This window comes from Aotus nancymaae, unplaced genomic scaffold (genome assembly GCF_030222135.1).
Source record: "Aotus nancymaae isolate 86718 unplaced genomic scaffold, 86718_ANA_hifiasm-v0.15.2.pri h1tg000059l, whole genome shotgun sequence".
Taxonomy (NCBI): domain Eukaryota; kingdom Metazoa; phylum Chordata; class Mammalia; order Primates; family Aotidae; genus Aotus; species Aotus nancymaae.
In genome coordinates, this window is record NW_026988473.1 from 24,386,123 (window position 1) to 24,852,212 (window position 466,090).

A 466,090-nucleotide genomic window follows, 5' to 3' on the forward strand; every position below is an offset into this window, starting at 1 on the left:
GTTATCAACACCTGAAACATGACATTTCATTCAAAACTATCGGGGCCCATGAGTGTAGAGGAGCAGGAAAGAACCAGCCAAAGACTCAGGAAGCCCCAGAGACTCAGGAAACTCACAATTATGCCAGCCTCTCCAGCTCCACAGCTGAAATGCCCGTAATGACAGTGTATTTTTAAACATCTCTGCCCGGGCGGCAGAGACAGACAGAGGAAAGGACAATCAGCTCAAGCAATTCATTCAGCTGCCACTGTGGCCCATGGCACGTGTTTCTCTGCGGACCAGCAACTGTGAATTGAGGGAGACATGGGTTTACTGCTCAGACTCCTGATTTAAAAATAGAAGAAAAGGCCTTGGCCCCTGCTGGCCTCTCACTCTGACCCGGCAGGATGGTGATTAGCAGTGCTTTCACCATTTGAGCCATTCCTTTTTAATATCCTTATTGGCCATTTTCTATATTCGTGTTTGGAACCTAGCTATGAGATCATGTTTGTGTGGAGTCCATGCCCTGATGCAAGGTCTGCAGGCTTCATGAGCTCGAGGCTGTATGGAGTGCATGGTGTGATTTTAACTGTGAAAGGCATCTAGTGACATGAGAGATAGTAGACAGAAGCTGTTATCAGTTTGGGTTTGGCAGTATTCCACTCCATCTTTGGGAACTCAGATACATAAGCTGTATGTGTACTTGGGACATTTTCTGATGCCATAAAGGAAAAAAAAAAAAACATGCAATTGATCTGTGCCAATGTTGGGCTGAAGAAACAGATGCTTAGGTCTGTGAAGTCTTTCCTTTCCCGAGAGTGATGATCCAAAAATCAACTGAAACTAGAAAAAGGTCACCACTCAATTTCAGGATAAGTTTGTTTGTAAAAAAAATAGATAAATATGGTGAAAGAAGCTATGTTACTGATGTAGTTTGACTGTGTCTGCACCAAAATCTCACCTTGAATTGTAGTTCCCACAATACTCAAGTGTTGTGGGAGGAACCTGAGAGGAGGTAATTTAATCATGGGGTCGGTTACCCTCATGTTGTTCTCCTGATAGTGAGTGAGTTCTGAGATCTGATGGTTTTATAAGGGACTTTTCCCACTTTTGCTCTGCACTTCTCCTTGCCGCCACATGAAGAAGGACCTGTTTGCTTCCACTTCTGCCATGATTGTAAGTTTCCTGAGCCCCACTGCCCCCTGCAGCCATGCTGAACTGTGAGTCAATGAAACTTCTTTTCTTTATAAATTACAGTCTCAAGTATGACTTTATTAGCAGTGTGAGAATGGACTAATACAGTTATCTTTGACAATTTACTCAATATCTGTGTAACTGAGTTCTACCTCATAATATTGTTATTAAAATCAGTGAGTTATTATTTATTTAAGGCTTTCATATAGAAAGTGTCATTTAAGGGTTCAATATAATGGATGAATGAGTGATTGGGTGAATAAACAGAGAATTCATTGTGCTTCTTTTTTACTCTCGCTAGGGAAAATAGATATTTCTATCTTCACTATAACCACTCAATTATTCTCACTCTTTAGCTTATTAGCTCATACGCTAATTAGGACACTTTGATTTATCTGGAAAATCATCTTTGGATAGCATTTCTGTGTCATGACTTGTGTGTGTAGTGATAGCATGGATAGCTTTTCTATTATAGTCATGACTTGAGTATGCAGTGATCTGCCAGATGCTCTATTCCCCCACACATCTGTCTTTTTCTTTAGGTTGGGTCCACATGACTCCATCCTACATAATCAAACTTAGAGTTTCTGAAAACAGATATTTTCTTAATATGTAGGCATAGAGATAGCCCTAATTTCAAAGTAAACTGCAAACTGACATCAGATTGGTAATCTATAAATCTTGAAAGAGTGAGTGAACATGTGCTCTGCTCTTAAAACCCAATTATCGTGACTAGGATTTTGCTTTACCTGGAATCAAAATGGCCCCTTATAGAATTTCATGATAACTTACCATCCCCTCACCACCTCCCATCGTCATCTCCCAGCCCCACACCCATCCTAGGTTTTGTTGGTTCCTGCCCTTCAGAATTCATTCACAAGCATTCCTTTCCAAAGTGAGGCCAGTAGGACAAGACTTCCTACTCTATCTTACCAACTTTTCTCATGTTACCAAAAAAGCTATTGTTAATGCTTTTACATCAGGGTGGAGTGGTGGTAACTGAGGAAAGATGTCATTTTTTTTTCTTCAAAGAGCCATTCTGGACACTTCTATAGCTTATTAAATGATGCCTTCCTCTGTGAAGCAAAATAAATCACTTCTTCCATAGTCTCCATAGTACTTTGCTTACACATTTATCACTATTTAAATTTCCTGCAGGAACTGGAATTGTGTCTTACTCAATGTTCTAACACATTGCCTCACACTCAAATCCTTGTTTGATGAATAGTTGTATAGCTAAAGAAAGTCACCTAACACGTTTTCAAAAAAAAAATGGTTGTTGTTTCTTCTCTTTAGGTTTGCCTTTGCCAGAAACAATAAATCTCTGTGTCTTAAGATCACTGTGTTCATTTTGTTAAACTGTGACAACATATTAATTTAAGAATTCTATTCCCTGGCCAAGCTCACAAAAAGCCATTTTGTCGACAGGCCATAGAGCAGGGATTTGGAGTGAGAAATACCTGGGTTCCCACCCAGCTCCACTATTTACCAGCTCTGCAAATTTGGAGGAATTATTTCATCCTTTGGCTCTTTGCTTTCTTTGTCTTTAATATGGAAGTAAAAATGACATCAGTTGTCTAGGTATGTGGAGATGATACAAATAGACATCAGACAGGGGGCATAGTAAACAATAAAAAGTAGCTGCTGGTATTTTATTTCTTAACAGTACTGTCATTACTGAAGTCTCAAAACTATTAAATAATTTCAAAAATAAGTTTCAAAGACTAGAAGCACTTGAGAACTATTGGAGACATACACACACACAAACACACACACAGTTATTTCTGCCTTGCTAAAGTGAAACTGGTACCATAGAGCTGGATCCTAATATTACATATCAAGAACCAAAACTTAATCGACATGCAAAATTCCCTGACAGAATTAATGATTATGATCAAGAAACCATGAACAACCAATTTTAATGATCAGATAAGAAATTTATTTCTAGCCACCTGCTATGAGAAGCTAATCTTACCCCATATCCTAATCTACTGACACACAGACTCTGGGCTAAAAGAAGCTCTTAATAATGAATAATCTAGCTACGGTTAGAATTCTTCTGAGCAGAAAATGGAAGATTATAGAACATTTTGGAAAGAATTTTTTTTTTCTTTTCCCCACTTCCCTTCCCATTCAGATAATTTTCTTTAAATACCATTTCAATTGTTGCTGCCATCTTAAGGATGTAAAAGGTTGTGCACATGAGTGTAGAAAAAATATTCAATATTGCCCCAAAGAAAATGTACAGGGAAAGGTGTTAGAATATAACAGCAGCACACAAGACTGGCTGATATTTATACTAAAAACTCTGAAAGAAAACCATCTGCTAATGCCGAATTCATTCATTCTAATGTCTTAGGATAAGGTAATAAAAATACAACATGTATTTATAACTTTCACAAATGAACTTGCTCTCTCTCTCTCTCACACACACACACACACACACACACACTGCACCCTTTATACCATGGTCAGTCATGAGCATTCTAATAATTCTAAGTATTTCACATGAGAATGCAAAGAATAAAAGCGAAGCTTTCTTGGATTACTAAGGGTTGTCTCAGGTACATTAGGCAGCTCAATCAGTAACTTTGAGACAAAATCTCAGAAATTATGGTCATGAGCTCATGGTGATGCTCATGAACTAATTAACCTGCTATTCTTCTGATGTGGGACTTCACGGGTTGTATCAGACAGTAGCTGAAAATAACTCAAAGAAAGCAAGATGCGGCCCTGGAACTTGAAAAATACAGTCATAATATGAGCCAAAGGTTGATGGAAGAGAAGGGAGAGGAAGCTGGAAAGGTGTGAGGGTCAAAGATATGAAGAATTATGTGCTCCATTCTACAGAGTTTAACAGGTCCTACAGAGGTTAGCAGGCAAGGAGATATTGTAAAAAGAGGAAAAAAGAAAAAACAATGAAAAGAGAAGGAAGAAAAAGGAAAGGAAAGGAATGACATAAAGTAATTTATTTATGTGTTCACTTATCAAATATTATTAAGCACCTACTATGTGCCAGGCACCATGCTAGATAAAAGGAGACAGTCTCTAATTTAAAGAAGCTCAAAATCTCATAAGAAAGATAGCCAAGCAAGGAGGGAATTTTTCCCAGCCAGAGTCTAAGGAAGTTCCCCGTGTCTCACCCTGGTTCTTTAGCCTCCTGATTAAAGTCTCCTATGGGAAAGAACTGTGGTTTGGGTTCTGGAAAGGCCTGGGTTTAAAACCTTCTCTCCATCCTTACCTCTTCATCTTGGCCAAGTCTCTCAACTTGTCTGAGCTGTAGTTTTAGCTTCTGTAAAACGGGAATTTGAAAAGCTACTTAGTAGCATTGTTCTGAGGATTGGTCATAATAGAGAAGCAGCTGGCAGTCTTCTGGAATAAGTTCACTGGTCTTCACTGCCCTCATGTGCCCGTGTCCTGAGCAGCCTATGGGAAGGCCCCATCCCTACAGCCAACATCCTCACAAGCAGAACTCTGGAACCCACCATCCCACCGGAGAATGCTAGATCAGAGTCAGAAGAGTGTCAGGACCAACCCATCAGGTCTTGCACCCGTTTACCTCAATCCCTCCCAAAAGCATAAACCACTAGGATCACTTATTATATATTACCAGGTTTCTTCCCCTTTCCTCTTCTGTACATTCCCTAACTTGGCTCAACCTTCCACCCCCTCCTTCCTTTCACACACACTGTGCCCCCTGGAATAGCCCATCTACAATCAGCAAATGTCCTTACACCTACAAACTCTGCCACCGCCTTGCTCCCTTCATCTCCTTGCTTGACTTTGCCTATAAAATTTGCTTGCCCTTCATCCCTTTGGTTTTTTTTTTTTTTTCTTATCCTTCTCTCTTTTCTGGGGTTAGAGAGGGGTGTGTCTTCTTTTTCCCACGGCTTCTAACAGATCATTTCTCCTGGCTTCTTCTTTATCTTACAAGTTTCTTTGCTGCTTTCAAGCATCTCATTCAGCTATTTGACTCTCTTCTACTCCAGTCTTCCTGAAGTTATCTGCTGACTCTCTCTGTTGTTGAGATATTTTCCTGCTTACACTCTCTCTCTCCATAAACAACCCCAATGACTTTAACAGGTGCGTGGAGGGTCCACCCAACATTCATCCCTCAATCCCTCCCTTTCTTGTCAGCAGGGGGTCTTTCTTACATTCTCGCAGGACCCCATCCCACTGCCATGACTGGCCTTTCATCATCAGAAACTGTACAACTTCATATAATTTCAGACATACCTCTTAACGGCCTCAACTTCTTATTTTTTTCAGTTCACTTACTCAAATGCCCACAGTACACAGTTCTGCAATCTGATTGATCCTGGTGCATTCTCAAAATCAATCAGCAACTTTCTGTTTCCATTTCCTTTGTTATTCAACTTTAAATATAGGCTTTATCATTAAAATCATTCATTGCAAGGACTCTTCTCCCCTTTCAAAAGTCAGCTCTCAGAAGCAGTCAGAGAGGTTGTGAGCCTTTCTGCTCACAACCCACCGCTCTGCTGTTTCTGAGAGCACACATCTGGTCTGATAGGTTACACCACATAAAAAGTGGATTCTGTTTCTCAAGTAAGCTCCCTTTCCCATTCTGTGACATGACCGCTTTTTCTCATTATCATCTCTCTGCCTTCCAGCTGAAATCCGAGCTTCTTTTCTTGCTATTTTCCAGTCTTTTCCCACACTTCACTAGAGAGATCTTTTAAAAATGTAAACCAAATAAAATCGTCCTCTTGTTTAAAATACTTCATTGACAACGTTCCGTTATACTTGGGATAAAATCCAAACTCATTACTTCTACCTCCCCTCCACCTCTTTATCCTCATACTTCACAACTCTCTTACTCAGCTCCCATTACTCTACCCCCTTTCAGTTCTTCAAACACACCAAGTTCTTTGCACTGGGTCTCCGCACATGCTGTTCAACCTGCCTGGAGGGCTCCTCCCTGGGGATTTGCAGGGCGACTTACTCTCCCCCTGCAAGATTAACTCACAGGTCACCATCTCAGGGATATTTCTAGGCCATTCTCTCTGATGTTGCTGCCCCGTCCACTACTATTCTCACTCCTAGCAATACGATTTCTTTATAGAACTTAACCCCCTCAGCCAAGCACCATATATTTCTTTGTTAACATTTATTTTTTCAGTGTCCCTCTCCTCTCTGTAAGCTCCATGATGGCAGGGCCACACAGTCTTATTATAACTGGCAGATAGCAGTTACTTAATACATATTTATTGAGTGAATGAATAAGTGAATGAACGCTGGATGAGTCAGAAGAGTAATTCAAAGAGAAACTAAATCAGTTTCACAAATTTGCTGATTTGATTGTTGAAAACAAAGTTTGTTTCCATCTTTTAGAAAGAGACAGTACATCAATATGCACTTAGTGCTTCTTAAATGTTTCCAATGAAGAACCCAGAGTGGGTGTAAATATATACACCTGAGAGGTCATGCCTATAGACAGCTAGATTTTATGTTTTTCCTAACAATTCTACAAATGATATTTTCAATTATCCATGTGTAAAACTGCTGATCCAGAAAAAGAGAGCACGGCCATATTGTGGCTTAGAGATCTCTCTTGCACACTGCAGTAAACTCCAGCTTGAGTGGCACAGATAAGCATGAATTGTACATGCTCACACCTCTTTTTCAAGTAATTTAACTCATTTTTGTCTGAATCAGTTTCCAATAGATAATAACTGCCCTGCCCATATTCTTTTTGAAAATTCCCTCAAAAAAATTACATGGCACATAGGATAGTGCAAAATTATTCTATTTATTTTGTATTATTTTTTCTTAAAGATAATTTTCAAAACTGCTTAAGTTTCAGATCCTGTGAAACCTGAATCCACTATATCTACCTGTCACCTTAAGAAACTGAGATATGGAGCAGTAGCCAACGGTAACAGAATTGAAAGCAGAGCCAAGATTTAAACTAAGGAAGTTTGGATCCATTATGTTACATCATTTTTTGACGTGCTACAAAACTTGACTCCACTAAAATGACTGATACATACTTTAATGACTTTGAAGTGTTTACATACTTGTTTACCTGATCAGAATCTGAGCTCTTTGGGGCACAATGTCTCCTTATTTGCATACCCAACAATTACTTCAATAAAACACAGTAAAATGCTCATTAAAAGTTTGAACAAGGATCCAAGATGGCCAAATAGGAATAGCTCCGGAGTGCAGTTCCCTGAAAGAACAACACAGAGGGTGAGTGCCCACCGCATTTCCAAACAAGTTTTCACTTTCCGCAGACCAGGAGATTCCCGGGCCAAAAAGTGCGACAAGTTTTCAGCACGGCGGTTTCAGCCAGTGCCGGGTTGGCTCACAGAAACTCACACAAATCTGGGTGGCTGTTTCAACTGGCACCTAGAATATCTGGGAGACCGAGCCACCCATGCAACTGAAAGGGAGGGAGCTGAGACAGGGAGCCAGGCAATCTGGCTCGGCGGGTACCACCCCCACAAAACAAGCAATCTGAAAGGCTCTGGATTGAGAGTTTCACCGCAAGCACAGCCAGACCCAGGACGGTCCAGCGCAGTGAGGGGAAGGGCTACCACCATCGAGGCAGTTCACACAGCAGCTGGGCAGAGCCTGCAGCAGCTCAGCAATACCTCTACTGGCAGACTGTGACTAGACTACTCCTTGCAAGTCAGGGCATCTATGAATAAAGGCAGCAGCACCTCAGGAACTTACAAATAAAGCCTACCTTCCTAGGACAGAGCACCTGGGAAGAGAGGCGGTTTCGAGTTCTGTTGCAGCAGACTTAAAGGTACCTGCCAGCAGCTCTGCACAGAACAACAGAGCTCCCAGCACAGCACTTGAGCTCCTATAAGACACAGACAGTCTCCTCAAGCAGCTCCCCAACCCCCGTATACCCAAAGAGATACCTCATAAAGGAGAGCTCAGGCCGACATCTGGCAGGTACCCTTCTGGAACAAAGATAACAGAATAAGAAACCAGCAGCAACCCTTACTGTTCTGCAGCCCCTGTGGGTGAGCCCCAGGCAGCAGGGTCTGGAGTGGAACTCCAGCAGCCCTGCAACAGAGGGGCCTGACTGTGAGAAGGAAAACTAAGAAACAGAAAGAAATAGCTTCAACATCAACAAAAACTACAAAGACCACAGGTAGATAAAGCCACTAAGATGGGAAGAAACCAGCACAAAAAGGATGAAAACACCAAAAACCAGAATGCCTCTCCTCCTCCAAGTGACCACAGCTCCTCACCAGCTAGGAATCAAAGATGGATGGAGAATTAATCTGATGAATTGACAGAAACAGGCTTCAGAAGGTGGGTAATAACAAACTTCCTAGAGCTAAAAGAACATGTACTAACCCAATGCAAAGAAACTAAGAACCTAGAAAAAAGATTAGATGAGATGCTAACTAGAATAAACAGCATAGAGAAGAATATAAATGACTTGATGGACCTGAAAAACACAGCATGAGAATTTCACAAAGCATACACAAGTTTCAATGGCCTAATTGACCAAGCAGAAGAAAGGATATCAGAGACTCAATAAAAAAATAAAAATAAATAAATAAATGAAGATCAACTCAATGAAATAAAATGAGATGGCAAGAACAGAGAAAAAAGTGAAAAGAAATGAATAAAGCCTCCAAGAAATATGGGATTATGTGAAAAGACCTAATCTATGTCTGATAGGTGTACCTGAATGTGAAGGAGAGAATGAATCCAAGCTGGAAAACACTTTCAGGATATTATCCAGGGAACTTCCCCAATCTAGCAAGGCAAGCCACCATTCAGTCCAGGAAATACAGAGAACACCACAAAGATATTCCTCAAGAAGAGCACAAGGCACATAATCGTCAGATTCATCGGGGTTGAAATGAAGGAAAAAATGCTAAGGGAAACCAGAGAGAAAGGTCGGGTTACCCACAAAGGGAAGCCCATCAGACTCTCAGCAGATCTCTCTGCAGAAACCCTACAAGCCAGAATAGAGTGGGGGCCAATATTCAACATCCTTAAAGAAAAGAACTTTGAACCTAGAATTTCATATCTAGCCAACTTAGCTTCATAAGCGAAGGAGAAAGAAAATCCTTTATGGACAAGCAGTTGCTGAGAGATTTTGTCAGCACCAGGCCTGCCTTACAAGAGCCCTGAAAGAAGCACTAAACAAGGAAAGGAACAACCAGTACCAGCCACTCCAAAAACATACCAAATGGTAAAGACCATCAACACAATGAAGAAAATGCATCAACTAACAGGCGAAACATCCAGCTAGCATCAAAATGGCAGGATCAAACTCACATACAACAATATTAACCTTAAATGTAAATGGGCTAAATGCCCCAATCAAAAGACACAGACTGGCAAATTGGATAAAAGTTCAAGACCCATCAATGGGCTGTATTCAGGAAACCCATCTCATGTTCAAGGACACACATAGGCTTAAAATAAAGGGATGGAGGAAGATTTATCAAGCAAATGGAGAGCAAAAAAAAAGCAGAAGTTGCAATCCTAGTCTCCGATAAAAAGGACTTTAAACCAACAAAGATCAAAAGAGACAAAGGGCATTACACAATGATAAAAGGATCAATGCATTAAGAAGAGCTAATGATCCTAAATCTATACGCATCCAATACAGGAGCACCCAGATACATAAAGCAAGTTCTTAACAACCTACAAAGAGACTTAGACTCCCACATAATAATAGTGGGAGACTTTAACACTCCACTCTCAATATTAGACAGATCAACGAGACAGAAAATTAACAAGGATATCCAGGACTTGAACTCAGATCTGGACCAAGTGGGCCTAATAGACAGCTACAGAAATCTCCACCCCAAATCCACAGAATATATATTCTTCTCAGCACTGCATTGCACCTACTCTAAAATTGACCACATAATTGGAAGTAAATCACTACTCAGCAAATACAAAAGAACGGAAATCATAACAAACAGTCTCTCACACCACAGGGCAATCAAATTAGAACTCAGAATTAAGAAACTAATTCAGAACTGCACAACTTCATGGAAACTGAACAACTGGCTCCTGAATGTCAACTGGATAAACAATGAAATGAAGGCAGAAATAAAGATGTTCTTTGAAGCCAAGGAGAATGAAAACACAATGTACCATAATCTCTGGGACACATTTAAAGCAATGTCTAGAGGGAAATTTATAGCAATAAATGCCCACATGAAAAGTGAGGAAACATCTAAAATCAACACCGTATCGTCAAAATTGAAAGAGCTAGAGGAACAAGATCAAAAAAAACTCAAAAGCTAGCAGAAGACAAGAAATAACTAAGATCAGAGCAAAACTGAAGGAGATAGAGACACAAAAAACCCTTCAAAAAATCAATAAATCCAGGAGCTGGTTTTTTGAAAAGATCAACAAAATAGACCACTAGCCAGATTAACAAAAAAGAAAAGAGAGAAGAATCAAATAGATGCAATAAAAAATGACAAAGGGGATATCACCACTGATTCCACAGAAATACAAACTACAATTAGAGATTACTACAAACAGCTCTTTGCACATAAACCAGTAAACCTGGAAGAAATGGATAAATTCCTGGACACTTGCACCCTCCCAAGCCTAAACCAGGAAGAAGTTCATACCTTGAACAGACCAATAACAAGGGTGAAGTTGAGGCAGCAACTAATAGCCTACCAAAAAAAAATCCAGGTCCAGATGGGTTCATAGCTGAATTCTACAAGATGTACAAAGAGGAGCTGGTACCATTCCTTCTGAAACAATTCCAAACAATCCAAAAAGAGGGAATCCTTCCCAAATCATTTTATGGCACCAACATCATCCTCATACCAAAATCCGGCAGAGACTCAACAAAAAAAGAAAACTTCAGGCCAATATCCATGATGAACATAGATGCAAAAATCTTCAATAAAATACTGGCAAATTGATTGCAGCAGCACATCAAAAAGCTTATCCATCACAATCAAGTAGACTTCATGCAGAGATGCAAGGCTGATTCAACATATGCAAGTCTATAAACATAATCCACCATATAAACAGAACCAAAGACAAAAACCACAATTATCTCAATAGATGCAGAGAAGGCCTTCCACAAAATTCAACAACCCTTTCTGCTAAAAACTCTCAATAAACTAGGTATCAAAGGAACATGTCTCAAAACAATAAAAGCTATTTATGACAAACCTACAGCCGATATCATACTGAAAGGGCAAAAACTGGAAGCATTCCCTTTGAAATCTGGCACTAGACAAGGATGCCCTCTCTCACCACTCCTATTCAATATAGTATTGGAAGTTCTAGTCAGAGCAATTAGGCAAGAAAAAGAAATAAAGCATATTCAATTAGGGAAAGAGGAAGTCAAATTGTCTCTATTTGTAGATGACATGATTGTATATTTAGAAGACCCTATCATCTCAGCCCCAAATCTCCTTAAACTGATAAGCAACTTCAGCAAAGTCTCAGGATACAAAATCAATGTGCAGACATCACAAGCATTCCTATACACCAACAACAGACAAACAGAGAGCCAAATCATGAGCTAACTCCCATTCACAATTGCTACAAAGAGAATAAAATGCCTAGGAATACAACTAACAAAGGATGTAAAGGACCTCTCCAAGGAGAACTACAAACCACTGCTCAAGGAAATAAGAGAGGACACAAACAGATGGAGAAACATTTCATGCTCATGGTTAAGAAGAATCAATAATGTGAAAATGGTCATACTGCCCAAAGTAATTTATAGATTCAATGCTATCCCCATCAAGCTACCAATGACCTTCACAGAAATGGAAAAATACACCTTAAACTTCATATGGAACCAAAAGAGAGCCTGCTTAATTAACCAAGACAATGCCAAGCAAAAAGAACAAAGCCAGAGGCATCACACTACCTGATTTCAAACTATACTACAAGGCTACAGTAATCAAAACAGCATAGTTCTGGTACCAAAACAGAGATATAGACCAATGGAACAGAACAGAGGCCTTGGAGGCAATGCCACATATCTATAACCATCTGATCTTTGACAAACCTGACAAAAACAAGCAATGGGGAAAGGATTCCCTGTTTAATAAATGGTGTTGGGAAAACTGGTTAGCAATGTGCAGAAGCAGAAACTGGACCCCTTCCTGACACCTTGCACTAAAATTAACTCCAGATGGATTAAAGACTTAAACATAAGAACTAACACCATAAAAACCCTAGAAGAAAATGTAGGCGAAACCATTCAGGACATAGGCATAGGCAAGGACTTCATGACTAAAACACCAAAAGCATTGACAACAAAAGCCAAAATAGACAAATGGGACCTAATTAAATCCCAGAGCTTCTGCACGGCAAAAGAAACAGTCATTAGAATGAACCAGCAACCAACAGAATGGGAAAAATTTTTCATAATCTACCCATCTGACAAAGGGCTAATATCCAGAATCTACAAAGAACTAAAACAGATTTACAAGAAAAAACCATCCAAAAGTAGGCAAAGGACATGAACAGACACTTTTTAAAAGAAGACATACATGAGGCCAACAAACATATGAAAAAATTACTGATTATTAGAGTAATACAAATCAAAACCACATGAGATACCACCTCACGCCAGTTAGAATGGCAAACATTAAAAAATGTGGAGACAACAGATGCTGGAGAGGATGTGGAGAAATAGGAACACTTTTACACTGTTAGTGGGAGTGTAAATTAGTTCAACCATTGTGGAAGACAGTGTGGCAATTCCTCAAGGACCTAGAAATAGAAATTCCATTTGACCCAGCAATGCCATTACTGGGTATATGCCCAAATGATTATAAATTGTTTTATTATAAAGACACATGCACATGTATGTTTATTGCAGCACTGTTTATGATAGCAAAGACCTGGAACCAACCCAAATGCTCATTGACGATAGACTGGACAAGGAAAATGTGGCATATATACACCATGGAATACTATTCAGCCATAAAAAATGATGAGTTTGTATCCTTTGTAGGGATATAGATGAATCTTGAAACCATCATTCTCAGCAAACTGACACAAGAACAGAAAATCAAACACCGTATATTCTCACTCACAGGCAAGTGTTGAACAATGAGAACACATGGACACAGGGAGGAGAGCATCACACACGGGGGTCTGTTAGGGGGGCCAAGGGAGGGACAGCGGGGGGCGGTGGGGAGGTCGGGGGGGATAACATGGGGAGAAATGCCAGATGTAGGTTATGGGGGGAAGGCAGCAAACCACATTGCCAAGTGTGTATCTATGCAACAATCCTGCATGATCTGCACATGTACCCCAGAACCTAAAGTACAATTAAAAAAAAAAGATTAATGCCTAAATGAATGAAAGAGTGAAACCTTTTCATTCCCACTGTTCAGGTGACACACTCTGATTCAGCAGAAGAACAAACAGGAGCTGACAGCCTGGAGAAAGCCACACTAAGGTCTTTGGATCCATGATTCCCAGTCCTCAGGTTGAGAAGTCAAGACACCAATGCTGGAACCATAACGTGTAACAGCATCTATAAATAAATGAGTGCATAAGGCCCTTCGGTGAAGGTAGCCAAATTTATTAAAAATCAAAGGGGTTCCTTATATATGGAACAAGTTGATAACCACTGCTTTCCACTAAAATTCAATGTTTTTCCCCTATCACTCTGAACTAGGGAGTCAGAGTGAGATAAAGTAGTTTCAGCCCCGGGAAAGGGATCAGCATAAAGGGCTGAGATAAACCACTGTGTCAAGCAAGGTAGACAGCCTGGGACCAGGGAGAACAAGCTGAGTCCTTGGAGAAGAGAAATTCAGAATCAAGTTAACAAAAGGAAGCATGAACACAGCAGAGGCCAGTACACAAAAAGTGACAGAATATGTGATAATATCTAGAAACACCTTTTAAAACAGTTAAAGTGCTATCAAACGTTGTATACCGCTCTCCACCTTTGCTGTTTCTACAAGTACCTGTGATGTGGAGGAGGAACGCAACAGCACAATTCCCTGGACAAACAGCCGCAACTCGCAGGCCCTTCCTTTTGGACTCACGGGAAAGCACATGAAACCTGAAGCTTGAATCAGTCAAACAGAGCAGGGGAGCCAAGTTTAACAGCCCAGCAGGGAAGACCCAGACAAGAGGATACCAGGCTTCTGGTACCCAGGGCTCCAGACTGTCTGACAATCTTTCCTGCATCAACTAGCATTAAAGTCAATCAGTGTGGAAAACTGTCAGCCCTGCATGACATTTTAGTTTTAGTCCCTAATGCCTTTTTTTGTGCTTATGTGAGGAAAATAGAAATATGGTTAACTTGTGGTTCTTTTTTATTTGGAGTTTGAAGGATTTTCCAAGTAATGAAAAAGCCTGGCCTCCTGGGGCAAAGATACTCATTCAGTGAGCAGAAAAAATATTGCTCAGAGAAAAATGAATTGAGAACTCCATGAGAAAGGACCTACTACTGAAGACAATTTTGTTCCTAGAATGACATTAAACCCAGAGGATAAAGCCCCAGAGGAGCTGTGGGCCACGGGCCCTGTGAAGGAGTCATGGAGATAGTCATTTAAGTTATGTGAGCAGATTCCCAAGCCTGTGAGGGCTCTTCCTGCAACCATGCTTAGGCCAGGTGATAGGGGTTGAATTGTAACTCCACCCCCAACAAAAGGGCATGTTAAGTTTCCAAAGCTCCATGCTCCAGAATGTGACCTTATTTGGAAATAAGGATCATTGCAGATGTTACTAGTTACTATGAGATTATGCTAGAGTAAAGTGGGTCCCTAATTCACTATGACTGGTACCCTTATAAGGAGATGGCCTTGGGAAGACACAGAGACACACAGGAAAAATGCCATTGATGACAAAGGTAGAGATAAGAGTCATGTGTCTGTACATCAAGGAACTCTGCAGATTGCCAGTGAACCACCAGAAGGTAGGAGAAGGCAAGGCAGTATTCCCCTGTAAGTTTCAGATGGAGCATAGCCCTGAGAACATGCTAATTTCAACTTCCTTTCTAGTCTCCAGGGTAATGAGACAATAAATGTCTATTGTTTTAAGCCACCCAGTTAGTGTCACTTCATTATGGCAGCCCGGGCAAACTAATAGGGTAAGATAAGGCGAGTCTAAATGGCCTGGACCAAGGAGAGGGGTTAGGAGGGGAATGCCTGGCTGGAGGAATGGTGTATGCTCACTCTAGATTAGGAGGATGGAATAATTATCATAGTTATGCATGTATGTAACATAAATTCTATTTCTTTAGGAAAGGAGGCTAAAGTAAATCATAGCAAGCCCCAGGCCTTTTTCTATCAATCAAATTGCTTATATAACTTCATCAGAACAATCAGTTTCAAAGAATTCAGTGTTTAATAAAAGAACAATGAAATTTTCCCAAGTGCAATTTTCATTTTTTTTCTTAAGTGTTTGCAAGGCAGGTTAGTATTTTAGGATCACGACTCTGAATAAGAATTATCAAATAGTACGTTGTCAGTGACCTAACGTAGCACGCTAATAGTTATGGGCTTTAGATTTAAAGACCCAGTTTCAAATCCTGACTAAACATACCAATGACTGGTATGTCACTTTAGGCAAGTTATAAACTCCCTATGTCTGTTATCTAAAGTTAGAGTAATTATATGTGATCAACCGTCATTTATTCTTGTTCATGCATCTGAGGATCACCCAGGGGTTGACTGGTCTAGGCCAGGATGGGCAAGACTCAGCTTCAAGCTGCATGTAGGTGAGGTTCATGTTATCTTCATGTGTCTCATATCCTCTTTGGATCAGCAGACTAGTCAGAATGTCAGAAATACAGATGCACCACACCTTCTTTAGGCCTTGGCTGGTAATTGACATGTTGTCACTTCTGCTCACATTCTGTGGGTTATAGCAAGTCAATTGGCCAAGTCCAACATTAATGGGTCAGGGAAATATATACTAACTCTAGTGAAGGGAGAAAGAATTTATAAGCTGAATATCTGCTGAATAATTCAAATTATCACATTCCCTGAATATGTTTCCTTACCTGTAAAATGGAGACAATAATAAGACCTAATAGAGCTATAGAATTGTCTGCATTTAAAAACTAAAAGATTTCACATAAAGACTCAGATTCTTCTCTTTAAAATTAAAAAAAAAAAAAAATCCCGGATACTAGGTTTACCATTTCACTTGGTGATAACTGACTGGATATTAAGTGGATTTTGCCCAATTTTAGAAAAATTTGCCAGATTCTCTATGAAGTGCAACAATTCACACATTTAAGTTGCCTCTTCAGCACCTGTAAGCATCTGAGCTGTAGCCTTTGCAGTAAACCAAGCCAGGTATGTGTGGAGTGTTGCTGTGCTAAAGCTCCCTCTAGCATATTTTCCCCAGAGAACCTCGTAGATGAACACTGTGAGGCCAGAGCAAAAGATAAGAATGAAGTTCAAAGTGACTTCACTATGAGGACATCTTCCTCCCACTGGCTGGGCTCCCAACTTACATGATTGGGAAGGATATTTTATAACATAGATACAAGGGAGCTTTTGGATCCAATAAATCTTTAGTGTTCAATTCTTAAAATTCTTTTGGAAATTTCAAAATATGGGGTTCTTCCAGAATCTGCAGTGGACTGCTATGTACTTTGATTTCTCTTCCCAAACAGGATTTTTAGTGTTGTGACCTGAAAGACCAGGGTACATCACAAAAAATAAACAAACAAGAAGATTTTTAGGACCCCACCCATACTGAATTTCTTAGGATAGTATACTGAAAATCTGACTTTTTCTTCCTGATGATTTTCATGAGCAGGTAAATTTAATAACTGCAGGTAAATATCATCCCAAAAAATGTTGTGATGCAGGAAAAAACTCAGAGGATAAAAAGCAAAGGTTTCTCTTCTGTACTACGAATGTCACAGACAGGCATCATTTGGTCTGCGTTTTAGTTGAAGTCAATTATCAAATTTTTGAGCTTGTAAAGAGTAGGTGAACAGAATGTTTCCCAATTTGCACAGGAATGTAAGTCAACTGTAGTCCTTTATGATAGCCTGAGTGTGACTCCTCAAAGATTGATTACTTTTCAAACTGTTATTGGCTGCTATGAGCATTATCCAACAAAAGCTGTATCATAAGATCTTCTATTACCTCAATAGCAGCAAATTACACATGAGAAGATCACAAGCCACAGCATTGATGTACATTGGGTCAGGCTGTGAGCCTGGATACTCATCATTTGATAGTCATGAATCCATAAAACTACAATTACCTGAGTATTTGAATGTCCTGGGATTTGCATTTCTTACTGAAGCCAACATTTAAATTTTATTTTTATAATCTAACACCTATAGACAAGTTACATAGCAATGAACTCAACTCTGAAAAGTCAATGTTACCTTACAAAAGTAATATCAAAAGCTATTTAATAATACAAAGCTCCATCCCTCCTGCAAGTCCAAAACTTTTTCAAGAAGTTTCAAAAATCAAAATTTTCTTCCTAATTCATTTGGCAGCAAAACCTGACCTCAACTGAAATTCTTTTGTGGCAAAACCTGACCTGTACTGATCTGAGGCTATTCATGGTCATTGTATAAACCACTCAGTGCAAATATTTACATATTTCACTAAAGAACTGTTAATGTGTTTAATTATGAGATGTTTCTTTAGACCCACTGATGGTATCACATCCAGCCTATGTATTATATTACTTTTATAACAGCTGAAAGTTTTTACATTGCTAAATACACCTGGCTCCAAGAGTTTCAGAGAAGAGAATGGGGGCCTATATAAAGTAAACATCATTTCAGAACTGGAAGTCAAGCATATCCATTTGATCACACAGTCATGAACATTATCTGGCACTTACTCTTCAGTGATGAACAGGCAAACAGATTCATTGTCAGAATCAATAAATCTTAATTGGGTACCTACTATGTGTAAGAACCTTTGCTCTGTGTTCTTATATTCATTACCTTATCTGATCTATAGTCCTTGTCTAAATAAGTTAACCTTCAACTACATTATTAAGAATAAGAAATTGAGGCTCAGCGAGGTGTTGTGATTAATCCAGGATCATGCAGCTGATAACAAACATAGCTTGACTTAAAAGCTAGGTCACCTAATGATAATTTTCAAGATCATTAAGGAGGTGGGCCCCAAATTAGGTAATATTCACAATACCCAGAAATGCCAGGGGTGGGGGCGTGTGGATTTCTGTGTTCTGCCTTCACTAAAACTCTGTCTAGTCATGAGCCCTCATATTCTCCTATATTATATGTGGCCATCTTGCATTTAAACACAACCACTTAATCTCCAACCTCCACTTTCCACACTTCTGGTCAAATATCTTAGAGCAAGGGAATAATAGTGCCTTGACACTAATGGCAGTCCAAGAATTTCATGAAACTCGTGTACCCTACCATTAGCCACTCTCACTGCCTTCTCATTTTAATTTAAGGAATTTTGAAATTCAAATGTGAAACCTGAAAATGTACTTAGACACGGCAATCAAATAAAATCATGGACTATTGAGCTTGAAAACCCTCTCCCTAAAGCCACTGCTCCTGTTACGGTCTGAATGTTTGTGTCCCCCCAAAACTCATATATTGAAATCCTAACCCCCAAGATGATGGTATTAGGACATGGAGCCTTTTAGAAGATGATTAGGGCATGAGGGTGAAGCCCTCATGAATAGAATTAGTGTTAAAAGGCTACAGAGAGCTGCCTTGCCCTTCAACCATGTGAGAGCACAGCAAGAAGGTGTCATCTGTGAGAAAGCAGTCTCTCACCAGACACTAAATCTGCAGGTGCCTTGATCTTGGACTTCTCAGCCCCTATAACTGTGAAAAGTAAGTTACTGTTGCTTATAAGCAACCCAGTGTATGGTATTTTGCTATAACCAGCCCAAGTGCTAGCATGTTCGTGCTCGTGTACACACACACTCTCTCTCTCCTTTTCTCTCTGCCATGACAACAAAAGTGAGAAGTCGGCCATCTGCAAGTCAAGAAGAAGAGCCTTCACCAGAACCCAGCCATGCTCACACCCTGATCTCAGCCATCCAGCCTTCAGAACTGTAAGAAAATACATTTCTGTTCTTCAAGCCACATCATAGTCTATGGTATTTTGTTATGGCAGCCAGAGCAGACTCGACATTTGGGATGCCGAAAGACGGCTGAAATATGTCACTAAAATGTACTGCTCCAGTATAACTGAAACTTTGTAACTCTTTCATCAGAATCTCCCTTTTTCCTATCCCTCCTCCACATCAGCTTCTGGTAACCACATTTCTACTCTCTATTTATATGAAATAGATCTTTTAATATTTTTACATAAAATGTATTTTTTTATACTTTTATACTTTTTTATACTGAAATCATACAGTATTTGTCTTCCTGTGCCTGGCTTACTTCACTTATAAATGTTAGTGATCTATTGTACTGCATGGTCACAGTTAATGATGTATCATATATTTCAAAATTGCTAAATAGTAGGTTTTTAATGTTTTCACCACATAAAAGTTGATGAGGTGATAGATTTGTTAATTGGCTTGATGTAATATTTCTATAATGTACAATTGGGCATACTATCACATTGTACCCTATCAACATATATAATTATTAATTACCAATCTAAATAAATTGTTGAAAAGACTGAAATGTGTTGGTTTTATTAGAACTCCTTAGGTACCTTACAAACACTAGGAAATATTCCATGAATATATGGCTTTCTGAAATAAAAACAATTATTAAAACAGTAATCATCACTGAGTGCCTGCAATATAGCATGTAAGTCATATTATCTCTGATTTTCACCACATCCATGCATTTCATTCTTGGGATTCTTTGAGTCCAGATGCTTTAGAGAGCTGTCCAGTAGTGACAAGCAAGTCAGCAGTAGGGTAGGGATTCAAGCCCAGGTTGGTCTGAATTCAAAGCCTTTGTTCTCTACTCCTATCAATTTTGCCTTTCTATAAAAAGAAGGAGCATGGGTTTTAACAGAAGTCATAGGCAGCCTTTACTGTAGGCATAGAGAAAGCTGCTCACCTGACATGATAAAACAATCAACTCAGCTCAAAATATCTTCCATTACTCATATCTAAAATTTCCATCACAAATTCACTCATTACATTGAGGTTTGGCCATTCCTAATATCTCTTTTAACTTTCTTCATCTAGAAATAATAAATGAAGCTCCAGATAGGAGGGGTCCAATGTGTTTGTCTTTTCTGTTCAACTAATAAATACTAAATACCTACTATGTACAAGGGACAGCATTAAACTTGTCAGGAATGCAACGAATTTCATGGTCCCTTATAATACAGAGCTGTCAGCTATTGTGAGAAGGAAGCTTGCACTTACAATGTCTAAATGTACAAAGTACTTTCAAGTAAATTACACCAAAAAAAAAAAAAGCTAGTATTGCTTAAGAAAATGTCCCCCATCTATCAGGACTCCCTACAAATGTGATATATACCTGTTAGTTTTTATTATTTGAACTCGTTGCCACAGGCATGTTCTATTTTTAAAAAATTAAAAGAGTAAAAAAACTGTGTTAATTAGAACTAAATCTGAATTGAATCTGAATGTCGCCACGTGATATGCTGATTTCAATATAAAATGTTTCTAATTTTCTTTTACCTTGACCAATATGTACCAAGAAGACAGAACTTTGTATTTGCTCCTCATCATGCATTTATTTATTTAATTTCATATTCTCCAAATCTTTATGAGATCTTTATGGTACGTGTAAGGCCGTATACTAGGCACATAGTAGCATTCAAGGATAATTCAAATAAATAACAGATTTGCCAACAATGTGCTATAAGTTTACCCAAAAGAAGGAAGGTTCATACCTAGTTAGAATGCAATCAGGCTTCTCTTCCTGCCTACCTGTCTGTGATGAAGCTGAGAGGCACACTGGCAACTGAGTGACCCCACCTAGAGCATGCCAGCACACGACTACAGCATATGGAGCCAAAATACTAGTAATAAATCACATATCACCCAACATCCCTGGCTCTCCTTATACTGTTATCTAGAAAAAAAAAAAGGCTTAGGTATGCAGTAATCTAAATAAGTCAAGATGACAATGGAAGAGATGCTCTGGGTGCACTGTTAAGACAATGTTCCCTCTGGGAGCTGAAGGAGGTGCAGATGGTTGTAGGCTGATGCAGGCAGGCAAAGACTTTTTCCATTACGAACCAGACACCCAGGTTTACACAGACATTTTCTTCTCTAACGGGAGGAACAAGACTGCTAAGGTTTAGTTTTCATCTTTCCCTAGTGCTATTCTCCTGACACTTATTACAAGTCAAGCAGCAATATAGCACTATCCTCAAGGGAGAATATTCTCTCATTTTGACTGTCATGTGAGAGAGAAGGCAGAGGAAGGAGGTTATTTGTTCTTGGTGTAAATTTCTTTTCACTTCCCTTATGACCAAGTCAGAAAAGAGTAAGGCCATAGAACTTGCAAGTGGGCACAGCCGGTGACAGGACTCTGTGTTTTCTGTACACGCACTCTGCTACCTAGCAATTAATTTATAAATCCATCATTTAATTATTAGCCCTAAAGGACACTGAAAATGAACACCACTGCAGCATTTACATATTTAATCGGATTAGACCGCTGACTTTCAGATCCTGACAATTAACTGGTCTCCATGTCCCTTTTACAATACTTAAATGACTTTTCTCTTATATTGGGGTGCCTGTGTTCACTCTGTGATATTTTATGTTGAAAAAGTAATTGTTCTATTTTGCATCATTATACGGGTAGGCTATTGCAAACAAACTTATCTCTTGCTGTCCTAAATGACTTCATGAAGAAACTGCAGTTTCCAGCTAATGAGATATATGTTTATAACTACAAACATCCTATTTTCCCTTTAAAAGAGAAATCAATTAAGTGAAATCAGATAAACCAGTTTCTTTCCATTTATGTAAGGTCAATAAGGAAGGCATCCTTCCAACATAATATCGCTTTTGCTTCTCTATTGGCTAATTAAACCAGCATGTCATACAGTCCTCAAATGTAGTTCTATGTTTCCAGGCATTATCTAAAAAGATCTATCAGTTTTAACTTGAACAGGCTAAATTCAGGACTCAAAGCAACACTGATAACAAAGCAAAGCAGGTTTAATGTTTTCCTATTGTAAAATAGCCCTGCTGTTGGCAAAGTCTCTAAATCTTTCTGGAATGATCTCAAATGGGAACACTTGGGAACAAGAAGAGATCAGGAATGTGCATAAAGTAGGTTGTTCCCTTAATGATGAATTAAAATGTGTAACAGGCAGACAGACAGTATAGAATGGTTTAAGAAGACAGGTTCTACAGTGGACGAGAGCTGGCTACGTGTCCAAGAGGTTTCATATTAAGTCCACATGTGTGACCTCAAGCAGGGTACTAATGTTCCCTAAATGATAGGTGCATCATCTCTAAAATGGGAATACTAATGGCAACCACTCTGGAGGATGGCCAGGAGGATTAAGTGAGGAAATGCGAGTAATAAACTTAGCCCAGTGACTGGTATATAGCAAGAGGCAATGTAAGGTGGTTATTTTAATACTTCATTGATAGGCTATACATCCCACTGGCCTAGGCCCTTATTAAATTTTAAAACTCTCAAAATTTATAAAATCTCAGAAGGCAAGGATGGTAGCAATGGTTTTAGTACCAGCTCAACACTCAGAAACTCTGTGATCTGGAACTCAGTCTAATTCTATCAGAAAATACACAAGCTGATTCCCACGTTTAAAAAAAAAATATTACTAACCAGGCCATTTTCATTCATTCTTATCTAATCTTATCTAACTCAAATGGAAAAATTCATTTGAGTTACCCCAAGATCTTGAACTTGGGGTAACTGTCACGGTTTTCCACAAAACCACTGATCAAGTCTTTTAACCTGGAGCCAACAGCAACTACTTAAGTAAAGAACAAGCCATGTGTAAGTTTCCAACATTATTCATTTCGCTTAACAAGCATGTGTTGAAGGGCTACTTTATGCCAGGAGCTAGTGGCTTTTTTGTTTTTTTCTTCTGAAGCTCCAAAAAGTTCAACCCCATGCTAATCAAGCAGAAGAAATTATCTGGATACTTCTCAAAAATCTCAAGGGCCAAGTTTCTGTTGCCCTCAGCAGCTGCAGCAAATTAGAGCAGAAAGATAGACTTTCAAGGAAGGTTTTGTAAGCTCAAAAAAAGATCTATTTTTAAAGAAAATTCCTTTTCTGAATTTTAAAGAAATCCATGCTTATATTTAAATTTTTCACAAAAAACAGAAAGGTGTAAGAAATAAACCCCTCATTGTCTCCCCCACCCAAAGATTATTACTGATAGTCTACAGATTTTTAGAAGCAAATGTATATAGATACATATATATAACTAAAAACTGCTTTGCAACATGATTTTTTCACTACATATATGATTGTGTCTTTCCATATCAACTTAGGGATTTAAATGTATATCATTTCCTTTAATGGCTTGTTTTCATCTGTATGGAAGTGCTATGTTATATTTTACCAAACTTTCTCTCTGGACATTTTTTTATTATTATTGATTCATTTAATTATTCAACAGCTAAGTATAGAGTACCTGCAATGTGTCTGGCATTATTTCAGGTTGAGAAAATACAGCCATGAGAAAGAGAGGCAAAATTTCTGTCCTCATCAACCTTACCATCTGGAGGGGAAGACGGTAATAAAGCAAGATAAGGAGGCAAAGAAGAGAGATGACTATGTTTGATAGTCAGGAGATAAACATATTTTACAAATGCTTCTTTGTGCATTTGTCCAGTTACTTAAATTGGAAGGTCTTTTTAAATTATTAAGTTATGACTTAATAATTTTTCTACTTGTAGTTGATAATCTAGACAAAATAATCCTGACAATTATACAATGCCTTCCAGGTGAGCTGTCATCGTCCATGCCATAAAATCCTCTCTGGATCAGGTTGCAACAAGAGGAAATGAGTTTTCCTCAACCTCTGGCTCCTTGCTGCCTACTGTCTTTCAATCGTCAGCCAGATGTGTCTCCAGTCATTCTAAATGGAAACCCAGAGTGTTTGCACAGGTATTTCTCTCTTTCCAGAATAAAAGATTACATAAGCAGCTAACATACTGTCTCTTACCCAAACACCTACTACTATTAATGAGTTGAGGTGGTGGTTGTGGTTAATATTTGACAGCCACACACTTAACTGTCTTTGTAAAATATTCGGTTTTCTTTTAGTACTAGTGGTGCATACTGGAGTGCTGATTCTTCTTCATCAGCCCAAACAGGTATCTAAAAAACCAAGCCATTCTGGATTTTGTGTGTTGTCAAAATCTACTGTGAATTCAAACATGAATAGAGTAATGCTGGAGATCAGCAAGGACATAAAGAAAAATCTTCTCTGTTAGCCTGGATCTGACAGTGCTATAATAAACTGTCACTGCCTGCTGCTTCAAAGGTGCTATCAACTAGCAGAAAGGGCAGAGAGACCTTTAAACATCACAAAAAAACCCAAGTATAAGTAACAAAACAGCTATTATTTACTGAGTGTCACCTATGTACTAGGCATAGTTCCAAATACCTAATTTATAACATATCTTTGGGGTAGGCACCATTATTACCCTACTTTTTAGAGATAAGGAAAAAAAGGCACAAAGATGTTATTTGCTCATGTGGTGAAGACAGTCATTAGTTCCAGCATTTGTCTCTAGTGCTGGTACTCTTAAATAGTGCAGTACGAGCTCTCATTCTCTCTCTCTCTCTCACACACACACACACACACACACACACACACCAAACATCACTCATACATATACAAGGAACAGACCACACCACAGACATGTATTAAATATATATGTTTGTGTTTATACATATATGTGTGTGTGTGATATGTGTATATATAGAACATATATATACACCACACATCATGCACACCTGCCACATACCACCACATATCACATAAATATCACACAAATACATGCCACATATCCAAACACTCATCCATACATTCTCTATCTATCCTCAAATTGAGTCAATTGATAACCAAATAGTAAACACAAAAGGTGAACTGCTTACGAAAAAATAGCAAGATATGCTAAATCCATTCCTTCTGTAAGGTAGAGGTGGGAAAATAGATCCTTCACAGGTGTATTAGTCCATTTTCATACTGTTATGAAAAAATACCCATAACTGGTTAGTTTATAAAGAAAAAGAGTTTTAATGGACTCACACTTCCATATGACTGGGGAGGCCTCACAGTCATGGCAAAAGGCAAAGAAGAAACAAAGACACTTCTTATATGGTTGCAGGCAAGAGAGCACGTGCAGGGGAGCTGCCCTTTATAAAACCATCAGGTCTCATAAGACTTATTCACTATCACGAGAACAGAATGGGAAAACTCGCCCCCATATTCAATCACATCCTGCCAGGTTTCTCCCACGACATATGGGAGTTGTGGGAGCTACAATTCAAGATGAAATTTGGCGGGGACACAGCCAAACCATATCAACAGGGTTGGCTTGAGAATTATATGTGATATATGGGCAAAGGTTTGGTGACACAAAGGTGTTCTACAAACATGCTATTCTGCTGCTTAGAGGTCTCAGATGAGCTTTGGGCTCAGGAGGGTAAGTTACAACCATGTCCCTCACTCAGGTGTCTAACAGCTCACAGCAAGTCGCAGAGCACATCTCTGCAACTGAAAAGGTGGCCCTAACTTTTCAGGCTGCCATTCAAAGCATTCAGTTACTACACATCTCTGGGACTTTCCCATATGAATGTTCCTCTCTGGCATACTGAAGGAATCTTTTTCTTTTGTGCACTCTTGCCTGTGCTAGATACGACACCTTCTTCTTTTTTTCCCACCTAAACCCAAACCATCCACCCTGGCCTAGCTCAGTTTTTCCAGTACCATGAAGTTTCCTCTGATCCTATCATCCCCTGCAATCCTCTCCATCCTCTAAATGTCAACAGCATGTGTTATCTGTACCACCAATTTGGCATTTTGATTGTTAACTATATATCCTGAGATTGAAATGCTGTATTGTATTCTAGTTTCCCAGAGACCCTTTTCCCGTTTATTATTCAATGACTTCCATTGCTTTAGAGGGATGGCAAAACAGCACTTATTGACTTCAAGGTTCAAAATTGAATTTTGAAGCTTAGAAATAAATGGACTCTTAAAAGACAGGTGCTTTTGATTTGTGAGAACCTAGCTTTTTAAAAAAGAGGTCGGGTGTGGTGGCTTACGCCTGTAATCCCAGTACTTTGGGAGGCCGAGGTGGGAGGATCACAAGGTCAAGAGATCGAGACCATCCTGGCCAACATGGTGAAACTCCGTCTCTATAAAAAATACAAAAATTAGCTGTACGTGGTGGTGCGCACCTGTAGTCCCAACTACTCGGGAGGCTGAGGCAGGAGAATTGCTTGAACCCAGGAGGCGGAGACTGCAATGAGCCGAGATTGCGCCATTGCACTCCAGACTGGTACCTGGCGACAGAGCAAGACTCCATCTTAAAAACAAAAAAATAAAAAAATAAAAATAAATAAAAAATAAAGGGTTTGTTGCATTCTAAAAGCTTTCCTTTAGCTGTTAAGAACTAAGACCTAGAATATATATAAAGTTGATTTTATAAACATAGTTTCAGGATAATTTCATAATGACATAAAAGCAAGTTTTCCCATTCAAAATAAGGTAAATGGAATGACTGAGAAAGGAGAAAAACCAGAGAGGAGAAGTGATAGCTCGAATAGCAGGGTAATGTTGTAAACTCCCTGCAGTCTTCAGCCTGAGCCTTGGAAATAACTCCAGAGAGGCTTCAGGGACTAGAGAGTAGTTGTGTCTCACTTTCCAGGAGCAGAAGCCTTATAGATGTCTCTACATACAGAAAGTACTAGAGCATTGACATCAGAATGGTAGTGCAGCAGGTCTACCATGAGAAGGATTAGGATCTTACTTATAAATCGACTAACAGATGGCCATCCTATGTAGCCTAACTTACTTGATATCTCATGCACACCTCTCAATAAATTAGCTTTGCAAGAAATACATCATTTACATTCAAACGAGAAATGTTCATTTAGATGATTTCATCTCTTCTCCTCAAGATGACATGTGTATAGACAGCCTAAAATGTATTTGGTTATACATTATAATACATACATGACTAAACATACTGAACTGGGTTATGTAAAGTGAATTCTTTGTGGTTTATAGTTGAAGGATGGATTTTGCCAACTTACGAATGATTTGGCATAATTTGCCCATGACTGAATGGAATTGGCCATTTGTCTAAATTTGCACACTTTGCAGATTTACTGGTTTGAGGCATTTCTTTATCTCACTTCTATTACTCTTCTATTTCTTACACTCTTTTTCAAAGAATCACTTCATACATCTCTACTAATCTCCGATAGTGCAAATAAAGCCTCTTCCACAGACTAGGAATTGTGGCAGTCTTAGCTCTCCAGGCAGGGGCCAGGAAGAAAATCATTTTTAAAAAGTCTTTAAGTATTTATGCATTGGCATTCTTGCAAAGGGCTAATAGCCCTTTCTAGAGTCTTGTTCTTACATATTACAATAAGTTTAGATACTTGGTTTTTTAGATCACATAAATCCAGAACTCAGAAGTTAGAAGTTTAAGGAAGACTAGAAGGACACACAATGATGCAGTAGGGACAGCTGATAAAATGAAAATTCTGGCAGAGGTTTCTAAAACTTGGCAATAATGTCATAGTTGCTAAGTGGTCCTATAGTCTAAGTCTGGTACAAGGCTGCTAAGATGACTGGCTAGATGATTGTAAAAACAAGTTCAGCTGGCAGACACCCTGCATTCTCTTGGAGAGCATGTAAGAGTTGATGGGGAATGGCTTTGAGAAACAGGATTTCTTGGGAGAGGGTTGTCACTGCCTTGTGCATTTCCAGACCCAGTGGTGAAGAAGGGGAAAGATCTCTTTTTCACCCTCAGTCAAATTAGAGAGGCTACAGAGCTTGCCATTTGTCGCTTGGAATTGAGACTTTGATATCTGTGATGATGGATGTAATTCTTCTGTATTATGATGGCCACTAGCCAGCCACATGTGACTACTGAGCACTTGCAACATGGCTAGTGCAGCTAAGAAACTGAGTTTATAATTACATTTTGTTTTTATTAATCTGCATTTAACTTTAAATGGCTTCACATGACTATGGGATACTTTATTCAACAACACAATTGTAGTGTATTATTTATGAATATTTATAAGAATAATAGTTAATCCATATCAATAATGTACAATGTACCAAATATTAACAGGAAACCCTTTCCTGCTGTCATTTTTATTCTTCCTATAGCCACTTGATATAAGCACTGTCATTATCTTGATTTTATCTATTAGGACATCAAGGCACACAGAGGGTAAGGGACAGATTTAGATAGAATCTAGAAGATTGGATTCCAGAACCTTTGCTTTTAAACATTGCTCTCTCTTTTGTAGACACGTCTCTTTGATTCCCTCCTGCTTGCTCATTCCTCTTGTTAATGAGAAACAGTACCAGGGACCGTCTCCAAAGACTTCATTTGTAACTTCTGTAATGTATTTTCTTTCAGTTATACAAACTTCTGATCTTTCTCAACTACTTTGGTATATATACATGTACTTTTATATGGCACCTGTGAGGCAGAATAATTCCATTTGTCTTATTTTGTAATCATCTTTGTTGAATAGTAAGTTGATTCTTTGAAGATGAAAAGATATTTATCCTTGAAATAAATGTTTGGGAGGTCCCTGAGTACCCTCATACGTTTGATATTCGGAAACCTGAGAATATATTATCACCTCTACCTTGGAAAAATCTCATTTGGTCCATAATGAGAGTGAGGCTTGGGGGTTTTTGACATGGTTTTCTATGCAGAAGGCACTTTCCTCTTTGATACATTAGCAAGCCACAGAGTTTCATTTGTATGTTTTATTTTCCAGATGGGATAATTATGTAAGAAGAAAGATTTATGCTTTAATATTTTTATTTTTATTTTATGGAAAGCCACTGTTGACTCTATATAAGCAGGGATATCCAGCTGCTGATGTGGAGTTGCATATTATACTGCCTCACTATATATATGTTAGGGGCACAACACCACATGATTCCATCATATCAATAATATAGTTCATGATAACCCATAAATCAACAACTTAGCTGAGTTTAAGATGAAGGCCTAGAGTAGGATGAAGGATCAGCTGGACTCAAATCCTGGTGTCACTGTTCATTATCAATATGACTTTGAGGTAAATGCCAAAATTAGGCAAGTGCCTAAATTTTCTAATTCACAAAATGGAGTTACTAATAGTTCTTGCCACAAAGAAGCTGTTATAGATATAATCTTTATTGAGATCATTTACATACCATAAAACTCATTCCTTTGAAAATATAAAATTCAGTGGATTTTGGTACATTTTTAGTCATACACCTATCAACATTATCTAATATTAGAGCATTTTCATCACTGCAAGCAAAACTCCACACCCTTGCTTTCCCCCTTTACTATGCCACTGGTAACCAATAAACTAGATTTTATCTGTAGGACTTTGCCTATTGTAGATATTTTATGTAAATGTCTAGAATGTCTTTTGTGACTCATTTCTTCAATTTGGCATAATTTTTTCCAAGGCTCATCTGTGCTGTGGCATTATTCAGCATGTTATTCCTTTTCATTGCCAAATAGTTAATATTGCATTGTATGATTACATTCTCTTCATTCATTTATTAGTTCATGGGCATCTGGGTTGTTTCTACCTTTTTGTTATTATGAATAATGCTATGACAAACATTTTAGTATAATTGTTGGGTAGACATAGATTTTCATTTTTCTTAAATATTCATGCATGAGTAGAATTTCTGAGGCGTAGAGTTTTCATTTGTATTTCCCTAATGACTAATAGTATTGAATATCTTTTCATGTGCTTATTAGCTACTCATATATGTTTTTGAAGAAATGTTGATTCAAATCCATTGCCTATTTTTAACTGGGTGATTCACCTTTTAATTGGGTTGTAAGATTACATATATAAACTTTTTTTTCTGGATACAAATTCCATGTCAGATATATAACATGCAAATATATTCTCCTATGTGTTGTTGTAGAAATCTAGATGAATGTTCTAGCTCTGAGCAATTATCCTGTAAATCCTACCAGGTGATGGGAATAAACAGGATGCCCATCACTTGGAAGTTTCATTTTGGTAAAGTAAGACCAAGGGAGCTAACCAAAGTCAAGCATCATACACCCAAATCCTAGCAAGCATAACTATAGCTACCAGTTATCTGGGTGGGTCACAAGACATCCTTTCCTCTCCCTTGTTGGAGGATGACTCAGTTCCACAGCTTCACCTTAGCATTCGGCTTATGATAAAAAGTCCATGCAACCCCCTAGAGACACATTTTTGTCTCAGACTCAATTCCAAGCTTTGGGTCAAAGCCCTAGGAAAGAAATTGGATCTGAGGGATCCAGAGGCAAATGACAACAGTGGTTAAAAGGTACAGTGCATGTGAGCGTGGCTGATTCCTGCAAATTAAGCCAAGCCTAAGCTTCCTATTCCATGGATAAAGGCCACATTAGTATCCATGGCATAAATGAGGTCTAGGGAAGTCAAGGCTACTGACAGCATGGGAGATAGAGTGTATGTGGGTAAGAGCAGATGATTCCCACCCCCGAGGCCCCCCTGCTTCATGGGTGCAAGCTGCTTTGGCACTAATGGCGGTGCCTGCCAAGATCACTGGAACTCAGGTTGCAAGGATGGAAGAGGGAAAGAGAATACTCTTCACTCTCTCCCTCACTTGTCCCAGGTATCTGCTAGGAAGAGAAGGGAACCAGGGATGCCTGCTCTCCTCTTTCTGGATAGGTAGCCGTTCATCTTCAGTCTGTATCCCTTTCTAATGCATCCTAAACCCCTGGGACTCCTTTAAAAGGTGCCTTTTTTTTTCCTTTCTTCTCCTCTGACTTCTCTTCACTTATAGGTAATTTTGTCTCCATACTAGGAGACACTCCCCTCAGATGCATCCTCCAAACTGGAAAGAGTTAATTTCCCAAACCTTAAACTGGTTGGCTTAGAATTGGGCTCAGGGGAAGGAAACCCAGAAGCCCAACATGCAGGCAAAAAGGTAACTTTTTTTTTTACCAGTCAAGTTTTTGGCCTCCCTATGCAATCTGGTAAAAGTCTTCAGAATTTTTGAAATGTTCTTATCCCTCCCCTTGTTTCATTGTGATAGATGCTAATAACCTGGTTTGTCTGTTCTTACCTTCAGGCCATCAAACTCCAAACAGTCATGCAACCAGAGCCTCTGACAATGGCCCCTTCTACTAGGAGCCCTGACCTCTGAAGGAGCGCTGACTGCCATTTCCCCAGAAGAGGGCCCCCCATCAGCAGGAAGCAGTTAAGATGTGTGTTTGTCCTTATCCTTAATCTAACAGTAATTAGATGTACTTGTTAAGAGGGGGGAATGAGACAGCCCCTGTGGAGGGGGTCCCTGGAGACACTCCAACCAGCCTGCCCACTGAGGTGGAGCCTCAGAAAGTTCATGCCTTTTGCAGCAGGGAGGAGCTTGGCCTCTCCTCTTCCTGTTTGGAACCTGGGATTCAAATTGCTAGGTGAGAAGCACTCTAGCAGGGATTCTGGCCTTGCAAGAGTTTCTTCTAAGATTTTATAGCTGTAGCTCTTCTATTTAGAGCTATTATTTACTTTGAGTTAATTTTGGATAAGATGTGAGGTAAGGAGGCCAAATGTATGCTTTTTTTGTGTGAATATCCAGTTTTCTCAGCACAAATTGTTAGAAAGATAATTATTTCCCAATTCATTGAATTGTCTTGGTATTCTTGTTGAAAATCAATTGAATAAATGTAAGAGTTGATTCCTGGATTTATAATTTCTATTCTGTTGATATTAATGTTTATCGTTATGCCATTACCACAGTGTCTTAATTACTGTAGGTGTATACTAAGACTTAAGACCTGGAAGTGTGAGTCCTCCTACTTTGTTCTTTTACAAGATTGGTTTGGTTATTCTAGGTATCATAGATGATTTTAAATTCAGCTTGTCATTGTCTACAAAACAGACAGCTGGGATTTTTGTAAAGATTGTGTTGAACCTATTTGTTAAATAATTCGTAAAAAGCTGAATGATATGAGGAAAAGACTGCTAGGCTAGAACTTTTACAATGTGGGTTCTCACCCTTTGAAAAATCACTTTCTATTCTTAAGACCTCATTTTCTTTATTTGTAAATTATGGAAATCAGGCTATATTGATTGAAAGATCCCTTTAAATTCAAGATTCTATGGCTGTCTCGGGCCTGAAAAGAAGCTCAACTATTTGGTAGAAATAGGCCGAGCGTGGTGTCTCATGCCTGTAATCCTAGCACTTTGGGAGGCTGAGGCAGGTGGACCACCTGAAGTCAAGAGTTTGAGACCAGCCTAGCCAACATGGTGAAACCACCTCTCTACTAAAAATACACACAAAAAAAATTAGCTGGGCATGGTAGTGCGTGACTGTAGTCCCAGCTACTCAGGGAGACTGAGGCAGGAGAATCACTTGAACTCAAGAGGCGGAGGTTGCAGTAAGCCAAGATCACATCACTGCACTCCAGCCTGGGAAACACAGGGAGACCTCATCTCAAAAAAAAAATAGAAAGAAAAAGAAAAGAAAAGAAATAATTCGAGATTTTTTTTTTTAATCAACTATTTTGTTTGACCTATCAACATTCCTGGATACCTGGCAAACATAGTAACTATGGAGATGGAGGAAATTCTTCGTTTTAAGAAATTCTTTCGTCTACTAGACTAAGTATAAGCTCTTTTCAACCAAACAATCTGTTAAGAACCTGTAGTTACTAACGGGCTGTTATACTGTTGTTTCCATGAATGTCCTTGTTTTGTAAATTATATTTGCTGTAGAGCCATTTAAAATAAAATCTAGCTATATGTCAAATACCTATAATTTCACCAAGCAGAACATCAAAGCCAAAAAGAACATATGCCAATTACTGTTTTAATAAGTATAGATTATCTCAATAAGTAAATATATAAATATTTACATATATAATTATATAACCCATTTCTCCTAAGTTCTAGGGTGACAGTCATAATAACAAACACAAGTAGTGACAAATACCCTTTTTTTTTCTTTTTTTACTCTCCAAATAAACTCTAGTATTAACTAACTAAATATATTGGATGGTCATGTTCAAATTTTTAAAGGTTTAAATATCTATTAAGCATGTAGCATGTACATAAAAGATACCAAGATTAAATAATTATAGTTTTTACTCTCAAAAAGCTCACCATCTAATACACTTGGGAGACCTAGATATAAGAAAAGATAATTATAATACAATGTGAGAAATGCTGTAACAGAGGCATAAAAACTGTTTGGGGGGTACAGAGGCTAATAGATACTGCAGGAATAGAAGGTAGTGGTGGGAAACAGTGATAAATCAGGCAGACTTCAGAGCTGAGTGCACATCTGTACTGATGTGGGACATGGGAAAGCAGGAGGAGTTGGGGATCATTCCAAGATGTCAAGCTTGGGTAACTTGCTGGATAGTGATGGAACTTTAGACAAGTCATCCTCATCGACGAGCAAGCTCTTACTACTTCACTGGAGTTGAACTCCAGATGAAGAAAAACTCAAACTCATATTGTTCCCTCCCTCACCCCCAAAACTGGAAGTAGAATTCCAAAGTACAACTTTGAAGCGGTTTTTAAAAATATTTAATCCGTACAACTAACACCTCACACAGCTATCCAAATCCCCTACCCTTACTGACCAAAATTCAAGTAATAATCAACCTGTAATAAAAGTTACTTTTTCCAAATGATACAATATTTATTTATCTAATGTAAACTTTCTCTCTCCTCCCATCATGAATTTCTGATAGAGAGATAAAAATGATATTGCCTTTTATGCAATATCAAACCAACAATTGTCAATCTTCCTCAATAGTATGAGCAGAAGTGACTGTAGTAAATCAGACTGAACAGATTTTAAAACAAAAAACGTATTAATGAGAAAAATTATATAATGATAAAAGTGTAATTCCATCAGGAAAACATAACCTTATATATGCGCCTAACAATAGAGACCCAAAAATGCATCAAGCAAAAACGGATAGAATTAAAGAGACAAATAGAAAATCCAACAAAAAGAGTTTAATATTCCACTTTCAAACATGGATAAGATGATGAGTCAGAAGACGAGCAGGGAAAAGGAAGAGCCTAACAATATATTCATGTGATCATGTTTTTGTAAAATCTGGAAAAATATTTTAAGTGAAAATACTATAGTTAACATTGTTGTCTCTTCCCACTTTGACTTTCCCTCTGTCACACCTGCTCCCATGTTGGGTGGCAATGGACTATGGGCATCTTGGAAATCTAAGGCATGGTTAAGTCTAAGATATATGTAGTTTGAATAGAATATATTTATGTGGTTTATAGTTATCTCTAGCTTTTCCAGGTTGGAATGGCTTTCAGGACTACTCCTCCTGCCCACTATGCCAACTCACCCACTATCAGAAACACAAAGGCACAGAAGCAGAGGTTGTGCTGAAAAGTGAATCTGTCCTACAGCACCAGGAAGCAAAACTGTCTATAGTCAGGAAGAAACCAGGTTCGAAATTGGAGAGCCAGAAACTAGTGTATAGAAAATACTTCAAATTTTCAAAAATGTAATATTGTAGAGGAGACAGAGAAATTACCTTCTTTTAGGAAAATAATAATGCAGCATTTGCAATTATAAAAGAACTGTATCTTTTGATAGGAAATAGACTTTATCAGAATTTCTTTGGTTTTAAGGCACAACTCTATAAATGATGACTATATCTTTGAGATAATTGATATATTGTCACATCACAATTATTAATAATAAAATACACACTTCAACCAATTATATAAAGACTGAAAATATTTAGAAAAACATGTTTTCTATAGAGAAGTGCTCAAGCTATTCAATCAAAAATATGTACAAAAAAATGATATATATATATAATATATGTGAAATATATAAAGATATCTTAGCCTTATTGAACTACCATAACAAAATATCATAGATTGAGTGGCTTCAACAACAGAAATTTATTTCTTGCAGTTCTGGAGACTGGAAAGTTCAAAATCAAGGTGATAAGAAGACAGTTTTCATTATTAGGCTTCTTTTGGCTTGCAGACTACCACCATCTTTTACTCTCTGAATGGCACCTGAGAGATGCCTGAACAGCACCTCAATTGTTCACAGGATCTCTTCTTTACATGTGTGCAAGAGAGAGATTATTCTCTCATGTCTCTTATAAAGACACTAATCTCATCATAAAGCCCCATCTTCTGGAACTTATCAAATCCTAATTACCTCCCAAAGGCCCCATCTCCAAAAACTATTGCATTGAGGGATTAGGGGTTAGGCACATAAATTTAGAGAGGACACAAGCATTCAGTCCACAGTAAAACTGTGCAATAATAATTAATAAATGTATTATGCATTCAGTGACTTTTGTGATATTTATCTGCTCTTTTTTTATATACTTTAAGTTCTAGGGTATAGTGCAGAATGTGCAGGTTTGTTACATAGCTATACAGGTGCCATGGTGGTTTGCTGCATCCATCACATTGTGATTTATTATTTTTGCTAAATAAACATTCAATTTCACACCTAATTTTTTATAATTTTGCATTCTGTCTCTCAAAGGGGGTCTCGATTATTGTATAAGCTTCCAGCCCCACAAAATCTGGACCATTTCCTGCTCTTAACGTCACCTTCCCTTATCCCTAAATCATTCAGTCCAGTTCTCATCTAAAGTTCCCCATCTTCAACACAACCCTCAACTCAACACATCACTCCCTGTGTCATACTAGTCAACCATACATTTCTATCTACTCTCAAGATCATAAATCACAAATCTCAAGAACAACTTTGGTGAAAGCTGAAATCTTTTTAGTATATAGAGGAGAAAAGAAGTTGAATAAGCAAAGACTTATCAAAGATTGATAGATATCAATCTTGGGAAATGATCAGGGGCATGACATTAGTAACACATGTATGTTAATATTTATCTTCTTATAAAGTATACATTTCTATTCAACATATACAACCTTCATCCAAAGTTTCCACATGATTGAGTTACAGCCACCATATTTTACCTAGCACCACTATATTTCTTCAACCCTCAGGCCCTGTGGCTGAGTTTAGCTCGTCTTCACTCAGGGTTGATAGTTTCCCACTGGTTCCACAGTCCACCACAGCAATCTGGCTTCCGGCAGGTGCCATTCAGTCAGCCAGTCATGCCACTGGAGGTCTGTATTCCAGGTGTTGACCCTTTTAGAATTACTTTCCAATAAGGCTTCTTAGCTCCAAAATGAATCAGTCTAATATTAGTGAATTCTAGAAGAAGAGACAGCGAAATGGGAAGAAACCAGCCTCACACTCTCAAGTTCCAAGCACAGCACACATTATGTAGAACACAGCTCACTTGGACTTCACAAGGGCTAGCTGTGATCTGTGGAGACAACTGCCGTATAAACACAAAGTGTGAAGCTTGATTTTCTCCCTGGAACTCAGAGGCAGAGTGATTTCTTAACAAATGCTCCCACTGTGGTGTACAAATGATATTGATCTCTGCAGTTGGCACTAGAACCTGTAGATAGTACATTGCATTTTTAAAAACCTTCATCTCTAAATCCAAGCTAGCAGTCTGGTGTCAAATATAGCAGAAGACTTTTCTATCAATATCTTACCTAACAGATGGAGAAAAATTCTGGTTTATAGGAACCCAGGTAACCATGGCTTTCAGTGCATTGGAATATTTTGCTCACTTTAATTTTATAGAAAGACTCATCACAAAAATATCCCCAATACAATGAGACAGAAACCAGAAATCTTATGTGAGAGGTTAGGAATTCCGACTCCCACCAAAAAAATTTTTAAATGCTTTAGGGTCGTTGATTGTCCATCTCAATATTCTACTCTTTTTATAATTCCATAATGTTCCATAACTTCTCATCATCAGAGTATATTATTTTTAACAACATTCTATTGCTTAAAGCAGGAAAATGAATGTGAACAATTTTAAAGGAACTTCAGCAAGGGCTGAAGTGAAAAGGATTTTATTTAACCCTCAGTGGACCACATCATCCTTTTATCACCTCATTGATTTAACATTTAGGCTAATTGAGCTGTGATTGTTAAAGGATCAATAGTTTAAAATAAAAGCTGTTTTTTGACTTAGATAATTATTTGGAAGATTTAGTCATTCAAACACATTAAATGAGAATTATCTTCATTATCATCAAAAAGTCCATTCTAAGACCATCTATTTCTCCTCTGTGCCCCAGTGACATTATTATTAATGCTACTGACAACAGCAGTGAGGCTACAGAATGCATGCCTCACTAGATCACAAGTGGCTATTTTACAGTGTGTCCCGTATTGATAGTTAAATAATAGACTATTTGCCTTATCTATACCTGTATTTTCAAAAAACGTTCAAGCAACTTGAGAAAAAAAGGTGATGAATCTCATTTATTTTATATTCCATCCATAAATCACACAGTGCCTAAGATATAATAGCATCTCAATAAAATATTAGTTTCCTTCATGCACAGAGGGACATGTGTGCTCTTTGTGTTAGATGAGTGAGAGCTTAGCCAGGATAGGTCAAATCACATTTTTACATGTTGTCATGAACAAAGCAATAGAATAGGAATCTCAGACGCTATCTCGTTAAACATCACGATAGCCCTGGAGACACCATTTTCAATTCTCATTTTACAGAGAAGTTTGAGAATCATAGATGAAATAAATTGTCCAATATTGCATATCTAGTATATTCTGGAGAAGTAATGTAAAACTGCATCTGAAGCCCACTTCCCTGTCCTCCACTAATTTATTTGGGGTCTCTATGCTCTAATGAAGAAGTGAAGGAAGCATTTCTCATAGAAATTTCTATAGATGTCCACTAGACTGGTACAGCCACTTATGTTTATTTTGTTTCCTGAACTGCTTGTAGATTCCAGACCCATATGCTCTTTGAGCCCTACGCAATGTGAAAGCTCTGGATTTTATCTAGTAAGGAAGTCAGTTTCTCCCACAAGGGCTCCTGCTTGTAGGCACTGTACTAGCCAAACTTGTGGAGGAAGACAGTCAATAATTCAGTATAAACTACTATTCCCAGAGGTTTGGAAGGGTCCCATGGCCTGAATATGATATATATCAATATAAAGGGAGAATCTGCTTTTGGGGGAACACATTTGGTGGTCCTGATTTGACATAAGGATTCAAAATAAGTAAGTTACATATTTATGTACCTGTCTTCTTTGAGACTTATTTATCACTAGTAATCAGGAAACTAAGATGGGACAATGTCTCTTATGCAATGTGGCAAGTGCTATAACAGGGTCTAGAGTCATAGCTAGAAATGCTACAGGAACTCAGAGTAAAGGGTAATAAAAAGTCCAGTTAGGTCAGGAAGTCTTTACTAAGCAGAGATTTGAAGCATGAGTGGGAGGAGGAAGGACATTCTAAGAAGCAAGTACAGCATAAACAAAGGTACAGGGGGATATATATATATATATTTTGCCTAAGAATTAGAAGTGAGTAGCAGCCACTTATGTTAAACCAACAAAAACCTGATGGGTGCAATATAAATTTTAGTGCAAGATAGGAAGGTGTACAAATTATCACATTCCTTATTTCTTCATATCATATTTAATCTATTTGTTGTCTCTTCTTCACCTAATTGGTAAGCACTAGGCTGAAATATTGCAATGTCTCTCTTTCTCACTCCGTGAGATCATCCATGAGTCCTATGTGCACACAGTGGCGTACAAGAGGGGGCGCCCACTCTTAGCCCAAGGATATAACCTCTCCACCGTCCAGGTTTTGCAGCCTGTAGCTGCTGCTGGGTGCCAGCCCTATGACTGATTGGTCACTCACTTTTGTTGGGGATTGGGGGTAATCACAGTGATTCAAACTCAGAATCCTTCGGAGGTCCACCAGGATCACTTCAGTGCTTTCCAAAGCCTTGTATCTGATGCATAATATGTATAGAGCCTAAGGTATCCCACAGCATCTGAGGTGCTGCCTGCTAGTGGGGTTAGGTTAATTCCTCAAACCCTACTCCTCTCTTAGTCTCTCTCGTAAGACCTCCACTTTCTGCTTCTTCACGCCAAATGTGTGTGTCTATCCCATTCCCTCAGGAGCCACTCGGCTAACATATGCTCAGTGCGCACAAACCAAAGAACCTGAGAAACACATACAAACCTGTCTTTTCTCGGGGATGGTGGAGCATGGGAAGAGTTTTCATCACAAGTTTGGCTTTATTTTCATGCTTTTAATTTTGTAATTAGGAGTTTACATTTTTTTTTTCTGGATATACCAGTATGGTAGGGTTGTGGATAACTTTTGGTAGAGTTGAGTTTTAACTTTTTTGTGAGAAAAATAATGGCCTCAAAGATGTTCATGTCATAATTGTCAGAAATTGTGAATATGTTAATTTACATGGTAAAAAATATTTTGTAGGCCTTTATTCTGCTTTCACATTTAATTGATGCTTTGGATGATTCTTGGCTAAATATCATTTTTATTTTAAAATGTTTGAAGCCTAATATACATTCAGAAGTGTTCCCAAATTATAAATGTATAGTTCAGTGAATTATCACAAAATTAACATGCCTGTGTAACTATCACCTAGACTAAGAGATAAAATATTACCAAGATCTCAGAAGCTCCCCCCATGACTCCTCGTCATCACTAACCCTTCCCTCTTCCCCCAAAGTAATCACTTTCTGACTTCTATCACTTTAGACAAGTAGTTTTCTCATTCAGACATTTGGGTCTCTAGTTTGATACTATTAATAATATGAATATGAATATTCTTATACATGCCTTTTGTATGCATATGTATACATTTCTGTTAGGTATATCTCTAAAAGTAGAAAATCTTGATTATAGAGTATTTGAATGTTAACATTTATTAGATACTGGCAAACAGTTTTAAAAGTGTTTGTAGCAGCTTACATTCTTGCCAGTAATATATGAGAGTAAAAGGTGTTTTACTTCATTGCCTATGCTTAGTATAGCATATTTTTAAACTCAGCTTTTTAAATGAGATTTCTTTAAGTGAAGCCCAATACGTAAGGTTTTTGCTTGTTTGTATATCACAACACATTCATTTTAGTAAAACCATAAACATGTGAGGGTTATAGGGTTATATCCTGAAAGTAGAATTTTAATGCTTTTTTTTTTTTATGAGATAGAGTTTAGCTCTTGTTACCCAGGGTGGAGTGCAATGGCACGATTTCGGTTCACTACAACCTCTGCCTTCTGGGTTCAAGCGATTATCCTGCTTCAGCCTCCCAAGTAGCTGGGGTTATAGGCATGTGCCACCACGCCCAGTAAATTTTGTATTTTTAGTAGAGATGAGATTTCTCTATGTTGGCCAGGCTCGTCTTGGAACTGCTGACCACATGATCCACTTGCCTGAGCTTCCCAAAGTGCTAGGATTACAGACATGAGCCATGCCCAGCCAGAATTTTAATGCATTTTTAAATCCTCTCCAACTTTCCATTCCTCATTCATCCCCAACTACCTCAATTTAAAGAACTGTAAGAATACAGAGCAAAACTAGAAAATGGTTAAACTCAAAGGAACCTAAAACATTGTTGTGGCCATGTGATGCCCAGTGGAACCCCATAGAGATAAAAATATGGTCCCTCAAGATTGACTATCACCAAGTCAACCCATATCCTATCATAAACAGCTTTAGAGGAGTATTCTGATATTAACTTTTCTGGAACTTATGTTTGTTTAGACTTGCCACTGTTTAAAGACAAAGTTTTAAAAGTTTCTTACTATTTTTTATTTCTCAAAGTTCATATAACTTATACATAAAACTGTATTTTTGAAGATCTTATGTTACTTAAATTTTACATATCAGAAAATAAAAACTTAATTCCTATCAAAGGGTAATAAAACACTCTTGACCAAATAATTCAAGGGGTGGTGAAAGAATTATCATTAAATTTGCTGGGAAAAGTATTTTTAAAGTACTATTAAATAAGCATGGATCCAATTAGGACTTTTTGCATTAAGTACCAGCTCTCTGGTTGAGATAATAATGAAAAGAACTGAAAGTTTTATAAAAGCTTCTGTGCTTCTGAATTGTTCACTGTGAATCTATTTGAATTTTAGGACTTCCTGTGATTAACAACGGAAATGTGTATGAATATGTACAATGCATGAAAACACTATGTGTCTTTAAAAAATCATTTTACTAATGAACAAAATGAAAGACTATACTTGTGAGAAAGACAAGATGGAACTTTTCTGGTAATACTTATGGTTACTTATTCTAGGCAATATGACTCTAGAGATATTTCGCTTGGGATCTAAAACAACAAGTAAGCAAAATCAATAATATGGCAATTCACCTCCATGGTCTCATTTGTAGAGTACTATACAAATGTACAAAACAGTTTCACATAATTTATCTCATTTGACTCGAAAGATGATCTATAGGAAATACATTCACATTATTGTTCCGGTTTTATAAAATTACAAGGTTCAGAAAGGTTAAGTGAAAACTCAAGGCAGTGTATATTATGATTGCAAAAGGTGAAACTAAAGCCAAATTTCTGGTCCCCAGCTCAAGTGTTCTTTCAATTGAGCAAGGTTGGTTTTCTATTATATTAACAGACTAAAGTCAGTGGATGATTTGGAGAAGGCATTAACCTGTGGGTATGGACATCAATTGCTGAGTTTAGAAAAGGTTTTGACATGATGTACAAAGCATTTTAACCAGTTCTTTTTTTTTTTTTTCCTATCTTTGCTTTCTATATTCAAGACTGAAATATAAATAAAATGGCAAAGAAGGGAGAGGGTAACTTCATGTCAACTGTGTTTTTTTTCCAACTACTAAAACTAGAATGAACTTAATAGTAAGCAAATGGGGGTAATAAGTAAAGGCCTTGGGTATGACTCTGACTTGCAAAATCACATGGGAAAGAAGTAAACAACAGAGCCAACCAACAATTGGTGTTCAAAGGTGATGAGGAGACAGTGGCAGCTTTCCTTCAACTGCATCAAAGTTCTGGGAAGATCAGTTTTAGATGTTATATAAGCAAAATCTGAATTAAATATTGGGCAATGCTTGTGTATCCTGTCATGCCAGCCACTGTGAAATTTAATCTCCACAGAGAGCAGTAGATTCTTTAACATGACAGGGCAATGTACATGAAATACTTTCCTTTGGAACTCTGTTACATTCCCACCACTAGTTTGTAGTTTGGTGCAACAGTTTGTGTAACCTCAACAGGGACTAATATCCCTTCCAACTCACCTCGCACAGTAAATAGTTCCCCTGTGCTAAAACCTTTCATGAAGATAAAGAAATTGTTGCAAATAATGTAATGCCCTTCAGCTGTCACAAATACACACACACACACACACACACACACACACACACAAAGCAAATAAGGTTTTTGATTAATGAACCCTTACCAAGTGGAGAGAGGGTATCAAAGGAGAGAAGATATAGGCTGAAATATAATTATTGATCTTTAGTCAAACAAAAGAAAACTGGATGCAGTCTAGCTGAGCACACAATTTTAAAAGACTGACTTCTCTCCAAATGTTTATCCACATAAATTGTCAAGCTCATTGGACGTAATCAACTTTCCAACGTCAATAAAAATAATAAGCACAGCTGATTCTGTCTTCACAATTTATCAATAAAAAATGTTCTTATAAAAACTTCCACAGTTGGCAAAATAGATACAAGACTTCAGAATCCTGAAATATTTAGTCCCTTTTTAATCCCTCTGTTATTTTGCTCACCACTGTAATGGCAGAGGTATCAATCCCGTTCAAACTTGTAGTCCCTGTGCCTAGCACATAGTAGATATTCACAAGGAAAGAATAAGGAAAAAAGAAGAAAAACATACAGACCAGGAATGACCGTGTTCATTTTGAGCACTATCATGAGTTGGCTGGCTAATGATATCAAGGCAGGAATTTCATTCTAGTGCTTTGGTTTACTTATTGCTACATTCACCAATAGCAGTGCTGCAGCAGACAATGCACCTATGCCCATAAAGCGTGTGTGTGTGTGTATGTGTGTGTGTGTGTGAGTCTGCGTATCTTGTGTGTATGTTTAATATGTTTCAAGGGTTTTCCATATTCCTCTCTACTATTTATAATCAATCAACTGTAGAACGCAATCAGTAACATAGCACAAAGCATCTTTATGAAAGCAACATCTCATACAGTTTATGAAAAAGCTCAATAAAACATGTTGATATGTGTCAAATGATTGCTAACCTTTCTTCCTAGTGTCTGAAGGTAATCTTAGCCATTAAATACCAACTTCTTCAATCTGCTTCTTTCCATGTTAACATGCCTCTGCATGTTTATTATCCTTTTCTCCTTTCTTCAGCATCAGAGAAAATAATGTTGCAAACTTTATCTAAGGCAAGCCCCCTCTCTTCATTTTGTAGCATTCCCTCTGATACTTAATTTTATCAATAGATCTTTATTGTGCCAAAATTTAAGTCTTTTACTCTTCAATCTGGATTTTTTCCTTTGCATCCTGTTTTACTACCATTGGTTAAAATTCAGAGTTACACTTACTGTTGGATTCAGAAATGCAAACGGTCTCAACAGCCTCTCCCTCTCTCTCTCTCACACACACACATACTTTTCTCTCTTCTCCTCTCCCTCTCACTTGCAATAAAGTAAGTCACATGAAAATTTGGGTTTGCCATTGCATATAAAAGTTATGTTTACCCTATAGTGGTAGGTGATTAAGTGTGCAATAGTATGTCTAAAAAAACCAATGTACACACTTTAATTAGAAAATACTATATAACTAAAAATGCTGATCATCATCTGAGCCTTCAGTTAGTCACAATCCTTTTTGCTGATGGAGGGTCTTGCCTCGATGTTGATGGCTGCAAACTGATCAGGATGGTAGTTGCTCAGGGTTGGGATTGCTGTGACAATTTCTTGAAATAAGATGACAATGAAGTTTGCCCATCAATTGACTCTTCCTTTCAAGAAAGATTTCTGTGTATTATGTGATGCTGTTAGATAGCATTTTGCCCCCAGTAAAACTTCTTTCAAATTTTGAGTCAATCCTCTCAAAACTTGCTGTTGCTTGATCAACTAAATTTCTGCAATATTCTAAATCCTTTTTGTCATTTCAACAATGTACAGCATCTTCACCAGGATGAAGAGTCCATCTCGGCAAATCACTTTCTTTGCTCATCCATAAAAAGCAACTCCTCATCTCTTCAAGTTTTATCATGAGATTGCAGCAATTCAGTCACATCTTAGGATTTCACTTCTAATTCTAGTTTTCTTCCTATTTACATCACAACTGCAGTGACTTTCTCCACTGAAGTCTTGAAGCCTTCAAACTGATCCATGAAGGTTGGAATCAACTTATTCCAAACTCCTGTAAAGTTGATATTTTGATTTCCTCCAATGAATCATGAATGTTCCTAATGGCTTCTAAAACAGTGAATCCTTTCCAGAGGGTTTTCTATTTACTTTGCTCAGACCCACCAGATAAATCACTATCAATGGCAGCTGTAGCCTTTCAAAATACAATTCTGAAATAAAAAGACATAAAAGTCAAAATGACTCCGTGATCCATGGGCTGCAGAATAGATGTTGTGTTAGCAAGCATGAAAACAATATTAATCTTGTATATCTCCAGCTCTTCAACAACTAGATGTGTTGCCAGTGAGCAGTAATATTTTGAAAGAATTTTTTCTTTCTGAGTAGTAGGCTTCAACAGAGGGATTAAAATATTCAGTAGGTAAACTATGCTCTAAACAAATTTGCCATCACCCAGGCTCTGCTGTTTTGTTTATAGAGCAGAGGTAGAATAGATTTAGCATAATATTCAGGGGACCTAGAACTTTCAAAATGATAAATGAGTATAGGTTTCAACTGAAAGTCACCAGCTGCACTGGGGCCTAACAAGAGAGTCATCTTGTCGTTTGAAGCTTCAAAGCCAGGCGTTGACTTCTCCTTTCTAGCTATGAAGGTCCTAGAAGGCATCATCTTCCAACAGAAGACTGTTTTGTCTGCAATGAAAATCTGTCGCTTAGTGTAATCATCTTTATCAATTATTTAAGCTAGATTTTCTGAATCCATCAAGCTAGATAACTTGCTGCAGCTTCTACATCAGCACTTGCTGCTTTACCTTGCACTTTTATGTTACAGAGACAGCTTTTTTCCTTAAACCTCCATGAACCCACCTTTTCTAGCTTCCAGGGTTTCTTTTGCAGCTTCCTCACCTCTCTTGGCCTTCACAGAATTGAAGAATGTTAGGCCCTTGCTCTGGATTAGGCATTGGGTTAAGGGAATGTTGTGACTGAATTGATCTTCTATCCATACCACTAAAATATTCTCTTTATCGACAATAAGACTATTACATTTGCTTCTCATTTGTGTGTTCACTGGAGTAGCACTTTTAATTTCCTTCAAAAATCTTTCCTTTGTATTCACAACTTGGCTAACTGGTGCAAGAGAACTAGCTTTTGACCTATCTTGGCTTTTGACATGCCTTCTTCACTGGGCTTATCATTTCTAGTTTTTGATTTAAAGTGAGAGTTGTACAAGTCTTCCTTCCACTTGAACACTTTGAAGTCATTGCAGGGTTATTAATTGGTCTAATTTCTTTCCTTTCTTTTTTTTCTTTAGACAGATTTTCACTCTGTTGCCCAAACTGGAGTGCAGTGGCACGATCTTGGCTCACTGCAACCTCTGCCTCCCAGGGTCAAGAGATTCTCGTGCCCCAGCCTCCCAAGTAGCTAGGATTACAGGCATGCACCACCAATCCCAGTTAATTTTTGTGTTTTTAATAGATACAGCATTTCACCATGTTGGCCGGGCTGGCCTCAAACTCCTGACCTCAAGTGATCCACCAACATCAGCCTCCCAAAGTGCTGGGATTACAGGTGCAAGCCACAGCACCCAGCCAAATTGACCTAATTTCAATATTGTTGTGTTTCAAGTAATACATAGGCCTGAGGAGAAGGACAGAGATGGAGAAATGGCCAGTCAGTTGAGCAGTCAGAACACACACAATATTGATTGATCAAGTTCACTGTCTTACGTATACACAGTTTGTGGTGCCCCAAAACAATTACAGCAGTAACACAAAGATCACTGATCACAGATCACCATAATAGATAGATAATAATGAAAACATTTTTGAAATATCGTGAGAAGTGCCAAAATGTGACACAGAGACACAAAGTGAGCACATGCTGTTGGAAAAATTACCATGGACTTTCTTGATACAGAGTTGACACAAACTTCAGAGCCATAAAAAAAATGCAATATCTGCAAAGTACAATAAAGTGAAGTGCAATGAAATGAGCATGTCTGTAACAGTAACAACAGTACTAGCTGACATGGCATTTACTAAGCATTGCTTATGTTCTAGGCCCTATTCTAAGCATCTTGCCATATCAATCCATTTAATTGTCACAACACAATAATAGGTACTACCCTTAAGTCAGTGTACCTCAGCTTTTAAAAATATGATTAAGTAACTGACCCAAGTTACTAGCCCCACAGCTAGTAAGTGGTACAGAAGAAAATGAGTATTTGTATTTTTTCCCTGTACACAAAGTATATGCTGAGTTTCTTAAAACCCAGCAGTTTTCTACTGGGCCACTCCTGAACAGTAAAGATGGTTTCTTTTCAGGAGCATGTGCTCAATAAGTTTCTCAGTTTTACAAAGGACAACTCTCATTTCTTAAAACTTGTGTAAAAGTATGCAACTGGTATCTTTCTTGCTGTTCTTTTCCTCTATTGTACAAAATATTATCTCTGAATTTGAAACCTCATTGGCTGTGTGAGATGGTTGATCTTGTTTCACCTTGAATGGGCCACAGAGTTCCCAGACAGTTGGTCAAACATGTTGGGTGTGTCTGTGAGGATGTTTCTGAATGAAATTCACATTTCAATTGGTAGACTGAGTAAAGTAGATCACTTTCCATAATGTAGGTAGGCCCTATCCAATGAGTTGAAGACCTAAACAGAACAGAAAGGCTGACCTTCCTGTGAGGGACTTTTCTGCTGCCTAACTATCTTGAGCTGGAATACACATATTTTTTCTGCCTTAGAAATTGAATTGAAACACCAGCACTTTCTGGGTCTCACAGGATTGCCAGCATTCAGATGGAACTGCATCATTGGCTCTTCTTAGGTCTTCAGACTCAGACTAGAAATATACCATTGGTTTTCCCGAAGCCCCAGTTCACTGGGGACTGCTGGCCCTCATAATTGTGTGAACCAATTCCTTATAATAAATCTCTTTTTATAGGTATATACATTTTATTGATTTAGTTTCTCTGGAGAACCATGACTACTACAGATAGGTTTAGAAAAGGCTGGGTGAGACACAGTCAATGAGAGTATTAATGAACCAAAACTAAAGCACAAGAGGAAAAAAATCTTAAAAAAAAAACAAAATATCATAGAGACATGAAATACTTTTCAAAAATCTAACATACATGTAGTTAGATTGCAAAGCAGTAAGGAGACAGAGACTAAAATAAAAGCAAAAATTAGGGGCCAAGAAAAATTAGTGGCCAAGAATTTTTGAAGTCTGATAAAAGGCATACCCCCAGTTTCAAAAAGTTCAGTGTAACTAGAGCAGGATAAATACAAAGAAAACCACACCTAGGCACCTAAGAGTCTAACTGCTAAAAACAGTTAGCAGAGGGGCCAAAGAAACATTTTCTTTAAGGAGAAAACAACTAAAATGATTTCTCAATAGAAACTATGTGTGCCATTTAAAAATATAATTATTTATGTGATTATATTATTGCTTTTAGGTTTTGGGTTTTTTTTAAATTGACAGATAAAATTATATGTATTATGTATAACATGATGTTTCAAAATATATATACATTGCATTTTTAACATGTTTAAAAAAAAAACTGCTAACAGTAGAATTCTATACCCAGTGACAATAGATGATATCCTTCAATAATGAAAGCGAAAGAAAAATAATCTCAGACATAAAACAATAAAATTTATTGAAAACAGACTTTTACTGTAGAAAATACTAAAATAATCTCCGCTGAGTAAAGGAAAATAATTCCAGATGACAGCAAGACAGTCCAAGAAAGAATGAACAGCACCAAAAGAGGTAAATATAGGGAAATATAGAAGATGTTGACTGTTTAAGACAATAATGACAACATTTTCGTGAGTTTTATAACATATAGGAGTAAAATATATGACAAAATAGCAAATAAAAAAGTGAGTTATTTGAAATAACTTGAAATCATAATTATAATTCAGACCAAGTAAGCACATTTCTTTCTCTTTAAATCTTAAAAATACCCCTCTTTATAAATTCTGTACCAATGCTTTTCTGATAGACCTTCAATTTGGTGGTCATTTATCTTTGACTTGTTTTCTTTATAGCTTTTCTAAAATGCAATAAATGTAGATAAATTTATCCTGGGAATAAGCATGACCATCAGAAATCTGTTTTATATTACAGGTTGTTATGCTCTCTTTCCCATATTAAGGCGTATTTTTACTAGATTCCACGTTGACATGCTCTGAAAAAAATAGCTCAGTAAAGTCTGTTACTGAGAATGTAGCTCACAACAAATCTCTTTGTCTGAAGACCAGTCTTTTGAAGAGTTATTTTGTTTTTATTTGACTAACAATTTCAATTATGTATTTTATCATGTAAACCTCTTCGTTTTATTTGATAGAAAGCTCAGTGTCAAATTTGTGGTTCTTTTCTAGGCAATCCATGGGTATATATTCCCTGCAATGTATGCGCTACCTTCACTCTTGATTATACCTACGTTTTTCGCATGCTTGCTTTCCCTTCACTAATATTTTCTCCTCTACCTTTATATATAACCCAGTAATCCTTGGATGTTTTTGTATGTCACTTCAAATCCCTTTTAGAAGAAGAAATAAATACATACATATGTGTGTATATATATATGTGTGTGTGTATACACACACATATACATTTATTCATTTTGGATTTTTTCAAACATTTTCTCAATAAATCATCAGAAGTCAAAAAGAAAATGTTTATTATATCCATTTTGTATATGAGAAAACAGAATTGGTGACTAGCCCCAAATCATGCAATAAATAATGAAGCCAGAATTCTCCCCCTTTGCTCTCAACCCTGTAATCTTTCTTTTCTACCAAGCTGTGCCACTCATTTGTTTATTGTACTATTCATTTATTAATTCACTGAATGTGTATTTCTTGACCATATACTATGTGCCAGGCTGGAGATAAAGTTATGAATAAATCATTCAAAGCACCACCCCTCATGGAGCTTACAGACTCCATCCTATCACATTAGGTTTCTTTCACAGGGAAGTCCCCTTAGGAAAGACACTATTGTATACAGTTCTCTATCATCTCACTCCCCCATTCCACAACATTACGGATCCTCCAAGAACTGGAACTTCTGTTGTTATTTACACACAACTAACCAACTTTACAATAAATGAATTTGCAAAAAGAAATAATTTATGCCACAATTAGTGAAAGATTTTTTAAGTAATCCAAAAAATTATCAGGATAATAGCAGGATGTTATGAAGCAACATTGGGTTTCATTTTACACAGTGAGAGGAGACCAAAAAACATACCCAATACAAAACCTAACTGACTTATCACAAATTATACTGAACAAAAGGTAATTTTATAACCAGCTTGTCAAGTATGTCAATCTGCTATGCTTTTTGTGAACCCAGATTCCTTTCATAATTCAACATCTTGCAATTACTCCCTGTAGTTGCATGAAGGAGTGTGAATATGCCCTGAACAATGGCTAGGTATGGGTTTGAGTGTTTAATGGGATGCTCTCGGCAAAGAGAAATTATCTCATTTCAGTTCGTTACTCAAACTCTGCACACCAATCCCTTGTTTCTGACTGTAATATGTGGCTAAGGGACACAATAACTTAATAAGCAAAAAGCAATCTGAGGTTATATAAGAATGAAAACTGGCTGGGCACAGTGGCTCATGCCTGTAATCCCAGCACTTTGCAAGGCAGAGGCGGGTGGATCACTTGAGGTCAGGAGTTCAAGACCAGCTTGGCCAACATGGTAAAACCCTGTCACTACTAAAGATACAAAAATTAGCTGGGCATGATGGCACACACTTGTAATCTTGGGAGGCCGAGGCAGAAGAATCGTTTGAACCTGGGAGGTGGAGGTTCCAGTGAGCTGAGATCACACCACTGTACTCCAGCCCAGCCTGAGTGACAGAGCAAGACTCCGTCTAAAAAAAGAAAAAAAAAAATCATTACCTCATTTCTAGGTGGGCAGCAGTAGATATTCAAAAAATATTAGTTTTCAGTGCTTCTGCAAGACCGGTCTTCCTGAAGTACACATTTTGGGGAATAAAACTCTAATATAATCAAAAAACAACAACAAAAAAATCACATATATGATCCTACCTTACATGACAAGTCTACAGATAAAATGATTAATGATAAAGCATAGAACAAACTGTAAAGTTCTATATAAATGGAAATAGTGGTGATATTTCAGCTACTTGCATAATCTGCCAAAGATAGTAACATGCTTTGAGGGATTTTCTGATCATTCTTTTTTGAAAGATTATTATCTACCAGAAACTGTGTTGATGCTCTACCTACATTAGCTCACTACCTTTCTCTACAATCATCCCCAGAAGGGAATACTTTCCATCCACTTAATAGCATAAGAAAGTGAGTCCTGATGGGAGTAAATGATGTGCTGATGTTCCCACAATTGATAAATGGCAGAACCTGACTTGTAACCCAAGCTTCTCTGAGGTTCTAGTGCCTCTGCAAGCCCACACACAGCCTTCCAGATACAGAGAGGACAGGGAATTAGATAGAGCCAGTGACAGTTTCGCAAAATTTCAAAAAGAGTCTTGACCCCACAGCCTCCAGAAAAAAACTGTTACTGTACTAACAAACCTAGTCATTCTGACCAGGCTCAATAGCTCAGGAAATAGCTATGAACCTTGTGATGAAGATATTATGTGTGCAATGCATAGGGAAAGTGAGGGATTATATTTGAATGTTCCAATTATCAGTAGAATTCTTACTGTGAAACTAACTGACTGCCTCTTGGTCATTGCTGATTCAGAAAGTCATCCCTTCAAAGGCTTCAGAGGAACAAGGAGACTCAGAATCCTACCTTCTCCCCAGATTTTACCTCTCTGAGGTCCACCTGCAGAAGATCCCCAGGCTTCTCTAATTTCTGCAGAGTATCTCAGAGCAGTGAAAAAAATCTTGGCCAAGAGCCTATCCGAGGAACATTTGAGGAAGTAGAGAACTCGTACATCTGGGGAAAACCCTGGAGGCCCACTGGTCACAAAACACAAAATGAGCAGAAATGAATCACAATTTAATTGCTTTTCTGCTGCATTGACTATTGAAAGAATTTAGCTCTTCATGAAGCCTCCCAGGAATGCAAAACCATAAGGCTTCTTACTATAGTTTTTATTTTGCTAGTCTAAGTTAACCATGGCAACCCAGTCTAACTTTTCAATTTCCCTTCTTGCAGCCCCGTTTTCTTTCTACAGAGAACAAGTCAATGTCGCTCAGGACACAGCTGCAATATGACTATGGCTTTGCTCCTGAGTGGTACTGACAGGATGACATAGTGAACAAGAGATGGAGAGGAAAAAAAAGCTCTATTGTTCTGCACAAGACAAACCAGTGCTTAATCTAATGCAAACATAATTACTTTTAGTTAAACAAAAGGGGAAAACAAACAAGAAGAAAAAACTTGATGTTTACAGCATAGGCTGTCTGCTCAGAAGTGAACAATTACGTGGGCATCAGATAGGCATCACATTCTTCCTCTCAGCTGCCCTCTGAAAACAAATCTGAAAAGCATTTAAAGAGATGGTTAGACACAGGAGCTCTGAGTCCTAGCTATTCTCTTTTTATCTTCAGCATTTTTCATTTTAGGCTTCCGTCGTCACTCCCCTAGTTAGTTTGAATATTAATGGAAGGTTGGCATTTTGAGAAGTGGTATTAAAGTTGCATGTCAGGAACAGGAACATTTAAAAATCGTTTCCATAGACTCTTGCATGGGATTGATCCTTTTGATAGTCTCAAACAGAGAATGAACCAAAAGGAATATTCAATTATCCATTCGACAAATAGCTATCATTAACGTACTCTGTCAGGTATTGTTCCGGAGTGAGCAATACAGAAGTGAGGACTGTCTTCCTAGAGTATAGTGTCAAGTGGAAAGAAAAAACATGAATAAAATAATTATTCAAGTACAGAAAAGTACATTTGCTATGCAGACCTATAACAGAGAAGTCTACATTATTGGCCAGGTAATGAAGAAGATAGGAATAACATTTCTAAGAAAATTTCAACTAAACTGAGATCTTAAGAATAAAAACAAATTAGTCAGGCAAATGAATGGAAAGTAGAGAGAAGAGAACTATCAAGTGAGACCCACAAATTTCAAAGCATTGAGAGGACCCAAAAAAAAGGAAGGACCATGACATTTTTAAGAACCTGAAAATTCAGTATATTAGGTTCCCAGTAATGACGTAACTCATCACCACAATCTTCACGGCTTACAACAACTAAATTTACTCTCTTACATTCTGAAAGCTAGAAGTCCTAAATCAAAGTAGCAGCAGAGCCACACTCCCTTGGGAGACTAGAGGGAGGCATATTTCTTTACCTGTTCCTGCTTCTACGGGTTCCAAGTATTTCTCTGCTTCGGTCCGTGTAACTCTAATCTTTACTACCATCTTCACATGGGGCCCTCTTTTCTCTGTGCCTTCACCTTTTCTCTCTGTATCTTCTTCTGCCTCTTATAAAGACATTTTTCATTAGATTTAGGGCCTATCTCATTATTCCAAAATAATCTCATCTTGAGATCCTTCATTACATTTATAAAGACCATTTTCCCAAATAAGATCATATTTCCAAGTACCAGTGGCTAGTACAGGGTCATATCTCTTTAGAGACCACAGTTCAACACAAAACAGTCAATGTTGCTGGAAAGTAATGAGTTTGGCAGTGAGAAAGGTGGTTATGAATAGAGGTGAAGAGATAAGCAAGAGCCAGATGGCACACGCTCTTGGGGCCTTGTTGAGTTCATTAGCCTTCTATTGCTGTGTTAACAAATTATCAAAACTTAATGTTTTAAACAATACCTCTTTATGATCTCGGAGTTCTTAATACCAGAAGTCTGAATGCAGCCTGGTTCAGCTGGGTCCTCTGTTCAAGACCTCCGCAGCTTCATATCAAGGTGTCTGCTAGACTGGGCTCTCATCTGAAAGCTCTTAGGAAGATTCTGCTTCCATGTTCATTCTGATTTTTAATAGAATTCAGTCACTTGCATTTGTAAGATAGGCCACTACCTTTCCTTGCCACATGACTCTCTTCAGCTCCCAGAACAATACTAGGTCAAATTTTTATCATATTTCAACTCTCTGACTTCCCCTTTTGCTACAATCCTGAGAAAGATCTCTGCTTTTAAGAGCTTGTGATTACATTTGGCTCACCTGGATAGCTCAGACTACACTCCTATTTTAAGGTCAATTGATTAGTCATCTTAACTACATCTGTGAGTTCCTTGGGCCATGTAGCAAAACATTCACAGAGGTAATACCAGAGGGCAGAAAAATTCTGCCTGCCATATAGAGTATTTATAATACTATGTAATGAAGACTCTGATACACCCTTAAACTACAAGATTTCTGCGGCCGTTTCCCAAGGAAAGGGTATAGGGAGAGCAAAGTTTTGCCCATTTAAGTTGCAATCTCATAATTGCAATTTCTTTCCTCCTTCCCACTCTCTCCCTTGAACCGTCAAATTGGCCCAGTCTATTTTTAGCTGTGTGACTTTGGGCAGGTTACCTAAATTATCTGAACCTAAGTATTTCTACTATGTAAAATGAGGATAATTATAGCACAAACACAAAGGGTTGTTTTTAAGGTTAAATGTAAGAATTTAGGATAACATCAAGTAGATATAAATATTTCAACAAGGAGACACAGAATTAATTAAAAGTAGTAGAGTCAAGAGCCCTGGTTCAGAGCTTACAAATCTAACCTTGATTGCCACTGGTTGGCAGAATCACCTACATGTCCCTGTTCCATTCTCTGACTAGAATTTGGCTGGACCCCTGCCTAGTCTTGCTTTCTGTTGTTAAATTATTGTTTTGCTTTCCATTCCATAGACTATGTTCCTCCTAGGTTCCATGTTCTTATGATCCTGTTCCCAGTGACTTGTGACTCAACATACTCTGACTCCATCTCCCCACCAGCTGCTTTACAGGCTCCAGACTCTGAACTGAAAACATTCTGATCTTAGTTGACCTACATATGGCATGTTCATCTCCTAACAGATGCCAACCCTTTCCTCAATTGGTAGAAAATAGTTAAAAATGTTAACAAAAAGAAGTGGAATCTTCTTCTCCAAAGATCCTTCGAACCAGTCCAAATTACCAGGAGCAATCTTAGCAGGCAGGTCAGAAGCAAGGAATATTCAGAAAACTTTAGGATAATTTATCTAAGCAGCTAGGCTTAGATAAAATAGCCAATGCAAACCAGGAATAATTATTGGTCACCCAGAAACAACCACCTGTAAAATATTTTTTGTTGTTAGAGCAATCAAAAGAATGAGAAGTTAGCCTGCATCTGGTGTGCCTGCACTAACATGACCCAGTGGAGAACTTTTTGGCTGAGACCAATGCATGATTGCTCTCCCAGTGGCCTGGGAACCCAAATATCAATTGCAGACACTGATTCTTTCTGTGTTAAAATGCACACCACTCTGCAGAAGATCAGCCTTAAAATAGCACAGATATGAATTGTCACTGTATAAATTCATCCAGGGATTAACCTAGTTGGGTGAAAGTGGATTTGAATATTTCTCTCCCGACAAATTAGAAGCAAGCTCTCCATTCAACCCCAAGCATGTCACTAGGATTAATGCATAGTTCTACACCACTATTTTTGTACAGTCAATAGCTAGAGTCAGGTAAGAAAATAGCCTCTCAAGAAAGGTTCAGTATTTTGCAAGATAGCTCTATGCTCAGCCACTTCCATATTTTGGCCCTGCCAGAGCCAAAATCCAAGGCAAGAAATTCTATTTCAAAGGATTTTGTAACCCATCTTACTCTGGCCAATCTCAGTTGGATGAGAGCATCAATCAGTCTTCAGGTTTTCATGGCATTCTCACTTCTCCCAAGAGTTTACTGATAACAAAAATGTAAAATTCACCTTCTTCTTAAGATTCTTCACGAACTATCAAAGTAGTTGGTGAGTTTCTGTGGTGAATTAGATCTATAACTAAGTAGCAATGAATTCTTATAGGACTGGGAGACCCCTGATCTCAGGACTGTTTTATCAATTCATGTTGGATACTTAAGTTCGGAGCAGCAATTCTGTGGAAGTTGGCACGAGATCTCGGTCATGTAACCAACTCCTTTCAACAACTTCCTCTGCTGGATCCCTCTCCAATGTTGCAGGTTTGGTGCTGGGAATGGATTCTGGATTCAAAATGCATCTCTACATCATTGTTAGCTAAATTTCAGGCAAAGCAATCAGATTACATAAGGGAAAAAGAACCAGAAATCCTGTACATGGCCATCACTTTGAAGGTAACTGAACATTGTTTTTACTGCAGGCTTTAATTTGCACAATGAATAAGGAGATTATGGAGCTTCCACAAAGGTGATAACTGAAAAGGGTAGGATTCTTTGTTGTACAAAAGATGAAGGCCAGAGAGAAAGGTTTTTGGAATGTTCAAAAATCTTGAAAATCTTGGATAAGGGTGAGAACCGGCAAAGCCAGAAAAATAAAATATAGGGATACATGGTTTTTATATTGTCTTTTGTTAATGTTGCAAAACTCACCTATTCATAAGAGTTAAATCCAAGAATAATAGCAACACTATGCATAACTAAAAAGAACATGTATCTTATAATGATTTTTCTTCCTTCTCTTCTAAAATAGATACAGTTCCTGATGAAAATTAATGTCTCATTTTACATTTAAATGATGTTCCATTGAACATTTTATTAGTAGTAATTCACTATTTAAAATGTATATTTCAGCAATAAGAAATAATTCACTAGACTTGAAAGAAAACCAAATTATTGAAAGCGGAAGAAATCTTTCTTTTAATTATTGTAGAAGTTTCTCTATCCAAATATTTTAAACACTTTCCAAAGAGTCCTTGGAATTTGCTTTTTGATTTGAAAAATGTTTTAGATTCACAGAATTATTGCAAATATAGTGAGAGGGTTGCCATATACCCCAAACTCAGTTCTCCATATTACTAACATCTTATATTAGTATGGTACACTTTCATAAACAGTGAACCAATATTGATATATTATTATTAAATGAAGTCCATATGTTTTCCAGATTTCTTCAGCTTTTCCCCCTTTTGCTCTTCTAGGATCCCACATAAGAAATCATATTACATTAACTTGTCATGTCTCCCAAGGCTCCTCCTCACTGTGACAATTTCTCAGACTTTTTTTTATGACCTTGAGAGTTTCAAGTATTAGTTAAGTACTTTGTAGACTGTTCCTCAGCTTAGATTTGTCTAATTTTTTTTCTCAAAATCAGAGTGAGTTAATGTGTTTTTGAAGGAAGACCACAGGGATGAAGTATTCTTATCACAACATATTAAGACCACATATTACCAATATGATGTTATCCTGGATTACCTGCCTTGAGGTAGTGTTTATCAGGTTCCTCCACTGAAAATTTACTCCTTTTCCTCGCTTTACACACTGTACTCTTCAGAAGAAAGTTATTACTGGCAGCCTATGCTTAAGAATGGGGGAGTTATGGTCCACCCCCTTAAAGGCAAAATACCTTCTACACGAGAAATTTTTCTATTCTCTACCTAATTTATCTTTTATTTATATCAGTGTAGACTAATGGATATTTATTTTATACTTTGATTTATAATGCAATATTCAGTTGGCTCCCATGTCTCTTTGGCATGCCGCCATCATTGTGGGTGGTTGCTGATTTTCTGTTCATTGTTTCTTTGACTTTTTTTGTTTGTTTTTTGTTTTTGTTTTATTTTCTGGCCCCACAAGATACTCTAGGTTGATCTTGTATGTTTCTTGCCTAGTCCTAGAATCAACACTTGGACTACTTCTCCATGGAGTTCTGATTCCTGTTATTGGAAAGGGATTTTTCTTTTTACATATTAGGAAATACCCCTAAAGATGACTAAATCAAAGAACAAGACAAGTTCATGATAATGAGGATGCAACAAAAAATATTTTATATTTGCAAAATGCATAAGAATTCATTTGATCCTCAGAGCTACCCAAATTAGCAAGCAGAGTTAACAGTATTACTGCACTTAACCAATGAAGAAACTGAGGCCTTACGACTTCTGTGATTGCCCAAGATCACCAAGTAAGAGACTAGCAAGTCCCAAGCAAATGTCTAGATTTTCTAGTTTATAAATCAGTGCTATAGTGTCATTCCAAAATATACCAGTGAAGATGTATAGATGCCTAAAGGATGTGGCCAAACTTCTATTTGGTATTGCTATCAACAAGTTTTTCAGAAAATTGGAAATATTCAAAGAAAATTATTGACCTTTTATTTCATAGAAAACATAGTACTTTCCTCAATAAACTCTCTGGTCAGTAACAAAAGACTGAACTGTATGGAACAGTGATTTATTTATTGGGGTGATTTATTATGTCATTCAATGAATAATTTCAGTAGAAGACTTCACTTCTCATAAATCAGTGGAACCCTTTATACCATACTTTTAATTAAGCACCCCAAGTTTTCACCACCGAACGGCCAAGAAATCCAGCTTCTAAATCCAAACTCAAATACCAATCAATTTTAGCCTTTACTTTGTGTGTGTGTGTGCGCGCGCGCATGCGTGTGTGAAAAATATCTACATAAAAAACCAACAGGAGAATTAATGTGGATGTGAATTTGAAATCTTGAATATAATGATCTTATTAGCCATAAATTTGTAAAATAAACTGCCCTGAGTCCTGGGAAATAACATAGATTGTTTCTACCCAATGTCAGAGTGAAAGCAAGACCTAGAGAAAGAGAACCATAAAAAAAAGTAAGCTATTCTATTTCTTTGTCAATTCTATAAATAAAATTACTACCAGAAGTAAAATATAAAAACTACCCAAATAAGTTGTGAACCAGAAAGGGCTATGCCAATACTTTATGTTCATACAAATTCTGTTTCCATTTAAAACTCAGACCAAGTTATATAGTTATTCTCTCTTTGGTAATCCCAGACTTGTTTGTCTATACCTACATTAAAGCAGATTTTAAAGTAACTGTACTTGATTATTTACATGTCAGTCCTTAGCATCAGACTATGTTTTCCTAGAAAAATACTCTGGCAGGCAGTTTAAAAATGATTTTACAGTAAGTGGATTCTTGACCCCTACTTCATCATAGTGTCAAGCTTTCCTAATTAGCTCAGCCCAAATTAATGACCTTCTCTTCTCAACACCTATGGTAGCTATGGCAGAAATACTCATTTCATATTCATTATGTAGCACTTTATGTTTTTATTTTATGTATCTTATTTCTCCATTGGATTATAAATTCCTTTAGGGTTACAATTGGAAGCTACAGAATTCTTATGTATAAAATAAAGATGATCATATCTCTTCCTTTTCTATAAAATAAAGATGATTATCTCTTGCAAGGCTATCACAAGACAATGCATGTGAAGTCAGAAAGTACAGTAACTCGCATAAAGAAAATGGTCATTAGCTTTCATTTCCTTTCCATTTTTATTATTTCGTATTCCTCATAGTTCCTATTACAATGCCTTACACATAGTAGGTGCTAATAAACGCCTGATGATGCATTGTGAGTACCGAAAGTTTGAGAAGAAAGTTAATGTAGACAAAAGACTAAAAGCCAGGTCTAGGAATTGGTGGTTAACTTGAAGAAACAAGAGCTCTATTCTCCACACTGGCTCCAGCAAATGCGTATTGTGTCATTACCATCGTGCAAAAAGTTGCAAAGCAAATTGTTAACACAAATAGTATTATGGTGCCTTACAGATCACTGGAAACATAGCTAGCATTTTCAATAGCAGATGTTAAGAGTGAAAAGCTGGATTTCTGCTCAAATAGAAATGGAAATTCTGCTTTTACTCAAGGTTAGAATGGTTGGGGTCATTAAGTAAAGTTTGGATTTTATTTGACAAGCAAAGATGACCAGAGATACTTTCAGAACCATCCACTGATCAATAAGCTGCAAAATGTCAACATTACACACTACAGCATATAATACCACTGGCTCTCTTCACTCCCTCTCCGCATTATCTTCCCCATGGTAAAGGCTTCTTGCTCAGTAGATTTTGATGGGTGATTCTACCACTGGAGAAGGTAGTGGATCCGGATGGGAAATTAGGTTTTCAAACAGTAACTAAGGAATCACAATCAAATTTACTCCATCAATATATTACAGCTTTATATTCCCCTAAACCTACTGTAAATAAATATGATTTTAAAACTCTCATAAACATACAGATGACAATCTCTGGAAAACCAGGCTATTTCTTCCTAAAAGAATCTGAAAGGAACCGATAAGGCTTAAGATTGAAAAAAAAAAACTTTGAGTACCAGTAGGAGAATTAATATGGAGGTGAATTACTTGGATGGATACCAAGAGAAGAGAAATAATGAAAAGAAAAGGTGGTATCAGGGGAGAAAAGTTAAAATGAAAGCAAACACACAGAGTCTGTGAGATGTATTTAAATTTCAGAACCAAACCAGCTATCTAGGGGGAGCTGCTTTTCATCTTCTGAGTTGACACAGCCTTTTGAAACCTCTGCGGCTTTGACCTTTCATTATTGCTCAACACAGTCACCTGCCTTCACCCCTCACCCCAGCCTCTCAGCTGAGGTGCCAGAGAAGACGCCCTCGGTGACTCTGCAATAGCATGAGGCTTTTGCTGTTTTTACTTCAAAACTGCCCAGATTGGGAGATGTTGAGTCTTGCAAGAAAAGATTTTTCTCTCAGTGCCAGTGTTTTGGGTGAGAGATGTAATACATCAAAGTGGAGAAGAGATGCAATCACGCAGGGAATGATTTCAAAAACTTTAATGAACCGTTTAAAATAAACTCATTTGAAGGTAATTTAACAACACCACTTTTACAATTAAAAATACTATTTTAGCATGCAAATGCAGAACATTAGTCCCATGTCAGGATGGAAAATGAAGTGAAACTGAGGGGCTTTTGAAACATGAATGCCATCTCTGTAATTTCTCATCACTCCATGGTGCTCTTAGGCAGCCTAATGAAAGAATGAATTGATTTAAACAACATTTTGTTGGAGCAACGGGGTTTGAGGAATTAAATTAACTTGATGGTTGGTTGTAAGCGCCAGGCCCAGAATTGGCCTTATATTGTTACTAAAATTAATTCTATCTTCTCCTAGGTTTAATTTGGGTATTTTTTTCTATTTATTTCTAAAATACCAACCAAGGGTTTCAAGGATTAGCAGAATATTTCATCAGTACTCTTTGATGTATTAACATTTGCTTAAAGATGTGTATTAAGGCAAAATTATACTCTCTGGGAAAACAAATTGGAGTCCAACCGCTGCCCCTAGGAATTACAGCAGCAGCAGAGTCTTCCTTGGAAGGGTAATTAGAATAACAAGCTGGAATGCAGACTAAGCCAAGACAGAAATTCTCAATCTTTTTTTTCCACCTCAAAACGGTTGACAAATCACTTTCACAAAGCACATCCACGGCGGTGGCAGGTTACAGATTTTAGCATTCCTAAGACAGGCTGAAGGTTTGTGGGCAATTCCCAATGCACTGGCTAAAATGGACAAGTTTTTCTCCCACTCAAGAAAGTGTATCAAAATGCTAGTAAGTGAAAGTGACATTATGATAGAGATAATCTTATGTAAGCTTGAATTTTTTAAGTAGGTCATAAATTTTGTACCTTTATTACAAAAAAAGAAAACAGGTTAAAAAATAATAGGGATAACATGTACAAGCCAGTATCTATATATGCCAATAAGGTGATACCTTACTGATATGCACAATTTTTTGCTACCAAGTATTGGTCTCTTTACAAGTTTAACCCTAGTTTATTAATACTAACCTCAAAAGATAATATTAAGATTACATGCTCTTCTAAATCTAACAATATAATTAGTAATAATTTTTACTATGTTTCGGCTGTATTGGGTGATATGTTACAGACACATAATCTACATTCCTTGTATTAATTCCCATGTAAACTCTCCAAGATAATATTGTATTCTCCCCATTTTAGGGAGAACCAAGCTAGGGTTCAGACTTGCCTAAGATTTTACAGGTGCTAAATGGTAGAACTAGAAGTTGATCAAAGGTCTGTGCTTCACTGTGACCTGATAGTCACTCATTGCTAATGTCCATGGTTCTGTGAAAAAAAAAATAGACATGAATATGGTGCTTTCATTTTTTTTTTCCTCTTATACAAGACCTCATGCGTCTCCAGGAGAACTGTTCTCTTGCAAAGAGCTCTCCTGGGAGTCTGTATAAATATTCCCATCAGGAAGTGCTTACTCAATACTTGCTTCTATAAAGAAAACCTTCAAATCCAATTTACAAGTCACCTGAGAAAATGTGTCTCATTTCCTTCCAGTCTTTCCACGATCATACAAATGTAATTTTAAATGTTATCTCCATCTTGCTCCTCCACGTAATCTCTGTAGACATTTTTTAAAGAGGACTTACGACATGTTTTTAGCGAAGACAGTATCTCTAAAACAAGCACATAACATTCTGAAGAGACTATTTTGAAGGGCACAACAGATGTTCAAAATTTTAAATTCTAATATATCCATTTTTTAGAGTTTTTACTTTTAGAGTAGTTTTAGGTTTACAGAAATATTCAGCAGAAGGTACAGAAAATTTTCATATACAGCCTTTCCCCAACACAGTTTCCCCTATTAACACCTACTTTAGGGTAGTGCATACATTATATAAACCAATACTGACACATTATTACTAACCAAAGGCCACAATTTGCATTAGGGTTCACTCTTTGGGCTACACAGTTCTATGGGTTTGGCAATTGATAATGCCATGTATCCACCATTAAAGAATCACACAGGATACTTTCACGGTCCTGAAAATTCTCTATGCTCCAACTGCTTGCTCCTCCTTTCCTACCCCTGAGCCCCAGGCAATCACTGATTCTTTTATTGTCTCCAGCATTTTTGCTTTTCCCAGAATGCCATATAGTTGGAATCATACAATATATAGCCTTTTCAGACTGGCTTCTTTCACTTAGCAATATGCATTTAAGTTTCCTTCATATATTTTTGTAGATTTAGTAGATCTATTTTTGTTTTAGCAACATGTTAAAAGAAGAAATACAAAAACGTGTTTCCTCCGTCTTACATCAACATGTTTTAAAAGTGCATGGGGGAAAATATGGGAAGGTAATTGGCTACAATACATTAAAATGGTGGGATTATGGTACATAGCTTCTATCCCCTAATTTCCAGCTTTCAGACTTTGAATTTTTATTGAGCTATTTCTGAAATTATGATTCAAAAAATCAGAAAAGAAATCAATCATGTCTCTTTGTTAGTCTTTTCCGTTTACTTGTCATTCCAGCTATATGCTTTCCTCCCCACTCCAGTTTTCCCCATTTCTGGTCTTTTTCAGCCGAGTTAAAATTTTGTGTATCTTTTAACAGAGAGAGGTGGAAAGATAAAAAAAGGGGAGAAAACAAAAAGCACATTTAGGAGGAGTCAACGACGATATATTTTAGATAAGCCCATGAATACTCATGGCCCCCTTGTGGATTAATAAACGGTTATGGCCAAAGAATACCAGCTTCGTGGCAATGAATCAAACAGAACCTAACCTGCTGTGCAGCCTCTCCTATTCCAGGAAAATCATACCTCTCAGCCCAAATCAGGTAAAGTCTAGTTCTCATTATAGCTGTGTTGTGTTGAGCCCTCTCTTCATTCCAAATTCTCTGCTAATTATTCTGCATGCATTACCTTATCCAATTCCCACAGCAATCCTATGTGACAATTTAATAGATAAGAAAATTTAGGATTAGACAGGTTGAAAAAGTTAAAAAGATGGCTTCAAATCCAGATCTGAGTCAAAAATCTGCTCATATCAACTAAACACTGCCACCAGTAACAATATATAAAAAAAATCAATACTTCCCTCATATAATCATTCCCATCCCAATTTTATTTTTTCCTCTGTAACCAAGAGTTTTCACAGAGGAAAAAGGGAAGGGTGTCTAGGCCAAAGACCATCATTTAGAACCTGTCCAGCATCTTCCCATATTAAATAGAATAATTAAGTAATGTATGTCGTTTTAAAGCTATTGAATGAATATCCTTTAGATCCAAGGTCCATTGACTGGTGCAGCCTGAAGGATTTTGAAAACAATTAAACCTAAATTGAACTTCCAACTCCAACCTTCCATTTCCTATGTGACTGCTTTTCTCTTCAATTGCTTCATTTGTAAACTGGGGATTAAGTAAAGGGATTGCTGAATAAAAACCTACTCAACTAGTCGTTCAACTTAGAAATGTGATGAAATAGAAATAGAGATGTGAGGCTCTAAACATTTGGCCCTGAGTGGCATCCCTGCTTCCTAATTCCACCACCTAGAGTCAGGTTACATGTGGTGGAGTTAAACCTGGTGTAGTAACCTTGGGCAAATTTATTATCCTCTGTGTCTATTGCCTTATCTATAATATGGGGCCTGACCCATTATAGTGCCTGACCCTGGAGGCTGTTAAGAGGATTCAAATGGTAACAATATGTAAAACAATAAGGCAATGCCTGTCTTACAGTCAGAAGAAGAAGTTAGTATTCCTCAGGTTCATCTCAATGAGGCTATTTCACCAAAAATTGGGAATGTGGGCAGAGAGTCAATAATCAATATGTGAATAACTCAGAGGCTGTTTCTATAATATGAGTGACAGTCAGTCTATTAAAATGCTGCATAGAAGCAAGAACAAGAGAGTTGCAGACAGTAACCAGGCATGTTAGAGTACACAAGGTCAAGGTCATACTGAAGAAGAGCTATGTGACCCACGGTGCAGTCACAGTGCATATGCCTGTCCTGCCAAATGCCTATTAACGCCAATAGGGATGGCACCAGGTTCAAGAGACCAAAAAAAAAAAAAAAAGAAGACCTGGAGCTAGCAAATGAGATGGAGTTTTATTAGCAGGAAACACACACAGGGATAGTCCAGTGGCAGCAGGCTGGGCAGAAGAACTGTAACTGCTTGCAAAAAGCATGCAGTTTATACAGCATTTTCACTTAGCATGTTTCCCCTGACAACTTCTACCTGGCAACCTTCATTTAACTCCAAATACAGGGCTTCAATCCCCTGTACAGCCCATATTGCACAGAACTGGACAGGGGTGCTCAGAGGTTCCACATAGACAAGGAACAAATTTCCAGGTTGGCTACTCCTGGATTCCTTAGCTTGGAATTCCAAACACACATTGGAGTGTGTCTGCCATACAGGGTCATTCTCAAGTGTGCTTAGTTGAGCTATTGCTTTCAGGTGAGCCTGCTATAGCTCTACCCCAGCATTCCCTTGAATGGCCCCCACATTCTTATCATACCATTCTTTCATGATTTCCCTGGGGCCAGGTATAGGAAGGAGCACTGTGGCCATAATAATCGCAACTCAAAAAAATAAATAAATAAGGAGAATTTGTAAGACTGAAGTGGCTCCAGGTACTCAAGTTAGCTACTTGGATGCACCACAGAAGGGTGGTGATAGCAGAGGAAGACCAGGGAAGTTCTTAACAGTCTCAACAGTTTGGTTTTTTTTCAGAGAAGCCACCATCTGCTCCCAGTAGGCAAAGAGGTTTGCTGCACACCGTCTACAGGCAGAAGGTGAGATACTTAATAGCTACAAGAAAGGACAAGTCATGGGGATTTCACAAAACACAGGAAGTTGTGTCATTCTGAGAGAGCACCACTCTGGCAGTGGCCTGGTGCCAGTTTACAATACCAAATATATTGGCCACCCTCAGCGGTGTATTGTGGGAATCCAGAGTAAGACAGTGGGGGTATTATAATTTTCCATAATGAGGGGATGATAGTACCTTTGCACAGGGAAGACCAAGATTCATTATTTTAGAATTATAAGGGGGAGCAATGTGTAAAATAAGTGTGACTTGTATATTCTGTTCTAGGTCCTTCCCCCATGGAGGGGAACACCTGAACCATGGAGGCTGGTTTGCCATTTCCACGGCCACATAATGATGTGCTCCCTTGTGGACAGGTCCTGTGGCAAGAACAATAGCAGTTTGCCTTGAGTTCCCAGTTGAGGCAAAGGTGTACTGTCCACAGCACTGTCCACCTGAATCCTGATGGTATCAGGTCCTTGCATCAGGAAAGTGTATGCACAAGGGCGACGAGAACACACGTTTCTTCAGGGTGCAGGTGGCTGATGGTAAGCAGCATCTCCTGCCAGAGTTGTTGTTTCAACAGCTCATTCATCTGTTCAATCAGCCCTGGGTCTATAGGGTTGTTTGGCAGGTGGAAATGCCAGTGGATATCCAGGGCCTCCTCCCATTCCTGCACTTATGTCCAGTGATATGTGAGCCCTGGTCACTGTTGATATCAGCGGGGATGCCATAGGCCACACACAGCCATTCTAGTTATTTTATGGTGGTTTTCTGGGTGGCACTTTTGCTGGGATATGCCTGAAGTAGCCCTGTGCAGGTGTCTGCACAAGTCAAGGCAAAGCAGCAGCCATCAGATAGAGGAAAAATTCTATGTAGTCACCTGCCATCATGGGCTCCAACCGCGGGTGATGGGTGGCAAGAGCCTGAAACCTTCCGGTGCTTCTCATTGTAGCAGCCACAGGATGAGTCCCTTGAAGATGGCCCAGTGACCAGTGCATAGGACTCTTGAGTCCAGCTCATGGAGGAAGACCATCCAGGTGGCTCATAGCTCAGCCCATTGGCTACTATGTCCTTTGCCCATATCAAGCCAGGAATTATCAGTAGACGGCTGGATGGCCATGACTGTCCAAGTGCAAGAATTGCCTCACCACAAGCCATGTATGTACAAGGCCTAGTCAGGAATTGGACCTTGTCCTTACTGTATGAAGGAGGGAATCTGTGGAGTTTCAGTGGCCTCCATCAAAGACTGTCTTTCAGTTGTCACATAGGTGACAAGACCAAGCACCAATTGGAGTTCTGCACTCAAGATACAATTAGTTAATGTGCTCTTCTGTTGCAAGTACATATGTCATTTGGCCACAGTTTGCATCTGGCATTCCCAGACTTTGACTTTTGGAAGGTATTCTTTAGCCAATCTGCCATGAGGTAGTGGGTGCACGCTACCACCCCCTTTGTAATGCCTTGCACTTGTCGTAAGGCATGGTATGGAGTGCAGAGTTGCCGCTCCATGGCACATCTAAATTCAGCCCCATTACATAGTTAAGACTTGAATCTCAAAGGCATACATTTATGTCCTTGCCTTTGCCACAGGCCCCAACTAAACTCCTCAGGGTAACTGGCTATATCCAGTTCACATGGCTGTCCCTGCATTAGAACTTCCAAGGCTTATGTTTATTTCACCACAACTTTTCAGAGACCTCATCTTCCTCTGTGGACCAGTCCCCGTGGTATACATGCCTAAGCAGTTGGGCCAAATGGTGAATAAAAGATGTCTATAGCCTAGAAAGCCTAAGAAGGTTTGCAACTACTTTGGTGTGGTAGGACATGGGTGGGCCTGCACCTGATCCATAGCAGCAGGCTGAATGACTATGTTCTTGCCTGACCAGATGACACCCAAGTATTTGACTGACGAGCCAGGACACTGGACTTTGTCTATGTTGATTGTCCATCCGCTTTTTGCCAAGTGGGACAGCAAGGTGGGGACTGCAATTTGTAAGCTGGAAAAAGACTCAGAAGTTAGTGGGAAACCTCTCCAGCCTGATATCCATGGGGCAAGATGGTAAAGGTCCATTGTTCTTCCCAGGTGAATGCAAATTGGTCTTGACTGTCTGGGGCAATGGGGATGCTGAAAAAGGGCTGGCTAAATCTATAACAAAATGATCTTTGCCCAGCACCTTTCCTACCCTTGTCAGAAGACAGGCAACACTGGGAACAGTGGCATACACTGAGGGGACCAACTTAATTCCTAGCAATCTACCATCATTCTCCACGTCCCATCAGGCTTCCACCTAGGCCATACAGGGCTGGTGTAGGAGCTATGCACTGGTCTTATAATGCTTACCTGAGCTAACTCCTTAACATTCCCATTATTTCATCACATACATCCCGACTCACACCCCAGCAGGCAGTATTTCAACAGTACCAGTGTCCACGTCGCATTTCACCCGATCACACACTTAACCATCCTAACTCTCAATCCAAGTGCCCCGACAGTTGTTTGGAGGGTCAAACATGATAAGATATCAACTCTCTGCTGGGTACGGTGGTTCACACCTGTAATCCCAACACTTTGGGAGGCCAAGGTGGGCGGATCACTTGAGGTCAGGAATTCAAGACCAGCCTGGCCAACATCACCATGTTGGCCTATTAAAACCCTGTCTCTATTAAAAATACAAAAATTAGTTGGGCATGGTGGCAGTGCCTGGAATCCAAGTTACTCGGGAGGCTGAGGCAGGAGAATCACTTAAACCCACGAGGGGGAAGTTGCAGTAAGCCAGGATCAAACCACTGTACTCCAGCCTGGCTGACAGAGCGAGATTCCATTTCAAAAAAGAAAAAAAAGATACCAATTCCCAATATGTACCCCAGGAGGGGAGCTATGTATACTAAATAGGGTTTTGGTGTTAGTCTCCTAACTTATAATACTAGCTCAACCTGTCTAACTTCCACGGCCCCCTCCAAAACCATCTATGTTGTTACAGGCCTTTGGAACTAGTGAATTTTACCATATACAAGTGCATTCGGCTCCAGTATCCACTAGAGCAAGTACAGTCTGCTTATTCTTTGGTGACCAATATAAGGTTAGTTCTACATGTGGCCTCCAGTCCCTGGACACCCCAGTCATCACTTCTATCAGGACTCCAGAGTCACATTCATCCTAGTCTGAAAGGACTGGTGCCTGCCTCCCTCTGCAGGAGGGGCAGTGGGCTGGGCCTGACGCTCCTTAGGGAAGTGCAATTCTGCTTTAAGCTTCTGCCATAGTCCAGCCAGAACAGCATCAGGTGGTCCAGCGACTCTCACAGTAGGCATTCCTGCCACTACCAGGCCACCCCACATCTGTGGGCAGACCACCCTGATGAGACCCTTGTCTCCTTTCCTTTGGCTCCTCTGCCTTTCATTCCAGCAGCACACACCCCTCGCCTACACAGTTTGCCTGTCTCCCCTAAGTCAGAGGTGGCTAGGGCCACCCAAAACACTAGCTGTCCTACCAAGAGGTCCAGGATAGACAATAACAGGCAGTACCATTGGTTGGGTTGCATGCCGAATGGGAGACAGCTTCTTTTATGCCAGCAGTGAAAAGCTAATGACTGGGACCTTTGTAATGCTCACTATAGATTGCATGCTTCATTCCTGATTCCCAGAGGATATCCTGCAAGTCCTCCATAGTCTGCCATCACAAAGGAGATGTGGGGACTTCCCCCTCATTTGGCCAGGTTTGTCTTAAAGCTGACAACCACCCAGCAGAGAGTGAGAGCCTGATCCCCATTACTGACACCACAAAGGTGCTGCCTCAAGGCTGGGTGGTTTGTGATGGATGTCATTTTATTCACTGTGAGTCCAGAAAGTCTCATACCCTCTGCCCCTATGTCCCATAGATGGAGGAGCCACCCCTTGATCGACTCTCTCCCCTTCTGTCTGAACATATTTTCCAGCTCCTTAAAGTTAATACGAGTCTAGCATGTCAATTGTCGAGCCAGTCAGGAGGATGGAGAAAATCCTGTGAGCATCGAGACAATGGGGTCAAGAATGGGAAATCTGGCCTGGCGCGGTGGCTCATGCCTATAATTCCAGCACTTTGGGAGGCCGAGGTGGGTGGATCATGAGGTCAAGAGATCGAGACCATCCTGGTCAACATGGTGAAATCCCGTCTCTACTAAAAATACAAAAAATTAGCTGGGCACGGTGGCGCGTGCCTGTAATCCCAGCTACTCAAGAGGCTGAGGCAGGAGAATTGCCTGAATCCAGGAGGCAGAGGTTGCGGTGAGCCGAGATCACGCCATTGCACTCCAGTCTGGGTAACAAGAGTGAAACTCTGTCTCAAAAAAAAAAAAGAATGGGAAATCTGCAGGGGAAATCCTGAGCTGGCTATCCATGTCTATGTGGGACCCTGTAACTACTCTCTTTGATGAATGGGGCCCACTGAATTTCCAGTTCTTCAGTGGCGTAGTCCCGCATTGCAGTTTGCTGCCGTCTTTCAGATGAGGACAAGTCTTGTGGGGCTACACCCTGTGGGAGCAGTCGATCTACTTTTATTTTCTTGATGACCATTGGATGCACAGAGAAAATGAAGATGGGAATCTCTATGAGTTTGTCCCAATCTTCATCCTCGTCCCCGCTACAACCTTCCATTAGGTCCCAGGATAGTTCAGTCCTGATGCTGGCAACTCTTCAAATGAGCTACCCGACAAGCCAGAGTCTCCACTTTGTCATTCTATTCCCACAGATCCCAGGATGGTAAGGTCTTAGATGTTTCATCCTTAACTAATCTTGCATCTCTTTCTAATTTCAGTTTGTCCTATAACTGATAAACTCTCACCTGTGCTGCAAAATCAGCCTCCACAGCTGCTCAGTGCTCGGTCAGAGGCAGTAGCCAACTGCAGCTGCCACAGCTCGGGCATCTGACCCTCCCTCAGTCAGATTTGTCCCCTGCAACAACTCTTCCACACCCTTCAGCATTTTGGAGGATTCCACATACTCACTCAATGGACCCCATTCATCAAAGAGAGTAGTTATAGGGTCCCACATAGACGTGGAGAGCCAGCTCAGGATTTCCCCTGCAGATTTCCCATTCCCAACCCCATTGTCTCGATGCTTACAGGATTTTCTCCATCCTCCTGACTGGCTCAGCAATTGACATGCTAGCCCCTTATTAACTTTAATAGAGATGCCACCAGGTTCAAGAGGCCAAAGAAGAGACCTGGGGCTAAGCAGCCAAGCAAAGGAGACACAGAATTTCATTAACAGGAAACTTACAGGGACAGTCCAGTGGCAGCAGGCTGATCAGGAGGAGAACTGTACAGCTCAGTGACCATGGGCTGGGCAGGAGAATCGTATGATGCAGTGGCAGGGAGCTGGGTAGGAGAACCACAACCACTTGCAAAAAGCATGCAGTCTATATAGCATTTTCATTTAGCAGCCTCTCCCTCACTGCCTCCCCCTGGGACCCTTCATTTAACTCAAAAAAGGACTCTGATCCTCAATCCCCTGTACAGCTCGCATTTCATCAGACAAGACTGGGAATTCAGAAGTTCTTCATAGCTAAGGAACAATCTCCAGGATAGCCACGCCAAGATTCCTTAGCTCAGAACTCCAAACACACATTCAGGTCCATCTGCCACACAGGGTCATCCTCAAGGTACGCTTAAGTTAAGTTATTGCTATCAGATGTATCTTCCATGCAATGCTAGGCAGCTTGGCTTAAGAGCGATGGTTTGCTGAAAACTACCTGATAATCCTGGGACCAGATCCTGGTCTCACCACTTAATACCGGTGAATTCTTGATAAATTTATTGAAACTTTCTGAACCTAACCCTTAGCTATAAACTAGGAATAAGATGCTCCTGGTAGAGCTGGGAGGATTAAATTAAGAGACCTAACATGTAAATTACCTAGAAATGCCTGGCTGGTATAAAATTGGGATTTATTAGTATTTTGCCTCTTTGGGAGCTAATTGTGCCAAAAGGAGAGGGTAACAAGATCCTTTATCTACACATCATCCCCATCAGGAAAAAATATGTCACCACATTATATTTTCTCTGGTCAAGTCCTCCTCAACACGTAAGAAAATAATGGGTAACCCCACATCACACATTTCTGAAAGACACAGCAAGGAGTTGGTTATTCAATGATCTGGGGTGATCTTTTTTTCTGTCATCACATCAATGTCTTCTCTCAGCCTGTCTTTTCCTACTGGAATATGCTTTTTCTGAACAAATTTCCATTGCTCTACTTCTCCTACACATCTGTAGGTCAGTGACACCTAGAGAAAAGGGAAGCACTGAATTTTGCCTTTCATAAACAGAACCAGCTCAAGCGAGCTACCCTTCCACATCCGGGGAAAAGCTCTTCCTGGCTTGAGAAAGTCAAAGATCCTACCAAACTAACCTATTTTAATTGAACCTAGTTTTTCAATACCTAATTTGAAACTGGGTTGGACACAGTAGCTCATGCCTGTAATCCTAGCGCTTTAGGAGGCCAAGTTGGGCGGGTCACCTGAGGTCAGGAGTTCTAGACCAGCCTGGCCAATATGGAGTAACCCCATCTCTACTAAAAATGCAAAAATTAGCTGGGCATGGTGGCTCACACCTGTAGTCCAAGCTACTCAGAAGGCTGAGTGAGAGGATCACTTGAACCCAGGAGGCAGAGTTTGCAGTGAGCCAAGATAACGTCACTGCACTCCAGCCTGGGGGTGACCCGAGCAAGACTCCACCTCAAAAAAAGAAAAAGAAATTGCAACTGAATATAGAAGAAAAATTGTAAGAATAATTTACGTATGCCCTCTGTGAGGTTGAGGATGTTAAAAAATGAAAACAGGGTCAGAAACCTAAAAAAAAAAAAGAAAAAAAAAGAAAAGTGAGTTAGTGCTCACAAAAAGAATTAAGGAGAATGAAGAAGGGCTTTGCAGACATACTGAGAGAGAGAGGCTCAAGAGAAAATGAGCCTCCTAATGAAGAAGGAGGCATGCTAAATTAATTATGTCTTTGAAATATTGACCTCATTCCTTAAAGCTGTCACAACCCTGAAAAGAAAGAAAAGACATTTGTACAAGTTAGAAGTAATGGAGCCTGTAAAGAATTAGCCGTCTATCAAGACCAATAAACGGGATATTTAGAGAACTGGAACAAATGTACATCAACAGGTCTCAGTGCCTTACTTACAGGCAATTTATTGAAATAGCACTTAGGATTTCTCTTCTAAAAAGAAATACAAACATTATCTGAAAGCTCAGGGGAATAGCAATACGGATTGCACAACCCAAAGTAGAAAAGCCCTTGAAATTGCACTTCCAAGTGTGATGTCTCTAATAATAGAAACGAAATATATACATAGGAAGGCCTTTATTAAAATAAGCCTACACTGAGCCTCAGGGTTTTTATAGGGTATTTTTTTTCTTCAATAGCATTGATAAAATAAGAGTGGTCATCACTGGAACTTTTATTAAATTCCTTATGAGCTGAGTAATTTGGGCAAGTCACTTTCTGAGTTTAGCTTTCTAAGTTCATTTTCTCCTCTTCATATTCTACTTAAAGTTTTTTTTGAAGACTGACTATGCATAGATAAATGATAGGAAGTGCTGAACAGAGTGCCTGGTGTACCAGAAGCCATAGTTATTATTGATCATTATTATGCTAACTCCATTTACAGTTGATCAATTGTTTCCATATCTTCCTTGAGTCCCCACTTCCTGTTGTTGCATTTGCTCTCTGAATTTGTTTCTCTGTAAAGCCATGGTACTTGCCTCACATGGTGGCCGAATGTGGATATAAGCTGAGTGGCATCTGAAGGCATAGGTTCAAATCCTAGTTCCTCCACGTAAATGTGTAACTTGGGACAAGTCCTTTGACTTGTCTTCTTTCTCATGCCCAAAATGGGAAAATTGAGACCTATCTTTCAGGGCTACAGTGAGGACTAAGTGAAATCATGTATTTAAGGGCTTAGCATAGTAGCTGATCTACCGCAAGCACTCCTGAATGAGCAATTGTTGCTGTTATTATAACAATATTATCTTTTCTTTCTTTTTTTGTTTTTGAGACAGAGTTACTATCTTGTTGCCCAGGCTGGAGTGCAATGGCATGATCTCAGCTCACTGCAGCCTCGGCCTCCCATGTTCAGGCACGTTTCCTGCCTCAGCCTCCTGAGTAGTTGGGGTTACAGGCATGCACTACCACACTCGGCAAATTTTACATTTTTAGTAGAGACGGGGTTTCTCCATGTTGGTCAGGCCGGTCTCGAACTCCCAACCTCAGGTGATCTACCTGCCTTGGCCTCCCAAAGTGCTGGGATTACAGGCGTGAGCCACTACACCCAGCTTACAATATTATCTCTTGATCTTAGGAAAGGGAAGTTCTTTAGTGATATCAGGCTGTCTCATGTGTACTCAAAATAAGGGTACACAGAGGAAGTAATCTGAAAGCACAGAGCTGCATGTCCTCCAGCCTAATACCTTTGTTGAAATCTCACCTAGGAATGTATGCCTTCTTTTTTTTTTTTTTTTTAATTGTACTTTAGGTTCTGGGGTACTTATGCAGATTATGCAGGATTGTTGCTTAGGTACACACTTGGCAATGTGGTTTGCTGCCTCCATCCTCCCGTCATCTACATCTGGCATTTCTCCCCATGTTATCCCTCCCCGACCTCCCCACCCCCCCGCTGTCCCTCCCTTGGCTCCCCGCAGCAGACCCCAGTGTGTGATGCTCCCCTCCCTGTGTCCATGTGTTCTCATTGTTCAACACCCACCTATGAGTGAGAACATGCGGTGTTTGATTTTCCGTTCTTGTGTCAGTTTGCTGAGAATGATGGTTTCCAGATTCATCCATGTCCCTACAAAGGACACAAACTCATCATTATGCCTTCTTTTCAAAACTAGAAGTAGAAATTTCTTTTTTAAAAATAGAAAGTGTGGGGGTATGAGTTATTCACAACTTAGAATGCAGTGGTTAGGAATGTTTGGTTCCTAACAGCTATTAAAATTAGTACAGAGAAAAGGGGGATTTAGATGAGGAAAGAAAGAGTTATGATGATTTGGTGGTGAGGTAAAGATAGACACCAAAAGAAAACAGCAGGAGTTCATGCTTATTCATCATCCCTCTATCCAATCATTCAGCCATGCATTATGTAGCATCTACTATGCACAATGTCTAAACGCCTAGCAATAAACATAAAGAGATGCCACTCCTATATTCAAGGAGTCTGCAGGAGAGTGGGAGTAAATAAGCTTGGAATCAGTACAGTGCATACATAAGTGCTATAACTTCTGAGTTTATTTGTTTTGGAATCACAGAATATGATGAGGGAAAGGTAGAAGGATAAGGATAAAGTCACTGAATGGGTCTTGGAAACAAAGCATCCTGTGAGCTACCTCTGTCATTTCTCATAGAGGATAAACTGGAAGGGGCATATTTCAGGCTGAGGGACTGAAGGCATGAAAAAACACGACCTGTTGGAGACCTACAGACAATTCTGTATGATTCAGGCATTGACAATTAAGAAGCAAGAAGGGGGAAGGTAGTAGGCCAAAGAGAGAGAGGCAAAATTGGACTCAATGAATGGTTTGTAAGCAAAAAGGTGACACAGTCATATATTCGTTCTAGAAATAATACTGTAAATATTTTGGATATTATTGATTAGAAAAGGTAAGGATTAAAGAAAAGGAGTCTAGTTGAAGTATATATCAAGAGAAGCTGACCATCTGAACTAAGGCAGTGGTAGGGGTAATGGAAGATAGGCTTATTTCAGGACCTAGATTTGATCTGATTTGTTGACCACTTGTTTTCGGGAGGCATATACAATGACACTGGGTTACTGGTTTGGGTGATTGAGTGAATGATAGTGGCATTAAACTCAGAAAGATAAAAGGGACAATGTACTAGAGGGCAAGTCTCACAAATGTGCAAAAGGCCAGCTTCCTAGAGAAAAGGAATTGGACATAACTCATTTTAAAGAATGCTGGGAATGAAATGACTATAACAATTGCAAATAATTATTTGTATTACTCTCATTTGACACACTAATAACCTGAAAGCCAACATCCTTCAACATTCCAGCTGCTTCCTTTAACTGAAGATTGACAGTCCAGCCCGAAACAGCATCAGTACACAAACAAGAGTGCCATAAACTTTAATGAGCTTTAAAAAATAGCTAAATAAGTGTTCATTTCTCTCAACAGCTGGAACATTTCTTCCTGGGGTTGCTAAGTATTAATAATATATTTCTGTGAGTAAATCCAGAAAAGTTGAACTGGTAAGAGACCTTGTTCAGATTATCTTGATGAATACTTCCTCCCCCACCCCCATCCCCTGCCCAACTGACCAGGATCTAAAGAAAAAAGTCAGAATATATTGCTGTCATATCCTACACATCCAAGGTACTCATAGCCAATGTAGTTAGAATGTCAATGAAAATACCCCTAAAAATCTTGGGGAGAATCTACAGGAAGTGATCAAATCACCTACACGCCATAAGGTGAATTAAGCTGGGATTCCAAGGTTCTGATATGACAAACCATCCAGGCTATATCCTCCAAACATTTTCCACTCATTTATCTGACCTCTATGTGGTTATTTAAGCAAAAGAATGAGGTAAGAAGCTGCCATTTACTGAAGACTTACTGTATACACAGATTTATGTTAAATTCCTTGCATCTAATATTTCAATCACCATAATCACCACCTCATGAAAGGAATATTATTATTTCTATCCCCCTTCTACAGATGAAGAAATCAAAGCTCAAAAAATAGAAGTGATTTCTTCAGAGTTTGATAGTAAGTGGCACAGCCAAGATTCAAGCAGAAATGTCTCTGTGGCCAAAACCAGTTCTACCACCACACAGTAATGTCTTAATACCTTTATCATTTCAATCCCAATTTTTAAAAATGTCAGAAACACCCTAAAATATGTGCTAACTTTGCTTAGAAACTATAATAAATGTGATTCAGCTATCCTTTTGGATTGAAATACCTGATCATTTATTAAGCCCACCCAGAGATGACCTATCAATGAACACATAATCCCACGTACAGATTTAGGCTTTGTTATTTGAACAAGAAAGACAGATAAATATTATTACTTGAGCCATACAACTCTCTAATATTAAATATTTCTATAATATTTCCTCTGGGCTTCTCTTGGCAGTGATGTATTTTTTTAGCATTCCTCCACTTTTTGCCACTTTATTCTGAATAGAACAATATTCTCAGTCAAAAGTACCATTTCCTTTTATAGCCAAGGTTTTGCACAATGATATTAAATAATATAAATGATGTTTTATTTGATGACTGCTTTATGCTTTCTGCAGCCTCTAGTGGGACGAGACACTTGGGTTTCCCCTGTAAATTTTGCCAGCTCCCCAATCTGGTGCAGCTATCAAGTTCTCCCCTGGAAAATTTAAATCTCTGTTTAAAACATTAACTTCTTCTTCATTTAATTTTTTATTGCTAAAGGTTTACAGCTGACTTTATGGCCCTGGGATGATTAATTTTTAATGCCTTTCTTTCTTTATTCTTTGATCAACTTCCTCCATTTTCAATTTGAATGCGATTGTACTTTTTCTAAAAAGCATTTGTCACTTGCTGGTTTGCATATTTCAGGCAACCAGAGGTGGTTGATGTAGAGTGGAAGGCAGACATTCCTGCAGAGAGTAACTGAAATATAGACAGTAACTCTGTGCCTTTCATGTGACTCCTGTTGATAGAAACCCTCTAGCATCAGTAAATCTTCCAGCTCCAGGTCTTGGCAGGCAATGAATTCCCTGAGAGGGTTATCGTACTAAATCCTGTCATTGTCATGCATAAGGTATGGATTGAGTCGCATCTTTCAAACTACTGAACCATCATTAGGGAAAATAAATAGGTGAAACGTAGCTTAAAAACAATTTCTGTCTGCTTCCACTCACCTACCAAAAAAACAAAGCCAAATGAAAATAAGGATGTGTTTTGCAAGTCAAGTCCCCAGCTTTTTATACTCATACAGCACACAGCCATTTAAAATGATGTAGAACATTTAATGACATGGAAAAAATATTCATATAGAGTCAGTGAAAAAAAACAGGTTACAAAACAGTGAGTATAGCATAATTAATTTTTAAAAGGTATATGTATGCATAAAAAGACTGACATAATGTGTAGTGGTTTTCTCTGAGGATGATAGAAATAAATGTTTATTCTTACTCTTCTTTGCTTCTCTCTGCTAAGTTTTCTACATGACGATACATTGCTTTTGTAATTATAAAAATAACTCATTTAAAATAGAAATTTCTTACATTTAGGAAATAAGTGAAACTACGTAAATAACCAGAGACCATATTGTTGAGAGTGTAGAGGAGATATGAGAGACGGTGAAAATTAATAGTAATGTTATAAATGCTTGAAGGGATGGATACGCCATTCTCCATGATGTGCTTATTTCATATTGCATGCTTGCATCTTAACATGTTATTTACCCCACAAATATATATACCTACTATGTACCCACCAAAAAAATTTTAAGAAAAAAAATTTATCAATATATTAATGGCACTCATAGGAGCAATATATTCCCAGCTTTCAAAGTATACAGTGTTAGCCACATGTTATAAGAATGAAAGCAAAGGCTCCAAAACATTACATAAGTTGTCTAAGTTTGTATAGTTCATTGAGATCAAGGAAGACAAATCCTGGACCCCTGTGACTTCAAAATGTTTGCCATTGTCACTGTGCTATACTTCCTTAATTGAAGTGTATTTCTATACACAATTGAGATAATACATTCATTCAAATTTTTTACTAGAGAAATAATGACTCCCAGACCCAATGCTATTAATAAATCAAAAGCATATTTCTAAATTATTTTTATCCTTCCTTTTATATGTTATATATTTATTTATTCTGAAACAGAATCTCGCTCTGTCTCCCAGGTTGGGATGCCATGGCATGATCTCAGCTCACTGCAACCTCTGCCTCATGAGTTCAAGCGATTCTCCTGCCTCAGCCTCTTAAGTAGCTGAGATTACAGGCACCTGGCAGCACACCCAGCTAATTTTTGTATTTTTAGTAGAGATGGGGTTTCACCATGTTGGCCAGGCTGGTCTCGAACTCCTGATCTCTGGTGATCCACCCACCTTGGCCTCTCAAAGTGCTGGATTACAGGCATGAGCCACCACACTTGGCTATCCTTTCTTTTTTAAAAAAGTTATGTGCATGTGTAAATTAATATATCAATTCTTTTCATTATAATTAATGAGCATGTTACAGTTTACAATGCATTTTTTCATATCCACTAGTCTCCCTGTTTCATTTTTCACCATGTAACTCTAATATCATCAAAAATTATGTTTATAATATTCAACAACTTGTGTAGAAAAATAAATTAATATGTAAAGAAAAAATTAAGACTTCTGTTCCTATTTTGTCTCTAGTATGTAAATATATATACTGTTTGTATATGGATACAAACAGTATATATGTATATATATGCATATATTTTAAACTAGTTACCAGGTAATATAAGTTGTAACAAAAAAAATTGTCCATTTAATAAAATAATTTCCACTAATATTATAAACTATAGGTTTTATCTTCTGTTTGTTAAACTGCCAGTAACTGACATTTAGCCCTTGTCTGAGCCATAATTTGACAATCACAGTGAAATTCTTGTAAATTGATGATCATTTGTAATCTTAAAATGTGAGCTTCTCTTGCCATCTGCAATGTTGTTTTATGGTGCTGAATGCTCTCCTCAGCTCCTGTTGATGTAACAGCAATTACATAATAATGCCTAAATATTTTTACATTCAATGGCTCTATAATCAAATAAGTCACAGAAATCATTTGTTGACATGTCAAAGATAATTAGATCAAATATAAACCTTCCAACACTGGAGACTCAGGGATATCTGCTTTGGAATCCTACGTTATTCTTGTTTTAAATAACTTCAGTTTCCTCATCTGTAAAATGGAGATTATGATGGTTATAACAGTATTTAAATAAGTCACTATACATGGTGCCTAGCAGAGAAGCCGCGTGTAAACATTAGCTCTCACTTTTATAAAAATGAATATTGTTGATGCCCATGATGAACGGGGGTTATGTGGATTCTCAAAGATTTGTCTCATTAAACAGACAAATCTGCCCATTCTTCATAGCTCCATCCATTCCCACAGCCTCCTTCTACTTTCATAAGTAATCAATGTGCAAAGAAGCCTGAAGCATCTAGCGGTTGTTGCAACATCCCCCATTTCTGCTACGCACCTCATCTTCATTCTCCCTGTCTCTGTAAGCCTCACTACAGATACTGCAGTTCCTATGAGCAAAAACACAAGAGTGACTCCAGAACTGAGCTGCATGGATCACGACTTTTCCCGGGATCTGGCACAGATGGCATTTGCTTGTCAGAGTGTCAGAACCTTTGCTAGGGGTTCCCTAAGATCTGAGGTTGTTCTGATGTAGATGAAATTCAGGAAGAGAAGCCAGTGTACAGGAGCCAGGCAGCCTGGCTGGCAGGCACAAAGGCAGTTCCCCTGTGGTACCCTCCTACCTAGCTGAGCCTAAGGCTCAGTAGTGGATGAAAACAAGGTATAGAATTCTGTAGTCCCAGAAGGCATTTATGGAAATGTCATTGGATGGTTAATTTTAGATGTCAACTTGACTGGATTAAAAATACCTAGAAATTTGGTGAAGTATTATATTCGGGTGCATGTGTGAGGGTGTTTCCCAAGGAGATTGGCATGTAAGTCTGAGTAGACTAAGTTGGGGGAACATCCACCTTCAGTGGGGCAGGGACCAACTCATCAGCAGAAGGTCTTGACAGAACAAAGAGAAAAGATTAATTTCTCTCTCCCCATCCCCATCTGTCTCTCTCCTAGAGCTGAGATACATCTTTCTTCTCCTATGCTTGGACATAAGCTCTCCAGCCTTTGGACTTCAAGACTTATACCAGCAGGCCCCAGGTTCTCAGCCCTTCAGATTTGCACTGAGTCATGCTACCTACTGGCATCCCAGAGTCTCCAGCTTGCAGAAAGCCTTCCGTGGACTTCTCAATCTCCATAATCACATGAGCCTATTCTCCTAATAAATCTCCACTCATTTATCTATACAGTCATCTCTGGGTATCCATAAAGGATTTGTTCCAAGACAATCTCCCCACACACATAGATAGAAAGTTCAAGTCCCTTATAGAAAATGGGGTAGTATTTGCATATAACCCATGCAGATTCTTTCCTGTACTTTGTATTATCTTTAGATTACTTGTAATACCTAATACAATGTAAATGCTATGAAAATAGTTATTATAATGTATTCTTTTCTGTCTGCAGCATTTTTTATTGTTTTTTCCCAAATGTTTTTTATCTGTGGTTGTTTGAATCCACAAATGCAAAGTCCATGAATATATGAATATGGAGAACCAACACTGTATCTATCCTGTGGTTCTGTCTCTCTGAGGATCCCTGATTAATACAGTCCCTAAGCTAAGACTTCGAGAACATGCAGAGAGGCTCAGGTACCAACCAATCAAATAGATCACTGGAGCAGAGTTTGTTTAGGGGTGTCCTTTAGACAAACCTGCTAATCATTAACCATTTAGATAACAGAATGCAGGCATATCCAGGAAATTCCAGGAATGCATGGGAAAGGCAGCCTAAATGGCAGAAACACTCAAGAGAGGCAGCAGTTTATTTGCCAGCTAAGATGAAAGTGCTTCGTGTTCTATCTACCCTACCGTATGACTACTTTTGTGTGTACCAGCTGAAGCTAAGCATAATTCTCGAAACCTATGCCCTCCATCCACACAACTTTCCAATTGCATCCCTCCAACCACAGCTTCAGAACAGAGTCCTACCACACAGATGTCCATGCAAGTGAACACCAGAAACCTGTTGGTAGCACAAAAATAAGATGCAAAGCTTCCAAAATAAAAAGAGAAAGAAACAGAATCCAATCAGAGTATGTCAACCAAATTGCAAATGACTTTTAATGAGTCCCATGTAGTCAAGCAGACTTTCCTCAGTACCTTTTTGTGGTGGTGGTGGGTGGGGGGTAGGGTAAGGGGACACAAAGGAGAGAACTAAGAAAGATAATTTCTGCACTTCACTAAACCCTTCTCCAATGAGAGTTCTTACCCATTGAAGGCACATTTGCCAGTATCTCCAAATCCTCCTATTACCCAGTCTGGCTCTGCAGACCACTAAGGCAGTGCTTAGCTACACTCTGCCATTCTTCCAATCATCAAATATAAACCTGAGTACCTCCTATGCACCTGGCACTGTGGTAAGCAAAGCTGTAAGCGATCATAATCAGAGCAAAATCAAATAAATTTAAAATAGAAATGTATGCCATATGCCTTGGCAAAGAAGGAGACAGCTGCATGGAGAAGGTCTCCTTGCTGAGACTTCATTCAATAGAAAGACCCATTAGAATAGTGCTTTTGAGGGCTCTTGCATTGAATGCAAACAAACCTGGTGTATTGGCTGGGGTTCCCCAGTGAAACAGAACGAATGAGACACATAGATATGTAATTTATTATAAGGAATTTGCTCTTATGATTATGGAGGCTGAGAAGTTCCATTATCTGAAGACCCAGGGAGCCAGCAGCATAGTTTTGAGAACCAGAGAGTTTACGATGTAAGTTCCAGTTAAAGAAGGCTGATGTTTCAGCTCAAGTATTCAGGCAGAGAGAGTAAATTCCCCCTTCCTCCACCTTTTTGCTTTACTCAGGCCCTCAGTGAATTGAATGATGTCCACCTACACTGAAGAGGGTCATTGGCTTTCCTCAGCCCACTGGTTAAATTCTAATCTCACCTGAAAACACTTTCACAAACATACTGAGAAATAATGTTTAATCTGTGCACCCCATGTCCCAGTCAAGTTGACACATAAAATTAACCGTCATACCTGGCATTAAAGTATTTACAACCAAGACACAATATCAGTGTAATAGATAACTTATTTGAAGGAAGCAACTGAGTTGCCTTTGAACAACAGAGAATGCATACATTTTAAGTAGTTCTTTTTTTTTTATTTTTTTGAGACAGAGTTTCACTCTTGTCACCTAGGCTGGAGTGCAATGGTGCAATCTTGGCTCACTGCAAACTCTGCCTCCCACTGCAAGTGATTCTCCTGCCTCAGCCTCCCGAGTAGCTGGGATTACAGGTGCCCTCTACCATGCCTAGCTTATTCTTGTATCTTTAGTAGAGATGGGGTTTCACCATGTTGGCCAGGCTGGTCTCAAACTCCTGACCTCAAGTGATCCACCCACCTCGGCCTCCCAGAGTGCTGGGATTATAGGCATGATCCACAACTCCCAGACTAAGCAGGTCTTTTAATGTTCCCCGGCTTTAGTCTTGCTCCTTTGCAATCTAGCAGAAGTTGCAATCTTTCCAAAGGATGGATCCAATGTGACTTTGCTGAAATGCGTCTTCCATGTGCCAGAGCTCATCAAAAGCCCATGTGCAGCTTACAAAGCTCTCTGCTAGTACTAGCCATGTGTGCTGATAAACCTGCAGCTCACCTCCAGCTTCATCACCCTCCACACTTACATTCCAGCCACCCTGAGTTTCCCCAGAACAATAAGATCATTCCTTCCATTGAACAAAGCATTCTCACTGCCTAGATGCTCTTCTCGCATGCCTTCACATTTTTCCACATCTTGAAAGCTGAGTCTAACTTCAAGACCCAGGTTAAATGTGGCCTCCTTGGGGAACCTTTCCCAGGCCCAAGGCAGAGGTAACCCTCCATGTTCTATCATACAAGTGCTCTGGGTTCTTCACTCCATTATAACTCTTAGGACGCTGGCTCCCCCGTGAGGACAGTAATATGTTTTCATTTCTGAATGCCCAGTCCCTAACACAGGGGTCCAAACTTTTTTCTGCAAAAGGCCAAATAGTAAATATTTTAGGCTTTGCAGGTCACACATGGGCTTCACAACAACTACTTATCTCTTGCCACTGTGGTGTAAAAGGAGCTATATACAATAATAAAGGAATAGGCATGGCTATGTTCCAATAAAACATTATTTAGTTTGCCAACCCCTGGGCCCTAACAAAACTTCAGGCACACAGTAGATGTAGGTGAGTGACTAGCGAAGCAGGACTCCTTCGCCCTTTATTTTAAAGGGAGGATAGAATGCAGCTCTGTTGATGGATAGCATTTCACCTTTCCCCTGTACTAACTGAAATGTAAAGCCTGAAGTTTGCAAGAAGGGATTGAAATGTACATAAGAGCAGAAAGGTTCTCTGGGAAATAGTATCAAGATTGATCTCTTCCCTCTAAGATACAAAGGTATTCAAACATCAAAACATGTGGGGGAAGACCTAGAGTGTCCTTGATTGAGCCCTATTAGCAGGAAATAGCTAACAAGTCTCTTGAGATAAAAATTAAGATAAATCTGTGCCAAGACATTGTTTTTGGATTTGCCAAAAAGCTAACCTCGGACCAACTCCAAACCACATATCTGAGCAACATATGTACTTATAACTCTCAGACAATGTGTTGAGTTCATTGAAAAGTCTGGCTAGAGAAATTGTTCTCCTGAGTCAATGCTGGCATTAGGCACCTGTACCTAAGTATTACTCAGGACAGACTTTTCTTCTAATCCTTTTCACACGATGCCACAAGTCAGTCTTCCCTCAATCCCTGTGGACTGGCCCTCGCAGGAGTCAGCCTTTCTATGGAACACTAGGCAGCAGTTGCATGCACAATGGATGACAGTCCTGTGGTCAGAAAGAATAAAATCAGATTGTCCATCTGAACTAAGTTAGCGTCCTAAGATCCTTCTACTTATGAGAAGAGAATTCTCAGAGGAAACACTGCGTTTCCTGCTACTATAACCAGATAGGATACTGAATATCGCATATTGAGGCATCCCTGTCAAATGACATCTATTTGCCCTAACAAACTAGCAATGCAGGCTGGGCACAGTGGCTCACGCCTGTAATCCCAGCACTTTGGGAGGCCAAGGCAGGTGGATCACCTGAGGTCAGCCTGACCAGCATAGTGAAACCCTATCTCTACTAAAAATACAAAAATTAGCCAGGCGAAATGGTGTGTGCCTGTAATCCCAGCTACTTGGGTAGCTGAGGCAGGAGAATCACTTGAACCTGGGAGGCGGAGGTTGCAGTGAGCCAAGATTGTGCCATTGCACTCTAGCCTGGGCAACAGAGCAAGACTCCATCTCAAAAACAAAACAACAACAACAAAACCAGCAATACAGCCCCTCCCATTACACAGTCATCTACAAGATACATGTCTGGAACTGAATTCCAGATCTCTGGCTTCAAAATGATCTAAATCAAACATCCCTGAGTACTTCCTCTGGCCTGACTTCCTACATATGCCGTGTATGATTTTGTGCACCATGATGTGAAATACACAGCAAGCTGGTGACATGAGACTTGACATAACTAATGCCCTTTTAAAATTGTTTTTGCCTTTGATGAGTACAAGTTCCCAGCCCAGAGACCCCTGCAATCCAAATATAACCACAGTCATACTTTTGGCATAGCAGTCAATAGCTTTCCCAAAAACTGTTAGGATCAAGGAAGTGACCGTGTTACATTTCATCACAGTGCATCTTTCAAGTATAACCCTATTGTTTTTTTCAGTGGCCACTAAATCTGTCAGGCAGTTTTCACAGACTTCTCTGAGTCACCCTACGCCATCACTGCCCCAGCCTCCAACACCAGGAAATAACTTCACCAAGCTCTTTCAAAGAAAATTATATAAATATTAAAAAGGCTGACAGGCTGATCAGAATAGACATTTGATATTACGAGATTTGTAAATCAATTTATGAACTGTGTGATATATAGGTAGAGGAATCAAGAGGCAATAACCATTTTATGGGGGAAGATCATAAACCTGTCAACTGTTTTATCCCTGTGTGCATAAGAGACTGCTCTGGTGCCAAAAATGGATGCTGTCACAGACCTCGTACAACAAAGCTAATGCAGTTCTAATTTTACTATTAGTTCTGTCTTTTTAATAGCCCCTCTCCAAAAAAGGATTTTATTTCTTTTGACATTTCCAATATGGTTGTTTACACAGCTGAGTAGAAGTAACTTCCTCTTGGCAAGCCAGCAAAGATTTGTGCCGCCATTTTGCCACTCATTTTGCATCCCAGAATTCCTAAAATCAACATTCCCAGAGGCCTCAGCATGTGTTTTTAATCAGTGGTCTCAGAGTCCCTCTCAGATGCTGTTTGGTGTTTAAACACTCTTCTATTTTTCCAGAAAGTCCTATGAAATGCCATTCTATGACACAGCAGAAGAGCTCCTGACACCCCATTGAAACATACAGGACAAATGTTTCACCACACAAAGGGCGCTGGCTTGACAAGAGTTTCTGCTGCCTTCCAAATCATGCTTTAGGGACAGAATGCTACCAGCTTTCAGCAATATTTCCTATTTATTTTGGTGTTTCCCTATCTATCAGGCTAAGTGTATATATATGAGCCTCAGACACTCAGATTTGCTGTTTGACCTTGGGCAAGTCACTGCTCTACTTAGATGGAGGATCTATCTAAGCAACAGGGATATTGATACCTACTGTTCCACCTCACAGAATGTAGTATCAAATGAGAAAATAGATCGAAATGCACTTTACTCACAAGTAAAGCAGACTAATATAGTAGATGGAATGGAGGCTCTGAAGCCAAACAACTCAGGTAAGAATCCTGAATCCCTTTTGTACAACCAGAAATATTCACTTTCTCTCTCCGAGCCCATTTCTTCACTCGTACAAGATGAAAATTATAATTTACCCATAGGATTCCCGTAAGTAAATGAGCTGCTTGGGTATGGTAGGTATATAATATGTGAGTTCATCATCAGAATACATTTATTATTCTTCTCCTGCCTATAGGCATTTGCCCTAGCCCTTCGCATCACACATCCACCAAAATGAAACTCAAGTCCAAACCAGTGATCAAACAAGGGTTTCATGCAGTGTCTTTCATGCACAACACACATATCTCAAAGCATTCTCCCAGAGCAATGGATCCACCACCCTATATAGAGGGTGCTCCATAAAGGGAAGTAGCACTGAACTAAACATTCTTTCTTTTGAAGAAGACCAGAGCATCAGTCATATCAAACCAAATGAACAGACAGAAACAGGGTTTACCATTTCCTTTGGAGGTGTCAAGCAGAACCTAAGGGCTGCAAACGGCACCACTTAAGGGCTCTTCAAAGTTTTCAAAGTACTAGCCACGTTACACCACCATCTGAAATAGAAAACGTCTCATTCAGGAAACCTACTGTTAACTAGATAACAAAATAGAATGTCTAATTCATCTTTAGACTCAATTATACTCATGGCTATTTTGATATAGCTGTTTTAAGTCAATTTCCTTAACACATTCATAATGAATTATGACAGGGAATTCACAGCAACATGGCAAAGTCAGTGTACCATTTAATGGCATGAGATGCTATTTACTCAGTAGCTGGCATCTGTATATGCTGGAAGTCTACTTCAATGTCACTCTGAGGAAGGGCTATTGTGATCCCATTTGCAGATGGATAATTTGATAGCAAGTAATTAGTTATAGTTACTTAATAAATTTAAGTATAAATTAAAAGATTGTATTAGATAATCTATAATGTACCTTCTAAAAGCATTATTTTTAATTTTCTGATTTCTCCCAAGTCATAACTGCAAAAAATGCTGGATACAAATCTGAGTGGGTAAAAACCACAGAAACACAAATTAGACTGGTACAGTCCCATAGAAACTTCCTATGATGATGAGATTTTATATAATTCACTGTCCAAGACAGTGGCCATTAGCCACCTGTGATTAGTGAGAATTTGGAATGTGGCAAAACTATAAAACTGAATTTTAAATTTCATTTTATGTTAATTAATGCAAATTTTTATTTAAATAGACATACACTCCTATTGGCTACAGTATTGAACAGCACAGGCATAAGCAAAAATGTGACTTTCCATTGTAAATCTTTCAGAGGAATATCAGATAAGGGGGAAGCAGAAAGTGGAATTTCTAGAATGCAAGGAACTTCTCTATCTTTTTTTTTTTTTTTTTTTTTTTTTTGAGACAGAGTCTCACACTGTCACTTAGGCTGGAGTGCAGTGGCGCAATCTCGGCTCACTGCAACCTCCGCCTCCTGGGTTCAAACAATTCTCCTGCTTCAGCCTCCCAAGTAGCTAGGATTACAGGTGCCTGTACTAGGTGATGTCAGTGAGATAGCCTGGCACCAGATCATGTAGGATCTTTTGGGAAGCCAGTGGTTTTAGAGCAGGGTGGTCAGATGATCCAGTTTATGATATGCAAGTTTACTTTAACTGCCCTGAGTAATCTGTGGGAGCACATAAGTAGAAGTAGAAAAACCACCTAAAAGGTTATTACAGTATAGCGGATAAGAGATAATGGAGACATAGACTAGGGTTGGCAGGCAGAAGAGATGGAGAAAAGTAGGCGGATAATAGACATATTTTCAGAAGTAGAAATGGTAATAGCCACTGATGGTTTGGATGTGGGTAATAAGGCAAATAGAGAATTACAGATACATGAGATCCAGGTTTCCAGTTTGAACAGTGAATATTTTCCATACCACATTTCAATGAGTTCCGGTTTTCATGTGTTCATGTGCTCTGAGGGCATGTCTGCAAACATGCCTGGGCTAAAGCTGCCTCTCTCAACCTCATCTTTCAGAAAAGGAAAAGACTTAAACTTCACCCTGAGTATGAAAGCTCCATACTGTCAAAATAATAAAGACACTTGCCAGGTGGAAATGGCAGTTTCAGTCTCCTTGCAGTTTTAGCTGAGAGGCCTCTCATCTCTCTTAATAGAAGAATTATGGCAACAAGGTACAACGAACCTCACCCATGGGATGTTCTCCCTCCTTAACCACCTTAGAGAAATAGAATTTTGATTTTTAAAGTGCCAGTTGCTAGATGAGTACCAGAAAGTTACTAGTATGAGGCTGGTTCTGAACATAATCCACAGAACAGGGATACTGGGCTGGTCTAGATGGGATCCAGGAGGTATCACTGAGATCATGTGGAAGGTACCCAAAGCCACGTTCAAGACTGGAAATCAAGACTCTGTAGCTAAAGAAATGTCCAGGCCAGGAGCAGTGGCTCAAGCCTGTAATCCCAGCACTTTGCGAGGCCGAGGCGGGTGGATCACGAGGTCAAGAGATCGAGACCATCCTGGTCAACATGGTGAAATCCCGTCTCTACTAATACAAAAAAAATTAGCTGGGCATGGTGGTGCATGCCTGTAATCCCAGCTACTCAGGAGGCTGAGGCATGAGAATTGCCTGAACCCAGGAGGCGGAGGTTGCGGTGAGCCGAGATCACGCCATTGCACTCCAGCCTGGGTAACAAGAGCGAAACTCCGTCTCAAAAAAAAAAAAAAAAAAGAGAGAGAGAAATGTCCAAAATTAAAGGATTCTAAAACATGAGGTGTAATCTCCAAGATGACCCCATGGACTTTATTAGATGGATAAAATACTTGCTGGAACCTCCCAGCTTTTAGCTCATGCCTCAGAGTCACTCAAATCACCTGACTGACCATCACTTCAGCAATGAAAAGAACGAGAAGAGGATCAAAGTGTTTTGTATCAACACCAAATTAATTATAGAAAACTGCCTCTGTTTTTATATTGCTTATTTCATCACATGATAGTGTTTAAAGCTATATCTCTCCCAACAGAAATGAAGAAAATCAGATGCTGCCAATATGTCACCTTTGTGTATGAAAGGGACTCAGCTGATATTTGAAGGATGTTTCTACTTATTCCCTATTGTCATAGCATGAGATTAAAGGGGAAAGAAAGTATGGCTTGTGATTGTTACAGCCATGACAAGAAAGGCCTCCAGTCACATCTTATTAATTTACTGTGGAACAGAATGTCACATTGACATTTCAAATTATCCTGTTGCTTTGTTCACAGGATTATATTGAGCTTAAACTCATTGAGTTTCTAGCTTGGCTATTTATGTGAACTACAACTCTAATCTTCTGATGTCTTGACCTGCACACAAGACCAAATTTTACTATTTATAAAAATGATTAACTTTGGGGACAAATAGATGTAGGCTCAAATATTCCTTGCTCCACTTCCTAACTGAATCTTCCTGGGCAAGTGATTTATCTTCTCTCTACCTTAGTTTCCTCATTTGTGATAAGAAAAGTAATGTCTACCTTATGTATTTCTAATGAGGATCAAATGAGATAATATATGAAAAGCATTTTAAACTATCAAAGAGACAACTAGTAGTAAAATAGTAACAACAATGACACCAGCTAACATTTCAGCACTTCCTAGTTGCCAGGCTTTTACTCAAATAATTTAAAATATTTACTAACTTATCACAGCAACTCCTAAATTAGATACTATAATTATTTTCTCCATTTTACAGATGAGAAAATGGAGAGCACAAAGATTAAATTATTTGCCAGGAGTGCAGCCCAGGCAATCTGGCTTCAGAGCCTGTGCTTACCTACTCTATTTGGCATCTATCTGGATTTCTTGACATAGGCACCCTTCCCAAATTTAGATCTCCAGCCCAGGCGTCACCCTGAAATCCAAGCTCATTTATCCTAATGCTTCCTCATCATTTACCCCTCAATATCTAACAGACTCTCAAATTTTATTGGTCCAAACTCAATACAGTGTTAAATGAGTCCTTCATCCTGGCCCTGAAACCCACACTGGCCACTGTCTTCCCATCTCTGCTTATGTCAGTTCCTCCTTCCAGAAGCTATTGGTCAGTCATTCTTCATGCCTCACTTTCCCTCAAACTATATACCTGCTCGATTAGAAGCGCTGGTCCTACATTTGAAGGATGTACTACCTTCAAAATACATCCAGAAATCAACTACTTCTGACTATGTCCTCTCTATCACCCTGGCCCAAGTCACCATCTATTGCAGGATCCCTGTGGTTACCTCCTGATAGGACCCTCCAAATCCTACCTCAACCCCGTCATTCAATATTCAACTTCTCAATATCCTCCAATGTCTGTTACTTCCAGCCAGGGTACAAGTCAAAACTTATACAATGTTCTATTGGGCCTTAATGATTTGACCCCTGCTATCATCTATGACCTAGCCTCCTATTCCATTCCCCTTCACTTACTCTGGTCCAGCCACAACAGCACCTGCTCTTTATGAAACACACCTGGAACACTGCTACCTCAGGGCCTTTACACTTACTGTTTCCGCTTTCTTGAATGCTGTCCTGCCAGATATTGACATGGTACCCTCCTTTGCTTCCTTGTCTCTACTCAGTGAGGCCTGTGCAGCCAGCCTCCTCTGATTCTATCCCCCTCCCTTGCTTTATTTTTCTCCATCACTTTTATCACTACATCACATACCATGTGTTTTGCTTGTTCTGTTTACTGTCTGTCTTCTCCACTAAAATGTAAGCTTCACAGGGGCAGGGACTTTTGTCTACTTTGCTCATTGCTTTGTCCCCCCTGCCTCTATGTCTATCTATAGGCAAAGTTCACTATATATTTGATGAATAAATGAATGAGCAGTTCCCCCACCCACCGGGAAATGAAGGACATTAGGTAACATCCCACATATGATACAATGAGCACCATAATGTCCTCCTTTTCCAGTCTCCCTTAAAAGTTCATATCTTTCATCACGTCCAATTCTAACGACCTATTTCTCCGGATTAAGCCTTATTAATCTATAAATACTCTTGAGAAAAAGGATAATAATAAGCTATCATCAGTCAATAGTACTTTAGAATAAATTGGTTTTGGAATCTTCTTCACCTTGTAAATTACCTGAGAGCAAGTTCACATAGAAGTGAAAAACAAGATGACTAGGGAAGACAGAAGTTCTAAGGGACTGACCTGATGTCAATGACCTGATGGGAGTGTGGGGAGTGGTGGAGGAGGGAAGTGTATGCACCAGCAGAGGAAAGGAGGACACTGGAAAGAGAAAGGAATCTCTTGTCTCCAATTTGCCTTGGGCTGGTCCAGAATCATCAGAAAGAAATCTTTTTTAAATTTTCTTTTTTGAGACAGAGTCTTCCTCTGTTGCCAGGCACCAGGCTGGAGTGCAATGGTGCAATCTCAGCTCACTGCAATCTCCGCCTCCTGGGTTCAAGCAATTCTCTTGCCTCAGCCTCCCGAGTAGCTGGGATTACAGGCACATGCCACCACGTCCAGCTACTTTTTGTATTTTTTAGTAGAGACAGAGTTTCACCATGTTGACCAGGATGGCCTCAATCTCTTGACCTAGTGATCCTCCCACCTTGGCCTCCCAAAGTGCTAGGATTACAGGCATGAGCCACTGCGCCTGGCCCAGAAAGAAATCTTAAGCTGTTAGTGCCTCCTCTCATGCCTACGTGGTCGCCCTGGCTTTTTCTTTTTCTTTACTCTTTTACTTAGCTGCAGGTCACAAGACTTGATGTTGTCTCCTTTTCCTTGCCAGGCTACCTCACCTCTCAGTGTTTCTCCACCACCAACAATTGGCAATGATGCAGAAGAACATGACCTGACTCCCATGACACCAGCCTCCATGAGTTCAGTCCCTTTGCCAGCCTAGCATAGGACACATGTTCTTAAGCTCACTACATATTAGAATCACTTAAAGACTATACACACACACACACACACACACACACACACACACACACAAACACATATATGGAGAGAGAGAGAGACAGAGATGGAGAAATTCTTTCTTTACTTATTCAGGGGAAAGATCAAGGAATTGGTAAATTTCCCAAGTGATATGAAGATGTTGCCAGGGTTGAGAACAACCAGGGTGGAGTAAGCCAAATCCACACGGAGAAAAACTGGGCTCAATCAAGGCCTGGTTCCAGCTCTCACCAGATATGACAATAGCAAAGTCACTTGGTTTTTCTGAATAGGAATAACTGCTTACTTTGGGTTATTGTAGGAATTAAATGAAGTTTTGTGAAAGTGTTTTATAAAGAGCAATAATATTACCGTTGGGTGAAGAGGAAAATGTTGGAGAACACTTGAATAAACAAAACATAGAGCAACTCAGGAAATTCCAATTAAATAGCTATTTTCCTAACTAACAGCTATGACTACACAGGGAAAGGGTCTCCACACAGGGACATAGGATGCAGAACCATGCAAGTGGGCTGTCAACACTTGTGGTATCAACAATATTGACTTTTTAAAATGACCAAAGTATATACATTTACTACACAAAACGTAAATAATACTGTAAAGAAAAATAGAAAGAAATTAAAATTACCCACAATATAACCATCTAGGAATCACCATTATTGATATTTTCCCAAACGTTAATGCATAACACAAATATGTAAGATAAAAGTCATACCAGACATATTGTTCTATGATCTCCTTTGTTCACTTGATATAATAGAAACATCTTTGCATATCAATGAATACAGTTCTCTACATCATTGTCCTAATGGGTACATAGTAGCCAATTCCTGAGGATTTATCACTTAGGCTATTTCCAATTTTCCCTGTCTTACCAAGAATTCTGCAGTACATTCTTGCACACATATGAATGTTCATTTGTTCTATTGTTTTTCTAGAATAAATTCCAAGTAGCAAAGTCGCTTAAACAGAAGATAAGAAAAACAAATAAAATTATTTATTTTTATTACAAAAGTACAGGATTTTTAAAAATTCAAACAATATCTGCCACCTGCCGATTAAAATCTACATTCTTGTGGCCGGGCGCAATGTACATTCTTGTGGCTGGGCGCAATGGATTACGCTTGTAATCCCAGTACTTTGTGAGGCCGAGGTGGGTGCATCACTTGAGCCTAAGAGTTCAAGACTAGCCTGGGAAACATGGCAAAACCCAGTCTCTAGTAAAAATACAAAAAAAATTAGCCAGGCGTTGCGGCATACGCCTGTATTTCCAGCTGCTCTGGAGGCTGAGGCATGAGAACTGCTTGAAGCTAGGATGCAGAGGTTGCAGTGAGCTGAGATTATGCCAATGCACTCCAGCCTCAGCAACAGACCAAGATCCTGTCTCTCTCTCTCTTTCTCTCTCTCTCTCTCTACTTGGGCATAGGGCCTAAACAAATTCTCCAGCCTCTTTTAGGGTTGGTTGAGGCCATAGAAGTAAGTTTTAGCCAATGGGATGTGAGCAAATGTGGTGGAAGCCATGTGTCAGCCTGTTCTACTAAAACCTCTCATGCAATTCTTTTTTGTGTCACTGACCTCCTTTGTTGCTGGATGACAATGCCAAGGATCATTCTGGAGGTTCTATGTTGAAGACTGCAGAGATTCCATCAGCCTGGATTCCTGAATGACCATGACAAGCATAGCCCATCCTGTGCTAAACTGGAGCAAGCCAAGATTATTTACCTAAGCAAGAAAAAAGATTCTATTGTGTTTGTATATAACACAATAAATAAGAGTTTTTTATTTATAAACATTTATGGAGCACAAATGCAATTTTGTTACATGCATAGATTGGATAGTGGTCAGGTCAAGGATTTTAGGGCATTTATCACCCAAATAATGTACATTGTACTCATTAGGTAATTTCTCATCATCCATCCCCCTCTCACCCTTCTGAGTCTCCACTGTGTATCACCCCACTCTCTTCATCCATGTGTATACATTTTTTAGTACCCAATTATGAGAAAATGCAATATTTGATTCTCTGTGTCTGACTTGTTTCACTTAAGATAAGGACCTTCAGTTCCATCCATGTTGCTTCAAAAGACATGACTTCATTCTGATATGACTGTGATGACTGCAGGAACAGCAGGGTTCTTGGTCTCATGCCAATAGCATTAACACGGACACATGTGAAGTGGTTTTTAGGAGCAAAAAGTTTAATAGGTAAGAAAGAAGGAAGGAAGAAGAAAACAGCTCCCCCATACAGAGACAGAGAGAGTGGGGATTCAAACAAAGAGAAAACCCATTTGCACTGGAAAAGCGGCTGCTTACATCAGGATTCTGGAGTAGCTGGTGTCTGGTTTCCATAAGACCCAGAGGATTGGTTTGACCAGGTGTGTCATTCAGGTAGTTCCTGAGAAAATGGCCCCTCCCACCCTGGCGTTTTGCAAATGCAGGGTGCCATGATGTTCTATACACGTGGGAATATGTGGCAGTGCCCATGTTGCCAGGCATATGTGGGGGCAAGGGCAAGGACAAGACAGCAGGAATGCTAATTGCTTGCATTTGCGTATCAAAGTTTGCCTTCCCAGCTCTAAGAGCCGGGCTTTCCTGCTAGACAGGAAACATTTCTGGAGCTGCTTTAAAAGAAACAAAACCTTCCCAAGGACCCCTTTTCCTCTCTATCTACCTAAAATAATTTGTTACTAACTGCTATAACAATTCCTTTTTATGGCTGAATAGTATTTCATTATATACATATATATCCCCCAATTTTCTTTATCCAATATTTGTTGATGAACTTAGGGGTTTTTTGGTCATAGAAATTCACTCTCTTTAATTATACAGAAATACATATCTTCAAGTGGCATACTACCATAGAAAAACTCTAACATATGGGGCAATGGCTTGGTGGTCAAGTAACATGGGGTAGGGAAACTCTTAATGGAGGCTCAACAGTTGGGGATCCATGATACATGGTGACAAATAATTTGGTAAAAGTTGTCTTGGAAGGCAGGCCAGGTGCCTTCCAGGCTTGTAGCAATGGAGGAAGTGATCAGAAAAGAGATATTAGGAGAGTATGTTGACCATTACTTGTTGCATTTAGGAAGGATTTACAAGAAATAAACGAGCTTGAGAAATAATTGGTTAATTTGCAAGCAGAAAGGAAAGAAAATGGAGAGTGTCCAGAAAATCAGGCTTTGCAGAACTGAAAAATTTAACCACTACTGAACAACAAATCATAGGAAATGAGACTGAAAATATGCCTTGAAGCCTCTGTCAATTTCTGTTACTTAAACAGAGGTATTTAACAGTATGGCAAGTATCATATTAAATATATCTCCTTTCCACCTAAGCTTGTAATTTCAAATGGCTGACAGAGAGCCACCATTAAGTTGAGGGAGAGAGGCACTGGGTTGAGAAATGAGGAAAGAGATAAGGTTTAAGCATTATGTCTTAGGAAAGAACTTAGGTCTAGTTACACTCACATGGAACTCACTGAATGTAAATAGATTACAAGGCAACTAAATATTTGAGGAACTGATATTGCCAAAGAATCCTGTGCCTAAACTAAAAAAGCTTTAACTACTCAAATCTTTAAAGAATTCTTAGGCAGGCCCTGTCACTGGCATAGCAGAAGGCAACATGAGAGTACTGTACAGCCCCTGAAGAGGGTACATTCCTGGTTCTCAATTCACACAGGGTCATGGAGGATAACAGAGAAGGAAGATGCACCTAGAGCAGGGAACCAGGGTCATTCAGTAGATGAGGGAGCTCCTCTAAGATGGCAGAATCAGGATTTCAGGAACTTTTCCTACCGCCAGGGCAACTTCACAAAGCTTGCCCAGCAGGGTTCCATTATTGCCATGAACCAGTGACTCTTCTCATTCCTGAATGGGAGTTTTTACTGTAGTTCACCATCATTGTGTGTGAGTGCATGTGTGTGTGCGTGCATGTGTGTGTGTGTTTGTGTGTTGACAGTGGAGGGACAAAAGGGGAGAGAGATTGCATCTTTTGAATATGCAGGTCACCAAACTACTAGGAACCACATCTGGAGAAGACTGCATCACTCAGGCACCCTTGCCTTTGAATTTTCTATGGAGTTTAGAGGAAACTTCGTATTATCTTCCTTAAGAAAGAAGGCAAGTGTGTTCTCCATGTACACAGAAGGGAGCACTGGATATTTGGTGACAACAAAACCTGACTCCGGTAGAAACTTCCTGACTCTGTTAGAAACAACAAAATAATTATACATTTGGAGCTAACAAAAGCTGTTAACAAAATCTTTGTTCTCCTTTTTGGAAATACAGCTACATTCTGTGTCCCAGTCTCTCTTGCAATTAGAGGTGGTCATGTGACTGAATTCTAGCAAATTGAATATGAACAGCAGTGCCATTTTCAGGCCTGCCCTTTAGACACACATATGTGTGCACACACACTCACACACAGACACACCATCACCATGTACCACAAACACCATACCACATACCTCCAATGAATAATCCTCTATGCTCATTTTTCTTCTGCCACCTTGGTGTCAATGCCCAGGGACTGAATGTGATATCAGTACCCAGGGCAACCTTGTAAGTTGCATGTTGAAGATTGATCTCTGAATGGCTGTGTGTGAGGTAGAGCTTCTTTGTACCCTTCCTCAGTGTCTAGGAACTGCTTCGGGTTGATTACACAAAGAAAAACTAAATCTCTATGTTCTTTGCACCACCAGCTCTATTTGAGTCTACTTGTTACAGCAGATAGCCTACCCTACTAATATAATTCAAATGCATATAAATTATGAAAATGAAAGCCCATGTATTTACCTAATTACAGTTCTTGGAGTGATTTACTTCTAATACCATTGTGTAGTCCTCTAAGTTTTTTTCTGCATGTGTAAAGTATACATACATATATTACAAAATTGAGATCACACTACAGACACTATTTTAAGATACTTTTAAAGAGTTTGAGTATCAGTCTTATGTGATATACATTAATGTGGCTAGCTAGCACTCTATGCCTTGACTAAATAATAATTATACACCTGGGGCTAACAAAAGCCATGCGATAAACCTAAAAAGCTCTTCAGTCTTTTAAAAAAGCACTTTGCTTGTAACTTAGCAAATGAAATATACAGAAAAAAGAGTATTAAACACTACCCAGAAATATGTACAAATAACAACTTCTACCCCAGTGACTGAAAGGAAAAGCAACAGCGAAACTCTACATGTGATTATAAAAAACAGAACACCCTCCATCTGGCCGTCTATCATTTGTCTTGTGAGTATATTTTTTTCCAATAAGCCTAGGATCTCACTATAGACAAAAGCAACCAAGCCCCGCATTTAATGCTCTCTTAGAAGTACAGGTGCTGGTGAGCAATTGATAGTTGCCCGGTGTTTTTCTCCTTGGTTCTGTATCCTTCATATTTATAGATATTTTCAGACATTCTTCACAAAAACACTGAACACAGAGCTAGCACATGGTAAACTATTTCAATCAATTATTGTCTCGGAAGGTAGTACTTGCCTTGGAATGCATAGAATAACACCCCTTTCCTGATGACATTTCTAACGAAGCTTAAGAACACTTGGACCATCTTCCAGTTTTTTAAAGGTCAACTCTGGTTTTGCTCAATCACTATTCACATTTTCTATGAGATCACACAGTTCCATCTGCTCTGAGACATCCTTCACATGTGTCTTCACTGGCTGGTCCCTTCTACCCTCCCTGCTCATAAGTCTGAATAAAATGACCCTCTTCTATGTTCCCATAGCATTCTGCCCATGCCTCTATCCAAAAAATCAGACTCGTTTTTGTCATTATCATCACATGTATGAAGAACCTACATGCCAGACACTATGTTAAGCATTTTATATGCATTTTCTCATTCAAACCTAATAACCTATGCCATAATGTTCAGTAAATGCCTAGTGTCAGAACCAAGATTCAAAGTCAGGCAATCTAATCTATGAGATCATATTCTTAAAAATCAGGGGTAATAGTTGATTTTCTTGCCTCTGTTTCTTTCATCCACAAACATCTGTTGATCAACTATTATGGATCAAGCTCACTTTCACAATACATTATAAGCACGTTGAAATAAAAGACTTTTTCTAAATCTTAGCATTTCTAGTGTTCAGTACCATACCTGAAAAATAATTGCTGCTCAATACATTTGTGATACATCACTAAACATAAAGGCACATAGCCTGTTCTCTCTCCCGCCTCTATAGTCAAACAGAAAGAGAAGATAAACTCTGCTGAAATAAAAGGGAATGGGCTGGCATCTGCCTGCCACTAGAAACACACTAAAAAGAGGCTGGACCTCTGCAGGTTAACGTTCTTCATCTTTTAAAAATTGAAGTAGACCATACAATTATAAAGACTATAACTCAATTTGTTCTAAAATCTTCAATATTATAATATGTTGGTCCTCTAAAACTCTATCCTCCATGTTTTTCAAATCTTTTAATGGTCTAGAGAATACAGAGATCATTAAGGGTTCAAGTTGAGATAGGAAAATCCATGAAACAGGAGGGGCTTAAGATAGATTTTGAAGAATGGGTAGGATTTGGATCAAAGCCAAAGATTTGGCACTTTCCAAGCTAGGGGAATAATTGAGTCTATGTTATGGTTAGTTTGGAACTAGACTAACTAGAATAAAGATTAGAAATCTATAATAATGGGAACCTAAGGAGAAAGTGAGGTGGAGGAAGATAGATGATGACGAAGATAGACAGATACATAGATACATGGATAAAATGGGTTCTGACCTTAAAAGAGACTCACAACGCATAAATTGGAATTAATGAGCTATTTTTAGTTTATAAACAAAAAGTGACATAATAAAAGGAGTATTTTAAAAACATATTAGCTTGGCAGCCATTTGCAAGATGGATTTCCAAGAAAGATTCCCTTTTTATCCTGTGTCTTTTTTCTCACTTGGACTAAAGATATATCAGCAATCTCAAAATGACTGCAATTCAGGGGAAACAGCCATTGGAGAAACTGGCCACAGAAGTTAGGTCGCAACTACAAAAATATTCCTCACACAACTGAGCCTGCATATCCTGTTCCTTGGCAAAGAAACAACGTCATCTAGGGAGGATTCCCTTTGCCTTAGGCGGTCCCTCCATAGTGGGTAAACCACTTTACTTGCTCTCTTTTGTCGGACGCTAGTATCCTCAATCCCAGGCCTGAAGAATTTCATAGGAATTTTTTCCAGAATTATTCTCTACAATGAAGCATTCCATCCCTTATACCTAGTGAAGATCTGGAATGGCACTGCCCACACACTTATAATCAGATGTGTTCCAAAACCATAGTCGCTATCTGGATAGCTATTGGCTTTCTCCAGTGATTCACACCTGCCTACAGAAGGAAGCCAAATCCCTCCATATGGCATTCAAGACCTTGGTAAAGTTGTCACCCACTCTCTAGCTCTCTAGCTCATTATTAACTCACAGTCAGAACTCTGCCTCATAGACTGTCTACAGCAGCCAAGCTAATTAGTTCATGGAGCAGTAGCCCCATGTCTGCTGCCTACCTTTTGTGATCTGGCCCTGCTCTGAAGTTAATCTCCTGACCCCTGATCCCTTATTCATTCTTAGCAATCAGTGTTCTTTAACTTCCAAGGCCCACAGGAGTTTCCACTTCCTTTAAACTCCTAATGAAATCACCGTGTCTACCAATTTCTTAGGCACTTTAAACTTTTATATAATTCTTCAATTCTTCTTGTGAGCATCCTTTCCAATCAATTACATTTCTTTTGGCAAAGACCCTGTTGAAAGCTTTTGCATCCTTCGCAGACCCAAGTACCAAATCGGTGCTCAATAAATACTCTGAAGTAAATTTATGATGACTAATTATTCATCTATGAATTTGATGAAATGGCAATGGGATAGCAGATTTGAAATGGGTAATTCATCATTTCTTCCATTGTGTTACATTACAGAATTCTAATTATAGTGACTCTTGGTATTACATATGGTTGTTCAGAAAATCAGGATGCAGTTTTAGCTCAAGGATTTAGTTTGCCTGAGACTGAATGTAAATGACTATATTTTTCTAAAGTAACCATACATTGTACCTCAAAATAACTTTATTTTTTTACCCTGCTCATTAATGCTCAGCACAGCTATCTGGGAAGACACATCAAATCAGTACAAATCTGACAGTCCATTTTTCACTACCATTCTCTTCATCTATTGCAAAACAAACAAGGATTTGCTAAGCTGAGTTTGCTTCTCAGTGAAAAAAGCCTAGTAATAGTAAAATTTCTCTAAAAACACCTATGCTTCTTCAAGCCCTGAAGAATATATCACATCCACATTCATTGCACCCAGGAAAGAGAAAAAAGGAAACAGGTGCCATTTAGAAAAAAAAAAAAAAAACTGAAATGCAGTAAACTATCTAAACCACAAAAAATTTAAAAGTTGGGGATTGTCTATTAAAATTACAGAAGGGCCACTTGCTTTACAAAAGAATGTGCTGTGAGATTTTATAAATACATCAAACCCTTGGCATTTTGGATATAATAATCATTGTTGTAATCACTGCATTAACTATCAAATACAAATGTGCAGTTATTTGTCACTCTGTTGAGATACACATCTGAGTCATACATGCTGAAATGATTCTTATTTATCACCTGATTTCATTCAATGTCAAAAACAACTCTGTCAGGTAGGTATTATAACACTCCCACTTCACAGACTTTCGAGAAAAACATGCAAAATTTATGCTTTATTGGCCTTCATAAATTTCAGCATTCCTGAGGCTGTCTGCTCTGTTTCAGTACCAGCCTAATTCCCAGGAGTAGAGCATCTCAGACACAAGTTTTATTTAATAATCTTTTTTTTGTTGTTGGCTTTTGGATCTGTAATAATGTATCAGGCTTTTTTCTCCTCTACCCACACTGAGATTGATCGCATCACATCTGATTCTCTAAGATTCACAAACCAAGTTGGCATGTGGTGGTGGCAAGAAGTGGCAAAGAGGGACATAGAAGAATGCCAAGGGAACAAGTCCCAAATTTCCCGATCAGGCCCCTGACAAAGGTCAGTGTTTGTCATCTCCTACTTACTTTAGCTTCAGTAAAGTAACTTCAGTCACTTTGGCCAATTACCGAAAGTTATTGGCCAAAGTAAGTTTCAGTAACTGGCTGAAGAAATGCAACAAGGGTGATACAGTCTTTCAATTGGCCAAAGTTGGGGCAAATAGTCTAAACTGGGTTTTAACCAAAACTGGAGAAAAAAAAGAAGAAGGGAAGAAAGTATTAAAATGAAAGAATTAATCTTTCTGACTCCCTAAAAGTCTTTCCAAGAATATAAAATTCCAGTTTTTTTATTTTGTTATGTTCTTAAAGACACTAGTATGTTAGGAGTATCTGAGGGGCACCTAGATATGTTAGGAAGACCTAAACCCTTCACCAATCAAGGATCTAGAATTTTAGAAATACAATACAAAAGTAAAGATGAAGGTCAAAATGTCATTCATTAATGGTGTATGTGGATCAAAGGTGGCAGCTTGTGTGAGAGCTAAATGCACCAGGTCATTCCCTATCCAAACCCATGGCCACGTGAGGGCAGCACACCTAAGAGGAGTGTCAGTTCTTAAGGCTGACCAGCCATTGCTTCTCACTGAGAACAGGAACCACACTCAAGACCTTGGATAGATTCTCCCCAAACAATCAAGAAACCTGTTGTCTTCTAACCAGGTACACAATCCCTCTCTGTCAGGAGGAGACTGAGGAGTAAGGCAAGAGGCCACAGGAGTATGATCTGGGAAAATCACTCTTCCTAAAAAATGAGGAAAGAAGGGCCTCCTCCTCTACCAGGTGAGACCTGTCACACCTCAGCACATTTACAACCCAGAGAGCAACTCTATTAGTCCTCTGACAGATGTCATCCTATGAAAGGGACAGATATAGCTGGATCCCATGACTTCACAGCTATCACATCCCCCTGGGACCATATAAGCCACACTCACTATATACCCAGTAGCCTCTGGGAAAAGAGGAAAATGGAGGAGATATGAAAATTAGGAATATAAGAACCTCAGAATCTACTTTTGCCTTAAGAAAGTATTCTATTTTCTGAATTGGGCTAAATAAATTTGCTTTGGCCCACCTAAAATGTAGGACTCTTATGGGATATTATTAGTCAATAAAGACAGAAAATAAATACATTTTCTCTGTGCATCTGAGTGTGGAGAGAGGAAATTTGCACCTACCAGATATAGCTTACAAAACCAAACACATTATAAAACAGGGCAATAAAAGTTAAAATAGACCAATGAAATTAAAATGAATAAAAGGTACACAGAACCAGACTCCTGAGATAGTTAATTACCAAAACTGATCACAAAACTTTGCTTCGAGCTTGCTAGAAACTGAATCAAAATGAATTCTTGGCATCTGAAAAAAAGATTTGCAGTTCAGTCAGTCAATTCATGGATGATTCCTCCTCCATCTATTAATTTGCAGTTTCATTTTGAAAGCTGTGATTTCTTAATCTAGAGGTTTAAAGGAAATAAAATTTGTAGACAGAGATTTAATAGTGTAGAACAAACTCTTTGACTTTAAACTAGAAATTTCTGAAAGCTGAATTAACATTTAGGCCACTAGGGTGCAATTTAGAAAATTACTGCTTCATGGGCTCAAATACAGTAGTACCCCAATGGAATTAAAGATTATACCTAAGTCTATGCTTTATTAAATGCACCTTGGAGTCCTGTAGTACTGGAGTCCTGTACTATTGGGTACTACCCTTCAGGTACTGGAATTTACCTGTTTGTCGTTGCTCTCCATAGAACTAAAGGTAATTATCTATTAGCATGAGCTTAGAAACCAAACAATTTTTAACCAATCCTGAAGGAGAAAAAAAAGAGACATTAGTTCTATTAGAATGAACAAATATTTCTTCCCTAGTTTGGTCCATACTGTGCAATATTTAATGACGCCAAGCATAATAGATTAATTAATAAAAGTGAGTTAACATTTAATGTAAATAAAAATATTAATTGGTAAACTGAACTGGATTTTGTTTTGTATTTCAAGCGCCTTAGGATAATGAGATCAATTTACTTCCTGATCTAGGATTCCTTAAAATAACCCTTGAACCCACGCGTGAACTCTGAGAACTTTCCTAAGTACAAAATACCTTCACTGTCCAATATGACAAGAATAAGCCAATATGCTTGTTCAAATGTAAATCTAAATGAAGTAAAATTTTAAAAGATTACAAATCCAGTTCCTCAGTTACTCTAGTCACATTTCAAATAGTCAATAGCCACATGTGACTAATGGCACGGGCACAATGACCTGAATTGTAAGTTCCCTTCTAAGGCCCCAACTAGAAGCACAATAATATAAGAAAATATTTTTCAGATTCATCTTTGCACATATATCCTTCCCTCCCATTTCATCAAAAGGGCAAAATTACTCCTCAAGTAACCATCATAACTGTTCCCATTACCTTACCTTCAGATACAGACTTCAATAGAAAAAACTCACATAGACCTCTAAGGAGGGTATCAGAGGTAACTAAGGAACTAACAGAGGGGAAATTCCAGGAAAAAATAATTACAATCCAATGAAACAGGAGTTATAATGAAGGTACAGAAATAAGAACTCTTAGTGGATGGGAGTTCATGAGAAGGAGTGACATTATAAAACTAGGTCTCAAGAGGAATTAGTGCTTCCCAAAACCAGAAGGGAAAGGATGAAGGGTGTTCCAGATGAAAGAGACACTTCATGTGAATGCACAGAGATGCTAAAGAGTAAGATGTATTTGGGGACTAAACGAAACTAAATCATAACATGAAATTACTGGGGGGAGGATAGATGGAAGAAGCTGAAATTAGAATCATGAGTGGAAGCCAAACTGAAAGCATGCCATCCTGTGGAGGTAGGGCTTACTCTGCAGGGGCCAAAAAATTGATGAAGGCTTTGGCACATTGCACATTTATGCTTTGAAAAAAAGGAAATGTTTGTTGACAAAATAAAAATGATCATCAAATACATATAGGACAATTTTTTTTAAAAGTTGGACATTTATACCTCATGGCAACTTACTACCAGATGCCAAATAGAAGTAATGTTCCTATACACATATTCACACTTCTATAAATATACATATAAACATATGTATAGATTATCAAAACATAGATATGACTATAAAATGCTAGTGAAGCTGTATGAGTGTATGTGTATGAACCCAGACTTCCATACACACACATGAACACACATACACACACACACACACACACACACAAACTGATTAAGTGTTTACTCTATGTCGAGGCCTGTGTTAACTACTATTGCTATTTTATCTCATTTTAACACTTAGCAAGTACCTCAGGGTATAGGAACTACTTTCCCCATTTTAAAATTAGAAAATTCATGTAGACCTCTAAAGAGGGTATCAGAGGTAACTAAGGAACAAGCTTTGTAGCCAGTTCAGGAAGGGGAGCATGGGAGGAAGGTGTTCAGCTGCCCCATGAAAATTATTACCATTAAATGGGCATGAGAGTTGGAAGGGGAGGCAGTGGTAAAAAGGGAAACTTAGTAGGAGTACAAGATGGCAATCAACATTGTGTTTTCTTTCTTCTGTGAAACAACTACACTGATAAACATCTCCAGAACTTCACTTACTTATTGGCAACATGTTGATATTTATCTGAAGTCGCAGCTTGCTTTCTTCATTAGTTCAATACTGAGGAAGAAGCTGTTCCTTTTGAGATTTCCCACTGGTTAATTACACTTATCAGAGCCTGAATTCCTGGAAGACATCAAGGTCATCCCTGAAGTGGGTGGATTTCGTAACCTCCAACCAGTCATGAAACCTTGCCTGCCTCTGTGTCTAGGTAACAACGGTGACATCGGATAGACTCAGAGCACAGCCATTTCAACTTACTGCATTTCAACTCCGTGGTGCTACACAGAGTGAACAAGGAGGAACAGGGGTCCATTCACAAGTACAGCTCAAGGAAAACAAAAATTGCACAGACTTTCTTATAGATTTGTCTGTCTTAGTCACATAAGCATGGCCCTTCCTTCCTCAGGCTGTCATAATTTCAGATCTTCATGAAGCTCAAGGCAATTCATCAACATTAATCAATTTCAACACAAACTTTGGGCTGAAGGACAGCCTATATAATAGAATTGCCGTAGCTGCACAAACATAATCCAGAAAAGACAGCAATCTTTTCCAGAGAAACTCAGTAAGGAGCAGCAAGATAATAAGCTCTGAAAATTAGAAAATTAGACTAAATAATCCTCATTATTACTATTAACCATCATAAGGTAATCCTACACACACACACACACACACACACACACACACTAGAAGAAATAACAAATTCTATTTCAAAAATGACTTGGAGTTGGAATTGAACCTCTTAAGACCCAAAATGGACCTCAAAAGATAATCTGTAAAAGCAGGAAAAAAAGAAGCCAGTAACAGTTTTCTGGCTTCCTCCCGTGGCACACTCTCCACTGTATCATACTATCCTGGATCAGTTAGACAGCAATTACTTGCAAGAAACAGAAAATCGTGTAACTGTGGCTACTACCAAAAGTTTAACTAAGTCATCTCATTTAACGAAAATTCTAGAAGTAGGTGTTCACTTGCCAGCTCAACAATGTCAAAAGTGATGTAAGATTTCCTTGCCCTTTTCTTCATGATTGTTGCCTTGTGGTCACAATATGGTCATTGCCTCTCCAGTAAAGGAAAAGCAAAGGGCACAGCTGCCTGTACCTCATCAGTCAGAACTACACTACGTGGCCACTCAACCTGCAAATGAAGCTAGGAAATTGAGTGTTTTAAACCACTCACATTGCTGCCTCAAACAAAATGAGGAATCTGTCAGTAAGAAATAAGAAGTGAATTAATACTGGGTGGCCATTTTACAATCTTTCACACATACTGATTGTCCAAAACAGTTTGGACAATCATCCTTTCCAGAGCAGACACAAAATTTAATCTAAAAAGCCAGTTGTTTGTGTGTGGTTACCTGGGAAGGTAGGGACGTGAGGAAGTAAACCTCACTCTTCTAGTTAGGCTACACTGCCTCCCACTTACCCACTCAACCCACCCTTTTCTGTTACTCTGAGGCTACAGGATCAAGATTACAGTCTGAGATTCCTTGATGCCCACACATCACCCATATCCCAAAGGGAGAATATACAAATGAGTGACAGTTTAAGAAGTTGTCCTCCAAAACAAATGGTGTGTAGCTTTTGTTTCAAGTGAAAAGTATCAATAGAAGAGCTTATAAATGATAAAATTTGAAAGAAAAGAAAATCCTACCATATAGTATTTGTTCTTGCGGCCCCTTCTCTCTCTCTCTCTCTTTCTCTCTCTCTCTCTCTCTCTCTCTGTGACACACACACAACACACACACACATTTAAAATAGTCCTTTCACCAATGAAAGCAAAAAAAAATATTGGTACAAGATTAGGAAATTTAAACACCAAATAACTGTACATCTTTTGAAGGGGAGTGAATTTGTCAAATAGAGCTTTAAAAGCAAAGTTCATCAAGCCTGTAATCCCAGCACTTTGGGAGGCCGAGGCGGGTGGATCACGAGGTCGGGAGATCGAGACCATCCTGGTCAACATGGTGAAACCCCGTCTCTACTAAAAATACAAAAAATTAGCTGGGCACGGTGGCGCGTGCCTGTAATCCCGGCTACTCAGGAGGCTGAGGCAGGAGAATTGCCTGAACCCAGGAGGCGGAGGTGGCGGTGAGCCGAGATCACGCCATTGCACTGCAGCCTGGGTAACAAGAGCGAAACTCCGTCTCAAAAAAAAAAAAAAAAAGCAAAGTTCAACTGTTAAGATAAGAATTCATAAATTCATCCACCTTTATTTTAAAGTTAAGCTAAAATAGAAATTTGTACTAGTACATGCTGTTTTATATGACTATAATTAGGTATTTAGCTTCTTGAGGTAAGGATTTATTTGTTTAGAGAATGAGAGAATTGCAGCCAGTCAGCCTCTAAAATCCATTAGACATTGAACCACTTCACGCAGAGAGATGGCCATTTAACCTCTGTGTACTATCCTTAGTAGCGGGGTGTCATTACCCAGTAAGAGAGCCAGCTTGTGCCTAGGGTGACCAGTTGTCCAAGTTTTCCCAGAACATAGGAGTTTTCTGGGATACAAGATAGTTAAGAGCTAAAACTAGGGAAGTCCCAGGCAAACTGTGATGAGTTGATCACCCCACCTTTGCACATAGATCATGTTGCCCCTAACCTGACCCATTTCTACCTCTCTTGTTCTGCTTAGAAGGAGAGGAATTAGGGAAGAGCCCTGTAGTTATCATCAAACTTAATGACTAAAATAAATTTCTAATTATTCAAAATGTCCTTGTACATGTGCAAAGTTTTTATTATGGTTTATTATGTGACATCTGTTTCTGAAGGGAAAATTTAGGAACATAGCTCATCAGATGTACTTTGTTTTAAATTTTCTTTAGATTTTACCACCTGCTTTAGAGCAGCATGCCACATTTAGACAGGCTTAATCCCCCTTGTCACGGTTATATTTAATGGCTGCAAGACAGATGTGTCCAATACATTTGATTTCTTTTGGCATTTTGGGCACAAACTTAATTATGATAAACCAATCCAGTCCTTTTTTATTTACCCTCCTCCTCAGAGTGGATCACACTGATAAAGTGTGATTTAAGTATATTTTTCAGTAATTCTAATAATTGACCCAGGGAAATTAAAATAATATTTTGCTGTTCTACTTGTCATAACCTGTTGAGATATCTTTCAAAATGTGCTACTGTGGGGAAAAAGAAATTCTATACACACATTATTGCTGAAATTTCCCGGCTCTTTGCCTCCCAGAAGAGCAATACATGAAATATTTATTCAAAAATGGAAATATTAAGAATTAAATGAGTTCAAGCCAGCCTAATTACTTTATGGGCATTTCTTCACTGCTTAAGGTAACTCCAAATTATCTTCAGTTCTGCATAGACTGTGTCAACCAGAACATCTTGAAAAAAATGAAAAAGTCCTCTTGAAAAGCCAACTTGACTGATTTAATTCTACTTAAACAATTGTAGGATGAAGTGACTGGTTTAGCGTTGAAGGAATAAGGTTAGAGGAGTTAACGAACTTTAAGCTACATGAGACCTAAGATCGTTCATTCTTTCCTTAACAAATATTTACTGAGCATCTACCAAGTGCTAACCACTTTTCTAAGTGCTGTGAATAAAAGAGACAGTTTGTATCCTCGTGAAGCTTACCTTCTGGCAGGAGAGACAGACACCACCCCCTCAATAGTGATGATAAATAATATGAAGAAACGTAGCAGAGAAAATTAATGTGACACGCTTTCTTCTGTTTTAAAGGAGGAGTGCTCTCTGAGAAAGTGACCTCTAAATTGTATCTAAATTAATTCAAGGAAAGAGCTATCTCCCCTCCCACCATTATCTTTACATGTATTGAACAGTGGTTCTCAAAGTGTTGTCTCCAGATCAGCAGCATCCACATCACCCTGAATTTGTTTAAAGTGTACATTCTTAGGTCCTACTTTAGACCTATTAAATCTGAAATTCTGGGACAAAGCCCAGCAATCCGTGTTTTAAGAAGTTTCATAGGTGATGTTATACATGCCCAAATTTGAAATGGATTGCTCTAGACAATCATATCCTTTAAGATCTCTTAAATGCTCTCTTCTTCATGAAACCTTCCTGGATCTTCATAGTTGAAAGAGATCTCTTTTCTCCTCTAAGATCCTTCACCACATCACAAATAACCATCCAGAGGCACTTGGACTTGCCTCTTGTTATTATCGCTAGGCTACTCACGTACCTGAAGACTCTCTGTTTGTTACCCGTCAGCTCCTTGAAGGAACAGACTGTGACTATTCCATCTTCGCATTCTCAACAGCGTGGCAAACTCCCTGGCACAAAGCAGGCTTCCAGAAATACATGAGGAGGTGATGTAGCAGTCTAAATAATGGTCCCCAAAAATATTAGGTTCTCACCCTTGGAAATTGTAAATGTTACCTTATATGGAAAATGTCTTTTCAGGCATGATTAAATTAAGGTCTGAAGATCCAAGATTATTTGGATAGGTCCTAAATGTAATCACAAGTATCCTTATAAGAAAGAGACAGAGGGAGATTTGACATACCTAGAGAAGGAAAAAGCAATGTGACCAGAGAGTCAGAAGTTGGAACAATGTAGCCACAAGCCAAGGAATGCTGCTGTCACCAAAATCTGGAAGAGGCAAGAAACTAATTCTTCCCTAGAGCTTCTAGAGGGGATGTCACTCTCCTGACACACTGATTTCAACACAGTGATCCTAGTTTCAGACTTCTGGCATCCAGAACTGTGAAATAATATATTTCTGTTAAGCTACCAAGGTTGTAGTAATTTGTCACAGCAAACACAGAAACTATTATAAATGCTCACAGCTAAAAGTTGGAGATGGTTTTTTGGGGCATCATCTTGGCTAGTTATAGGGTCTGGTTATTCAGCAAAACACACTAATCTAGGTACTGGGGTAAAGAGATTTGGCAGATGTAATTAAAGCCCCTAATTAGTTGACTTTAAGTAAGAGAGATGAACCTGGATGATTCTCACTTTATGCACTGGAAGACTTTAAAAGCAGGAATGAGGCTTCCCCAAACATCATGAACATAACCATGCAGTTCCAGCCTGCTTGTGATCTACCCTTCCTGAAAACTCATGGATAACAGCTTGAGCTCATGCCTGTGAGTTCATGCTTTCTCATGATTCCTGCCTGCCCCTCTTAAATCCAGGTGAAAACACAGATATTGAACATTTACTCTGTAGCAGGTAATTGTATTATTTAATCCTGACATCAATCTTATGAGTTAGGTATAATTATTATCTCATTTTATATATAAAACCATTTACATTTAGAGGGATGAACTGAATTACTCAAAGTCACATAGCTAAAAGAGGCCAGAGTTGGCATTCAAACTCAGCCGTTCTGATTCCAGAGTCTCAGTCACTATACCCACTTGCTGCCCAACAAACAAGTGCCATGAGTGTGTTCAAGTCAAAGTGGGAGAATCACTGCAAGGAGATTTCCAATCCACTTAAATGCTTCGGGCTTATTAAGGGGAAACAACAGACAGAGGAACTTGCTTTAGGATGAGCATGAGTCCCATAAATTTGGAACATTCATGGCAAAGCTTGAAGGTATAGAAAAGAGTTGTTTCCTAAGTAAGTTTGAGGACTTCAGCCCAGCTGAGCTCAAAGCCTCCTCTGCCCTCTTCCTTTGGTGGGGTCACTTGGCCGACCTTCCTTGTTGCCCTTTCTCTCTGAGGCAGCAACTTGAACTGCACAGATGTGCAAGACAGCAGGGGATGGACAGCCCTGGTGATAAAATAGAGAAATTTAGGAGCCCTCCACTGGGTTTCCACATACTCTCCCATAATCATGAGAAATAGAATTTTATCAGCACTTGCCCCAGGGTGCTAATTAAGAGTAAGATTTTCATATCTGGCATCTTGTAGCTAAAAAGAAATTTGCTCACTGCAAAAGAGGGTACTCTGCCTAGTTGGGAAGCTATTACACAAAGAAAACTCATTCTAACATTCTTCATTATAGAGAATTCAGCATAGGTTGGTTCTAAGGCAGTCAGAGGTAAGGACAGATATTGCCCAAAGAACGAGAAAGACCTTAAAACGAGAGAATTTCTTCTCTAAGTCAGTCCTGCTCCTGTGGTGGTAAGGAATTCATCAATGCAGGTTCCAGACTCAACTCATTAAACACATGACGTTGGTAAATTACTTACTTTCCCACAAGGAAAATAGGTTAATATTTTTTAAATATTATTGCATAATACGTGTTTGTTTAATAAATTTAAACAATGTATAGAACATGGAAAAATAGTAAAGTTCACTTGGACACTCACTGGCCAAAGAGAATTGACATTAACATTTTGTTAGGCAAGTTAGTTAACGTGTTTTTGCCTGGCTATATTCATCCACAAAATGGGAACAAATAATAGTCTTCCTCAGAAGTGGCAGAGGAAATGCATGAGATAAATCAGGTAAAGCACTCAGCACAGGGCATACCTAATAATGCTCTCCTATGCTAGCGTGACTACCATCCCAATTTGCTGGGGCTCTCTTGGTTTTAGTAGTGAGAGTCCTACGTCCTGGAAGCTGGGGTGGTTGCCATAACCCTACAGGAAGGGTAACAGTGAAGTATCATGTTCACCGGAGCATAGACAGTGCTGGGTACTACATGAATACTCTTTTAACAACAGGGAGTCATCGCATGACTTGCCTTAGATTCATTGTCCTTGTCTGACACAGGTCTGCTTGGTCCAACTTGGACTGAATGGGGAAGTCTCAAAGCCAGTGCTCCAGCCTCAGAAAGGCATTATCCTGTATAGAACCATCATTCATCCAGAACAGTGTTGTGTTTCTAGCAAACTGCACTTTAGTTCTGCCTGCCAATGTCTCCAAGTTGAAGGAAGGAGCAGGAGCATTAGACTCCTGTGAACTACTCATATCTTTGAAAAGCAGAAAAGAAATCAAGCACTTAGCACAGAGCCCCCTGTGAACTGCAGGCCCCCAACTGCTTGCCCAGCCAAATAATATCGATCTGGCTCCATTTCATTTTAGTCCTTTAACTGCTCACATCTCTGGATGGCATTGGCACAGCACGACACAAGTGCCATCAACATGGTGTCAATTCTGCCTTCAAAAGCTCAGCTTTGTTCCAACTCTGTCAGGATTAGAAGCAGCAGAGGCTGTAAAGGTATTTTCTTAGCCACCCACTCAGCCTGCTGATCTTTGTTCAGCTGGGGCAAAGCTCATTCTTAACGAGTCAAATGACTCCCTTTCTGCGCCCTTCATTCAATAGATCCGTCATTTTGGGGACATCCTGACAAATGTTCAAATGAAATTTCCTTTGGCTACAACTTGTCCCAACCTTTCTTGTTATCAGCTCAGCCCTTCTATCATCTAAACAAGGACCTGCCAACTTCTCGTGAGTTAATGCCCTTCATCTCCCTTTCTCCCCATATTATTTTTCACTTGGCTTCTCTCAATTACTCTTCTCTGTGCTCTCCTGGAGATCCCTAATTATCTTGACTCTAGTGCATTTAAACCTTTGGACTAACAAGAGCTCTGAGCTGTTTTCTTCCTCCTGGGAAACCAACTGGAAAGTCATACAGACATGCTGCCCCAGCCATATTTCAGATTAGCACCAGAGAAGCTGTGAAAGAGCCTAAAATCTCTAAGGAACCCTAGAGATTCAATTGAGTGTCCCTGAATTTGAGGAACACACACACACATACACATACACATACACAAACACACACACACACCACACTTCCACAGCCTAAAGGTCCAGGTGACATTACATTAACAACAAGCGTAAAAATGTCTCTGTCCTTGGCACCATCTGATCGTGTAAAACTTCAGCCTCTGACAAAGACCCCCAACCCTCATAAGCATTTATAGGAGTCTATTTATATGTACACATGCAAATCTAGTCAGGAACCATGTGCCTTTTCTGAGCACACTACTACCCCACTGCCTCTGCTGTCTTCTCTCAGGCTACTATATTTTCCTACCTGATGCCATTACCCACTCTCTGGAGTGGCCAAAACTACAAAGCTGTCTGTGGCACCAAGGGGTGGGATAACAAGCACAGCACTGCCAGACCCCTCCAATTGAGTGTAATATAAAGTGGAGAGAGTAGCAATGAAATAGATTGCAGGATGTCCTCTCTTCCCCTGCAGCTCAGCTACAATTCCATGGAATTGAGCTGGCCATAGATCAGAGGGACTGGTATCACATTACATGCAGAATCATACCTACTCTTGCCCCACCTCCCTCACCAAAACCATGTAAACACTCCAAGCCCTTCATGCACATACATTTCTCCCTTTAAGATGTGTTCCTACCCAACGTGGCTCCTCACACAAACAGACCTCCACAAACTGCCTTCATATTCCATTCACTCACCCCTACCTCAACTACCCAAGATCCCAGATCCCTAGGCATACCCAAATCCAAAAATGTGCAGAGCATATGTTCCACTGCATTTTCATACTTATATATTATTTTTAAGTGATTCATTTCAAAGCCGGAACACAGTTCTAGATGCTGGGGATTCAAAAATAAAAGACGTGCAGCATTACTGCGTTTTCTTGGATTGAATACTTCATCATCTGAGATTTGTGTCTCCAATGTGCAACATGGGTCCTATGATGGTACAATGAGCCCAGGAGCTGGGGTGTTATGCTACCCTGATCAATGTGGCTGCTTTCACGAGTTTTCCCTGGAACAACAGCTCATGTCCTGTCATAAGATTCATGGTCCCATAAGAAGAAATTGATCCTAATAATATGCAGAATGAATACAATAAGGAAAATGGCTGAAGCAAATGGATCTTGACACCACATTAATAGCTTTTTTGTAGGAGAAAATGAATTCATGAGCAAATAATAGAAATTAATGAAGGCACCCTAGGCAAAGTCCTCTACCTCCTCCTAAATGATGGTTTTAGTGGGTCTGTCCTACCCTCAAAGATGACCAAGGGTACTGCTAAGAACTCTGGAAGATAATATACAATTTGAATAGGGGAAGCAAACTCAGAAGGCTCCACAGGCTATGAGCAGAGTCACTTCTCAAGGGAAGTGGTAAATTTCCACAGCCGCTACAGATCATTTGGCTGATATTTCAATACCAACAGTCTATGTCTTCAAAGAGTATTTATAGCTTTAATGGCATTAAGGTGACTGAACTCCCTGGGACTCCTGAACTTTTATTTGTTAGTAAAAAATATTAATCATCTTGATTCCAGATTAGCCTAAGGGGATTTATCCTTCAGCTGCAGAGCCTTGGCCCCAGCAAGGCTAGATCAGCCTAAGTGAAACTAAACACCTTTCAAGGGAGCATCAAAGCTCCATGGGGATGGAAGGAATGTGCCATAAGCAGGATTTTTGTCCTTTCCTGGCCTTGAATGTGCCCAAGGCATAATCTGGGTCACCCCCTTGAGATTTTTTATCTAAGATTTCCAGATATCTAATACTATAAAATGAGAGAGGGGTCAAGATGGCAGACTAGAAGTAGCTGGTGTGTGCTGCTCTCATGGGGAGGAAACAAAGTGGTGAGTAGACACTGACACTACAAGCCAGTTATCTAAAAAACCTCCTAGGGATCTGTCAAAGAAGTGAGGCGACACTGAGAACAGAGAACAGTGAAGCTTGGCAGCAGCACATCTGGGATCAACATGGAGCCAGAAAGAGCTTCCCAGCATGGAGAAAAGGTAAATGAGTGAGAGCCCCTGGGGGATTCACACTTCCTACAGGGACCTGTACAATTCTGGAAATGAGAGAATCACTGTGCCCCCCTGGGCCTCTAGATTGATCCAAAGAGCCACCTGAAGTCTTTGTAAAGGCAACACTCAAGTCCATGGGGACCTCCCACAGGTTTTGGACCATGGACCAGCCCAGTTCCAGCTGCCAAAGCCATGATAGAGGTCATAGTCATGGTGCCCAGAAGCAGTAAGATTGCACCATTTCCCTTGCCAGACAAGGCTCAGAGCCAGCTTCCAGCATAGCAGCTCAGCTTCTGCCTGAACTCTGCCAGGGTACACAGCTCCATGTTCCCCCAGGAAGCACCTGGACAGTGGAACAAGCAACCTCACCCACCCTTGCTGCTCCTAGCTTGGTGGGACACACCAGCTGGGGTTTCCAGCACAATGCCCTGCCTCTGCCCAAATTCTGTGGGTGTACACAACCCTATGTTCCCCTGGGAAGCACTCAGAGGGTGGATCAGATGACTCCACCCACTCCTGCTGATCCTATCTGAGTGGGACATGCTGGCATGGTTGGTGTCCAAGCAGGTGGGGAGCCTTCACTCTTAGAATACTGTGAGGGCTGAGATGCCTCAATTCTCTCAGGCCAGCAGGGAAATAGGGCATGCCTCCCACCATAGAGTAGGTCTGGAAAGGGGATGCCCTGTCTGCCAATAGTATTTCCTGCCTGAGGGAGCCTTGTGGCCCAGAACAAAGGAAATGCTGGCATGAAAACAGCAATTGGAGGGGGCTCCTCCAAGGCCCAGGAGCAGAACAGGTGAGGGAGTCATCTCTGTCCTCCATACCCATAAAGCACTGCTTCAAAAATGCACCAGAATGTAGAACAGTCATGAGCTAATAGTCTATCTGCTGGCCACAACTCTTAACTTCCACTTATTGAATAACAGCCCAAATTACACCACCAAAATAGTTTGCCACTATACAGCACCTGTGAAAACTAAAGGAAAACAATGAGCCACAAATATATATATATACACACACACACACACACACACACACACACACACACACACACACACATATATATACAGAGTCTTGGCCCTCTGAAAGCATCCAGAAACAAAGCCAACTGACTATACTCAACTTATGTCACAGTTAAAGGAACACTAGCACTCGCACATGAGAAAGAATCAGTTCAAGAACTCTGGCAACTCAAAAACCCACTGTGTGCCCTTACCTCCAAATGAACACACTAGTCCACCAGAAATAGTTCTTAACCAGACTGAAATAACTGAAGTGAAAGACACAGAATTCAGAATATGGATGACAAGGAAGTTCATCAAGATCAAGAAGAAAGTTGAAACCTAATCCAAGGAATACAGTTAAACAACCTGGGAGCCGAAAGATGAAATAATTATCTGAAGAAAAAAACAGAATAAACTTCTAGGACTGAAGAATTTACTTCAAAAATTTTATAATATAATCAGAAGCATAAACAGCAGAATCGACCAACCTGAGAAAAGACTCTCAGAGCTTGAAGACTGGTTCTTTGAAGCAACTCAATCAGACAAAAAAAAAATTTTTTAATGAACAAAACTTCTGAGAAATATGAGATTATACAAAGAGACCAAATTTATGACTTATGAATATTTCTGAAAGAGAAAGAGAGTAATTTGAAAAACACGTATGAGAATATAGTCCATGAAAATTTCCCTAATCTAGCTAGAGAGAAGGGCATTCAAATTCAAGAAATACTGAAAACCACAGTAAAATACTGTACAAGCCAGGGAATACGGTTATCAGATTCACCACGGTGAATACAAAAGAAAATATCTTGAAGGCAGCTAGGGGAAAAGGTCAGGTCACCTACAAAGGAAACCTCATCAGACAAGCAGCAGACCTCTCAACAGAAACCTTACAAACCAAGAGAGATTGGGGGCCTATTTAAGTATTCTTAGAGGAAATAAATTCCAACAAAGAATCTTATATCCCACTAAATTAAGCTTCTTGAGAAAAGGAGACATAAAATCCTTCTCAGACAAGCAAGCACCAAGGGAATTTGTTACCACCAGACCAGTCATACGAAAGGCCCTAAAAGGAATGGTATACATGGACACAAAAGATTGAAATCTGCTACCACAAAACTCAAACACATCACCCACAGGCAATATAAAGCAATTTTACAAGCAAGTCTGCCAAACAAACAGCCAGTAATATGACAACAGAATCATAATCTTATATATTAATGCTAACCCTGAATGTAAATGATCTAAACACCCTTCTTAAAAAGCATAGAGTGGCAAGCTGTATAAAAAGACAAGACCCAACTGTCTGCTGTCTTCAAGAAACATATCTCACATGTTCACATGTTCTCATGTAATGACACCCACAGGCTAGAAGTAAAAGAATGGACAGAGATCTAACATGCAAACGAAAAACAAAACATGCAAGAGTTACTATTCTAATATCAGATAAAAAAGACTTTAAACCAACAACAATCAGGAAAAACAAAGAAGGGCATTACATAATGATAAAGAGTTTATTTCAACAAAAAGACTTTACTGTCCTAATATATATGTACCTGACACTGGAATACCCAGATTCATAAAACAAGTTTTTGATCTACAAAAAGATTCAGACAGCCACACAATAATCATAGGGGACTTCAGCACCCAACTGACAGTGCCAGACAGAACACTAAGTCAAAAACTAACAAAGATATTCTGAACTTAAACTTGACACTTGTCCAATCGGACCTAATAGACAACTACAGAATATTCCACCCAACAGCCACAGGATATACATTCTTTCATCCACACATGGAACATATTCTAAGATCAACCACGCCAACATCATCCTGATACCAAAACCTGGCAGAGACACAATTAAAAAAGAAAACTACAGGCCAATATCCATGATGAACTTTGATGTAAAAATCTTCAATAAAATACTGGGAAACCAAATCCAACAGTACATCAAAAAGCTTAACCACCACGATCAAGTAGGCTTCATCCTGAGGACGGAAGGCTGATTGAATATATGCAAATCTGTAAACATATCCACCACATAAACAGAACCAAAGACAAAAACCACACAATTATCTCAATAGATGCAGAGAAGGCCTTCCACAAAATTCAACAGCCCTTTATGCTAAAAACTCTCAATAAACTAGGTATCGATGGAACGTATTTCAAAATAATAAAAGCTATCTATGACAAACCCACAGCCAATATCATACTGAATGGGTAAAAACTAAAAACATTCCCTTTAAAAACTGGCATTAGACAAGAATGCCCTCTCTCACCACTCCTATTCAGTATAGTATTGGAAGTTCTAGCCAGAGCAATTAGGCAAGAAAAAGAAATAAAGGGTATTCAATTAGGAAAAGAAGAAGTCAAATTGTCCCTATTTGTAGATGACATGATCATATATTTAGAAGACCTCATAGTCTGAGCCCCAAACCTCCTTAAACTTATGAGCAACTTTGACAAAGTTTCAGGATTCAAAATCAATGTGCAAAAATCACAAGCATTCCTATACACTGGTAACAGACAAACAGAGAGCCAAATCATGAGCAAACTCCCATTTACAATAGCTACAAAGAGAATAAAATACCTGTGAATATAACTAACAAAGGATGTAAAAGATCTCTTCAAGGAGAACTACAAACCACTGCTCAATGAAAGAAGGGAGGATACAAACAGATGGAAAAACATTCCATGTCCATGGTTAGGAAGAATCAATATTGTGAAAATAGCCATACTGCCCAAAATAATTTATAGATTCAACACTAACCCCATCAAGCTACCACTGACCTTCTTCACAGAACTGGAAAAAACCACTTTCAACTTCATATGGAACCAAAAGAGAGCCCACATAACCAAGACAATCCTAAGCAAAAAGAACAAAGCTGGAGGCATCACGCTACCTGACTTCAAACTCTACTACAAGGCTACAGTAATCAAAACAGCATGGTACTGGTACCAAAACAGAGATATAAACCAATAGAACAGAACAGGGGCCTTGGAAACAATGCCACATATCTACAACCATCTGATTTTTGACAAACCTGACAAAAACAAGCAATGGGGGAAGGATTCCCTGTTTAATAAATGGGGTTGGGAAAACTGGCTAGACATAAGCAGGAAGTTGAAACTGGACCCCTTCCTTATAGCTTATACAAAAATTAACTCCAGATGGATTAAATATTTAAAGATAAGCACTAACACCATAAAAACCCTGGAAAAAAACTAGGCAACACCATTCAGGACATAGGCAGAGGCAAGAACTTCATGACTAAAACACCAAAAGCAACAGCAACAAAAGCCAAAATAGACAAATGGGGTCTAATTAAACTCCAGAGCTTCTGTACAGCAAAAGAAACAATCATTAGAGTGAACCAGCAACCAACAGAATGGGAAAAAATTTTTGCAATCTACCCATCTGACAAATGGCTAATATCCAGAATCTACAAAGAGCTAAAGCAGATTTACAAGAAAAACAAACCCATTCAAAAGTGGACAAAGGATATGAACAGACACTTTTCAAAAGAAGACAAATATGAGGCCAATAAACATATGAAAAAATGCTCATCATCACTGGTCATTAGAGAAATGCAAATCAAAACTACATTGAGATACCATCTCACACCAATTAGAATGACAATCATTTAAAAATCTGGAGACAACAGACACTGGAGAGGATATGGAGAAAAAGGAACACTTTCACACTGTTGTTGGGAGTGTATATTAGTTCAACCATTGTGGAAGACAGTGTGGCAATTCCTCAAGGATCTAGAAATTGAAATACCATTTGACTCAGCAATCCCATTACTGGGTATATACCCAAAGGATTATAAATTGTTCTATTATAAAGACGCATGCACTCGTATGCTCGTTGTGGCACTGTTTACAATAGCAATGACCTGGAACCAACCCAAATGCCCATCAATGATAGACTGGACAAAGAAAATGTGGCACATATACATCATGGAATACTATGCAGCCATAAAAAACAACGTGTTCATGTCTATTGTAGAGTCATGGATGAATCTAGAAACCATCATTCTCAGCAAACTGACAGAAGAACAGAAAACCAAACACTGCATGTTTTCACTCATAAGTGGGTGATAAACAATGAGAACACTTGGGCATAGGAAAGAGAACAACAATCACTTGGCTAGGTTGGGGGGTGGAGGGGAGGGGAGGGACAGCAGGTGGACAGGGAGGATGGGGAGGGATAACACCAGGAGAAATGCTTGACATGGTGATGGGAGCAGGAGGGGGCAGGATGGAGACAGAAAACCACCGTGGCATGTATATATCTATGCAACAATTCTTCAGGATGCAGGATGTGCACATGTACCCCAGAGCCCAAAGTACAATTTAAAAAAAAAAAGAAAAGAAAGTCTCAATAAAATCCAAAAAATTTAAATAATACTAAGCAGACTCTTGGACCCCAGTACAAAAAAAAAAAAAAATCAATACCAAGAATATCTCTCAAAACCATATAAGAACATGGAAAACAATTTGCCTTTGACTAACTATTGGGTGAACAATATTACTATGGCAAAAATTGTCTTTGAAATTAATGAAAATAGAGACACAACTTACCAAAATCTTTGGAATGCAGCTAAAACAGTGTTAAGAGGAAAGTTTATAGTGCTAAATGCCTTCATGAAGAGGTTAGAAAGATCACAAATTAACAATGTAGCATTGCACCTAGAAGATCTAGGGAAAAAAAAAAGAGTGATTCAACCCCAAAGATAGAAGAAAAGAAATAACTAAAATCAGAGAAGAACTGAATGAAATTGAGACCAAAAGGTCCATACAAAAGATTAATGAAACCAAGAGTTATTTCTTCAAAGGAATAAACAAGATTGATAGACCACTAGCTAGACTAACAAAGAAAAGAAAAGAGATGTGAATAAGCTCAGTCAAAAATAACAAAAATGATATTACAAATGACCCCACAGAAATACAAAAGATCCTCAGAGACTACCATGAACACTTCTATACACAAAATTTAGAAAATTTTGAAGAGATGGATAAATTTCTGAAACACACAACCTCCCAAGATTTAACCAGGAAGAAAGTAAAAACTTAAACAGACTAATAACATGTTCCAAATTAGAATCAGTAATTTAAAATACCTACCAACCAAAAAGAGCCTGGGAACAGATGGATTCCGATGTGGTCTGGCTCTGTGTCCCCACCCAAATCTCATTTTGAATTGCAATCCAAATTATGATCCCCACCTGTTGGAGGAGGGACCTCATGGGAGGTGTTTAGATCATGAGGGTGGTCCCCCCATGCTATTCTTGTGATAGTGAGTGAATTTTCACAAGATCTGCTGGTTTTATAAGGGGCTTTCTCCTCCTTCACTCATTCTTCTCTTTCTTGCTGCCATGTAAAGAAGGATGTGTTGCTTCCCCTTATGCCATAATTGTAACTTTCCTGAGTCCTTCCCAGCCATGCAGAACTGTGAGTCAATTAAACCTCTTTTCTTTATAAATTACCCAGTCTCTGGTATTTCTTTATAGCAGCATGAAAACAGACAAATACAGTAAATTCGTACCAAGAAAGGCGCTGCTACAAGGATACCCAAAAATGTGGAAGCAACTTTGGAACTTGGTAACAGGCAGACGTTGAAACAGTTTAGAAGACTCAGAAGACAGGAAAGTGTGAGAAAGTTTGGAAATTCCTACAGACTTGGAAGGCTCAGAAAACCAGAAGATGTGGGAAAGTTTGGAACTTCCTAGAGACTTGTTGAATCATCTGATCAAAATGCTAATAGTGATATGGACAATGAAGTCCAGGCTGAGGTGCACTCAGATGGAGATGTGAAACTTGCTGGGAACTAGAGTAAAGATCACTCTTGCTATGCAAAGAGACTGGTGGTATTTTGTCCCTGTCCTAGAAATCTGTGGAACTTTGAACTTCAGAGAGATGATTTGGGGTATCTGGTGGAAGAAATCTCTAAGCAGCTAAGCATCTAAGAGAAAGCAGAGCATAAAGTCTAGAAAATTGGCAGTCTGATGAGGCAATAAAAAATAAAACCCCATTTTCTGGGTAGAAATTTAATCTGACTGCAGAAATTTGCATAAGTAATGAGAAGCCAAATGTTAATCACCAAAACAATAGGGAACGTGTATCTAGGGCATGTTAGAGACCTTCATGGAACCTCCTCCCGGAGGCCTAAGAGGGAATAATGGCTTCATGGGCTTGGCCCAGAGCCCTGCTGTGTGCAGCCTCAAGACATGGTGCCCTGCATCCCAGCTACTCCAGCCATGGCTAAAAGGGGCCAAGGTACAACTCAGACCATGGCTTCAGAGGTGCAAGCCCCAAACCTTGGCAGCTTCCATGTGGTGTTGAGCCTGCAGGTGCACAGAAGACAAGAATTAATGTTTGGAAACTTCGACCTAGATTTCAGAGGATGTGTGGAAATGCCTGGGTGTCTGGGAAGAAGTTTGCTGCAGAGGTGAGGCCCTGATGGAGATCCTCTGCTAAGGCAGTGCAGAAGGGAAATGTTGGGTCAGGGCCCCCTCACAGAATTCTGACGGGGGAACTGCCTAGTGGATCTGAGAGAAGAGGGTCAACGTCCTCCAGACCCCAGTATGGTAGATCCACTCACACCTTGCACTATGCTCCTGGAAAAGCTGCAGATACTCAATTTCAGCCTGTGAAAGTAGCGAACAGGAGGGCTGTATCTGGCAATACCACAGGCATAGAGCAGCCCAAGTCTGTGGGAGCCCACCTCTTGCATCAGCATGACCGGGATGTAAGACATGAAATCAAAAGAGATCATTTTAGAAGTTTAACATTTACTGACCGTCCTGTAGTATTTCAGACTTGCATGGGGCCTGTAGCCTCTGTGCTTTGGCCATTTTCTTCCATTTTGAACAGGTGCATTTACCCAGTGCCTGTACCTTATTACATCTAGGAAGTAACAAATTTGCTTTTGATTTTATAAGCTCATAGGCAGAAGAGACTTGCCTTGTCTCAGATAAGACTATGAACTTGGACTTTTGGGTTAATGTTGAAATAAGATAAGAATTTGGGGAACTGTTGAGAAGGCATAATTTTGTTTTAAAATGTGAGAAAGATGAGATTTGGGAGGGGCCAGGGGTGGAATGATATGGCCTGGTTCTGTATCCCTACTCATATTTCATCTTGAATTGTAATTTGAATAATAATTCCCATATGCTGGGGGAGGGACCTCATGGGAGCTGATTAGATCACCAGGTTGGTACCTCCATGCTGTTTTTGTCCTTATCCAAATCCCATCTTGAATTGTAATCCAAATTGTAATCCCCACGTGTTGGAAGAGGGACCTCATGGGAGGTGATTAGATTATGGTGACAGTCCCCCTATGCTGTTCTCATGATAGAGGGTGAGTTCTCACAAGACCTGATGGTTTTATAAGGGGCTTTACCCCCTTCATCCATTCTTCTCTCTCCTGTCGCCATGTGAAGAAGGATGCATTGCTACCCATTCTGTCATGATTGTAACTTTACTGAGGCCCCCCTAGCCATACGGAACTGTGAGTTGATTAAACCCTTTTTCTTTATAAATTACCCAATCTCAGGTATTTCTTTATAGCAGCATGAGAACAGACCAATACAGATTCACAGCCAAATTCCAGCAGTCATACAGAGAATTGATACAAATCCTACTGAAACTACATCAAAACATTTGAGAAAGGTGGCTTCTCCCTAACTCATTCTATGAAGCCAGCATCATCCTAATATCCAAATCTGTAAAAGATACAACAAAAAAAAGAAAAGTTTAGGCCAATATCCATAATGAAGGTAGACACAAAAATCCTCAACAAAATACTAGCAAACAAAATCCAGTAGCACATCAAAAAGTTAATTCACCATGATCAAATAGGCTTTATTCCTGGGATGCAATGTTAATTCAACATACATAAATCAATAAATGTGATTCACCACACAAGCAGAATCAAAAACCAGAACCATATGATTATCTCAATAGATGCAGGAAAATCTTTCAATAAAATCCAACATTTCATCATGATAAAAATCTTCAACAGACTAGGCAGCAAAGGAACATACTTCAAAATAATAAGAACCATCTATGACAAACCCACAACCAACATTATACTGAACAGGCAAAAACTGATACCATTTCCCTGGAGAACTGGAACAAGACAAGGATGCCCGCTCTCACCACTCCTATTAAACGTAGTATAGGAGATCCTACCCAGAGCATTCAGGCAGAGAAAGAAATAACATTCATCCAAATAGGAAAATAAAATGTCAAACTATCTCTCTTTGCTGATGATATAATTCTATACATAGAAAACCCTAAAGATTCTGCCAAAAGGCTCCTGGAACTGATAAACAAATGCAGTTAAGTTTCAGGATACAAAAGTAATGTACAAAAATTAGTAGCATTTCTATACATCAACGACATTTTAGCTGAGAACCAAGTTAAGAACAGCATCCCATTTACAATAGCCACAAAGAAAATGACATATTTAGGAGTTTATGTAACCAGGGATGTGAAAGATCTCTACAAGGAGAACTATAAAACACTGTTGAAAGAAATCAGAGATGACACAAATATATGGAAAAATACCCTATGCTCACTGATTGGAAAAATCAATATTGTTAAAATGGTCACACTGTCCAAAGCAATTTACAGATTCAATGTTATTCCTATCAAAATACCTATGTCATTTTCACAGAATTAGAAAAATCTACTCTGAAATTCATATGGAACCAAAAAAAGAGTCCAAATACTCAAAGAATCCTAAACAAAAAGAACAAGCCAAAAGCATCATGTTACTGCATTTTCAACTATACTATAGGTCTAAGAAACCAAGCCAGCATGGTACAGACACATAGAAAACTGGAACAGAATAGAAAGCACAGAAATAAAGTCACACATCATCAGATCTTTAATAAAATTGACCAAAATAAGCAATGGAAAAAAGGCTCCCTATTCAATAAATGATACTAGGGTGACTGGCTAGCCATATGCAGAAGAATAAAACTGGAACTCCTACCTCTTAAAATGTACAAAAATTAACTCAAGATGGATTAAAGACTTCCTTAAACTATAAAAATCCTAGAAGATAACCTAGGAATTTCCCTTCTCAACATAGGCTTTGGCAAAGAATTTAAGGCTATGTCTCTACGAACAAAAACAAAAAAAAGACCTAATTAAACTAAAGAGCTTCTGCACAGCAAAAGAAATTACCAACAAAGTAAACAGTCTGCAAAATAGGTAAAAATATTCACAAACTATACATCTGACAAAATTCTAATATCCAAAATCTACAAAGAACTTAAATCAATGATCACTAAACAAACTAATTAAAAGTAGGCAAAGGACATGAACAGACACTTCTCAAAAGAAGATGTACAAGTGGCCAAAAAACATGAAAAAATTATCAACATCATTAATTATCAGAAAAATGCAAACCAAATCACTATGAGATACCATCTCACACTATTCAGAATAGCAATGATTAAAAAGTCAAAAACAAACAAACAAACAGACAGATGCTGGCGAGGTTGCAGAGAGAAAGGAACACTTACACATTGCTGGTAGGAATGCAAACTAGGTCAGCCACTGTGGAAAGCAGTTTGGAGATTTCTCAAAGAACAGAAAACAGAACTACTATTCAACCTAGCAATCCTACTACTGGGTATATACCCAAAGGAAAATAATTTATTATATCAAAAAGAAACGTGCTCCTGTATTTTCATTGCAGTGCTAGTCATAATAGCAAAGACATAGAATCAACATACATAGGTACCCTTCAACAGTGGGTTGCAGAAAGAAAATGTGTTACATATACATCGTGGAATACTGTGTAATTATTTTTTAAAATACTGAAATTATATACTTTGCAGCAACATGGATGGAGCTGGAGGTCATTATCCTAAGCGAATTAATGCAAAAACAGTAAGACAAATGCCACATATTCTCACATATAAGTGGGAGCTAAACATTGAATACACATAGACATAAAGATGGGGAACACAGGGGACTACTAGACAGGGGAGGGAGGGAGGCAGGCATGGGCTAAAATACCATGTATTGGGTACTGTGCTCCCTACCTGTGTAATGAGATCAGTTGTACCATAAATCTCAACATCATGTAATATGTAACACACAACAAACTTGTACATGCACCCCTTAATCTATAGTAAAAGTTGAAATTACAAAGAATTATAATTAAATTAAGACACCAAATTCTCCCAGAATTTCTATTCCCTACCACATTTTATTTACTTCCACACCAATACTATTATTTAATTTACATGAATATGTAGTGTCCATGTCCCTCCAATAGAATGTAAGCTCAATGGGGCAGGGGTTTGTATTTGTTTTGTTCACCAATGTATTCCTAGTTCCTAAGTGCCTGGAACATACTGGAACATGGTAGGTGTCAGTAAACATTTGTTGAATGTGTGAATGATTCGAACGAATGAAAGATGAAAATAATAGAATCTCAAGATTGAAAGGAAACTGCAAGTTACCTAATGACCCAACCTCTTTTCTTTCACTTACTGGCTCTGCTAATGGTAATAGACAAGGTGAGTGACAGAGGAAATAATTCAGGAATCTAACTGGGAAATTGCCTGATAAAATTTGGATCTTCATACCCAGGGGGAAGGGGAGAGGGCAACTGATGGGGCCTGGGAATGTAAACACTCAGCCTCAGTGTCTTTGTTTTCCCTACGAGTCCAACCAGAGAAGAATGAGGAAGATTCACAATGCAGTATGTTCTCTGCAGTTGATCAGTCAGTCTTAGGTACTTACTGGCCACTTATCATGTTCCCATAGATATTAGCAACCAGTTTCTATATGACAAGCACCTATCAAGAACATAGCATGGTAAACAAGACAGACCCAGACCCTGTACTCTTGGAGCTTAAAGTCTATTAGGGAAAACAGGCATCCAGCAGTTCTTTACAATTGTGGAAGTGCCATTACATGGATGTGTAGAGTGCCCTAGGGGCATGTAAAAGAGCACCTAAGCTTCCTGTAGAATCAGAGAAAGCCACTCAAGAAATCACTGAAGCTCTTCTGTAATGCTTTCAACGCTTAAAATGCAGAAGTAAGTCTGAAGGTAAGACCCAAAGGAACAGGGTCCCAGTCCTGGACATGGATTTTGGACCCGCAGTTTACTCTGTGATCTCTAGGTAAATCACTCTGCATCTTAGAGTTTCAATTTTTTAAATCTTGTTTGTGTTTTCAGATTCTGGTATTTTATCATTTCTGGAAGACACAAGAATCCAGTTAGTCAAAGTCCAGAATAGAAATTAGATGAGGTGATTTATTCTTGCCGTAGGAAATATATGTGTTATGGATGAATTAACTTCGGTAGTTGATGAGAGAAGAAAACTAGAACAATATGAGGAGGGACTTGGGAGTAGGGAGGAGGAGTAAGGTATGGGATGGGACTGAGGCTTTTGACTGGGAAAACTTTTGAATTGAAAGACAACTAGAATAAACCATTTTAACTATAAATAATATTTGTTGGTATTTAGAACCTTGAAACCTATGCTATCTCATTTTATCCACACCAAAAGTATGTGAATTATGATTGCATCTGTCTTACAATTAAAAAACTAAGTTTGAAAGCATCAAAGCAGAATATGGCAATGCAGAATGTAAATTCAGGCTCCCAGCTCTAGAATCACACTAGGAAATTCACCAAAGAAGATGCTGATAAGCTGCTGTCTAGAGATGGCTCCCGCAGGTTCTGATTCTGATCTCAGATGCAGTGGAGGGCATCAGAGGAGGAAAAATCACTGCTGGATCCTTAAACAAATCACACTAACAGAAAGCTGCCAAATATGGGCAGCTGGGAGCTATGGACAAGAGTAGAAACTTTAGAGAGGACCACTGCCTACTCAGCAAGAGACATCCTTTTAAGGAAAGAAAGGTCCATCCTGCTTCACTCAGCATGATGGAGCTGGGACTGGGGGAAGCCATTATTGCATTTCTTCACTTATTCAGCAAACAGTCCTCGAAAGTCTGCTATGTTCCAGCCCTAGCCTATCATTTAAAAAGAGGGAAAATTTGTACACTATTGTTGGGAACGAAAGTTGGTATAGCCATTATGGACAACAGTATGGAAGTTCCTCAAAAAATAAAACTTAATACCACTGCTAGATATATATGTAAAGAATATGATATCAGTATCTAAAAAAGATATCTCTTTTTCCATGTTCATTGCAGCATTATTCACAATAGCAGAGATATGGAAACAATGTCTGTCAATGGGTGAATGGGAAAAAAAGCTCATCATCACCAGTCATTAGAGAAATGCAAATTAAAACCACAGTGAGATACCATTTCATGCCAGTTAGAATGGCAATCATTAGAAAGTCAAAAAAACAACAGATGCTGGAGATGATGTGGGGAAATAGGAATTCTTTTAGACTGTTGGTGGGAGTGCAAATTAGTTCAACCATTGTGGAAGACAGTGTGGCGATTCCTCAAGGATTTAGAACCAGCAATACCATTTGACCCAGCAATCCCATTACTGGGTATATACTCAAAGGATCATAAATCATTCTACTATAAAGACACATGCACACATATGTTTATTGAGGCACTGTTCACAATACCAAAGACTTGGAACCAATCCAAATGTCATCAATGTTAGACTGGATAAAGAAAATGTGGCACATATACACCCTGGAATACTATGCAGCCATAAAAAAGAATGAGTTCCTGTTCTTTTCAGCGACATGAATGAAGCTGGAAACCATCATTCTCAGAAAACTAATACTAGAACAGAAAGCTAGACACCACATGTTCTCACTCATAAGTGGGAGTTGAACAATGAGAACATATGGTCACAGGGAGGCAAACATCACATGCCAGGGCCTGTTAGGGGGTGGGAGTCTAGGGGAGGGATAGCATTAGGAGAAATACCTAATGTAGATGACAGGTTGATGGGCGCAGCAAAGCACTATGGCACATGTATGACTATGTAACAAACCTGCGCGTTCTACATATAAATCCCAGAACTTAAAGTATCATTAAAAAAAGAAAATGTGGCACACATATAGATACTGACATATAGACATATATGTGTAGACATAGGTATATCTATAGATTGATATATCTACAGAGAGAGATATATAGATATATTAGATATTTATGTATAGATATATATCAATATATGATACATAGGTATATTGATATATAAATATATAGATAGATTTATCAATATATAGATATAGTAATATTATATCAATATATGAATTGATAAATATGTATAGATTGATAAATGTATATGTAGGCATAGGTACATCTATATATATTGATATTATATATATATCGATATATATCATATATATAATATAATATATTATAATTTATTATATATTATATATCGATATATATATAATATCAATATATAGATGTACCTATGTCCACATATATTTATATATGTATATATTTATAATCAATATATAGATATATCTATGTCTACACATATGTCTATAGCTATATCAGTATCTATATGTATATCAATATACATGTATATTTGTACATATATATAATACATATGTATATATGTAAGATATATTTCAATATATAGTTATAACATATTTAATGTAGTTATAGATCTATAATTATATATAACATATTTCTGTATTTCTATAAATATCCTGATATATACTAACATATAAATATATTGATATATTTCTACATAGTGATATACTGATATAGTCTATACAGTGACATATAGATACAGATTGGTACAGACATAAATAGGTATGCAGATTGATATACATGCATACATATGTAAAATGATACATTATTCTTACTCAAAAAGAATTTTGCCATTTACAAAAACATAATTAATGTGGAGGACACTATGCTAATTTAAATAAGCTAGGCACAGAAAGACAAATACTGTGTGATCTCACTTCTATGTGGAATCCAAAGTGGTCAAATTCACAGAAGCAAAGAGTAGAATATGGCTATCAGAGACTGAAGGGAGGGGAAATGGGAATATGTTGGTTAAGGGTACAAACTTCTGGTTTTACAAAATGAACATGTTCTGAAGATTTCATGTACGTCATTGTAACTACAGTTAACAATACTATATTGTATATTTGAAATTTGCTAAGCAGGTAAACCTTAAGTGCTCCCACCAGAAAAAAGAAAAACAGAAAGATAAAATAACTAAGTGAGGTACTGGATATAAATTAGCTTGATTGTGGTGATTCTTTCACAGGTATGCATATATCAAAGTATCAAGTAGTATACCTTAAATATATATAATTTTTATTTATCAGTTATACTTCAATAAAGCTTGAAAGAAAGTAAGGTCTCTAGAAATGGTTGAAATTAAAGTAAATATAGAAAGGACTTTTTAAAACACCTTTAAAAAGGATTGTAAAATCTCCTTTCTTTAAAGAAACATACAGGGTGGTTTCATATAATGAATAAGGGTACAATTTACCTCCATGAGTCCAGGCTCCACTGTGTACCAATTTTGTGACTTTAAGCAAGTTTTTTAAAGTCTCTGTACCCTATTTTCTCATCAGCAAAATGGGAATGATGAAAATATGTACCTCATAAGTGGCTAGGGATGAATAAAGATAACACATTTTTTAAAAGCACATTGCACATCAGAATGGCCCAATAAATATGAACTGTCATTGTGATGTAAGATGTGTCTTGAAGGAATGATAGAAGTTTGTCAAGAAAACAAGGAAGGCAAGAGCAAGGCCAAGAAAAAAAGAAAAAGTATTATTTATATATAAACTCTCAGAGCATAGGAATGCCTGGGACATTTGAAGGACCCCAAACTGGACCTCAGGGTGGAAGTTGTCAGCCATGAGAGATGGAGGTGAAAAGACGAGGAAGGCTCATTTCCTAAAGGACCATTAAATCCTGCTAAGGAATTTCGACTTTCACCTATAGACACTTTAAGCAAGAAAATAACATGATCCAATTTGCATTTCATAAATATATTATTATCTTCTGTCACAGGTTTCCCAGGAAGCAACTCTAAATCGGAGATTGGCTTTGCAGGATGTTTATTGAGGAGTGCCGTGGGACCAACCTCTGGGAAAGAGGGAGGAAAGAAGCAGAAATGGGCAGAGGGAGAAGTCAGGCAGCAATGCCATCCCTACAAAGCATTGCTGACCTAGGAGTCATCAGGAGCCCTTCAGAGTTATCTTAAGCTGGGGAAGAAGGGCAGAACACTGTCCCCTGCATCAATCATTCATTGGATGTGGACCACCCTGGGTAAGGGATTGACACTGAGGGAAGTGGTCCTGAAGCTTAGGCAATCCCAACAGCTAGGACAATAAGTCCTTCATCAAAGAAGGAATCTGGGCAGAACATCTCCAAGTCCACTACATTTTCCTGTTAATGACAAAGAATGACAATAACCTACCCGGAAACCAGGAAACTGAGCTGGAGTCTACAGGTGCCATGCCAGAAGTGTACAGCCAGGTAATGCAACTGTACTTGAGTCCATACACCACACACACACACACACACACACACACACATACACACACACACACACACCCCAGTGTCTAAAAATAAAGAATTCCTAGGAGTAAGCCTCATCTGTTTATTCTGATTAGGCATAGCCAGCAGTTTCCCCTTTCTCCCTACATCTTCAGAGCCTTTCCAGCAGAGACAATTTTATTTATGATACCAAATGATACCTAAAAAGAAAAACAGCCCAGCCAGTAAAAAATGAGAAGCTCAGCTAGGAGTCTCCAAGGCTCCTCAATATATTTTGTACTCTTTTTTCCGGGCAGAAATTTCCATTTACAAAATTCTTACAGCTCAATTTGTCTTCTGTTAGTTTTTCATTATTCCCATTTTTTAAGCACACACATACTCATGACAAATCATCTTTTTCTCTGATTCATGTATTCAATTAGTGTAGATATTAACTTGAGCTGCCTGACCCATGGCAGTGAGTAAATGAGCACCTCCATCTGAAGTTACCTAAACTTTCCTGTATTAAATTTAGCCTTTCGCAAGCGTCAAATGGTTGGCATGGGGGATGACTTCTTAACATTTCTATTTGTGTGATATAGAAGCCTGAGACCTGCTGGTTCCTTTAAGCTCATAAACTTGCTGGAATGAGCTAAATCACAAGTGACAGTTCAAGAGAGTAGGATGCAGCATCAACATCGGAACTGAAATGCTAAAGACAAGAGTGGAGCAAGACCAAGGGCCTAAGGAACCTGGAATGGATATTTAAGAGCTAGAAAACCTTTGGGATAATATATCCTATGCCCTCATTTCTCAAAAGGGAAAATAATAAAGCTGAGAAAGTTCAGGTGAACTGCCCAGATGGCTCAGTCCATTTGTAGCAGAGCTGAGACACAAATTTTTTGGCATCGAGCACAGGTCCCTCCTCCGCTCTACCTACAGAAAATCATCATGGAGTATCAGGACTTCTGCTAGAATTGGAAACATTTCAAGGCACATCTGGGCAGGAAGTTATCACAAATATATTATAAATATAGTTTTTCACTTACATTTTATGACTCACCAGTGAAATGCTAGATTATTTTAAAGCCATCATGGGAAGCCCCATGAAGGTTAATGTTGGGGTGGAAGAAATTAATCATCCTCCCCCATCAAGGAGGCCAATGGGAGGCCTGCTCCCCTCTGGGTCTTTAGAAAACACATCCTTACATCTTACGAAGCTGAAATTAATTCTATTATACTCCATCACTTCACTCAAGTTTATTTCTTTTCACTTTCACAGCTGGTTGTCATTTTTGTTTATTTGTTTTCTTCTTTATTGTCTATTTCCCCTCATCCTCAGATTAAGAGGTCAAAAAGGACAGAAAACTTGTTTGTTTTATTCATCCTCCTATTCTTAGCAGACTAAACACAGAAAAGAATTGTTGAATGCATGAATGAATGACAAATGAATGAACATATTGGATATATGATAACAGTTAGCTACTTTTGTTCTGTCAACGGATTTTTTTAAATCATTATTGACAAAAATTGTATATATTTACGAAGAAATATATACATGATGTTTTGATAGATGCATACACTGTGGAATGGCAAAATCAAGCTAATTAAAATGTGCATTATTTCTCTTCATTATTTTGTGGTAAAACCTTTAAAATCTACTCTTAGCATATATACAATACATTGACATTAATATAGTTACCTGCTGTGCAATAGATCTAAATTTATTGCTTCTGCCTAACTACTTGATACTGTTTCCTTTTCTAATCATCAAGTACCTTTTCTTCCCACCCCTGTTCCCCATTCTCCCCACCATTATCATCCTGTTTCATCATTAATTTTTAAATAGAGAAACATGTTCCTATCCAGTATTGCACAGCAAATTAAAGAGAATTAGAAGAAAACGGCGGAATTTATGGACTTCTATCTCTTTCCACTGGGCCACAGTGCCTTACACATTCTTTGAGTTCTCTTTCCCCTTATACGTAATACGTGTCTAGATGATATGTCCTTATATAAATAGGTATATATATTCATTTCCACAATGTAGAAATAAAAACATTTCCAAAAATGTGTTTGTTCTGTGAGCCATTGAGTCGCATAAGCTTCTCTAGGAAAAAAATTGAAAAAGGCCATCAATAAGTTTGAGAAATGCTACCTACTTTATGTCCCTTTTGGACATTCACAATTGTAGTTTAGAACCCTGAACACTGTGTCGTGAAGCTAATTTCATTTTGTTAGATACAACCTTTCCAAATTTGTTTGACCAAATGAACCTTATTTTGAACCTAACATGCATTCATATATCTTGTAAGTAGTGTTCCAAAGCATAATTTGGAAAAACTAAGATAGGTAACAATGTGGACTCACTGGTGGAGGTGTGATTCACATAAATACTGAGGTTGCACTAATCAGGAGTTTCAACCTCATGAATAAACCTACCTGTCCCTTTTAGGCACTAAGCCTTTCACTATCAATCTAATTTCAAAAACAAGTCTTGAAAAATCTACAACTGAGTAGATTGCCATCTTGAAATTCAGACAACTTATAGGATCTTGCATCTTATAACTAGTGCATTTTTTTAAATAAAATTTCTCCATCTCCAAACCTCTGGTTCCTTTCCTGAAACTGAAACCCAAGTGATTCTCCTTATGATTCACAATATACACTTATAGTTTTGAAGCATCTCAATCTCTACTCCTCAACCTACTAGCTCTATATATGACCTGGGGCAAGTTAATCACTCTGTGCCTTCTCCTCATCTATAGCATCAGCTGTGCAAGGACTATGTTAGTTTTATATGCAAAAAGTTTATGAGAATATTTGACATATATTTATCACTCAATAAAATAGCCGTCATTTTGCAGTTATTATAATCATCTTCACTATGCTGAATCTCCATGGATGATTAGTTGCTCATTTATTATTTCAATATTCTATTAGCTATCTGAACAAAAGTTTAGTTATTATCATTCCCATTTTTAAGAATGGATTTCAGAAACAAGTGTAAAATGAAAGAAACGTTGAACTTACATATACATTATTTTTTAACAAGCAATCAGAACACTAATGAGAAAACAGCCAAATGAACAGTTGTTTAAAATGATTATAGAAGTCTAATAAATAAATTAATGAATTAATTTACTTATTGCTTTATTCAACTGCCAGCTTCAGCTTGTAAGTAAACATACTTTCACCCTCTTTATCACCGTAGACATTTAAAAAGAGAATCATTAAGGCAACAAAATGGTCCTGATCACAAATTTTGTTCAAATTAATCAAGCCTCATATGTCTACAACTCTTCAGAAATAGCAGAGAACAGTAAAATGTAAGAATCTACTACATACCATCCAATAACAATTATACTAATCCAGCACACTCCTGAGAGTGCTGCTTCTGAGAACACTCTCCTGCATGTATTTTCCACTTATATTTATCACCCACTACAGACCAGGACCAAGCTAAGCATGTAGGCAGACCACGCGGCATTGCCCTCATGAACCTCAGAGTCTAGTCAGGGATAAAGTCAATTAGGACAAGATAGTTCAACAAGGGCAATGAGTACCATGGGGGCATGCAGTCATATTGAAACACATCTGGTTTTTCTGACAATTCAGTTAATAAGAATAATTGCTCTATCTCTAATGGCCATCGAAAGCAAACACAGAATGTTTTTGAGAGAAGAATAACTAGATTTGCATGTCTTTAGAATGGCATAGCACTCTTCACTTAGCTTCATCCTCCAATCCAATCCTCACTGGTGTGGACAGGGAGCTCACTCAGCTCCATAGGACTGATGCTCACATTTTATCTTCTCCTCCAATGAATATTCCATAGGATGTGCTAATCCCCAGTAATAGGTGTTCCAAGGAAGCATGAAAAGAATAAATTCTGATACATGTCTCATTTCATATAAGGCAGTGCTTCAATGATGAAGTTTGCATAAGTTATACCAGCTCAAGGAGAAGCAAGTAACAATTCACAAATTTCAAGACCTGAAAGAATAGTGGAATAAGGCTATGATGACCTTATTTTCCAAACCAAAAATCAGGACACAAAATCTAACAAAGAACTTTTTTCTACTTCTGGGAATTAGGTTGTCTGAAAGATATAGTTTATACACCAAAATATTGGCAGTTCTGGGACATTGATAATATATGGAGACACAACAGGACAGAATAGCTGAAATCAAGAAACCCTGGAAAACCAAGAAATATCAATCAAAAAGAACATGCACAAAAGACAAAGCCTTAAGACCTGTGAGGCTAAAGACAGAGGGCAGGTGGGTATAGAGAGCTGTTTCAAAACATTCAAGGAGAGAGCCAATGCATATTTGAATCTTGAATATCTTCAAGTACAAAATGAAAGAGAGGAAAAAGAAACAGAATCTTGTTTTACTTTATAAAACCATTAACCCAACTCAATTGATTCATTTTATCCCCCTGGGGTGTTTATGGAAATGAGTCCATATTCATGTTTCCTTTTAGGCTCTTTTAGTCACAAGCATCACAGATCCTCTCAAGTTAATTTAAACATGGAGAGTGTTTATTTATTGGAAGATAAATATATATGGATTATTAGAACTCTCCTACCACTTCAGCTTCAATGATGGCAGAAACTGACTTAAACTGACAGACTTTCCAATTTTCAAATTTAAATTCTCAGTAGAGTTATCTGATCTCCCCTCTTCTTTTTTCATACCAGCTCATACCATAGGTGGCTGGCCCAACTATGTGTTCTCACCCACCCCTTTCTTGGAAATCATGTCTTGAACTGGACTCTGGGCTGACTGGTTTTACTAAGAGGGGACTGTAAAAGTATCCAGCTTCACTCCTAAGAGAAAGTTACAGATACCTAAACTTCAGGGAGAATTTTGCAGCTCTTGTTTCATTCCAAGTACATACAGCTATTCCAGATATGCCTACAGGTGTCTACGTGGAGAACCATTTATTCAGAGTGTCACTGAAAAGATAGTAGCTGATTATATTTCCTTCCATCTTCAGGGTGGGTGCTGAACTATTTGCTGTGTGCCTGCAATAGATGAGCTGTTGTTGTACCTCCTCTCTTATTCCCTTTTAGATCAGCAAGAGATGCTACTAGTATCAGAAATGTCAGGTACCCTCCCCATAGCATCTCAGCCCCTTTCAGATGCTACCTGTGCACAATTCCCATACTTTCCAATGGCACCCTGTGTCATCTCCTGGTTGTAGAGCCATACTCAGCCCCCACATGGTAATATAGGTCAAAAGTTTCAGGGAGGTAATGGTTACAGAATTGATCCCACCAATGAGAGATGGAAATTGGTGGATAGATATTTTAATTTCTTCATCTCATTGGAAGGACAATTTTTTAGTATACTTTACAATAATCTTTCAGGGATCCACAGTGGGATAAAGTTTCAATTGCCCATGGTGGTAATATGCTCATGAATTCATTCTTTATTAGCTTTTTCCCTTCTCTATTGCGTTTCCTTACTTCTGTCACAGGTTCTCAATCATCTCCCAAAGAAAGCATTTACACCAAAATTCTTGTCTCCAGGTTAGCTTTGATGAAAACAAACCAAAGATAATACTCAAGGGAACATTTCATGCAGTATCCCCAATCTGCTTCACCAACGCACTTCTACTCCAGCAGCATCTACTCTTGCTCCTACATCTTGCTTTGACCCAATCCCCCAAACTCACACCAAACCTTTATCTTCATCACTCTCCCAGAACCATTCCCTCTCCCCAAACCATGCATTCCCTAACTTGGGTTATCCGAGTGACATTCATTCTCACTTAGTCTCAAAATGTCCAAGCCTTCCTCTGAATAGATGCAGCTGGACTCCATAATCTACTCCCAGAAGCTTGCTAGATTCCACTGCCTGGTGCTTCTTTCCATGAGCTCTTCCTCAATGTGTAATGATGTCTGTGGCACCAACTTATGTCAACCCTATACTAAGGACACATGGAAGACACTCTCATTTAGCCCCTAACACCTATTGCCAGCACCCTTGACGTTGGCCCTTCTCCTACTATAGAAATTTTAAAAGGCAGGCACTTATTTCCATTTTCAGCCTTTCTCACAGTTAAAGGTTCCATGGAGCTCAGTTCTTGCCAAGAGACATAAGGGAATTTCTGAGATAGCTTCCTCCTTCCCTGATAGAGAGAAAAATGACCCTCAATTAGACCTCTCTCTCTCTCCTTTTCTTTTTCTCTCTCTTTTCTATATTTTCCTGCCTTGTCCTCTGGACACAATTGCATAAAGAGGGTTTGGGGGCTGCAGAAGAAATCTGGCAAGCATGAGAAATGTGGTAAGCCAGGAGAATTACAGAGATGCCAACCCAACAAAACACCTTAACATCACAGAGCTAAGAAATGAACACTAGCACTGCCTCCCTCCAGGCTTCTTCTTGGTTAAACACGTGTCCTTTGGGTTAAGTCACATGGGTTGGAGTTTTCTGTTACTTGCAGCCAAAATTATTCCCAACAGACACAGGGAAAAACGTTTCATAATATGTGTAAGATTCTCCCTCAAGGAACAACTGTTTACTAATGACTTACTCATTGAAAATTATGGTAAGAATACAGAATATGTATAAAGCCAAATTCCTTCACAGGATTGGAGGAAAATGAGAAGTTGTGATAAGGAACCTGCTACACGGGGGCACCAGCTGAATGTGCTGACCAGGGCTGCTGCAGAAGCTCCCAGAAGGGACATGCTGCTGTGCACAGTGGTGGGAGGTACAGGCTGCCTGAGACAGCCTCATGACTACATAAGATTTTAGTACAGTAGATGAAGAAGACAGGGATGAGAATTCCAAGCCAAAGAATGCATGTGAGATATGGTGCTTGGTATGATTTTATAAAATATGCTGGGAAAAGCAAGTCAACCAACGAGGCTGCAAAAAGGGGTTGGTGTCCTGGGTATCATTGAGTCTTGGACACTATTCCTTTGAATGCAGAACCCATAGTTGTTAATATATGCCAAGAAGGAAAGAGAGGGCCATTGTCTCAGAAGGCAGACATCACAGGCATGACAAATCTATGGAAACAATAATAGTAATAACTATTTGTTGAATACTGGAAGTAGTTAACGATTATAAAGATGCTGTGCAAATCATGCCACGTAATTCTCAATACAATCTTACAGATAACGATTACATATCTACTGTTACTGTGGATAAGAAAACTAAAGTTCAAAATATTTTTTAAAAGATCACAGCATTAGTAAGAGACAGAATCAGATTTCAAACTCAGGTCTCTCTGATTCTGATGCCTAGTGAAGAATGGACAAGGTGCCCTGCCTGCAAGTCTCTCTGGCCCTCTGTGTTTCCCTCTATCACAGCACTCATTGCACTGACTGCCAGCCTATCACCTCCACTAGAATTCAGACAAACTAAAGTCCGCAAATATGATTCATTCACCCTGTGCCTCCCATCTCAACCCTAGTGCCTAGCAGCTTTCATGACCTATCACCTCATTGATAAATGTTTATTGAATGAATGAAAGTCTTTACTCTCAAATGTTGGTTTTGCTAATAAATCACGATAATCTCTTTATGTTTAAGGCATAGCATCCAAGCAGGGGGCACGTGAAACTAAAGGCTGGATGGCTGGCTTGGACCAACTCACCCACAAAAGCACCTTTATCACCACACAGACTCTACTCTTGCCACCTAATCAATCCAAGACTGGAAATGAGTCAGGAAATAGAGATTTTACACAAGTGGCAGACAGTAGGATGCATCAGCACTAGCAGGACTCATCCCAGAGCACTGTGTACCACTGCAAAATCCATAAGGGAGCAACCAAGAAGATGAGAAGGGAAAGAGGGACCCCAAGCGAATCAGTGGGGAGATGGTCATTATTGAATAGCTGCTCTTCATTGCTAGAGTCCAGCCTCAAAGACAGTCTGATTAAATTGTAGCTGAGCAGGTTGAAGTCAGAGGAAAGATATTTTTGTCACAATACTCACCCCACAGAAACTCATACCATCCAGACTGGTATTGAACACTTCTATTTACCAGACAACAGGGACGCAAAGGCAGAGAAGACATGCCCTCTGCACTCCTGTGGCCTAGTCTCATCAGGCAGACCACCAAACAAATAACTATGATTCAGGGGGGTGGTTGATTTACTAAAGGCATGCTACTGGGGTGCCAAGAATGAGCATCTCATCTATGCTTTTCTGCCAAGCTTTACTGAGCACTTCCTCTGTACCAGGTACTGGGCTAGACACAGGGGTACATATGAGTTACAGTCCCGCTATCTAAAACCTCCTGGCCAAGTAGGTGGCTCATGCCTGTAGTCCCAGCACTTTGGGAGGCAGAAGTGAGTGGATCACCTGAGGTCAGGAGTTCGAGACCAGCCAGCCTGGTTAATATGGCAAAACCCCATCTCTACTAAAAATACAAAACTTAGCTGGGTGAGGTGGTAGGTGCCTGTAATCCCAGCTAAGCTGATCAGGAGGCTGAGGCAGAGAGAAATGCTTGAACTGGGGAGGCGGAGGTTGCAGTGAGCTAAAATTGCACCATTGCACTCACAGCCTGGGCAACAGAGTGAGACTCCATCCCACAAAAAATCTTCCTAATGGAGGAGGCTGATACATAAAGTACTATTTCTATACAATGTGGTATGTGTGCTGGAGTTGTAGTAACAGAGAAGAAGCTCACTAAGCTCAGTCCAATCCAATAGATATCTACAACATATGGAATTGTGGATATTCTAGTAGCCATGTTAAGAAAGAGAAAAGAAGCAAATGAAATTAACTTCAACAATATAATTTTCTAAACTAACATCTAACATAGTATCATTTCTTCATGAACTCAAGATTTTTAAAAATTTATAGTGCCTCAGTGTTTAAATTTAGGCTAAAGGTGAATGCAATTTTAAAATCAGCTCCTTCATGCACAAGCCATGTTTCAAGTACTCAACAGCCACTAGCCACCTTGACTAGTGGCTACCATCTAGACAGGGTAGAACTAGAGGAAATGACACTTGAGTTGGGTTTCTAAGAAGGACCAAGAGTCATCAATGCAGTGAAGGGTGGGAATCGCATTCCAAGCAGAAAGTGTAGGGGGAGACAAAGATTAAGAGTTAATAGAAAAATGAATGAGGTAAAAGAAGAGGCTGGAGATGCAGGCACGGAAAACATGAACTAAACAGTGCTTTGTATGCTGAGTTAAGGAGTTAGAATTTATTCTGTGGTGGTTATGGGGAGACATATTAGTTTTCTAGGTCGCCATAACAAATCACCACAAACTTGATGGCTTAAAACAAGAGAAATTTATTCTCTCACAGTTCTGGAGGCCAGAAGTCTAAAATCAAATAGTTGGCAAGGCCATGCTCCCTCTGAAGGCTTCAGTGGAGACTCCTTCCTTGCTTTTTCCAGCTTCTGGTGGCTCCTGGTGTTCCTTGACTTCTGCCGGTGTCATTCCAACGGATTTAGGGACCACCCTAAATCCAGGATGATTTCATCTCAAGATCCTTAATTATTCTGCAAAGACCCTATTTTCAAATAATGTCATATTCACAGGTATCAGGGATTTGAAGTTGGATAAGTTTTTTTGGTGGTGAAGACAATTCAACCCACCACAGGAAGGCTATTAGCAAGGGAGAGAGGCAATCAGATTTGTCTTGTAGAAATATGAGAATAACGAATTAAATTTGTGAGGAACTTAAGTCAGGGTTTATGGTAAAACTTTAGCTTTAGTCCTTAAATATATATATATGTATATATATATATAAAATGAAGGAGGTAACGAAGTGAGTCATGCAGTTATCTACTGAGATGGCATTATATGCAGAAGGTACAGCCAGTGCAAAAGAAGCTATAGCATATATATGCATTCAGCATTCAGATGCATAAACTGAGCTGAAGATCAGGCTGGTAAATATGTGAGATAGTACTGGGACTAGGCCCTCCTGAGTCTAAATCTCACACTCTGGGCCGTCGGCTCTATGTCACTTCTGTGTGAATTCTCCCTGTTACCTACCTAGCTTGTAGGGGGAGCTGCCTCTTCCACTTCCATATCATTCATACATATCATGGATTGACTGTTATTTTGCGAAGAGCTGGCAGAGGTATAAAGTGAGAAAGAAATTAAATGTCAGATGAGAAGTAGTCCTGCCATTCAAGGTACTCGCTTTGATCTAGTGTGGGAAACAAACTGTAAACAAATATACCCCACATAATGTCATCATACTACAAAGCTCAGACACACTTAAAATGGGAGAGTCTTTACAGAAGAAATCATCTGTGCCCAGAAACACACATCCACTTCGGTATTTTCTCAAATTATACCTGATAACTTTGTCAACACGGATAAAAACATAATCAAGAATAATCAACATAGAAGTGATCTCTCTTTTAGCTAGTGATTGGGGCTGTCTTCTCCAGGTCTACCCTCATGAGAGTGGGGTCATCTTCTCCGGTTTTGCCTTCTTGAGCCATGTCTAGAGTGTTATTGGTTTACACTGTGTAGATGCTCCAACAATAGAAAAAAAAATTAGGCAGTTCCTTTCTGACATTTAAAATTCTAAGTAACTATGGGAAGAGGAGACCAAGAGTTCCATATGGACCAGACAAACTCCTTAACAGCAAAATCACTTTTAAAGATTGAGTGACGAGATCACAAAACATATTGTGAAGGCATAGATCATTGAGAGGTAATTTGACATACAGAAAAGAGCCCAGTCTTTAGTCAGCTCTACTGAGGTTGCATTCTTTGACCTTAGAAAAATAACTTAATTTCCATCACTCATTCAACAAAAAATGACTAATGGTTCACTATATATGAGGTACTCTTTTAGGAAAACTTGGGATGCTTGTGAATGAAACCAGCAAGGAAAAAAAAATTCCTATTCTCATATAGCTTACATTTGGAAGGAGGGAAGGGAAATAAGGAATAAATAATAAATTATACATCATTTTATATTAGAATTAAAACCACAATGAGATACCACCTTATGCAAGAATAGCCATAATTTAATAATAATGATAATAACAATAGATGTTGGTGTGGATGTGATGAAAAGGGAACACTTACACTGCTGGTGGGAATGTAAATTAGTACAATCACTATGGAAAAAAGTATGGAGATTCCTTACAGAACTAAAAGTAGAACTACCATTTGATCCAGCAATCCCACTCCTGGGTATCTACCAAAAGAAAAAGAAGTCTTTATATGAAAAAAGATACCTGCACACGTTTATAGCAGTGCAATCCGCAATTGCAAAAATATGGAACCAGCCTAAATACCCATTGACCAACAAGGGGATAAAGAAACTGTGGTATACGCACACTATGGGAAACTACTCAGCCATAAAAAGGAATAAAATAATTGCATTTATAACAACTGGATGGAGTTGGAGACCATTATTCTAAATGAAGTAACTCAGGAATGGAAACCACATATCGTGTATTCTCACTTACAAGTGGGAGCTAAGGTATGAGGATGCAAAGGCAAAAGAATGACATAATGGACTCTGGGGACTCAGGGGAGGGCAGGAGGGGGCAAGGGATAAAAGACTACACATGGGGCACATTGCACACTGCTCAGGTGATGGGTGCACCAAAATCTCAGAAATCACTAAAGAACATATGCCTATAACCAAAAACCACCTGTTCCCCGAAAACCATTGAAATAGAAAATAGAAAAAAAAAAATAACAACATAGAAATAAAAAATATAGTCGTTAGAGTGGGCCTTATTAAGGAAGTGACATTTAAGCTAAGACCTGGAGATAACGAAGTGAGTCTCCAGGCATTATGGCATTATATGCAGAAGGTACAACCAGTGCAAAACCCTAAGTTGCATTTCTAGGAGGCTGATGAAGCTAAAGTAGAGTGAAAGGAAAAAGAAGAAAAGAATTTAAATAGGGAATAGAGGCCATATCATGCAGGGCGTTGTAGGCCATTGTGAAGACAATAAAAAACCCTTGTAAGGTCTTGTGTGGAGAAATGGTATGATATGACTTATATCAAACAGGTTAATCCAGCTATTGAGAATGAACCATAGGGGGAAAAAAATGGAAACAGGGAAACCAGTTAAACTCGATTGTAGTGGTAAGTGACACAGGATGGTGGCTAAGACCACAGGGAAGCCAGTAGAAAGCAAGTTGAAAAACAATCCATCCTGAGTATATTTCAAAGATATTATAACCAGATTTTCTGACAGATTAAATAATGGGTGAGAGAGAAAGAGGGGAGTTCAAAATCACTCCAACATTTTTTGACTGAACAGCAGGAAAAACAAACTTGCCTTCCACTAAGATGGGAAAGACTGAGAAAAGCAAGCTTTAAAGGGAAGATAGGAGTGTAATTTTGCACAGAGTTCGGTACATCTGCTAGATGCCAGCAGCTGGAGCTTAAGAGAAGTCTGCATTGGAGATAAAAATGTATTAGACATTGTCATATACATGGTATTATGGACCATGAGCCTGGATAAGACTACCAAGGGAGTGAGAGTAAAAAAAGAAAGAAAACAGAAAAGGACTAATCCTTAAGACATTCCAATCTTTACAGGTATGAGAAGAGGCAAGACCAGCAAAGGAGACTGAGGTAGAGCAATCTGTGAAGCAGGAAATAATACAGGTGGTCTCTGAAAGATAGGTGAAGAAAGTGTGTCAAGGAGGGGGAAATCAACTGAATCTCATGCTGCTGATAGGTCAGTGAGATGAGGACTACAAATTGATCTTTGGGTTTAACACAAAGTCACTGATAACTTTGACAAGACATTGAATTGAGTTTAAGAGAGAATGAGAGAAAGAGGTGTTGAAGACAAAGAAAAATTTTGATTTGGCATTCAAGGAAACTGAGAAACTAGGTAACAGCGGGAAAGGGCAGTAGGATTAAGATGGAAGAAATAAATATGTTTTTATACCAATAGGAATAACCCAGTGAAGAAGAGACACTTAATAACGTAAGAGAGAAATGGGAATTGCTATAGTGGTGTCCTTGAATGGGCTAAAGAGAATAAGACATTAGTATACACATAAAAGAATTTGTTTTAGAAAGAAACATATATATGCAATAAAATATATTCATAGATATTCATAAAAGAATTTGTTTTAGAAAGAAACATAGATATTCAATCAATAGTAATAGAATGAAGGTAGAATATATGGGAAAATGCTGATAAGGGCTAAATGAGGTTGGAATTATCTGAGTTTCTGTTTACTCATTTGTAAAATGGCAGCATTAGTAGGGCTGTTGAAAGGCTTAAATGAAATAATTTTTGTAAAATGATTAGAATATGTTATATAGTAGGTGCTCAATAAATGAGTGTGAGTATGTGGAAATAATCAGGATTGTGTCAGGGAAACTGAGGCTCTTATTCAATGAGAATTTTTATATATAGGGTTTAGAGGCTTACCCAGTCACTGAAAGAGCTTGGAGTGTGAGGGTCAAGAAGTACCACTGGTAAGCTCAGCTTGGGCACCAGGGTGGTGAAAGCTGCTTCAAACCTCACATGAGACCATCTGTCGTAGCTGCAACTGACTCAGAAGAATATTAGCCTTCCTTCTTCTGCTTTCTAGATCTGACATGGGGTGCCACTCACTAATTAGTACACTGGTTCTATTGACAGAGCCATATGGGAAAAGGTGCCTAGAAATGTCACTCTTGGATTCTCCAAAATGCAGCAGATTGTAGAAGGAGGTAACAGAGACACTGAGTTGGCATCAAGCAACCCAGAACAGTATTTATATCCACATGGACAAGGAGCACACCATTCAAGGCTCCAGTCTATGTAGAGCAGACAAAAGATACCTTATAGCTTCTCAAACATTAAGCATGCCTCTAACTTCTAACTTGGAGCTGACACCCATTTAAAAATATTTAAACCACTTTACTATATATAAGTTTACTATATATATGTTTGGTAGATATATATGTTTACTATAAACATCTCTCAGTTTAACCCTCCTAAGTAATGAATAAGCCCAAGTGTTATTCTCAGACTATGACACTTCAGCAGTAGGTCAGATCAAGCAAATATTTTTATCCCCATACAGTGCTGAAATGAGTACAAAGCAAAGCTAGCAACAGATATTAATTATTATGAGCCTTGAAAACTCACTTTGGATTCATCTTACCTTCATAAAAATTCAAGGATGAAAAGAATTACACTTTTTGTGTCTATAAGCTTTTCACTATTGTTTTAAATAAATACATTGGCTTCTCCTACGTTACCCTAAATTGGTATCTCATCTGCAGGGGAATTTTCTGGCTTGGATGGCCCCTGAGTGTTGCAGGGTTTTGACTAACAGTTATTGAGCAGGTACTATGTAGCATGCACTGCCTTAGGTACTCTAAATGCGTTTTCTAATTTAAACTTCTCAGCTACCTTAAGGATCAGGTATTGCTGTTTGCATTTTTCTAATGTAGACACTGAGATTCAAGGAGTTGAAATCATTAACCCAGGGATCCACACTTAGAAGTGAGGGAGTTAGAACTCAAAGCCACTTCTACTGAGTCCTAAGCTCAAAATTTTAACTACCACATCACACAATCTTGATTTCAGTGCCAGGAAATGTTTGCCTGCATGCTTCCATCACAGAGAAAGATAACCTTCTCCTTTTTTGACTTGGCAGCCAGGAAGCTCATGCACAAATATGTTGCACAATGTCATTAACTCTGGCTTTTTTGACATGATTTCTAACTTCTTTTTTTTTATTTCTATAATCTCTTCCATGTATAAGTGTATATATTTGTGCTGCAAGTATTACCTATCATTAAATAATGCTATAGGCATATATACATGTCTTCATTTATCTCATCACTGATCTATTAGAAATCATCACCATTTAGAACAATAAGAGAGCACCCAAGTGATGAGAAAGAAGTGAGCTTCTTTTAATTTCAAAGCTAATTTAATATTTTATTTATAAATTATTAATTTTCTGATTATTATGCATATTATCCATATGCGTACCTAGAGTGTTGCCTTCTTAAAAGTGTTTTAAGAAAAAAATAAGCACGCAGGCAATTCTGTGATAAAAAATGCACATTGATCATAAGTACCCGTTCTGAAAACCCATTAGATATACTGATTTGCTTTTAAAAGAGAATCTGCTGCTGATGGAGCAAAGTGATTCACTACTGGCAAGAATAATGAAAACAGATGCAAACTAAATTAGTCTCCAGGCATCCCAAGGACCAATGGAAAAGATTAAAGAGTGAGTGGTACTGTGAGATTATATCTGCTTATATTACTGAGTTAGTGACTTGATAACCACTAGATGAACCATTCCACTGGAACTAGCTGATTGTTAGGACATCCCGCCTGCTATTAACAGCAAGTATACATACAGAAATTTAGTTCAAAGAGTGCCTGAGTATGGAAGAAGTGGAGTCCCATTGATCTTGGAATTGACTGTATCTCCACCATTCAACCATGGTTTCCTTACTGAATTCAGCATTGTATTCAGCCTTGTATCATAGAGTAGTGTCCTTATGTTTAAATCTTGCATAGTTCCCCAAGACATCTACTAAAATTGGAGCTCTGTGTTGCTCTTGCTTGTCCTCTCTGACATACTGGAGTCTGTCTGTGAGGCCTATCCCTGTGACAGGGGCCCTGAATAGCTTTCTATGATACAACTGCCTTTCTAGTAACAGACCTTAAATTCACCATCTCTGTGGCCCATACTCAACTTGATTTCTCATTAATTTTCCTTAGACCCCCTGTAACCTCTTCATGCCAGTGTTTCCTAGTTGCCTAGACTGTAAACTTTAGTTATTGTGCTCCCTTTGGACACGTCACTTTGTCCCCAGCTGGAACCTCTGCAGTTAGAAGCTGCAACCAGGCCAGGTCCTGAAGCCCTGATTCTGCCTGAGAATGAGTTCCAGTGACAGTCCACACCCTTCCCTGTGTCCTTTGGTCAACCATGACCACAGATTCCTTAAATATGACTCATAGAGGTTTTATAAGTGAATATTTTCATTTCATTTTAGGTATATCTATGATATATTTCTTCATCTTTTTATGCAAAGTGTATCATGTTTAGTTTCTAGATGAACATTTAATTTTTTAAACAATATACAGTTCTCCTGTGAGTCTTTTCACTCTACATGGGAATGTATCTTTCCTACAATCAAAATATCCATCTGTGCTCCTGCCTAATAGGACATATCAGTCACAGTGTGTAGATTTGAATGGAATTCTCAAACTCTCCATGGATATCAAGCACCACTTCCTCTGAGAGATGTGGGGACGATTCAAGTTTGCTCAGTTCTGCTACACTTGGAAGTTGACTGTATTCTTTTCTCTTCACAAACTTCTCTTGTAAATACTTCTCTCAAACCTGCTCCCAGTTAGGTCCAAAGTTAACCATTTCAAAATAACTATTTTCTATATCCTCTCTAAAATGCAACAACTTGTGTGTCTCTGTGCATCTGTTTCACCAAAAACTTAAAGGAGGCAACATTTCAATTTAGAGCAAAATTGGAAAGGAAAGAAAGCCCTAAGCATTTTGGAGATACTACGCTGATCCCTCCTTTTTGTTAAGGATAACTTAATCTAGAATCGTAGTTATATATTTGCTTCCTCCATCACTTCAGCCTACCACACAGAGCTCATCACTTACCAGAGGAAGCTATTTGCATCTGACTTTTAACACTATTCTTAATGTTTTATAGATTAGTCAGTGCTTTCAATATCTTCATTAATTTCATTCCTAGGTCAATACAATGAGACTTCAATCTGGTAAGGGTCCATAGAATAATTATCTTTTGAGGTCTGGACTCCCAAGCAAATCCCACTGTATATAAAACTTTGTCACAGTAAACCCTACACTGCCTCCTAACTTAGTTACAGCTGCGGAACTTAAACTAAAAATATGGATGATATGATTTGATTATAATGCAGAGCTTGAATTCAGGCACAGGTGTCATGATGGGAATATCAGAGTGCAACTAACTTTTAGCAATATGAGAAAACATTATTGAGTAACTTGTGCATGGACAGAACCTGCCCTGAAAGCCTGGCAAATCTTCATAAAAGCCAGGAGCGCAATCAAGTTAGCACCATTGAAAGCAGAGCCCATGGCTTACATGCCAAAGCATGCACTGTGGGCAATGCCATTACTGGTACACCTGCTGCAACCAGCTGGCAAAACTGAAGCATGTCCTTTGACTCAGCAAAGTCAACCCAATGCCTCAGACATCTGCAAGCTACCAAAACATTGATATTTCTTAAGGAATATTTTGCTAATGGAGTTACATTTTCTCACAATTATAATAGTATATTTCAGATACAACTCTCCCATAGCAGTGTTAAAATAGAATAAGAGTCTTAACAAGTCACATCAGGCCATGAGGCAACAACACTACTGTCTTGGGCATCATTCTGGTGGACATTTCTGCCTAAGGAGCTGTAAGCATACATTAACACTATAAAATCTGGCACAGACTCAAAGATTCACTGTGAAGGGTACAAAATGGAGCTTTACTGCCTATCGGCTGGTTAATTGGAATATATAATTCCATAATAAAAATGCCATGTCAAATTGGTCTTCAGAATGGCAATTCTTTTGTAGAAACCCAACCACTATGAAACTAAAGTACAGCTCTCCTCCTGAAGAAGGCGTCCTCTCTGGTGGAAAATGTGGCATTTGTAGAACATACGTGGAACAGTGAGGGAGGAAAAAAAGACTGTCTGTAACCAATCTAGTTATTCAAATCAATCCTAAAGATTAAAATAGTGACCTTTGCAAGAATCGCATCACCCTAAATCCAGAGTCCCACTGAGTCAGCTTTTCAAGTGCAATTGTTCATCTCAATAAACACTTATTGCGCATTCCAGATGACACAACAGCCTATAGAATGGTTTATAAAAAATAACTCCTGATCTGAGACATTGCAGGTGAGATTTCTGTGGAAACAGACTACAAGACAGGGATTTGCGTGCAGGCAGTTTGTTAAAGTATATAAACTGGGATCAATACACAAGAGGGAGGGAAGAAAGCAAGACTTTGCGGAAGGAAAGTTAAACTTCAATGTAGTCACAACAAAGGCTTCAGATGGTTCCACAGAGTGCGAGAGATGATATGATCCCTTTAAAGTTGTCTCAAGTTCAGGCAAGGCAGCCAGGTCTTTATAAATCATATTTGACCAGCCATTGGGTATGGACAAGGTGACAACAAAAGGAAATTTTGAAGGAGAGAGTCATTAGAATCTGTCAATTACAGTATTTCCAATAACTGGGAAATAGGTGCGTCCATCTTGGAAGCAGGCAGGATGATCTGGGTGCCTCACCACAGCATGAACTACATCAAACAAGAGGGCAGGTCAGCTTTTGTTTCTGAATTAAGTGAAGTGTCTGGGGATTTTTCTGTCACCCAGTCTAACCCTAGAGGAGCTATGAAAACCTAATATATGTCACCTAATTTCCAACAGAACAATAAAGGTTTTGTTGTAATTGTGACTAATTTTTTTTCTGGAGAACAATTTTGCAAAATCATCCTCTAAAGAAGAAAGAAGCAGACTCATAATCCAAGCAAAATAAACTAACTGTGAAATCAGCGGTACTATAGGATAGAGTTTACCAAATTCTCTGCTTCAAATTCAGAATTTCCCTGGGCATCATCCTGCACAGGAAGAGCAAATGATTGCACAATATCCTGAAATCAAAACCCCTGCTACCTGTCTTGCTAAAGACCAGAGAAAACCAACAACTAACATTTTCTGAGCACTTACTGTGTGCCTGGTACTGCTGTGAGTGTGCTACATGTATTATTACCCATAATCCCCAAAGCAACTAAATGAGGTAGGTGCTGTTTGTTATATTACTGTAATTTAGGAGAGGAAACTAATTTACAGAAAAATTAAAAACTGTTCAAGTTCTAATGCATGGCAGAGCCCAAACTCTAAGTTAGCAGACCCAAAGAACATCTAAAAACATTGTTGTTTTGAATATTCTCTTTTTGTCCCTAAAGGCACCCTCTGCAGCCTTCTCCTGCCTCCCAGAAGGCTGATTTCTATGAATTCCATCCACTGAGCTCCCTTGTATCCTACTTTCCAGTTCAGTTGACCAAAAAGAGTTACCAGCAAGAGATCAAAGCGTATGAAGAGACTGAGATCAAGATATTTCCTGATTGATTTTTTCCCTGCTGGGCCACAGATTGGCTGTGACTCTTTTCCTCTACCAAAGATTATTTCTACAGCTAGAGATGTCTCTGGGTTCCAATAACACCACCTCCTCTTTCCCCTTCAGACTACGCTTACTGGTTTTGAGACACTTCTTCATCTCTTTTTTTTTTTTTTTTTGAGATGGAGTTTCGTTCTTGTTGCCCAGGCTGGAGTGCAATGGCATGATTTTGGCTCACCACAACCTCCGCCTCCTGGGTTCAAGCAATTCTCCTGCCTCAGCCTCCCCAGTAGCTGGGACTACAGGCACGTGCCACCATGCCCAGCTAATTTTTATATTTTCAGTAGAGACAGGGTTTCACCTTGTTGACCAGGATGATCTCGATCTCTTGACCTCGTGATCCACCCACCTCGGCCTCCCAAAGTGCTAGGATTACAGGTGTGAGCCACCGCACTCGGCCACTTCTTCGTCTCTTGGTCATGTCCCTTAACGCTGTCTACAGTTTTTTTCAAATAGACCTTTATTAAGCATGTCTCAATTTCCTTATTTAAGAGTGTCATATGTTTCCTTTTGGAGCTCTGGTGTATTCAGAAATGTAGCTGGATCTCCTATGCAGTCACATGTACTTCATGAGAGAGGACATGGGTCTCATGAACATACAAGACACTGATAAATTTATCCACTAAGGCAAGGTGATCTTAACACAGAGACAGCTCCTTTGTCACTGAGGATATCCACAGACATGGGAGAAGAAGAAACATACCAAAGGCAGGTGAATGGCCAACCTAGCAAAAGGTGAGATGTTCCATCATAGAGAGAATACGGCTGGAGAAATGATGGATGTGGACAAGAGTGTTGACAAAGAAACTAGTGCTAGATACTGAGGTCATACTGCTACAGAATAAAAACGTAGTGAGGTTGAATGTAAATGGGGGGAAGTTAACTTTATATCTCTCATTTTCCCTTGAGCATTCATTATTGCCAACCTTAAAAAGTACTTGCTAATTACAAGCTTCTGGTCTCTTCTAGTTTAACACATAATTACTTTCAGGTAATTGGTGTTTCTGAGTTCCTTCCACCTTCAGTTCTCATTCTTTTCTCCAGACATTAGACAGAAGGTGAGGCTCGTGTTATATCATGGGGTAGGGTGAGATGGAGTAGGGGTTGTGGTGCTCTACTTCTTGTAATGGGCTTCAGGGCTCATCACAGCTGCTGCAGAATGTGTGGGCTGGTGTCACTCCTATCAAGGTCCATGGTTCTGCCTGCAGGGGTGGTGGGTGTCTGGATCTGAACACTCAGCAAGCGTGGTCTGCCCTGAGGCTCTCAACTTTAGAGTCTTCTCACTCCTTGACTCAACAATCCCAAGGAACTCTTCATCCAGTACCTACCGCAGCCCTCTGTGGTACACAGTAATTTCCTGACCTCCTCCATGCTAGCGTGGGCTATGGAGAGCCAAGGGCACTATCTCAGGCTTCCTGGCCTGAGCATCTTCCTCTACCACTTCTACTAACAAGTTGGGTTTGGGTCCAGAGTGGCTAAGACATCAGCTGAATTTGGATTCTCTCTGAGGAGTATGAAGTCTTCTGAACTAGGCCAAAGGCCAAGAGGTCAAAAAATGTGAATCCTGCTCTAGGATTTTACCACACTTCAAACTAGTGTGGGTAGTTTGCTATCTGCTACACTTCTGTTCCTTCCAAGGTATGGCCCAATGCTGGTGGAAGGTTAACAGGGTAAGGTCAACTCTCACCTCTCACCCTTCTCAGACCCTTTCCCTAGATTTCTACTCTTAGTACTAAAGTTGTTTCCCATTATCCTTCTCTATAATTGAGAAGTACCTTATCATATCTCCTTTTTCCTTCCAAGTATTCTCTGGTCTCTTCTCTTTGCCAAAAAGAATCAACTCAGACAGGATTTTTCATGCTTAGCACTACTGACATTTTGGACCAGAAAATCCCATGTTGTGGGCACAGGCAGGGGCATCCTATGCATGCAGTATATTTGGCAGCATCCCTGGTGTCTATCCACTAGATGCCAGCTGCAAACTTTCCAGTTGTAACAACTGAATATGTCTCCAGATATTTCTAAATATGCCCTGGATGACAAAAATTACTTCCAGTTAGGCTGGGCGCGGTGGCTCACGCCTATAATCCCAGCACTTTGGGAGGCCAAGGCGGGTGGATCACGAGGTCAAGAGATCGAGACCATCCTGGCCAACACGGTGAAACCCCATCTCTACTAAAAATACAAAAAAATTAGCCGGGCATGGTGACACGTGCCTGTGGTCCCCAGCTACTCGGGAGGCTGAGGCGGAAGAATCACTTGAACCCAGGAGGCGGAAGTTGCAGTGAGCCGAGATTGCACCACTGCACTCCAGCCTGGTGACAGAGCAAGAATCCGTCTCAAAAAAAAAAAAAAAAAAAAAAAATCACTTCCAGTTTAAAATTATAAGGTAGAATTAATAGAGGAAGAGTTCAAGGGGTAAATACAAGAGTCACAAAAGAAGGTAAGGAAAGAAGGAAGAGAGATAGGGAGAGAAGAAAGAAAGAAAAATAAATCAAGATGTATTTCAAAAAATATCTGCCACTAGTGATTAACATTTTCCACTGAGGTCACTGCATCTCACCTATTTGTCACTCCCTTCCAGGAGTGACAAAATCAAATACATCTTGATTCTAAACCTTTCCCCTAGCTCTGCTAATCTACAATTCTGATGCGACACTTTCTCTGTTGAAAAATAATAACCCAAATGGTCATTCTCTTCTTGTGTCTGTGGGAGCTTTAAGAAGCAAACACATAAGATTAAGATGACTTTCTTATATACACAACCATTATCATTTTATTTTCACAGTCAACCTTTTTTTTTTTTTTTTTTGCCTTTTCTCAAAGCTTCCAGGATAAGTGTCTAGAAAAACATATATCTTTGTCATCCTAAAAAAAATGGAGACCTAACTTCAGTTGATGGGTACAGCTATACCAAGAAATTTGAATGGTGTATGCCAGATGATGATTATATGGACCATGTTCAAGGGACCGCAGTAGAAATCCTTCATTAGCACCATGACATTTTCATTATTGCTGGTGTCAGGAAAGAAAGTGTTGCAAGTATTTGGGGGATAGGGTTTCAACATTTGTCAAATGCAATTACCCAGACTTTTTAGCTCCACAGATGATTGGAATGCTATCTTCCACTTCCCATAACACCCAATAAGTAGAAAAGGAAGCAGAAGGGTAGTTCATAAAACAGATGCAGGAATAACAATATCGTGTTTAAATCAGAATGACATGAATGAGTTTGTAATACTTTGAAACCACATAATCCTGAGAGAGCTAAAAGGTCTATTAGAGATAATGACGCCTATAGATGTGGCGTTCCGGTGAAAAGGAATGCGGCAATGTATACATGAATCACAAAACAGAATGCAATCCAAATACAGTTTTCAAACTACAGATGAAATGTTGGCTTAAAGCACTACCTCTCTCTGAATGAAACACAGAGAGTTAGGTGCTGAATCTCACTGCTTTAAGGACTAACGCTAACCGGCTCTTGAGGGGAAGGATGAAATAGATGAGTCTCCCCTGAATGTCATCCCAGACACCTGCCACTCTGGAAACGGGCCAACAGTCCTCCTAATGATCACTCTTTCCAATGCAATTTTCAGACATGTCACTGGCCACAGAACTTTCATTTCTGCTATATCCCAGGATTGAAAATGTTAGCTAGGCTTCCAGTTTTGTGGCTGCTTTAAAAGCTGTTACAAATCAGTAATTGTTTGGGACATTAAAAGACACTTAGAACACAGAGTTTTCTTGGGAGTCTATTCTCTGTGATAAAGGAGCAAGGACCTCCTGAAAAAGAGTGTTGCTGCTATTGGCCAGCAGCATCCAGGGTTATTCCTTTCTCCTTACTTGGGATCATGATTGTCCTCTCCATAAGGTAAATCAGCACAAGAGAATCTCTTAGGAACTCCAGGGCATCCACAGATTCACAACCATGCTGCTAAGATGGCAAAATATTTAGATGGAAAATGCAAACTTCATTTTAAAACAAGGCAAGCAAGGAATTCCCTAAATTCAAAATTTTTTTAAAAACTACAATAAAAAAAAAAAATTGGTGTCAAAGGTCACAAACTGGAAGCCCCATAAGCTAAATTTAGAGCATATATGTTACCAAGTTAGTTTTGATGAAAAGAATGTTTTAGAAAAGTTGAATTGGAATGCCCTTAGGTGGGGCATGCACTTCCCTCCTCCCCTCTGTCTCACTGTTCCCTGGTGCTTATACTGACCCACATCAGTCATTTTTGCTATTTGACTAGCCCCCGAAGGTACGTGCATTTGTAAGCCTGTGTTTTGCAAGTTTCTTAGTTGCACACAATAAAATCCAAGCAGATAAAAAACTTTTGTTACAGGACACTAGGTCACTCATAGAATCACTGACAGGGCAAGAGATACAAACTAAGGAGTTACACAAGCAAGAACAATACTCACCAAAGAATCAGAACTGGACACAGCAGCCTCCATCATGTTTTCCTCCAAAGATGACCACTCCCACTGCTGCTCTGTGCAGAAGGTGGACCCGCACCGGCTGCAGCCTCACTTGGCTCACTTCCAGGTCCAATTCTCCCTGGCAAAGCCAGGATCTCATGCCTTCAGCTGTGAGATTTTACTCAATAACATGGATTTAAAAAATAAGATAGACCTACTTATTAAGTTATAAAATTCTAAAAGGAATGTTTTTAATCCTCTGTGAAAAGGTTTTTACTATGAAAGAAAGAAAGAAAGAGAGAAAGACAGAAAGAGAAAGAAAGAAAGAGAGAAAGAATTGATTGATTCCTTGTTTAACTTAGTAAGACCTTTCTCAAATGTTAAAGGGGCAGCATTTCACCATCTAACTTACCAAAATATGATAGTTTGAAATATAAAGGACTCAAAACAATATAAAACCACAAACAAATAAAAAGAAAATTAATTAAACAAGTACTAAAATATAGAGCCAAAAAGAGATGTAGTAACAAACTTAAGCTAAGGGTAGCTACTATAATTGCTCATAAAATAACTGTATTTCCCAGCAGCCAAAGCAAAATGGAAAAGTTAGTATGTTACATGCTTCTTATTGTTTATTAAAGGAACATATACCAGTTTACCAGAGAAATATGACTATTTCATAGTTTTGAACTGAGAAAAATTTAACATAATGCACATACAGTAAACAACAAACTGATGGTGTCATTGAAAATGATTTAACAAAAGCTCATCACTATAACTCTATTTATGGCCATTCTTTATTTCAAAGTTTAGGGAATAAATTTAAATTGCCGTTTTGTCAAGGCACTTATACCAAGAATCAGAGTAATCAATTCCAGTAGGTGGCTAGTTCATGGTATGCTTTGATATCATGATAAAGCCTTAAAAATCTGATAAAAATAAAGGGTTCAACTTCTCTAAACTGGCATACCAATTTTCTCAGCAGGATTTTTTTTTTTTTTTTTTTTGAGGCGGAGTTTCACTGTTGTTACCCAGACGGGAGTGCAATGGCGTGATCTCGGCTCACCGCAACCTCCGCCTCCTGGGTTCAAGCAATTCTCCTGCCTCAGCCTCCCAAGTAGCTGGGATTACAGGTGCTCACCACCATGCCCAGCTAATTTTTGTATTTTTAGTAGAGACAGGGTTTCACCTTGTTGACCAGGATGGTCTCGATCTCTTGACCTCGGGATCCACCCGCCTCGGCCTCCCAAAGTGCTGGGATTATAGGCGTGAGCCATTGCGCCCAGCCCTCAGCAGGACTTTTAATGAGCAATATATAACTGTCAAATTCAGATTGAAGTCCTTCCATGCACGTGCCCTGTGCTGCTGATTGCAAGGAGATGCTTAAGTTCTTAAATGAAGACAGCATCACTAGTATTTTACTAAGGAAATTAAAAATTGTAAGTTGTTTCCTGACTCGTATACAGGCAATACACTGCAAAAGGAGAAAGTCTGGCTGTTGTTCTTGTGGTGGTTGTTTTCCCAAGCAGTAGTTTTGAATTTGTTTAAATACTTGCACAAAGATTTGATGGAACTACTGGAGGTCTGCATGTAAATAACAGGATACAGAACAGACCCGAATCTAGTATTTAAAAGAGCAAGTTAAAGTTTTAGTTCTCAGAAGTCTGTGTGATGTTTGTGACTTGTTCACTCCCTTGAGGCCAAAGAAAAAGGGGCGAGGCTGAGGTTGAAATTGATCTTTTGGATGGGACACTGAATTAGTTATCTGTTGCTATGTAACAAATTTCTCCAAAACTTAAGATCTTAAAACATTTATTATCACATAGTCTCTTTCGGTCAAGACTGTGGGAACAGCATAGGTGTATCCTCTGGTTCTGGGCTTCTTACAAGGCTGAAGTCATCTCAAGGCTTACCTGGGGACAGGTTCGCTTCTAAGCTCACTCATCTTGTTGGCAGGATTCAGTTCTTCATGGGCTGTTGGACTGAGGGTCTCAATTCCTCATGAGTTTTTGGTCTGAGGCTTCTCTTGGTTCCTTTCCATGAGGTTTTCTTTGTAGGACAGCTCACAATATAGGAACTGGCTTCATCAGAGCAAGAGAGAGTAAAAGAGAATGCTAGCAAGACTCAAGTGACTCAAGCCTTTTGTACCTTAATCTCGGAAGTAACACCCTATCACCTTTGCTATAGTGTTCTATCTGTTAAAAGCAAACAACCAGGTCCATCCCACACTCACAGAGAGGGAATACACAAGATTGTAAATACCAGAGGCAGGGATCATTGGAAGTTATTTCAGAGCTGCCAACCACAGACATAGATAGTCAGCCTGGGAGCTAAAACAAAAGGAAAGTCTGTTACTGAGGTGTAAGCTAGAGTCATGGTTTTTAAGTAAATTTAATGGTTAGAGTCTTTTCAAACTAAATATTTAAAATAGGTAAAAGCAGAGTTATCCTCCCTAAGCACTGAGTAAGGCCCAGGGCATGGCGGACACTCATCATAATGCAGTTGTGGCACAGGTCCAGGGCCAGGCTCCTTGCCTCCTGACACCCAGGGGCTTGGGCACAGGCTGGCAGCATTGGAGATGAATGCCCACAATGACCTGATAGGAATCCCTGCCAGAGGAAGAAGGGAGAGCTGCTCTAATGGAAGATGGGAGCAAGCCATCTTCACACACAGTCTTTCTCATTCCCTGTGTCAGCCAAAATAATTATAGGCAGACAACATATCTTTTAAAACTTAAAGGAAAATCTAAGATCTATTAAACCCCTGAAACCTAGAATGTCACCAAAAATAGTGTGAAAATCACTGGAGTCAGAAATCATATAACAAATGGAAGAGTCAAGTCACATGCAGCCAAGAAGTAGAGATCTAAGAAAGTCAAATATGTCTTTCCAATGGGAAAGGCAAGGCAAATGGGAAGCTGTGTGAGTGGGGTTTGGTGTAATGGAGCATCAGGACCAGAACAGTATGAGAAAACCAGATGAGAAGCTCATCTGACACTCTCAGCCCAACTGTTGGGCACATGGCTTGTCTAGGAGAACATTCTTGAAGCAACGAAACTACAACTGGAGAGAGGTGAGCTTTTTTGGGTAACCATATGTCCTGATTTTACAAGGGCAGTCCTGGTTTGGCTTGTGCTTTTATCAGCAGTCCTCTTTTCCACTCTCAAAAATGTCTCAGTTTAGAAAAATAAATTATCTCCAACTTTTCTGAATACCAAGCTTAAGCAACATACACCTGTAAGGACTGGATTTTTTTAAACTTGCCTTGCTCATCATTTTCCCCCTTTAATTTCCTTTTGAGCAGTCCCTTTTTAATGATTAATTCTATACTCAATAATGTCTTTCATTTTCTTCTACTAAAACATTTTACAACTTTCCATTTAGGATTGGGAAGTAGTTGGATAGTCAGAGGTAGAATCTTTGAACTTGAAGTAACCTCAAGGATACCTAGTGGTTAATATCAGCAGAATTTTTATCCAGATTAAAACATTTAAGTGCTAATTGGCTATATATCACAAGGATTCAAGCCCCCATAGCAAGAGAAGATGAGCACTGGATGAGACTTTAAAGAGAAACATCAAGACATATCCTCAATTATGACCTGTGATGGCTGTTCTGGGGTATAGACAGAAGGATGCTTACTTGATAAATTAGGCAAAGGCTTATTCACTAGGCCTTAGCCTATGTTCATTTTTGGAATCTGAGCTGAGGTGGAAACATTCCAGTACCCATTCGCATTATATTAATTTTTATCTCTTATTCAATAGCTATATTCTAAGAATTTGTGAGCCAGATGCTCTTGAATTTGGATATCCCAGAGAGGAAAGCTAAGGACAAGACACAGTGGAGCAAACTGTAGCTTCTATGGTTAGTAATAAACATTGGCAAAGTCATGAAATTATCTGGAACTCAGTTTCTTCATGCACAAAATAAAAGTTTTAAGCCAGGCAGTCTAGACATTTTTTTCATAGCCAGTTGCAAACTCCCATGTTTACAACAGTGCATTTGACCAAACATTTTTGAACTACTTCCCCATGCTGCAAAATGTACAGGTTCTGGAACAAACATAGATTCAGTCTTTTTCTTCTAAGATATTACAGGTTAGTGGAAGAGACGAGTTGTGGAATATTAAAATGTTGGTAGTAAACTTAGATTTCTAAGAAAGACGTTAGAAGAAGTGCCTGGGTTGGACTGGTGTAATCAGGTAAAGCTCCCTAAAGAAAGAAGCAACAAAACTAAGTCTTTAAAAACATATAGAAGTTAACCAGCAAAAAGGCAAGAAATAGATTAACATTCTAGACAGAGGAAGCAGTATGCATGAAGTCTCAGAAGTATAAACAGCACCTTGGAATAAGGAAAATCAAATCAGTTCAGTAATAGAAGTTTATAGAGTCAGGCAGAAATACTCTGCAGAGCCCAGATTATGCAAAAACTTATATGCATACTAAGGAACGTGCATGATGGCCTGTATTGAAGGATGAGCTCTTGAAAGACCTTCACCAAGGGAGTAACATGCTCTAATACGGATCTAAACCAAACTCAACTCAACCTGGATCTCTCTTCCAGACAAGTGTCTCTTGAATGATTAACAAGAGACCAGGATGAACTCAAATAAATATCCTAGGGCCAATACAATGTTCAAAAAGTATAGCTGACAGAAATACAGGAGACTGAAAAACCATCTAACAGGTAACATAATAGGAAATGTCTTTACTTTGGTCAAGTTGGTATCCAGAAACACAAAATGTTAAATTAGAAAGAACTTTCAGGTTGATTAGGTTCAACCCTTTCATTTCAGAGAAAATGAAACTGAGAACTTGGGAAGAGAAATCACTTGGTCCTGAACAACTTACCTCTCTTTACGTCATGTCCCACATTCAGGTTCATGAGGTTTGTGATCAGCGTAAAAGCCCTCTTTGCCTGGGTCAGTTGATACCTTCTGACAGCCAATTAGTTGAAAAAGATAGGTATTCCTTTGAATAGATAGATACACAGGTAGAGTACTCTGTCTTCTTTCTACAGCAAAACATAACCATAACACATCATGTAAGATTTATAATTTTGGCTTATTTAAAGTAAAGCAAGAGGTTGAAGATACAGAGGAAGTAAAGCAAGCATCCTTCCAAATTTTTCTTTTTAATCCTCTAAAGTGTTCTTACCTCTAATTCAAAAGCAATTTTATTTTTATCAACTCATCTATACCCACAATTTTTAAATCATTTGACTTCTTTTTTAAAGAAATGAAATTTCCATGCACATGTATGTTCATTGTGGCACTATTTATAATAGCAAAGACTTGAAACCAACCCAAATGGTTGGCTCATCAATGATAGAATGAACAAAGAAAATATGGCACATATACACCATGGAATACTATGCAGCCATAAAAAAGGAAGACTTAATGTCCTTTGTAGGGACATGGATGAATCTGGAAACCATCATTCTCAGCAAACTGACACAAGAACAGAAAACCAAACACCACATGTTTTCACTCATAGGCAGGTGATGAACAATGAAAACACATGGACACAGGGAGGGGAACATCACACATGGGGTAGGCAGGGCAACGGGGTGGGAGGCAGGGGAGGGGAGGGACAGTGGGGTCGGGGAGGTTGGGGAGGGATAACACTGGGAGAAATGCCTTATGTAGGCGACAGGGGCGGGGGCATGGAGACAGCAAACCACCATGGCTTGTGTGTACCTATACAACAGTCCTGCAGGATGTGCACATGTACCCCAGAGCTTAAAGTACAATAAAAATAAATAAATAAAAATGTTAAAAAAGAAGTGATATTTCCTTTCCAAAAAAATCATTATCTTGAATTACAGAATATAGTATAGTAAATGCAATGACATAGAAAGATTGGAACTAAGCACAACTGTGCCTTGGTAAGCACATCACTCATTTCTGAGAAGAGATGTGTGAGAGAGGACCAGACAATGGCCCAGAACCTAGTAGTGAGCAGCACATTTTCATCTATGTTTTAGAGAGAAAGAATTGAGTTGATGTGCTAAGTAGGATAAGCACAGATCAGTTAAGAGAGCTTCTGATGAAATTATTTTGATAGATCCATTCATTATTCTGAATTGTGATTCTGGTAAGATCAGGGGTGGGTGTTTTCTTGTTTACTTGATGCCACTGTTCACATCTTAAAAACTTGATTCTCCAATATAATTATTCTGATGTTTGATGCAACTCACCTTGTGTCACTCAACTGAAAAGAGAAGCTATCTTTCCACATAGGCTATGAATATGAAGAAAAAGAATTCTACACATAATATTAACCCAACATTGACTGATAAACAGAAGGAGGTTTTAAAAAAAATGGGATTTGTATTACAAAGTATTCACTGTTGATTCATTTAAGTTTCCTGTTCTTTTTGTCTTTTTTTAGATGAACATCTTAGATAGCAAAGTCAAACTTTATTTTGACAAGATTAGGTATCTATCAGTATCTCTGTTTCATTCAAGCACAAAACTGGTAACTTGAAAAATGTAGTCTCTCTATCTGGGTGAACAGCATAGGCCTGTGAAATGGTAAGTTCATTCCTTGTGAAAGGCTCCCCAGTCACTTCCCTTATAATTAGCAAACAGAAAACATGCTGGGTTTCCCCTTCAGCAGCAGCAAACTCAGAAGAAGGCAGTGTGTGGCACATATTCTCCTAGCTCCTAAAACCCATGTGTACTTTTGAATTTCTTAGCTTAAAAGCAATATTGAAAAATGATATGTTTCCATCAACAAGGGAAACAAGATAACAGAGCATGCTAGAACTAAGAGATAGGTGCTCTAGAGAGAGACTAATGGTGGGTAATTTGGTCTAAAGAAAAAAGACCAGCTTTTAAGAGGAGTGTCATCAAATTCTATAAATTAGAATTTGCCAATTTAAAATCTAAGCAGAAAGCAGAGGCTGTCTCAACAAAACACATTTTCCTTTTAACAATAGTTTATGCTGAAAGAACCCATATATTTGAAAATTCTGTCAAATAACTCTAGGGTAGGAAGTGGGTTTGGTTAGACAAAGTATACCAAATGTTAGAGGGAAACAATAGGTACAATTCTCAATTCCTGTTTAAGTTTAAGGAAATTGATGAGAGGGATAAACCTACTAACGTTTGTCAAAGATACAGAGGATAACATGGCCCCTGGATTCTTTTAATTACCATTTTTAAATGTTTACTATATGTTGGCTTCTCTGCTTAAATATTAGAAGTACAAAGGTGAAAAGTAATAATAGTTAACTATTTTTTAATACTGAGTATATACTCAACATTGAGTATAATAATAGATTAGTGAATTATTATTGTTTAATTCTTCCAACAATCCTAGGAAGTATGTATTATTATTATGCACCTTTAGCAGATGAAAAAACAAGACTTTTCCAGAGTCACAGAATTAGCAAGCAACAGCCTGGATTTGAGCTTGAAAAATATTAAGCCAAAGACTAGCTATATAATACTCTTCAATATCACCTTCAAGACAAGGTTTTGCACTCAAAAGCGTGCTACTTTCTAAGTGAAGCATGAGCAGGATTTGGCTGGGTGGAGAGAACCAAGGAAGAGAATATCAGGCAAAAACAATAGTAAGTCTTTCAAAATGACATTTCCAATCTTATTATGTCAACATTTTCCACTAGGACGTAAATGGAGCCCATACTAGAATTGTCTGAACAACAAGAAAGTAAAGAAGTTCATTGGAGAATACAGTGATTACATGTTTAAAAAAAAAAACTGATTCAATTCCTGAGCACCTAACTAAATAGACTCAATACCATCCAATATTTTTCTTCCAGAGTTTCTTACTAGGGAAATTGCCATTAGGAAAGTTACAGGTTAGCATGGAAATAGCAAATAGCTAGGAGCCAGGACTAAATCACTTCACAGTGACGTATATCACAGCATCATGTTGTACAACTTAAATATATGTAATTTATATTTGCCAGTTATACCTCAATAAAGCTGGGGAAAGTTAATTGATAAATTAATTTTTAAGACATATATTTTAGATGCAACTGTGCCATTTACATAATGTATAATGTTGGGAAAAGTAATTTGGCTTCTCTGAACCCTGAAATTTCTTCACCTGTAAAATGAGAAGTATGCACTCTTTCTACAAATATGCAATATTGACTTACCAAAAAAACCCCAACACAACAAAAATTAAAATGCCAACCACTAGAAAGAGGTGATAACAGGGTCCACCCAGAGGTCTGTTATAAAGCTCAAATGAGGTTAAGGAAAGGTTGTCTAGGCATTTGCATATGCTTGATATTCACTGAGCCAGGTGCTAGATATATTAATACAATAATGAACAACAAAGCTTAAATTGTAGTCTGCAACAGAATAATATTATCAGGTTATTACTACTAAGAGAATAAAACTAAAACTGGGTAACACTTTAAGAGTGACAAAGGTTAGGGGATTGCTTCAAATAGGTTTCTCAAGAAAGGAAGTGACATTTGAGCTTAAGCCTGAATAATGGGAAGGGATTGGCCATGGAAAGATCCAGAAGTAGCCAGTCTAGGCAAAGCAAGCAGCAAGATTAAAGTCCCTAGAACAGAAACCAGACTCTCAGAAACAGAAATGAAGCCATTGGGCAAAGCACAATAAACAGGGGGACAGGGTTGGGGAGGAGAGATTAGAGAGAGAGGCTTGGAACTGATTTCCCATTGCTTTGTGCACAGAGAAAGTATTATACCCAACTCTAATGGACACCAGTGGAGGGCTTTGAGCAAGCATGCAACACAACTTGATTTACACTCTTAAAAATTAGCTCTGGCTGCTGGGGGAATGGGAGGGGTTGAGCAGCCAAAAGTGAAAGCCAAGCTCAGGAAAGAAATAAGGGTGCCCTAGACCCAGGTAATAGCAGTGGAGATAGAGGGACATAGGCAGTGTTTTTCCATGTATTATAGAAAAAGCTAAGTATATTGTTGATGGTTTGAATATGGGGTAGGATGACGGAGAAAAGAAAAAAGTCAAAAACAATATCTGGTTTGAAGTTTTGGTGACTGGGTAGTTTGTGGTGCCACTTATTGAAATGGGGAGAAGAGTTTTACTTTGACTATGTTAAGTTCAAGATACTTCTTAAGTATCTTAAAGATATTTTAGTGGAATATGCTATTCTGGGGCTCAGGAGAATGGTAATCACTGATTATACAAAGTTAGGAATTCTATACAAATAAAAAGTGGTAAAACCACCTTCCTAAGTGATTTTAAAGACAGAACAAATGAGAAGAAATGTGGGAGGGAAAGGCAGACCCTCAATTTTAGTGCAGCTCTTAGATCATTAGTTCAATCAAACATCTTAGTTACATATTATTATTGTAAATGTCCAGTCATTTAATGTTTGTATGTGTTTTTATTTATCCATATATCTCCTAGTTCCAAAAAAGACAAATTTAGGCTGCTTTGACAAAAACATACCACATGTTGAATTTTTCTACATATAGTAATATCATTTAGTCTGTTTTCTCCCACATCCATACAACAAAGTAATAATTAGCCATTTAATACTGGTTATTCATCTGTGGTTTGAGCTTGTTTACCCAGATAATTACTGAGAAAATCAATTTAATTGAATTAATCAATTTAATTTCAAATTTTTAACTTGTATGTGATTGAAACAACCTAGCATGTGAGGAAAGACAATACTGTTTCCAATAATGTCTAACTCTGTACTTTTTGAACTAAGGTATGAATATTTCTAGCAATATATAGTGAAGTACCCTAGGGATACCAGAAGTCATAGCATAAATATGTTCCAGAAGATTTGTTTTTCTTTGACAATTTAGCAAGCAAAATACATATTTTTTTCTATTAAAACAAGCTCAGGCATATTGCTAAATGGAAAGTAGGCTTTGCATTAGTTAATATGAAACATAATGCTTCCAAAAACTACAGGACTAGCAGCAGGCCACTTTGGGCTGTTCACTGTTCTTACTTCTAAGGGGCACTGGTTTAATTTTCCCTGTGCCCTTGGGAGGGTAGTAAATCTCAACATTGCAGTGAGATAGGGGAAATACATTCTGATTTCTCCACATCTGACCTGAGGAAGAAAGTTTCCCAAGTTGGAAAATTGCAAGTCAAAGTATCATCAGAAAAGGCTCAAAACTCTTAAGCTCTTCCCACAATTGCATCTTTATTGGCATCACAAGAGATAAAGGGAAAATCAAGAAAACAGCCTGTGAATCCTAGCCCTCTCCTGTAAACCCTCTTTGCACTTTCCGATTTGCAAGCTTGCTCTTTGTTATTATTCAGCAGCAGCCGTGCTACTCGAAAGTCAACAAAGGTTGGGCCTTTAGGGAGAAGATAAACCCAGACACATGCTTCAAACGTGTCGTGCTGCTCTCAGGTGGCTCACTGGCTCACTGGCTGAGCCATGCATCTTCTCTTGGCCTGTTCTTGCTTTGGGACTCGCCCCCTCTTTACACACCAGAGTAAGGAAACAAACAGCAGAGATGAAAAAGAAGCCAATAGTAGAAAAAAGGATTCATTTGGCTTTTTTCCATGTATTTGAACGATGAGTCCTCAGAATCTGTTGCCTTTTTTCTGCTCTGGGCTTCAGCAAGACTGGAGGGAGTGGAAATGTGCCGAAATTTTATTTCTTTTAAACAAAGTCCTATAAAGGCTGTCTCATAACCTTACCCCATGGACTCAAACACAAATAGCAATGTCTTGGCCAGCAATCACAGAGTGAAAAGACTACAGAGGACAGATGTTATCACATAAGATTTTTAAAAAATTTAAGGACTTGTAAACAAGTTTTGTATTCCCAAGTCACACTCTGTGGTTTTTATTTTGTACACACTACACGCTGAAGTTTTATTTCTTGTAAAACAATAGCATATGAGAGTATTCTTTTTGAATTACTTTTTCTTCCTATGGATCTCGGGTGCATAGACTTGGATTAGTCATAATACAATGTTGTCATTGGGCAATGCATGGTTTTATTTTATTTCTATTGATTCATTTATTTATTACTCAAAATTAATATGTAAATACATATGTATGTGAGAGTTTTATCACAAACATATGTATTCTTAAATAACATATTGTTTTGCAGTTTTGCTTTTAAACATTGTAAGAACCATGCCACATCATAGACTATCTTCTGGAATGTGTGGTTTTAGTCATCATTATGTTATCAACACTTGTTTAAGTTATTTTATATTGCTTAGATTATTCATTTTTACTGCTATGTAATATTTTATTGAATAAACAAATCGCAATTTGGTTTTCCATTTTCTTCTCAATGGTCATTAAGTTGCCTCTACTTTGTTGTAATTACAGAGCTACTATAAAGAGTCTTCAAGTAAGTATCTTTTGAAAACCAGGAGTGAAGACTCTTCAGAACAAAGTGAGACTAGTATAAACCATCAGGCCTGTAAGGCCGGTTGCCTCACTGGGAGCTCGGACGCACACCCTCCCCCTGCTTCTTTTTCAAAAGGCTCGGACAAGCCCAGACGAGCTTGGGCAAGCTCAGATATGCTCAGGCTTGTTCCCTTCTCTCGTGCTCGCACAGCCTGACCTTCCCTTAAAGAGCCCAGTATGTAAACAAGGTGCTGTAACCATAGCCTCTTGTTAACCAATAGTGGTCAAGTCTTAACAACCAATAGCAGCTGAGTAATTCCAACCAACAACAAGCCAAGTCCTAGGTCAAGGCTTGTAACTTACCCAATAGCAGTCCTGCTCTCCCACAACCAATCGAGCTATTTCACTCCCTATAAAACCCCACGTCTGAGAGGAGTCCATGCGATTTCTCCAGCCCCTCCTGTCGGACCACAGAACCTCACCTAGGAGCCTGAATAAACCCTTCGCATGGGATCTTCTTGTGCTGGCCTCAGTTTCTTCTCTTTAAACTTGGCGAGAACAAACCTTACAAGGCCTTCTCTTTATTTTGGTAGAGGATTTACTCCACCAGTCTTATACTCCTCCCAAGAAAAAGCATTCCAAGAATAACTAGAATACATAAATTCATGTTTCCTACCTCCTACACATGCGTTACATTTCAAGCACCAAGACAAAATAAAAATTCAGTCTGCTTTATAATTCAACTTATTGAAAAAATTGAGGAAGAACCAAACCTAGACATGCCCCAGTACTATATATCATGATATACATCCTACAAGGACACATGTAAATTCAAAATGGAGTGTTAATACTTTCAAATCAGCAACTTGAGAGTGAGGAAATGTTGAGTCAGTCCCTATTTAGTTCAGGGAAAAACAGGCTCATCTTATTTAATAGTTTTACACAAAGAATACACACATACAATAGATTTAAACACCTACATAGTACACATACATATACAAACACATTCATATGTATTGTTCAGATGAAAATGCAAAACAGGGTATATTTAATATGTAAATACATATACAAATTATGTACTAAAACAGGGTATATTTAATATGCAAATACAAATACATATACATTAATTTCCGAGTAAAAAATAAATGAATCAATAAAAATAAAATAAAACCATTGAGAGGAAAATGGAAAACCAAATTGCAATTTATTTATACAATAAGATATTACATAGCAGGAAAAATGAATAAAAAAATGGTTCACAGATCACATTGAATTGGAAGGAATCAGTAAAGAACTAGTAGTAGTAGTAGAGAGTAGTAGTTACAGGATAGTAGTGATAGCACCAGCGCTAACATGAGCATTTACTTCTTCATAGATATTGTTCTAAGTGGTTCACCTATATTTACCAACTTGATAAACAAACAACCCCATGAAGTAGTGCCCTTATTATCTCCATTTGTTAATGAATACTCTGAGGCACAGAAAGTAAAACACATTTTCCATGGTTGTACAGCTAGTAAATTACAGAACTAGGACTCCAACCTGGGAAATCTGGCTTCATAGCAGATACTTGTAATTACGATATCTTGATAGTACATAAGCAATATGACTTCTTATAATCCTCAGGCTGTAGTCATCATATTGAACTAGGCCATCTTTGTGTCCATAAATAAGTCTCTTACCTCTGTAGGCCTTAATTTTCTCATATTAAAAAAAAATTATAGAGATGTCCTGGATAATCTTTAATGTGTCTTCAACTGGGTTATTCTACGCACATAAGTCCCTATGCAATTCATCTCTGACCATTAATTCTTTCATCTGGGCCTAACAAAATTAACCCTTGAATATTAGGAGTCACATCCAAACAAAGTCCTGATTTAACTGTCCGTGGACATACTGCAATAACCTGACCACTCCTAATACCTAACAGACCTCCCAAGAGACACCAATCACAATGGACAATACACAGTTGTGAGCCAGAAGAAAGGACATTGGGATGAAAACTTAACTTGGTTAGCCCTTTATTTAGTGTTGGGATGAAGGGCAGGAAAGGAAGAGAGTTTAAGCACTATAGCTTCCCAAAAAATCAAGAAAAAGAGCTCCATGGTTGAGGTATGTGTCTGGAGAACACCTTGTTAGCCCATCTATAAACCCCGGAAGCCAAATGAATCCTGTATGCAGCATAGTCGATATTTAGAACTCAATTCCATAGACATATTTACACAGAGTGGCTATTGAAAGCTCCCAGCTGTGGAATCCTGAAGCCACAAGCTGTATTTATGTGCAGGGCTGCTAATCCCTGGTCTCAGCCCTTCTCAAGTCTGTAGAAACAATTTGTCTCTATAGACAAGTCCTTGTAAATCTCTCCTTGTCAGAGGATTTAGTTCACTGATTGTCAGCCATGAGCTACTTCATAAAACAACTCACAGAGGAATAGAGCCTTCTGCTCTGCCTTTGGCAGGGAGCTTGTTACTCCAGATAACCTTTTAATGACTGTATTCCATTTTAACTCAGCTCCAGAGAGAGAAACTAAAAAGAAAGAAAAGATCCTTCCTTAATGCTATGCTTTTTTCATATTGCATTTACTGAGGCAAATTATGAAAGATGGATAGAGGTTCCTTTTGATTATGGAATCCCAAGTCCTTACAACATAAAAACAAGCTGGTTGCTCATTGAGGAGGTGACGTTTCAGGGCTAAAGGAATCACTGAAATATGAAAAGACAAAGTTTCTAAATTGAAAATGATACCAAATCTACACCGACTCTATTTTTAACACCTGCATCTGGCTAAGAGGTTACTTTTTAATTCTCTGTTATACATTGCAATGATTACCCTCATTTGAATAAACTGAAATTACTATTCAGAAGATAGAATATTCATTTAATGAGCCACAGAAGCATATGACTGGGCATTAAAAAAAAAAACTAAAGCAGACTTTATGAATAACTCTCTCCTGAATTAAGAGATTGCAGGAGAAAATTATCTTGGAGGAAAGCATGGAAAATGACTGCAATTATTGACTGAATTCTAAACAGAGTGGGATAAGGGATTTCACTTTGATATTTGGATGGAAGATAAGGTTTCTACAAAAGTAAAATCAGAGTTTTAAGAGCTCTGGCAAGAACGTCTCCTGTATTAGAGGTTTAAAGTTCTGTAACATAAAATAGTTCCCCACATTAATAACGCTAAAAATTCAAAATTCTAGATGCAAGTTACCTGGCATGATGGATAAATGACATCTAGAAAAGTATGGTTCTAATCATACTATCCAAGTGTGTGTTTAATTTGTACTAAATTTTCTTATCTGCTGCAGAAGCTCTCACTTGACCAATCTGCAGCATTAACCAGACCTTCCCATTCCTCCATAAAACATAGGGACAGATGACCTCACTATGTCTACAGCTAGTGGGCTCCTCTCTGGAACAGTATGTACTTCTTCCTCACTCTTGAAGATGCCTGTTTACCAGGATTCAGCTGTGTTTATCTCAAAACTAATTTATGGTAATATGTACCTGTTGGCATCATTGTATAATTTAATTGAGGATAGTGTAAACTGATAAAATGTGAAATCAGCTAAGAAGGAGAGCTGTTTCCCTTCTTAGTTTAGTAACATTTCAATGTTTTGGAAATATTGAATAGAGTGACCAAAAATTATTGATATAAGATATAATGCATTAGAAAGTAGCCTACTGGCCTCCCCTTTAACTCCCTTTTCAATACACATATACTACCAAGAAAGTTAATGGGGTAGGAATCTACAAGATGTATGCCCTCAATTTACTATTCAAGTATCTTGAGCAGTGGTCAGCAAACAGTTTCTCCAAAGGGTCAGATAGTAAATAATTTAGGTTTTGAGGGGCAATAATGAGTCGTTGTGGGCCGTATAGTGACAACTAAACTCTCCTGCTGTAACATAAAAGCAGCCATACATCATATGTAAATTACTGGGTATGACTATGATCCAGTGAAGTCTATTTATGAGCATTGAAATTTGAATTTCATACAATTTTTACATGTCACAAAATATTATTCTTCTTTTAATTTTTTTCAACCGTTTAAAAATGAAAAACCACCCATTCTTAGCTCTGGGCCATACAGAAACACATGGTGAGCCATAGTTTGTCAAACCCTGATCTTGAGTCCTCACACCGCTTAAGAGAAGCAGAAACTGACAATCATAGATACGCATTTGGGGTATGATTTACGTAAGTAGGAAAATTGAGAACTTCATGCAACCAAAACCTATTCAAAAAAACTGTCCTAATGCTACATCAAAATATTGGTGGACAATTGTACATTTTAGGTTCAAATAGTAAAGTACATTTCTACCACTTTTAAGATTTTTGGTTTTATTCTTGTATGAGTTTGTTCTCACACTGCTATAAAGAAATACCTGATACTGGGTAATTTGTAAAGAAAAGAGGTTTAATTGGCTCACGGTTCCGCAGGCTGTACAGGAAGCATGCCGGCTTCTGGGGACACCTCAGGAAACGTTCAATCACTGCAGAAGGCGAAGGGGAAGCAGGCATATCTTACGTGGCCGGAGCAGGAGGAAGGCGGGGGGAGGTGCTACACACTTTTAAACAACCAGATTTCCTATTATCATCTGATAATGCAGCCTTCCCCATTCCCTTAGATGTCCAGGCCCTAAAGCCTGGAACCCATGCATATGTCTCTTCACATGGCAAAAGGGACTTTGCAGATGTCATTATGGTTAAGAAACTTGAAATGGGGACAGTAGCCTGGATTATCCAGGAGAGTCCAACATAATCACATGAGCCTTTTAAACAGAATTAATCTCAGCTGAAGTCAGAGAGCTGCTAGGAAGAAAAGGCAGGAGCAATTCAAAGCATGAGAGAGAGTCAGCCTACCAGTGCTGACTTTGGAGATGGAGCGGGCCATGAGCCAAGTCATGAGGACAGCCCTGAAAACCTGGGAATGGACCTCAGGTGACAACCAGCAAGAAGACAGGAAGCTCAGCCCTGTAGCAGGAAGGAAGTGAATTCTGCCAACAACTTGAATGAGCAAGAAAATAGATTCTTTCCTAGCACCTCCAGAAAGGAATGAAGCCTGCTGACACCTTGTGTTTGGCCTTTTGGGTATCCAAACAGATCAACGTCTACCAGACTTCTGTCCTATAGAAAATGTAAGATAATAAATTTGTGTTGTTTTAAGCCACGAAGTTTGTGGTGATTTGTTACAGCAGTGATTTCAGACTAATACAGGCTTTCTCTGAGAATGCCTTTGAACACCACTGCCCCTTCTGTGGAGAAAAGCACCTATGCCAAGAAAATCAAGTCCTCAGTGCCAGGTAATTCGTTTAGCAATCTCTCTAATGACAGTATTTTTTTAAAGACACTTGTAATGCTAATTACCATCTAATTATTGCAAACAGAGTATAATCATGGACAGTATTTCTGGAACATGCAATATAATTAAAGTTACAGTCATTTGGATTTATGTGAGCAAAGCAATTGGATGATAAGTATCTTACTGAATCAAGATTCTCACTTAGACTAATAATGGATTAATCTGTATGTAAATCACATCATCCAATTACAACTTCTGTTTGACATTCTGTCTGCTTTTAAGGAAAAAAGCATACTTTCCTGACAGTAAAAATTGTCATTATTATGCAATTGAAGAACCACTCACTATAATTCCCTATGCTTCTGATTAGGTCTTATAGTGTTCATGACTCTCCATTTATTGTTCAGCCTGCTTGTTTGACTTAATATTATTTCAATAAGATGTCCAAAAAGAAGAACAATTTTGTTCAATGCAGGAAATAAAGGATTTTTGTTTACTTCTTTCTTGAAGATATTTTTTAAGGAGGGCTTCAAGTCTCTCATCTCTATTGGACTTTGTGATTGTTCTGTTGTTTATTTGTTTGTTACCATCACAGAGTAGACTCGGGGAGAACTAACACAAAATCATTACTCAAAGTGTAAAGAATTTGTAGGAACTGGAGAAGCAGAGATGAAAAACAAGCCTGGTCTTGGTAAGCGGAAGATAAAATATGCAGAATGCTGTGTGACAGAATCAAAAATGGAAAGGAGAAACAAAGAGTGGCACTTTGCAATATGAAGCCATTGCTAAAACTCTGAAGGGGACAGAGAAACCGTATGTACGAAAAGACTAGTTTATTCTCTTTGTTTGTGGGGCTTTGTAGGGGAAGGGGTAATACTTCCATGGATGCTTCAATTATATCATGGAAATGTTCAAAGCCTGGTCCCAAAGGGAAAGGTTGAACCCAGTAGGTGCTGCACTACTCTGCAAAACAGTGGAAGTGGCAGGGTCTTTGCACAGCCTGTTCTTTTTGCCTAGACTACTTAGCCAGTGGTATGCTGAAGCCAGCTCAGAGGGTATCACAGGAAGCAACTGCTACCATCTATTCCAGCTCCATGCTCAGTGTTATCACACTGGTAGTTTGAAATCGGTTGTAGTGAGACTAACTATGGCATGAAAATCTGTAACCCCTACAAATCAGTGCTCAAACATTAGGCAAAACACCATTGTTATGCCAGAAATCTTCCTTTAGTCCCATCCCTGCTTTATCTAGGTGTCACCTCAGGAAACCTTCCCTAGCTACCCTATCTAAAGTGGTACATATGCCAGTCTTCTCATCCCAGTGGTTTCTGATGTCCCAGTGCACATTGAAATCACCTGGGGAGCTTTAAAGTCTAGCGATGCCTTACTCTAGGGCAATCAGATCAGAAACACTGTGGGTGTTAGTAGACATAGGGATGTTTAAAGCCCTTAGGTAATTCTAGCATGAAGCCAAGATTGAGAGTCACTGTTCTATCCTCTTCCCCAGCTTGGTCTTCATAATAAGCACCACTATCTGAAATGGTATATTTACGTATTACTCTCTTACTATTAGAATGTAGGTTGCATGGGGTCAGGGACATTGCCTGATTGTTCAACAGTGAATCCCTTGAACATAGAAGCATGCCTGACACATAAGAATCAATATATAAGTATTTGAGGAAGAAAGGAACAGAGGGAAGAAGAGGGGAAAGGAAGAAAGAAGAGAGAAGAAATAAAGGAAGGTGGGGGAAGAAGGGGAAAAGGAAGAAAATGAGAGAGAAGAAGTAAGAGAAAGGGGGGAAGGAAGGCAGGGAAGGAGGGGAGAGGGATGGGAAAATAGAGGAGGATAGAAGGGAGGAAGAGAGAGAGAAAAGAATGGAGGGAAGGAGCAAGGGAGGAAGGAAGGTAGAGAAGAAGGGAAGGAAAAGGTAGAGACAGGGAGGAGGGAGTGAGGGAGGAGGAATGAAGGAAGCGGAGAAGGAAGGGAGGGAGGAATGAGCTGTCTTCATTTTGTATAGCTAGCATCCTTGAGAGGACAGTAAATTGTTAATTGATTTATTGCTTCTTCTGGACATTGGAGGAAAAGGGGATTCTGATCAGATAAAGAAACTGGCTTTAACAATATAGGATTAGACAGGTGGCTTGAGAAGAAACACGGCTGGTTGGAGACCTACCACCAAAAGACAGAAACTAAGAACCAGCCAGTGAAATGACATCTGACAACTAACTTTAAGTTTTCTTGTTCTGTTTTTGCACAAACCAGCTTTGTGTTGGGGCTGTTTGAGTACCAAAGAGACAGATCCATTACCTTTGTGATAAAGACAGGGAGCAGAGAGTGTGCCATGTTTGTCAACTTAGGAGGAGGCGCTTCACATTTCTTTTGACGTAAAAAGCATCCCTTGTAGCTGTGCAGTGTACAAACTGCATGACCATACCAGCAGCCTAGGAAGAAGAGAGCAACCCCAAAGAATTGTGAAATAAACAGTGTGATCAGAGAGGAACTCAAGGAAAGGGTCCAGAAATGGAGGTTGTAAATAGCAAGGAGAGGTAAGTACCTCCCAGGAATCCTCAGAAACAGCTGTGAAAGGGCCTAGACTTTCTGCAGTCACATGTAAGAGGGTGCTTTTACTTAGATAGTAGGGGAGAAGGTATTTCCATAAAGATGAAAACTTAGGGTTACATACACATGTTGTAAGCAAAGCCAGACAAGCACATACACAAGATGTGTAAGGCTACCTGTAGGTGGGCACTGGGAATATCTGCAGCATAACTCATGTAAAGAGACAATATGTCCAGGCAGTCAGAAGAGTTTGGTTGATAATAGTAAGATTTTAAAGGTGCAGAAGGAAACTGGCCAGAAGTAACAAGAATGTAATAGAAGATATGAAATTTAAAAGTAAGTCATCTCCTAGCCAGAAAGGAAGTGGTTCCTGTTCCTTCCTATGCCAGGAAGAAAATGCCAAATACTGTGTGTATGACTTTGATAATCCCTAGATTCTCCATAAATCTGTTTACAGGTGACACAGAGACTCTGAGAGCCAGAGATACAGGCCAGTGTCTGCAGGGACCTGGTCAGTATCAGATGGCAGCTTGGTATAAAGAGCTCAGAACTATGTGTGGAGACTTGTTCTCAGATAGAAAACATGTCACTGACCTTTTTTAGTCACTTTTCCCATGTCTACCATTTCACAGGGCAGTTGTGGGCAGTCGAATGAATCTTACTTAGAAATGAGATGCCTACTGGGATTAACCTGGATTGGCCACGAAGTAGGCACAGAGAAGCAGGAAGCTTTGGGGATGCTGTTCCAGGTGCTTCTGTACCAGTGGTAACTAAGGAGGTAACAAGCCTCACCCCAACCTGGGAGAGCAGGAAAACCTTCAGTGAGTAACAACAACAAAAGCAGAGTTGCAGCAGCTTGGATTTCCCGAGCCTTCATTTTGGTGGTTTGTTGGTTTTGTTTTTTGTTTTTTGTTTGTTATTTGTTTTGCCTCTCCCTCCCTTTCAACAGAACCCTGTATTGGTCTTTTGTCCCAGATAACACTCGAAGGAAGAGCAATGGTATCACCTACTTGAATCGACCAATGAATAAATAGCTAGTGGCTTGAAATGTGCCCACTGTAGCTGACATTAGCGTATGGGGGCCACACGAGAGGGTGCCAGCTTACAGGGCGCATGGGTCTTGTTCCCTGGAGCTGTCTAACAGGGCAGAGAGACCCACGAGAAAGCTGGAAGTAAATATTAGACATCTAGAGACTATAGAAGGACCCACAATTTGGGATAGGAAAGGCATTTTCCTCACTCAAAAGAACTATGGAGCAAGGTCTCCAGAATGAGAATCTCTGAAATAAACTTCAATATTGCCCTGGACAGAAAGAATCACCTGTAAATAGCTGTTGTGCCAAAGAGTTAGAAACCAGTTTCATCTAGTGCCAGTTCAAGGTAGACTTCTCTTATCACCTTCCCCCTCTTCTGTCTCACCACTCTGAACTTGGAAGAGTCAGCAACTAGCCAGCAAGCTGGAGAGACGGGAATGAAGGTGGAAGACAGAAACACAAAAAGCAGCCAACCATGCCCCTGTCCTCCTACCAGCTGCCAGCCTTGAACTGCAAACCACAATTTAAAAAAGAGAATTTGATGTTAAATATTTATTGTTTGATATCTTGGACTTGACGTATTTTTAATTTCTGTGTTCAAGCCTTGTTTGCAACTTAAGTCAACTGAGAACTTTGTTATACTACCTAAGAGGAATCAGAAAAACCATAAGCATAAGAAGGTGGGGACAGGAGATTTCCCCCACTGAATACATTTTATTATTTTTTTAAGACACAGGACCTCATTGTCACCCAGGCTGGAGTACAGTGATGTGATCACAGCTCACTGCAGCCTGAAACTCCTGGGTTCAAGCAATCTACCCATCTCAGCCTCCTGAATAGCTAGGAATATAGGAGCACAGCACCACACTCAGCTAATTCTTGTATATTTTTAGAGATAGGGTCTTGCTATTTTGCCCAGGCTGGTCTTGGACTCCTGGCCTCAAGTGATCCTCCCACTTGAGCCTCCCAAAGTGCTGGGATTACAGGTGTGAGCCACCATGCCTGGCCCTGAATAAATTTTAAAAGGACTATGGGATACAAAAATGAAATAAAATAAAATTGTAATTGTGTTACATTGTCATTTGTATTGCTCAAAAAAGCAGTTACACAGAAAATAAGAAAGCCTATAACCTCCTTCAAAATTTTTTCTGCAAAATGGGAAAGGGAAAGAAATATATTTAAGGGAATAGTACTTTCCCCATTGATAGCAAGAATAGTGGTGGTAGGAAGAGATTTTAACCACATGAAACGACAAGGCAAGGAGGATTCAAAAGTGATCTTGGAAAGCCAAATGTGTAGAATGCATTGATAGAATCACAGAGTCAGTGACACATTCCTAACAATCCTGAGTGCACTTGCCAAAGGAAGAATGTGGCCCTTTAGAACCATTAAGATCTATGTACAAGAAAATAGTAGTAAAATATAAAGTAAAAAAGAACTCCCTGTCTGGTCACACTAAGGAAATAACAAGAATTAATTGCTTAAGAGCTGGAGGATTTGGCATAAATATATACACAATGAGAAAAAGCTCCAGTTAGATTAGGAAAAAGTTTTGAAACATGATTAAAATCTATGATCAAAACTAGAACAGGAAAGCCTCCTCCTCTTTCAAGGGGTAGGGATCAGTGGGACATTTTTCAAAATAATATAGAGAAAGCTCTCAAGGGAAGAGTAAAGCCAGAGGCTTAAAAGAAAAAAATCTATATCCCCTGCTGCAATATACTTAGTGAAGTGAAGAACTAGAAGGACAAAAATGGCAAAATTGAAGCTGGAATAGGGAAAATCAAAGAGAAAGTGAGAGGTTTGTATAGATACAGTGATATCAGAAGAAGGAAGGCTCAAAAACCTAAAGACACTGCCTACAGTGTCTTAAAATCAGCAAGATTGAAGGGAGAAAGGGTAGCTGGGGGCCTGGAACAAAGACACAGGTGGAAACTGCATCCAAGGGGAACCATAGTGAAGTTTTGAAAATGAGAAAAGGTACAGTTACTAGGAGCTGAGGATGGCACAAAGATGAATTGGGCATGTTGTTGCCATCAAGATACTTTTAATTGGGGGATGGAGGTATACATTCAATTACCTTTAATAAAATGCAGGACCTGATAAGTAATACAGAAACACAAAATAAGAAAAGATAAATTGAAAAATTATTAGCTGAATTAATAACTGAAATTATTAATTGAAAAATTAGCCCTTGAATTGGACCTTAAAATATCACTTATTTGGGGTAGAGCAGAATTTAGATAGGAATACTTGGGTCAAAGGCATTCTGGATGTAAAGGGTAATATGGACAAGGCGGAAAATTGCAAGATGGGTGAAAAGGATTGTGAGAAGTCTAATGTAGCCTGAACTCGTTACACACACAAATAATTTTTCAACAAATTAACAACTAGGTGATAAATTAAATAGATTGATCTCACTGTTGAATAGAAGCTGAGTTCTTGAGCTAAACAGACCAACTACTAAAATCTAACAGTTCATTGAAATCATCTACCAAGATTGTTAAACATACGAATTCCTGAAGCCCATCCAGGAAGATTCTAATTCTGTAATTTTGGGGTAAACCCTAAGTTTATAGGAACCATAGAAGACTTAAAGGATGATATTTGACCACACTTCTAAATAAATAAAAGGTGAAATAACAGATGCAACAAGACAAGAAGCATATTACTTGTCATTGATTAGACTTTGTTTTCAATCGTTCATATCCCCTTGTAAGATCTTGCAGTACACAAGAATGGGAACAATGTATTTCCCTGGTCCACTTAAGTTGGGTTTGGCCAATAGAATGTGAATGAAATGACAGTGTCCAGTTCTGAGCCAATGCCTTAAGAGGTTATGTGTTTTTGCTTTCTTGAGCACCTCCTGTTGATCATGAAAAGAATATGGCAGCTGCTTCATCCAGGAAGAATACAGAGACATCTGAAGCACACCTAAACCCAACCTGTGGTTAAGCCTAGCCAACCAGCAGCCTGAAGTAGAAATTCCCTAGCTGATCTGCAGGCTAAATAACTGAGGAAAAGAAATGCTTGCTGTTTGCTGTCAGAGTTCACTAAGTTTTGAAGTAGTCTGTTAGCATTATTGCAGCAGTAGCTGATTAATAATTAAATCGAAGACCACCTTGTATCCTCAACTAAATTTTTCCATGACTCTAATTCCCATCCCAAATTATGTATACTTACATTAGTCAATACAGCTCCTCAAATGTCTTATAGAAATGAAAAGGTAACAAAAAGACCCTCCAAAATCAACACACACAGGTCAAATATGACCTCTGCTCATTATCCAATCTACAGAAATAAATTGAAATTCAAACCTCAAATTCTTCATTTCCTGTTAATTAAAGCCCATAGCAACTCCAAATGCCATGTTTTACAGTCCAAAATCCTGACTCTCCAAGTAATCTGCTTAGTGTCATCCTGAAGTATCTCAATATATTTGAAACTCCTTCATCAAATGTAGCCTAAGCCATCTTCCACTGGAATATACACCTCTATAAGAAGTTCTGAAGTTGGATTCATTTAATCTCAAATTCTCATAAACCCAACTTATACTCTCACATTATATGGAAAACAAATCAATTCCAGCTCCTAGTGCAGTTGCAAAATAATATTCCCAAAGCCAGTACTTGGAGAAATCTAGCCTCACGTTAACTGCTGACAAAGACCAGAATAGTCTCAGAGGAATCTAAGGAGAAAGGAAAAACAGAAAGGATTCTCCTGGATTCAACCTCATCAGGATACCAGATCATCTCTCCCAGTAGTTTAGATTTCATTACATTTGACCATACACTCAAGTGTGAGAAACTTCTCATTAAGATGTTAATCATAAAATATAGATCATAATCCTATGGTCATCACATAGGAAGGGTGGGGTTCTCAGAAAATAGCATTTCAGAGATGTTCATGTCTTCTTGAAAAGTTTAAGAATTTGCAACGATGTCAGCTCCAATCACCAGATTATTTTATTAGAGGTGCTTTTCTATTCTATTCAATAGATTTATGTCCTCTTAGTTTCTGTGTCCTATTTGAGCCCCGTGTCCTGGCACCTCAGTGCTGAAATGGTAGTGAGCTCCATCACCTGAGTTGACCTGAAGAGCAAAGAAAGGTTTTTAGTCCTGTGTCAAAGGCTATGGATTCGTTTACACCTGTGAAACCTGCCTTCTCATACCCACTTTATTTTTCTGCTGCAGAATTACATTCAACAGACTCCTGAACTAAAGTGGCTATAGATAGTTCTAGAAACCTGTGCCGCTAGGAGCCCAGTGAGAACCAAATCTCTCCCATTACACCTTTCAAACTCCTAGTCTTTGCTTGGCATTTTAATGCCCAAGCCCTGAATGACCATTTCAGTGGCCACAGAAATATTTTCATATTTTCAGATCCATCAATATTTTCACATATTCAGATCCATCACTGTCCTCTTGGGTACTACCAGATTTGGATTTGAATCATCCTCACTAATCTGCTCAAACTACAGCATGAGCCCTGGCAAATCCTTAGCACAGACATCTTTTCTTGCAGCCATAAGATATGTCCCTGGTATTCTACTTGCCTCTTTTATTTCCCTATTGCTTTAAGAGAATTCAGCTGCATTTTTAACAGCTTATCTTGTCTCTTAGGTGACTCCCTTTCCTTCTTTACTGAGTGTAGGACAATCACTCACTCAAGGTACTATAGCCCTACCTAGTTCTTTCCAGCTGGTTGAGGCAGGGGACTTTTTGGCGTTTATTTTTGCCTTGTTTTACATGCATTTAAATGTTAGGATACTTAAATCACTTGGGGTACTAGGCAATGTATAATTCATAAGGAAACAGCCAGCAAAAAGGTCGAGTACGTTGCAGATGAGAGGAAAATGGAAAAGGCGAAAAGCAAGTGATGAAAACTTTAAAATTTTGAGAAATTGATATGCTATGGGTGTGAAAGCGTTTTGGCTTTGGGAGTGAGAATAGAAAACAACTCTATATATTTTAAAAAACATTTGAAAATCAAGTGTGATGATATATGTGACAATGCTTTGGAAAGTATGAAGTATTATATATAAATAAGGGACTCATTAGTAGTCATCATCATTCTATAAGATGCCACTAATGATTGTATTTAAGGAAAAATGTGGGTAGAAATGCCAGCATCATGGCAACTTCTTGGATAAGAGAGGCTGTCCTTCACTTTGAGGCCTGTGAAAGTAAATTAGCACTAATTTTAATGTCTAAGGCTTTGGCCAAGTGCTTTGTCAAAGATAAGACAAGGTTTTTCCACCCTGAAAGGGAAATGTCACCTGGTCCCTGCCTCTGGCCTGAATTTAGTCAACCAGGAGCTGCCTCCTGGGTCCAGAGTAGAAAAGAATAATGATAGAGACCAGAGCTGTCAGAGCTCAGGGCCAAATTATATTTACCAGCTGCATCTACCAAGGACCCTCTTGGTTGCTGCCAAGAATGAATCAGACACTGACTCTGAGGCTTCCAGGACTCGCAAGGTGGGGCCGGGGGTGGGAATGATCTCATGATTTAGGAAGGATCCATCACTGTCCTCTTGGGTACTATCAGATTTGGTTTTGAATCATCCTCACTAATCTGCTCAAACTACAGTGTGAGTCCTGGCAAATCCTTAGCACAGACATCGTTGGGGTGAATCCTCAGGGTGCACTGCTGTCTCTGCTGTTTTTGATGGATGAAGTGACCACTTTCCAGGGGATGAGACATCCAGGATGAACACCAGCCATCGTGGAGTGCTTGGAGATGATCCAGGGGGAATAAGCATCCATCTCGAAAACCGCAGAGTGAGGGTCTGGTAGAAATGCATGCTTAGCCTCCAACCACCTCCATGGGAGGAAAGCACAGTGTGTCTCAAAATGACAATGAGGCTGCCTGGGTCAGCAAACCCATCAGTCAGATGTTGTCCAGAGATCAGCTATTCTGGTATTTGGTACCCTTGTTTCTCCTTATGATTAAAGAAAGGTGACTAGGCTGTGTTTAGATGCCTGCCCCCCATTGCCATGCTTAAGCTGTCTGGCTAGATGGCCAATGCCCACCCACCAAACACGGGACATTACAGAACAATGGAGCATCTGCCCGGGGAAAATCTGCATCAGGACTCCTTTGTGATGTAGCTGTTTTTCTCTAGTTCATTTTCCCGGTGCTGTATGCCTCTCATCCAGGGCTCAGCCACCTGGCAAATACCAGTTAAGCTTCATAGAATTCTCTCCTAGAGGAGTACACAGAGGCTCTCAAATGCATTTGAGACACTGAAGAAGAGGAATTTTTCCAACATTCAGAAGAAATCATGGCAGGTGTTTTCTCCAAGCTCTTACCTTGTATTCCAGGACATTATCAATGAGGACAAATGGATTTTCCTAGAACCCCAAAGCAACATAACACAGTATGCTAGGAAAACCAGGATTCCAGTCCTGGCTCCAATGTTGACTAGTTGAGCACCCTTAGCTAAATGTTTTAACTCTCTAAGCCCTTACAAAATGAGGATAGTAACATTTACCTTGCCTGCTTCCTACCCCAACAGCCTGCTGTAAAGATGAAATGAAAAATTCTGTGGGCAAGAGGTTTTTTTTCCTTAACTTTGAAACACAAAGTAAATATTAGTGAATAGTAGTAGACTGTATGTCTTCTTATGCTACACCAAATTAGTGTACCTCAAATAAGTATAAAATGTAAGAACCAAGTCAGATAAAACCATCCCCCAAAGCTCATGGCTCTGAAAGTAGTTGCTATCAATACCCAATGGAATAAATACTCACAGGATCATTGACATTTATTGTTGAAAGGGAGCTAGGGAAGTCTTTAGTTAAAAGAGTGTAACATAAACCTAGGTTTCAATCTGGCTCTGCTACTAACCACCTTAAGCAAATTACCTAATCTTACTTAAATCTCCACTGTTTGCCTTTAAAATTGCAATGATAATTGCACCTATTTCATAGGGTTATTTTGGAGATGAACCAAGGTAATGAGTATGAAGTACTGAAATGCTGTGGTTAGTACTTAAAAATGCTCAATAAATGATAGATATCATTGTTTTAGGGGATAATTGCTTTATGATGTACAGAGAAAAGCAGTGGTTTATACCAAAAGGAAAAAGAAAAACCTGAGCTCAGATATAATTCTTTCTTTAGGAGTCCCTGTAGAATGTCATGGTTTCCGTACGATTCAGAAAACATAGAAGAATAACATTGGCTGGGTTTCTAGATATCCTCACCTATCATTGGGAGTGTTCATAACTTCTCCCATGTCCCAGTTCAAGTCCAGGGCTGAAAAAAATTAAAATTCAATAAAGTTTTTAAAAAGAAAAAATGACTAAGGCAGATTGATGACAGAGAGGCAGCTCACAACAGCATTATGGACCTTCCTTGGCATCAAAGAGGCCATTTTCTGATGCCAATTTTATACCAGTTTTAAAAAGAATTGAAATACCAAGAGATACCTTTTCTTGAATTTGAGCTGTTGCAAAGGTGTCTCCATAGATTAATTACTGGGTTTTCTTATGCATGTCTTGGCATCGTCCCTGTTAGTTCAGCTACAGTGGCTACAGAAACATTCCTATGAGGCCATGTCTTATCTCCAAAGACATCAGGTCCCTTCTTACCCCTGGCATCACGAATCTTATTCCACTCAGGAATAAGTGTGTCTGCTCTGCTTCATCCCAGATATAATCTAATAGAAATTCTTCCCTTTGGCCAGAATTGTTTGAGAAGTAAGCAGGGAAAAGGGTCAGAGTTCTGATGAAGGAGAAATAGTCCTGTTCTGACTGCTGCAGCCAACACGGTTTTCCCTCTCTTCTCTATCTGCCAAAAAATACTTCTCTTCACTGATCAGAAGAAACATTCTCTCTTCTCATTATTCAACAGCCCTGTAAGTCCAGAGCCAGCATCCTCTCACTGGATTTTAAGGCATCAATACACTGCAAATTCAGTGGTTCTGACTTTAATGCTGGCCAAGAATTGTGCTTTATTACCACAATATCGTGTCACCTACGATGTGCCTTTTGGCATGAGTTCCTAAAGAAGGGCACGCTCACGTTGAAATCTGTACTCCCCCTCCCAACAGGGCCATTTCTCTCTGACGAGCCTTAGCACTTAGTTTCTGCATCATGTGTTGGGCAACATTATTTTCTAATCCATCCATTCAATTGCTCTGTCACTCCGTTATTTCACTCTTCTGTAATTTGTCTTATGCTTATCTCACTTCATCAACTAGATTTCAGATTCCTTGAAAGCAAATCATGTAATGTCATTGTCTGATTATCTGTATTAAAGGTTTTGGTGGTGATGTTTAGCCAGAGCACCTGGCATTTCTTTCTCTCCTGTATCAGTCACCCACACGCATGAAAGAAAAATAAAACAAGGCCGGATGTGGTGGCTCATGCCTGTAATCTCAGTGCTTTGGCAGACAGAGGCAGGAGAACTGCTTGAAGCCAGGAGTTCAGAACCAGTATAGGCAACATAGTGAGATTCCCCATGTCTACAAAAATAAAAATAAAACACAGCCAAGCAAGGTGGGGCATGCCTGTAGTCCTAGCTTCTCAAGGGAGTGAGGCAGGAAGATTGCTTGATCCCAGGAATTTTGAGTTTTCAGTGAGCTATGATCATGCCACCACATGTCAGCTTAGGGAACAGAACAAGACTCTGTCTCTAAAACAAAACAAAACAAAACCCATCTATCTGGAATTCTTACTGTCAATGAGTTTCCTATACCACAGAAGAGATTGGCATGAATAAAAACTAAAACAGAGGTATAAATAGGTTTCTGTTTCTAGTACCAACACCCAGTGTCTGTAACACCTTAAAATTCATGAAGGATAACAGTGAATGATTAGCTCAAGAAAGTTGGGAAATTATGTTAATCACATAATACTCACTCCACAGGAAGAAAGAAGTAATGCTTCTTCCTTCCCAGTTGAGGAAAAGAACAAGAAGGAAGAGACCCGGTTGAGAAAAAGAAACTTTTATAAAACTTTTTTCTCTTCTCCAGTTTTCTTCCAACTCTAACCTTTCCTATCACCAAGACAACCTTTATAACAAAAGGGATAAGAAGAGAGGCTTCCTACGTTTGCACCACCCAAGAGCTTTGTCTCAGCATGAGGTATTCCATTGTTTACAACATCCCAAAATAGTCCTTAACCAGACTTCTCAGCAACCAATCTGCTTTGAAAGAGTCACATTGCCTAAGTGCTAAATATAAAAATATATATTTAGCAGATTCATGGATACACCTAAGGAAAGAAAGAGGCAGAAAATGGCAAAGCAATTGTAAAACAATTAATTGGTGTATCAGAAAAAAGGAAAAGAAAGATACTATGCAAAAATACAGTCTCTCACACCCATTCTTTCTTGAAAGCAATGATGTTGGATCCCTCTCTAAGAGTTATGCTTAACAGGAAATCTTCACACAGCTGATATAAGACCTCTGGGGCATCCAGGCTATTCATATACTTCAACGATTCAAACCATGCCTCTCCTCTGATCCTTTGAATGTAGCTGCCTGAAGTGCTGTACTGGGGATTCTCATAAAAAGATCAGGTTCACTATGACAGCACTATGATAGATTAGCAATGTCTGCTGTGGACAAAGTAGAGGACAGTATCAGCATGGATGCCAGGGATTTGTTAGCCCTAAAATACAAGTTCCAAACTGGAAATATCAATAAAGTACCATGGAAAACCTGAGGAGGGGCATTAATAAATATTTTCAGAGGTAAATATATTTTAGCTAGGCCTGAAAGAGGGACAAAATTTTAGTGTGTGGATTAGAGGGGCAACCTGGCAGCTGAAATTGAATAGCATAAGTCAAAGTAGAGAGGCAGAGAAGTTGGGTCTTTTGCAACTTTAAGAAATAAAGCATGGACTATTGTGGGTGGTGGGTTCAAGAGATGATGCTGACCCAGGGTCCAGGCCATTGACTTCCAGTAAAAATATAATGTGAGCCACATGAATAATTTTTTTTAAGACAGGGTCTTGCTTTGTCACCTAGCTGGATTGTGATGGCACGATCTCTGCTCACTGAAACCTCTGCCTCTCAGGCTCAAGTGATCCTCCTGCCCCAGTATTTTTTGTAGAGACAGGGTTTAGCCATTTACTCTAGGCTAGTCTTGAACTCCTAGGCTCAAGCAATCTGTCCACCTCAGCCTCCCAAAGTGCTGGCATTACAGATGTGAGCCACCGAGCCAGCCCACATGTATAATTTTAAATTTTTTCTAGTTGACACATTAGAAAAAATAAAACTTGTAAATTAATTTCTTTCTTTCAGAAACATTCCACTGTGGACAAATCATTAGAGAACTCATAGCAAAATTCAAAAAGCTTTAGATTAATGAACGTGATGCACTGGCTGAATTATGGCAGCTTGCATGGCACATACAGGAGGAATCATAAACCATGTGATAACAACAGTACCATAAAATAAAAAGAAGTAAAAGAATATCCCCAGTGCTCTAGTTCTGATCAGACTAGCCGATAACAGGAGAGAAGATGAAAAGGGGAGAGGAAGGCTATCAATGCTGTAAGCTTGCTAATAAGAAATATCAACTGCCTGCTTGGCCCCTTCTTCTATGAAGAAAAAATATGGAATTCATTTTTTTTTCCAGGGAAATCTCAGTTATTCCTTGCAAGTTAATAACCTTGGGGAGGTTTTATAGTTGGATACCTGGATTAAATCTTCATTATCTTTTTAGGGTCCACTTTTTTTGAATAAGCAGATCCTTTTACATTGTGATGGGGATCTTTACAATGGAGATTATTATTCTTTTCTAATTTCTTCTCCCAAGGCTTCTCCCCAGTACCATTTCTTATACAAAAATGCACCAGATTTGAATTCCCAGGAGGAAGCCTGCTAAGATTATCAGAGAGTTAGAATGCTACAAATAAGTGGCTTGACACTTTGCAAAGAGTGCAAGCTTCAGAGTTAGGCCAAGCTGAAGCCAAATCCTGGTCCTGGTTCTGTCAGTTATTAGCTGTGAAAACGTGGCCAGTTTTCTAAACCTCGCTTAGTCCCAGTTTCGTGATCTCTAAAGTGGGTAGAGTAATAGCTGTCTTTTAGAAGTTTTTTGAGGATAAAATGAAATAACTTATGTAAAACACACAGGATGACACCAAAGATGCTCAAAAACGAGTAGTTCATTCTTGCAATCAATAAATACTGATCAGATGCCTACTATATTCCAGACAATATTCTAGGGGTTGCTAAAATGGCAATAAAAAAAAGAAAAGTTTACTGATGTTGTTTTATAATATCCACAATAGTGCTTGCCATTAGTATAAATTCCCAATATTATCTAAAAGATAACATGGTAGTTATCACATGCCTGACCTAAAAATGCGATACAATTTCTGAAGCTAGATGTTTTTCTTAGAGGTTCTCCACCCCTGCTTCTTTATTTTGATTACAGGAGAATTTAGCTCCAGGAAATAAAATTGCACTGAAGTCTGGAGATACAAAAATGAGTAAGACCTAGTGCTGTCTCCAACTAGCTGATGATTTTAGCAGAGGCTACAGACACATAACAGGACACCAGCAGGTGTTTATCAGTGTGATATCAGACTTCCACCGAAGGCAGCCATTGGTTATGACGAAATGTGAAAATGCACATAAAGTGCTCGGCTCGGAGATTTCCCTTCGAGCTCTATGAATCTGTGGTGCAGAACTACTTTTCTAAGTAATTTTGAGTCTCATGCAATCTGAAATCCCCTGATTCTATATTAAGGGCTTCTACCCTGCCATCCATCTTGTGAAAACTAAGAAAGCTACATTAGACAGACACGAGAAAGGGCATGCAAAGATTCATATTCAGTGGCAAAATCTCCCAGGATTGAGTGGTAACCACAGAAGTCCAATCATATCCATGTAGAGAAAAAAACAATAAACTCTAATTAGCAGACATGCTCAAGGATGGCATGAGGAATTCAATATATTTGAACCTTCTGGTCAACTGACGGCCAAAGAGAATTACTTTTTATTTCAATGTTTAATAATTTTTTCTCCAATGTTTTTCTTTTTCAACTTAGCAGAAATATAATTAAGATTTTTCGCTATATTGAATTTTTTAATATTACCATCACAATAAATAATAACTCTTACTTTGTTATATTGTGGATTCATTCCTTCATTCATTCATTCATTCATTCATTCATTGAGGATTCACTATAAGCCACTATAGAGCTGTGGAACTGACCTACACAGATTTCTGTACAGTCCTTGCATTCACAAAGTTTATAGTAGAAAGGGAATATGGACAAGTAAACAAGCAATCATGGTATAGCAGGACAAGAGAAGTCGAGGGTTCATGGAAACACGTAGGAATGTCACCCAACCCAGGGTTTAGGGAGCAGGGAAACTTTCCAAGAAGTGATATCCGAACATGGGCCAAGAGTGCTCAATGCAGAAGTAGCAGCATATGCAGAGACATGAAACTGACAGAGAACAAGGAATTTCTGAAGAAGTAAAACATTCAATTTGTTTGAAGTGTCAGATACAAGAGACAAATGTCAAGAGATGAGCCCTGAAAGGTAAGCAGAGAGAGATCATGAAGCATTAGCACATTTGGATTTGGTCCCAACAAGACTTGGATGATGTAGAAGGAAATGATGATGATGATGATGATGATGGAAAAAATAATAGGCTGTGGGGTGGCCATTTGTTATTATGGGAAAAAGAGCTGGTGATAGAGGAGGCTGGAGCAATAGTGAGCATTTGCTATTGAGCATCTATAATAAGCCAGACTCTATGATAACCAATTTCTTACTTAACATTCACAAGCTAACATGAATAAGTGTATAAACACTCTGCTGCCATGCCAAGAATGGTTTAGAGGAAGACAAAATTAGAAGGAATACTGATTAGGAGGCTACCGTAGAATCAAAGTGCAACATCATGGTGGTTTAGACTACACTACAGTAAGTTTAAAAAATATTCATGTCAGGCCGGCGCGGTGGCTCACGCCTGTAATCCCAGCACTTTGGGAGGCCGAGGCGGGTGGATCACGAGGTCAAGAGATCGAGACCGTCCTAGTCAACATGGTGAAACCCCGTCTCTACTAAAAATACAAAAAATTAGCTGGGCATGGTGGCGCGTGCCTGTAATCCCAGCTACTCAGGAGGCTGAGGCAGGAGAATTGCCTGAACCCAGGAGGCGGAGGTTGCGGTGAGCCGAGATCGCGCCATTGCACTCCAGCCTGGGTAACAAGAGCGAAACTCGGTCTCAAAAAAAAAAAAAAAAAAAAAAAAAATTCATGTCCAAGAATCAGGATACTGTGTACCCTATGGATATTATTGTAAACATCAATTCCCACTGTTTTTAATGCAATCTAGAAATTTTGGGTTATTGGATTGTATCTGTATTAAACCCAGATCACACTCTTTATATGTCCTGGTTAATCAGACCTTCATAAGGAATATCATAAATTGTTGGGGTTTTTTTTTTACAACAGTCAAGTTGAGAAACAAAAAGCATTCTGTCTTTTCAGAGCTCTAGTTTTCATGGTTATAAATATTGCCCATTTTGTCATTAATACAGAGTGAATAGGAAAAATTACAAGGTCCCATAGAGCCCCACAGACTGGGATGAGATTGACCTAAATCCTTTCTTAAGAATTCCAGAGAATGTGTAGCCCCCAGAGCATTGCTATAAAGAGGGACATTCATTCATTTACTAATGAACTCATCATGCAGAATGGGCTGTATGTGATAGGGTGAAATTATAATGCATCTTTAGTATTTCTCATATCCCCAATTAAGCTTAGTCTGTGAAACCCTTTGTCCTCAGCCTGGACAACTGTCATGCAGGCCCACGGCTTCCTGGTCCCTTCAGGTCAAGAACAGTCTCACTTCAGTAATCAAAATATCCAGTGTAATAATCAAAACTCAAAACCTCATGCAATATGAGATTTCTCCTTTCCCTGCTCCCCAGGCCTTCCCCAGTCTTGGAGCCTTCAGTAGGGGCAGGGATGTGTCCATCAGCTGTGTCCCACACCATCTACTCCTCCCCACACAGGATGATTCTAGAAATGGCTTCAAAGCTGTTCAGCCTTGGGCTCAGAGCAATAGAGGATGAAAGGAAAAGGGCAGAGTTGGCACAGTCTCTGTGCCAGTGACCATTGTAATTTGGTGTTGGGTCCTTCAGAGTGTGGAGCTGGTTCTTTCCTTTCATGGGCAGTTTAGCAGGCTCTTCAAAAATCCCTTTGCTGGAAACCTCTGCACTGCTTTGAGGAGAAAGATGCCTCTTCTCTATATAGAATCCCACCAACAAGGTCTTTCTGCCTCTCCAAGGAGTCCTTTAGAAAGAAAGCCTTCATTACATACACACACAAACACACACACACACACACACACACACAAACACACACAGAGAGAGAGAGAGAGAGAGAGACAGAGACAGAGAGACAGACAGACAGAGACAGAGACAGAGAGGAGATAGTTTGGATATTTGTCCCCACAAAAACCTCATGCTGAATTGTAATCATCAGTGCTGGAGGTAGGTCCTGGTGGGAGGTCTTTGGATCATGGGGGTGGATCCCTCATGGCTTGGTACTGTCTTCATGACAGTGAGTTCTCGTGACATCTGGTGATTTAAAAGCATGTGGCACCCTCCCCCTACTCTCTCTCCTCTTGCTCCTGCTTTTGCCAGGTGACATCCCTTCTACCCCTTCACCTTCTGCTATGATTGTAAGCTTCCTGAGGCCTCCCTATAAACAGAGAAGATGCCAACACCATGCTTCCTATAAAGCCTGCAGAACTTTGAGTCAATTAAACCTCTTGTCTTTATAAATTACCCAGTCTCAGGTATTTCTTTCTAGCAATGCAAGAACAGCCTAACACAGAGAGACAGAGAAAAAGAGAGATTAAAAAATAGAGATACAGAGATACAGGCTGTCCCCCAGAAAACAGGCACTTTTGCCCCATGCAGCTCACCCCCAATACAGCCAAGCCAGCAGCTGTAGCCAGAGAATTTTTCCTCTGATCTTCACCCAGGGGAGTATCCAATAGGAGTCTCACATTTTCTACATTTCAGGAACCAAGTGTCAAGCTTTTGAAGGTTCCCCTGATGCCCCTCTCCCAGGGAGTAAGGTGATGGGAAGCAACACTACTACCCTCTACAAGTGCTATGGTTTGGCTGTGTCCCCACCCAAATCTCATCTTGAATTGTATCTCCCATAATCCCCCAGTGTTGTTGGAGGGACCCAGTGGGAGGTAAGTGAATCATCAGGGTAGCTTTTTCCCATGCTGTTCTTGTGATAATGAGTAAGTCTCATGAGATCTGACGGTTTTATAAAGGGCAGTTCCCTGCACACACTCTTTTGCCTGCCACCATGTAAGATGTGTGTTTGCTCCTTCTTCACCTTCTGCCATGATTGTGAGACCTCTCCAGCCATGTGGAACTGAGTCCATTAAACCTCTTTTTCTTTATAAATTACCCACTCTCGCATATTTCTTCATAGCAATATGAAAACAGACTAATAAACCAAGTTAGGGGAAGCAAAATGCACAGTTATTGATAATTCTCTCTCGGCCTCTCATGTGAGCTAGAGGCAGACAGCTGCAAAACCCATTCACAGTCTCACTGGCACACCTTGCTTCAATAGCCTTACACTTCATTTTAGGGTGGCACTTCACTTGGAAACTAAGGGTGTTTTTCTCACCTTCTAGGGCCTCTCCCAAAACTCTGAGACAACAGGAAGAGATGCACATAAAGATCTGTTATATTAAGAAAGACTGGGGCCAAGTCTTGGGAATTCTGAATATAATTCTCATCTTTCTGATACTGTATCCTGAGTGGCAACCTGAATAATCCATATTCTATGTGAATGATCCAAAAGGTAATTCAGATACCTGGATGCACGGCCAGATTTTCAGCAACGATCCAGGACCTTCCTTACTAACTCCCTAAATATTTCTGTGCAACTTTCTATGTCCTGACTCTTGATTCTGCCTCTCCTTTGCACTTGTTAACTGATCTGGAATTCTCTGAGTTATCCTTTCAACATACAACAAACAATTTAGTTTAGACTCACATTTGCCTGGAAATAATAGAATAATTGCTCCAAGCTCTGGGCCAACTTTACCCAAATATACAGTAAGAAGTTTTTTATGTAGTATGATATCTGAGACCCTGTGAAATTATTTCTTTCACCCAGTGTCTAAAAGGCTTATATGAAAAAAAAATTGTTTCATAAATTTGTCTTAAAAAGCATCACTTTTTTTTTGGAGATGGAGTCTCACTCTGTCACCCAGGCTGGAGTGCAGTGGTGCAATCTTGGCTCACTGCAACCTCCTCCTCCCAGGTTCAAGTGAGTCTCCTGCCTCAGCCTCCCTAGTAGCTGAGATTACAGGCACACACCACCATGCCCAGTTAAATTTTGTATTTTTAGTAGAGACAGGATTTCACCATGTTGGTCAGGCAAGTCTCAAACTCCTGACCTCAAGCATCACCTTGTTTTAAAATGAGTAACCATGTTGTGTATTTAGTAGAAATACATTCAAGTGCAAGGTCAAGAAGAACAAGTTGTACCATTTTTAATCTACAATTTTGTTTTCACAATTGGTATACATAAATTTGAAAGTAGTTCAGTTATTGATTTAGCTGCAGAATTCTGAATTTTAGATAAACAATAAATAACTTTTAGTATAAGTATATCTCAAATATTGCATGGGACATACTTATACATACACACATATATATAGTTAATCTAAAATTCAAATTTAGCTGGGCATTCTGTATTTTGATTGCTTAATCTGGCAACTTTATTTGCTGGAGCTTCCAGCCTGACTGCCCATAAGCAGCTCTCAGATAAAACGAGCTCCTTCTAAAATGCATTACATATTTAAATGGAAATAATATATTTGCATAGTAATATGCTGATGATTGACTCCTGCTCAATTCTGAGTTCAAATAATCAATAATGCTTTCTTTCTAGTCTTCCTAAGAAAGAAAAGGAAGATGGAACCCAGATTAGCAAAGATAAGAAAACAGCACAGCAATACATGGTTTTTACTGTAATTTCATCTCAAGGTTTTCTAGAAAGCCTCCAAAAATATATAGGGTCATTGAGAATAACTTTGGCTGCAAGTAACAGAAAACGTAGATTCAAACTGGCTTAAATAATAAGGAAATGCAGAATCTCCTATAACTGGAAGCCCAGGAACATAATGATGCCATGAGAGCCTAGGTTGTCTCTACTACTCCCTTCTGCCCTCCTCAGTGGCAGCTCCCTCTGAGAGCTGCTTCCCTTCGTCACAGCAAACATGGCTCCAAGTGACAACCAGAGTAGCATACTTCCCTGACTATGTTCAGTAACTCTCGTCATGAGAATGGCATGTGCTTATCAGCTTAGAAATCAGGGTTCCTTCTCGAGCTGGGGATAGGAAGGAAATCTAAACAAAAATGAGATTTAAAAGAAGTTAAGGAGTTTTAAGCAGGCAACAGTACCTACTAAAATCTATTAGTGGTTACTTAACTTCTTATTCAAGTGGGCCATCAGTTTGATGAGAAATCTGCCCTTAATGTGTCTATAAGATTGTAAAGCCACTGTTGTTTGTTTGTATAACTTGATGACTTAATTCTTCTTTGGAAACATATACCTAGATTAGAAATATAGGTAAACATTTTAATAGTTTTATATAAATGGATTTTACTTTTTTTCTGAGACTTAGAAACATCGACATGTTTAAAGTCATTCCTGAATCTTTCGTTTATGAAAAATAATGATGATGATGACACATTAAATTTGAATAGAGTCTTACTTAAAACATTTTTACATTAATCTCATTTGTGTTTCATAATAACCTAAAGATAAGGCAGGTATTACTAGCCCCATATTTCTGAGAAGGAAACAGATCTACCTTGATAAAGACACCTGTCTAAGATCACATTCAATTACATTGGAAAACAGAACAGGAATCTATTTCCTTTTGTCACAGATTCTTGCTGCATGGAGTGGTAATTTCAATGCATATTTTTCTCTAAGCGCAAGGGCCTATATGTAACTTCTGGCCTATATGTAACTTCTGGCCTCAACATGGCAATGGGTAATGGGGTTGGCTATGCATTTTAAAAATGCAGCTATTTTTGAATTAAAAATCATTGTGTTACATTTTTAACATCTTATCCCCAGATAATGTGGTCAAGAATTAATTTAGCTTCTTTCTCATGCAAAGGAATCCTACACAAAGTTTTACAACTGAGCCTCTTTTTTTTCCACTGCCATTAAACAGGTTAAAATCATTTTTATTATAAATACAGACATACATATACATATATAAACAGATACACAGAGCACAAAATAAACCCTGAACTGATTTAAGCCAACAAAAAAGGAAATGCACTTGTTCACAATGTTTAAAAGTCTAGTGGTATCTCAACTTCTGGGGCTCAAAGAAGGATATCAGTTATTGGTATCTCTTTATCCCACAGTTCTGCCCTCCTATACATGAGCTTCTTTCCAAGGCTCCAATTGGTGACATAGCAGCTGCCTTTATTTCCAGAATAAAATCTCGAGTCTTAAGTTTAACGCAAAGGAGAGTGCGCTTCTCTACCAATACTCCCATAAATGCCCCATTGTGTCCCATAGTCTCTGACAGGGCAACATGCCCAATACTACAGTTTGAATGTGTCTTCTAAAAAGTTATGTGTTCTAAACTGAATCCCCAGTGCAACAGTGTTGGGAAGTGGGACCTAGTTAGAGGTGACTGGGCTATGAGGGCTTTGTCCTCATCAATGAATTAATGTCATTATTGCAGGAGTGGGTTTGTTATTACAGAAGTGAGATTTTTATTGAATGAATGGGTTCCTTACGAAAGGATAAGTTCAGTCTTGGCTGCATTCTGTCACCCTCTCTCACTCTCTCACCTTCCTCCATGGCATGATGCAGTAAGAAGTTCCTTGAAAGATGTCAGCACCTTGTTATTGGACTTTCCAGCCTCCAGAACTATGCGCCAAATATATTTCTGTTCACCGTAAATTACTTAGTCTCAGGTATGTGTTATAGTGGCACAAAATGGACTGACACCCATCCCTCAAGGAATCGCTGTGAAGAGAATATAGATCTCTGGTCAGACAAGCCAATTAAATACCTACCCATGGAGCCAGGGTTGCAGTGAACTCCATCCAAAGCAAATAGATTAAGAGTGAATGATGTAGTTTTCTAGAAGAGAAACAGAGAAGGATGTTTAAGGAAAAGGGCGATTAGATGCTGGGAGGCAAAAATTAATATCTACCACACTCATGAGCAAAAGGAAGAACTTATTCAACATCATGAGAAACTATCTATTGTTTCACTGCCTAAATATTAATAGCATCTTCTTTTCTCAGGTCCTTCAAGAAACCATATTATCCATCTTGATTATTCCCTGTGGTGCAACATTTGCACAGGGAATCTGCCCAAGGAACAATCAAGCACAAATTCTGAAGTTTGAGGTTATGTTTGTCTTCAAAGAATCAGACTGGTATATATTGCAATCTATACCTGGCAGATTAAGAATAATTAACTGGGTGAAGAAGACAATGAGAAGAAAGTACAAAACCTTCCTGCTTCTTAAAGGTTTTCAGTGTGAAGTGGAGAAGGGCCCTGGATTCTGCTGAGGAGAAAAAGTATTTGCCTCTGAAGCTGAAATGATTTTACCAACAGGGAGAAATCCTGATCATGGGGTGTTTTGTGGGAAAACTCAAGTAGAAGGAGAAACCAAAAGCAGTAAAACTCAAAGAACAACCAAAAGAGCCATTCAAAGTTGGTTATCACTTAAATGGTTGCTCTGAGAAGTTGCTTTGTCTCTCTTACCGCAACTAACTCACTCCATATTAAATGAAACAGTAACAATATTACAGACACCCATTGAGTGGAACTTTGCAGCCTGGTCACCATGGAGATGTTTCAAGTGCCCTCACGTGAGCCTGCATTATTGCAGTCCATTTTCCAAATGACTCTAGATTTTATCCTACTGAGTAAATTGCTTTCTGTCTCTCCTCTCTCTCTCCCCCTGCCCCTCACCTTTTCTTCCTGCCACTATCAAAAAGAAAAAAAAAAAAGAATGAATAATTCCTTACCCTCTGAGGTTTTAGAATCTATACTAGAGATTAAGCCAATAAGTTTAAAATTCTCAAATAGATGCTTTATAATAGTATACAGGGAATCAAATGCCAAACCAATATGTAACAAAATATATGTAAGACATACTTTTACATAGAAAACTACCAAATATTGAAAAAAATAATAAAACCTAAATAAACTGAAGAATATACCAGTCTCATGGATTGCATGACTCAAAAATGTAAATATAGCAATTTCTCCACAAATCGATCTGTAGATTCAATGTGATGTATATCAAAATCTAAATCCCAGGAGCTTTTTTAATACAATTTAATTTGTTTAATTTACATGAAAAACAAAGGGCCAAGAATAGCCATTAAAATGATGAAAAAGAACAAAACTGGAAGATTTTATACTACAAGATTTTGAGACATCATACCAAGACATTCTAAGATTACAATCATTAACAGTGTAATACAAGTGCAAAGATAGAAAAACAGAACACTGAAACAGAATATAGAAATAGATTCCATAGCTACATTTACTCAATTAGTGGCAAAGATGACATCACAGTGCCATAGGGAAAGAGTGGTATTTTCAATAAATGATGCTGGGTCAACTGGGCATCCATAAAGAAAACATCATGAAGCTTAAATTATAGCTCACATCATGCACAAAAATTAATTGCAGATAGGTTGTAGGTGACAATATGAAAGGTAAAATTATATGTATTTCAAAATAAAACAAAGGACAATGTCTTCACGATCTTGAGGTAAGAAAATATGTCTTAAGCAGGACAAAAACACACTAAACATAAAAAATAATTAATAAACTAGATGCTATTAAGAAGATTTTCTCATAAAAAGACAGTAGGGAAAAAATTAAGATGTATATACTTCTTACAAAAGATACATATCCAGGCCAGGCGTGGTGGCTCACAGCTGTAATCCCAGCACTTTGGGAGGCCAAGGCAGCCAGATCACCTGAGGTAAAGAGTTTGAGACCAGCCTAACTGACATGGAGAAACCCCATCTCTACTAAAAATACAAAAAAATTAGCCAGGCGTGGTGGCACATGCCTGTAGTTCCAGCTACTCTGGAGGCTGAGGCAGGAGAATTGCTTGAACCCAGGAGACAGAGGTTGCTGTGAGCCAAGATCATGCCACTGCACATCAGCCTGGGACTCACTCTCAAAAAAAAAAAAAAAAAAAGACTCACATCCAGAATATATAGAGACGGATAGCCCAATAGAAAAATGGGCAAAACAATTGAACAGGCACTTCCCAAAAGATGATATCAAAATGGCCAATATACATATGAAGCAATGCTCAACTTTATAAGTCATTAAAAATGCATATTAAAACCAAAATGAAAAATACAGAAAATGCCAAATGTTGGTGAGGTTGTTGAGTATTCAGAACTCTCATACATGGCTAGTGAAAGGACACATTGATACAACCACCTTGAGAAAACTGACTTTATCTACCAAATCTGAACACATACGTATCCTCTGATGTGGAAATTCCACCCCTAGGTAGATAGCCAACAAAAATGAATATATTCATTCAAAGACATTGACAAGAATAATTATAGGAGCATTATTCATAACTGCCAAAAACTAGAAATGCTCCAAGTATCCATAAATAGCAGAATTTATACAAAGGAAAACTATTATGGTGTCAGTTGTTAGGATGGCATTTACGTTTGTGGGAACGGTGATGAATGAGAGGGTGTATAAGGGAAGGTTTTGAAATGTTAGTAAAAAAAAATGTGTTTTTGTTATGAATGCTGTGGACACATATATTCACTTGGTGAAAATTCACCAGAAGTACATTTATGATCTGTACACTTTTCCATGTATATGTTATACTTCATTAAAGAAGTTTTTGATGCTGTAGTTAAAAGAGAGAAGGAACAATGTATTAGTCCAGTGGTCCCCACCCTTTTCGGCACTAGGGACTGTTTCATGGAAGACAATTTTTCCACAAACAGGTTCAGGGGGATGGTTTCAGGGTGATTCAAGCTCATTACATTTATTATTAGATTCTCAAAAAAAAGCATGCAACTTAGATCCCTTGCATGCATGGTTCACAAGAGCATTCAGGCTCCTGTGAGAAGCTAATGCCACTGCTGATCTGATGAAGGCAGAGCTCAGCTTTACTCACTCACCTGCTGCTCGCCTCTTGCTGTGTGACCCGGTTCCTAATAGGCCATAGGCCTGTACCTATCCATGCTCTAAGGTGGGGAACCCTGTATTAGTGTATTCTCACACTACTGTAAAGAAATACCTGAAACTGGGTAATTTATACAGAAAAGAAATTTAAGTGGATCATGGTTCTGCAGGCTATACAGGAAGCATGATGCTGACATCAGCTCAGCTTCTGAGTAGTCCTCAGGAAACTTACAATCATGGTGGAAGGTGAATGATGAACAGGCATGTCACATGGCCAGAGCAGGAACAAGAAAGAGAGAAGGGGCTACACATTTTTAAATGACCAGATCTCATGAGAACTCACAAATGAGGATGGTGCTAAATCATTCATGAGAAATGTGCCTCCATGATCCAATCATCTCCCATGATACCCCACCTCCAACATTGGGGATTAAAATTGAACATGAAATTTGGGTTGGGGACACAGGTCCAAACCATATCAAACAAAAAGAGAGAAGTGTTTGCAATTGGTCAGAAAACAAATGAATTGAAACAAGTTCAATGTTGGCCACTTGTTTCTGTCAATTGAACATCACTTCACGTGACATGCTAAGCAGGGAGCAGCCCCATCCTGAGGCAATTTCACCATCAGTACCAGGTGTGATGGTGCCCAGGATACAAAATTTCATCATTCTCTCTCAGGGTTTGAGGAAAAACAAGAAAATGTTTTCGTAGTCTGATAAAGATGCCAATTCTACCAACATACTAGTTTTGGTTTAGCAGGTCCTGTCCACATGCCGGCCCTTGGTGACATCATCCAGTGTCCTGGTTTCAAGGGACATCTAAATGCCAATGACTCTAAAATGTATAAACCCAGCTCAGAACTCTCTCCTACACTTCAGACTTATATAGGTTGAACTACCCAAAATTGCCATTTCCATAGGTCAAAAATGAGTGACTTCATATAGTTCAACTTGTAAGTCAATTGCCTAATTGATATTTCTAATGAGCATCTCTAATATAACTTATCCAAAATCAAATCTCTTCTATTGTGGTTTTCCATCTCAATACCTGCCAATCCCATCCTTCCTTCACTCTAGACGAAAAACCTTAGAGTAATCATTGACTCCTTTCTCTCTTAGATTATACATCTAATCCATTAACAAATCAACCCTGTATGGCCTACCTGCTAAATATATCCAGAATAAGACAACTTCTCGCCACCTTCACATTATTACCTCAGTCTAAGCCACCAGCATTGATTATAAGACTTTTTGCAATAATTCTGTCCATGTGCTTCCTCTTCTCCCAGCCCCAATTTAGTTCCTCCCAGTAGCCAGAGAGATTCTTTAAAATGCTGTCAGATTGTGTCTCTCTTCTGCTTAAAATTTTCCACTGGTTGCCCATCTCACAAAGAGTAAAAGCCAAAGTCCTACAATTGCCTGCAAAGGCCTATGCCATTTGTCATATGCAATAAATATTTGGTAAATTACATAAAAGACCCAGGCTCTCCAGCTCCCTACTCCACCATCCTTCAGGTAAGACCCTTGTCCTCAGAGTCCAAGATGGCTACTCAAACCTAGACATTACACCCACATTCTAAGCAGCAGTATTGAAAAAGTAGGAAGAAGGAATGCCCTCTTTTTTCTAAAGAGATTCCCAAAAGTTCCACACATTATTTCTGTTTACATCCAGACTTAAGCCAGGGTTTCTCAACGTTAGCATTATGGACATAATAATTCTATGCTGTGGTGAGCTGGCTTTTGAACCATAGGATGTTTAGCAGAATCCCCGCTAGCATTCCACCCAACACCAGTAGAACAAAACACCCCACTGCTAGTTGAGACACTTTAAACTGTGTACGGACATTGCCAGATGTACCAAGGGGTAAGAGAGGGACATCTGCTAGTTGGGAACCATTAACTTAAGCTAGTAGAGACGTGGTAAATATCAGGATGGTGATATCACACAGCAAAGTGAGAACTCTATATCTTGATATACAAAAGAATGGATATTTGGTAAGCAAGTAGCAGCCTCAATTAAGAAAAAAAAATACTCCTCCCTAGAGGCAAGCACTGTAGCCAGTTTTTGGAGATAATTTCAGAGATATTTAATACGTACAAAAATAAATATTTTTTATTTATTTACTTAGTCATATATTACATGAAGTATAGCCTCTCTATTATTTATACTTATGAATGCCTTGCTTTCTTTTTACTTAACAAGGCAATTTTTCCTGGGATAATATGACCTTTCTATCTATAGACGCAAATTTTCTTTTATTTCTGAAAAGCTTTCTTAAATTATATCTTTAAATATTGATTCCGTTTTCTTATTTAGGTTACCTTCGTCATTAACACCAATTATGGGTATTTTGGACTTCCTGTGACTGTCTTTGGTATGTTATTTTTGTCCTAGTCTTTTTAAAAATGCTCATGTGAATTTACATTTTGCTTGCCCTTATCTTATTTTCAACCGCGTCTATCATTTTCAGGGCTGCATTCATTCCTTTGTTGAACTGGTTTTTCTTCCCCAAGAGCCCTGAGCTCTGCTTGCTCATGCAGCTTCTCCTTCTGATATTTCACATTTTGATTCTTGTTTTCTAGTGGCAAGTGCTTTATTATGTTATCTTTTACTAATGGTAATATGTTTAATCATGATTTTTATTTCTCCATGGCAACATTTTTCTGATGAGTATACTTTAGCTGCTGTTAGATTTTTTTTTTAATTCCTTTTCTTCCTTTTTTCTTCTAGCGTCTTTGTACAAATCCTGTGGTCTTTCCATTTCATTGTCATTCATGAGTGAGATGAGCCTTTAGACTAAGTATTTGTAGGAAATACTTAGGGTGCACACCAAGGACCATGTGTCCAACTAGAAAGAGTTCTCTCTTTTGCATAAAACTGTAAGTGGAATTAATTTTTTTAGACTTTTCTTCCTGACAGTCAACAGTAACCAGTAGCCATCTGGTCTTTTCACAATATAGATTCTCTCTTCCACCCTGCCTCATCCGCAGTTTGCTTCCTGACAATATGTGTGATTTCTCATTCAAGCCTGCCTGCCATCATCTTTAACAGTAAAGCCTAACAAAGTTTCTGTAACTAGTCCTCACACATTCCCACTGTTCCAAACAAGAATAAGACCAGGTCACTAGTTGCCACTAACATTCGTTATCTTTTCTTTTTCTATCAGAACTGCTATATTATTGGCTGTAGCAATATAAATGGCTTTAAAAATTACTTTTCCTTTTCCTCTATTATTTTACAGTTCTATGTGACCATGTAGCCAGGTTCTTAGTGAATAACATTGTGGGGAAATTCTGGAACGTCTCTATTAATAGAGTACAGAAAGCCAGAGAAAGATCCTGTTTCCCTTACCACTGCCTGGAATATGTATTTGATGGTTGACGCTCCAGCAAACTCTTAGATCAGGAGGTTACTATAAAGATGAAAGCCACACACCAGAATGGTAGGCCAAAAAGCAGAAAATCTGATCTTTTGGTGAGCCAAAAAGCAGAAATAATGAGGCCAGAAAGCAAAAAACTTGATCTCTTGATAACATTGGAGCCACTAACCAGCTATGGACTATAGACCTCTAGTCTTCTATGAGAGAGAGACAAACTTGTTATTTTAGATGTTCTGTTAGATGCACTTGAATTTAATTCCAACTGAAACAACAAAACTTCACCCCTAAGGGTATGTTACGAATTTTGAAGAACTATTTTATAAGTCTTGTCTGAGATCAGCAGCCGTTGACGTGTTCTCTTGATAGCAGAATTGTGATTTGATTTCTGTTGTTTTTGACATCCCTTCCTCAAATGATGGTTCAGAGTTACATATGTCTCCTAATGTTCTTTTAATATGGAACTTGCATTTTCTATTTTTTCTTCTTTTTACTTAAATCTAAAAGTAAATAGTAGAAATGCTTCCTTATTCCACTATTTTAAGACTGGAAAGAGGAGGGTTTGGAGTTTTTTAAGAATAGAAAAGAAATAGTTTAGAAACTGCAAATGGAAATATGAAAGACACATCCTTTCTCTACTTCCAGGCTGATTTATGGGAGATGTAAGCATCACATAAGAAGTCTGCAGAGGGGGGAGATCCAAGATGGCCGCTTAGGAGGAACTCGGGAATGCAGCTCCGAGAGAAAGCACAGAGGGTGAGTGGACGCCGTATTTCCAGACTGATTTTTACTGCCCACAGAACAGGAGATTCACACGCAGAGAAGCCACACGGGTCGCCAGCGCCGCTGGCGCCGCTGGCTTGAACGGCGCAGCCGCTGGGCCGGCACCCTGAGGCAACAGCTCACTGTATAAAGTGAGAGAGTCTGAGTCCCCTATAAGCCAGCAAGGGGAGCTGAAACGGGGAGCCAGGCCAGCGCCACGAATCTCAGAGCCGCGGCTTTAGCCAACGCAGCGGCTCCGGAGGCAGATCGGATGAGACGGTGTCCCCTCTTACCCAGCAAGAAGACCTGAAACACAACTGAAACCGGGACGGTCCAGCTCTGTGGAGGAGGGGCGTTCTCCATAGGCACCCTGCTGTTCTGTACCAAGGCAATCCGCCACTACAGAGACTCCGTCACTACAGGGGCGGGCCAACATAGCGGAAGCAGTTCTAACTACACCCAGAAGTTCACACGGAAGCTGGGTGGAGCCCACAGCAGCTTAGCGAAGCCTCTGCAACCTGAGTGTGACTAGGCTGCCACCTTGTGGGCAGGGAAAACAGCAACCGCACAGGGGAACATCAGAAAACAGTAACTCCCTGGGACAGAACACCTCGGGGGAAGAGCAGGGGGTTTATGAGTTCTGCCACAGCAGACTTAAAATTACCAAAATCAGAAAGACAACAACTACAAAGTCAGCAGGTGGAAAAATCCACAAAGATGGGAAGAAACCAGCGCAAAAAGGATGAAAACACCCAAAACCAGAACACTTCTCCTCCTACAAGGGATCACAACTCCCCACCAGCAAGGGAACAAGACTGGACGGAGAATGAGTGTGATGAAATGACAGAATCAGCTTTCAGAAAGTGGATAATAAGAAACTTCCGTGAGCTAAAAGAACATGTTCTAACCCAATGCAAAGAAACTAAGAACCTTGAAAAAAGACTTGACGAAATGCTAACAAGAATGGACAACTTAGAGAGGAATATGAGCGAATTGATGGAGCTGAAAAACACAACACGAGAACTTCGTGAAGCATGCACAAGTTTCAACAGCCGAATTGACCAAGCAGAAGAAAGGATATCAGAGGTCGAAGATCAACTCAATGAAATAAAACGAGAAGGCAAGATTAGAGAAAACAGGGTAAAAAGGAATGAACAAAGTCAACAAGAAATATGGGACTATGTGAAAAGACCTAATCTACGTTTGATAGGTGTACCTGAATGTGACGAAGAGAATGCATCCAAGCTGGAAAATACTCTTCAGGATATTATCCAGGAAAACTTCCCCAACCTAACAAGGCAGGCCGAGATTCAAGTCCAGGAAATACAGAGAACACCACAAAGATACTCCTCTAGAAGAGCAACCCCAAGACACATAATCATCAGATTCACCAGGGTTGAAATGAAGGAGAAAATACTAAGGGCAGCCAGAGAGAAAGGTCGGGTTACCCACAAAGGGAAGCCCATCAGACTCACTGCAGATCTCTCAGCAGAAACCCTACAGGCCAGAAGAGAGTGGGGGCCGATATTCAACATCCTTAAGGAAAAGAACTTTCAACCCAGAATTTCGTATCCAGCCAAACTAAGCTTCATAAGTGAAGGAAAAATAAAATCCTTTGTGAACAAGCAAGAACTCAGAGAGTTCATCACCACCAGACCAGCTCTACAAGAGCTCCTGAAGGAGGCACTACACATAGAAAAGAACAACCAGTACCAGCCACTCCAAAAACACACGAAAAGGTAAAGAGCATCAACACAATGAAAAATCTGCATCAACCAAAGGGCAAAACAGCCACCTAGCACCAAAATGACAGGATTGAATTCACACATAACAATATTAACCCTAAATGTAAACGGACTAAATGCCCCAATCAAAAGACACAGACTGGCGAATTGGATAAAAAGCCAAAACCCATCAGTGTGCTGTATCCAGGAAACCCATCTCGCATGCAAGGATACACAAAGGCTCAAAATAAAGGGATGGAGGAAGATTTACCAAGCAAATGGAGAGCAAAAAAAAGCAGGAGTTGCAATTCTCATCTCTGATAAAATAGACTTTAAAGCAACAAAGATCAAAAGAGACAAAGAAGGACATTACATAATGGTAAAAGGATCAATGCAGCAAGAAGAGCTAACGATCCTAAATATATATGCACCTAATACAGGAGCACCCAGATACATAAGGCAAGTTCTTAAAGACTTACAAAGAGACTTAGACTCCCACACAATAATAGTGGGAGACTTCAACACACCACTGTCAATATTAGACAGATCAACGAGACAGAAAATTAACAAGGATATCCAGGACTTGAACTCAGACCTGGAACAAGCAAACCTAATAGACATTTACAGAACTCTCCACCCCAAATCCACAGAATATACATTCTTCTCAGCACCACATCACACCTACTCTAAAATTGACCACATAATTGGAAGTAAATCACTCCTCAGCAAATGCAAAAGAACGGAAACCATAACAAACAGTCTCTCAGACCACAGTGCAATCAAGTTAGAACTCAGAATTCAGAAACCAACCCAGAACCGCACAGCCTCATGGAAAATGAACAACTTTCTCCTGAATGTTGACTGGATAAACAATGAAATGAAGGCAGAAATAAAGACGTTCTTCGAAACCAACGAGAATGAAGACACCACATACCAGAATCTCTGGGACACATTTAAAGCAGTCTCTAGAGGAAAATATATAGCAATAAGTGCCCACATGAGAAGAAAGGAGAGATCTAAAATTGACACCCTATCGTCAAAATTGAAAGAGCTAGAGGAGCAAGATCAAAAAAACTCAAAACCTAGCAGAAGACAAGAAATAACTAAGATCAAAGCAGAATTGAAGGAGATAGAGACACGAAAAACCCTTCAAAAAATCAATAAATCCAGGAGCTGGTTTTTTGAGAAGATCAACAAAATAGACAGACCACTAGCCAGACTAATAAAAAAGAAAAGAGAGAATAACCAAATAGATGCAATAAAAAATGACAAAGGCGATATCACCACAGATTCCACAGAAATTCAAACCATCATCAGAGATTATTACAAACAACTCTATGCACATAAATTAGAAAACCTGGAGGAAATGGATAAATTCCTGGACAGCTGCCTCCTGCCAAGCCTAAACCAGGAAGAAGTCGAAACCCTGAATAGACCAATAACAAGGTCTGAAGTCGAGGCAGCAATTAAGAGCCTACCACCCAAAAAAAGCCCAGGCCCAGATGGGTTCACAGCCGAATTCTACCAGACATACAAAGAGGAACTGATACCATTCCTACTGAAACTATTCCAAATAATCCAAAAAGAGGGAATCCTTCCCAAATCATTTTATGAGACCAACATCATCCTAATACCAAAACCTGGCAGAGACTCAACAAGAAAAGAAAACTACAGGCCAATATCCATGATGAACATAGATGCAAAAATCTTCAATAAAATAATGGCAAGCCGATTACAACAGCACATCAAAAAGCTTATCCACCATGATCAAGTAGGATTCATCCCGGGGATGCAAGGCTGGTTCAATATACGCAAGTCTATAAATGTAATTCACCACATAAACAGAACCAAAGACAAAAACCACATGATTATCTCAATTGATGCAGAGAAGGCCTTCGACAAAATTCAACAGCCCTTTATGCTAAAAACCCTCAATAAACTAGGTATCGATGGAACGTATCTCAAAATAATAAAAGCTATTTACGACAAACCGACAGCCAATATCATACTGAACGGGCAAAAACTGGAAGCATTCCCTTTGAAATCTGGCACTAGACAAGGATGCCCTCTCTCACCACTCCTATTCAATATAGTACTGGAAGTTCTAGCCAGAGCAATCAGGCAAGAAAAAGAAATAAAGGGTATTCAATTAGGAAAGGAGGAAGTCAAATTGTCTCTATTTGCAGACGACATGATTGTATATCTAGAAGACCCTATCACCTCAGCCCAAAAGCTCCTGAAACTGATAAGCAACTTCAGCAAAGTCTCAGGATACAAAATCAATGTGCAAAAATCACAAGCGTTCCTATACACCAATAACAGACTTAAAGAGAGCCAAATCAAGAACGAACTGCCATTCACAATCGCTACAAAGAGAATAAAATACCTAGGAATACAACTAACAAGGAATGTAAAGGACCTCTTCAAGGAGAACTACAAATCACTGCTCAACGAAATAAGAGAGGACACAAACAGATGGAGAAACATTCCATGTTCATGGTTAGGAAGAATTAATATCGTGAAAATGGCCATACTGCCCAAAGTAATATACAGATTCAATGCTATCCCCATCAAGCTACCAATGACCTTCTTCACAGAACTGGAAAAAACCACCTTAAACTTCATATGGAACCAAAAGAGAGCCCGCATAGCCAAGTCAATTCTAAGCAAAAAGAACAAAGCAGGAGGCATCACACTACCAGACATCAAACTCTACTACAAGGCTACAGTAATCAAAACAGCATGGTACTGGTACCAAAACAGAGATATAGACCAATGGAACAGAACAGAGGCATCGGAGGCAACACAACATATCTACAACCACCTGATCTTTGACAAACCTGATAAAAACAAGCAATGGGGAAAGGATTCCCTGTTCAATAAGTGGTGTTGGGAAAACTGGCTAGCCATATGCAGAAAGCAGAAAATGGACCCCTTCCTGACACCTTACACTAAAATTGACTCCAGATGGATTAAAGACTTAAACATAAGACCTAACACCATAAAAACACTAGAAGGAAACCTAGGCAAAACCATTCAGGACATAGGCGTAGGCAAGGACTTCATGACCAAAACACCAAAAGCATTGGCAACAAAAGCCAAAATAGACAAATGGGACCTAATCAAACTCCACAGCTTCTGCACAGCAAAAGAAACAGTCAATAGAGTGAATCGGCAACCAACAGAATGGGAAAAAATTTTTGCAGCCTACCCATCTGACAAAGGGCTGATATCCAGAATTTACAACGAGCTAAAAAAGATTTACAAGAAAAAAACAAACAAGCCCATTCAAAAGTGGGCAAAGGACATGAACAGATACTTTACAAAAGAAGACATACATGAGGCCAACAAGCATATGAAAAAATGCTCATCATCACTGGCCATTAGAGAAATGCAAATCAAAACTACATTGAGATACCATCTCACACCAGTTAGAATGGCAATCATTAAAAAATCTGGAGACAACAGATGCTGGAGAGGATGTGGAGAAATAGGAACACTTTTACACTGTTGGTGGGAGTGTAAATTAGTTCAACCATTGTGGAAAACAGTGTGGCGATTCCTCAAGGACCTAGAAATAGAAATTCCATTTGACCCAGCAATCCCATTACTGGGCATATATCCAAAGGATTATAAATCGTTCTACTATAAGGACACATGCACACGAATGTTCATTGCAGCACAGTTTACAATAGCAAAGACCTGGAACCAACCCAAATGCCCATCAATGATAGACTGGACAGGAAAAATGTGGCACATATACACCATGGAATATTATGCAGCCATTAAAAACGAGGAGTTCGCGTCCTTTGTAGGGACATGGATGAACCTGGAAAACATCATTCTCAGCAAACTGACACAAGAACACAAAATCAAACACCACATGTTCTCACTCATAGGCGGGTGTTGAACAAGGAGAACACATGGACACAGGGAGGGGAGCACTATACATGGGGGTCTGTTGTGGGGGAGTGGGGGGGGACAGCGGGGGGGTGGGGAATTGGGGAGGGATAGCATGGGGAGAAATGCCAGATATGGGTGAAGGGGAGGAAGGCAGCAAATCACACTGCCACGTATGCACCTAAGCAACAACCTTGCATGTTTTTCACATGTACCCCAAAACCTAAAATGCAATAAAAAAAAAAAAAAAAAAAAAAAAAAAAAAAAAGAAGTCTGCAGAGCAAGTGATATTATCAGGGGACAGCTTGTTTCTTTTAGAGTAAAAAGACAGCACTCGCCGGGCGCGGTGGCTCACGCCTGTAATCCCAGCACTTTGGGAGGCTGAGGCGGGTGGATCACGAGGTCAAGAGATCGAGACCATCCCGGTCAACATGGTGAAACCCCGTCTCTACTAAATAATACAAAAAATTAGCTGGGCACGGTGGCGCGTGCCTGTAATCCCAGCTACTCAGGAGGCTGAGGCAGGAGAATTGCCTGAACCCAGGAGGCGGAGGTTGCGGTGAGCCGAGATCGCGCCATTGCACTCCAGCCTGGGCAACAAGAGCGAAACTCCGTCTCAAAAAAAAAAAAAAAAAAAAAAAAAAAAAAAAAAAAAAAAAAAAAAAAAAAGACAGCACTCAAAAATGTTGAGGATATAGAAGCATTAGCTCATGGTAACCTGAGAGTTTCAAAAGCATAATAGAAGGAAAGGTTTGAAAAGGCATGGAAGTATGCAGTCTGGCTCAGAACTACATAGTCATTAAGGGCCATGAAAATAATGGGTGACCTGGGATACAGGGCTTTTGTAGTGAATGAGTAAAACAGACAGATGTCCCAATAGCCTCCAGAGGAAGGCAGGTTCATTCTTTCATACTACATTTGAGATAACAATAGATTAGATATATGACTAGATAGAAGGAAGATGATTGATTGATAGATAGATAGATAGATAGACAGACAATAGAAATGTGATTTGTATCCAAGTTCTCATGTGCACAAACACTACTGTCTTCTAATGTCCTGCCATCTTTTTGTTTTTGTTTTTGTTTTTGTTTTTGAGATGGCGTCTCGCTCTGTTGCCCAGGCTGGAGTACAGTGGCATGATCTCAGCTCACTGCAAACTCTGCCTCCCAGGTTCAAGTGATTCTCCTGCCTCAGCCTCCTGAGTAGCTAGGACTATAGGCACCCACCACCACACTCAGCTAATTTTTGTATTTTTAGTAGAGTCAGGTTTTCACCATGTTGGCCAGGATTGTCTCAATCTCCTGACCTCGTGATCCACCCACTATGGCCTCCCAAAATGCTGGGATTACAGGCGTGAGCCACCACGCCCGGCCAGGTCCTGCAACCTCTGTAGGTTCTTGCTGTTATAACACCTTCAGTCTTTCAACCCCTAAAATTTACAAAAACCTTCCCTCCACATCCTACCATTGAGCTCAAGGCATTTAACATAATTGCACTGATTAGATAACACTTGTAAAAACCATAAGCCAGGAAGAAAAGTGTTTTGTAGGTAACCTCTGCTTTCCACCTTGATGCAAACTCTCCTGAAGGAAGGAAACTTTGAGTCTGGACTCCTGCTTCAATGGGGAAATGAAAGAAGAAAATACAGGGGAAAGCACAAATTACGATGTCAAATATTATTGTACTCTCAAAACAGTCTCTTCCCTCTTAGTCTCCATACAGGTATAATCCCTCCGTTCCCTTCTATAACAACAGCTAAACCCTGCTTTTCATGTTGGCAGAGTAGCAGGTGTCTTCTTGGTGAAAAGTGGACTTCAGGAATTCTCTATACCTGGACATATCCCTTGCTCTGGTTCCTCATAGATTCCTTTTGATTTTCATTCTTTGAGAGAACAGCTTTGCCAATGCTTTTCAATGAAAATCTCATCCAACTTTAAAATATAAAATATATAAAACGGGCCGCCTCTGTGGCTGAAGTGGAGGCATGCACTGCATTCTCAGTCACCACTGGGTACTGCCATCCTCACCTTATGCTCCCTGCCACACACACACAGTCATCCCTCCTAAAATTCCTAGATTAACCACCTCATGCTGGTTTGCCCAGGACTTACCAGGTTTTGGCACTGTGTGTCCACACGCTGGAAATCCCCAGTTCCACATACACTGAGATGGTCAGTCACCCACACACCACACAACCCTAAACACACGTCCATAATGGTTTGAAAATCACTGATTTAGAAACAATGCATTGCCCTATCAATACAGGGCACATGTTAAGTTACTATTGGTAACTGCAGATTAGTGTAAATTAGTTTATCAGCTAACTTTCCAAGTGGAGGCAGGTGGAAAAGAGGATTTGAAGAAGAGAAAGAAGAGTGTGGCCACTTTCATAGCATGTCCTGTTGGCGCGCTCATCAGTTTCATTCACAAGGTTCTAGCCCCCAAGACTCTGCAGGGATGCACTAACTGAACACCTCTGTAATTTAAGTGGTACCTGGACTCTCTCAACAGGAAGAAATGGGAGAAGGCTGGGACAAGAGTGCTCCCTATTGCTATATCCACTCCATGCCTAAGCAGTGTCTTCTCTCCCCATATTAGAAAACACATAATCAGGGCTGCAGAGCAGACTGAAACTAAGGCCCAAGCAGAGAGCAAGCCTCGGACCTTGACTTCATTAGAATAGTGCTCTAACCGAACTAAGCAGCCTTAGAGAAGCCTGCATAATTGACTTGGAAACATTTTCGAGCACAGGAGTCTCTCACAGCAGCTGGAATCAAGGCCCAAAGCAGAGAATGAGCGCCCAGAAGAGAAAGGGACTGTTCAAAGATACCCAGATGATCCCCTGTGTTGGCAAAGTTGTCCAGATGCTCATGCAGCTTTAATTAAGCCCAATTCTAATTAATCTGTGACCTTATTCAAACCAACTGTTTCCCTGTGCCCAAATGCCCTTCCAGATTCAGATGCTCTTTCCCTCCAAGTAGAATGCAAAGGTCTGTTTTCTTATTAAGTTTAATTGAAAGATGGCTGAACCGTGGGTCTCTCATAAACAGGGAATTCCCTGTTACCAATAGGACTTGCAGAACAGAGAGGTGTCAAAGATGTGGCAGAGACATAATTCAGCTTCTATAGCCGACACTGATGAAAGGCTGGGTTCAGCCTGTCCGCTCCATCAACAGCCCATCAGACACTTGCCAAATCAAAAGCAGCACGTTGTGTTTAGAATGGACACTATCAGGGAGGCAGCAAGGACACTGGAAAGATGGATTGAGACCATGAAGGCAAGTAAGAGAGGAGCAAGCCAAAGAAGGAAGAAGCAGTGAAAGGGTTAAATCTACCTGCTGCCCTCCACACCAGAGCATCAGGGAACTTGTGTGCTACAAAGGGCTTCCAGGTGTCCCAGATGTGGGGTCTCTCACTCGGGCTGTGAGCAATCTTCTTCATTTCCCCAATATGCTATAGGAATGTAATCATCATTATGTGTGCTATGTTAAATGATGTTAAAAATGTCGGGAAGCACTGTTATAAACCATTACCTCTCTGTCTCTGATTCCTGTCTCCTAAAAACTGCATCTGTTATTTATATATAAATATATATAAAACTTTAAGTTCTGGGGTCCATGTGCAGAACATGCAGGTTAGTTACATAGGTATACACGTGCCATGGTGGTTTGCTGCATCCATCACCCCATCATCTACACTATGTATTTCTCCTAATGTTATCCTCCCCATTCCCCCGCACCCCCTGCTATCCCTCCCCTAGCTCCCCACCCCCCAACAGGCCCCAGTGTGTGATGTTCCCCTCCCTGTGTCCATGTGTTTTCATTGTTCAACACCCACTTATGAGTGAGAACATGCGGTGTTTGGTTTTCTGTTTCTAGCAGAACAAATACCCCCATCAACCAATGGAGTATAGAAAATGCGGGCAGCCCTGAGGCCTCACCACACCTGTAAGATATTCTGAGTGGATATGAGTGTGCGTCACTCTCCCCAAAACCTTCTAATCAAAACACTTATATGGCTTCCTGTTTTCCTTAGGGTAAAGATCAAAGTCCTTACCAGGGCTTACTGGGCCTTCCAGAGTCTGACTTCTTGCGGCAGTAAGGAGTCTTAGTTGCTCACAAAGGAGCCCACTCCACCTGGACTGAGCACCGTGTCTCATCCTTCACTTCATCTGATCCTCTCATACCCCATCAGAAAGGTTATTTCCTTCCTGTTGCACCAAGTTGAGAGTCAGTCCAGCCTGTGTGGGCACCTGGCTCTGGGATCCATCCAGCAGGAAAGAGGGGGACGTATCGGAGGCTATGGTTGGCATTTTCCAGATGCTATTCTGAGAAGGATGGAACTATGCAACCTCTTTGTGAAGAAGCATTGTTCTTGCCTGTCAAAAGGAGTATTTGCCACATAGTCCCTCAGGGTATGTATCACAAGGTCCTTAGCCCTTTCAGGAACTTTTCTCTAATTTTTGGCAGGAGAAAAGGTTACCTCTCTGCAAAATTGGGAAATGCAAATTTGTCTCTTTTGTTGTCTTTTTCCTCTACTTCCTCTCCTGATGCCAGTTTGTGCCCATTTCCAGGCCCAGACACCTGATCTAAATCCAATTCCCAGAAGCTGTTTGCTTAGGGAGTTCTCAAAAGCATCATGGCTGAGCCTCTTTAGGTGCCGGCCTTCTTGGGATTATGTAAATAATGTAAGGTTCTCCAAATATTAAAGTTGTTCAAAGTTAAAAGAAATAAATGGCTAAGAATAAAAATTGGGGCATAGTGCCTGAGGAAAAGAAAAAAACTGTTCCGGCATAAAGTCTTGATCAGTGCCTCAGATTAATTTCAAAGGTGGGTCATCACTTTCATGTACATTGCTACACTGTCCACTTCCCTAGAGGGCCCAACACTGAGTGTAGCTACTAGCAAAGAGGAGAGAGACTGTGCTAGGCGCATGCCAGAAGTTTAATTATTACATGGTTATTTAGCAGAGATGGAGACATTTGCAAGCAATGCATGACAGCAAAAGGAAAGGGCAGGTGAGACATTTCAGAACTGCCCAGAACTACATAGGGCACTAGTGGATTTTGTGAGCAGCTGAGGATTTGAGCTTTGCTGGCTCAGCCTGGCTTAGAGTGCTGAGGCAGAAAAGAAACTGGCTCCAGAGGCCATCCTCCAAGGATCTTGAACATTTCTTTTTTTTTAGGGTTTTTATTTCTAGACATTGAAGATACAGTGTGAAAATGAGACTCTGTCATTTTAACAAGGTCCTTTTAAATCCAGAAAGAACAGCCCCATCGATCAAGAAATTATTCTCATTAGTCACTTTTTAGCCTATTGCCTCGGGATTATGGTGGGCTGCCAGCAGAGATATAGGACCACAATTAATAAAACATTATCACAGATATAGGCTGCAACCACGAAAGACATCATTAATATTCCCATACAAGCATGCACGCGTGCCCTTCCCCTCAGCATCTTCAGAACCCTCCATTACTCAAAACTAATTCAAAGGAGAAGCAAGGCCTACGACTGGCTAGTGTATGTGTGAAATCATTTTCGTAGCACTTTCATGGGAAAGTGACCCAGAAGACAAGGGCTGAATATGATGAACAGGAAGTAGCATAATGTATAAAGAACTCTAGAATCGACAGAACTGGGTCTGAATTGGGCTTCTCCATTTAGTAGCTGTGTGACCTTGGGTGAGTTGCTTAGCTTCTCTGGGTCCTGGTTTTCTAATCACTGGAACGGGCATAAAGATATTTATTTTGCATGGTTGTTGTAAAGGTTTGAGAAAATGCATTTAAAACACATATCCCAGTGTGTGACACTTAACGAGTAGTAGCAATTGTTACTGATAATAAATCAGCATATCTGTGCTCTCTCCATCACCTTCTCCCCGTCTCTCTCTCTCTCAACTTGTACCTACCATAACCACACTGCTATTTTTTTGCTTTGGATGCCTATATGACCAGTCAGTCTCTCAAAAAGAATTTATCAACTAAGACCAGGTGCTGAGCAATAAACTAGGTCACGTTCCAGACACCATTATTACTGTTGTCAGCAATAACTGATTTCAGCCTTCTGACATAAATTTGGCTATTTTGTGTCCTGCTAACATCAGGGAGCAATCTTATATTGGGGACCCTTCCCTCCCTAATGGAAACATTTGGAGGAAGTGGGAGGAAATTGCTATAAAGTGGGCATAGAAGAGAACAGCTGGAAGTGGCCTCCCTAATTGGCAGTTTCTCGTGTTATGACAGGTTGGAGGCAGACTATGACAGCAAAAGGGGTACACAGAGGGACAGTGTAGCAGACAACACTTCCTGGAATGGAAGCTTCTACAGGCTTCCAGATGTAGCTGCTGCCCTTAACCTGCGTGTTTATAGTGGCTCCAAAGTCCCCTTCCTGGGGACTCCCAGGGACATATATCATTGTCAGTTTAGCTGCCAAGTCCAGCTCCAGAGAGGCACCTGGAAAAGGCAGGACAGCTAATGAGAGCAAGGCAATCAAGAAGAAAAGACAGCTGGGCTGGGGGCCAACGGGCCTAGGGTCTGGCTCCCATCCTGCCACCACGTGAACTTTGGCAAGTCTTCCTTCCACTAAGGGTCTCAGTTTCCTATCAGCAAAAAGGCTGTCACGAGCCCTTCTTCCCACAAGAGGAATGTTGTCAATAAAAGCAATAAAAGGTGCTTGTTCTATTTATCTGTATTTTCTACTTTTTCTACATATACACTTATCATTTGTGGGAATGTCTATTGTCTACTTCCTTTTTTATTTATTATTATACTTTAAGTTCTGGGGTACACGTGCAGAACATGCAGGTTTGTTACAGAGGTATACACGTGCCATGGTGGTTTGCTGCATCCGTCACCCTGTCATCTACATTAGGTATTTCTCCTATTTTCTACCTCTTAAGTGTGTGTATGTATGTGTGTGTGTGTGTGTGTACAAACACACTTAAGAGGTACAAAAATAACATTAGCTTATTTACTTATTTAATAATTTATTTTATTTATTTCTACACACACTTAGGAGGCAGAAAAAATATTAGCTTATTTATTGTCATTTTTCTACCTCTTATGTACACACACATAGAGTGTGTTTGTAGTCATTTGTTATGGCAGTCATAGAAAACCAAAACACAGCTCTAGTAGTACACACATGCTTAAGAGGTAGAAAAATAATAAGAAAATAAGCTAATACTTACTGGACATTTCTTACATGCCAAGGACTGTGATAAATACTTTATCTCATGAGAACGAGCCAATGGGACACACCTGCTGTTTACTACCCAGCATCCCTTCCCTCTCTCTTGATAATGCTCTAAATTTCCCATGAAAAGCCACCCCTCACTGCCATTTGCTCTCACGTGCTTTTGTGGCGTTGACCTCAACCCCAGCTCCAGGGGTGGATCTTAATTGGCTTAACCAAGGAGTACGCACCCTCTGTTCCTCACCACAGTGATTGGTTGGTTTTCTAATTGGTCCAACAAGACCTCAGCAGTACAGTCAGAAGAAACCTCAGTAATTCACCTTGAATGTTGAGATCATCTCTTTCATTCCTGTAGAGCTTGAACGTGGAGCACATGGCCCCATTACGTGCCAGCAGATCCTCTGGGCACATCAGAGGATATTCTTCTAAGTTGAGAGCCATTAATGAGGACAGAGAGCATAGAAGTAAAGAATGAGATGTTAGACCAAGTACTGCCTTAAGCTACGATTGCTCCTTGACTTTATTGCTCAAATAATTTGAATTGGGTATTTTAGTTTTATGCAACCAAAAGCATCCTTATCGATGTAAGCAAGTGTTATTATCCATACCATTTTATAGATTAGAAAACCAAAGTTCAGTGGAGGTAATCCAGTTGCCCTAAGTCACACAGTAAGTTTGAAGCAGAAATATCATTTAAACCCAGGTCCAACTGTGTTAAAACCCAAGCTTCTTAAGCATTATATTTTGCTACTGTAGGTAGTGAAAACTGGAAATACCTTGAAAATGAGAACATTCCACAAAATGCAACCTTTTATTATTTCAAGAGCAAATTTAGAATCATCTCAAACCCCAATTGAAATGGTCTCGCTGTGTTGCCTAGGCTGGAGTGCAGTGGTGTGATCGTGGCTCACTGCAGCCTCAAACTCTATTGGTCAAGCTATCCTCCCACCTCAGCCTCCCAAGTAACTGGGAATTTACCCCTGTGCCTGGCTAATTTTTTTTCTTTTCTTGTAGAGATAGTCTCACTTTGATACCCAAACTAGCCTCAAACTCCTGGGCTCAAGCCATCCTCCCAACTTAGCCTCCCAACATGTTAGTATTACAGGCATGAGCCACTGTGCCTGGCGTAAATTTTGAGCCACTGAGTTTGTAATCATTTGTTATGGCAGTCAGAGAAAACAAATACACAACTTTAAAAGAAAAGATTAAGCAAAAAAAAAAAAAAAATCTTATTTTACAAATCCAATAAAGGAAAGCAAACTGAGATCTTTATCTGCATATAGGATGAAAAGGAGGTGAAGATCAGCAGCATTCTTTTTTTGTAGCAAAGTGACATGAGGAAGAATTGGGCCAAAAAGTTCAGAGTAATCTAAATTAGATACAAGGAGGAATTTGCTACCAAAGTTGGTAAGAACTGAAATGCACTTCCAAAGGCAATTGTGCAAAAATCTCTTGATGAGTTTTCTGAAGGAGAACACTGGAAGACAACAATTAGACAAGAATTTAATTCGATTTGCTGAAAAACACAATAATAATGACTTAGGATATCCTCGAATACACTGTATGGTTAAAAGAGGCTATAAGTACTGAATTTCTGTTTAGAAGGGCTGAGGAGCCAGGGATACCTGTTGTTTGAGCAGATGCATTTCTAGCACAGGCATGGAGTCTAACAGCTTAGAGTTTGTGAGCTGTCCAGGGTGGCTTCTTCATGCAGACACAAGGAGAAGTGTCCGCTCTGAGTAGATGTAGTACCTACCAGTACAAGGGGAGCTGTAGCATGGTTTGGGGGGTCATTCATAACTTTCTCAGAGATCAGAGTCTAGCCATGGATCAAGACCAGGCTGTTCAGTGTGAGCTCATAAACAGTATCATATAATGGTCAAGCAAATGGGCTCTGAAGTCAGAAAATCCTGAATTCTGCCATTTACTCATGGTGTGGCCTTAAGCAACTTAGCATCTAAGTGCTTCAGCTTCTTCATCAGCAAATAGTAAGTCATTATCCCATTAGGAACTTGTGAAGATTAAATGACATATTATATATAAAGCATAAGGGGCAGGGTGCAGTGGCTTATGCCTGTAATCCCAGACTTTGGGAGGCTGAGGCGGGCAGATCACCTGAGGTCGGGAGTTCGAGGCCAGCCTGACCAAAATGGAGAAACCCCTTCTCTACTAAAAATACAAAATTAGCCAGGCGTGGTGACACGCACCTGTGGTCCTAGCTACTCGGGAGGCTGAGGCTGGAGAATTGCTTGAACCCAGGAGGTGGAGGTTGCAGTGAGCCAAGATCACGCCATTGCACTCCAGCCTGGGCAGCAAGAGCAAGTTTCCGTCTCAAAAAAAAAAAAAAAAAAAAAAAAAGTATAACTCCTGGATCATAGTAAACATTTGGCTATTAGGCCAGGCACAGTGGCTCAAGCCTATAATCCCAGCACTTTGGGAGGCCGAGGCAGGCGGATCACGAGGTGAAGAGATTGAGACCATCCTGGCCAACATGGTAAAACCCCGTCTCTACTAAAAATACAAAAATTAGCTAGGCGTGGTGGCATGCACCTGTAGTCCCAGCTACTTGGGAGGCTGAGGCAGGAGAATTTCTTGAACCCGGGAGGCGGAGGTTTCAGTGAGCCGAGATTCTGCCACTGCACTCCAGCCTGGCACCTGGGGACAAAGTGAGACTCTGTCTCAAAAAAAAAAAAAAGAAATGGCTATTATTATTTCTAGTAGTGTGGTCAGGCCTCACTGAGGGCTAGAACAGGGTAATCAGGTAAGAGTAAAGGTAGTGTCATATTAAAAAGCCAGGGAGATGAAGGAATCCAAAATGCAAAGAAAGAACAAGGAACTAGAAAGCTTGCAAGCAAGGAGTAGCAAAACAATTGCAGCATCAATATTCAAAGCACCAGATTTTCGTGAGGAGTAACAATTAAGGCACTTGCAATACTACCCCCAGCTGCTGCTCCTCCCTTGACTTGGAAGGACAAGGTGGAGATCTAGGAGCAACTTGCTAGAAATAAGAAGTAGACCCAACACCTAAAAAGACTATTCTGCAGGGCTTCCTAAGATTTCTCTTCTTCCCTGTCTCACTAAGGTATGGCAAATGCAAACTTTCATGACATCATTTTCTCTCTTCCAATACTCATTCCTTTCACAAATACTCATGTGCCATGTACAGAGCCCTATTCTAGGTACTAGAGCAGACCAGGAAATACAACAGGGTTAAGCCAGTCCCTGCACTAATATACTCCATAATCTAGTCCTTCTGGCAAACATCACTAATCAGTTAACAGTATATTTCCCTACTAAGCCTCCAAAACCCTTCAAGTCCTTCTCAGTACAGTCCAGTTCTCCAAAAAGCCACTGCCAATCAACTCAAGTTGACAGTTGGGAAGAAAGATCACTTTTTATTCCTGCTTTGAGCTCCTGTGATTCCTGAATAGATGTGTTGATCCCTCCTTCACAGATGTAAGCCATTGTTTGTTTCACAGTCCAGTGCTAACAGGGAAATGAGACCCAAAAGCAGTAACTACCACTGTAGACGTTTGGAAGCTGTTGGCATTATTGTTTTGACCATTCACACTGACATGGTCTTGAATACATATCTCACGAAAGCATTCAGGAATTCTACTAATCTAGGTCAATCAACTGATGATCAATTGATGAGATATTTATATACTATAGTCCCAATTTCATTTATTATATTATTTTCTCTCAATTTATAACTGCAGATTCAGACTTCGTTCATCCACTGTTTCCCATTATCTGCCCCACACACACAACTTGAGGCACCTCAACAATGAGATGGTTAGCTAGGCATGCATATGATGCATTTCACAGCAAGCAGCCACATACGGCAGGACCTAAACCACGATATGAAGTCAGAGAGGCCAGTTTCCAGGCTCAGTTCTTCCACTGACTATGTGGCTTTTAGGACCATTTGCTCATCTGTAAAAGAAGAATCACAAAATTCATGTCACAGTAACCATTGCCTAGCTCACATAGTTATTCTGAGACTACAGGATAGTATGTTAATAATCAAGACTTGTAATGGCCCCAGGCATTATGGACACTCGGACACTAGATGGCAGTATGTCGCCTTCCACCTCTTCACCCAAGTCAAGAGGAACCAGGTGCACCTCAACAGTCGCCCTCTAGAAGGCAGCCCAGAGCATTCCCCAGCACCCAGCAGAGAGCCCATAGAGCTGTTTGCATTACAGGATCAAAGGGAAAGGACTAGATCAAGCAAAAGCCATTTAACACTATCTCTCAATATCTGAACTGGGAAGTAGAATACTAAACCATAGAAAAGTAAAAGAGCAACAAGTACAAATCATTGGACATGGAGCCATGGCAGGGAAATTTGTGACCTCATGGTGTCACGTGGCAGTGAAACCATATCTCAAGCTCAGCCCTTCTAACACTAAATGCATACTCCAGCCTCTACGATAGGATGTCAGTTCTGTTTCCAAGATGAAGAGTACGATGAGTTACCAAATCTCAGTAAGGAGTCTGACCCTGAGAACAAAGTTTCCTGACTTGCATTCTAGGTCCAGGCAAGCAGACCAGCCATCCGACTTTTTTCTTCCGTCTTATCTCCTCTCTCTGGAGCTTAATATGAAACTGTTTTCCAGTGTTAAGCTGAGGGCAAAATAGAGTAACAGAAAAATGCAGTGGCCGCTAACCACAAGAAGCTACTCAAACCTAATTTAAATCAAATAAAATTAAACATTTACTCTCTCAGATGCACTAGCTCAGTAGTGACCTGTGGTTAACCATTGAACAGCACAGACATAGGACACTTACATATTCTACTGTAGAACTGGTTTAGACCAACAGAAAGTGGAGAACGTGCCACTATATCATTCAATTGCTTTATAATGAGTTATACCATGTTGCAATTAGAAAAATCAGTGGAAAATAAGAATGGCATTCTTGATTGCGAAGCAAAGAAGTATATATAAAGGTAAGTGAAGTTTTAAAAGAAAATATTTACAAAATAGGTTAGGGGAAAATTGTTAATATGCTTTATAAGTTAATCTAAGAGTGGTGGACAAAGCATGACAGATAATTCAAGGAAAAGAAATTAAAATGACAACTAAATGCATGAAGTGATTCTCAACACATCAATCATTTTAAAAAAGAAAATAAAAGCCATGAGATAAATTAAATGAAGCCAGAAAGTTACAGAACCTGTTTAATCAGGTAATGACATTTTTGTAAAATAATACATATTTATACATGATCACACATATAAAATGTGAGATAAATTTAGAAATTGAAATCTTTTTCTGAAAACAAAGGCCTAAAATATTATATAGATTTTCTTACATTGTGATTGTTAATTGACATGATACTTTCAAATAGTGGTAACATTTCACATTACTCTGTTTATGATGAATATTATGCCTATATTAAACCTCTTCTCTGCAGCCAACAAAACCTAAATGAACAGTCTGCTCAAATGACAAAATAAGACGTGTCTTAGAATCATCTGTGGGATAGTTGGCATGTATGAATATGCCATTGAGTTGTTGGGTTTTTTTTTTAATTCCCTGAATGTCCGCATCCACCAAGTTACATTTAAATATCCACTTGTCTACTAAGAAGACATTAGTCAGTACTTTAACTTGAACTTGCTTAAGAGAAAATGGAAACTTCACTGACTCATAGAATTTAACAATCCAGAAATGACCCTCACTTCAGGCTCAGTGAACCCAGGGCTCAACCTATGTCATGGGAGCTTTTTCTCTCACAGTCTTCAGTGTCTGTTTCCTGCTAGATATGATGGTGTAATTCTCTCCCACAACCATCTTCCTGCATACAGTCAAAAAGGTGACAACTAAACTCATTTCTCTGCATCCCTGTTTAGCAACCCTAGTGGAAATACATTTCTGTCTCCCAACCTTCCTAAGTTAATTCTAGAAATAGAGTCTAGTTGTTCCTGCTACATTTCCTGCCATGTACTCCCCCACCCCTCAATTTCCAAGGCAGGGCTGTCCTGCCATGCCACTCAAGGGGCGCCATTTACAACGACATGCATGTCAGTGAAAGCATTTGGAGTTACTAGACTAGTGCCACGTGGTGCCCCTGTTCCCAAAGATAGGATGTAATGAATGGACAATCCAGAATTATACAGTACCTCTGTGCCCAGGAAAGCAGGATTTGCTTCCAGAAGAAACAAAATGAAAGGAAAACATTCTAGGGAGCCAAAATAAGCTCATAATCCATCTCAATGTATCACTGCACAGTAAGAAGAAAATTCCACACCAGCCCTAACTGTGACTTCCTGTGAATGGACGTGAGAGTAGAGGGGAGGTAAACACAGCACCTTTTGAACCCTCAGAAGAAATCAATACATATTTGCAAGATATTGAGGTAGGGAAGTGTGAGTGGGGGATCTCCTTTCTTTTAAGGAAACAAGAATGATCTCTCTCTCTCTCTCTCTCTCTCTCTCTCACACACAAGAAAACTCTCTGCTGCTTTACTGTACAAATGACAAATTCCAGCCTACCTCCTGAACTATAGCTAGCCTCTGCTTCAGAATCTACTTGTAGTCCCCAGAACATTTTTTAAAGAGCTAAAGCTTGAAAACAAGGCACAGGGATAACTTGTGTTTGCAGAATCTCATCTTTTCCCATTCTCAACTCCGGTGGGTTCATGGGTTTCAGGGTGTTCCCCTGAGCACCTACAAATAAATTCACAGCATCAGCTCAGGGAGGCCATCAGCATTGACAGGCCGTCAGAGAGGCAGCCAGATGAGGCCGGCCTACCTGGTGCATGCAGTCCCCTCTGGCCTCAACAACCAGCCTCATGCCCCGCCAGTTCACCCACAGAGCTTCCAGAAAAAGGCCAGCAGCCAGGTGGGGGCAGGCACCCTCATTTGCTTTTCATCATTTATGGCTCATCTCTTTGAAATTAAGTGATGTCTTTTCTTTGTTCCTCTTTGCATGTTGTGCAAAGAAACTGCTCAGGCACTTTTTAAGAATACAGATTCCTAGATCTCCTCTCAGACCTTATGATATAAATATCTGGGGACAGAAGCCTGAATATCTGTATTTTTCTCGTCCCCCATGGTGATTTTGATGTCAGGGTTGAGAATCACTATAATCACACCCTTGCTTGGCCCCTATTTAGACGCAGGCATTTTAAACAGAAAATAAGACCTCAGGGCAACTCCAAACCACTTCTCCATCCATAAACTCTTCACTGATTTATCTTACTATTTTTCACTCAGGACCATTTACACTCTTCAAAATTATAGAGGATCCCAAGAGCTGTTGTTTATGTGGGTTCTATCTATCAATGTTTACTACATTAGTGGTTAAAATGAAGAAATGTTTAACATATTTAATAAACCTTTTACATGTTAACATAGTTTTATGAAAATTATATTTTCAAGAATTGAAAAAATAGAAGAATGGCACTGTTTTTGATTTTTATAAATCTCTTCAATGTATGGTTTAATAGAAGACAGCTGGGTTCTCATAGCTGCTTTTACATCTAAGCTTTTGCTGTATCACTCATCATGTTGTTTCTGGATAATTCCACTACTCATGAGTGACAGAATGACAGCAAGAAAGGCAAATAATGGTTTGGTATAATTAGAAAACAATTTTGACCTTATGAAGATCTCATTGAAAGGATCTCGGGCTCCCCCAGACCACACTTTGAGGACCACTGTTCCAGACTAGTCTTAATACCACAGTATCTTTCCCTGTACATACATACTCATTCCTCTAATTTCGGTGTTTGTAAATTTTGATGCTTTTTTATTGTTCTAAATAGTTGACTTGTTTCCCTAATCATGTTTGTATGTGTGAAAATCATTAACTTCGAGAAACAGAAATCCACTCAAGCTAGGTTAAACAAAGGGAGGGTTTATGGGAAAGACATGAGAGAATCTCACAAAACCCCAAGTGGGAGGTGTGCCCAAGTCTCCACTGTGCTTCTCCCCAAGCTTCAGGACTCAGCATGTGGGCCCACTCTCCACGCTGCACACTAGCATCCTCTAAGGCTCTCACTCCCCATGCAAGGCTTTGGGTTCCTAGGAAGCTATCTCTAATTCATCGCCTTGGACTCCCATGTCCAACAGCTTCTTACCAGCAAGCCTTGTGTCTTGATTCCAAAACCTTAGGTGAGAAAATTTGGTTGGCTCCACTGGAAGAAGTTCCTGAGAGGGATGGCAGAGCTGTTCCGGTGTTTTGTTTAAATCCATAGAGACAAAGCCTGCATCAGGGACCAAGTCAGTAAGCAAGTATCATAACTGGTTCTCAATCCTGGTTGCCCAATGCTGGTCTAATTAGATGGGATCGCCAAGCCAGAGTTCTAAGTGCATTGTGCTGTGTGGTTTCACCTAGAACAGGGTAAGTGTAATGTGAAGGTAACAGGCATACCTAGCACAGACTCCCAGCACTTTCAGTAGAAATGTAATAAGTACGTATGTAATTTCAAAATTTTAATAATTACTTTTAAAATGTAAAGATAAACAAGTAAAATTAATTTTGTTAAAATGTTTTCACCCACCGTATCTGAAATGTTATTTCAACATGTAATCAGCATAAAAAGCATTAGTGAGATATTTTACATCCTTTTGTGCTAAAGTCTTCAAAATCAGTGTGCATTTTATACTTACAGTACATCTTAATTGGTACACTGAATTTTCATCAGAAACATCAGAAATAGTTGATCTATATTTAAAGTTTACAAAATTTATAACTAAAAAAGATCCACAGACCTAAGTTGTTCTAAACATACTGAAAAGTTTTCTAATAATGGAATCAAATATCAGTTTTAAATTAGAATTATAATTAAATTAAGTTAAAAATTTAGTTCCTCAGCAGCCTTAGCCACATTTCAGGGGCCTAATACCCATATATGACTAGGGGCTACATTTTGGACATTGCAGGTCTAGATTGAGAGCTGGAATCTGGTCCCTTCCAGTCTTTAGAGCCTCCCCTAAATATCAGCCGAGCACTGTCTGGTACAGACACCCAAAGAATATAGCTGATGGAAACTGTCCAAATTAGAACTGCTCAAATCTAATTGCTAACTTCTGGGCCCTTAGAAGTTCCATGTAAATGTTTTTCTTTAACAAATTACATCATTTTAAACGCATTGAAGAGGCTTGTTAAAGGAATCCTATGATATCTTAACTCGTTCATCAAATAAATCACCTTTCAATCATTTCCTTCTTTTCAAAAAGAAAAAGATTTGCTTATATCAGATTTACTTTAAGCAAAGCAGGGGCTTACAGAAAACCAGTTGAAAGCCATTCAACAAATGAATAATCTGAAAATAATCTGAGAAGCCATAAGTCACACTCTACCCATGAGATTCTAAAGGGAGTTTTTCAAAATCCTTAACAACATAAAACAAAGTGATGGTTCTGGTTCTGTTTGGCTGATCCTGATTGAATTGTTTAAGTGTGCTGGCACACCAGGGCTGCTGTGAGTGATGGAAATCATGACCAAAGTTTGGTTTATTTCACTTAACATAATATCCTCTTGTTCCATTCACATGGCTGCAAATCAAAGGATTTCATTCTTTTATATGGCTGAATAATATTCTATTGATCACCACACATTGTATGCACATATCAAAATATCACATGTACCCCAGAAATATGTACAATCATTATGTATTAACAAAAAAAATTAAGAACAACAAAAAGGTTAGTCAATAAGCTGACAGCCTGGAGCTCTTTTCAGCAGATGGCACTGTAATCCAAAGGACTTCACGACTCCACCAATCTATTTTCCACAACAATTTCTGAAATTTGATGCCTTTGTATATGCAAGTTATATTTTAAAGTTGGCCTATAAATACATAGGCCATTTTGACTGAATGAAATTATTTGAACCCTCCCTTGTTCAATCAGATAAGTATTTGAATGTTTAGTATCAGCCAGATGAGCTGTTCCCTTGTTCATTCACTCATATATTTCTCAATTCCTCATTGAGTCCTATCAACACTATCAGGTGCCATGGGAACTAGAAACACAAAGAAAATCAAGAAATAGAAATAGATTCCGCCCTTAAGAATTCATTAACCTCACAATTATGAAAGTCAGACATATACATAACCACAAAATAGTAAGATTACATACTACTAAAAATACATAAAATTCTGCATTAGGAGCATAGAGAGGAAGAGAACTGAGTAAGATTTTCGAATGGAGATACCCCTGAGATGGGTGTAGAAAGCTGGTAGCAGTCACCAGGCAAAGGCGATGAAGGGTGTGGGGAATGAACATTTCTGAAAGGGGAACAAGAGCTGCACAGGAGCCTCCTACCTGGTCTCCCTACTTCCACTCTGGCCCCACTACAATCTGTTCAACAGTCACACAGCTATCAGCATGATCCTTGTGAAATGCCAATCAGATTCCATCATTCCCTGATCTCAAACTTGCAATAATTTCCTATCCCATCTGCAATAAAATCCAAAGTCTTGGCCATGGCCTCAAGGCCTTACATGATGGACCCCTTGGTATATTAGAGACCTCCCTTGGTTCCACGTTCTCCCAGGCACACTGGCCTCTTTGATGTTCTTCAAACATTACAGGCAAGTTCTCATCTCAGGACCTTTGCAAAGTACCTTTTCTGGCCATCTTAAATAACATAGAACCCTGCTGTCACTTTCTGCCCCCTTTCTCTGTTTTATCTCCCTTGGCACAACACTCACGACTCTGACACTACATTGTCTATGTATCTATTTCCCTGGGCATTGTCTGGCTTCCCCACTAGAATGCAAGTGCCATGAGGGCAGGCCTTGATCTGTTTTGTTCACAGCTATAGCCCTAGTGCCTAAGACAGTGCCTAGCATATGGTGCGCTCCCCCAAAATATTTTTAGGATGAAGAATTAAATGAGGCTGGAAAATATGCATATTTCAAGTGGTTGCAAGTATCCAACATGGCTACAACATGGGAGTGAGGGGATGGGGGGCCAAGGTATGAACCACTGAAAATGAGGTTGGATGGGTGCTCAGTGACCAAGCCATAAAGGGCGCTGTACTCTTAGCTAACAGTTTGGGTTACATTCTAAGGACAATGGGGAGCCAGTGAAGCTTGTAAGGAAGAGAATGGCACATGCAGGTCTGCTTATTTAAAAGGGAAGTCAGCTTGCCATGCAGTAGATAAATCTGAGATGAACTTCAGGCAAAGAGACCTGTTAGGATACTTTTGGAATCACCTCAGTTTCTTCAGCTATAAAATGCAGATAATAACATAATCTTAGTCACAGACTGCAGTGATGACTAAGGGGGGTTGATGTATATAAAGTACTTAGCACAGGACTTGGCATATAAGATGCTATCAATAAATGTCACCTTATTATCACCAGCATTAGGGAAGTTTGAAGGATGATATCTGTGCTTCTGCTCAGATGACTGTGTGGAAGGTGCTTCTCCTTTGATCTCAATAGGAACTACAGAAATAAGAACTCATTTGTGAGAACACAGAATGAATTCTATTTTGGGCAAGTGTAGTTTGAAATAGCTGTGGGATATCCAGGTGAGATCTGTGGTATGTAGTCTGATATAAGGGTCTAAAGCTCAAAAGGGAAGTTTAAACCAAAGATCAAGATTCAGAGGAATCCCTTCCTTTACCATCAATTGTCCTGCTCCCTGTGAGCAAAGTCTGAATCCAAAGTACTCAAAAGCAAACTCACTAGAGTAAAAAGCCCCAAGAAGAAACTATCATATAAGGCTGAAAAGCAAAATACCATTACAGGAATTAACTATAATTCTGAGCCTCTCAGTAACCCCTGGCAATGTTCATATTATCCTCCTTTGCATCCTCTTTTAGCACAGAGAAAAGAGCTTAATATACATATGGCATTTACCACATTCTTCTCCAAGTTGTCCAGTTTCCTATTTCCCAATGTTCCCCTACAAGAAAAGGCTAAATAAACTCCAGAAGTCTGTACATTACAACTGACAGACCTCTTAGCTGTGAATGAATTTTTTTATAAGCTCAATGAATTTCAAAACGATGTTCCACTTCTACCCCTGCTTCAAGTATCTGAAAATACACATGTGAAGTATGATGTCAAGTGCTGGTGGATATGGCTCCCCAGAGTTCTCTGGGGCTAGACTTATAAGAAGAATAGGAAGTACAGAAATGGAGCTGGCTGTGCAGCTGGTACAGCAAAAAAAGGCTTGTAGTTTACATACAACAATCAATATTGGTGCCATTGAAAGGGCAGTGGAACTAGGTTTGATAAACGTGCATTATTTCACTTATTCAACAAATAGCTATTGAGGATCTAATATACCTGCCAGGTACTGTGCCAATGCAGAGGAAGTAACAGTGAACAAGACAGACTTGATTCCTCATGAAGCTTCATGGCTTTGAAGGTTTCCTGTTTGTCAGAACCCTTAAGGATATCTTAAACATAAAGCAAACCCTCTTAATTTTCATTCATTCATTTACTCGTTGAACAAATATTTATCAATAGTACTGTGCTGGCCTCTGGAGGTCACAATGTTGACTAAGACTAGGCAGTTACAATTCAGTTTAAATGTCATGGGAAGGCAAGTACCATGTGCCAGTGGAGGCTGTAGGAAAGGCCCTGTGATAGCCTAACTTGTTTACAAACTCTTCAACACTCCTCTCCATTGAGGGGAAACATCTATGTCCCCTCCCCTTGAATCTAGGCTGGTTCTGACACTGCTTACCAGTAAAATATGACAGAAATGATGCATCACCCAGTCTTTTATGAAGTAGCAATATCCTCTTTTGAAACACTTGATCTAGGGGAAGCTAGCTCCCATGTGAATAGATATGTCCCAGGAGTGCCATGTTGTGAGGAAGCCCAAGCTAGCTTAGAAAAGGATATGGGGAAAGAGAGGCCAAGCAAGCTTTCACTAATCCAGCCATTCTAGCCAGGTGCCAACATCTGAGTAAAACCGCTATCTTGGATATTTCATGCTGGATTGAAAGGCCTCCGTGAAAAGATAGCATTTAGTCTGAGACCTAAAGGATGAGAAGGATTTTGATATAAGAGAACCAAGTGGAAAATTATTCCAGGTAGTGGAGTGGGATTATCATTCAAAGATCCAGAGTTGGGGAAGTTCTTGGAGTATACAAGGAGCTGAGAGTAGGTTTTAAAATGGTGATGTAGAGGTGAGCTGACTTCATTATCATCCTCCCTGACAGAAAACCAAAAACAAATATACAGTGCCAAAGTTTTTACCAGCAACAACCCAGAACTCAAATATGAGGATGAGATAGATCTTGAGGTCACAGAGAAGTAAAAAACCTCTGAGCAGAGGGTAGGAGAATTTACCTACCGTCTAGACTATAAGGATGCCTTTCTTCCCAATGCACATTCTTCCAGGCAACAAGAGTGCAGGTAATTTTACCCAATTCAGTTTCTACATTGGAAAAAGTGAGATTGAAGTGGTCATCCAGCTTTCCCACTGTCTTAGGTTGCCTGGCAGGAGACCTATCCTTGCCTTAACCCATGAGAAGGATTGTGATTGCCTGAAGGAAGAAATATATCTAAGGACAGGCAGAGACAAAGGGAGGAGGTGGGACCAGCATCCTGAGCCCTGAAACGCCTACTCTGTAACTTGGCCAAAGGAGATGCCAAATCACATGGCTGTTCAGCGGCAGCACCCTGTAGGAGGTACATTTCACAGGTCCACTGAGCATGAACCCCTAGCCAGCCTTCCCACACTGCTGGGATAATGCCTTTGAAATATAACGCCATCCAGGACAGGCAGTACTCCAATAATTAACTAGAGCTAAAGCAAACCTGGGCTTAAGGCACAGGCTTAGAGCCTCTATTTCTTCAACTGCAAAGGCTCTAATTTGCATTGGTGTTATCAGAATATCATGAAAAAAACAAGTGAAAGCACTTTGTCAAACTATGTGTTGCTAACCCGTGTGAGCCAGCATTACTATGACTGCATTATTTTTTATTTTTATTTCAGTAGGTTTTGGGGATAACAGGTGGTGTTTGGTTGTATGAATAAATTCTTTAATGGTGATTTCTGAGATGTTGGTGCAACCATCACCTGAGCAGTGTACACTGTACCCAATGTGTAGTCTTTTATCTCTTATCCCCCACCACCACCCTTTCCTTCCAGTCCCCAAAGTCCATCATATTATTCTTTGCATTCTCATAGCTAAGCTCCCACTTATGAGTGAGAATATATGATGTTTGGTTTTCCATTCCTGAATTACTTCACTTGGAATAATGGTCTCCAATTCCATCCAGGTTGCTGTGAATGTGATTATTTCATTCCTTTTTATGGCTCAGTATTATAGTATTTGTGTGTGTGTGTGTGTGTGTGTGTGTGTGTGTGTGTCACATTTTCTTTATCCACTTGTGGATTGATGGGCATTTGAATTGGGAATCGTGCTGTTACAAACATCTATGTGCAGGTATCTTTTTCATATAATGACTTCTTTTCCTCTGTGTAGATACCCAGGAATGGTATTGCTGGATCAAATGGTAGATCTACTTTTAGTTCTTTAAGGAATCTCCATACTGTTTTCCATAGTAATTGTACCAGTTTACATTCCCCACCAGCAGTGTAAAAGTGTTCCTTTTTACTACATCCATACCAACATCTATTTTTTTTTTTTTATTATAGCCATTGTTGCAGGAATGAGGTGGTAATTGCATTGTGGTTTTGATTTGCATTTCCCTAATCATTAGAGATGTTGAGCATTTTTTTCATAGGTTTGTTGGCCATTTGTATATCCTTTTGAGAACTGTCTATTCATGTCCTTAGCCAACTTTTTTATAGGATTGTTTTTTTCCTGCTGATTTGTTTGAGTTCCTTATAGATTTTGGATATTATTCCTTGTCAGGTGTATAGATTATGAATATTTTTCTCCCACTCTGTGGGTTGTCTGTTTATTGTGCTGGTTATTTCTTTTGCTGTGCAGAAGCTTTTTAGTTTAATTAAGCCTCATCTATTTATCTTTGTTTTTGTTGCATTTGCTTTTGGGTTCTTGGTCACGAAGTCTTTGCCTGAGCCAATATCTAGAAGGGTTTATCCAATGTTATCTTCTAGAATTTTTATGGTTTCAGATCTTAGATTTAAGTATTTGATCCATCTTGAGTTGACTTTTGTATAGGGTGAGAGATGAAGATCTAGTTTTATTCTTTGACCTGTGGCTTGCCAATTATCCCAGCACCATTTGTTCAACAGAGCATCCTTTCCCCATTTTATGTCTTTGTTTGCCTCATCAAAGATTGGTTGACTTTATTTGGCTTTATTCCTGGGTTCTCTATTTTGTTCCATTGATCTATGTGCCTATTTTTATACCAGTAACATGCCATTTTGGTGATTGTGTCCTTATAGTATAGTTTGAAGTCAGGTAATGTGATGCCTCCAGATTTGTTCTTTTTTCTTAGTCTTGCTTTGACTATGCAAGCTGTTTTTTAGTTCTATATGAATTTTAGGATTGTATTTTCTAGTTCTATGAAAAATGATGGTGGTATTTCAATGGGAACTACATTGAATTTGTAGATTGCTTTTGACAGTATGGTCATTTTCACAATATTGATTCTACCCATCCATAAGCATGGATTGTGTTTCCATTTGTTTGTATCATCTATGATTTCTTTCAGCAGTGTTTTGTAGTTTTCCTTGTAGAGGTTTTTCACCTCCTAGGTTAGCTATATTCCTAAGTACTTTTTTTTGGTGGCTATTGTAAAAGGGGTTGAGTTCTTGATCTGATTCTCATCTTGGTCACTGTTGGTGTATAGCAGAGCTACTGATTTGTGTACATTAATTTCGTATCCCAAAACTTTGCTGAATTCATTTACCAGTTCTAGGAGCTTTATGGAAGAGTCTTTAGGGTTTTCTAGTTACACAATCATGTCATCAGCAAACAGCAACAGCTTGACTGACTTCCTCCTTACTGGTTTGGATGCCCTTTATTTCTTTCTCTTGTCTGATTGCTCTGGCTAGGACTTCCAGTATTATGTTGAATAGATCTGGTGAAAGCAGGCATCCTTGTCTTGTTTCAGTTCACAGGGGGATTGCTTTCAACTTTTCCCCACTCAGTGTAATGTTGTTTGTGGGTTTCTCATAGATGGCTCTTATTACCTTAAGATGTGTCCCTTCTATGTCGATTTTGCTGAGGATTTTAATCATGAAGAAATACTGGATTTTGTCAAATGCTTTTTCTGCATCTGTTGAAATTATTGTATGTGTTTTTTTTTTTAATTCTGCTTATGTGGTGTGTCACATTTGTTAACTTATGGATGTTAAACCATCCCTGCATCCCTTGTATGAAAGCCACTGGATCATGGTGTATTATCTTTTTGATATGCTGTTGGATTCTGTTGGCTAGCATTTTGTTGAGGATTTTTGCTTCTGTGTTTATCAGGGATATTGGTCTGTAGTTTTCTTTTTTTATTATGTCCTTTCCTGATTTTAGTATTAGGGTCATACTGGTTTCACAGAATGATTTAGGGAGGATTCCTTCTTTCTCTAAGAACAGTGTCAATATGATTTGTACCAATTCTTCTTTGAACATCTGATAGAATTTATCTGTGAATCCATCTGGTCCTAGACATTTTTTGGTTGGTAACTTTTTAATTACTATTTCAATCTCACTGCTTGTTATTTGTCTGTTCGGAGTTTCTATTTCTTTCTGGTTTAATTTGGTAGGGTTGTATATTTCCAGAAATGTTTCCATCTCCTCTAGGTTTTCTAGTTTGTGTGCACAAAGGTGTTCATAGTAGACTTGAATGAGCTTTTGTGTTTCTGTGATATTGTTTGTAATATCTCCTGTTTTGTTTCTAATTGAGCTTCTTTGGATCTTTTCTCTTTTCTTGGTTAATATATCAATTTTATTTATCTTTATAAAGAACCAGCTTTTGTTTCATTTATCTTTTGTGTTTTTGTGTGTTTCAATTTCATTTGTTAATATTTCTGCTCTGATCTGATCTTTGTTAATTATTTTCTTCTGCTGGGTATGGGTTTGAATTGTTTTTGTTCCTCCAGTTCTGTGAGTTATGTCCTTAAATTGTCTATTTGTGCTCTTTCAGACTTTTTGATGTAGGCGTTTAATGCTATAAACTTTCTCCTTAGCACCACCTTTGCTGTATCCCAGAGGTTTGGATAGATTGTGTCACTGTCATTGTTCAGTACAAAGAATTTTTAATTTCCATCCTGATTTCATTTTTACCCAACCATCATTCAGGAGCAGATTATTTAATGTCCATGTATTTGCATGGTTCCTTTTTTTTTTTTTTTTTTTTTTTTTTTGAGATAGAGTCACGTGTGCTCGTGTGCTGGAGTGCAATGGTGCGATCTTGGCTCACTGCAACCTCTACCTTCCAGGGTTCAAGTGATTCTCCCTCCTCAGCCTCCTGAGTAGCTGGAATTACAGGCACCTGCCATCACGCCTGGCTAATTTTTAAATTTTTCTGTAGAGACAGGGTTTCACCATGTTGGCCAGGCCAGGCTGGTCTTTTTTTTCTTTCTTTTGAGACAGAGTCTTATTCTGTCACCCAGGCTGGAGTGCAATGGTGTGATCTCAGCTCACTGCAACCTCCACCTCCCAGGTTCAAGTGATTCTCCTGCCTTAACCTCCTGAGTAGCTAGAATTATAGACACCTGCCACCATTCCTGGATAATTTTTGTATTTTTACTAGAGACACAGTTTCACCACATTGTCCAGGCTGGTACTGAACTCCTCAGGCAATCCGCCAACCTCGGCCTCCCAAAGTGCTGGGAGTACAAGTGCTCCCAAAGTGCTGGCACCACTGCGCCCAGTCAGCCAGGCTAATCTTGAACTCTTCACCTCAGTTGATTCACCTGCCTCAGCTTCCCAAAGTGCTGGGATTACAGGCATGAGCCATCACATCAGGACTTGAAAGTTCCTTTTGATTTCCAATTTTATTCCACTGTGGTCTGAGAGAGTACTTTATATAATTTCAATTTCTTTAAATTTACTGAGGCTTGTTTTGTGCCCTGTCACATGGTCTATCTTGGAGAATGTTCCATGTGCTGATGAAAAGAATGCATATTCTTCAGTTCCTGGGTAGAATGTTCTGTAAATATCTGTTAATTCCATCTGTTCTAGGGTATAGTTTAAGCTCATTGTTTCTTTCTTTTTTTTTTCTTTTTTTTTTTTTTGAGATAGAGTCTCATTCTGTTACCCAGGCTGGAGTACAGTGGCATGATCTTGGCTCACTGCAACCTCTGCCTTCCAGGGTCAAGAGATTCTCCTACCTCAGCCTGCCTCCCTAGTAGCTGGAATTACAGGCACCTGCCACCATACCTAGCTAATTTTCATATTTTTAGTAGAGTTGGGATTTCATCTTGTTGACCAGGTTGGTCTCAAACTCCTGACTTCAAGTGATCCATCTGCCTCAGCCTCCCAAAGTGCTTGGATTACAGGCATGAGCCACCGCACCTGGCCTAAGTTCATTGTCTCTTTATTGACTTCCTGTCTTGATGACCTGTCCAGTGCTGTCAGTGGAGTACTGAAGTCCCCCACTATTATTGTGTTGCTAGCTATCTCATTTCTTAGATCTAGTAGTAATTGTTTTGTAAATTTGGGAGCTCCAGTGTTAGGTACATATATATTAAGTATTATGTTAGGTGCATATATATTTAGTATTTTGTAAATTTGGAAGCTCCAGTGTTAGGTGCATATATATTTTCCTGTTGGACTAGTCCTTTTATCATTATATAGTGTCCCTCTTTGTCTCCTGTAACTGACATTGCTTTAAAGTTTGTTTTGTCTGATATAAGAACAGCTACTCCTGCTCACTTTTGGTGTCCATTTGAATGGAATATCTTTTTCCACGCCTTTACCTTAAGTTTATATGGGTCCTTGTGTGTCAGGTGAGTCTCTCAAAGGCAACAGATATTCAGTTGGTGAATTCTTATTCATTCTGCCATTCTGTATCTTTTAAGTGAAACACTTATGCCATTTACATTGAATGTTAGTATTGAGATGTGAGGTACTATCCTATACATCATGCTATTTGTTGCCTGACTACCTTGTGCTTTTTTATTGTGTTATTGTTTTATAGGTCTTGTGAGATTTATGCTTCAAGAAGATTCTATTTTGGTGTATTTCAAGGATTTGTTTCAAGATTTAGAGCTCCTTTTAGCAGTTCTTATAGTGCTGGCTTGGTAGTGGCAAATTCTCTTGGCATTTGTCTGAAAAAGACTTTATCTTTCCTTCATTTATGAAGCTTAGTTTCACTGGATACAAGATTCTTGGCTGATAATTGTGTTGTTTAAGGAGGCTAAAAATAGGAGCCCAATCCTTTCTAGCTTGTAGGATTTCTACTGAAAGATATGCTCTGTTAATCTGATAGGCTTTCCTTTATAGGTTATCTGAAACTTTTGCCTCACATCTCTTAAGATTCTTTTCTTCATCTTGATTTTAGATAACCTGATGACTATGTGTCTGCACAATGATTTTTTTGTGATGAATTTCCCAGGTATTCTTTGAGCTTCTTGTATCTGAATGTCTAGATCTCTATCAAGGCTGGGGAGGTTTTCCTTGATTATTCCCTCAAATGTTTTACAAACTTTTAGATTTCTCTTCTTCCTCAGGAAAAGAAATTATTCTTAGGTTTGGTCATTTAACATAATCCCAAACTTCTTGAGGCTTTGTTCATTTTTTTAATTCTTTTTTTGTCTTCGTCAGTTTGGGTTAATTTGAAAGTCTTATCTTAGAACTCTGAAGTGCTTTCTTCTACTTGTTCGATTATATTGCTGCAACTTTCCAGTGCATTTTGCATTTCTCTAAGTCTGCCCTTGATTTCCAGAAGTAGTGATTGTTTTTTATTCATGCTATCTATTTCACTGAAGATTTTTCCCCTCATATTCTGTAACCATTTTTTTAAAATTTCTTTAAGTTGGACGATACCTTTTCTGATGCCTCATTAGTTGGATTAATAATGATCAACCTTCTGAATTCTTCTTCTGGCAGTTCAGAGATTTTGTCTTGGTTGGATCCATTGCTGGTGAGCCAGTGTGATCTTTTGCAGGTGATAAAGAATCTTGTTTTATCATATTAACAGAATTGTTTTTCTATTCCTTCTCATTTGGGTAGACTAAGTCAGAGAGAAAATCTAGGACTCAAGGGCTGCTATGCAGATTCTTTTGTCCCACAGGGGTGCTCCCTTGATATGGTGCTCTCCCCTTTCCCCTAGGGATGGGGCTTCCTGAGAGCCAAACTGCAGTGATTGTTACTTCTCTTCTGGATCTAACCACCCAGTGGAGCTACTAGGCTCCAGGCTGGTACTGGAGAGTGTCTGCAAAGAGTACTATAATGTGATCTGTCTTTAGGTCTCTCAGCCACAGATACAAGCACCTATTCCAGTGGAGGTAGTAGGGGAGTGAAGTAGACTCTGCGAGGGTCCTTGGTTGTATTTTTGTTAAATGCACTGGTTTTGTGTTTGTTGGCCTCCAGCCAGGAGGTGGCACTTTCAAGAGCCCATCAGCTGTGGTTGTGTAGGGAGAATCAGGTGGTGGGTAGGACCATAGGGCTCCCAAAAGATTATGTCCTTTGTCTTTGGCTGCCAGGGTGGGTAGAGAAAGACCATCAGGTGGAGGCAGGGTTAGGCATGCCTGAACTCAGTCTCTCCTTGGGCGGGCCTTGCAGCAAATCTGTGAGGGATAACAGGGTGGCTCCCAGGCCAAAAAAAAGTTATGTTCCCAGGTGGATTATGACTGTCTCTGCTGCATCACAAAGGTCACCAGGGAAGTGGGGGGATGTTGGCAATCACAGGCCTTACCAAACTACACGACCTGCAGCCTGGTCTCACTCCCTCCATAACCCCACAATAGTACTGAGTTAATTTCCAGGCAGCTGATGAGCAGGGCTGAGAACTTGCCCCAGGCTACAAGCCTCCCAGATGAGAAAGCAAGCAGACTCAGAGTTCTTCAGCTGTCCCATGAAGCCTGCAGTGGCATTCCACCTGTTTCAAATGGATTTTCTCAGCTTTCCTGGTATATTTCTGTGGTCGCTCTTAAAGCAAAAGTTCATGATGTGGGTCTCCACATGCTGCTCTGTCTATCCAAGCGAGAGCTGCAAGTTCTATTATTGCATTTACCTGTTGCTTGATGGATTGGTCAGGAACACAGCCACTGTTTTTTATAGCACCTCCTGCTTTTTCTAGGGTAGTAAGTATGTAAGTCCTGTCCCTCTGGTCTCTGATACCAGCACCATAATTTCATGAACTGTTCTACCTTCTGAAGTTTCTATCAAAGTCGTAAGAAGACAGATATCTTCCACCTCAGGAGCTCCTTTCCCTTTAGAACAGTTCTCAAACCTGAGCCCACAACAGAATCACCTGGACAACTTGCTAAAATGCAGACTGTTGAATGGCAGCCCCAAAGCTTCTGATGCAGTAGACCTGGGAAGAGGACCAAGAATTTGCATTCCTAACAAATGCCCAGGTAAAGCTGATGCTGCTAGTCTGGGGTCTACTTTGAGAACTGCCTTAGATAAGCATGCACCCAATTTCTGTTTTTGACTGGAAGTTCTCTTATATTTTAGAAAAAGTTCCCACAAAAATTCAAGAACCAACAAAAGAAAATTTCTTCCAAGTTCTTTTTTTTTTTTCCTTTTTCCTTTAACTGCATTTATTTTAATGCTGAATTTACTCCTGTGCCATAAGTTTTTGTTTCTTCAGTTTCTTCTGAGATATCTTCTTCTTCTGGGCAACCTCCTCTTCTGGTTTAGGAACAATCTTCTCCTCTTCAGTAAGGATCATCTCGATGTGGCAGGGAGAGCTCACATATGGGTTAATCCAACCATGAGCTCTGTAGATCCAGCGACACATCTTGGGTGCTTTGTTCACTTGGAAATGCTCAATGACAGAGAATCTACATCTAAACCCTTAAGTTCAGTATTACTCTGCATTTTTAAGCATGTGCAGCAAAAATTCAGAACTCTTTTTGGGCCGCCGACTTTGTGTCCAGCCCCACTGCTTGGCCTGGGCACACCTGCCAACTCCACCGTTGTTACGTAGGAATAGTACGCACTGTTTGTGTAGTGACATATTTCAGGTATTTTGTGGCTTCTTAACATGAAATCTAGCTGTTCTTGTTTTAAATAGTGGTAGGCATGGAGCCAACATGCCTGGTTTCAAATGTTGGTCTGCCTGGTTTAAAAACGCTGTGCCAGCTGCAAGGCCTGGGCCAAGTACCTACCTCCCATGATCACTGTAAGGATGAAGAGTTAATGCAAGCAAAGCACTAAGAGCCTCAGCTGGCACTAGGTAAACATGTGATAAATGCTAGCTGTTAGCATTATTATTCCGAAGTGGGACTCGTGTAATTGGTTTTTTTATGATTTTCACATAAAAACTAGTAGAAAGTTCAAATTTGTGACCAGTCTCTGGAAAATGTACAGGACTGCATAGCAAGCATCTTGGGAACAAACTTCATTTTCAGTTTCATCTAACTTTTTAACTTACCTTTTCCTTAGGACTCAACTATATTACTTCATTTTAATGTATTTTCTCATCATAAATTATTATGAGTAGCTATATACCAATTTAAATTCTGTCTTAAATAGGTGGATCCTATATATACATAAATAGTTCTTTATTTATGCAGCCCCTCCATGAATAATCAAGGGGTTTCAGGTTCTGGATTCCTATATCTCAAGTTCTTCAGGAACCTGATCATTACAGCTTTACATTATCAAGCACCTTAATCACACATTAATAACAAAAAATCTTGTGTAAGAACCATATTTTTGAATGTAGTTGTTTTACTTAACCCCTTAATTAAATTTGTTTTGGTTCTTGGAATGATATAGAGCATATTCTACAAAATCAAGTTGCTATCCAACTTTTGCTACCTTCCCCTTATGAAGATATTATTGACCTTCCACTGACAGATACAGACTTTAAGTGGTTTTTGTAGCCTTCACTCATTCCAAAAGTAGTTATTCCATGACTAATGTATGTTGCACATTTTGCAGAGCATTAGGGAGGTGACAGTGCTTGAGACACTATCTATCTTCAAGGAATTTAGACCCATAAATAAGCAGATAATTAGCATACTACAAGATGCATGTTATGAATTATAAAAATTGACATTTGTTAGATACTAGCAATATTCTGTGCATTTTACATGAATGATCTCTGTTTTATCCTCACATAGACCCTACACTGCAGGCACTACCATTTTTCTTACTTTGTCATTGTGGAAACTGAAGCTGAGAGGCCCCAAAGTCATGCTGAGTGTAAGAGGCAAAATTCGGGCTTCAAACTCAGGTAGTCTACCTCTAGGGTCCACACCCTGAATCTCTCTCTGATGCTGCTTTTCTGCAGTGTATCATGAGAGCTGGAGGGATAATGTTTCCAGGGATGCTTGGACCCAGTGATGCAAAGAAAGCAACTTTGGACAGAGAAAAACAATTAGCAAGAAGAGAGAAGGGTGGGACCCTTGGCAAAGCACATTAAGTAGCAGAATTAGGTAGATTCTGTGGCAGGTACCATGGGTTGAGGAAAGGCTGAATAAGCAGCCTGCAGTAATGACCCGTAGAGCCATTGGAGAGGGGCCACTGCAGCAAATTGCAGTACCAGCCCCCAGGAGAATGAAGGACTCCACAGGTAGTAGTTTATATGATGTTCAAAATCAGCACTTTCCATGGAGTTCATCAACAGAGCAGGAACTGTAAGACCTAACATCTGAAGAGGCACTTGCCTTTGGCCTTCACACGTGAAAGCAGGGAGTGGATTTTGCAGATAGGCATTGTCCAAAAATTCTGTGTCTACATGCACTCAGTGCTTTAATGTTGGATACATTATATATAGGATTTCTTAATTATCTTCCATGTCTCAATTAGGGTCTTGCTTCAATTACCTTTTGCTAGGTAACAACTCCAAAACTTAGTAGTATTTTAAAAATGTCATTTTGTAGAGTTCATAATTTGGCAAGTTAGGACATCCCTCCAGAGCTGAGATGGTTATGAGATGGCTTGAATGGTTAGAGATGGCTCTCAGGATAGTCAGACGTGTGACATGGCATTGGCCTCCTCTAAAATAAGCATTCTAAGCAAGGATGCTGCTGCTTCCTTAAAGCCTTGCAAAAGCACCAATTGTGCCATATTATACTGGTTAACACAGTCAAAATCAGCCCAGTTTCAAAGAAAGGGAATATATATACCTCCTCTCACTAGAGAGGAATGTCAAAGAATGTGTGGACAAGCTTATTCCATCACGGGCCCCTTCCTACAGCCTCCATTGTCACACTGTACTTACCTCCCCATGACGTTTAAACTGAATTGCAAACTGTCCAGTCTTAATCGACATTGTGACCTCCAGAGGCCAGCACAGCACCCTTGATGAATATTTGTTCAATGAGTTGATGAGTGAAAATTAAGAAGGTTTGTCTTACATTTTAGAAGTCCCCAAGGCTTCTGGGAAACAGAAAGCAAGTCACCCAGATTTATTACTTAAATGAAATCACTAAAATTATTTACCAAGAGACGTACCATAGAAATATGTATATATGTATACATTTATAATAGATATATTATGTATATAGACACGTGGTAGTTTTGTAGCTGCAGGAGAGAATAGAAATAATAATGCTACAATTGAATAACTCATTATTTATGTAGTGCTCACCATGTAAGCCCTTCATGAGAATTGCCTCAGTACAATAAATTGAGATCTGTTATGGGATGAATTGTGCTCTTCATCCCCTTCAAAAAAAAATCATATGCTATAGTCTAAGCTCCATTAGATCAGAATGTGATTATATTTGGAGATAGGATATTAAGTTAAAGTAAAGCCATTAGCATGGGCCCTAATCCAATATGATTAGTGTCCTTACAAGAGAATGTTAGGACACAGAAAGACACAGAGGGAAGACCATGTGAAGACACAAGGAGAAGACGGCTACCTACAAGCCAAAGAAAGAGGCCTCAAGAAGAAACCAACCCTGCAGACACCTTGATCTCAAATTTCTAGCCTGTCGAGTTGTGAGAAAATTAATTTCTATTGTTTAAGCCACCCAGTTTGTGGGACTTTGTGATGGCAGCCCTAGATGACTAATACAAGGTCTCAGGAAATGGACAGTAATACCCTCAAACAGCCCAGAACCTCACCTAATTCTCCATCACATGCCTTGGGGATGAAGAGGGGTTGTGATTCTTACCTAGAAGACACTGGGCTCAATTTGGAACAAAAAGGTATTTTCAATATAGGTAGAGCTCTGCCAGTAACACTTGCTTCTACAAAGGAAGGACATTCAAAGTTCCCCCCAGGACTGGAAAGTGCCAGAAAGCCAGCTGCCCCCTGCTACAGCTCAGGGAGTCTCCTTCTCCCCCAGCCACTGCCAGCCCTTCTGTTGCAGCAAGCAGAGAGTTCCACTCCAAAGGGGTGGTGGTGAAGCAGATGATCAAAGAAAAAGTGTATTACATTAGTTTTCTGTGGCTACTGTAACAAATTACCAAATACTTGGTGTCTTAAAACAACAGAAATTTACTCTCACACAGTTCTGAAGACTGGAGGTCCAAAATCAGTAACACTGGGCTGAAACCAGGGTGTGAGCAAGGCAATGCCCCCGCTAGAGGCTGGCCCCCACCAAATCATTCCAATCTCTGCCTCCGTGACTACCTGTTCCTCCCCTCTGTCTCTGTGCCTAATATTTCTGTCTCTTTATAAAGACGCTTATGTTGGCATTTAGCCCACCCAGTAATCCAGGATAATCTCCCCATATCAGTATCCTTAACTTTATCCTATCTGCAAAAACTTACCATTTGTAACATATTTTACAGTTATTAAAAATTATAAAATTGTATAATACATTTTATTTGCAACCGTAAGACAATATTTATAGGTTCCAGGGATTAGGAACTGATACTTAGGGTGCTGATATGGTTTGGCTGTGTCCCCACCCAAATCTCATCTTGAATTTGGGTAGCTCCCATAATTCCCATGTGTCGTGGGAGGGACCTGGTGGGAGGTAATTGAATAATGAAGGTGGGTCTTTCCCATGCTGTTCTCATGATAGTGAATAAGTCTCATAAGATCTGATGATTTTATAAAGGGCAGTTTCCCTGCACATTCTCTCCTGTCTGCTGCCATGTAAGACGTGCCTTTGCTCCTCCTTTGCCTTCCACCATGATTGTGAGGCCTCCCCAGAAATGTGAAAATGTGATTACTTATAAATTACAGTCTCTGGTATTTCTTCATAGCAGTATGAAAATGGACTAATAAAAGGGCCATTATTCAACCTACTACAGTCATCTTCCACCTTTTCTTGGCAGACAGGATTCCACCATCTCTGTTCATTCACAAAGGCTATCTTTGAAGCTGCTTGTGATGCCCATCTTAAGGATACACCTATATCTCTCTGTAATTGGCTGAATTCTAAAATGCCAATTTCTCTAATAAGATGACTCTATCCCTATTTCACTCATGTCACATCTATATCTATTGTCTTTTATTTATTGACGATGAACTGGCTCAAGGATGCAGCTCAGTGTGTGTGTTTTCCCAACATGCCAAATAAACTTGTGTTTGCAAAAAGTTACAAACTTCTTACTCATAAAACCATTGGAATTCTCTCAAAAGCGCTATTGAAATACACAGAAACTCAAGAGGAATGAACACCCAGCACTCAGAAACCAAAAGCAGCAGGATGGAGAGGGTGTCAAATGTGTAATTTTTAGTGCATTAAGATGTGTCAGAGTGTGCTACGTCCACTAGATGAAAGCTGGAAATTGCATGGTCCAGAAGCTTCTTCCCTATGTGGATCTGAGTTGGAGGCTCTCCAAAAGAGGAACTTGCAGAAGAAATGAAGAAGTCATTATTCTCAGAAGGTCACAGTGGGTAGACATGGTGACAGACACATACGAATGCAGATACTGGGCTCGTTTCCATCTCCTCTTTCTAACTCTGGCCCCACCAAACAAAAGCAGCTCCAAGGCAAACTTCAGAGGTGCAGCTTCTCCAGACTTCTCTGTCAACCTTCTTTGCAGCCCCACACCAGCAGTCAGACATACACAGGATACGGGGTTTTCTTGCACACTGTGACCTACCCACCTGTACCAGATCTCCTAATAATCATGTTTAGTGACTGTTTGGTTCTCCAGCTGCCCTTTCCAGACTTTCCCTTCCTCAGTGCCTCCCAACCATGCTAAGTAGGTTTAAATTTCTAAGGTCAATCCCTTATTCCCACAATATTTACAGTGGCTCTTTTGTCCTCCCTGAACCCCAACTGATATATAGAAATTACTTTTCCCATGCACGATTCAACCTGTAAACCAGTGAACCTAAAAGTATTTCTCAATGTTTAGTCTAAGACCTTCCTACATCAGAAATATCTGAGGAGACTGTCTTAAATTCATATTGCTGGGCTCCACTTTAGACCTACTGAATCAAAATCTCTAAGGATGGGGCCCAGGATTCTGCATTTTAATGAGCATGGAAGGTGACTTGTGCACATGCAAGTTAAAACAATTATATTATTGCTAAGATTTAACAACTTTTGATACCATTGAAAACAGTAGTTCAGTCCATTTCCTTATTCATTGAGCAATCACCAACCAGTTGTTATGTGCTACGGACCGGACTATGTGACCATCTGGAGGTGAATAAGGTCATCTCTTGACCTCCTGTGGCATGGATACCCTAGTATGGGAAATATGAATGTGATAATAACAGCTCTTGTTTATTAGATGCTTACTACATAGCAGTTTACATGCATTGTTTCACTAACAACCCTACAGGAAGCAGCATCTTATTATACTCGTTTTCCAGGTAAAAAGTTGAGGCTGAAATAATATGAGCCCAAATGTTACCTTGAACTCATCTTTGTGCCATTCCGCTGTCTACAGAATAATGCAAGTTGTTCATGGTGTATGGGCACCTTGGATGAGAGGGCTGAGGAGTACATCAGAGCAGTAGAAACCGCAGAGTAGGAACCATTTAAATCATAAAGTGATTTTGAAACCATTCTGAAATCTTATCCACATCCTTCCCATGGCGTGGGATTTGGCAGTTATGAAGCAGAATTATTTCACTGCACTATAAATCTGCAAATAAATGTTCTATTCTTTCTGTTAATACAGATAACCATTAAGACATCCTGATAATCCCCCCTGTTCCCGTCTAGTTTGTAAGAGGTAGGCAATTTGGATATTCAGAAACCTTATGAAGGTCTTGACTATAAAAGGCCTGGGGCAGTAGGAGTCTGGAGGCACTATTTGCCTTGGTTGTCATAAGTTTTAACATCAAAAGTCTCCCCTCCTAATAGGGAGAGGGTTCTTCCTGGGGAGAAGAGACTTCTGTGATCTCTATAAACCTGGGTCCAAAGCTTAAAACTTTATACTCCTCTCTCCCCTGGAGTCCCTTTATATCCTGATAATAATACAAAGTTGCCAGTTACAATGAAATGGCTCTTTCCTTGTATTTTGTAGGTTACTCTGGAAACTCCAGGAGGGCATAACTGTGAGGAAAAAGGCTGGTGGTACTAGAGGAATAATCACAGGGGCTAAGAACATTTCCAATTCTGTCATCCAGTGATCCAGTCCTAGTGAGGCTCCTGTGAAGCCGTGGGAGGCTCTGTACTGCTGAATTCTTGGGGTGTATCCATCACCCAGACATGCAGCACTCTCTGGGCCCTTCCTGACTGAGCTGCTTCTCAGATTTCCCATTACCATTCCAGTACCCCTGAAACAAAGGATTTAGTACGAGAACCTCAGATTATTCCATTACTCTGCCAAACATCCTTAGCACAAGGTTTGTTACACAGTCCTGAGCCCCACCTGGCTCCAGCTTCTGCGAGTGGGAGCTTGCCCCTCCTTACAGATCGCCAGTGCTGATTGACCCTTGGTCTTGTTCATTTGTTTTTTAATTGAAGGCATCCTACAACACCATTTTCCTAGACTCATCTTTCCAACATCAGACCCTATCTGAAACATATCAAAGAGGAACACACTCTTCACACATGGAGCATTATCCTCTCTCAGTGTGACCTTGGAAGAAAGTTCCTGTAAGACTCTAGCATTTCAATAGCAGGTGTTCCAGACACAGTCTCCTCATTCCCACTGGGTTCCTCAATAGCTCAGCTTCGTCCTTTGTTCTTTTTTTTTTTTTTTTCTTTTTTTTCGAGACGGAGTTTCACTCTTGTTACCCAGGCTGGAGTGCAATGGCACGATCTCGGCTCACCGCAACCTCCGCCTCCTGGGTTCAGGCAATTCTCCTGCCTCAGCCTCCTGAGTAGCTGGGATTACAGTTACGCGCCACCATGCCCAGCTAATTTTTTGTATTAGTAGAGACAGGATTTCACCATGTTGACCAGGATGGTCTCGATCTCTTGACCTTGTGATCCACCCGCCTCGGCCTCCCAAAGTGCTGGGATTACAGGCTTGAGCCACCGCGCCCAGCCTGTTCTTTCCCATTGCATTCTTATATGTCTTCTTTTGGAAATAGTTATGTGAGTCTTAGTTTGATGGATGTTTAATGTTTTAACTAATAAAATTCAAAGTAGGATTTCTGCTATGGACTGAATTCTGTCCCTGAATTTCACATATTGAAGCCCTAACCTGCAATGTGACTGTATTGAGAAATAGGGCTTTTGGGAAGAAAATAAGGTTAAGGTCATAAGGGTAGAGTTCTTAGATCTGATAGGATTGGTGGCCTTTTAAGAAGACTAAGAACTTGCTCTCCTTTCTCCACACATACATACCAAGGAATGGCCATATGAGGACACAAGCCAGGAAGATAACCCTAACCAGAACCTGACCATGCTGGCTCCTTGATTTCAGACATCCAGCCTCCAGAACTGTTGAGAAAATAAATTTCTTTTGTTTAAGCCACTCAATCTTGGGTACTTTATTATGGCAGCCTGAGCAGACTAAGACAGACTTGCTTTAAATTACAATAAACTAGGTCATCAAAATACACCATGGTGTGTGCTATGATGGAGGTAAACATCTAGTACTATTGACATCTAGTACTATTGTCATGAGGGCAAAATGTCTTCCCAGAAGAGATGATGTCTAAAGTTGAACTGTAAAGGATAAAAGGGGTGGAAAGTATCTTCAAAGGAGGAGAGGCCATGCACAAACCCAGACAGTAAAAGAGATCACAGATCCGCTGGATACTGCAAACATTTCAATATGGCGGGAGAGCAGAGTGGAAAGAGATGAGTGACAAGAGGTGTGGCTGGAGGACTTAACAGGGACAGATCGAGAAGGTCATATTAAGGAATTTATTTTGACAGCAAAGAAAAACCACCTGAAGAGTTTTAAATATGGGACTGACAAAACAGGAGGTACATTGTAAAGAAAGGTCACAGAATGTAAGTGGCATGTCCATGTCCAGAATCAGCAACAACAACGTTATAATAATTCAACAAACATGTAATAAGTGCCTATTATGGGCCAGGAGCTCTCCTAGGTATCAGGAATATAGAAGTAAACAAAACAGATGAAAATAAAAAAAACCTATTCTCATAAAACCTATCTTCTATCATTGGGATGCAGAACATAATCAAGAAAAAAATATTGTATATAATATGTTAAGATGGCAATTAGAGAGTCCAGAATGAGTGTGAGTGGGCAGGGGATGGGAGATGACACAGACTAATAAGAGAAGGCCTTGCTAATAAAGTGGCATTTGAACAGAGACCCAAAGGAAGTGAGCAATGAGCTAGTGGAATCTGAGAACAGAGCATTTTAGGCTGAGAGAGTAGCAAGTGCTTAGGTCCTGGGGTAGGAGTAAGCCTGTCCAGGAATAGCTAGGAGACCAATACAGTTAGAGCAGTGGGAGAAGGGGGGTAAAGGGAAGAGCTGAGGCCAGGAAGGCTAGCTCAGGTGTCTTCCTGGGATGCATTCAAAGCCCTGAGTTCTTGGGCTGCCAGAATTACCAAGGCCCAAGAAGAAATGTAGAGTTGCTAGGATCAGGGCAGAAAATATACAAGGGAAACCTGGATAATGTTAGAATGTAAGAAAAAAAAAAGTACTGAAAAAAAAGACCCACAGTGTTGGAGGCTCATGTCAGAGGGGCATGAAGTCAACTACAATGGCCATTTCTGGAATACCTTGAGCCACAAAATTAATTTTTAAAAAGAAGTTCAGAGGCCGGACATGTGGCTCATGCCTGTAATCCCAACCACTTTGGGAGACTGAGGTGAGAGGATCACTTGAGCCCAGTTTGAGATAAGCCTGGGAAACATAGTGAGACAAATAAAAAATTAGCCAGGTGTGGTGAGACATGCCTGTAGTTCCAGCTACTCAGGAGGCTGAGGCAGGATTTTTTGCTCCCAGGAATTGGAGGGTGCAGTGAGCTGTGATTGAACTACTGCACTCTAGCCTGGGAAACACGGCAAGACCCAATCTTACTCTAAAATAAAGAGGAAAAAAAATGCATAGATAATATAAACTCTTTCCCATCTATATGCCACACTTTGTCACCTCGGCCCCAAAACAGCTCTTGAATCCAAACTTTCTCCCATCTACTTCTTCTTCCAATCTCCCCTGGCTCATGCCCCCAACCACATTTATTTCTTCTGTTTATACACTCACATACACACAGGATTCTATGAACATCTGAGAATACACACACATAGTTGGAAAAGAGAGTGGAGTTATCTACACCAATAGTTTCCGCACACCTCCCCACGAACATTGGCAGGAGGCGAATTTTCACCAAGTCCTTAATGAAACAACAAAAAAGAACAAGGAAACTATAGTGAGTTTTCTAAAACTAAATGTATCCCATTGAAATATCTGTTTTGATTAGCTGCTGTAACGAGTACCAAATATTTTAGTGGTTTAATACAATGAAAGTATATTTCTTAATGTGCTGGTAATTAAGTTATTCCCTCTTTACTGGAATGCCATTTTTCTATATTCTGGAATTCTGCAAACCATAGTTGGCTTTGCCAACTTCTTCCTGAAAGTTCTGCCAGTAGCAGGTTCTGGAAGGAGACTGCAAGAATGGAGGACAGATAAGGGACATGCTCCTTCCTGGGCTGGGTTTTACTTTTGGTTTGTTGTTTGGTAATGGTTTCGGGGGAGGTTGTTTTGCTTTGCTATACCTGTAAATGTCACCTGAGCACTACCTCTTTACCTGGTAACAGTCGCTGGTTCTAAAAGCAGTTGGTTCTGGTTTCCAGTTGTTTCCCTATTCCCAGAATGAGCCTCATGGAGCTCCCAGAGATATCAGCACTGCTGGTCAATGTCCCCTCCTCAGAGGAGTGAGTTTCACCTCTGCATTACTCAATTGTAATCTGGTAAGAATATTCTGGGTCAACAGGTGGCTTTCCACAGGGTCATTTGGGTACTCGGGCTCCCTGTGATTCGGTCACCACTAGGCCCCTGGGTCCTATGCAGGATCCTTAGTGTCTGTCCTACAGATGGGAAGTTGAAGAGAGGAAAATTGTGTAGGAGGTTTTTAAAGGCTGGGACAGCAAGTGATGAACCTCATGTGTGCCACATCCCGATGGCTCATCTCACTAGGAGGGAGGCTGGGAACTGTAGTCTGGCTGTGGCTTCTGATGAAAGTGCAGCAATCTCTGCCACACAATGTCCTTCCTCTACTAGAGTGTTCAATTGTCCATTCATAAAGCAGAGTAACAGTAGTGGTGAGGTTTTCTGTTGGCAAAGTAAAAGGTTAATATCCCCCCAAGACCTCAGCACTCAGTAGGTTCATGAAAACCAAAAGGCTGAGAACATTGCACCCTAATACAGCTGGCCTCAGATGCCTTCTTTGTGCTCATATAAGTGACGGCCCAGATCTGTTTATGCTCATTTCCAAGTTATAATCTCTTTTCTTCTGAACACAGTGAGGCATAAAGCTTCCATCCCATTATTATATGGAAAACCTATAATCATATGTCATCCATGATTCCTAACATCAGGGTTGTAATTATTCTCTAGTGAACTCACATATTTGAGGCTCCAAATGAGTGCTGAAACCGGGGCAGTATTATCCAAGTTCCTTGACCTCCCTAGAAGAAACTTCCTATTTACAAAATAATAATAGTACAGAGTTTAGAATAATTTCTTAGCTGATTCTGATACTATATTCATTTTTGGCTTTCATTAAACTTGCTTTCTAGATAGTTGTTTAAGTTCATATATTTGTACATGGCTCTTTTATTAATCTTTGCAAACTATGAAATATTTTGCAAAAATCTTCACTTATCCATAAATTACTGTCTAATCCATATAAAGTACAGGTCACTGAAAAGGTACAGATTACTTGAACTTTAGAAAGCAATGCTGATTATGAGACCCACTAAATATCTTAGGATATCTAAGATATTTGCCTGCAAAACAAAAACAAGTTTAGCATTCAATGCTAAGTCTACAAAAATAATAATAATAATTGAACCAGAAGTTTTCAGGGTGACTAGGCAGAACCCTCATCATTAGGGTAGGAAGAATTTTTAGAACCCAAATCAGGACTGTGGGAGGTAAAGAGGCATTTAATAGTCTTTCTCTCTCTTTATATTCATAACAAAACCATTTAAAAGGAAAAACATCATACCAGCAGAGTTTTTTAAAAAAGACAATTACTATTTTCCTTTTTCTGTAACTCTTGCAAATCCAGAAGGAGCTAGATTGCGTCTATGGCAAGAATATATTAAGTTCCAACTGCCCTGTGAACACCAAAACCAATGCTTTAGAAACCTACTCCTGTTCCTTCTTTTTCCTCTCTTAATCAAAGACACCAACAACCAACCAGGCCCTGGAACTAGAAAACGTAGAATCATTCTTGGCAGCCTCCTGTGTGTTGATTCTTTATACATTATCTATCTTTGCATGTATGGTATTGCATTGTATATATTTATTATACTTTTATTTCTTTCCAGCTACTTAAACACAGAAGCCATTCCTTTATTATTATTATTATTATTATTTGTATCTCTAGTGCTTAGCACAGCACGGGCACAACGTAAGCACTAAATAACAGCATTTGAACTTCTTTCTTTATCCTAGCTCTTTACGTTGAATCACCAAGCCCTGCCAATATTTTATCTAAAATGTCTCTTGAATCCATCCTCTCCCTCAACATTCAGAACCCACTTGGACTATCCAAAATATTCGATCAACTGTTCTGCCTCTAGGCTCAACCCTCCTCCATATTAATCCTCCATACAGGTGCCATGTTATCTTTCTAAACAGTTACCCTTTTGTCTAAAACCTTTCATAGCTCCCTAATGTCTGGAATAGGGTCCAAATTTCTTAGCATGATTCTCAGCACAGCCTACCTGCCCAAGTTTATCTCCAGAAAGTTGCACCTGTGTGTTCTAAGCTCTAACTCTACCAAACAACATTTTTTAATCAAGAAATAAGTTAACTGTGGTCCCCGTAATTTGTTGTTTCTCCTTCCATTTAGAGCATTTCTACTCTTCTCAGACCATCCATCAAGATCTAGATTAAATGTCACTTTTTCTATGAACACAAATTCCCCAGACAACTTAAAACACATTGCTTATATATTCTCCTCCTCCACTAAATTCTGCGCCCCTTAAGGTAGGAACCATGTCTAAATTATTTTTACACATCTGTTACCCAATTCAGTTTCTGACACAACAACATCCGTAAATCTTTGTTGAGAATAATTGCCAACCAGTACCTAGGATGTTTAGTATTCTGAAATATTAATTGGTACCTTCACATCTATGAAGGTTAGCTTTCTGTTCTTCAGGACTAATCCCTAAATATATTATTTTAGTCTAATCTGGAAACTCTCCAGCACCTCTGATCAAAGTTATAGGCATGAAAACCTCCCTTTTTAAGGAGGAAGAGAAAGCAAATTTACTTCTTTGGGAAAAAAAACTGCTGGTGTTATAAATCAAAGAAAAATTAAATTAAATTAAATTAGTCCTTCTTGTTGATGATAATGATAATCCTACCTTGACATAATTTCTAAACCACTCCCATATACATTATCTTACTTGTTAACACATCAATGTAGCTGGATATAGTCATGCCTTAGAGGGAGTTGGTTGGAGTTAAGGATCTGACTTTGGCATCAGGATGGTGAGGGTTCCTCCATATGCAAAATATATGGCCTTGGGAACATTACTCAACCTCCTTAAGCCTCCTTAAACCTATGTTTTCACACTAGTAAAAACAGGAATACTAATAGTAGAAATAATTATTGAAAGTTTCTTACATGCAAATACTTTTCTAAATAGTTTCCATGTAATTCATTTAATCCTAACAAAAAGTTAAGAAAGTACCATGAACTGCCTTTAATGAGGAGACAGAGGCACAGCTAGCAAATGGTAGGGCCAGGATAGCCCTAACTGTACTCCTAACCACTGTGTAAACCACCTCAGAGATTTTTATAAGTATTAAATAAGATCAAGAACATGCAGCCTTCAGCATAAAGGCTGAAACGGAGTGAGTCTTTAATAAACACTGGCTGTTATCAGTCCCATTATTATTATATAGGAGAACAATGGCAATCACTCAGCTGAACTATAATAAAATCAAATCACCTACCTACACCAGATACCTAAATAGAATTGTCCACTTTTCTACAGCCTCAGAAAGCAAACAAAAAGAAACTCAAGTGGCAGCAAACTGAGTGTAGTTGTGAAGGCATTTTATGAGTAGCAGATGCTTCAGATAATGGGCAGCAGTGTTGTGGCAGAAGGCAGAAATTTTTTGGAAGGTGCACATCACTTGCATGTAGTTGTCCTACTCCCACTATGAGGATGGCTCATTTTTCACCTTAATAATTGACCCGATCCTATGGAAAAGCGAAAAGGGTCCTAGATTTGGTTTTTCTGTGGACATAAATCACATGGTAATCCTGTCTGTGTCCACATGGGAGCCAGCATGGTACGAGACAAAACCACCCGAACCCTGCCCCCTCCGCTCTATACCCCAAGGACCCTTAGAGGAGACTCCCTCTTCAAATTACACTACCTTCCATGTTTTATCATCTGACCTATTTCCTTCCCTCCAGACCACATGGATTTACGATTTTGCTAAAAACAAACAACAGCAACTGTCACTGGAGATTGACTACTAATTGAATAGATATGTGTTACTATAGGTACATTATATGTCAAGCAAAGATGTCTGCTGAGGGAAGCCATCCAATAGAACTTCCTGTGATGGTGTTCTACATCTTTACTGTCCAATATGGTAACCACTAGCCATGTGCATATAAAGCTTTTGAAATATACTTACTCAAACTGAGAAAATACATTTTTAATTTTATTTAACTTTAGCCACAGATAGCTACTGACTACCTTATTGAACAGCACATCACTATAGACCATCATCTACTTCTTTTATTAATAATTAGTGCAAAATGGTTACTCAGTGTTTAAGACTTGACCTCCCAAGACAACCAAGAAAGTAAACTCAAAGGATGCTTGTCCTCTGAAGGTAAGATGACCCATAGAACTACAGTCCCTAACCAGATGTCTCTGAAATCTGCTTCTGGAAGGACTGGAAGGCTAACCTTCAAATTGGTCCTAGGCCACTTAATCACTATTCAGTTGAAGTACATGAAACAATTACTTCTATGAGTTCTAAGTAAAGATGGGCTGCTGACATTTAAACAGCAGGAAAAAAAAAATTAGAATTGACTGCTACAATCACAGCAAGTACTGAAAGAATAAATTAAAAATCAAGTATCGCCCAAATAAAAGCAGAATAATTTATCTCTATTTTTCTCTTACAGAAACATCTCATTTAGTCATGCTTTGGGCTGGGAACTGGAGAGATTTGCTTTTCTATAAAAATGGATTTGTTAAGGTACAAGGGAAGGTGGCAAGCTTTGCAAGTCCTGTAAAGGGCAAATGCCAAGCCTTTGTGAGGATGCAAGCGTGGGCAAAGAATGTGGGGCTTGGATCTTGAGAGCAATAGAAAGCTATTGAACTATTTTGAGGCAGGGAGAAGACATGACCAGTTTGGGATTTCCTAAAGATGCCTGTGACTGCCATGTGAAAAATCTTTTGGAGTGAGGCCCGAGGACTGATAGCAGGAAAGCCAGAGAGGAGTGGGAAGATTCAAGAGATACTTAGGACAAAATTGACTGGGATTCATGATTGGATAAAGGGTGAGGGAATGGCAGATAACGAGCAAGCGCTTCCTGGTTTTTATAGCTGAATGGAGGAAGTTCTAATCCTTGAGATAAACACACCAGAAAGAACCAGATCTCATGCGGAAGGGAGGAAAGAACGAGTTTCATTTTGGACACTTATGTTTGAAGTCTATGACAAAAACAGCAAGGATAGGAAGTAGACAGTTGGACATGTGAATCTAGAGTTCAAAGAAGTGGTTTTGTCTATACTACTGATTCCATTTTTTTAATGGTAGAATGGTAGATTGATGGAATGTGTCACTTTTCCACCCATTAAAGGTGATGCCCAGATGCGTAAGTAGAGCAAAGAGGACTTCTCCAGAATCTATATTTTATAGGTCACAGCTTTCTCCTCTGCCCATCCCCTCCAGAAAGAACTGCAGTCACCACATATTTTGGGAACACTATGGTCTGTGGTCTTGTTCTCACTACTAAAAGACATCTACTTTGGCCATACTTGCCAAGCCTTTTTTCTGCTTTTTAGGCCGTGATGGTCTTAAAATTTCAGCACTTCCTGACTTTTGAGGCCCTCCACTAGCCACATCCTCAATCCACAGCCACATGATCCCTGAGCCCAGAAGGTGTAATTAGCCTGAGGCCTGGGATCACACAACCCAATGTCCACAGGGGCCAAGCTTAAACTGAGCCACTACCCAGCTCCACCCTGCTGTTGTCATTCAGAAATACCCAGTATTCCTGGAGTTTATAAAAGAAACTGAAAACGTGGAAGGGTAGGATGGGGGCCAAAAAAAAATATGAAACCTCTCTACTCTTAAATGTTTGATTCAAATCTTTTTTAAAAACCAGCTGGGCCAAACAAAACTATATATTGGGTACAACGTACACTGCTCAGGTGACAGATGCACCAAAATTTCAAACTACCCCTAAATAACTGAGTCATGTAACCAAAAACTACCTGTTCCCCAAAAACTATTGAAATGAATTAAAAAAAAAAAAAAAAAAAAAACTCTCACAGACTCCGCTTGGACCCAGGGCCGTCAGTGTTTGACTTTTGGTCTCACCAATGCACATGCACAATATTCATATTTACATTCATTCATTAATTCTCCTTAATTGACACTCCTTCCTACCAAATCCAAATGCATCCTCAGAATCCATCTCAACACAATCCTCCAGGGAAATAATAATTCAAATATTCAGAGCTACATATGAGTTGAAACTTATTTGCCATGTCTATTCTCCTTTGCAGGAACATGTGAACACCACAAAATGTTCCAAATAAAATCCTCTTTTCTTTCTTTAAAAAAAAAAACTGCCTTGAAGCACACACACGAATGACAGAATCCTTTTGGTGTCTGCTTCTATTGGCACGTATTATGTTACGAGTCTATAAGCTATTCCTATTTCCTTTGCACCTTGTCTCTGCTCAGCGACCCCTTAAATGCCACTGTAGTTCAGTTAAATCAACATCTTTTTCTATTCACTCTTGGCCTTCACTTCTCCTCTCAACTTTTTTTTGAAATGTCAACACCATTTTCCTATATCTTGTCCTGATTAAAAGTAAGAAAAACCTGGATGCTTTTCTTTGCCTAATTCTCTAATGTGACGATAACTGATTAAAATGACTTTTCATACACTGACCTCAGAACTCAAGGGCAGTAGGGAGGAATCTGCAAGTTCCTGGACTTCTTTCTGCAAAGTGACTTGCTTTGTATTCACCTGAGTTTAAATGAATTGAAGAAAGAGTTCCCATTCATTCCAATTAGTGAAAAAGCAATCATTTTCCCATGTAAAATTAAAGCTATAGCAGGCACCTTTCCTTGAGAAGGCATGAAGCTGAACACTTTTAATTTAAGTCAAACCAGAGCATTAAGAAGATGTATTCCTTTAGAGCTCTACTCCGTCAGGGGCCTTGAATGCCAGTTATTGACTTTTAAGCCAAAGAAAAAGATCTTTTTGCTATTGTCTTTATGGATCACTATTTAAAAAAGAACCAGCAGTTAGTCGATAATCAAGTTTTCTTTGGTTGGGGCAGAGGGAGGAAGAATTACAGTCTCATGCCGTGCATAGCAGGTGCATTCATTTGCTTGGGCTGACCTAACAAAGTCCCACAGACTGGATGGCTTAAATAACAGAAGCTCATTTGCTCACAATGCTGGAGGCTAGATGTCTGAGATTAAGGTGTGGGCTGGGTTGATTTCTTCTGAGGCTTCTGTCCTTGGCTTGTAGATGAGCATCTTCACAAGGTCTTTCTCTATGCACACCTGTGTCCTAATCTGTTCTTATAAAGTCAACAGTCATTGTAGATTAAGGCCCACCCTAATGACCTCACTTAATTTAGTTACCTCTTTATAGATCCTGTCCTTAGATACGGTAACATTTGGAGGCACTGGGAGTTAGGACTTCAACATATAATTTTAGGAGGAGACAATTCAACCCATCACAGGGGCCTTGAGCATAACTTATGTTGGAGTGTGAGTTTTAGTGAGAAGTAACAGAAACTAATTCATGCCAGTAAGAACAAAAAATGAGTAATAATAGTAATGAATACAAGAAAGAAAGAAAATGCTCTAAGGCAGAAAATGATCCTGCTTCAGAAAGGGACAGGAACTAAAAAAACTCTTAAGCTACATTTCCTCTCCCCACTGCTTCCTCTGCAAATAGGCTTGCTCTCCCTCTACAAGTATGCTTTCCCTTTTCCTCATTCCATAAGATAGAAAATGGTCCCCACTCTTCCAAGTTTACATAGAACAAGTCCTGCCATTTATCCAGACAGACGGGAAAAACTTCAGTCCTGATTTCCAGGGGACAGAATCAGATTGTCCCAGCCTGGGTTAGGTGTTCACCCTGATTCAATCAGTTACAACTATGGCAATATGGCCAATGCGGCTATTTTAAACATGGCCGTTTGGGGCTCATCTTTGTGAATTGGGATGATTCATATGGAAAAGACAGATATCCATGATCACTGGCCTGTAAGTAGGCTAAATGCTCTAAAACTTGTCACTATGTGGATAAAAATATTTTTTTCTGCATGACCCATTCTTGTCAGATCTCAGCACCTATTTCTTCTGCTAACTAGCTTAGCTAGATATTTCTCTTCTTGAAGCATAGACAATAGGTAACTATAGCAACTGGTTGTACAGGTAATTGCTATAAAACATTGCCCAGGGGTTAGAAAGCCATGGAGACACTGATCCCTACATTCGACTGAGGCATTAGTTCACAGCTAAGGTGAGTTTCTTGTCTCCAGAACAATCAATGTTTTACCTTTAAAAATAAAGAAAAGTGTGTGCACCACAATTCTGCCTGAAAGCTCTGGCATTGAAGTGGGCCCAGGAGATGCAATTTCAAACAAGACTCACCTTTTTATCTTCCAGGTCCATGACTTGGTTAGGTCTCAGTAGCCTCTAATCTTCTCCTTTGTCTTCGTGGCTTCAGCTGTCCAGCATTTCCAGGGGCAGGCTAATGAGGAAAGACACAGGTTCAATAACATCACCTTTAGATCTAATAAGATAGTATTCCCTCAAATGCAATCAGTTCATCCCCAGAGCTCCAGCCAGCATCCTAGGCATCCTGGAATTCTTCAGTTCTTGTTGATTTCCTCCTTGTCCATTTACTGTCACCGGGAATCCACAGACACAAAGCAATATCCTTTCTTCTCCTTCTCTGTTTTAAACCAAACATAACATTGGAGTGACTTACTTTAGAATGGCTAAGAAACAGACATCATCCAGGGATTTATGGGCTCATGTCTTCCCTTGCCAAGCAAGTTTGGGAGACAGCTCAATGATTGAGCACATGGATCCAGGAGCTAGGCTGCCTAGGCTGAAAGTCCAGCTCAGTCACTTTCCAGCTCTACCTTCAGCATGTTATTAACCTCTCTGAGCTTTAGTTTGCTCATAGAGTTGCTCTGATGATTAAATGAGATAATATACACAAAATCCTTAGAACTATGTAATTTATTGTTATTTTGGGATTTTAATTTCATTTTATTTTTGAGACAGAGTCTCGCCTCTTGCCAAAGCTGGAGCGCAGTGGCATGATCTCAGCTCACTGCAACCTCCGCCTCCCAAGTTCAAGCAATTTTCTTGCCTCAGCCTCCCAAGTAGCTGGCATTACAGGTGTGTGCCACCACACTCAGCCAATTTTTGTATTTGTAGTAGTGACAGGGTTTCACCATGTTGGCCAGGACAATCTCAAACCCCTGACCTCAAGTGATCTGCTCACCTCAGCCTCTCAAAGTGCTGGGATTGCAGGTGTGAGCCACTGCACCCAATTTATTATTATTTTGGTTGCTATAGCCATAATATAAAATCTTACCTGAAGAACCACCAAGGGTTGGACTATGGCAAAATGTAGGGATATTCCTCTCCACTTACTATTCAAGGCCATCCTGCCTCCTTTAATTGCATTCTCCTACTATTCAAGCATTTGGGATCCTCATGCAAATTTCCCCTACCAGCAGGCACCCAGGTCTCACTCCTATGGTAACAGCACTCTCTAGGTCTTGTCTTATAACCTTCCCTTACCCTCATTCCCCATTCTGTCTTCTCATCACAAGGTCAATGTCCAGTCCTTATAGCCAATGCATGCTGACATCACCAGTAGGAGTAAAAAAGAAGACACAACTCCCCAGAATCCCTAAATGACCAAAGGCAAAGCCAAAGTTAAATAATTAGATTGATCCCTGAGGCAATGCTAGGACTTAGTGTGAGCTCCAAAACTCAGCAGGCACAGTGCCTTCCCACAGTGCAATAGGGCCAGCCTTGCAGCTCAAAGTGGTTGCTTTTTCAACTGAGCATCTGCCTCCTCATTGGTCTTCCAGCCTTTCATTGGCCTCACTTCAATCCACCTTTGAGACTGCCATAATCTTTCTGAAACTCAAAATCTAATCATGTCACTCCTCAACACCAGACACTTAATGCAATGTCCTAAATGCATCCTGCCATGCCTGTCCTTCACACATACCTGGGTGACAACACACCATACCCGTTTGTACTTATTTGTTTACTTATTGCCCCCTCCATAGATTATGAACTTCTGGAGATCAAGGATTCTGTCTATTCATCTTTGTATTCCCACCATCCAGGAGAATAGAAATTATAGTTCAATGCTAAGTGGCATGGTTCCAAATCAAATTATCAAAATATTATAGGAGTTTAGAGATGAGAAAACAATCTAGAACACTTAATACAAGCCCTTTATTTGCACAACTTCCTCTCTGAGAAAAATATCCCCAATATCTTCTGCTCACTGTTTTATAAGTCTTTTCTACTTTTTATTCCATAACACTCCCACCCACCCCCATCTACCGCCATCTACGCAATTGGTCACGTCAATTATACTAAGTGTCTCCTAAAGCTGTCCTTTACATTCTAGACTCACTACAACTGCCTGAGTTCAGGTCCCCTTACTCTCATCCGGACATTGAGATCAGCCTCCATTTTTGGTCACATCACAAATTCTTTCTCCAATCTACTGTCCATGGTGCTAACCTAATTCTTTCTAAAAATTTAATAGCTCACAAACCACATTCTCTCTCAGATAAAATATTTGAAGGATCCCTATTGCCCAAAAGATATGTTTTTAAAATTCCCACATGTCCCAGGAGCCCCCTTTGGCCCCTATCTCTTTTTCAGTCTCATTTCCTACCACTCCACTTACCCATCAGCCTACACTTTAGCCACAGAAAACCACAGGCCATTGGTATACTGCTCCAGGGTTTCTGTGTAGTGAGTTGTTTCTTCTAAGTGAAACAACTCATCATCCACCCCTTAACCAGTTAACCTGGTTAACTTCTACCCATTTTTCAAGACCCAACTTAGCAGACAACTCCTTCAGAAACCTTCTGTGATTCCCTTCTGAAATAATCAATTGCACCTTCACCTCTATTCACTTAACACAATATATATGACAAAGACTCTAAATATTTGCCAGTCTATCCCTCACTTTACTGTAATCTCTTTGAGGTCAGGAGACATTTCTTATGAATCTTAGCATTTCCTTAGCATGAAACCCAGTATCCAGAATAGAGTATGAACTGTAATAAGTATTTGATGAGTGAGTTAGTGAGTGAATGAGACAGAAGGTGCTATTCTTTATATACAAAGGTGATACCACTACTATCCCATCCATAGATTATATCTTTAAGATATGTTTTCCAACAATGGGATGGATTACATGGATACATCTGCATTCCACCATCCTTTTTATCCTAGGATCAATGATTCCAGCATGGCTGAAGCCACGAAAGTTTGTGCTCTGGGAAAAAAAACCAACTAGCTGTACCCAAAGGGAAATCCTGACCTTGACCTCCTCATCAGTATCACTCACTCCCCAGCTGATCCTTGGCCTTCCCATAAGGTCAGCATGCTGCATAGCTTGGCATAGCTTGGGATTGAGAAATGTAAGAGCAATCTTCTTCAACCTTCAGTGAGACTGAGACAGCGCATGTGCAACATGTCAATGGAGGAAGTTCCCCTTCCTGTCTTCCTCTGATATAGCAAACACAGTGCTGGAATAAAGTTGAAACTAAGAACTCGAGTGGTTGATTAAACTCCTCAGTTTTACTCCTCTGCTAATCAGCTACAAAAGCCTTCAATATACACACCAACATCAGACAGATTTGGTCACTTAATTACCTTAAAACAACCCCACAGGTTAATGCATGCTTAATCTCAAAGTAGTGGCAGTAACCATGTTGTTATTTATATCAATTGCACAGTTAGAATCAAATGTAGAGACTTCAGGCCCAGAAATGTGAGACAACATCTGATTTAATAGGACAGAAGAAGCATATCTTCCCATCTACCCCTAATACCTCTCCCTCAAAATCTGACCTAACCATTTTACCATGGTCTGAAATTCTAGAACCAGAAATGTATTCCTTTGATCTTTTTTTCTGTTAACATTCAAGTAACATACAGTATGGATCATTTATTAGACCATGGTCAATTGTGTATGCCTTGGATTTGGTAAATTTAGCCATTTTTACATGGAACTAAGAGATCAAGGAGTCTATATCCAGCATCCTATTTTGCAGGATTGAGTTACTGAAATTTTCTTCCTCTGCCTCACTAGCATCCCAAGAATGAGGCAGCATGAATTCCAACTCAGCATTTCACTTTATACAGTGCACATGTTTCTGACAAATTAGGGGTAAATAATTTTTATAAATCAAATCATAATATAGGTTTGCCAACTGAGAATTGGTGAGGAGATCCTCTTGAACAGTAAAAATGTCTTGACTCTTTTGTATAAATGCATGCTATTAAAAATCAGGCTTGCTTGCCAAGAGGCACACTTACAGTGTATGTTCTCTCTCTCGCGCTCTCTCTGAACATTTAGAACTCCATGACACTACTGATTTAATTTAGAAAATGCCTGCTCAGGTGAGCAAGATTCTGCAGGACTGTCCTGATGATTTCATTATGCCTACATAAGATACACAGGGTAAACATTATCATCTCCAAACTGGTAAGAGATTTGTCTGGCAGATTAATAGAGGAACAAGAAATCAATCTTCTCTCATGGAAAATAGAAGAGACCCCAGGAACTAGAAAAAGAGACTTGGATTTTAGAGTGAGAACAACTGATAAAAAGTGTATTTGAACAAAAGCCTCAGTTTCACCAATATTGGTAAAAGGAAGTTAAGAGTAATGATGGTATGATCATTGTGTTACATGATATTAGACATTCAAGTTGCTTTCAACATGGATTAACAACTTAATGGATGTTGTGACTAGAAAGTATGTTTTGAATCTCATCAACTTAACTGTGCTTGCACACGATGATGGTTAAAAATATTTTCTCTGAAAAAAAAAACATGACTTTTGTTGGTGGTATCTGGGGACAAAGTGAATCATGTCCCCAAAGAACTTGGAAACAAGGATGCCCACTGACAGTTAAGTCAACGCTGCATAGGAGGAAACAAAACGCCTACTGGATTCTTTACTGAATCATAATCAGCGATGTTGGGACCTCAACCTGACCCAAAAGAAATATTTTTCAAAACTATTTGCGTCCTTTTGCTCTAAATCCTTAACAGTCTACCGATTAATAATGTAAATCAAGGCCTGCAAAAGGAGCCATCCAGGCACAGGCAGAAGTTATCCCTCATTGTAAATAATCACACTGGTATCCCAGATTATTCATCAATGTCACGTAGACTGGATTAGTGAGTATCCGTCACCTTAAACCTGATCAATTGTGAGTATACTGATAAGGCCCAATATCTGTACCCCATGGACAGTGGTACATTCACAAAACTGCTGCTATGTGTTAGCAGTAAGCTGTTCTATGACTTTCTCCTTTCCTTGGCCATTCATCTTTCTCCACACTTTTCACCACTGTTTAAAATTTGATTTCTTTTAATGGTATGATTTAAAAAGCAGTATCTATACAATACCAAATGAGCTAGGGCATCTATTTTACCTGGTCAGTGAAAACACAGTTGAAACTATTTAGCATCACTGGAAGAGATGCAAGCCTAGACTTGAGCATGATCCTTAATAACACCTGAGGTTCGATTTTTTAGTTCAACAGACCCCTCTCAGAATCTGATGAATGCTACAGATCCTATCGACATAAAATTGCACAATCACAAGATCTGGCATTTTGAATGATCCATGGATCCCATCTACAGACTGCTAAGTAAGAAGCCAGACCTCATGCAAATCCTTCATCTTGTAATGGGGAAACTGAGGCTCAGTGAAGGGAAATGACTATCCGAGGTTGCACAACTAGGATTTGGTGCCTTCCCAAGAACAATGGGTTTAGGTGAAATATCGAATACTTTTCAACGGCAGAAAGAGAATTAGGTCTTTAACATCTTCAAACCAACAGTTATAAGACCAATCACTTTTTCACTATATAAAATATCATATTGACATCAAGTAGACACTTTCCATAATGTGAAAACCAGTTTGTCAATTCTTTTGGGGTACCAGCCTCTCCTGGGATACGAAAGGTATCCAGAAGGATCTCATGACACAGCTGACCCCCATTCTCTAAGCCAAACTGCATTTTGCCATTCAACTCTTGGTTCTTTATTTCTGTCTCTAAAAATGGGAAAGCAGAATTGACCAACCCAATCTGGAAAAGATTCCAGGAGTTATCAGTGCTTCCTCCTGCAGCCTGGACTATATTATGTAAACTTCGGGTCTGTCCAGTGATTTCAAACAATTGTAAGAAGAAACTCACAATTGGCTAAAAATAGCCAATTTATCCAAACAGACTAAGCTGGTCAAGGAAAACGACAATCCAAAGGATCTAGGAAGGTTTTTTCCTAAAGTAATTTCTCTGTAAAACATTAACCAACATTCCTATGGTGTTTTGTATTTTATAAAGTGATTTCAGATGCGTACATGTATCAATGTAGCAAAGAAAAGGAAAGGAGCAACAAATCCTATGAGAGGTGCCCTGATATCAAATATTTTACTTCCAAAACAACTCGGAAGTACTCTTTTTACCCATCAGACTCGGAGTGGCTAATTTGAACAAAGTCATAAAGCAATTAGCAAAGCCAAGATTCAAATCCTGGTATCTGAGTACAAGCCTATTTTCTAGATAACAGATTGAGGTTATGGGAGGTTAAGTCACTGGCCTTATATATCTAGCTCCTAAGTTATAGGGCCTATATTAGAATTCACATCTCTAGATCCTAAAGCAAGCATTCATTCTATTGAGTCAGTATTTCTCAACATTCTCTGTAAAGCACGTCAATGAAAATCACCCAGTTACCTGTCCTTTAGCGAAAATAGGTCTAGCATCAGGGTTCTCAAAGCATGATTTCTGGACCAGCTGCATCCCCATTATCTGTGAAGTTGTCAGAAACACAAATCCTCGGGCCCTACCCTAGATCTACAGAATCAGAAACTCTAGAGGTGAAGTCCGGTGATCTGTGGTTTGATAAATCAACCAGGTGATCCTGATGCCTGCTATAATTTGAGAACCACTGATCTAGCAGCATCCTTTCCCTTAATTCCCTCCATGAAAGCAACTCATTCACACCTGAACCTTTTCTAGGGCGAACAGTTGTAACACTTGTAACCTCATCTTAATAACCATCGAAAGGTACTCAGTATTTGATCTATGCCCATCATACTTGGGAAGGCACCAAATCCCTTGCTGTTTGATCACACCACCAAATTTCATTTTACTCCCTTCCTCAAACACAATTAAAAACCAGAGGACTCAAGGGTCTGCTGAAAGAATTAAGCCTGAACATGTCCTCAAAAATTGACTCCCAAAGAAATGAAAAATATTCCAACAATATCATTTGCATAGGAGCCTTTCACAACTCTAAATCAAGTTTTTTTATGCAGAAACTTATATTAGAAAATGGAGTTTCCTCCAAGAGAATCCACCAGGGTGGGTTGTAAGGCTTTGTTTTAGAGCTGAACTTGGCAACATGACATGGGTTTGTGGGCTTTTCTCAGTTTCCTTATTTCTTGGTGGGTGGTTTGTTTTATGACACTAAATGTTCTTCTCAAGCAGGTGTTGGCTAGATGGAATAAAACTAATTAGTCTGATGTTGGTGAAAACCGGGTCTAGAAGATTGAAATTCAGACTATGTCTGTGTTATTTGCTTGAATTACAGAGTGTTCTAACAAGGGGTGAAAATGTATTACTTTTCCTGCAGTATGCAACATTTTATCATGGAAAACACAATCAGTAGTACCAAATACAAGTATAATGTTAGCTGGTTAAACCAACACGATCCCGCATCTCCCAATTTATTGCTTAGCAATTGAATTTACCTGGAGTCAGGACAGCCATGGGCAAAGGTCTTGCAAGGAATGATGCAACATTGCCATCTTGTGGTTTCTAGCTGAAAATGGCTGAGGCAGAAATAACATCCACCCCCATTAAAACAGGCGTCTCTAAGTGTTTGACCTTTTGCATTTTCAGCTGAGAATTCGGCTGGTAAAAAAGAGACAAGGCCTGTTTCCAGATGGACACAAGACACAGTACTAACTGGGCAATCAGGTTTACCCTCCCGAGCTCCCATTTTCCCCTCTCGTTCAATTCATTGCGTTCTCTCCCCGACCTGCTTGTCTTGTTATTAATAGTAGCTACTGTATGACTCCAGCTTAATCAACCTCTGCCATTCTTGAATCTCAGCTGCGAACCATTTAAGTGTGGCTCAGAAATCTAAATCACAGGTTCTACTTCCTTTCTGATTCTCCAGGTTTCAGAACTCACGCCCAACCATTAGGAATCAAATCTTATTCTGGTGTTTAAGAGAAAAAGGGATAGAAATTCAGAAACTCTAACAATGATCACTCTAGCAGTTCACCTGCCTAATCTTTAACATTTGTTACCTCTTTATTAAACATATAGGATTTATGATTAGTGTAAATATCAAGAAGTCTGACAATCCATCGGTACCTTTAGGAAAAGAATGTTCTAAATGAATCAAAGACACACCAGTAAACTTATGTATCTACAAAAAACAATCCCCCAAATTTGCATTAGTTTACTTTCTAGATTCCAATAGCATATAGTTACTTATAATCAGTCAGTGAAAAACTTGACTACATACAATGTACCAAGCACTGGGCTGTGTGTTTTTGATGAGATAATAAAACAGACCTGACCCCAGCAAACATGTTGCTGGCCATCCAAGAGAGAGGACATATTTCATTTTTTTAAATCTATCAGGGAGATCAGTTTTACAAAGGAGAAGTGTGAAGTACAACTGCGGAATCCCTTTGGGAGATTTTCTCACCTTTCCCATGAGGCAGCAGGGTGGTGTCACACGAAGCGCATGGGTCTTAGATCTGAGCTTGTATTCCAACCCTCACACACATCAGCTGGTAATGAGAGCAGGCCAGTTTTACTCTTGGAGCCTCAGTTTTCTTATAACTAGAATCAATAGATATTTTTCTACTTCATGATAATAGCAAGAGGATTAAATGTGATATTGCATGAAAAGATGTTCAAGTTCCTGGCACAGAATAAATGGCAGCAACTTTCCCTCTCCTTTTAACCAGTATGCTTCTGATAAGTTACTTGGTAACTTCTTCACAACTCACCTTAGAGCTGCTGTGCAGTACTTAAAGACTAGAGTGAATGTATTATCAACCCCCCAAAAAATCTGGCTACTCTGTTTTTTAAGGGTTATCCCCATTTATCAATGACCCTTCTGCATGACAGGGCCTGGCCAGTCCTCTATATCTATGCTATTTCCAATTCTTGAAACTTTAAATACTGCATTTCAAAGCTAAATGCACATACAATTAATATCTGGAAAGTCTTATCTGCAGTGGGACATGGAAGGCTTGTTCTTTCTCCTAGTGTGAATGACAGCTTTGGTGTTTCCTAATTAAGAAGTTAAATTCAAAATGTCTTTTATCCTCATCCCTAGAGGCAAGCTGGCACTTAATGTAAAATGAAACATTTGGGATGACCATTTGAAGGCACAGTAGGAGATTTAAAAGAATATGTATATCTGTTTGCTCGAATATGCTTGCTAGCAGCTCTGGTCAAGCCGTCATCCTAATTCTCTCATGCTCACTCTCAGTTCTTCTGAATCGGCCAGGAAAGATCTTTTCTTCCATATTTCCTCCACCTTGGGAGGCACTGCTTCCTGCTGATGCCTTTGTAAACTGGAGTCTAACTTTGGAGTTTACAGAGAAGGCTAGGAAATGTTCATTTCTAAAAGAATTTTAAGAAACATGAAAAAAACCCACACACTGTAGCAGGATCAATATTCACTTACACTGCCCTCAGGAGTACAAAAATAAATAGCCTTTTTATTCTTCTGTAATTGATCTGATCTTCTTCACAGGCTTTCACCCAGTTGATGGCAAGAGAAATAGATGTTTGTCTGACCTAGTAATTTAGCCTTCCTGGGCATCACCACATCTCTGCTTGAATGACCTGGGTAAATGCTCAGTGTTTTAGAGACTGAGCCCCCTTCCCCTGCTCCTCCTCAGATGCACCTTGGAGTATGGGAGGAGGATGTGGCGCCTGCAACCTTAAGGAGACAGATGGGAGGGAGCCGGGTGGAGTCCCAGAGAAGCAGGTTGGTATCTGCTGCGGAGGGCCCAGGTTGGGCTGGCTCCTGGAGACTACCAAGGCATGACCCTGTGCCCTGGGCATTCTGCTGGGGCCTTTCTGTAAAGTCTATGGCTGTTGTACCTCAGGATGCCAGACTAGCCCAACTTCAACTCTTGCTGGCAGGGTGGACCCATCCGAAGCCTGGCCAGGAAGCCCTGCCCTGCTGTCCTCAGCAATGTGGCTCTTTGGTCCATGAAAGCAGCACCTTCCTGCCATATTCCCCAGTCAAGGTCTGAAAAATTCAGCAGCCAGCCCTACAGGCATGAGGAATACCTCGGTACTTTTCAGTCATTTGAAAGTTAAGAGAGATTCAGGCAAGCCAAACCCAGGTTCTCCTCAGCCTAACCAGGCTATGCTGACCAGGGTCCTTTGATGAAGCTGCCCACGGGATGCTACCGGGGCAAACTGTGAAACAAATCCACTCCTAGAATAATAAGCACGCTGGTGTTACACACACGTGTGCATGCACTTCCCGTCTTCTGGGCTCAGACCCAGGGGGAAAAAAGATCAAAACCTGTGTGTTCACCCCTTCCTCATTCCCTGCTCCCCCACTTTTCACAATGCCACAGAAGAAAAGGTAGACTTGAGTTTTTGCTTCTTCTAAAATTGTTCTCCTTTGGGGCATCTCCTTTGTGTCCTACCTGCTGTCAGGCAAGGGGAGTAGCCTCTACACTTGGAAAATCATAATGCTTTAATCACCTGCAACCTACTTCTTGATATGGAAAAAAACAAACAAACAAACAAAGCAGGGAGAAGGAGTAAAAGGATTTTAAAACATTGGAAATTTTACTTTACTGCAGAACCAAAAAAATACTACTTTAAATACCAAAATTGGAATACTAACTTTTTGTATCCCTCTTGTAACCATTCTAAGAGGTAGGAAGACACTCAAGTAAACTACAGAGATTATGTGTAGGGAAGCGCAAAAGATAAATAAATCATAAAAATACCACCCTACTGTACTCTATCATGGCTCTTCAATTCAATTCACCAGATCCTTACTGAGTAGCCACTATATCTTCACCATTAGCATACTACAGGCAGCACGGAAAGGAAAAGACATGGTTTGTGGCTTCAAGGAACCTCAGTCTAACAGGAAGAGAGACCCTACTCCTGAATAACAAAGGGCAAGATCAGACTTGCACAAATGAGCGGTGAAGGCAATAAATGCTAGAACTGGTAGTTGAAAACGCACTCTACAGAATTCTCATTACTCTTCCTCCTCTGCTATTGTGAAGTTCTTTTTTTTAATCTCCCTGCTGCTTGAAAGGAAAGCACTGAAGCAAAGAGAAAGCAAGCCACCACTGCACACTTATGGTTGCAGACAGCCCTTTTGCCAAGATTCAGCAATTCCCTGAGGTATAAGCAGAGTGGAGGAGGACACCTACTGGGTCTCAATTTTGCATATGCAATTTGTGCCCATAATTATTTTGATTGCTTCATGGGTCACGTAAGGCTTTTCTAAGCAAGCATCCACTAATTAAATATTATGCAAAATGTCTTGTTCCTATGCAGGCTTCTATATGTGAAGTACATGCTACTAAAAAAATTTTATATCAAATTTTTACATGTCTGCATTGGTTTCATTAAGACCCTTTAAGAGAGTGGTAGATGTAATTTAAGAAAGAGTCCATTTTGTATATATGCCACATTTTCTTTATCCAGTCTATCATTGATGGGCATTTGGGTTGGTTCCAAGTCTTTGCAGCCGTAAAAAGAATGAGTTCATGTCCTTTGCAGGGGCATGGATGAAGCTGGAAGCCATTCTCAGCAAACACAGGAACAGAAAATGAAACACCGCATGTTCTCACTGATAAGTGGGAGTTGAACAATGAGAACACATGAACACAGGGAGGGGAAAATCACAAACTGGGGCCTGTCAGTGGGTGGGGGTCAAGGAGAGGGAGAGCATCAAGGACAAATACCTAATGCACGCAGGGTTTAAAACCTAGATGACAGGTTAACAGGTGCAGCAAACCACCATGGCACATGTATACCTATGTAACAAACCTGCATGTTCTGCATATGTATCCCAGAACTTAAAGTAAAATAAAAAATAAATTAAAAAAAGAAAGAGCCCATTTACTTACAGAGACTTAGAAGATGTAGAACTAAATGTTTCCAATGTTATTCTGGATTGTGTGTTTTTCTTTGCTTTAAAAAAAGATTAGCATCAACATTTAATAAGCCAAATAGAGCATGAAGTGTAACATCCAGAAGTCAAAATTTCTCATACTTAACTTTCTGTAGATATCTCATTTAAGAATCACTTAGATTTCTGCCAAAAGGAAAACACAAGAAGAGAGTACAGGAGAACTGCTTGCAGACAGGGTCAGGCAGACAGATGGACAGACAGGAGGAAAGAGAGAAAGTCACCTGTCATTGACAAGCTTTTCCACCTCTGAAATCAGATCACAGATTCTCCTCATTTTCTTTAGTCTCCTGCTCCACAGCCTTCCCCAGTGAATGGATCCACATCTGCTCCAGCACACTGGCCTGAAAAGCCATGGCCTCCATTTGGGTCTTCCCTCTAGACCTGCATGATTTTCTCAGATGCTAAATTGAATTTCTCTCCTGCACAAACCTTCAGTACTTGATACAACAGGGACAAAGATAATTCTCTTTCTCCACAAACGTTTGATCATTTAAAGCTGTAAAACTGACAGTAGATTAACAGGAGAAAAGGTATGCAAATTTATTATGTGCACATGCACATGAAAGCCACATGAAATATAAGACCTGAAGAAGGACTGATAACTGAAGGGTTTTTATTGTTGTTGTTGTTGTTGTTGTTTTTGAGACAGAGTCTCAAACTGTTGGCGAGACTGGAGTGCAATGGTGCTATCTTGGCTCACTGCAACCTCGGCCCCCAGAGTTCATGCAATTCTCCTGCCTCAGCCTCCTGAGTAGCTGAGATTACAGGCGCACACCACCACACCCTACTAATTTTTTTTGTATTTTCAGTAGAGACAGAGTTTCACTATGTTGGCCAGACTGGTCTCAAACTCCTGACCTCATGATCTGCCCACCTCAGCTTCCCAAAATGCTGAAATTACAGGTGTGAGCCACCGCACCTGGCCTGATGATTTCATACCGTACAAAAAAACTAGAGGCTGGGGCTCCTGGGGGAAGGTGGTGACAGATTATGGGGGGATAAGGGGAAAAAGCCATGGATAAGCAAAACCTGTCTTATTGTGCAGGCTGAATTCTCTCAGGGAGCAGCCCTCAGAAAGAATAAATGGGAGCTTGCAATTAAGTTCCTCTGTCAGACCTTCAAAAGTGACTGATCTTCAGTCTCCTTTGCCTGTGAGATCATCTTTCCTAGACCTAGAATAGGGGACCTCAGAGGAAACCTGTGCCAGCATTCCCTGTTTGCCCACCAATGTGGACAGATGCAAATTTCCTTTACAAGATGATAGCTTTTCAGCGCTATTTCTGTGTCTGCAGTTTTTCTGAATAACCAGCTCAAAATATGCCAAAGAAGTGAATCTGGGGGCGGCATGGTCTGGTTTCCCACAGCATCTCCAGCCTGCCTTTCTGATTCTCACTCTGTAATCCTCAACACACAGCCTCAGCTATTCTTCAAGCTCTCCACGGCCTTTAGTCACCTTCTGTTTCTCGAATTCCTTGAAAAGATCAGAGACGGATTTGTCCATGGAGTGCAAGTCTATGCTAAGTTGATCTTTTTCTTTCAGATGGCCCACCAGGTAAAGCCAGCCTCAGCTCTATCAAGCTCCTTCTGTTCCTGAGCATCCCCAGTCATCTGGATTATGATCCCTTCGAACCTAACCATGATTTTCCCCAACTCCAGGCATTTCCCTGGGAGCCCCTCCTACTTGCTTGTCTATTCCAAGTTCTTAGGAGGCTTTAACCACAGTATGGGGTCTTCTTGGCTGTTGGGCAGCCTTGTCCTTGTTGGGGTGGGACAATGGGCAGAGATGACCCCCAGGGCTGTCTTCCAGGAAAGGGTCAAATTTGAGATAGAAAAACTTTTTTCAGGACAAACTTCTTCAACAGAAAAGTTGCAAACTACTACAAATAACTTACTTCATTCCCTGTGCCTAGAACATCTGCTCGATATCTGCAGCTCTCCTCTTTGAGGCCCATGGCAGGTTCCAGGCCCTGCTGGGAGCTTGGCGATGCTGATACTGTGGGTGGAAAGGCAAATACAAATCAGAAGAAAAAAAGCCAATTATCCTTGTTACAAAGAAAAATGAAGAGACCTTCCCCCATGCCCTTTTCTTTGGGCATTTACTTTAGAAAACTAGTAAGTGTAAGCTCTTTCTCTGCTTCTTCGAAATGTATATAAATCTTTTTAAAAGCTAAATAAGCCTCTTACCAATTTTACAACCCAGGAATGTTTCCACAAGGACCTGGGAGCCATCTCTTTGAAATATAATTTCAAGGAAGATAAGGCTCCTATCTCAGTTTCCTGGGCAGAGTAGGAACCTAACTTTAATTGATGCCTAGATTCAAATTGCAAGTCTACCTCCTATCACAAAGAGGTGGGAATTTCATTTTTCCCTTGGATAAAGGCTATTATCTATCAAACGCGGATGGTCACTCTAAATTTCCAGATGATTTTAGAATGCACTGCCTGTAACAAATGGTGCTGGCAAGTCCTCTTGAGGATCAGTTTTTGTTTATCTTGAGAACATGTGTGTAATGGGTTACACCTGCTTGGCTACGTAAAAAAGTGAGATTTCTCTCTGTCTTTGCAAAAATCACTTAATGGATTGCCTGGGATGTGTATCACATTCTGGTTCAATGCTTATTCAATAATAACACTTTTTTCTCCTCTGTTTGTTAGAGAAGTTTCCTGGATTGGCAGGAGGTTTTTATTTCTTTGTGCTTTGCGTGTGTTCCAGATTTTCCCTGTTGCATGCTTATTACATATGTGATTTTAAGATATTTTAACAGTATGCTATAGAATTAAAATCATTAAATTTATCTGGATGTTTCGTTGTCTTGGGTTAAAATAAAACCAAATAGAAATTAAATATCAGAAAGAATAATTCTATAATAATTCTGGATAACCTCTAAAATTAACAATTATTTAATTGTTAATTTCTCCATCTGAGAAATGACAATTGTATAACTCATATTAACCAATTACAAGTTTTTGGAAGCTGTTTAACATTTTCTCAATATGTCTCAAAGTACAGTAAGCATCTGGCTTAAGCACGCTCCTGCAGACCCTCCTGACTTTTACAAAGCTTCATCTGATGAAGAGAGATTTCTTTTGAAATGATGACTCTTCTGTTAAGAAAGGAGAAAATCAAAAGTTCAGGAATTTTTCCAGTGAGTTTCAAGAAGTCAGGATACAAAATGTAAAGAAAGGAGTCTCTTTGACATTAGTATAAATCTACCACCCTACCTACCCACATGATCTATTATATTTCTGTCAGCAAAATATATTCAGAGACTTGCTCATTGAAAATGTTCATTATTTTGTTCTGGGTTTTCATTTTGTTTTGTTTTGTTTTGTTTGTCACCAGGCTGGAGTGCAGTGGTGCAATCTCAGCTCACTGCAACCTCCGCCTCCCAGGTTCAAGTGATTCTCCTGCCTCAGCCTCCCAAGTAGCTGGGACTATGGGCACGCACCACCACGCCTGGCTAATTTTTGTATTTTTAGTAGAGATGGGGTTTCACCATGTTGGCCAGGATGGTCTCAATTTCTTGACCTCAGAATCCGACCGCCTCAGCCTCCCAAAGTGCTGGGATTACAGGAAGGAGCCACCACACCAGGCCTATTGTTTCAATCACAGAACATACTTTAAACCCTAGAAATAAACAGTTTCCATACATTTACTTACACTTGAAGAATTCCTTGGTGTCATGGCAAACACTTATCGACTCCATTAGGGATGGCACTAGTTTCAAGAGGCCGAAGAAGTGACCTAGAGCCAGTGAATGAGACATAGGGTTTTATCAGGGGCTTACGTACAAGGGAGAGAATCTGGTGGCGGCTGGACTGGACTGGACAGGATGACTGCATGGGCCAGTGGCTGCTGGCTGGCCAGAACCACCACCCTGCATACAGCCCAGTGACAGCAAGCTAGGCAGGAAAACTGCAATGGCTTGCAAACAGCATGTAGTTTATATAGCATTTTCACTTAACACCCTTCCCTTAATGACCTCTACCTGGGTGCGTTCATTTATCCCAAAACTCAAGGCCTCATCCCTATATGGCCCATGTTCCATGGGATCGGCCAGGGCTCAGATGTCCTCACAGACAAGGAATGAAAACTTCAGGTTGGCCACTCCCAGATTCCCTCTCTCGGAACACACGTTCAGGAGTGTCTGCCATACCTGGCCGTTTTAAGGGCATGCTTGCATTATTGCTATCAGATGCATTTACCCTACACTTGGCAATAAATAATGGTCTCATAACAAAGACTGATAATGTCTTTTATTGCATTAAATCTTTTATCAACCCTAAATTTAAATAAGTAAGATAACTAAAGAACAAAAGACACAGGAAGCTCACTGGTACCTGAATCCTGACATTAAAACTCACAAGTAGGCCACTTATTAGGTTGGTGCAAAAGTTACTGTGGGTTTTGGCATTACTTTTAATAGCAAAAACCATAATTACTTTTGCACCAACCTAATGCTAGACTAAGCATCTTTACCAACTTGGCTCTTGCCACTAATCACACAAGAAGTCCCCAGACTCCTAAGAGCCACACAGAGGAGGCAGCATAGCTGAACAGTTAACAGCATAGGTTTAGAACCAAATAGATCTGACTTTGAAACCAGGCAAAACCACTAACAGTGTGACCTTGGTCAGGTTCCTTAATCTTGCTGCAAAATCCCCTCAGCTGGAAGGTGAGTTAAAAAATTAGATAACATAATATCCTTGTAGCCACTAGATATTGTTCTTGAATTGTTCTATCCAGTGCTGTAATTCAAACATATATCAGAGTTTTTAGCTTTGTATATACCAGTGTCTCAGTTTATGACTTGGGTAATTTGTCTTTAAAAAAATAAATAAAAAAAGAAGAAGTAAGAAGAAGAGGCCGGGCACAGTGGCTCACATCTGTGATCCCAGCACAGGCCAAGGCGGGTGGATCACCTGAGGTCAGGAGTTCGAGACCAACCTGACCAACATTGAGAAATCCCATCTCTACTAAAAATACAAAATTAGCTGGGTATGGTGTCACATGCCTGTAATCCCAGCTACTCGGGAGGCTGAGGGAGGAGAATCGCTTGAACCTGGGAGGTGGAGGTTGCAGTGAGCCGAGATCACACCATTGCACTCCAGCCTGGGCAACAAGAGTGAAACTCCGTCTCAAAAAAATTTAAAAAAGGAAGAGTGCTGAGAGCAGTGGCTCATGCCTGTAACCACAGCACTGTTGGAGGATTGTTTGAGGCCAGGAGTTTAAGACCAGCCTGGACAACATAGTAAGACCCCCATCTCTACAAAAAGTAAACAAAATTTAGCCAGGCATGGTGATATGCATTTTTAGTCCCAGATACTCAAGAGGCTGATGTGAAAGGATAACTTGAATCCAGGATTTTGAGGCTGCACTGAGCTATGATCACATCACTACACTCCAGCCTAGTCAGACCACATCTATTAAAAACAAACAAACAAACAAAAACAACAAAGAAAAACACAGATGAGGTTGACAAAATAATTTCACAAATTATCAGGCAACTAAAAGCCTATAAAACCCAGCCTGACCTTCAATTAAGGCACGAATCCTTTGGTTTGTCCCTTTAAGAAAGCAGTCTGAGTACACCACTCAGCCAAAAATAAAATAAAAATCCAACTGCAGCTCATTCCTATCAGAGAGACTTATTGCTTTCAACCCAATTTATCATTCTATGGTACAAATCAGCATCTGCACAGCATGTTTCAAATTAATTAAAAGACATTCTTTCCATCCAAGGTATAATCAAGGCAATTTACTTCCAAACATAATCAAGAAATTATATAAAGGAAGATTAAACAAATGAGGAATTTTTTCATGTGTGAAGTTAATTGATTTTCATATCTTTTTTTTAGGTTTTAAATGAGAATTCTAAAAGAATGGATTTTCCAAAATATCTCAACTCAGCAGAGTTTTACAATACTTCTTCAGTGAAGATCACACTTTCCACTGAAATAGCTCCCAGGCTATGGGGAACTATGGGACACTCAGGTAGTGAATTTGTTATGGGGCTGCCATCAGCTACATTCAGAGCTCCTGGAACCCTTGACTGGTGCTCCTTCAGAATACTCAGAAGAGGGCAAAAAGAATGATGGAAACATGTTCTTTCTTTCAGTAAAAGTCAGAGCTATGTATTTTAATAGTCCAGGTAGGGACAAGATCATTAGCAGTTCCTAGAATGGGAGACCAGTGGAGAGAAAGGACTGCTAGTCTTGTTTGTTCATCTCTGTTTTCTTGAAAAAAGTATTCACTTGCAATACATATCACCATTAGGAGGACTGGTAACCTCTGCTGAGAGCCAAAGAAGTGCCTTATTTAGACAATAGACATGACAGCCTCCATTACAAATGGGAATCCTTAATAGGTTTCCCTGGTCCCAAATCTCTACTCCAGCATTTCTATGACCCCTTAAACTTCCTCCTGAATAACCAGGGAATTCTTCTCTGACACGGAAACATTTCAGGGGAGTAACATGATGGTAACATGAATAGTTATCCCCCATGTTGGCCCCACTATCTTCATGGTTAAGGGTCCCATTTATCATACGCTTTCCCACACTTCCAAGGAATCTATGTTTTGGAAGATTTTGCCAATAAAACAAATGAAATTAAAACAAACACTCCTTTGTTCCTCATTTTTAAAATTAATGTAGGACATAGGAAATGTCCAGTTAACACAGGGCCACTCAGCGTCACCACAGTGAATTGATATAATCCCAATCAAAAGCCAGTAAGAGTGATACACAGACCCGTTTCTACAACCAGAGTACCTGGGTTGGAATACCACCAGCTCAGCCACTTGCCAGCTGTGTGACTTTGAGCAAGGTATACAACCTTTCTGTTCCTTAATTTTCTCATTTGTAAGATGCTAGAAATAACAAAACCTACCCTAAAGGGTTGTTAAAGAGGCTAAATGTGTTAATATATATTTAAAGAACTTATAACAATGTCTAAAAGAGAGTAAATATTCATTCATTCTAGCCCTTATTATTTTTAACAGCTTTAATCCTAGAAGTAATTCCAGGAAATATTCTTAGCAACCTGTGTGCCTAGATGTTTGGACCTAAGTGAAGAACCTTGCATTAATGCCTTTTAAAAGTTTTATCTTGTTTTCATGTGGCTCACAATTCAGCTCTCACCAGTGTAATTAATTATAGCTTTAACGCTATCATTCTATATCAAGTGAGGTGAAAATAAATGATAATCATTCGTAATAGACTAAAGATGTCAGTAACACTAATGCTGATCACGTAAACCCTAAATTTTTTTAAGTGACTATTTCTTCATTCATAGAGTGTCTCTAGGAAGTGTATATTGTTTCCGTTTCCCTGATTTAATTTGGAAACTCAGGATATAAGCTTTTATCTGATGTAAGCCAAGCATTTTGGGGAATGAAGGATAATAATGGATCAAGAAAAGTCAATTAATTCTATCAAATTTCTGGGGGAAATGGGTCAAAACACCCTGAATGGCAAACTTTATGACTACGCCCAGATGAAATAAACAATGCAATAATCTTGACATAAGGACACTACTCTGAAAATGGCAGTAGCCCAATCTTACCAAGGGCTGAAATAGATAACGATCTAAAGGTGAGAGAGTCAGGCTGTATAGTCCTCATACCAGCCACCATCAGGGCCACCAAGACTGTGACACTGTTCCTAAGTGCTGACTCCAGACAGACAACCTTCAACATTTTTTTTTTTTTTGCTACGATCATCTTTTGAGAAAGCTAATTGTAGTCAAAAAAAAAAAAAAAAAAAAAAAGCACCTCCCCTCCTATGCCAGGTTCTCGTACTGACTCTGTAAGTTTAAGAAGTTACTCTGGGCTGGGCATGGTGGCTCACACCTATAATCCCAGCACTTTGGGAGGCCGAGGTGGGTGGATCACAAGGTCAAGAGATCGAGACCATCCCAATCAACATGGTGAAACCCCATCTCTACTAAAAATACAAAAATTAGCCTGGTGTGGTGCCTCATGTCTATAGTCCCAGCTACCCAGGAGGCTGAGGCAGGAGAATGGCTCAAACCCGGGAGACAGAGGTTTGAGCCGAGATCATCCCACTGCACTCCAGCCTGGAGATAGAGCAAGACTCCATCTCAAAAAAAAAAAAAAAGTTACTCTGTGGCTGAATTTCTTTCCTAACCTGTAAAATGGAAACAATACTGGTACCTACTTAGGGAGTTTTACGATAATTAAATGAGTTAATGTATATAAAGGTTCTAGCACAGTACCTGATACATATTAAGTGTTACTCTTACTTTTTTTTTTAACACAAATCTAAGCTTTTCCTCAAATTTAGTGAGTCAGATCTCCCCAGATGTTGGTGACATGCAGCAGCTCTGAGAACCATGGATGGGCAACAGTCACTTGATTATCTCATTTAAAATCTCTCTGAGTGGCTCAGGAACAGAAAGAGGAGACAGTTCAATGAATCTAAACTGGTGGTTCTCAACTGGGGTCAGTTTTGCTCCACAAGACACATTTGTTAATTCCTGGAGAAATTTTTGGTCGCCACAACTGGAAGAAGGATGCTACTGACATCTGGAGCAGAAGCAAGAGAAGCTGCTAAACATCCTCCAATGCATAGGACAGCCCTTGCTACAAAGAATTTTCAGGCCCATGTGTCAATAGAGCTGAGATTGAGGAACCCTGATCTGATCAGTGCTTCTCAAGCTTTTATGTGCATACAAATCACCTGGGGACTGGGAGTCACATTAAGGTGCATATTTTGACTCAGTAGATCCAGGGTAAGGCACCAGGAAGTTTGTTAGAGTATCTCAAGATCTAGAAGCTTGTTAGAATATCTAGACCTGCAGGATCAGAATCTGTATTTTAACAAGTTCGCTGGAAGACTTGCATGCACATTAAGGTTTGAGAAGTGATATTCTAGAAAATCCAATCAGTTTCGAGCTAATTCACAGAGAAAGCTGTTTTTCAGAAGTATTGACAAAGAGTAAGACTGAACATGCTCCAGGCATTACTTTTTACTTAGTTAGAGAACTGTGGGGATTTCGTTAGCTAAATCTCGCGGATGGATTATTCAGACATTCAAAGTAGACCTTTGTGTTCCTTAGTCAAGGCCAGTAAATCTTAAGAGTGTTCTAGGAGACCGGGAGGAAGGGAGAAAAAAAGAAAGGAGGAATGAAGAAAAAAGAAAGGAGACAGCGAGTTTGGGAAATGCTGCATACCAGGTTAAGCAAAAAAGATCTTTAGTACAGGACTTCTCAGAGCCTTTACTGTTCTAAAGTACAATTTGAAATTCCAAAAGGAGAGATTTCAAATATTTGACCATAGAAGCTTTTTATTCTTGAGTATCTCAGGCCTTAATATTCTAAATTCACCTTTGGAAATGCTAGTCTGAGTAAACCATTCTATTTGCTGAAGTTTGAAAGGACTGTCATACATACATCTTTCCAGACTCTTCAACCTCAAGGGACTTTATATCCCTTAGGAACCAGAAGAGGCACTGAAACTGATAAATAAGAATAGCTGCTAATGTTTTTACCATTTGGGACATACCTGACACTGTGACAGACATTTAATATGCATTTTCTCTTGTCCTTATTATAGTCCTGAAAGGTAGGGATTAACCCAATTTACATCTTAGAGAAATGAGACACGGAGGGGATGAACAATTTTCTCAAAACCACGCATCTCGCTGATGCTTGATGTGCTCAATCAACTCAGCTCCATTTGCTAGAACATCGCCTTCTGTATGAAACTGAGAGTCTCACACTAGATCTCAATCCTGGCTATCAACATCGGCTCTCCCTCAGACCTGACTTCCTGGTAAACCACCTGGCCTCTGTTTTGATTTCTAACCCACATCTTTCTCCCCATTTGCTTGCCTTTAACATTCCCACTTTGCACAGTGTCTTCTGCTGTGGCCAATTTTCATGGGGACTTCCACCTTCCTCTTTTTACAAATGAACCCCTGGGATGGAGACTCACAGCTATAGAACTTGGGCTTCACGCTCAGATTGCCCGGATAGGTTGTATCATCACCACTTCGACTTCCCTCCCTGGGAAAAAGCCCATCTAGCAAATAAAGGCATTGAGAGACTAGCAGTTCCCACCTGGAAGCTCCCTTTACCCCATTCGGTACCTAGTAAAGTCTGTTGCCTCTTGCCACATTTCAGCAACAGGTGCTCCTCACATTGGACTTGACTGGGCAGCTGACCTGGTCACTTGGTCCCCTGCTTTCATTATTCACTTCCCCTTGACAGATACATCTGCTTACAACAACCTACTAATTAGTAGTACTTATTTTATGGCAGGCATCATGCTAGGTGTATGCACATATCATTCCTTTTAACTATCACAACACGGTAAAGTAATACGACCTCCACTTTGAAGATGAGTAAAGCCCATAGCAGATACATTATCTATCTATAAAATCACCCAACTAATATATGCTGAACTCAAACCTTACTTTTTCTGAGCCCAGAACTCGTCTTCTCATTCACTAACTGAAAACCCTCAATAAAGCAATTAAATGCTCATAAAATCCTACCGGAAGAGGGGGGTATAGACCAATCACACTTGTTGCTTAGTTTCCTCATGAAAAACACTGCATAAAGTTTTTTTGGCAAATATTTCCAATGACAGATGTACAAACCAAGGAAGGCTGCTGTAGCATGAGATTGTATTTTTCCAGCCCAAATTTACAACTGAACAGGACTTCAGTTTATGTCAAAACAAGATACTAAAACGGGTTCATGAGCTCCACAGGGATGTAGATTTGTGAAGTTGATCAAAATCACAACCCTGAAAAATGAGCAGGGTGAAAAACAAACTCACAACCTTAGCTCAGTTTATGGTGAAAAAGATCAGCAAGTGCCCTCTATCCTGGGATTCTGGACCCAAAGGAAATTGTTCTTCTCAAAAGTTATCATTAGGACATCAGTCCCTTCATCTGTAAGATGAGGGAATTGAAGTAAATAGTCTCAAAAGTGCCTTCCAACTCCAAATTTTATGGCTTTCTGAAATGGCAAAGTAATTTCAAATTGCCTGTTGGGAGCAGCTTACAGAACATTCCTTAGAAGGAAACAGGGATAAGATTGGCCCCCTCCACACTTAAGTTTTTTATTGCCTATTCAAGTTCAGTTGTATTCTTTCCCATAATGTGGACTCCTGGAATTCCTTCACTTTTTCCACTTTTCAGAAACTCACAGAGGTTACACACATCAGGAGAGTCCTGGACTTTCCAGGACTCACTTGTGACTGGAAAAGTCAAAGAAAGAAAGCAGGAACTAGCTCTGTTCCCCCTAAATGCCGTTGACCTGTCACGGGATGCCATCACATAGATCTTTCTCAATTGGAAAGGCAATGACATTGTGTATTCCCTCAACCAGTGCTTCTCAAACTACCTGGGCTAAAAGGTCAGTTTTGTGTTGTCTTATTTTAAATGTCCAATCCATCTCAGAGTGTTATTTTATTAAATATAATACAAATAAATGCTGCTTGGATGTCACAGCAATTTCACATTGTTATAAAAGTTTCTAAATGTTGTCTCTTCATTTCTAAATGTATCTTCCCATTGAGCAGCAACAAATGGTTCATAACAAACAGTTCACAGAACCACCCAGGACTGCAGACCACACTGAGTGCTGTTGCCGTAAATCCCTATTCAATTTTATTTCAGGCATTTATTAGGCAATTTCTATGTCGACATTAGGTGCTGTAGGCACTGATGATATTTATATGACTGGCCTAAAATCTCTTAGATGCTGAGATAAATAAGAATGAGGCTGGGATATTGCAAAGTGATTGTATTATTAAATAATGCATAGGTTTTAACTTGAAAAGAGGGAAGACAGCACCTGGCTATCCAAGTCAGAGAGGTATGATACCCAATTCAGAGAACATGAGACGTAGTAGATAATGAAACCTCATAAAATATCATACAGTGTTATTTTTTAAAGTTCTGTACAAATTTCAACCCCTAATCAACACCTTTTTCTTTGTCACTGGTTTTAACCCTTGGAGGTGGAAGAGAAGCCGATGAAGTAAAAACCTAGGATTCAGCCTCAACTCCTCTCATCTACTCACTCTCCATATAATCCCATACTATATCTTGATCAACTCTATCTCCAGAACCCAATCCATCCATTCCTCTGCACCTCCACCAATAACATCCAAGCCAAGCCACCATCACCCCACACCTGGATTGCTGCAGTGCTACCTGTGAGCTGGTCTCCCTGCTTATTCTCTTGACTTCATCTCAACCCCACCAAGAGGAGTTGATCCCTTAAAGTATAAAGCACAGTAAATGCTTAAAAAGCAACATAATGGCTCTTCATGGCACTGAGATTAGAATTCAACACACTATCATAGCCAGCAATGTCACAGTCTCCAAAGCTCCCACCTGTCTGACCTCATCTCCAGCAACCTTTCCCTTTCCTCATTGCACTTCAGCCATGCAGGCCTTCCTCATGTTCCTCTGAACACCAAACTTGGTCTTTAATCCAGTTATTTTATTTTTTTTATTGCATTTTAGGTTTTGGGGTACATGTGAAGAACATGCAAGATTGTTGCATAGGTACACACATGGCAGTGTGATTTGCTGCCTTCCTCCCCATCACCTATATCTGGCATTTCTCCAGCTATTGACTAAACCAGGAGCACTCTTTCCCCAGGTCATGGCAGGCCCAGTTCTATCTTGTCATCTTAGACTCAGCTTACTGCTAACTTCCTTAGTGAGGCTTTCTCTTAGCACCCAAATACTCACTCTCACTTCAATCGGATTGATGTTCATTATAGCATTGATTACTAAAATGTGTTCAGTCTCATTCACAGATAACTCCCCATGCCAGTGGCAGAGCATAAGCATTCAATAAATATTTATTGTGCATAAGGAAAACTTTCAGCACTGTCCCAGAAGAGAAGTAACCATATGGTAAATACCTATCTGCCTGCTTTTCAGAAAACCAGAGGTGGCTGTCAAAAGATTCACTATCATTTGTTTATGTGCTAATGAGCTCACTATCATAAGCTTATTTGCTTATCACTAAGTGCTTATTTGCTACTTAGCAGTATGAAAAATAACTAATTCACTTCCCAAAAGAAGTGCAATAAATAAAGCTGAAGACTTTTTTCTGATTTACTTGGGATTTAATTACATGGAGAATTTTGATAAAAAGAAGGAAAAATGTTGTAGTGCATTATCCTGGTAATGTGTGGGAGTTTTCATTGTTTATATCTCCTGCCTGGAGTTTTATTAATGAGCTAACTGTCTCATAAGATAATGTATTACAAGTTCCATGTGGTTGTGGGTCAAGATAAAATAGCACAGTGTAATTTTAGTGAAATGATGTTTGCTTGGGGAATGGCAGACTCATTTAACACTGGCTTCTCTTTTTATGCACTTTAGCTGTCCACACCCTAAGTTACACAGAACCAGCCTTCCTACCATCTAGCTTATGGGAAGAGGCAGTTGAGCAAGCTGTGTGGCAATCCACTTCAACTGCTGAAAAAAAAAAAAAGAAAGAACCAAAGTGGCCCCTGAAACGGCCACCTTGCCTGACAGCCTTTGAATGATAGTGGGGCTTCTGACAGCCACCTCAGATTTTCTGAAAAGCAGGCAGGTATTCACTACCTGGTTACTTCTCAGAAGCAGCTCCATGGTCCAAAGCAGAGGACTGAGCTCAGAGAGGTGGTGTTCCCCTTCAACAGACAACCTTCAAAAGGTGGGCAGCACCTCACGCCCACCTGTGTTAACTGTCAGCTGGCCACAAGAGAGAGTGCAGCGGTGGGAATGCCCCTGTTATCTCCAGCTTTCATCGCCTGGGGTAGAGACAAGCTGCTCTTGTGGGCTGAAAGGGATGGGTTTCGAGGTTTTCTTGGCCTTTGATGTCAACTCTTCGCCACCACGAGATAAGCATGTGCCATCTGTTGTGCAGCAAGGTGTCTAACAGGTGAGCAAGACAGGCCAAGGAAATACAGACATACACAGGTAGTGTCGTTGGTGCTACATAATGGAGATGAGCTTGCTCTCTCCAAAAGAACATTGAGCTCAACTTCTAGAAAATATAAAGAAGGGCTATTTACTTCTCTTCTTAGCTATTAAAGGTAAATACTTAATTGAGGCAATGGATCAAACTGGTGTTTTCTTAGATCACCACTGGGTTCCCTGAGATTTGCATTGACTTCTCTTCCCTGTGCCAAAATCTGCCTCTCTGTGATGTTATAAAGTATTCCTTTTTCCTGTTCCCTTATTTCACCTAAGTTGTTGCTGAACATGTGGTAAACCTCAATTGATACTTAGTATTTTCTTAATACTTTCTATTGTGATCAATGATTGTTTTTAAATGTAATGACTATGCTATTTGGAGAAAATGAACATGTAGGCACACTTTTTGCAAAACTTATTTCATCTCTCATTCTAAACTCTTGTAATGGCATTGAACGGATTATTTATTTGATATATAGCATATTCAAGCTTAATTTCAGCACAATGAGAAGTAAGCACTTTGGGTACCATCTGTGTGAAACTCTTTGTGAATCTTTCAAGTTAAAGACAATAAATAATATATTAGACTTGTTCAGGATGACAAACCAGAAGCCATTATATCAGTGAAGACATTTTCAGGAAACCAATATTATGACCAGCACTATACATCGTCCCTGACATATAAGGGACTCATATGTCCTTACTTGTTTTTAAACATAGAAGCATATTAAGTCCAGCACCCAAACCCTCATCTGCAACTAGAACATATCCTTATTCTTATTTATCTTAAATTAAAACCCCTTCTCCTGAGTTCTGTGCACCTGCACATGAGCAGCCAGATGTTTGGCTGTTTGAACACAAAACAACAACTAACACAGATCTCTATATGTTACACTTACTCTTAGTGGATCAGTAAATGGGGAAAGCAGAATCAGGTGCTATAGGCAAAGCCCAGAGGCCAGAACAATAAAAAGGAATAAAGAGTGGAGTTAAGACAAATTCTGTATGTTTTTCTCCTGAGAAAGATCAGCAAACTCAACTTCAGAAAAACAAAAAGGCAACTCAGGCTAATCTGTAGAACTTATTGACATTTGGAAATAGCTGGTTTCACGGCCGAGCATGGTGGCTCATGCCTGTAATCCCAGCACTGTATTTAGGAGGCCGAAGCAGGCGGATCATCTGTGGTCAAGAGTTCAAGACCAGCCTGGCTAACATGGTGAAACCCCATCTCTACTAAAACTACAAAAAGTAGCCAGGTGTGGTGGTAAGCGCCTGTAATTCCAGCTACTGGGAAGAATCACTTGAACCAGGAGGCGGAGGTTGCAGTGAGCCGAGATCATGCCACTGCACTCTAGCCTGGGTGAAAGAGCGAGACTCTTCTCAAAAAAAAAAAAAAAAGTAAAAAACAAAAGAAAGAAAACAAAGAAAAAAAAAACAAAGAAAGAAAACAGCAGGCTTCACTACAAAAAATATATATGCACAAACACAGTATATATGCAGCAAGTATATATAATTTTATATATGTACAAAAATACTGAGTCATTAGAAATCATTAGAGTCAATGCATCAAAAACAGGATGATGCTATAACCAAAATATAAAGAAAGGCATAAAATGGTTTTCAGGAACTGAAGCCTCATCAGAAACCAGTTGACCTTCATTTTCCAAGACTATATCCTCTTCAAGCCCAAGACATCAACCCTCTTAAACCCAAAGGACTTAAGAAACCATTTTTGCAAAGACATCTGATAATGTGATTTTTTTTTTTAATGCCTCAATCTGTATACGATTCAAATAGTTTCTAGGCTTTCCCATCCTTGGGCAGGGAGTGGCCTGAAGGAGAGAAGAAAATGAGAATAATTAGTGACTTATTTCTGCCTGGTTTTTAAACACCCTAATTACTTCAGGCGTCATTACCACCACTTGCTCATAAGCTGTCCTTTGAAAATACTGTTCAATCTAAATGAAAATTGATGTGAATTTCTTTTTTGAGAATATAGCCAATATTAACACAATTTGGAGAGTTATTGGATTTACTTTTTCAGTCTTAACAGGGATGTCAGTGTTCTAATCACACATGATGGAGGTAACAATCTACTATCATCTGAACTGGAACCAACAAACTCTTTAGAAAGACTATACATTTTTGCAGACATAAAGGTACTATAATTATATATCACGTACCATAATCTTCATTACGACTTGACATTATTTTGACACTAAAACGTCTTCCTGTATTCCTTCATGCAAAATTTACTTACATTAGAATTATATTGTTGGGTCTTTTTCCTCACTTTTTTACTAGATAAAATAACTTTTTCTGATTGTTATCTCTATAAATCAACATTCTGGTGCAGCCTGTGCAGACATTTTTCATTAGTTTCTTTACCATAAATTCAAAGGATTAATAAAACAAAGAAACCAAACACCAGATAAATATTAGCTGAAAGAATATAAATTTTAATGTGATCCATTTCTGTGGCACTCAACCTGGGTTTTCTAAGTAAATGAAGTCAGTGCTGAAAACCAGAATGTGCAAGACCTAGAGCTTACTAAGGTGCGAGAATGAATGAGATTTGGTCTTTGCCCTTGAGGTTGAGTGAAAACATGTACACAAACAATTACAATACAATATGGAATATGATGAATGCCAAGAGTGTTACAAACTACACCTGGTCGGGAGAATCTGAAAGGTTCACGAAGGAAGTGACTCCTGAGATGCATCTTAAAGGATGAGCAGAAATTCACTGGGCAGAAATGAGGGGTGGCCATCCAGAAAGAGAGAACAATAAGGAGAAAAGCATAAGGTGGAAGGAAACACTCAGGAGCCACATGTAGTCAGTTTTGATGGTATCCTGGGGTGCATGAGAATGAGTCCTTGAATGCTAAATTGATACATTTTTAATAATTCAATAGAGCAGCTAGTGGTAGTTTTAAAACAGGATAGCTAAACAACAATTCATATAAAACAAGCTAGACTTGAGAGAATAGAGGCATTTAGAGACTAATTAGAAATTAAGAAAGTTTCCAAAGGAGGTAAGTAAAAATAAAGGCCTGAATCATGGCAGGCAGAATACAGAGGAGAGATTGAAATCGAAAGGTAGTGCCGAGGCAAAAATAACAGGCTCTGGCCACCAATGTGGTGCTATAAACAGAAAGGAGGAATATCGGGGGGAGAAAGAGGTGCCGTGTAGAGTATGATGCTCTGAACATACGAATGCCTTGTGCACGCACAATGGGACCCTATCCAGAGAAGACCCAACACACTCATGCATTTTCTCTCTTTCTCAGTGTCAGGGATCTTAGAACTTACCTGGCTACAGCTTGGTCACAGCTGAGGCTTTCTCCAGCATGCTAAGAATACCCAAGACCCTCTTTCAATGCACCCAATCTCTATTGCTCATGTATTCAATCAACATCGTAAATTCATGTGTCCCGTTAATATGCACTATACTCAACATTGTAAAGGATAAGACACCGTCTTCATCTTCACGTTCTGATAGTCTAGTCCTAATGCAACTCTGGCAGAGAAGGATGTGTTTTCTTGGTGTTTGTCTCTTTTTTAAAAAAGGAGCTGACTTTTTCCTGCAAAGTTAAAATAAGATGAAATTCAAAAAAGAAAATATTACACACATTGCAATAAAAATATGAGAGACAAAGTTGAGACAATCTCAGAAAATAGAGCAAGCAAATCAAAATATTACAGTAGCAATATAAGAAGTTCAACATCTAAAAAGTGGACATTCTGGAAAGATAATAAGAGGAAACAGAAGAAAACATTTCAAGAAATTTTCCCAAAACTGAAAGATCTAAATTTCCAGGCTAAGAGGCTACTGAGTACTTTGCACAAAGAATGAAAATAGACTTATGCCAACACATATCACCATAATCAGAATATTGAGAATAATGAGATCATATAAAATCCCAGAGAGAAAAAGCCAAAAAGCCCTGTGCAATCTGGCCCTGCACACCCCTCTAGGTTCACCTCTTCTCAATCACCTACTCCTAAGTCCCACTCTCTTTCCACCCATTTTCCTTCAAATATAAGTCAAAATCACATATCTCTTCTGTTTAAAACCCTCTCATGGCTTACACTGCACTCAGAATAAATAAAATACAAAGAAAACAGGGGAATTAGGCTTTAAGTTCACCTCTAAAGTTTGATAACTCTTATGAGCATTAACATTTTTAACGAATGGTTAAAGGATTCTGCTTTACAGACAGCTTCAGAAATGAAATTGTTCTTCCTGCCTACTGCACTCTGGGTGTGTTGTTTTCTTTTCACTTTCTAGTTCTCCTTTGGTCCCAGGTCCACATTTTTTAGTGCACAATGTTGGCAATATTGAAACAGCTCCATTGACTGAGGCATATACCCTGGCTCTCGGTCACAGTCGAGAAATAATTCAGGACACAGATACACGAGGAGTGGGTTTGGGAGCAGAAAGTCTAATAGAAACAGAAAAGAGAAAGAGTATGCTTCTTCATGTTGAGAAAGTGAGTTGAAGAGGGTCTCATTTGTGGTGAAATGCAATCGGGTTTGTACAGAGGGCTGAAGAGGCAGTGACTGATTTACATAGGGCTCAGGGGATTGGGTTGAGCAGGTGTTCCATTTCCATTCACACCCCAGTCTTTTATTACGCAAATATGGCCTCCATCTAGTGGCAGCCATGATGCCTGTACACGTGCTTTTTTCTGGAGGCTGCCATGACACCTGGCACAAGTGGTGACAAGAAAAAGAGGGTGGGAGATGCCATATTGGGTGGACCTGGCTTTTAGCCACAAGCATCGGCATATCAATGCTTGCAGGTCTGGTTTTCCAAGTTATATTTTTTTAGAAAAGAAATGTTTTGGGGGTTGCTTGCTATTAAAGGAAAATTTACCAAGAATTTTTACCCTTTCTAGCTGCATAAAAATAATTTCTTCATAATTCCTGTATTATTTGCCCCCCCGAGAAACATAAACCTAACTGCTGTTAGCGGGTGTTGGATAATGATTCTTTCTGGCTACTCCCTGCTAAAAAGGGGCGTCTTGTTGGGGGACAGCCGTTGGGTCTTCTCCTGAGGTTGATCTAAGGGTTCTCAAAAGAATGGCATGTCCACGTGTGGCTCTGTCTGCAGCACCATTTGGGGTTTGCTTCTAGGTAAAAAGAGATAAATTTTACAAGAAGGTTTAAAATAGAGGGTTAGAATATGAATATTAAGATTACCACTGTTAATGGAGGTCCTATAGGCCAACGAGTTTGATACCCGTTAGTTACACCCATGGGTTGTAATATTGGTTTGTTTCCACTAGATGTCGCTGTACGTTATCGGAAACGTTCCCATAAAGTAGCATTCATTTTAGGATAAGTGGCATTGGATTTATGACCAACCTCATAAATCCTTTTTTATTAATTAAAACTTTACAGAGAGTAAATAATTATTATCCTTTTTACATGTTTGCACAGGGAGAGAGAAGCCAAAAGCTCGACTGGTAAGACATTACCCTTCTGCCAGCATGTCAGTCTTCTGGATTCCCTTCCTCCCAGTTCAACTCTAAGCCAAGCATTTTAAGATTTGGAAAATTAACTTTTCCCAGGTTGGAAGAGCATTATAGAAGAGTCATTTTAAACTGTGAAAGAAGGAAAAACACCGCAGACCTGAGTTAAATTGTGGAAAGCTTCTATGTACTTAACAGGGTCATCAGAAAATCGGCCTAAGTTTCCTTTTATTTGCCTAAGGTCCTGTAATGAGAAGGGAACTTGAAGGGGTCTCAAATAAGGGGAATCCTCAGATGGTTCCCCTGGAAGTTGCTTCTCTAATTTTGGAGAATTATTCTCTTTAGTCCTGCCAGATATGATTGCTAAAAGAGATGGGTTGATTTTGCAATGCTTGCAAAGATCTAGTAAAAAGGACATGTCCTTGCACAAAAGAAAATGAGCTGCTTTTATTTAAAATCTCCGGGTGAAAGGTGCTCCAGTGCTTCAGAATGCACTCCAGGGAAGAAGCAAGAATAAAAGCATCCTTTTAGTCCCCTTCCTTTCTTTGTGACCCAGGGTGGAGGGGAAGACAGTGGGAGCATCCCCATGATTGTTTTCTCTTCTTGGTTCCCAAGTCCCAGCACCATGTTAAATATACCACTTATGGTTGTAGGTGTGACCCTCCAAGCCATGGCACCAGAGGAACTAAGTTTTTGGGCCTAGTTGCGCTCCTCCAGGCAGCTCTAATCCTCTGCCTATGATTTCCCTTTAACTTCCTAGACTTGTGTGACCCGTATGCCTCCCTTAAAAAATGGATCTCAAGAAAACTAAGTAATTGGCAAGGCCCCTTTAATGGGGTGGGGGTGTGTGTGCTAGACTGAACTCTGTTCTGCTGTCATGGCCCATGCTAAGCCATTTGCCCTTAGAAAAATGGTTCCCATTAACTTCTGAAGTTAAAATCCTCTTGGTAATTAAGTACTGTTCTAATTAGAGACAGACTAAGTTTCTTAGAAGAATGTAGGGAATAAATGGCCATTTTCCTGCTGTTGGGATGATATCAGAACTAAAATTTGGCTATGGAGGACATTTTACTCCTAACTGCTGAAGGCAGAACTTTTCCATTCACAGAGGGAGCTTAGAGCCTGATTTCTGGTGGTGCTAAGGGAAGCTGCACTGTATGGCAAAGGAAGGACCAGCACTGTGCCTCAGGAAGAGGATTTCTACCTTGACTGGGGGGAGCTTCGGAATTAGAAATACCATGTGCTCACCAGAGAAAAGGTAGAGAGATGCTTGAGTTACTGCCTGCCACATTTGCCAATCTTTCCTAACAAACCTGTTTCCTCAACTGGAAAAATTTCCACACATCACATGCACAGAGAGAATAGACATAGCGACCACAAATAGAAAAGAAAGGAAAATTTGGCAACAGGATAGTGGAAGAGAGCCTTGAGATTAAAGCACAGATTTGAGGTTGAGATTTGCTCTGTACTCACCACTCCAGTGTTTCTATCTTCTGTTCTGATCCAGATCCCAGGCGAGAATCCAAAACGAAACAGCTCCATTGTCTGGGGTATATACCCTGGCTCTTAGTCTCAGTTCAGAAGGAATTCAGGACACAGATACACATGAGGAGTAGGTTCAGGAGCAGAAAGTTTAATAGAAAAAGAAAAGAGGAGAAATTGCTTCCTCATTTTGAGAAAGTGGGTCGAAGAGGGCCTCATTTGCAGCAGAACTCAACTGGTTTTGTACAGAGCGTTGAGGATGCCATGATTGATTTACATAGGGCTCAGGGGATTGGGTTGACCAGGTGTGTCATTTATATAGCCTGTGAAAAGACTGGTCCTTCCATCCTAGTCTTTTATTATGTAAATGAGGATTCCATCTGGTAGCAGCCATGATGCCAGTACACGTGGTTTTATCTGGAGGCTGCCATGACACCTGGCACACATGGTGACAAGGAAAAGAGGGCAGGAGATGCCATATTGGATGGACCTGGGTTTTAGCTACTGGCCTTGGCATATCAATGCTTGCAGGTCTGGTTTTTCAAGCCACTTTTTGCTAGAAATGTTTTGGGAGTTGCTTTTTATTAAAATAAAATTCCACTGAGAACTTTCACCCTAAAATTATTTTTAGACTGCCTAAAAATAATTTCTTAATAACTCCTGTATTAATATCAGTATTCTATCACATGAATTGCTCTGAATAGGATTTTCAATTTAAGACATTATAACAAGATTTCGAAAGAGCAATTGAGAAGTGGGTAAAGTTCCCATGAGGACCAACGTTCTCTCAATTCTCCATAGGATTCTGATGAATAAAAGAAAGAAACTTGTTAAACATGGAACAGTTCTGTAAAACAGGCCAGGCTTCCCAAATTTGCATTGACCATACGATTATCATCAGTCTAGGAAGTAAGAAACTTATGTATGCCTTGAATACAAAAAGTGCTCAATATACATCTAGCCAAATTGACTTGATGAAATGGACCTCCAAGTTAAGTTATTAAGTTTATATTTTTAGGTTTGATTCATTTAGTAAATATTTACTGAACCCCCTACTTTAATCCAGGGCTTTTTCAGGGGTTGGAGTGGCTGAAAAGTAAAGGCAGACTGGGTTCATGCTTTCTTGTATCTCATGTTCTAAAGGGAGAGTCAGATAATAAACAAAACAGGGGTGCACACTGATAGGGATGGAGGCTTATGAGAAAAAGATTCAGTAGGGCTGTCAGAAAGAGAGTCTGGGCAGATATAAGATATATTCACCTAAGGCCTGAATAATAACATGGATTCAGCCAAATGAAGACCAGGGACGAACAATCAGAAGGAAAAACAAGAGTGAAAGCCTTAAATTGGAAACAAGACAGTGTTTGAAAAACAAAGAAATACAAACTGGCCAGAACATATTAAGAAATGAGGAATATGGTGCTAGATGAGATTGGAGAGTCACATAGGGGCCATATTACAAAAAGCTAGCTGGGTAAGCCATGGTGAGGAGCATGGATTGTTTTTTAAATATAGAGTAATATTTTTCTAGAAAATTCTCAGTAAGATTCTCTCTTTCACATCATTTCACATGCTACTGTGTTCGCTTACCATCAACTTCCAAGAAGGAAGCAAATGAAATGAAAATTGTTTTTCCTTAACTGTCTTTTTCATATGTTAAGTCAACCACAGTAACTTAACACATAGGGAAAAGTTATTTTTTAAAATGAGGATACTGTCCAGGATCAGTAGCTCACACTTGTAATCCCAGTGCTCTGAGGGGCCAAGGTGGGAGGATCACTTGAGCCCAGGAGTTCAATACCAGTCTGGGCTACATAGGGAGACCCCATCTCTACAAGAAAATTTACAAATTAGCCCAATGTGGTGGCATGCACCTGTGGTCCCACCTACTCAGGAGGCTGAAGTGGGAGCATCGCTGAAGGCAAGGAGTTTGAGGCTTCAGTGAGTTATAATCATGTCACTGCACTCTAGCCTGGGTGACAAGGAGACTTTGTGTCTAAATAAATAAATAAATAAAATGAGAATATAGTTGTATGTTGTTTGTAGGAAAACAGAATTCTTGACTAAGGGAATCAAGGAAATTCAATATTAGAGCAGAATTTTTCTTCTTCTTCTTGTGCTATGCCACACAAGATGGATCCTGAATAGTAAGATCACTCAGTGTGTCACCATGCTAAACAAGCTAGGACTGGTGCTACAGGCTTGAAGTGATATTTGCTCCACTTTGATTTAGCTTGTGTTGCAATGATCACATTATTTAAAGGTACTTTTAAAATTTTCATGTTCTAAATCTACACCTCCCATTTTGCTGTAGACACCCAGATGCTTCTCCTTATTTCTTTTTTTTTTTTTTGAGACGGAGTTTCGCTCTTGTTACCCAGGCTGGAGTGCAACGGCACGATCTCGGCTCACCGCAACCTCCGCCTCCTGGGTTCAGGCAATTCTCCTGCCTCAGCCTCCTGCTTCTCCTTATCTCTACTCTATATTAATCTTATTTCTGTTGCCACAGCCTAATCCAGGTAACCATTATCCATCCTTACAAGTGCAGGCTTACTTGGTTAGGGTTTGCCAACCAGTGTAAAACAAACCATTTCCATCAATTTAAGGGACTGCTATGACTGAAAGGCAATCATGAAGAAGTATTTGCTAGTTAGGGCAAGGGTAATGGTACAGTGGAGACAAAACAATTTCATTCAAAGGCTTTAAAGTTCTCATTTTCCACTGTCACTTTTGCCATAATACACAATTTCCCCCCAAATAATTCAGGGATCAAAAATTGTCAAGAGGAGTGAAGCCAAGACATAGTATACCAACCCTACAGATAGAAATATTCCACCTGCCATCTTCTCTGCCTAGTTAAGTAATCAAATACTTAACTGAAATGTAGTTCTTTGTAAACACTTAAAAAAGTGGTTTTGTTTCTTCGATTATAAAACTATTTAAGTGCATAAAATGGAGATGTAAGAATGATGACACTTGGCTGGGTGCAGTTGTTCACACTTGTAATCCCAGTGCTTTGGGAGTTCAAAACAGGAGGATCACTTGAAGCCAGGAGTTAGAGACCAGCCTGAGAAACATAGTGAGACCCTGTGTCAATGAAAAAAAAAAAAAAAATTTTTTTTAAAGAGCCAGATGTGGTGGCTCACACCTGTAGTCCTGGCTATTCAGCAGGCTGAGGTGGGAAGATTGCTTGAGATTAGGAGTTCGAGGCTGCTATGATTGTGCCACTGCACTCCAGCCTGAGTGATGGAATTTTTGTCTCTTAAAAAAAAAAAGTAAAGCCTTTTTTATTGCAACTACCAAAATGCCAAAAGAGAGAGCCAAAAGAGTGTCCAATCCTGTGAACAATTATATAACAAGGTTATAGATTGCACACTAAGATCTTGTCTTAACCCCACAATTGCTCTCTCTTTTCCACATTGCACTAGACAAAAATCCTCGCTACTTTTGCTCCCAAATCTTATCAAATCTATGCCCTCCACTTTTACCCACACAGACTATCCTTGGAACTTGTCTCCCTGATTCACCTCTATTCATTTTACCTCTGGCACTCACACTGAACTTATCTCTCTGAAATACATTTTTGATTGTGCTATTCCTCTGCATTAAAACAAACATTAAATAGTTCCCAGCAATTAGAGGATAAAGTCTACAGCACACAAAGACAGCAGAATATGGCCCCAACCTACATTTCCAACTTCCTCTCCTGCAGTTATCTCATTTATCCCATATACTAGAAAACTATGGTTGTACTTTAACCAAGCAATAGTTTGTCACACACCATTACACCTTCTGTGCACTATTCCCTTGGACTGTAATGTTCTTCCCCCTTCACTGCCTCAAAATCTACTGATTCTTTACAGCCAAGCTTAAACATCGCTTCCTCTGTGGAGATTCCCTAGGTCTCCAAAGCATAATTTAAAAACTCCAACTTGCTTTCTCCCAGTAGCTCTTGGTATACACCAGTCTCACAACAAAGATTACCCTAGACTCAGTGCTGTCAAATAGAAATATGCATGCCCCATGTGTAATTTCAAATTTCCTAGTAGTCTTATGAAAAAGGTAAAGAGAAATTGGTGAATTTTAATAATATATTTAACTATAATCAAAAATAGTATCATTTCAACATATAGTAATATCAAAAATTAACAAGAAATTCAGTTTTTCACTACTAATTCTTTGAAATCCAATACGTATTTTTTACTTGCAACATATTTTAAATTCAGACACTAAGCTCTGATGGTTAACATTGAGTGTCAACTTAACTGGATTGAAGGACGCAAAGTGGGTGTGTCTGTGAGGGTGTTGCCAAAGGAGATTAACATTTGAGTTATTGAACTGGGAGAGGCAAACCCACCCTCAATCTGGGTGGGCACCATCTAATCAGCTGCCAGCATGGCTAGAATAAAGCAGGCAGGAGACAGAAGAGCATACTTGCTGAGTCTCCTGGCCTTCATCTTTCTCCTGTGCTGGATGCTTCCTGCCCTCAAACATTGGACTCTAAGTACTTCCACTTTTGGACTCTCGGAATTACACCAGTGATTTGCCAGGGGCTCTCAGGCCTTCAGCCACTGAAGCCACTGAAGACTGAAGGCTGCACTGCCAGCTTCCCTACTTTTGAGGTATTGGGACTCTGACTGGCTTCCTTACTCCTCAGCTTGCAGACGGCCTATTTTGGGACTTCGCCTTGTGATCGTATGAGTCAATTCTCCTAATAAACTTCCCTTCAGATATATATATCTTATTAATTACGTCCCTCTAGAGAACCCTAATACACTAAACTGTTTTCCAAAATAACTGATCTGCATTTACATTTCATAAAATTTATAACTGAAAAAGCAGATTCACATACCCAAATGTACTTGAAAGTTTTCTAATAACTGAATCAAATATCAGATTTTTATTTTGAATTGAAATAAAAATTAAATAACAGCTAAAAATCAGTTTCTCAGTCACTCTATTTCAAGTACTCTAGTGTACTAGAATGTAGCTAGTGGCTATCATATTGGACAACATATCTCTATTGTAACTATCCGTGTATGCATCTCTCTTCCCTACTTAATTAGACCATGTCTAACTTGCCTGTATTTTCCTCACTGCCTAGCATAAGGTTTGAACACACACACAAATGGAGCTTTATGAAAGTTTGTTGAATTAGCAAAAATAAATGTGGAAGTCACCTGACCCAAGGGCAACATGAAATCAAGAGCATTCTTTTGTAACGAATATAAATGGCATTTTTATGAATACATATGCACACTCAAATGTGCACACACACACATACACACAATTCTTCATAAACACACAGCACAAGTACATGCATACAAGCACAGGCCTGCAGCATTATTCACAATAGCCAAGATACGGAAACAACCTAAACATTCATTGATGGATGGACAAAGAAAATGTAGTATATACATAAAATGGAATACTATTCCGCCTTTAAAAAGAAGGAAATCCTGCTACATGTGACAACATGGGCAAATCTGAAGGGCATTATGGGAAGTGAAATAAGCCAATCACAGAAGGACAACTGCCCCATGTCCACTTATATGAGTTATCTATAAAAGTCAAACTCATAGAAGCAGAAAGTAGGATGGTGGCTGCTAGGGTTAAGGGGATGGGGAAAATGCAGAGTTGCCGTTCACTGGGTGTAGTTTCAGTTATACATGAATACATTCCAGAGATCTGCTGCACAACACCGTGCATATAGGTAATGATATTATATTGTACACTTATACATTTAAGAGAGTAGAGCTCATGTTAAATGTTCTTACCACAAAAAGAAAAGAAAAGACAATAGCAAAAAACAAAACAACAAAAAATGTGACTCTGGTGTGGGATATTAATAGTAAGGGAGTCTATGTCGGGGAGAGGCAGGGGGTGTATGAAAACTGTGCTGTCTTCCTCAATTTTTCTGTGAACATAAAACTGCTCTGAAAAACAAAAGTGCACTTAAAAGAAAGAAGAAAAATCAGTTAAGTACATTCAATTTGTTACTAATTCCTTCAATAATAAAAATTACTTGAAACATATTGCTCCCCCTTCCTCTGCACCTTCATCTCTCTTTTCTCCATCCCTTTCTGCATTTATGGGTATGCTATATAATTAGCACTTCATAATGTGTTTTTATATTCTCTAGTTGTTTTGCCTTCTCAAGTTGTATTTTAAGCTTCTGGAGATAGAGATCATTCCTTGTACTTTGTAACCATTATCACACATGGTTAAATGATAATAACGAAATGCAAGAATTTAATAATTGACATATCATCAATTCTCAGATGTCTTTTTTCAGTAAAGGCTTTCCCAATCAATTCCAGAAGCCTAATCTCTCAATAACATTCACATTGATAGCACTATCTCTGGATAGCTAGGACCCTGACTGCTCATATTAGCAATTTTTCTCTAATGTGCTACAATGTGTTTTTATGTGCAATTGTCCTTTACTCTCAAGAAAGTGGGATCATGTTTCTGACCTTTGACACAGCACCCCACATCACCTAGTGCAATGCTTTCATCAAAATGGATCCTTCTGTAGATGCTGCTTCCTGTTCCCATTTCTCACTCCCATCTCCTCTAAACAGCCACAGGATGCTGCAACAACATGGCAAAAGAGAATTCTGTAAGGGCATCAATCTCTTTGGCCTTGTTGTTCTATATCCCTAATAATAGATAATTCTGATAAATGAGTGTACACATGTAAATTTCCACAAAGGGAATTATAGTAGGTTTATCATTTATTCTGATGTTGCTCGAATAAGAACAAAATTAAGATAAACAAACACATACAAAAATGCCTCAGTGAATCAGTCACAGCGTTCCTCTAAGTCTAGGTTGCTGTCCTTTCTCTTCTGCTTGCGTAGCTCTGTGAAGGTCTCTATCTCTGCAAGACTAAACTTGGAGGTTAGCGTCACACTGTCATAATCAAATTCCTCATCAAGTGAGAAGGGTTGAACTTCATCTCCAAGTATCTATAAAAGGTAACAAAGGAGGAAAAAACATACACAATCATTGTAAATGAAGATAAAGTTGAAAAAATTAACTCTTTCTTAATATTTAATTAAACCTCCTTTCAGACTTCAGCACTCTCAGCTGATTAAGCTGTTTTTAAGTAAAGGAATAAATTCAATTATTCAATTTGACCTAATTTAAGCCTCTTAATATGCCCCATTTGTACCATGCTGTATCTGAATGAATATCATTAACTAATGCTGCCCAAGGCAAGAATCAGAAAGACTCCCTTGCATATACTCATTATACATTTTACTACTTGTAGTGGCAGGACTAGAGAAGCATACAGAAAAACTAACAGTTACATTAAAACGTGAGAAAAATATACCCTAAGATTTTTATCAACCTTAAATAGATTTTCACCCTTTGCTAAAAAAGATCTATATTAATAAAACATAATTTTTAAATATAAAAATACCCTATATTGAATATACTTCTTCAGATAATACCTATAACTCCTGGCTAATAACAGTAAAACTTGAAACATAGTCTAAATTTAAAAGTCCAGGATCTCTTTTTTTCTACCAAGAATTTTAAAAATATTACAATATATCATAAGTAAAGTAGTTACAAAGAGATGTAATAATTTTGAATCTATTCATAAATTGTGAGTTTTAAAGACTCCTAAAGGAAGGCAGATAAAAAAGCATATTTTCCGATAAACCAAAAGTATGCCTTAAATCTCTTGTATCACCCCCTAAAAAGCCTCTCCAAAAACAAATGGTGTGTGATACAATGAAATCATCCAGCACTTCTGTGTAGCTCTACAATATGTATAGTGATGCTGAAATAATTGAAAACTATGGTTTATGCAAGAATGAAAAAATGTCCTGAAGCTATAATCAGCTTTAAATATTCTTGCATGGAAGATGATCTCATTGAGTGGCTTTCACAATGTTGGTAAAAATGTAGCACGTAGCTCAGAAACTATCTGCTGTTACTAAGGTTGAAAGAAAAAATAATAAGTAGTTATCTCCTATCTGTTCCACAAGTTATGTTTTGTGGTTAGGTGTGCAGTGTTAATAGCAAATGCTCAGCCATTTATCATCCTTTCTTAGTAAAATCAGCAGAACAACTTCTGGAGATGCTTTCACTTCCTCTTTATTAGAAAGTACCTGAGTGCTTTCCTGACAAAAGTGCTACTGAGTTTCCATGGTGAGTTTGCCATGGTGAGTTTCCACCATGTGCCAGCCCCAGTACTAGGAACCACATGGCATCAGCAGTAATCTTCAAACAACCCTACTGATAGTCACTGTTAAGGTTAAGTAATTTGTCCACAATACACAGTAAGGGAATGAAGCAACATTTGAATCTAGGATAATCTGTTTCGAATAAAGCCTCACCAGCTCAACAGAAACACCAGCAAGAATGAATCTTGAAGTTTTCACTAAGCCAAGTCATAGCTCTTTGGAGAGAAGATCTTTTCTAAATAAGATGATCAATTCTCACAACCCACCATCAGAAAAATGTACTAAAGCCTACATGTAATACCATGACTATCTTTTAAAAACCAGCTGTATACAAAAAGCAAATCAGCTTGCAAGGCTGATCAGTTCATTTTGATCACTTTCTGAGATCAAATTTTTCATCAATATAGCCGAAGTGACAGTGGGACAATCTTGCTAAGATGGGTGAAATGCAGAAACACACAAATACAATGACATAAGATGTTCATTTTCTGAATATTAAGTGTTCTGGCTGTCTCCAGCTCTACTTAGCCTGAAAACTTGGCCATAATCCCATCCAGAGCCGATTCTAGCTGACCCTGGCAAAGCATGAGGAGAGAGACTCATGCTGATGAGGAGAGAGATTCAGTCTGATGAGAATTTTGCTGCCCTTTCACGCCTGGGTAAAGGCCTTTCATCACGTCTATTAAGCTTCAAGCTGTCCATACCTATGTGTGTCCCCTCACTAGGTCTTTAAATTCCACCCTGAAACCTCTAAAACCTGTCTACTCCTTACTAGCCATCCTCACTAGATGCAGTCACGTTGTCTTCACCCACCTCTCACTTAGGGGTTAGAATGCAATTTCAAATTAGACAAATTGCTTTGCTGTGTTAAAATCTCAGTGATCCCATACCATTACCCCTACTCCCTCTACAGAACACAGATAACCTCACATTCCCACCTCCCTACCCCTTACCTGTTCACTCAATAAACACTTATTATGTAGCAGATTCTGGGAACATAAAGTGATTATAGCAAAATCTCTGTCTACAAGGTTTCATAACTTCAAGAAGACAGAAGTATATGCATGATTTCGGTATCACGTGCCATGCTCTCCAATAGAGGAATGCAAAAAAGGGAAACAGAAGCAAAGAGAGGAAAGTGCAGAAGTTTCACTTACTCTTCTTCTTCCTTCTTTTTTCTTTCTTTTTTTTTTTTTTGGAGACAGAGACTCCCTCTGTCACTCAGGCTGGAGTGCAGTGGCACAATCTCAGCTCACCGTGGCCTCCCACATTGCTGGGATAACAGGCATGAGCCACCACATCTGGCTACTTACTCTTAGATTGAGTTTTGCCACGCTCCAGAAAATCCTACTAGCCTCCCTACACATCATTTCACTTATCACCCACCTCATCCTAGCAATCCAGATAGAGTAAGCCCTATATTTTGGACTTCCAAGCTCTGATCAGGGCTCCTATGGCCAAGATAGCTCTAGGTACAGGACAACCTATTGCCTTCTTAAGATTCTCCCTTCCCTGAGGTCTCAAAATACCTTGTGGCTATAATATCCAAACTTATAGTACTAGAGATATAGAAATGTATTCTTAAATGTAAATATCTTACTTTCCTTTAAGTTTTTTTTTAATACATTTACATTCTTCTCTGTTATGGAGGATGATTTCCTTTATCAGTCACTTGGTACTAATGAAAACAGTAACATGGAATAAAGTCTTCAGCAAGTCAGTAAAGATAATGTCAACACAAAGATTAGTCATATATAATATCCTTAAATGTATAAAAATATACTTAAAATATAAATTTCCTCACTTGGAAATTAATGGTTATTAATAGCAGCTATTGTTAGATAAATTTTATAGGCAATCAGTTAGACACTGAGATATAAAAGCAAGAAATAAAGAATAGTAATAATGTCATGTTTGCAATGCCAAAATATATATAAAAAAATTCAGGATATTCTAAACCATTTTTGGGATATACTGTAATGTGGCCAGCACATCCCTGAGTCGAAATGTCAGAGGAATAGCCTGCAATCAATCATTCAGATATTTTACATTCCACAAACTCTATGTTCCTATTAAATTCTAGTCACTGTGTTAGGTACTGGGGATACAAAGATGAAGACCTATATGAAATCGCAAACAAATGAGATACACACAAAAACAAATTATTAGAGTAAAATATGGTAAGAACAGGGTGATGGGAACAGAGAAGGAATACCTGACCCAGACTAAGTTGGAGGGGATTGGGAAGGAATCAGAGAAGGCTTCTTGGAAGAGGTGATATATAAGCAGACTCTTAAAGGGTAAACATTAGTTTACAAGTTGACAAAGAAGAGCTTTGCCAACAAGGGGAGTTTCTATGAGCAGGCCATGGAAATAAGATGCAGAATTTCACATTTGTGAGTCTGAAAGTAGGTCAGCATTGTCAGGGCACTAAGTATAAGGCAGAGAGACAAATATGGTGACAAATCATCCTAGAGATGATGAAGTCGCTGAATAATTTTTTTGAAGGCGGGGAAGACACTTGGTCATCTATGCATTTCAGATAAATTCCTTCATCCATTCAAAATTTTATTAAGCACCTACAATGAGACAGGTGCTGGAGTAAAAGAAAAAAAAAAGCCCTGCCCTGTTGGAAATTATAGCAGACAGATCACTATGAAGGTTAAACAGAGGGTAGATTTGAGCAGGATAAACCTGGAGTCAGAACAGTACTCAAGAACCTGCTAGAGCAGTTCAATAAGAGATCACAAGAACAGGGCACTGGTAGCAGATATTTGAAAAATATGTAGAAAGTGATTGGATATGGAAATGTAAGAAAAAGAAGAATGAAAAAAGGGAAGCAGGTAAAGATAAGCTCAGTTTGATTTGAATGCACTTGAAGGAATCCAGATGGATTGCATATAGAAACCTGAAACTGGAAAAAAAAAAAAAAAAAGATCTGAAGCTAGAGATACCAATTTGGAGATGAAGATGGATTCAAGTTTGTAGGCTGGGAAGAACTGTAGGTTAAGCACAGAATCTTAAGGAACACCAACTCCTAAGGGATAGATGGACAGAAAACCCAAAAGAATCAGGGAAAAAACAATTTGAGAAATACATAATGGATCAGAGGAGAAAAGTGAAGTAAGAACCAATGAAGCAAGAGTGCCAGAAGAAGGTCAATGGTGTCAAACACAGTAGAGAGATCCATTAAAAGGAAAACTGGAAAGTGTCCGCTGGATTTGGCAATCATAAAGCAATGGGTGCCTTCATTCTGAAAACATCCAGGCAGGTGATTGGAGCCAAGGACATTTTACAGTATATTGAAGAGTCTAATAGCTTTTCAATTCTGGATGAAAAGAGAGAAAAAAGAACATATAGTAGCCAAAGAGGGGTCCAAGATGAAGGAAAGCTTGTTTTTCCTTGTTTTGTCTCATTTTGTTAAGGATAGGAAAGACTTAACCGTGTTTACATGTTGAGAGGAATGAGCAAATAGAAAAGAGAGAATGACCCCAACCATGTTATACTGTAAACAAGAAAATCACTCCCCTTTAGTGGTGAGTTTATTGTTGATTTATTTGTTCATTTAATAAATGTTTACTGCATGTCTACTATATGCATGGCACTGAGCTTGGCACTAGTTCTGACTTTACGTGTTCATTAAGTAAGCTTATAAAGACATGCATGAATGAATTTAGTCTTCCAATACAAGGGACACAAGTAATTCAAAGTGAGCCTAGGTAGGTGCACACTGCAATGTAGAAGATATCACTGTGATCTTCTAAATGACAGCTTTTCAAATACAGTAAGGTTGCATTTCTATTTATGTATTTCAGCTATTGGCTGTTGTGGCATACTTTGGGAATTCTCTTCTTTCAAGTTCAGTTCATTTTAGAGTTCAAAGCTATAAGATGCCAAGGTTTTTGGATTACAAACTGAGATCATGATTTATTTCAGTGAAGACTTTGTGAAATGGAACACCAAGTCCCCTGCTGCTAAACAAAAAACAACCATGAATTAAGTTATTAACTTGTTATTTTTGCCTAAGGAGCCTGAAAGAAATATGTGAATTTCAGGTGTCTAATTTCAAATCTAATTGAAATCTTTTTGTAACCTCTCAGGGAATAAAATTTGTACACTATTGGAAAACTTTGATCTCCTTAAAATTGCTCATGTGACTTATTCTAACAGAGATATTCTTGATGGAGAGATTGTTTTCATTCATCATACCACATAGGCAAATTAAAGAAAACAGAACTAATGCTTAAATCAATAATGGCAGCATTTAGCTGTAGGCTACCATACAAAGTAATATGGTAAATAAACTGTCTTTGTAGGTGAAAATTTTTAGAGTCCCATTATCAATTGGAAAAACAGGAGAGCACCTATTAGAATACCACACAAGTTTCTTCTATGACCTTTTCGACAGTTTTCAGGGGGAGAGGGTGGGTATAACAATTTTTCATTCTCCTAAGAAGAACTCTCTTTGTTCTATAAAGCACTTTAAAACTTCCAAAGTTTATCAAAATAGAGTAATTACGGCAAGATAATTCAATACACATAATTCTATACATAATTATGCATGTGTATAGAACCAGTGGTAAAATTAGGAAAAAAATCTGAACAAAAAAATGTTAAATGTTTGAAGTGATGGATATGCTAATTACCCTGATTTGATCATACACATATATAGTACCAAAATATCACACTGTACCCCATAAATACATATGATTGTCAATTTAAAAATAAAAGCAAAAAACAATTATGTAAAACATTGAGTTGGTCCACTTCATATCACAGAGTTGATGAATTCTTAATAGGCAATTAAGAGAAAGTTAGGAAGGACATCCAGAATACATTTTCAGCTTTTCAGACTGAAATTACAGATAGAAACTATCATCTCTATTCCCAAAATGGCCTTGCAATAAGCCCTTACGGACACATTTGCTAGAAATTGATGATTATGTTCTTTTACTGGCACTAGGTGCTTTAAAATAAGATGAATGCTATCAAACCAAGGCAGAGTTGGTACAGTACAGGTTGAATATCCCTTATCCAAAATGCTTGGGATGAAGTATTTTGGATTTCAGATTTTGGAATATTTGTAGAATATATACCAGTTGAGCACCCCAATCCCAAAATCTGAAATCCAAAATGCTCCAATGAGCATTGCCTTTGAGCATCGTGTCAACACTCAAAAAGTTTCAGATTTTGGAGCGTTTTCAATTTTCCCATTAGGAATGCCCAACCTGTATTGTGATTCTGGATGGTTGTGAAAAGTTACTCTAAAAAATAGTAATTAGAAATAAAAATTCCCAACCAAGATATTACTTCAGATATTCAAAAAACAGCAAAAGTTGCTCATCTGTGGCACATATCATTTTGATTCCAACATTTTTAAATGTCCACATTTCTGGTAAGAGATTTATATTCCTCTTAAATATATCATCATATATGGGGTCTCAACTTGAATTATACTGGTATTTGATAGATTCCAGAAATCATTCCTTTTTTTTAACCCATTAACTAAAACCACTTTGTAACAACTTCTGTAATTGTACTAGATGACTCTTTAATTGTACTAGATTATTCTTTAATTGTACTAAAATAAAACTGTATTTCTATAAAAGTATTAGGTGCCATGTCTACTGGCTGGTCCAATAACTTGTATGGCTACAAGTGAAGTCAATAGCATGAACAAATCTTAAAAAAGAAACTGATTCCTTCTAGAAATAGCCTCACAATTTTAGCTTCTTACAACTCAGGGAAAGCAATCTATAATTCAAAAAGCATATTGAGAAGTGGCTATCCCTACCAGTTTAGCAGGTAATCAATATGGGAGTTTAATATAAACCTGCACACATCCTGGATATACTTTCATGATGTCAGTGAATAAAAGTACTATTAGAAAGTGGCAATTTATAGTTCAACCACTGTGGAAAACAGTGTGGCGATTCCTCAAGGACCTAGAAATAGAAATTCCATTTGACCCAGCAATCCCATTACTGGGCATATATCCAAAGGATTATAAATCGTTCTACTATAAGGACACATGCACACGAATGTTCATTGCAGCACAGTTTACAATAGCAAAGACCTGGAACCAGCCCAAATGCCCATCGATGATAGACTGGACAGGAAAAATGTGGCACATATACACCATGGAATATTATGCAGCCATCAAAAAGGAGGAGTTCACATCCTTCGTAGGGACATGGATGAACCTGGAAAACATCATTCTCAGCAAACTGACACAAGAACACAAAATCAAACACCGCATGTTCTCACTCATAGGCGGGTGTTGAACAAGGAGAACACATGGACACAGGGAGGGGAGCACTATACACGGGGGTCTGTTGGGGGGGAGGGGGGATAGTGGGGGGGTGGGGAGTTGGGGAGGGATAGCATGGGGAGAAATGCCAGATATAGGTGAAGGGGAGGGAGGCAGCAAATCATACTGCCAGGTGTGCACCTGTGCAACAACCTTGCATGTTATTCACATGTACCCCAAAACCTAAAATGCAATTAAAAAAAAAAAAAAAAAAAAAAAAAAGAAAGTGGCAATTTAAAATTGAAATGTGTGGATTATTTCTGACTGAATGACTAATTCTGTAACAGAATATCTTTTAGTAACAAGACTAGTACCTCATGATTAAATAATCCAAAAAGACCCTAAGGATGTTATTAGAAATCAAAAATAGAGAGGCCTTAACAACTTCTTGTGCCTGATCTCACTTTGTGTTCCAGTAAGAAGGGTGAGAAAGGTCACTACCAGCACTAGCAACAGCCTCTATTGATGCACGTTTATTAAGTATAAGTAGAAGAGCTGCAAAACGATAGCAAAAGATGACGTTTGCACATTTGCAAGAGTAAACATATGGCATAGATTCCATATTCATGGTTAGGTGACATTTTCTTGGCCTCCCATGTGGCTAGTATGAACACGTAACTAAGTGGTCACCAATGGAATGTGAGCAGAAATTAAGGACCCTGAGTCCTAAACCTTGCAGAAACATGCTGCCCCTATGCTCTTCTCTCCTGCCACTCCAGGTATGATCATGACCTGACATGGAACACACAGGTGAGGACAATGTCCTAAAATATAATAGACATCCAGAGAGAAGGAACCTGGGTCCCTGAGAACCCCCCAGAAAGGAGCCACCTACTCATTTTAAGGGCTCTATACAGACTGTTAAATAAGAGAAATAAACATCTATCTCTTTTCAGCCACTGAATTATTATTGGGATTCTCTGTTATAGCAGCCTGGCCTTACCTTAACTAATTCAAAAGTTTATAGAACCCTACCAATAATTAAAAATATGGCTGGTTCAGACTAAACAGGGCAAGAAACTGTCCATCCTTTCTATTGTGTAGTCCTTGGGTAGCACTGCTCTGTAGCATGGCAAACATTGTAGAACAAAAATGGTTTCCAATAAAAACACAAGTGCACTATGTGTTTAAAAAGAAATGTATACTTTGAGGCAGATGGCTGTGAGAGGGACCAGTCAAGCAACTTGAATTTTATATTTTCCTGAATCTTAGAAAAATACGAAAGCATACAGGTATAGTAGCATTTCTTTGAAAGGATAAATTACAAAATCAAGGCAATGTGGAGAATGACTGAATTCCCTGTGGAGTACCTCCTCCGTCTGTTTGTCCATTCTTTTTACAGTGGGCTTTGGCTTCGCTTCACAAGTGGGAGGCTGGGCCACAGAAGGGATACAAGAAGGAATGCTGGTGCTTACATTCTGCTCCACTTCTCCAGGAAGCAGCAGCGAATCTGTTGGATACAAAACATTTTAACTGAGCCTTTTGCCAAGTTCACAATTTACCTAAATCATCTAACTGCCCAGAAGTCAAAGAAAATGTAGCAAATATGTTCATATAAAGCAGGTCCATTTCACAACGCCTGTCTTCCTTTGGGAACTGGACTCAAGGGATTGCCCTTTCCACATAAGAGAAGTCATTAGTGCATTTATTTTTATTTTATTGTTGAAAACTTAAGAGTCCCCACAAAATGTCTGGAGGAATGCTGTTTTTGGAGTAACCTGACTGTCCCTTTTACTCTCAACTCAATTTCTACTTTTATAGGAAAATAAGGCAATAAGATGTAACTTTTGCCTCATTTTCCCACATTTTCCTGGAGGGATAAAGAGAAAGAAAATGGAGTGCCAATTTCATCCTGTAACAATATGGATGTTTTCAAAAATATATATTAAAAAACAATAATGCCTGAAGGAAAGTACTTTAACTTTCAGCAGGAAAATGAAATATTCTGTCATATTCAGAATGCAGGGTCTAATTTTCAACACTTGCAAAGAACAACAGCAACATGTTTCCTGTTTGTTAAGCACAATCTCAAGAATTCAATAACCAATCTTGGTTTTCTGATTGATCCATTATAAGTGGATATGTCTCCTGATTTTTGCATGTGTGATAGCATATGGATGCATCACAAACAATTGATGATTTTCCACAGGTTTCTTTAAGGAGGACAAAGAAACAAATAGAAGCACAACAGGTTTCCTTCTCAGTCTGTTTTCATAGGACCAGAAGGGCTCACTAGAGCTAGTCAATAACTTAGAGCCGACTCTGGATAATGCTGCCGACTTCTCAAGGATGATCTTAATTAAAACACTAATTAAGTTCTCAGTGGAAGTGATCAAGTAATAACAGGCATGACATGACTGTTGCAAATGGCAGCATATAAAGGGAGATAATTGAGCAGGTATTGATATTCAAAAACTGAAACTTATTTGTAATGAATCCCTCAACACTGTAGATATCCCCTTCACAAAAAAATATAATTACAAAATTCTTATGACTCCAGCAACAGAGAACCCAGACAGCCTGGAAACAGAACTGTGGAGGGGAAATGGTAATTCTGCTATGACTAATTATTGAAATCTTAGACTATGAGCTCATTAATTAGCAGAAATAAAAACCATAATAATAGCTAACATTTACATAACTCGTCATTTTATATGCTTTAACTCAGCTAATACTCCCAAAGCTCTATTATTTTCTGTTTTACAGGCAATGCGCTCTACACACTAACAGGTAGCCTCACTCAAGATCCCACAGCTAAAAAGGGCAGAGCCGGGCAGTCCATCTACAGAGCCTGTGCTCTTATCCTACAATGTCACATTATGGACTTCTTTTAAATAAGCATTTTAATCACATATTTTATTTTACTGTATCAAATTACACACTCAAACTCAGAACCAAGAAATGTTACTATTATAACACATTAGCATGGTTCAGCACCATTAAATACATTTCCGAAACATTTCAGACCCAGAGAAGCAACATTTTAAAATTCAATGAGGTTGGTGCAAAGACTGGTTTTCTAATGCACCTATTTATGAGTTCAAAACCAAACTCCCTCACTGAGCTTCCTCATGTAACAGCCTGGGACTGGTACAAATCTGGTGAGGGACCCACCAACAAGGAAAGCAACAAGAGAAAGCCTGGGGCCTCTCAACGTGAAAACCGTTACCTACCTGACCCATTGGCTGATAGCGCAAACATCAGTTCAAATGTGAAATCAAAATCAACTCTGCTTTCAGGACTATTTAAAATCATCGTTCTGGCTAACAGTATTGTGCAGCGAGGAGGATAACTCTGCAATTTCTTTACTGAAATTTCACTTCTCTAATCTATTTGCCAAGAAGGTAAAATTTTCAACACAAATGGTTTCTTTAATAATAATTCTACTGCCACGGAAACAACTCTTTCAAAATAACAAGACTCAGTATTCTCCAAGTCTTAAATTCTTGTCATTTGTTTCATCAAAGTAAAAGCAAAATGCATCAATGCGTATCTATTAGCGCCTAACGTAGCACATTATACATAGTGAATTCTCAACAAATACTTGGAGATAGACAATGAATTTTGTACACCTCTACTTTTAAACTGGACAGCAAGAATCAAGAGTCTGCCTGCCAATAAGATGTTGTCAATAGTGTAAAATAAGTATAGCCCTTGCCCTTAAAAACAAACGTTACAGGAATAAGACTTTCATGAATAAAATCAATCAAAGAATAATCAAGAAAAAATTGAATGGCTCTAACTCTAAAGATGACAGATTTATAGAAGGGCAAAAACAATATGGATGAGAAGAACCTGGCAAGGCATATGTTGTAAAGAAAACTACTGCAATCATTTAGCCATTTTACAATCGTAGGTGGGTTATATATACACTCATATTCTCTCAGGAGAAAAAAATGACTGTATTCACTGATGGTAGGAAATGAAATTTCTGAAGTTCTCTGTATAACTTTCTAAAACAGAAGTGCTTTAAGGGACTTAATCTGATCATATTAGCTGTTATTTCTAAAACAATCAAAGGCTTTGTTTTCATCTTAATGGAATGCCACCATCTTGGCATACAGAGTCTGGGTAACTTTCAAAAATGAATCTTGAGGTTGGATGGCAAGACTGGTTGAAGTATTTTAATCTCTTCTTTCTCAACCACATGTTTAGAAATTCTTTTTTTTGTTTGTTTGTTTGTTTGTTTTGAGACGGAGTTTCGCTCTTGTTGTCCAGGCTGGAGTGCAATGGCGCATTCTCGGCTGACCACAACCTCTACCTCCTGGGTTCAAGTGATTCTCCTGTCTCAGCCTCCCAAGTAGCTGGTATTACAGGCATCTGCCACAATGCCTGGCTAATTTTTTTGTATTTAGTAGAGACAGGGTTTCACCAAGTTGGCCAGGATGGTCTCGATCTCTTGACCTCGTGATCCACCCGCCTCGGCCTCCCAAAGTGCTGAGATTACAGGTGTGAGTCACCGCGCCCGGCCTAGAAATTCTAATATTTAAAGTATCTGTTCATGCCATTTGTCTCTGTATGTTGTCAATAATCAGCAAGTCAAAGACTATAGCCATGTAATTAACACAGCATTACAAAGTGAGCAATCTACGTGACATCTGAAAATTTATACTACAATAATATTTAATCTGCCTAGCATAGTTATAAAATTAACCAATCTGTTCATTTGTTGCAACATGAAATTGCCAAAATTTCCTGAACATGTTGGTCAAATACAAAAAGGATATAGATAAAAAATACTTTAGCCATCCAGGCCGCTTCTAAATGTAGCTCCCAACTATGATAGCCTTGTTCAGTAGTTCTTAAAAATAACTGAAGACCTCAAGCTGTTTTTGTTTATATGGGTTATGTGTATCAACACTCATCATATTAGAAATTAAAACTGACAAGTATTCCAATATTTATATATTGGAATCATTAAAAATAAGTTATATATTAAAATAAGTATTTTTATTAAAAATCCATTTTCTAAAAACAAAATATTGGGAAGAAAAGCATTATTTTATATTTTTTTGAATATGTTATAATATCTGGCTGAACAGAAGAAAGTTGAATTCTCTATTTGCTTCTGCATTCAATTTTGGAAATATCCTGTTTTTTTAGTTGAAGAAAATCTAGACTCACACAGATAGGGAGTTGGAAAGGAGAGTAGTATTTTAATAGTCTTTTTATATATTTGTGGATATTTTTCTTTGATACTATACCATGATCTGAAAAATGATGAAGTTTTTTAAAGGTTATTTTCAATCAGCAATCTGAAAACATGTCAGTGAATTTTTTTTACTGCTACATTAAAACCCATTGGTCTGTCTTGCACACTGAATGGATCTTTCTCCTATGCATAATTTTGTAAACATCATTAATTGGTTATTTGGAAAATACTGGTTCACTGTGTTACACAAATCTTCCAAATGTTGACATATTTCATTATACAGTATAAAAATCACATTAAACTAATATCACCAATTTTGCCAGAAAAGCCTTTAAATATTGAGAAGCTATCAAACTCACAGTACTAGATAAAAGTCCTCTAAAAATCTAATTTTCACTTGATCCATTGCCAATTTTATCATTGACAACAAATACTATTAGCTCTTAGCCTTGAAGATACAGGCTCACTTCATTTATTTTTGAGAAATATAGTTTGTCAGTCATTTTTTCAAATAAAAATGGTGATCCATGCAAGAGAAAAATAAACTAGTTTAGCACACCACTAAATCACCCAAGTGTTTTTCCACAACCACTGTATTTCAGTATGTAATAGAAGTGCCTTATGAACACTTCCTATTTTGGCACACAAATAATTAAAAAGAAGTATATTTAAGAATCGAGATTTAATAAAGTTTATACTTTTTACTACTTCAATGGAAACTGGCATTTGTTTTGACAATAAATTTATGACAGTGAAGATGACAACTACTAGTATAATTTGGTGCCACAAACTTGATTCACACTAAGGCACCAGCATCTTCACCCATCATTGCTTTTCCAACTTTAATACATACATCAACACATGACCTGCAAATCTCAGGGTTTCTGAGGGGTTCCCAGACCACATCATCAGGGATCTGCTGGTCTAGCTAATGTCAGTCCAACCCTCCCACCATCAACTAGAAAAGCTAGATAAATTACAAAAATCAACTATTTAAAGGCACTGGAGAATCACCAGGGTAGCCCAGGACTTGAGGAACCAAGATTTCAGCCACAATTGTTAAATATTTGTTGAATAAGAGTCCCTAGTCATTCAGGGATGGCCTAAAGCTGCTTAAAGTTGCAAATTAGACAATAACTTTAAAAAAAAAAAAAAAGAGAGGTAACCAATGCCATCATTTGTATGCATTTGCTCACTAATGGCAATTAGTCCCATTAATGGACCAAAAATGACTGGAAGTTGCTACAGTTAGGATATGGTTTGTTTGGCCTCAGCAAGTCTCATGTTAAAATTTGATCCCCAGTGTTGGAAGTAGGGCCTGTAGGGAGCTACTTGGTTTGAGAGTGGACCCCTCAGGAACGGCTTGCTGCCACTCTCTCTGGAGTGAGTGAGTTTTTGCTGAGTTCTCATTCTTAGTTCCCGAGAGAACTGCTTGTTGAAAACAGCCTGGCATCTCTTTCTCTCTCTCTCGGTTCCTCTCTCATCATGCAGTTTCTGCACATGTGGCTCCCCTTTGGCTTCCACCATGAGTGGAAGAAGCCTGAGGCGCCCCCCAGAAGCACACACTGGCTCCATGCTTCTTGCACAGCCTGCGGAACCACAAGCCAAATAAACCTCTTTTCTTAACCCAGCCTCAGGTATTCTTTTACAGCAACATAAATGGACTAAGGCAGAAGTACAGTACTGGAGAACCTGAAAATAAAAATCAGAAAAGGCTGCCAACCTTTGAGCAGGAATCAGTGCCCATTCTCAGTCAATGCAATCAGCCACAGCATAAGTACATCCCCAGCCAAGAGATGTGTATAAGACAGTATGATTCTGAGAAGTAGCTTTAAAAAAGAAAAAAGTCTCTTCAGCTACTTGCACTCAACCAGAAAAGAGGTTGGGCTGGGCCAACTCAGGAAGCATAAAAATAAAGATGAACAGAAAATCTTCCTTTTCTAGCGGCTTCAGCATAATAACTAATAACTGATCTAAAAAATGATTGTGCTGGGTAACAGTTTGGGCCAGTTTGTATGAGGCATGACAGTCACCAGGTTAACTACCTCATCTCAAATTCAAAAAAGGAAGAATAGGTTAACTTGATGCCAAATAAACATAGTGCACCAAACTCTGTGGTAGACGCTACCCTCAGAAAACTGCTTAATACCACTGCAGAGAATCGGCTCCACTGAAAAGCCGTCTCCACTATTTCCACCTGGGCTGCCAAATAATAAAACAAATATTAGAAAAGAATCATGCTCCTAAATCTTGGAGAATATTTATGAGGATGAATGGGGTGAACAAATAAAGTAAATGGCAGAAAAACAATATGCAAGCCACTTCCTTGTTGCCCCAGGCAAATCTGTTGCTTAAACAATAACAACAGAATCTAATCAGTAAGCCTCCCAACTGCCAAAATTATACAAGCAACTTGACTATTTAAAATGTCACATATCCCATCTGATATAAATATTTGCCTTCTGCTCACATTCCTGAAGTGTGATACAAATTAGGCCCAAACTAAAATTCACCTTGGCACAAACTATTTAATTTCTTTTTCCTTTAAGTGACCCAGATTGTGCATTATGAAAATTATAAAGCCCTGGTGGCCTTTTCAGTAATTAGAATAGATCGCTGAAGGCTAGGTTGATTTTCAGCCTAGCCTTTGCACATTATTCTACCTGTGGGAAGATCTTGACTAGTTCATTCAAGTCTTGGTTCAGCCTCAGTTCTCTTTTATACACAAATACAAGAAGGCTTGTTATCTGATTTCTGGAAAAACCATACTAGTAAGATTTTTTGTCAATATTTTAAAATAAATCCGTTACTTGAAAAATGTAACTTGAAAAAATATTTAAAGAAAACAATGAAAATACTGGAGAAGGTAAAAAAAGCTAATTTAAAAGATTGACATAACAAAAATCAGATCTGTTGGCTATGTTGGTTTATGTCAATATACAAACTTCTCATACTAGCAAGAGGTGAAAAATTTAAAACATCACAAAAGCGCCCAAAACATGTACTTTTGTGCCCTCTTATGAAATTTATTTTATATTGCATATGTATTACACGCAGACTAGAACCATTTGTCTCCACGTTTTATCCTCAAACTAATTATATTAGAATCCTGTAGGGTGTTGGTTAAAATGCAGATCACCAGATGCCACCAAAGATCTTCTGAATTAGATTCTCTATTGGGAAGGAGACCCAAAAATCTGCATTTTTAATAAGGTTCCCTCCCCCAAATCACCCAAAACCAAAAACAGTGTGCTTCCTCTACAAATGTAGCTTCCTGACAAGTCCTTAGCTCTCCCTTCTAATCCAGTTGGAGTGCCTATGCTGCTCTTATAGAAATTCAGAGCCACTCAGGGAATTAAAGTTAGAGAACCCCTCCCTGGAGGATGTGATCCCTCTAGACCTCTAATCTCACTTAAACCAAGTAAGTAAGTAAAGAATCTGCAACATCTACTGGTTAACAGCGTGCTTGAGAAGGAATCTTTTCATAGAGTAGTGTGATGTTTGAAAGCAGAATAAAAATGTTCATTGCTTCCAATTACCAAAGTCTCTCAAATTCAAGCAGCTGAAGAAGCTAGCGTCGAGGTTTATACGACCAATGTACAAATAGTCACCATCCCCAAACCAACTTTACCCAGTCACTTTAACATCTGTCTGATTATAAATAAGCCATTCTTCCCCTACACTAATGACCATAATTCATGTTTATAACTACCTAAAGACAGTAAACAACAGTTAAACATCAACCAAACTTCCATGGAAACTGCCCCTTCCCTAAAATTAGGCATTGACTTCAATATAGTCTTGCAAATTAAATCAGGAATGAGTGTTTAAAAAAAAAAAAAAACTCCTGATTTTGAACATATTTCAAATGACCTTTGAGAAACAAAGAATACCTATGCCTCTCCGGAAATGTTAACCAGAAAGGAAGAAGTGTTCTTCTATATAAACCTCAACAGACTAGCATGAAGTCCTTTTCAATTCAGCCAAAGTGGAAAAATGCCTCAGAAGAAACATTTACAATATATCTTTAGTATTAAGGGTTTAATTTACATATTTAATAAATATTTTTAAAAGGAAAAAATGGACTTTCTTTTCCTTTCTTTAGAATAGCTCACTGAAGCCTGGGTAGGTTTTCAGCCTAGGCTTTCCATGTTATTCTACATGTGGGAAGGTCTTGACATTAGTTCACTCAAGTCCACTGAAACTTGGTTCAGCCTCAGTAACCTTTAATATAAGGCAAGACTGCCTTAATTTTTGTGATCAATTCTGATATTGTCATGATTTTTATGATTAATAGATATTTTATGTGTCTCTCAAAAATAATCTCAATTTACAAGACTGTACTTCTAGAAACTAAAGAGTTGACTTACAATGGCTACACTTGAGACAATTACCTAAGAATCAATCCTGTGATTAATTATTAAGGGGGAGAGCACACTTTTATTTCTTTTAAGACCAAAGGTTTCACAATCTTCAAAAGGCTTTGACCTTTTGGCTGAAATTTTTGTTATTGAAAAAAATAGCTCACAATTTTAGTTTTTCCTATCTCAGGAGAGGTGGAGGTAAGAATTGCCAAAAAAGAAAGCTACCTAAAGCCTTATTTGTAGTTTCTAGAAAGATATTTGACAAACCTGACAAAAACAAGCAATGGGGAAAGGATTCCCTGTTTAATAAATGGGATTGGGAAAACTGGCTAGCCATGTGTAAAAAGCAGAAACTGGAACCCCTCCTGACACCTTACACTAAAATTAACTCCAGATAGATTAAAGACTTAAACAGAAGACCTAACACCATAAAAAACCCTAGAAGAAAACCTAGGCAAAACCATTCAGGACATAGGCATAGGCAAGGACTTCATGACTAAAACACCAAAAGTATTGGCAACAAAAGCCAAAATAGACAAATGGAATCTAATTAAACTCCAGAGCTTCTGCACAGCAAAAGAAACAATCATAAGAGTGAACCAGCAACCAACAGAATGGGAAAAAATTTTTGCAATCTACCCATCTAACAAACGGCTAATATCCAGAATCTACGAAGAACAAAAACAGATTTACAAGAAAAAAACAAACAAACCCATTCAAAAGTGGGCAAAGGATATGAACAGACACTTTTCAAAAGAAGATATATATGAGGCCAACAAACATATGAAAAAATGCTCATCATCACTGGTCATTAGAGAAATGCAAATCAAAACTACATTGAGATACCATCTCACGCCAATTAGAATGGCAATCATTAAAAAATCTAGAGACAACAGATGCTGGAGAGGATGTGGAGAGATAGGAACACTTTTACATTGTTGGTGGGAGTGTAAATTAGTTCAACCATTGTGGAAGACAATGTGGTGATTCCTCAAGAACCTAGAAATGGAAATTCCATTTGACCCAGCAATCCCATTACTGGGCATATATCCAAAGGATTATAAATCGTTATATTATAAACACATATGCACACTTATGTTCATTGCAGCACTGTTTACAATAGCAAAGACTTGGAATCAACCCAAATGCCCATCGATAATAGACTGGACAGGGAAAATGTGGCACATGTACACTATGGAATACTATGCAGCCATAGAAAACGATGAGTTCGTGTCCTTTGTAGGGACATGGATGAATCTGGAAACCATCATTCTCAGTGAACTGACACAAGAACAGAAAATCAAACACCACATGTTCTCACTCATAGCCAGGTGTTGAACAATGAGAACACATGGACACAGGGAGGGGAGCATCACACACTGAGGTCTGTTGGGGGGACTAGGGGAGGGACAGTGGGGGGTAGGGAGTTGGGGAGGGATAACATGGGGAATAATGCCAGATATAGGTGATAGGGATGGAGACAGCAAACCACATTGCCATGTGTGTACCTATGCAACAATCTTGCATGTTCTTCACATGTACCCCAGAACCTAAAGAGCAATAAAATATATATATATATAAAGAATAAACAATTATTAAGCAAAAAAAGAAAAAAAAAAGAAAGAAAAAAGATATAGAAAGCATACCCTGGCTCATTTGGGGTTTAATCTCTTCATCCATGTCCAAGACTTCTAAATCTAGGAAACTGTCTACCTAGAAAAAAAGAATTAACATCATTTTTAAGCAGAATACACCTAAAAAAAATGCAATGAAAAGTCAATGAATCCACTTCCACAACACCTAACTGAGCAGCTGAATCCACTTTTCTCATTAACTCTTGAGTCTCAGCTTTTGTGGTCACTGTGCTTTCCCAAGAGACATCTGAAAGAAGCAGTAAATTTGAAAGCTGGCCTGGATTTTGTAGGCACCATAGTCAGACCTCTCCACTAAAAGGGAAAAAAGCAGTCTAAGAGTTTTTTAAAAGGGACTTTGTTCCAGATTTTATCCCAGAATATCCACCACCACCATGACAGTTGAAAACAGTGTTTCTGGGTTTTGTTTTCCTTTTATTGCTTTTGCCTCTCAAGAAAATGGTAGTGGTGGCTCTGGCTACCATGAAAACAGTGTGCTTTCTTATAGCACTCTGAAGAGCCAGAGAGAAGAAACGAAAGAAAGCAGGAGAGAAAGGTTCATTCAAAACAAAATTACAAGAGAGGTGAGCAGGGCAAAAAATCAAGTGTTCTCTCTTTCAAGCAAATAAAACTGAAAATCACTTCAAAGGTAAAAAGCAGAGCAAATGACCTTTACAGACACAATAGCAGCATTTCAATGAAAAACTTTCCACATGGAATACTGCTTTCCACTGCAAGCTGACAATGAGACATTTTAGATTAACAAAATGGTAACATTTAGATATGAACTAATTCATCTCAAGTGAATATCAAAGAGTGTAAATAAGAAAATGATCTCACCACTGGCACAAATGAGACCTAGTAAAGGAATAACGTTGCAATATGCCTTTTATACTCATGACCTAAACATGTGCATAACAAAATACCATAAAATTACAAATTTGCATTTCATTGGAATTCAAAAGACTGGCTGGATCTTTTCTTCCCCCAGCTCTACTTGTGAGACCATAGCTATTACATAGGAATTTTAAATGGTACTTCCATTGCTTTTAAGTTCATACCTGCAGTTATTATCTGGCATCCAAGTGAAGGCAAAAATTTATCTTCCATATAATGGTTTCACTACTAAAATTTGAAATTCTCTCATATTATACTGTTATTTACTTAGTGGTGTATGCTAAGGGGGACTGGAGTCATGTTTCTCTATCAAAGCATCCCTTTCATTTATTAAGTTCTAAGGAAAAATGATATAGAACCCAGCTGACCAAGAACAGTTTAAGATATTCAAACACCAATTAATAATAATAATAATAATAATAATAACTTGTAAGGACAAAATCTGTTGAATTCTCCAGCTTTGTATAAGGGAGAGTAAATGAGTCCTGTGTTTTTAGTTTGTTTGTTATGTTTTTACTTTTTGCCAAGAAAACTGAATCATGCCTTACCTTCACCTTTTCTGCCCAATTCAGATCACCTTGAAAAGAACTGCCAACTTTTTGGCCTTCATCCATCACTACCTGAAAAAATACTTTTTGGCCTTCACCCATCACATATTGATGGAAAAATGAAACAACTGAAAATAAAGAAGCTGATCTTGTAGCCCTTCAGATGACATAACTCCCCTTCCCCTTCCAGTTTTTGTTAATTAGCTAAGCATAACAGACCAAATTCAGTAAGCCATAGCAGAGGTCAGGACATAGGTTTCAGAAGCTCTGATTCTACTTCTGTCCTGTAGACTCATCCACGGTATAACTTATAATAGACTACTTAACCTCAGTCTTCTCCTGAGTCAAATAGGAATACTCCCTACTCCTATCCCATCCCAATAAAAGCTGATGAACAAATCAGAGAATTATAACACAACATTTTCAAGTTATTAGAAAACAGTGTCATTCAACCATTCTTTGTTTCTCACACGCTGGTTAAAGACTCTCTATATAATATAATCCCAATGGTCAATCATTGCCAGTAAAGAGTGAATCCTCTAGGGAAAAAAAAAATTCATATCCCACAATTAGCTCTCCAGAAGCAAGTTCTGGAAATAAAGAATTACAGGCATCTGCTGTATATAAACATATTTCTAACACAGAGATTTCTGTTCCCTTGTGAAAAAAACAAAAACAAAACCACAATATACAATTCTGTCCACAATATTTCAAGGAAGACATGATGAGGCAGAAATCAGAAATTCAAATAGCTTAAAAAGTAGAACAGCTTCCACTATAATTCCTTGATAATTAAAAACCATAGCTGAGGAGAAAGTGAAGAGTCTATAAAGTCTTCAAGATTAAAAAAAGAGTATCTAACATTTATTGACCAAATCTTAGGAAAAAACAAGATTTCCAATTCCACATTGAGTTTGAAAGAGATAAATCTAGGACGGGTGAAAGAAGTCCCATTTCACACAGAGAATTATAGAAAGGAACTCTTTTGTCCCAAATAGAATAAAACAAGCTAAAAGAAGTAATTTCAATAATTTATAGATGGCAGATCCTTAAGAACTTTTTAACAAAAATTGGAGATAACCAGTTATCATCATAAACAATAGCTGTCAAAATCATGAAATACATGCAATGATGACTTTCAATAAAGTGCCCCAATGGCACTCCTTCTAGAATTAGGAGTTACAGATCTAATAACTGTGTAGTCTTTATTAGCGTCTCTTTTTTTTAATTCATGAAGAATTCTTTTCTCCTCAGATTGTTTCTATAAATGCACTATGCTGTATTACCTGTTTTTCCAAACATTGTGATGACGTATGAAGAAAGATGGTTTTATTTCTAAGATGGTAGTCATTTGCTTCATTTTTATGAGTAACTTTTGCTGAGATAAACATGTTTTCTGAAGAATCAGTTTCAAACACTCCCCTTTTGGACACATGATCCTCTGAAATAAGAAGTTATGCACTATTAGAAAACATCCACAACACCCAGTCTGGTTTATTTTGTGTATATTGAGAAAGTTCCTTCCAACAAAAAAGAATACTTTTCAAAGAACTCTACAAACTGAACGTTTGAGGCATTAAGCACTCTTGGTATCTCAAGCACATTGAGATACCATCTCACGCCAGTTAGAATGGTGATCATTAAAAAATCTGGAGACAATAGATGCTGGAGAGGATGTGGAGAAATAGGAACACTTTTACACTGTTAGTGGGAGTGTAAATTAGTTCAACCATTGTGGAAGACAGTGTGGCGATTCCTCAAGGATCTAGAAATAGAAATGCCACTTGACCCAGCAATCCCATTACTAGGTATATACCCAAAGGATTATAATTCATTCTATTACAAAGACATATGCACACATATGTTCATTGTGGCACTATTTACAATGCCCATCAAAGATAGACTGGACAAAGAAAACGTGGCACAAATACACCGTGGAATACTATGCAGCCATAAAAAAAGGATGAGTTCATGTCCTTTGCAGGGACATGGATGAATCTGGAAACCATCATTCTCAGCAAACTGACACAAGAACAGAAAACCAAACACTGCATGTTCTTACTCATAAGTGGGTGTTGAACAATGAGAACACATGGACACAGGAAGGGGAACATCACACACTGGTGTCTGTTGAGGGGCGGGGAGTTAGGGGAGGGATAACATTAGGAGAAATACCTAATGTAGGTGATGGGGGGATGGAAGCAGCAAACCACCATGGCATGTGTATATCTATGCAATAATCCTGCAAGATCTGTACATGTGCCCCAGAACTTAAAATAAAATAAGAAGAAGAAGAAGAAAAGGTCAAATCCATAAATAACACCAGCTCTAGCCAGCTCTCTACTACTGCCTACTGCACCAGCACCAGTGACTTCTAACTAGCTACTAGAGGAGAGGTGGTCCCTGCCTTTTGCCTCAATAAATCCTTGGAAATTCTGGTGTGAAGCACCTAACCTTGGCTGTTGTGGGGGGTGCTGAGCAAAGTGTGGGGAAGATTGCTAAGAATATGCCAGAGTAACCAGCCCTATATAAGATGAGATGAGGAAGAAATGGTCTGAGGACTTAGTCTCCCTGACTTCTTCCTCTTTTACAGTCGCAGAGATATCCTGAATCAGTCCTAGGGCAATAAGCAGTGGTAGCAGAGTAGAGCAAGATAGGCATGGAGACACTTGGAAACAGGAGTTAACTGAGGGATGAAAGGGTTCCTCAAACTTCATCAATGTTAAAAGGAAAGCAGACTTCCTGTGACTACTGCCATGCCAGTGCTCTATTCTAATAAAAAGTGAAACAGTTTCCGTTTTCTCTGCTTATCGTTTAAAAGAAGTATAACCTAAACCTAGTAATTACTAAGAAAATACTATGTACCCAGCACAACACTATTGTAATAATCTATTGACTTAAATACTTGAAAAGCACAGCAATGTCTGAAAATAAAAGATGTTCTACAAGGACAAGTTCTATTTGCTCTCACAATCACTCAGTGTACTCTACTATTTCCGATAAAAACTCCCAGGTTACGTGACAGGTAACCAGATGAAACTCCTTTGAAGTAAAGAGCAGAATATAATGAAGTCCCAGCTTCTGATGCTGATGTGGAACTATTGTTGGGATATCAGATCTAACAAAAATTCTCATCTACTCTTTTAAAATTTCTCCTTTCATAAACACAAAGTTTTCCTTTTTAAAAGACAGGATGATGCAGAAAAGAACTTGTTCACTCTCTGATGAAAGCTACAGTTTAAGGTTCCTTTCTAAATTTCAAAGTTGGTTTCATAAGAATACATGCTATATCCCTCCAAAGACCCAGAAGTGCTCCTTCTAAAGGCTTTTATTGTTGTTTTTAAAATCCAGCAAATAATAAATATCTTGGCACAATGAAATAGGAAAAAAGTTCTTTTTCAACACGACAATGTCAAAATGGCAGATGCTGACACAGCCCAGAATCTGGAGTGGCTGAAAGCCTGATCAGAGAGCCAGATGCCGCTTCCCATAGTAATCCTGGTGCAATCCAAATGTGCCACCCAAGTGTTCGTGTCATCTTCTTCTGTTTCTGTTTTTCATCAGAGTCCTCTTCCACCCTTTCATCTTATCCCTAATGTTTCTTGCTTTGAAATAAGTGTCAGACATAATACGGTTTAGAAATCTAACAGCAATATTTCAGAGAACAAGTAGGTTATTGAGACCTGAAAAAGTGTTTCTTTGGGCATTTCTAAGTCAAAACTTCAATACAGATGAGACAAAAAGTTTTTTCTAAAGGTTTTTCGAGGTTTCATTATTCTGAAGCAATGGAATTTCAATTTCCTTTTGATACCAAACAGACAAGCTTCCAACAGATCTCCCTTACAAGGCCCCCACTACAGCTATAGGGTCTAATTTCAGACCAAAGAAAAAGGTTACACACCTTGAAAAGGTTGAAACGTTTGATGCCTTGATAAATTAAACACTAACCACATATTGATTATACATCTTCCAGATAAAAGTGATTATTTTTTAAGAACTCAATTTTGAAAGAAACTTTTTTAAAAATTCAAATTAATCTGTACCAAAGCCAAACTAGTGCCCATGCAATGAGAAGCATTATCACACTTGCAGGAGAATTTTCACAGATTAGCACAACCAACATTAGAATTCACAACCAAATCTGCCAGCAACCTCAGAGTGTCTGTTCTTCTACACCCTGGTCAATAGCAATATAAATCAAGAGCATGTTCTCAGTTGAGAAGAGATATTGAATATATTGCTAGAAGGAAAGAAAAATTCATGGGAGGACAATTCCATGCAACACTAAGCAATTGCAAAAAGCCTTCTGCAAAGAGAGTATGGGGATAAGCAATCATGCTTATAACAAGGTTGGGTACTCTGAAAGTCAGGGCGTGATTTTTGCATTATACTCTGTGCCTATAGCAATGTTTCTCTGGACGATAATGTTTGCTCTTGATTTGTCCAGCCAAACTACTTCACTCCACTGCTTCTTGATCACATGCTCCTTGGTATCTGGCCTCCCCTGGAGCGATAGTCGTTAGAACTAAATAAGCAATTTAAAAACCAATCAATCATAAATCAGAATAAATCCAAAGAAGCTAAATTCAGCAGGCAAATGCTTTGTCTAAATTCCCTTTGCAGTGCTCTGAATTCCAACTGTTTTATGTTCCTCATTTGAAAGGGCACAGGGAGGAGAGGATTACCTCAGTCTGGCCAGTCAGGAATAACTGTGCTTTCCCCGAGGCAGAATGATAATTGACTTATTATTCACAGTCATAGCCGTCAACCTGCCAAGGCACAAATGCACAATGCTGGCCTGGAAAAATGTGTGTGAAAAGCCCCAGATGAGGGACACAACAGCAATAAGTTGAAATTTTTGAAATGTCCAGTGTTAGGCACGTACAGAGAGAAAAATACAAAAAGACTGCAATGTTTCTGAAAGCTTATTTTCAGACAGAAAAAATTCTGTGTGATGGTTGAGTTTTGGAGCTCATTCAATCCAAAAGTTATATTCTGGCCATCAACTATGTGCTAGGTGACAAAGATGGGTAAGACTTAGTCTTTGTTGTCCTTACAAAGTTTACAAACTAGGAAGTTAAGCCATATATGCAAACCACCAAAAGAGAAGGCACCAGTGGCAGATGATATAAGGGAGATACAAAGACAAAGAATGGTAAAATCATAATTGATTTCGAAGAATCACAAAGCCTTCACATAGGACCAGGGCATCAGAGCTGGGCTTTGAAAGACAGCTACAATTTCAACAGGTGAGCATTGTGAAGTGGTCATTTTACAAACAGAAAATTCCATGAGCAAAGCCCTCAAGGTGAGAATGAACAAGGCCTAAGGAAGAATCTGATTATTCCAGGAAGATTTGGGGACACGTGGAAGGGGTATATTTAGAGGGCCTGACAAAAACTCTGTACTTGACCTACATCTTGAAGAGTCAAAATTAGAGCTGTACTCTAAGAAGAAAAATAGATAGAATGGATCAAAATGGTTCAGGTACTAGAGGCAAGAAGGTGTGGAGCTACCATAGTAACCCAGGTGAGAAGTAAAGGGAGCTTCAGCTATGTGGCGGTGATGGGAACAGAAGAGATTTAGAAAAGAAGAGTTCACAAGTGAGTTCTGTTTTGTATTTACAGAACAGAAATGGAGGCAATATCTAACTAGTTATGTTTCCTCTCTCCAGATATTACAGAATCATCACCTTATCTTTCCACTGCAATCTGTACTATACTTTTACATATAATTTGGCATGCCCTAGATAACTTTTTTAAAACAATCTCTGTGATGGTGGGTGTAAATACAGCACGCTGGCAACCTGTTGAGTGGATTACAGTTTGGTACAGAGAGGCCACACATACCCATTCCATAAAATGAGCTTACCTTCCCAATTGAGTTAGTCAAGATCACAAAAGAGGTGGCCCACACTGGGAACAGCTGCAGCATATTTGAGCATTGCCTCTTACAGCTCCAGAATTCCTAACAGAGCAACAGCTGCTGATGACAATGTCAGCACAAGGTAGAATCATTACATCCAAGTTTGTTTGTTTTTGTGCCACAGCCCTTTTCTACGCTAAACTTACAAGTCTATGCACAATTGATTTATTTTCTTAATAGGTAATATTTATAGACAAGCAGGACCCTCCTAGTTCTTGAGTCAGACCCAGGATTACAAGAATACATGCTTATCTAGTGAAGAACCCAAGGAGGATCTAAGTAACCATGAACAATACCTCCACTTCCCCACAGCTTTATTGAGGTATAATTTACACACCACTGAACTCAGTCATTTTAAGTGTACAATTCATCGGCTTTTAGGAAGTATACACAGTTGTACCACCATCAACACAATTCCATTTTTAGGTCATTCAATCACCCCAAAAAGGTGCCTAGAGCCCATTTGCAGTCACTCCCCGCTCCTACTCCCAACCACAGGCAACCACTAATCTACTTTTTGTTGCTACGTATTTGTCTCTTGTAGGCATTCCATATCAATGGAATCATATGATATGTGGTCTTTCACACCTGACTTCTTTCCCTTAGCATAACATTAATGAAGTTTGTCTGTAGGAGTATGTATTAGTACTTCCCTTCTTATTGTCAAATAATAGTCCATTGTATGAATAATACCACATTTTATTTTTCCATTCACCAGTTAATGAACATCTGGAGTATTTCCACATTTTGTAGCACCTTAATCATAATACTGAGTTTGACCCAAGGACTGTCATCCAAGGACTAATCCAATTCCATGCTGCCCCACAACATGACAAAATAAAACCACAGGGTAGCTATGCAGTTTAACTTCCCTCCATACCCAATGGAAGAAATGCTGATGCTCATTGAGGCTATAACTCTCTAATCACCTTATCTCTGCTGTACCATTAGAGTCATAGAATCCAGCCACTCTCTATCCCATGGCCTGTTTTCTTCAAATTTACATGAAATAATCTGAAATTACCTTCCTAAATTGTTCATTGCCTGTCGATTCCCACTAAAATGTATGCCTAAGGAGAGCAGGGATCTCACTGTTAGGAACTTACAGTTCCTGTAAAGTAAAATATTCATTCTCCACTCCAAAGGATGGGTAACAATTAAAACTGAAATACCGATTGACATTCAACCCTTCAATCAGGAAGTTCTACACTGTGGGTTTACTATGTGCTTAACACTCTGCTAGGCTGGAGGAAGAGTCAAGAAAATTGTATGACATGGCCTCTGCCTATAAGAAACATAATCTAGTCCCTTAAAATTTTTACTCACTCAAAGACATAACATTTTACATATCTTTCCACTCACATTTCCACGTTTAAGAATGTATCCAAAAGAAATGATTAAGTATGTGGACAAAGATTTCACTTCAAAGCCAAAACTGTCTGATCTATTCTATTGAACATTTATATTTAATCGAGGATATATATTTTTGCAGATCTTTGAACCAGCATTTCCATGGATAAAAATGTATCCAACGGCCATAAATAAGAAGGGTGCAAAGACACTGGTATCAAAATAAATAAATAAAGGACAGAACCCTTGCAAGGACCTACAAGGCTGTCCATGCCCGATCTTTCCCTACCTCCATGCCCTCTAACCTCAGCTTCCACTCCTTTCACCTTTGCTCATGCAGCTCCAGCCACACTGGCCTCCTTGCTGTTCCTCAGCTGGGCAGGCACTGTTATGACCTGGCCTCTGCACTCACTGTTCCCTGTGCCTCAAATATCTGCAGACTCATCTCATTCTAACTTTATTCAAATTTTACCTTCCCAGATCATCCTATATAAAATTGCAACCCTACATCCTCCTGCCAGTACTCATGATTCCCTACACTGTGCTCTGGTTGTTTTCCCCAATTCTAGAATACAAGTTTCAGTTCCCCTTTCTAGAAGACAAATTCTCTGAAGGTAATGATCTTTGTGTCTTCTGTTCACTTTTGTGAGTGACATTTAGCACATGATAGATAGTCAACAAATATTTATCAAATGAATGAGAGTGTGCAATGTAGCATCATTTATAATAGCCAAAAATTAAAAATAATTCAAATGTCCAACAAAAAGAGAATGGCTAAACAAATATCCATACAATTGAATACCAGGAAGTCATCAAAACACTGGTAAATAATACTTATTGCTATGAGGTATTCATAATATAATGTTACATGAAAAAGCAAGTTACTTCTTATCTGTAGAGAGGAAAAAAAGCAAGTTACAAAAACTATGTATAGTATGAGCCCACTTTTATAAAATAATTATAACAAATTTGCTGAATATATAAATGAATGAAAATGTTAGGTTGAGCCCTTAAAATAATTCGGGTACTATAAATATAAATAAACATATGTATGTGCATTTTAATGTATTTTTTATTTCATCCTAATAAAAAGTCTATGAGGTAGAAGTTATTATATCTATTTTACATATGATAAAACCGAAGCTCAGAAATGTAAAGTAAGTTTCCCAAGACCACCTACTTAGAAAGTAACAGAGTTTAGGTTCAAATCGTGGTTGTCTCCAACTTCCATGTTCTTAACTACTAACTGAATATATATAAACATGTTAATAAACATAGAAAAATTCAGAAAGGATGCACAAAACCATGGATTATCTATAGGACAAGAGATTATGGCTTTATCAGTTAACTGCCTATAAGTTTGCCTGCATAAAAAAAGATGCCTAAAGTAGCAACAGCTTAAACAAAATGGAAGTTTATTTCTTGCTCATATAACAGTAAGAGATATAGATAATCCAAGGATAATATGATTGTTCTGCTCCACAAAGTCATCTAACTCAAGCTTCTATCTTTCTACTCTGCCATGACTAGAGCACCAACCTTCTCCACATGGTCCAGGGTGACACGCCCCCACACCCTTGTTCCAAGCAAGAGGATGAAGAAAGGGAAGAAGAAAGCACATACCTCACTTCTCTGTAATTAGCTAAGGCTGATTTCAGCTACTGTATCAAGGAAGCATAAAAAAATGGAGCAGCTCAAACAAGAATTTATTTATTTATTTATTTATTTATTTATTTTTGAGACGGAGTTTCACTCTTGTTACCCAGGCTGGAGTGTAATGGCACGATCTCGGCTCACCGCAACCTCCACCTCCTGGGTTCAGGCAATTCTCCTGCCTCAGCCTCCTGAGTAGCTGTGATTACAGGCACTCGCCACCATGCCCAGCTAATTTTTTGTATTTTTAGTAGAGACAGGGTTTCACCATGTTGACCAGGATGGTCTCGATCTCTTGACCTCGTGATCCACCCGCCTCGGCCTCCCACAGTGCTGGGATTACAGGCGTGAGCCACCACACCCAGCCTTCAAACAAGAATTTATTTCTCTCTCATGTAACAGTTTAGGACAGGTGGGTAGGCTTTGTTCCATGAAACGACCCAGGGATTCAGGCTGCTGGAGTGTTCTATCATCCTGAGCATGTGGCCTCCATGTCTGGGTCTAAAGGAGTTGTTCTAGTGATTGCCAATTTCCAGCCAGGAGGAAAAGGATAAAAAGAATATAGCGCACATGTCTTTAAGGATACGACCCAGAAGTTGCACATACCAGTTCCTTTCACATCTCATAGGCACAAACTAGTCAAATAGCTAAGGAAGACTGGGATATAAACTTTATTCTGGCTGGCCATAGAGTAGCTAAAAATTCTACTGCTATAGAAAGAGCATGTTTTCTGTTTTGCTGTGTGTGTGGGTGTGAGTGTGTGCACGGGTATGTGGGTGTTGGTGCCTCTGAGTATTTTCTAATTTTTCTACTATGAACAAAAAAAAAACTAAAAAATATACTTTTATTTGTAGAGGCAAAAAAGTATTTTTTCCAACCAAGTTTCTGCTCCTCAGTCTAGGGAAAATACCTACATGCATCTTCTTCCTTCTTAAAAAGTCTTTCCTGGAAATAATGAAGAAGGAGGAAAAGAAAAAAAAAAAAATATATATATATATATATACACACACACACACACACAGACATACATATACACACATTATAATTATACATTTTTTCTATAAGTCAAGATTCTCTTAATATTTATATTAACTTTGATGTTCCTCTTTTAAATCACAAATAATTACCCTAATCATAAAATTCCACTCCTGTGTAACTCTTTAAAACTACCAAGTACCTTTGTGTAGACAACAGAAAAGTCACCAGAAACAGTGAAATTATTGGAGGGGCATTTCCTGAAAGTACAGGCAATGAGATGCCTCCACAGACTGTGTGGTCTCCCCAGTCTCTTGTCTGTGCACTTGCTAGTGGTAAAACACTCAACAAAGAACACAGTTCTGGCAGCAATAGACAGAAGTAGCAAGGACACTTCCCTGTGATGGAGTAGCTTTGACCTATAGACACATGCACTATAATCCTTCAGACTTGGGACAGAACGTGTACCAAACCAAAGCCCACCCTAAAATTCTGTAAGCTATAATATCCTAGCCTCTGTATCAGTGATCAGCAAGCTCACAGTAAAATTATTTCTATAACCCATCACACTTTTTCACTGTTAAAATGCTTTTTAAATAATATACAATGGTATATTAAACTAAAATGTCATATTTAAAGTAAAATAATTATTCTTATGCTTTGAGTGGGGTGGGGAGTGTCACAATTTCATGAAAGCCATAGACCTTATTCATAGAAAAAATGTAATGTATACAAAAATGAGCAAAAGATGTTGAAAAATTCATATATCTCCCTAAACCCCTCCTTCATTTCATTTAGGGTATTTTCTCAAAGCTGGTCTGAAAGTCAAAGTTCCTGAGCTGCACACTAGTAGAACTACTGAATCTTGGGGCAAGATCCCTAGGAAGCTGCATTTTAATGAGTACTTTCCAGGCAATTTTTACACAAGGTAAAATTCCCAAGTAAAGATTCCATGAAGTAGAATCTAACAATGATAATTAAAAAGAAGAATCTGATACTTTATCTTTGGTCAAATCATGTAAATACATTTTCCTGATGATTATGTGTAGACATAGTATTGAGTCTATCCACCAGAGGCCAGTGTAGGATCACTCCCTGAACTGTACTCTTACACCATACAATATACCATGTACATATACACAATACAATATGTACTATACATAGTTGGTTTTAACTGCTTTAAGAAATGGGGTATAAACAACTAACACTGTAGACAATATTTTATATTTTTTACATTTACATTCAAGATTCCTTTCATATTTAACCTTGATGTTTTTCTCCTTCATAGTAGAGAAATAGAACCCCTAATCATAAAACTTTACACTTGAGTAAGTCTTTAAAATTTACCAAATACTTTCATTTATATTTCATCTGATAATCTTCATAACCATTTAACACATACCAAATAGGCAGGATTAACCCTGGTTTACAGATTCAGAGAGTAAGTGACAGGTCTGTGGTCTCAAGAAATTAGTATATGCCTAGACTAATACTCAGGTCTTCTGAATCCAAGTATAGAAATTTCCCTTCCCATTACATTGTCCCTTCCCATAACAAAACTAGAACTATAAAAGCAGTATAGTAAATTATTTATAAAACTAAATATTTGCAACCTAAAAGATTTTCCTTCACCCTAAGATCATGCCCTATTGCCTACCTGCACAAAGTTGCATCTATTTAAGGCAACCTCTTTAACTCACCTATGCTGGACAAAGTTAGAAGGAGCAATTTTTCCCTCTTTTAAAAAAAAATAAATACTTCTTAGAAGCTTTCAAACTTTCTAAAGTAGAATAACATCTTCTGAACACATTTGTAATAATATAGGACTCAAACATTGGCATGTTGCATTATAGAGTAGTTCAAGAGTAGACTTAAATTATACATGTCTTTCACATTCTCTCATTTTTTCAGGAAACTCCAGGACGTCCTTCATTAAAAAAAAAAAAAAAAAAATAGAATAAGAGCTTAAAGTAAAATAAGAAGAAAAAAGTCTGAAAATCCACTGTTCTAATCAGTCTTATTATTCTTTTCTTAATTCATAGAGTGTTTATTCAATCTAAAGTTGAGAGCCAAAACCAATGGCAATATTCTGGATATGATTTTTATCAACACTATGCAAATAGTTAATATTGCCTTACCAAATCAACCTCTAACTATACAGTCTATAAACATATAGATTGCTATTCTGCCTTCACACATTTAGAGCATTTGGGAATCACACAATCCTTTATAAGCAGATTGCAATAAATAGGAATGACATGTCAGCTGATGAATTCCTCTAGGGCAGGGATCCTGTTTTGTTCATCTGAGTATTCCTAGATTCTAGCTTGATGCTTAAAACACACTAGCAACCATCAATACTGAAATGACCTCAACATTAGCAAGCATATCTGGATTGACATTATAATTAGGAACCAAACCCAACACTCAGAATTAGATGACTCCCTACAACACCAATTTTCTACACAGTGGTTCATACACAACAAAATCGAATGCAAAAGGCAAGTTAAGTCTGGAAAACACATGATTATGGTATAATGATTCCTCTCTGTGCTAAAGATGCAACAAACTGCAAGAAGAGTGAGCTGATGGGCATCACTTAAATCTATCTCCTCTGGAACAAATCCAAATCAAGGAAAAAAGACACTAAAAACCACATACTAGACAGATTGTGGTTTGATTTTCATATAAGGGTTTGGTTAAAATAAAGTTTCCTGTTTGTATCCCTTTGGGTTTAGCTGACCATTTCAAAGAAAATATTATTGTTTCATGGCTAAAAGAGCAATTTGCTAAAATCATTCAGATCTGAAACATGCCCATTCAATTGAATCAAAGGACACAGTCGTATGACCACCTCAGTTTCAAGTGGAACAATTTACCACTTTCCTTCAAGTAATGATACAATTAGCAATAAAGAGTAAAAATAATGTCTCAAGTTAAAGAGAAATGCATATGAAACAAATATGCACCCACTTAATATTGTTTAAATTGGCTATTTAAAGATTGACAATGACCACCTTAAAGGTTTATGTAGCTATTAGTAGTTGGCCTACAAAAGTTCAACTCTCTAATTTATTATGTACACATCAAATATATTAAAGATGAATAAATTAAAAAGATGCGTATCTTTCCAAGTAAATCAAAGAATCAAAGAAATGATGCTTTTATTTGTAGGAAAAAAAATTTTTTTAATTCTCATGTCTTCACTGAGAAAGCATATTAGAAAAGATATTTATTGTAACAAAATACTGTACATTAAAAACACTGCCAACAATAAATTTAATGATTACTATTCAAATTGTCATGCACATTTAAATACATTTTCTTTCCTTATCCCATTACATGTAAACTACAGCAGACACAAAAAACAAATGATTATCTAAGGACCAAATATTCATGTTGAAATGAATATGAATGATAACAACTTCAGCTAAAGGTTTATGCTAATATATCTAAAACAAAATGGCTCAATCAGCTCAAAATCTGTCATAATTTGAAAGGGGAAATTTCCTTCTGCAACTGTACAGCAATTTTTTTGTGTTTCATAATGTGTCAATTTGTTCCCTAAATGTACTGATTTAGTGATGACAAAAGAAATAGAGAAACAAATGAAAATTGCTTAATTACAGCTTGCAGATGTTCCCCCAAAGAGAAAAAAACAGGTTAATGCTGCTGATGTTGTTTCTTCCACAGAATTCTGCTGTAAATTAGTTCACTTCAGTCAATAATTTTTTTCCTTCAGTGTTCTATTGATATTTGATGTTATGTTGTGATAAAGAGATTATATATACATAGTTACTGAATTTTTGATCAATTTAAAACTATCAACATTTTTCTTACTTTTATTCTTTTTGGCAATACTAAAAAACACATCAATAAAAAGCTTTAAAATAACACCACTGTCTTACTTGCTCCCTTGGGGTGCCAGATAAATTTTTTAAATTGCCTAGTTGCTTTTTTTTTAAATTGTATTTTAGGTTTTGGGGTACATGTGAAGAACATGCAAGATTGTTGCATAGGTACACACATGGCAGTGTGATTTGCTGCCTTCCTCCCCATCACCTATATCTGGCATTTCTCCCCATGCTATCTCTCCCCAACTCCTAGTTGCTTTTATTAGCAAGTCCTTATATGACGTCTTCTGCAAATTTCTCTTGAGTTAACGTTATCCCGGTGGCCTATGTCCCATGGCCTATGTCTTCAGTTAAAGTAAGTTTATTGTTATTTCCTGTGTTATTTTCAATTATCTTCTCTTTACTGTTAAATTCACTTTTGCAAAAGCGCTTCCCCAGTTGCCTTTTTTTTTTCTTAACATGGCTAATGGAAAAAAAGGAAAGAGAAAGTCATTGCAAATGGCCTGTGAATTAAAAACACCACTCAATATTCAGTAGGGAATTAAATGACTGATAACAACAACACAGAAAATGTGGCTTCAGTGCCACCTGGAAGCACAAAGCTGGTCAGTTCGTTTCCAACTTCCTCTGACAGGCAATCTGCCAGTTGCAAGGGTATCAAAACAATGTTAAGCCCTCTGGTCTCTATCTAATACGTGACAGAAAATAACCGCAAAAGGCTACACAGTAAGGATTATTTTTCTTGTTGTGTTTTCTTTTATAAGAGAAAGCTGTTTTTATGCTCTACTGAAATTCCTTTCCTGCTCTGAAATTGTTAAGAGGGCCAGCTGCTTTCTATGCTTTTCTCTGTGGTATTTTTCTACAGCAGATTTTAAATTCATTCTTCAGATTGGGAAAAGCCTCTCTTTGTACCCCCATGGAAGTTTAAAGATGCATTGCTAGTGTTCAAATTCAAAATAGCTTTGGGGACCAAGATGATATGTCAACTTCAGAAATGTGTTGTTTTATGTGCTGTCACTGGTTTCATTTTTAATTACATTTTTTTAGAAACTGTCAAGTATGAATAGTGATATTCTTTTGGCTGAAATGATAACTTCAGTCTAGAAGTATAAACCAAATCCCAGCCCAAGATACTAAGCTCTTGACAGAACGAGTACTCAATAAGGAAAAAAATAATAAAATGCTCTTGAAATGAGAACTGTGTAACTTTGAAGAAGTCACTTGGGCTCTGTGGGTCTCAGTATCTCCCAGGCAAAATACTTGTGACTCTTCTTTGACTCTTTCTTCTCCCAATCCTCTGCCAGTCACCTGTTACTAAGTGCTGTCAGTCATTCCTTCACTGGCAGTATCTCCTAGGCCCTTTTGCTTTTCATTTTCTCCCCCACTACCCTAATCCAGACCTCCAGCAATGTACTTCTGCTTAGCCCCGGGCTAGTCTCCCTGACTCCAGATGTTTCTCTCCTTCTTCTTTGCTCTACCTTTCAAAATCACGAGCAATGTGTGTTATTGGGTTTTGTTTGTTGGTTTTAAAATTCTACTATGGTTCGCAGTTAGATAGTATATGGAAATCCAAACTTGAGCATCATGACAGGGTCTCCTTCACAGCCTCTCTCTTCTGTGCCATCCATTAAATGTGAGTGTTCCTCAGGGTTGTAGCTGAGGCCCTCCTGTCTGCTAGCCTGTCATTCTGTATTCTATTCTTTTCACTGCATTTATGCAACCAATATTTAAGTATCTACTCATTCTGCACCACCAGGCACTGCTTTAGACACTAGTGTAACAGTGGTGAAAACCCACAAGACACCAGCTGCATGAAGCTGATATTCTAGAGAAGACAGGGTAAGTGTATTTTGAGGTAGCACATCCATTCCTGTTGGCATATATTATCTACACACCAGTGACCCCAGGTCTTGAGAAAAACTGCCTGATTCCCTGTGGAAGGCAGAGAACAAAGTGGTTCAGGGTATGGGCTTTGAAATCACACTGACTAGGCCCGTGGTCTAACTCCATGTCTTCTTTTAAGGATACCAGTCACACTGGGTTAGGGCCCACCCTTATGACCTCACTTAACCCTAAGTATCTCTTTAAAGGCCTTATCTCCCAATACAGTCCACGTTGGGGGTTAGGGCTCCAATATGTAAATCTAGGAGGCAAACAGTTCAGTCCATAACAGCAAGTTACTTAACTTTATGCCTTGGTTTCCTCAACTGTAAGTTAAAAATAATGATAAAAATTAAAATGTAAGGAAAAACTCACTAGGTTATTATAATGATTAATTGAGATGATGCATGTGAAGTGCTAAGCATTAATCCCTAGAATTTAATAAATGTTAGCTGCTATCAATAGTAATATTAGACTTGTTTTTTAATAACCTCTCAATCCCAGATGTTTCTGTAAGATACTAAGATACTACTTGTACAGAGGAAGGTCAGATGTCTAGAGTTTGAATCCTTGACCTGACCTCAGGCAAATTACTTAATCTACAATGACTTTCAGTTCCCCAAGCTATAAAAAAGGAAGAGTAAGAGCTAATTCTTTACATCATTGTGTCAATTAAATAAGCTACTCGAGACAAATACTTAGTGAATATATCCGTAAGTGAATCTAAAATAAAGAGCACTAGACAGTCTCTGCCAACTCTACAATTTAAACAGAAACACACTTTAAGCAATTATCTGGTATTTTAAAGCAGTACAGACAGTCCTGCTTTTTAACAGACTGCATTCTGAGACTCTGTAGCCTAAATCGGTGGTTCTCAAAACTAGTGGTACATCAGAATCACCTATAGAGCCTTCAGAATATAAAAATTTTAGACCTCTTGCTATAGTTTCAATTAATAAGCCAAAAGCCTCGAAATCTGGACTTTTATAAAAGTCTACCATCATCAAAGTCTTCCTGATACTCAGCCAAGTTTGAGAACTACTTGTCTAGAGTAGAGTTGCTTACATATGTGGTTTTAAGTTTTCAAGTAGACATGTTAAAAAATCTGTATACAAATAAAAAGTAAAGTTAATTTTAATAATTTATTTAAATCAATTTTCTAAAATATTATCATTTCAAATATAGTCAATATAAAAATATTATTGAGATATTTTACATTCTATTTTTAAAGAAGCATCCAAAATCTAGTGTATGTTTTATGCTTATGGCATGTCTCAATTCAGATAGTAAATTTTCATCAGAAATACTGTATCTGGCCAGGCGCGGTGGCTCACGCCTGTAATCCCAGCACTTTGGGAGGCCGAGGCGGGTAGATCACGAGGTCAAGAGATCAAGACCGTCCTGGTCAACATGGTGAAACCCTGTCTCTACTAAAAATACAAAAATTAGCCAGGTATGGTGGCGCGCGCCTGTACTCGGGAGGCTGAGGCAGCTGAATTGCTTGAACCCAGGAGGCAGAGGTTGCAGTGAGCCGAGATAGTGCCATTGCACTCCAGCTTGGGTAACAAGAGCAAAACTCCGTCTCAAAAAAAAAAAAGAAAGAAAGAAATACTGTATCTGTATTTAGATTTCATAAAATTTACATTTTAAAAAATGGATTCACCTCCCCAAGTTGTCCCAAACACCTTTTAAAATTTTCTAATAAATGAACTGAATATGTTTTATTTATATATGAATTTAAATTAATTTAAGGTAATTAAAATTTAAAACTCAGTTCCTGAGACACTAGCCACGTTTCCAGTACTAATAGTTGCATGTTGCTAGTAGCTACTATGTTGGACAATGCAGGCCTATATGATCACAAATCATACGGTTACTACACCATTCATGAAATTTGTAATGCTGGAAAAGCACTGGCATCACTCCTTAAATAACTCAATGTGAATTAAGTAAATACAGATTAATTTCTCTATAGTTATACAATATTATTAAAATCTGAGAAAAATGAAATCTATTCAATGGTTTTGAAACTCCAAGAGTTTGGAACTATCAAAGGCCAGCCCTCCACCAATTTATAAAGCTACAGGCATAGCCATTTGTCCTGAAAATTCAGACACACAATGTTCTACCTAATAGGAAAATTAATTCAAATATTAACAAGTATGAAGAGAAAAAGTGAGGTTAAGTTGACAGGAATTTTTTTCAAAGATATGTTAAAAGAACAATAAAATGCTAAAAGCACAAAGTATTGCAAGTGAAATGAAAAATAGCATAAAAATCTAGGAACGAAATTACACATCAAAACCTGAAATAAAATCTTTGATCTACACAGAAGAAAATAGGTTAAAGTAGACAAATATAGCAGTGAATAGAAAGCTGTTATTATGTGGCAATATAAAAACTCTAGAATCACTAGGAAAGCTGGATCCTAGGCATGCAAGAGAGCGAGAGAGAGAGAGGGAGAGAGAAAGAGATTTAGAAATAACTATTGTAATCCCTGACAGTTACTATATGTAATAAAATGGAGTTGAAAAGATTTCATGTCAATTTCTAAGTCATTGGCTTCTTAATTATACAATTTCTGTGTGACAGCAACATGAGCAGTAATTACCACTCTAAAAGGTGGAAGCAAATGCTTCCCAAATTGGATCATGTGGTAATCCTGGCGTGGAAGGAAATTAAAAGAAATTGCCTTTTTCTTTCAGCAGTTTAGAAGTAACTCTAAACCTTACTAAAGCAAGGCTACATATTCATCTTGAAGATTTATTATTTAAAGGAGATAAAGATATATCAGTACTAAAATCAATGCAATTGTGACTCAAAGAACCATCACCAACCGAGGCATTTTAACATCTTTCAATTTCAGCTCTTTTCTGTCAAACTTTCCTGGTTCTACTTAATGTCTTGAGGCCCAAGGCAAGTTTGGGTTCAGTAGTTATCCCAGACTCATCTCAAGCAGCCTCTCTGATGACTAGACTTTATTGCCCTTCATCCAACCACAGGCTGGGGGGCCCTCCTATAAGCTCTCAGTCTCCACTGTGGTACTTATGCATTAGTCTAATTTCCTGCTTGCTTATTTATCTCTACCAATGAATTATGAGTGTTTCAGAACACACACTATATTTTATTTGCTTTTTAATCTTCAGCACCTAAAATGATATCTGAACCATAACAAGACACTCACAGAATTAATGAATGAGTGAATTAATTAATTAATTAAAAATCAAATATAAATATTCACATCAATGTTTTTATAACCTAGAAAAAAATGATAGTAATATGACAGGCAAGGAGAAAGAAGACTTTTTTTCTTTTAAACCGATATTCTAGAAAGTCCTATAAATTAGTTACATTCACAGAGAGACTGAGATACAAAAGATTGAAACTTAGCTGCTTATCTTTATCCACCACGTCAACAATATGACGATGTCTTCACCAATTATTAAAAAAAATCTGCATGCTAATTTTCGAATACATATCTTACAATTCGATTTAGCTTCCTGAACTGAAGATACTACTGAGAATTCACATAATTGGCTGTTTAAAACTAATAATTAATATGTCTCTTTAAACATTTTGATAGAACATTGTCTTTACCATCAAACATGTACCACAGTATAAAAACCTACTTGCTTTAAAAAAGAAAAAACTACAAAACATGATCAACATAAATGTACTGTAGTGAGAATTATGCTATAATATTAACAGTCTCCAACTGTTTTCCAAGAGTCTGAGGCAGTAATGAGAATTTCTTTCAACAAGGCTATAATTTAATTTTTTCCAGGGAAATATTTTTAATAGGATTGCTGACCCTTTTAACATTCTTGAAAAGAAAATGAATCCCATAAGCATTCTGGTGTATAACTATTATAAAAATAAATAGAACAGTCAATCAGTGGAAATGGTAATGGACTTGAGAAACTAAACTTCTAAAGAAATGTGCGTAAGTATGCATGGCGATAACCACTTTAACAGAGAAAAGGCTCAGTGTATATCAACAAAACAACTAAACACAATGAGACCAATGAATGGCCTGGAAAAGAGCAGGGGAAACAGGAATTTTGGAAATATAGCTTTAATGTCTTTCTTAAACACAAATGACCACATTTACCTCGATCAATTCTGCTGGCTATCATTCAACTCTCAAGCCCGTTCCTAAGTCCTGGTTTCTCAGAAGGTATTTACATGTTTCAAGGGAAAAAAGGATACTTACTGATTTAAGACACATTTTTACACTCACAACTGTTTGTGCTTTAAGAGGAATTTTTTCAGGTCATTAGTTTATAATGTGCACTAGTGCCTAGGGATATTTTGAAAGGAAAAATAAAAACTAGTGTGCTTAGAAGATGCAGTTTACGTAACTTGGATCATCATTTACTTCAGCTCAATTTGGGTCCAAAACTGAACCCAAAATGAAGTTATCACATCTGCAACAGTTTCTTTCTCAGAATGCAATGATCATACTGGAATCTAAAAGCAGAATAACACCCCTTTTCGCAAAAGTAGATGTATAATAACCCCCTAAATATATCAAAGTCCTTGCAAGAAGTTTTTATTCTTCTAGGATACAAATATACAGTCAGCCTTGCAAATAATTTCCAAAATAATATAAATTATTAAAATGTCATTAGCATACCAAAATTCATTAATTCTGCCAATCTTACCCCTATTTCCACCACCCCACCACAGCTATTCATACTGTTCTGTTTGGGTCCAGAAAACACAAACTAAATCATTAGTCTCGAACAAAGCAAGTATCTTCCTAAACCCAGGTTCATAGACTAAAAAATAACTTGGTCATTCTCAATATTGATTTGATCTACATATCATGTCAAAACAGATCATTCACAAGCAGCCCCAAAGTTAACTAACTAGTTCCTAAATTTTTCATCTCCATTAAGTGCAAACAAAAACCACCATATCTACGTTTTTTAAGTTTAAACAAAACAGATATCAATTATATTCTATCTCATCTGATTAAAAAAACAAGAATCACTTTTTCTTTTTCTTTTTTTTTTTTTTTCTTTTTCCTGAGACGGAGTTTCACTTTTGTTGCCCAGGCTGGAGTGCAATGGCACGATCTCGGAGGCTGACCACAACCACCCACTCCCGCGTTCAAGTAATTCTCCTACCTTAGCCTCTCCAGTAGCTGGGATTACAGTCATGCACCACCACACCGGTCTTATTTTGTACTTTTAGTAGAGATGGGGTTTCTCTATCTTGGTCAGGCTGGTCTCAAACTCTCAACCTCAGGTGATCTACCTGCCTCAATCTCCCAAAGTGCTGGGATTATAGGTGTAAGCCACCACACCCAGCCAGGTAAGAATCGCTTTTTCTTTTCTTCATTATAATTACTACCCTTCCTTTACATTTCTTTTTTTTTTTTTTTTTTTTTTTGAGACGGAGTTTCGCTCTTGTTACCCAAGCTGGAGTGCAATGGCGCGATCTTGGCTCACCGCAACCTCCGCCTCCTGGGTTCAGGCAATTCTCCTGCCTCAGCCTCCTGAGTAGCTGGGACTACAGGCGTGCACCACCATGCCCAGCTAATTTTTTTTTTGTATTTTTAGTAGAGACGGGGTTTCACCATGTTGACCAGGATGGTCTCGATCTCTTGACCTCGTGATCCACCCGCCTCAGCCTCCCAAAGTGCTGGGATTACAGGCGTGAGCCACCACGCCCGGCCCTCTTCCTTTACATTTCTTTAGGACACATGAATCATTACTCAAATCACGAAGTCAGGTATTTTAAGAATGTCATGACCTCAGATATTATGACACTCCCTGTTCTCACCCTTGGGTACACATTAGAAGCACCAGAGGAGGTTTTATAAAATATTAATTCATTGATCCTAGCTGAGCTTTAGAGTGGGCTCTGATGTCAATATGTTCTAAAAGCAAGTCAGGTGAGTCTAATGTGTAGCTAGGTAGAGAACCAGAGATCTCAAAAATGTGGATCAATGACCCAGAAAGGATCAAGGTTGAGAGCAAGCCGATGGCAATCTGAAGCAGAACCTAGAAGGAAGATAACGACTCAGATGCCTAGGGGACCACTTAAATGAATGAAGCAGACAATGTAAGCAGACATTTTTAGATTGTGTGAGTGCCAGAGAGCATGACAAACTAAGCAGCTCATGGAGCAAGGGGTCCTGAGCTCTAGCTGATACTGGCATGAGGAAGAAACAGATCTTCTCAATGGATCCCCCCAAAAAAACACAAATCAAGATTTTCATGTAAAATTACCCAACTTTCAAATGTTGGCTCAGTTAATAAACACTATCACTGAATGAGGGAAACAAATGAAATTTGAAACTAATGAAAAACACAACATGGGTTTGGCCATATCACATCCAGTCTAAAGGGTTGTTTCCATTCTACAGAAACTAAAACAGCAGCAGCAGGAGCATCACAACAGTAATATCAATACTTAACATTCAGTAAGTAATTATCACGTTTTAGTCACTACACCAGGAGTTTCACATGGATTATCTCAATTAACCTTTCTCAACCTTTGAAAGGAGTACTATTATTACTCCCCTTTTATTCAAAAACTGTCCCTCCCCACGGTCACATGGCCAGTAAGTGGTGATCCCAGGATCCAAAAGTGTGCGGTGTAATTCCATAGTCTATTCTATGCTATTTCTCTTCAAATTTTTTAAAAATAGGCTTTTAACAACCTCCACTCTTTGCATTTGGATTTCTTAAAAAATAAAAGGATAATACTAAATGATTTCTCAAGTCATTTTTAGTTATCGGATTCTGTGGCTCTGATACCATCACACAACTCTGGTATTTATATCATCAGTAACATTAGGGCATCAGTCACAAATGCCCTAGTAAGAATTACCTGATCACAGGAATGGAATGAATGCTCACTAAATAGTCTTTCTTAATAGGCAAGAGAAACATAAACTTTTGAAAAAATTATTTATTGCTGCAGAAAGTTTACTTCTCCATTTTACCTTGTGAAAGATTAGTAAAAGTGTCCAGAAATTCTTCATCATATGTTTCCTCATGACAATTAAGGAATTTATCCAAAACTTCTTCGATTAATTGATCTTCATCCATTATTTTCAATCCTGACATTCCTATTTAGGAGGCCACAGTATCTACAAGACAGAAAAATACAAGCTAGACAGAATCAGGCAGTACCGGCCCCTCTGAAAATACTCTGAATGGGTAGGTTGAAAAATCCCAAGGCTCCAAAAGGAAGATCAAGGTAGTTACTAGAGCAATGATCTATAGTTCAAGAGATGAGAGTTTTATTCATATCTTTGTTGCTAAATTGTTAACTATCACAATTTTATTTTTTGCTTCAGTCTTCTCATTACTATCTTCTTAATTCATAAGAATATTGTCACCTAATTACATAATTAGAAATTCAATGTCTTTCGAGGTAGGAGGAACTTTAAAGAGTACTCAACTAACTGTCCATCTAATGACAATAGCTAATACTTATTAGTGACTTATTTAGCAGTCACTGTGTATCAGGTGCTGTTCTGAGTAACTTTTTTGTTAATTATCATAACAGTTCTAGATAAGGTCACAGAGCCAGTACATAGAAGTGCCAGTTCAAGCAGTCTGATCCTAGAAACCACGCTTTTAAACACTTCACTATCTGTCTCTCTATTCATCAGGTGACCTCCCCTGCTTCCCTACTATCACTGACAAACAGTTGACTTGCTGTGCTTCAACACATCCAGGGACTGGTAACTCTGAACACTCCAAAAAAACCTTTGGACAGCTCTATTAAAAACTTTTAAAATTAAGCCTGAATCTGTCTTTCTGTACCCTATCCCAACTGGTTTCTGAGGCCCTGAGGTTGTACTGAAAAATTTCAGTCTTTCTTGAACATGAAATCTTTTCAAATATTTGAACAAGGTTATGCTGTCCTTTGTCAATCTTCTCATTTCATTCACTGAAATAGTTTTATTTTTCAAAACCCAGCTCAGAATTCCATTTCTCTCTGAAGACTTTATCCTCCCATCTACTACCACAGGAAGACTTAATCTTAATATATCTGTGCTGCTCCTGTACTAAGGTCTACTGTTAAATTTATCATGCTGTATTGGAAACAGTTGTGTACATTTCTGTGTTGTCCATTACAGAGACATGAAAGGCAGAGTCCACATCTCTTCATCTTTGTATCCCAAATATTTGATAGCTCAGGATGTGGCATAGAGCTGGCAGTCAATCAATATTGAGCTAACATTACTCATCTGAGCAGGTACAACAGGCGAGTACTGCTAGAAGCTGGCAAAACACTAAACTATACTTGCCCAATTATTTCACCTGTGCCTTATATTACATGGTTTCAAGTCCTTAAATCCTCCTGATCAATCTATCAGGAAAAGATTTCACATTGCCTGCATCCCTTTATATATGCCATCCACAACTGAAGACAAGACTCCAGATACGATGAGATTAGACTAACTCACATTCTCAATATTGCACTCTTGCTATATAGCTGGAGATCACGTTCACATTGGTAGTGGTCAATCCACATTGTCATTCATTTAGCACAGTGCTAACTGAACACCTGTCAGCTAAGACACAATGCCTTAATCCAAGCACAGTTTGGACTTCATTTTCACTTATGATATTTCACCTTGTTAAACTCCATTCATTCTGTATGAAATATTCTTCTTACATAGCTTTGAGAAAATTGATTATCTACAGAAAGCAGACATGTAATTACCACCTAAGTAGTCAGTATAATACATGGGGGACCATAAAAAGTAGGGGTTTCTCCAATACTGTAAGGAAAGGAAAGCACTAGGCTTCCTTCTTTCTATCTGAAACAAGAGTAAACATCTGTTAGCTTTTTCTCCCACTTTTCCTTTATACATTTATCATTTTAAAAATACAAATAGTGGCCAGGCGTGATGGCTCACACCTGTAATCCCAGTACTTTGGGAGGCCAAGGCAGGCAGATCACGAGGTCAGGAGGAGTTTGAGACCAGTCTGGCCAACATAGTAAAACCCCATCTCTACTAAAAATACAAAAGCTGGGTGTGGGGTTGTGCACCTGTAATCCCAGCTACTCTGGAGGCTGAGGCAGGAGAATCGCGTGAACCCAGGAGACAGAGGTTGTAATGAGCCAGGATCATGCCATTGCACTCCAGCCCGGGGGACCGTGCAAGACTCCATCTCAAAAAAAAAAAATTATATATATATATATATATATATATATATATATATATATGTATAATATAGCATGTATATGATACAGAATTATAAAAACCTTTAAGTATCTCCTGACTCTGCCTATTCCCAACCATCAGAGGTAAATGCTGTCAAGAGTCTAATGACTGTACTTTTAAATCTTTCCCTATAATGTTTATAGAGAATGATAGATTTTTTTCTAAAAATGGGAACATATTACGTTATTCTTTACAGCTTTAATTTAATAAGTTACCATGGACATATCACCACTTTAGTATATGCAGATCTAGCCTATTTTTTCAAACAGCTGTACAGTCACAGTCCAGCTCTGCCACTCACAGTGTAGCACTGGACAAGTTACTTGACCTCTCTGGGTCTCTGGTTCCCCATATCTATAAAAAGGGATTACAACTATTCAGGCCTGTATTTCCTTAACCTCAATTCCGAAATACCAAAAAGCTCAGAAAAAAAAAAATTTTTCATAAGATAATGCCCAAATGCATTTGCGGGCAAGACTTGACTGAATTAACATGAGAGTACTTATGGCTTTTATTCTACTCAGCATTACTATTCATATATTTCCCTGCAGAAATACTAATGTGCTTGCATATAAGGTGCTTTCCCAGAATGAGCCTAGAGCTTTTGTATAATATATGGCACATGCACTGATTACTTTTCCAAACTCCAAGAAGTTCTGAATTCTGAAGCACATCTGACACTGAGGGTTTAAATAAAGAATTGTGAAGCTACACATGCCTCACAAGATTACTATGAAAATGAAGTGACTATGCATAGCATCTCAAAAAATGTCAGCCATGATGATGATGATGATGGATCAGTCTTAGTATTCTGTCCTCTGCCTACACAAAGACCTGTTATAACTGTGCCCACTCAACTTTGAAGGCAGTGATGTTACCTAAAGATAAATCAAGATAATTCCTCATGTATTACAACCCCAGATAAAGCATGGAGTGGTAGAAGACTGAATGAAAATTAAAAGTGTAGCTGGGTACCAACTTAAAACAAAGGAAATTGTTTCAAGCTATTTGTGCCTGAAAAAATTAGATATATGAAAAAGCATCGGTTATGGCTTATGCACATTTACCTGTAACACCACCAGGGTTTAGCAATGCAAAGCTGAATAAACTGTGTTTGCAGTAGCTAAACAGTAAATAATGATAAGTAAACTCAAAGGTGACTATTATTTCACTAGAGTAGGATGTATACTTAATTACAGGAATTTCAATGTCAATTTGCTTTTCCAGAATTGGAGCCCAGAAAAATTCCAACAATTTATTTTATCAATCTCTTCTTTAAAATCATCTTTGATAAGTTACTTCAGCAAACAAATACCAAATAGATGCAGCCAGGTTGTGGTTTCCATTCCTGTAAATGTCTTCTCATAATGCTTTAAGAGTGTTAATAGAAATTCTTTTAAACTTCTTTTCCAGTTCTCAAATTGGCATATTTTGAGTATTATCCAATACATCTCAGTAGTACTAAAAGCAAACAATTAACAGATTGTGCCAGCACAAATTCAAAATCTTTGTAGGCCTTTAATTTTATTTGTGTGGTTATCACAATACACAGATGACATGTTTTTATTGACTTTTTTATGGAGATGGAGCTTCACTCTTGTCGCCCAGGCTGGAGTGCAGTGGCACAATCTCAGCTCACTGCAACCTCCACCTCCTGGGTTCAAGCGATTCTCCTGCCTCAGCCTCCCAAGTAGCTGGGATTACAGGTGCCCACCACCACACCCGGCTAATTTTTTGTATTTTTAGTAGAAACGGGGTTTCGTCATGTTGGGCAGGCTGGTCTTAAACTCCTGATCTTCGGTGATCCACCCACCTCTGCCTCCCAAAGTGCTGGGATTAAAGGTGAGAGCCACCATGCCCAGCCTTATTGACTTTTTAAAAGACTTTTGGAACATCCAGTTACACAATTATTGAATAATAGCATTATTCAAAATTATCATTATTTGAAGAGTTTAACAATACCCATCTTCAAATTTAGAACTTGCCTTTTCCATAAAAATATAAACCTAATATTAAAAGTCCCCGAGGACCGACAGAGCAGATAATCACTTATCAGACCTCCAAGTGGTTTATGCAAATTTTGGTGGTTTTCTAAAGGGAAGCAACGCTTTTTCAATTAACATTCACATACTTTTGTGTTTTTATCATGAAGTATTTTTCTAAAAGAAAAAGAGAGAGAGAGAGACACTTGCATAACAGGATTGTTTTGGTTTGGTTTTTATGTTTTAAGGCTTTGAGCTCCACATGAAAGACTCAGAACATCTTGTGATAAGTAAATGTATATAAATATCTGCTGGTAAATCAAAAGTAACACTTTCACAATTATGGCCCCCAGAAGGAAATACAGGGAGCATGCTTTGCTCCTTGGACTATTAAACTTCACTTGAAGACCCACAGTCCCAGTTAGGAATAGGGTTCACTTTTTACCAAGTCACCGGTAGTGAGAAAAATCACATTGTAAGGCCACCTGCCTCGCCGGGAGCTAAATGGACACACTTATCTATCCCCGTGCCAGCCTCTCCATGCTGACACACTTATCTCTTCCCATGCCGGCCTCTCTATGCTGGCTCCACACACCCACTCCTGCATTCCTCACTCGACCCCTGCAAAATTTAAAAAGCCCGCCAAAGATTTGTCCAACGTCAGCTTAACATTGACCTCCCCAGCCAGTCAACCCACCAGTAGTCCCACCTGGCAACCAATGGTAGCTCGCCCCATCGGCACCTTGACTTCCCCTCACCAATGAAACTGTCTGCTCTTTGTTTTCCTAGTGATCAATCAAACCCCCTTACCAATGAAACTCACCAATGAAACTGTCTGCTCTTTGTTTCCCTAATAATCAATCAACCCTCCTCACCAATGAAACTGTCTGCTCTTTGTTTCCCTAAAGACCAATCAATTACCTCCACTCCCTATAAAACTCCACACCCTGAGAAGCTCAGCGCGACTTCTCTGGCCCCTTCCCGGACCACAGAACCTTGCCCGGGAGCTGAATAAATTGGATTCTCATTTTCTCACACTGGCCTCAGTTTCCTCATTTTGACTCGGCAATATACCTTACACACATAAGCTCCCCAAAGTCTTGTTTTCTGCTATCAAATAATGAAACTAACCACCTAAGCTAGTTAATGTTACGTGCTCTCTGAAAGAACATTATTACGGAATATGGTACATGAAATTGTGACAACTGAGTCAGCACATCTTTGATGTTTACCTTCAGATCCCTGCTTAACAAACTTACTTAAACACCATGCAACATTCAGAGACAAGAGTAGTAGACCTAAAAAAGCAAATCACCATAAGCTTGCTTCTCTGAAAGTGCACAGCCTGCTTTTTAACAGTACTAAGGGTTATATGTCTGCAAAACAAAGAGGGTGAGATTGTTAAAAACTCTGAGAGTCATGCAGATCTATCAAAGCCCACTTATTCAAAATTTTATTTTTCTTCTCAGTAAAAATCTACTGCTATGCTGAAAGGTAAGATGGGATATTATCAAAATATTAGCACTTTGCCTAAGGAAATAAAGCCATCAACATTTGTACTTCAACATTTGCACAAGGTGTGTGTCCTTTCATATTTGTGTAAATGGTCAAATCTCCAAAAGACCAAACTGCACTCTTACTGCAGAGATTCAGACTGCACGGATGTGATTAGAACAGACCTAATATGAACTGATTTCTTCCTCCTTAACTGAATTACAACAATTTTGCATCCTCTAATTGTTTATGTCTTTCAGATAATATCAAGAAGAAAGAAAATCATCCAATGAGAAATTCAGATTCTCTAACTTGCGAGCAAACTAAAGGTTATCTAGCCCAATAGTAGAGAATACATGAGTATGGGAAAGAAACTTCAGGTGGGGTCTGTCAAATGATGACTCTATTGATGAACGGTAATGTGTGGTTCTCTTATCATAAATAGTAATGAGATGCTCATGATTATGAACTTCAAGGTACATCTGAAGCCAGTAGAAAATTAAGCACAAAGCAACAATCTTACCCTGGCAGGTGTATTCATGCCTCCATCTATACTCTGTACCAAGATGCAAAAGGCCAGAGGCTGAGCACATATTACACCATTATTTTAGAGACCCACCAATACAAATGGGAAAACAAAGGAAGAGACCAAAAGAATAAAGGGAAAGCAGAATATAAAACAAAACATCTCTTACAAAATAGAAAAGAACCTAAACTCCTTACTGTTTTTCATCAGGATGAAATAAAAAACAACATCCATTTCTAGCATCAAAGTATATACACTGCACTTCAAGTTACGAGCTTTTATCAACAGCCTTTTCTAACATTTAAAAGGCACAGAACTCAATTATCACCAAAAAAATTGGTAGTATAAGCATCTAGATTTCTATATATTATTGAATTCCCCTAGGTATAGCCCTTTGCAGTGAATATTAATGGAAGTATTTGGAAGAAAGTAGGAAAGGTTTGAGAATTATTGTTGGCTACAAAGCTTTAAGAAATAGATGAATTGTGTTCCATGCAGCATTAATAGAAGTATGTCTTAATAGCTATACATTTCTCCTTGGCAAATTCTCACCTAAAGGAAAAGAGAGCACATTCATCCTAAAAACTGCACATAATTTTTAAAATGTGGGTTCAGATTATAAACAAAGATACCACAAAGGATGCCTTAACAAAAACAGGTCCTTCCCTAAAGAGATTTATGATTTACATTTTTTTTTTTTGAGACGGAGTTTTGCTGTTGTCACCCAGGCTGGAGTGCAGTGGCGCAATCTCAGCTCACTGCAGCCTCCACCTCCTTGGTTCAAGCGATTCTCCTGCCTCAGCCTCCCAAGGAGCTGGGATTACAGGTGCATGCCACCATACCTGACTAATTTTGTAGTTTTAGTAGAGACAGGGTTTCACCATGTAGCCTGGTCTCAAACTCTTAACCTCAAGTGATCTGCCCACCTCAGCCTCCCAAAGTGCTGGGATTACAGGCATGAGCCACTGTACCGGCTGTAATTTACATATTCTGTACAAGACTCCATTTTTGTAATAGCAATAACTTAGATTTTTATGTTATACTATACTTATGCAAGATGTTAACATTGCAGAAGGCTGGACCAAGGAATCATGGGAACTCCCTATATACCTCTTTGGAACCTCCTGTGAATTAATCTTGTGAATCCATAATTATTTTTTAGCTTAAAAGGGGGGAATGGAAACAGAGAAGAAGGATAAGCCAATTAAAACAAAAGATATTTAGGAAAATAAAATTATCACTAAAAGTTTACCAAGAATGTTGGAACCAGCTGTGTTGTTTTCCCCTACAGAAAGCTCTGAGAGAGGGGCTAATACTAACCTATAAAATTATCACTAAAAGTTTACCAAGAATGTTGGAACCAGCTGTGTTGTTTTCCCCTACAGAAAGCTCTGGGAGAGGGGCTAATACTAACCTATAAAATTACATGCATAAACAAAAACTTTCCTCTTCAAAAATTTGCTTCCCTTTCCTGTTCATTCATCCAAGCTACTGTAATGAGGTTTCTTTTTCTTTTCTTTCTTTTTTTTTTGAGACAGAGTCTCGCTCTATCGCCAGGCTGGAGGGCAGTGGCGCGATCCTGGCTCACTGCAACTTCCATTTTCCGGTTTCAAGCAATTCTCCTGCCTCAGCCTCTCGGGTAGCTGGGACTACAGGCACACACCACCACACACGGCTAACTTTTTGTACTTTTAGTAGAGACAGGGTTTCACCATGTTGGCCAGGATGGTCTCGATCTCTTGACCTCGTCATCCGCCCGCCTTGGCCTCTCAAAGTGCTGGGATTACAGGCCACCGCGCCCGGCCTGTGATGAGGTTTCTTGAGGCTATTATTCATTAAGCCCTTCTGTTCATCAGCAGATTTCATAAAATCCATTTTATTTTCCCAAATATACTCTTCCTCCTAGCTGTTTAAGTCAATCCAGAAATGTCTGCATTGACTCACTGAGGCAGGTCAACTAAGTATTAGATTGTTTTCAGTTACAGTTATTAATTCTTTTAAAGAACAATGCAAACCAGTTAAGCTTGAACTCTCCCCACTTAGTCCCTATCATTTTTAAAAAACATATTAACTGTGTACATGGAATTTGTAGGATATACTTACAAGACAAATCGCACAAAATCCATTTTTTGAAATCAGAAAGACTGCCTTTTCACTACCATTTTTGCTTCTTTGGCTTTTGTTTGTTTGTTTTTATGAATTTAGAGTTGTGTGGAATTACAAGTAAACTCCCTACCTTCACCCCCTAGCAAAACAAAACTATAAGCACACTAACTGACCTCTAAACATTTATCAGGAAAACTTTGCCATACACATATTTCAACCATGTCCAAAACTGATCTCCAAGATTCATAAATGCTATCAACTATATCCGTGAGTTATGGACAGTAACGGCAAGTAATTCAGTGAACGTTTTTTTCAAAACGCCTGATAAAACTGTGAATCCATAAAGCAGTAGGGCTTCTGAGTCAACTTTATAGCTCTATAATCACACAATATTTCAATCATAAAAGAGTTATTAACTCACACATAATCCCACCCTCGCATAAGATAACAATGTCCCACTAATGCTTACTTTATCTATACTGCATACTATGACACAAATGCATCCACCCTTAATTAAAGTTGTCCCCTTCTCTCCAACTTCCTGAGCCTGTTAGCCACCTGCACAGTACACAGGCCTTTAAACAATACCAAGAAGCCTACTCTAAAGCAAAACCCACACAGCTGGTTAGGAGCAGGTGTAAACCAACTGAACTAAATCACCTAGGAGTTCATTTCTAAGTGTTTCAAAATGTCAGATCTTGCAAATAAGATCAACCTTTATTTCACCTGGCATTCTCTTACAAGAAGTAAGATTTTAGATTTGTTTCCTATCTATTTTGAATTCTAAATTCCTAAGACTGTGGAATAATAAATAGGCTGTAAGAGGTAATACAATGCTTCCCCAGCTTCCAATTTCACTCAATACTTTAATTTTACCTCAATGTACAAAACATAACATACACATGCACATACATATATACATAATTTCTTTTTGCCAATATGGTTTCTATACTCAAAGGCAGAAATTAAGAATCAGGCTAGGTGCAATAGCTCATGCCTGTAACTCCAGCACTTTGGAAGAACAAAGATCACTTTGAAGATCACTTTAGCCTAGTAGTTCAGGACCACCTGGGCAGTATAGTGAGACCTCATCTCTACAAAAAATTAAATAATTAGCTGAGCATGGTGGTGTCCACCTGTGATCCCAGCTACTCAGGAGGCTGAAGTGGGAGGATCACTTGAGCCCAGAATGTGGAGGCTGAGTTGAGACAAGATCATGCCATTGCACTCCAGCCTGGGCAACAGAGTGAGACCCTGTCTCCAAAAAACAAAACAAATAAACAAACAAAAAACAACCACAAACTCCTTTCCTTCTCTAAAAATAAAATATTTAAGTGAAATTGCAAAACTTTTTTTCTCCATTTTGTTTTCAAGCAAAGAATCCACCTTAAATCACAGAGCATGAAACTTTTATAGGAAGATACCAGTCATTCTGGTGAGGTGGCCATATCTAATTGCTTTAAATAAAAAATGTCAAGTCACTGGTCATGTTCTTCTCTTGACAATCCATCATACTAACTGTAAAGTGCTTCCTTCTATATATTTCCTCTTCCTTCCTCTTTTCTTTGCCAGTTTGAGTTGTGGCTCCTATTGTGGAATTCACTTAACAAGCCAAATATCTCTTTCCAACACAATTTATAGTATTTCCTCAAAAATCTGCCACTTAGTAAAATAGTAATCATTGTCTATGCTTACCCTAATGCTATGAAAAGTTGCCACTGATATTATTTCAAACACTTGTTAACTCACTGAGTGACAATGAAGTTTAAGCTATTACTCCATTTATAAAATGGGGATGGAAACACTTGAGAGCTGCACAACATTTCTTGAAATGCACTGTCATGAGTTCACAGAACAGTGTTTCTCCTCTGCCTCCCTCCAACCCACCATGTCCACAGACCCCGCAGCTGTGTTACCCTTGTCAAGTTATGTAAACTTTTCTGACCCTGAGTAGTTTAAATGTAAAAATAGAGATTGGGCTTGAGGTTGGCTTCCATCTTTTTTTCCCAATTATATTTCCTTGTTTGTCCTGTTACTATGCCAGGATATCCTATTACTAAGTATTTGTCTTTCCCATAAAATAAAGGTTGTTTCACTCTGTAATTACACTGACTTGTATTTAATTTTATATGTTTTTTTTTGAAATTTAGGGAAGGATAAATCAATATGCTCTTGTAGGAGTTTGAATTTGATTTTGCCTCAAGGCTTAAAAATGGGTTGAGCAACTTATAACTACGATTTCTTAATAAACTTTTAAGAAAAGCTGAATGTGGCAAGAATGTAAGGCATGTTCATCTGCAACCAAAAGTTGCTTCATTCTACTATCGTATATGTTCTTTAAGGCAGTGGTCCTCAACCTTTTTGGCACCAGAGACTAGTTTCATGGAAGACGAGTTTTCCACAGACCAGAGTGAGGGGGATGGTTTTGGGACGAAACTGTCTACCTGAGATCATCATGCATTAGATTCTTATAAGGAGCGCGCAACCTAGCTCCCTCACATTCGCAGTTTACAATAGGGTTCGCACTCCTAGAATAATCTAATGGTACGCAGCAGATCTGACAGGAGGCAGAGCTCAGGCAGTAATGCTTGCCCACCTGTGGCTCACCTCCTGCTGTGAAGCCCTGTTTCTAACAGACTGCTGATCCCTGTCCTTGGGCCCAGGGATTGGCAATCCCTGCTTTAAGGGCAAGACCTATGTCTGATTTTTTTTTTCTAATTCTTCACATGGCTTTGTGTATAGTAGATACTCAATAAATCAGTTTACTATTTTATATTTAGTTTCAATGCTGAGGACTTTGGGAAATCAGGGACCTTGTTTGAGATCACTGTAAGTCTAATGCTCTCCTAATGGTATAGCAAGGACTTGGAGTCTTAAAACCCATTTTCAAACATGCTACTAATGTCTAGTCTCCTCAAGAGACAACTAACCCATTCAGCAACTAATTGCTATGCTAAAAATTGCATTTTTTTATGTTAGTAAAATCCAAAGGCTAAAACACATCTAAACCTACCCATGATTTCTATTTTTGCATTTCTTATTTTGTATTTACAATGGAGACATCCAATATATCAACTTTATGACAGTTGTCCTTATTGTTGCTGTAATTTCAAGTATCTTACATATAACGCATAAACAGTTTAGGGAAATAACCTAATATCCTTTTGCAGATTAAAAAAATCATTATGGTAGGAACTAGAAGAGATGACGATGCTTTTTTAAGGATGGATCGACATTTCAAATGATGAGAATCAACCAAGCAATTGAGCTACACACATCTGTTTAAAAAAAATCAACCCTGAAAATATACACTAAAATTCTGCAAAAAAATTAAAGTAGTCACATATATATATATATTTGATTGCATTTTAGGTTCTGGGGTACATGTAAAGAACATGCAGGATTGTTGCATAGGTACATACATGGCAATGTGGTTTGCTGCCTCCATCCCCATCACCTATATCCGGCATTTCTCCCCATGTTATCCCTCCCTAAAGTAGTCACTTATACAAATAAATTTATAGCATCTCCATCATTAGGTAAGACTGTATACATTCTATACACTAGACATTTTAATCCATTAATCCTTACAATAAGGTAGTTATTACTCCCATTTTAGAGGTAAAACAACTGACATTCAAAAAGGTCACAGAACTGAAACTCGAACCTAGATTTGCCTACCCCTGATCACTACATTTTATCATCTAAATATGGAAACTGATCAAATGACCAACAATAGTGGAAGGTTAGGTAAATTACATTACATTTACTTAACGTCATATTATGCTACTATTAGAAATTATAGGCTGGGCGAGGTGGCTTACGCCTGTAATCCCAGCACTTTGGAAGGCCAAGACAGGCAGATTACCCAAGGTCAGGAGTTTGAGACCAGCCTGGCCAACATGGCAAAATCCCATCTCTACTAAAAATACAAAAATTAGCTGGGTGTGGTGGCATGTGCCCATAATCCCAGCTATTCAGGAGGCTGAGGTATAATTGCTTGAACCCGGGAAGCAGAGGTTGCAGTGAGCCAAGATTATGTCACTGCATTCCAGCCTGGGAGACAGAGCGGGACTCCATCAAAAAAAAGAAAGAGGGAAGGGGAGGGAAGGGGAGGGAAGAAAGAAAGAAGAGAGAGAGAGAAAGGAAGGAAGGAAGGAAAGAAAGAGGGAAAGGAAAGGAAAGGAAATAAATTATAAAGGTAGTTTTTGTGATCAAGATCACTATGGAATATTAATCTTTTCCTTGACTGAACACTTTATATATATTATCTAATTTAATCTTTTCCCAACAACTTTTTGAAGTAAATATTTCTATTATCCTCATTTCAGAGATACAGAAACAGAGGCTTAAGAATTAAGATGACTCTACCTGAAAAATAGCAGAGCTGGCAGAGAAAACCAGGTGAGCTTGACCCCAAAGCCCATTTTTTCAATCATTACACCGTATTATTACACAGTAGCTGTCTGATATAAAGTTGGTAGAGGGCCTTGAATAATTACAACTCCTTCCTTCTGAGCCTTGCATTAAAGGAAATGAGACCACAGAAGAGCACTTCAAAGTTAAAATGAATAGCATTGGTATTTGTGGTCTCTTGTTTTAGGACAAATAATTTCTCATTCGATTCAAAATAGTATTTCTTTAAACCATAGAAACTATATGTATTTCTTCTGTGTTTTTCTAAAATGTTTTTAATTTTTAAAAATCAAGTTTTGACCAGATTTCTTTTTATCTTTACCAACAGTGAATTGTGTTGCCATTGTTGCTAGTAGTGAAATAGTTAAATCCTGAGGGTATACCCTGGTGGATATCTCCCTCAACCATCTTAAGAGAGAGAAAAAAAATGGTCACAGTCAGTTACTCCCATTAGATCAGTGTTCATGAGAACATCTGTAGGCACACATACACACTCTCTTTACAGTCAGCCTTCTGCTTGCCACAGTCACAGTGGACAGTCAGTGAATCTTCCCCAAGTGCTGACAATTAAAACGTGGTTTAGCAGCAAAGATTCAGAGAGGTGTGAGCAGCCCCTCTGGCCTTCAGGTAGGTCTGATACCTTCATTTCTACCAAAGCTAAAAAATGGGAGCTGATATTTGTAAACTTTAAAGGAATGAAGATGCCACACTTTGGCAGTGTGTTAGTTACAGGTGGATTGGGTGTCTAGATAGGGAAGGGATGAGTAAAATTTGGAAAATGTGAGGCTTTCTGTTCTCTGGCTGCTTCAGGGACTTAATTCTTAGGCCTTTAGAGCACTATTAATAGTGTATAAATCATTCTCTGGCCTAAGTATAGGAAGGAAGACTTAATCCTGGTTTTACTGCCAGCAAAAATAAAATATGCCTCAAACCTGATTAACTGTGCAAGATAGTGTTATTCACACACTAAATGCCTAAAGTTACATGAGGTTACCGGTTACTCTGGAGCAATCAGGAAACTATGGCTAGCACGGATCAGCTAGATTCAATGCTTCGGAGTACAGTATCTTTCTTTGGAAAAGAAAGTCAGTTCAGATATGGGGAACTATAAACCCAGACCTCAAACTATGAGTCCTTTTATTATACTCAACTATACCCTAGCATCACAGTGAATAAATGAAAATCTCCCTGCTGAAGAATGTTAGCATGGGGTTGGGAAAATTGTATATGTTTATTGGTCCTATATTTCTGTCCTTTATAAAAAGTCTTTAATGTGTTGACCTTGAAACCTCCTTCAGCTGAAGAACTGGGTCTCACTTTTTAAAATCTGCCTGTTTTTATGTAGCCTATTAAAAGGAAAAGACTTCAGTAGGTTATTTTAGATATAGTATACTCATTTAAAAACTCCTTTTAAAAACCAAGGTGTGACTAATACACTCATATTGAAACCATGGAAGAGATACAATAATCTACTCCAGTGAAAAACATATTAAGTCAATAAAGCAAAATTTCAAAAACTAAATGTGGCAAAATAATATAAAAACACTTTCAATGATCTTGTTTATTCTTTAAATGCATACATCACCTGGTTAAAGTGTGTAATCTAAAAATTAATTACTCACACTTGAACTGCGTTACAAGAGGAGGTGACTGGTCTTAGCAATAAGAAACTTTACCACTGTTTTTAGGGCCTTGAAATAATGAAGTGAGCCAAAAGCAGAGCATCAAAGGGAAAACAGGTCAAAAGCCCGATTTCAAAAATCTTTAGGGGCCTAGATTAAGCTACAAAAATGGACAATCCTCCTTACGACTTGCCCAAGAAAATGTTTCTATGTAATCTACAATAATCATGTTTTAACTTATAAGAAGCCAAAATTGCTACAGCAAACTTAAAATGAAACCAAGGAGTGACAACGAAAACTTTGTTTTAAAAGCCAGTGTTCTTGAAAAATCCCTTTGGATCTAGAATCCATTACCACTGTATGGCTTGCTGTGTATCTCAGTAACTGCCATCACAGGTGTTTGAAACAAGCAGGCCTTGGCTTCAGTGTTTGGCCCACCCAAAACGGGACAATTCTCTGATCCTAATTTCTCAGGCTGAGTGTAATCACCTATAGTTTTCTGAAGTGAGGCTCAATAATGTCTCCTTTTAGTTTCTATGAATAGCATTTTTCATAGTTGCTCAGATGCCTTCTCTCACGTAGGCTTGGGTAGGCCATGAATAAATAAAACACTGCCCAGATTATTTTATAAGCTGGGCAGGTTGCTGAATGTACAACTGAGGGTACAACTGAATGTACATTGCTTTCATAACTTTGATAATAACCCTTCTCAGACACCATTTCCTCACCTGCTTTAATCATGCACCAGATAACTGTTTAAAAATAACCCCTTTAGGAGTCTCCCAAGTAAACTAAAAATAACAACTACATGAGATTATTTAGCAATTAATTACAGCTGAACTACAGAAATTCTTTAAAGCAAAAAACAAAAAAACCACCAACATCTCATTAGAGTGACCAGAGATTCTAAATAGTCCAAGGAATCTTTGCAGGAAGAATAAAGATTAATTGGATAAATTGTATAAATTGGATAATTGGATAAATTATAGTATCAACTAACATTTACTGCTTATGTGCCATGCACTGTTCCCTGAGATTTACATGTGCTATCTCATTTATTTCTCAAAACAGCCCAGTGCATAGATACTAAGATTATCTCCATTTTGTAGATAAAAAGAACAGAGAGAAAAATAACTTGCCCAACATGGTTACACAGCAACTAAGTGTTAGAGCCCAATTTGGACTCCAAGAATTCAATTTAGGGCCTGCATATTTAATGAAGGTTAGAGAAAGGGTGACAAGAATAAAATATTATATATCTTCTATTAATAAATTAACTACTACCAGCACCCTCATCATATATGTTTATCCAATTCTTTTCAGTTCAAAAGTTTATCTATCTATACCCACTGACCTGATTCCCAGGTCCTAAAGCCCCCTTCTCACCCTCTCCAACCTTATCAACTCCCATTACTGGCAGGTGGTTATGCACTAGATCTTATTTTTGGTAAATTTTTTAAAAATCATAATAATAACTTTTATCTACTGTGTGCAAATCCTTGTTCTAAGTACTTTACATATATTAAGTTATTAATCATAACTTACACCCAAGAGGTTGGTAAAATTATCAGTTTTCAGATGAGGAAACTGAGGCACACAGCGATTAAATAACGGCCAAAGTCATGTAGTTAGTGGCAAAGCCAGGATTTGAATCCAGCCAGTAAGCTTTCAGAGTCCATACTCTTAGCCATTATTTGCACTGCTTTTGAAGCATATTAAGAACTCTGAAAAGTCAAGGAATCTGTACTGTTTTGTTTCCTTTAACATTTGTTGTACAGAACTTTACACTGCAAACAAGGAGTGTATTTCACATCTCTCTAAGGTAAACAATAATAAAAGAGAAATTTATCAAGCTTACTTCATCTAGTAAGTATTCTTTTAGTTGTAACACAAATATGAAATCCTGAATAATTCAAACACCTCTCTGCTTAGTCCCTGCTTACTACAGAATTATTAAAGAATTACCTAAAAGTTCTTGGACTGGAAATATGTGAAAAAGCCACTAACTCTATTTCCTTGGAATGAAGAGGAAACTGAGATGCGTTTAGGAACTTGCTCTGCTTCCCTAAAAGAACCTTAATAACAGCAGTAAAAATAGTGAAGAAAACAAAGGGCCTTTAAAGTGCACTCACTAAAAACTAATAACTATATTTCAATTGCTAATGGTAGAAGTGGTAAAAATCACTAACAGGCAATGTCTCCCCTGCACTCTAGGGATTCAGAGACCCATCTTTCGGTACTGTAAGACAGTTACGGATTTTGTAACCCTGGTGTCCCCTTCAACCTCCCGCCCCAGCACCTCCAGGGTCCTCAGGGGTGCAATTTTGAGTCGCGCTCCAAAGCGTCCAGACAGGCAGGACACCCTAACGACACTTCTGCCGGGAGTCCCTTCAGACTGCGGTCTCCAGGCAACCGCACTTCAACGGAAGCAGTTGTGCTTCCTACCGGGTCACCTGTTCAAAAGTCCCCAGGAGTGGCTCCAGCAATAACAGGGTAGAAGTTTGCCCGACACCGCTCCGGGCGCTGCAGCCTTCCCGCAAGCCGGATGTTGGGTCAGTGGCAGCCACTCTCACCTCCCATTCCCTAGTTTTCCGCCTTGGCTCCCATCTAGTCACTTCGCACCTTCGGCTAGTCTTTATTCAGAGACACATCCCAGGAGTTCCCTCTCCCAGAGCAACAAAGACAGATTTCCAAAGCCGCACAACCCATAGAGAAAGGATTCCTGGGAAATGTGGTTCTTTCCGCTGACTCGTGGTGACTCTTTAAGGAAAAGAACTACAACTCCCGGAAATCCTAGGGAGAATAGTCCGTAGCTACAACATGTCCCAGATCCTTGGATGGTATAGGCAGGAAAGGTTCTGTGGCTCTTTACTGACCTAACTCCTTGAATTTTGCTCTTTCAGTCCCACTGCAAACGTGTGGGAGGACTTAAAAAATGCTATTTACATGTGAAGCAATCTAAATACGGTGATTTATATGAAGTGATCTCTAAGTCATTTTATTTTATAATTCTTTCAGACAAAAATCTACGTACCATCAGAAAATATGTCACTGCAGATGGTAACAGTCAGCAATAACACAGCCTTAATTCAACCAGGCTTCTCGCTGATGAATTTTGATGGGCAGGTTTTCTTCTTTGGCCAAAAAGGCTGGCCCAAGAGATCCTGCCCTACTGGAGTTTTCCATTTGGAGGTAAACCATAACCATATAAAATTGAAGCCTACAATTTTCTCTAAAGATTCCTGCTACCTCCCGCCTCTTCGCTACCCAGCAACTTGCGCATTCAAAGGCAGCTTGGAGTCTGAAAAGCATCAATACATAATCCATGGAGGGAAAACACCAAACAATGAGCTTTCAGATAAGATTTATGTCATGTCTGTTGTTTCCAAGAACAACAAGAAGGTTACTTTTCGCTGCACGGAGAAAGACTTGGTAGGAGATGTTCCTGAAGCCAGATATGGTCATTCCATTAATGTGGTATATAGCCGAGGGAAAAGTATGGGTGTTCTTTTTGGAGGACGCTCATATATGCCTTCCACCCACAGAACCACAGAAAAATGGAATAGTGTAGCTGACTGCCTGCCCCATGTTTTCCTGGTGGATTTTGAATTCGGGTGTGCTACATCATACATTCTTCCAGAACTTCAGGATGGGCTATCTTTTCATGTCTCTATTGCTAAAAATGACACCATCTATATTTTAGGAGGACATTCACTTGCCAATAATATCCGCCCTGCCAACCTGTACAGAATAAGGGTTGATCTTCCCCTGGGTAGCCCAGCTGTGAATTGCACAGTCTTGCCAGGAGGAATCTCTGTCTCCAGTGCAATCCTGACTCAAATTAACAATGATGAATTTGTTATTGTTGGTGGATATCAGCTTGAAAATCAAAAAAGAATGATCTGCAACATCATCTCTTTAGAGGAAAACAAGATAGAAATTCGTGAGATGGAGACCCCGGATTGGACCCCAGACATTAAGCACAGCAAGATATGGTTTGGAAGCAACATGGGAAATGGAACTGTTTTTCTTGGCATACCAGGAGACAATAAACAAGTTGTTTCAGAAGCATTCTATTTCTATACGTTGAAATGTGCTGAAGATGATATGATTGAAGAGCAGACAACATTCACAAACAGTCAGACATCAACAGAAGATCCAGGGGACTCCACTCCCTTTGAAGATTCCGAAGAATTTTGTTTCAGTGCAGAAGCAAATAGTTTTGATGGTGATGATGAATTTGACACTTATAATGAAGATGATGAGGAAGATGAGTCTGAGACAGGCTACTGGATTACGTGCTGCCCTACTTGTGATGTGGATATCAACACTTGGGTACCGTTTTATTCAACCGAGCTCAACAAACCTGCCATGATCTACTGTTCTCATGGGGATGGGCACTGGGTCCATGCTCAGTGCATGGATCTGGCAGAACGCACGCTCATCCATTTGTCAGCAGGAAGCAACAAGTATTACTGCAATGAGCATGTGGAGATAGCAAGAGCTCTACACACTCCCCAAAGAGTTCTACCCTTAAAAAAGCCTCCAATGAAATCCCTCCATAAAAAAGGTTCTGGAAAAATCTTGACTCCTGCCAAGAAATCCTTTCTTAGAAGGTTGTTTGATTAGTTTTACAAAAGTTTTTCAGATTCAGGCATATGGAACTTTTGAATCTATTTTAAAAATCTTAAAATTGATTTTAAAAATACGTTTTTGTTTTTGTTTATTTAAAATGCCTATGTTTTCTTTTAGTTACATTAATTAAGGGCCAGAAAAAAATGTGTTTATAATGCAATGATAAATAAAGTCACTCTAGAACCTATACATTTTGAAAATATTTTACTCAAATACTCAATTTACTCATTTATTCTTAACTGAGAATTTCCTATCTGATTTTTTTTTACATACCCAGAAGCAGTAACAATCATCGACGTATGTTTGTATTTCTTTTTTCTTTTCTTTTCTTTTTTTTTTTTTTTTCTGAGACGGAGTTTTGCTCTTGTTACCCAGCCTGGAGTGCAATGGCGCAATCTCGGCTCACCGCAACCTCCGCCTCCTGGGTTCAAGCAATTCTCCTGCCTTAGCCTCCCGAGTAGCTGGGACTACAGGCATGTGCCACCATGCCCAGCTAATTTTTGTATTTTTAGTAGAGACGAGGTTTCACCATGTTGACCAGGATGGTCTCGATCTCTTGACCTCGTGATCCACCCGCCTCGGCCTCCCAAAGTGCTGGGATTATAGGCATGAGCCACTGTGCCCGGCCCTGTATTTCTTATATGAGTCTTGGTAACAAATAACCTATAGAGTGGTTATGACAAATTTAGCCAATAAAGAAATTAACACGCAAAAGAATTAAATTAATTATTTTGTGCAATATAACAATTCAGCAGTTGGCCAAAACTTAAAAGCAATATCATCTACATCCCATACTAGTGTTCTTATATACCTTCAAGCAACCCCTTAGATTATGCCTGTGAACAAGTTAGTTCCTCATAGCTTTACAGATATAAATATACATATAGATATAGATGATGTTCTCCACTGACATGAAGGAAGAAATAATCTACATCAAGTTTGATATGTTTTCCTGAACTATTTGCATGCATTTTCTTTAAGATTTCCCTTCCCCTTTATATGACGCATGAATGATGTGCCAAAGTCAGTCATTTGAACTAATACTTTGTGGGAGTTTTCACGGAAAACTGAAGCCTACTGCTACTTAGAACTCTGGAAAAAGTAAGACCAAATAAACCTCATAGAGGTGAATAATATTGATTATTTCCCAAACTTAATATAAGTTTAAAGAATTTCCTGACATTTACAGGCAGAATATTTAAACAGAGGAAAAGAAATGTATTTGTAAGTGTGTGTGAGTGTGTGTGTGTGTGTGTGTGTGTGTGTGGTTAACATGTGGAGGTTGCTGCCAGTGAATAGTAAAGAGTCAATGATCTTGCCAAGGTTTAATTAGACACTTGCTAGGATGAAATTAGTCAAAATGACTGTTAATTTTAAGGTTTCAAGACATCAGTTAATAACCAGATGACTTTAGAAACAAATGCCTTTCCTCCTGGAATATTTTCCTGAAAAAAGCACTTTTCTGGAAAAACCTTATCCTAAGAGCTTCAGTCACAGTTACAGTGAAGACTCTTACTCTTCACTGAAAGTCTACAGTATGCAAGGTACTACTAGCAAATTTAGGGGAAACATGAACTATACAAGAGATGAAAAGCGGGAGCATAAGTTCTGCTGATAGGTCCATGTCTCAGATACTGCAGTTAACTTGGATAAATTGAATCATGTTCACCCGTTTCAATAACGTTGCTCACTGAATATTCCTGTTGATCAATTGTTTCACACTGATTTTTTTGTTGTTTCCATCACCTATATAAAAATAATAAAATATAAAAATCTTCTGTTTGTATTGATTTACTCAAATTATTAAGATATAAATCACCTAAATAAAGGCAAAATTAAACTAATTTTTTCAGGATCACTCCACTTTGATTTCTTTTCTATCTGTTAGTAGAAAAATGGCACAAGTTGGAGCAAAAATATCCTTTACAGAGTCCAAAAATGAAATCTCCCCGAGGAGTAGATATATTCTCTCTTCCTGATTTGTCTGCAGAGATTCAGTGGCTAAGGAATTATTACCACATATTTATTTTGTAGCCAATGAAATCCAGATATGGTAATCTAAGTGATTCAATTGTGAAGTCACTGAGTTTCATAGTCAAACTCAGATCTCACCAGCCTAGCTGCTTTTGGGGGGTGTGTGTGTGTGTGTGCATGTTTTAAGAGCATGCAGTTTGGTTATAGATTATATATTTGAGTAAAATTAAGTCTTTTTTTGTCATCTGAGCAATGAGTTTATTTGATGTGACTTTAAGATACTGTCACTGCTTTTCTAATAAGCTAATGCAAACATTCAAATGAGCCACGTTAGAAGAACAGACACCTATTTCAACAATATTGCCTTTGCCTGAAATGTTTCAGGGACTCACATTTCAATCAATCACCTTTAGAATATATGGTTCATTTCCTTGAAGATGTTCAACAGCTGTCCCTCTTTCTTCATTAAAGATGGATTTAATTTCTGGAAGCAGGCAAGTGTCATTCAAAGCCTAGCAGAGTGAGATTTTTCAGTATTACACTACCACTTTAGGTCAAAACAAAAATGTGAACACAAGCTAACAAAATGCATTTTCTGTATGGCTTATGAATGGGTTTTAAAGGAAAGTCACAAAATTGTTTGTACGAGACTACAAGAGTAGAGTCAAGAAATAAGTATATGGCTTCCCAAGGTAATCATTTTAGGGTACTATACACATCTATAAGTACAGGTGAGTTCAGTGTGTTAGGGGAAAGGGAAGGTATAAAGAAAAAGAAATTGTTATTCCAAAGGCTCTGGGGAGAGATGAAGCTTGTCACATCTGAGGAACTGAAAGGTCAGCCAAACATGGTAAACAGGTAGGGGTGTAGTGGCATGAGCCCAGAGAGGAAGGCAAGGGCCAGGGATCCAATTTTTCATCAGTAAAATAAAATCACATTCTGCTCTGCCCATATTGGTGAGCAGTTATAAGGGCCAAGCACATTTTTTATAAACTGAAAAATAACATATGCTCTTGTTGTGTGTTCAAAAACATAGTTTCGTTATTCTCTATCACTGTGAAATAAATCCAGACACTCTGAGAAAAAATTATTTAAGAGGGTATTTGCCAGAGATTTTACCATAATAAGCATGTGTAATTACAAATTCCAACTGACAAATACAAAATCTAGACCACACGTCATCAAGGACTAGGTAAAAATATTTTAGGTAGCCTGAAGGAAGGAAAACTAATGGTCTTGAATAATGATTAACAAGATGATCAATAAAACAATCTAGATTAGAAGATATAATTGATGGTATGTGATCTCATCTTGCACTGAAAATCAAATTATGAGATCAGATTTGTCAGAAATAATATTCTTTTTGGTAGACCATAGATTGATAAAATGAAGTACAGGAAGTTTGGTTAAGAGATAAATCAGTCATTTAGAGTAGTATGAATGGTCCATTCACCTATTCCCTCCTGGCTTATTTTCTCCCCACCATTCTCTTCACACTTTATGCTCAATTTCCAAAATGCCAAACTGATAATCCTCCTAGTGAGTACCCCTGGTTGTTTCAAACCCCAGGGCCTTTGAGCAACCTGTTCCTTCTGCAGGGAATACTTTCCCTCTTGCACTTTGCAGCTCCTGCTAATGCCCTTGTCCATCTGGCCCAGTTCTATTCACTGTTTACATCCTAGTTTAGATACCTCTTCACTCTGGAAGCCTCCTCTAAACCCCACTACCTTTTACCACTTACATACTCAATGCAAGAAATAAACCTGGCTGTATTTTTCTCTAGCTAGCATTGTAGTCTGCATCTCTTCGTATGCTGGAAATATAATTTCAACAATTTTAGAGTTCTCCCTCTTTTCATCCAAGTTCCATGGAGAAAAAGAATGTGGAATTGTCAGGAGAGGGAGTGAGGAAGGGTGAAGTATCTTGTTCTTAGGGTCATTCCTCTTTATCTTCAGCTACAACATCCACCTGTCATGATCAGACCTGGAGGATGACTCCTGAATTGCACATCAGTCTTTACTACAAGTCATCCTTATGTCTAGCCCCCTTTAAGCTGCTTTCTGGTCTCTGGTTGAGAGAGACCTTCTTTTCCCAGCATGGCCACAGTTCTCTTTTTGGGACCATCTAGGAACTTGTCTATTTCTGTAACTTTCTTGGGCACATCCTACTACTCTTGCAGCTTGCTGGACCACAGATTCTAGTCCAAACTATCACCCGCTAAACACCCATCACTACCATTTCACCTCTGGATGTTACTGGTTTCCTGGGCTCTATCAGGGAAGATGCACATCCTCTCTCCTCCTGACACCAAGAAACTAAACTGGGATTCCTATTGTTCTCCCCAACTCCACAGCTCAGCCCAAGGTATAAAGTATGAAGAACTCGTTTCCTGGAGACCCACAGTGTCTGCTCACTCCATCTTTGTCTCAAATTCACTTCTCAAAAATGTTCATATAGGCATGGAAACAGTTTCTTGTCAATAAATATTTATTGCATGAAAGAATGAATATTGAATGATTGAGGGCGTGATAGAATAGCTCTTACTCATCAGATATTCTTCAAAACATAATGCTAGTATTTTCCATTTTTTCCATTTCCCCATGAAGCATCCATCTATTTGTTTTCTTTTTTTTTTTTTTTTTACTTTCTTTTATAATTTTTTAGAGATGGAGTATCACTCTGTTACACAGGCTAGAATTCAGTGGCACCATCATGGCTCTCTGCAACCTCTAACTCCTGGGCTCGAGAAATCCTACCTCAGCTCCCGAGTAGCTAGAGCTTCAGGTGCATGCCACCATACCCAGCTAATTTTATTTTTTGCAGAGATGGGGTCTCCACATCTTCCCCATGCTGATCTTGAACTCCTGGGCTGAAGCAATCCTCCTGCCTCAGCCTCCAAAAGTGCTAGGGTTATAGGAATAAGCCAGTACACCCAGCTCCCAAAGCATAGATTTTTCATGCTCAAATTTTGGATAAAAGGAATATTTAAGAGGAAAATTAGTCAAGTACTATCTCACAGTATTATACAGCACAGAGTCCATCGTATCCCCCTTCATGCTGCTTCAATACCATATAATTATTTCTGTTGTTACATATTCTAAGTGTCTGACTCTTCCAACAAACTATGAGTTTCATGAGTAGTAGAATGATGTTTTTTTATAATTTTTTATGACAAGTACTTAACATAATGCCTGGTATATCTTAGGCAAAGTGTTGTTAAGCTGAACTGAATTAAAAATATTACTGAGTTGCATCTGCTTTTTATTGCAGGTAACCAAAGTGACATATAGTTTATCTAGCATAACACTAATTATACTTTGTTACATTTGTTATAATCACTTATTGCTTATCTTTTCCTCCTCTTATTTCTTATCTTTTCCTCCTCTTATTTCTTAATTCCATCATGACAGAGATCTTAATTGTTTATTATTGAATCTCCAGTATCCAGCAGAGTGCCTAGTGCTAAATATACATGTGTTTATATAGATATTGCATACACACACACACACACATATACACACACACAGTGAGAGAGAGAGAGTAAAAACTTAAAGCAACTAAAGAAGTAAGGGATATGAGCTTAAATGAAACTAACAAACTTCTGATGGATGGCAAAGGTAAGAATAGGAAAATATGTAGTAGAGTAATTAACACTAGCTACTGTAACAAAAACTCTCAAACACTTCTAAAGTTTATTTCCTGCTCATGGAAAATCCAATGCAGGTGTTCTTATCAGGCTATTCACCTGAGTGGCTATCCTCCAAGATTTGCCTCAGGGATCCAGACTTTTTCTATTTGGCAACTCAACCATTTTTATCTCCATCATGTGTCTCCAAAACTTCAGATACAAAAAGAATAAAAGAAAGAAAGGGAAAGAGAACATGTGGGGAAGGGATTTTTACTTGTAAGTGTTTCAGCCTGCAAATAATACATCATTTTCTGACTTCCATTGGCAAAAGCTAGTCGCATGGCCCCACCTAAATGCAGGATGGGAAATGTAGTTTAACTCCATGTCTATAAAAGGGAATTGTATGTGATGAGCATTTAGCCAGCATCTGACCAGTATATATTTTAAACATTCCAGCTGCAATAGCCCCATTTACCCTGAAACAGTAATGAAGGGTACTAGAATAGGTCTTCTAAGCTAGAAACAAAAATACATGTTGCATCATATGGTTTGGCTGTGTACACACTAAATCTCATCTTGAATTCTCCACGTGTTACGGAAGGAAATGGTGAAGGTAATTGAATCAGGGAGCAGGTCTTTCCCTTGCTTTTTTCATGATAGTGAATAAGTCTCTTGAGATCGGATGGCTTTATAAGGCAGGATTTCCCTGTACAAGCTCTCTCCTTGCCTGCTGCCATCCATGTAAGACATGACTTGCTCCTCCTTGCCTTCTGCCGTGATTGTGAGGCCTCCCTAGCCATGTGGAACCGTAAATTCATTAAATGCTTTTTCCTGTATAAATTACCTAGTCTCAGGTATGTCTTTATCAGCAGTGTGAAAACTAATACACTGTATATATTCATTGCCACTGCTTTTATTACCTTTTGCCTTTACTATTTAACCAACCTCCTAATGGGTCTTCCTGCTTTACCTTGTCTCCTTCCAGTCCTCTGGCTGTTCTGAGACCACGGTGAACATTCTAAAATAAAAATCTGATGTTTCATTGATGAAAACTCTTCAGTGGTTTCCCATCGTCCATGAGAAAAAAATCCAAATGCCTCACTATGGCAAGATGTAATTCTGTAGGCCCATCTTTCCCTTCTACACACACCCCTAGTACTTATTCTCTATCAATGCTGGAAACCCTTCACCTGAAAAGTCCCTTTCCCTGGTTAATAACTATCATCTTTCAAGATTCAGTTGTTCTCTATAAAGCCTTCAGTCTAAAAAGTGTGGAATATTCACCTCTCTGTCCAAACTATCTCTTTTTATAGCACCTATCAACTTATAAACATTTATTTATATGCCTGATATTCAAATAAAGAAGCTATTTGACAGTGGGCTTTTTAAAAGAAAGGAAAGTTTATTTCTCAGTTTCATTTCCTTAACAGAAAGCATAGATTCTGGTACATTATAGTTGTTCAACAAATTTTCATTGAATTGAATTAAGTTCACTCTATAGGGGCTGAAATTCATTCACTTCTGCAGCTATTGTCTTACTCTCTTTCTAATTCTTTAATGCACGAAGGAGGAGCTGTGGAAATAAATTATGTGTTCTAAATATCTTGACCAATTAAAATATCTCACAGAACTTGGAAATCAAAAACACAGTAAAATTCACAGGAGATGAGATCTTAGGTTATATTTATTCTCCTTTCTGGTGAAAAGAGTTCACACAAGATTAGTACAGATATCACGGTAAATTTTGATAGAATAGACAGCCATTGTAATACACAGTGACAAGAATTTCAAATTATTTATATGCCACAAAACTCCACTCTAGCATAGAATATTGCTTTTTTACTTGGACTTTACCATAGATGATAGCACATTTTCCAAACCTAATTCTGTCAAGAAACATCTAACATGCACACTTATTTCAAAGAAAACTAATTCTTCATCCTGTCTCCAGATATCAATCCAAAAAAATGTGCATATTCACTTAAATCATACTTTGTGATAATAGAAAAGAAAAGTTACAATATCACTCCTTTTAAGAGTCTGGTTAAGAATAAAAATCCCCTGAATCCATGGTTCAGTTCCTCTGCCAGTAGGCTTATTCAGGGTCTCCATCAGTAAGCATTTATTGAAAATCTAATATTCACATTAAATGTTATGGGAACTTCAAAATAAATATAAAACATAAGCCTCATCTTTAGGTAATTAATAGTTTTACTATAGAATGGGGAAAAGGTGCAGGACAAGAGAGTTGTGGACAATAAAATAATAAATTCAAGGTAATGGGTGACAAATTTGAAACTATGTAGTCCAGGCTGTCCACACAATAACTGTTCACGTTGTCTTTAACCTGGGATATGTTGGGAAAATTAAGAAATTGGGCTAAAATATTTCCAAGTTTCCTTTGTTGTATTTAGCCCTGCTGAAGAGATGTTGTGACCAAGATAACTGGAAATGTAGAAAAGACTATTTGAAATGCTACGCAAAATGTACAGTGTTACCTCAAAAGAGGCAGGGTTTGTGTGTGTCCAAACAATGGCTAAATCATCAATTTTCAATCATGAAAAAGTTATTGGTTTCTTGAGGAAAAAGATGAAACAAAGGTCTATGTGAGATTAGGCATTTATTTAGATCTTTATCAGATCTCAGTATAAAAATAATTTGCAGGTCTTGGCTTCCAAGTAAGTCAATACGTATTTTGCAATGGCAAAAATACGTTATCATCATCAAAAAGAAGAAAAAGATTATATAAAGGCCTAAAGGGGGAAAAATGAAAATTTCCATGAGAAAGAAGGAAAAAAGCCAGGGGAAGAAATGCTGACTTCATAAAAAAATGAGACTATCAAGGACTGCAGAAACTTCCTTCATCTCCTTCTGTCTAGAGTTGGGCACAGTCATCTAAAGAAGTGAGACATGTGAATTAACAGGCAGTGTATCATTGAAGAGAAGAAAAATGCTTGAAATTACTACCCCATCATTTACTTCATATGCATAACCCTTCTCAAACTTGGATCAATTCCCTCACACTTCAGAGCTTCTGAAAGTATTTCACTCGTGCCCCACTGCTGGTGTGGTGTGGATTGCCTCATTTGCCTGCCTCAAACTCTTTGCACTTCTGGTAGGACTCAAGTCCATTGGGTCCTGCATGATAAAACCTCTGCCTGATTCTCCAGAGCAGCCCCTCCCTCAGGCTTCTCCTGCGCACTTACCTTTCTTCAGTTCCTAAACACTGACAATTGCTCTCCCCTCACAGAGTCTTCCCACAGACTAAGTTTACTCAGGTCTGTCACTCGAGGTAACCCACCTGACCTCACCCACTCATTCTCCCAGTCTCCACTGAAAAGTTCCTTCTTCCTAGATGCTTTCTCTGATACCCCAAGTTAAATTCTATTGTCCTATTGTACTTCACCTATTGTGCTCTGCACCTATTGCATTCTGATCACATTTAGTGTTTTTCCTTCCTCACACCTACTAGAGTGTGTAGCCATGCATTTAGCAATCCTATTGTTGATCTGAAGTCTATCTCTCCCTAGCTGTTTGTGAGCAGAAACTGTCTATGTTCTTCACCACTGTATCTCCTGTGCCAAGCCCACACTGCCCACAGAAGGCATCCTGCAAATATGTATTTAAATTGTAGGCTGCAATAATTTGAAAGGATGGGAAGGAGGCAGACCTTGGCTGGATCTTAAAAGGTAAGAAGATGCTACATTCTGAAACATAGAGGTAGCATTCAAATATTCAAATATTTTAAAACCCAGGTCCTGAGGCCTCCAGCAGTGCTGCGAGTTACTTGCCGGATTGTGGAGTGATCCACAGTTCCTGAAAGATTGAATAGGACTGCCATAGTAGTGTAAAGGCACTTGGGTCTTGGGACACAAGCTATTTACCTAAAAATAAAAACGTTTTTCAATATTTTTAAAAATGGTATAGCTGTAAAGACACAGCCAGACTGAATCTCAGCCCCGAGTGGAAGGGAGCTGGGAAGCCTCCAGCTAAGGTGGGTCTACGGTACTTGACAATGTGTGGCTGTGGCTCTGTCATTTTCTAGCTGAGATCAGCTTCAGTTATTTCAAGTGTAACATGGAGATAATAGGAGTATCCACTTCAAAAGGATCAAATAAGAAAATGTATGCAAAGTGGTTAGCACAAAAAGAAGTTTGGTAAATGGTATCTATTATTACTATCATTTATTAATATTATTTGAAGCACTGGATAAAAACACACAGACTGTAGCCAGTTCTGCCATTTTCTGAGTGGCCCTGGAAAAGTCAACAACTCTGACCAAAATTTTGAGTATATAAGTGATATGGTATGGAAGTTTGTTTCCTCCAAATCTCACCTTGAAATGTAATCCCCAGTGTTGGAAGTAGAACCTGGTGGAAGGTGATTGGATCACAGGGGTGGATGGTGCTGTCCTCATGATAATGAACAAGCTCTTGCTCTGAAAGTTCATGCAAGATCTGGTTGTTCAAAGTGTGCAGCACCTCACTCCCACCCCTTACTCCCACTTTCAATATGTGACACCAATGTCATGCTTTCTGTACAACCTGTAGAACTGTGAGTCAAATAAATCTCTTTTCTTTATAAATTATCAAGTTTCAGATACTTCTATATAGCAATACAAAAATGGCCCCATAAAGAAAATTGGTACCAAGGAGTGAGACATTGCTATAAAGATACCTGAAAATGTGGAAGTGGCTTTAGAACTGGGTAACAGGCAGAGGTTAACATTGAAACAGTCTGGAGGGCCCAGAAGAAGATAGGAAAATGAGGAAAAGATTGGAACATCTTAGAGAATTGTTAAATGGTAATGATGAAAATACTGATAGATATGGACAGTGAAGGCCAAGCTAATGAGGTCTCAGATGGAAATGAGGAAGTTATTGAGAACTGGAGTAAAGGTCACCTGTGTTATTCCTTAGCAAAGAACTTGGCTGGATTGTGTCCACATCCTAGGGATCTGTGAAGGTTGAACTTAACAACTTAGGGTATCTGATGGAAGAAATTTCTATGCAGCAAAGTATTTAAGATGTAGCCTATTTGCTTATAACAGCCTAAGATCAAATACAGGAGCAAAGGAATGACTTAAATTCAGAATTAATACGTAAAATTACAGCAGAATGTAAAAGTTTGGAAAATTTGCAGCTTGGCTTTGTGGTAGAGGAGGGATTCAAGTAGCTGTGGAGCAACTACTGGCTAAAGAGATTAGCATGTCTAAAAGGGAGCCAAGTGCTACTATCCAAGACAATGGGAAGAAGGCCTTGAAGGCATCTCAGAGGTCTTTGAGGCAACCCCTTCCATCACAAGCCCAGAAGCCTAGGAGGAAATGGTTTCAGGGTCCAGGCCCAGGGTCCTACTACCTTGCATAGCCTTGGGACATCGCTCTCTGCATTCAGGCCACTCAGCTCCAGCTTTGGTTTAAAAGGCCCCAGAGGGCACAGTCATAGCCTTGGCAGCTTCCACATGGTTTTAAGCCTGCAGGTGCTCAGAACGCAGGAGAGAAGGAGGCTTGGCAGCTTTTCTCTAGATTTCAGAGGATGTATAAGAAAGCCTGGGTGCAAAAGGAAAAGTCTACTGTATGGCCAAGCACTTGCAGAGAGCCTCTACTAGGAAAATGCAGAGGGGAAATGTGGGGTTGGAGCCCCCACACAAAGTCCCTATCAGGATATTGCCTAATGAAGCTGTGAGATGGGACTACCGCTTTCTAGCCCCAAGAGTAGTACAGCTACCTGCAATTTGCAACCTCAGCAGGAAAAACCTGCAGTCACTCAACTCCAACCTTAAAGAGCAGCGATGACGTAGCTACAGGGGTGGAGCTGCCCAAGGCATTGGAAGCCCACCCCTTGCAGCAACGTGCCTTGGATGTGGGACATGGTGTCAACAGAGATTATTTTGGAGCTTTAAGGTTTGATGTCTGCCTTTCCAGGTTTTGTGTGGGGTCTATCACTCCTTTCTTTTGGCCAATTTCTACCTTTTGGAATGAGAATGTCAATCGAATGCCTGTTGCCACCATTGTATCTTGGAAGTAAATAACTTGTTTTTCATTTTACAGGATCAGGAAGAAATTTGCCTTGAGTCTCCAATGATGAGACTCTAGACTTAGGACTTTGGGACTTTTAAGTTGACACTTGGAATGAGTTAAGACTTTGGGAACTGTTGGGAAGGGATCATTGTATTTTGCAATGTGAGGAGAACATGAGATTTGGACTGCCAGGGGCAGAATGCTATGCTTTGGATATTTGTCCCTTCCGAATCTCATGTTGAAATGTAACCTCAATGTTGGAGGTGGGCCTGATGGGAGGTGATTGGATTATGGGGGTATATCCCTTATGGATGGCTTGGTGCTATTCTCATGATAATGAGCAAGCTCTTGCTCAGCAAGTTTACATGAGATCTGGTTGTGTAAAAGTATGTGGCACCTCCCCACCCCATTCCCATTCTCGCCGTGTGACGCTCCTGCTCTCCTTTCCCTTTGTGCCATGACTGTAGCTTCCTGAGGCCTCACCAGAAAGTGAATTAGATGTTAGTGCCATACTTACTGCAGAACAGGGAACCAATTAAACCCCCTTTTTTTGATATAAATTACCCAGTCTCTGGTATTTATTTATAGTAATGCAAGAATGGTCTACTACAGTAAGTAAGTGAATTTTCTGGAGCATAGTTCTGTATTTTCACCAGTCTCAAAAAAGTTAGAAAAAAAAAACCAAAAGATTTGGTTTACTATTTATCTTATGTATCTGGGGGAAAAAATTGTCTCATCCTATATTAAGATAAATATTTTGCATAATCATTATTCTATTGTCCTTTAATCCAAAGACTACCACATTTAGTCTGTATTTCTCTCAAAGTAAAAGATGTTAATTTTTAAATGCTGCACTCAATATTATTATTAGTATTTGAATAGAAATCACAATACCCACTATTTTCTCATCTTAAACTTTTATTTCAAATACTCAAACATAAAATTGTTAACAATAACCATAATATTAATGAATGGAAATATTAAAATAGAAAATAAGTATTGAAACTCATATTTCATTTAATTTGAAAAAATTTGACATGGAAATACAGGTCCCCTGCATCAAATAAATTCGTTGCATCCTGGTGCCTAAACTTTCTCTGAAACAGAAAAAAAACAAGGCTCTTGGAAGCCATTAAACAAAATGTAAGATTACTTGTAAGAAAATAAACTGAAATACAATTCTACAAAACAAAAAATATCACCAAAAATGAATTTGAGGTATATATATATATAGATAGATAGATTACTGTAGTTAAAATGAAAAAAAGTAAAATGGGTACAAAGTAGCTGCTCTTACTTAACAATTTTTCACATCAAAAGAATACACCGTCTGATATACAATCACTGAAGACACATACATGTCTGCAACCAAAAACCACCTTCGTCCAGCTACCACTGGCGCTTACATATCTTGCCTCCTATATGTGTGGAATTCAAATTCTGTTTGTTGTAATGCAAGACCCACACTCCCAACAACAACAACAAAAATCTTTATCTTCATCTGTATCTTGTGGGGAAAAACAATTGAGACAAAACTAAATTCCAGTTCACCTGGAAGAAAATGACTTATTTTTCTCCTGCTCTTGCTTCTCAGTGCATGTTTATTAATCTCAAGGCTCCTTTTGACCTCACTCACCAATCATCAGTTTTCATCAGCCATTATCACTGGTCCCTGCAATGCACCCGAGTGGCTTGGCAGAAAAATTTATAGAATCAGGTTTCACAGGAGAGAAATGCATTGCACTTCTGAAGTCCCAGTATATACTTCACACACACACACACACACACACACACACAAAAATTGCTCCATTCAGTGTGGTGAATTTCCCTGGAGTATGTGATTACATTTGCAATAGGCATTGTTAAAAATAAAACTCTAGCATAAAACTAGGGTCTAAGATATTGCAATTTCAACAATAAAAGCAAAAAAAACCATAGGCGACATTTCTACATATTGAAATTCCTACAGCCAGATGTTCCCCGGGTTTATCAAAATGTGATCTGATTAAGGGATTATTGGAAAGGTTGTGCTATAAATCATGCTTTTAGTCACATGCATTCAAAAATAGTTCCTACAGTGCTAGAAAAGGAGAATTTAATACTAGAAAGTATTTACAGTGCACCAATAGAGTAAAAGAGTGGAAATTGGGAAAAAAAATCTACCAACCAGCGCTACCATGCTTCAGGGAATAGGATGATTATGTGAATTTAGCTGTTTATTAGTGCAGAGACATGATGTAAGGATTAAGCAGGATGAAGGGAAAGGGTGGCTTAGTAGCCCATTTGTTTCCAAAAAACAAAACCAAGAGTTTTCAAAAAATAAAAAATAAAATATGTTTATGTTTTTGACAACTAAATTACAAACAACTTTGATATTCTGCATATAAAAAGCAAGGAAAACTGCTGTATGCTTTTAATGAAAGATACTGAGTTCAATCCCTGCAAAAGCACCAAATGCATACCATTTAGGATAATGTCATGGATACACGTTTGACAACTAAATTATCAAGCTCTTTGATATACTGTGTATGAAGAGTAGCAATTATGGCCAATAAAATCGAAGGAAGAAAAAAACTAATTAACACTAACATATCATTATGACTCAGTAGCATATAAAATTCCATGCCTGCTCTACATGGCCAGCAACTGGCAAATCCCAAATTCTTAAGGATGCAAATAATAGTTTTCAAATAACTGGAGCCACAAGAGTGTTACAGGGTTCTTTGGAGATATTGTGTTACTTTCTTCTATCAAAAGGCCCAAAGCACACAAATGACTTAAAAACTCGCTTACTCCTGCCCCATAAAAATGTAATGTGCTATAGTGATTAGTTGTGAATCCTAAACAAATTCTGATACTACTTATAAACATAGACAATGATTAATTTGTGGAAAAAAGAAGAAGCACTTTGGAGACAAAAGGACTGGGTTCAAACTCCAAGCCAAGTATTTATTAACCCTAAATAACTTTGAGCAAATCATTTAAACCCCCATCAAATGGAGATAATAACAACACCTAGTCCTCAGAGTTGTTGTAAGGAAAATGAGTGTGAAAACATTCCACAGTGGTAAAAAGCACTGTGCAAATGTTAACTCTTCCACTGTACTACATTCAGAGTCCATCTAAACTTAGCAGATGGAAAAATACAAGGTTATCCTGCTACACAATTCTGAATCCACTGAAAGTAAACTGATCATTATAGAAAGAAAAACACATTGCAGAGGAGAAGTCTCTATGAAACCTAGATTTAGAAAAATTGATTCAGGTTTCATTTGGAGAAAGTCTAACAAAATGTTTCAGTAAGACATGAAATATATTTTTAGACACCAAAGTAACCTATATTTTTACAAGCCTCTGTGGCTTTAAGATTGTATGCAGAAGCATTTGGAAACTCTAAATTACTTGAAATTAAAAAGTAAAAATAAAGAATCATACTTGGCTTCTGATAGCTAAGTAAACATATATTATTGGAAGATTTAATAACTAACTGTAGCTAACAGATGTATTCTAAATTCATTATTGAAAAATCCATGACAGCAGATGACCTCCTAAACTCTGAAGGTTACAATAGATACATAATTTAAACATAAAAAGACTGATTTTCTCAAAGTTGTCCTGATGTACAGTATTTCTGCATAAATGTACCAAATGGGTAAATACATTGAGAGCACTTTGTAAAGGTTATCATGCTGTAGAAATGTAAAATATTATTAGAAAAATTTAAAAAGCTCTTTTGAATTGTATAGAACAAGCCAAGATATGTAAAATTTTTTAAATGAAGAATTATTCAAAAATGAAATAGAAAGCACTTACACCTCAATACAAAATATAACAAATCAAGGGGGAAAACATGAAAACCAGAAGACCAATTTCTTTCCTGGCCTTGCTGGCTGTTCTTTGACAACCTTGGCTTTGATTTTCACGACAGCTCCCCCACACCACACACATAGATCTTTGTTCATCACTGGTCCCCTGCAGTTACGCCTGTTCTGAGTTATCGAGATTTTAGATAACTAATTTTTCCCGTTGCTTTTAGGAACTCACTAAAAGGCTCAGGCAATCAGCTCATCAGTTTCCACTCCTGACTTGAGAACATCTGTAGCCTCTCACTCCAACCTGCCAACCCTTGGGTGGTGAAGCCCCATACACAGCAGTAAAGGGTACTAGGAGAAGCCCTCAGTGCAACCCAGAGGGAAACTCAATTGCAAAAACCAACTCGTAAGTGGTTGCCCTACTTAAAATTCCATTGAATCTTGGCTTTCCAGTGAGTCCTCTATGCCTGATGGGTCCCCTAAGCTTGCCTGAGAGTTCATGATAAACCCAGAGGTTTTTAATGCGTTATGAGCATTCATAAACTTCTGGAGGTATTTGGAGGTATACAGCCAGTGGTGTTTCAGAACATCTTCCATCTCATAGCATTTGGACTGCCTGGCATTCATTTTCCGGAAGCGCCTAAACAGTTTATTACCAGACTCATTTCCCTCACTTGCCCATGCCCCAATGGAGCCATCCCTCTCAATAATTTCAGGAACATGTGCCAGCGTTTTGTGAAAATAATTGGTGATTTTCCCCTCATACCTATACTTGAACTTGGTAGAAAGGAGCTCAGCAAAACGCTGTGAATTGAAACTGTACTGGCAGAGGGATTCTGGGCACTCTTTAGCAGGGCATGATGACCGCCATACTGGTTTCATCTTCAGGTAAAGATCCATCAGCTCCCTCAGAGCCTCGTGCCTCTCCTCAGAAGGAATTAACTCACAAACTGCATCCACAGTCTCTTTGGTCATGAGCTTCCTGGCAAAGTTGCCATTCATCCTCATGATTGGTTTGAGGTTCATCTTCTTCCGGAGATGCTTGTCCAATGCGGCCTGCCACCTTTTCCTTTCCTCTTTGGAAGCATTGGGATTCTTATACACCTCCCCTATCTCTAGCTGGAAGATCTTGTAGAACTCAGCCGCATTGCCAATGTCACAGTGGAGTGCGTCTATGGAAGGGACTGTCTCAATGAAAGGTTTGGCTGAGACCCCTTTCACCCGATCCCGCAGTTCTTCCACAGACTCATGGTAAGGGTTGGAACGCCAGACCTCATAACGTTCCAGGTTCTCGGCATGGCTTCTGGTTATAGAGTGGAAGACAAGATTTTGAGAGGCTTCCAGACGGGTGGCATCACAAAGAGTACAGATGTAGACTGAGCCAGAAGCCTCAAGGCCTTCCACTTCCCGCACAAGTTTTTCATCATATCCAGTGCCCCTGAAGGTGAACTTGAAAGTCCGGAGAATGCCTCCCATCTCAAGCATTAATTCACTGCTCTTCATGGCCTCCCTCTCGGCAATGAGAGGACTCAGGATGGCAGTCAGGGTCTCGTGGTCAGATTCATCTGCCAGCATAAGGCACAATGGCTTGCAACATAATTCAGAGTTAGGTTTGGCTTCTTCAAACACTTTCATGTTCTGAGAGTTGTGAACTATAGTAATTTTCATGATTGTGAATGAAAAACGGACTGCCTTTTCCGGGACTACTGGCCCACTCCCATGCTTCTCACTCACATCTCCCATTCCATCACAAGACTCCTTCACAACCACAGTGAAGGGGCCATTCAAGTAATCCTCAAGATCTTGGGATCTCATGCCTTCCAAGATGTCTTCTTCCATGTCCATCAAAGCAGACACCAAAGCTGAATCGTAGCGAAACCTCTTTGCAATGGTCTCCACTGGGTAATCATCCACAGAGGACGATAGTCCAGACAGTCCATCAATAATGCCAACATCAGTGCGAGAAGACACATTCTTCAGAGGTGGCTGCCACTCAAAATGGTGGTAGCCCGGCAGAAGGACCTTCTCAGCATTCCGAAGGGCATGCAAAGGCTGAAAAATCTGTCTCCCTGTAATGGCTTTCACAGTCCTGTACATCTTGTGGTACTGACTGCAGCTGAGGAAGGTGTTGACACGGATGGCCAAGCAAACAGCTGGCTGCAGGCCAGAGCCCCGTCCCTGCATGATGGCCTCCAGCTCATCGGCTTGCCTGTGTTCATTCCTCGCCCTCAGAGCCAGCAGGAATAAGGTCATGCACACGGACTTCACATCTCCACCTTCTTCTTTGTCAGCAAAGGCTTTGACTTGCAGCTTGAGCTCCCTCAGCCGGTGCTTCTGAGCTCTCCGAGTCAGTGACAGAAGATGTTGGCGCGGCCGGCCCCCTTTATTAATGTGCACAAAAGTCTCTTTTGATTCCTTGTGACTTGAGATGTGATGATTATATTTTTCCAAACTGACCACCTCATTGCACTCTTGTGCTGGACATTTCACCATCAGGGAATTCAAGATGCTCAGAAAGGACTTCACTGGACTCTCCAGGTCAGTAGGGAAACATGGATATCGGCAAGAGGGACAATAGCTGCCCATGACCTTGAGGCATCTGATAATGCAGACCCTGCAAAAGACATGCTTACAGCTGGTCTCCACAGGGTCAGCCAGAATGTGTTCACAGATCTGGCAGGAGATGGATTTCACAAAGTGCTCCGGGAAGTCCACTGCAAGGAGCTTGGTACTAAGATGTATCTTACTGCAGTTGGCAGTCTTCTTCATAATATCCTTGCTGCTGATCCTTGCCTGAGCTCTTCTCTTGTGCTGACGGGCTTGTCTCGCTTGGTTAAGCACAGTTTTGAGTTTTTTGCTGAGCTGCAAGTTTGGCTGAAGACTCTTCCTCTTGAGTCCCTGACGGGCAGTGTTGCAGATATCACAGGATGGTGTGTGGGGGTGCCACTCCATGGTCGCTTTCCTCGGGAAGTAAACCTCACCCAGGGCACTGCTGAACTTCCTGTGCATAACGCTCCAGCAGTTATGGCAGAACTCAGTGGGGTGGATCGAGTCAACATCTGCCTTCACATTGATCCGGAAAACCTTGGCAATGAGGTCTGGCCAGGAAGTAGCTCTCTTTTCCTTCTTTCTTAAAAGGCCTAGGGTTTTACCATCCACAGGCCCATGGACCGGGTATCTCCTATTGTGCTCATCAGTTTTAAAAGAATTCCCACAGATACGGCAGAGATGTCGAAGGTTGGCTTGGTGGATTGCTTTGCCTCTTGCTTTCCCATCATCATGAAATTTCTTTGAAAACTTAGGGTGGGCTTTTAACATTGGCTGAGTTTGGACTGGCTTCTGACCATCAGCCTTGTCCAGGACTGCTGGAGATTGCTCTAGAGAGGATTTCCCCTCAGAGGAATCCTTCTTTTCCTTTTGAGCTTCTTCAGGTGTCTTTTCAAAGGATCTTACACGGAATAGCTTAAATTTCCATTCTGAAAATTTAATATGTGGATGTTGAATTTCATCTGGGGCAGAACTGAGTCCCAAGGTAGGTGGGAAAGAGGCTGCCATGCTGGCTGAGATACCTGAGAACAATGAAAATATAAGTCTTATTAAGATCAATATCAATATCCCACTGATACATCTTATAAATAATAAAAATGAATACATTCAATTATTTATTCATTTTTTCCAAAAGGTATGTATTAGATCTTCTATTTTAATATATCATGTTAGGTGCTGATCATAGAGTTATTTCCTGTTCTGACAGTGTTTATGGTTACTTATACCTGTTACACAAATATAAATCTTTAAATATATACATGTAAAGTTTTATCTCCTTCCACAAAATCCTTAAAGTCTTTGAGGAAAGAATCTTTGATTCATCTTTGTCTCCCCAGGGTCCTAGTATACATTAGGTGCTCAACAGTTATTTGCTCAGCAAATGTAAAGATAAACTGGCTACTAAAACCAAAGAAAAGTTATATTTTCCACATTGCGTTACCCTCATTGCACTAGCTGGACAATATATTTCCAGCTTTTTAAAGCGGTCTTCCGGGAGGTTGGTTGTTTATTTCTTCCAAACAGGTCATAAAAGGATGATAAAGCTGCAAACCCAAAAAACTAATTATTCACTACTTGAAAGGATGAAGTGAATTTTGAGTTTTATGAATACAAACTAATAATAAGTATCATGGATAGTAATTAAGCTTACAATTTTAATTAGTGAATACTGTTGTAAATTATAAGGCTGTGTCTACATTAGAAACAAAAACCGCAGAACTCAACCTGCAACAAACCAGACTACACATATAATGTGATTCTGAGGGACATTTAAAATGAAAAATTCACATGGTTTCAGATAAAACTCACACAGGTCATCCTGAAAGTCATTGTTGGTCGATGGTCATTAGCACTATAGTTTGTAACATAATAAGAAGAGGTGGGAGTAGTGTTTCTCTTCTGGTAAAAAATATTGGCAATTACACACGTCAGGAAACCCTACTGATTTGAATTGTAGTGCACAGATCACTAGCGATGCAGAAAAAGTCTAACAATGCCATGTGAAGTGTACTCTCTAGACCTAATTAGACCAAGCTTTCTCAAAGTACTTAGTACATAATTGGAAAAAGAGCAACTGTATTTTCAATCCATCATCCCATCCACCTATCTCAAATTTGCCTGGGTTAACTCTTTTGATCCACCAGTTATGTCAAGTAACATGTTTTTTCTCTCAATTAATTAACAAAATTAATGAGAATTTTTATAGTCACATAGTTATGGAGACAAATTCTCAGACGAACACACTTTGGCAGGGTGGGATCAGGGGATACAGAGGGGCAAGGGCTAATTCTGACAGCTGCTACCAGTCTCTTTTCAAGTCCCTGCTTTACTAAAGTTTGTTCCATCTTACATGCGGTATGCATCAGAAATTGGTGTTTTTGGCCAGGCGCGGTGGCTCACGTCTGTAATCCCAACGCTTTGGGAGACCAAGGTGGGTGGATGGCTTGTCAGGAGTTCGAGACCAGCCTGGCCAACATGGTGAAACCCCGTCTCTACTAAAAATACAAAAAAAATTTAGCCAGGCATGGTGGTGGGTGCCTACAATCCCAGCTACTTGGGAGGCTGAGACAAGAGAATTGCCTGAACGAGGGAGGTGGAAGTTGCAGTGAGCCAAGATAGCTCCACTGCACTCCAGCCTGGATGACAGAGTGAGACTCCATCTCAAAAAAAAAAAGGTGTTTTTCATAAAAATTAAAAGCAAATTTCTAAGACTTTATTAAAAGATAAATCCTATTAGGTTGTTCCCTATCCAGGACTATGCAAGAGTTAAACAACACACAGACATTTCAAATGTCTCATTAACCTCAAAAAATATTTCAACTGCAGCCCAACAAACATCTCAAAATTGCTCATAGTTCAATTCTCTTTCCTCATTCTCTTCTGTGACAGATGCTAGGTCTTTCCCTGTGGCTCCCCTGACTCTTGGCTTGACTCAACCCCAAATGCCTTCTCATTCCTTTAGTATTTTACTTCCTAGCCTATTCTGAAAGCACTTGCTCTCTGGTATTCCAAGATAATATTTTGAGTAATTCGTTTTAAAATGCATGACCATCTCTAGAGCTCCTCAAGTTTAATACTGACCTTTCATGTTGAGTAAGTCAATCATAAGGCATGTTGGTAGGATCTCTAAAACTATCTCATCTCACCTCCCTACACATTTCTCCCCTGACTCCCCCTGGCCTGAATTACTGTGACAAAATCTACCAAACTACATTTGTTTAAATACTCCTGTGGAAGGCAACCAAAGCAAACATGGACAAATGAGATTGCATCAACTTAAAAAGCCTCTGCACAGCAAACTAAACCATCCACAAAGTGAAGACATAATCCACATACTGGGAGAAAATATCCATCTGACCAGAGATTAATAACCAGAATATACAAGGAGCTGAAACAACTCTACAGGAAACAATCTAATAATCCAATTTTAAAATGGGCAAAACATCCGAATAGACATTTCTCAAAAGAAGACATATAAATGGCAAACAGGTATATGAAAAGGTGCTCAACATCACTGATCATCAGAGAAATGCAATTCAAAACTACAATGAGATATCATTTCACCCCAGTTAAAATAGATTTTATCCAAATGACAAGCAATAATGAATGCTGACAAGGAAGTGGAGAAAAGGGAACCTTCATACACGGTTGGTAGGAATGTAAATTAATACAGCCACTACGAAGAATAGTATGGAGGTCCTCAAACAAACTGAAGATAGAATTATTATATGATCCAGCAGTCCTACTACTAGATATTTATCCAAAGGAAATCACATCAGTATAGTCAGAGACATCTACACTCCTGTGTTTATTGCTGCATTATTTTTTATCCTCACCTGTGATTTTTACTCCCTAAAATAGACATGTATTACTTTTTGTAGAAGATAAAACTTTTAAGAACCAGATTTAATTAGATGATTTTTAATCTATTCAATCAGCAAAGATTAAAACTATTTATATGATTCAGCATCAATGAAGGCATGAAGAAATTAAGGTATCTTTATACATTCTTGGGAGGAGTATAAATTGGCATAAAATGTCTACTACCCAGTTTAGCAATGTCTTTAAAACTTTTAAATATATTATCTTTGGCACAATAAATCTCCTTTTGGGAAGTTATCCAATAGAAACATTTCCACAGGAATACGATGATATTTATAAAATGGCAGAGAGAGAGATTTGTTTAAAAAACTGTTTGTCACTTTGAAAAAACAGGAAACAATATAAATAATTACACAAAGGGCATTGTTAAATAAACTATGGTCCAGACATACAGCGGAAAACCATGCAGAAAATTTAATTTTCCGTATGCATTGATACATATGTACAATTTCTGTATGCATCAGTGACATGGAAAGAGGCCCACATGAAAAAGCAGAGAACAGAATGATGATAGCAAGTATAGTAAAATTCTGTTTATGTATATATGTTTGTATTTGTACATACAAGAAGTTATAGAAATTCTGAAAGAATATGCACTAAAATCTTACAAGTGTTTAATTTCTGAAAAAAAACAATTGGCATTAATAAGAGGGCCTCTTACCCTTTTTATTTTATTCATTTTTGTATCATTTGAATTGTTCAAAACAAGCACGTACTATTTTTATTAATTTTGTGATACATTTATGTTGGATAAAACAGTTTTAAAGACTAGATTTATAGGTGCTCGTAGTCACTTTTCCATATTTTCTTTGAAATTTCCCCCAGAAAAGCTTAAGATCTGGCTAAGTTTCAAATCTGGCCATCACCCTTAGCTTTTCTTTCTTTTCTGACAACCACGTAGAAAGCAGGCGAAAATATGGATCTGTAGACAGCGTAAAGTTAGGATTGTGAAAGAGTTGTTTTGGACTCATATTTTGACACTCAGAAACCTTACAATGCTTGATCTCCTCTCTTCTAACAAAAGATCTCAGCAGTAGACCAGCCTCAGGATCTCAAAGGCTGAGTGGTTGGTGCTGGCTCAGCCCTGTCCCCACCGGGCACTGCCATCTCAGCATTGCCATCTGACATCATAGCTGCAGGGGTGCCTCCCTCCACACGGCACAGATTCATTTTGACAAACTAGTTTGAGGTGGCTTGGACAGCACAGGAGGAGTAGTTTCTGGTGAGTGATGTAACTAGTTAGTTCAGGAGCCCAGGGCACAGCAGCAGTAGCAGCCCCCCAATTCCCATCCCAGCTGCCCACCCTACACACACGTACACCTCATTACTTGGCCCACAATTTTCCCTCCTAACATCTTCAACTTGGTCTGTACACAATTTCCAAGTGTACTCAAGTGTGACCTCTCATTATCACACCTGTCCCACTTATTCATTCATTCACTCCACAAATACTATTGTCTGTTTTTTGCCAAACATCATGCATCAAAAACTTGACAACATAAAAAGCCTTTTTATATAAGTCTCAGGTATCCACAAAATAACACTACGATTCTTGTTTCTCCTTCAGACAATTTCTTGCATGAACCACTTCAGAAAGAGAAATATATCATCACAACCCTTAGCCAGGAATCCTGATTCAAGAACATAACCCCAAAGCGGGGTCTCTACCATGTCAATTCTTGAAATTAATACAAATCAGAATCGTGAGCAAGCTTGGTTTTAAAAAGAAATGCAGATCATCAGGTCCCAGAGAGTCTGGCTGTTTGGGATGGAATCCAGAAATTGCATTTTTAAACACTCAGTGATTCTAAAATGAGTGGATATTTTGAGAAACACTGGTCTCCTACTTAAGCAATCTAATTCAGGAAATGCCTGACAATACTTGCTAATACCTGGGAAACCATATATTTCCTCCCACCTTAGAACTAATTTGTTCCTGATTATTTTTCTTGCCTGAACTAACAGTATTTATTTCCAAGAGCCTCACACCTTTCCTTCTGCTGATTTGTACACGTTCATTCAGAAAGCACTCCTTAAACCCTGTTTCTGACAATAGCATTCATTTATAGTAATTCAGATATTTTGCATCTTTCTATGAACCTTCAGTGGCCCTAAACTTGGCCTCTTGTACCTTTTATATTTTTATACATTAAAAAGAAAACAAAATTGATGTCAGCTTTGTTCATTCCATCCCCTCATCACCTGGAAGGAAAAAATGCTCGAGCATTTCTAGTTAGAAACATAAAAATGTAATAAATATTTTGGCTCAAGGCAGGAAAAGTTTGAGTGTTACCTTGCTCAGCAGGCTGCCTGGCCAAAGCGTTGAGATGTCTGCAAGTTGGTTGATATTACTCAATGCCAAAGAGAAGGCAGAGTGTGTTCTCTGCTCCCTCCTTGCTCTCTTGTTTCTCAGAACATGCTGCTGAGCTGTTTATCAGCCTCCACTGTTTTTCCCAGCCTCCCCCACCATGGAGGCTAACCACAAATGATGGCAGCCAATCACTGGCCAGGAGACCCCAGCTCCAGCTGCCACCTGGCTCTTTAGGAAGCTCAGGGAGGGGGGCTGAGTGTAGAACCACGTGCGAGTATTTGGGTTGGAAGTGGCCTTGTCAGTATAAGCCTCAGATTTTGCCAGGGTTCTGTATCTCTGTACCTCAGTTCCACATCTGTAAAAAGGAAATGCTAGTAGTATACACCTCAAAGAGTCGATGATGTTATACAATGAGAGTTATTATACGAAAATACTTGAAACGATGCCTGTCTTTTTGTAGATGTTCATCAGATATTAACAATACTACGGGTTTTTTTTGTTATTATCTTAAATGGTATCCAAACAATTTCAGAACCCTTCAACCTGGTCAAATCTTGGTGAGGAAGGTTGAAACTCCTTGTAACCACTCTAAGTTTAAATATCACTTGAGTATAGAAGTCAACAGACCTGTAAATAAATCTTGACTCAGGCCTTTGATTCATTGCTTACACTTTGTGAACCTCAATCTCATCATCTACAACCTAGGATTAATAATATTAGTCCCCATTATTGAGAGCAATGGGCCAGGCTTCTAAGTTTTAGGTATCATTTAATTTTCACAACAATCACATGCATTTGATATTATTATCTCTAAAAAGAAGTGACAGAAGTTCAGAACATTGGAGTGACTTGCCCATGGTCACACAGCCACAACTTAGTGAAGGTGGTGTGGAATTCCAAAGCTCATGTTCTTAATCACTCCATTATACCGCAACAGGAGAATAATGAAAGCCACTTCATAGTAATAGTCTAAGGATAACTCAAGAATGAATACGTATAAACACACACCTCTGTCTCTGCTTCAAAACCCCTTTATAATTCTCAGACAAGCTTTATCCTCAAAGTCTTTCTGTGTTCAGCTAGTAAATGAGAGATTCCTTGCTTGTCTGAGTCTCAGCAAAACTGTCAAGGAGACAGGTGCAAGGATTTCCCTGTTCTGTGCTGCCCTCATTAGACGCTCCTCTTATGTCTCTCACTCTTTTGCACTTGGACCTGTCTAACCACACAACAGTCCTAGGGACACAGCTTCTGCTCACTAAGCTAAAGACAAGGTAGAAACCATTGCAGTAACATTGAGGGAGAGGGGAAACTGGCCTGTGGCTTTTAGGAGCTTCAGTGTGTTTTTCCCCAAGGAGATGCAGCCTTTACCTGATGGTCATATTTGAGGCAACACTGCGAGAAAAGGCACGTAAGAGCTAAGAAGTTTCTGCAGACTCTGTTCATATCCAACAGGACCAACAGGAAGCAGGTTTTGTGGCCCTGAGGCCCTCCTCATACACTGAGGTCAAGTAGAGAGGAGTCATAACATGACTTATGTAGAAGAGGGTGTCCTTCCAACCCATCCTCCCACTCCTCAAAATCTTGCATCTCCACTGGACTTACAGAAAGAAAAAGAAAAGGCCAGATGTTCATGCTTCCCCTTGAAGGAAAGAGCAAAACAATAATATCTCACAGTATTAGAACAAATCAGCAAGTTCAAGGATCAGGCTTCAGTTCTGTAGGTTCACTTGGGAGTTAAGTGAAACTAAGGTGACCAGTTGCACTGGATTGTTTTGGATGTTCCTTGGTTTGGCACTGAGGGTCTAAGGTGAACAGAGTTGATTAGTCGCCTGTAACCAGAGTTTGAACATTCTCTGTGCTCAAAAATTTAGAAATGGAATCCTTTTCAATTTTCCTTGGAAAAGTAAGCTGGTCAAATGGACTCATCAAAGAAGGTTAAGGATGTGAGGTTCAGACCAGATAGTGGAGGAGCTTTCTCTCTCTCTCTTTTTAAATCATATTTAACACAAATTTCTGTATTGTTCAATTTTTCATCAGTCATGTATACTTTTATAATTAGGAAAAATCACAACATTTACAAATAAAGTACACAATGAATTTTAAATGAGACATAACAAAATATTGGGTGCATATGAAGATACAGTGTTCTAATTGTTCTGTTTGATAAAAGTCTGGATTTGTATACATCAGATTCTTCAAAGGCAGGATCACCAGTATTTCCATGTTTCTCCCAATTTCACCTCCCAATTTCTCTCATCCATGTTGAAATCAAGCCACTTGTCTCCTGCTGAGAAGTGAGACCTCCTTGGATCACCTGGAAAAAACAAGTTAAACACTGGCCCATTGTCCCTTTGCCTGGACACTATTTTATTCACTGTCTTTATTTCAAATCTTTTCCACATGGCAAGCAAACCTTGACTTACATCATAAAACAGCAAAGTCAGAGCTGCCTAGAATGCATGTTGTTCCAAGCAAATTAAAAATAAAGCACTGCTGACATGTATTGGCCAATTGAAATAGCAAGAGACAACGAATGAAAAGGGTGAACTAAAGCCTGGACAATTTGATGCCAAGCTCCAGCCTTGAGCGCAGACCTCCCAGCCTCGTGATTAGCTGTGATTAACCCAGGAAGTGCCGACAGGCCCTTCACTAGCCTTGCTTCTCCAGGCAATGTGCTCCCTGCATCCCTGCTTTCACCTGCCTCTCCAGCCAAGTCCCAACCCCTCTTAGCATGTTGCCTACACTTATTCCCTTTGGCTCCCAAAGGCCCTTTTAAGAGAACTTTTCAAATTCAATTTCTTCCCAGACAGGAGTGAGTTCCAATTGCTGATAACGATCAAAATCTACTCCTGCAGCCATGGTCTGAGTGTATGAACGCTGCATTTTGAGCTCTTATCATAATTCAGCAGATGCTGTTTACTGACATTGTGATTACATACATAAGCGTGTATCTATACATCTCTAACTAGCAAAACCCTGTCTTCTAACATCACCAATTTGAAAGCCAGAGCTAAAAGGGAACTTAGAGATTACTTTCCCAGCACATGTATTTTATGTATCCCTGAAGGGCAAAGTGTTCCTGTTCAATGTCACAGAAGGGAATTTGTAACAGAAATAGCATTACAAACTGGATCTCCCAGCTCCCAGGACAACGTTCTTTCCACTACACTGAAAAGGGAACATCCTTCCATAATCCAGCCATGACGCATCTTAGATCATAAAGAAACTCAAGCTGGCCATGAAGCAGAGCCTTAACAGGTCATAGCTAGATGAGAGCCCTGGGTGATCATGCAAACTCGCCACCCTTAACTGGTGGCAGAGAGACAGCATCTCCACACACTCATTTCTCCCCTACTTTCTCTGTCTTAAAATTGTTTTCTAATTAACTCAATGTGAATTACCCTTGTTAGTAAAATTTCTAATGTGTTATTAATTGCTCTAAACGTCAGCTGCTGCTCATCCTCCACGCTTTCAGGAGTGCCGCTGCGGACTTTCTGATTTTAGCTACGCTGTTTTCTAAGCAGCTAGTGCCACCGTGTGGGCAAAAAAAAAAAAAAGTCTGTGTTCTTGAGTATCAGGAAAAAAGCCAGGAGAAAAAGTCTCAGGAAGTTGTTGAATCCATGAACTGCTTAAGAAGTCATGTGTTTGTTTCTCTTCTCTTCCCTCTTCCCTTTATCCTAACCTCTATTCTCCCTACCCCCGCTTCCACCATCACTTACCTTTGTAGAAATCCCCAATAATTCCTATAGACTAGGAAACAGAGCCAAAAGCTTAAAAGGTCAAAGTAACTTGCACAAGGCCCCACACCGTATTAACTCCATTGTCTTGCTAATCCTGACCAGTCCCAGAACATGTGTAATAAATGCCTTCTCCTTATTCCTCAAACAAGAGAAGACATGAGGACCACGTCTTCATGAGAAAGTTTCAGGAGCTGAAAGTGAAGGCTGGTGTATAAGATTGCTAAGTATCCTTTGTAATTAGGAGACATCTGCTCCATTTCCAAACCTAACAAAATAGTAAGGCATTGTTTTGCCTCCTCATCCTATTTACCTGCGTAAGATCTCAGATTGAGTTCAAACATTGACATAGGATCAGCATGACCTAAATTTATCAGAACTAGTATACAGGTTTGTGGAATAAGCTTTCTCAATTCTACAGTAAACATAATGGCCTAAAGGCCTAATTGCTGAACACCAATCAATATCTTTATAAAAAGCCAAATTAGGCAACTACCAAGCTCTATAAAGTCAGGGCTCTCAAATATCACAATTTTTGGTGTTAAGAAAGGGTTAGTTTTTTAAATTAAAGAGCTTTAGCTTTAATTTAATTTAATCGTGCCTAAACTATAATAACTATGTAGCTTTATTTTATATATAATGAGAACAATTGCCAAATTTTTCATAAATTTTAATTAAAAACTATATTCACTTTCAACTTATGAATAGTTAGTGCTTCTGGAGAGAGATGGAAAAGGAGCATTATTTTCTGATTATTTTTGTACAAAATCCTGCTTTTATTTATTTTTTTGGCTATATTAAAGCTTGTGATGGTAAAAAATCTGCTTTTAAATTGTCTGTAATATGTTTCTAAAAAAATAGTTTCTGATTTACTATGTGACTTAAATGTTTGTCTTGTTATACATTTTTCTTGGAACATTCCTTTCACTCAGAGAATACATTTCCAAATGCAAATAAATCCCACTTTGCCATTATCATTATTTAAAAAAAAAAAGTCATTCTTCCCATATGTGAGAATGGGTAATAGGAGTCATTATATAAATTTAAAGACCCATCTGAATTGAATATAAAATCATTTATATAAATTTTTATAAAGACCCATCTGAAGTCTACTGGTTCTTATCTATAAATCAGTTTCAAAAAGTAACTTAGCTTTGTGGCAAATAGGAGACTAGCTGAGCTGTGCTGTGGTTGAGATTTGCGGTTCTTTGTCCTGCTATCAAAAGGGATTTACCTTTATTGTCCTCAGGCCTCCCTCAACCTTTCCGATCTCTCCAGTGACCCTTCCAAAAAGAGATCCAATCACCAACATAAAAACCTATGATTGTCTTTAATGAACATGTGTTATGTGTATTATCAAGAAAAAAAAATGTTCTCAGCAACATGACAAGACAATCTGAATAGTCCTCAGGCCTCCAAAGCCTCTTTAACTTCTCTGTTGCTCATGGGCCACACTGTTATGTAGAGACTGTATGTAAAATACCAGAAGTCAACTCCAGGTGCTGTGGCCTTGTGGCCACCTAAGCTCACAACTTCCTGTCTCCATCAAAAGTATTTCTCTTTATAATAATAATAATATAGTATGAAGTCATAGTAATTTGTGATTGCTGTCTGTTGGCCTGAAGGTGGGTGTTATAGGTGGAATTGTTTCCTCTCAAAATTTATATGTTAAAGCCCTAACTCCCAAAACTTCAGTATGTGACTGTATCTGGAGATAGGGGCTTGTACAAGTTAGGATTCTCTAGAAAAACGGAACTATGAGAGAGAGAGAAAAATTATTATGGGAATTGACTCACACAATTATGGAGGTCGAAGACCACAATCTGCTGTCTTCAAGCTGGAGAACCAGGAAAACCAGAGTGTGATTCAGTCCAAGCCCCAAGTCCTGATAACCAGGAGCACTGATGTCTGAGGGCAGAAGAAGATGGACATCCCAGCTCAGAGATAGCAAATTAGCCCTTCCTCCACTTTTTTGTTCTATCTGGGCCTTAACACATTAGGTAATGCCCAACCACTTTGGTGAGGAGGGATCTTCTTTCCTCAGTCTACTGACTTAAATGCTAATTTCTTTCAGAAATATGCTCACAGACATTCCCAGAATTGTTTTACTAGCCATATGGGTATCCCTTCACTCAGTCAAGTTGACACATAAAATTAACCATGACAAGCCTTTAAAGGGGTGATTAAGTTAAGATGGGGTCATTAGAGTGGGTTATGATCCAATCTTACTGGTATCCTTATAAGAAAAGGAAATCTGGACATATACACAGAGACACCAGGAATGTGTGTGTACAGAAGAATGACTAGGTGAAGACACAGTGAGAAGGCAGCTGTCTGCAAGCCAAAAACAGAAGCCTCAGGAAAAATCAAACCTGCTTTATGAGAATTGGATCACATAATTAGGGAGATTGAGAAGTCCCACAAACTGCTGCCTTCAAGCTTGAAAACCAGGAAAACCACTGGTATAAATCAAGAAATCAAACTTCGATCTTCTACTTCAAGCCTCCATATTGTGAAAATACATATTACTGTTGTTTAAGCTACCCAGTACATGGTATTTTGTTATGATAGCCCAAGCCAACTAACACATGAGGATCTGAGGATCAAGTCTCTCATCCTGGGCATTTCCTTCATCCACCCACCCAAAGAGATAGAAGAAGTCAAGTTGGAAGATGCTCATTAGGCTTTATTCTTAATGAGGAAGTATGATTATCATGGCCATTATTATCCATCTAATGTTGAGCTGTGGCATGGGGTACTGTTAAAAACCCAGGCTTTGGAGTGCCATAAAATATATTTAAATTCTAGCTCCACCTCTTGCAACCTGTGTAATTTGGGGCACATTTCTTAACCTCTCTGACTCCATTTTCTCATGTGAAGATGAGAATAATAATATGAAACTGGTAATTTTTTTACAGAATTAAATGAGTTAAAACATTTAAGATGCTTAGTACACTGTTAAATACAATGTTTTCTCAAGAAGTCACAATCCTCATTTAAAACCCACTCCTCTTACAGTCTTCCTCAGCTCGCTTAATGGCAACTCCACACCTCAAGACGAACTCTTAGAATTATCTTTCATTTATCTCGTCCTCTAAATCCTCATGCCCAATCAGTCAATAAATTCTAATCTTGTTAAGACTATAAATCAAATCACTTTACTTCTCTAATCGAAACCCTCCTATGGTTCCCCATCATGGTTAGAATAAAAGCCAAAGGACTCTCAAGGGCCATCAGGGAACATGACTTTCCCTACCTCTTCCATTTCTTCTCTCACTTACCCATAGCCACAGTAGCCTCCTTGCTGGTCCTCAAAATGTCCAGATTGGCTGACGTTGGCTATTTTCTCTGCTTAAAGGATTACATTAGACACACTAGACACTGCTATATAGCCAGGAGTCTTCAGAAAAGCAGAGCCAATAAAACAAAGAAAGATAAGGAATTGGCTCACATAATTATGGAGTCTATCACACTCCACCATCTACAAGCTAGAGACTAAGGAAAGTCAGAATTATAGTTTCAGTATCAATCCAAAAGTCTGAGGACCAGGAACACCAACGATTCAAGTCTTAGACCAAGGCCAGGAAAAATAATGTTTCAGTTCCAACCACAGCAATCAGGTACAAAGAGAAAAAAATTCACCCTTCATCCTCCTTTTTGTTCTATTTGGTCCTTCCATGAATTGCATGATGCTCACCCTCATTGGGAAAGACAATCTGCTTTACTCAGTCAACTAATTCAAATGTTAATATCATTCAGAAAAGCACTCACAGACACACCCAGAAATAATGTTTATCCAAATATCTCACTCTGTGATCCTGCCATATTGACACTGAAAATGAATAAACAAACCTGGAGTGATTGGTAGGACAAAAAGAGCTAATGAGATTGTGAATCAAGAGTGATGAGATTTGAATCAAAGCCTGAGAGACAGGTCACCCAGAGACCCCACCTCATCCACCATTCCCTCTGTGGAATTCTGGGGAAAAGGAAGCTCATGCTCACTTAGATTGGATCATAACCCACTCTAATGACCCCATCTTAACTTAATCACCCCTTTAAAGGCTTGTAATGGTTAATTTTATGTGTCAACTTGACTGAGTGAAGGGATACCCATATGGCTAGTAAAACAATTCTGGGAATGTCTGTGAGCATATTTCTGAAAGAAATTAGCATTTAAGTCAGTAGACTGAGTAAAGAAGATCCCTCCTCACCAAAGTGGTTGGGCATTACCTAATGTGTAAAAGGAGACCATGCTCACCCATCTGCCTCCAAGACCTGGAGAACCAGGCACCCTGTATGGTGTGGTAAGGAAGGTGTAAAGAAGCCCCAAGAAAAATCATTTTTTCCTTCCTCAGCCCTGCATTGTGCTCCAAGTAGATGGGCCATTTGGACTGCATCACCAGAGGGCCCTCAACCTTCAGCTTCCAGTTTAATTCAGCCATTGAGCAACACCGTAAGTACCTGACTATGGAAGGAGGGAGATAGTATAATTGTGCCTTAGGAAGGCACATGGGAGATGTTGTCAACAAGATAGCTGCCTAGAAGTGTCAAAGCTCACCTCTTCCATGAAGAAAAATCAAAACAACAAATAAACAACTACACTCTGAGTAGAGCGTCTAAGGCAGAACACTGGAATTCAGCAAGGAAGTGATGAAACCCTCTGAATCATGGAGACTCAAGATGGCAGTATAGAGAAGGAAATGAAGCACCCAGCCAAGATCAGCTCAGAGCCAAGAGGGATTCCCTACAGTAGGGAAAAGGTGAAACGGTAATCGGGAGATCCCTAGCAGTCATTATTGCCACTCCAGATGCCTGAAATCCTAGTTACAAAAGAGCCCCACAGTCCCCACAGTCCTCACAGTCCCTAAGCCCAGTATGCAAAAGCTGCCTGGAGTCCACACAGCTGCATTGCTCCAGAGTAGGAAATCATGCTGGGTTTTCCACTCCCTAGGATCCAAGCTGCTATGGAACTGCATCATGCTGAGAACAGAGCCACTGATAAAGTGAATCCTGGTCTGGAAGCCAGTGTCCTGGCTTTTCCACATACCTGGAGCCCTGCCATTATTCCACCATAACCAGACAAAAGACGACAAAGCCAGGAATCCAGGACTCCAACTATATTCATTGGTTCAGCTGTAAACCCTGCACCTCAGCCCACACAGTGCCCTGCACCCCAAGAAACAGGCGGTCTACAATTGGAAATAAGCTTCCCCAAAGACCAGGGGTACTGCCATGCATGTCCCCACTGCCCAAGGACTGGTCACCAAATGCTTGCCACCACTGGGAATGCTGCCCTGATGACCAGCAGAGCTGCCATGCCCAGCACATACCATATCAGGGCCTGAGAACCAGTTCACCTGTCATTCCCCACCCCCAGCAAAGCAACATCACTGTCTCCACAAACACCATTGATATTGATTACAGCCAAAGAAATCACATGGATTCTACACTACTATAGTCACCCAGAACCAAATCCAAAGCACTTTACCCAATCAACACTATAGGACAGACTCACAGGAAAAAGTCTTTCTCTACAAAAGATAGTCCATAAAATTGGAAGAGGCAACTGTTCCAGCAGATGCACAGATGCTAACAAAGGAACACAAGAAACATGAAAAAGCAGGGAAACATAACACCTCCAAAGGAATTCTCCTGTAACAGACCTTAAAGAAGAAACTATGAAATGTCTGAAAAGGAATTCAAAATAATGAGTATAAGAAAACTCAGTCAGACAAGATAGACAATTTAACAAAATCAGAAAAACAATTCATGATCTCGATGAGAAATCTGACAAAGAGATAATACCATTAAAAAAAACCAGAAATCTTGGAGGTGAAGAATTATACAAATGGAATAAAAACTATAATCAACAGCTTCAACAACAGACTAGATCAAGCAAAAGAAAGAACTTCTGAACTTGAAAACAAGTATTTTGAAATAACCCAATCAGACAAAAAAAGAGAGAGAATAAAAAATAAAAAAGAATGAAGAAAGCCTATAGACTACCATCAGGAAAACAAACAAAAGTATAGAACTCACTAGTAGAGCAGATATACAGATGAGAAAGTTAAAGTAATTAAACTTTGTCACCAAGCAAACCACAAAAAGATAAACAATAAGAAAGAAAAGAGGAAGAGAAATGCAAAACAACCAGAAAATAATAAAGATAGAAGTAAGTCCTCATCTATCAATAATAACATTGAAAGTGAATTAATTAAATTCCTCAATTAAGAGATACAGACTCTTGAATGGACAAAAACAAGACATAACAATGTGCTATCTACAAAAAACTCATTTCAACTGCAAAGGCACAAATAGATGAAAAGTGAAGGGATGGAAAAAGATAATCCATGCAAATGGAAACCAAAAGTAAGCAGGATATGCTTATATCAGATAAAATAGACTAAATCCAAAACTGTGAAAAGAGATAGCACCATTATATAATGACAAAAGGATCAATTCAGTAAGAGTATACAACATTTATAAATTTACACACACCCAATACCAGAGCACTCAGGCATTAGATCGGAAATATGAGCAAATATTAGATCTAAAGGGAGAGACAGACTTCAATATAGTAATAGTTGGAATCACCAGCAGCCTACTGTCAGCATTAAACAGATTGTCAGAATAGAAAATCAACCAAAAATGGATTTAAACTGCAATATAGATCAAATGGACCTAAAAGACATTTAAAGAACATTTTATCCAATATCAACATAATACATATCCTTCTCATCAGCACATAGAACGTTCTCCAGGATAGATTACATGTTTGGTCACAAAACAAGTCTCAAAAAATTTTTTAAAACTGAAATCATATCAAGTCTCTTTTCTGATCACAGTGGAATAAAACTGGAAATCAGTAATAAGAGAAACTTTGGAAACTGTACAAATACATGAAAATTAACCAACATGTTCAACAACCAATGGGTCAATGAGGAAATTTAAAAGAAAATTTCAAATGTTATTGAAACAAATGAAGATAGAAACACAACATATCAAAGCCTCTGGAATACAACAAAAGCAAGCCTAAGAGGGACTTAATTGTTAATTGTTTATAGAAATTAATGCCTACATTGGAAGAGTAGAAAAAAAGCAAATAAAAAACAATGCACCTCTGGAAAAGAACAATCCAAACCAAAAATTCCTGGAAGGAAAGAAGTTATAAAAGATCGAAACAGAAATTTTTAAAAGTTTAGACTAAAAATCAATATAAAATATCAATGTGATAAGAGTTGGTTTTTTAAAGATAAATAAAATCAATAACCCGTTAGCTACACTGAGAAAAAGAGAGAAGACCCAAATAAATAAAACCAGAAACAGAAATGGAGACATAACAACTGAAACCACAGTAATACAAAGGATCAGTAGAGACTTCTAAGAGCAAGTATACACAAACAAATAGAAAATCCTAGAGGAAATATAAATTCTTAGACATATACACACTACCAAGGTTGAACCAAGAAAAAAAAAAAGAAAACCTGAACACACCAATAATAAGTAATAAGATTAAAAAGTGTCCTGCCCAATAAAAAAAGCCCAGTCCCAGATAGCTTCACAGGTAAATTCTACCAAACTTTCAAAGAACTAAATTTCTCTCAAATTAATTATTTTAAAAAATGAAGAGGAAGGAATTCTTCTATACTTCTTCTATGAAGACAGCATCACTCTGATACCAAAATCGAATAAGGCCAGAACAACAACAAAAAAGTAAACTGCACTAATATCCCTGATGAACATAGATGCAAAAATCCTCAACAAACTACTAGCAAACTAAATCTAGTAGCCCATTAAAAAGATCATTCACCAGGATGAAGTGGAATTATTTTCCCAGGAATGCAAGGATGGTTCAATATAAGCAAATTAATAAATGTGATGCATCAAATCAACAGAATGAAAGACAAAAAAATCATACAATCATCTCAATAGATGTAGAAAAGGAATTTTTATAAAATTCAACATTACTTCATAACAAAACCTCTCAACAAATTAGGTATAGAAGGAGCATACCCAAACACAATGAAGGCCATATATGACAAACCCACATCTATTATGATATTGAGCAGGGAAAAGTTGAAAGCCTTTCCTCTAAGAACTGAAATAAGATTAAAATGACCACTTTCACTCCTTGTATTCAACATAGTACTGGAAGTCCTAACCAGAGCAATTAGACAAGAGAACGAAATAAAGAGTGTAAGGCCGGTCACCTCGCCGGGAGCTCAGACATGCCCCCCACCCCACCAGAAGCTTGGCCATGCCCATCCCTCTCTGCGCCTAGAAACTACGTCATCACCCCATGCCCACTTTTGCACTTGGCACTAGGCTTTGCACTCAGCACCTAGCCAGCTGTTGAACCCCGCCAAAATGCAAAAGAAGCCTTGTAAATCTGCCCAATAGCATTGTGCGTCCCGCTTACCTGCCGATGGCAGCTTGCCCCGCCCACGTCCTGCTCTCCCACAGCCAATCGGAACGCCTCCACTCCCTATAAAACCCAACGTCTGAGAGGAGTCTGAAGGAGTCACCTTCAGCGTGACTTCTCCAGCCACTCCTGTTGGACAGCAGAATCTCGCCTGGGAGCTGAATAAATTTGCATTGGATCTTCTTGTGCTGGCCTCAGTTTCTTCATTTTAAACTCTCCAATAACCCTTACAAAGAGTATCCTAATTAGAAAGGAGGAAGTCAAATTGTCTCTGTTTGCTTATGTGGTCTTATATACAGAAAATCCTAAAACTCCACCAAAAGACTCTTAGAACTAATAAACAAATTTAGTAAAGTTGTAGGATACAAAATCAACATACAAAAATCAGTAGCATTTTAATACTTCAATAGCAAACCAGCTGAAAAAGAAATGAGACATCAATTTCATTTGCAATTGCTACAAAAGAAAGAAATACCTATACAAATAAGTACAAATAAAAGTAAATACCAAGAATTAACTTAACCAAGGAGGTAAAAGATCTCTACAAGGAAAATTATAGCATACTGATTAAATAAATTGAAAAGGATACAAAAAATGGAAAGAGATTTCTTGTTTATGGATTGGAAGAATTAATATTGTTAAAATGACATACTACCCAAAGCGATCTAAAGCTTCAGTGCAATCTCTATCAAAATACTAATGACATTCTTCAAAGAAATAGAAAAACAGTTCTAAAAAATATGGAACCACAGAAGACCCCGTCTAGCCAAAGCAATCCTAAGTAAAAAGAACAAACCTGGAGGCATTGTTAAGTGAAATAAGCCAATAACACATATCTCACTCAATGTAGAGGCTGAAAAAAATTGATCTCATAGAAGTAGAGAGTAGAATAATAGTAGAGGTTGGAGAGAGTAGGGGTAAGGAGGAAATAGGGAGAGATTTGTTAACGGATATAAAGTTACAGCCAGACAGGAAGAATAAGTTCTAGTGTTTTATAGCACTGTAGGGTGACTATAGCTAACAATAACCTATTGTATTTTTTCAAATAGCTAGAAGAAAGGATTTTGAATGCTCCCAACGCAAAGAAATAATCAATATTTGAGGTGATAGATATGCTAATTACACTAATTTGAACACTGCACATTGAATGCATGTACTGAAATATCACATTGTACCCTATAAATATGTGCAAATTATTATGTCAATGACAAAAAAATGTTTCAAAGTCAAGAGATATAAGATGTAATTTCTTCTCTGTCACTATGGAGCCTTGTGACCTTAAACCACTCAGATAATCATTCCTGAATGGTGATTTGCTCAATTTAGTCTTCTGAAAAATGGATAACGCATACTTTCCAGAGTCCCTGTGAGGATTAAATTAGTAAATGAAAATGCCTGACCAAAAGCTTGATACTTAGCAGGTATTTAATAAACATGAAGTGTTACATGGAAGTAATGAAAAAGTACCCTTCCCCTAAAAATATTGGAATTAAGTTCACCTCCTGAGACTTACACTGTAAAATCAATATACTATAAAGTTTGATCCATAATAGATCAGAACGGAGATATGAAAGGTCATATTTAAAAGACAAAATGCAATGGTTTCCACCTTGAACAAAATTTGAGGATAGATATTAAAATGTGAAAAGAAGATATTAAACAAAGATGGTTCATTATTGTTGTGGGTTGAATTGTGTCCCCTTTCTGTAAATTCATATGTTGAAATTCTAACTGCCAGTACCTCAGAATGCGACTGCATTTGGACTCTTTAAAGAAGTAATTAAGTTAAAATGAGGTTATTAGGTGAGCCCTAATCCAACGACTGGTGTTCTTAGAAAAAGGGATTAGAACACAGACACGCACAGAGGGAAGACAATGTGATGACAAAGAAAAGATGACCATCTACAAGCCAAGGAGAGACCTCAGAGAAACCAATTCCACTAACACCTTAATCTCAAACTTCTAGTCTCCAAAACTGTGAGAAAATTAATGTTTGTTGTTTAAACTACCTACTCAATGGTACTTTGTTATGGTAGCCCTAGAAAAGTAATATAGACATTAGTGGCAACTTAGACAATTCTCATCAAAAAGACCTATAGATATACAGATGCCAAAGGAAGGGAGTGATAAACCCAAAAACTGCCACTTTCTTATCATTGAGGCACATACAGCTAGAAGAATATCTCAAACTATCATTGTCTGAATTTACTGCACTTTTGTATCACCCAGCTAAATCCTTTTTCTTTGATTGCATTCTCACCAAGCAACATTCTGACTACAATTTGATTATCAGTTACTTTTCCATTTGTGCAACACTTTTGCCAACTGAGAACAACCTCGTCTTCTTTCATAGTAAATCTGACATTGCTATCAGTCATCTGGCCCTGCCTCCTTCACTGAAGCAAGGCCAGCCAATCAAAAATTCCCAATTCGTTAGATAAAATGATGGGTCCAGGGTTAGTAACACGACCCCAAGCAGGCAGAGTACTTCTGGGGCATTGATACGAACATTGGAGAGAAAGGACACTCTTTTCTCTCTTGGTCTGTGATACTAAAGGATCTCATATGCCTGGAACTGCCAAAGTCCATCATGCTATCTTATGAGAAAAACCTACATGAGAATAAAGGCCAACTAGGCAAGAGGAGGAAAAAGGCAGTGAGAAAAGACTGATGACATCATTTAAACTCTTGACGCGGCTATTTTTCAAATAAATTCCAACTTCACAGGCTTCTCAGTAATAAAAGCCAAGCAATTCCATTTCCTGTTTAAGCTAGGTTGAATTTGGGTCATCTAACCCTCAAAACCATAAGTCCTAACTAACATATGTGAAGATCTTCTTCTGCCATTGTGAATCATCCTTAGAAGCTATGGCTTTCTAAAAAATTTGGGGTCATCTCAGAAGGAAAATTTCAGTTCAAACCATGGTATTTTAGAGCCTCATTGATGTTCTAAATGAGATCCTTTTTTTCTTAGGGTAGGTCAAATTTGGGTTCCTGATTAAAGCAACTATCAGACCATTTTTGATCTGGTAAACAACTCTTAATTGGAAAACCAAAACCTTATATTTTAAAAGTTTATAATGTTAATTGCAACATGGTTTGTTATTATCTGTTGAAAATAGCCTAAATGTCTGCCAACAGGAGAACAGAAGCTGGAAAAAGTACAAAGCAATCCAACTTGTATGGACAGCAATTTGGCAATAATTGTCAAAATTACATAGGCACTATATTTGTCTTCTAGGGCTTCCGTGACAAAAATATCACAATCTGGGTGGCTTAAATAACAGAAATTTATTTTCTCACAGTTCTGGGAGTCAAGGTGTCAGGAGAATTGGTTTCTGGTGAGACCTCTCTCCTTGGCTTGCTCATGGCCGTCTTGCTGCACCCTCATACGGTCTTTTCTCTATGACTCACTTTCTTGGTGTCTCTTTCTCTTCTTACAAGGACACCAGTCACATTGAATTCAAGCCTACCCTTATGGCCTCCCTTAATCTTAATGCCCTCTATAGAGATCCTGTCTCCAAATACAGACACACTGGAAGTTAGAGCTTTAACATGAATTTTTGGAGGACACAATTCAGCCCATGCACTCACTGTTTGATCTAGAAATTCCACATCTATTTAATTTATCCCAAGAATATTCAGATATACTTTAATACAAAAAATGATATGTGTAAAAATTATTCATTGAAATTCTGTTTGTAATAATAAAATGTTGAGAACGGCTAAAGTTGTCACTGGATAAATAAATTGTAATCTATCTTTTCAGTGGAATGTAATGCAACCATTGTATTAGTCCATTCTCACATTGCTATAAAGAACTATCTGAGACTGGGTAATTTATAAAGGGAAGAGGTTTGATTGACTCACAGCTCCACATGGCTGAAGAGGCCTCAGGAAACTTACAATTATGGTGGAAGGCAAAGGGGAAGCATGGTAGCAGGAGAGAGAGAGAGGGGAACTGCCACACACTTTTAAACCATCAGATCTCATGAAAACTCATTTATGATAATGAGAATAGCATGGAGGATCCACCCCCATGATCCAGTCACCTCCCACAAGGTCCCTCCCTTGACACATGGGGATTAGAATTCTAAACAACATTTGAGTGAGGACGCAGAGCCAGACCATATCAACCATTAAAAAGAAAAAGAGGCCGGGCATGGTGGCTCACGCCTTTAATCCCAGCACTGCAGATTGAGACCATCCTGTTCAACATGGTGAAACCCTGTCTCTACTAAAAACACAAAAATTAGCTGAACATGGTAATGTGCCTGTGGTCCCAGCTACTCAGGAAACTGAGGCAGGAGGATCGCTTGAACCCGGAATGCGGAGATTGAAGTGAGCTGAGATTGCGCCACCGCACTCCAGCCTGGCAACAGAGCAAGACTCTGTCTCAAAAAAAATACAAAAACAAACAATAAAACAGAAAACTAAATGGAATGGTCTTCAAGAGGTATTGTTAGTGGGAAAAAGCAAGGTACAGAACAATATACATGACATCATTTCGTTTAAAAGAGAGAGAAAATATATAAACGTTTATTTTGCTTATATATGCATCAGACATCTCTGGAAAGACGCACAAGGACCTGTTCACACTGGCTGTCTTCAGAAAGGGGAACTAGACTAGAGAGAAATTCTTAGATTCCTCTGATACCATTTCAATTTTGAAAGGTTCTAGGGTGGAATTAGTTCTTTAACTCTTTCAGACCCCAGAGCTGCTTTCTTTGTGTTCTGTCAGAGTGGCCACATCACTCCAATCTCCATTGTCTACCCTTCTATGTTAATAATCCCCCTTCCTGTCTGATAAGAACACTATGATTGTATTTGAGGTCCATCTGGATGATCCAGGACACCCTCCTTAACTTAAAATCTTTAACTTAATCACATCTGCAGCCTCTGCCACACTTACAGGTCCCAGGAATTAGGCCCTGATATCTCTGAGGGCCATTATTCAGCCCACCCTGAGAAAATGGCTGAATGAAGTTTACTGGTTCATTAATTGTGGAAAATGTTCCATATGAATATAAGATGTTAATAAAGGAAACCAGGTAAAGTATATATGAGAATTCTCTGTACTATCTTCTCAATCTGTCTGTACATTTGAAACTTTTTTTAATGTCTATTAAATTAGAAAACACCAAACATGCAACTACAATAGAACCAAGGAATTGTGCTTCTGGGCATTTATCCCAGAGAAATGAAAATTATGTCCATGTAAAAACTTCTCCACAAATCTTTATAGCAGCTTCCAAATAGTCTGTTGAAACTCATTACCCAGAAAAGAAGAAGTTCCCCCCAAAAAATGTTGATTTGCCTTAACATGGGCCTTCTGAATTTAGTGTATTCCATAAATAATAAATTTGGGCCAAGAGGTAAGTTATTTTATTTCCGAAACAGTGATCAGTATTCCTTGGGCTGGAGAAGGAGGTTAGAAGTAGAGATGGAGGGGAGAAGCCAAGCAAGACTCTGGCTGGCGAGAGCCTCCAAGAAGGGCCCCTGTATCCAAGCCGAGCTTCTCAGTCAAGAGCAGGGTAAGTGCCACAATAGAACCACCTCCCAATAAGTTTTGGGATCTGAGGGCAGGGAGGGTCTGACTCTTCAGTAGAGCCTGGAAAAGTGAGCAAATCCCACAGTTCCACTATAGCATGCCAGCATGTGGCCTGGCAGCAGCAGAGGCAGTAAAGCTGTGTGGGGTACAGGGCATCAGAGGGATGAGACAAGCATTCCGTGGGTTCTCTGATGCTGGACTGGTGAAAAGGACACAGAAGTGATTGAGAGATGACCTCACACTTCCAAGGAAGAGAAGGAGGAGGCAGAGGCACAATCAGATGATCAGGGTGATGTCCACAGAGACTGGGATGTAATCAAGACTATACCTAAGACCCTGAGTGGGTCAGCCAGGGTCTAAGACCCTGAGAGGATGTCAGCCAATTCCCCTATCTGCCATCCCTGAGCTGTAATGTCAGAAATGTAGGAGTCACCAAGAAAGAAGGAGATGGGGGAAAAAGAAAAATCAAGAAAGGAATAGTTCAATCTGAAGGAACAGAGAAAACTAGGCATTGATTAGATTAATTTTTCCTGCCTTTGAGTTGATGGGGATTCCTAATGGACATTCAACTGGCTTAGGAAAATAAAGAAATGCACCTAATTACACAACTGAGATCTGTAAATACTTTCCATTTATATATAAGTTTTTTTTTCTATTTTTCTACCCTGGATGTAAATAACATATAGAGCAATAATTATGTGATTGATTAAAAGGAAAAATTTCAAAACATGATTTATGGCCCCAAGCTCAACAACCATTGATACTGAGCTTTATTGCCTTCATGTGGTATTGCTAGTTCATATGACTGAAAGTTCCCTGTTGTCTGTACCATTCAATGCCACAGAGGCCACACTTCCAATTCTCCTCCCATTGTTCTTCTCCTTGTCTTCTGGGAACAAGCAAAAGAGTGTCTGGCCAATGACCTTTTCTGTGCAGCAGGCATGGTCCAGGTCCATAGAGATGCCAACCTCTGGTTACTTCTGGGGAAGGCTCTCCTTCCTCTTGGGTATCTTGGTCATAACAGACGCCACTAGTTCACTGTCTATCCCAACTTTCCCAACTCGATCTCCCAGCAAAACATCCCAAAAGAGGCCTCAGTTTCTGTGTTGTATAAAAAGAAAGGGGAGGGAATAGAGGTTCATGCTAAACTACGCCAGCATCTACATGTTACCCTGTGTACCACCTTCACAATCATTCCCTTATCCACATATCACCTGCAGCATTATTTGTTTAATATTTGTCTTTACAGAGACTCACTTTGTTCAGCTAAATTAATTTATATAAAAGACTTTTATATGATATCAAGTGGTAGTAGCAGAAAAACAACGCATTGCACTCCTAGTTAGCTCAGAGGCTCTTCAAGTATTTGACCTAAGTAGCTGGAAGGCTGAAAAGAACAGACAAAACGAGCTATTTCGCAGGCTAGTAAACTTTTATATTAGACTAAATTTTTGGTTTGGGTGAAGGCAACTAAGAGGAGGAGCAAGGGGGATAGAGAGAGGCCAACAAACAGGCTGTCCAATCAGGGGCCTAATATGTCCTGTTTCTTCTGTAGTTTGCTGACCCAAGCCAATTTAAGGCACTTTGTTTTGGAAATGGACCACTGTATACATTATTTCCTTTAGTGAATATAAACAAAAGTGTCAAAAGACCTACCAGCACTAAACAGATACCTTCTCCAGCCCAAAAACCAAAACGATGGAAAGAATATTGGAAATGCAATTCAGTGTTAATGCGTGTTCAACATGAATGTGTGCCCATGTAAAATCACCTCGTGCGCCATCTAAAATCATTTCATGTGCCACAATAAGACTTTGTGAAGCACCAAAGGATATGATGTCTAAGAGTCCGCCCAGTGTGACCCATGTGTGTTACGAGTCATTTCACATCTGTCACTGATCAGTGACAATGGAAAGTCAATTCAGGAGTACGCCCAGTAGGTGGCAGGATTGAACGGGATGCTGCAGATGCAAGGCCTTTCTTAATACAGCTCCACTGTTTACAGCCCGCAGCTGTTATTTACCGCTCAGCGCCACCCTTCCTCCTCACCTGCTGTTTGTCTACATCTGCCTCTAGGTCCCGGAGGAAAACAACAGAGCAGCATATCATGTCATGTGGAAACCAGAACCGGGGATTCCTAAATACTCATGTTTGTTGGGAGAGGGCCCCAGCCCTTCTTCCCTCATATCTTGTGGAATCTGAATTCACATCTAAACCCAGGTGGGAAACAGAAAGGATCGAGATCACTGTGCCCCTGAGTCCAATTTCAGGATTTAAAACAATGAACCGTTGAAGTCAAAATAAAAATGTAGAGATGAATCTTTGAAATGTAATGTTTTATTTGGGAGGAAAGAATTGCAATTCAAACCATACACACTGGGTGGTCTTTGGTATGTCCAAAAAACAAAGAGAAGGTTGGGGGTTTTATTTTTAAAAATAAAAGAAAAGAAATATTAAATATTGCTCTTTGAAAAAGTTCACTGGCACTAGTAAGGCTCTGGGGGGCTGGCAAGCTTCAATTAGTGAGTGACATTGGTGAGTAAAATTAATCTTAGAGTTGTAGCAGTTTGTCTCAGAAACCAATAGACAAAACTGGTTGAAGATTACAGTAGGCAATTTCAGTAGGCAGGTTTGCAGAGAATTACATTCTTGGAGGAATGTTATGTGTTCTGAGTACTTGTTTCTCATTTCTGTTTTAGTTAGGTATAACAAGAATGACTCAAGTTGTAGGATCAGTGTTCACATAACCAGCCCTCCAGCACTTTTGAGCATAAACATTGTGCTAGACAGTGATTATAGAACATAATAACCTGCTGCTTGCAAGCTACAGGTTAATTGAGCAGATAATATTAAAGCTATTGCTATTAATGGATAGAACAAAATAGAACATACCACTAAGTAACATGACAGAAACTATAAAAAATGTAAAGTTTCAGAGGAGATTCATGGAAGACCAAATGAACCTTTTTTCTCAAATGTCCCTTGAAAATACCTGTGATTTACATTCAAAAGGAGAGAAAATTTGAGCAGTACTTTATATTAGTAATAAAAACTGGGGCCCGGCGCTGTGGCTTACGCCTGTAATCCCAACATTTTGGGATGCCAAGGTGGGCAGATCACCTGAGGTTAGGAGTTTAAGACCAGCCTGGCCAACATGGTGAAACCCCGTCTCTACTAAAAATACCAAAATTAGCCCAGTGTGGTGGCAGGTGCCTGTAGTCCCAGCTACTTGGGAGGCTAAGGCAGGAAAATCGCTTGAACCTGGGAGGCGGAGATTGCAGTGAGTGGAGATTGCATCACTGTACTCCAGCCTGGGCTACAGAGAAAGACTCCATCTCAAAAAAAAACAAAAAAACAAAAAAAAAACCCTGGACATATGGCAAAAATCCCCAGAAGTCTCTAAAGATTAGCAGATGATGGGTAGATCAAGTCTGTATCAGTCAGCTAGGGCTGCCATAACAAAATACCACAGACTGGGTAGCTAAACAACAAGCATTTATTTCTGACACTTCCAGAGGCTGGAAGACACAGACCAAAGTGTCAGCAGGCCTGGTTTCTCCTGAGGCCTCTCTCCTTGGGTTGCAGATGCCTGCCTTCTTGCTGCATTCTTCAATGGCCTTTTCTCTGTGCATGCATCCCATGTCTCTCTTTCCTTGTAAGGATGCGGTATTATTGGATTAAGACCACCCTTATGATCTCCTTTAATCTTAATTACCTCCTAAAAGTCTTATCTCCAAATACGGTCACACTGAGGTTGGGCTTCAACATATAAATTCGAGGGGTACACAGTTCAATCCACAAAAGTCTCAATCCACAAAAGTCTCAATCCATTCATCAATTTTTTTGTGGAGAAAATTGCCTAGAAGAAAAACAGAAGAAAAAGAACGAGAAGGAAGGGGAGGCAGAAAAAAGAAAGTGCATTAATGATTGAATTGAGGCCTCTTCCTGAGCCACAGGACAGCCCCATGGACAGCTCCCAACTTGGAGGTGAGTGGGAAGGGAAGTGACCCTGATGAACTGGGCAGCTCAGAGCAAAAAGCCTTTGGAGCATGAAGCTGAATTGAAAATCCGCCTCAGATAAGAAGCTGTCACAAGTATTTGAGAAGCAGACTTCAAAGGCAAGAATAAAAATGTATTTCAGGCATGCATCACTGCACTAACCAGGAAATCAGCCAGAGGAAAAAAGTTAAAGACCCCCTCTAAAAGCCGCTCTAAAACTTCACTGTGCCCTTTTGCAACTGCAGCTTTAGAAGCATGTAAGATTTATGACAAGTTCAATGAACATGTATTTGTTTTACCATCTAAAAGAAAATTCATGAAACTAAAAGGATCCTGCAAAATATGCAATAAACCAGGAACCTACCCCATTCACTCTTAGTCTTCCAAAAAATAACCTATTGAATAGGGCAAGAAGAACTTCAATGCGAGTTTGTTTGCCTTTGCATTGAAGTTTTGATTTTGGAAAGAAAGCTAGCATTGCCTTTCCTGTATGTGGTAGATTCAGCTTTACACCCAACAAGTAGCTGCAGCTAAGCATTTGGGACTGCCACTAGCCCGTGGAGGGCACCCTGAATGGTGATGGAAGAAATAGGCAGCATAACTGTTCTTTAACACTACTAGCTCTACACAGAATTCTCCTCTTTCAAGGATCAATAATAGAACAAAATCAATGTCGTATCTATGAAGAAATTCTACAGCACAAGACAAAACATTTTTAATGACCAAATAATTTAGTAGAAAAGGCTTTTTCTAAGAACAGAAGAAAAACTGCAACATACTTACTTTTGTTCCTATAAGGACTTACTTCAATTGAACAGGTAAGGGCCTTGGTAAGATGAGCCAAAAAGACAGTACAATGAAACTAACACCCAAGGAGAAGGAGTAAAATAAATTTATGCTTTAAAAGACAATTTTACAGCTTGGTCATGCAGAAGACAAACTGGAGAAATAATCTAGAATCACATAAGAAATGAATGAAGAGATGAAAGATAGATACTAAAGGATAAGTGAAATAGTGAAAAGTAATCTAAGAAATGGCGGTGTTCCCCCAAAGATAACTGAATCAAATCAAATGAATGCAATAATTATTCAAGATATAATTAAAGTCAGTTTTCCAGAGCTAAAACAAAGCTTAAGCTTTTTTTTTTTTTTTTTTTTTTTTTTTTTTTTTTTTTTGAGACGGAGTTTCGCTCTTGATACCCAGGCTGGAGCGCAATGGCGCGATCTCGGCTCACCGCAATCTCCGCCTCCTGGGTTCAGGCAATTCTCCTGCCTCAGCCTCCTGAGTAGCTGGGATTACAGGCACGCGCCACCATGCCCAGCTAATTTTTTGTATTAGTAGAGACGGGGTTTCACCATGTTGACCAAGATGGTCTCGATCTCTTGACCTCGTGATCCACCCGCCTCGGCCTCCCAAAGTGCTGGGATTACAGGCTTGAGCCACCGCGCCCGGCCCAAAGCTTAAGCTTTTTAGGGCTTATCACCATACTCTCATAAAGACAGTGAACCAAGATCTCTTGAAGGCATAAGTTATTAAAATTTTAAAATTTAAAGAATAACAAAGGATGTTGAAAAGATCTTTTTCAAAGAAAAATATGCACCTTTGAAGCACAATTAGGAAGTATGATAATATAAAATGACTTTTACTATGCTATTTGATATTTTCTTTGATTTCTTCTGTTTAAGCTTTACCAAGGTATAATTGATAGACAAAAATATATAAATTGATAAACAAATTGATACACAAAAATGTATACATTTGATGAGTTTTGACATGTATATACACCCATGATACCATCACCACAATCAAGACCTAAATATATTTATCACCTCCCAAAATTTTCTTATGCTCTTTTACATTTTGTTTGTGTGTGTGTGTGTTAAGAACACTTAACATGAGACCTAAACATATTTATTTAAACATATTTTAAAGTGCACAATACCATATTGTTAACTATAGATACTAGGTTGCACAACAGATCTCTAGAACTTATTCATCTTACATAACAGAGGCTCAATAGTTATAAAGATTTTTTATTTCTACTAAAGTTAGGAAAACTATTTCTGCCTCTGAATCCTTTTATTGTTGTTGTTTGTTTTGTATTTAAAGTAAATACATTTACTTTATATGTGTAGCATAAATATAAATTTTTTATTTTCTAAAAATATAAATATTTTGTTTACTTAATATATCCTCATCCTTTCACCCACCTATGCTATTTCTTCTTAATTTATTTGTTTTTAAAAAAACACTTTGAAATATATTACACATACCAAATATTTTTATGCACAGTATAATGAATGTTTACAAAGTAAATACCCATAGAACTACCCCACAAATCAAGAAATAGTATTTTGCCAGCACCTTACATGCTCCTTTTTACTCACATCTTAAAGTAAATTCTTCTTGTTTTTATTTTAGACTTATACTATCTAGAAATACCTCCCTAAGAGCAAGATTTTTAAGTTTGTGTAGATAAAAGAGCAATAAATATTTTTTTCTGACTTCTTTCATTCAACATGATGCTTAAGATGCAGCCCATTTATTGCGTATAGCTCTATTGCAGTAGATTTCATTGCTATATTCTATTGTATAATAGATTAAAATTTACTTAAGCATTTTACAGTGGGTAGCCATTTGCGTTGTTCCCAGTTTTAACTAACAGTACTTCATTTCATTAGGTTTTTTGTAAGTTGTTTGGATTTGGTGTTTTAATCCAATCCTTCCCTTGTAATAGGTGACTTACATCCATTTATAGTTATTATTACAAATGATTCACTGGTTTCTATTTTTTATTACTCTAGCTTCCCTAAGAAGTGAAAGACTCACCTAATTAACTCTGTATGAGAAAAATAACTTAATAGATATCAACCTGGTCTAGCAGATCTGAAAGAAATGAATGCCTGATAAGGACCAGAAATTAAATTATACATAATCCACAATGATGAGCTAACAATAATTATTTACAATAGGTTAATTATATAGCATTGAAATAATTAAAACAAAAAAAGACTGTAAATGGACAGAAATTCACTTGTAATAAGAAAACACACTACTATGTAATAAATTAAATATGTGTATATATTTTATTTATTCATTTATTTATTTAAGATGGAGTCTATCTCTGTCACCCAGGCTGGAGTGCAGTGGTGCTATCTCAGTTCATTGCAACCTCCACCTTCCAGGTTAAAGTGATTCTCCTGCTTCAGCCTTCTGAGTAGCTGGGATTACAGGCAGTGCCTCCATGCCTGGCTGATTTTTATATTTTTAGCAAAGATAGGGTTTTACCATGTTAGCTAGGCTGGTCTTGAACTCCTGAGCTCAGGTGATCTGCCCGCCTCAGCCACCCAAGATGCTGGGATTACTGTGCCTGGCCTATATTTATATATGTATTTAAGAATGCATATATTATAATTAATGTGTTGAATTTGAAATAGATATATCTCAGACTTTACATCCGATTTTTTAAAAATGCCAACAACTTCTTTCAAGACTCCATGAAATATTTACAAAAACTGATCACATGATAGACCTTCATGAGTTCCAAAACAACACAATTATATGAAACAATCCTTCAGCCAAAATGTAATATAATGTAGACAAAGGAAAAGAAAAACTTCTGATGATTTGAATGTTTTAAAACATAACCCTAAATGTCTATTAAATCAGAGAAAAAAGTAAAATTACAATTTTAGTCCATTTACAGTGCAATAACAAAGAAACTACCACTGTTAGAACTGCCAGAACACACCAAAAGCCTTACTAAAATGTAAATTGATAGACCTAAATGTATAAGTTTTTAAAATATAAATGAAATAGGCACACAACTGAAAATTTTTAAAGGCTTAAAAATTAAATAAATTTTAAAAAGGAAAGAAAAATGAAAAGAAAATAATTGTGATAGATTAATTGCAAAGCAGTCACAATTCTTCACCCTTCCCTACATCTTTTGCAATGTAACTTTGCAAGTCCCCTCAACAAGAAGTAGAATCTATTTCCCTACTCCTTGATTCTAGATTGACCTTGTGACATGCTTTGGTCAATAAAATGTGGCAGAAGCGAGTATTGCCATGGCAGTGGAAAAGATCCAGTATGGCAAATTATACATCCTAAAGTGGCACATGTGACTTCTGTGAACATTTCACTGGGAAAACAAGTCATGTGACCATACCTAACTCCAAAGGGCAGGACAGTACAGCCTTCCATGGCCAGAAGGAAAACTAGAAACATTTAGTGAGCAAAACAGTGTTTATTATGATATGAAATCATCTTTGTTTCTTGTTGCTTTTTTTTCTCTTTCTCCACTAGAGTATAGTTGATCTTGCCTATTCCTGCTGTATCATACAAAATTATTTGATAATGAATTTGAAAATTTTACTAATGTAGAAAACTTTTTAAGACTATAATTTGAAACATAAATTACTTAAGAAGTAGCCTATCTGAAGAGGGCAATTATGAAATAATTATAAATATGAAATAAATATAAATATTTAAAAATTACCTCCAAAAAGTCTTCAGGGATCAATAATTTTTTTTTTACCATTGTTGTTCAAAATTCTAAGAAAATGCTAATTATAATGCTACATTCATTTGATTTAGGTTATTTAAAGAGCTTTAATACCTTCAGGAATCAAGTGTAAGCCTTTACCAAAACCTGAAAAAAGTAATATTACTCCAAAAAGTGGAAATGTTATCTGGATAGTTGGATGGATACTAGGACATCTGTTAGTAACTAATAAATAATTAAATATAATTAATATCATACATATGATCACCTTACTCAAAAGTGAAGGATGCTTATCTCGATATTAATGATAAGGATTACTATTGCAAATCAAACCATCAGCCAGAATACTACTGAACAATGAAAGAATAGAGGCATTCCCATTTAGAAAACAGAGGGAGGTGAGGGAAACAAAACACATTCACCATTATTCAACATTATCTAAACATTTTAGCTGAGATCATGACATGAAACAGAACTGAAAAATAATCCATGAAAAGGAAGAGACAAAATTATCATTATTCTTTTTCCATATGGTTTCCTATCTAGACATTTTATGAATAAACTGGGGTCTTTGAATTCAAAAAAGTTTAGTAAAGTGCATATAAAATTAATGCCCCTGAACGTTAAGTAGATGCACTGTGCACTGCTTACCAATATGCATCAGTCCAATTCAACAGAACATATGCACATACCAGTTACGTGAATTGGGTTTATTACTTACAGATGGGCAGCAAGGGACAGCATAAGCTGAGGATTCATTGTAAGCTGATCTCGCAAGGCTCAGAAAAGTTGCCTAGGGAGATGGAATCTTGTCTACAAGTACTCAACTAGCACAGCAGATGAGGGACCCCAGAAAGTAGAGCCCCCTCCTTGGGCTTTATACCCTGGAGTCACATCACATGTTGGGCCTAAGTGTTGAAAGACACCCTGTTTCTGTGGGAAACCAGAACAGAACCAAGGTTTTTCTGTCCAGTTTCCTCTTATCTCAGGATGTTACATTCCTAGCACATTCTGCAGTTATTCTTTAGAACTACAAGTGAAAAAGAGGGAAGAATTGAGCTGGTCCAACCTCCCAGAAAACTGTCCTGCAATTATAATAGCTTTCTTATATATACAACAAAATATATACAGTAGTTTCTCTTGTATCCAAGGGGCATATGTCTTAAGATCCCCAGTAGATGCCTGAAACATTGGATACTACTGAACTCTACATAAACTATGTTTTCCCCTATGTATTTATACCTATGGTAAAGTTTAATTTATAAATTAGGCATAGTAAGAGATTAACAATGAACTAATAATAAAATAGAACTATAACAATGCACTTGTTATGTATAAAATTGTTCTTTTGGTGCCACAAAGAAAAATTAGTACGAGGACAAAGGATCTCTCAGCAAAGCAATTCTTTTTATTTCCTGCAGAAAGGGTACTCCCACTGGCAATCTTGCCATGAGAGTACAACAAACAAAGGAAAGCAGACATATTTATTTATTATGCATTTGGGGTTGTTCTTACTGCTGTGTCTAACCTCCATTGGTTGGAGCCAGATCTCACAATCTAAACTGAAACCCAATTGGATAATAACTTGAAACTTCTAAACAGGTAAAAGCAATGGAGAGCAAAAAAGGGAAGTTCAAATAAGGAAGGGGCATAGGCTGCAAGCTGGGATGTGCCTATGAGCATATTCAGCAGCGATATCTTGGTTAAAGTACAAGAATAGAATGTACTACGTGCCTATAAGCATGTCTAACAGCTACATAGTATAGGGCTTCTAGCAAAAAGGCAAGAAGACTTTTAAAGAAAGTGTTTAAACAAACTATTATTTCTAACACTTATGAATTTTTTTCTTAAATTCTTAAAAAACTGAACCCTATATATATTGTTTTTCCCTATACATTTATACCTATAGTAAAGCTTAATTTATAAATTAGGCATAGTAAAAGATTGACAATGAACTAAAAATAGAACTATAGTAATCTACTATAATAAAAATTATGTAAATGTAGTCTCTGTGTGTGTGTGTGTGTGTGTGTGTCTCTCTCTCTCTCAAAGTATCTTATCGTGCTGTATACCTTTCTTCTTCTTGAGATCTTTTAAGCTCATAACACAGATGGTTGGCTAAGTGACTAAAAGGCAGGTAGCATATATAGCAGCAAATAAGCTGGGCAAAGGGACCAGGTGAGATTTCATCACACTTCTCAGAACAGTGTGCAATTTAAAATTTATAAACTGTTTGTTTCTGGAGGTTTCTATTTAACATTTTTGGACCATGGTTAACCATGGATAACCACAGAAAGCAAAACCACAGATAAGATGGATTACTGTACTAGAGACAAATTTCTGGAAAGCATTTGTCATAGATGAAGTAGTAAAATTATGCTACTGAATGTAATAGAAAAGTGTTTATGATATATTGCTACATGAAAATAGTATATCATATAGTATTATGCCACCATTTTTGCAAAATATAAATATAGATATTAAAAAATGACAAACATAAAATTAGCACATGTAATACTTCATACAAAACACACAAAAATATTCCAGACAGACTCGAATGACAGACATAAAATGTTAACATACAGTATCTCTAGTTCAGAATATTAAAAATAACTTTCAGTTTTTTTCTCTGTATCTTTCAGATTTTTTCCAGTATTTCTAGTGCTTTTTTATTCAAAATAATATATTTAAAGAAAATTCAAAAGGATATATATTTGGGGAATATATCTCATTAATAAATGCAATAAAAACATGAAATAACTAGAACTAATCTTAAAAAGAGATGTATATAACTGCCCTAGAAATCACATTACTTTCCTGAGAGATAAATGGAGAATTAAGAAAATGAAAAAATTATTTTGTGGATAAAAATATATAAGCATGCATCAATCTAAAACTCAACATTGTGCTAAATGGAAAAAAAAATTACAAGCATTCCATTAAAGTCAGAAAGAAAAAGCAAGCTTCCATTAACATTGCTATAAAGTATATGATATATTAAAAGGTTGTAGTTCATGTCATTTGATAAAAGAAAAGATTATAGAATGGCTATAGGAAATTCTTGAAACATAAAGGAAATGACAAAGTAACTTGGACCTTCAGAAAAAAGAAAACATGGTAACTAAAAGTAAATACAATAGACTTCCCTTCCCCTCTTGAGTTTTCAAAATTTTGTTTGATGGTGAAAGCATCACCAAAATTATGTTTGATGTTGAAATGTAAAGGAAGTACATTTTCTACATTGCACTCAAATTAGTAAAATGATATCAGTAGACTATATAGACTGTTTATATAAATCATGTATATACATATATATAAAATGTAATGCCTAGAGCAGAAATGTTAAAAATCTATTTAAAAAAAAACACTATATAAAAAGTCAAATGGAATTCTAAAGAATGTTTAAGCAATTAACACAAAAAAGAAAACAAAGAAATAAAAAACAGAAATAAAACAAGCAATAAAATTGCAGACTTAAGCTATAACATACCAAAAATTACATTAATCAAGGTCTTAATATATCAATTACAAGACAGAGATTGACAAAGTGGATTAAAAAACATTCAACTACATGTTGTCCATATGAAACCCATTTCAAATATAACGATAAGGACAAATTGAAAGTAAAATAATGGGAAATTTTTCATGTAAACATTAACCAAAAAAAAGTTAGAGTAGGTAACTACATTAATAGCAGATAAAATAGATGCAAAGTAAAGAAAATTACCAAGTGAAAAGAGGGATCTTATATCATGCAAAAAAAAATTATCAAGAGAATGTAACAATTCTAAATATGTATGCACCAAACAAATGTGTTGCAAACTATGTGAAACAAAAACTGAAAGGAGAAATAGACAAATTCACAGCTGTGGTTGGAGACTTTAACACCCTTCACTGAGCAGTTGATATAACACCTAGACAGAAAATTGGCAAGGATATAAGAAGAACTCAACAACACCATCAACGAGTAGGAACTAATCAACATTTATAGAGCACTCCATCCAACAACACCAGAATACACATTCTTTTGAAGGGGCCTAAGGAAAATATATCAAGATAAACCACAAAGAAACTCAACCAGTTTCAAAGAATCAAAGCCTATCAAGTGTGTTCTCTGACTAAAATGAAGTTAAACTAGAAATTAATAACAAAAAGTTAGAAAAAAATCTCCAAACACTTAAAAAGTAAACAACATACTCCTAAATAACCAGTGGGTCAAAGAGGAAACCTCAAAGAAATTTAAAAAATACGTTTGACTGAATGAAAATGAGAATACAACTTATAATTTGTAGGACACAGCTAAAGCAGTGATAAGAGGGAAATCTGTAGCTCTAAATGCATATATTAGAAGAGAGAAAAAGTCGCAAATAAAAATTTAAGCTTTTACTTCAAGAACTAACAGCAAGAAGAGAAAAACCCAAAGCAAACAGAATGCAAGAAGTAATAAAAAGAGGAGCAGAAATCAATAAAATTCAAAAGGCATACCAATATAGAAAATCAATAAAACAGAGTCATTATTTGAAAATATCAATAAAATTGACACAATTTGCAACACATCTTGCAAGATGAACAAAGGAAAAACAGAAGCTAGAAGTTACCAACATCAGAAATGAAACAGGGATATCAGTACAGACCCTGCAGATTTAAAAAGCAAAATAAGGGAATAACAACAAACAATTCTACACATAAATTTAACAATTAAGATGAAATGGACTAATTCCTCAAAAAACATAAACAGTTAACCAAAAATGAAGTAAGTAATTTAAGTAGTTGTATAGTTATTAAGGAAACTGAATTTGTAGTTTTAAAAAACTTTAAGAAAGGTAATCTCCAGTACTAATGGTTTCACTGAATTATTCAACCAAATAGTTAATGAGGAGGAAATGACATCAATTGTACACAGTCTTTTCCAGAAAATAAAAAAGAAGCCTTCCCAATTCATTCTGTAAAGCAAACATTAACCTTATACCAAAATGAGATAAAGATATTACATAAAGAAAATTCTAGATCAATATCCCTCCTGAATACAGATTTAAAAAAATATTTAAAAATACAAATAGAATTCAGCAATATACAAAAAACATTTTACAACATTTATCTCAAGGATGCAAGACTAGTTCAATATTCAAAACCCAGTCAATGTAATCCACAATAGTAACAACTCTGAAAAGAAAAATCACAATTACATTGTTCTTGTATAACATAGTTCTAGCATAACATAGTTCTAGCCAGTGCAATAGGTAAGAAAAGGAAATAAGAACAATACAAAATACAAAGAAATGAAATCATCCCTATTTCCAGATAACATGATTGTCTATGTAGACCATCTCATAGAATCCATCAAAAAAAAAAACCCTCCTAGAATTAAAAAAGTGAGTTCAGCAAAGCAACATAAGATAACCAGTAAAAATATCAATTGTATTTCAGCATATTAGCAATAAAAATGTGCACACTGGAAAATGATTTATTTCTGTAGTATCATTTAAATTGCTCAAAAAGGCTTAGATATAAATCTGACAAAACATGTACAAAACTTGCAAAGGACTTGCATTCTGAAAACTATAAAATTGTGACGAAAGAAGTCATAGAGGATCTAAATAAATTGAGACACACCATGTTCATTGACTGAAATATTCAACATAGTAAAAGTATCAATTCTCCCCCAAATTAATACACAGGTCTAACACAATACTTATGCAAATACCAACAAGAATTTTTATAGATTGACAATATTATTCTAAAATTTGTGTGGAAATGCAAATGAACTGAAGGAGCTTAGGGAATTTAAAAAATCTAAAGTAGGAAGAATTTATCTGCTTGACTTCAAGACTTATTACATAGCTACAGTAATCATGACTTTTTGGCATTGGTGGAGAGATAGACATATAAATCAATGAAAATGAATAGAGAAACCAGAAATAGACCCACAAAAGTACACCCAATTATTTTTTGACAAATGTGCAAAAACAATTCAATGGAGAAAAAATAGCCTTTTAAAAAAATGGTACTAGAGCAACTGGACATCATAGACAAAGAAAAGACGGGAAAAGGAAACAGGCAGAAGGGAAGGGAGGGAAGGAGAAAGGAAAGAAAGGAAGAAAAGAACAAGGAAGGAAAGAGGGAAGGAAGGAAGAAAAGAAAGAAATAAGGAAGGAAGAAAAAGACCAAAGTTTCACCTCTTATATACAAAAACTCAAAATGAATCACAGTAAAAAAGACTAACAATCCAATTAGAAAATGGGCAAATGATATGAAAAGATATTTTTGCCAAAGAAAATATACAGATGGCAAATAAATACATTAAGAGATGTTACACATTTTTAGTCATTAGGAAAATACAAATTAAAACTACATTGGGGCCAGGTGTGGTGGGTCATGCCTGTAATCCCCAACACTTTAGAAGGCTGAGATGGGTGGATCACTTGAGCCCAGGAGTTTGAAGCCAACTCTGGCAACATAGCAAGACCTCTATCTCTACAAAAATTACAAAAAAATAGCCAGCTGTGGTGGTGTGTGACTGTATTCCCAGCTACTTGGGAGGCTAAGGTGGGAGGATCACCTGAGCCAAGTAAGGTGGAGGCTGCAGTGAGCAGTAATTCAGTGATTGCTCCATTGCATTCCAGCCTGGGCAAGAGAGTGATACCTTGTCCAAAAAGAAAATAAAACAAAACACCACTACATTGAGGTATAACTACACATTTGTCAAGATGCCTAAAATAAAGCTGAATCACTCATACATTGCTGGTGGGAATGTACCATAGTAGAGACATTCTGAGTAACTATTTTGCCATTTCTTAAAAGCTAAAAGGCAATTACCATGACTCAGTAATTATACTCCTGGATTTAACCCAGAAAAATGAAAATTTATGTTCACACAAAAACCTGTCACAGGAATTTTCTTTGCCAACCCCAATCCAAAAATCTACATACTATATGATTCCATTCACATAAAATTCTTGAAATTAAAAAAATATAGAAATAGAGAACAGATTAGTAGTTTTGGGGGTTTAAAGGTGGGTAGAAGAGGCGAGAATGGGTGTGGTATTAAAGGGCAACATGATGGTGGATCCTGGTGATAGTGTAAATATCCTATATCTTGACTACACGAATGTCAAGATATTGTCATATTAGCCTACAGTTTTGCAGGATGTTACCATTGGTAGAAACTGAATAAAGAGCAAATGGAATCTCTCTTATATCTTACAATTGCATGTGAATCTACAATTGTCTCAAAATTAAAAGTGTAATTATTTTTTTTTAAATTATGCAATGGCAAGCAAATTCAATTTTTAACTTGGACTGAATCCTGGATGGAACCCAAGCTAAACAGCCATCTCTAGGGATATTTGAAGTACATTTGGAGGAATTTAAATATGGATGTGTATTGGATAATGTTTATTACATAAGTTAAGTTTTCAAGTGTGATAATTGTATTATAGTTATATAGAAGATGCTCCTCGTTCTTAGTTGCATTCATCCATTTCACACTGCTGGTAAAGACATACCCAAGAGTGTGCAATTTATGAAAGAAAGAGGTTTATTGGACTTATAGTTTCACATGGCTGGGGAGGCCTCATAATCATGGTGGAAAGCAAGGAGGAGCAAGTCACATCTTATATGGATGACAGTAGGCAAAGAGAGAGTTTGTGCAGGGAGATGCCCATTTTTAAAACCATCAGATCTCACGAGACTCATTCACTATCATGAGAACAGCACAAGAAAGACCTATCCCCATGATTCAGTTATCTCCCAACAGGTCCCTCCCACAACACATGGGAATTACAGGAGCTACAAGAGGAGATTTGGGTGGGGTCACAGAGTGAAATCATATCGTTCTAGCCCAGCCCCTCTCAAATCTCATATCTTCACATTTCAAAACCAGTTATGCCTTCCCAACAGTCCCCTTAAATCTCAGCTCATTTCAGTATTAACTAAAAAGTCCACAGTCCAAAGTCTTATCTGAGACAAGGCAAGTCCCTTCACCTATGAGCCTGTACAATCAAAAGCATGTTAGTTACTTCCTAGGTACAATGAGGGTACAGGCATTGGGTAAATACAGCTGTTCCAAATGGGAGAAATTGGCCAAAACAAAAGGGCTAAAGCACTCATGCAAATCCAAAATCCAGCAGCGTGGTTAAATCTTAAAGCTCCAAAATGATCTCTTTTGTCTCCATGTCTCACATCCAGGTCATACTGATGCAAAAGGTGGGTACCCATAGTCTTAGGCAGCTCCACCCCTATGGCTTTGCAGGCTACAGCCTCCCTCCGGGCTGCTTTCACAGGCTGGTGTTGAGTGTCTGCAGCTTTTCCAGAAACACAATGCAAGCTGTCAGCGGATCTACCATTCTGGGATCTGGAGGACAGTGGCCATCTTCTCACAGCTCCACTAGGCAGAGCCTCAGTAGGGACCCTGTGTGGGGGCTCCAACCCCACATTGCCCTTCCACACATCACTAGCAGAGGTTCTCCATGAGGACTCTACCCCTGCAGCAAACTTCTGCCTGGACATCCAGGCGTTTCCATACATCTTTTTGAAATCCAGGCAGAGGTTCCCAAACCTCAGTTCTTGGCTTCTGTGCACTCGCAGGTTCAACACTATATGGAAGCTGCCAAGGCTTGGGGCTTGCACCCTCTGAAGCCATGGCCCAAGCTGTAACTTAGACCCTTTTAGTCATGGCTGGAGCAGCTGGGGCACAGGTTACCACTTCCCTAGACAACATGTGGCACAGGAACTCTGTGCCAGGCCCACAAAACCATTTTTTCTTCTAGGTGTCTGGGCCTGTGATGGGAGGCCAGCCATGAAGATCCCTGACATGCCCTGGAGATATTTTTTCCATTGCCTTGGGTATTGACATTCAGCTCCTCATTACTTACGCAAATTTCTGCAGCCGGCTTAAATTTCTCCTCAGAAAATGGGATTTTCTTTTCTATTGCATTGTCAGGCAGCAAATTTTTCAAACTTTTATGCTCTGCTTCCATTATAAAACTGAATGCCTTTAATGGCACCCAAGTCACCTCTTGAATGCTTTGCTGCTTAGACATTTCTCCCACCAGATACCCTAAATCATCTCTCTCAAGTTCAAAGTTCCACAAATCTCTAGGGCAGGGGCAAAACACTTCCAATTTCTTTGCTAAAACATAACAAGAGTCACCTTTGCTCCAGTTCCCAAAAAGTTCCTCATCTCCATCTGATACCATCTCAGGCTGGATTACACTGTCCATATCATTATCAGCATTTCGGTCAAAGCCATTCAACAAGTGTCTAGGGAGTTCCAAACTTTCCCACATTTTCCTGTCTTCTTCTGAGCCCTCCAAACTGTTCCAACCTCTGCCTGTTACCCAGTTCCAGAGTCCAAAGTTGATTCCACATTTTTGGATATCTTTTCAGCAGCACCCCACTCTACTGCTACCAATTTACTGTATTAGTCCATTTTCACATTGCTGATAAAGGCATACCCAAGACTGGACAATTTATAAAAGAAAGGTTTACTGTACTCTCAGTTTCACGTGGCTGGGGAGGCCTCACAATCATGGTGGAAGGTGAAAGGCATGTCTCACATGGCAGCAGACAAGAGAAGAGTTTGTGCAGGGAGACTCCTGTTTTTAAAATCATGAGACTTATTCATTGTCATGAGAACAGCATGAGAAAGACCTGCCCCATGATTCAATCATCTTTTACCTGGTTGCTCCCACAACATGTGGGAATTATGCGAGCTAAAAGATGGGATTTGGGCTGGGCGCTGTGGCTCATGCCTGTAATCCCAGCACTTTGGGAGGCCAAGTCAGTTGGATCACCCGAGGTTGGGAGTTTGGAACCAGCTTGACCAAAATGGAAAAATCCTGTCTCTATTAAAAACACATCAGCTGAGTGTGGTAGTGCATGCCTGTAATCCTAGCTTCTCAGGAGGCTGAGTCATGAGAATCGCTTGAACCCAGGAGGCAGAGGTTGCAGTGAGCCCAGATTGCACCATTGCACTCCAGCCTGGCGACAGGGTAAGACTCTGTCTCAAAAAAAAAAAAAAAAAAAGATGAGACTTGGGTGGGGCACAGAGCCAAACCATATCATTAATATAATGAAAGACTTAAGGATAACGAATAACAACACCTGCACCTTACTCTCATTGAGAAATTATAAACTCGAGAAAGGGAAGTGAGATGAAAGAAGGAAAGCAAAGCAGCCTCCATAATCAATAGCTATAAACTATGTCCTACACTTTTAAGAGTTAAGATCTCAACTAACAAAGTGATCTTTAATGTCTCACTGGCCTGGACAAACACAGTAACTCCTTTTTAAACACTAATGTTTTACTTTCTTAAATAAATTTAGTAACCCTTTTATATATCTGATGTTTTACTGGATAGATACTGTAACCTTTTGCAAATACATGTTATCACTATATTTAAATAGCCTTTTTCGGCTAGGCATGATGGCTCAGCCTATAATCCCAGCACTTTGGGAAGTTGAGACAGGTGAATCAACTAAAATCAGGAGTTGGAGACCAGCCTGGCCAACATGGGGAAACCCCGTCTCTACCAAAAAATGCAAAAAATTAGCTGGGCATGGTGACACGCTCCTGTAGTCCCAGCTATTTGGGAGGCTGAGGCAGAATTGCTTGAACCCAGGAGACGGAGGTTGCAGTGAGCAGAGATCGTGCCACTGCACTCCAGCCTGGGTGACAGAGCAAGAGTCCGTCTAAAAAAAATTAAATTAAATTAAAAAATAAATGTCCTTTTTCCAGTTTGTGAACACATGACTCCAAAGTCTACCTTTCCCTCTTGGCTCAATGTCCTTGGATCTCACCTTCCCCACTGCAATGTCAGCAAGAAAACAAGGTGATTATTTGAAGTGGCTTTAGATTGTACTCTCATCAAAAGAAAGCTTGTGATGTTGATGAATATAGATAGGTTACTGTGGGATAGTGGTCCTCAAGCCCTGACAGGCAAGCTCTTCCCTCCTTTCCCAATGTAGTTCCTATATAAACAGCAAGACTATGCTTTAAATTTTTTAATTGGTAATCATTTTCTTTTTTTGCAATCATGGTGGCTATTTCAGAAAGTAGAGCTGAGTTTCAAAATGGTTAAGGAGGGCATTATTACTTTTTATTTTTTAATCTTCTGTAACATGACTACTTTGTCTGTGAATTTGAATTTCCTTTAAAGTTGTGGGTGTGGGTTCATGGGAGGGCATGGAGGGGTTATGTTCACTTGGTTTTTAAAACAATACTCAATCTTAGAATCCTGGAGAGAAGAAATGGGATGATATCAAGAGCCAGATGGAACACAAATTGATACTTTTCTGGGAAGTCATTTATAACAGGAGTCATAAATATTCACAGCCTTCGGCCTACTAATTTCCCTTGAAGGAATCCTTCTTAAAGTCATAATTTAAAATGCTGACAAAGATTCACGCAAAAAAGTTCATTGGCACATTATAAATGCAAAGGTAGAAGAAATAACCTAATGTTCAACCTTAGAGGAACAATTAATTTATTGTAAGTGCAGTCACATAGATAGGAAACTGTACATTCTTTAATATTATTCTGAAACATTTGATCACAAATAAAAACGCTTGATATAAGTGAAATACATAGAAGTGATTCTAAGAGCAATGCAACTAAAGCTGTTGAATTGCTTCAGTTTCCAACTGTGTTTCAATTTCTAATACTTTATTCCCTCTCTGAAATATGATTTTTAGCACTTCCCTACCTTAGTTCCAAGAGATTTCCTAACAGAAAACACACCTGTCTGGTCATAGCTAAAGTTCTTTGTTGCCCACTGATTTCTAATATCCCTACCTTACTGGTGCAGAAAACAAACAAACAAAAATGTAAATGATCCTTAATAAATGCTTTAAGAAAAAGCATTTGTTGCCACCATTATCACCCTCAAATAACCATTTAAAAAATCTTCCAATGGGCACATATCAAGTCTTCAAAGGACATTATTTATTTAACATAATTTGTATCCCCTACAGAATCTCCTTCAGGAAAGTAGTAGCATTAACTCATCCAGAACATGAACATTACTTGGTTCTAAGGAAGCAAATACATTCACGTCGTTTGTTAGAGCAATGTTCTATTTGGTACATCCACAAAGACATCTGTTTTGTTTTGGCAGGAATTGGGATGAAAGTGACTTTTTAGTGGATGAATTCTGCAAGTTCAATTTGAAATCGAAAGTTATTTTGTTCTTAAGAATCACAAGGTATTAACCACATCATATGAAAAAGGCAAACATGGGCAAAGACTGCAGGAGTCCTACTATATGTGATAGAAAACTGAAAGGTATGATAGCATTAACAAAACACGCTCACACAAACCTTCCATTTCCTTTTATAGTAAAGCCATTTGTAATTTACTTAACTTTGTCATTCTAATAAATCTCATTATAAGATAATCCTACTCTAAAAATATAGTATATTCCCCCACCCCAAAACATTTGCGTTTAGTCGTTTGGAACAAAATACACATTATTCTACAGAAACAATGGTTTTCCAGTCAGCCTTACAAGAGATGATTTGGTTCATATTGTATCTAAAATATGTCTGCAATGAAAATATGCAATTATTGAAAATATTACTGCTGCATAAAAGACATTATTTCAACTACATTGTGGGCAATTCAAGGAAACTAATAATGATTTAGTGTCCTTTTTGGAAAAATTATATCACAAATTCTAATCAGGAACACTGGAAACAAGTATCCTGTTATTCCCGCCAAGCTCGAACCTGTTTGAGACACTTCCTCCTCTCCTGCCTCAGATTCTCTGCATTTGCTGCTGCTGCAAAAGTCTCCACACCTAGCAGCCATCAGCACTAGACGCAAACCAGGCTTTTAAATTCAGACACTTTCTAAACAATAAACCTCCAATTGTTTCAAAATATAGATAAACCAAAAGCTTAAATATATGTTTTCAGTCTGGGTACGGTGGTTCACACCTGTAATTCCAGAACTTCCGGAGGCCAAGGCGAATGGATCACCTGAGCTCAGGAGTTCAAGACCAGCCTGGCCAACATGGTGAAATGACGTCTCTACTAAAAATACAAAAATTAGCTGTAGTCCCAGCTACTCCAGATGCTCAGGAAGGAAAATTGCTTGAACCCAGGAGGCAGAAGTTGCAGTGTGAAATCCTGCCACTGCACTCCAGCGTGGGCAACAGAAAGAGAAAAAATAAAAATAAAAATAAATATAAAAATATATATATATGTGTGTGTGTGTGTTCTTGCTTTTACACTGCAGTGCATGATTAAACTTTATTATGGGGATCTCAATGTCCTCAAGATTCAACATCATCAGATTCAATGGAGCAAACATCAAACATGCAGCAATCTGACCAAGCACAGTTTATTCAATATGCAAATGTTAGACAGAAGCCAACTTAAGCAGACATGCTGTAATGGTAAAGTATAATTTTCAAAGAGTTAAACACAAAACTGAGAGAAATATACAATGAACACATGTCTAAGATTTTATTCATTCATTAGTGAATGAAGGAATGAATCATACGGTAAGGCTGGCTCAAAAGGAGAATTCGAGAAATGGAGATTTTATACAGGCAGTCAAAGAAATGGTAATATGAATTTGCCTGCTTAGTGAACACAAAACTAGTTAATATCCTATGGGGCATTAATCCCTTGGGTTATATTTTTACTGGACAGAAATCTATAAGTTAACGTGTAGTTTCATTGTCTGGTGTCTAATCAAATACAGTAGTAAATAGCAAAGTTGATCAAAGGCACATGCTCTGACATAGATAAATAATTATTAGGTGAACATGTTAAGCAATGATATTGAAATAAAATGTATCAATGTTGCTTTATTTCAGGTTTTGGGCGATTTTAGTAATTTTTTAAAATGTGTCCAAAAGGGAAGGTACAAAGATAATTCATAAGGTATTATTTACTTTGGTGAATTAATGTGACCTTTAACTCAGTTTGAAAACTGATTTTACCACACCATGTGCCTGGGCACTAACTCAGCTCACAAGAAACATATATGCAAATCAGACAAAAGCAATTCATTTGCATTAAAACTATAATTTACAAGTAGATCATATACTCACATCCTCTGGCTGGTACATTTTTTCCCTCAAGGAAAGCAGTTAATTGGGTCAATTTATCATTGCAACATTTCTTGATGAACATGGCGAACTGAAGAACAAAACTGGCTCCAATGCAGTGGATGTGTGCCCACCTTCCCCTTCCTTCAAAATTAAGAAAAAAAGAGACTCACTCCTTTATCCAAAAGCAGAAAAAAATGAGTGTGGCCACAAAAATCCTAGGTTCTTCGTTGGGATTTGGGGAAGACGATGGAGAAGGGGTGCACATTACTCCTTGCTAGTTGATGGGCTTTACCAAGGAAAACTCATTGTCTTGGACAATTTGGAGAACTTTTGTAGATTCCAATGTGATTTCTAAAAGTAAACTTCTGCCTCATGGTGGCTCAGACTCTGCTTGTAGTTTGGACAGCCGACAACCAAAGGTGCATCTCCAAAGCCTGCCATTACTGTGTGCAGTCTCCCAGGAGCCTCCCTTCACATATCACATGTCCACACACCTTCCCTCCCCTCTTTGTCACCCCATCCCACTGCCCTTCCCCTCCACTTCTCAACACCTCCTCCCTCCACTGCCCTGAGGACTTTCCCTCCTCATGTTGATGGAGTAGGGTAGTGCAGAGAAGAAGAAGAAGGTGGAATAGTGGGGGCTGCCAAGAAACTTAGGATATTTAGTATTTTAAGGCCAGAATCCTGTATTCAGAAATACACCTTCATGTGCTCCTTTGGCTTCATTTAGCTGCTGTTAACAATCGTAAAATCATTTAACAACTCAAAGATTATGACATCAGGCCATCTCCAAAATGCCTGCCTTTGAAAATGGGCAACCAGTGGGAGATTTTGATCCAGGGCACCTCCTCCACCAAGCAGCTGCCACACTGGATCTCTGACCTTGCCTATGTCCCATCATGTCTAATTCCTCTTTCCCCTTTTAATTAACTCAATCTTTCTTGGTCTATACTTTATAAGAGGTTAGCTTGTCTACATTCTTGTTCTTGGTTCTGGCACAGGAGTCTGACTGGCAGGTGCTTTTGTCCAGACTGCAGGCAATGCATTTCTTCTCTGAACACACAGCCTCCCTAGGTTGTTGCCTCCTTAAAACTAGCTGGGCACCGGCACCTTCTGGAAAGTTTTGTGTCTCCTCAGGAGTATGGCCACTCTGATCTGAAGCCTGTTTCTTTAGTTCCTTCTCCCTGCCTCAACCACACTGACTTTAAGCCTCTGGATTATAAATCAAGCTTATTTCAGCTTTAGGGCCTTTGCAAGAGGTGTTCCCAATGCCTGGACCACTCTGCTTAAAGATGCATGCAGAAACCATCACTCAGATTTTTAGTTCAAATCTCTCCTTCACGGATGAGTGGTGGGTGAGCAAGCGAAGCTTCATCTGTATTTACAGCCACTCCCCATCCTCACATTACTGCCTGAGTTCCACCTCCTGCCAGATCAGCGGTGGCATTAGATTCTCATAGGAGTGCAACCCTATTGTGAACTGCACATGTGAGGGATCTAGGTTGCATGTTCTTTATGAGAATTTAATGCCTGATGATCTGTCACTGTCTCCAATCACCCCTAGATGGGACTGTCTAGTTGCAGAAAAACAAGCTCAGAGCTTCCACTGATTCTACATTATGGTGCGTTGTATAATTATTTCATTATATATTACATGGTAATGATAATAGAAATAAAATGAACAATAAATGTAATGCACTTGAATCAACCTGAAACCATCCCCTTAGCCCCCACTGGTCTGTAGAAAAACTGTCTTTCATAAAAGCAGTCCCTGGTGTCAAAATGTTTGGGGACTGGTGCACTGCTGTATCTCTTGGGCTGAGAACAGTGCCTAACACATTCTATCAATTATCTATTGCTGTGCACCAAATTACCCAAAAGTTAGAGCTTAAGACAACATTTATTATATCACAGTTTTCATAGGTTCCAGCTTAGGGTCTCTCATGACATTGCAGCCAATATGTCATCTGATGGCTTGATTGGGGCTGGAAGATCTGCTTCCAGGATGACTCATTCACAAGGCTTGGCAGGAAGCCTCAGCAATCATGTGGCTATTGGCAAGAGGGCGCAGTTGCTCAGCAGCCTTTCTAAAGTGCTATTTGGGTATCCTCGGGACAGGGTAGGGGTTTCCCTCATAGCAAATAACTTAAGAGAGAGCAAGACAGAAGCTGCAATGTCTTCTACAACCCAGCCTAGAAAGTCACATTCTGCCATTTCCACAATATCCTGTTTGATATGGTTTCGCTGTGCCCCCACCCAAATTTCATCTTGAATTGTAGCTCTCATAATTCCCACGTGTTGTGGGAGGAATCTGGTGGCAGAAAACTGAATCATAAGGGCAGTTTCTCCCATACTGTTCTTGTGGTAGTGAATAACCCCACAAGATGTGATTGCTTTAAAGGGGAAACCCCCTTCGCCTAAATCTCATTCTCTCTCTTTTCTGCTGCGATATAAGACATGCCTTTTGCCTTCCACCATGATTGCAAGGCTTTCCCAGCCATGTGGAATTGTGAGTCCACTAAACCTCTTTTTCTTTATAAATTACCCAGTCTCAGGTATGTCTTTATCAGCAGTGTGAGAACAGACTAATATACTGTTATATGAGGTAGCCCTATGTATTGTGGAAGCAAACTACACATAGGCATAAATACCATCTTCAAGGCAGGCTGCCACACACACTTATAATGGTTGTTCAATAAGCATATTTTGAGCTAATGAATTGCATCATTGAGCTAAAGAATTTTATAATTCAACTTGTAGTGAGCCATCTTATTTCCAAATGTTTGAGAAAGTATCTCTTACTTTCCCAACTCTACCTTCAGCTGTGGTACAAAGTATATCCTATTTCATTTTTCAAATAGGATGTGAGAAACAGCAACCCAGGAATGATATTGTCTTAGTTCAATTTGTGCTGCTATAACAGCATAGCACTGACTGGGTAATTTATAATGAATGGAAATTTGCTGCTTAGTTCTGGAGGCTGGGAAGTTCAAGCTCAAGGGGTTGGCATCTTGCAAGAGCCTTCTTGCTGTGTCATCCTATGGTGGAAGGGCAAAGAGAAGGCAACAGAGAAAGAGACGGAGAGAAAGACAGGGCTGGACCAAACAAGTCCCTTTATAAGGAACCTACTCCCAGAATAACGAATTCACTCAATGATAATGGCATTGATCCGTTCGTGAAGAGTGTCCTTCCATGACCCAAATACCTCCCATTAGGCCCCACCTCCCCAAACCACCAAACTGGGGATCAAGTTTCCAACACATGAACTTTAGGGGACACATGGAAACTATAGAAGATATGGAGACTATATATTTATTCACATTTGATATAAGGACAACAGGGCAAAATATTTTAAATTATTAGGTTGGTACAAAAGTAATTGCAGTTTTTTCCATTAAAAGTAAAGGCAAAGATCACAATTATTTTTGCACCAACCTAATAGCAGCTTTTCAGAAAACCTGATCATTGTGGTTGCTCTATATAGGTAATTCTACTTAAAGGAATATTCAATTCTTTCCATCTGTGTAGGACTTCCTAGTTTGCAAGGTATCTTTCCACATAACTTCATTTGAACTCCTAACAGCTCTGAAAAGAAGACAGGATAGATTTCATGACAACTCTAGAGATAAGGACATCTGACCAGGTCCCAATTTCAATGAGAGACAGAAGCAGGAGTAGAACTTTGGCTTTCTGATTTCTAGTATCAGGAAAGACTTCAAAAAGGAACTGTGCATAAAGTAGGCTTAGCTATGCAGCAGAAAAGACAACCCCAGTATCTCAATGGCTTAAAATAACAGGCGTTTGTTTCCTGCTCATGTAAGTCCAAAGCAGGTGGGTTGATTTTCCAAGGCAACTGCCCTTCACACATCAACTGCGTAATACATCTCTTTCCTCTTGTAGCTGCCCTTTGCTCCTTGGTTACACACAGGGAACAGAGTTTTGCAGTGAAAATAAAATCCTTTGACCTAGGAATGATATGAATCCTTCTCCTCATAGCTCACAGGTCAGCACTAGTCACATGGCCCTGCCTGATTGCAAAGGGAAAAGGTATTTGTAAGTTTCCTGTGTTCCCAAGGCATGGATGAGCACTAAAACTCTCTCCTATATTAAATAAATTGGATGTGAAGAAGTAGGAGAAGGCCCCTTGAGGGCACTTATGAAAACAATGTAAAGAAACATACATAGAACACCTAATCTTTTTGAAAGCTCGGTGCTGGCGTCTCTCACAATAGATTTTTATTATTTTATCCTGACAAAAACCTGGTAAGGTAGACATTATCCCTTTTTTTGTAGTTTTGGTCATTGCAGTTCACGGAGGTATTTAACCTGTCCCAGAATTCACTTTAAGAAGTGGAGGGAATTCTGATTCTCTTGCTCTTCCTTTTCTCCATCTCTCAATTTCATATAATGATCTTTTCTTCCATCCCATAAGAAATTCAATTTTATAAAAGGAGCTTCTAGGGAGGGATAAACAAAGGTTGACAATGTTTTATTTTTTAAAGTGACAATGTTTTATTTTTTAAAGCTGGGTAATGAGCACACAGATGTTTGTGTTCTTTTTATGTCTAAGTATTTCAAAATACAATCTTTTCAAAAGGAGGTTGATAGAATCTGAGAACCAGTGACAAATTCTTCTTAAAAAGAGAAGCATTTTTTATGAATATTGGCAGCCAGAAAGTAGGACATACAGTATTGGTAATATTTATTGAGCCCATACTATGTCCTAGTTTGAGGTTTGTTTGTTCCTTGAGACAGGGTCTCACTCTGTCATCCAGTCTCGAATGCAGTGGTGCAGTCTTGGCTTACTGTAGCCTCGACCACCAGGGCTCAAGCCATCCTCCCACCTCAGCCTCTGGAGTAGCTGGTACTACAGGTGTGTACCACCACACCCGGGTAATTTTTAAATTTTGTGTAAAGATAGGGTCTCACTATGTTGCTCAGGCTGGTGTCAAATTCCTGCCTTCACGTCATGCTCCTGCCTCAGCCTCCCAAAGTACAGGGATTATAGGCATGAGCCACTGTGTCTGGCCAGATAGTTTTAAGTAATTTCTTTACATATTTTATTCCATCCTTCCAACAACCCTATGAGGTAGATACTATTATTATCCCCATGTTCAAATGAGAGAAGAAAACTGAAACAAGTACAGATTAAGTAATTTACCTAAATCACACATTTATTAAGGGAAAAACTGGATTGGAATCAAGCATGCTGGTTTCAGAATACCTACACATAACTACTATCCTGGAAAATCTCCCCGAAGAGGTGGACGTTGAACCAAATATGCAGAGGTGGATGAAAATCTTTTGTGCTTCTCCAGCAAAATGCCTGGTACATTCCCTAGACATTTAAGACCAGTTAAACAGGGAATTTAAAATAGCTTTCCCATGACAGAGACAGACAAAGGGCTGGTGTTATTGGCAGGAAATTCAAAGAAATATTGAATGCAAGGGCTGACTCCCTTGGACCGGAGGAAGGGGAAGAGTAGGTGAGAATAGAGGGTTCTATCGATCGTGGAAACTTCCTTGGCAAGGAAGGTGGAGCTGGGGAGGGGTTTAAAAATTCCTGAAGGTCAAGCGATCTAGCCCAGCTGGGTTTTTCTCCTGCTCGGATAGGGGCGCTATAAAAGCGCAGTTTGGGATTACTACTGTCTCTACTACTCACCAAATTAAGTTACTCCGAAAGTGATCTTCTCATCGCCACCCCAATTCCAACACACAACCATTGACATACTTGGGTTCGGCGGTGCGGCGCAGGGAATTCCCAGGTGGGACACCCTAGCTAGAAGGAAGTCCGGAAGAGGGGGCGGGGGGCGCCCCACAAGATCCGCGCCGCAGTCCGCCTGGAGGACCGCCGCCAGGGGGCGCTCTAGCCCAAGTCGGCCGCTCTCTCTCCTCTCCGCGCGCTCCCCGCCCCTCGCTCCCCGCAGCCGCCAGAGAAGGCGGAAGCAGTGGTGTCCGCAGGGTTTCGGCCTGCGGGCGGCCCGCGAAGGTGGCGACGTCGCCCTTTGCACCCAGTTTGACGTCGGAGCAGTCTCGTCTCGGAGCGCAGTGTCTGTGTCCGTCCTCTACCAGCGTCTTGGCTGAGCAGAGTCCTGCGGCTGGAGAGAGCCCTGCCCGCCTGGTTCGGCCACCCCGCGCACTTGAGTGGTGAGTCTCCTTCAGGCGCCTCCTCCCGGCGGCCGCGGCCTCGCGTCCCACCCGTCAGGGACGTCTCCCCCCGCCCCTTCGCTCTCGGCGGGTCGGGGACGCAGTCCCTGTCCCCTCGCTTTCCACCGGTCCGGAACGCCTCCCCTGTCCCCTCGCTTCCCACCAGTCGGGGACGCCGCCCCTGTCACCTCGCCTCCCACAGGTCCGGGACTCCGCCCCTATCCCCTCGCCTCCCACCGGTCGGGGACGCCGCCCCTGTCCCCTCGCTTCCCGCAGGTCGAGGACTCCGTTCCCTGCCCCTCTCTTCCCGCAGCTCGAGAACACCCTTCCCTGTCCCCTCGCTTCCCACAGGTCCGGGGCACCGTTCCCAGTCCCCTCACTTCTACTTCCCAGGCCCCTTCCCCCTCGCTCTCTTCACCCACTAAAACACCCCGCGTCGCCTTCCTCAGTCTCGCTCCGCTCACTCCCTTTTTTCCCTTTCCCAGAAAAGGAAATTGCCTCCTAGAGTTTTCCGTCCCTTGGAGCAAACACCTGCTTACATTAAAAAAAAAAAAAAAATCCTTTACATTCCCGGCGACTCCCTCTGTCACTGTCATGGGAAAGCTATTTTTGGATTCCCTGTTGAACTCGTTAGAAGTCTCAGGCAGCAAGTTTAAAAAAAAAAAGGCTCAGATGACACGAATGTTTCCTCCCCCGCCTTTACACTTGGTAGTTCGAGCGATTGTTCCAGACGCTGGGTTGATAAAGCTGTTCCTAGTATTTGGCCTTAGGGGAACTCCAGCTGAGTTAGGACTGTCTTGAATGTGAACAGAAAGCACCTAAAGTATTCGCAGCTTCTCTGTATAATATTTGATTGTTTCTCCGGGAGCAGATTACTATTATTGAAAGTCTTGTTACATGGATTCCCTATAGAAAGGAGAAAAACTGGTAAAGAAATTCTGTGTTGGCCTCGTGAACTAGGCCGCTATCATTTCATTCATTCTCCTTTGGTTACTAGGAAAGGGAGGGGGGCTTTTCTGATTTTGAAGTTCAAGATATGGTTAAGAACAATGTAGCCTCTCTTGTGACTCTAGGAAGGAGTCGGGCATGTGGTGGGTACAGGATCACATCAGAGTTTCAACCTTCATGCTCAACAGTATTTCAGAATTGTAACGTGAGGTCTCTGTGATAAACTGGGATATGTGATGCTAATAAACTTTGCGCCACGTAGATTTGGAGAGAAGTTCAAATCCTTGCCTCCTGGAGCAGAATAAATAGTGCCCAGGAAGGGAATGCCCCTTGAATTTGGATTCAAAGTTAAGGCACAACAGTTGAATATTTTGCAGCATCTCTTGGCCATTGGAGCACATTTGCAAGTCTTCACACTTTAGAAATAAATTTTAAGAAATTGATAAATAGTTTCTGTTTCTAAAGCTAGTAGCAAATTAAAAGTAATTTCTCATATTTGCTTTACATGATTTTACTTTAATAAGTTACATATTTACTCATGTATGAATTTCAGTTGACTTAAAATTGACTCATTTAAGACATAACTTGTTGATTGTTTAGCTTGGCACATATCTCCTTAGCATCTGTCTTGGAGGACAAACTTTTTGTAGAGCATCCTACTTCCCCCTCCCACAAGACGTTACAGTATTCTCTTTGGACTATGATGTATACCCAGATGCTAATTTGTGAATTTAAACCATGATTTTTGACAAAGCTGTTTTCAGTACTACTCATTTTACAGTTTAAATAAGTTAACAATAGTTAGATTCCACAATATTTAATTAAGGCAGTGCTTACCATACTAGATTTGCAACTGCAAAAAGGAATTACAATCAGGACACTCTTAACATACAATTTAAGGAACGATTTAAACTTTGTTCCATCCCTTTATTCCTGTAGAAAGCCACATAAGTAAGTAGAATAGAGGCTGTAAGACATTTTTATTTTAGGCCTGGCATGGCGGCTCATGCCTGTAAATCCCAGCACTTTGGGATGCTGAGGTGGGAGGACTGCTTGAGCCCAGGAGTTTGGGGCCAGCCTGGGCAACATGGCAAAACCTCGTCGCTACAAAAAACGCAAAAATTAACCAGGCTTGGTGGTACACACCTGTAGTCCCAGCTACCTGGGAGACTGAGATGGAAGGATCACTTGAGCCCAAGAAGTGGAGGCTGCAGTGAGCCATGAACCTGCCACTGCACTCCAGCCTGGGCAATAGAGCAGGACCCTGACTCAAATATATATATATATATATATATATATTTTTTTTTTTTTATGAAAACATTTTTATGTAAAATCAAGTTCTGTCTCTGGCCTGCTTTTGTGACAACTCCTGTGACACAGTAGTAGTTTAAAAAGTAAAAAATATCCTGATAGAGCACAATATTTTCTGCATGCATGCTAGATCATCTTTTATTCACTTCTGTAACTGACAGAAAGCACTTTTTGTTCTTCTCTTAGTGTTAGTTAAAATAGTTATTCATTATAATTAAGTTAGAAAGGTGATTTTTCCTTAAGTCATCTCAATCCTTAAAACTAAGGAGACAAAATATTTCAATTTGCCAAAGAGGAAACAGAAATGCTAAATGGCAGTCAAGAACTGTTTTTAACTTAATTTTCCCTTTATGTCCAGTTACTTGGAACTATATACTATGGACTTAAAGGGTGACTATCTGAAAAAGTTTATTTGGAAAATAGAAAACTTCTGTATTGCTTCTTGAAGCATGGAAAGTAATGTGAAAGTTGAAGGTAATAGATTTTGAACATTGCTGACTTTTATGTGTCACACTGCATTCCCACAGTGGAGTTCCTTTTAAGGAATTGTAACTGATTAGACAGATTTTCTTAGGAACACATTAGCTATACAAGGTCTCTTCAGACCTAAAGACCTTCAAGCCTTTTGAACTGGACTGGAAGCAGGCAGTGTTGACTATTCAATAAACTAAACTTTAAACTGGACATTTGGGCAGAAAAGAAAAGATAAACCTAGCTTCATAATTTTTGCCTTTGTCTTCTGGCTAGCACTTGGATATATGTCCTACAACCAAATAACAAATACTAATTTCTCAATAGTGATTTTACTTAAAAATAAATGGTTAAAGACTGAAATATACCTAATGTTGTCAAGGGTATTGAAAATGGATTATTGCATATATACCGTGATTGTGAGAGTGGAAATTAGAATGTCTTTGATCTTTGGATAACCAGCATCATCTATCAGAAAGCTTAAGAAGTTACATACCCTCTGATCCAACAATTCTGCCTCTAGGAAATTTACCTAAGGAAGTAAATTGGTCACAAAAATGTACAGGTATATCCCTTTATTTATTTTTTTGAGATAAAGTCTCTCTGTCACCTAGGCTGGAGTGTGGTGACAACTCACTGCAGCTTCCACCTCCCAGGTTCAAGCAGTTCTCTGCCTCTGCCTGCTGAGTAACTGGGACTCCAGGTACATATCACCATGCCCAGCTAATTTTTGTATTTTTAGTACAGACAGTGTTCCACTCTCTTGGCCAGGCTGGTTTCAAACTCCTAACCACGTGATCCACCCACCTCAGCCTCCCGAAGCACTGGGATTACAGGCGTGAGCCACCACGCCCGGCCCAGATATACCTCATTTTATGGCATTGTTTTTTGCACTCCATAAATAGGGGCGTTTTTTTTTTTTTTTTTTTTTTTTTGACATATTGAAGGTTTTTGTCAACCCTGTGTTGTGCAAGTCTTTCCACACCATTTTCTCCAACAGTATGTGCTCACTTTGTATTTGTCTGTCACATTTTGGTAATTCTTGCAATATTTAAAACTTTATTATTATATCTGTTAGATCTGTGATTGGTGATCTTTGATGTTACTGTTCGAATTGTTGTTTTAGGGTACGTCAAGCACACCCTAAATGTGAGCTTTCTGACTGCTCCACTGACCAGCTGGTCCCCTGACTATCCCGCTCCTCAGGCCTCCCTCCTCCCTGAGACACAACAATATTGAAATCAGACACAACAATTTTGAAATTAGGCCAATTATTAATAATACAGTGGCCTCTAAGTGTTCAAGTGAACGGAAGAGCCACGTCTCTCACTTTAAATCAAAAGCTAGAAATAAATATGCTTACTGAAGAAGGCACATCAGAAGCCAAAATAAGCCAAACATTTAGCCAAGTTGTGAATGCAAAGGAAAAGTTCTTGAAGGAAATTAGAAGTGCTACTAAGTGAAGTCACTAATAAGAAAGTGAAACAGCCTGTTGCTAATATGGAGAAAGCCGTCATGGTCTGGATAGAAGATCACACTAGCCACAACATTTCCTTAAGTCAAAACCTAATCCAGAGCAAGGTCCTAATTCTCTTCGATTCTGTAGAGTTTGAGAGAAGTGAGGAAGCTGCAGAAGAAAAGTTGGAAGCTAGCAGAGATTGGTTCATGAGGTTTAAGGAAAGAAACCTATCTCTGTAACATAAAATTGCAAGGTGAAAGAGCAAGTGTTGATGTAAAACTACAGCAAATTATCCAGAAGATCTAGCTGTGATCATTGATGAAGGTGGCTACACCAAACAACAAATTTTCAATGTATACAAAATAGCCTTTTATTGGAAGAAGATGCCATCTAGGATGTTCATAGCTACAGACAAGTCTATTTCTGGCTTCAAAACTTTAAAGGATAGGCTGACTCTCTTGTTAGGGGCTAATGCAGCCTGTGACTGTGACTTGAAGCCAGTGCTCATTTACAGTTTTGAAAATCCTAGGGCCCTTAATAATTATACTAAATCTACTCTGCCTTTGCTTTATGAAAGTAACAACAAAGCCTGGATGACAGCATATCTGTTTACAGCGTAGTTTACTGAGTATTTTAATCCCATTGTCAAGAACTGTTCAGGAAAAAGAGATGCCTTTCAAAATATTACTGCTTATTAACAATGCATCTGATCATCCAAGAGCTCTGATGAAGATGTTCAAGAAGATTAATGTTGTTTTCATGCCTGCTAATATAGCATTCATTTTGTAGCCCATGGATCAAGGAATCATTTAGACTTCCAAGTCTTGTTATTTAAGACATAACATTTCATAAGGCTATAGCTGCCATAGATAGTCCTCTGATGGAGCTGAGCAAAGTAAATTGAAAACTTTCTGGAAAGGATTCACCTTTCTGGGTGCCATTAAGAACATTTGTGACTCATAGGAGGAGGTCAAATTATCAGACTTAACCAGAGTTTGAAAGAAGTTGAACTTGAAAGAAGCCCTCATGGATGACTTTGAGAGGTTTGGGACTTCATTAGAAGTCACTGAAGATGTGGTAGAAATAGCAAGAGAACTAGAATTAGAAGTGGAGTCTGAAGATATGACTGAATTTCTACAGTCTCATGGTAAAACTTGAACAGATGAGGAGTTGCTTCTTATGGATGAGCAAAGAAAGCGGTTTCTTGAGATGGAATCAGCTCCTGGTGAAGCTGCTGTGAACATTGTTGAAATAACAACAAAGGATTTAGAATATTCCACAAACTTAGTTGATAAAGCAGTGGCAGAAGTTGAGAGGATTAACACCATTTTTGAAAGAAGTTCTCCTGGGATAAAATGCTATCAAACAGCATCACATGCTACAGAGAAATACTCCATGAAAGCAGAAGTCAATCTGTGTAGCAAACTTCATTGTTGTATTATTTTAAGAAATTGCCACAGCCACCCCAACCATTAGCAACCACCAACCTGATCAGTCAACAGCCATCAACATTGAGGCAGGACCCTCTACCTCAATATTATAGCTCGCTGAGGGCTCAGATGATCACTAGCATTATTTAGCAATAAGGTGTTTTTAAGTTAAGATATATACACTGTCTTTTTAGACATAATGCTGTTGCACTCTTAATAGTCTATAGTGTAAACATAGCGTTTTATATGTACTGGGAAACAAAAGAATTTTTATTACTCTCTTTATTATGGTATTTGGATTACTGCTTTGGTTTGGAACTGAACCCAAAATGTCTGAGTATGTCTGCATGTGGGAATAAAAATAACAAAGGATGTATATCCTGGTGTAGCATAACAGCATCATTTGTCCTCAGGTTTGGAAGGCATAGAGGGGACCCCATACCCCATTTTATGGCTCAGTTGTAGTGACTAGTTCAGCTTTTTTCTGCTGTCTTGCCATTGTTTGCTTCCTTTCAATCTGTGTGAACCTTCCCTTGGAGTCCACATCAGATATAACAAGGCTTTGGGAGCTATTTTTAACTTCAGGAATACTGTGTCAGAACTAAACAAATAAACCACAGCCGGGCGTGGTGGTTCATTTCTATAATCCCAACGCTTTGGGAGGCCAAGGCAGGTGGATCCTTTGAGGTGAGGAGTTCCAGACCAGCCTGGCCAACATGGCAAAACCCTGTCTCTACTAAATACAAAAATTAGCTGGACATGGTGACAGGTGCCTGTAATTCCAGCTATTGGGGAGACTGAGGAGGGAGGGAGAATTACTTGAACCTGGGAGGCGGGGGTTGCAGTGAGCCAAGATTGTACAACTAGACTCCAGCCTGGGTGATAGAGTGAGACTGTCTCAAAAGAAAGAAAGAAAAAAAACTAAACAAGTGAACCACATGCCAAGTTTCTTTGCAGATTCTTTGGAATTCTGTCAAAATCAGTGTAGTATTACTAGACAGACCATGTTTAATAGTAGCTGTGGCCAGCACTTTAGTGTAATGAAGGCAAATACATTTTAAATGCAGCTTCATGGACAAATTGGTCAAAACATGGATAAAAGTAGTGTAGTATAAAGTGCAAAGCTCCAAGGTCAGGTAGACTTGGGTTCTGATCCCAACTCTATTACTTACTATTTGGGTAATCTTGGTTAAGTTACTTAACCTTTTAAGCTGCATAGTTACCACTTTGATAAGTGGAGACAACAAAACTTAAATAAAATACTATGTCAAGTTGTTGTAGTAACTCATTCTTACCGCCTGGCACTGTTCTAAGTGCTTTGCACATATTAACACATTTAATCCTCTTAGTAACTCAGGTGGATTTTATTGTTAGAACCATTTTACAGATGAGAAAATTGAACCACAGATAGGTTATGTAACTTGCCCAGCTCATAAATGGAAGAAAAGAGTTAAATTAATATCATTCAGTTCCATCACCTGAGCTCATCACCACTTACTAGCACTGCCTTTCCAGCCAGAATAGTGCCTCATTGTAAGTGGTCATCAAGTGCTACTCAGAATTTTTAAAGAGAATAAAAAGTATTTATAGTGGTAAAAGGATTGACTACTACTGTCTTAATCCTCAATTTGGTGAAGTGGCAGCCAGGAATTTTATATAAAAGACAAGCAGAAGAATAATTATCTATCATATTGACTGGAGGCCTACATTCTGTTTCTAGAATGATATCTGGCACATACTAGAATTTTTTTTTTAAAGTAATTATTTCAAATACAGATGTGGTTACATGGGCTGTGAATTGCTTTTAAATATTAGCTTCTCACTTGTATATACCATGATGGTTTAGAATTTGAAGATATCTCCTCTGCTCGTGAAAGCAGTAGTTTTCCGTAGGCAAACAAAATATCACTTGTTTTTCTAGTCATTAATAATGAAACATAGTCACATGACCTGACTAAAGGCAGAAGGACATAAAAATGTACTTTTTCAATTCTGTTTTTTCTACCTAATAGAAATCTCCACATTGAGCATTTGGAAGTCCTTACAGAGTTTTAGACCTGGAAGAAGAAACCAAGATCTAAATGGTTAAGTAACTTGCACTAAATCACATATCTAGTAGTGGCACATGATCACCTGATTCCTGTGAACTTTTCCTAGCACTGAGCTGCTAGCCATACTATGCTCTTCAGGTCTGGATACTTGAAGGAACTTCAACAACATGGATAAGTTCTTTAGCAGGTGCTTAGTGAACCCTTACTATACGAAAAATCTTGTGCTAAGTACTGAGGAAACAGAAATTAAAATATTCAGCTCAGTCACAGGAAACAGACATGTAAACAGATAATTATGATATAGAAGAGCATTACAACTGAGGTGCTTCTCCTTTTTTAACCTTATATTCTGTCGTTCTACTAGATCATGAACTAATGCAGACACCCTGCTTTCTTTGTGTGCTCCAAGTGATTTGCACAAATTATAATATATTTATTGAAGGAGAGACTCAGATAACTTATAGTAGTCATGAAAAAGCTCAAAACACTTTAAAAAGTTTTCCATAAATAACATTAATACAGCTGATAAACATGAATTAAAAAGTGACTTGTATAGATAAGCTATGATATATATGTGTGGAGTGTGTGTGTTACTTATATGTTAAGGCATTTTTTCTTGCTATTTCTACAGAGCAAGTGATAATCAAGTTACTATGAGTCTCCTAAATTGTGAAAACAGCTGTGGATCCAGCCAGTCTGAAAGCGACTGCTGTGGGGCCATGGCCAGCTCCTGTAGCGCAGCAACAAAAGATGATAGTGTGGGTGGAACTGCCAGCACGGGGAACCTCTCCAGCTCCTTTATGGAGGAGATCCAGGGATATGATGTGGAGTTTGATCCACCCCTGGAAAGCAAGTATGAATGCCCCATCTGCTTGATGGCATTACGAGAAGCAGTGCAAACACCATGCGGCCATAGGTTCTGCAAAGCCTGCATCATAAAATCAATAAGGTATGTGAGCATAAGAAAGAATGGTGTCCTATAACAAAACCAGATGCAAAGAACATTATTACACAGAACATGGAACATCCCAGAAGTAGTCTTACACAAAAGCTACTTAGGAAAAAAGAACAGTGGACAGAAAATTGAGAAAATTAGATTCTTATCCCAGTTCCTACTATTGTGTGAAAAGTGACGTGAATCTCCTCCTCTCTTGACCCTTGGATAAATAAATAATTTGCTACTTACACTAAAAGCAATTCTAATGAAGACTGGGGAGTGACTCTATGCTTTAAAGAAAATGATATCTTTTTAATGTACCTTAAATTATGATGCTACTATATAAGGATAATCTCAATCACACAAAGAATACTGACTATGTAAGTGATCACTTACTGTGATTTTTAGGCATGTTAAATCCTGTCTATTGCCTGAAGTGTATGGGCAACTGTAAAATTACCAGCATTTTTAAAGAAAGTATTAACTGAAGTCTCCACCGCCATAATATATCCAAAATCCTGTAAAATTACCAGCATTTTTAAAGAAAGTATTAACTGAAGTCTCCACCGCCATAATATATCCAAAATCCAGTCCCTTCTCACTTTGCCTCACTTTGTCCCCTACTACCCACCTGTTGTGAATCACCACCAGCTCTGTAACAGGCCCCCTGCTTTATGTTCTTGCCTTCTTCCAGGCTTTTCTCAATACAGCAGCCGGAGTGAACCTAGTCAAATAAGTAAGATACCATCTCTGCTCAGACCATTGTAGCACGGTTTCTGGGAGTAAAAGTAAAATCCTTATAACATCCTGTATGATAGGCCCATGATTCATTTTCTGACCTCTCCACTGTGCTGTTTCTCCTTCTACCCATTCATTTCCTCTTTGCTCTTCCTTGAACATGTCAGACACGCTCCTGCCTTGGTGAGTGGCTTTAGCTATTCTGTTTGCAGCACTCTGGCCACAGCTAACTTCTTAACTCTTCCAGTTTGTCTCAGATCTCACCTGCTCATAGGTCCCCTCACCACCCTATTTATACCACAGTGTGCTTCCACCTTCTTGCCCAACACTCCCAGTCTCCACCCGACTCTACTTTTCTTTTTTCCTTAGCACTTTCTGCCTTCTAAACCACCAGATAATTTATGTGTTTATTGTCTGCTTTCCCCACTGGATAAGTTCCTTGAGAGCAAAGGTTTAGATCTGTTTTATTTCTTGATTTTTTCCAAGTTCTGGAAATGGTGCCTGACCCATAGTAGATGACCAGTAAATCATGGTTGCTTTAACTGAATGAAAGTACTTGCAATTTCCATGGAAATAGATACATTTTACTATAATTCAAAAGTAAATGGGAATATTTTTAGGTGACTAAGGACAAAAATTGGATGAAGGAGAGCAGATTTTATGTTCTTCAATAAGTAGCCATTTAGTTATACTAAATCATTCATAAGTAGGTTAAGTCAGTCCTGGCAATGTGATTAGTCTCCTAAGTTTTTATCTGTCAACTTTTACATTAACTTTTCTATAAAACTTGAATTTAAGAGTAACTACATCCATACTCAGGACTTGGCTTAATTTAAGTCACAAAAGATAATGTCTGCTCTTTGAATTTTGGGGAAAAATGTGTTATGCATCGCTGACTTTACAAGGTCTATTTTGGGTAGATTTTTCTCAGCCTCGACATTATTGATATTTTGGGCTGGATAATTATTTGTCATGGAAGAATGTCCTGTGTGCTGTAGGATCTTTAGCAGTATCCCTGGCCTCTGCTCACTGGATGCTGTTAGTATCCTCCTTTCCTGTGCTTAAGAGTCCCACAATGTTCCCTGGGGGTCAAAATTGTCGCTGGTTGAAACCACTCTATACATGAGAGCAGAATTAAAGGCTCAACTTTTTTTGGAGACAGTCTTACTCTGATGCTCAGGCTGGAGTGCAAGGGCACAATCTCGGCTCACTGCAACCTCCTCTTCCCGGATTCACCTGACTCTCCTGTCTCAGCCTCCCGAATAGCTGGGGTTACAGGTGTGTGCACTGCTGTACCTGGCTAATTTTTGTATTTTTAGTACAGATGGGTTTCACCATGTTGTCCAGGCTGGTCTTAAACTCCTAACCTCCAGTGATCCATCTACCTTGCCTTCCAAAGTGCTGGGATTACAAGCATGAACACTGTGTCCAGTCTCAACTTTTTCTTTTCTGTGTGTAATTATTTTTATTTATGTTGTATTTAGGTAAAATGATACCATGTTATGGATCATTGATTTTCCGGTAGGTAGAAATGTACATTTTTTTTACTAGGTGTCAGCCATGCCCAGGAAGGTAGCTAATCTTTAGCAGCTTTTTAATAGCAAAATGTTCATGAAAGTAGTGGGCCACTGGTCTGAAAAGGAAATACAACCCACAAAAAGAAGTCTGAGGCTTTTTTTTTTCTTATCTCCCTGTAAGCTTTTTAAAAATGACCACTTAGCTCCAGTGCTCTTAAAGGAACTGCTTTGAAATTTCTCATTGGTTATAGTCATTTAAGGAATCAAAATGCATCTCAAAACTATCCCATTTTCTTTTTCTGAGGGTAGTTTTTTTCCATAATAAGAAAGGATAAACCACTGAGAAGCAGGACATAGAGATCCTTTAACTCTTTGTTACGTTGGACCCTAGACCTACAAATAAAGAAGAACTTTTGTTGCTGATTAGCTGGAGTGTTATAGTGACTATTTCAGAGTAAACTTTAAAATGTGACCTAATGGGGGTATTGCTAGGTGGTTAAATTTTTACTTATGGCTGAGCAATTGCATTATAGACATGTATTAGTACTGTGAGCAGCATATTTCATCTTTCTAGTATATTGTATAGGTGTGACAGCACAGAGGCCAGACTGCCAGAATTCCCATTCGTAACTGTCACTTCATTTTATGCCATTCAGAATATAATCTTATTCAGCTAATTTTTCTAAAAAAGCTGGACTCTGTCCCATCATATAAAAATCTCTTAGCTTTTGATAGGTTATCAATATGTTCCTAGTTGTACTCATTTCATAAAAGAACAGTTCATAAGCTGTCCATTAAAAGATAGTTTGTTTTTGTGACATGAAATGTAATGTGTTAAATTTTTTCCTTATGTAACAATGAATGAAGAATTTATGGTGAATTAAAGTTGTGTGGATTTTCTAATGTGAATATTTAAATCTACAAATTGTATGTGTTTTATTTGTTTCTGTTAGGGATGCAGGTCACAAATGTCCAGTTGACAATGAAATACTGCTGGAAAATCAACTATTTCCAGACAATTTTGCAAAACGTGAGATTCTTTCTCTGATGGTGAGGTGTCCAAATGAAGGTTGTTTGCACAAGATGGAACTGAGGCATCTTGAGGTATTAAAGTTCTTTTCTAGCTGTTGACACATGTATAAAAGGAGGTTCCTACAGAAAAGGGACTTTGCTCTATCTATCTGTGTATTGCCAGTACCTAGCATATGATGATTGGTTAATAAATTCTTGCTGAATTAATGCCAACCGTTTATTTATTGAATATAAACATAGGCAGAAACCAGAAATACACTTTTATCTACTCTGGTTTGCCCAGCAGTAATTTTTTTTAAATCAGTATTGTTTTATAAGCTTTTTTGTTGAGCTTTATCTGTAGTAAACCTGAAGAGCATTTTAAATACAAGTGTCACATTTTAATCTTATAACTTCATTTTTGTCATTTTGGAATAAGCAGTAAGTCCCAAGTAATCATCTCAGAATCCTCATTATACTTTTTTCTCTCTCTTTTTCTAAATTGTGCATTTTATTATGACCTAAATGGAATACTCCTATAGACTGAGATTAACTGAAACAATCAGATTATTCAGTAATTTGCTTTTAAACTAAAGAAATCATTAGTTTGGTGATTTTTACCAGAAATTATTATTAATGTTACATTTGAAATTAAATGGTTAAGACAGATATGCTACTTGCTCCTTTTACTTATTAGCTCTTCCTAAAAGAGAATGGCCTTTTTGACACAGTAATAAATTGGTAAATAGGAAATATGACTTCTTACCAACTCTCTTCCCTAATCGGATATATGAACTTGAGAATTCACATTTTTTGTATAAATTTGCAATCCACAGCCATTATTTGAAAAAATTCACTAAAGACATTCATATTATGAATGGTTCTGTGGTGTGCGCTTGACAAAGTAGAGTAGCCTACTTAAAGAAAGGTTCAGTAGCCTGCTGAAAGAGAGCAGTATATTATTAGGAGAGATTATATTTAGAAGACTTCAGAGTTGGCTTATACTAATCTATTATGATTTTCTTATTATAGGATCATCAAGTACATTGTGAGTTTGCTCTTATGGATTGTCCCCAATGCCAGCGTCCTTTCCAAAAATGCCAAATTAATATTCACATTCTGAAGGATTGTCCAAGGAGACAGGTTTCTTGTGTAAACTGTGCTGCATCAATGGCATTTGAAGATAAAGAGGCATGTTGTAACTTGGATTTGTTGATTTTACATCTTAAAACATCATTCTTAAATGTGTGTGTATTTGAGGGCGTTAGCAGTAGATAAGGATGTGACTCTTAACTCTGACTCTGCATTATCAATTTTGGGAAAAATGATTTTTAAGAAAAAGTTCATACTAAGCCATTTTAGTATATTAAGTGTAGAATTTGTATTTGCATGTCTTTCTTAAAAAACATCATTTATACTAGTTACACTACTGTAGATGCAAATAACAGAACTTCTAGGAAAGGCATATACCAATCAACTTTTCTTTGTGATTAAATTAATGACCAGCTTTGGATTGGAGACAAACAAGTAGAACAATTACTACATAAGATTTACACAGAATTATTTTGAAAGAGGGAATGGGTTGTCATAACTATTATGAAGAATAAATCAAACTCACAAAATGTTTCCTTGATGATACTTCATCATGCTGTATATATATATAATGTGTTTACAGTTCTCATTATGTATGTTATATTTAAATTTTAAAGTTTATCTTTTAAAAAGAAACTTGATGGTGTCTAACAGTGTCATGATTATAGGACAGTTTTTTATATTCAGAAACTGAGATAGATTAAGTATACTTGTATTAATATTGCCAATGAAAAAGCTAACACTGAAATCTGAGCCCTTGATCCCTATCCTATATAAACTTTTATAAAATAACCTACGTATAATTTATGTGCTTTTATTCTGTTACTTAGATACTTCCTTAAACTACAGTTTTTATAAATTCATGTTGGCAGTTTTTCCCTACTTTGAGGTTAAGCATATTATATCCATTACATTGATAAAATACTCCAAAAAGGTCAGCTAATTTAGTATAAATGTAGAGAAGTCTGAGTCATAATTAGAGTAAAATGACAACTCCTTTCCAAACTTTAGTGAATTAGATTGACTTAACCTGGAAGGCTAATTATTTCTTAGCACATCAACTAAAGTTATTATATTCTAGAAAATAAGGTTCACCCTTCTGGGGCATACGAGAACCTGAGCACCAAACTTTCCTGCCCTAATAAAACATTTGTTCTTTAACCCTACTAACAAGAAATTTTAACTAAATCATCATGCTGCTGCTGAAAATTTTTGGAAGAAGATTACCTTTGGAGAATTATAGCTTGGGCAGATGATGTCCAAAGTAGTTACATATGCATTGCCTCATGATAAAAGGAAGGGATTTGAAAAATTCTTTTTGTATACTACCATGGTCTTTCAAAGAGCTGGAAGGGTGAATGAATCTCATTACTACACTGGGAAAGAGAAAGAAAATATCCTTTATATATTACTCTCACTTTCACTTTATACAAATTGATGTCCTTGTTTGTTTATAGTGAAAAATTACTCTTTATTGAAATTAGTTGTTTTTACTTTTGCAGATATTCTCATGCTTTTCTTATATTTCTCTAATAAAATTTAGATCCATGACCAGAACTGTCCTTTGGCAAATGTCGTCTGTGAATACTGCAATACGGTACTCATCAGAGAACAGGTATTATTCGTTTTCATAAATTTCTTTGTAAATAGTTTAAAGAAGTGAGTGAGTTAGAGAAATAGAAAAATGAAGGAAGTGAGTTAGATTTTTTAATTGAAAATTTAAATCAATAAGTCAAAGAAATACAGATTGAAGAAGTATTAGCTGTGGAAAATTTTTTATATAAATTAAGTAATAAATATTTTCAGGAAGAACAAAACATCCAGCCCTTTTTAAGTACTTAAAATTCCTAAGTCATTAACATAATACCCGTGCTTTTGTATATTCATAAAAATTCCCAACAAAACCTATTTTAAGATAAAAATAATTGAAAGTAAGGGTCCCCATTTAAAAAAAGAAAAAGCTAAAATATTGATATTTACACACTGTGAAATGAGTATCTTAAGTGTCCAGAGACTGGCTAAAAGAATAAGAGGGAACAGTGATACAGAGGAAAGTAATTCTGTTCAGTAGGAGAATATTTTTGTAGCTGTAATCCTAGAGGCATACAGGGAAGTTTCCAGATTTTCAGGACCTGTAGCCCTTCTGTTGAGTTGCCCTGTAGGCCACTGATCGGGCATCATTAGAAGTAGTAATTAAAATAGAAAATTATATGGTGGGTTTTTTTTCGTTTTTTGTTTTTTTTTGTTTTTTGTTTTTTGAAATCAAGTCTCACTCTTGCCCAAAATGGAGTGCAGTGACACAGTCATGGATCACTGCAGCCTCAAATTCCTGGCTCAGGTGATCCTCCTACCTCAGCCTTCCAAGGAGCTGGGACTGCAGGCATGCACTACCATGCCTGGCTAATTTTTTATTGTTTCAGATTTTTTGTAGAGACAGGGTCTTGTTATATTGTCCAGACTAGTCTCAAACTCCTGAGCTCAAGCAGTGTTCCCACAGTGCTGGAATTATAGATGTAAGCCACCAAGCCCAGCCTGAAGATTGTATGTTTTGACTATTAGTAGAGAAAGGAAAATTCCATCTGATTGCTATCTTCTGACATTTGGGGAGTTTGCCTACAAAATATGAATATTAACTATTAACTATTTATATACCCATGAAATCTGTAAACCGAGAGATCGTTATCGATATACCTTACTGAGAAGCAGCAAGCAAAACCTGTCACTGGACAAGTTTGTTAACCTTAAAACTTTTCCATTGGTTTGTTAACAGTCTCTTAATTTTTTTCAACAAAACCTTAATTTGAGGGTGTTAAACTTCTTTTGCTTATAAAGTCCTAACTCGTTTTCCTTTTTGTTCTCTTTTAATAGTGAAAGGAAACGATGCAGCAAACTAAAACCCAGTAAAAGAAAAACAATGTAGGAAAAAACCCTAGGCTAAGAGTCAGAAAACCTAGGTTTTAATCCTAGGTTTAAACTGTATTAACTGTGGTTTAACTGTGCCCTCTCGTCTTTAGCAAGTTGACATTCTAAATAGATCAGGGATTAGCAAACTGGCCTGCCAGCTAGATCTGTCTTGCTGCCTGTTTTTGTAAATAAAGTTTTATTGAAAGCCATGGTCATGTGTGTATGTCTTGTGTATGGCTACTTTTGTATGTCAATAGTAGAGTTAGGTACTTGGGACAGAGGCAGTACAGCCCATATTTACTATCTGATCCTTTACAAAAAATTTTATTGACCCCTGTTCTACACGGTTCCCTCTTGAGAAATGAAGGATTGAATTATAATAAATGGTCTCTCAGGTACTTTCTGTTTGAAATATCTCCAACTATAGCCAAATTAAATTTCTAAAGGGAACTTGGCACCACTTTTAAAAAATATGACTTCATGTAATGGATCTTACCTTAGAGAATGTGTCTCCCAAAATCAAGGACCAAGACTTTCTTTAGAGCTTTTATTAATGTTTTTAAATTACCTTCTAATATCTGAGTCTCCCCAGTGTAACTAAAATATGCCCCGATTAACAAAAGTTAAGATGAATTTTGAAAGGTGATCATGAGGAAAGTATGAATGTAGTCAGTGGCTTCAGTGCATGCAGTTGACTGGTTCCTGTTACATGGCCTAGACCTAAGTAGTGGGAGTCTTGATTGAGTTTGCTGTTGTAGCTATTGTCAGGTGTTTTTTCTGTAATGTGCCACTAGAGGGTGCCTAGTTCCTAGCAAGAGGATCAAATTCAATTTCTTGAGATGAATTTTGAATAATTGGAGGGGAGGATATTATGAGATGTTGATATTTCCTTTCTCTATAACTTTTGGAAGTAAACATTGTTTTAATCTTTGTGAGTGACACAGTTTATGCTATACCTATTCCACTGCCAGCAAAAGCAGCCATTGACAATACAGTTTAATGTGATCACATCAAACTAGAACATGATATGCAAGGAAGAGATTTTTCAGCCTTTGTTTTGGATTTCAGATGCCTAATCATTATGATCTAGACTGCCCTACAGCCCCAATTCCATGCACATTCAGTACTTTTGGTTGCCATGAAAAGGTAAGGGTTTTTTTTTTCTTTTAATTCTTGAATATAAGTAAAAAAATATTCAGTTACATCATGTGGAGAAAACAACAAGAATGTAAATGTGCTTATAAAGCATTGTAATAAGTTATATAATAGAGTTATTATGGATGCTATGAGCAGAAGCAAAGGCATACTTAGCAATGCCTAAAGCATTCAGACAGACTTGACAACACATGATGCTTTGGGCTGAATTTTTACAGGTGAAATAGTTTTCCAAGAAGACAAGGGAGAGAAGACCAGTGAGAAAGAGTGAATGTGGTGATTTGAGGAACTACAGGTAGTTTGTGTTGTGCTAGTTCAACCCAGTAGCAATGTAGATTATTTGAGGTGGAGGTAGGGGTAGCAGAAGCTGAGCTGTTGGTATACCTAAGTGAAGACAGCTTGAATTGTAGCGATGACAGTCAAGATAGGTCTAGGAGCCAATACATATTTAGGAGAGAAGATGTATTACCTGTGTGACTAAATAAATGTGATGAGTGAAGGAGAGGGAGGCATCTAGCTAGAATGACTTGGTTTCTGGCCTTGGTCACTGGGTAGATGGATGGGCCATTCACCAAAAAGAGTGAACACAGGAAGAACTGATTGGAGGTAGAGGTTTAAGAAAGTCTGTTTTAATGAATTGAGTTGCAGATATGACTTCACCCAGCTAGGGAACAGGTGGAGATGACTGGCATGCGTTATGTGCAGTCTTAAGCTCCATAGAGAAATCAGGACTCGGAGTATTGCTTTGGGGAAGCGATTTGTGGTGATAATGGAAGGTGTCATTGAGATCATATAGAGTATGTATAGGAGAGAGAAGTACACCAAGGAAAAGAGCCGTGAACAAACAGTATAAGAAACAGATGAACCAGGCAAAGAGAAAGTAGTATCATGGTCTCCAAAGTTAGTTTCAAGACTCATGATCAGTATTGTCAAATGTCTAAGATGGATCATTGTTTATGATATGTCTTTCTTTTTGGAGAGTGCAGTTACAGTTTTGCTTTTCCATTATACTTTTTTTCCCTGACTTATATATAATAAATATACATTTAATAATTTGAAAAATCAGAAAAATGGTATGGTTATATTTTGTAGAAATGTTCTGTATTTTTGTGCTTAGAGAAAAAGACTTCAAAGAAATTATAAAATGTTAATTTTATAGTTAGGTGAGATAATAGATAGCATACTCTGATCATTATATTTTTTAGTTTTTTTTAAGATTATATGACCTTTTATAATAAAAATTGTTGTAGTATGAATGTTTTTTGTAGAGTAGGATATTCTTAATGACCATAGAATAGCATGGTGACAGGAAAAATTCCAATTTGCAATACACTTGTATATTGGGAATTGTAGACAATACAGTTAGACTATATTCTTGACTTTTTTTAAAAAGGAGAAAATGGTATTAATATTAACTAGAGACAAAAGATCTTTAGAGAGGTGTGTCCTTTTTTAATGGGAAAGATTTTTTTATTCTAAAGGAAAGTGTTAGAGGAAGAGATGTTTGAAGATGAGGAAAAATCACTGAGTAAAATTTCTGGGGTGTTGGCAACAGGTCACATGCCATTTAGAACACAGGTAGAATATTAATCTTGGAGAAGACAGGCATCTCTGAGTCAGAAAAGAAGGATAGGTGTAAATACTGACATTTTTGTAGGTGGGAGGGAGATTTACGTGCGTGAAAGCTGGGAGAGTAGTCATCAGATAGCCTATTTTTCACTGAACCAAGAGGCAGAGTTGTTTCATTGGCTCAAGAATCTGTTGAAGGCAAAGGAAAATTGTAGAGAATTGAGGGAAGTGGTGTGACTGTTTGAAAACTTCTTATATGACCTGGCCAGGTCCTTTTCCTAGTTCTCACTGTTACTTATTCCCAACCTAAGGCTTGTGCTTGATTCTTAGATGCAGAGGAATCACTTGGCACGCCACCTACAGGAGAACACCCAGTCACACATGAGAATGTTGGCCCAGGCTGTTCATAGTTTGAGCCTTACTTTAACTCCCGCTCCTCCCACCCCTGAGGTCTGGAATTTCCAGGAAACTATTCACCAGTTAGAGGGTCGCCTTGTAAGACAAGACCATCAAATCCGGGAGCTGACTGCTAAAATGGAAACTCAGGGTATGTATGTAAATGAACTCAGGCGAACCATTAGAACCCTTGAGGACAAAGTTGCTGAAATTGAAGCACAGCAGTGCAATGGAATTTACATTTGGAAGATTGGCAACTTTGGAATGCATCTGAAATGTCAAGAAGAGGAGAAACCTGTTGTGATTCACAGCCCTGGATTCTACACAGGCAAACCCGGGTATAAACTGTGCATGCGCTTGCACCTTCAGTTACCAACTGCTCAGCGCTGTGCAAACTATATTTCCCTTTTTGTCCACACAATGCAAGGAGAGTATGACAGCCACCTCCCTTGGCCCTTCCAGGGTACAATACGTCTTACAATTCTTGATCAGTCTGAAGCACCTGTAAGACAAAACCATGAAGAGATAATGGATGCCAAACCAGAGCTGCTTGCTTTCCAGCGACCCACAATCCCACGGAACCCAAAAGGTTTTGGCTATGTAACTTTTATGCATCTGGAAGCCCTAAGACAAAGAACTTTCATTAAGGATGACACATTATTAGTGCGCTGTGAGGTCTCCACCCGCTTTGACATGGGTAGCCTTCGGAGGGAGGGTTTTCAGCCACGAAGTACTGATACAGGAGTATAGCATGCCCTCACTTGTTCAAAAACAACTACCTGGAGAAAACAGTGCCTTTCCTTGCCCTGTTCTCAGTAACATGCAAACAAACAAAAAAGCAGCGGGAAAGACATAGTATCTACTAGTGAGCGTTGTTAGAGATGTCACTTACTATTTCTTTCTGTTACAAATGATCTGAGACAGTTTTTTTCACGGGAGTCCACACGTTCCATGCTTTTTCAGAAATGTTAGGCCTGACGTGCCTGTGGCATGTTGCAGCAGCTATTTTGCCAATTAGTATACCTCTCTCTTGTACTTTCTTGGGTTTTTGTTCTGGTATGTTTTATTGTCAGAAACCCCAGACTCAGAGTACTAAACTTTTAATAATAATGGACTTTCCTTAAAACTTCAATCTATTTTTATAGTATTATATGTAATATATTAAATGTGAGAATCACTACCGCCTTGTGCTGGTGCCCTCAAGAAGAGTTATTGCTCTAGAAAGTTGAGTTCTCATTTTTTTAACCTGTTATAGATTTCAGAGGATTTGAACCATAATCCTTGGAAAACTTAAGTTCTCATTCACCGCAGTTTTTCCTCCACGTTGTTACTAAGGATATTCAGGGATGAGTTTAAACCCTAAATATAACCTTACTTATTTAGTGTAAACATACCTGTTGAATAATACTTGTTTGAGTGTTCATTCTGCCTTGCTTACATATTTTCTTGAGGCTGTGAAGTAGTGTCTTCCCTGAGTTTATAATACTGAGAACCATGTGGATACTAGCCGCTCAGTGTTATGCTAGGGAACCTTTTTGTCTGTTCAGTGCAGAGTGAATTTCACAGCTCTGCATATGTCTTCAGCTGTCTGATGCTTACAAGACAAGGAGATGCACACATAGAATCACCAACATAAAAATTAAAAGTGACTCAAGTAGTCAGGCCATTTGGCATCTCATTGGTGGTGACAAACTATTTGAGCCAGAAGTCTTCAGCTCTTTTGAATACCCTCTTGTTTAGTTCAGTTAAATGGAACAAAATTAATTTCCTAAACTCAGAATTTTTTAAAACTTGGGAGATGATTGGCGATATCTAAGAGGTCACCAAACTAAGATTAGAAGTCACAGTGGTTATATCACAACTTAGCTTGAGTAATTTGCTTTAGCCTAACAACTGCAGGTTCTGAGAAGGATCCTGTGGAATGTTTTCAAAGTAGCCAAATGTTCCTAATAGGGAAAGATGATTTTTTGGTGTGCCATCATGTATTTGTTAAAGGTCTATATACAGATACAAAAAATCATGGAATCTAGTTCTTAGGGAAGCCTACAACTAGTATAGGCTTATAAAGGATCTAAAGATACATCCCGTATTTAAAGTTGTCTGGTAGTGAGAGATGACATTGTATCCCCAGAGAACCCAAATCAGCGTCCCCAACCAGGGTTCAAGATCAGCCTTAATTTCAAGAGAAAGCCAAGGACCTCATCTGCAGATGAGTGTGGTTTTCAGCCCCAGCCAGTGTCACTTTGAACTTTCCCTTTGCTTTTTTCTCTACTCTCCCTCCCCACCCACCTTGAAGCGATCTGGTGTGTTTGTTACGGAGTGAAAATAAAAGTCGAGCAGAGACCTTGTTCCCTGTGCCACCATTAGTACCACAAGCTCATGGGTAGTTACCACATTATTTCCTGGCAGTTTGTGTCCTTCAGCCTTGCCTTCCAACCAGCTCCTCAGAATCACTGCATGCCACCCTCTAGGTAGGGAAACCTGCGCTGCTCCTATTCCTGTGATTGTTTTACAATGAATAAATAATTGTTAAGTTCCATTTAAAATGTAATCAGTTGTTATTTTTGTATTTGCTTAGAAAAAGCCTGAAGGAAATACACTAAACTTTTTGATGGCTTATTTTCCTCTTTGTGCTTGCTTATATTTTCTACAATAAATGTGTACTTTTATCAGAGAAAAAAAATTAAATGTCGCCACAAAACATTAAACCTCCACATCCCCACCTCAAAAAAGGAAATGATATTTAAAAGCTTCCTGGCCAGATTTCTATTAAAAGCATTGGCTGTGCATTAGGTACAAAGAGGAGTCATTTCCTGCCTTGCTGATAAAATTTTTTCTACTAACTCAAGAGTCTTAAAAAAAAAAAAGTTGTTTTGCCTAATTTTTAGCTTCAGGCTTCCCATGTGTAAAATTAGTTGGATTAGATGTTTCTACAGCTCCCTCAAGCCATAACATTCTGACTCAATTTAAGTTCCAACCAGCAGAACATTGACAATACTAAGTATCTTGCCAGTAGAAAATGTCTTTAAACTTACTCTTTGCTGACACTTATACTTTCCTCTAATTTAGTGTCTATCAGCTGGGTCACATCTTAAGTAAAATAAGCAATTTCAACCCCCAGCATTTGGCATTTTGTCATAGACCAGCTAGTTACTTTATGCTGGTCATTCATCGTGACTACAACATAGAATAGTCAAGCTGTCGTTCCAAATAGAAAACTTTTGACTTCAACTCAGAACTAAACCTTAACCTGGAAAGTTGGTTTCTTCTTTATGTTTTCTCAATCTTTTACTCTATTCTTAAGCTAGTTTCACTCAGTTGATATACAAGTCTTTGGGCTTTATGTTGTATGTTATTAACCACTTTTTAACATATTCTCTTTTGGAACATTGCTAAAATTAAAAAAAAAAATTGTTTCCTCTCTTTGCAGAGATGTCCAACCCAACGTTGGATGAAACTTGCTGCAAGTCATACATTTTGCTATTGGCAAACAAGTCTGAATGTTGATTTGAAGTTGGTAGTCTGTTACTATCCTTTGGCGACAAACACTGTTTTTATTGGTATACAACAGTATGATTCAGTTTTAATTTTGGGGATGAATAGTAGAAAAAAAAAGAAACAGAATGAAGACAGGTGTTTTTTATCCTAATGATGGACTAATACGGAGATACTGGTCAATCTCTAATCACAAAAATTGCGACCCATATAAAATTATACAGGTCACAGTATAACTCTTTATTACTGTTTTTATACCAGTAAGTCTTGAGCGTGCTTATGAATTATGTGAACAGTTAAAATGCATTATTTTTACAGAGGAGCAATTGCTTTTATTTACTAACCCTGTTCTTGACTTGCATCAAGTTCTATTCATTATTTTACATAAAATACCATTAGGCTGGGCATGGTGGCTCATGCCTGTAATCCCAGCACTTTGGGAGGCTGAGGCTGGCAGATTGCTTGAGGCCAGGAGTTCAAGACCAGCCTGGCCAAAATGGTGAATCTCCGTCTCTACTAAAAATACCAAAAATTAGTCAGATGTCATGGTGCATGCCTGTAATTCTAGCTACTTGGGAGGCTGAGGCACAGGAATCACTTGAACCCAGGAGGCAGAGGTTGCATTGAGCCGAGATCACACCTGCACTCCAGCCTGGGCGACAGAGTGAGACACTGTTTCAAAAAAACAAAAAAAAATTTGATGTTTTGTGTGTGTGTGTGTGATGCCTAGTTGCTTAGAACCTAAGCAGTGCAATGCCTTAAGGAAATGAACAATATTTATATTTTTTTGAAGTGTGTTTTTTCTAAACTCCCAGATTGACATGGACTGTAAGTTAGTTTCTCAGTTTCTGTCCTTGTGCCTGTAGAGTGTACTTGGCACTTACAAATTCCCAGTATCCAGAAAGATGATCTGATGAAATCAAATTGGATGGATCTTGGCAGATGGTGACACTCAATTACAGCCTTCACTTTCAGTCAAAAACACACTTGCAAGGAGATGCCTGGTTGTTTCACTAAATGTCACTTGTGTCTGTAATGTTTTAAAGCTTTTTCTCCCACAGGAAATTCGGGTTATAAAATTCTGAAAAATAATTCTAGGTGGGAAAAACATTTTAGGAAATAAGAGATGTGCTGCTTTTCCTCTCTCAGAGTGTTTTCTCAGCAGGACCCTAACCCTGCCTTTAAGATGGGGAAGGAGGGACGTGCACCTCTGCTCTTGATGTTTGCAGCCCTGAAGGTAGGTGCTGTCCCACTCGGATAATTGCCCAAGCAGCAGTGACCATAGTTCTCTTCTACGCAAGCCTTCAGGAGAAGGTAAACTCAATGTGGAATGGGGATGTGTTCTGGTTGCTGCTGAATCCCCTCTTACCACAGTGCCTGGCGCATTGCATACGCTCAAATATGTGAAAATGAACACTTACTGAAAGCAGCAGTTGAAGTTGACCAGTTTCTGGTATCTTGTCATGTAAATTTTAGATGGTAAGGTATAGATGTTACTTTTTTTGCTTTTTTTCCTCGGCACTTTATTTCCCAAACATGCAGAAATGTTGAAAGACTTGTATAGCAAATATCTAGAATCTGTAGTAATATTATGTTACATTTGCTTTATCACTTGATAGTTGTTACTTTTAATGAGACTTCAAGTTTGGTTTCTCTAAGCAAAATACTCTAAAATAACTGAACAACTTTAATCAATTTGTCTTAAGTTCTTTGGGCAACTTGTGACATTTGCTTTGTAACTGGAATTGTAGTCCTCACTTTAAGCTGGTTTTAAACTTGGTAAATTTGTTATGCTGAATTTTAGTCTTATTTTGCCTGAAGGGGTATTTTTTTTAATGGATTTATTTGAAGGTCCTTGATCAATTGTGCAGAATATTCTCATGTTATTTTTGCACTTGATAAATTATCTAATTTCTGTGGTAAGAATGTAATTTGGGGCCTATTTTGCTTATACAAGCTTCCAGAATTATGTTCTCAGAGGGATGAAGAGGTATGATTTAGCAGATAAACCACTAAATTAGGAGCTAAGACAAATTTTCTCCTGACTGGGCCAATCAGTTTTGTCTTTGTGCCCTTTTCCCTGTAAAGTGGAAACTAGAATTTGGAATTTAGATATTAAATAATGGGTAGCATTCATTAATGTGTGGATCTATTAAGAAAGACACTTCGTGAATCCAGGTAGGCTTCTCATAATTCTATAAACTGTATGACAAGCTGTGGAATGAAATCTGACTTTTGAAAATTGAAACACATCCAATGGTCTTATCACAAAGCCTGCTGTTTCTCAGAACTTACCAATGCCACAGAATTTGTAAGCAGTTATCCTAATCCATCTGGACTCTGAAAATACGTCCTTTACGAGAGGGAGTGAATGCAAAGATAAGGGTGGGGAAACACTAATCATGAAAAGAATGAAAATCAGTGTTCAGTTTTAAGAGCAGTTTGTATTGAAGGAAGAGATTAAAGGAATTATCCAGATCCAGAACAGCACGTCAACCATCAGCATGCATGGAACGCATAAAAGCCCTGCTCCTAATGGCAGTGAAACCTCAGATGGACTCCATCAGGTCAATACAATGGAATTGTAGGGCTGACTTAGAGATTGAAGGAGGACTCCATTTTAGTAAGCAGATAACTTGTGACCTTTCTCAACCCAGGTTATGAATGCAGATTCATGTTTAGCTCACAAAGGCACCTGGAGTTTTAACTTCATGTCATGTCTCAGTACTGGTTTGCAAGATATGACCAAAAGTATTACCTGAATGGCACCTTTTTGAGTATTGATTTAGAACATGCCAGACTGACATACCTACTGTCTCCCCACTGTTACTACTTTCTTACCAGCCCTGTGTATTGCACCGATGTTTTTAGAGAAACCACTCTTAATTAAAATGAAATATATATATTAAAATATAAGTGATACTCCAAGTGGTTTTTAATGAAATAACTATACTTTGATTTTTGCTTCATAGTAGTTCTATTTGGAGGACTGTGTAACTCACTGTATTGAGAGAGAACAATTTCAGGCACTAGTTATCACTTGAAATAACTAATATCTTGGCTCCTTCAGGAAATGAGTAAGTGAGGATTCATTTTGCTCCTTGGTGTGGGAAGACTGCTTTTTACGAAACAAAATTAAGCCTAAAGAGAGAGTACTTCCGTAACTACTTTAGGTCCAATGAGAAAAACAGATAAATTGAAAGTGTGAAGCCAGATAACATGAATTTATTCCCAAAAAATTAAGACAGAAACGGGTGTGGCTGTCTGCCTTCTCCTTAGTTACCAAACTCCCTGAATGGGTTTTTAAGCAAAGGTGCCTCTATTGTGGAGCTATTAAAAGTATTTTTAGGAAACTTTCTATGGGCCAACCCCTGCCTCTTCTAAAGTAGACTCAGCTTCCCTAAGTGGAGTGCAGAAGCTGGTAAGACACCTTAATTTTTAAAATTCTAAAAGTGAAATACTGTTATTGATCCCAGAGTAAGCAATAAAATTTTTATTCCTGAAAATCCCAGAGTAAGCAATAAAATTCCAATCCTTATTTTTGGTTAACTTCTCAACCCTTTTCTATCTTCTAGTCCATTTTGTACACGTCTATTACTCTGTTACCACATTTTTAAAAATTAACTGTCTTACCAGGACGAGCAGTGGCAAGAATACCACTTGTGACCTTATCAGGAAATAATGCGTAATCACAATAATTTTTGCTTAGCCTGGGTAGGGTTTTGCATATTATTTCCATATAAAAGCAAGTCTGATTGTCAGAACTTATACTCCTGAAAGCTAAATTATAAAACCACACTGAAAAATAGATTCCAAAATTCTGAAAAATAATTGTTCCTGTCTTTCCCACTTTCCCACGGGTTGCTCTAACCTGATTGGCAGAGACTGATTTTTTTTTTTTATGTGGGTATTGGGGCTGGGGGACACTTGTCCAGGGAGGTCTGGGCTGTCTTGATCCCAGCTTCATTTTCCACCAGGTCACTTAACCTGAAGCTAAATAGGTAAAGTAGACAGAGCCCCAGCAAATTTTTTAAAGTAGTAGTGGTGACTCAGCACTTTGGGAGCCAGGCATGAGGATCACTTTAGGCCAGGAGTTTGAGACCCCATTATAGCAAGACTGCACCTCTACAGAAAAAAAAAAAAAAAAAATTCAAGTAACTAGTCTTTGCCTTTATAATATATAAGAACCTGAAAGTAAAATTTGTTTTCGACCTAATATGGTATTTCTTTGGAGCCATTGTGAAAGAAAAAAAGGAAAGCTCAGGTTTTTCTGAATACATCTGGGCTAAGAGAGTTAAATTTGACTTTTTAAAATGTGTTTAGGGTCAGTTTTTTGCAATTTTTTTTTTTTTTTTGGCTCAGAACTCAGTAAAATTATCATAGAAAAATAATGCGCATACTGACTCAGCTGAAACAAATGGAACACTTACTTTTACTACATTCTATGTTTTCTGGTATTTTCTGCCCTTTTTTTCACTTTTAAAATGTAGTTCAGGGCACAAATGAGTTTATAAGACTGCAGTTTGCCTCTTGAGTCAAGACTGCCCAGAAGGTTAGAGGCCAAATTTGTTCACACACTTATGAACACTGGCAAGGATCTGTAGTCCACAGGGGTCAGCCCTGACCTCCCAGGACCCTATTTTCAGGGCCCTCCCCGCACAGCCTTGCTCTGATTCCATGTGTTCTGGGCTCCAGTCCATCCAGCCCCTGCAGCCTTGCCTCCCAGGGCCTGGTCCTACTGCCCCTGCCTCACCCTCCTTCCTCAACCTGAGGTAATCTCGTTTTGTGGAAGGAAAACCCCATCTCCTCTCTTTTCCTCTAACGCAGGTCCTTTCCCATTCCACTTCTCTAAATTCTTGGAAGAACTTGAGCTTTAGGAAAACAACATCCAGAAAGATTTACAAACTCCTTTGTTTTGTTTGTTGTGCCCCTGCCTCCCATGAGGTAATGAGATAGGATCTTAACTGTTTGAATAGAGCAGAAGGGAAAAGAGAATGGGACATCTCAAAAAATTACTTTCAACATTGAGCATCTCCTTAACTAGACTGTGCGCTTTCAAGAAAGGACCAGACTTCTCTTAGATGGGAATTGGAGGTACCTATTTTTGGCCCTTGTTAAAAAATAATTTTCAACGGGGCACGGTGGCTCACGCCTGTAATCCCAGTGCTTTAGGAGGAGGCGGTGGCAGATCACCTAAGGTCAGGAACTCGAGACCAGCCTGGCCAACATGGTGAAACCCCGTCTCTGCTAAAAATACAAAGATTAGCCAGGCGTGATGGTGGGCGCCTGTGGTCCCAGCTACTTGGGAGGCTGAGGCAGGAGAGTTGCTTGAGCCTGGGAGGCAGAGGTTGCAGAGCAGAGATTGAGCCACTGCACTCCAGCCTGAGTGACAGAGCGAGACTGTCTCAAACAATTAAAAAATAATAATTTTCAAAAAATATGACTCGCAAAACAGATACCAAATGAGCTCATGTGAAAGATTTTATTTCACTCTGAATAAGGAAATCAGGCACTCAATCAAAAGAACAGATACTCTTATGGACCAGGAATATTGAAATAAATATGCAAATGGAGTCAAAACTAGCTTCTTCCACACTGGGGGGAGAAAGTCGAGAACCTCCTGGATAAGACATAATATGCATTTCTAGAATAATTATTTTGCATTATCAGTTATGTACAGGACAGAGTTGTAAAATAAGCTTCCTTAAAATCAAAACCAGATAGCCCTGTTATTCTGTTCCAACGCTTATTCTAAGCTTTCTTAGAGTCAAGCTATAAGCTGAAGAGTGTGCATAGACTAGACAATGCATAGTGTGCACAAATTTTTCCCCACACTCGCAATAATTCAATTCAGTGTTTGAATTATAAATAAATAGGTTTTTGGTGCCCATTTCAGCCTAGAATTGGACTTCTCTTGTCAGTTGGTGCTAGATAATAGCTGCTTATAGCTCCTACAAAACTTCAAACTGGAGGATGTTGACAAGGCAAAAAGAGAGCAAACCCAGCTCAAGAAACATGTGGCAGTAGGTGGCAGCAAAACTCTATTTCTAAAGAATACAGCCTTCAGGAAATGCAGCCTTCAAAAAAAAAAAATTGTAAAATAGGATTAACCTTGAGTCCTTGGACATTTAAGGAGTCCATAAATCCTCCTGAGATTGTATGCAAAAGGTTACACTTGGTGCGTTTTTCTGGGAAGAGGATTATTAAATTTTTTTTTCTAAATCTGATGAAAATTACAAAGCACTTTCCTCAAATATTGGAAATCCTCTGTCCCAATTGTCATATTGATGAGTTAACTGCCAAATCAGCTTTAAGTTAGAAACAGCTGAGGAGTTACTACGCCAAGGCATATTAAACTGATATTTTTTAAGGTCAATTAAAAAGTCAAATATCAGCAATGTCATGTGATTCAAACTATACAGATTCCTGGTGGTTCCCAGCCCACCCGCTTTCTGATACAGCCAATAAGTGGATGAACATCTGAGATCACCTGCCACATCCAAGTTGAAATTTACAAAATGGACTGTTGGCCTCCAGCCCATCCCAGGCCTCAATGTAAAATTTCAGCCAACTCCATCCACTCTGAACAGTGTGAATCAATATAGCCTTAGATCATCACCAGCACCTAGTTTACCAGGCGATTTTCTCAAGGTGTCTAGTCTGAGGACCATCAACTTCAGAATCTTCTGAGGAACTTATTAAAATGCAATCACCAGGGCCCATGTCAACCCCTCTGAATTAGACTCTGATGGTGGGAGCCTGGAGTGGGGAGAATCTGCATTTAAACAGGCTCCCAGGTAGCTCTCCTGCACCTAAAGAGTAAGCACAGTAAATGGGAAGAGAAAGCATGAGTTGAGATATATCAGCTATATCAGAGTATAATTGATAAAATATTAAAACCACGACTCTCATTCAAATATGGACACATCAAAGGTTTTATTCAGCTCATTAGTTTATGATGGAACCATTAGCTGGGAAAGCTGATTCTTGCAAGAGCACTTGAGGAAAAGGGCTTTATGTAATCCACCAGGAAAAACATTTTCAAAATGAAAAAAGTTAAAATTAGATTGCTAGGTTACAGATGAAACTGGTTAATGTCCTGTACGCTAATAAAATCATAACCTTTGGAGTTATCTTTCTTAATAGAAAGAAAAATACAATTAACGTGTAGCTTCACAGTATCTAAATAGCAAAGTCAAACACAGATACATTCTTCTAGAAAATTAAATGATCTTTGGGTGGACTTGTTAAATAATTCTCCAGTGTGACATTGAAAGAGCATGTCACTCAACTTTTTGCCTTATGTTCAGGTTTTAAATAATTCTTTTATACAGTGAATGAAGACAGCAGAACATAAATGTGCAGACTCTTCAACTCTGGGTAAGACAATTCAGGCTGGAGCAGATATATTCAAAAGCAAGAACCAATTCAGAGGGAGAAGAAAACTGACTAATATAGAGAATTGATAACTTCTTGGATTTATTTTAACACTACAGTCATTTCCTCCTCCTTTTTTAACAAGTAATTTGTCCTCTTTGTAGTCATTTTGTTTATAAGCTAGCCATTCCCTAATAATTTATCTTAGAAGTTTATCCTAAAAGTTTGCTAAATTTTTGAACTTTGTTCTTTTGTTTTTAAACTAAAAATTTGGGTGCTGTGTTTATTTAAACATCAGAAATGCCCTCTGATTTTTATTAAATAGTTGTCAACCTGAGGGATTAAACTATGACAATCAAGAAACATGAATCTAAATAGAAAAACCATGTGTTCCAAGCCAACTTCAATGTTTCCTCATAACTTCTTTTGCCTTTAGAGAGAGAGATTAGGAATGAGTATCTCTGTTGTGAATGAACATCTAAAGTCCAACAACTTCATTTTATTTTAATTCCTTCTACTAATTTCAAGTAAAATTAAAATACAGTAATTGTTTGTAAAGTAATCAATGGTTATCTCTAAGTAGGATTACAGATTTTTTTTTACTTTTCTGTATTTTTAACCCAAAAACTAACAATTTTTTAAGCTAACTTAATTAAGTTAATAAATTAACTTGATTTTGTAAAACCTACCTCAGTGATCAAATTTACCATTCTTTAAGTTATTGATGATAACAACATCTACCATTTATTGGCAATTTAATTTTTTTAAATTGATGTTTTAATTTTACTGTTGAGGTATATTTTACATATCATAGAATTCACCAATATCAAGATATTTATACACCAATATTCATCGCAGCATTATTCACAATAGCTAAAATGTGGAAACAAATGTCCATCAGTGGATAAATGGGTAAAAAAATGTGTTAAATACATACAATGAAATATTCCTTAAAAAGGAAGGGAATTTTGACAAATGCTACGACATGGATGAACCTTGAAGATACTAAGTGAAATAAGCCAAATACAAGAGAACATATATTGCATGATTCCATTGATATGAGGCATTAAGAGTATCAAAATTCCTAAGAGACAGAAAATAGAATGGTGACTGCCAAGGGGTAGGGGAAGAGGGAATTGGGGAGTTAGTGTTTAGTAGGTACAGAGTATCTGTTGGGGAAGATGAAAACATTTATGGATATGGATAGTGGTGATGGTTTTACAACAACATGAATGTACTTAATGCCACAAAACTGTACACTTAAATATGCTTAAAATGTTAAATTTTAGCTTATTTAAATCTTTTATCACAATAAAACCACAAATACAGAATGAAATTCTGATACATGCTACAACTTGGATTAATCTTGAAGACATTATGCTACGTGAAATAAGCCAGACACAAAAGAACATATATTGCGTGATTTCACTTTTATAAAGTATCTAGGACAGTCAAATTCTGAGAAAGCAGAATGATGGTTGTCAGGAGCTGGGGGAAGGAAGGGATGTACAGTTATTGAGTAATTGAATAGAGATTCTCTTTGGAAAGATGGAAAAAGTTCTGGGGGTGGATCATGTAGTAATGTAAATGTACTTCATACCACTGAACTGTACACCCAAAACTCAAAATGGCAAAGTTATGCTGTGCATATTTTACTACAATTTTAAAAATCACCAATTTCAGGTATACGATAATTTTTAGTAACTATACCAAATGATGCAACCATCAATATCTGTATGGATATGCTATGTTTTGTCTATCCATGCATGTGTCAACTGATGGGCATTTATGTTGTTTGCCGTTTTGGCTATCACACATAATACTGCTATGAATATTCTCATGCTGCAAGTTTTTGTGTAGACATGTTTTCATTTCTCTTAGATACCTAGGAATGGAGTTGCTGAGTCATATGGCAGTTTTAGGTTTAGGTTTTGAGAAACTGCCAAACTGTTTTTCCAAGTGGCTTCACTATTTTACATTCCACCCAGCAATATACAAGGATTCTCATTTCTCCACATCCTTGCCAACATTTGTTATTTCTATCCTATTATGGCTGTTCTAGTAAATGTGAAATGGCATTTCACACTTGGATTTGCATTTTGCTGATAACTAATGATTTGAGCATCTTTTCATCTGCTTTTTATCCATTTCTGTACTTTATTTGATAAAATGTTTGTTCGGTTCTTTTGCCTCTTTTTGATTGGGATGTTTGTCATCTTTTTAATGATTTCTAAGGTTTTGTTGTTGTTGTTGTTGTTATTAATTCTGGGTGCAATCCTTGATCAGATATATGTTTTACAAATATTTTCCCCCAAACTGTTGCTTATCTTTTCATATTTTTTGTGGTGCTTTTTAAAATGCAAAAGTTTTGAATTGTGATGAAGTCTAATTAATGATGGTTTTTTTAATGGACCATGCTTTTGATAGCACATCTAAGAAATATTTGCCTTAACTCAGTTTCTCAACAGTTTTGTTCTCTGTTTTCTTCTGAAGTTTTCCTGTTTCAGCTCTTACATTAAGCCTGCAATCCATTGTTGATTTTTCTGTATGGTGTGAGGTGAGTATCTAATTGTCCACCACTAGTTGTTGAACAATGTTGAACCATTCTCCAATCAATTGCCTTTTACCTTTGTAAAAACATAATTGACTATAAATATAAGGATTTATTTCTGGACTGTCAGTTCTGTTCCATTGATCTGTCTATCTTTGTGGTAGTAGCATTTTGTCTTTATTACTGTCACTATAATAAGTTTTGAAATTTAGAAGTGAAAGTCCACCAACTTTGCTCTTCCCTTTCAAAATCATTTTAGTGATTATAAATATTTTGTATTTCAACCAAATCATAGGATCTACTTGTCAATTTCTACCCAAAAATCTTGCTGGGATTGTGATCAGAATTGCATTGAATTTGTAGATCAGCCTGGGTACAATTGCCATCTTTGTAACACTGAGTCTTCCAATACATGAATATGAAATGTCTCTCCCACTCTTTAGATCTTCTTTAATTTCCCTCAACAAAGATTTGCAGTTCTTTTGTCAAATTTATTCTGGAATATTGTATTCTTTTTGATGCTATTATTAGTGGAATTTTATTCTTAATTTCATTTTTTAACTATTTGTTGCTCATATATAGAAATACAGTTGGTTTTAAAGTATCAATTTTGTATCTTGTGATCTTGTATTATAGTTGTCTTTTCCTTCTACGAGAGGCTGGTGAGTGTGTGTATGCCTCAAGATTTTTTACATAAAGGATCATGTCATCTGAAATAAAGACAGCTTTGCTTTGTCCTTTTCAAACTGGATGCCTTTTTTTCTTCTTCTTCTTGCCCGATAGCCCTGGCTAAAACTTCCAGGACTATGTTGAATGGAAGAGGCAAGAACAGGCATCCTGTCCTTGCTCTTGATCTTTGGGAGAAAGCATTCAGTCTCTCACTATCACGTATGATGTTCGCTGTAGGTTTTTGCAGATGTCCTTCATCAGGTTGAGGAAATTGCCTCTATTCCAAGTTTATTAAATTGTTTTGTTTGTTTTTATCATGAATGGTGTTGGATTTTTGAAGTTTAGGTTTTTAAACTCTATTCATAGTAAAGACATCACATGCTCATTACAGAAATTAGGAACATAGAGACAACTAAAAAGAGCAAAATAACACTCAACACTCATGATTTTACCTACTCAGAGACAGCCTGAATCGTTTCTCTGCCACATGTATGTGTATGTATATGAGTACGTGTGTGTGTACCTTCTAATCCTGCAAGGTAGGCAGACATGATTAACTACACAGTTTGCGGAAGAGAAAAAGACTTGCCAAAAGCTACACAGCTAGTTTAGCTGGGCATGAGAAAGGATCTGACTGACAGCAGTGGCAGCAGAGTGACAGATAAAAAAGAAGGTGGGGTTTAAACCCTAAATAGTGACACCTGATTTCTTTGTGGAGTTGGTTCCCCACCTTGTACCCACTGACTTTCTGGTGGCAGGTTTTGGGGCTGAGCCTCGTGGCTCACACATTGTGGGTGGGGAGCCCACAGACGGGATATCTCTTGAGTGGAGCAACTTCCCTATGGGAAGCTAGGGGCCCTGAGGGGCTGCCCAGCAAGCTCTTGCCTTTCTTAATGACTATAATTTTGCTTGGCAATTCATATTACATTTTCCGAAGAGTGGAGGAGTTTACATGGGAGTTAAAAGCAAAGTCTCTGGAGCAGAACTATGTCTTGGTTCACATTCTGGGCCTGCTACTTATTAACTCTATGGCCTTGGACAAGTTAACTTACCGTCTTTGTGCCTCAGTTTCTTCATGTGTAAAATATGAATAATAATAGTATCTACATCGCTGGGTTGATATGAGGGTTAAAGGAAATAATAGAGAAACCAAGGATTATACTAGCAACTGGCTACAGTAAACCCTAAATAAGTATTAAATGTTATTACAATTATTTGCCACAGAAATATCCTTGGCGGTCTCAGAAGCTTGGAAAACATGTAGGTTTTTTGGACTCCCCCTACATCATTCTGGTTGTCCATCACCACAGCAGATGCCACAACTTTAGGCCATTTTCTCTGGAGGCTTTTCCAGCTACACCTGCCCAGGTAAGAGGAGCTGCAGCTAATGAGCAATATTCTGAGAGAAAGTGCCCCTTGGGAGCTTAAGGGCAGATAGAAGGCTCCAGCCCAGACTACCCAGTCTAGGAAGTGTTTTATTTCGTGGTTTCCTCCATGTTACCCCCCTCACCCTGAAGATGGGCCCATTTGTTCCTCACTCTCTCAGGGCTCCCAAGCCCCTTCTACATGAGCCTGCTGCCTGTCCCCTTCTTTAGCCATATTTCCATTTGGGGAAAAGACCAGGGTTAGAAGTTACTTGGGAAGAATTATCTGAATTTTTCTGCTCTGGCCACCCACATGTGCATGCATGGATTCAGCTTGGGGCAGACAAGTCTCTCCTTTTCCCCAAGGACTGCTGAACCCTTTCCCCTTAACTCCAAAGGAAGGATTTAGCAGAGGATGGATTCATGATTCTTGAACCAGACCAATCATATTCTTAGGAATTTGGAACAAGAAATTCAAAGAAGTTGGGCTGTAGTCTGTGAATTAGAAGGTCCCTTAGACTCAGCTTGGGATAGCCTTTGGGCGATCATGTGTACAGAAGGGCAGAGCATTTACAAAGAAGTGTGTGTGTGTATGAGAGAAAGAGAGGCAGACAGACTACCTTTTTGAATGGTTTTCAGTCCAGAGTTCCAAGAGTCCCTGCAGAATGTCCTGCCCTTGGGTTAAATAATACTCCTGTGTGCACAGGCCCTCTCCAACTAGTTCAGGCAAGTTGGCCATATGATGCTTAGAAAGCAGAGCAGCGATTAAAAGCTCTTTGGGAAGAGATCAGACAGAATTAGTTTTGAATGCTCTCTCTATCATTTTCTGGTTGTGTGACCTTAGGCAAGTTGCTTAACCTCTCTGAGCTTTAATTTCCTCATCTAGTAAAATGGGGATGATAATATTTACCTCATAAAATTGCTCAGAGGACTACACAAAACAAAGAATATGAAATACTTAGGATGGTGCTTGGCATATAGTCGATGACCATAAATGATCATTTATGTACAGGTTAAGCATCCCAAATCCAAAAATTCAAAATCAGACATGCCCCCAAATGCAAAACTTTTTGAGCACCAACATGATGCTCAAAGGAAGTGCTCATTGGAACATTCTGGATTTCAGATTTTATAATTTGGGATGTTCAATTGGTAAGTATAATGCAAATCTATATTCTAAAGTCTGAAAAAATCTGAAATCTGAAGTACTTCTGGTTCCAAGCATTTTGGATAAGGGATACTCAACCTGTATTGTAATTCATATCTTCTTTTTGAATTGACCTTTCATCATTATGAAATTTGCATGATTTTAAATTGGCAACACTATTTTCTTTGCTAGTGTTTACATGGTATATAATTTTCCATTCTTTTATTTTCAATCTTTCTGTGTCCTAATAATGTGTGTCTCTTATAAACAACATACTATTTTTTATCTTGTTTTACTTTGTCTTTTCATTAGGCTGTTTACTCCATACATAATTACTGATATAGTTGTGCTTAAGTCTACTAGCTTGCTTTGGGGCATGACCTTTACTCCTAGACTGTGACCCTTTTGGGAGTCTCAGTCAAAGCCCAGGATGTTTGCCAAAGCTTTTCCACCTCAGTGGGACTTGAACCTCTAGCTCCTCAGCATCATGTGGCAGCTGAACTTGGTCCATGTATTTAGCAACCCAGTTGTTTTCCTTTCTGCTGATTTCCTCTCGTTCTCACTGTATGTGTGCATCTTAGGAGGCAGCCAACAACTTGAGGGGAATTTGTGTGCATATTTCTCACTCACCCCTTTTTGTCATGTTACCTTCAAATGCCGGCAGCTCTGGCAGCTTTAAACTCTCCTCTTAGCCTAATCAGCCTGCTGCTTTCTGCTGTTTACTCCCTTGTACCCTCACCCACTTCGGTGACTCAGGGAAATCCCCTCAGGGGAAAAGCCAGGAAGAGAGTAAAGCTTTCCTCATGTTTCCTTTCTCTTGGGGATCACAGCCTCTTAGGTCCTGCCTGCCCTGGGTGTTCTCCAGTTCCTTTGAATAGTTGCTTTATATGTTTTGTCCAGCTTTCATAATTATTTTATAAGGAAGATTAATCTGATACAAGCCATTCCCATATGGTCAGAACCAGAAGCTTAATGTGATTTCCACTTATTGAACCCTTCTCAAAACTGCTCTAGAGTAGACAGTGAAAGTTTGTGTTGGCAGGCAAATGACTTAATCCTTACTTCAGCCTACAAAGAATGAAATGATCTCATAAGTTGGACCACAAACAAAGCTATTTGAGATATTTAACTGATATCAGACTGAAATTTAAGCACTTGTTAAGAGTTATGCAGTCCTAAGAATATAAAAGAATTCAGAAGTCTACTTGGTTCAAGGTATTTACATGGCTTAAGATTGCTCTCAAAAGTCATTAGACCTAGGCCAGAAGTGCCAAGGAAATAAAAAGCCAATCTAATGAGTGACTTAGTGAGAAATACATACTTCTGAAGGTAACTGAAGAACTAGGCAATTGTATGATACAGGAGCAAGGGCTCCGAGGTCACTTATTTTAAGCTATGAAGTCATTGACTAAGCAACCACGAGTAGGACCTATCATCTCTAGGGGACTCAGACAAGAATCAAGTATGGTCCACCTATAAACTCAAGAATGCTGAGAAGCAACCACCAAATTTACTTGAAATAATATAGTTTTCTTAGGTGGGGGTGAGACGAATCACTCAATGTCTGCAGCTCTGGGTCTCATACCCAAAGGAAATTTCTGGTAAGTGATTTGCCTTGGTTACCTGGGATGGTTATTATCTTTTTTAGTGGGTGTGTATTTTTTCAACCCTGGCTAATCAGTCAGGGACTAGTCAAAGGACAAAGGCAATATCAGTTACTTTAACGGAGAGAATTTAATATAAAGAATTATTAATTAGGAATTGGACAAATAAAATGGCAAAGAAGGGACCCAGACGAATGACAGAGGTGGTAACTACGCAAAGCAACTACCACCCTTAGAACTGGGGAAACAAGAAGAAGTGTTAGGGGTTATTGAAATTTTAAAAATTAGAGGAGGGGCCTCAGAGGGCTTTGGAATTCTAAGGAGGGGCCCCAGGCTGGACAGTGCTTGTATCTCTAAGGGGAGATGTTGAGGTTTGTTCTGGGAATGTGGATAAGCTGCAAACGGTAACTCAATACTGCTGCTGGACCCAGCTGTCTCTGCCAGGTGATGTGGACAAAGACAGGATGAGCCCAGCACTTCTCCCTCCACCAGTCCCCCAGGCTCCCTTTAGTGCCCCTAAGTGGCAGAACCTACCAGGGACCCAGCTGACAAAGCAGCAATGTGGTTTGCAGAATTCCAACCACTGCATCACAAAAAAAGGAAAAGGCTGGAAACTGAGAGACAATAGCTCACCAACACTCCGGGAGTTTAGAGTTAAGGGTAGAAATATTTAAAAGAAACAAAACCATAGCACTAATATTTTATATTAGGAAGGAATATGTGCCTATTTGGTGTTTCAGAATGTGATATTTAAGAGAATAAAGCCCATTAGAGTAACAGTTTACAACTCCACTTTAAAATGTATAATTGAGAATTAATTTAGATTTGTGACTTTTTTATGGTGACATCTAAGTTTAATTCGAGTATAAAAACATTTCAGAGGACTTAGATTTCTTTTTCAATTTATTAGCTTCTATATGAGTTTAAAATTTGGGATGATTTTGCTTGCTGTAAAAAAAAAACCAAAGTAGTTAATAAATAAATAAATGTATGAAATTTCTAAATTTGTTTAAAAGTGTATGAAGTGCTGAGCTATGCTTGTAAATAAGAGCAAGCATTATTCAAAGACTCCTCAAAGTTACTGCTAAGATCTGCTAGACTTATAAAATAGAATAAAATTTGTAAGCTGAATTTCAAAGCATGAAAAAGTTTAAACTTTGCATCTGAAATGGATTCTAAAGACAAAATTATTTATTAAATTATTACTAATGATTAAACTTATTTTTTAAAAACAAATTTTAACAAGTTTTTTTTAAAAAGCACCAAATCTTTTTCTACATAAGAAATTTACTGTCCAGGATACCAGAGTCCCCCACCCCCACTCCCTACGCCATGAGGTTTTCTAGAAATGGTTGCAGAAAAGTAACAGATGCAGCTTTGTTCCTCAGCTTTTCTAGAAACCCTGAAACATCTCTTACCTTGTAGCCAACTGAGAAGATTATGCAGCTGGCTTAGCTATTCTTCATTTTCTATCAGGCTAGGGTACCTCCTAGAATAGAAAGGGATACCACTGGACTTGGGGTGAACCTGGGGTCAAGTCCCAGCTCCATTGCTTAAAAGACCCAAGGCTCAGTTTGCTCATCTCCAAAATGGGGATGATACCTGCCTTGCAAGGTTATTGTAAGGAATGGCATAGTACTTGGCCCTAATGCTAGATTCCTGAATGCAGAGAGGGTTGGGGCAAGGAGGTTCTTGCCTGAGCTTGCTGGCCTGGGACACTCCCTCTTACTTCTTGGCAGGAGAGCTTCTTCAAAGAGATGGCCCTATGGCAAACAACAGGTGCTCTCACTCTCCCTCAGGCAGGTGTCCGAGGTCCCCAAGCAATCAGACAGGGGGCAGGCCAAGACAAATCGCTGACTCTGGAGCAAAACATCATCCCTGTGAATAGGGTTAACTCTCTGCAGGGAGGTGGCAGACAGTGGCTGGAGCAAAGGGGAGGATTTGCAAGAAAGGCTCAGAGTTCCGCCTGTGTTCACTGGGTCACCTGGCCACACAGCCTCAGTTGGAACATGCTTGGAGAGAGCCATGCGTGGAAGATCCCTACCTGGTGAAAAAGGAGAGAGTGTCCTTTCTGCACATACCTGGGAGGGACAGGGTGGAATCAGAATTATGCCATCCCATTCATTTGTTCAATGAACATGACTTAGAAACATCTCTGTATTGTGAAGCCCTAGGCCTGCAGATACAAATCCTACACAGTCTTGCCTTCCTGGATTAAGCCCCTGAGAATGTGTAGAGATTGAAGTGGCTCTTTCTATCTGGAGAAGTGGTGGGGAGAGCCCCCAGGGAGAGGGAACAGTGGGAGCATGGCAAGGGGTGTGGAGATGGAAGGCAGCTTCCTGGCACAATGAACAGTCCTGGTGAAGCTGTTGGTCTCCAACTCAGGGGAGTCAAAGAGCAGCCAATGAGGCTGGGAAGGTAGGTGGGGCCAGATTGTGAAGGATCCTGAAGTCAAGTTCACGTGTATGGATTTTATTGAAAGCCAAGGAAAAGTTTTAAGCATGGGTTGCATCTTAGATCAAATGGGAATGTCCATAAGGGAGAGATGGAGTCTGTACACAAATACAGGAAGTACCAAGTTGTGCAAGACCAGACTGGAGATGGTAAGGGCCCAATAGAAGGCAATGGGGCAATTAGAGGTTGGAGCTTGGGACTATGGAATTGTGGTCTCTGTGAGAATCTAGGCCATGGTGGGTGGAGGTCAGGCCATAAGCTCTCCAGGCCATGTCACCAGGTCTCCCCTGGACATTGAGACCAGCACTTGTATGCTGCAGTTTCATCTTTCAGGCTCCCCAGTACACCCCATGGCAGGCCTTTCTCCTGCTGGGAGAGAGATGTCAGCAGAGGAGGCGGCAGGGCAGTACCCACAGAAATCTCCAGTCCAGCCAAGAAGGAATGGCAATGACAGCAAGCATGCCAGAGAGGACACCAATGCATCTCTGGCCAGCGGAGGGGCTCAAGGACATTTAAGGACTTTCAGAAGAGCTTCAGCCAACTTACCCCTGCTCCTTAGTGTGAAGGCAGGGTCAGCCCCTGGGGTGGACACTTTTTGTCCATCTTGCTTTCCTACTCTTTTCCCATAAGATTCCACTGGGCAGGAGGACGAGGAGTTTTCCGAGCAGCTAAGCTGGTCTTTCAGGAGCTTGCCACCCACAAAGAGTAATCAGTAAAAGCAGCAAAAACTAAGGATTATGTGGTAATCATTATTCTGTGGGGCAGAATAACGACTCCCCTTCC

General features: G+C 38.8%; 4 protein-coding genes across 13 annotated transcripts; 2 read left to right on the forward strand and 2 right to left on the reverse strand.

Moving 5' to 3' along the window:
* Positions 1–93,159: 93,159 nt before the first annotated feature.
* IFTAP (intraflagellar transport associated protein) lies at positions 93,160–353,135 on the reverse strand. Of its 8 annotated transcripts, XR_010338323.1 has the most exons (11): positions 352,996–353,109; positions 336,036–336,182; positions 314,726–314,880; positions 312,010–312,076; positions 269,081–269,164; positions 267,312–267,412; positions 253,562–253,661; positions 193,136–193,202; positions 158,707–158,869; positions 153,858–155,935; positions 93,160–93,300 (listed from the first exon to the last, which is right to left on the reverse strand). XR_010338323.1 is itself a non-coding variant. In XM_064365022.1 (8 exons), exons 2-7 carry the CDS (start codon positions 336,157–336,159, stop codon positions 253,590–253,592), a joined length of 603 nt encoding a protein of 200 aa, XP_064221092.1. In that variant the 5' UTR covers positions 336,160–336,182; positions 352,996–353,109; the 3' UTR covers positions 193,094–193,202; positions 253,562–253,589. The 8 variants fall into 8 exon arrangements, 6 of the variants coding, with proteins under 6 accessions (XP_064221092.1, XP_012307792.2, XP_064221091.1 ...); XM_064365022.1 differs by lacking the exons at positions 93,160–93,300; positions 153,858–155,935; positions 158,707–158,869 and having other exon boundaries at positions 193,094–193,202; XM_012452369.3 differs by lacking the exons at positions 93,160–93,300; positions 153,858–155,935; positions 158,707–158,869; positions 193,136–193,202 and adding an exon at positions 216,354–217,153.
* On the forward strand, positions 349,272–356,857 carry RAG2 (recombination activating 2). The gene is made up of 2 exons (XM_012452363.2): positions 349,272–349,427; positions 353,441–356,857. The coding sequence occupies exon 2, from the start codon at positions 353,468–353,470 to the stop codon at positions 355,049–355,051; it is 1,584 nt and encodes a 527-aa protein (XP_012307786.2). The 5' UTR covers positions 349,272–349,427; positions 353,441–353,467; the 3' UTR covers positions 355,052–356,857.
* Positions 356,858–367,578: 10,721 nt separating this feature from the next.
* On the reverse strand, positions 367,579–379,328 carry RAG1 (recombination activating 1). Its single transcript, XM_012452362.2, has 2 exons — positions 379,213–379,328; positions 367,579–374,059 (listed from the first exon to the last, which is right to left on the reverse strand). Exon 2 carries the CDS (start codon positions 374,043–374,045, stop codon positions 370,914–370,916), a length of 3,132 nt encoding a protein of 1,043 aa, XP_012307785.2. The 5' UTR covers positions 374,046–374,059; positions 379,213–379,328; the 3' UTR covers positions 367,579–370,913.
* Positions 379,329–425,454: 46,126 nt separating this feature from the next.
* On the forward strand, positions 425,455–447,265 carry TRAF6 (TNF receptor associated factor 6). Of its 3 annotated transcripts, none has more exons than XM_012452359.2 (8): positions 425,455–425,657; positions 433,289–433,514; positions 433,959–434,276; positions 437,473–437,623; positions 438,563–438,721; positions 440,166–440,237; positions 442,595–442,672; positions 444,581–447,265. In XM_012452359.2, the coding sequence occupies exons 2-8, from the start codon at positions 433,495–433,497 to the stop codon at positions 445,394–445,396; spliced, it is 1,614 nt and encodes a 537-aa protein (XP_012307782.1). In that variant the 5' UTR covers positions 425,455–425,657; positions 433,289–433,494; the 3' UTR covers positions 445,397–447,265. The 3 variants fall into 3 exon arrangements, with proteins under 3 accessions (XP_012307782.1, XP_012307783.1, XP_064221093.1); XM_012452360.2 differs by having other exon boundaries at positions 433,289–433,360; XM_064365023.1 differs by lacking the exon at positions 425,455–425,657 and having other exon boundaries at positions 429,310–433,514.
* The last annotated feature ends 18,825 nt before the right edge of the window (positions 447,266–466,090 follow it).

Bases quoted from the DNA above. Each gene is read 5' to 3' on its own strand.
- RAG1 (XM_012452362.2), bottom strand. From the start codon at position 374,045: ATGGCAGCCTCTTTCCCACCTACCTTGGGACTCAGTTCTGCCCCAGAT.
- RAG2 (XM_012452363.2), top strand. From the start codon at position 353,468: ATGTCACTGCAGATGGTAACAGTCAGCAATAACACAGCCTTAATTCAA.
- TRAF6 (XM_012452359.2), top strand. From the start codon at position 433,495: ATGGATAAGTTCTTTAGCAG. The intron at 438,722-440,165 runs GCATGTTGTAAC...AATAAAATTTAG, and splicing joins TGGCATTTGAAGATAAAGAG to ATCCATGACCAGAACTGTCC. The intron at 442,673-444,580 runs GTAAGGGTTTTT...CTTGATTCTTAG, and splicing joins CTTTTGGTTGCCATGAAAAG to ATGCAGAGGAATCACTTGGC.
- IFTAP (XM_012452365.2), bottom strand. From the start codon at position 336,159: ATGTCAGGATTGAAAATAATGGATGAAGATCAATTAATCGAAGAAGTT. The intron at 312,077-314,725 runs GTAATACAGCAT...CTTTTTTTCTAG, and splicing joins CACAATGTTTGGAAAAACAG to GTAGACAGTTTCCTAGATTT. The intron at 293,308-302,157 runs GTACTCCACAGG...TACCTTTTATAG, and splicing joins TGGACAAACAGACGGAGGAG to ATACTTGGAGATGAAGTTCA.